This window comes from Ochlerotatus camptorhynchus, unplaced genomic scaffold, assembly GCF_037179485.1.
Source record: "Ochlerotatus camptorhynchus isolate MF236.1 unplaced genomic scaffold, CSIRO-AGI_Acam_v1.1 ptg000432l, whole genome shotgun sequence".
Lineage (NCBI taxonomy): Eukaryota > Metazoa > Arthropoda > Insecta > Diptera > Culicidae > Ochlerotatus > Ochlerotatus camptorhynchus.
Window position 1 is genome coordinate 2,891,164 of NW_027040918.1, and position 576,716 is coordinate 3,467,879.

Sequence of the window (576,716 nt, forward strand, 5' to 3'; positions counted from 1 at the left end):
TCATGGAAATCAGCCGGTAGCTACTCCGCAACACAACGGGAACTATTTCCGCAAGCCAACTTTCGCCAAGATGTCTTCTCATTCTGTTACAGAAAGCTTTTCACCCAAATGCCATGCTTGTGATAACCGTCATCCTCTGGTGAAATGCCCTCGGTTCATGGCAATCAATGACATTTATATAAGGTCCGGCCCAGAGCGCTGCTTGTTTGAGTTAGTAACTCAAAAAATGTAAACATCAGCGATCAACTGATTGGTGACGTCAAACTATAACAACATGTCTAGAATTTGTATGGAAATAAATGGAAATCATTAACTAAAAACGTTTATTTGGTTTTAACGTTGAATTAAACCAACCAATAAGCTTCTCATTGCTTAACTCTTTCCATCCCAGAAAGGTTTGGGATGTTATGAAATGCAAAAATACGTTTTTCTTTAGTCAAAAGTATGCAGTTCCATCCGTCGATGCATCAGTAGTAACACTCGTTAGAATGAACAAAATGTTGTTGATCACTAAATAGTTCCAACATGAATAGAAAAGAAATAATAAAAATGTTTAAATAATCGACTAATAAGTTTGAATGCATGAAATGTTGATTTACATCTACTTGCTTTTAAATATCTGGAATAAATTAAGCTCAAAGGATCAGACGAGGGATTAGATGTCTATGATACTGTCAAATTTGTTATTCATTTTGTTCATTTGATATCGTTTCGAATTGTTGAAAATTTATGGCAGTCCAAGTTTGCATTCGAGTCCGTGAGGATGCGCACTCTATATGAATTTATTTGCTTCTGTTGTATTTAAACTTTTGTTCAACCATTATAATACAGTTGAAGTATTTTCTAGTTGATAAATACATGGTTCAGGATAAAATTCAGTTGCAGAAAATGAGAACTGATTACATTAAGGCTCGTTCTTCATTGTCCATTGTCATTTACGATTGGGAGGGATTCAGAATTGAAACCTAAAACAAAAATATGTATATAGCATATGTATGGAACTTAAACAAATCTAGATCGAGCTTGAATAAGTGCCTAAATGCTTTTGTTAATAAAATACTTCTCTCTATGATTAGCTGTTAGGTCCTTGTTCTAGCTCTATCTAGAAATACAAACGTTACGTTGGCACTTTGCTCGATGATCGGATTGGTGTTCAATGATTGTGTATGATGTAGATCGGCGTCTAACTGATTACATGTTTGATTTTTTTTATCATTTTTACTTAGAACAGCACTTCGTTCTTTCTGAAATTCCTTTTCTGTATTGTTTTCCTTCCCTTTCCGTTTCTTAGTTTTCGCTATTTTATGTTTGTGGATTTTTTTCTCTTCCAAACGTTTCTTCATATGTCTTACTCGAATGTTTATCCGTTTGTTAGCATATGCTTTAATGATTTTGTCAGGTATCCCTGGAAACTGCTTTTTGATCATAGCAATAGATCGTTTTTCAACGTCTTTTGTGTTTCGAAATCCAACTTCCTCAGTAATTGACCCAGTATTATTGTGGATATGATTAAAAAATGCGTCCATTTGATTATACACGTTGCTCCATGAATGGGATGGCTGAATAAGTCCACCGTAGGAAAGGTCTTGAACATAGTTCTCCGAACATAGACCATTTTCCATCTCGTTTTGCAGTTCATGGGTATGATTACCCAGATCCGGAAAATTTGTCTTGAGGCCTCGAGCTATAAATCCAGCTACATACTCAGCACCATCAGTTTCCTCCAAAGTTCGTTCAGTTGGAACAAACTGCCAAGGATCGAGTTCTTCATCGTTGTCACCGTGGTCTTCGTTACTGTTCAATGTATTTGGTACTTCATTACTGTAGTTCTTTTTTTTCCTTAACATCTTCGCCATTATGTAATCTTCATCAATTTGGTTATTTTGCGTTTTCTTATTTCGTTTAAGTTGGTTTATGTTTTTACCCAGAAAAACCAAACGCAAGCGATCAAGAGCCTGTAATGGCGTAGGATGATCATGCGTACCACCGTTTAATCTAAGAATTGCAAATAGATTTTCGATGAAATCCTGATTCACTTTATACGTCATAATGAAGTTAACATCGAATTGTGTACGCATCATAATTAGCAATTTTTTCACAGACGTTATTGACACCAAAATTGCCTTTTGAAAAATCTGCAATGAAAGTAAATATTCAAAGTAATAAAAGTAAATAGTAATACGTAAACTAATAAATCTCGCTTAACATTTGAAAAGGGCCTAAAAACTTTTGTAAAAAAAATATTTTCCCTACCCAATGGTGTTGTTGGTTTTCGTGGGTGTACTTCGGGTCACGTGAAAAGGGCCTTACAAGTCGTTTGTTAACACAAAGTTATAAGCCATTTTCAAGTGTGTTGCGAGATATCTGGAATATGTATTACCTGTAAGTGTGCAGCTTTCGGTAAACACTGGCGCTGTAATGTTCTCATTTCTCGCATCAGTTCTGCCATATCATCGAGAATACGGTTTTGGTTTTCTAGATCCATCCCATAACACTTTTTGCTAGGCACGTTTTGTTTGATTAGGTACGAATTCATTACATCGAACCATAGGTTGATTTTTTCGATGATTTCGGCCAGTAACATAGCCTCTTCATATTCCCCGAAATGGCGTCGCAAATTGACAGCCGTTGTATGGCTTAACAATTGCGCAGCGAGTCTGACGTTCTGTCTCTCAGCTCCAATTACTTTAATATGTTTCACCGAAAGTTTGAACATTGCGTTCAATTCCACGTTTCTGAATTGTGGTTCTTCTCTTGAAAGTGGTTTTTGTAAAGTTGACGCTTTCTCGACCAACAACTCCAAGAATTTTTTTGTGATAAGTTTTCCTGTTGAAATATAAAGATTGAATATATTTGAAAAGAAATAATTGGATTTTTTTTTTAATTTACCTTTGTAATAAAATCCGTGATCAAGGAGCCAATTTCGTACCAGCTTCAGAAGATGAGGAACGTCCGGGAAAAAGTATACATCGTCGTTTGTTACTGGATGCTTCATATGTGTTATTTCTTTCTCGTAGTCTACTCCAATATCCTTCCATACGGTAAGGTTGCCACCACCGCAATCATGAACATTTCCTACTACTTGGAATCCAATAGTATGCAAACGTGCGATAATTTCGTTTAATATGGGGATAGAAATTTGCTGGTCAAAACCAACGTAAATTGGTTGCTTCCAAGTAGCGAAAAGTCCCCGGGCAGAAATAACCTGCATCTCTTTGTGGGGTCCAACTATATCATCATTCCGTTTGTCACGCTCTACAGTTCCACTTACGGACATCTCATCATATCCGAGGATAACGACTCGTTCCCGGTGCTCCATGCTTCGACCTGCTATCTCAAGAACCTTCAGAACATCATCGAGTATGCCTTTTCTCATGTCAATGCTTGAAGCCCATTCACGAAGACTTCGTAGGCACGGCAGAGGTATTTTCATATCTTTTCGCACTATCTCGTACGCTGGTTGACTGTGATATCTGTTAAAAAATGTTTTGCAACAATTGCAATGGTGATTAATTTGAGTTAATTCATTTCAACGCTATTTTAAAATTATATTGATTTATGAATTATGGATTCATGTTCAATATGACATTTTAATAATTGTTTTCAAAAAGTATTATAAAGTCACAATCATTTTAAATTTGATTTTACCTGTATAAACACTCCAAACACGATGCTTTCGGTAAATTGATACCGAATAAATCTTTAAAGCATGTAGTTTCAAATCGAGGGGGGCGTCACATCTAACTTCCAATTCAAGATGCTCAAAAAATCACACACTAGCGATTCAATCTATGAAAAATCTTCGCAGCTACTTGAATCGCGTGTCATCTTTTTGTAAGAAATCTTCAGAATCGTCACAAATCTTCTTTCTATCTACTCAGTGTGCGTGCAGCTAACCACACCAAAAAAATGCATCGTAGATAGAGTCATCTCCCTCGTTTCAAATGGCCCAAATAGATTTGAAATTTGTCAATAAATGGCTGACATGATTTTTCAAACATTGCCAGTTTGTAAAAAATGCCAAATTAATGAATTACATAATTTATATAAACATAATTGGTCGATACCGGAAATTGAACCCACGACCTCTAGTACTTGCTGTATAGCTGTGGATTAACGGACTGTTCTAAAGGAGTCCCCATAATCATTAATTGCCATCCAACTAAGTTCTATCACAGACAAAGTCTGTGGTTCTATGTTGCAAACAACGAATACTACTAAGAAGAGTATAGTTACCTCACTACATAAAAATCACTTACCTCAAAGAAAAGGCTCTGCAGATCTCTTGAGGCGTCCATACCACTTTCTTTTTCAGGCCTAACATTACATTTGTTTGGTTCAACGAAAAGAAATTTAGGAATGCTGCTCGGATTTTATTCTGAATCACACATTCTGGAACGTCACGCATTTCGTCCCAAGCTTTTCGCAGCGTTGCGTTATTATTTGTCAAATTTTCGATACATTTATCCTTCTGTCGTATCATGGCATTAAGTCCTTTGATTTGGGAATCTCGTCCTTTGAGCTATAAATAATAATAACAGTTAATAACATATATTGTATACCACTTATATTGAGTTATTTAACCTGCATTCGTAGATTTTTAATTGTTTGGCGTTGGTGCGTGATGACGGAGTGCAGTTGTTTTACTGTTCCACGTTTGATATTTCCTTCCTCATTGCTTTTAGTGGTAAGAACCATGGACTGAAAAACCTTTTCATATGTAGGATTTGATGTAAAGCTCAAAGTTAAGCCTTCGTCTACATCTGTTGTATGTTTACTTTGGTTAAGTATATCGTGTTGGTGTTTACCAGATTCTGCTTCTGTGATAACATCACAAAGCAATTTAATGTTGAACTCCGGATCGGAATCTTGATTGTCACGCAAAAGAGAACTTTGAAGTTGGGGATGGAATGTCGTCAGCTCGAAGAAGTCTGATTCCTTGCTGTCATCGTTTCGGATTTCGTTCGATGGATCTTGGATGGAATGTTCAGTTTTGTCGGAGATGCTCAAATCACTCAAATCACGAATCACTGGATTCCGCTTGAGAATTTCCTCCATGTAATATGGTATTTTGCTACATTCTGCAGCTTCCTTTTCGTACTGTTCCAACATTTGGTTTACCACTTCCAAGCGAGACTTTCTCTCCATACGCTTAGCACGGTCTGATATATGTTTTGGATCGGGAGCTGGATTCCGGATCGATGGAACAGCTACAAATGTACAGAGCATACTTATTGTTTTGTTTTTCAAGAAGACACTAAGAATTTACTTACCATCTCGTTTTAGGTTGCGTCTTTTTATGTCCGGATCATGCATATTGTGATAATCGTCTTTTGCAAAATGATTGGAGCAAATTAATAGTGATTCATTGCTCTGATTGTTCAAACCACAAAACAACAACCACTTTTTTCTTCGAACTTTATCCTTCGGAAGAGCGTGCAATTTGATGGGATGATTCTCTTTGGTAATGCCGTAACTTGTTACGGAACATTTTTTCACTGCACATCGAACCATTGCTAATCAAATACAATTGAAATGGGGACAAAACTATCGTAAAAACAAAATTTTGATCAGTTTCGGAAGGGAAACAGAATATAAACAGAGAAATTGACGTCACCACTTTGATGTCTTTCTATGCGAAACATAAACATTGCCATGCGACACTAATATTACCACAAGTTTCATCATTTCACTAATACTTGCGAGCTCTTTGGGCCGGACCTTATATAAAGGACATTGCATGGCAATGGCTGTATCCGAGAAATTGCGCGTAGTGAATTCGTGTGTCGAAAGCCTCCCTAATAAAGATAAATAATAATAATAATAATTCGTGTGTCCTATTCTTATATTGAATATAATTTGTCATGAAAACCAAGCTCTAAATTTAAAAACTTTACATCGTCTATTTCTATGCTGTTGGATCTAATAAACTTCAATCGTTCGTCATATTTTAACTTTAGTTATTTGTCTATAATGAAAAACGCGATTCATTATATACTTTCTTGTAATTTGTACCACTGGATGGTTATTTACAGTTCTGTACTTTAATATGGCACTGTTAGAGTTTCTCATATTTGTGCATAGATATTAAGATCATTTGAGTTCAAATCTCTTGACCCAAACGACCCGTTCCAAATGACACAGATTGTTTCATTGATTCGTCTAAATGGTTAACCAGCCAAAGAGCGAGAGAATTGAGCATGACCGATAGGTAGCCGATGGTTATCACTCGAACTCGTGTAAATAGCCATAAAACCAATAACATGAGATACAAAAGCAGTATCAAAATACAAGCTGAAATAAGCAGAAGCACACCGTGTCTACGTCAGTATTTTTCCTATGGTCGTTCGATGACTCCAATTTCGGTCTAAGTGTTGAGAACAACGATCAATTTTAACTTTCGGCGTGTGGTGATCGTTTTCATTACAGTGTGAAAACTGCTAAGTTCCTCAGCAAAAACAGGACTTAGAGGATTATATGTGTTTGGAAGTTGTTTTTCGCGAGTTGTAGTTTTCGGTGCTGGTCAAGGGCCAGCGAAGTTAGTCCTTCGACTAACGGCACGGCGAGTATCGCCAACAGGCACCATTTGCACTTTATTTTCAACATTGTTTGATTTTGAATCTTGATATCAACCAATAGATGTCACAAAATTCGGATTACTAAATTTGAACTCATGATATCAAAATAATAACTAATTTAGTTTTTATTTTTTGTTTGTTTTCCTACCATAGTTATAATAACATAATAAATACTCATTTTTTTATTATTAACGAAAATACTAATTTCAAAACGCATGCCTGGATTTGTTATCAAGAAAACATGAGATGTTATATTTTTCATATCCTTCATATACCATTTGGATCTCATTTTTGATATGATTACTTTTAACTCGACCACACGGTAGGCAAAATATGTTATCACGAACGCTTATATCAAAATATCAAATTTAGTTTTCATTTTGTTTTCATTCTCTTCTTCTCTTCTAGTTCATCATGCATGAGAGATACAGATTTTATTTTTTCACAAAAGTTGTAATTAATCATAAAACCTACAAAAGCTTCATACATTATTTTACGGAATTCTGTTGAAGGAAAAAATTGAGGCAAATGAATGTAAATGATTTTCCATGCCTGCTCACAACTGAGTTAAAGTGACTTCCTCTCTGAGCTAGTTTCGTTAGCAGTGTAGCCTACACGGCAAATGAATCTATCTCATATTTGAGTTCCGTTCATTCAAATTCTCAAAAACATAGGTCACTCAGAATGAGTAAATTTTTACTCAAATATGAGTAAAAGTTACTTATATTTGAGTGATATTTACACATATAGGAGTGACATGTACTCATATTTGAATAAAAATTTACTCAGTCTTTGAGTGGCCTACATTTTTTGCGAATTTGAGTGAAAGGGGTCCCAAATACGAGTTTTTTTTTTTTTCTATGTTGGGGACATAATACCACCGCGACCATTACTTTGATCTATTGTGGTGTATCCTCTTTTTATTTATGCCATAACGTAGCGGTAACATTCCTCGTTCTGCTAGCGAATGAGCAACATCAGGGTCTGTTGTCTCGTCACAAGGCATAGCTTTGAAAGTGTTTTTTCACCGCGAAACGTTATTTTCCGGAAAAAATTTTTTGTGCCTCAGGTGACTCGCGCATTTCTGGAGGAAGCAGCCGATCCTGGCGAAGCCTACGGTCGGACTGTCCACCTTTAAAACCAGCTTCGAAGATATCGAAATTCGGCATACGGCAAAACACACGGACGGTGTGTACAACTGGAAACAATAACCAGCAGAAAGCAGTGAGCCACCGCACGGACGGTGTGTACGACCGGCATCTATTGTGGCAGAGCAGCAACAGTATAAGCAGTAGAAACGGTAAGGGCAAATAGTAGCACGTATCTGTTTTTTTGTATACCCATTCCTCTGACTGTTTGCTTGTGAATCGTCTGTCTCTCCCCCAGTAAACGATTCCGCATAGGGTGGTTCGTAAATCAAAAAAAGTAAAAATAAAATTATTTACTTCCTAACGAAAGTTTTAAATTTCGTATGGATGATGCACAGGGGGGCGTCAAGCCTCCCAATGATAAAGTTAGAAAGCGTCATTACCAGGCGTCTTCTGCTTCGCCTTGGGTTGTCTACTTTCGGCAGAAAGAGAAAGCCCTAAACTTCTTAGGGATTAAAAGAACGTTGACGCGTCGTTACCCGGGGACCGAATTTCATCAGGTCAATCGGAACAAACTGCGTATAACTGCACTCACATATAAAGTCGCAAATGACATTGCTGACGACGAGGGTTATAATGAAGAGTATTACGTCTACATCCCATCTCGAGATGTGGAGATAGACGGCGTGGTCTCTGCAGTGAGCCTGACGTGTGATGACGTCATGGAAGGTATGGGGCGCCTTCAAAATGCTGCAACATCTACCGTGGACGTTCTGGGTTGCAGGATATTGTATTCAGCGACCACGGTAGATGGTCAAAAGACTTATTCCCCTTCAGGCTCACTACAGGTGTCTTTCGCTGGATCGGTTCTCCCAAAGTTTTTAGAAATTGAAAATGTTTTTTTCCCGGTGCGACTTTTTGTACCAAGGGTATACAATTGTACCAACTGCAAAAAGTTGGGACACACAGCTGCTTTTTGTGACAACAAGCCCCGTTGTGGCAAATGTAGCCAAGACCACATGGAGGGTGCTTGCCAACAGGAAGCAACTAAATGTGCTTACTGTGGCAAAGAACCTCTTCATGCTTTGCAGGACTGCCCCGCGTACAAGAAGCGTACCAATAATGTGAAGCGTTCAATAAAAGAACGCTCCAAGCTGACGTTTGCAGAAATGGTTAAGTTGCAAAATGGAACCTCTGCTTCGTTGGCATCAGCCGCTCAAAATGAAAACACTTTTGAGATTTTGTCTTCCGATGAACTGGACTCTGACATAGCAGATGAGAGTGAGTCTCCGGAGGTACACGCCCCTGGTAAAAGGAAGCCGACTAGCTCCCCGGGAGTGCGCCGGAAAAAAAATAAAACCACTCTCAAAAGCATGCAAAAATCTGAAGGTAGCGGGGATTCATTGAAAAAGCCGAACAAATCGGTAATTGCTGCTCCATCTGATCCTTGCTGCAGCTTTTCCACCCCGCCGCTACCTAATAAAGGCAATCGTAAGAGATTACCAAAAATAAACACCACGTCTACTCGCAATTCAAAGAAAACTCTCCCGTCCAAGCGAGGAAAGATTAAATTTAAGGACATTGTGGATAACATTTTGAATGCCCTCGGCTTTCTCGACGAATCGCCACTTCGAGGGCTTATTGACCTGCTTGTTCCTATAGTCGGAAACTACTTCAAGCAATTGACTGCATCATGGCCCCTCATTGGTGAATTCATATCTTTCGATGGATAATTCGTCGAGTGAGGATCAAGATATGATCACTTTATTACAATGGAACTGTCGTAGTTTAATACCTAAATTAGACTCGTTCAAGTATTTGATTCACAATTCTGATTGTGATATATTTGCACTCTGTGAAACTTGGCTTTCTTCTGAAGATGAACTAAACTTCCACGATTTTAACATTATCCGCCTGGACCGAGATGATTCATATGGTGGCGTACTTTTGGGGATCAAAAAGTGCTACTCCTTCTATAAAATCTCAATCCCAATAATTTCAGGCATTGAAATTGTCGCTTGCCAAATAAATGTGAAGAACAAAGATCTTTGCATAGCTTCTGTATATGTCCCTCCAAGGACTTCCATAAACCGCCGTCAGCTTTGGAGTTCAGTTAATATCCTTCCATCTCCAGTTCTAATACTGGGCGATATGAACTCACACGGTACTGGTTGGGGCGAATCATACGATGACAATAGAGCGGGTATTTTCTATGATTTGTGCGACGATTTCAACTTGACTATCTTGAACACTGGTGAAGCAACACGTATAGCAAACCCTCCTGCTCGAGAGAGCCGTCTTGACATTTCTTTGTGCTCTAACTCACTATCATTAGATTGTCTGTGGAAGGTTATCAATGATCCCCATGGTAGTGATCACTTGCCAATTATTATTTCAATCAAAAGTGGTCTTCTAAAAACAGATCAGTCAATTCAAGTTCCTTTTGACCTCACGAGGAACATTGATTGGCAACAATTTGTATCGGCGGTAACTCTTGGTATTGATTCTACCGATCCTCTACCACCACTGGAAGAGTATCGTTTCTTTACCGAGCTAATCTACAAAAGCGCATTAGAAGCTCAGAAACGACGTGTTCCAAGTGCATCCCTCAAAAGAAGACCCGCCACCCCTGGATGGGATGACGAATGCACAAAGTTGTATCTTGAGAAATCCAATGCCTTTAAAGATTATCGTAGACATGAAAGATCTGAGCTTTTTGAAAAGTATCTAAAGCTTGAAAAAAAGCTTAAAAACTTACTAAAAGCAAAGAAACGAAACTACTGGCGTACTTTTATCGAGGGACTTTCTAGAGAAACCTCGATGACAACGCTTTGGAAAAAGGCTCGCTATATGCGAAACCGCTCATCTTCCAATGAGAGTGAAGAATACTCCTCCCAATGGATATTCGACTTCGCTAAAAAGGTTTGTCCAGATTCTGTTCCAGCACAACCAACTTTACGGGATACAGTCCGAAGTAACGGTTCTCTGGATGAACCATTCACAATACTGGAATTTTCAATGGCACTTCTTTCATCGAATAACTCTGCTCCGGGAAGCGATATGATCAAATTCGACCTTCTAAAAAACCTCCCCGATATCGCTAAAAGACGATTACTTAACCTATATAATTCATTTATGGAATTCAATATAGTTCCACCAGCATGGAGACAGGTTAAAGTAATAGCTATTCAAAAGCCTGGGAAACCAGCGTCTGATCACAATTCTTACCGTCCGATCTCTATGTTATCATGCCTGAGAAAATTATTAGAAAAAATGATCCTATTAAGACTTGACCATTGGGTTGAATCAAACAATCTACTTTCAAATACGCAATTTGGTTTCCGGAAGAGTAAAGGAACAAACGATTGTCTAGCGATGCTTTCATCTGATATTCAACTGGCCTTTGCGCACAAGGAGCAATTGGCTTCAGTCTTTTTGGATATTAAGGGCGCATTTGATTCGGTTTCCATAGACATACTGTCAGACAATTTGCACAGTAGTGGATTACCCGGTATTTTGAATAATTTCTTGTATAATTTGCTGTCAGAAAAACAAATGACCTTCAAACTAGGTCAACTGACAACTTCTAGAATTAGCTACATGGGCTTACCCCAAGGTTCATGTTTAAGTCCCTTGCTTTATAATTTCTATGTCAAAGATATTGATAACTGCTTAGATAATCTATGCACGCTTAGACAGCTTGCAGACGATGCCGTGGTTTCCACGAGAGGTCCACGTGCAGAAATCTTGCAAAGACCATTGCAAAATTCCCTAAATAATCTGTCTCTCTGGGCAAGAAATTTAGGGATCGAGTTTTCACCGTTAAAAACTGAATTGGTAGTGTTTACAAGGAAGCGGTTTCCAGCCCAACTGCGTCTAACTATTTTGGGCAGAGACATTACCCAATCTTTAACCTTCAAATACCTTGGAGTCTGGTTTGATTCAAAATGCACTTGGGGTACCCACATTACGTATTTGAAACAAAAGTGTCAACAAAGGATCAACTTTCTACGATCAATTTCCGGGACATGGTGGGGTGCTCACCCGGAAGACCTCATTAAACTATATAAAACGACTATTCTTTCAGTTCTTGAGTATGGCTCTTTTTGCTTCCTCTCGGCAAGAAAAACCCACCTAATTAAAATGGAACGCATTCAATATCGTTGTTTACGTATTGCCCTTGGCTGTATGCATTCAACACACAATATGAGCCTAGAGGTACTAGCGGGCGTAAAACCCCTGCAGAACCGTTTCTGGGAGCTCTCATTAAGAATATTGATTAAATGTAGTGTCAGTAACAACCTTGTGATTGAAAACTTCGAAGAAATGCTCGAATTGAGCATCCAGTCTAGATTCGTGCGAATCTATCTTAATTATATGTCATCGGATATTAGCCTTCCTTGCTATAACCCCTCTCGTGTATGCTTTACTAACTACAGTTCCCCCATTGGCTATGATCTCTCCATGAAACAGGCTATTCAAGGAGTTCCAGATCAACTTCGACCTATCTCAATTCCCCGCATTTTTGCTGAAAAGTACCAACAAGTCAATTGCAATAGAAGATTTTTCACTGATGGATCACGCATTGATGGATCCACTGGCTTCGGCGTCTTCAATGAATACTCAACCGCCTTTCGGAAACTTCAGGAACCTTGTTCCGTTTATGTTGCTGAGCTAGCAGCAATCAACTTCGCATTGGGGATGATTTCCGATATGCCCATAGACCATTACTTCATCTTCTCGGATAGTCTCAGTTCGATTGAGGCTATTCGGTCGATGAAACAAGGTAGGCACTCATCTTATTTCCTTTCAAAGGTAAGGGAGCAGATGAGTTTGCTGGTCGAAAGATCATATATGATTACCTTTGTATGGGTCCCCTCACATTGCTCAATCCCAGGCAATGAGAAGGCAGACTCTCTCGCAAAGGTGGGCACACAACAAGGCGAGATTTATGATAGAAGAATTTCACATGATGAATTTTTCCCACTAGTACGTCAGAGTTCTCTTTTAAGTTGGCAAAACGATTGGACAAATAATTCTCTTGGGCGGTGGTTACATTCCATTATTCCAAATGTTTCTTCGAGAGCGTGGTTCAAAGGTCTGGATGTAAGTCGGGGATTCATTCGAGTGATGTCAAGACTTTTGTCCAACCACTACTCGCTAGACGCACATCTCTATAGAATAAACCTCGTTGACAGCAATATATGTAGGTGCAGAACCGGTTATGATGACATCGATCACGCAGTTTGGTATTGCCCGGGTAATGACGCCTCCAGAGCACGACTATTGGATACCCTAGTGGCCCGAGGTAGACAACCCTTCCGTGAAGTAAGAGATGTATTGGGAACACGTGATCTTCCCTACATGCAAGCGATCTACGAATTCCTTTGTTTGTCTGATGTTAGAGTTTGATGTGACTATCCCCTCCTTTCCAAACAATTTCCCGCCATTGTGTCCCAGTCTTATTATCCTCCTGTTCCTGTGCTACTTGCCCCTGCCCAGCCAGGATTTGGTCAACCGTCCGAGAGTAGTATCTGAAGGAGGCTTCAGAAACCAGTTTCCTACCTAGATCCTTCCAATTGAAATTGTTACCTATTAACCTCGAGCCCGCCACGAGTAATTGGTACCCAATACTAACCTAGAAATACTGCTATTTAAAATGTAAATCAAACATTACTGATTTTGGCTCCGCAAAGTGTCACACACGACTGAGCCTAGTAAATAAACGAACTAGTAAAAAAAAAAAAAAAAAAAAAAACGTAGCGGTAAGCCACTATTGCTTGAGTAACTTCCACTACTGTTGTAAGCAATCATCCCAAGCAGGTAATACATTCCTTATGAAATTTATTACCTAATTGGGAGCAGCAGCCCAGATTTCCCAAGGTCTCATCAGACCCTTATCAAGATATCTGCATCGTTTATGAAATAGTGCAACACAGTCACACAGCAAATGTTCAGAGCTTTCACTCTTTAAGTTACAAAAGCGACATTTATCTTCATGAAGTTTACCAATGATTTTCAGGTGATATTTACAAGGACAGTGTCCTGTTATCAAACCAGTGTATGTACTCAAATCTTTTTTTGAAAGATTAAGTAACTTTTGTGTATGAAAAGCGTTCGGCTTTATAAAACGTTTAGATTGCCGAGAATTTAAGGTACTGGTCCAGTTGTACTGTACCTTTGTTTTTTCCCAGTATTTTAGCTCCATTTTTAAAGCACAAAAAGAAAGTCCAAAGAATGGTTCAGGACCAATAAATTTTATGAATGACCCTATTTTGGCCAATCGATCAGCTTTTTCGTTTCCTTCGATTCCACAATGACCAGGAACCCAATAAAGGTTAACCGTATTTCGACAGGATAGTTGCTGTAATAGTTTAGTACATTCCCACACCAGTTTTGACGTGTAAGTTTTTGATTTCAAAGCATTCAGCGCCGCTTGACTATCTGAACAAATGCATATATTCGCATTTTTATAGTTTCTTTTTATGCAAATCGTGGCACATTCTAAGATGGCATATATTTCAGGGTTTACCCCAGGGCCGGTAATACCAGCCCCGACCATATTATCTTGTTTCGAGCCATCTGTATAAAAGATTAATGATCCAGGACTAATATTCAGTCTTCCTGCATCCCAGTCAACGCGAGTCACACCAGGAACTTGGAAATTATGGTTGAAATAATGTCGCTTTAGCATGCAATCTTCGTTCATCAATATTAATGGACTTATCTTAAACTCTTTTAGAATGCTCAAATGTCCAATAAGATCTCCATCGAAGAAATTCATGGACCGTTTGAGCCTTAGAGCACTTTTCTCTGCATCCAGTTGAATAAATTGATGAAGAGGAAGGATATTGAGTAAAGCATCCAAGGCTGTAGAGGGAGTACTACGCATTGCTCCAGTTATGGAAATAGTAGCAAGCCTTTGTAGCTTGTTTAGTTTGACTTGTACCGTTTGTTGCTTAGTTTTCGGCCACCATATAAGAGAGGCGTAGGAAATCCTGGGTTTAACTATAGCCGAGTATATCCAGTGTATCATATTTGGCTTCAGACCTCATTCTTTTCCAAACGTTCTTTTGCAGGTCCAAAAAGCATTTGTTGCTTTTCCTATTTGTTGATCAATATGTTTGTTCCAGTAGAGTTTACTATCTAAAGTTACTCCTAAAAACTTTACTTCTAAATATAGTGACAGCTTTACGTCTCCTAGTTTAAGATCATTGATAGAGATTTTACGTCTTTTAGTAAAAGGTACAATAGTTGTTTTCGTAGGATTGATATTCAATCCCTCATCTTTGCACCACGATAGTGTGAATTTTAATGCTTTTTGCATTCTTTCGGAAACAACTTTATCGAATTTTCCACGGACTATAATGACAATGTCATCCGCAAACCCAATTATTTCGAATCCTTGGTGCTTTAGTTTTATAAGAAGGTCATCAACAACTAGGGACCACAGAAGGGGAGAAAGAACACCTCCTTGAGGACAGCCTTTTACAGCTGTTACTTTCACTACTGAATCTCCTACACACCAAAAAATTCTGAATTTTACTGGCGATGTAAACATCCATGCATGCAAATATTCATAGATGTGAACTTACTTTTCACGTAAATTAGCAACTTGCAAGAAATGTTGCAAACAAAAGTGGACAGTTGCATACAATATATGGGATATTGCATGACATGTCTCATAAATTTACACGATCTATAATCTAAATTTGTATGATATATGACGCTCCATTTATGTGCATCATAGTAACGGAAATTTACACTACTTTTTTTTAGCTGTGTAGATTAGCTGATATTTCTCTTTTGGATAGCATTTCTACAACCCAGTTGATTATGTTTTTATTAAAACCACGATTTCTCATGGTGCTTATCATCGACGTGAAATATGCATTATCAAATGCACCTTCAATATCAAGAAACGTTGCTAGTAGAATGTCCTTAGCCGCAAAGGATTTTTCTATTTTATTAATAAGAGTATGAAGAGCTGTTATTGTTGACTTGCCTGACTGGTAAGCAAATTGTGTCTTACATAATGGTTTATTAAGAAGTATTTCTGATTTGACATATTCATCTATGAGTTTTTCCATTAATTTAAAAAATATTGATGACAGGCTTATTGGTCTAAATGATTTTGGTGAAGATTTATCTCTTTTGTTCGCCTTTGGTATGAATACCAGTCGGACTTGTCTCCATTTTTTTGGGATGTATCTCAATAAGAAACTAGACTTGAACAATTTAACTAAAACAGGAATTATTATAGATTTACAATTTTGAATATGTGCTGGAAAAATTCCATCTGGGCCAGGGGATTTGAAAGAACTAAAAGAATCTATCGCCCATTCAATTCTTGAGTTTGTAAATATTCTAATGGCAAAGTTCATTTGACATTTCTAGCCCACATAGTGAGACATTTGTTTCGATAGATCTATCACGTTCACCACGGTCTGAAGATGTGGCATTTTGCATGCAATCATGATTTTGTAGTTGATCATCAGTTCCAGAGTTTCTTTTGAGTTTTCAGTAAAATGTCCGTCAGTCTTTTTGAGAGTTCCAAGACCGTTAGAATGATCTTTTGAGAGAACTTTTTGAAGTCTTGCAGTTTCAGGAGTGTTTTCTATGTTTTCACACATGTGTCTCCAATCTTTCCGCTTGGATCTTCTTATTTCTCTGTTATATTCAGTTAACGCCTCTTTATATTGAGACCAGTTTGAAGTAAATTTTGCACGGTTGAATAGTTTCCTAGCTTTTTTCCGTAATTTTTCTAATCTATCATTCCACCAGGAAACATCTCTATTAGTCGAGCGCTCCTTTGTAGGACAACTGGCATTGTAAGCCTGATTCATGTTAGTTATTAAGTCATTAGCAACTTTTGCTAGCTTTGTAATAGTATCAATATTATTGAAAATGGGTTCATGTTGACTCTTCATAATTGTGCTATATAGTTCCCAATTTGTTTTACGAGGATCTTTATAAACCTCCTTCAGTATATCATTAGCCTTAAATTCAAACATAATTTGTTTATGATCAGATAAAGAAATTTCGTCTGATACATGCCAATTTACTATTCGATCAGAAAGTATTGAACTACAAAGAGTAAGGTCCAAAACTTCTTCCCTTATCGCATTAACAAATGTCGGGGAGTTCCCTTTGTTACATGTGTCAATATTATGTTGTGAAATGAAATCAAATAGACACTCACCCCTTTTGTTGATTCCGGAGCTGCTCCATATCGTATGATGGGCGTTTGCATCACATCCGATGATAAAAGCCTTATTTTGGTTTCTGCAATGAGAGACGAACGCTGCAACTTCTGGAGGAGGTGCATCTTCAATATCGCCAGGAAAATATGCGGATGCCACGTAGAGCATCGTTTTTCCTTTTGTCGTTGGCACCTCTAGTGAAACTGCAGCAATATCTCTATTGATGAATTCTGTAATTGGTGTAATTTTGGCATTAATATTGACAAGAATTGCAGCTCTTGGCATGAGCTGAGAATTGTCATATATTAACTTACACGGTTGTGTAAGCATTCCTAAGATCCTGCTTTTATAAGTCCAAGGCTCTTGAAGTAAGGCTACATCCAGTTTTCCTTTGATAAATTTTTTGCTGAGAATAGCTGAAGCTGCCTTTGCGTGATGAAGGTTTTCTTGTATAAACTTGTCATTTTTGTGAGCTTGATATATCTTGAAGGGCATTTCTAACTGCCTTTATTCTAGTTTCGGTCGATGTCCAAGACGATCATCTTTATTCAAGCATAAGGCGGGCAACGCAGAATTTCCAATATTCTTTGTTCCACTACTTTCTTGAGGACACTCGTGAGCATTGTGAAAACATCCCTCAACATTTGCAGTAGCATTGCAGCTTTCATCAGGTTCACTGTTAGTGATGCCGCTAGCTTCTGTACCTCGTTGATTTGTCTCACGCATCTCAGCATCCTCGAAAATTTCGTGAATTCTAGAACTTGTATTGGACTGTTCTGAATCGCCCTTTTCCTTTTTGCCACCGAGTTGTTGTGATTCCTCATTATTTCCTGATTTTCTTGAGGATTTTTTTCTTGGATAAGCAACTCCGAATTTATAATCCAAAGAGAAAACGCATTTTTCTAAAGTCTCCATGGAAACAGCATCAGCAGTCAAGACAAGTTCAACGTGATACTGTTTAACTGTATATCTTTTAAGGATCTTCCAAGCGTCAACCATTAATCCTTCATTTTGGCTTTCCACGAAGGCAAGGATATCCTTATTTGTGTCCTCTACACTTCGTGGGAAGAAACCCAGTAAAATTTCCGGCCTAGGTATGTCTTTTTCTTCAATTGCAATGAGGCATGCTTCTTCCCATGGCTTAATGCTGGGAGTTGTAGCCTTCAACCAGTCAACCGTATCCTGGTTTTTACAAATGATGATCATATGCCCTGGTCTGAAAAAGCAATTGCCAAACTTTGGTTTGGTTTTTTCCTTCCTTTGCTCTGCTACTTTTCTTAGTATTGCGTTTTGGGTAGCAACTAATTGTTGTGTTGTAAGTTCTACATGAGGATAACCATCGGGCAAAATTCCAATCCTGATAGAGTTTAATACCTCGCTATAAGATGCTTTATTGGAGACATGAGTGGCCTGCTTAGGAGTAGACGATTGTCTAACATCTCCTCTTCTAGCTGTGTCCAGCCTTGACTGTACCGAGGACTTCGCTTGAGATGCATTTCCTCTATCAGAATCGAGAGCAACCCTTTTCGGTGGATTGGTTTCGCTCGAGTTAGACTCACTCAGCTCCGCATTTCTACGACGCTTGTTCGGATCAGAATATGGTACTTTAACATTGAGTTACTTTATGGTACAATATGAGTTACATTTATTTGCCGTGTACGCTTTTAGAATTTGTCCATGCTTTTTGAAATATCTCTACATACGAATGAGTAAAAGTGATTCACTCTCTGAGTAAGATTCCTTTTCAGTGTAAAGCTTTCGCAAGCTCGTCGGTAAAACAGTTTCGTGTAAAAGCTCACCGAATACAGCGTAAGTCAGTGTAACAGTAACACCTGACGGCCAGTTTAGAAAGCTTTTGCTATGAAAGCTCACCGTTGAAATCGCCAAGCTTGCTGTGCATGCTTTACGGTAAGTATACCTGTATTCGACAGATAATGGGTCTGTTCCCGTACTTGCTTTTTTTTTGCTTTTTCTGTAGATTGCTGCAGCTTCCTGTTAATTTGCTGTAAGAAAATAATATAGTACAGCAAGTACGGACACATCTTCTTCTTCTTCGCATTTCAAGCTTAATGCTTATCGCATTTTAGTTTATTGCGTGCTCTCAACTTAGTGTTCTAGTTGCACTTCCACAGTTATTAATTGAGAGCTATTGATGCTTGTACCATTTCTGTATTAGTATAATTGTGTGGCAAGTACAATCAGGGAAGTCGAGAAATTTTCCAACCCGAAAAATTCCTAGACCGGACCGGGAATCGAACCCAGCATGGTCTTGCATTGTTCAGCTTGATTTGTACGTTGGATATTTATAGAAGTTTGTACAGCGTATTGCAACTGTTTTGAACAGCAATGTAGTGCAAATTAAATCTCGTCAAAAGTTGTCTACGATATTTTTTTTAAATGTCACCTCAAATCTTTTTTTGAAACTGCAATGGGGCAAGAGTGCCACCACTACGTATGAAGTTCGTTGTTAAGGCGGTAATTTTTAACCAAGTATAGAAAATATTTATCTATTCATTGCTAATAGTGATGCTTCATCGGAAAATCCTTATTTTATCATGCCTAATTAGTATAAATAATTTCAATTTTCGGTACATCAGAAAACATGATTTTTTGCAAATTTTGTAAGATTTCATTTTGAACAGAACTTTCTATAGTGCTGCAAAGGAACACCATCCATAGTTTCATGGGTGAGCTAACATTGAAAATATGTTTATTTTCCAAATTATTGGGGATGGCACTTTTGCCTCACCTGACCCTACTCAAAAGTGAGTTGAAGTATCCGGGCAAAACCCGTAGAATCTCGAATATGAGGAAAATCCCTGAAAACTTTAACTTAGTCTAGAAGTAGGGTAAGATGGGTCAGCTAGTACATTTGTTAATTTATTTGATTGTTAAAATCATCAGCTTCAATGCAACCCCAATGATGTCAATGCAACATGTCGATGTGGACAATGAATCTAATTAATAAATTAGGTCGATGGCCCATCTTGCTCCGTGACCCATCTTGCCTCACCTTACCCTATTCTAATAGACTGAGTGAATCCTCTACTGATTTTCCTCATACTTGGGTAGTTTCTCCAGGAAAAGCCCGAAAAATTCAACTCGCTTTTGAGTAACTCCACATTTGCCGAAATTTAGGCAACTCGACTTATTTTTAGTGAAAATTGGGTTAAATCAATTAGGTGATATGTCGTAACAAACAATTAATCAGCATTTGTTTTATTACCGTTTTACTTTATTCATTCAATGTAATAATTTTACCATTATAATTGTAATAATAATTTTAATATATAATAATTATAATTAATTAATATAATATAATGATATGATAATAAGTATTTACAGATTTCTTTATTTCGTCCACTATTTTCACTTGATTATTTTTTTCCCATTTTTTTATTTTTTTTTTATTTTACGTTTTGTTCGTTTCCTTTCTAGCAGTTCTAAACATTTCCCCTTGGTTCGAGAAGAGTACGTCAAAGTTCTGGAAAGTTTTGCTGTTCACCTTATTTCTCCCTCTCTCTCTCTCTCTCATGGCCTAGAGCTAAAGAGTTTTGTTGTATACTGTTTCACATTTTAAATATTTTTCCTTTAATATTTTTTGTTTGTTTTATTCTCATGAATAACCTTACCGCCTCTCCATTCTTATAGACACTTAAAATTTACAATGCCTGTTTTCCGTCGGATTCTGTTTGTGATTGTGTGTGTGTGTGTATTTTTTCAATTATCTCATATTGAAAAGAATCAACTATTTCTTTCTTCGTTTATCTACACAGCTGTTTCCCTTTAGCGGTTAAAATTTTGTTTGTAAAAAAAAAAACATGGGGCAAACAGGTTGGCCCGCGATGCGGACGCGTTTTAAAATTAAGATCTACTTTCAATAATAATGCTAGTTACGGAGCAATAAAATAAAAACTGAAAACTAACCGATAGCAATAAGTTAACAAATTCAATCTGTTCTCTTTCTTAAAAATGTAATTTGTATTACAAATATATTTGTTGAGGGAGAGGTTCCGGGACTTTCGTAAAGTCCGTTTGCTCGTTTATATTTTACTTTTTATTTTTCGAATTGCAACGACTTTGTTCGTAAAATGATTCTTTGAGAATGAAACGTAATTCTAGCTTTTTGTTTTAAGAAATAAACATTTGAACTATCAGCGCATTTTCTTTTCAGATTTTTGTTTGTTTGTTCTGAAATTGTGTCGAACTTTTTTTTTTTGTAAATGAAATTTTGTTGTTGTATTTATTTGTTTGCTTACTTGAATGAAGTTTGTTTTTACGTATTGCAATTTTCCTGTTTTTAAAATTACTGGTTGTTCCAATGTTCCTTCTATGTTTTTTGAATATTTCTTACTCGTTCCTATAATTTATGCTTTCCTTGTTTTACTTTTTTGTATAAAATTCACATTCCTAGCTATTTCCGTTTATTTTTGTTGTTTTAAATCAAACAATTTGATTGTTTTTTGTTTATCATAATTTCCACCTTTCAAACGTTCGCGATTTTCCTCAATCAAAGGAAGCCGTGCGGTGTAGCATTTTTTCTTTTCTTTGACAGCTGTCCTACACTGAGGAAAATCGGCATCGCAGCTTCGATGCAATTAGAAAAGAAATTCAAAGAAACCCAATTTTGCAGCAAATGTCAATCGATTACTCTATGCGTGGTTATGCTGGTTGATGGTTTGCAAGGATTGTGGTTCCTTTTGTCTCTTTTCATGCTTTTTTTTTTAAATTACTTTTTACACATTGTAAAAAAAATGTATTTCCCTTATGATTTCATTGTTTAAAATTCTGAATAAATACTACACCTTATCGGCATGCTTTTTTTTTTGTTTTTGTTTAATTCTGTTGTTCCATTAAATTCGGATATGCGTTTTGCCTTTGCTCTCGAGTTCGTGATTTTCCCCAAAACAAGCAAAGAGGCGTTCGATTTAGATCAAACAAATCTTGTTCTGCGTTCAACTGAGGAAACTATATGTACAAAAGATTTACACCACACCGACCGTCGCCCCGCGCGCCACCCCCCAGTCAGTGGTGCGACGCCGAGGTTTCCGGGAGAGAAATTCGATTACTGACTTTCCATGGTTAAATACACTTGATTTCTTCATTTCTTAACACCGTAAGAGATTGGTTTGCTTCTCCTTTCATTCTTGTTTTTTTTTTTTGTTTTAAATATATTTGGTTGGTTTTGAGATCGTTTCTTTATGTATTTCTTAAACTTGTTTTTCATCATTTTATCGGCTGTTGTAATGCAATATAATTATATGTACGTGTATTGTTTTGAGTTTCTAAAATCCTGTAATTTTCGTGTTTGTTTTTTTTTCTGCTAAAAAAAAAGAGACATGCTAATAAATAATCGCTACAGTTTAATAAAAACTTTGTAGAAGAAGGAAATTTACAGAAAACTTAAAATTTTCGCTACTTTTAATGATTTTATCACTATCAGCTAAATATTTGGCCTTTTTCCATTACTCTTATGTGTGTCTGTGTGTCTGTGATTGTGTAATTTGTATATATGTGTTTTTGGGTGTTTCTGTGTATTTAGATGGGAATTCCTCCATGGGTTTAGAATTATTTACATAAGCTACTCCCGTTCGCTTGTTCGATTTCTAACATTTTGATTTTCCGTTCACGATTATTTCCCACATAAGTCTGGATATTTTGATTATTATTCTTGTTACGCTTTATTCGCGGGTGGTGGGGGAAAACACGGGGATTTTACTTCCAGGGAGGGGGGAGACACATTTACCGCTAACTTTATTTACCTATAAGTACGTTTAATTTATCAAGTTTGACCTACTCTCGCGCTTAGACTCGAAAAAGGTAGAAGTAAATGCAATTTTGGAGAAAAAAACTCATCCCTCATGGTTGTGTGTACAACTAAAAAACAGAAAAAATAGAAGGATTTGTTCGATTCTGCTCTGTAATCCTAATATAAAAATGTGTTTATCCCTCTTAAAAGTTACGCTAGCGGCTTAAAATCTACTAATTCATTCACGTTATATTCATCGATATTTTATTTAAAACTTGTTGCAACAGTCTTCTTAAATTGATAGTTCAAAAGAAGGAAAAACTTATCTTCTCGTTCCAAGATAAAATATGTACAAATAGTTGAGAGAAAAAAGTAAAGACAAAGTAAACCGAAATGAAAATACAAACATTTGTTTACAACTGAGGAAGTTGGATCGCAGTCAGAGATAGTTTAGAGCTTACCTTAGGAAGGAAAATAGTACGAGCATCCTTTCACGACGTAAAAAAAAACTTGTATAACAAAGATAAAACAGAAGAGTTCATCAAGACATTCTTCCCATATTTCTTTAAATCACATTTTCGTCCCTCACATCGGACCTGTTTTCTCACATTGATTTGTGTGTATTTTTTTTTTGTTTTCTTGTTTAGCTATTTTCGATTGCACTGACTTTTGACAGCTCGCCCGCCGTCGCCTACTTCGCTTTGCGATTTATAACCTCTTCAATATTCCCACCGTTCGGTCTCTTCCATCAGTTCCGTTTTGACCTGAACCAGATCCTTGTCCTTCTCGGACCCCTCCCCACCGGCCGTCGACGCACCGCTTACGCCGGATTCGTCTTTCTCCTCCCGACAGTCGTCATCGTCGCCTTGGTGCTGCTCTTCCACCGACTGCTTCGAATGCGTCGATTTGGCATCGTCCTGCTCGTTATCGCTGCCGCCGGACGCAGCCGCTGCAACGGCCGCCGCCGCCGCCGCCATCGCTGCCACAAACCGCTGCTGTACCGATGGAACCCCATCCGACTGGAGCATGCAAACACCGTTCAGGAGGTCTCCATCTTTCTTTCCATCACCACCGGCTCCTGGAATGGTCGGATTCTTGTCGTCTTGCCAGTCTGGATTGACCCACTGCGGCGCCGCCGGTTTCCGTCGGCTTATCCGAGACATTGCACTCATTGCTTGGGCCAACGACAAACTGGCCACCGAATGTTCCTCGCCATCGCCACCCCGCCTCGCTCCTCCGTCCATCGATTCGGAATCGCTCATGTGACCGCTCTCGCCGTCTTCGTCGAACTCCTCCTCACCTTCGCGCTTCACCGACGATGGCATGGACAGATCCAGGCCACTCATCTGCTCGCTGACGGCTTTGTTTAGTGCGGCCAAGTCTACATCTCCGGGGATGAACCCTCGTCCGATCAATGCCGCCAGATTGGGGTTGGCAGCAAAGTACGGCGGGTAGGGAAGAGGGACTCCACTCAGCCCCATGCGCTCCTTCTGGATCTCCATCAATCGTTGACTCAGCAGCACTCGGAACTGAACGGGATCGAATGGTGCTCCGGACTGGTTCTCCCGCGAGGGAATCGGTTCGCTCGGTTGCCCGTGCGGGACTTGCTGTTTCAGCCGCATTCGATGGTTGTGGAACCAATTGGTGATGGTTCGGGTGGAGAGACCGAGTTCCGTCGCCAGAAATTCGATCGTTTGTACGTTCGGGTAGGGATCGAGGGCAAACGCTAGACGCAGGGCTTCCTTCTGTTCTTCGGAGAAGAGGACCCGCTGTTTCTTGTTCGGCGGTGCAGCTCCCGAGCCGACTGATCCCGGCCCGGGGGAGTTGGAGTGGTAGAACTCGGAGGTGTCGTTGCTGCTGGTGTCGGAGCTGTTGTCCTGAGCGCCGGGACCCGTCGATCGCCGTCGTTTGCTCGCTTCCCGGCGTTCGTTCTTCAACATCTGGAGCCGCTCGACGTTGTTGGCGTCGCTCAGCCACAGCTGCATCCGGATGAATGGCTCGCGACCCTTGATGCTGAGCATGTGCCAGGGCTTTGGTTTGGAGAGCAGCTCGGAGACCGAGCCTTGCGAGAGACCGAGAACGGCTTCGCCGAAAATCTGGAAGGGGGAAAATATAAGTCGGTTAATGATCTGCGTAGCTGGGGATGTTTAGAAACTTACCTTCTGACCGATGTTGTTCGCCAGCAGAGCCTCTTTGATCTTGGTGGTGATGGTTTGGGTGTCGAGATCTTGGGTCAGTGCGGCCATCTCGTAGACGGTAGGCGAAATGTGCTGATGTAGGGCGCCTCGCATGGAGTTGACGCTGGGTGGTGGTCCCGGTTGTTGGCTGGGGGTGGACGTCTGCTGGGGTGAATGGATACCGAGCAAGATCTGTTTCTTGTCCAGTCCGTGCGGTGCGGGCGTCTGCAGAGGAATGGCATGTTGCGGTGGAATGCCGGGAGGTGTTAGTAGCATCGTTTGCGGTGATGGCTGCTGTCGTTGATGGTTGGATTGGGAAATGGGCTGAGGTTGTGGAGGGATTGGGGAGGGCTGTATCGAGGGAGGTTGATGTTGCTGCTGCTGTTGTTGTTGTTGTTGTTGCTGTTGTTGTTGTTGTTGTTGCTGCTGTTGCTGTTGATGTCGAGCTGCGGCTTCCTGTTGGGCATGGTGCTGAGCGGCTGCCGCCGCTGCAGCCATCTGCTGTTGATGGATCTGCTGCTGGTGTTGTTGGAGTTGTTGGGCTTGCGATGTCGGTGGCATCTGCTGCATTTGGGACATCTGCAGCTGGAGGAGCGTTTTCTGATCTTGTTGGAGTTTGTTAATGGAATCACTTAGCATTTTGGGCAACGGAGGCATCTGTTTGACCATCATTCCGGGGATCTGAGGGGAGCCGCTGTAGTTGCCGGTTCGCATGAGCTTCTCCGGAGCGATCTTGTACTGACTGGCGACTAGCTTGTGAACGGCATTATCGTCCTCCAGGAACATCTTCATGCGGATGAAGGGTTCGCGACCTTTCTGGGTCAACATGTGCCAGGGCTTGGGTCGAGCCAGGAGGTCACTGACCGAGCCCTGCGAAAGACCGAGTACGGATTCGCCGAAGAGGCGTTGACTGATGGAGTATTGCGAGAGGGATTCCTTGACACGTCGGACGATGTCTTCGGTGTTGAGATTGTTGTAGAGATCGAACTGCTGCTGGGTGATGGGTGGGAGGATGGCTTTGAGTGGTCGTTGCTGAGAGGAGTGATGTGGAGTGACCGGAGGTTGCGTGATGAGGGAATTTGTGATGGAGGCCATCCGCTGCAGGGGGCTGACGGTGACGGACATGTCTTCCGTTGGCATCACCGGAGGCAGGATACTGTTGCTGATGGGACTCGGAGCGGACGAAGCGGTGGTGGTCGGAGTACACGTTCCTGGTTCAGGTTTCGGCTTTACTAAGCTGAAGGCGCTATGCTTCATGGCATCGTCGACTTCTTTGTTGGCGGCGTCGATTTCGCATTCCAGGTCCATCAGCGAGCCGTTGAGCTTGGTCGACGATTGTTTCTCCTTGGGGAGCGACAGATCCTGTACGGATCCGTTGAGACCGACCTGTTGGTTATGCTGTTGCTGTTGTTGTTGATGTTGTTGTTGTTGAACAGCGGCTGCATGATGCTGAGCTTGTTGCTGCTGCTGCTGCTGCTGCTGTTGATGGAGGGCAAGAAAATTCGGTAGATTGGAGATGTTTGGCATGGCGGGCATGCCGCTTCCGGCGTTCTGCTGCAGCTTGGCCAGTTCACGGTGATACGCTTCCAAGGCCATGCGTATGTTGTCGTCCTGGAGGCGTTCCATCGGTGGCATCCCACCGCTGAGGAAGTGAGGGAAGAGGAAACTAGACGAGAATGGGATGTTAGTACACACGAGACTTAAGACAGACTAAGCAAAGACTACTTACTTTGGAAACTCCCTCGGACTCCGCATCAGCTTGGAGAACTCCTCCTGGTAGATCTTGGCGATCTTGTCCTGCGGGATGTCCTCGTTGTTCCTCGAGCCGGCTCGTCGGTTAAGGTAATCTTTGGCGAATGGCGACTGGACGTCCCGGTGGTGCGGTGACTTCGAGTCATTATCACTGTGCTGCGAATCGTCCAGCAGGGACTGCTGGAGCTGGAGCTGCTGGTGGTGCATCTGCTGGGACGGGTGCTGAGGATTCACCAGACCCGGAGGATCACGCTTGATCATCGATTGAGCCTCAGTCAGGATGTGATGGATGCGGTCGTCGTTCATGTCCGAGCCCTCGGGTCGTCCGAACGATGGCATTCCGGGTTCTGAACCACCTGTAATTAATGCAAATCTGTCATATGGCAAAAGACGGAGCATCTCAGATCGGCATTCCGGGGGATTGTGAGGGGAGAGCTACACCGAAGCCAGACATTGCCCGTGATCCGTCGAGTGGAAGTCCTGAGGCTGTGTGTGGCGGAAAACAGAACGCGCAAAAAAATCGATCCCAACCCACCATATCTGCTGCAGTCGGGTTCGTGGTCGTTCCGTGTGCATGCATGTGTAGAAGCCCATTCTACTTAGGATGGGCGTCGCTTTTATCTCGTATCTCTATGTCTTTCGCCTCTTCGGTCGGCCCAGAAATGGATAAAAACCACTACTTGAAATCTACATTCTATACGAACGAGCATATCATCATCATCATCATCATCGTTGTCGTCGTCGTCGTTGTTACTCCTTGTCAAAGAGGAGGAGACGACCATCAAACCAAAACCGGAGGCTGGCCAGGAAGGCACCAGCAACAGGAGCAATGGAGGGGGAAAAAGAGCCCGACGATGTGCAATCTCAAGTCTCGATCTATATTTATATGTTTCAGCTTTTATAAAATTTATATAAAACGACTTTACATCTCTGTTCTCTTTGGCCGCCGCCGCCGCCGCCGCCGCTAGCGCGCTCTGAACTACTCCTCTGAATGATGGCAATGGCGGATGACGCGCAAAAGGGCCACCGCCAAACAAATGCTCTTGCAGTAGAGGTAGGAGATGGTGGTTATGGTTGCTGAGGTACTTCTTTCTTCTCCACCGTCATCATCATCATCATCAACATCATCGCAGCAAGCCATCACGAGCAGCAACAAAGCTCTTGCTCGCACAAGAAAAAAAAAGAGCGTGCGGAACTAATTGGCATTTAAAGGGGCAACCACGACGCTGTCACAAGGTGAAAAAGACACCTTTTGTGGAAAATTGCAATGCAATTTTCCTCCATTCCCACCCCCTCCATGTCCCGCGCCTGGCATGCGACACCCCGAACACCGAACCGCTACTAATGTAAACAAACCACGTTTGAAGAAACATTTGAATGTTTTTTTTTTTGGCAGAGGTTGCTGTCAACGGTTGCGTTCCAGCCAATTTACCCCGCGCCACGATCCGATTTTCCGATAAATTAGGACCCACTGCGCGACAACCCCGGCACGCTATTTGGGCTCGTGAAATGTCATCGCTCCCTCATCGGCTTCGAAGCACAGCAGGCCTTGGCGAAGGATGGATTGATGGATGATGAAGAAGGCTTCGTTCCTCCGACTTCGAGGAATCGATCAAGTTAGACATAGAGAACTCTGGATTGTGGGGAAAATTTAGTCATTAGTGCACGCGATTGGAGCGAGAGGAAGACGAGTCGGTTTGTTTGTCGGATGATCACGCAATCCGAACTTGTCATTAAACAGGAGCCCTCCCGATTCGATTTCCGAGAAATCGTCGCACGGGATGTGATGATAAATAGGAGAGTTTGATTGGAAGTTTGCGTTTTTTTTTTCGGTCTCCCCATTCAAAGAGATTCCCCATTGGCAAGGGAAGAGGCGGCCCAGTTTCTCAAGAATCACCACAGTGTGCAATCATTTGCTGTTTCGGGGCTATTTCTGGTTGTGAGGTTGAGGAGGAGGACGGGAGGGGGATTGGGATTCCGGTATTTCACAACAAGTGGAGGAAGGAGGTGATGGCAGAAGTGGTTTCCATTCAAAAGAATCGTGATTTTTTTCATTCTCTCTCTCTCTCTCTCTTGTTGGTTAGAGGAATGATTGAAGGACAATCTTATAGATTTACTCCGGTGGAAGAAGTGGGAGGAAGTAATTACTACAAATGTCTGTCATTGTGGATGCTCTTTTTCCCTCTTCTAGTGGTGCGCTCGGCTATTGATCCGTAACTGAGCGATTTTTTTCTTTTTGTTTGTCAGAACTCCGGTAGGGCTTTTTGTTCTGAGTTCAAGTAGGTAGTGGCAGGGATTCGCTTTTTAGCGCTTCTACGATGATGCCCTTTTCAATTCTTTTGATTGATTGTGAATCCTTAACCGCTGTCATCTGCTGTGTGTTGTTGGTTTATCATTGGACCATCGCAGTTTAGGAGGGAGCAATGCAATCGCCAATATTTAATTCTGAAATAATGACTAGACAGAAGATTTGGTTGCGTATTTTTGGCTCGACAGTTACTCCAGTTTCGGAGTCATTAGTTGTAACCGCAGGGCTGGAAGCGGTTACTTCCCAAGAAAATAGTGAATGAATTAGTTTTAAAAAAGTGACCAAATAGTGACTTATGGTCAACCGGAAAGTGACCAAAACTGCGAAAAAGTGGCTTACATATAAATAGAGTATTAGTCTTTGGTATTAGTGCCCTGCCCTTTGGTTCAGTGAGAAATAGAGTTCTGCCTAAAGCCCTACACTGAACGAAAACATCCGCAATACTTCGACTGATTATTGTCTTGCTCGAGCCCTTTAACAATATGCTGTCGAATGTCGGATGATTTCCTTATGGTTGAATTCGTCATCAACTGATGAGCATCCATATGACTGTCCTCCAAACAAAGGATATTTATTTGAAAATTGACTCAGAGGACAACAATTTTAGGATAGGATGGCTTGCAAATGCTTTAGATTAGATTATTAATTTCCATATTGAATAGCCATGAACAACCATTCATCATGGATACAAAATTACTAGTTGATAGAGGAATCTTCCTCCACCACGAAACAGACAATCTACGGTTTCCACCATTTACCAATGTTCGTACCACTTCTGATAGCGATGGCTATGCTTCCACCTCGTTTGTCAGCCCAGAGTAGCAAATGACGTTCGCTAGAATTATTTACATCATCGTTTTGAATGATTTGCGTTAAGGGGCTAAACCAATACCAAATGCATTTCAATTTAAGAAGACTATCATTCTGCAGAGAGCATTGCGCATTCCAACTGAAGGCCCTATCCCTTCTCATAACAATGTTCATCCTGTATTTGAGAGCAAAATCATCCGATTTCAAAACAACCGTCATCCGGTTGCAGCTATCATTCGAAAAGGCGATTTCGATGTTTCGATTTGAATGGTCTGAGGTTTGATTTGACCAGAGGACGATGGTTTGGTACAATGTACAGTAAAAGCATGGACGTCTGTCGAAAGTTGTTCCAATCGAACCGTCAAAATGCACCGCTTTGCTCGATACGCCTTTTTAATAGAAACTAAGTTATCGACTCAACCTCTGGTGGTGAATAAGAGAACTTCAAAAAGAGTGTTGTGAGCAGAAATTTCTGACGTGAGACATAGGATGCGGAATTCTTTTTCACTATTCCTGATATTATTAGTTAAAATTGATTCATCTGATATGCTCCAAATCTTTTATTCTGCAAGCATCCTGCTGGTGTTCAGGAATATTGTTGTTGAGTATGAGAAATTAGAATAATGCCTTTGCGGTTATGATCTTCCGGATTTCTTGCACGTGAAAATAGTTGAGGTACAAATCAGTTCAGATCTGTGGAAAATCGTGGACAATCAATGATGGAAATTGGCAAGCTGGTCAATGAAAAATGCTTTAATTTGCGTTGTGAAAAATCCTTACTCTGATGTAAACAAAAGGTTTGGTTGACACTTCCTCTCGAACTCGCGTGGCGCACCGACACAAACATACTATTAAATGAATTGTAGACTCCCAACTTTTATAAAATTCAGATCTAGTCTAAACAAATTTATCACTACTATGTAATTTCAACCGGATCAATTCCAGTATATTCAGAATTTTACCAAGAAATAAATTTTGGAAGTTTGAGAGTAACAAATCTTGAGCTGTATCGCTCAAGGATCGCTATAAAAACTTATCCGGTTTACCTGAATTAACTAGATTACAGGCTAGAATGCATGATGAACTTCCGGTATATTTGTATGCATGATTGGTGGGTGAACGGCAGCTGGATTGTCAGCTCATTCATCAACTGCATTTTGTACTTAAAATATTCTTTATTTGCTTCTATCTAAATCATACAAATCGGGGATGGCACAGCTGTAACGCTATAAATCCGCACACAAACTTAATTTTTCTTAGAGTTTTACTCTGAATGTTTATTTGTTTAATTGATGTTTTGTGATGCTCTTTCGCGTTGTTATGAGGACATAGTCGTTGTTGTGACATCACAGCATTGCTAATAATGAAAATATCTATCTCTTTTCTGGTATCATGAAGTCAACAAAGTAAATCTGAAAGAAGAGCTGCAAAATGGAGCACATGCAATACGACAATGGAGTGATGCTCGTTAAGAAAATACCCGGAGATGGGCAGTTTCTATTTTCTGCGCTGGTGTTATAGCTTTATACGACGCCTCTAGGAACTCAAGATCATCATACAAATAAAATGAACGTCAAAGTCGTAGAATACATCAGAACAGAGGCGTCGCGTGCCTCATTTGTTTACCTGTGCACCAAACTTTGTTCGTTATAGTTTACCACCATATATCAAAAAAATACAGTGTTTTTATATGTCGTCATCATTTAACAAGCGTCATTGCACTAATATGTTGGGTGCGTGCCTCCGAATCCCTCCGGATGATTCGAATTCCGGATGCAACATTTTTTACTATGAGGAAAATTTTCATAAGATTGTCTTATGACTAACTTTCATACGGGAATCGTATAAATTTAGAATTTCTTGTGGCAAAAATCCATACGATATTCGTATGAACTCCTGTCCATTTATTCGCTCAGTGTAAACATTCTTTAAAATTTCCTGATGTTCTCTGGAGATCTATGGACTACCTTGAAATTTCCTTATAAAAAAAAGATACCTGAAATTCCCCAAAGATCGCCAGACCTAGCTTCTGTGAGGTACTTCGAACATCTTTAAAAAAAATCCACAATTTTCATTGAGTTCTCCGCTACATCTCTGAAGTTCTCTTGACTTCCCTGAAGTTCTCTGGATATTCCTGAAGTTCAAAGAACTTCTTAAAATTTTCTGCAGTCTTCCTGACGCAAATGGAACCGCCTTGAAGTTCTTTAAGCTCTCCAGAAGTTTTCATAATATTCCGGAATTTCCCTTATCGCAGTTTGTAGTATGAAACTTCCTTGAAATTATTCTTCAAAGATCTCCAATCTATCCTGAAGATTCCTGGAAGTTCTCCCTAAATTACTGATGATGATCTGGAACTGCCCTAAAGATCTGCATACCTCCCTGAAGCTCACTGGACTTCCGTAAACTTCTCGGAATTTCTGGGAAGTTTCCGAATTGGTTCTTAAGTTCACCAAGCTGAAGTTTTATGGATTATAGTTTAATTTTCGAAACATTCTGGACGTTTCGGAATGATTAATTAGACTGCCCTGAACTTCTATTTTCCGGATTGTCATGGAACTTATAACTGAAATTTTAGCAACAACTATTAAAGTTCTTGCAATCTTCCTGAAGTTAATGGAACTTCCCTGAAGTTCTCTGATATTCGATGAAGTGAATTTGTGTGGAAAGTATTGTTTTCGGGTGAGAAAAGAATAGATTGTTCAAGCCACAAACAAAAACGGTGCCAATTTCAATCCGTGATCAGTTACAGTCAGTTCCGAGGTTGTGAAATTATTGTGCGTGTTTCAAATTAACTATAGTTGCGATACCTCCCTGACGCTCTCTGGACTTCCGTGAACTTCTTGGAAGTTCTGTGAAGTTTCCGAAATTGTTCTTAAGTTCGCTAAGCTAAAGTTTTATGAATTATACTTTAACTTTCGAAACTTTCTGGACGTTCCCGGTATTCTCCTGAAATTAATTAGACTGCCCTGAAGTTCTCGAAATCTACCTGAAGTTCTATTTTCCGGATATTCTGCCTTGCCTTGATATTCTGATGGAACTGCCTAGCCGAAGTTCACGTTGCTTCCTTAAAGATCGTTGAACTTATAGCTGAAATTTTAGCAACAACTGTTAAAGTTCTTACAATCTTCCTGAAGTTAATGGAGCGGCCCGGAAGTTCTCTGATATTCGATGAAGTGAATTTTCGTGGAATCTATGAGACCGTATTGCTATCGTATTGTTCTTCTCCTTAAAGTTTCCGCAATTTTTTGATTTTTGTCGTTTTAAGGAGCCAGGAAATACTGTTGTTCCGTATTGGTTGGTTGGTTGGTTGGTTGGTTGTATGGAGATTTTCAGCCAGACGCTGGTTCATCTCCGGTTGTTCCGTATTGTTTCCGGGTGAGAAAAGAACGGAGTGTTCAAGCCACAAACGAAAACGGTGCCAAGTTCAATCCGTGATCAGTTATAGTTAGTTTCGAGGTTGTGAAATTAGTGTGCGTGTTTCAAATTAACTAGAAGAAACGCCCCTATAGTTGCGGTACGTTAGAAGCGTTAGGTTCCTATAGTTGTGCATGGAGACTCAATACACAACTATAGGAACCTAACGCTTTTAACGTACCGCAACTATAGGAGCGTTTACCCTATTCGTTTTCCGAGTTAACCGTAATCGTTCGCTCTACAGAGGTTTTCTAGCATCTCTGTTCCGGAGATAATAACACCGACAAACCGACATGACACTTAATTCTGACTTATGCCCGAAAATCGTAAACGACCGATTTAAATGTGCAGTGATCCGAACTGTCAAAACCATAGGATTTATTGATGTAGATAAAAATAATTTATCCAAAATAGATCAGACACGAACCAATGCATAGCTATTGCATGTGGGTTCATGGCTTAGCTAAATATTTCCCGCGAACATTTGGAACATTGGAGCCAGATGTCAGTAGTGTGCTTTGGTCAGAAATTTTATTGTTTTTGCTATCCAGCTTTCCATCACAGACAAACAGACGTAACTCTTTGAAAAACTTGTTCTTGAAAACATAGTATCTCAAAACATATAACCTCAGTAGCGACATCTATCTGGCTTCTCGCGGAAAACAAGCTTGCTCGCTAACTCGTAAACAATATTGCATAAAAGTTCTATATAATATATAGAAACGTCAAAGTGATCCGATACCAGCGCTGCGGCGAGTAGTTCGCGGAACTGATAATATTCAAATCAACCGTTAAATGCAAGAACGAAGATACACAATGAAGAGTTACGTCTGTTTGTCTGTGTTTCCATGCTCGGTAATGGCGGCCTGTTTGTATGAATAAATGTATCCTTCACTGTCTGTGCTTTTTGGAGGGCGTATGTTGTTCCATTTTCTTCTGTTCCTGGGAGAGGGAAAGGGAAGGGGTTGAAATTCGAACATCCAGATAGTGTCAAAAAGCACAGTGAAGGATACCTTTATTCATACAAACAGGCCGCCATTACCGAGCATGGAAAGCTGGATAGTCATTCATGTCGGTTTGTCGGTGATAATCATGTGTGTCCGATTGAAAATCAGAGCGACATTTCTCGCTGGCATCACTGGTATTTCTATGGCACTTATGTCGCTAATGACGTCGGTAGTCGCTAGTCTGACTAGCACGCTTCGGTTTAGTGCTGGCGCCACTATATTTGTCACAGAGAATAAAGCAGGTAGGACTAAACACACTAGTTCAAAACTGCCCAAATTTGAGTAGGATCTACTCGTATTGGTCAAAATTGAAGCTACTCTAAAATTAGTAGACTAGGCAAGGTGTAGGTCACTTCGCACACCAATCTTGGGTCATCTTTTTTGTCAGTGTGCCGCAGGTGTGCCAATTGTGCCGGTCATAGAGCAAGCTGCAATTGTTTGTAAAACATCCATCCTGGCAACCCGGTATTTCTGACACCTTGAATGTTTTGATTTGAAATCGCATGGATAAATCGGATTGAGAATGACGCAGGAAGTGGTGGGTATCCGAAATTTTGGTGTTCTGTGTTCATAGGATAATAAAAGTCCTGTGTTTTATAATGCCCTCAAAGGCAGACCAGAAATCTAGCCTTTCGTGTTATGAAAGCAACGGTCTATCAGCGCTCGGAAAGAGTTGGAACCGATGGGGAACATTGTTGGAGGCCGACTATAGAGGATGATGAATAGACTTCTGTAGTTTTTTTTTGTGTGAGTTGCAGCATTATTTGAATTAAGGGTACTTACTAGTGGGGTCTGATTAACTGCCTCTTTCTCTTGAGCCCACTCTAGAACCTACATTTCGTATTTAGATCTATAAGTGAACTACTGGCCTGAGTTTCTCTGGTATATTCAATTAGAGGATGGTCCTAAATTGACTGTATATTCAGGACCTGAGGGAGAGTCGCGAAGAGAGAAAAATGGAACGTCAAATGCAGCCAGACGGCTGCTGTCACGAACTGTCATTTGGACCCATGCAATTTTATTATGCTTTTCTTACAGTTGAACAAGAATGCACAAGGCGGTATTGAAATCTTGCGTAAAGTAATTTGTGACAAACTGTCGTTTCCAGCTATTTTATTCAATGGGACACCGTTTCTTTTTAATTCATTCAAAATACACACAAATCAATATTGAAAGATACCATTAGCCAAGGTTTTGTCAAAACATCTAGTGGCATAGTAAAATACCAAACAGAAAAGTACAGTTTATCATTGCACACTGAACAATCTCAAACAATCACTACACGCTCAAAGCAAAATACGCTATTTTGCTACGCTTGTTTTGATTTGATTTCAACGGCACACATTTTCATGACAAGAAGAACAAGTATACAATGAATTCCGTGTGTGCTTTCTGCTTCTCCCTCCCAGTTCAGGACCATCCTCTAATTGAATATACCAGAGGAACCAGCACGTAATGTTGTGAACAACTTTAATGACAATTGTCCAACAGTACTCCCATTTTATTTATAACAATCCAATGGCTACGAGATTGTGCCGAAGGTGTGCCGATGGATGTGCCTAAGCTGTGCCAAATCTAATTTCAGCACAATGTGCTGAGTGACTTACCCCTTGAGACTAGGTTGAGACAAGTTGACAAATGAGCAACATCGATCGGATTCTTTTCGATGTATTCCATTTGTCAACTAGACACTCCCAACATAATTTACTTATTTTTGAGTAACTTCACTTGTGACCGATATGAGTAAATCAAACTCAAATTTGGGTAGTTTTGTAATAGCGTGAAGGTTGTTTAAAGAAGAATCTTGCTCGAGGCAAAGAATGTTGTCGGGTATGAACGGCTTTTAAGTGACGCATTGCGATAACAGATCTTGGCTTCATGACTTTGTGTTCCAAAGTAGAAATTTTAACCACATGGACATAATACTCAATGTTTTGAATTTGAAAAAAAAAATCATAGCCCCCAAGCTCCTCCCCTGATCCTCTCCTTCGACAATGTACCTCTCTAACCTCGAGTAAGCCGCGAGTATTCGACCCAACTCCTACTAGACATAGAATAAAGTGAATTTTGTTAAAAACATAGAACAATTAACTATCGGCTCCGTAAAGCTAATGCGATTGAGCGTTCCAAATAAACGAACTAGTTAAAAAAAAACGAACTGGTTAAAAACGAACTAGTTAAACTAGTAAACACACAGTTCAAGGAACAATCAGGCCGCTATTTATCCGCTAATCACTCTTTTTACAATCTTTATTGACCATACATTTGTCGTATATAAGTCTTATATTGAAATAGCCACATCAAAGGTACTCTGGTCTCATTGACCACTTTTAAATATTATTGAAATAGGTCAACTGGTTCCGGAGATATGACCGAATCATATTTCGATGAAAACGGGTCACGAGCACGAGCACTAAAGACGACTCTATAGAGATTACCTGAATCGTGTCAAACCCATCATTCGACAGCATAAAGCACATGATTCAAACACAAGTTGAATGGTGGCTATATCGAGTGTCCAGCACAATATTGGCCTCACCCGGACATGTTCCAGGTGCCCACGGGGAAGTGACCAGTGTCTGATTTGAACCGAAACGCTCAGCAAATCATAGCACGAAAATGCCGCTTACAATGGAAATGACGTTTGAGACAAAGTTGAAGACCAATAGATGGTCTATTCTTTAACATAAATACACTGTAAATTTCTTTTGGTAATTTTGGTCAGAAAACTACTACTACGTTTGAATTCCACATAGGATTTTCCCAGAAAGTGACTCAAACTAGCTCTTGTCGGCAGAAAATCATATCTTCAAGAAACCAAAAGAATTGTTTTCAATGTTTCAGAATGTAATCTAACACTCAAATTTGCATTCAGTTCATTTTTTTCCAATGTAAAAAGTAAATCCCAAACCCATTTCATCCTGTCAACCCCCTGCAGCAGTGCATCGTCGTCGTCGTCGAACGCCGGTTAATCATCATCGAACGCGAACCACCGTCGGAAAGTAGGTACGCGCCGCATTCAATTGAAAACAACAGATTTATTTGCTATTAATACACCCGCAGGCTCCGCCGTCTTCGGAAGAAAAATTACAAACCATTTGTTTCGTCCTCCCGGTTCCATTTCACCACCGCCGCGTGATTTGTGGCGACGAGCCGAGCGAGGGTTCCTTCGATCGAATTGAATTTCCACGTCGCCAAAGGCTACCAATTTCAGCGAGCAGAAGAACATCTTTGCTCCTCGTCGCCGCCGCCGCCAACGCCATTGATTGATGTTTGCACACGTGCCAGGCGGACCCGGTGGCGGCGCTAGGGCTCTCTCATTTAATTAACAAATCGTTAAAAAACATTTTCGCGACCCCTAGGTGGTACCTGCCGCTGGAGGTGCAATTGTGTAATTACTCACCAATTGACAAGCTCATCATGGTGCGTGTATGTGTGTGCGTATAGACGGGCGACAAAGATTTGCTTCGATGGACACTGACTAGCAGTCCCCGGGTAGTCCGCGTCCAAGTAGGCGCATCATTTGGTGAGTTTAATGAGACGCGTCCGAGTCGTTCAAAGATGGTCCGAACCGGAATCTATCTCACCTTCTCCGTTCAGCTGTCAAAATTTTCGACGAGCTGTCAGTCATTTAAGTCAGTCCGTTGACGACGCGCGATTGGTTCGGTAAGGATGGCGGTGGTGATATTTATATAAATTGTAAATTTTTGAAACGCAATGATCATTTGGAATTGACAGTTCATTAAGTTTTATCGTAGGTTTCCGTTTTTCGCCCACGGTGTGAGAGAGAGAGGGAGAGACGGTGAAAGTGGACCGCCCGTGTATGAATTGCACAAATTGTGATTATTACTAAATTATTTTTATTGCCAACCGCCCCGGAGGGTCATCACCTGCAGCAGGGGCGGGCCAACCGACGGACTGTCAGTATTTATTCAAAATTTGCAAATTTAGTGAAAACGAGGTGCGAGAACGTGCTCTCGCCATTAATAATGGGCCTAGGAGCAGGCAATCAGGAGTTTTAATTATAGCGATGATGAAATAATTTAGAATTTTGTAATAATTAAAACTGATTTCGGCTGGCCTCCGCCGACTGCAGTTGCAGCAGCTGGTAATGGTTCGTATCGAATGTCGGTTGCAATTAAACGCCCCGCTTGAGTGCGATGCCCCTTCGGTGTTCGGCGTGCTTAGGATTCGAGTGACAGTAGGTGGCGCTACGCTTTAATTAGCGACCCCAAAATGGGGACCGAGGAGTGGAAATCACACATTGGAATTCTTCGAATCACGCACCACATTCCAGAGCACGACTGACTGCTTGAGAAAGTCGCGTTCGGCTGAGTTATGGTAATTGGGAGGATTTGGTAGAATTTATTCGCCCCGAGGGGCGAAATGCGCGAAAACAGGAACAATAAGCGCCCCACGGTGGCGGAAATCCTCCACCTGTCATCCGAGGAAAATTTATTACACACCAATGAAAAAAAAAATCTCATAAATTTCTTATTGACAACGAAGCTCCGCAGGATTTCCTGGATCACACCACACATTTCGCCCACCTCATGGGCGAAAAAGGAACCGAATTAAATTTCTCCTCATTTCTATTTATCATATTTATCCACTTTCTTTGATATTGCCTGCCCGAGCGTCTCGCACCGGGGGAGAGGAACGGGAATATTATTATTAATCTTGTACCAAGCAGACTGTTTATTACCTCAAACTTTTACACCCCCCCTTCTCCCAAGGCGAGGAAATCCAAATCATTGCCTCTCTGCCGCCCTTGCAAAGGGGCGTCTAGGCAATGCACCTTTCACCCGGAAAATACCTTCAATGCGTACTCGCGGTGTGCTCGGCACATATATGCTAATATTCGCCTTTCATCGGCAATAAAATTCTCGGAAATTTCGGAAAGTGTCTCAGGCCCGATCTAATAAAGCGGGAAAGGGAGCGGAACGCGAATCCGCGGGGTCGGGAGGGTGACAGGAAGTTATAAATATCGCGGGATACACGTTATTTATTTTGTTCTTTGGCTTTGCGGGCGCTCCGTGGCTTTCAGGGGTAGGAATGTCACCCTCCTGTACGCAAAAATTGACGAAATTGACGTACCTCCGGTAGACGGGCAAGCAGAAGGAAAGATGAAATATTCTCAATATTTATATTAATGCCCGTGACGAGCGTGGGCGGTGATCTTTTGGAGGGAGGAAATTTATTTGATTTTTCATGTTCTGCGCGAACGTTTATTGAAATGTAAACAACGGCCTGCCGGCCGAAGATGCCGAAGAGCAGGCCTTGCCCTAATCAATGATAAATGTCATGTAATCAATTATCATTAGAGAGTGCTCTTTGAATATTTTTCGGTTCAGTTTTCCCTCTGATCTGCCACGTTGGCGAAAAAGCGTGGATTCTGATTTATGGAGTGTGCCAATGGCGCTAGTGTACGTCATATTTCAGCCGTGTTCTGATCCCGGTTTTGACAGGTGAGGGGAACGGCACTCGTCAGTCGTTCGTTCGTTCGTTGACACGATCGCGATTTCGATTTTAATTAGTGCGAATATTTGCCGCTTTTGCCACGGTACTGCGTAAATCCAAACCAAGGACTGATTTCATCGAAATGTTATTAACCCAACGCACACACGGCGGCGGCGGCATCAGCGCCACGAAAGCACGCGAAAATCGGAAAATTCATATCGAATTTTCCTGATGTTCACTCCGAGGCGAACCGACGAACGAACGGACCGCTTCATAGAAAGCGAAAACAGACAAAATCGAATTTATAAATGCATGTCGGGAATAATTAATCCGACTGCGAAGAGCGGTGACTCTTCGACGTGGCTGTCATCTGCCGTGAAGGAGCGGCGAGCCAAGTAGGCGCCGCTGCGGGCAGTGAGGGGTAGGAAAGTGCAAGACGATACGATGGGTTCATCTCAGCCGCACAAAGAGCTGGAAAGATGGACCGACACGAAATTGACATCGAAACGCAAATGTGACAATATATTTATAATATTATTTTTATTGAAATGTGCGTATCGAGAGAGCAGAACTTAATAGACCAGTTTTATGTCCCTACGGGAGGAGAGCACTTGCTTGTTTGGCCCGAGATTTACGGCTAGAAGAAAGTCGTCGTCGTCGTCGTCGGACGATTTGAACAATCACAGCCCCAGATAGAGACAGATTCTTGCTACTTAGCCAAATTATTTTCGATCTTTTATGTGACCCCGCTGCCCCCCCATTCCCCTTCCCCTCTACCCACCTTGTGTGTTCTGACACATCAAATGTCACTCCCGGCATCGTTCTCTCGCCCTTAACGCGTCGCCCGTCGTCGTCGTCGTGTATTGGCATTAGTAAGTAGTCCCCCGAAGAGAGCATCATGAACACGCCATTACATTGAAGCCTATTATAAATTTTGTATCAATGTTATAAATAAACTATTTTCTCTCGTTCGCGAAAAACGTGGCGCGCGGGGCGCAAATGTCACACGAAGACGACGGCGAGGACTTCGGCGACGTGCGATAAAAGTATTTACAATGGAATGTTTTCTTCTGACACTTGGAAGCGTTTTTTACACGCGTGTGTGTGTGTGTGTGTGTGCGTCTGAGGTTTAGCAGTGGCAAACAAGATCAAAGATTAAAAATCTGTCCTTTCACATTATTGCTGTTAATTAAAATGAGTTACATTTTCTTTTCTCGTTGCAGCTCGAACATGCACACACACACACACACACACGAACGCGGAGTGCATCTTGGTCGAGGAGTGAAATGTTGCTTGTTTTGGTTTGCCACCGCCGTCGTCAGAGCTTGCTAGGCGAGGCAGATCGCAGCTTGCCATGATGGGTGTTGAACTTTTTCCCGTTTGGATTTCCACCGCCTGCTGTATGGTAGGCACAGCTGGTTGTCGAGTTATGTTGCAATGTGGGGCTTTGCACCAATTAATTGGCGGAGTTTGATTTCCTCGCGAGGGCAGGTGGAACTGAGTAAGTACAACTTTATTTTTTTTTTTCATTTAAAAATTCGTTAAGTTTTCAAATCGCAGTTTTGTAACCGATCCTTTAAAATTTGGGAGTACAGTTTCCTCTCACCAAAAAAAAACGCCAAAAACGCATCAAATGATCATTCCAATATTATTTTGACACATAAACTGTGTTCCTTTTGGTGAATTTTCACTTTAATTTGACAGTTCGAATGTAAATAAAAATGTTCGAAGTTCCTCTGTTGTTGATCGACCGATTTTCGACTAAATAAAAATAAATGAGTTGTCGTTCAGAAATAAGTCCAAATTCCATCCGTCAAATTTAAGTAAAAATTCATCAAGTGGAAAGCAGCCACAGGAATGCCAGACATTTGGAAAATGAAGCAGATTTTGGAGCATGCAAGTGAACATTTTTACTTAATATTTTAAGCAGCTTCTTTTTTCCCATGATTTGTTTTCCGTACTGAGAAACAATGCTACCGACGCCAGGGAGACAGCTCCCACACCTGCACCCTACCTATCGACCCATCAACTCATGAATCGGGACTAACTGCATCACTTCCCTTCCGAAGGAAGGCGTGATCAGAGATTTTATGCTTCAGAAAATCCAGACGGCTTCGACTGGCATTGAATCCAGGCCCTTTGCAGTGAGAGGCAATCACGCTTACCACTACCGCTTATGCAGCTTCTTGAAAATGATAATTATGAACAGCGGCATTAACAGGCTTCAAAATAGAGGGGGCAAAATCTCGTTGTAAGAGTTCAAAACCTTTTTTGACGTCTTCCGGCAACATATTGGGGGTGCAATTTAAAAAAAAAAAACAAAATCGACCGCGTTACTTAAAGTGGTCAGGTTTTGACCACTTATAACTCTGTCAATAGCGGATGGATTTTAATTCTAAACAAGCCAATCGATTGAAAAATATTCTACGAATCTGCTAAAATGAACACTATCAATTTTCTATATGTCACTATTGAAAATTACACAAATGTCCAACTGTTGCAATGGTGGTCAAAATTATCACCGATTCCCTACAAAAAGCGCTTTCCCTAACACAGATTTTAGAATTTCGAATTCGATCCGGTCCATCCAGCAGTGCTTTTGATAGGTGCACTGTCAGTACTAGCAATGGGCGATTTTAGATCGAAAGGCGATCTCAAACACGACGAAAATTTGCTAAATCGATCCTTTTCATTCGATTTTTGTTTCTATCAAATTTCAGTGCATAACCTGTTCAATCACTTATCTCATCAAGAATCCTGAGCAAAAACTTCCACATGTCAAATGAAATCAAAATAGTCATTTACTATATTCTCACGTAGACCATCCGGTAAAGAGTTCGGTCCGCGGTACACGGTAAAGACCGTAAAGCATGGAGGTGGTAGCATCATGGTTTGGGGCTGTTTTTCTTGGTATGGAGTAGATCCCATTTTCAGTATTAATTCCATCATTACCATATTTGAATACAAAGAAATTATGGAGGAGGTTATGCTCCCTTATGCAGAAGAGAACATGCCTCTTATATGGCATTTTCAGCAAGACAACGATCCGGAACACACTTTTAAGTATGTAAAGGAATGGTTTCGTGCATACAAAGTGTCGGTTAATCTCCTGACATCAACCCAATCGAAAATGTATGGAACGACCTTAAAAGAAAGTTATCTGGTCAAACATTTTCAAATAAGGACCAACTATGGACCACAGTTCAAAAAGAGTGGTATGCTATACCAAACGAGATTTTTTAGTGAATGGTTGAGTCAATGCCAAGAAGATTGAACAAGGTTCTACCTAACAATGGAGAGCACAGCGGTTACTAAGCGTCATTAGTCTAATAAAACTAATACGATTATTTTCAAGCTTTCTCTACTATAGTTTTATACAACACACCTATTTCACTGACCAGGCATATTTTGTATATGATTCTAATGAGTGAGTCATTTAATGTTTTAACTTTGAGTTTTCGCGCGCAATTTCTTAATTTTTATTACACTATCAAATGCTTAATGCTTAGTGCTTATTCGAATAAATTGAAGCTGAATGAACATAACCTAAAATTTCGCAATTTTTTTGACTACACCTATTTGATGTATGTTACACTCACAACATTCACTGCGTACGTACTACACAATTTATTTCTAAATATTGTCAATTATCACACTGAATGACTATTATAGGTGAAATGTCATAACAAGATAGCTTTTGTAACGTAATATCAACTCTAGACTGAACTTGGCTTAATTTGCACCAACTTTCCTATGATCCGTTATATTTAAAACATTTTTGTACTATTTTGAAAAATGAATCGATTCAAAATGATTGATTAAATAGGTGAATCGATTATTTTCAAAAAAAATGAATCGATTCACTAAGATCGATTCTTGCTTCAAGATCGCCCAATGCTAGTCAGTACACAACGAAAGGCTGCCCGCCAACAGCGAGCTGCAGCCCACATGAGCATCCATTCACCAAAGAAGGAGGAAGAAGCTGCACCGCTACTGATCGGATTCAGTAGCTGTTCGTGAGTCGCTGTGGGCCATCTATGCCTAGCGCGTCACCCTCGTTCCAAACAACATACAGCTCGCCAGCTTCATCTGTGTTGAACACCCTAATAGTTCAGTATTACCAGCCAGTGGAAACTAACGTTTTTAAATTGGCTCACTACTTGACTAGCCTATTGGTCCCAAGCAAATCGATTAACGTACCCCATTCTAGTCGAAATTCTAGTACTCCACTATGTTTGTTTTGATTCGCTATGAAAGTTTAGCAGATAAAATGAGGGGTTCGTGGATTTTGCTATGTTTCGAGGGGTGCATCGATTAGACCGAAGATAGCACCAGAGCTGAGCCAAAAAGTTGAGCACGTTTCTTCGGGACCTTCTGGTCTTAGAGTTACCTCTATGGTATTTCTCAACCATCACGACAAAACTGTTCTTTTCAGAACCACCATAAATTATTGTTAATTTGCCTTGCTGCCAGCCACAGAAGTGGTTTCCCTAACACAGTCGCCGAATATTGATACCGAGCACGTAATCCTACATCAAATCTACGGTCGTGTCTTGGATACAACCTCTTACTTTTTACTTTTTAAAGAATCCGGAAGTGCTCAAAAGTCTCAGATATGGGGTTTATTATAAGTTAGCAATGTTAGTAAGTTCAGCATTTAGAATATTTCTGTTAATCATTCTTCTTCGGGATATTCAAATAAGATTACAAATTTATAATTTATCTTGGAACCCTCGCAGGATTTATTAGTGATTTGATCAATATTTTCCTTACAATCATATAAGTAATCTATTTTTGGACTCCGGTACTCTACGGTAACATCCACATAATTAATTTTTTTTAATTCGCTCTAAAATTCGCTGTTAATTTTGAATAATTATAGTAGGATAACCTTGAAATTCTGCTCAAAAGTTTTCTGATTCTTCTGGTATTCAAGCTGAACATTGCATTAGGTCCTAAGTAACATTGATCGATTCTCTTCGTCGACTTTCTCTGCCGTTAATAACTCGAGCCCATAACCGTTCCTTTTTGTGTTCGCCGTATTAGATGCTAGATAACAATTTCTTTTATCGATTTGTGTGCTGAAAATACATAGGGATATCTTTACATGGCCGTGAGGATACAAACAGAAAGTCGACGAAGAGAATCTGTCAATGTTACTTAGGACCTAATGCAATGTTCAGCTTGAATTTTCCTTATAGCGTTCCTTCAAAACATCAATGGAATTATTCCTAAAATTACTTTAGAATACTACTCAGGAGTTCCTTTAAAGATTCTTCAGAATTCTCATGGAATTCCACTTTGAGTATACTTGAAACTCTTATAGGAATTGCATTAGAATAGCTCTCCTAATAATTTTCATATTTAGGAATAATCCTCATAACTGTCATCGATTCTCTACATAATTTTCCTAATCTTCTAGTCAGAACTCCCTTGGAATTCTTTTCAGAATTCTGTTTAAATTTCTCCTTACAATTCCTATTCTATATTCGTTGGTATTCCCTAAATTGTATCCTAAAATACCCGTAGAATTGAATTGAATTGATCATTCTAAATTTTCCTCAGAACTACCAATATTTTTTTCCAGGCCAATTTTGGAATTCTCCTGAGCATTTACCAGGAATTATTCGATTGAGCCTGTACAAATAAAATTACAAAAACAAAAATAACAAGAAATAAAGAAGTCCTCAGAATTACCTTGGAAGCATTCCTTAAATATCGCTTGAAGTTCTTCTCACAACTAAAACCAGCCAGAACTATTTTAGAATACTCCTTAGATTTTCTTTGGAGAATTTCCCCATCGACATTTTCGAGAACTGTTTTTCCAAATTTAATTATTTTTATATTTATTATCAAAACAGGGATCTTGTAAAATTATCCAAGTCTGACATCTGAATCTTCGTTCTAGAATCTTAAAAACAAATTGCATGGTTGGATTATTCTAGTTCTAAGGTACGGACTTTGGAAATTTTTCTCAAGCCTTAAAAATGTTTTCATCAGTCTCAGAAATCTCAATACTTTGTCTAAATTTTCCCAACAGGCTAGTTTGAAGTGAAATGCGGTGGTGAAAATTGAGGGAATTCCTAGTGGAAAACGGATCAATTGGGTTGTTTAAGCAACTGATAGAGCTTCGTTTTCTGAGCACAATGATATTTGACACTAAATTAATGCGTTGACAGCTCGCTCGCATACAAAGTCCCACCAAAACACAGTGGGACGAAATCAAAAACAATGGTGGGACATGACCATTTGCGAGGAAACTATTGAGTAAAGCATTTTGACGTCTTCTAGAATGTTTCTTCAATTTTTGAGTACTTTATTTGAGTGGCGAATTTTTTTACTCAAGGGGGGTATACACTAAGATAAAAATTAAATAACTTGTTTATATCTTTTTAAAATCGATGAACATCTCTCAAAACATTATAGATTTCATCATTTTAAGAAACTTTGTCCAACACGATAATTTTCTATCGCTCAACTGGACGAAGTTATAGGGTGAAAATTGATTACAAAGGTATTTTTTTTATCCTTGATTTCTTTTCCGTCGATCTTGTTTTCCGTGCTGAGCACCAATGCTACCGACGCCAGGGAGGCAGCTCCCACACCTGGACCCTACCTATCGACCCATCAACTCATGAACCGGAGACCAACGGCTTTACTTCCCTTCCGAAGGAATGCAGATTACAAAGGTAGCCCCCCCTTAAAAACCGTTTTGTTAACCATAACTTTGTTGTTTGAATTTTTATTTTTTTTTTTAATAATTGAAGAAGCATTCTAGAAGACGTCAAAATGCTACACCTAGGGGCAAGACAGCTGTACTCAGAGTAAATCAAAAATGAACAAAGTAGTCTCGTATTTTTCATCATATGAAGTTCTGGAAACTACCACCGTCTGACAGAATTTTTTGCTTAAATATTTTCAATTAAGAGAAAATTTAGCATTTAGCGTCAGATTATCAACTTTTAATATAGCATGATGTCCATGAAACGGCAATATTATGTTTTCATTATTAAAAGATCCAAGTTACAAGGGCCTCTTTTGCTTTCTAGGGATTGATGATCTTCGAAGTGATGTGGTGATGTGATTTCAAGACCAAAGAAGTTAGAATTTGACCTAATATCATGCACATTAATACTCAACCTCTCGAAATCGATCTAAGAGGCTTCTTGTTATATGGAATTAGTTTCTGGCATGAGGAAACTCAAAATTACTACTTATTGAGTGACCAGCAAAATTAATTTTGCAAGCTGTCCCTAGAAACTTCAGTTGTTTCCCCTGATACTCTTAGAAAAAGACAGATGAAAATTGTGATCAGAAACGGGTTAAAATTTTCATCGCCTGGTGTTGTTGTTTGTACATTTAGCACAAATGGAACATTGACGAATGCGGTCTTTAATGTAGCTGTTCATCCCAAGTCACAATATATTAGTTTTGGCCAACTTCATAGTTGATTCTATTCCGACACTTACATGAGCGATCGTCGAAGGGATGCAGGAACTCCTTGATCTCTTTTTTGTCATGCTACTTTGAATTGATCATTTTCTCAATCTTCTGCATTCATGTTCCTTCAGATGTCACTGCTGTTCTTTGCGGAGACATCAATCGGAAACTAGACTAACATCCGAAGTCCCTCCCTTTTTTACACATTCTGCACACAAAATAGCTCACCCCTCACAGAATTTCCCGCCAATTTTTATGTATGGGGCGGGGCAGAAAGTATCTTTTGTGCAGAATATGAAAAATTGGACGGACGGACTTCAAATACATATATAGAGGTACCAGACATGTTTTGTAGTGACAGGTACTCTATTTTGTAATCAGTGAAAGGGAAATCACAAATCGAGTATCATCAAAATACATGGCATGTTGAGAGATTGAGCTCGTGTGAGAGAATTTTCTCTCTCAAATTTGAATTTTTTGACTCTCTGGAGACTGGTAGTAAAGCAGGTTAAACTGTAAGGGGAAAGCAAATTATTCCCACTTCTCTCAAATTCTATATGGGGATTTTTATCACTTCCTACCAGCGGAACAGCGCCATCTCTGTGAAAAATGGCCGGACGATATGATTAATTGTTCAGAATCCTCCATTTGGGGTGACTGTAGTCCTCCCTGAGATTGTCTGGAATCTCCCTGGAATTGTACGGAATCCTTTCTGGGATTGTTTGGGATCCTCTCTGGACTGTCATGAATGCCCCTCAATTTTTACTGGAATCGTCCTTCTGGCTGTCCAAAAGCCCTGTTGGGTTTGCCCGAAGTTCCCTCTGATATTGTCCGGAAGCCGTACTGAGAGTGTATGAAATCTTTTCTGATAATTGTCTGGAATCACCCCTAGGCTAGTTCAGAGTCCCTCCGTCATAAATCCCCTTTTCGATAGACTGGAATCCTTCCAGAGATTGTCCGACGTCTTCTAAGGATTGTATGACAATTTTCTTGTAACTTGGATAATTGTCGGATAATTCTGGTTCGAGAATCCCAGCGTGCTATACGAAAGTGCAATTGCCTTTCCATTGCCGAAATATCTTCTCGGCTAAGCTTTAGTTTGAAAGGGCACCGCTTAAAATGATGAAATACGTATTACAAATTTACAAATGCAATTACGCCCCTTTGAAATGTTGCCACTGAACAATCTTTGCTTGACAGCATCGGTTTCCACACAACAACCAGGTTGCTATGTGTAAATGTTGTTGAGCAATGCGAGTTACTCAGAGTTAATCAAAATTAACTCCTATTATACTCATGATCGAAAGCTGTCTTGCCCCAAGTGCTACACTCAATAGACTGTTTGATTTCGTCCCACTGTGCAAGGGGCGCTAAGATGGTGATTTTTGCTAATGCAATCGTAGTTATTTAAAATAGTTCCAGTGTACCAAAATTGATAAATTTTGGATTTCGGTTCCATTTTTAATGCAGTTAACGAATATATGTATTAACCTCCATACCCCTCAACAACCCAATTAGAGGAATGCTGACCGATACAGTTGGCGAAGAATGCACTTTGTACGAGCTCCACAGAAGGGTTGTGTCTCGTTGTGAAGTTATACGAATCACGTAATGGGAATTTGTGGATCATCAGCTTCTGGGAAAACATAGCATAGTCGAGTTGTAAGACTTTCTCATCAAATCACTCCATGTGGAGTAGGTTTGGTCCCCGCGTGGAAGAGCAACCTTAAACGAATTTAAAAAAAAATGTGTCGACCCCCCTCTTTCCTTAACTGTCCACGTAATATGTAAACAGCTACTTCATGATTTTGACGCAGACTACGTCTTACGGGAAGGTAGAGGGGGTAAGTCGAAAATCTAAAATTGCAGCGGTCACGAAAAGGTGTTAGATTTTGAACGCTTATAACTTTGTCATTTTTAGATGAAATTAAAATCCAAACACACCAATAGATCGGAAATAACTTTACGAATCTGATACAATTTTCAATTTTCAATTTTTTTTTTTTCAAGCGGAGCCGGTGGTGTAGTGGTAAGCGTAATTACCTCTTACCCCAGCAGGCCTGGGTTCAATCCCAGTCGGTGCCGGCGGGATTTTTTGAGGTATAAAATCTCTGATCACGTCTTCCTTCGGAACGGAAGTAAAGCCGATGGTCGCCGGTCCATGAGTTGATGGGTCGATAGGTAGGGTCCAGGTGTGGGAGCTGCCTGCCTGGCGTCGGTAGCATTGGTGCTCAGCACGGAAAACAAGATCGACGGAAAACAAATCAAGGGAATTTTTTTTTTTTAATAGGCAAATGAAAAGTGATAATTTTGTCTCTGTTTTCCCTAACCCAGACGTCATAATCGAGTGACACTTGATTGCGCATCGTTCTTCTTGAACCTGCAAAGTTATAAAGGAGCACTACTGTTGCGCCACCGCGATGTGTAACTATGCTGCGTACTATCAAAGCGTTTAATAGGTGAAGAGCTTTGCTCTGCTTTTGCTCTGGTTTTGAAATAGAATAACTGAATCCCCTTAATTTTCAATTTATGTTGTACTCCTTATTGGAAACCAAACATTTGATTTGAGAAAAGTCACTTCAATTTCTACAGTATTTTTCACTATCAAGAAAAATGTACTAACCGTAGTCTTCATCAACCATGCGATCGAGTCTTGTACACAACAAATTTTCGAAAAATCAGTTTCATCATTCCAATTCAAGTTCCAAGCATTTCCAACTAAATAACCTTTAAAAAACACCAAATCCCCCCACGTGAGACACAAACAGTGACAGTTCTAATCAGGCTACCCTTATTGGTCTTATCAGCTTTCCAACCCTAATTTCAACCACCGCGACCGATCAATTAGCACTTGGAAAACGCTCCGATTCCGTTACCGAGGGCCATTAACTGCTGGCCCAGGGAACGCGAACCGGACCGCGTATATTACACCTCCCCCCGTCCCCCCAATCTTCAGTGTATTTAAATATGAAAACAACCACCTTCGACGACCAGCAACGACGACGGCCAAGTGATGAACAGGCGGCAACTGTTTGTCTGGCTTTGTCTCCTTCGGTTTGGCTTGCACAGCACAGGGTCCGAAAGTCAGAATGAATAAATAAACAACAACAGCAGCAGCAGCAGCAACAACAACAAATAAAACAATAATCGCGTGCTAGCGAACGATGAGCTGGTGACCACAGCCATTATGAATCGCAGATGGCCTTGGTTCTTTCAACTTGTTCAGCGCAAAAGATTCCTCCGGACAAGAGTGACCGTCAGCAGGGCGGGGGCGCATTATCGAAAATCGTCCACAAAATGGCGCCACCGCCCGCCTAATTGGGCTATTGTTTATTTTGACATGTGGCGTGCGGTAATTTGATGGAATGATTAATACTGCGGGGACACGACGCTGCCTCTTATTCTTCCATTTTCGTGCTGTCAAACTGCGCGAGGGATAGGACTCTTTGATTATTGATATTCTCGATGTCGCCCGGCTCCCCAGTGGCGTCCGCGGGTTAAGAAAGCAAATAATAATCGCAGTGCGATTTAATTTTATGCCATCACCGCCGTACACTGACTGCTGCAGTACCATAAAGCATAATTACAACCAGCGAAAGAAACGATAGCCGATTGGTCATAAATCATAACCGCCGTTGGAGGGAAAAATGGTTCTGGCTGCCGGTGGCAGCCGTAAATAAATTGGGAATAATGAGCACACTAAACAAATTAATAACCATTTCACTCTCTTTCTCGTTCTCTCTAGCAGTGGGACCGTGTATTCTTCGATACCGACATGTGAGACAACTCCCGGCGACCTCGATTCCCTTTGGGGGGCGTGTATGTTGCTGGCAGAAGCACTTATTAATGCATGCAAATTGTTTGCTAAAAAACTATATCGCACACTTCCTTTCCTCGAAGCAGTAAATTAAGTATTATTGCACATTTATGGAAATTATTTATTACATCTGTTGGCGACCCAGCAGGACGGCAGCGTCGGTGGACGGATCAAGTTTCCTTCAAGTTTTTGTCGTGGAAAATTAATTTATTAACAAGTGCACCGGTTTCTCCGTGGGGCGAGGGCGAATCGAACCCCGTCACGCATTTCTTCCGGAAGAGAAGATGGAACAGTGCATTTTCTTCCGTCATTTGAGCACGCAGGAAGCCTTGCAGAAGAAAGTTTCCTTCAATCGGTGTGCCATCGTTTTCCGATCCAGTTGCACTTTTCCGGTTGTTAGAGCGCTTAATGAAAAATTCCAGGTGCGCTACAGTCATCCTCCGCCATCTTGGTTCTCGAGGGCAAACTTTTAATTAGAGCTCCCTCAAGAAAAGGAAGTCTTAGCAAGCGGTGTCGTCGTCGTCGTCGCCGCCGTCGTTACGATGTCGCAACCGGCTTCTAGATTAAATAAAGGTTCGACCCATTGCAGCTGTCAGTTCGCAAAGATCAACTGCCCCTCCATTTTCCGCCGCCCCGTCTGCAAAATAACTACACATTAGCGCTGATCTTTAATCTAATTAATACATTCTTCGCGCAGTCAACTATGTGACTACAATCCGTACAACACGGTTTATTCGGTTCGGAGATCGGTTCTAAAATTAAGCTCCTCACTCAAGGAGGTTCCCAGTCATTTGTTTTGTTGCGGTCGCCCGAGAGTGGGTCGCAAGAACCAGACGGAACGGGCGCGTGTCGTAAATAATGTCATTCGAACAAACAAACTCGCTGATGCTCCTGCTGTTCCTTCGCGCGAATCGCGGGAATCAAACGATTTGCGATGCTCTCTGGCTCTGCGATGTGACGGGGATCGCAGCCAAACCAAACACGACGCCCATTGGTCACCGATAATTTAATCACACCAACAACGGCATGCGTTATGCGGTTTTGCAACAATCTAGCAGACGGGTAGGCAAATGTCACTTTGACATTTGCTGTTTGTCTGGCTGTGCCCGAAGTACCGCGCCGCGTGCCAAGCCGAAAAATTAATTGGGGCGGAATTGCTTTTCCTAACCCCCTTTTTCCCCCCGGCGTTGATTCTTAACCCAGAAAAGAAGTTTGCGCTAGTTTTCTTCGAGTTTTAGGAAGTGGGGGTAGGAAACCGGAAACGAGTTCGACAGTATTTAAAATAAATACTCATGTTTAGTTGCCTATGATTTCTCGGTTCTATTGGGCTGAGGAAAGTTTCAAAGTCATTCGAGTTCGAAACAAAAATCAATTCCCTTCCGGTTCGTGTCCCGGCAGTGGACACGCGGCGAGGGTGGCATAATCGATTACCCAATTTCGCTTCCTGAGGCCGCCTCCAGATTTGCCTTTGGCAGGTTTTTTTTATGGCAGCCGAGATTTATTAACCCGGTAGATGTTTCCGCGGTTGTGTAAAAAATAACAAATCGAAACAATGATTCTTGTGCCACGCTTGCTTTGATGTCGCTTGCGAGGGGTAGGACACTGTAATAACTGGGTAATAATACACGCTTCAATTAAAATGAGCGTTGTTTGGTCGTCGCCGAATGGCAATCTTCAAACGAACGTCTCGGACCTTGGGCTTTAAACGCTTTATATTTCGGTTTGATTTAGGCTAATGTCCGCGGCATCGTGACAATATAAAAATCATCATCACTGTCCACTGCGGTCGTATATTTTGCGTGGTGTCCGGAGTCGTCTCAACTCGGGAGCATCGGACGCGGAAAACTCGCCGTCTATGTATGCGGAGGTCATCGGGACACCTACGCGTCTTCCAGCGGCCGTCGTGGAGGAGGTGGAAGCCACTTTCATTTTCATTATTTACTATTATTAAAACTGTGCTGCTATGATCGTTCAGTTTGATTTATTTGTATGAATACCGGGATGACAGTAACAATAAGAAAATCAGCTGTTGAACGAGCGGCCATCTTTGAACTCTGGTGCGCCGTCACCTGACGGCGAAGACGATGACGACGACGACGCCACCGTCGATCGCACCTACTATGATGAAGAATGATGATGGTTCGCAAGCGAGCAAGTAAGCAGGCTGCTGCGCCGCGCAACAAAGAAAGAGGTTATGAGTAATTGGTCATAATTCGAGAGCCCTCGGGGGGAAGGAATATGCTTTTATTTTGCTTCTTTTTTTCCGCTGCCAAACCGGTTCTCGGGACCATTGAAGGGGAAACAAATGCGAAATGATTAATCAAAAAACGAGAGCGAGGAGCTAACCAACGAGCGAGCAGACTAATGTCGAATGTGTAACCACGGGGCATGGGTTTAATAAAAATCAAATAAATCCAATTTCGGGCGGAAGCAAATTTTCATTGAACTTGAAAATTGTTTGATCGTTTCGAAGGCACCCTATTTAGTTGAAAAATCATAATTTTTTTTTCACCAATCTGAATGAATGGGGAAGGCGAAAATCAAAGAGCAATCGATGGTCGCTCGCGCCTAGCCAAAAATTGAGGGTTAGGACACTGGATGATTTATTATCATGCAATTAACTCCTGGACTGGAGCCAGACTAAACGGTTCAACCTCCTCCCTCCTTCTCCACCGACACAAACGACGACCGTCTGCTGTTCCGAGAGAAGCGGATGCGACGAGTGATGTCTTCATTTTGGAGAAGGTTAAATGCCAAAGTGACCATCCACCCGCACCACCACGTACGATGGATGATGCGGGGGATAGGAAACATCATCGTCATTATGAAAATGACACTGGAAAGTGCTCTCCGGTAACCTTGACTCCCCGTGTTTTCGGAGAGTAGAGGTGGGGCAGGGGCGCAGTTGACCGGTCCAAAAAAGGAGCAACTTTTTAAACTGCTGCCGTTTGGAGCAAGCACGGTCCGGAGTGTGGGGCACTGACCTTCCTGTGTCGTACCAGCTTTCGTGTGTACATCTTTATCTGCCTTCGAGATCCGCAATGGGACTTTCGGGAGACGATAGTTTGTAACCAGTCGAGTCCAGTTTGAGTGTGAGTGTAAGGACGGGGATAATGCCAAGAGGTCGAAAGGTTTAACCCACTATCGTAAATCGTTTCACCGGTTGTTGATGTTGCTGCTAGCTAGGAGGGATAGGAACCTAGCAGTAATTACACCTCGTTCTTGCTCTGCTGGCCGGAAAAATTATCGAACGCAATTAATTTTGAATTATCGGAAGATAAATTCTCAACTTTTTCAAGGGCCAATCCCGGCTTAAGAGGTTGAACTATTACTGCAATTAACGACCGAACCGGTCACCATAAAATACGGATGGGGTTCCGGGACTGTCAAATTGATCGATAAATCTAACGATCCACATTTGTGGAGAGTTTTTATTTTCCTACCATCGACCATGCCTAATCGGATTAAACTAGTTTGACAGATGGTTGCCTTTCGAGTGCAAAATGGCGACGGATGATGGCCGCCGTTGGTCGCTGCTGCGAGATAAATGACGGAATCATGCAATTATTATGTGATCTTGTCATGTCTTTTCCATTTCCCTCACTCTTCGCTTTATCTTGCTTTCGTCCCATTCATAGATCGTTTTACCTCAATCAAAAGCTCGCCACATAATGACAGCGCGAGGTAGAAAGAAAAAAAAACCGTTCCAAGCTGGAGGAACGGGCGGCGGACAGGGAAAAATTTAAATAAATGACATTTTGCTTGCTGGCAGCACTGGTAATATGCTTGGGAATAGCTGCGCTCATTCAAACCAGTTGGCAGCTATTGTTCTGCTGTCATTCGATTGAACATCGGTCGTGTCGCGGTGGTGGTAGTTGCCACGGCAACAGAGTAGCAACAGCATATTGCGCCGCCTGCTGCATCCAATAGCGATGGGATGGACACGACGAAAAAGAAACGAGAGAAACGCTGTCAGGGCTGCCAACAATGAGCGCGAGAAGAAATGACGAGAGAAGGTGAACCGTAATGATAGTAATCTGATTATGAAAATTTTCCTCGTTTTTCTTTTGGCTTAAAGTTCTGCAGCGCTGGCTGGCTGGCTGGCTGGCTGGCTATCATGATGAACTGGTTTCGCCGGTTATTTTTGCATCAATTTAGAGTAAATTTGCGCACAGATTTTCCTAGTGATTGTTTGACTTTGAAGCGCTTTCACATATCAACCCCCGTTTGTAATGAAGATTTCCGATCTTGGAACAACGCAAAAGTTATTAAAAAGTTTTTAATATCTTCGGCTGTGACTGTCACACAAAGCGATTGCTGATGAGCTGACAATGTGAACGCTAGAAAGCCATATCGTGGTGACGAGGGGATGGGAAACAGCAAATGTCAAATTCATTCGCAGGGGTGGGATGTGAGTTGTGATTCTTTTCTCCGTGCGTCGTCGGCGTCATTAAAATTCTGATACATTCGCATTAATTTTCTGCTTCTGAAAGCTTAAGACCTCCTCAAACCCCCGCTGGAAAAAAACGGGGACGAGGCAGACGCCGCACGGAGAGAATAAAAATATTTACTAATCATTAAACGACTCGTTAGAGCTCCCGACGAATCAGCCCTTTTCTTGTTCCGAACGACGAGGGATAGGGCACCGTACATGGGAGGGAAGGCGTCTTAAACGATTCATTCGGTATGCAGCGGAAGCAGGAGTGATTCGTACTTTTTCCGAAAATTCTACCCTTTTTTTCTCCGGCAGAGGGAAGTAATTAGATTCTCCCATTCGAACTGTAGCAGTTCTTTGTTTTCATTCCGCAGGGGTGTGAGTGTGGGTGAATGTAAGTAGGCAAACACATACACACGTCAATTAATTGATGGCCTGCGCTGAGGGAGCCGGTAAAGACGCGAAGCAAAAGTTTTTAATCTTGCAACGATCCAAAGCCGGCGTGAAATCAGCTTTTTCCGAAATTCTGGTATCGTTCCCGGGAAGAAGTTGAGCTCATTTTCATATGTAAACACGAGGTGGGGATCGTCTCGAAGGAAAATGTTTGAGTTTTTATTTCGAACTCGTTCCATCAAGTTCTTCTATCCTGATGCGGGTGGGTGGGGGATAGGAAACAAGTTTAATGAGCGGATTAGGGGTAATCGATTTTCTGCGCTCGGAAAAAGTTGCCAAAGTAGAAGAATTCGGGACCGTCTTGATTGCGCTATAAATTGCCTTTATCTATAATTTATTCAAGACAATAATTATCGCTCCACGAGCGACGACTAGACAGTGATGAGCAGCAGCAGCAGCAATAGCACATGTGAATTTGCGGTTCCTTCCTTTGTTTTCCGTGAATAATAGATGAGTTTGATTGTAGTCTATGTTCAACACAAAAGGATACACCCTTTCCCCTCCAGTTTATGCTTCTTTCGGTGGTGAATGTTTAATCGGAAGAAGGTGTGAAAATAAGGTCGGAATTCTTGTTCTCAAAGTACGGCTGATTAATTTGACAGCTCTATCCCGGCGGCTGTCATTCCCGAAACGTCATTTAATCGGACCCATTCGAGCGACTATTAATCATTCGAACGAACCGGAAGGCTGTCGAGGATGGAGTCAAGGCAGGGGGGTGTAATCGTTCAAATCGGAAATCCGATCAAAGCAACCGTTCAATAATTACCCACGCAAATAACAATGGCTGCGTTCGTGGTGAAAAAAGTGACATTTACAATAGGCTGCGGCGGCGGCGGTAGCAGTGAAGGGGGTGCCACTTGTTTTCAAACAGTTATTATTGTTGTTTCGCCCTCGCTTTGAAAACGACGACAACTCCGACGACGACGACGATGATGATGATGGACCCAACGACGTGGAACCGATTTTTATGATTAATCAAAGACTTCTCTCCATCGGTTTGGCTCGGTTGCCTGGATTGACGTTCCTACTGCGTTGGCGTGGGAAGAGCTACCGGGGCACGTAGGAAAACAATGAAATTTTAATTATGAATCAATAGCTCTTCCGGTTCGGTTGGCAGTCGAGATTTCTGTGTTCTGCTTACCTCCAGATGAGAGGGGATTTTTTTTTAGCCGGGGAAAAATATGATTGCCCTTTCAAGTTGTGCACGGAACGAGCGCATTCCGCACACACAAAAGTCAAGTGGAGAGCATTTTTGATTCTTTTGAGCAGTGGGATCAAAGTCGTAGAAGCACTTCCGAGTGGATCGCCTCTTTTTTTTTCCATTCGCTTCGAGGTTATGTTATGCAGCAGGTTCAGAACCTCAATTCTGCTGGCACAGAAGACTCTTCACTCATTAGTCTCTGTTTCTCCTCCGAGCGCAGCAACCGGGGGGAAAATCTGCCAATTTGGTAAATTTTTGATATTAATCTTTCGACGGAGTCTGAGCGCATCCAATGGCACTGCTGTGCTGCCGGTGCAATTGAAGGTTCTTCGATGAAAGATAAATACCAGAAACCCTTTCCTCCCGGCAAGTGAGTCAGTTTCTCAAGCCGAAAAAAAAAACTGCAACGTTCTCGAGCGAAAATCTGTTTGAATAGCATCGAAATGCTACCGTATCAGATTGTTGTCTGGGAAGAAGACGCCCGCGTGCAGGGGATAGGACAGTGTAGCAGCAGAAAAGCTACTTTGTAGTGAGATGCCCCTCAAACCCCATCATGGCGGCGTGGATCGTCTTCTTTACCGAGCGAGTGAGCGAGAGAAAGAGATCGAGAAACTTTTTTAATAAAATATTATTTATGCTTCCGAGCGCGCATTTTCAACTTGCACAGGATGAGAGATGCAATCACCCTACCCCCCGAAAGATTCGCCCAGGGAGGGGGACGAGGGGCGTATCATTGAGCTTCGAATATTAAAATCGTCTTTCGGAATAGTTGGTGTAGCAGGCCATGGCAAAAAAAAACGGGTGGAGTGCAGGTGCGCTGCGAAAAAAAAAATGGTGAATTTTTAATTGCACCCGCTTTTCCAGTTTTGTTCGGGAGGGATAGGACTCTGCAATTGTTTCCGAGTGGAGGTTAAAAGAAAAAATATTCGGCGGCCGTTCCCCGGGGGGCAATCCCTAATGAAGATAATAATAAAAATTATATAATAACAATACTCGGACTGTTTCCGCGGGGTACGATGACTTGGGCAAATGTCTGTGCTCGGTTTGTTTGGAGAGTTTGCGGAGGGGGGACGGGACCCTATGAGAAAAATGATTGGCAAAGCGATGACTTACCTTTTTTCGGGATCAGCGACTTGAGCAGCAGGACGGCATTTTCGTCACACGCCCAGGCGTGCATCTTTCGGTAGCTGTCTCGGCCCTTTTCGGTGAGTTTATCCCACGGCTTGGGTTTCGAAAGCAGTTCGGATACGGTTCCCTGCGATAGACCGAGCACGTACTTGGCAAACAGCCGCTGGCCGATGTTGTGTACGGAGAGTAGTTCGCGAACTCGCCGCGAGATGTGCAGCGTGTCCAGGTTCTGGTTGGCGTACTTGTCCATGTTGTAGCGTAGCATTTCCTGCAGTTTGGCTTCCATGGGGTCGCCCTTGGGAATGAGCGAATCGCCGAGGCGACCTGCCATCGATCCCGGAGGCAGTTGGAGGTCTTCGGCGAACCGGAAGTGTCCTCGTTCTTGGAATTGGAAGGGCAGACCTTGTATCAGACCAGGTCCCGGATGTGACAGCGGTCCGAGGGTATTGTTGTTGTCCTCGAGTGGACTCTTGGACATTCGCATCGGGGTGAAACCTCCGCCGTTCATGTGTTCATCATGGCGGGAGGTATCCTGCAGGATTGGTGTGCTAGCACTGGAGGAGTTATCATGATGGGAGCTAGCTTTATCTTGATCGTGCTGGGTAAGATCTGTGGGAGGATGATGATGATGGTTCATTAGTAGCTGTGGATGGTTGCGAGCGGCTGCGGCGGCTGCTGCTGCTGCTGCGGCGGCCGCTGCCAGTCCCGGCGGAGGCGGCGGCAGTTCCAGACCACGTCGCCAAGTGCTGGCGATTTCTTCACCCAAAAACGAACCAAACTGTTCAACGTTTGCCAATGCAGGCGAAAGGAAGGAGTTGAGCTGAGCTAGACTATCGCCACCGGCAAGAGTCGGAGTCAGGGAAGTAGCGCCCAAAGGAGACGGCGGCACGATAGTCGGGCTCGAAGCCGGCCGACTCGGAGCGCAAACGGTGTTGGTTTCATTACTACTAGTGCTACTACAGTTGGTGACATTTTGACTGTTGTTGATGTTGCAAGTAGTGTTGACAGTGGTGGCGCTAGCAGTGCTATCGCTGGTGCTATTGGGCGGGTCGTTATTAGCGTTACAAGCGTTACTAGCGTGAGGGGCGATCGTAGCGGTGCTGCAGTTGCTCGTCGCTGGCGACGAAGCCGGCTTTGGCTGACCGCTCGATGGAGATCCTGTAACGGACAGATAGGAGAAAGAGCAAGAACAACGGGAACACGTTTAGCAAGCTCCGCAGTGTTCCAAAAAACAAAAAACACAAAGTACAGCATCAAAACGGCGTAGCGTGGGGGGGGGGGGGGGGGGGGAGTGTATAAGACATGTTTATTTTCCCATGAAATCGAACTGCATAGAGAAAGAGCGACCGGAGTAGAATAACAATAACTGAAGCCATAAATTTCAATAATTCCATCATCGACGACAACGACGGGACGGGAGCTGAAGATGGTTCGCTGGTAGCACCACCCACGGTCACGGCATGCTTGGATGCACTCGTTCCTCGGGTGCCGTGCGTATTGTAATTTGAATTCAATAACTCCCGGAAGAAGACGTGATCGCGCGAGGTGCAGCCGTCTGACAGTTCACAGGTTCGTCAAAATCGCATCGCCAAGTAGCGATAAGAGATTTTTAATTTTGATTTTAATTAAAAATTACCGCAAATCGAAGCGAACCGGGGTCAGAGGAAATCTGATGAATCCGGAATTGTGTTTTTTTACGGCGGTGCATCATTTTTTTTTTCATGGGATTTCGATTCAGAACAGTGTTCAAAAGTCAGCGTTCAAACAATCATCAGCTCACCGTAAAATTTGATTTTATTATTATTGGAGTTTTGGTGGAGCTGCCTTGCAGCAATCATGATGAGTGAGTGTGATTGTGGAAGCGCGTGGGAGATTTTCTGTGTTTAATTTAAAAAAGTTTTTTTTTATTAATGTGAGAATGAAAGCGGCACACTGACTGGCCTGGGTTCGAGTTGAAGTAGTGTTCGCGCTTGGCTCTGCGTTTGAAAGGCAAATGTGAGTGTGAGTGTTGTTTGTTTGGGTCGGTGGGTGGGTGGTTGGCTTGCCGATGGGTAGGGAAAATCTGAAAACTAATAAAAATGATACTCCAGTTTTCGATGTTTCGAGGTGGATGATGAGGATGATGAGTGTGTCGAAAGAGCACGATGATGGCAAACAACAATGGCTCAGCAAGCAAACGAACAGGGGGGGGGGATGAGGGAAGAGTAAGAAACTGAAAACGAGGTCAATCGTGCGATTGTCAAACTTTGATGAGACGTCATCACGACTGCTGGGTTTGAGTGAGGGGAAGGAATCTAGCGAGTAAGCAGGGGAGAACAGTTTGGAGGCAGTTTCTGAGTGAGTGTGGCGGTACAAAATGCAACACTGAAAATACACGCGGCAGCGGCAACGGCGGCGGCGGTGCGCCAGCTGTTTGGGATCGATCTCAAAGTGTGGAAAGATACACGTCATTAACATGTAAACATAATTACGTCTAACGGCGCGAGTTTCCTCCTCGGAGCTCGAGTTGCTCCGGTTGAGGGCGCCGCTCGGGAGAAATTTATTAGTCGCTGCAGTGCTGCCAACTGTGTCGGACCTCCGACGCAGTTTGTTTACTAAAAGTGCCCGTAAAAAGCAGTCACTTAAACGGTTTGTTTGGAATTTCTCAAATAGTAGGTAATTTGTTATTTCTACAATAAGGCACGAGTAGATCAATAACTTGCCGATTGGAGGCGGCGCTCTCAGGGCAGTAAAAACTAGCGGCGCCGCCGCGTGTGCATTCGAGCTGTTGCATGTTGTTTATTGCCGACATTTCTTGTTATCAGCTGTGTAAAATGGTCTGATTGTGATGCCTTTTTTTTTTTGTTTAGTGTGGTTGCTTGGGGCTTACCTTCGGAGTTGGACGATTTGATCGCTTCGGTTTGGGCCGCCAGGGCTTTGGTGCGTTCGAGTAGCAGCTCCTGGAACTGCTTCGAATCGTGCGGTGAACTCAGATCTACCGATCGTAGTATGCTGTGAAAAAAGACAGGAGTACGATTAGGTTTGTATTTCAAATTTCTGACCTACTGCCGTTCGGGAAATCCACTGACACATAAAGCACGGCATGGGGGAATACCGAAAAAAAAATCGGAATTTGATAGATGAAGGGGGAGCGAATTTTTTCGCGCATATACGCGATGTTCATTTCCCGAGAGGGGAAAAAATTGCCCTGAAGGGGTGAGGTTATGTTTGCTTACAGTGAGTTTTGTTTTTAAAGCAAAGCGAAAAGAAAAACATCCCTGTAAGGTAGCTCAATTTTGGGATCACGAATCACGACCTGCCCGCGATTTACCGGGGGAGGGATGTAATGAGATGCAAAAACGTGTCAGCTATAAAAGCGGGATTCCGGCGGCAGGAGGTTCCGCTAGGATCGATACTTACTTGTTCTCTTTCTTCAAATCGTCAAAGTCCTGCTGCTTCTCGATGCGGGACTCTAACCGCACGATGTGCTGTCGCTTTTCCTCCAGGCGGTCCTCTAACCGCTGGATCTGCAGGTTGTGCGACTCCTGGATGTTGGCAATGGCCGTCCGCAGGCGGGCCACTTCCTCGAACAGTGCCGATATCTGCGGGACAAGACAAGAGAGGACAGACGTTGCAGTTATAAGCTTGATTAATTATCGCTGACATACTGTCATAATCTCTAAGCTGGCGTCACAACGAGCGAATTGACAGCTCACATACACCGCCCTCGTCCGCCTTTGTCCATAGCCTTAGCATTTTCGAAATTAATTAATTTCCCGTCATGTCGTCTTATTGTAAATCTATTAAATAGTTATAAATATAAATCGTCTGTTTATTTGCGACTTTCTTGCGGTCCACAACGACGACGAGGTCGATTTCCTATCCCCCCCCACTTTCCCACCCACCGACGTCGTAGACAACTGTCAAATTGGAATTCAAATCACAGACGGCACTGACTTCTGTGTGCGTGTGTGAGCTTGCTTCGTTCTTCAAGGAGGCAACCGTCGTCCGTGCAATCGAATGCCAGGAATGCTAAATAAATCTTCACTCTCGCTCGTTCAATGACTGCTGCTAGTTTCCTATCCCTCCCGAACGTCAACTCAGCTCATGGTTAGCATGAAAGGCAAAGCATCAGTAACAAATTCACCTCCGATTCGATTCTGATCTGTTTCATTAATTTTCACGTTCCCTACTCAACGCAGGTTCCGCTCCGAGGAGGGTGGAGGCGATAAATCAAAATTCTAAATACGATACCGCAAATCCTTTCACTCTTCAGTCGCTTCCAGCTAGGCGAAAATTTCCTTTTAAATCGCTGCTCATTTTCAGACAGTGAATTTTCCAAACTATTCACCCCTCCCCCACCTAGCTCCGTTCCTCCCCAGCACCGGTACAAGATATATGATGAGAAATTAATATCTCCAATTTTGATCTTAGTAAGCGCTGGAAAATATGGGAGGGTAGGAAGCTGCTTCCGGAGTGTGCACTCCTTCTTCCGTCTTTTGACTCACTTTTCGGTTGAATTCCTTCGAATTGAAGCAAAAACAAAGCAGGCTCAATCAGAAGAAAGTTGTAAAGTATTTCATTCTCGCAACAATTGATCGAGTCGGTTGAGTTGAGAGCGAAAAGTGGTGGCTGACAAGCGGAGGGGGGAAGGAAACTAATTTCGACAATTCCCGAACTCTTCTGCTCGGTTCGAAATCAGACGGAACATAGAAAACTCATCAAATTTTATTAATAACTTTCGGTCGTCACCCGCCGCAACCCGCAGTCATTTTTCTGTGTGATTCGTGGGAGGAAGAAAATCGATTCCTTTGCCCCCACTCATCTCCGTCGTCGGCGTGCGCCTCTGTTCAAATTTTTGCGTTTGACAAATGACAATAATGGTAAAAGCGTGGAATTGTTCTGCTTGCTGTGTTCGGATTTTTTTTTCGGGTCCACCCAAAACGCGAAGGGGAAAACAACAAGCGAAATAATAGTAATCATCGCGAAAAAAAAAGTGAGTGAGTATGTGCCGGTGGTGGTGGGAAGGGATAGGACACTGACCGCGTGGAGCTAATGACGACCGCAATAATGGCTCCTGCTGCTGCTACTGGTTCTATGTCTGATTCGGCCAAAGTTGAGCAGAGGGGCATAAAGAAAAAGGACATAATTTTTCAATTTCGGCGATCGTTTCGGATTCCTACCCCCTTCTTTTGTTGTCAAAGCGTGGATGACGACGTGCGCGGGTGGAAGGAACGGCGAGATACTTACAATAATGGCTCTCGGGGCTGTGGAATCTCCATATATTCATAAATAGGGTATAGATTATTTTTTTCGGTCGGTGCCGGTCCGGTTTTTGTGTGTGTTTGTTCTCGCTAAAATATTTGCGTGCATCGTGAGAAGGGTTCTAAGCCACAAAAGTGGTCTCTACGGAGCGGACAACGGTAGTCGCACTCTTGTAGCACATTTTTATTGTTTGAGAGACAATAAAAAAAATATATATAAGGGAAAGGACACGGACTTTTGTTGTGGTTTTTTGCAGTTGTCATCCTGCGTGTAGTGCGGGGGCATATATTCAGGCGTTTGATCGTAAAAATCTTGTACGTCGATAATGGAACTTGTCGGGCGTAAAACTGCGCATACATTTTATTTTTCAAGAGCACCGTGTGCAGCGTGGAATTAATCAGGCTAATGACACCGAGTCAAAGCTGAGGAGTTTCCGCCGCCGTTAATGAGTGTATCAATTTCAATAGATTGATGGCTGAGCATCGAGGGATAGGACTGAAAATTATGATTACTCGCGTACGTCATTTCCCCGGCTGCCTACTTCGATGAATGGGACAAATCGTTAAAATTCAAGTGGTGGCAAAGTTTCAAGTGCTGTCTCTGCTTTTAATTACGGGCATGGCTTTTTTTCCATTCTATATCTCCACCGGTGCAGATCGATAGAAGGATACGGGTGCGGGGATCGTCTCTTCCGGCATTCGAACGCAATTACATTACCGAGTTGTAAATATACAAATAAATAATATTTTTCAATATTTTTCCCGGTGATGGTCGTCGCGCTCGTTTGACGCTGATGGCGGTGCTCGAGTTTTCCGTCGTCATCGTCGTCGTCCTTGGCTGGAAGGATGAGTGGTTGTCGTTTCGAGTCAAACTCGAGTCGACAGCAGCTTGGGAAGAGGTAACCACGAATTCGAGAATAATGTGATAGATAATCTTGATGATGCTGGCTCTGCTACAGACATCATTGTACGCGCCGGGAAAAGAGCGACCGTACACACGGCGGCTCGGAAAAGCAGCACATGAAACAGAAAGTAACGGTCGACTGATTTGAAATGGTAATACTAAGAGGTATATATCATTTTTGGCTCCTCGCTTTTTCGGCAGGAGATGTCCTCACCAGGCCAGGACCAGCATCTGCCCTGTGCTGGAAGCTCAACCAAAAAAAAAAGCATCAAGACTCATCAAGTAATATCTCTCGAAGCCTCTCTGCCCCCAACCTCAACGGTGTATATTTATAAAATTTATATCTATTTACATACATCTAGGCGACCGACCGAGGACATGACACCGGAATTGGAACCGAAGCCACACTACGTCGACGGACGGACGTACGAAAGCTGCTGAGGGCGAAATCCCTTCAGAAAAAGGATTATTTTTTCGTTCTGAGTCTTCTGAAAGAGACGACTCGCAACACATGGCCCCCGCTTGCTCCCCGCGGCTTATGAATTATGACCGATACTCTCGGCCGCGCAAGAAACTTGCTTTGGTTGTGTCGTGTCCTATCCCCCAACTCCGAGCTCACATCTCGCAGTTGATCTGGATTAGAAACCTCAGCGCCACCACGCGTCATATTACGTAACCGTCAGAATCGTAACCTAAAAGGAATCCTGTGTCCGTTCGTCTGGATGGTCCAGGGCCAGAGCAATAGTAATGAAAATAAATCGACGCCACATCGGGAGAAGACCACCGCATCCGACGACGTCCTTTATTTACATTCAGCCCGGATCATAAATTAGTCAATATTTGGTTCACTCTCTCGAAATCGTCCTCGTCCGTCGCGGTGACCGTCGCCAGCTCAATGATTAATCAAAAGTTACATCGCGCACGTCGGAGGGAGAAATGGAGCACATTCATTTGACAAATAATGAAAAATTGACATTTCGCATGGGGGCCTTGCGCGCTCGCGGAAAAATCACCTTAATCGTAATAAATGGCATGCCCGCACCGGAAAATTAGGTGTGGAGACTCGCGCACCCCTCGTGAGAGACCTGTCGGTTTGGTTTTGTCATCATTTGTCATATTCATTGCCAGCGTCGTAAAGTCTTTTCGTTCTTCCTGGCTTGGCTCGCAGTCAAATCGTGTAATTAATATCGATTTTCGCGCCAGTCAGCAACCGCCAGAGCACCCAAAATACTCATTGTTTGCCCATCGTTAGCCAGTTCGATTCCTTTTAACCTAATAATCTCCAAATATTATCTGAAAACATACCCAAACACCACTGGAAGGCACGCGCGAGAGGATGAGACAGTTGGGCGAGTGTCGTACCCCTTTTCTCGCTGGGAAGTGTCGTTTTTTTTTGGCGATGAGCTGAAGTGGTGGTACACTGAAATTAACACTCCGAACACGATGCTTCCGGTAAAATGTGTAACGGCAAACTTGCAATGTTTGAAAAATCAAAACTCAGCCATTTATTGATGAATTTCAAATCTAACAGTGCCATTTGAAACTACATACTATAAAGATTTATTAGGTATCAATAGATTTAACATCTATTGATAAATTGCTGAGCAATGATTTTATGAAAATTGCAAATTTGTACCAAACTTTCACGAGACGATTTTCTAGACGCAATGCATTTGGGGAAAAAAACTTTGTTCGAAAAATAAACTAGCATACAATTTTATTTTAAAAACTTTCCAACAACCACATTTCCGAATCTGTTCATGTTGCGAAACTTTGAAAATCCTACATTATTTTATGCAAATCGGTAATCTGTATTTCCCGGTTGGGTAGCTTGAAAAACCTTTCCGTGGAAGTCAGAAGAAACTTCCGGCAGAAATCTGGAGAACCTTCCGGGAAAACAAGGAATCCGGTTGAACTTCCGAGGGATGTTGAAAGAAACTCCCAGACGAAACCGAAAGCATCTACCGAGGAAAGTCAGACTAAACTTCCCAGAAATTTCATGGAGGATGCCGAAAAAAAATCGGCAGAACCTTACGGGAGAAGACTGAAATAACTTCCTGATGATAAAAAAAGAAAATTTTGGGGGAAAATCTGGAGAAACCTTCGGTGAAACCAGAAGAAACTTCCAAAGGCAACCGGAAGCATTGGTAGGAGTTGGAAGAATATTCCAAAAGAAGTTCAAAGAAACGCCCAGAAGAAGTCAAAAGAACTTCCAGACGAAGTCGACTGAAATTTTTAGAATATGTTGGAAGAAACTTCCGAGGGAAGTCAGAAAAGACACTTCAGAGGAAAGACGGTAGAAACTTCCGGGGGAGTTCAGAAGAAACTTTCGGAATAATCCGGTCGAAATCTTAAATAACCTCGCCATGAAGTCAGATGAAAGATCCGGAAATCGGTAGAAACTGCTGCAGGGAGCTTGAAGGACTTGTGGCAAAAACTATCATAAGAAGTCGATATAAACTTTTAGAAAAACCCGGCAGAAACTTTAGGGGAAATCGGAAGAAACTTCCGGGGCAGTCGGATGAAACTTTCAATCAAAGTTGGAGGAAACTTCCGGATGAAATCCAAAAAAAATCCCGATGAAGTCTTATGAAACTTATGAGGAAATCTGGAGAAACTGAGGTAAAAAAACAACTTCCAGATTAATCCGGAGGCACTTGTGGGGAAGTCGGAAAAGGAAAACCATTTTCAAAGGAAGTTGGTCGAGACTTCCATAAGAAGTCAAAAGATTCTCCAAAGGAAGTCGGCTGAAACTTCCGAGGGAAGTCAGAAAAAACTTCAAATCGAAGTCAGTAGAAACTTCCGGGAGAACTGTAAAATAACTTCATCAAGAAATTTGAAAAAAAAAAGTCAGAAACTGCCGAATGAACTAGGATGAAACTTCCAGAGGAAGCCAGAAGTACATGTGGGGTCCGGGAGAAGTTGGAAGAAACGTCCAGAATACATCGAAGAAATCACCAGAGGAAGTCGGCGGAAACTTCTAGAACAAGTCGAAAGACACTTCCGAGGGAAGTCAGAAAAAAAAAACTTCAGGAGAAGTTGGTGGAGACTTCCTGAAGACGTCAAAAGATTCTCCAGAGGAAGTCGGCTGAAATTTCTAGAACTCTAAAATAACTTCCTCAAGAAATTTGAAAAAAAAAACTTCCTGATGAAGTCAGAAACTGTCGAAGGAACTCAGATGAAACTTCCAGAGGAGGCCGGAAGTACATGTGGGGTATGTCTGAAAGACACTTCACGGCGAAGTCGGTAGAAACTTCCGGAGACGTCCAAAAAAACTTCCTCGAGACATTTGAAAAATCTTCCAGGTCAAATCAGAAACTGCCGAAGGAACTCGGATGAAACTTCTAGGGGAATGTGGAAGAATCTTTCAAGAGAAATTGGTGGAGACTTTCTGAAGACGTCAAAAGATTCTCCGGAGGAAGTCGGCTGAAACTTCTAGAACAAGGTTGAAGGAACTTCCGTGGGAAGCCAGAAAAAACTTCAAAGGGAAGTCGATGGAAATTTCCGGAGAGTGCCGAATGAAGCTGTCCAAGGAAGTCGACCGGAACTTCCGAGAGAAGTCAGAAATAACTTCCGGAAGAAGTCTTAAATATCTTCCAGGAGTAGGCTGACAATTTCCCAATGATGCCAAATGAGGTTTTAGGGGGAAATAACAGAGTTCCAGAAGATGTTGGAAGAAACTTCCAGGAGAAGTTGGAGAAAACGTCCAAAAGATTTCGGTAGACCTCCTGAGGAAATCGGCAAGAGCTTCGAGTGGAAGTCGGGTAAAGACTGAAGAAACTTCCCGAAGAAGTCAAAAGAAGCTTCCGGGCGAAATATGTGGACACTTTCGGGAGAAATTGGAAGTATCATTCGATGGAAGTCGGGAGAAGCTTCCAGAGGAAGTCGGTAGAAGCTTCCAGAGGAAGTCGGAAGTATCTTCCAGTGGAAGGCGGAAGAGCCTTCCAGCGGAAGTCAGAAGAAGTTTCCAGAGGAAGCCGGAAGTCGGAAGAAACTTCCTGGAGAACATGAATGATTCAATAAAAATCAAAAGAACCTCCCGATCCCGAAGAAATCGATAGAAACTCCCGGAGATTACTTGAGAAACTGGATGCATGTTCTGGGTAAGTCGGAAGAGTCTTAGAACAAAATTTTCAATGCCTAATAGTAGGTACTAAAGCTCAGAACTCTGTCGACAAACTTCTTAAAATTGCTTAGGAATTATCCTCAGAATTTCAATGAGCTTCTAGCCAGAACTTCCTTGGAATTTTCCTCTGAATTTTCGTGAAATTCTTCTTAAGATTCATCATTAAGTCCACTGAATCACCTTGGAAGTTGGAAGAAGCTTCCACAGAAAGCCGGTAGGGCTTCTGGGGGAAGTCGGAAGAAAATTCCTGGAGAAGTTGAATGCCAATTCTAAAAAAGTCAAAAGAATCTTTCAAAGATATTGATAGAAACTTCAAGCTCGTGTATTTTGGGTGGGTCGAAAGAATCTTAGAACTAAATGGTCAATGCTGAATGATTGATTTTATTTAAACCTCAGAACTCTTTTGGCATACTCCTTAAAATTGCTTAGAATTTCAACAGAATTCTAGGCAGAACTTGAAAATCGTCTTAAGATTCACTTGGAATCCTTAAGTCCTCTGCATTACCTTGGAATTCTACTGACAACTGCCTTGGAAGCTATTCTTAAATATCACGTGAAGTTATGGGCGTTGCAAGGTTAAAATACGTTTCCCAATTCCCGGGCAACTGAAACGATTTCCTGAGAAAGAGAAGGCATGCTTAAACACCTTTTTAATAAAAAAAAAATAGACCACGACGCCTGAAATTCAAAAGAAAAATTCAAGCTAGAAAAAATTTCCTGTGGAAGTCAGAACAATCTTCTGGGAGAAATCTGAAGAAACTTCCGATTGAAACTGGAAAAATCTTCTGAGGTAAGTCGAAGGGAATTCCCAAAGAATCTGGTGGAACTTCCGAAGGAAAATGCAAGAAACTCCAAAGGGAAAATGGACGAAATTTCCAGAAAAAGTAGCAAGAATCTCCTAAGGAAATCAGCAGAAACTTCGAGGGGAAGTCAGAAGAAACTTCCGGCATAAATCTTAAAAAAACATCCGAGTGAAACAGGAAAAATATTCTGAGGGAAGTTGGGAGTAACTTGCCGAAGATGGAAGAAACTTCTAGAAAAACTACAAGAGACAGCCCTATGGGGTTGTACGCAATAGTGACGTAGGACTACGTGGTCTTATATGATAAATCTTATTTGTTAACTACAGCACGAGCTTGGTTTGGTGAGATCGGATGGAATTCAACTTTGAAATCTGTGTTAGGGAAATCGCTTTTCGCAGGCAATCGGTGATAATTTTAATTATCATAGCAGCAGTTGTACATTCGTGCAATTTTCAACAGTGACACTTTGAAGAATGAGGAAGTCTTAAATTTAAAAGATGCGTAGAAATATGTCTGATAGATTGGTGATAAAATTATTGAAATTGGTGCAGGGGCAGCTGAGTTATTTACGTTCAAAATCTTTCATAATTTTGTTCCATTTTCGGTTTTCACAAAGTGTACCCCCATATAGAAATCACAGACGTAGTCCTACGTCAAAAGTAGCAAGAATCTCCTAAGGAAATCAGCAGAAACTTCGAGGGGAAGTCAGAAGAAGCTTCTAAGGGATGTCAAGAAATAAGAGAGAAGTCGGAAGAAATATGGATGAACATTACAAAGAAAATCGAGAGAAACTTAACCTTTCCGTGGAAGACAGAAGAAACTTCCGATATAAATCTAAAGATCTTCCGGATGAAACATGAAAAATCATTAGAAGTTACAAGAAGCTTTCAGGAGAAGTTGAAAGAAACTTCCAGAAGAAGTCGCAAGAATCTCCTAAGAAAATTAGCAGAAACGTTGAGGGGATGATGGACCTTCCAAAAAGCTAAAAAAAATCAAAGAGGCATCGAAAGAAATGCCCCGGAGGATGATGGATGAAAATAACTCGAAGCTTCCCAGCAGAAGAAACTTCAGAAACTTCCAGGGGAAGTTGGAAGAAACCTCCAGAAAAAGTCGGAATAGCCTCCAAAGGAACACGCAGGAAACTTCGAGAGAAATTAAGAAGAAGAAAAACTTTAAAGGGAAGTCAGTAGTACCTTCCAAAGAATTCCGGACGAAACATTCAAAGAACGTTGGAAGAAAATTCCAGGAGACAAAAAAAATTCAAAGGGAAGTCGGATGAAACTTCCGGAGGATAAAGGGATGAAACATCAAACAAAAATTCAGCAGAAACTTCCGGGAGAAGACTGCAATAACTTCCAGAAGAAATCTGAAAAACTTCTGGATGGAGTCAGGGAGGGAACTCGGAAGAAACTTCCAGGAGAGATTGGAATAAACTTCCAGAACAAATCGAAAGAATCTCCCGAGGAAATTTGCAGAAAATTCTAGGGGAAGGGAAGACAAAAAATCAGCGGGACGTCAGAAGAAATTTTACAGAGGATGCCGGCTGAAAAATTCAAAGAAATTCAGCTTAAACTTCCGGGAGATAACAGAAACAATTTCTGGGAGAAGCATGGAATAACTTCCAGAAGGAATCCTAAGCACTTCCCAATGAAGTCAGGGAGGGAACTCAGAAGAAACTTGCAGAAGAAGTTGGAAGAAACTTCTAGAGGAAGTCGGAAGGATTTGTAGAGTAAGTAAAACAAAAACATCCATTAGAAGTTGGAAGAAACTTCCAGAAAAAGTTGGAAGAATCTCCAGAGGTAACCTCGAGGGAAATTCAGAAAAAAAAGTAAGAGGGAAGTCAGTAGAATTTTTGAAACAATTTCGGATGATACTTCCAGGAGAAGTCTTCAAAAACATCCGGGAGATGTCTGAAACAGCGAAGTTAGACAATTTTCCGATGAAACCAGAAGAAACTTCTGGAGGAAGCCGGAAGGACTCATGGGAGAACTCGGAAGAAACTTCCATGAGCAGTTGGAGAAAACTTTCAACATAAGTCGATAGAAAGTCAACATAAATTTTCAACAGAAGATTAGAAACATTCCATGGAAGTCAGATAAAACTTTCAGGGGAAATCGTTAAAAACTTCGGAGGGAAGTCAGAAGAAACTTCCAGATGAACCGGATGGATTTGTGGAGGAAGTCGAAGAAAAATAACTTCCAGGAAAAGTTGAAGGAAACTTCCAGAAAAAGTCAAAAGTTGCTCCAGAGGAAATCGGCAGAAACTTCGAAAACTAATTGGAAGAAACTTCCGTGGGAAGTAGAAAAAACTTCAGAGGGAACTCGGTAGAAACTTCTGGGAGTTGTTAGTGAACACTTCCAAAAAAAAGGCTGTAGTATTTCCAGAGAAAATCGGCACGATCTTCCAGGAGAAGTTTGAAGAAACTTTCCGAACAAGTCAGAAGAAACTACTGGGGGAAAACTGCAGATACTTTCTGGAGGAAATGGAAGAAACTTCTCCAGGAAGCCGAAAGGACTCCTGGGTGAAGTTTGGAAGAAACTTCAAGAAAACTTCAAAAACAATCGAAAAAATCTTTCACGGAAGTCGGTAGAAACTTCCGGGCAATTACTTGTGAAACTTCCCGAGAGACAGACGAAACTACCGGGAAAAGTCGGATGCAAGTGCTGGTTAAGTCGAAAATAGCTTAAAACTGAATTTACAATGCTTAATGGTTGGAGTCAGAGAATTAACCTTTTGATGAATTTAACTGTCATCATTCTGGAAATTTAATAAAAATGATTCCCAGTCGCCGAGCTCAAGAACCAGGTTTATAAATAGAGCAGACCAAAAGCTCCTATGAGCTGAAACTGAAATATTTTGTTTTTCATTCTAGATCCAGAATCTGAATTCAAATACTTCTCTTAAGGGCCTTCCACATTAGATCCGTTTGCGTTGACAGCAGTGTTGGCAAAATCACAAATCAATTGATATTTTCCGCTCTCATGCGCTCGCAATTTCACGCGTGATATCGGAGCAAAATATCATGCTTGATATTGATTTTACAAGCTCCTTTGATATTGCGAGACTATTCACAACGAGCAAAAATCAAGCTGAGAGTTGACTCGACACAAAAATGATTCCGTTGCACATCGTTTTCTTAGAAATAGAGGTGGGCAAAATAGCTCATCTGGATGAGCGGAGCAGACCCGTCGCTCATTAAAGGGAGTCGATTCTTTCGAACAGCTTTTTAGCTTTATAGAAATTTTTAAACCAATGTCACACGCGATGATATGATCGACATTGTGTTTTACACGATGTTACGCATTTTCTCAAGCTATGCAATCCAGTCTACATACAGATTTTATTTCTGATCTTAATTCTTCAGCAGATTTGCTCTCACTATTCTCGGCTTCAGCTCCAGATCATCAGCTTAGATATGGAGATTGGCTCTCGAGCTGTTCTATAGACTCGACTCACTAAAGTCAGCTGATGACCCGTGGTTCATTTTTTGGAACCGCAGCTCATCAGCTCACTGATATCATAAGTGTAATATGGTGTATTCAGATCTGAGCGTGCGAGCGAAGCAGAGCAGAATTTGCGTTGGAATGAGAATGACAACTAGCACTTCTGTGCCTCTCGTACATTCGTAAAATCTCGCCCCGCGCGTGAAATATCGCTCAGGACGGAATCCACTTTGATTCTCCAGCACAAATGCTCCCACTATTCTCGGCTTCAGCTCGAGATTATCAGCTCAGATCCGGATCCGGAGCTGAATCGTGAAGAATCGAGAGAAAAAAGATCGAAGAGCTGGACGGGTCCGAGAGCTGTTATGTCAGATAATCATTAGAGCCGATGATTCGGAACCGGAGCTGAGCTGATAAGCTGGAGAGAATAATGGGAGGAGAGGTAAGAGCACATATACTGGAGGAATAACAGTAGCAATAAGAGCCGTGTACTTAAATGCATTGGATAATACCAGTAGAAATTTAAGATCGACTAATCGTAGGTACATGTTGAATTACGCGCGCATCTTGTTTTACGCGGTGGCTGTTCAATGCGTGCTTTTTTAATAAATTCCGCTATAAGTGACGGATCGAATGGTTTAGATTTGTGATAACAGTGTGCTGAAGAGCAGCGGTTCCTAAAAAATGAACCGCGGGTCATCAGCTCACTTTAGTGAATCGGGTCTTCAGAACAGCTCGGGAGCGGATCGACCATCTCTACTTAGAAAGAGAAAGTATAGATTGCTATCTCTTTTTAATCTTCACCGATGGCAGACACGAAGGGAAGTTTCGGTTGCATTCGGGTGTAGAGCAAAAATCATTAGACTCAATCTCACCACAGTTTGGTGAGTTTTGCAGTTGGTGAGTTTTGTTAGCTTGATATTCTGAGCTGCGATATCATAGCTTGCCAAATCAACCGCAGTTGTTTGCTTGTTGATTTTAGTCTACGAAAATCAAGCGTGATCTTGGGCGTTGGTGAGATTTGACTTTTCGATATTTTCCCAACACTGGTTGACAGCTAGATAATAGATTTAGCTGTCACTTAGCTGCAACGCGTCAAATTTTTCGCTGCCAGTACTCAGGAGAACTTCAAGTGATATCTAAGGAATTCTTGCAAGATAGTGATGAGTAGAACTTCATTGTACTTAATGATTCCAGGTGAGACCGAATAAGAATTTGTAGATAATTCATAGAAGGATTCAGAGGAGAATTTTTGGTTAGAATTCAAAGGAATTTTTAAGATTTTTCCAAAGCGGAGTATTCTAAAAGAATTCTGAGGAGAATTTCTTGGAAAATTCTCGGAGAATCCCTAGGAAAATCTATTGAGACTGGATTCTGAGATTATTTAAAGGAAATTCTAGATTAAATTCCACATAAACCCTGTGAATGTTCTAAGACAGTTCAGAGGAGTCAGACAACTTTTCAGGATCTCGGAAATCGAAAAAAAAAAAATCAAGATCTGCGATGGAGAAAACTTTTCAATATCTCGGACTAAGACAAAACTTCCAGATTTCGGAACTAGACATTTCTTCCCCGACATTTTGTGCTTCGAAACATTGTTAAATTTCAGATCAACAATGAGATTTTCTCCGAGAATTTTCCATGAAATTCTCATCAAAATTCTTTTAGAATACTCCGCTTTGGAAAAATCTTACAAATTTTCTTTACATTTTAAGCGGAAATTCTTCTATGATTTCTTTAGAAGTGCTCAGAATTATGAAGTTATAATCACCACTACTTGCAACAATTCTTTAGATATCACTAGGAATTCTCCTCACAATTATCCTACAATTCGGTTTAACTATGAGGTACATATTTTTCTTGAATTCTCCTCAGAATTCTCTCTTTTCTCTTGTGTCTGTCTAACGACAGAAAACTAACATCTTCCCTGCATCTTGTAATGAGTCGGGAAATTCCAAGATGTGTAAGGCTCCTGAATTTGTACCCAAGTCCAAGAGCCTTGCAAATGTACCAAGGTCGGAAGCTCGAAATCTCTGATGTGAGTACTTTCCTTACCAAAAATTACAATATTTCCATTGGTACCGTAAAGGCTCGAAATCCGGACACTTTTTAAAGTTGCCTACTATGCTGAAAATAGCACGAAAATTTGATCATGGTCTTCTGAATCATCGTTCTGAATCATCACACTTATTTGTTTTGTTGGAAAATAGGTGTAATATTATCCGAATTAACGAACTGTCTGGTATTCCATGAATTACGGTTGTGGGCATCGAAAAAAATTCTGACATATTGCCAAACAGTTTGATTGGGAAAATACTTTTAATGATAATTGAAATTAAGGTTCAAATTTTACTAAAGCTGAGTTATTTTTTACATCAGAGTGTATAATTTTGTCAGTTCCTTTCCAAAACAGTGTTGCTAGTTTCCGTGATTCCGCACCCAATGGAAATTTGTTTTCCTTTTGAATTTCCAGTAGGAGGCTTAAATCTGAGCGCCACAACGTAGGATTCGACCAAATTTTCGTTTCCGTGCCGAATCAAACCATCGAAACCCAGCATCGTCCTTGCCGGCCATCGTTTCGTCTCCATCGGATTGAAAAAAAAAAAAAAAATTTATGTTACAATTTCATATCTCTCCCTTTCTTTTTTTTCTTTTTTTTTCAACTCGTCTCAACCAAATCCGAATCGTATCCATATCGAATCGCACCGCCCGGGTGCGAGGGAGCGAGTGAGTATCATAATCCAAACATCGCGTAAAATCCGGTCCACGACCAGTGTGAGGTGGGCGGGGGTCAAGATCGACATGATTTGAATAAAGATAAAACAAGAAAACCTTCCACCTAGGAGAGGGATTGGCCGGGATTGACCGGGAGTCGTGGAACAGGGAAGGATGTTCACACCGCTGGAAATCGCTTTTTTATGAGCGACAACGCAAGGATCCGGAAGTGGGCGAATGGACTTCCTTCGCCGCCGACACCGCCGAGATGGATCAAACTCCGGGTAAGTAATTCCGTCAATCTGTCAATGTGTTGCGACGAGAAGAGAGAGAAAAAAACTGGCAATTGAAGGGACAGTTTTCCGATGTAATCCTTTCTGATGGCAGCGTTAAATTTTTCGGCGAGTCCGAAAGAGGAGGGATGAGTGAAATGCGATACGGGAAATATATATCATTTTTTTAGAAACGCAAAACAAAAAAAGAACACATGCAAACAGGACCTTTTCCAAAGTACGATGTGGAGCTACAACCCAAACAAAAAAAGAGTTGAAAATATATAAGTAATAATCATTAGAAAGGGAACCCCGAGAGCCAATGACAACCGGGCGAACGAAGCGTATTTCTTTTGTGTGTACACTCACCAGGGGGAAAAAAGGCAGAGTAGAGGAACCCTTTTTTCGTTGTTTTCCGAGGACCGAGAGTAAAGTACATTCGCGGGATGTTTTTACATCACTCTTGTAACGTTATAAAGCATAAATTTATGCTCGTATGAAAAAGGACCAATGTGAGAAGGGTTCTCCCCACCGACCGCCGTCACCGCCTGCACGATATGCAACACGCTCCACTCCTGACGACGAGGTACCCCCCCTTAGCTTTGTATGCGTACGCGGCTGGAGATAATATCTTAGATCCGTCATTGTGTCATATCAAGATCGGTGAAAAATTGCCTCCCACCCCTTCTCTGCCAGCGGGTTCCATTAGCGAAAATGCTGCTTTGTGGCTTTCTGTGTGTCTGTGGATGATGCTGCGTCGCCCGCCAGAGGAGGACTCATTATTGAAATGCATTTCCGTAATGGATTTATAGACATCGGTGAATGAAAATAGATAATAGCGATTTTTCTTGTTGTCTCCGGGCGACGCGCTGAAAAGGGATCCGTTAAGTGATATGAAAATTATTCTCTCCCGGAAGCCAAAGTAGGCGACGACGACCGAAAAACGACAACGACGACGACGACGACGACGACGGTCGTAGATAAGGGTGATTAAAAGGGGTGTCTCGACATTGTAAGCCATGCTTTCCGGTTGCTACAGGGGAAGTGGGGTAAGTGAACACATTTGTAGGGTTCAATGAGCTAGTAGTGCAGCGGCGAACTATAAATCATAATCAAATTAGACCGAATTTTGGGAAAAATAGGTACCCCTCAATTAGGACCGGAAACCGTAGACCCACAGACAGTATCTCGGAATCGGTCCGAAAGACGGGTTGTAATTCATTTAAAAGTCAGAAACAATTTTTAACCGATAATAAATGCCTGGTTTTAAGGTGGGAGAAGGATTTTCCTGATGCTTATCTGTCTGTACGTGTCTCCCCCCTGCATGGAGAACCCGATTTACAATGAGACTTTCGATGTTTCACATTGAAATATTTATTCGGGAAGTGTAAGTATCCTAGCAACGCGCCGGACGAGAAGCGATTTCATTCTCCAAATGAGTGAAATGTCGTAAAAATCAAATGAAGCTAATGAGCGAAAAAATCTCCGCCATAAATTTGTGCGGCTGAATTTAATTAGCCTTCTCACTCCCCCTTCCAGCACATCACTGCAGTGATTCTTTCCTCTCGTTCGTTTAATTTGCCATTAAAATACTCTCTCTCTTTCGAGTGTGTCCTGCGAGCAATCGAAACCTGCAATGAAGTGTCCCCACCAGAATGCCTGGTCCCCTTGCTGGGACCACTTTCGATAATAATCTCTAATCCAATAATCATTATCTTGCGAAATTGGACTTCTGCGCCACCCACCCCTCGCAGCCGTTCAAGGATATAAACTTCCTTCGGTCACGCTTCCGGACCACCGGAACCGGCTATCCGCCCCCACAGATGTATAAATTTCCTCTGATCTGAGTCGATTTAAAAAATCGCTCATGCTTGTCATTGAGATCTGCTTCTTTTTTCGCTCCTTGCTTCGCATCTTCGGGTCCATCGTTCGGCAAAAAAATAAGATTGGCTACTTAATTCACCATCAAAGCTATTCAATTAATTCCACGCGTCTCCCCTTCTTCACCGTCATTCAATTAGACTTGGGCGACAAACATCCATCTCACTCTCTCTCTCTCTCTCTGTCGGGTGTAATCCCAATTACCGCGGAAAACCGTCTTCCTTCTTGGCGGCGGTCACCGGCAATGAGTGCATGATTCAATCGAATTAACTTTTTATCGTCCTCCTGTGCGCGAGAAAGGATCCTCATTATTTACACTCCTTCGACGGCTTTCTTCCGAAACCAGCACACGAGCACGAGCCGATCGAATTTCATGCCTTTCGCGCCTGCAAGGTAGGCACAACGGAAGTCACGTCACGGCAGGCGTCGTCGTCGTCGTCGTCATCAAAAACCAAGTGGAATGTAAACAGTTCGCTTTCCTGCTGCCACCCACCACCCACCCGCTTGCTTGGTTGGAAGTGAAAAAAAAAACCAGGATCAATTTTCCAAGAACCAGGAGGAGGGGGTTCGGTTCGGGGGCCACCAACCCCCGGAAGGCGAAACAATAATAATGATATTAAGTGTCTTTAATTGTTTAATTTGGGCAGCGAAGCGATGAAATTACGTTGACGGGCCCGAGGTAAGGGAAAAAGAAAAAATCCTCACGGCTTTATCGCTTTTCAATTAATATTCAAATTTGAAGGCGGCGCCGCGGAGGGATGGGGCGGCGATGGCAAATTTTAACTGGCTGTGACGATCCCGATGGGATGGGAAGGGTGAGATGGGCGAGATGGAGAAGCAAATCAGTTTCGGACGATTGATAATCGGCCCATCGGTAGAGTCGAAAACGGTGCCCTGGAGCTAGGGGGAATTGATTTTTTAGAACTAGATTAAAAGACGGTGTTTCGAGCAAGGACAAGAAGCACTACTTTCCTAATGGGGACGTGAAGAAAATAATGATTGCACGGTCAATGAGATCAACCCAAATTTGAGTTCAGTTTAGTCATAATTGCAAACAGTGCAGGAACTCAGCGATGAGTAACCTCAACAATCTGACGGAAAATGAGGAAAATTGACGAAGTAGTACCAATGAGAGAATCCAATATTTACTTTTCTTATATTCGGGATTTATTTCCTGGAAAAACATGAGTCAAATTTACTCATCGCAAAGTTCCTGCACTTTTTGCGATTTATGAGTAAACTGAACTCGAATTTGGGTTAATCTCATTGGCCGTGTGGGACGAACGATTTATGAACGAACGTTTGCCAATCATAAGAATCACAGACCGACATTCCCGAGCACCGAATAAGAAATTCTTGTAAATTTCTGTGATATATAGCGCACACGCTGGATTTGGCGATATTTCATGTAAATTTAACGAAAATATCGTACAAATCAGATTTTTCAGAATTTATTAGGTGTTTGGGGAACTTTGGCTTTCAGAGAAATTAAGTAAAGTTCAAAGATTTTGAAGATCATTTGTAAACTTAGGAAATGATCAGGGCTTTTCGAATAAATTCAAGAAACTTCAAAAAATTCGATGAACTTCCGAGAAGTCTAGTGAATTTTGAATACATTCAGGAATGTTCAAGGAAGTTCAGAAGTCTTCGTAAAGGAGCTCAGGAAACCGTCAGAAGAGTTCAGGTTTTTTTTTATAGAAATAATGGAGAAATTCAGGGAATTTTGCAGAAGTTTAAGAATATTTTCAGGGAATCAGGATTACTCAGAGAATTTCAAGAAACTTCATAGAAATAATGCAAAGTTTAGATAAATTTATTTGTGGAAAAGTTCTGCAATTTTGGAAGAAGTTTGGTGGAAAAATTCCAACAAAAGTAAATATGTTCAGGGAATTTTGGATTTTGGAGGATATTTGGAGAAGTTAAGGAAACTTTTGGAGGTGGAAAAATTCAAAGCTAAAAGTCGTTGCTGCTGAACAGGGATGCCAGATTTAAAGATGACTCTTCATTTTGAAGACATTTCATGTCTTGTAAAGATGTTCGAAATCATGATGAAATTCAAGAAGACTTCCGAGGGCTTTTTGAGTTTCAAGCAGTCAAGTGAAGATTTTTGGTATAGAAATGAGGCTTTTGATGTCAAATTTAATAATAAGATTTGAACTCGTGATTTTGGCGTGAAAGGTATGGATGTTGACCACTATAATGTAAATAATGACTTGAAAAATAACTACAATAACTACTTACTGAAAACTTTGATAAGCTGGAGATTTTTTAACACTTCCTGATCAACCTCTTCAACGTCTTGGAAGAATACCTTAAGAGACGTCATTGGTATTTGTGAACAGTTAAAGGTCGGCATATTAATAAATGATCAACCTGAAGTCTTGAAAAAATATCTGAAAGACTTTAGTGAAATCTTCGTCTATCTGGATACTTTTTGGATTCTTCCTGGCGTCTAGGTTGACTATCTTAGAGAATTTCCTATAACTTCTGCAACGTTCCCTGATCATCTAAAAAATTATATGATGTCTACTACCTGAGAAAACGTGGAATCTTCAGGAAGTTTAGTCGTCTACCACTCATTGTAGCACGGAACCTAGTCCGATAGCTGTGGGCTCTCCTCACTGTTGAACTTGATCAAGCTTAATAACCTCTGATTGTCATCAGCAAATCGCTGTATGAAGGGCCTACAACGAATGGATGGATTGATATGGAATTCACCTATTCATTTCCTTGGGACAGATAAGAATCTCCTTCCAACAACTTGATCAGCCAATTGGTCAGAAAACGAGCCATCCTACAGGAAGATGCCCTAATGAATAGGGAGAAGAGCCCGCCCTTTATCCACGAAATGTTAGCAGCAGGGAGATGACATCTTCACTCTCCCCATCAAAATCGCTTCAAATAGGTGCCCTGATGGTCCCTCTTCATCCCGAATGTTTGATACATAGTAATATGTAATATAATAATCAGATAATTAGAAGCATAACGTCTACAAAAATATGCGAGTCGATTGAAATTTTTTTTTTTTTAGTTTATCTAGAAAAACCCTAAATTCTCAGGGTATTTTCAAATTCCATTTTTTTTTCCCCTTGATTTGTTTTCCCTACTGAATACCAATGCTACCGACGCCAGGGAGACATCTCCCACACCTGAACCCATCAACTCATGGACCGGGGACCAGCGGCTTTACTTCCCTTCTGAATTAGGTGTGATCAGAGATTTTATGCCTCACAAAATCCCGGCGGCGCCGACGTGAATTGAACCTCGTTGAACTACACCACCGTCGCCGCTATCTTCCTCTTTAGTTACTCTTACTATTTGAACGAAATAAGTGGAGTGAACTTATCTTCAGTAGCAACATACATTCTTAGGCTTGAATTGTGTTTTTGTAAGGTCCTGGACTATGGTTTTCCATGACCATGTCTACCATCTTGGACCTAATGAAATCAAACATGGAGCAATTTTCAAGAATCTGGAACGATAATAAATATTCAAGACTACGGACATAGAATAAATTCCAAGGACCCAGATTTCCAAAAAATGAAGGGCCTTGCAAAACTTTAGAAGCTTATGAACTTTAACTAATAAATTTGATAATTCCAAGGTAACCTAGAAATAATTCCCAGGGAACGCAGAGCAAAATATCAAGGGATTAATTTTTAGGAAAGATAAACCTGTGGATTCATTTTAAATTAGTTTTGAAGTACTCCAGGCTCCAGGTCAAACGTAAGGAGAATTCCAAGGTAGTTCTGAGTAGAATTTCAAGTGAATGCTGAGTAGGATTTAAATGTAATTTACTAGGGAATTCTGTGGAGCATTCCAAGGTAAATCCAAAGACAATCCAAATCCAAAGGGAATTCTGAAAATAATTCAATGAAGACACCAGGGTGTCGACTCAATATTCCCTGATTTTTCAGTAATTTTCTAAAAAAAAATCCAGGTACAGTGTCTACATGGTTTCGTCAACACGACCTCAGATATGAACATATAATTCTAGTTGCAGATCAGTTAATACAGGTACAACTTAGCTGCATAAGGCAATTTTTGGGTGTATAAGGTAGACTGCAGCCAAAATTGTTAGTTAGGTTGTGCATTCTGGACATTTTTTAATGAAATACCACATGGACCTCTAACCCATGAAGATTGGTCCACACACCTTAATGGCTGTTTTGATTTTGGTAACACGCGATTTCTATCTTTTTGCATTCTATAAATGTATCGAACGCTTTCTTCAATGTGATATTGTACTGCATACTTAGTTTTTTCTACCGAGCTCGGCTGTGCAAATCTCGGCAAAAAAGTTTCACTGAAATCTCAGCAAAAGTAACATTTGATTGCTGAGTCTCGGATAATACATAGCTGAATCTCAGCAAACAAATGAAATGTTTGCTGATATCTCAGTAAAACTTGTTTTGCCGAGATTTGCACGACCGAGCTCGGTAGAAAAAAAAATAAGTGTGCAGTACAATATAAAATTGAAGAAAGCGTCCAATACATTTATAGAAGGCAAAAAAAAAGATTGAAATCGTGTGTTGCCAAAATTATAACAGCCATTCAATTCACAAATTGTAATCGCGGTAAGCGCCAAATAATCAGTTCATTCAAAAGCGATGTGTGAAGGAAACTGAAACCACCTCGATATCAATCTACAAGCAAGGCTTGCTTAATCGCGTAACGTTTTCAGCACGTTTGCTCGATTTACTCCATGATATGAGAAGTGGTCCTTGGCATGGCGATTTTCTCACCCTTAGAAGTAGTTTTGTACTAGGGGCAGAAATTCACCCAGTTCTCTTACATCTTACATATGAAACACTTGTCTTTAATCCCTTGAGCACAATTTGAGACCCAGTTCCATGAGAAAATTATTCCCGATAATACGCTTAACCAAACGCTTATTCGCGTCCAGATTCCTATAATGGGAAATCGTAAAAACAGCACATCGCAATTGCAATACTAAAACTTCACTGAAGACCTAGAATACCCAATACAGCCACTCTATGCTGTCGAGGCAATGCTTGTCTACGTTTCTTTGAATTATTATTCAATCATAAAAGTGCTACTTCAAGCAATCAAAGAAAAAAAATCCATTCAAGCAAGAACATTATCGAAGACAACACATCAAGAAGGCTGGTAACTTTGCCTGAATCCGAGCGACAGACACAGTAGCGCTGCGCGCGAGCGAAGGTGGAAGCAACGCATAGAAAAATGAGCAAATACACAAACCTTTCTTCTGAGGATGGAACCTTTGCTAACTAATTCGTTCGGAGCATTTACCTTTGAGCGGCAGATGACGCGATTGTGCCTGTCTCATACCGGTCGTTTGAGAAAATGGAAGAGTTGCCAGTCTTCTTGATATGTTGTCTTCGACTTTATCCTAAATTCACATTTAGTTGATTCTCTGAGCTAATCATACTGTTTATAACACAATAAAGCGCCCAAAGGATCTACGTCAGACGCAATGAACATCTGTTAAGAGACGCACATACCCATTTGGAGGTTAAATTTGGCAACAATTGTCAACGTCCAGTGTCTATGGAAAAAGATTTTCATCAACCCTCAGGATCTCAGTTCGACTCAGGAATGTGACAACACCCATTTTATTTGAGTAATTCTTGCTCAACTTGCAAAAATGCCACATCAAGCATTGGGCAACCACAAATTTGAAACTCCTTTTAAAATTAGAAATGATCAACCATCCTCAATCTACGCCGAGTAATTAAGTTGTTTGAAACTAGCAAAGTCAGACATACTTATTAATGGGTTTCTGTGATTAAGAAATATTTCCCTGAATTTGAATGAATTTCCCTGAGACTTCCTGATTTTCCAGGTTCAAAAATGGATTCCCTAATATTCTCTGATTTTACAGGTCGTCGACATCCTGAATACTGAAGATAGTTCGAATAGCACGCTTAGGAGATTTGAGAAAATTTTCAACGTAAATTCCAAAGGAATACAATGAAGAATTTCAAGGATGTTCCTGCAATAAACTTTAGAGAGCTCAAAGAAAAAAATCCTAGAGAATTCTTAGGACTATTTCAAGGAACTCACGTTTCTCCAAAAGTCAGGAAATTTTCTGGAAGAACTTGGAAAATTAAGCGAATTTTATTTAATTTAACAAAATGAGTAGACACCCTGAATTCTCTTAAACTTCCGAAATTTGTCTCAACTTCTACGAAGTTCCCTGAACTTCTTCCAAGTTCCATATTTTTTCCAAGTTCACCTACTTCTACCTAGATTTCAGCACATCTTTGGACGTCACTGAACTTCGGGAAAAAAGCTTGCCATTGTTTATAAATATTCCTGGCCATCTGGGAACGATGTTCAAAAAACTTCCAGCAAGGTCTTTGAGTTTTTTTGAAGTACGATCTCCGATTCCTGAGGTTTTTGACGTAGGACTACGTCTGTGATTTCTATATTGGGGTACACTTTGTGAAAACCGAGAATGGAACATGTAACAAAATAATGAAAGATTTTGAACGTTAATAACTCAGCTACCACTGGACCAATTTCAATGATTTTTGCAACAATCGATCAGAAATATTTCTAAGCATCTGTTAAATTTAAGACTTCATCATTTTTCAAAATGTCACTAGAGAAAATTTCACGAATGTTCAACTGTTGCTATGATAGTTAAAATTATCACCGATTGCCTGCGAAAAGCGATTTCCCTAACACAGATTTCAAAGTTGAATTCCATCCGGTCTCACCAAACGGTATTTACTCAATCACCGCTTGGTGAGTAGTGGTGTTCTCCACTACACAACGAAAGGCTGCCTGCAAGCAGCGAGCTGCAGCCCACATGAGCATCCATAGAAGGAGGAAGAAGCCGCACCGCTATTGATCGGAATCAGTAGCTTCGTGAGTCGGTGTGGGCCATCTATGTCAAGTGCGTCATACTAAAGAGTATAAACAGAGAGAACTACGCTCAAATTTCTATTCCTACACAAAAAGCAAGCTCCTGCTGCTGTTAACAAATAATATTTATTATATAAGACCACGTAATCCTACGACACCATTGCGTACAACCTCATAGGGCTGTCCCTTGTAGTTTTAATTCAATTAAATTAATTCAAAGCCCATCTGTGATTGCTACGTAATTCTCATAACTCCTACTTAGTTTGCTTGTACGTTTCACGTTGATTTTCCGCAAAGTTCCACGAAGTTTCCTGAACTTGAGCGGAATTCTCGGAATTTTCAAAAGACCATTAAACTTCAACTAAGTGCGCTAAAACCAAAAGAAGGTCCCTGAACAGTTACAATGTTTCCTGAAATTGAGCGATGTTCCCTGCTTCTGACCTTGCAAATTTCCAGAAATTCTTTAGTTGTTTATTAATTTATTTGATAAGGCTCAAACGAATTAACTTTACAGAGCCGAGGCTTCTTGGTCACTGTACAATACATCTTAAAACTATAGTCAAAAGATACAACACAATAAACACTTTATCTTCCGCTATCCAAAAAGTCCCCTCCATCAGAACGGGAGCCGCTTCTAGTAGTTTCATTGTGTGGCAGTATCGCCATCGGGAAGCAGAGTGCTTCCATTGCAGAAATGGACGCAAAACGTGGTCAGCACTCACACACTCATCACTAAACGGTTGCTTTCCAAAGTCGACGACGCATCGACCGAAAGAACTGCTGATGAAGAACAATGAGGAGAACCACACAATGGTTGCTGCCGAGAAAACAGACGATCGCGTGGCACACATCGAGAGTGGCCTGCTTTTGTCGACAGCCGAGTGAACACTCTTCCGGAAATTTTTGGAATGTTTCATAATTCTTGGAACTTCATGAAAGTTCCTGCAATTAATTAATGGGTGCTCTGAAGTTCTTTGATCTATCTTGAAATACTCGGAACATTCCTGTGCATAATGAAACAGCTTAAAAAACTTCAAACTTCTCTGAGGTTCTGTAGACTTCCCTGAAAGTTTCAGAACTTTTCTGAAGTTCCAGAAATTCCCTGAGTTTCTACGAATTTCTGTAACGTTCCTGCAATTTCCTTGAAGTTAAATGAAGGATTTTTGATCATCCTTGATGGTCTTGAAGCTACCCTGAAGTTCTCATAATTTTCCGGAAGTTCTTGGAACTGCCCAGAAATTAATGAAACCGTCCTGAAAAACTCTGGACATCTGTTAAGTTCCCAAAATAAGTCCAAAATTAAAAAAAAAAATCGGTAGATCTCAGGTCTTCCCTGAAATTCCTGGAGCTTCTTAAAGAAGATCAAGAGATTAAAGTTTTAAGAATATTCCTTATGTTCCCTGGGACTTATGTTTTCTTGACATTCCTGAAGTTCTCTTTATGCAGTTCCCTTTATTTCTTGGAACTTCTGTGGTGTTTTGGACATTTTTCATGAGTGGAAAGGTCCCTGATGAGCTCAAGACTATCCTTAATTTTCGGAACTTCTTGAAGGTTCTCGCTATTTTTCTGAATTTAGTTAAACTTTAAATTTCGGAGGAAGTAGGTGGTTGGTCTCCTATGCCCGTCATGGAGCTTCAATTTTGTGGAAACATTCATTCAATACGTTGAACAGTAATCATCCAAACTCTGTCGCATCTTCTGACAAAAGAGAAATGTTGATGCTTGGCATGGAGATGATTTGAACTGCTTTTAAGATTTCCATGAAACATTGTATAATCTAAGAAACCTCTGACAAACATTCCAAGATAATTATGAGATAAACTTCCACTCATCGCAAGTCGGTCCCGTTTGCATTTTTATCAAAACTGACTTTTTCAGTGGAATAGGTAGCAATCATCCCTAGTTCCATAATCTATATCTATCTTCTTCTATATCTATATATATAAATGGGGTACACGACGTTAGGCATACGGTCGTTAGACATACGGACGTTAGGCATAATGTACGATAGGCATAATGGACGTTGGACATAAAGGACGTTAGGCATAATGTACGATAGGAATAATAGACGTTGGGCATAATGGACGTTGAGCATAAAGGACGTTAGGCATAATGGAAGTTAGGCATAATCTACCCGATGAATTCCAGAAGGATGATAATGGGGACGATTTATTGATTGCTGACTTCGGTGACAATAACGAAAGAGCCTTAATTTTTAGAACTCATGAAAACTTGCGACGTCTTGGACGGGCAAAGTATTGGGTTACAGATGGTACGTTTGCCACAGTTCCTTGTTTGTTTCGGCAACTCGTTACGGTTCCGCTAGTTTTCATTCTGATGACAACAAAAACAGAATCGTTGTATCGAAAAGTATGGCAGGAAATCCTGGAAGCAGCAGGTATGTTTTTTTTTGTTATTGAAGGAAAAACCACAGAATTCACCATTCTTCAATTCATGTGCTGTTTTTTAGCATCACATTTTATTCAACCTTAGCTGTTTTTTTGTTATTGAATGAAAAATCACACAATTCACCAATTTTTATTTCATGAGCAGTTCTTTGAGAAAAACCTTTTCTTCTTTGGCAATTGCAATATGTGTGTAAGAATATATTACAACAAATGTGTGATTTTTTTATTCCAAGATACGATTGATTTCAAGATATTGTTCAAAACTATGCTGAGTTTTCATTGCCAGATTACTTAACCGCTATCGCTACTAATCTTTGATCTAAGTAAATATGTAGCTACGTCACTTATGATACGATAAATAATGGATTCCAAACTGTGCTTATTAAATAAACTATGTTTGTTTAACTTGTATCATTTTTTATTCAACGCTTCGCCTGATTTAAGCATTATTTACCATGCTCGAAACAGGTTTCTAGAGTTGCATAGCAGTAAGATATTGTATGCCTAACATCCATTATGCCTAACGTCCATTATGCCTAATGACTTTATGTATAACGTCCATTATGCCTAACGTCCGTATGCCTAACGTCCGTATGTCTAACGTCCGTATGCCTAACGTATTTATGCCTAATGGGGTACACTCATAAAAATGAATTTCTGTCTGTCTGAACCGATTGGCGTGAAAATTTGTATGCAAGGGTTTTTTGGTCAGGGAAAGATTCTTATGATGACTCGAGATCCCTCCCCCCTCGGTAAGGGCTGGGGGCTCCCATACAAATGAAACAAAAATTTCTGCACAACTCGAGAACTAATCAAGCAAATGGAACGAAATTTGGCATGTGGAGGTCATAAAGGGTGATACGGTCAAAATTTGGTCAAGGGAAAACGCGTGTAAATCGGTGAAATCGTTTATTTAAAAAATCAAATTAAATTTCTTTTTCAAGTTCAATTAGTATAAAATTCAGGAAAAATATTCAGTTAGGCTTCCGCTTTTCCAAATCCGAATTGCCGGGCCTTACGCTTGACCCCTGCCATCAGATTTTGTACAGCCACCTTGTCCCCCTTCTTCGCCGCAGAAAGCCAGTTTGCCTTGAACTGCTGCTCGCCCTTAGCAGTTTTTTGGGTCTTCTTTAGGTTCCGCTTGACAATAGCCCAGTATTTCTCAATTGGGCGGAGCTCTGGCGTGTTGGGAGGGTTCTTGTCCTTGGGAACCACCTGCACGTTGTTGGCGGCGTACCACTCCATGGCCTTTTTTCCGTAATGGCAAGATGCCAAATCCGGCCAAAACAGTACGGAACAACCGTGTTTCTTCAGGAATGGCAGCAGACGTTTATTCAAACACTCTTTCACGTAAATTTCTTGGTTGACAGTCCCGGAAGCTATGAAAATGCTGCTTTTCAAGCCACAGGTACAGATGGCTTGCCAAACCAGATATTTCTTTGCGAACTTTGACAGTTTCATGTGCTTGAAAACATCTGCTACCTTTCCCCTTCCTTTTGCCGTATAAAACTCCTGTCCCGGAAGCTGCTTGTAGTCGGCTTTGACGTAGGTTTCGTCGTCCATTACCACGCAGTCAAACTTCGTCAGCATCGTCGTGTACAGCCTCCGGGATCGCGCTTTGGCCGTCGTATTTTGTTTATCATCGCGATTTGGAGTCACTACCTTCTTGTAAGTCGATAGTACGGCTCGTTTTTTGGCTCGATGCACGGTTGTAGACGATACACCCAGCTTATTTAAGGCATCTCGGAGAGAGAGGTTAGGGTTTCGCTTGAAACTACCGGCAACTCTCTTTGTCGTCTCAGCGGCTTCCGGTTTTCGATTTCCCCCCGATCCAGACTTCCTGGCTGTCGACAAACGTTCCCCAAACACTTTAATTACATTTGTAACGGTTGATTTAGCAACTTTTAGCGATTTTGCCAACTTTGCGTGCGAGTAGCTCGGATTTTCGCGATGCGCGAGCAAAATTTTGATACGCTGCTCTTCTTGCTTGGACGGCATTTTGACAACTGAAGAGTGAATTCCAAAATCAAAATAGGAGCAACATTCTACACACACACACCTTCAAAATGAGGGGTGTTCAGGTTTTTTAAATGCAAAATTGAAAGAAATACGTCAAGTTGATATTCACCAAATTTTGACCGTATCACCCTTTAGGGGGTAGCCCCTTAGATGAGAGGGGGAGGCTACGTACAATATAACAAGCTTATTTTAATTGGCGCATAAACTCAAGCTAATATTGAATCCCGAGCACACTCAGCTAGCACTAGATAAACTCAAAAATTTTGTTCTGGAAAAGTTTTCTAGTCTTGCTGATTTGCGCTATGGGACGGATTTGTCATGAGCGGCAGTAAAGTCCTAAGTAATTCTGAGATGCATTCCAAGAGATTTCTGTGGAAAAGAAAGGAAGTTCTGCCTGGAGAATTTTAAGTAGAATTCCATGAGAATTCCTACGAGAGTTCAAAAAGAATTATATTTATAATTAATAGTGAGTTCTGATGATAATTACGAAGCAATACCGATGAAGGTTCGGAAAAAAAATTCATGGAAATTCCGAAAAAAAAGAATATCCTCAACATTCTAAAAACAAACTGGAGGAGAATTTCTTAAGGGAAGTTCAAAGAAAATTCCGTAGAGGGATTTCTTATGAGAGTTTCGAGTTCTAAGAAAATTTTGATAAGAATATCGAAGGAATCTGATTGTCAAAAAAGTTGCAAAGGATTCCAAGGAGCAGGAGAGTTTCAAGAGCATTCCAAAGAGAATTCCGAGTATGTTTCCAAGAGAATTTGCTATCAAATTTAAGGATAATTCCGTGATAATTCTTCTAATGAGCAGAACACTAATAAATATATTATGAAAACTGGTTAAGAACTGTCAAGTGGTTTCAGCGGATTTCGTGATAAAGAACAATGTTTAACAATTGATGTTATATCTCGTCCAACAACTTAAAACACGTTTCAACTCGATAGTTCAAATATTGCATTAGAGTCACTGGAGATTAACCTAAGTTTCGATTGAACAATTTTCAATTTTTGATTTGCAATTGGTTAATTGGCCATCAAATTTCAGATATTCCATGTTTTCGACAATATCTTCAATATCGCGTTAGGACGAGTTGGCTGTATTATAGAAAAAATATAATTCAAGCCAACTCTCCCCAAGTGGGCTTAACAAGCTCTACACCTGATTGACTGCAATAAATAAACAAATAAAATTTGATCTCTGTGTTAGAGAAGCAATCAACTGTTGCTCGCTGACCGCGTTTAGTGAAAAACCAACCACTAATCCCCCGTTCGGATTGCATTCGATTGAACATTTCCTCGAACTCCAGTAGCAAGTCTTGTACCACGCAAGCCATCAAACAATGCCATCAGCATTGCTCTCCCTTCCCGAAAGGGGGAGGGAGCATTGAATTTACATAAATGCATTTTCCCACCACCAAGTGTGTGAGCGTATGTGTACTGAACCAATTCAAGCTGAATGATAATCTCCTCAAACGTGTGCAGCAGCACTGCCTGCTGTTACTGTACATCACCATCGAGATCACAACGACGACGACGATGATGATGGTGATGCGACGAGGACCCCCCCACTCCCCCGCTCGTAGCGATACAGTAGACGACTCTATGAAACGGAGCGAGCTTCTGCTAACTGTGTGGCACTGCTGTTACTCATAATTTATATGTGTAATAATATATAACAAGTTATCGAAATAAGGAAACGATCAATTTAGTATTCAATTCCATAGGCAGCTCGGCGCTGAGCGCTGTATGAATGGGAATCGCTCATCTTCTCTTGATACAGACACACACTGCCACCTACCACCCCATAACCAGTCGGAGTTCGTCTTTTGCGAAACACACAGAAAGGCATCCACAGTTGCATATATTTCATAAAATTGGTTTAGTAATTCATTTCAATTCAAACACACTGAGTCGAGTCAGTTTCCCTCCCGATCCGCCTCCTCATCACTCTCTCTCTCTCACACACTATCCTCCACTAACGGTATTGAAATTCAAATTCCGGGCAAACGCTACTGCAGCAATTGGAATATTATTTATCATTCAATTAATATTCAATTTTATTGTGTGTTATCTTTGACTATTCCCAACTAAGTCAAAAACCCCAAGAAAGCGCTGGGAGACGACGACGATGACGACGTCGTCTTTCAGTCGGATTTGGTTCGATTTTCGGAAGACTGCTCTCTGCTCTGCATGTCGATCCCGAAAACTTAAGGCAGACTCGACCGGGCGGAAGTATTTCCTGGCTTTCAATAAATTCAATGCATGGTACGAGATGGGGGAAAGGGGAGCCGCATTGAGTGAGAAATTACACACATTCCCAATCTTATCTCGGAACCGAACAGTGAAGAGGGGGCAGAGTCAGAGCGCTATGCTGGCAACAAGAGCCTGCTGGCGTTCGAGAGTTCGAGTCACTTAATAATTCTATTAATAAATTATAACAGATACATCACATACTCTTGAATTAATTTATTGAATTCGATTGAATGGCTGATGAAAAGGGCTGCCTGCCTAATCTCAAGGGTCTGCGAGTCAAAGAGTCGACGACGACGACCGTGACGAGGTGTTGAAGGCATGGAATTGGAACGATGAAATTTTATGAATGTTTAATGAATAGCTTAGGCGAGTTCGATTCCATTCCGAGGTTGATTGAAAGTTTGTTGCAGATTAGATGGCAATTACCTTAACATGTGAAGTGCCTCCGAAGAAGACACCCGCTTCTCCATCAAAATTCATATTTATGCTCGAGTAGTCACTTGACGTCCGGAAAACGTCACCTGGAAAAGCCACGGCACTCTTGAAAAAGGTGAAAAAAGTGGCAGCAAAAATTTATTAAAATCAAATTCAGTCTCACACTTGTCCCGGTGCTTGTTCCTGTACAGTCGCGCCAAGGTAGAAGAACTTTCCAACCCGTAATTGCATTAATTACCTCACATTGTGTTGTCCCGGCGATGAAACGCAGCAGCGGCAGCTGGGATAATTTTATTCGTTTTCAAACTTGGCTCGAAGATATTTTTACACCTCTCCCCTCCCCCCTTCCACCCACCCCTCCACAGACAAGCGGAAAGGATATTCATTTTGTATTCATAAAATTTCGGCGCCCATCCTTCACTATCGAGCGAGCATTTTTCCAGACATACACTCACAACTATCACCCATCGGGATCCGGAACCTGGAATCGCCCCTGCTTTAGCAGCTAGATATTTTTAATCAAAATTCCGAAAAATTTGTATTCCAAAAATCAACTTTGATTATGAACGCCCTCTTCAACATCTCACCCCTCCCCCCCCCCCCCCTCGGAAAACGGTCAGACACAACTAGTCACTTTTTCCGGAGATGAAGATGACAACGACGACGTCGTTGGAACATCGAATCGACATCAGAAGGGGTGACATTTTTCCTCGATTGCCCATTCCAGCCGTTGAGATATCCTTTTGGAAAGGAGTCTAGAAACTAAAAGAGCAATCCTGTGGACTTTAAGTGTGAGTGTGTCGCTTTGTGCATTTTTGATATTTATTTTACTATTATTAAATATTATAAATCAGCAGTCGGTCAGTAAAAGTGGAGATGTGAGGGGGGGAGGGAACCGTCCCGAGATGGACAACGGTACTATCATCTCATTGACTGGGCGACGATTCTTGACCGAAGCAGAGAAGACGGGAAAATCAAACCACATTTAGCTTTTTGATGCAGAACCGGGGCCAGATGGAGTGGTCGTCGGTTGTCTCATTTGCTGTTCGGAAGGTTGAAAAACTATTTCTGGTTTTCTGAAGGTCGGTGGCGGACTTGGGGGTGGAATAATATTATTCCGAATGATAAATTGAAAGTGATGGACTACGTTAACGGGATGAATCAACTGAGATGGGAGCAGTTTTTTGCTGGAATCGTGTAATTTCGTCTAGAAGTAGAGAGGGTTAATTTTGGTCTGGATTTTCAATAATTTTTCAAAGTTGAATTCACAGTTTTTGCTTAAACCGGTTCCGGTTAATCATTTTTGAAGTCTGTGCTCTCGAAAAAAAAAAAATCAATGTTCCTGAATCTGAAAAATTTAACTCTGAAGAAATGTTGTTCACAACATTACGTGCTGTTTGACTGTATATTCACTAATATTCAGGCACATCCTCTAATTGAATATACCAGAGGAACTCAGACCAACAGTTCACTTCTCGGTTCACTTATAGATCTAAACAAGAAATGTAGGTTCTAGAGTGGGCTCAAGAGAAAGAGGCAGTTAATCAGACCCAATTTGTACCATTAATTCAAATAATGCTGCAACTCACACAAAACAAACTACAGAAGTCATATGCATCATCCTCTATAGTCGGTTTACAACAATGTTCCTCACCGGTTCCAACTCTTTCTGGCCGCTGATAGACCGTTGCTTTTCTCTTCACAAAAGGCTAGGATTCTGGTCTGCCTTTGAGGGCATTATAAAACCCCAAAAACACAGGACTTTTATTATCCTATGAACACAAAATTTCACACACCCGCGTAATGCTCTATCCGATTTATCCCCGGGACATTTATCCGTGCGATTTCAAACCAAAACATTCAAGGTGTCAGAAATACCGGGTTGCTGGGATGGGTATTTTACGAACAATCGCAGCTTGATCTATGACCTGCCCAATCGGCACACTGACAAAAAACGATGACCCAAGATTGGTGTGCGGAGTGACCTACCCCTTGGCTTTTCCCTACTTTGCACTCTGTCGTCTACCTTGATTTTTACTAAGTTGATATTAGATACATATCGGGAATTGATGATTAGATCGTAAAATTGAGGCACAGATAACGTATTCAAATTGACGGATTTAGACTAAATTTGACAATTTTAGGACAGACAATTTTAATGATTTAATATCTAGATGAAGCGACCCCAGTCTAGACTTTAAGGTAGATCTAATATTGCCATGAGTATTTTAATAAAAATATCGTTCTCTTCTTGGTATTCGCTATAACAGACTGGTCGACTTTGCTCCATTCCTCCCAAGAATAGCTTCTTCTGTAATACGTCAAACATAGCCAAAGTTTCATAAGTTCATAAGGACCTAGACAACTTTTTCAGAGCAGTCTAAGAAAAATCTCATTAATAAGGAACAAGGAAAATGTTCCCAGATGGAAAGATTACGGACATAAATAAAAATTTGGATGTGTCTTGATCGTGAAAAATTAGGGTTTTAGGGAAATTTTTGAGGGTTTTGGACCATTTTGGTTTATTGCTGGGACTTACGAATTCGAGATCTCTTAGGCAATTGGTTTGCCGCAAACCAATTGAGAAAATGGTGCAGCCTGGAATAATGTAAGTTCACAGTCCTTGAACAATTTAAATGCTTCTGAATTATAGAAAGCATTGTATTATCATGGACATATTTTTTCTAAGACCTTATGGGGAAAATTTTTGATTCCGTAAAAGGAGTTCAAGATTCTGTGACATGATTTATTTTCTCGATGTTTGGACAAATAATTAGGCTACCGGGTGTCAAAGATTATTCAAATGTCTGGTCTTTGAAAAAATGTCGGGAGCTTGAAAATTTCCTGGACTATTTTTTTCATTTCAGGCTTGGAAAACTACAAGATCTCGAAGTAAAATAGCCAGAATATTGGGTCTAGAACTTTTTTTCGAAACCTCTGAAAATTTGTGAGAGGACAATTTCGAGATCAAAAAATCAAAATATTAGTAATTCCATCGACATAAATCGGACAGTTAACTTTTCCTATTCGCAGCTCTCTTACACACATTAGAAATCAAATCAAGCTGTGATTTGATGTGGGTTTTTAAAGTTAAATTATTTACTCTGAACATTGGTCGTAAAAAATGGACTTTAGTGAGGAAATTCTTTCGATGAAAAAGTAACTTTTTAATGATTTTAAAGTTTTCTAAAATAGACTTTAGTTTCAAATCCAGAGAAAAAAAAGGCAAGATCTTAGAAAAAAGTTGCCAAATTCTTAAGATTCTGGATTTTAGAAAAAATAGTCGATGATTTATTAAAGTATTCTAAATCCTGATACTCGGACATGCAGCTTAGAAAAATAGATGAATCGTACAACAATAAGACCTAGCAAAAATTAAGATTCTACATCTAGGAAATGTCATCTGTGACTTGAAAAAAAGTTTGAACTTGTCAAACATTTAAAAAAAGTAAGTGGTTGTTTCCAAGACACGACCGTAGATTTGACGTAGGATTACGTGCTAGGTATCAATATTCGGCGACTGTGTTAGGGAAACCACTTTTTTCCATCACGGAAACGCCTCGTTTTCTGATGACAAAATTGCGCATTTTCGTGCACAAAACGCATTGAATTTTTGTTTTATTCAAAAGATAATATAGAAGCGAACATTGATTGCATATTGGTTTACTTTTTTCTAGCATCGAAAAACTTATCTTAATTTGAAGTGTTTCTGGTTAATTAACAAGGTCATGTTGTATTCGATCATTGCGTGAATTTTTATGTACTACTGGGTACATTATCATATGTACTACTGGGTACATTTTGGGGATGATGTGGCTGGCAGCTAGGCGAGCGAACGTTCAATGAAAAATAACTCTTAAACAACAATAATTGATGGTGGTCCTGAAAAAGGATCATTTTGTCGTGATGGTTTAGTAATGCTGAGCTATTAGGGTGTTCAGGCAAGTTGTATGTTGTTTGGAACGAGGGTGACGCGCTTGGCATAGATGGCCCACAGCGGCTCAATACGAGCAACTGAATCCGATCAGTTGTGGTGCGGCTTCTTCCTCCGTGTACTGGAGAAAAATGTACTTCGCCACGCGCCGAAACCGCTGCTGATGATGGTGGTTATTGAATTACCAGATTGAGACCGGATGGAATTCGATTTTGAAATCTGTGTTAGGGAAAGCGCTTTTCGCAGGCAATCGGAGATAATTTTTGATCATCATTGCAACAGTTGGACATTTGTGTAATTTTCAATAGTGACCTATTGAAAACGGATACAGTGTTTAGCTTCGTAGATAAATTTGCAATCGATTGGTTTGTTTAGAATTAAAATCCATCCGCTATTGACAGAGTTATAAGTGGTGAAAACCTAACCACTTTTCGTAACGCGGTTGATTTTGGTTTTTTGAAATTGCACCCCTAATATGTTGGCGAAAGAAGTAATACTACGTCAAAAAATCTAGAGCTTCGGAAAATATTAACTAAGATCAACATAATTTAGAGTTAGGCCCCAAACATCATCCTGATTAGTTCTGATTTTTGTTCTTAAGATCACTGATATTTTGACAAAAATATCTGGCAACCCTGATGACGACAGGGCAGATCAGTTTCATAAAAACAGCACGAAGCTCGATTTGAAAACCCCTGATTTAAGTTCAACCAAAAGTTCTCCAAATATTCCTGAGATGTTGTAAAGACTTTTGAATTCTCCATGAGTTATCTCTGTGTCTTCTTCTCTAAAATAACGTTTGCCAATTTCTAGAATATCTCTGAAAATAGCTGTTTCGGAGAAAAAATAGTATTCTGTGTCAAATTGTTTAACAACCACAGCTTTAAAAGTATGCTGAGGTTGTCAAATGCAAAACTTTCTATCCTCGGAATTGGAAATATAACCGAGAAACCCCAAAAAATTCCTTTTCCTCCAGTTTTACCTGTCCTATGTACGGCTAGAGAAATCAAATTGTGATCCTTCCAATAACTCATTGGAACGCTGAGTTTGGGTGTTTACATATCTGTGCTAGTGTGTTGAAGCTAGTAGCTTAGCTTAGACTGACTTCACATATCAAATGGTTGCTACACCGTGATTGACGAATCAGCTGAATAGGGTTGGGAGTGACCTTCCATTCTCGTTGTTCAAGGTTCAGTGATTCCTAATTTTAAAAATCAATATAGGTGCGGGTTACGCCCTTGCAATTAGGTGGCAGTAGGAAAGGAATATTAGAATGACATTTGTTGTTTTGGGGACGGTGTTGACCTCTGCGTCCCCTCAAAGGTCACAGAAGAGATATTTTGTTAGTAGGTCGGGTTCGTCGGATCAGGATTCACCTTGATAAGTGATGCAATCGTAGTTTTGGTATAATGTATTGATTTCCGAAATTGACGCGAATAAGACTTGCTATCTTTGGAATGGCTGAAAGTCAAATGATTCGACCCAATAAATTCAGTAATGTAAAGGGACCTGGGATAAAACCCAGTGCTCAGTAAGCAAAAACGGTTGGACTAGACAACCGAGCCGCTTGCATAACATTACATTACATAGCCAACGACGATTGTTGATGTCTGGTGGCGTGAAGCTATTTAGTTGAAATGATGACCCGCATCAAGCATATGGCATATTTTTACGCCGTTCAACCGAGTTCTATCTCACTAACGATTGTCAACGTCACAAAATGGACATGAGCATGTGCATTGACGACCATACAATTCAGTAGCAACGACGCCGGCCACGTCCTTATGGTCTTCTGGGAGGGAAAGGATTGTAAGTTCGACACCCGTTGCTTCTAGAGAACGAGTTTACCTCTGCATCTTCACGGTTGTCACGGGAAGGACGGTTTCGTTAGTACGAAGGCTGGATTAGATCTGGATTCACATTGGAAAATGATGCGAATTTTTAGAGCATAGTTTAAGCAAACGACGTGACCCTATCAACTTAGTAATGTAAAGGAGGTTGGGTTCTAACCCAGCTGTGATTAAATTTATGAACGTCTTTTTAAACTGTTCCTCTGGTAGAGGAGAATTTAGTTCATTAGAGACGGCATAAGGGATCACCTTTCCGAGCTTCAAATATCTCCCCAATGTCGCTTACCATTGTCTTAAGGACTTTAAAGACTACCCTCTTGTCAAATAGAAGTGAGGTGACTAAAAGTCATTTTCTTTCTAATGCCACTTTAACCTACATAAGCTTATATCAAGTCGTATAAGTCAACCGCCCGCAAGAAATTGAGTACAGTCTGTTCTGTACTCCTTTCGTTGTACAATACCTCACGAATTGAACCAACGACACCAATTTCTTCCCTGATCTAACCCAGAGTCTTCTGCTCAGTAAGCCAAAACGGTCGCTCTTAGGCTACCGTGCCCCTGACATAACAATAAGCTACGACCGACGATCTTTCAAGTCCGAATGAAAGGATTTATACAAATTAAGTTATATCCCCTAAAACAGTCGCCATATATTTTCGAAACCAATGTTTGTCCGTTCCGTTCCACCAGAATTAAACCAATAACGGTTTTCTACATTAGAGGCTCGGGATCAATCAACTCAGTAATGCAAAGAGGCCTAGGTGCTAACCCATGGTCTTCTGCTCAGTAAGCAAAAAAGGTTGCTCTAAAGCCACCGTGCCATTTACATCACAGTGATAGAAATAAAGGTAGTCAAAAAATAAACGCAGCTTACTGCTTAAAGTTTAATAAATTGAATCCACATTTTTGGAACTATTATTTACTGGAAAATTATTGATTTATGGTTTCATTACACAGTAAATTATAAAGCTCGTTTTCCATTAATAGGCACCATTTCGAACAGTTGAGGAATCAAATCTTTAATTGAATACATATTCGAGGAAAACTCCCATAGTCCGCTAGCTATAGAAACTTCACTGAAATCCGTTGCTGAGATGTGCTTTAATTAGAAGTTGTTTAGTGTCTGAAACAAGTTTGGTATGTTCAGTTAATATTAATTCTCAATATTGAAAATCTTCGATACCTACTAGATCAGTGGCTGTTCAGTATATCTTTCAAAATACAGGTATTCCATAACGTAGCAGACCTTGTTCACTTTTATCGTTGATGTTGACCTTTCTATAGATATTAATTTCACTCATACTGTTCCGTAGGGGTAGCCTAAAGGGTAGCTCTGTTCTATAAAATCGACATTGAAAATCAGGGGGTACAATTTTTTAAAATTCCGGGTGAAACATCTATTAAGAGACGCAACTCTAATAAAAAAATTTAAATGAAGAACCATCCTGTGATTAAGAAATATTTCCCTGAATTTGATTTAAATTCCCTGATTTTCCAGGTTCAAAATGAATTCCATTATTTTCTAGTGTGTATTTTTCTTCGAAAATCCAATCCAGTTTTCTACAACTTTGTCTCCGACGTCATTTCAATTGGATGACCCGTTTTCGAGCTATGATTTATTGAAACATAACGAATACGCCATTTCGAAAATTAGGCAAGAGTCAAGTCGAAGTCCGACACAAACTTGGTTCATTGCCCCTAGTAAACAAAAAGGCGAAGTTTCATGGAATTCGGTGAGGGAAAAATAAAAGCGATTCGTCAGTTGGCGTGAACTGCTCATTTCCGATACCTTTTTGCCAATATTTCAAGAAGATTCAAAACGTTAACCTACCTTATAGATCAATTAAACGATGGGATAATCTTTGTCAACGTCAAAAGATTTCACGTGTCAAGATCATCTGAACATCCAAGGTTAGCAACTCAAAAACTTGGTACTTGAAGTGTTCTGTGTTCATCTCAGCTCATCAGATAAAAAAAATGAGCTTCGAGCAAGAGAATTTCAATCAATACAAGGGTAGCATACGTTACAAGAATAGCCAAATTGCATTTTTTTTTCTTCAAAGGACCTTTTGAGATTCTGTGACCAAATGGACTTATTCTTAGATTTGAATTCATTTTCACACTCAAAACAAAAATTCACGTCAGAGGTACGTGAAAATAAAGGTAGCTTACGTCCATCCCTTTGTTCACGTAAGAACTACGTGATTCTATGGTAGATTTATTCCCTCTTCATTGAAAGAAGCGTCCCATATTTTCACGTAAAAGTTACGTGATTTGATTGATCGTTTTACGGTATTTTCAGGTGGTAATTATTTTGAAAAACACGGTCCCAAACGCCGTCATAAGTTTCAATAAATAGGTTTTCGCATACTGAGCTTAAACTTCTCACAACAAACGCGCCAAACGGCCAGTTGTTCTGCAAATAATTATTTGAATTTTTGTACTTGCAAATCGTATTTCAAATCTCGATTTAATCGATTTCAATGAAAACGACCTAATCAACAAACAGACACCAAAGCTCACCGCCATATTGAATGCGAATTTACGTGCAATTCACCTATTATCATCGAACATGAAAATCACGTAACTTTTATCTGAATTTCTTTTGACAATTAAAGGGAAATCTCGTAGATTCCACGTGAATCACGTAGCAATGATGGAAGCTGAATGTTTTAGGGGCTACGTGATTTTTCACGTAACATGGACGGGCATACTTTTTAGAGTGTATCAAAACTCACTTGGAATTCATGTCAGGATGCCTTTCGAGTTTTTGTCAGAATGCTTTTGGAATAATTATCAGACTTTTTTCTAATAACCCTCATAATTGTTTTTAGAATTCCTTGTGAATCCTTCTAATATGGCTATCATAACCATATTAAGGCAACATACATCTAACAGCACTCAAAACAACAATCATAGATTCATAAGACCACCGATTCCGAATATTGACCAATGGTAATTTAAAAGTATTTCAATCAAATCTACACGGTAAAACAATTGATTACTTTTCTCGACACTTCTGCTTGCAACTGTCATATTCCTAGTTCACTGATCCCCTGCATCCGTTCCGCCTTTGGGACACAACATCCGATTTTGTCACTCCAGACATTGTTTCCAGGATGCTTTTTGAAGTTATGAATACGATGCGCGTACAAACTTCCGTTCGGACGTGAAGGTCATAAGTCTGCTCTTCCATTGAAGAATTGAATCAGGCTCTCGTATTTGTTTCGTGAGAAAGAGAAAGAGGGGGGGGGGGAGGATCCGAATCGCCGGTTGTGTGTCAATGCTGTCAAGCTTCTGAATACGGATACGTAAAATGGTGAATCGGACGAGGCTTCTCTGGATTGATATGCAGTCAAATCATCCTAACTAGATGAAAATCCAGCCTTCTTTCATCACTTCTCCCTTACAAATCCCTTAAATTAACCCCACCAATCTGGCAAAGAACACTCCGAGAATTGCAGTTCTTTCCGTCAAAACAAGTCTACCAATAAACAGACTGTACTGTATGCAACAGCAACAGCAACAACAACAACAACAACAACAACTGAAGAGATTTTCCCCAACTGAATATTCCACTAACTTCACTCAAGTCTTTCCGTCACATCCCGCCTTTTCACTCTTCCCTCTCATAACACCACCGCGGAGATTCACTTCCATCGATCAAATCGTCCATGAGGATTCACCACTCTAACCCCCCCCTCTCGAATGCTCATCCCGGAGCCATTTAAATATTTCCACTAATGATCCGAAAACCCTTTTTCCCTTTTCAGTGCAATGTAAAAAAAATGGCATTCAAATGAAAAATTGAATTCAAAGACATCCAGTATGGTACACTCGGAGAGTAGCAGAAAAAAAAACAAAACACAAAACAAAACAAAAAAACTCACTCCAACCGGATGTCATAAATTATTGCACCGAACCGAATTCAGTTTTAAGAGTCACATCAGTGTGCAGCACATCGAGGCAGCAAAGAAATGCATATAAATCCAATAATAATGACAAAAACCGATCTACTCATCGCAGCAGCAAAGGCAGCAAAAAATTGCCTCATTTAAGAACCCAGAACCGTCCCTAGAAAAGGGGTTACTGTGGTGGAAAAATCAGGGTTTGGAAGTGACATGAGCGAAGGAGCAACGAACCAACAGGCCAGTGAAGGAAAATGCGTAATGACAGAGGCCCGAGAGCCTCGCTCTGCCAAAAGGAAAAATGAATTATTGTTGTGAGTATATGCATTTGCTTCGACTTGTTCCTCTGCTTCTTGTTTTGGTTTATAAATAAATACAAGTTGGGAATTTCTTGATACAGTTTTTTCCTCGATCCAATTGCATGCTTTTTTTTTGTTTGTTTTTAACGGAGGAGGTGCTGGGGAGTAGCGGGGGCAAACAAATTCGCATCAAGTGCAGCATAATTCAGCGTAACTGCAGCAGCACATTCTGTTGTTGCCACTGCTGCCTCGGTGCGTTGGAAGGGTAATTGATTTATGTGCAGTTTTAAAGTAACATAAATTATTTTCCTAAACAAGCCGAACCGAACCGAGCCGGAGTTCGGTTGGTACGTGTGTCTGTCACATTCGCTTCCAGGAATCCGTACCTCCATGTCAAGCTTGTGGTCCCCCTCCTGCATTGGAGCAGCTTCTCGGCGAAAAAATATCATTCGCCAGCCGCGATATCACTTCACTCTGGGTGCGATCGTTGTTGTTCTTCGTCGTCGTCGTCTTCAGATCCAACGGATCACCTTCGTCTTCTTTGCATCGAATCACTTATCAAAACACTCGCTCGCTTGTTAGCTCACTCACTGCTCACACTCGATATCGACCGACCGACCGACCGACACGACACGACCCGCGTGTACGATTGCACTTGTTTTCAGCTTTCCGTCACTTCTTTGAACTTCGTCTTGGAGCGAACCTCCCAAGACATCACACTTCACTAACTGGCCGGCAAATGTAGCTCGGAGCTACCCTTCTCTATTGAATCGAACCGGGAGAAGCGTGATCGCAGTAGGCGCAACCACTATCGTTACTGAGGAGCGGTGTTTATCTTCGGAACATCAGAACCCTCCTTTCTGTCCGCTTCTGCTGCTGTTGTTTGTTGTGTTGCGTCTCTACACACTCCGGCTGTGACACTGTCGATGTATTGAATGAAGAATGGACGAGTCGCAGCGCGCGCGAGAGAGATAGGAAGAGAGCGAGCCGGCGGAAGGGCGGTGTGTGCTGGTGCGCGGACGCACGCACACACGGGAGGGTCGTAAAGTTTGAATTGGAGTGTGAGAGAGATCGAATCGAATGGGATGATTAATAAAAGAAGAACGATGAGGGGATTGATTGCGGTGGTATTGGTTCCTGAGTGTTGGTGGGGGGGCGGCGGCGGTGAGTGATTGAGTTGCGCTGAGCGCGAATGAGGCACTCACTCTCCGCGCGATTCGCGGGTTGCTTAGATCGAGTGAGATCAAACCTGCTCGATAAACGAAGACGCTCGTCCCTTTTTTTGTGTGTTCTCCGTTTTCTTGGGAAGTCATTCGCTCTACTGCCGATGGATCGTTAAACCGGACCTGACCAGGATCGAGACGAATCAAAGATTGAGAGAAAGTAATAAAAGCAGAGGCACGGTGGCAGCGGCTAGAATCAAAATGGAGTTTGGAGGTTGCCCGGTTGGCGTTCCGGGAAGACGAGATCGTTAAGCCAGCCGGGAGGTACCTACCTACTGACTGGCAGCAGCTTCTCGGAAATTGGAGCGTTCCAGGGAAAGCAGGTTGGTCGCTTCCCGAAGACGGACTAGTCCGGGTGTCGACATCTGGGTTGACTAGTGTGTAAGTATTTTTTTTTATTGAAGGGTGAAGAGGTGAGTACCCATAAAATGGTCGAGGGGATTGATACAGAAACCATATTTTCCTAGTAATGAAACCCGTAAATCAAAGTCAATTCGAGAAATAATTAAACTTTTTTCTTTCGAGTCCGCAAGAGCCGCCTGACGACCGCCATTAAAATTTGTTTAAACCACTTCGCTCTCGGGCCGGCACACGAATGTGTGTTTGTGTAGAACTTGTCACCGGCGAGCTAACGAGATGGGATATAAATTAATAAAGATCTCTTACGGCGTCAGTTGATTAACGCTGACAAACAAAAATCGCCATATTAATGGACAAAAATCGTGCCGAGAACGCGGTGGACGATAAAATTTGTCATTTGAGAAACCATTATTCGAGAGAACTTATCTGGGAAAAAAAGTTCGGTTATTTCAATGTCATTGCTCTCCGGTACAATTTCCAGAAAAACGAGCATCAACTTAAATGACGGTTGCATAACTCTGACGGATGGATCGGGCTCGATTTCACACGAAGCCTTTGGGATGGACGGCGACGATCATCGCAGAAGACGCGCTGCGCGGTTTCTTGGAAACGTGTTAACATGGCAACCGAGTACCACATCGAGCGTGTGCGTATGTGTGTATGTGCACGGCTTGCTTATGGCTAATTAAAATTATTACTAGACACATTATCGCATGTTTTGCACAATGATCACCGTGATGATGGCGAAGGAAACTTTTGCCAATCGTCGTGACTTCAAGGTTTGCAGCAGCAACAACCATGCGAAAAGTGTCAGTTGACAGATCACGGTGTGTGCGGAGAGTAATTTAATAAGTGAATCGTTAAAAGTCAATTAAATCCGCTCGAAATGACCGTTGTAAATGGCCGTTTCGCTGTTGCCATGGCAATAAAAGGTGTTATTTTGTTCGGTAAGAAGCAGGCACTTCTGCTTTGGATCGATTCTGTCCTTTTAGAATCAGAAAATGAATAATTCCGAACGGAATGGAAAACTTTTCTACGGTCGTGTATAGATTTCTCTAATTTATTTTATAATTGATATGCAAATCCAAAAACCACGACGCCGTTGATGTTGTTATTTTCGGTGGTACGTTTTCCGGAAGTCGCCCGATGGAAAACAATCGCGCGTCGAGCGCTTTCGTCGGAAAAGTAATTTTCAATTCAATTCCTCTCCATCGGGATCGGGGCCCCAGCATCACATCAGTAACAGCTTCTTCTGTTTTCCGCAAAACCGAATCGCTCCGGCTCCGAGGAGCACATTTAATTTTCTAATGAAAAATATAAACAAAATATGTATGGATTTTCCGCTGCGCGTTGCTGGGATGGGATTGCTAAAAGGATCGTTGTTTTTCAATCCTTCCTCCCCGGCTTCCCTCGGTGGCAGAAGTCGGATTCTCTATAGATATCGAATGAGAAATCTACATATCTATGGATCTCGGGGAAGCTGGGAGCGTCGTTTCCGCACTTCACAATCAGAGACAGAGCTCCTAGTCCCGCACGTCGTTGTGTTCATTTTTTACGAAATGCGGTTTGTGGAAACCCGATTAAAAATATCTATTTAATCTTGAGTCATTTCTTTGTGAATATATGGATCAGTGAGCTTTTGCCATTTGGACGAGGGGGCGACTCTATCTACGAAGCAGGAAAAATTGTGTTTTGATGTGATTAGCTGCGCGCATGCTGAGTAGATATGGAGAAGATTGATGACGATTTTGAAGATCTCCTGCGATGCAAGTAGATGCGAGAAATCAAAGAAGATTGTTTGAGGTTTGATTCACTAGTGTGAGCTTTGTTGAGCATCTAGAATTGAGATTCAGATGTGTTGCCCCCCGCGCATATGGACTGCTTCACTTAATAGGTTGGATTCATATTTGCTCCAACGTCAAATGGATGTAAATTTCAAATCGGGACGTCATTCATATATTTATTATATAAAATAATCAAACGACACACAGAACGCAAGTGGAGGAACTCCACGGAACGAGCAAACCGGGGGAGGGGGTGAAATTGGAAATAATACCATATCCAGCAATCATAAATGGAAAAAAGCAGCTTCCAGCTAAAACAATGGGTAATATACAAATGAGAAAACCCGACCGGGAACCGAAGTGGTGCGGGTGCGGAAAATATGACAAACAATCAAATACACAAAATTCAAGCTTTGTCATTTCATCCCTCGAAGGATTTTCTGTGCTCTTCTCGCAAGAGATGAGAAACGAACGCGTGGTTCGATTTTTAATCATTTTCCTTTTCGCTTCTTTTAGTCTTTCCGAGATATATGTGAACCGGCGACGCCAGAGGCACATCCATCGCATGTGTCAGCATTAAAAGCGGAGGGTTATTATTCCCGAATTCAAATGAAAAATCAAACCCCAACCCCCGGTTCCTCCGCAGCCAGCGCCGGTGACGACGACGAACGAGCAAAAGGGTTAATTTGTGGGGTTGTTCGAGAAAAAATCGACAGCGCCGATCTGAAGAATGAATACCCCTTGCATGTCCCTTTGACGCTCACACATGCAAACGAAGGAACGAACGCACGCATCAAAAGTCGTAATTCGTAATAATAAACATAAAAAGTCACTCACTCATTTCAATAATATCATCCCTTTTTCCCATTGAACCCTTTTGCTCGCCGAGCATCATCGTACGGATTTCGACGCCGTATGTGAGTCAGCTTCTCCTAATGCCCGAAACCGGAACGGAACGGAACGGCAGCAACGGTCTTTATCTTATCCAAGCCACCCCACTTGGCCCAATTAATAACAGAAATTTGAATATATAATTCATGTCAGCCAAAAATTGATGGAAAATTTGGCTGATGGGAGCGAATTTTTCCGGGAAACCCTTTTTCCCTTTCATCACGTACACCGACAGACATATCGTGCGTTTCGCTTCACCGACTGACTCCGACGAAATTTGCTGAAGTGTGTGGGATTTTCGTTCCATCAAAGCCATCATCACATCGATCACAGCCGAACACAAAAAGCTACGGGCGACCCATTTTCCCTTCGTCCTGACAGCAAGAGATGGCTCGGTTGAGGAGCCTTCATTTCTGTTGTTGTTATAGCAACAGAATCGACAAAATGCGGTGATTTTTTTTTCGATTCTGTGGCTCGGTTTGACAGGATTGACAGTTTTGACAAATTGACAGAATTGACAGAACTACTCACCCGCGCAGCTACCTGAACAATCAAATCGCTTACGCATACTGCGCTTAGCGTTGCCAAGTCAGTTTCAGGGAAGTCTGGTCCAGTTGAAATATAAAATCTGGAATATTCTTAAATAACTAAACAAACACCAATTTCATTTATAAAGAAAATAGAAATATTTTCACGTGTAAATCTTGTTCTGAAATAATGCTTAGGATGTTCTGAGGAGACAACGTCTGTGATTTTCAGAGGAAAATTTCAAAGGCATTCTGATAATAATTTCATAAAGTTTGTGGGAGAATACGAATCCGGAGCATAAGTCGTTGGAATTTTTTGAAAATACTAAAAGGATCATTACAATTAAATCTGAGAATAACTCCAGGACATCTTCAAAGGAATTCGGAGAGTTGGCCAAACAAATTATGAGAAGAAATCTAAGGAATTTGTGAGGAGAAATTCCAAGGGAAGGATTGAGATTCAAAAGGAAATCTGAAATCTTCCCAAAGGGTTTCTTATTCCGTTGAATATAGAATGGACTATTCTGAGGTCTTCAGAACTAGTTAAAAGTTCTTAAATTTTCCCTGAAGTTAATTAAACTGCCTTGAAGTTCTTGTGTAGTTTGAGAAACTCGCCTGATGCTCACAATACTTCTCATCAAATTCTTAAACTGCCCTGAACTTTGTAGGACTTTCTAAATTTTCCTCAATTTTTCTAACGATCATGGATCTCCTCCAAAGGTTCAACCATTCGCTGAAGTTCTCAAAACTTATTTAAAATGTATGCGACTTCTCTAATGCCAACGAAACTGCTCTGAGGTTCTCTGTTCTTTTCTGAAATTCTCAAAACTTCTCTAAAGTTTTTGCAGTTCCCATGAAGCTTGTTGTACTGCGCTGAATTAAATTGAACCGTCCTAAAAATGTTTTAGCTACAGTGAACTTCAGAACTTATGCGAAGACCTCAATTAACATTTTAACGCCTCTGAAGTTATCTGGAAATATCTGGGAACTGATTTACATTTCACACTAATTTTCTGAAACTAATGGAACTAACCTCCCCCTGAAATTCCTCCAACTTTCGGAGCTTACTAAACTTTTTTCAAATGCTCCCGCATTTTGTTAATGTTCATAAAAATCCTGAAGTTAGTGGATCTCCTCTTAAGCTCCATAGATTGCTATGAAGTTCTCGAAATGTTTCTGAAGACCACTAAATTTCTGGAACATTTGTGCTCCCGCAATTTTCATGTAATTAGAACGAAATAATTAATATAGTTCAATGATTTTCACTAAAGTTCTCATGATTTTTCTGAAGTTCATTTAACTTCCCTAATATTATCGACACTAACTTAAAACTTCTTCAATACTCTAGACTTTCCTGGTGTTATTAAAACTGCCTAGACGATTACTTAATTTATGTAAAATTCTCTAGACTGCCCCGAAGTTATCAGTATTTTTTAAGAACCCGCAACTTTACTGAAATTAATTGATTTGCCTTGAAGTTTTGACAATTTTCCTTAAGTATTATAACCATTATAAACGCTCACTAATTTTCCCTGAACTTATCTAAGGCTGAATTCCTCTATTTTTTTTTAATAATCCGGCAAATTTTCTGATGTATATTCATAATTCCCTGACGCTTCTGACATTTGCAGATCAATCGTAGAATTTTTGGAATACCCCATAATTCCACGGAAGTTCTTGTAAGTCGCTGCAAATTTGCTTTAGTTAATGGGATTATTCTGAAGCTATCAAATCGTCCTCGAAGTACTCGGAACTTCCCTGAATATCATGAAACTATCTAAAAATATCTTGATTTATTAGAAGTTCTCTGGAATTTCTTGAAAATATCGCTGCTTGCTAAAAGTTCTCGAAGTTTTTTTTTATAATGGAACTTCGTTGAAGTTCTCGAATCAACTTAGCTAAATTTTCGCATTTTTTAGTTCTTGAACACCACGTTTTCCGGATGTACCAGACATTCTCTGGGAGCAGTGCTGAAGTGTCCGGAAATTTCCTAAGTTTCTCGAAACTCCTTTAAGGCTTCTACAATGTCGTTGAAATTATTTGAACTGCCCTTGGATTCGCTGATGTGTCTTGATGTTTTCGAAGCTACCCTAAAGCTCTCAATTTTATTGAAGATCTCGGTTCTGCTCGTAAACACCTTTAAATTTCTCTGAAATTCTCTGAACTTCTGTGAAGTTCCTGAAATATTTCTGAAGTTTTCATAAATTTTCGGAAGGAGTCTGTATTTCCCTGAATTTCTCGGAACATCATGGAACTATTCCGTATTTTTTCTAAACTTGCGATTATAGATCTATAAACTGCTTCAAAAGTCTGGACTAAAGTTATGGGAACTGCTCTTAAGATCTGAAATACACTCCTGCGGATGCATTCATGTCAGTTCAATTGGTTTAAGTGTAATAGTGTGTGGTTCATCATCTGCATGCTCATCTCATGTTTGCGCTTCTTCTCCATAACTTTCATCGTCTTCTTTCTTCATGATCTTCCATATATCTTCTCCACATTACTTTTCGTTTTCTCCGTAGCCTTTGTCTGTTTCATACTATCCATTGCAATTCCGCTTCGCTTCGTGTGCATCCTCTTCATCATATTCTCGTCATCTCTTTCACATTTTTCTTCGTTAGCTTACTCTCCTCTAATTTCTTCTTTCATCTTCACACCTCCTTTGTAGTTTTCTTGCTTCTCCCTTTTCTTCGTCTAATCTGAATCCGTGTTTTCTTCGCTTGCTTCCAATATTCCTCGGCAACTTTCTTCCGCTAGCCAGCGCCGGTGGTGTAGTGGTAAGCGTGACTGCTTTCTAACACCCACATGGGTCTGGGTTCAATCCCAGCCGAGGTCGGTGGGATTTTTCTGAGGCATAAAAATCTCTGGTCACGTCTTCCTTCGGATGGGAAGTTAAGCCGTTGGTCCCGGCCCATGTGTGTTGTGAATGGGTGCGATATCCTACGCAGGTGTGGAAGCTGCCTTCCTGCACATTCGGTTGCCGTCAATGGATGGCAATCGATGTCCGTCGGTGATTGGCACTAGATTGCGGAACAGAGACCGACGTTAAATAAAGGAAAAAAAAAAAACTTTCTTCCGCTGCATCTTCTTCGATTTTCTCCCCAGCATCTTCTTCCATTCACTACAGACTTCGTCCCTGCTTCTGCATCGCTTGCCTTTTCTTTATCCGTGTCTTCATCAATCATTTCGGCAGCTTTCCTCCGGTCCGTTTTTTTCCTACATCCACTTTCCTTTCCTTTCAATCCTTGCCCTTCAGAGTTTCCGACAAACGTTGGTTTCATGCAGGAACTTCAGTAACCGCTTCTCAGTATTCTCGTCGTTGCGTAACGCCGTATAAGGGCTTGTGGAATCCATTTCGTATTTTGTCATTTCAGCAGAAACTCATGCCTAGTATGACCGATGCGCAGACGAGTGAGTACGCGTTGATCAGCAGAACTGACCTGATCGATCCACTTGTTCGTTTCCCTATTGACCTCCTTCAGCTTGACATCTGTCCATTGTGGCCAACGTGCTTCCCATTGCTGATGGTACGGCGACGTTGATTGGTGGACTGTTTAGTGCTTCACTGGCCAGACGGAATGCTTCTTCGTTACCGCGGATTCCGGCATGACCAGGGATCCAACAAAGGTGGATCGGCCGTCCACTTAATAAACGATCGATTTCCTCTATGGTCAAAAGACAGCTGGCCGAATCAGACAGAATGATAACACGTTCGTTTGATGTTCTCGCTGCGATGATGGCCTACTTGATTACAAAAGCCTCCGCTGAATGCTGTTGCTAAATACGCCTGCTTCAACTATGTTCTCGCACTAAGAGCCATCCGTATGCCAGCAAGTCCTGCACGATAGGACGCACTGAATTCGGGGGATCCCCAGCTTTCACCCGCCGTTTCACATCCCAAACAATATGCGGCTTGGGTTCATACCATTCTCGGTTGGCAAGACGTGTCCGTACAGCGATGACATCGTTCCACAACTGGAAGATCGATATTCCAGGAATCCTTCTCCATCAAACGAATTGCAACACGAATTATAACTTGCAGAACCACTAGATCGAACGGCAATGTACCTGCTTCAGCCATGATTGCTGGAATCGAACTGATGACGTGCGTCCCTGAGGCGAACCGGGCCATCCGGTTGTAGTTGAGTGCAAGGGACTTCACCACCGAATCCTTCGCTCTACTGACGAGCCCGACGTGACGATTGCCGATCCGATACACAACACGTTGCCCTCGCGGAAGTTTAGCCCAATCATCTTCAAGATCCGAAGCCTAGAGTCACACGTAGTTTTGACTATCTTGCGACCGGTCAGGATTGACGCCGACAACTTTCAGTTTATTCGTCCTCGGTACAGCTGCGCGGTCGATGAAGATATCGTTGCTGGATTCTCGACGGGCGATACAGAGGACGCTCCTTATTCCTTATTATACGGTGAATGTTCTTCTACGTTCATCCGGAAAGACCTGTCGGCGAGGAAGCTGTTCAGCACGTTGAACATGCGCTCACCGATCTGCCACTTCCACATAGTGCGCAAGATACCGTACCGCCAAGTGGTGTCGTATGCTTTCGACAGATCAAGCGATGCTATCAAGCAGTGTTCATCCCGATTTGGCAGTAACCTATCGAATTCCGCCAAGTATGTGTGCTGCCTCTTGTCCAGTCGTCACGATACGTTCGAACACCTTTGCGATACAGTTGGTCCAAGTGATAGGCCGGAAAGCAGCAGGTCCAGATTCAGAACAGTTTGGCTGAATGATGAATTCCGACTCTCTGTTTTCCGATCCATCTAAGATCTGTATCCACAGTAATCCGGGCACATCAAATTTCAGATTCGTGGAATATGATTTAAACATTCACGAAGTCAAAACTTAGTTATTCGGTATTTGCATAAAATTTTCGAACTTTGCGTTTAGGGTTTATACCGACTCATCAGATACCGTATCAGGTGGCCGCCTTTGTCCAAATTTGTTGGAAGTGTTTGAAATCTTTGATTCCTCGTTTCTTTCCAGAAAGCTTCCGCTTCATCAGAGTCCAATATCTCTCGATTGGCCGTAACTCTGGACAATTTGGCTTCGTACCACTGCATCACAGTTTAAGCATAATGGCATGATGCCAAATCGGTCCAGAACTAAGGGTTTTCTTTGTGGCATTTGAACAAGAGTAGCAATCGCTTCTACAGGCACTCTTTCTGTTAAAACTCCTTGTTGCTTGTGCCTGAAGTGACGACAGATTTACTCACGTGCAAATTGCTTGCCAAAAATTTTTTGGCCATACCAGAATAGAAAGCCAGCCCTGGAAGCTGCTTGAAATCCTCCAGAACATAAGTTTCATCGTCCATAACAACGCATGCAAACTGCGTCAAATATTCGCAGAACAAACGTCAAGTCCATGATTTTGCTGTCAAATTCTGGACAAAACCCGGTGATATTCCATCGTTCAGTCCATGACAGGATCAGCACGTTCAATGTTTTTATCACTTCCCAAACGTTCCGGAAAATGATTTGAGCAAGCACACCGTAAACAGAGGATTTTGGCAAATCCAATTTTTAAGCAAATTCACGTCCGGACAAGTCAGGATTTGCATTACGTCCGTACAAAATCCGCTAGCGCACGTGTTTTTCATTCGTCGCCATCTTGAACACTAAACATGGAATGTAAACACCAATCATAGTCTTTTTCAACAATGACTCCCAGCTACTCCTAAGTGCAATATTTCCAAAGATACAGTGATTTGAAGGTGTCCGGATTAATGTGGATACAGCCCTTATGTGACGCGTTTGGATTTTCGAAGTGAGTGCACAAAATTGGTTTGTTCCGACGCCATCACTGTAACCACTTGAACGATTGTGATGAAACGCTGCCGGCGTAAACAGTACACTGTTTGCCAATTTCAGGCAAAATTCCAGAAATTTCTACTAACACAGTAAAAGGTTACAAACAAATGAGTGTCTCATTTTTTCGAATACAGTCTTTAAGCGAATTGTTAAGAAAATTTTCTAGTGTAAATTAGAGCAAATTTTTTAATTATTTAGAACACTAATATAAATGAGGACTAAACTTCAAGACTTTTCTGCAGGGAATTTCTCAAGTGTTCTTCACAAAGTTTAAAAACTGTTATGGATAAAACTTCTAGAAAATACCATACAGAATTGTACGATTGATAAGGGGAATTCTAAAATTGAAAGTTATTCAGAAGACATTTCTGAATAGTGTAAGGAAATCCTTCAAAAATTTGCAAAGATATAATGAGGGAAGTTTCAAAGAAATTATTTCAAAGCTTGAAGATTTTTCATGATTCCGTACACAGAAGTTCAAAATCCAGGATTAACAAAAAATCACAAGATTCAGAGGCACTGAGGAAACCTTATTTTAGGTAAAATTCTACTTTGTGCAAAAGGGCATAGCTCTTGGTATTAGGTTGCTCGAGTAATTTTAAGAAATTTTACTTTAATTTACCTAAAATCTACTCGAATGGTACATATTATTGCTTCAAAGGATATGAACGTAGCCAGTAGACTGATGCAAAATTTGAAATTTTCGCTCCACAGTGTTCAAACGGTTTCAAATCGGGTCCTGATTAGCCTCCGAAAGCTTAAACTCATTTGATAAGAAACTGACTTGGCACAACCCATTTAAAGTTCATATGGAAATTACTATGGGAAATCCAAACTTTTTGTTCATTGTCTTCTTACCTTTTTCCATATTGCACTGTTCAAAAATTTAAAAGCTATACGTATGGAAAATTTTCTCAGCTACAACTTAGCAGAATATAGTTGTTGAGCCAAAGGTCAAATAAAATAGTTATTAATTGTTTAAGAGAATGATAATCTTATGGCAAGATTTAGCAACTGTATTGTGGGCAACACTGTATTCTGCAGTGTGACATAGTAGCCATGATGTTTGTTCTTTATTCTACGCGCCATAAACACTACATTACTTCCTTACATTTGATCGAAAAGTGGTCTTCAACAAAGTTGTAGCTGAGAAAATTTTCAACAAGATCAGTTATCATTTTCTAAAGTAGAGTGAACTGGTGATTTTTGAGATCGATATGAAACGAAATTATGGTTTCTCCATAGTAATTCCCATATAAACTTCAAAAGGTTTGTGCCAAGTCAGTTTCTCACTAAATGAGTTCAACTTTTGGGAGGCTAATCAGGGCCCAATTTGTTAAGTTTGAATACAACTAAAAATCTGGAAATCCAGATAAATCTCTAATACTGGCAACGCTGCCTTATTTAGTTAAACGATTTTGATGTCTGTGTTAGTGAAGTCCATTATTGAAGCATACGGTACCCCTGCTTGGTGTATGTCCTGGAAATCACTTAGCCCAAAAATCATCTTCCATCAAACATCCTCCATGTAACTTTGATAATTGTCACTTCAATCCCCCTCTCGCCGCCCTTGGGACGCTCACCCCTCATCCGAACGGATAGATATTGTAGATGGATCTATATGAATCGATCCGGCACGACCGAGTCCCGGGTGGGAGGGCAAGCGGCGACATCTTCTGGTAGCTGTTGTTTTGTGTATATGTTTTGTATTGGCGACGACGACGACGACGGTGATGACGACGATGATGGCACAAAGGCACAGCACAGTTGTACACAGAGAAGTAAAGCGATCCTTGTGGCACACGTCGTCCCTTAAGCCTTCCCTTCACTTCTTCAGCTGCCGGTTTCCAGCTCGATGAGCAGCAACCGGCTCCACTCTAGCATTAATTTAGGATTTAGATTTATAATTCCTCTCCTCGCTCAGGACTGTCATCCAAATGAAGAGGGGATCCTGCTCCTTCCACCCGCCCCAACCTTCCATGTTCCATCGCTCACAGAAACACCAGGATGATGATGGAATATATTGGTAAATTTGGAAATTTTTCATTTTTCCAAAGGCAAAAGATGATGCGGGTCCTGACGTCGGTGGCCGGGGCTTTGTGTATTTGTGTATTTATCGACGACGACGTCGGCGGCGCTGGCTGGCTGGCAGTCCCATCAGCCACCGCATCCCTCGCAAAAGATGTATCTCTTTCCATTGTTGTGTATTTATTTGCGCCGTTCCATTCTGCCGTTTTGCGTTGGCTGTGTAGCTGATTTTTCGGCAAAAGAGTTGAAGCACTTGAAGAAGCATGTTTCCCTCCCGACGACTGTGGAATGAAAAGGACTTAATTATGTCTCTGCTGCAGCCAGAGGAGCCGGAATCTGCTCGGCTCTCGTCGAGCGCCGGCGTGTATTTGTGTTTTGTTAGTGCCATTGCTCTCTGTGTGCACATGTATGTGGAATGGGATTAAGGAACGTAAATTAAATATTATATACATCAAACTGAAGCAGCAGCAGCAGCAGTTGAAACAGAACAGAATGGAAAATTTTAAAAAGCTGATCGCCGAAAAAAGGGGTGAACCACCTCCCACCGCCCGGGCCCGAAAAATTTGCATCACGTCGTGTCGTCCCGGAGGAATTTCCCGAAGAACACACAAGAGGAGGGAGGCCGAACATCACCATCATCAGAAATCAATGACATCGGGATTAATGCTTTGCTTTTATCTCACAGCAGAGCAGCACTAACCCCTTTCACAAAAAGGCAGCTGGTCTGAGTTAGAGAGCAGCAGCAGCAGCAGCAGCAGCAAGGATCTTTCTCTCATCCTTTCGGCAAACAGACACGCAGCGACATAAATTTTCCCTGCCCCCCTGCTCACCCGATTCCGGAAATTTTCGAATCGAGGAAAAAGATAATTTTCAAGCAAATATAGAATTTATAATTAGCTTTCTGCCTCCCCCCACCCCACCCCCCTACAAACATCGTCGTTCGATTCGATATGGCTTCGAAACTTTCTGTGTTCCGGAGTAATTATATTGATTAAATATTGGAAAAGGTTTTTGATGTCGTCCTCGTCTTGCGACGAGCAGCAGAGACTGACAGACAAAAAACGATGGAGAACAAGTTCTTTCTCCGGGGCGGTAGATCACACGATAAAACTTTCCTGGCTTTTGATTGATGGATTATTGGCAAAAGTTGGGCGATTTGATGTCGATGAGCCCCGGAGGCAAGTCGTGCCCCAATTTGATCGACAGGTCGGAAGATAAATGGGCTTTAACTTGTTCGACGGAGGAGATTAGGAGTGGAAGTTTTGGGTGGGAATTAAATTTTTGAATCGGAAATGAGCGGATGTTTTGAGGGAAGAAAGCGTTTCATTAGAGGTCGAAATCTAGAGTAAGCGCAAGCTCGCTCGAATTGTACAACGAAAGCGAGGTCTGCCCAATCGATGGGGTCATTAGAGCTGGGATTAATTTGTTATCTTGACCGAAAATTTGTTAAATTAGCCGAAAATGTTAGACATTGCAAACAGAATCCACCCAACACCGCCGCTGTGCGTGACGGGTCGCAGTCCGTGTCATCCAAAACCCCGAAGGTGATGACTGTAATTTATGACAGTAACACTTCCACCTTTTCCTCCTCAGCTTTCTAAGTAGCTAGTTTGGAACGGCAAATTCCTCACCCGTAGAGCGAACGAGAGCCTTATCAACGCGCTGGCATCTACGGTGACGAAAAGCATGACGACGAAGTCGGCAGTGGTGCCTTAAGACCTACTTTTTATCCCCGGCGTAATCCCATCGATTGCGCTTGCAACAGCAGCAGCATTATCTAGCCCCGTCGTACTACACAACCGGAAACAATAGCAAGCAGTGGCGGTGGTGGTGGTGGTTGTGGATGCGATGCTCCAAGCGGAAGAAAAACTCCCGAAAAACACGAGAATTAAATGTAGCGAATGATTGGATAATTTGATTGGAATTATTTATGTACGGAGCCGAGCAAGTAGGATTCGTCCCCACTCCCTGAGGGAGAGCCGCTCCACCAGCAGCGGTGTGAGGCGTCTTCATTTGTCTTGGTTCGGAAAAATGTGGAGACACGCTGCGCTCGGAACGCACCACTCGGAGTCTCTCTCCGAACTGATACAATGAATAATTACGAAAAGGATATTAATTTGATTTATATCTTACGTCATGTTTCATTAAACACTTCAACAGTGGCAGCAGCAGCAGCAGCAGCGGAGCGAGCGTCAACAAGGACTGGCGGTTCGTCCTTCGACTTCTGTGCTCCATGGAGCGGACGAACGAGCGAGCGCAGAGCGGGATTTGTTTCCTATTTTTTCCTTGAAATTACAATTGAATTAATTTTTGCGTACTGCCAAGCCATAGTGAAACGACATTGTTGCAGACTCGGCTAGGGAATGGCGGTACATAGTGTTCGAATAGTTTACCAACAGCTATAGCAGCGAGTGGGAAATCCAATTCCAAGCCCTGTACGAGACTGATGGTGGTGGTGAAGATGTGAAGCAAGGGAAGATTTGCTTGGATTAAAATTTCAAAACTGATGCAAGTTGCCATCCGCGTGAGAGGAGGGAGTGTGTCGCAAGCTTTCCGAGGGTTTTGAGCTTCGAAACATTCCTCCGGCAGCTTGACTTGGGATGATAGTGCTTCTTTCATTCGTGACTCGGAGTGATCTACTGCTGTTTACTGATGAAGGTTGGAGAACGAGGCTATCACAGCCAGATGGCACGAGAAATTGGATGAGCTTAGGGGTAGTCGGGGCATGAAATTCGAGATTCAATTGTATCCTGATGAAGATCGATATCTTGCTTTGAAATATCAGCAATTATGCGGTCAACTTTCCAATACTCAATAGGGAACTACGGTGGTATATTTTGGAAATTTAGGATTTTGAAAAGTGATTAAAGTATTTTGGATTCACACCGATTTGTGGAGAATATTTCCTATGAGTAAAAATAGCAGATTTACCCAATAATACCGTTGCAAATTGCCCTACTTCAAATTTTTTATCGGAGATTTCCTGGAATGCTCGAAAAATCTCACACTAACGAATGAATCTTCAGAATCGTCCTCAACTACCTTTGTATGGGTCCCCTCACATTGCTCAATCCCAGGCAATGAGAAGGCGGATTCTTTCGCAAAGGTGGGCGCGCAGGAAGGCGAATTTTATGACAGGCAAATTTCACACGATGAATTTTACTATTTAGTGCGTCAGAGTACCCTTTCTAGTTGGCAAACCGATTGGACGGTGGTTACATTCAATTATTCCTAATGTTTCTTCGAGAGCGTGGTTTAAAGACTTGGACTTAAGTCGTGACTTCATTCGCGTGATGAGTAGACTTATGTCCAACCACTACTCGCTAGATGCTCATCTCAATAGAATAAACCTCGTGGACAGCACCATCTGTCGGTGTGGAAACTGTTACGATGACATCGATCACGCAGTTTGGCAATGTACGGATAATGACGCCGCCAGAGAGCGACTTTTGAATACCCTATGTTCCTATCAGAGACCACTGGCGTGCACAGGGTGGGGCAAGGTGTTATGATAAAAAATATCTAGAATTCTTGATAACTTGATTTGAAGGTAAAATTGAAACCCTTTTATTGCATCAATTCCTTTCAGATGGTGCCTGAAAATTGCACCACAAAGGTGCATGAAGGGACAAACTTCAATGAAATTTTTTAGTCAAAAAATTGCACCACATTGGTGAATACAAAAAAATTCTGGTGTGATGTTTTTTTTCAAGGTTGTTCATGGAGGGTTAAAAGCAAAGGGTAAATTTAGGGTTAAAAAAATTTACCTTCGTGGTAGTAAATCGAAGAAAAACTTTTTTATTGAATATTTCTGGTTCTGGTTTTAAAATAGAATCGCGCTAAAAATTTGGAGGTGCACATTTAACTAAAATTTTTTGATGGAAAGTTCGCAACACTGTGGTGAATGTAAAAGCAAGGTTTATTAATTTTTCTGGTGCATAATTTGCATCGTTCTGATGAATGCAAGCTTCATTGAAAATTCTTGGTGGAAAATTTGCACCATTCTGCATGAAGAGGCAAAGCCTAAAAATTGCACCACAAAGATGCATGGTGACAAACTTCACTGACAATTTTTGGTGCACCGTTCTGGTGAATGGAGGAGCATGCTCTATTGAAAATTTCTAGTGCGAAATTTGCATCGCTTTGATAAATGAAATGAACAGAAAATTTCTGGTGGAAAACTTGCACAAGTCTGGTAAATGAAGGCACAAACTTTATTTAAAATTAAGCTAAATTTAAAGTTTCGGGTGGAAAATCTGCACCGTTCTGGTGAACGGATGGGCAAGCTTTTCGGAAAGTTTTTGGTCTTAAATTTGCTAAATAGAGAATCAAAATTTAATAGTAATTTCTGGTGTAAAATTTGCACCATTCTGATGATTGGAGGGAAGCTGCTTTACTGAAAATGTATGATGAAAAATATGAAAATAGGGGCAAGCTTTTTAAAATGTCTGGTGGAAAATGCAAAAAGGAAATCGGCACCAATCAGAAGATTGGAGAAGCAATTTTAATTGAAAATTAACGGTGGAAATTTGCATCGTTCTGGTCAATTCAAATTTTCTGGGGGCAAGTTTGTATTGAAAATTTCTGGTGTATGATTTGCAACATTCTGCTGCATGGAGGGGCAAGCTGAATTGAAAATTCCTGATCTAAAAATTGCACAGTTCTGGTGAATGGAGGGGCACGTTTTATTGAACATTTCTGGTAGAAAAACTACAACGTTTTGGTGAATGGACAGACAAATTAAACTTGATTTCCAAGAAGAACGTAAAGGGTATTGAATTCTGAGGACAGTTCCAAATTAAAATATTTCTGGGAATGTTCGGCATTATTTTCTGTCCCCCCAACTGGTGGTACTTTTGGACAGGGTTGACATGCTCAATCCTTCGCACAAGTCGTCATTCCGTTAACTATTATGTACTCGCTTGTCAAAATAGTTTTGTGCGCGTTTATTCCAGTCGTTACATATTTGTTAAGCCTCCCCAACAAACAGTTTGAGTTGATCAACAGCTAAATAAGCTATTTTTTAGCTGAAGAAGCATGTTTTTACATGAATAAGCTTCTATTCAACGCCCGATGTTTGTTGGGTCTTCAATGGTCGTATTAGCCTTGGTATTTAGGTCAAAATTTGAAAAAAAATAGAACTACAATTTTCGCTGAAAATGACCAAGTTTAACGTACTCGCAACGGTAATAGTTAAGTGTATCTACAACGCGTGGAGGCGAACCAGCCCAAGGCTGAAAGCCTCATTAATAAAGTTAAATAATAATAATGTATCTACAACAGCACATAAGGGCTTACAAAACCTTCAAATAGTCAACAATAAACTGTAACGGTACCTTCAAAATATACAAGAACGTACTGCATAAAATTTCAGAAAGGTAACTGCATTAAAGATGATACCAGTACCATGAAGAATTTATTTTCTTTTGTTTATATTTTTAACCTGTAAAGAAGAGCATGCCGCAAAACATTATTACAACGATTCCTATAGGGGTCAGAAATTGGAAGAAAGCGACCAAGATGCTGGGCAAACACAATCGCAGTGATACCCATGTTGGTAGTATGGACACGTGGAAGAGTTTCAAAATCAGGAAGGGTATCGACGAAGAACTGGACCACCAAAAAAAGAGGTATGATTGCTGCTAGTAAAGCAAAGCGGCTACAAAATTGCTATATAATGGCACATTTCATCGATATTGTGCGCATACTTTGCAAAGGTGACCGACCACTTCGTGGGCATTCGGAAGGAGCGGAAAGTTTGCCACCCAGTTGCTGTGCTGTGCTTGAAAGACACTTGGCGGAAGTATAGTCGCTATATTCATAGTCTGGCGGATAGAATTTCGATTTATCAAAAAGCGGAACCAATTTAATATATTGTAGACCAACAAATGAAAAGGTACTATCAACTTTATAAACAAAACGTTGATTATTCTTTCCTCGCCAATAGAACGCAAATTACCTGCATCATCGGATAGGGGAAACTTTCCCCAACCCAAAGATGGTATTAATTTGCGTAGGCGAGTCTTGAGTCACGAGAAAAGCGTTTCCGAAGTTTTGTTCGCAATAACTGACGTGCTCTTTTCTGTTGTTGGTCGTGATTTGCTCGATTGGTTCCGCTATTTGACAGCTCAAATGTCTAGTATAAGAATTTAATTCCTTTTTCTTTTGTCTCTTATTAGTTTTTGTTTGCTTTGTCCCCCCGTCTCGACGAGTCTCATCGTCGCCCACTGGCCACTAGACTGATGCAAAAATGGTTTCAAATCGGGTCCTGATAAGCCTTCCAAAGTTACAACTCATTTGGTTAGAAACAGACTTCGCACAAGCCATTTGAAGTTTACATGTAAATTACTATGGGAAATCTCAACTTTTTGTTCATTGCCTTCTAGTCTTTTTCCATATTGAACTGCGAAACAGTTCGATAGCTATTCTTATAGAAAATTTTCTCAGCTACATCTTTGCTGAAGATCGTTTCTATGTAAAACGAGACAGGAAAAAGTTATTAATTATTTAAGAGATTAGTAAACTTATGACATGATCAAGCAGCTGCTCTGTAGGCAACACTGTATTTTGCAGTGAGACATAGTAGCCGTGATTTTTGTGTCCTATTCAACGCCCCAGAAACACCAATGTTGCCTGCTGAGCAGTTGATTGAGCATGATCATACGACATCAGCGCATTGAACCATTTGTTAACTTTCGATCCTTGCATTTGATCAAAAAGTGGTCTTGAGCAAAGTTGTAGCTGGGAAAATTTCCTACAAGCACAGTTGAAAGCTTTTGAAGCAGACCGATATGGTGAATTATTAGATCGACATGAACCAAAATCTTGGTTTTCCCATAGTAATTCCCATACAAACTTCAAATGGTTTGTGCCATCTCAGTTTCTCACCAAATGGGTTCAAATTTTGAGAGGTTAGTCCGATTTGGAATCGTTTAAGTATTGTGGAGCGAAAATTTCAAATTTTGCATCACTCTACTGGTCACCATAGCCGGTCGCACTCCAGACGAAATTAGAATCGCACTACTGTTCATACTAGTGACAACACTCTGATGAGACAACGAAACCTTACCCCTAAGCTCCTCCCCTGATCCTATCCTTCGACAATGTACCTCTCTAACCTCGAGTAAGCCGCGAGTATTCGGCCCAACTCCTACTAAACATTGAATTAAGTGAATTTTGTTACAAACAAAGAACAATGAACTATCGGCTCCGTAAAGCTAACGCGATTGAGCCTTCCAAATAAATGAACTAGCGGTAAAAATTTTCCTCAATCTTCTTTCTATCTACTCAGCGTGCGATTGAGCAATTTCAGGCCAAAAAGCGAGAATAATCAGCTTATTTTAGATTTTACCTTTTACCAGAATTCCGTAAAACTTCGCATTGTTCACAGGCAACAATAAACCAAATTTATGGTAGAATTCAACCTTTTTGCCTACTGCCTATTTTGATCAAAATGCAGTATTTGATATATTTCAATAAGTTAATAATATAAATTGATAAATAAATAAACATTCAACTTAGCTGAAAATGAAGACAACCCTAACAGATAGACCAATTACCTGGATGAATTTGAATTATGACATAAACACATTCTCTTGATCAAGGCAACCTCTGAGTATCGAAGTCAACATTTGTTTTTGTTCATTCGTGGCTGGATGTTTATTATCACCAGTGTCTGTTGTCAATATCAATATTCATCTTCATCTTGGTGGGGATGATTTTGTGTTGTTTTTCATACATAGATTGCCTGAAGCTGAATTGATGATAATATCGAGGTTTTAGGCTCTGGAGTCGGCAATATTCAAAATAATCATTTTGCCCTAAATGAATTTGATTATTTTGCTTTTGAGGATCGCTACTGATTTTGACAATTTTGGGTTAGATAATCAACAAACGCGTATTCGTTGACGTATAATGGGGTGTCACAGGGTCACACCATTCCGGGAATTCGGATTTACTGGGAAAAATTGCGGGAAAACCCAAATTCCACCTGGAAAGATTATATATACTCATCCCAAGTAACAATTTTGATTTTATATTAGTCTTGTTGGCCATAATTTGGTCTTGAAGAATCCTTTAACCCTTTAAACTCATAATGTTACTTGGAATCATAGCACATACTTTATAGCACATATATCATTATATTCACTTGCTTACAACTTTCATATTATTCTTTTCTCTCACTCGCAATCTGTTCGCAACCGGATCAAGCGGTGATTTTGTCGTTGTTCCTACTACGCTAGCTAAATTTATAGAATTTCATATGGTGTCATTGGAATGAATTCTTTTGCTACAATTTTCCGAGTGAAGTAGTTCTAGTATAAACGCTGAGCGAGACATATCCTGTTTCGAAGCTACTTCAAGATAGAGAAGCAGATTTATGCCGTCTCAAACTCCTTGCAAACTCCGATCATGCTTAGCATGCAAATGTTCGACACCGGACATAGAGATAAATTAAACATTAATTTCTGAACTTTGTGCTAACCAGACACCAAGATTAGGACATCTTTGAATATCGATGTTAGTCTGTAAAACATAAACATCTCAATCCATACCTCTAACTCCAAAATCATGAGTTCAAATCTCACCCGGATAAAGCACGAATGATCCGAGAGTGTGAAAATTACTATAAATAAAAAAATACTTTCCTTGAAATTTTGCTAAGCATTCTCAAATTATCCTCTTGGAATCCTGTTAAGATTCTATTAAGATTATTTCAAAAATCATCATTGGAATTTCCTTGCATTTCTCTTCTCAATTTCAATCCCCAATTGAGAATAACATATTTTGACCTTACTACATATTACATACTGTATTCTTTATACCCCGTTCACATTACAGCCTATATCACGTAATATTGGATTTCCATTGAAAACTAGATGTATGAGTGCTCATTGCAAGACAGCCTATATCACGTGATATACGCTGTAATGTGAACGGGGTAATAATGTCAACAATTAAGCGAAATAATGATCTATGATTCAAGTAAAGATTTGGATATTTTACCATATTTAATTGTTTCAATTAAACTGGGAACAGCAGGTTAGACAACTTGAAAAAAAAACCGAAAAATTGTTTCGAAAAAAATAAACTCTGGTTCCGATATCTCTTCGTCATCTTGAAAGTTTTCCAAGCCTAAGATGTTGAAAAATGGTCTAGGAAACTTTCCAAGCACTAGAGATTTTTTTCAAAGTCCTGAATTTCGATAAATCTTTGAAGGCCAGAAGCTTCAGTATCGGCAGACATCGAAAAATCATGTAGTAAAATCTTCTTTTTTCAGAAGTTCTTTTCCAAGCCCATCAAATTTTATTTTCTACAAGTCCGGAATCAACAAATTGCCAATCCCCGATTTTAGATAGATAAAATCATGAAATGTTTTCTATATTTTAGAAACATTAAAGTTAAAGTCACGAGCTGTGAACTTGTATTCTAACAAATCGTAAATTATTCTATGCTTTCTTAATTTGTTTGAATTCAAGATCGCAAATTACTAAGTACCAGCATTAAACAAAAAAAAACGTCCAATATCTCTCAAATGTAGACCAGAATCTTACAACTTGTTTGAAGATCGAAATTTTTCGGGAAAATTTTCCTCGTTCCAGAATAATGATAATTATTGATACGATCCAGAACACTTGTCCAGGTTCCAGAGATATGAAAATTTGTCTATGTTTGAAGTTTTACAGAAGTTTCTATATTCGAGATCTTCAACTGTTTGCTTGTCTTAAAATTGACAAATTTGAGGAAGACGTTGAACATTTTTCTCTGTGCCTCAATTTGTTTCAATTCCAAGATTTCCTAATAAATGTCTAAATCCAATGTTTCGCATCCCAAAATTCAACCAGTTCGCGACATGAATCTAAATTCAACTTGGTTGGTTTCCAAAAAATCGTGGCAGAAAATGAGTACTGTGTTGAAAATACTGATTTTACCAAAACAAATTTATAAGATGCTTCAACCATTTGTTTTATTTAAAAAAAAAAAGCTTGTAAAATGCTCATGGTGGTTTGGGAATTTATAATATTTGTCAAAGCAGATCGCATTCAACGACAGATTAGATCCATATCTTAAATATCTTTCCGATCAAGAAATGTCACTATTGGTCACTTTTTATTGTTTTCGAGTCACTATTTGGTATATTTTTTCGTTATTGTATTCAATACTACTGTATAAAATACCCACTACCAGGCCTGCGTATTGTGGAGAAATTCTGCTGACAAAATTTTATCATTATCTCTTGATGTTATTTTTGAACGCCTTTTTTGTTTAAAGTAAAGTTTTTTTTTTTAATAACCGGGAATAAACCGGGAATTGAAAAAAAAACAAATTTGAATGGACACCCTGTACTCAAAACAAACGCAATTCATCTAAACTGGGTTGAAACGCTTCTCCTTGCTTGTGATGGTAAATGAACAAACAGTGAGTCATAGATAGTAACAAAATACACAATATTGCAGAACATCGCATTGCAGTATCTTCTGTAGGAATAAAGTTATTGAAGTTTTTGTAGATTTTTAGACCATAATTTATGAACTTGTAACTTAGCAGTAAGTACCCATTGTGCATCTAAAACTTTAAGAAATTTACTTGAAAATGATAGTAAATATCTGCGAATGTAAGCGATTGTTGGTTGACTTTGATTTAAACAAACTAGTGATAGTCGTGCCTAAATGCACATGCTTTTTCATCAGAACTGCCTCACCTAGTGTTAGAGATATCTTGTATACATTATAATGCTACTGTTGAAATCAAGTAAGCCATGAACCAACACGTCAATCATTTTTCTGAGTCCCTTAACAACCATCGACGAGTGAAGAAAAATAACATCGTTAAATCTTAATTATTTGTTGGACACTGAGTGGTTTGAAACCTCTATTGTGTACACGGTAACAGTGCCCAGATTTCAACTGTAGAAAATGGCCTCCATCGGTATGTGAAACATCTCAATTTGCAATTTGACTGCCTATGTTTTGGAATTTATGCCAAGGACTATTTTTTAAATGATTCTTATATTGCAGTTGAAATCGATTCTGACATTATGCCGGAAGTTGCTGTGGAGGTTGAAAAGTCGACCACATGTCGGAGCGAATCGTCGATGCAAACGAAGAAGCTTTGGATAACTTCACAGATGAGGAGCTTCTAAACATCAATTTGACGATCAAGTGGGGAATGGATGGCAGTACCGGAAATGCTGAGTATAATCAAAAATTCGAGGATGATGACGGTTCAAAAAGCGATGCAAGCATGTTCATTACATCACTAGTTGCCATAGTTGCCGAAACGAATGGGAAGACAAACTTTCGAAATCCTCGAACATGATCAACTCGGCTGTGCCGTCCGATAAGGATACAGATAATGGCCTAAACTACTGAGCCTGCTATTCGGGAGAAAGAATATATTGAAGAGCAAATTGAGAAACTGTTGTTGAGAAACAGAGTTTACGAAATATGGACGGGACAAAGGGGTTCGGTACAGTATGTTGTTAATTATGGTGGACGGGAAGATTTGTTCTGCACTCACTGGGCCAAAATCATCCCAAAGGTGTTTTGTCTGCCTAGCAAAGCCCACAGAAATGAATGATATGGACAAAGTTCGACAGCGTAAAGCGAATGAGACGGCATTTAAGTATGGACTATGTCCTCTGCACGTATGTATTAGATTTTTTGAGTATTTTATGCATGTTGCATATCGACTTGAAACGAAGTAATGGCAGTCCCGTGGAGAAGATAAACAGAAAATGCTAGAGCAGAGAAAGAAAATCCAACAGCGATTGAAGGTAGAATTGGGTATGAATGTGGATCAATCACGATCTGGTGGATCTGGAACCAGTGCTGAGATTTTTCATTGTCATTGACAGACTTTCGCGCGATATTGACAAAATTGTTCGTCACACAGTCACTGACAGACTTGATCCTCAAAAAAACCTTCGTCAAAATATCATTCATTTTTTCGTCAATGACAAAGATTCACCTGGTAACGAAAGTGTAATTTCGTACATTCTGTGTCACATTATTGTTATCCAAGCAGTTCAGAACGTAGATGCTTGTTTACATCAACGCCTCCATCTAATTGTGTTGCTCAAATCATTTAATTTCGTTTCAAATTTAGTTCATATAAAAATCTACTAATCTGTTTTAACACGAAACATACCTTACAATAGCTTACATTCGCAGATGTTTACTATCATTTTGCAGTAAATTTCTTATAGTTTCAGATGTACCATGGGTACTTTGCCCCATTTTTTGCCCCCTTCTAAGTTTTAAGTTCATAAATTATGGTCTAAAAATCTACAAAAACTTCAATAAATATCTACACAATATATTGCAATGCGGTGTTCTGCAATATTGTGTATTTTGTACCATTTTTGAGGAACCGTCGGCAAAAAACGTCACATATCTTGAAAAGTAAAAAAGATATTACTTGATATCAGAGCAGGCAAAGTTGTTTGCAAAAGAATCTACAGCTTTGTCCAAGACATCAACCCTGTATCTTTTATAGTTGAAAACATAAATTTTCTATCTCACTTTAAAGGGGATTAATCTTTTAACTGAACACATCAAAAGAAGCACAGTAACATATTGAAACACATCTCTCTCAAGACACCATATCTCTAAAATTCCAGGCCACCCTTGAAGAGCGTGGAAAGCTGGATAGAAGAGAAAAAGCTGTCATTTGACATATCAATTGTTTGAGTGACAAGGAGCAGAAATAATTAGATTGAACTGTGAACTGCAGTTGGTGGTCATGATGATGAACATGTTGAAATTTAATTTAAATGAAAATACCTTGTAAAGAGCTCTCAGAGTTGTAAAAGAAAGTGAGATTAAATGTTTAGGGAAAACTGATTCTACGGCATTTTTCTTCGGCTGGAGCGGTAATCGGAACCTCAATCCGTGGCCACACAACCGCATCTCTTTTCATCTCAAAGGGATTATTATTCCCAAAATGCCATCGAAAAATTGGTTTGTATTTGAAATCAAGTCAAGACTTCACAAATACCGGGACATGGCTGACAATCGTTAACCCATCCAAGTAGGCAAACACCACGTTTGTATACCCTGCCAGCCGAGGTTGCTGCGACCGTTATTATTGTTATTGCCGGTTCGTCTCCACCATTTGGAGACGAACAATATCTGCAATATCAGTCGAGAGCAACGATTAAATCCCTTTATACTTAGATAAGATTTAGTGTTCGTTTTAAGTTTTAAGATGTAAATTGTTATACTGACATGCAGGTTTAAAGAACCTGTTTAAAATACTGAATTTCCAAGGCAGGAACAATGTAAAAACACTTAGATATATATCATAACAATGACGGCTGGTAAGCTACTGTAGTAACTAGCGCACCTAGGTTAAAATTAAATGTAATTTATTTTGAATTTGAAACAAATAAAGAGTTAAAAAAGGGAAGCCTCGTAATTTAGCTTTTATGGGAGGGTAATACCTTTCACTTGCAGGGCGGTAAGCTTGTCAAATTCGATATAGTCACAGAGTTGCATTCCACGCGTAGGTGCATCGGTTAAAAATTACCTGAAATTAGAAAAAAGACATTTATTTGTGAATGAAATGCATCAGTTTTTAACGGAATAAATAGAATTAAGATAAAAGGTAAGTTAGTCTGAAAAGACCTTAAAGAAGTCCAGATCTATAATGAAAAGAGAGATAGAATGCTGTATATTTGTTGTAGGTCATTGTCGTTCAGGAAAACTGATTCTACGGCATTTTTCTTCGACTGAAGCGGAAATCTCTTTGCATCTCAATGGCATTTATCATTCCCAAAATGCCATCGAAAAATTGGTTTGGATTTCGAATAAAATCCACAAAATCCGTGTTGATAAAATCAAGACAAGACTGAATCACCCATATCGTAGAGTTCACACATACCGGGACATGGCTGACAATCGTTAACCCATCCAAGTAGGCAAACACCACGTTTGTGTACCCTGCCAGCCGAGGTTGCTGCGACCGTTATTATTGTTATTGCCGGTTCGTCTCCACCATTCGGAGACGAACAATATCTGCAATATCAGTCGGATGATTTATCACAATTTATGACGAGAGCCTCCTCCACACCGACTCTGTTGCTCTGGTGGTAATTCCAGAGGCAGAGAGCTGGACCTTGGAGGATGCAAGGAGGAGTGGTCGCAACAATTACCGTCCACGCCTGCTCTTCCTCCTCGCCATTCAAACAAGATAAACTCATTCCTCAATAAAGAAATAAATTTTCTGTCATCGCACTCGTCTCGAATGTCGCAAACGACGACGACGACGATTCGCATCCACAAAGCCAAAGTCGGATTTAAATATATCAATGTCGACCGGGATTCGTCCTGCCCCGTGCCTTGCCTAGCTCTTCGATTAGTTCGCTGAAATTACGACTCCGAGCACGACCGGGCACAGAAACGGAAAAGAAACGTTCGTCCCGTCCAAAATTTAACTGTCTCAAAAATATGGATGGAAAAGTTTTGCCTTGCGCTAATTACCATTCTCTGCATGTCACCCGCTTTATCCTTTGAACGAGTAGAGAGGAAGAAAAAAAAAAACACAGACCTGAAACAAGCCAGGCAAAACTTTTCCGTTCATCGGGCGCTGAAATTTTTGCCGATTTTCCCCTCATTTTCCGGCTGGTCTGACAACGACAACGTCGTCGTCGTCGTCTACGTTGGCAAACATCGCAGCTGGAGTGACAGTCACTATTAGTCAATCGAACAGATGCTTTTATGATTTTATGAATTTATGATTGATAATTCGTTTCGAATTCGTTTTGCTTTACTTTTTTTTTTGCGCTGATGAATCGTGTAAGCAGACCGCGCTTTGATTTCGTTTATCGAGCAAACATCGATGAATTGCACCGCTTTGCTTTTTAGTGCTTTCCAAACAGTCACCGACTGGCGCCACCACCCCGCAGTAAGGCAAGGAAGGGGATAAACAACGACAATTAGTCGATTATTAGCTCGTTACATGGCACACAGTTGACGACGATGAATATAGTCTTCGAGCCGTGCGGTGAGGTGAGCTTTTTATCGCCAATCACAGCTGGATCTAGTATGCCAAGAGGCGACACCAATTTTCTTATCACCTCCAATGCGGCCTACCTTAGTCGGTCGTGGATCTCGTGAGTGGCAGCAGGCGGTGCTGGAGGGGCAGGACTGTTTCTGATTTATTGTTTGTTAATTTGTAACTCATCTCTGTCACGGGCAGTGTGCGAGCACATCCTCCCCCGTTCTTCAAGTGTCAGCCGAAGTAGGCACTTCGGGGATTGGTTCGAATCTTGCGGCCGCGAGGGAACGGTGTTGATAAGATGTGTTGATGACAAATGCGCAATCACTACCTACATACGTCCCATTAGACGTGGCGAACTGAGGGGAAAAAATAGACTCATGTGACGGTGTGACAATTATGAAACAATAAATTAATACCACATGATCGGGCGCGACGAGACAGGCGTTGATTGCTGCCCGGTATTAATTTATGACAGTTGCACAAATAGATGGGAAGAATGCATACACAAACATACATTCCGCATTCTACAGGTTGTGGTGAGACGATTGTCACATGACGGTTACGTGACCGGATGAGGGTATGGATTTGTCACCTTTGAACTGAGCCTGAACGCTTGCCAACTAAGTATTGTCTGAACATCAGAAGTCCTACCTTAATCAACTAAATCACAGTCAACATGAACCTCACAGTGCTCCGTTCCGCCGAATCGCTTCCGGCGATCATCCGGAACAGTTCGTACGATGACCTGACTTCACAAGAAAAAGCACCACGGCAATAATCTACCCGAACAACACAATACCGCAAGTCACAACACAAACACTCCCAGACATCTTTACAACCCTCTCTCTCCGTTGTTGGTGCTCTGATCGGGCAGTCGATGGCCATAAAAAAGCATTCTTTCTTAGTCAACCGGAACAATCAGAACGCCGAGTGGAAGATCGCTGCACTCCTGGGAGCATGATCATTACCGGCGATTCTGTTTCCAACCGATCAATAAAAATCCTATTAATCTATAACCATCGGAGCGAGGAGGAGCTCGCAAAAAACAAACTTCAAAGTGGAAGAACTGAAACACAAGGGAGCAGACCCATTAAAAGGGAGTTTCGCTACTTAAAGTTTTATTTATTTATAGTGTACTCATGTGTATAGCCCCGTGGTACACATTTGAGACGGGTATCGCTCGGTTCGATTAATTACAACCAATGGAATGTTCCTCTCCTACTCCGGTACGAACCGAAATCAGCCGGGTAAAATCGAAGAAATTAATTTATGCGTGTAATAAATTCATACCATACTTGCTACGAGCCGGTGGCAGTCGTAGATTTAACGCACCGCGATCCGATCGCCGCAGCGCCAGTTCTCGGAACAACAACATTCCCGGAGTTCTCGGACTTACTCGGCCGGTGGGTAATTATACCGAAATTCATCGGATTAAATGAATTGTGAAGCTAAAATCGAAGCTTTCGTTTGCAGCTCCGCAGGAATCTCTCACTCGGAAGCTCCGCGAAGCGTGACTTCACTTTTGATCGCCCGTATCGGTAACCGCATATCGCGCACAACTGCGCACTCCAGCCGGACGGGAGCGAGATCGATAGGGTGCCCTCGAAAAACAAGTGCAGCTCCCAACCGTCCGTGCCGGGAGGGTCTGTCCCGATGATCTATCTATCTATCGGAGAGCGCAGCCAGTCGGCTGGATCGAAATAAAACGATCATCATCAGCCGACACAGGCTGATCATCATTTGTTTAGCTTCGCTGTAAAAGATAATTTATGCGCACTATCGAATGAAATTTAATTCTGATCGTGCGGTTGCCCACACACACACACACACACACACACACACATACACACTGATCGAGCAGTGCAGAACTGATGGACGGACTGACGGGTACCTGTCACACAATAGCTGCTGCACTCTGAGCAGCCCTCCGACTTCCGATCATGCATCGGAAAGAGCGAGAGAGAGAGTGAGGAGGTCAGTGAAAGGGCGGGGGGACCAATTTGGTGTGCTCCGTAATAAAAACACATCCGACATGGTTCGTCAACTCATCTAAATGAGAATAATATGCGCTGAAGCGGTGCTCCCTTGTGGCGGCGCAGTCCTCGTCGTCGTTGTCGTCGTTCATCGTAGTCATTGATCGTTGCAGCAGATCATCGTAAATGGCTTTCAACGTTTTGTGAAAGTTCTGAAAGAGAAGTTTTCTCTGTATGTATTGAAGGGTGACTATGCGGTTTGACATTGTCAACCGAACTATCTCTACCTGTCACTGTGCTCCAAAAAGGTAAAATCAGGAACCTTTTCATTTTAGCCATAACATGTCTTGGGAAGATTTATTTGTATGAACATCCTCCACAATTTTAACGCAACAAAAATTAGTCACCAAAGAGGGAACCAAAGGGAAAAATCATATGAAACATTTTGACCTCCAAATATGTAAAGAGGGGACAATCATGAAAAATGTTCACCTGCAATTACGCAAAGGGGGACCAATGGGAAAATTCTTATGACATATTTTCACCTCCAATTGTGCCTAGAGGGGGTCCAAAGGGAAAAGTTCATATTGAAAATTTTCACCTCCAATTATGAAAGGGATGGGGAAAAATCATGAAAAATATTCACCTCCAATTATGCAAAGGGGGTCCAAAGGGAAAAATTCATTTGAAAAATGTTCACCTTCAATTAGTCATATGATAAAATTTCACCTCGAATTATGAAAAAGAGGACCAAAGAGAAAAATTCATATGAAAAATGTTCACCTCCATTTATAAAAAGGGGGACCAAAAGAAAAAAAAAATCATATGAAAAATGTTCACCTCGAATTATGAAAAGGAGGCCCAAAGGGAGAAATTCATATGAAAAATTTTCACCTCCAATTATGAAAAGGGGGACCAAATGGAAAAAGCATATGAAACATTTTTACCTCCAAATGTGTGACAACGGCACCGGTGGTGTAGTGGTAAGCGTGATTACCTCTCACCCCAGCAGGCCTGGGTTCAATCCCAGTCGGCGCCGCCGGGATGTTCTGAGGCATAACATCTCTGATCACGCCTTCCTTCGGAAGGGAAGTAAAGCCGTTGGTCCCCGGTTCATGAGTTGATGGGTCTATGATGGTTCTAAGTAACATTGATCAATTCTCTTCGTCGATTTTTTCTTTCGTAAATAACTTGAACAAATAACCGTTTCTTGTTGTGTTTGTCAAATTAGATGCTAGATAAAAGCTTCTTTTATTGATCTGTGTGCTGAAAATACCTGGGAATGTCATTACATGGCCGTGGTGGAAGAAAGAGAAAGTCGACGAAGATAATATGTCAATGTTACTTAGGACCTAATGCAATGTTCAGCTTGATATGAAAAATGATCACCTGCAATTATTAAACGGGGGACCAAAGGGAAAAATTCATTTGAAAAATTTTCACCTCCAATTATGAAAAGGGGGACCAAAGGGAAAAGTCATATGAAAAATGTTCACCATCAATTATGCAAAGGGGGCCAAAGAGGAAAATGCATTTGAAAAATGTTCACCTCCAATTATTAAAAGGGGGTCCAAAGGGGAAAAGTAATATGAATAATGTTCACCTTCAATTATGAAAGGGATGGGAAAAAAATCATGAAAAATGTTCACCTCCAATTATGCAAAGGGGGAGCAAATGGAAAAATTCAGAAGCAAAATGTAAACCTCGAATAATGCAACGGAGGTCCAAACGGGAAAATGCGTACGAAAAATGTTCACCTATGCAAACGGGGACCAAAGAGAAAAATTAATTTGAAGAATGTTCACCTTCAATTATGCAAAGGGGGTCCAAAGTGAAAAAAAAATCATTTGAAAAATGTTCACCTCCAATTAGTCATATGAAAAATTATCACCTCCAATTTTGAAAAGGGGGCCCAAAGGAAAAAAAAAGTCATATACAAAATGTTCACCTCCAATTATGCAAGGGGGTCCAAAGGAAAAACTTTATTTGAAAAATGTTCACCTCCAATTAGTCATATGAAAAATTGTCACCTCCAATTTTGAAAAGGGGGACCAAAGGGACACAATCATATGAAAAATGTTCACCTCCAATTATGCAAAGGGGGGACCAAAGAAAATATGAAAAAATTTCACCTCCAATTATACAAAGGAGAGACAAATGGGTAAAATTATTATGAAATATTTTCACCTCCAAGTGAGAACCAATGAACATATGAACAATGTTCACGTCCAATTATACAAAGGGAAAAATTCACTTGAAAAATGTTCACCACCAATTATGAAAAGCGGGAACAATGGGAAAAATTCGTTTGAAAAATGTTCACCTACAATTATGAAAAGAGGGACCAATTTTCACCTCCACTTATGAAAAGGGGGATCAAAGGGAAACAATTATTTCAAGCAGAAAATTGCATAAATTTCTAAGTAACATTGATCGATTCTCTTCGTCGATTTTTCCTTTCGTAAATAACTTGAGCAAATATCCGTTTCTGCTTGTGTTTGTCAAATTATATGCTAGATAAAAGTTTCTTTTATTGATCTGTGTGCTGAAAATACCTGGGAATGCCATTACATGGCCGTGGTGGAAGAAAGAGAAAGTCGACGAAGATAATATGTCAATGTTACTTAGGACCTAATGCAATGTTCAGCTTGATATGCAAAATGATCACCTGCAATTATTAAACGGGGGACCAAAGGGAAAAATTCATTTGAAAAATTTTCACCTCCAATTACAAAAAGGGGGACCAAAGGGAAAAGTCATATGAAAAATGTTCACCATCAATTATGCAAAGGGGGTCCAAAGAGGAAAATGTATTTGAAAAATGTTCACCTCCAATTATGAAAAGGGGGTCCAAAGGGAAACAATCATATCAAGCTGAACATTTCATTAGGTCCTAAGTAACATTGATCGATTCTCGTCGTAGATTTTCGTAAATAACTTGAGCAAACAACCGTTTCTTGTTGTGTTTGTCAAATAAGATGCTAGATAAAAGCTTCTTTTATTGAACTGTGTGGTGGAACAAAGAGAAAGTCGACGAAGAGAATCTGTCAATGTTACTTAGGAATGTTCAGCTTGATATAAAAAATTTCACCTCCAATTATAAAAAGGGGGACCAAAGGGAAAAATTCACTTGAAAAATGTTCACCACCAATTATGAAAAGCGGGAACAATGGGAAAAATTCATTTGAAAAATGTTCACCTCCAATTATGAAAAGAGGGACCAATTTTCACCTCCATTTATGAAAAGGGGGACCAAAGGGAAACAATCATATGAAAAATGTTCACTTCTAATTATTAAAAGGGGGAACAAAGGTAAAAATTCATATGAAAAAAAAATCACCTCCAATTATGAAAAGGGGTTCCAAAGGGAAAAAAAAGTCATATGAAAAATGTTCACCTTGAATTATGCAAAGGGGGCCCAAAGTGAAAAAAATCATATGAAAAATGTTCACCTCCAATTATGCAAAGGGGGACCAAAGGAAATATGAAAAATTTTCACCTCCAATTATACAAAGGAGAGACAAATGGGTAAAATTATTATGAAATATTTTCACCTCCAAGTGAGAACCAATGAACATATGAACAATGTTCACGTCCAATTATACAAAGTAAGATAGTAAGTCGCTATTTCTTCCCCGCAATAGCAAATTTTAACTTTGTTTTCCTTAATTTCATAAGCTCATCGGGGAGAATAAGGTTAGTAAATATATCAAATTAACTGGTTTTCTTGCAGCTTCGATCAAGAACTATAAAGCTGTGTAGATCTTACATCCCGTAACGTACCACAAAAAGATGATCTATCCACGTTACGGGGATACATTGCCACTTTGGTTCATTATCAAATTTTTTGCAAGTGTTAAGTGTTTTTGGATGAAATTAAGAATGCAGATCTCGAATATGGTGAAAAGTGATAATTGAAATGGTGGCATTTGCGTCACTTTCTCAGTACAGCAGTACGGCAGTACAGAATGTCAAACCCTTACACGCTTAATTTTGATTGCCGCGATTCCGAATTTATTTTGCTGAGATTAAGTTAACAAATTAAATTTTTGCTGAGATCTCAGCTAAAAAATAAATATTAAAGGGTGATACGGTCAAAATTTGGTCAATATCAACTTGACGTATTTCTTTCAATTTTGCATTTAAAAAACCTGAACACCCCTCATTTTGAAGGTGTGTGTGTGCAGAATGTTTCTCCTATTTTGATTTTGGAATTCACTCTTCAGTTGTCAAAATGCCGTCCAAGCAAGAAGAGCAGCGTATCAAAATTTTGCTCGCGCATCGCGAAAATCCGAGCTACTCGCACGCAAAGTTGGCAAATCGCTAAAAGTTGCCAAATCAACCGTTACAAATGTAATTAAAGTGTTTGGGGAACGTTTGTCGACAGCCAGGAAGTCTGGATCGGGGGGAAATCGAAAACCGGAAGCCGCTGAGACGACAAAGAGAGTTGCCGGTAGTTTCAAGCGAAACCCTAACCTCTCTCTCCGAGATGCCGCAAATAAGCTGGGTGTATCGTCTACAACCGTGCATCGAGCCAAAAAACGAGCCGGACTATCGACTTACAAGAAGGTAGTGACTCCAAATCGCGATGATAAACAAAATACGACGGCCAAAGCGCGATCCCGGAGGCTGTACACGACGATGCTGACGAAGTTTGACTGCGTGGTAATGGACGACGAAACCTACGTCAAAGCCGACTACAAGCAGCTTCCGGGACAGGAGTTTTATACGGCAAAAGGAAGGGGAAAGGTAGCAGATGTTTTCAAGCACATGAAACTGTCAAAGTTCGCAAAGAAATATCTGGTTTGGCAAGCCATCTGTACCTGTGGCTTGAAAAGCAGCATTTTCATAGCTTCCGGGACTGTCAACCAAGAAATTTACGTGAAAGAGTGTTTGAATAAACGTCTGCTGCCTTTCCTGAAGAAACACGGTTGTTCTGTACTGTTTTGGCTGGATTTGGCATCTTGCCATTACGGTAAAAAGGCCATGGAGTGGTACGCCGCCAACAACGTGCAGGTGGTTCCCAAGGACAAGAACCCTCCCAACACGCCAGAGCTCCGCCAAATTGAGAAATACTGGGCTATTGTCAAGCGGACCCTAAAGAAGACCAAAAAAACTGCTATGGGCGAGCAGCAGTTCAAGGCAAACTGGCTTTCTGCGGCGAAGAAGGTGGACAAGGTGGCTGTACAAAATTTGATGGCAGGGGTCAAGCGTAAGGCCCGGCAATTCGGATTTGGAAAAGCGGAAGCCTAACTGAATATTTTTCCTGAATTTTATACTAATTGAACTTGAAAAAGAAATTTAATTTGATTTTTTAAATAAACGATTTCACCGATTTACACGCGTTTTCCCTTGACCAAATTTTGACCGTATCACCCTTTATGCCTAGATATCACCAAAAGTGCATGCCTAGGCAATCGGCTGTTGGAGATTTTACCGAGCTAGATTGAGTGTGTAAATAAGAAAAACCAATCAATTCAGTTCACTTGATTAAATCATTAGAGATACACAACACTTATTTACGACTTCTGAATCATAAAATTATGCCACTTAAGTCTATTTGTATTACACATTTCATCGTTTCCCTTAACTCAGTCGGTAAAGGCGCAGCTACAAAGCAAGACCATCCTGGAGGTGGCTGGGTTCGATTCTCGGTCCGGTCTAGGATTTTTTCAGTTGCAAAATTTCTCGACTTCGATGGGCAATAGAATATGATTGTACTTGCCACACAATTATACTAATGCATACAAGGTACATGCATCGAAAGCTCTCAATTAATAACTGAGGAAATGCACCTAGAACACTAAATTGAGAGTACGCAATAAGCTAATATGCGATAAGGAATAAGTTTGAAATGCGATGATGAAGAAGAAGAACATTTGAGTGAATCAAATAACTTCGGCCAGAAGCAGGCCACTCTCGATGTGTGTCACGCGACCGTCTGTTTACTCGGCAGCAACCATTGTGTGGTCCTCTTCATTGTTCTTCATCAGCAGATCTTTCGGTCGATGCGTCGTCGACTTTGGAAAGCAACCGCTTCGTGATGTATGTGTGTGAGTGCTGACCACGTTTTGCGTCCATTGCTACAATGGAAGCGCTCTGCACCCCGTTGCCAATCCTGCCATACAATGAAACCACTGGAAGCGGCTCCCGTTTTGATGGAGGCGGCTTATTGGATAGCGGAAGATAAAGTGTTTATTGTGTTGTACCTTTTAACTATAATTTTAAGATGTATTGTATAGTGAACAAGAATCCTCGGCTCTGTAAAGATAGTTCGATTGAGCCTCATCAAATAAATGAATAAACAATAAGATAACTTCGGAATTTTGTTGACTCAATTTTTTTTTTAGTTAATTCCATCATGTCACAATGGCTTAACCAATCAGGTAATTTAGAATAAGTGATCTTTCGAAAATTTCTAAATCACAAAAAGTAAATTGACTAAATCTCAAAAACTCCATTTCGAGTTCTCAATCCGACTAGACTACATCAATTTCCCATGTCGATTTGCAAGTCCACCAGCTTCACTCTCTCCTTCCCCCCAAACTACCCCACAGTCCAACCAATTAATCCATCCAACCGAAAGAATACTCTCTTAATTTGCTAATTGAATTTGACTTCCAGATTAAATTAATTTACACCAGCTTCGAACCGGGGAGCAGCCGAAAGAAATTCCCAACTCGCTCATCGCCATACCCTTGGCGGCGCTGACGAACGACGGCTCGCAAGAAAATCAATACCACCGACGTACATTTCAACACTAAAAAATTCACGCCCTCTCCTCCCCAAATTGATTGACAAGCTCCCGGACCGGGAAAATAATTACATTGTTCCGAGGGAATTCGATTCGCAGTCGAAAAAAATAAATAATCAAGGCCCTTCCGAGTTGTCAAACCGCTCGCGCTCACACATATGCCCGTCAGCCAAGGCAGTCACTCAGTCAGTCAGCCAACCAGCCAGCCAGCCGGTGTGGCCTGGAAAAATCTTTCGATAGCATTTCAAACCGGTCGCCGGAAGCCGAAAAACTACAGAAAAGTTTGATTTCTTCTAACCCCTTAAGGCGCGGATTGGAAAAGCAAGGTTGCTAATACGCATTTGAGATGAGAAATTGCTTTTTTGAGGAATGAGGAAATCAATAGATGTTTTGATCAAGTATGTGTTTGACACATAAAACCTGTGAATTTCGCATCCCGAGAGTCACAATCAACGATTTAGAAAGCAAAATTGACAGCTCTTGCATGCGCGAAATGAGCATTTGCAACCTTGGTTTGAACTTTGTTCCATGGCATGCTTAGCGCGAAAACGAGGAATGACACACACTGCCAAAAATTTACATGTGAACTCGTCGGGTGAGTCGAAGTTGGCCATGCGGAGCGGAGAAAAACTTTTGACAATACGACCTCTGCCCACGGGAAAACGGGTTTCGGGAGGGAATTGGGGGACGAGGTTGGCCTATTGAAAGCTGCACCGAACACAAGAAACATATTGAATGACAGATAGAGGTGGTAAGGTGGTGGTTGATTTCTTCTTGCTGTGTGTAAACGTTTCTTATGAATGCTCGAAATGAATGATTGCTGTGCGATATGTGAGTATGACATTGACAGCTCCTTGACAGCGTTCTTCCAACCAACCAACCAACCAACCAACAACGGGGTTGTCAAAGTTGAAAAAGTTTGCCCCGATCCAAGTTCACTGTGATGGAATCTTGGAGGCAAAGAAAAAACGCTCGCAATGACAGTGATTTGATGCCGTTGCTAAACGTCACGGCGTTGGAATGAGTATGCCGGTCGATGATGTTAAATGAATTAGACACAATTTAAGGGTATATCGCACCGACCGGGAAGACGGTCCCCAAAAATTCAATAACAGCGTTTGATTGAAAGACGATGCAGACGGACGTCCTTCGCTTGAAAGAGGACGAATCAAATTCTGCTTCACATCCGATTAGACGTTCAAGATTTGTTTAATCATCTGCACATTCTCCGCCCTGACCGAGAGCAACATTCGAAAGATAACACCCAATAAATGGAAATTGTACCCACTTCTTCCGAATGCGGAGCTGTTTCCCATTTCTTGAAAATCGTTCAAGTGAAGCTTGATTTCAGCCCCCGGAGCAACTTGTAAACCGGCACTCCCTGCGACGCTCTTAATGACGTTTCAGTGGAAATCATCATCGTCCTCCGGTAGGAGCCGTCGACTCAATCGATTGCGGATTAGCATTGGCATGGCTTGCTTTGGCATGGACGAGAGGAAGGCGCGGGAAGGCAAATTTTTAATTACCACCCACCACACTTCCCTCGGCCTACTGTACTTCACTACCGCATCTGTCAAGAAGACGACCTTTTCCCAGAAACCGGAGCAAAGAGTATACGTAATCGAAAGCAATCAAAATTCGAAATTCGTACTCGCTGTAGGCCACAAGTTTTATCTAGTTTTCCAAACAACCTCCGCTCCTCCTCGCCCCTCGCTTCTACAAAGCCTAACCTCTTCCGCTTGTACCGGAGAGTTCGGTTCGGTGTAACAAACTGAATCATCTTCCGGTCCGACGAGCTCGCCGAGTCAAATGTTTAACGATTGTAACTCTATTTATTCATCAATTGCTGGGCCTCTGCAGCGGACGAAAAATTCAAAGAAAATCAATAAATTTAATTAGATTCAATTTTGATAGTTGCCTTTAGCTGGAGTCGGCTACGGCCTCTGCGAGTTGCGTGCGAAATGTTTACTTTTTCCCTGGCACGGTAGGCGGCGGCGGCGACGGGGGGCGGGTCATAAAAGCACTAACAGTTTGCGCCGGTCGATTGATGTTTTGTAGTTCTCGTTAATCATTTATGGCTTCGGGTAGTGCCTTCTTATTTTCCCGTCTGTGAAATGGCTCCAAAGGGGGTTAATTGAATTTCAATGAAAATTTCCTGACTAAAAGCAGCAATTTGAAGATGATGGGTGTTTTTCTTTCGGCTTGGGATAGTCGTTGCTAAAATCGAGTAGCGGATCTTTTGTTGTAACAAGGTTGTAATTGGCCGGTGGGGCTTGTTAAAAACCCCCGAGCGAGATTTGATCTAGAATAATGCATCATTGATGTCCGGCGGAAGTGGAAAAAAACCGGGAACTTCGATTGCGATTAATTGAGTGGTCAGTGCTCTTTGTGCTGGGCAATCATTTGACAGAGCTGCCGGGTCCGAGTAGATTGTTCTATCGTTGGTTTTGAAGACTTATTCAATGACAAATACAATGAACTCTGCGCAAATGGATACACTAGGACGGGGGATGCACATATTATGTCATGGTCTAAGGGGGGAGGGGGTAATATTATGTGACAAGCAAGGCATTAGGTATGTGAAAGACGTGACGAAAGGGGGGAATGAAGGGTTAATTATTTCTCATTTAGTATGACATAATTAATGCATGCTCCCTAGGCTGATTTTGGGTTAAAGAACCGTCTTAAAAAATGTGTCATGGCTTTAGCTTGATGATTCTTTAACTAGGTTGAGTTAGCAAGAATTTAAGCTCGAGTGTATCAGATAGCTATTTTGTGTGTAGTAGCATGGTTACTTGCATTATTATTTTTTTTTAACAATGCATTTATTTTTCCAGGTTCATTTGCTGTAGCTTTGCGGAGCCGATATTCATTGTTTAGATAACAAAATTACTTAAAACTAACGTTAGTAAAGCGGGGGCCGATTACTCCCGGCTGCATTATTAATTACTCAACAGAAAAATATAGCTGCATACTAGCTTGTACAGGCAAATATAACTGTATCAGGGTGGCCACTCGATTTAAGAAATTAAATTCCAGGTTTTTCCCGAGTGCAAAACAAATGTTTACCGGATTCAAATAAATGGCTACATTTGGCAAAAAAACATACCGGCATGACGTTACTGGAAAAAAAAAGTTACGGTTTTATGAAATACAAAAAATCCGTTTTTAAGAAATTTTCATTTCAAAATTACCAGTTTTCCCGGCTTCAATATTTAGTAAAACTAATGATTGAAATATCACGTTATTTTCACGGTTTACTTAGAATCAATTTGAATAACTTTGTCCTCTTATGATTGTAAAGCGTCAGAATATACAAAATACCAGAGTCATGGATTTTTTAAGGTCGCATAACAGAACGCTATCAGACTGAATGGGTCATTATACTAAATTTTAGAGGGGAGATTATATTAAAAAATTGTTTTAAAAATCTTGAACTTGATTCGGGGCAAGATTTTTTTTTAAGTATCGTGAATTGTACTAAAAATAATCTTAAAAACAGTTTTAATTTCTATGATTCTTAGGCTTTGACATGTGCTTTGAGTCTGAAAATATGCCATTTTTTAAAGATTTGTGGCTTATGAAAATTTATCCTAAATTTAGAAGAAAAAAAAACAGGATTGGACTTTTTTCCAACAATCTCAGAAAAATAGTCAAAATGTAGGATTTTGAAAAAAAAATTTAGATCCCTGATTCTGAAAATTTTCCAGGTTCCTGATTTGGAAAAATACAGTCGCTGGGAAATTTTGTGGTCTTAGAAAAAAATTCAGGGTTTTAATAAGAAGATTTTATTATAGAATTTTTAAAATTCCAAATTCTGAGAAGAACTATAAGAAAACTCTAACAAGAATCCTAAATTAATTCAAGGATTAGGTCCTGACGATTAATTAGAAGAATTACAAGGGAGTTATGGGGAGAACTTCAAGGAGAATTTCTAGGTGATTCTGAAGAGCATTGTATGTGGATTGTGAGGAGAGTAGCAGGTTAATTTTAAATAGAATTAAAAAAAAAAGAAATATATAGACAACTTTAAGCAAGATCCCAAAAAAAAAATTCAATCAAATTCACGAAAATTCAGCACAGAACTCCAAGGTATTCTGATGAGCATTCCAAAGGATTTCTGAGGAGAATTTTGCGAAAGATCAAATAATTTCAAAGGTTTAGGATAATTAGGTGCTGAATAAACCACTTTTGAGCTGAATAAACATATGCTTGCTTGATTCAGCTCAAGCTGTTATTCAACTTTTAATTAGTGATGGAATATTTTAAGGTTTATTGATTTCCAGGCTTTTTCCCGGCTTCATTTCAAATTCCCGGTTATTTCCCGGTGCACATTATTGGAAGTGTATTAGGCCGAATTGATAGATCGAGCTTGAAAATTGGCTAAGAAAGCAATGATATCTACAGATCAATTTTAATACTCGGACAGAAATTTAGTTCGAAGATTGCTTTACAAAATAATTACGATTATGAGGCTGGGCCAGTTTTTCACATTCTAGAACTCTGTGAGATTTTTTACTTTGAATATTAAATATTTTAAAGATTAAAAATAAATCATACCTCTTGTACTTGAACACACTTTTAGCAACCGGTGAACACTCGTGTTTATTTCAGTTACCATGGGAACGTAATTTGTGATTAGCCCCTGTCCCTTTCAAATTGTATCATTATTTATGTACGACCTTAAATTTGAAATGACGTTTCACATTCATCTAGTGATGGCCGATTTTCATTCGAATAATCGATTAATCGATTAACGAACAGAAAATTAAGATATTTGTAATCGGTTTTATCATGCTGATATAAGCATTAACATCACCAGAGGATTATCACCCATCGTTTCAAACATATGCTGCACTCTCATTTGTGGAAAAATGACAGCACAGCGAACAAACAATAATCGATTAGATGTTAATCGAGTAATTAAAAAATGGGACATCTCTGATTTTTGTGTGATTGTTTTGATAAAAAAGAGCGCAAAATTTCATCTCTACCGAGGGGGAATCAAAACCACAAAATTACCTTGCATACGAGGGATATTCATTGGATGAAAGGGACCGTGAAAGAGGACACTGAAATAGAAAGTTTTTCTTCCGACTGTTTCATCTTAGTATTCATCTTTGCTTTTAGGATTCTGACGCTATGAAGCATAGAGGATTATGCTGAAAATTACAAATGAGGTTTGGGGATAGTAGTTTTAAGGAAATCAAGGGGATAATACTAAAGGAACTCTGGGAAGAATTCCAACGGATTTGAAGTATAAATTTCAGGCTATTTTGAAAAGTATATCATAACAGTTGTAAAGGGAAGTTAAGGTGAGTTTTAGAGTAGTTCTGAAGAGACTATCCTGGGGCTGTGATTATAATTCCGGGGAATTCTAAAGCAAATCGGAAGCAATTTCAAGGATCATGGTAAGGGAATTTGGAGTCTCTTTCCAACCCTATGGTAAACTTGACTACAATCTAGAAACTACGCCTAACGATCACCTACGGCTGAAAATCTCTTAAATGTTGAACAATCAATCAATCAAGGAGAAATGTTGAGGAGAGATGCATGGAAATATGGACAGTAATTCCATAGTATTCTAAAGGGTGTCCCACATCAAATTGCATCATGGAAAAAAACGCTGTAGAAAATTACCCATTGGGTATTTTCTCTTGAAAATTTGGGTAGTAGTAGTTTAGAGTGTATTGTTTACATTGTATTTTTATCGCTGTCAGTTTTTCGAAAGTTGGAAAAAATTGCGTCACCCGAAAAGCAACGTCACGAATTGATTTTGCGAAAGCACCTGGAAAATCCTCAGCTCTCTCATCGGGATATCGGAAAAAAAAACTCGGAATCGTGCAGTCAACAGTGAGTCGTGCGATTAAACGTTAGTACGAAACTCTGAGTATCGAACGGAAGGAGAAATGCGGTCAGAATGGATGTTCTATTAGTGATCAGGATCACAAGCGTGTCGTGAAAGTGTTTAAGCGAAATCCAAATGCTTCGGTCAGGGATGTGGCCAAAAAGTTGAATCTGTTCAAGTCTTTCATTCAAAGAGCCAAGGATCGGGAGGGACTGCATACGTACAAAGTGCTGAAGGCTCCAAATCGTGACGAACGGCAAAATACGGTGGGAAAGTCACGGGCCCGGAAATTGTCAGACTCAGATGCTGTCGAAGCCTCATTGTCTCATCATGCATGATGAGACTTACGTCAAGGCAAACTTCCGGAAGCTTCCGCGGCTACTGTTCTTCACTGGCCAGCACAAGTTTGATGTTCTGGAGGAAGCAAGGAAGCAGAAATTTTCAAAGTTTGTCAAGAAATACATGATTTCACAAGCAATCTGCTCATGTGGCAAACGGAGTGCGCCGTTCGTGACTACCAGGACTGTAAACGGAGAGATCTACCTCAATGAGTGTATACAGAAGCGTCTGCTTCCTCTGTTGAAGCAACACGAACGCCCTACGATCTTCTGGCCGGATCAAGCTTCATGCCACTATTCAAATATTGTCCTGGAGTGGTACGAAACCAACGGGGTCCAACGCACCGGAACTAAAGCCCATCGAATAAATCTGGGCTATTATGAAGCAGCCACTACGAAAGTATCCCAAAAAGGTCAAATCTGAGGAAGACATGAAGAAAAGTGGGTTTCCGTACAGAAGAAGCTGCAGCCAGATGTTGTACAGAACCTAATGAGTGAAGTAAAGCGTAAGGTGCGAGCGTACGGTTACGTTTGAATGCAATAAATATGCCAAAAGCTTACTAATGGGTTATATTTTATTGTCTCAATTATGAAAAGGATCGATCAACTAGGTGATTTTCTACAGCGTTTTTTTCCGTGATGCAACACTTTAGTGGATTTTAAGTTCAGAATCTCGAGATCTTTGCTAGATACAAAGTTGCTGTTTTCTGCAATGTTGTTCAGGAGGGCAACTTCTTTTTGAAATGTAGACAGTTAAGTTCAAAATCCTCTAGCTAGGTGGCACTAGTGTTCTTATGAATTTCGTGAAAATGCTGGGTCGACATTTTGAGATCTTTGCTAGATACAAAGTTGATGTTTTCTGCGATGTTATTTGGGAGGTCAAGGTATTTTAAATTATTGAAAGTTAAGTTCGAAATCCTCTAGCTAGGTGGCACTAGTGTTCTTATGAATGTCGTGTAAATGCTGGGTATACATTTCGAGATCTTTCCTAGATACAAAATTATTATTATTATTATTTAGCTTTATTTAGGAGGCTTTCAGCCTTAGGCTGGTTCGCCTCCAATAGATACAAAATTGCTGTTTTCTGCAATGTTGTTCAGGAGGCCAAGTCCTTTTGAAATGTAGACAGTTAAGTTCGAAATCCTCTGGCTAGGTGACACTAGTGTTTTTATGAATTTCGTAAAAATGCTGGGTCGACCTCTCGAAATCTTTGCTATATACAAAGTTGCTGTTTTCTGCAATGTTATTCAGGTATTTTAAATTGTTCACAGTGTAGTTCGAAATCCTCTCGCTAGGTAGCACTAGTGTTGTTATGAATTTCGTGTAAATGCTGGGTCGATATCTCGAGATCTTTTCAAGATACAGAGGTGATATATTCTGCAAAGTTTTTCAGGAAAGCTTGGTTTGGAATTATATCGCTAGGTGTTTTTATAAATTTTAATATTTTTAACAATATCTCCATAATTTGAGACGTTATTTAAAGCGCATATTGTGCTTAGTAGGGGGCAAAATTAGATCAAAACCCCTACTGATGGTTTCTTTGATACCATAAGTTGAAAGTATGTTCAAATGCCATGCCCAAGTAGCAATTTGGGTTTTATGAGGGTTCTGAAGACTATGATTTAGACTAGTAGAACACTTTAAAATCACGATAAAAATTGAAATGTAACTTGGGTGGTAATTCGGTTTAGGTGTTGATGAAGAAATTGAGATGATTTACCAGTTTTTGGATCGTGACAGTGCTGTGATCATCGTGATTACTAGCTCATGTATTGCTATTAAAGTTACTTGTACCAAGGAAATCTTAAAAATAGATTCACTCTACCGATACATACATACGGTTACTTGCTTAAATTCATCTTAATCAGTTAGAAATGTTGATGTCAAAACCAAGGTTGCAAATACTCATTTCAGCTTAAATAATGTTTTTCGGAATAATAAAACCAAACAAAGTATGCGTTTGAAACATAAAACCTGTAAATTTTGCTTTCTATGAGTCACAATCAGCGATTTGCTGATCGCTGAGTGAGTGAGTGAGTGTGTGAAAAATCGCTGATTGTGACTCTCAAGAAGTGAATTAAACAGGTTTAATATGTCAAACACATTCTTTGCAACCTCTTCTTGTATCCTACCAATTCAAAATATGATCATAGCATCTTTTCTCATTGTCACATGACGACCGTGATATTTACCAGCTCTGGCTATGACTGTTAAAAAATAAACACGTTCATGAGACTTCAAAGGACTCCCGCTGTAAAATCAAAGCAAAACCATGCTGCAGATAGTGGGTACAATCCTGAACCAGTCTTGGAAATTCCCAAGGAGTATCATTGTGCCGGATGTACAATTTACGAATCCAAAACTTATACAGGATCAGTTTGGTTTTGGTTATAAACCTGAGCTCATTCCTCTGAGCTAACAACTTTCAAGGAATATCGCTCAATAAAATGAATTGTTGCATACAATGTTTGAAATATTTGACGAAATGCCTCATAACTTCTAAACTTTTAACATGTATAATATATGACGCTTCATTTGTGTGCATCATATAGAATGAAATTTACCCTACTTTTTCGAAATGTCTATAAGTGCCCTTCATTTTCTTCTCTGCCTTCTTCTTCTGTTCCTTACTCTTCTTTTTTGCTCCTTGTTGCCTTGCTGATCATTCTTAGGCTCCTCCTGAGAATGTTATTGGATTGTTAAAGTTACTGTAGAGTAAAGTAAGGCAAGAGTACACACTGGTCCGAAAGCCAGGTAAACTAAATGATGGACTTATTATTATGAGCTAGATTAGAGCCTCTACTGAAAACAAGCTATAAATAAAATATTGCGTATTTTGAATAATTCACCAAGAACTTTATCTCTAGAAGTATGCATTTTTTTTTCAATATTTGCATTTTGATATAAAGGTAAACATTTTTGGAAGCGGTAGTATGATAACATAGATAACTTAAGCAGTGTTGGAAAAATATCAAAAAATCAAATCTCACCAATGCCCAAGATCACGCTTGGTTTTCATTCACAAAATCAACAAGCAAACACCTGCGGTTGATTTTGCACGCTGTGATATTGCATCGCTGTGATTAAGCTAACAAAACTCACCAGCTGCAAATCTCAACAAACTGTGGTGAGATTTAGTTTCACGATATTTGCTTTATACCCGAACGCAACCTAAACATCCATAACGGCTTGCAGCAGTCACTTCGTGTCTGCCATCGGTGAAGAGTACAAAGAGATAGCAAACTATACTTTTTCTTTCTGAGAAAACGATGTACAACGGAATCATTTTTGTGTCGTGTTGTGAATAGTCTCGCAATATCAAAGGAGCTTGTAAAATCAATATCAAGCATGATATTTTGTTCCAATATCACGCGCGATATTGAGAGCGTATGAGAGCGGAAAAATATCATTTGATTGATGATTTTTCCAACACTGAACCTAAGTATTCCAGTATTATGATTGATCTACATGATTGGAATTTTAAGGTATGTATCAGCAGACGGTATAGGAAAGACGTTATTTATGGGAGACCCTTTTAGAAAGCATTCGTTCAATTAAAATAGACGTTTTTGAAACATATTTTAACATGATTTTTCAAATAGCAATCGTGTCGAAGTGTGTTGGTGGAATGGATCATTTTTAAAAACTTATAATCTTTAAAATTCAACATACCCCAAACGAAACATATGGTTTTGTTTTCGTTAGGTGATATCGTTATGTTTAAAGTGCATTTAAAGGTTTCAAATGAAAAAAAATCAGAGATTGGCATCACTGAACAATAAAATACGATCACAAAATTTGATTGCACGTTTAAAATGCATCGCCGCATGTAATGCAATGTAAAAATGAAAGTTAGTGTTTATTATAAACCGGCAAAAGGGAGGGGTCAGAGCGGTTGGCCGATTGGCTCAAAACATTGGATTTTTTTTATATTTTGGCCTTAAATATACTAGACCTACCAATTTCGGTTCAAATCGAAGAGGGTCGATACATTTGCTCGGTCACTTGAGATGGAATGACCCATATTCGACCAATCTTATAATTTTGTCGATCCTCTTAACAGAATCCTTTTATGAGGGGCTTTTTGTGTGTTGATTTATTTCCTTTTAATTCTTTTAGAATTGCTTATCTTTCGACAGATACGCGCATTTCCTCTACTACTTGCAGACTTTATCAGTGCCAAGTACTCAACACCAGGGATGAAAAATCATTTACATTCATTTCGTGCATTCATTAACATTCATTTGCCTCTAACTTTTTTCATCAACAGAATACCGTAAAATGATGTATAAAGCTTTTGTAGCTTTTGATATGAACTACAACTTTTGTTAATAACTAAAATCTGTATCTCTTATGAATGACGAAATAGAGCTTGCAGAACATGTTATTGTTTTTCAGTGAATGCAATTTACATTCACTGAAAAATAATGGTGGGTTCTTATCGCTCTGATTCATCATGCATAAGAGATAAAGATTTGAGTTGTTCACAAAAGATGTAGCTAATACCAAACCTACAAAACCTTCAAACTCTATTTTATGGAAATCTGTTGATGAAAAAAGTTAGAGGCAAATGAATGTAAATGAATGCACGAAATGAATGTAAATGATTTTCCATCCCTGCTCAACACCACTGAAGAATCAATCTTTTATCTACGATTACGACGATTTAAAACTAAAATAAATGGGGAGAATTAGTCTATATCCTATTCTTCCAATGAAATGAGACTAAAAGTAAAATTTCTCTCTATTTCCTTGTCATGCTACCTTTCTACATTCTTCGACCGTCTTAAGTCACGCTTTTTTTGTGATAAAATGGTTCACTCCGAGATTAGTTTCCTATCTAAAGTATAATTTGTTTACGGTCAGTACTTCCACTACGACCACGTGACTCCATTCCGAAGCACCCTTTCATAGTAAATGGTATTCCGCACCACAACCGAACACACAACAGGACAAACAATCATAGCGGAAGCATTCACCCTTTTTAAAAATTAAGCGAATACGCGAATTATTTATGATTCCAACTCCAATATAGGTATTTTTGGTTATTCATTCAATGACATTTAATTAATGAAAAACAATGAAAGTACGTCACGCAAATGAAAAGTATACTTTTTAGTCGTTTTCCCTAAAGTATTTGGAATAGAGATAGAATGTACACTATTTAATCCAACTAGTATCGTTCAATTAGAGAGTCAATTGCGGCAAAACACGCCGGTAGCCGGTAAAAACTGCTTTTGGGAATACCGGATAAAATCATAAGACTATTGACAGGAATCCTGAAAGTAAAAGTAGTCCAGAAGACTATTTGGAATGAGCCCAAGCAAATCCAGTACAAATTTACAAAAATATCCAGACCAAGACATGAACCAGCCTACGACTGACGGTTTCTTAAATAAAGAAAACCAATCAACCAAAAATATTCAGAGATGAGTTCCTAAGAAACAATTTCCTAAATTCAACCATTGAACAATTTTCAAGGTTCCGTGCCCAGAAAATCAAGAGCCAGGATTGACAAAAATTATTACGATTCTGAGACTTCCATTGAGAACTCAAATTCAGCATCCTGGACTGAGAAAACTGTTTAAGAGTATGGAGCTAGAACTTTCAGAAATGTGAAAAATTCCTAGATCGGACCGTGAATCGAACCAAGCCACCTCCAAGCATGGTCTTGCTTTGTAGCTGCGCCTCTACCCACGAAGCTAAGGGAGGGGATGACTGCTATGGGAGCTAGTTGATCTTGTAAATTGAATTGGATGAATCGTTCCTGAGTAGCACTCATTTATCGAACGACATCTTCATCTTTGAATCTATCTCAAACCAGTCACATCAGTTGACTTCACTCATATTGTGACCCATCTTTTCCGTTGCAAACACCCTTTATGATGGTAAAAGAGAGATCCAGTCCCCTAGAAGGGAATCGCACTCATTTCAGTTTTCACACACAAATTCTCGTTGGTCGATAGTGTTGCCCTCCAGCAACTTGCTATCTGTCACCCGCTTTACAACCTGTGACATTGTTTGAACGAAAAACAAAAAAAAAACGTTATTGAATAACAATACCAAAACTGCACACAACCCGGCAGCTGTAATAATAGTGTGTAAGAACCTGAAAACAAAAGCCCGAATCGACATGATGTGTGTGTGGTTTTATCTACCTGTTGTTTCCAATGAATACGGAATGAGCTGCGGCCACACGTGAATTTAAAAAAAAAAACGGAAAAAATCGTCAAAGGGGGCAACTCTACCGTATCGATATGAGTCCCCTAGCCGGTTGCTGGTTGTTGAACGGCAGTCGCAGTGGCAGTATTGGGGGGTTCAATTGTTGGAAATTATGTATGTGTCAATGTTGCGCTTCCTCTTCTTTTTGCCATTCGGTCGATCGTGTTCTGATTTCCACTTTGTGTGACCGCACTTGCTGAACGAACAGGTGCTGCAGACGACGACGACGGCGGCGGCGAGGGACGCGCGAAATTGAATACCTGTAGCTTCCTCTATTGTCTATAGTTTCCGCACACATTCATTGCCCGTTCGAATCATAACAAATAATGAATAATAAAAAAAACGACTCGAAAGGATGACGACAGCAGCAAGCGATATCGATGTCATTTCACAACACTTTTTTTTCCACTTGACTGTGATTCTTCTTTCACTTGACTGAAGCCGACCACCGCTGACTGTCGGTGGAAGGACGTCTCCGGTTTCCCTCTTTTGGGTGGGGATCACAATGGAAGCTTGAAAGGGCACCACTCACTGGGGAAGGGTTAATTACAAATTGGCAAGGTCTGTAACTGTGTAACGTTCACACGCGACGCGGGGAGCTGGGAGGGAAAGGGGGGATGAACCCACTTCCGATCGACAACGGTATAGGATTTTCGATCTGCGGATTCAGAGAATCTCGAACAAGACGTTCGAACCGTTCCGCGCGCTATCAGTAACTAATAACCAATTCTAACAAATTCATTTTTTTCGGCTAGTTAACTAACGCGATCGTGGGACGGGACGGGAGTGAGACCGTGGAGGAAGGGAGAGAGCGTGAAACGAGCAGCACATCAATGTACGGCGTGCGGTACCGAAATTCGATTTGCTCCCGATTAGCACGGTGGGATTGAGGAGGTCGGAATTTGGTTGAAATTTGAAGTCATGCAGTGCATGCTGAGGTTCCCTAAAAAGTTTGGATGCACAGTAGGATCTCGACACAGAAATTTCAGAAGATAATCTAACATAGACTTTTTCCAATATCCATTAAACTTTTGAAGAAATTACACTTTTAAGGAGCATTTATTCATAATGTTTGTCGAACCTCTCAACGGAATCCCTATATGAAGAGCTTTGAGTGGGTTGGTTTATTTCCTTTAAATTCCGTTATATTTGCTTATCTTTTGACAGATACGCGTATTTCGTCTACTACTTGCAGACTTCATCATTGCCAAGTAAAGTGGTGTTGTAGTACTTGGCACTGATGAAGTCTGTCATTTTTCAACTAAACTGTGACACGTCGAAAAGGTTTCAATTTTGACGTGGTTTAGATTTTTTAAATTGAAGCAGCGTGTTGTCGAACTCCAGATCCCACTGTAGTGTGTAACTGTTTATATTTTGGCAAATTATTTACATTTTGTATGCATCAGTCTTATTGTTTTGCTTTTTGCGTCGTAATAGCAAAATTAATGAACGTTGTTCAGAGTATTTACCAGTGATGGACACATTTTCGTTAAATCGTTAACCGTTAATCAATGCCGTAAATTTTATGGTTTAAATCTCAGATTTCCAATAATCCAAAATCCAACATGTAAGAAATGATAAAAAGTCTGCCGTTTCGAGTATGCAAGTCCCAGAGTCCCAATATCTGGTTCTTGTTTTTTTCTGTGTCTAGGATCTTGAAAAGTTGTGTCTATTTAGATTATTTTTTCAAGAATGTCCTTAAAATCATCTTAGTGTTACTCCAAAGTCTTTCTTGGCAGCTTATCTGGTATTTCCTTATTATTTTCTTCTTAGCTCAATAGTAATTCTCTCCACACAAGTCTTAGAATTCAGTTTGCAATTATTCTTGAATTTCTAATAAATTCTTGCAGATTTTAGTTGGAATTTCCCTATAAAATTCTCTTGAAAAATTTCGTGGAGTTTTCCTCAGCATTCTTCAGCGAATCTGCGATGGAATTGATCCATGATTTACTTTTAATTTCGGTTCAGGAATCTTTTTTAATGTTCCTTAGTATTCTCATGGAATTCTCCTTCGAAATCCCGGTGGAATTCTCCTTTCGAATACCCATTGCAATTCTTTTGGAATTATCCACAACAGTGTTGAGAAAATATCAGAAAATCAAACCTCAACCTCTTCGATGATCAGGCTTGATTTTCGTGGACAAATTTCAACAAGCGTGATATCGTTTCTCCAAATATCAAGCTAACAAAACTCACCAGCTACAATTATCACCAAACGTGGTGAGTTTGAGTTTCATGATTGAGATTGAACGCGACCCGAAACTTCCAACACCACTGGCAGCAGTAACTTCGTGTCTGGCAAGGGTGAAGAGGAAAGAGAGATAGCAAAGATTTCTATCTCTTTCGAAGAAAACGATGTGCAACGGAATCAATTTTGCGTCGAGTTCATTCTTAGATGCAATTTCACCAGTAGTCTCGCAGTATCAAAGGTGCTCGTTAAATCAATATCAAGCATGATATTTTGTTCCAATATCACGCATGATATTGACAACGTATGAGAACAAAACAGTATAATTTTGCAAATGATAATGACATCACCGATCCACAACAGTTCCATCAACAATTCTCTTGGTATTCTAATGAGAACTACCTTGCAATTCTCCTTAGAACATATTTGGAGTTCAATTCATTGGAATTCGTATTCTCTTGAAAGTACCTTCAAAGTGTAGTCAGATCTCCCTTGGAGTTTTCTTCAGAATATTTTTGACACTCTACATTTTAAAACTCACCTAAAATTCTTCCCATAGGATAAGTGTGCCAGTTATGGCACTATTGCTCAATCTTTTGGCCCTAGTACTCAACTCAAATTTGAAATAAATGTGCATGGTTTTATTTGCGTAGATATATGACAAAATCGATGTCTTGCATCGACATAAATTTGGTAAAGAATTAATAAAATTGAAAATTAAAATAGGGCCCATAAGAGGACCACTAGTGTCAAAAATTGGCTCACCTACCCTTATTTTCATTCAATTTTCCTTTAAAATTTCCTAAGTACATCCTGCAAGGAACGATTCCAAGTTCAATGGAATGTTTCTTTCAAATTTCCTAGAACTATCTTCAAGATTATTTTGGGATAATTCTCAGAACTAGCTTGGAACAAAGCCCTCAGAATAAATTTAATGGTGTCCTCGTAATTTCATCCGAATTACCTTAGGTATAACCAGGAACTACACTGTTTCCAGGCAATCCTTATTGTTTTCAAAAACTTTACCTCATTTTGAATTAAACCGGAAGTAAATCATTTACGCCAGGGATGGATCCACCTCAGAGCAGAAAAAGAGAAAAGTAAAATTCCAATTTCCCTCAGTTACCATGCGCTCTTCTCCGCTGTGCTTCGACTTTCCTCTTTAACAGGCTTGATGGAGCCTCGCTCGCGAGTTTGAAATGAGCCGAGCGTAGCATTTTTCTGAGGAGTAGAATGCCTACTGCCAATTCATTCCACTGAGCTTCAGAGCTAATGAGCGAAGGGGGATAAAATGAGAGTGAGGTTTGATGCCATTCATGTTCATGCTCTTACTCTCACTCTGGGTGAACTCTGAGCTTCTTGCGTCAAACAAAAAAGACATCCGGAGTCTCGAAAAGCGCACCTCACGTCAAATCATCCTCTCGCTGAAGTTCACTCTCCCTCGCTCTCGAGGAGTATTTGTTTACTTCTTCCATATTCCTGCCGCCACTCACTCGAGGTGAGTGTTGGCTAAACTCGCAGCACAAGAGTGTTTTAAAACCTCCAGTTAGTTTGAGGAGTTTCAGCAAGCCTACTCTTTAAAACTGAGGACGGCTGTTCGGATGTCCTCCGTAATGTTCAAAAAACTGAGGAAACCACATTTTGTTCCTCTTTGAGACACTTTTTGACTTAATTGAATCCGTTGATGCGGATGCATGCTTCTCATTTGGATTTAATCGCAGTATTCCAGCATGCGTCGCTGGACTAAGAGGCTGTACCTTTGGACCCCAGAGTCCTTGGTTCGAATCACGGTTGTTTTTTTTTATCTTTTGCTACTTTTCTACTTCATTCGCCATCGGGAGTAATTTCAAAAGCTTCTCATTTGCATTGAGGAAATTAACTGTATCTAAACTCACCACTCTTTCTCCGTGAATGTGAATATATTTCCATAAAGCTTTGCAATCGTTCTCCGCAATTTGATAAGCTGTAAAGTTAGCTATTTGCGCTCAATTTGTGAGGAAATAACAAGCCTGATTGACGCCATGTTGGAATCAAAGATGGCGGCTTCCGGTTTGGAAAAACTTTCAAATACCCTACTACAATATAGGTATTACCGGAACGGGGGCAATGTGAAGAGACCACAAATCTTCGATTGAGGCCAATTTGGAATCCAAGATGGCAGCATCTGGTTTTGAAACTACTGTTAAATACCCATCAATATTAGTATTTTCGGAATGGAAACGACGTGTAGTGACCAGAAATCGATGATTGAAGTCATTTTGGAATCCACTTGGCGACTAATGGTTTCAGAAAACCGTCGAATGTCCTATACCACGGGTGGTTTCAGAATGGAGGCCACGTGTAAAGTCCAGAAATCGAAGATTGACTCTATGCTGGAATTCGAGATGGAGGCTTCCGGTTAAAAAAAACAGTTAAATACCCTACAATATGGTTATTTTCGACGATTGATGTCAATTTGTGTTCCAGGTCGATGGCTTCCAGTCAAACACCCTATAATATGGACGCGACAATTCCTGAAATTTGAACAGAAAATTGCGTTTTTCTCATTATTTAAGCTTTAAACCCTTTGTTTATGACTTATTTACATAATGAATATTCGATAGTCGCTAGGGCGAACGAGAGCAGTTCCAGGCCATAACATTTTTAGAATTTTCATGAGTTATTCACAGAATACATATTCGATAGCCACTAGATCAGCTGGTCGAATTTTGGAAATTTACTTGACCATAGCCAATTTAGAGGAAGAAAATATGCTAAAGACAAACAGCTATTGGAGTTGTCGGAATTCACATTATCAATATTGCATAATACCATGTTTAAAAAACAAGAAGCGTTGGAAAGTTGATAAGCAAAAACTTCAAATGAAAATCGATAAACGAAAACTTAAAATGAATTTGAAGGAAATTTCAAAGGAATTTTTATGAAAATCAAACGGAATCCAAAATTCAAGTAAATTTAAAAATAAATCAGATGGAATCAGAATTTGATGGTAACTCCTAAGGAACTTTCTCCGCGTATACAATCGTCCATACAAATTCTTGAAAATATGTATCGACCGTAGAAACACACTACCCACGCCACCCCCCATTTCCCTATAGTTTGTTCATGCATTGGGGTATTTTTGGACCCTGCGTAACTTAAAAAAGTTGTATGTTTGTAACGAAATATGACAGAGACCTGAAATTTATTGACTTGTGCAAACTTTCGGAAACGAACATTTCGTTGTCAAAAGAAGCTTTCTGCGACCTCTAGGAGCTGCTCTACAAAAAAGTGACACATTGTGCATCAGCGGTTCAAAGAAGACCCAGACTGCAACGCGCTCCCAAAATACCATTTTTGATCTATTGGCCTCAAATGGCACCCTGACCAGGATTTCTTCAATTTGGCCACCGGTTCTGATAGGGCACAAAAGGACACTTCCAAAAATTTATGATTTTTCATCCAGAATTAAATAAACATCATGCCAAACACGAACAGGAGGATCATGCCACATCTGGATACCCGGAACCGGTTCCATCCAGCAAAATCCCAAAAAGGACACTTCCAAAACCTCATGTACTGGTTTCGTGCGACGGATCAAAATTAATGATTTTTCATAAATAAGTGATTTTTTCCTTCTCTTTTGACGCAGGACTACGTCTGTGATTTCTGTATGGGGGTACACTTTGTGAAAATCGAAAATGGAACATGTAACAAAATTATGAAAGATTTTGAACGTTAATCACTCAGCTGCCCCTGGACCAATTTCAATAATTTTATCACCAATGGATCAGAAATACTTATACGCATTTGTTAAATTGAGGACTTAATAATTTTTTAAATTGTCACTATTGAAAATTTCACGAATGTGCAATTGTTGCTATGATAATTAAAATTATCAACGATTGCCTGCGAAAAGCGATTTCCCTAACACAGATTTCAATGTTGAATTCCGTCCGGTATATTCAATCACCGCGTGGGGAGTGGTGGTGTTCTCCAGTACACAACGAAAGGCTCCCCGCTAGCAGCGAGCTGCAGACCACATGAGCATCCATAGAAGGATGAAGAAGCCGCACCGCTATTGATCGGAATCAGTAGTTTTTCATGAGTTGCTGTGGGCCATTTATGTCAAGTGCCTATTCCTACACAAAACACAAGCTCCTGCTGCAGATTCCGTCACGTGTAAAATTAGTTATTTCTTAGTGTGTTTACTCAGGGAACCCTGAGGAATATTTCTAATGATTATTAAAGAGAATTATGGAGACAAGTTTAGGCGAATTCTGGGGAGAGTAATTCAGAACCGGAAGAGAGTTATTAAGTGAATCTCAAAAATGTTCTGGTGAAAATGATTAAAGCACTATGAAGGAAGTCGCAAGTTTCCTCAAATACATGGGAACACCAGATGGAAATTGGCGTAACAGACAGTTACAATACATCTAGGAAAGTTCCTTAAACTCTAGGAGAAATTCCTTGATTGATCTATAAGAATTCATGGAAATTAACTCAGCTTACATAGAATAATTCTTGTGAACTCTTTTTTCTACAAGGAAATCTCTAAATAAATTATCGTATCACTTACCAAAACTTTCCAACGACATTCAATGATGACACAACATTACATGAATCAGCCCTGCTTTCCAGGCGAAAGATTGATAATACCAACATTTTTGAGTGTGTTCATTTATTTCCTTTTAATTCCGTTATAATTGCTTTTCTTTTGACAGATACGCATATTTCGTACTCAACACCACTTGGCGCTCATGAAGTCTACAAGTAGTAGACGAAATATGTGTATCTGTCAAAAGATAAGCAATTATAACGGAATTAAAAGGAAATAAATCAACAAACTCAAAAAGCTCTTCATAAAGGGATTCCGCTCTGGAAATGAAATCTTAAATCCATAAAAAAAAAATCAAAGCCTCGTTCAATGAATATGAAGATTCATATCCAATTTTCTGCACCATTTTCCCAGTGTGCACCGCCCAGTCACCGGCACCAGACAGCCGAAATAAACAAAAAAAAAATCCTCCAAACATTTATAATTTCACACTCAGCCAGTAGCACACATTTGGCGCTTAGCTCGAACCAAGTTTCCCACATACGAGCCAATATGCGTACGACAGAAATTTCATTGATAGGTTCTCTGGCCCCACACACGATTCTTATCACGGGCCGGCTTCCATTGCGACGACTCGCGGTACTTGACGCCAGCCGAGCAAAGTCACGCACGTGCTCGATCACCGCTAGGTTGCTACAAATTAAAGAACGAACAGCGCTGCCCGGCGATCGATCGAGTGTGTGTGTCGCGTTTGCACTTGAATGGAATCAAATTGATAACCTAATAAAGTTAGAATTCCTAATCAAACAAAGCCCCAAATTGGCGCGCTCCGACCTCCGATCGATCACTTTCGGTTCGGAACGAGGCGGGTCAAGTGTCAATATGGTGCCCATACCGTACCGAAATTTGATTACGCCGATCGAATTTGGATGACGTCGTGGTGATCGAAATGGATGGTTCGGTTTTTTTGAAATACGGAGGGGTTATCATCGGTGCCGTAAAAACAGGAAAGCGACTGAATTCGGTGCGCGCGCTCTAATAACATATTGGGAATGATGCAATAATTAAGTGCGGTGGATTATTGCGTCTCATTTTCTCGGGAAGGAACTGGCGGCGGGTACCCGCATGTGTGTTTGTCGAAATTTGAATTACATCAGGAAGACAAGTAACCAGCAGCAGCAGCTGCGATGAAGTCGTCGACTCGTAACTCGTAACTCTTCCAAGGCTTGGCTAAGTGTTTCTTCCTGGTTGGTCGGTCGGTCGTTGGTGGTGGCTGTCCGCCGCCATATTGAATCCATTACCGCTAATGACATCTTTCATTAAAAAATAATATTCAAAATTGCGATAATATATCAACTCTAATGGGAGCTGCACTGGCCCTGGCTGTCGCGGGAGTCCTGTCAGCGTCAGGGGTGAGCTGCGCCCATTGTTTACACGTTTTTCACTTTGCAGCAACTCCCGTACTTATCCGAAAAAAAAAGACCAAGTCGGAGTCGGTATATCTGCATAAAAATACCACCACAGCCGCCTCGAAATTAAAGGTATTATTTGGAAATCACCTGATATTGCTACTCTACCGCTTAGGTTCGCGAGCGCAAGACGAAGGGGCAGGACACAGCCGTCGTTGCTATTATTTCGGCGCGTTCCGTATTTTTCCCTCTGGGGCCCTTTGTTTCCGGTTGGCGCCTGCTGCTGTAGCAACTTACCTGGAAATGGAGAGAGAGAAAAAAGCACGGGAAAAATATTATTATCGCTCCGTAAGGGGTAAGACACTGCACAACGGGAAGCAATTTTCCCGATTGCTTTTGAAAAAAAAACGTGGATGGATACGAGTGCGCCCCAATAACAAGCCTGCTTATATGGCCGAGCACCACCGGGCGAGGATGAATGATTGAAAAGAAATTCTGCGACACAAAACAAAGCACCCCCCCTACCCGTTCATTACCAATCTTCACTGGATTTTGTGAAAAGTGCACTTTCGAATCAACGACGACAACAACAACAACAGTGCATCGCCGCGCGTCATCTGTCAAAACGACCGAGTGGCGAAACGTGCTCAGGAACTGCATCCCGGTGTTGTGTTCGTTTGTGCGATATTCTGCTGGCGAATCTCAAAGGGGCCCTTAAATATCTATGGAAAATCATAACAATAAAAGTCAGAAAAGCGGGTGGCGGATGAAAACTAGTAAAAATCAAGAGGTCTCAAGTGACAGGTGCCACCGCGGGGGCGGAGGGGTAAGACACAAACGTCATTGACTTTTCATTTATAGCCTCTCTGCTGCTGTTGCTGCTGCTGATGATGATATAAGAGTGCCAAGTTGCACCCGGTATTGTACGTGTTCATTCGTGTGTTCCCGCGTGTGCAGAGGAGAAGATGAAAGGGTTTTTCCTTTCTTCTACTGTTAGCACCGGAAAAAAAGAGAACCGTATAACCGGGGGAGGGGGCGCACACCCAAGCGTGAAAATAAAAACACAAACTGTCAACTCTTTCGTTCAGCACTCATCATCCAATTTGACGCGAGTGCGCTTCTTTTCAATAATAATCAACCAACGACGACGGCGACGCTTGGCAGTAGGCCCAGTAATCGTTAATTAGATGAGTCGTAGCAACGAATATGCTTCTTCCTGCTGCGAGCCTACTTTTCCATCACATTCATAAAAACAAAATAAAATCGGAGCCTCCTCGCATCAAGATGGCGCTTCACCACGTGTGGATAAGAGTGCGTCGCGAGGTTTTTCCCTTAATTAAGACACACAACTCGGCGTTCAACCGTGGATATTTCTCCATTATTTCCACCGGGTTGTAACAAATTTGCCTGCGAAAGGAGGAAATCACATGGGTGCGACGACGGGCGAATGTCATTCGGATTGAATTGAAAACCAAAGATCAACTTTTTTTTTCAACTGCCGGGGAAGCAAGCGGTAGCATTTTTTTCTAATTACCGCTTGGGAAAACAGGAACTTGGATGGGGTTATTCCTTTCGAGTGCTCTCACCTCGTTCGCCGAGGCGTATTGAGAGACGAACGACGACGACGACGCCAACGAAAGGTATCACTTTTTATTATAAACTTATTGAAATTTTCGCATTCATAGCTTGCTAGGGTGGTGTTTTTTTTGTCCTGCGAGAGCGTGGCAAAATGTCAGTTGTACAAATTAATTAATTAAAAAATACACAAGTGATGTGAAGTGTGCGAAGAAAGGAAAGGTTATTTTTTTATATCCAGGTGAGTGTTTGAGTGTGTGTAAGTGCATTGGTGGAAATATTCGCAGCGCGAGGTTCGTTAGTGTAATTGAATTGAAGTTGTCTCCATGTTGAGTTATCGTAAAATTTGAATAGAATTTGCTAGCTGTTCAAACATTGCGACAGGTAGACCTGTAAGGCATGAAGTTAGGTTGAAGATTTAGAACTCGTACATATTTGATTCAATTGGTGATCTGTTGATGAGAAATCGACAGACCTCCAAGCGCAACAGAGAAGTTTAGGAATTCATCTGAAATCAGCTGTATCAATTGAAAGAGAGAAAAACATATTTGAGAAACGAATGAAAAGTAGTTTGATTTCAGTGTATTATTTGTATAAAATTGTGTAAATTTAGAGAAAGCAGATACAAAGCAAAACCATGCTCGGGGTGTCTGGGTTCGATTCCCGGTTCGGTCTAGGATTTTTTCGGGTTGGAAAAATTGCTCGACTTCCCCAGGCAAAAGAGTATGATTGTACTTGCCACACAATTATAGCTTAGCTTAGCTTAGCTTAGTCTGACTGCACGTATCGATAGTTGCACTCCGTGATTGATCTGAACCAGTGAAATTGTACAAAGAATCAACTGAATGGGGCTTGGGAGTAACCTGCCATTCTCAGTGTACATGTTCCAGTGACTCCTACCTTTAAAGATCAATAACGTCACCGGCCACGTCCTTGCAATCAGGTGGGAGAGGGAAGGAATGTTAGTGTGTGACTTTTGTTGTTTTGGGACCGTGTTTACCTCTGCATCCCACAAAAGTCTCAGAATGTATTTAAACTCACGACTTATCGTAATATGGACATCCTAAAAGAAAATTTTTCAAAATCCGTCCCATACAAAAACACAAGTGCTCAGAATTTGAGCGTGTTCGTAATATGAATCAGAACGGTACAAACTGTAAAAATACCATTATATAATACATACTGGTATCACGTATGCCCATTCACATTCACTCATGCATTTTGGGTTCATTCACACTCTTAGTCATAGAATAAAATTCATTCAACGTTCATTCATAATTTTTTTATTCTGTCTCCACACACATTAATACAGCTTTGTGTATATTCCTCCTTCAAACCCCCCCACTCCCACGCCTCATTTATCATTGAGAAAAAGGCAGCAAGATCTACAAGATATTCCCTGCAATCATCACGTGGTAAAACTACTTACTCCCTCGTCAAAATTTAAGTCGAAATTATATTAAAAAAAAAAGTGTTTCATTAAGAACAGTGCCCATAATACTTCCAAAACGATCTCTGAGGTATGAAATTCTTAAATATATTATAGATTATGTTAATATAGGTATATTCGCAACGAACCATGTATTTTTAGGTTACAACAATGGATTTTTTGACTGACAATAAGGGCGATTTCTACTGGTTACTGCAAATTCTGGGAGACGGAAATTGTCTCTTTGGGGCAATTGTTCATCAGCTGTTTGGTATAGTACCCAGCCATGATCTGTTTTGCTCATATAGCAGGCAGCTAAGGGTAGCAGCTGTTGATGAGATCCGTGAAAACCTGGAATTTTATACTGGTCATTTGATCACTTTTGCTGAAGATTTCGTGCTGGAGAATGTTCCGATTGACGTTAAAATTCGAAGATATTTGGATGCATTATGGTCGGACGGCTTCTGGGGTGGTGCAGAATCTGTTGCTGCAATTTGCAACCATCATCAGATATCTATAGTCGTACACCAGGATAACGGAAAGATCGAGTTTGTCCCAACAAGATCCGAACATCAGGAATGTCCCGTTTATAATATTTTTTATCGGGGTATGCATGATGGGGTTCGCACCCATTATGACAGCGTTTTATGTTTTCGTCCTCGGGAATTACCTGCCTTTTCTAACGCTGGATTTCAATCGAATACAGTTCTGCTGTTTGATGTAAGTATCGCAGCCACCGTCGTATCTGTTGGAGATACCAATCAATCAATATTTTCATCGCTGCACCATCAACTCACTCGAGTACCGCCAACTGAAGAGAGTTTGAATATCTACCGAGGTTTGATCGCAAGTGAACTTGAGACTCAGCCGAATTTGTTGGGGTTGTGCGGAATCGATTGCAAACAAGAAGATTTAGCTTCTTATCTATTTCGGTTGCGTATTGGCCATCATGATGCCGGATTGGCAGCATTGTCCCTTATGGCGTCACTGTTTCGTATAACTATTTTCATTCATAGTGACGTTAAAGAAACACGTCGACTTGATCCGATGGGCCTTGCAAGTGTTGCATCCGTCCACATTCTTGAAGAGGATCGAGGTGATTGTAATGTGTACTCAAGTGTGGTTTCTTTGGAAAGACTTCGTCCATCAGTGTCCGCTCAGTTGCGTCGTAAACCACCGCCGGATCATCTATTGATTGCTTCCAAAGTGTCCCGTTACGAACAGTCAGCATCTCAGGAAACTGTTGAGGTTGAAGTATTTGTAGATGCTAGTCGCGGATTACGGTTGGCATCGCTCAACGTCCACGGCTGTCGTATGAAGAGCAAGCAGGAAGCGATTGACAACTATTTCTTGTCACAGAATGTCCATGTCGCGTGTCTGCAGGAGGTTAACCTTGACTGCCTACAGCTTATCTCGTCTAATTATCGTTGGTATATGGGAGCTGCATCTGGAAGTCGGAAGCGGGGCCTTGCCATTTTGGTCCGACTGGGGTTGGATGCCCAAATAGAAGCCATCAGGGATTATGGTTTCAGCATCCAGTACGTAGAGCTGGTCTATAAGGTATTGCATTTGATACAATTTCTATTCCTTTTGATAGTCAACATATAAGAAATATTTCATTATTACAGGTTGAAAATATTTCCCGTAGCCTACAAATAGTAAATGTTCATGGGCCAAATCAGAACTCCGATGTTTTCTTTTCCGATCTTGGAAGGTTAGTAAGTAACCTCTCGAGTTCTCGACGTGTCATCATTGTTGGGGATTTCAACTGCCATTTGAGCAATCGAGGCCTTACTTTCTCGGAGTCCGCCCTTATTGGGAAACACGCTGGTCATGATAATTTTAACGACAACGGGATGCAGATGCGTGTACTTGCCACACAATTATACCAATGCAAAAATGGTACCAGGCCTCGACAGCTCTCAATTAATAACTGTGGAAGTGCATCTAGAACACTAACTTGAAAGTACGCAATAAGCTAATATGCGTTCCAATAAGCTAATATGCGGGCGAGCAACGTTCCGAGCGCTTCGCCCATTTTACGGTCGCAATAATCGTCCTACCGAAAGGACTATTCGTAATGTGGTGAACAAATTCGAGGAAACCAAGAATATCGCCGCTGTACGCGAAAGTGTGCAGGAGAACCCGCGGCAGTCGATTCCGCGCCACGCACATGAACTGGGCCTCTCGCAGACTTCAACTTGGCGAGTTCTGTGTAGAGAATTTGGTCTGCACCCATAAAATATCCAATAGACCCAGGAGCTCAAGCTTAACGATCATAGACAGCGTCGTTCGTGTGTTCGCTGATTGGGTTTTGGAGCACTTGGAAAAAGACCCCGATTTTGCCCGAAAAAATTTTCTTCAGCGACGAGGCCCACTTCTGGATGAACGGGTATGTGAACAAGCAGGCCAATCCACCATCCCCAGAAAGTCACTGTATGGTGTGGATTCTGAGCCGGAGGCGTCATCGGTCCGTACTTTTTCGAAAACGACACCGTCAATGGAGAGCGCTACAGGTCGATGATTACCGACTTATTTTGGCCTAAAGTGGACGATATGGATGTGAACGATATGTAGTTCCAACAGGACGGTGCAACGTGCCACACAGCGCACGAAACAATCGATATTCTGCATGAGCGATTTCCGGGCATGGTTATTTCGCGCGGAGGCGATGTCAACTGGCCACCAAGATCGTGTGATTTAACCCCGCTAGACTATTTCTTGTGCGGTTATGTTAAGTCGCAGGTCTATGCCAATAAGCCGCAAACCACATCACAGTACAATTTTACTCAAGCCATGAACGAGATTCAGCCCGATTCGTGTGTCAGAGTCATGGAAAATTTGACCTCTCGGATGCACGCCACCAAGCGAAGCCGAGGCGGCCATTTGAACGATGTCATATTCCATACATAATGGTATTGATAGGCCTTTCAATCGAAAATTAATCTCGTCAATATCTCACACCAGTGTTGGGAAAATATCAAAAAATCAAATCTCACCAACGCCCAAGATCACGCTTGATTTTCGTAGACAAAAATCAACAAGCAAACAACTGCGGTTGATTTTGCAAGCTGTGATATCGCAGCTCGGAATATCAAGCTAGCAAAACTCACCAGCTGCAAATCTCAACAAACTGTGGTGAGATTGAGTTTCGTGATTTTTGCTTTACACCCGAAACTTCCATAACGGCTTGCACCAGTCACTTCGTGTCTGCCATCGGTGAAGAGTAAAAAGAGATAGCAAACTATACTTTCTTGTTCTAAGAAAACAATGTGCAACGGAATCATTTTTGTGTCGAGTCAACTCTCAGCTTGATTTTGGCACGCTGTGAATAGTCTCGCAAAATCAAAGGAGCTAGTAAAATCAATATCGCGTTAAATTGCGAGCGCATAAGAGCGGAAAATGTAAATTGATTTCTGATTTTGCCAACACTGTCTCACACACAGTTCGCTTTATTCAATTTTAAAGATAACAAACGCTTAATGGAAAACCCTTTTGTATTATGCGTGCTGCATCTGATTTCGGTATCAATGGAATGTTGTTTGAATGGATTAATACATATCTACAACACAGGATACAGTATGTCAGGGTGCTCAACAATACATCCAGCTTCTTTGGCTCCTTTCAGGAGTTCCGGGTCTGGGTCCACTTATTTTTGTCATGGTTATGACTAAACTGCCCGCGTTCATTACTAAGGCAAAATACTCTACTATGCAGATGATGTAAACAATTTCATGCCGTTGAAAGTCTCGGATGACTGCTACTTGATTCAACAGGATTTGCAAAAACTTCGAAAGATTTGTCGTTGAAAACGGACTTAGTGTAAATCCAAACAAATGCTCAATTATGACGTACATCAGAAGAGTTCAACCGTTAATGTTTGACTACAGGTTGGGAAATTCATCCTTACAACGGGTACAGAATGTTCGGGACTTGGGTGTGACGATGGATCAATCCTTAACATTTCATGATCACATCAACAGAGTTGTTAAGGAAGCACTGCAAATCTTAGCCTCCTTAGGTCCACACTTGGCTTTGCGAGCGTGGTATGCGGTGCATATTCAAAGGCTAGAGGGAATTCAGAATAAGTTCCTGAAATTTGAATTGAGACCTTGGATGGAGTGGAGAACAATTGCCAGCATACGTGGACTGGTGGACATCTACACAGTCAGTACGAGACACAATATCGCCGACATAATATTCTTCTGCAGCATACCGAGCGGACGGACAAGGAGTCCGTTCCTCTTAGATCGGCTCAGCTTCAATACCAGCCCGGTTTCTCTTCGTCACCGAAGGGTGTTCGATCCTCCGTTCAGGACAAGAAACTACACGCAGCACAAGCCTACAAGCAGATTTGTGAACGAATTCAACAGACTACAAGATGTAATTTCTACAAATATGACGCCAGAAGTGATTCGAAGGTTAGGACTTAGGTGAAACATGTACTTTGTGTCTAGTTTTTAAATAGGGTAACGAGCTTACAGCCTATAGTTCAAATACAAAGTTCCACTTGCGAGTCTCTCTGGTAACTGCTTATAGTTTTCTTCATAACTCGCTAAGAACTCTCTCCAAAAAACGTTTGGACTTCACTCTGCAATTCTCCTCAAATCATCAATAATTCTCGCAGAACTCATCTGAAAATTCTCTAGCAATCTTCTTCAACATTTTTAAGGTGTCCCAATCAACATTGCCAAGTAAGTAAGTAAACCAAAATTGTTACTTGGGAGCTGTCCATAAACTAGGTAGACGCTTTTTCTCCACCGCGTGGACAGCTTTTCATACTCGTTGATCCCCTCATCCAGAAGCACCCACTTCATGAATTTATTGGGGGGATCAAGATGTTTTTGAAAATAGTTCATTTTACAAAATACATGTTCTAATTAACAGTTTATATAATCTTTGTACCACTTGGTTTGGTTGTACAGAAGTGTTGTTGTTGCTCTTTTGTCATCCTTGTAACTGGAAAATCAGTTTGTGATGCATCTTATAAAATGATTTGTAGTAGATTGGTGGATTAGCAGAGAGAAGATTTTCATGCTATCGTTGTGAGAAGATTAATTAGCCAAATTGACTAAAAATCACTATAGTGGAAATGGCTTTAATGTTGGCCTACGAATCTAGGCCCATCGCTAAAAATCTGCTATCTATCAATTTTATCTAGATTAACGCGTCATTGGGACGGTACTAATGGATATTTTTGGTCGCTATTGACAATTTAGTCGATTACTGAATTTTCTGTATGGGCCCAAATTAGGGACATTTAGGCCTACATTACATCCATTCCCCTAAAAAAATTTTTTTTTAATTTAAAACACTAATGATTGTTTTATGTGGCAGAATTATGAAATGCTTGGATCAATTTAAAATTTGTCCATATCTGAAAGTCGAATTTTTTTCGGAGTTCTAGACTACTTGAAAATGTTCAAAAACTCCCCTCACATTTTTTTTATTATGGGAAATGAATGTAATGTCGGCCTAAATGCCCCTTATTCGGGCCCAGGCATGGAAAATCATTTGCATTCATTTCGTGCATTCATTCACATTCATTTGCCTCTAACTTTTTTCTCGAACAACATTCTGCGAATTGATGTATAAAACTTTTGTAGGTTTTGTTATTAGTTACAACTTTTGTTAACAAGTCAAATTCGTATCTCTTATGCACGACGAACAGAAGCCACTACTGTTTTTCAGTGAATGTATTTTACATTCACTGAAAAACAGTAACAAGTTCTGCCCGCTCTAGTTCGTGATGCATAAGAGATACAGATTTTAATGATGAACAAAAGTTGTAGCTAATAACAAAACCTACAAAAGCTCTATACATCATTTTGCGGAATGTTGTTGATGAAAAAAGTTAGAGGCAAATGAAAGTAAATGAATGTATGAAATAAATGCAAATGATTGTCCATGCCTGTTCGGGCCCATATATATATTCAGCAATCGATTAAATTTTCAATAGCGACCTAAAATATCCATTAGTACCGTCCCAATGACGCGTTCATCTAGATAAAATGGATAAATAGCAGATTTTTAGCGATGGGCCCAATCTTAGATCAATAGGCCAACATTAGAGCCATTTCCCTTATATAAAAATTCTGGACCTAGAATAAAAAGTAAGAGGTTGTATCCTAGACACGACCGTAGATATGACGTAGGATTACGTGCTCCGTATCAATATTCGGCGACTGTGTTAGGGAAACCACTTTTTCCCTTCACGGAAACGCCTCGTTTTCTGATGAAAAATGCTGAGCTATTAGGATGTTCAACACGGATGAGGCTTGGCATAGATGGCCCACAGCGGTTCACGACGAGCAACTGAATCCGATCAGTAGCGGTGCGGCTTCTTCCTCCTTCTTCGGCGAATCAAGTGCTCTTTAGGACAGCCTTGATAGCTAGCTGCTTGCGGGGAGCCTTTCATTGTGGCTGGAGAAAAATGTAAAACGCCACGCGCCGAAAGCACTGCTGCTGCGCGGTGATTGAATAAACACCGTTCGGCGAGACCGGATGGAATTCGATTCTGAAATCTGTGTTAGGGAAAGCGCTTTTCGCAGGCAATCGATGATAATTTTGACTATCATAGCAACAGTTGCACATTCGTGAAATTTTTAATAGTAACCTTTTGAAAATTGACAGTCTTAATTTTAACAGATTCGTAGAAAAAATACCATCGATTGGCATATTAAGAATTAAAATCCATCATCTCTGGATCGAAATCGGACCATGGTATGTTAGATTTATACATAAGGGAACAGACATCCGATTGATGACCCTGACAAATGTCCAGAAAATACTCTTTTTTACTGGCCCACAGCGACATACGAAGAGCTATTGATTCCGATCAGTACCGGTGCAGCTTCTTCCTCCTTCTTCGGTGAATGGGCGCTCATGTGGGCTGCAGCTGACTGCCTGCGGGCAGCCTTTTGTCGTGTACTGGAGAACAATCTACAGCGCCACGCGCCGAAAGCACTGCTGCTGCTGCTGCTGATGACGACCGACCGGACACCATAACACACGGTGATTGAATAAGCACCAATTCAGTGCGACCGAATGTAATTCGATTTTGAAATCTGTGTTAGGGAAAGTGCTTTTTCAGGCAGTTGGACATTTGTGTAATTTGCAATAGTGACCTATTGAAAATTAATAAAGTGTTCATTTAAGCAGATTCGTAGAAAAATTTCCAATCGATTAGCTTGTTTAGAATTAATATCCATCCGCTATTGCCAGAGTTATAAGTGATCAAAACCTGACCACTTTCCTTTTTGAGCATCTTCCAATTACTTTATTTGCTTATTCTCGAGATGTTTTGCTTCTGCTTCTCTCTGGAGTTTCAACAATTTCGCTTTGTCGCAATCGAGAGCTTCTTTCATACGACGATCCTTGTCTGCATGGAAAGCGAATGTGAATTTCGAACTCGCTGAATAAGTTCATTCTGTAGATTTGAAGACATACTTCAAATCTCCGCGTACAACGTACGGGTTAGGCAAAAGGTGTGCGTTTGACTTTGTGCTGTCGCATTAATGGCCCTTCGCTCATTTTCAACTTCTATTCAATTTTCATACTTCCGTACTCTAACGGAACTATCTGCCTAACCTCTTCTAAGATCTTTCTCTGGCTAATATATTATCGCACTAAAGCTTCATATAAGATAGCATTTCCAACCAACTCCCAAAATTTGTAAGTTTTTCAACCCACCTGCATGAGTAACACCATCATAGATCTGACGTCGCGCTACGACTGAAGGCCCAAACGCAATGTGGGCGAAAGCTGAATGGAAATCGATATTCTGCATTTACCGAAAAACCTCACTATGCATTGACGTTTCCATGCAATAAGCAGCAAATCATTTTCACAACCAACAATAGTTCTGAACACGCCGACCAATAACCTGTGCCAAAAAACGTCTAGTCGTTCCTTTTTGCGATCATATTGATCGAATGTGCATTTACCTGTGTAATATTGTTCAGATGATCAATATTAATAAATCTTCCCATAATGCCTCTAACCATTTGAGACATCGCGTTGTACAAAAAAAGGCACCATAGGGTTGTCCGTCTGACATTCGCTTAACTTGGCTTAGAAATGGCTCAACTTCGACAGCAACTGATTTGAAGAAAGCTAGCTTAATACCACGTTCAGACTACAGAGTTAGAACACGTTATAACGGTTGTCAAATAATTGCAAGATAGTGCTATAAAATGTTATAAATCTGTAGATCAAGAATTAACAGAGCCACTTGCTAGAATAGCATCATCGGCAAAGAATCTGTAAATCTCCTAAATTCAGCATCACAAAAACGCACTTGCCGTTAGTGAGTGGTGCACAGAGACATCAGTTAACATTGTTACGGATGGCTGACATACTCATGCATGGAATCAATGGAACTCTAAGACCGTGCACTACTGCCATTGGCTAGAATAAATCAAAAATATATTTTTTTCCCTGACCTACACTAAAATTCCTTGACTTTCCAGGCTTTTTTTCAGGTAGTCGAAACCCTGGGAAGCGCGACAGCAGCGCTCTTTTATAACTTTACAGGTTCGAGCAGAACGATGCGCAACCAAATGGTACTCGAGTATGACGTCTGGGTTAGGAAAACCGTTTATTTCATGAAACAACAATGGCAAAATTATCACTTTTTGCTTGTACATTTTTCCAAAGGTTTTTTTTTTATTATTGGAAATTGGAAAAGTATTGATTTCAGCAGATTTGTAAAATTATGTCCTGTCGATTGGTGTATTTGGACTTTAATTTCATGTATAAATGACAGAGGTGTAAGTGTTCAAAACCTAACACCTTTTCGTGACGGTCACAATTTTAGATATTCGATTCCCCCCTCTGTACCTTCCTGTAAGACGTAGTCAAAAAACACTGCTCAGGACCTCAGGTCTCGGTACTGAAGTACGATAATTCAATGAATTATGGATCTGTTTTATTGGTATACAGCTCCTATTGGACAGATGATGGCACACCTGTGCCAATTAGGACCTTAGTTCATTGTAAACAAACGTGCAAGCTTTAGCACGAATCCGTTCGCGTGTAGTGCCTCAATGAAGCCATGGTATGATGAGCTTCGAAATTTTGTCACACACACATTCATGGATCGCTTTAAAACCAGTCTTGCCTAGGATGCTATAGCTGTAGAGGACCGAACGAGAATCTTTAATCAACCTCCTTAAACGGTTGAAGGGGTATGTGGCAGCCATAGCAGGACATTTCTAGACAATCATGTACATTTTACAAAGTATCCACTTATTCCAAAAAATTTCCTCACTCTGTATATGCGTAGGTCATATTGATGCATTGAGAACATTGTGTCACAGTGATACTGTGAGTGAATTCTCATCTTCCGGCTCATTTCGTCTTAAACTACATTGCTTTACTGCCGAAAGTGTTATCAGTTCCACCGAAATCGTACCCCAGGGAGCGCTGACTCAAAACAGAAAAACCGCAACCGCACGGCACAAAACGGTGCTGATCAATGACTGTAAACTCGTTCTCGTTCAGCTCTAAAGAGCTGAATAGGGAGAAAAAAACATTGTCCCCAGGAGAAACCCCCCAAAAACCCGGTGGGTGAGATATGAATTATGCCGTCCGATCCTTTTTATGGTTTCCCTCCGTAGCAGCAGCAGCAGTAGCAGCAGCAACAACAACAATAACCGATACGATTCCTTCTCGTGGAAAAAGGAGTTTCGTCTACCTCCGCTTGCGTAAATTATTAAAATTATTTAAAACAAATTACAATTAACGATCGGATCCTCCCATCGGATAACACGCGTACACCCCCGCCCACACTACGAAACCCACGAGAAGGAAGATGAAGAATGTGCGTGTAATTTATATCGTAAAAACGACGACGACGACGACGACGGTGAACGAAAACACAACCACATAAAATTCGTCCCAACATCCGCTCACCCCTCGTGTGCTGTGGTGGAAAATTTTTAATTGAAGTCCGGTCCAGGAGATACGCAGAATTTCATCCTCGACCCGCAGAAATAAAAACCGACCAACAACAATACATCCGATAAATATTTTATTATAATAAATTTCCTTGGCCACCACTTCTCCTGAAGCTCGAGCTGGAGGAGGAAAACGCAACGGACAGCTGCCCTCCGCCAATGGCCGATGGCATTGGGTTTTTCGCCGAAGACCGACCGGCCAAAAGTGTGGGAGGGGAAGGAAATTTATTTTTATTTTAAAATTGTTTCACAAAACCAAAGCTTTTCTCCTCGCCTGCTGCTGCTGCTGCTGCTACTGTTGTATTATTGTTGTAGATGCGAATGAGCGAGGAGCACTCGACCGACCCTCACCTGTCAGTTTCCTATCCCCCCACCACCCCCAGTCGAACTCTACCCCGAAAAAGGCGACCGGTAATTTAGTATTTTTCGAATGGTCATCACATATAATATGTATAAAATATGTACTCGACTCGAAAGGCGACCGAGGATTTTTCTATTTTCGCTTGATTCATAAATTTATTATTATATTCGACCATTTTTATACCCCCCGCCCCCTCGGACAGATCCTCTCGTCTTCTCTCGTGATATAGCGAGTTTTCTAGCTTTGAATTCTAACAAAGTGTATCCCGAACGGAGAAGCAACCAACAAAAAGCGAGTTTCGAACTGGTCTCCGCAAAAAGGTTTCTCCCGTTATCGTTGCTTCTGCTGCTGCTGCTGCTGGACGGAAAATAATCCTTCCCTTGCATTCGTCGTAATCCCCCCTGTCCGTCCGTCCCCAACAAAAGAATATCGAAGCGAGAAACAAATGAAAAATCATTTTTCCTCCGAAATCTAAACTCCTAATTCAGGTTTTTCCGACCTGCCTCCACCCTCTCGTGCCCTCCGGCCGGGTGGGACAACGGATTCATAACATATATTATGTAAATTCTCCACTCCCACCACCCCTCCCGTATATGCAAATACGACATGTGCCTGGTTAGGAGAATATTTTTACTGCTTTGAAGCCATGTCGAATTGGAACGGAATGGTGGCAGGGGCAGAGAGGGTCGAAAAATGGCCAACCCAAGTCATCGCCACCGACCGACCGACTGCCGCGGTTGTGTTTGTATTTGTATGTACTCTCCACTCGCCATGTTCCGCCCGGGAGGGAAAGTCAATCCATCAAAAACCGAAGGAACCTCAAACCCGGCACTGGAGCAGGCGATCCTCGCCCGAGGGCTAATTGGCATCCAGCAATCATTCCTTCTGTGGGTGAAAATTCACGGGGACGACCTAAGCCTCAGTCCAATTTTGCCATATCACAAAAATCGATCGACTTTGCTCGCACACCAGAAGCAGGTAATCGGGTTTCTACAGCCTTCGAGGTGTGGGTAAAAGTTAGTCGTAATAAAAAGGCTAATTATCTGCATAAAAGCAATCCAGGATCCCTCCGAAAAATGCTAACGTGTATGTATTTTCGATATCATAACCGACTCGTCCGGCGTGGAGTCGTAAAACCCGACCACCTATCAACATCTCCGGGAAGGGGCTCTTTGACTTTTTAAAATTTTCTCCGCAACCGTCTTTTTGATGTAGCAGAGGTAGGTATGAAAACAGAGAGCCATATCATCATCGTCAGCATTCGGTTCATATTTCGCAACCCTTCTTTCCTCTAAAACCAAAAACCTCTGTAAAAATCTACCATCCCTCTCCATATGTAACGTATAGTAGGTAGCTTGATGTACTACCCGGTAAAATATTAATTCCGTACCCACCAGGTACCTACGTACGATATATTAATTCGTAATACACACACGAATATATTGCATCAGGAAAAAACAGCCGGGCCAGTGGCGGGGCATGATGGTTTCTAATCCGAAGCGGACTGACCGGTTCGCATGGTGATCTGTCGGAGAAAAACCAACGACGACGACGACGGAAGAACCGCCGTCCACCGTCCCACCCAGGGATTTCGTCGGGAATGTTGCTGCGGTGCCGGTGCTCGCTCTCTTCCGGGACCCGAAGGACCGACCGCAAATAATTTAAATATGGATTCCTGCGCTCGCTCTGCGGTGCGGTGGCCATTCAAAGGTAGTTGATGAAATGGAATTAGGTTCGGTTGAGGATTTGAATCATATTGGGATATTTGCTTCCGGAATGGATTTTTCGAAGCATTGAAACCGTGCTCTCGCTCATATTCAAACTAACATCTACACTGTGGTAAGCAATATTCTGTCACAGTTTTATCTTTCATTATCATTATCTCCCAAAATACCTTGAATGGTTCCATCACAGACAAACAGACGTAACTCTTCATTGTGTATCTTCGTTCACGCATTTAACGGTTGATTTGAATATTATCAGTTTCGCGAACTACTCGCCGCTGCGCTGGCATCGGATCACTTTGACGTTTCTATACATTCTGTAGAACTTTCATGCAATATTGTTCGCGAGTTAGGGAGCAAGCTTGTTTTCCGCGAGAAGCCTGATAGATGTCGTTACTGAGGTCCTATGTTTTGAGATACTATGTTTTCAAGAACAACTTTTTCAAAGAGTTACGTCTGTTTGTCTGTGGTTCCATCTTTGTGTGATATTTAATTGCCCTATACAACAAAGGTGATTCATTCGTATTCCTTTTTTACACGTGCTGTTATTACATATGAAGGAAAACAGAGAAGTGATTCTTCTTGAATATTAAAAAAATACAGTAGAGACATCTTTAGAAATCTGCAACACCTTAGATTCAACAGAAGAATGTGTTTACCACATTATGTACCAGTGTACGAAGACTGCAATGAACTTCAAAAAATATACGAAATTAAAATACATAGGGGAACTGTCTCTAATGTTGGCCTATGGATCTAACATTGGGCCCATCGCTAAAAATCTGCTATTGAACAATTTTAACTAGATAAACGCGTCATTGGGACGTTACTAATGGATATTTTTAGTTGCTGTTGAAAATTCAGTCGATTGCTGAATTTATGTATGCGCCCAAATTAGGGACACTTAGGCCGACATTACCTGCATTTCCCCTAGTTTAAATTAAATACATGTTGAGAGAGTTGAAAAAAAAACTAAAATACTGTACGACCAAAACAAACTGTTAACTTGTAAAATAATGCGGGTTTGCTTTGTTATTAAATACCATTGCTCACTGAGTAGATTCGTATTGCATCATTTAGACAATCACGGAGGCCTCCTATTTATACCCTTCGGAGTATTGAAACACCCTCCAAAGGCGCGCCCCTTTGTCAGTCAAAATTGTATTCCTTAGCAACAAAAATAAGCATTGACACCGATAATGACCATGCATCAGAACCCTGGTCTTAACCACGTTAACTATGGAACAACGAATAGAAGATTAGGAATCACATAGATGAAGACTAACTAACTCATTTTTTCCCTGTTTAAAGATCTACCTCGGTCCAGGCAACCCATGGACTTATCACTATTAACAAGGCATAACAAGTAACAAGGACTAAGATGTGTTCCTTTGATTACTGAAAAATCCTGTTCCCCTAGTTTGAAGTAGAAATACTCAGAGGGAGAGATGGGCGGAGAGAATGTTTTGAGCCAAATGAACTGTCATAATCTGAGCCAATCGAACATTCCAATTAGATTTTTTTTCTTATTCTTACTAGAATAAATTTGAGAGTATTGCAATCGAACAGAAATTCAATCACCTTTATGTTTTGTGTGCTTCTCAAATTCAACTAGTTTTTGGAATCGAAAACAATACTCTAACTCTATTGATTAATTGATCTTCGCCGCTTAACGAATGGCACCAAGAAATGTGCAAAATATTGCGATGCAATCAATTATTATTTTGCACCTAAATCGAATCAAAAATACAAGTCATTTGAAATGTTAGCTTCTAGCAAGGGTTGCAAGATAATTTAGGAACAAATCCCTGCTGCCGAATTGTATTTTGTTTTCTCCGCCTATCTCTCCCTCTGAGTATTTCTAGTTTGAAGTAGCCAAGACTAGGAATCGGTGGTAGATCTTACATCCCGTAACGTACCACGAAAAGGTGATCTACTCACGTTACGGGGCATCTATTTACTTTAAGTACAGCATTTCAAATTGTAAAACATTCCTGCTTAGTCATTCAGATTTTTACTGTTTTAACAAACTTTTTTAGTCTGGTGAGAAAGTAAAAAAACTGTCTTGTTTTACCTTTGATACTACCGTAACATAGGTATTAAAATCGGATTTCACACGTCTTGCCGTCTTTGACCGATAGCCATCAACAAAGCTATCTCACTTGTATAAAGCATTCCCAAGTAACAATTTCGGTTTTATAAGGGTTCTGTAGACCATGATTTAGACTTGTAGCATGCTTTAAAACCTCCATAAAACTAGCATTGTTACTTGGGTTCCCAATCGATAGATCTCTGCTCGATCTGGCTCGAATGTTTGTCGCAACCGTAGAATCAAATTGAATATGAAAAATCGACCCGGCAAGATGAAATTTGCTGATGCCTGTATGTGCGTCTGTGGACGCGTTTGATCTAGGCAAGCTTTTTTCGAGATGGCTCAATATGGTTGATAAGTTCGTGTCGTATAACCCCGTTTTTTTCAGTCAGGAGAAGGCTTAGTGTTTACCCGAGTAACATTATACGTTTTATGAAATAGTACAAGGCTGCTATAAAACAACATTCATAAAACCCTGTTCAAGACGGCTTTGCCTTTATTACATCCACCAAAACCTCATTAAGACTAGAATCTGTCTAGTTGGCCCACCTCGAAGAAGGTTTTGTAGGGAATATTTTCGAGGCTTTTCAACATATATTTGCTGCAAAAAGGTTGTACGACGAAAGCATTGAAGCCCATTTGAAGTCGTTATCAAAACTACAATAAAAGCCATTTGGCATCAATACTTGTGCCATTTGCCTTTGACGCTTGCCAACCGCACGGAAGATAAAGCATCAATCAAGATAAAAAGGAATACATAAATATCATCAGATCATGCCAAATTCATTGTTCAAAAATGAATCTTTCAAAAATCTTCTTAAATTTCCTCATCTAATGTGAATTACCAAAATTATCAAAGCAGTTCTCATTGTGTGGCCTATTTTTAGGTGACAAATTAGATCTAATGTAAAATGTTCTTCGAAAGATCGAAAAAAATAAGTTCGCCTTCGGAAATCATTGATTTTACTTATTATTTTAAATTTAGGAAACAACGTATAGTTATGTTTTATATCAAGCATTGCGTCCAGCCGAGATAATTTAATGATTTTCTGAATCTCTATTACTGCTCATTGATGAATTTATGAGATTGAAGTTATTTTCATGGAAAAATATATTCAAAAACGAAGGTAGTAGAAAAAAACAATTATAATATAATATAATATGGCGGTGGCATAAAAATTGATTTTCCATAGACCAATTGTGCAAAAGCTATTTTGCTTTCATGAAATCTCTAACAAATACAAAACGTTTCAATTTTTTATTTTAATGAAGATAATTTGCAGACTGAATTGTATTTATTTTTATGACGGCATTAATGGTGCCTGGAAAAAGTTAAACGTCAAAATTTGTATACATTTCGATAGTTTTTTATGCGCGATCATTGCACCGAGCTTCTATTCCTGCGTTGGATCCACAAGTTGCGTGGTATCCTCGATAAGGTCGATTATCATCCATTGGAAGCAGTTTATCAGGAAGTGTATCTGCATAACGTGGAAGCTCAATCGTTCCCAAAAAGTTTCCCTTCTCCCGGATGATCGGAGGAAATTAATGTGCGCCTGCTTGGATTTTCGGAACAGTTGACCCTTTCGTCGAATGAAACCACTGCTATGGTTCGGAAGGCAGTCAGTTTCCAGCTGACTGACAGCTTCAGAAGTTTCCTGTCGGCAGTTTTCCGCAGTCCCAGTTAGGCACTGATGCATGTTATACGAATCATTATCGAAACGCGATTTCTGGAGAAGGTTGGTCTGTGTTTATTCAGATCGTGTCGCAAACGCCATTGACAATATTTTGGGTATTCCCACAATTTTAAGCGTCTAATTTGACGGCTTCCAGTGCTTCGTGAACCGCATTCACTCACTCTTCTCAGTCGACTGTTCTGTCATTGTTGAGCGGTTCAGTCAGAGCTGCTGGGCCTCCCAGGAAGTTCTGGAATGGGAGTCCTTTTCCTCCTACTATCGCTAGTATTATTATTCGACTATCCTTTGCGATTCTTCATTTAAAAGCTCAAATCGATTTATTTTTTCTCTGTCTCCATATTCATATTTTGCTCTGGCGGATCCATACTTTTAGTTTAATTTGTAAACAGTAGGGAGTTTTGTGATACAATTTATTGACACAAAAAATCAGATATATATGCTTTTTGTTCCCGTTTGAAACCGAACGGTTTTGTAATTGCTTTTATAATGATAGAATACCTCTATGGAGTATTTTGTCGTGGTATCAATAAAAAAAATACCGAGCAGGTTTATGATTGACTAACTGGACAGATTTAAGTGTGTTGGTTTATTTCCTTTAAATTCCGTTATAATTGCTTATCTTTTGACAGATACGCGTATTTCGTCTACTACTTGCAGACTTCATCAGACTTCATGGAAAAATATATTCAAAAACGAAGGTAGTAGAAAAAAACAATTATAATATAATATAATGGCGGTGGCATAAAAATTGATTTTCCATAGACCAATTGTGAAAAATCTATTTTGCTTTCATGAAATCGCTAACAAATACAAAACGTTTCAATTTTTTATTTTAATGAAGATAATTTGCAGACTGAATTGTATTTATTTTAGGCCATTTTGCTTGATCCTATTCCTTTTAGTTTTATGACGGCATTAATGGTGCCTGGAAAAAGTTAAACGTCATAATTTTTATACATTTCGATAGTTTTTGATGCGCGATCATTGTACCGAGCTTCTAAGGTTTGTCTGTGTTTATTCAGATCGTGTCGCAAACGCCATTGACAATATTTTGGGAATTCCCACAATTTTAAGCGACTAATTTGACGGCTTCCAGTGCTTCGTGAACCGCATTCACTCACTCTTCTCAGTCGACTGTTCTGTCGTTGTTGAGCGGTTCAGTCAGAGCTGCTGGGCCTCCCAGGAAGTTCTGGAATTGGAGTCCTTTTCCTTTCCGTCGACAGAATCGCTACTATTATTCCTCCTACTATCGCTAGTATTATTATTCGACTATCCTTTGGCACTTCCTTGTGATTCTTCGTTTAAAAGCTCAAATCGATTTATTTTTTCTCTGTCTCCATATTTTTTCTCTGGCGGATCCATATTTTTAGTTCAATTTGTAAACAGTAGGGAGTAGATTGACCAACTGAACAGATTTAAGTGTGTTGGTTTATTTCCTTTAAATTCCGTTATAATTGCTTATCTTTTGACAGATACGCGTATTTCGTCTACTACTTGCAGACTTCATCAGTGCCAAGTGCTCAACACCACTGAACAGCTTTATACAGGGATAGAGTGCTGATTTAAATTCATTTTTAAAACCAGACCCGTTTTGACTTTATCGTCAGACTTTAAAAGGTTTTTAAAACAGAAAAATGCTGAACTACTGACCAAGAATGTGTTGCAATTTTGCCAAAATTATACTCAGTCTAGTAGTAGTACCAATAGACCGAGAAAATCCAATCCTTACTGTTATCATATTTTGGAATTTTTTCCTTGAAAAAGCGCGAAAAAGCTGGAAAACATGAAGCAAATTTACTCATTGCTGAATTCCTGCATTTTCTGCGATGAGTAAGGGGAAATCAAATTTGAGTTGATCTCGTTGGCCGTGTACAGCGAGTTTTTTCACCTTTCTGCACACGTTATTTCTAAACAACCAAAATTCATTAAGATCTACTCATTTCCATTAGAAGTAGGGCTACCCAATATTGAGCAAACAAGATTGAAACTGACAAGAAAACAAATTAATATTCGGATTCAATTTTATTTCGTGAAGCTGCCCTAAGTCTCTCGGAACTTAACCTTAAAGACATTGGAACTTCCCCAAAGTTCTGAACTGTCATATAGTCCTCAGAACTGCTCTAAAGTGTTTGAAACATCTCTGAATATTTAGCTTATTTCCTAAAGTCCTTGGGTAAAGGCGCAGTCGGTAAAGGCACAGCTACAAAGCAAGACCATGCTGGAGGTGGCTGGGTTCAATTCCCGGTCCGGTCTAGGAATTTTTCGGGTTGGAAAATTTCTCGACTTCCCTGGGCAATAGAAATATGATTGGACTTGACACACAATTATACCAATGCAAAAATGGTACAGGCATCGAAAGCTCTCAATTAATAACTGTAGAAATGCATATAGAACACTAAGTTGAGAGCACGCAATAAGCTAATATGCGATATGCAATAAGCTGGAAATGCGAAGAAGAAGAAGTAAAGTCCTTGTAACATTCCTGAAGTTTAAGAATCGTCTCAAAGTTTTCTCAATTGCTCTAATAAGCTTTGAACTTTTCTGATGAAACTCCTGCAACGTGTTTTGGGAAAAATTTCCTTTTCTTTTAAATCAGCGAAATTTTTTCAAGCGTTTGTTTTTATCACTGGGAATATAGCCAAATGTTTTCACTTCTAAAGCAGCTAATTTTTCTCATATAATATCACAGCCCAATTAACATAGATAGTTTTATCGGGGTTTTAAAGCACTCAATAAGTCCAAATCATGGCCTACAGAACCCACATAAAACCTAAATTGATATTTAGGACCGATGGCTGAGCGTCCGAAACTTGCATTTTGTATGCACAGCTGTTGTATGAGAAGCACATGTAGATCGCCCATTTAGGTTTAATAAAACAAATCTCGATTACTTTTTCGAAGGGACGTATCAGCTTTTGTAGACGCATGCTAACACTACCATCAGATAGGAGAACTTTTCCCTACCCGATAGTGGTTTTAGTATGCGTAAGCGAGCTACCAGTTACGCCAAATCGGCGATCAAATTCATTGTTTAGTTGATACGTCCCTTCGAAAAAGCGATCGAGAAATAATCGGTTTTAGGAGCTAGGAGTAACCACAGTGGTCTGCTATGAACCCATCAACAAAGTTCTCCGGGCTGACTCCAGTTATGATTTGTTAAAATAAATACCGAATTCGCCAAAATTCTGCTCAAATGTGAACCATAAAGCGTTTTATTTTTTTATTTTTTTTATTAGAAAGACTCAATCACGTAAGCTTTACGGAGCCGTTACTTAACCAAATTTGCTTAATTCTAGATCTAGTTGGAGTTGCGTCGAATACTCGCGGCTTATTCGAGGTTCGAGAGGTTCTTTGTCGAAGGATAGAATCAAGGGAGAAGCATGCAAATGGGCTATCGTTGTCTCACCAGAGCGATGTCGCCAGAATATGAACGGTAGTGCGGTTCAAGATTCAACTTCGTCTGGAGTTCAACCGGTTGTGGCGACCAGTACCCATAAAAAAATTAAATTCCCTCAGAGACATTAAAAGAATATCTCGAGGTTATTCCATAAAAATATGTAGGTTTTTCACCATCACTCCAAATGACATTCAGCCTATGTCCCCGACTTTTGGAACAATTGCTTCGCGAGCTAAGGGTATGCTTTTCATATTAGTTTTAGGCGGAATTAAATGAAAATCGAAATTCAAAACATCGCAAACCTGATTAAAATGTTTATACAGGATTTTTCCATCACAAATGACTCAAGAATCTATAACAATTACTAAATGATGATTCTAAAAATTACCATGAAATGAGTTATCAACCCCATTGTGATATCAAACTTTTCTCATGATTCGTTTAGGATTACGTAAATATCTCGACGTAAATTATTTGCACTTTTTAGGCTTTCAAAATCAATTATTTTGTAAAAAATTACATACAAAATGTGTGCACGTTTGTTTTTGTTAATTTAATGTTAATTTTTAACTGTCCAACTTAAAAAAATTACAGAAAATAGCATTTTTGATCAGCTTTTCAAGGAAAAATTTGCAAAACTATTTAAGTTGAATTTTTTTTTGTTATTTAAGTTTTTCGATTTTTTACCCAAAATTACTAGAACGTTTTTACCGTGTTTATTTTTCCTGAAAAATAATTATTTTTATCCTACAACTTTGTGACAGACATAATTTTGATTGGAAGTGACGTGCTATGATTTGTTGAATATAAAATACGCCATTTTGAACTTTTTCGCGAGATCCAAAATGGCCAAATTTTAGCTAAAATGTGAATGCTTGACCATAATAATCACGCGAAGATTCATGCAAATTGGCGAAGATAGAGACTGAAATTAAATTGCTGCTTGCTTTTTGGGCTGGAAAAGCTTCAGCGTGACCCTCGACCTCAGACAGGCTACAAAGGCAAACGATCGAACTATCTCTATCTGTTTGGAATAATGCAGTGGCATAAACTAGTCGGCGCCTATTAGTTGATAAAACTGTTTTTCTTAACAATAGATTCAAAGTAAAATTCCTTCGGGATGGAAGATGACTACGACCCATTTCAAGAATGCACGAATGCAAGAATGATTATGTTCAGGGATGAAAAATTATTTACATTCATTTCGTGCATTCATTTACATTCATTTGCCTCTAACTTTGTTCATCAACAGAATACTTTTGTAGCTTTTGATATGAACTATAACTTTTGTTAATAATTAAAATCTGTATCTCTTCTGCATGACGAAATAGATCTGGCAGAACATGTTATTGTTTTTCAGTGAATGCAATTTACATTCACTGAAAAACAATGGTGGGTTTTTATCGTTCTGATTCATCATGCATACGAGATACAGATATGAATTATTTACAAGAGTTGTAGCTAATATCAAAGCCTACAAAACCTTCAAACACTATTTTATGGAATTCTGTTGATGAAAAAAGTTAGAGGCAAATGAATGTAAATGAATGCACGAAATGAATGTAAATGATTTTCCATCCCTGATTATGATTTGTTGAAAGACATGAAATGCGCCATTTTGAAAATTTTAGAAGATCCAAAATTTCTGGATTTTAGCAAAAATGTGCATCATTGCTTATAACAAACTATTACACAAAGTTTCATGCAAATCGGAGAAGGTCGAGTTTTTCCGATTCGTCATTTGGCGTGGACAGAGATGCAAAATATCATGACACTCACTCGACACTCATCAACGCATCAACCGGCTATCACTGGCAGAATGTTTTGTCACGCAGTGAGAGGTAGAGCCATGGCAAACAACAATCATCAGTAATGGTCGCTGCTCTTAGGCAAAACGTAACACTCACTGCTGATGATGTAAAGCACAACGAAAACAGTGAATACTTCTGCAGTACGATGATGAGAAAAAGGGAAACGACAGAAGAAACTGAAAACAATGCCTACACATTCCAAGTTCGACTCGGCACGCGTGAATGTGTGAGTTACAAACAAAGCTGACAAAATTAAACGGAAGCTGTTGGGCTCACTCACCAACACACTCACATAAGCAAGCAAAGCAGCAACTGCTTCAAAACGAGTACAAATCAGTGTCGTGATTGTCGGGAATGACCAGATTGGTGATGGGTCAACACCGAAGACGACATTCACCAGTTGCTTTTTACTTCTTTCGTCAACTTGATGGATGGTCATGGAGAATAGAATATTTTTCATGAATCTCAAATTTAGGTAAATGTACTTTGTTAATTTGTTTTCATGCAGATCCTGAATTTATAAAAAAAAACACAGCTTGTAAATATAAGTTTTAGGATATGAAATAATGTTCGAGATCTTGGACTCTGACAAGTTTTTACGACCACAGACGTCAAAAGAGGTTTTTAAGATCTTAGACTTAAATAATAGGGAAGAACTCCATCAAGCATAGTTTCATCATCACGAATGAAAATTAGAATTTTTTTTTTACAAAATGAAGAAATTTGGAGATAAAAAAAGCCTCAACTTTATCTGAGCATTTCCAAGCCAAGTAACAAAAAAGTTTAAATTTAGACTCAACCTTCTCCGATTTGCATTAAACTTTGCATAATTGTTATGGTCAATCATTCATATTTAGCTTAAATTCGTCAAGTTAGAAAATCGCAAAAAAAAAACATCAAATTGGTCTATTCGATATTTGTCAACAAATCATAACTCTAAAAGGTCACTTCCAGTAGAAATGACGTCTGGGACAAGGTTGTAGTAAAAAAATAATTCCTTATATACACGGTGAAAAATTTCAAGTAATTTTGAGATCCAAATCCAATAAAGTGTTTAAAACGTAAATAACAAAAAAAAAGTACCCTCTTTAATATTTTTTGAATGCCGAGCCTTCATTTAGCGTGCTCATCAGATTTACCCTTTCTACAAATAAGGGTATACATATCGCTTATAATCGGTCATCTGGTTCCGGAGATATGGCCGCAACATGTTCCGGATTGTAAGGGCCATAAGACTAACTCTGACTAGAAATGAATAAAACCTATCATGCGACACCGCAAATTACATTAGAATTCAAAAACTAGTTCTATTGAAGCCATTTGAAATACCCAGGAGCACACTGGCCATATCCGGATATGTTCCGGATACCCCCGGGGAATACACAATTTCTGACTAGGGTCAAAATCCAACATGCGGGTACCTCAAATCACATGAGAATTAAAAAACTAGTTCAATGAAAATCATTTGGAGTGCCCAGGATCACATTGACCAAATCCGGATATATTCTGGATGCCCGCAGAAAAGTTGCCAGTTTTTTTGACTAGGTTCGAAATCAATCATGCGCCCGTAACGTGGGTAGATCACCTTTTCGTGGTACGTTACGGGATGTAAGATCTACCACCGATTCCTAGTCCTGACTTCTTCAAACTAGGGGAACAGGTTTTTTTCAGTAATCAAAGGAACACATCTCAGTCCTTGTTACTTTTTATGCCTTGTTGATAGTGATAAGTCCTCGGGTTGCCTGGACCGAGGATGATCTTGAAACAAGGAAAAAATGAGTTAGTTAGTATTCACCTATGTATGTGATTCCTAATCTTCTATTCGTTGTTCCCTAGTTTGAAGTGGTTAAGACTAGGGTTCTGATGCATGGTCATTATCGGTTTCATAGCTTGTTTTTGTTGTTAAGGAATCCAATTTTGACTGACAAAGGGGCGCGCCTTTGGAGGGTGTTTCAACACTCCGAAGGGTATAAATAGCGGAACCTTTCAGTTAGAATCGATTCCGTGCGATGAAGGCAAGAATGACAACTGTATCAAAACCGAATACTTCATCATTTCTCAATAGTGATGGAGTAAAACGACATGCACTAAACTAAGGACACGGGATATACTACAATAGATCAAATTACTGGTCGCAGTGGTGTTATGTCCCGAACAGAGGAAAAAAAAAATCATGCGATACCTGACCTCACAGAAGAATTTATTTATTACTGGCAGACCCGGCGAACTTCGTCCTGCTCAAAATTGAATTTTCACGATTCCACCATATTTAATTTTTTTTATCTAACATTCGCGGCTTTATGAATGCCACTCTGTTTTACATGTAGAAAAACAGAAGATAGTTTTCTAATTTTTTCCAATTTTCCTTTAAAATTTTCTTGAGCGGAGATGAACACAACAAAAAAATACAGCTCAAATCGGACGATCCGTTCTTGAGTTATGCGCGGTCTTATGTATGCCACTCTGTTTTATGTATGTAGATATCACATCCTATGAGCACTTTCTCGAAATTTCTATTAGTAAGAACGGTCAGTTCTCTTTTTCCTTTATTTAACGTCGGTCTCTGTTCCGCAATCTAGTGCCAATCACCGACGGACATCGATTGCCATCCATTGACGGCAATCGAATGTGCAGGAAGGCAGCTTCCACACCTGCGTTGGATATCGCACCCATTCAACACACATGGGCCGGGACCAACGGCTTTACTTCCCTTCCGAAGGAAGACGTGACCAGAGATCTTTATGCCTCAGAAAAATCCCACCGACCTCGGCTGGGATTGAACCCAGACCCATCGGGGTGTTAGAAAGCAGTCACGCTTACCATTACACCACCGGCGCCGGCTACGGTCAGTTCTCACCATAGGTGAATTATTTCCGGTTTTTCATACTATGATCATAGTTTGAATTACATGGATAGTTGACTCTATTAATTTTAAAACTAAACATTTTATAGTACTTTCTCTGTTTGTTATGTATGTATCTCAAATAACTTTGTGGAATGAAATGGATTGTGAAGCTCCGCAATTCAACAGTGCAGAGCACTTCTTCAGTGCACCAATATTTGAAAATCACACTTGGAAACCACAGCCAAATTGCCAATTCGCTAACTCCTTTCTCCTCAACCGAAACGAAATCGAACGATTCCACATCCGCCGTCACCTAATAAATCAGCTAATTCTCGATCCACCCACACATTTGTTCGTTTTCCTCCTCCCACCGCCAGGTCGCATTTCACGCCTCACGTGAAAATTCCCCACAAAAGTCCCTACAGCTCTTGAGAGCATTCGAACGCTACCTCTCTGCCCGTGGATTCCTCAGGAACGGCACGCGGTAAGAACACGACATAAATCAATCTTTAATCCCATTTCTCCCCGAATTCAGCAACCGTGCACACACCTACGCACTGCTGGTAGGTAGGCAGGCTACTTACTTGAAACCGGGTATAGCAAATCGAGCCGACCTGGTTGAGCAATTCCACCGGAGACAACCATAAAACACTATCGATATGTTTGCTTTCGCGCCTCACTTGGCACCTCTTGCCCCCCCTTCCTTGCGTTCCAAAGTCCTCGTCGTCGTCGTCGTCGTCGTCGTGGTGTGCAGAAGACTGCGAGTGACACATGGGTATAAATCACAATTCAACAGCCATGAATCACAACAGAACAGAACCGGTGAGCGGGCGCTTGCTAGGTGCTACTGATGGTGATGATCCGTTTTGTTGGAGTCGTCTTCATCCGGCGGTGTATCAATATTTGAGGGCACATTCCGAACATGATTCCCCTTGCTCCGGTGAACCGGAGGATCCAAGACAAATGCAGTCGAAACCGATACAAATTCTATATTTTTATATTAGATTATTTTCGGTACGGATTTGGAAACGACTCTTTCCCCACCGAAGAAGCGGTTATTTATGGACCCTCGGAATTCGACGGTGGAAGGTAGTCGTCGTTCTGGAAGAAGAATTGAGTGTCGGTATTGATGAGCGATAATTGTGACAACAAATGTACTCCGCGGTAGAGAGGGTGGAATGCGTGTTCGGTGATCAGTTGTCACTATTTGAGCTCAACGATGGGTAAAGCTTAAATTCCTGAGCGAAAATGTATTCTTGTTAGGACTTTAATAAAACCATTTCGAATAACATGTTGGTTTAATTTGTATCATCTACAACAGCAAATTGTGGACTAGTTTGAATCAAAACGAAACGAAACAACCAGTTAAAATCACCTATAGATCACCGCCCGCTGACATTTGGACCGTGTTTCAATTTCTGCTGCCAAACACAATGTGCTATTTTTCGCGACGGTGACGATCCCATCACATCAGCGCGCAACAGCTGGCAGGTTAAGCCAGAATCATTAATTTTGCAATTAAAACCTCTGCTTCTCGGTGGAAGATCACAAAACAGGCGATCATCATCCGGGCGACCTCGAAGACGAAGACGACGACGACGACGACGGATCTTTGCCCCACTGATCGTTCCACCTTCGGCAGATATCGGCATCGCGCGTACACATCATTATTCAGCAGTCCATAAAAACACAAAAGTTTGCACGACAGACAAATGCTGGGAGAGAGCGATTCCAATTTGCGCATATTTCAGCCCCAACTATAAACACAGTTTAATTGACTTAGTCATAGACACTTTCCCCCGCGCCTGCCTTCCCCATTCTTGAGCGCAGTCAGAGTCTAGAACCGAACCTTTCAAAGTTCGGTTTGGAGTGTCTTCGACAGGCCCTCGTCGTCCGATTCATTCTATAGAGAGTTAGCGTCGCCGTCGTCGTCGTCTGACTAAACGGGTGGGACACTTGGGGCAATAAAAACAATAATAATATGTAAAACAGCAATAAATTATAGATGAGAGGACAGATTTTCTGTCTCTAAAAATACGCAACCGAACGGAGTACCCCTCCCCCATGGGTTCAATCCAACTACATACTATCTATGCCAGCGGTTCCCAAACTTTTGTCGATTGTGGCCCACTGTGTGGAATTCCTTTAGCTCGCGACGCACCAATATTGTATACAGATGTTTTGAGGCAAATATGACCTTAACATATCCAAAAAGGGCTTTGGAACACTGCCATTGAAACAGCTAAAAATGCAAAAATAGCCAAAAACGGCTTTGAATGTGCGAAATTTTCTGAAAACACTTAATCAGCAATCGCGTATAAGTTTTACTAAAGTGAAAATGATTTTCTTTAAATTCAAAAGAAGTTTTTATCGACGGATCATTTCATGTTTGTAAATTGAAGCTTTGTTTAAAACATCGTGTACTTGATACAAAGATTTTGAAGCAGTTCCACGCCAAATGACGAATCGGAAAAATTCGGCCTTCTCCGATTTGTATGAAATTTGATGTAAGTGTTTGTGTGATGGGCAATTATTAACATTTCAGCTCAAATTCGGCCATTTCTCATTGTTGTATTTTTTTAAAATGGGGCCAATGAAATTTTTCTAAATCTTGAAGCACGGAAACGGCATTTCTGATTGAAATGACGTCTGAGACAAAGTTGTAGAGAAAATAACGTTTTTCTGAAAAAAAATTAAGTAGTTTCAGGTAAAAATTTACCGTCCTAATGCATTGTATTTATCCAATTTGGCCATTTAGGCCACCAGGCACCGGTTCCAATTGGACTCAAAAAGGACACTTCCTAAACCTCATATATTGGCAGGGTGCCATTCAAGGAATCTTTATCTCTCTTTTGTGGCCATCATATAGGTAGATCAAGAATCGGTTCAAAAAATGATTTTTGGGAGCAAGTTGCAGTCTGAGTCTTTGAAGACCCTAATGCACAATGTGTCAGTTTTTTGTAGCGCCAGTCCTAGGGGTCGCTGAAAGCTTCTTTTGGCAGCAGAAAAAGGAAAAAGGAAAAGTGAGGAAATTTAAGGTCTCTATCATATTTCGGTACAAAGTTACAGCTTTTTAAAAGTGACGCCGAGTCAAAATAGACCCTAATGTACTAGGAAGTTTAAAAAACCTTTAAAAATCTAAATACCTTAAAATGCCAACGTCCGATGTTTAAAATTCATATTAAAAATAAATAAATGGGAGTGTTTAAAATTAGAGCGAAAGATTATGTTTAAATATACTTTGATGCATTTTCGCCAAAAATTTAAGAGTAGCTTTTAGTAGAATTGCAAAATAAATTGAATGACCCGAGCTTTTCGCAATCTGATAGAATGCGTCGAAAAAAAACTACTTTTGATTCTTTCTTTGATTCAGCTTTTATTGTCGAACCGCAAGAACACGACCTTCTTCGATTTGCATGAAACATGGTATAATTGTTCGTTATGGGCAATCGAACACATTTTGGCAAATATTTGGCCGTTTTGTACCATACATAAATTCAGCAATCGACTAAATTTTCAATAGCGACCAAAAATATCCATAAGTACAGTCCCAATGGCGCGTTCATCTAGATAAAATTAATAAATAGCAGATTTTTAGCGATGGACCCCATCTTAGATCCATAGGCCAACATTAGAACCATTTCCCCTATACAAAAAAAAAAAAACTACAAGAGACAGCCCCATAGGGTTGTACGCAATGGTGACGTAGGACTACGTGGTCTTATATAATAAATATTATTTTCTAACTGCAGCAGGAGCTTTCGAATTTGAGCGGGGTTCTCTCTGTGTATACTCATAAGTATGACGCGCTTGACACAGATGGCCCCCAGCGGCTCACGAAGAGCTGCTGATTCCGATCAATAGCGGTGCGGCTTATTCCTCCTTCTATGGATGCTCACGTGGGCTGCAGTTTGCTGATTGCGGACAACCTTTCGTTGTGTATTGGAGACACCACCACTCTCCACATGGTGATTGAATAAACACCGTTTGGTGAGATCGGATGGAATTCAACTTTGAAATCTGTGTTAGGGAGATCGCTTTTCGCAGGCAATCCGTATTACTTTTAATTATCATAGCAACAGTTGCACATTCGTGAAATTTTTAATAGTGACATTTTTAAAAATAATCAAGTCTTAAATGTAACAGATGCGTAGAAATATTTCTGATCGATTGGTGATAAAACTTTTTAAATTGGTTCAGGGACAGCAGAGTTATTAACGTTCAAAATCTTTCATAATTTTGTTACATATTCCATTTTCGGTTTTGACAAAGTGTACCCCCATTTAGAAATCACAGACGTAGTCAAAACAATGATAAAAATATATTTTAAATCTCCTTGTCCGATTTCTGAATTAAAAAAAAAAAAAAACACGAGAAAAATGTAAATGTTTGGGATGTTTAAAGTTATGGGCATTTAAAAATTAACAAAAACCGTTGATCACAAATAAAAGGATAAATTGTTAAACTTTTTGTTAGAACGCTTTGTTGCGTATTTTTTACAGAAAATAATTAAAATGTATCAAACATTGTTTGAAATCACTAAGGAACATTTTGAGATATTTGAGTTTATAATATAAAAAAAAAATCATAAAACAAATGAAAATATATTCTCTACAACTTTTTCTCAGACGTAATTTCGATCAGAAATGTCGTTTCCGTGATTTATTTTTTTTTTATTTGTTGTAGGACAGAAGGTCAAAGGACATAAGGTCGAAGGACAAAAAATCGAAATGAACAAAACGTCGAATAGACAAAAGGTCACATGGACCGAAGGTCGAAATAAACAGAAGGTTCAAATGGATAAACTGGTCGAAATGTTGGAGGATAAAATGAGTGGCTAACTTTCAAACATTGTTTCTTTTTTAAATCATGAATAGTAGTTCATTGTAAAATTAAGACAACATATAGCCACTGTCCATGTCGCAGCAATTTAATAACTGCCTCTCTAGAATATATTCCTTCTTTAAATCATGAGCAGTTCTTTCGGAGCTTTTTTTTTAAGTTCTTTTAAACTCCGAGCAAAAATTGCGCATTGAACAATTTTGATGTTGGTTTTAAAACTTTTGTCCACTTCGACTTTTAGTACAACTTCTAAGTTCAATTTGTCCTTTTATCTATTTGAACTTTTATTCATTCGACCTTTTGTACTTCTAAGTTCAATCTGTCCTTTTATCCATTTGACGTTTTGTGCCTTCGACTTTTTGAATTCGATCTTTGTCATTCGACCTTTTGTCATAGATTCGTGATTACATTTTGAAACTCTTTCAAGATCCAAAATGTCCGAATTTTAGCAAAAATGTGAATCATTGCCCATAACCAGGGTTGCTATAAAAAAATATTTTTCGGAATTATGCAATCATTAGATGTTAAAATGGTATGTTGTACTTTTAAGTAACAGGAAAAGGGTGTAAAGCATGTGTTTGACTCATAAAACCTGTAAATTTTGCTTTCAGAGCGTCACAATCAGCGATCTTATGATTCGTGAGCGTTCACTCTGAGTGAGCGCTCACGAGTCGTAAAATCTCTGATTGTGACGCACTGAAAGCAATATTGACAGTTTGTATGTGTCAAACATATACTTCATGACCTTTTCTTTTTTTTTTATCTAGTTCGTTTATTTGGAAGGCTCAATCGCGTTAGCTTTACGGAGCCGATAATTCATTGTTCACTGTGTGTAGCAAAATTCACTTAATTCTATGTCTAGTAGGAGTTGGGCCGATTACTCGCGGCTTACTCGAGGTTAGAAGGGTACATTTTGGGTGGATAGGATCAGGGGAGGAGCTTGGGGTCATGACCTTTTCTTGCAACTTACAAGTACTAATTAGCATTATACTATTTCATGATTTCATAATTCCGGAAAACATCTTTTTATAGCAAGTGAGTGGAAGTAACCCTGCCCATAACAAACAATTACGCAAAGTTTCTTACAAATCGGAGAAGGTCTGCTCCGAAAGAAAAAAAAAAATGTTTCAACACATCGTGATGTGTATTAACAGAAGTCTTAAAATTATGATGTAAGAAAATTGCCGAGACTTGAAATGTGAGATTTTGAAAATGTTCCAAGATCCCAGATTAAAAAAAATATTGTCCCTGGAAGAAAATTTGGCATAGCTTTGAAAAAATGTTTTTTGTTCCTAATAGTTTATTGGATTTTTTTTACTGATCTTGAAAATTCCAATTAAATGCAGAATTATTTCTAACAAATTCAGACAGAGTGGCCAGTTATTTCAGAATTATCTTGGTATCCTCGTCAGAACTCCCTTAGGATATCTACCATAATTGTGTAATAATTCTTGTCGGCTTTTGATTTGAATTAACGTTTTTAGGTGAATTCCAAGAGGAATTTTTGGGAAGAAGAAACGAAGTTCTGAATAGGATTTCTAGGTAATTCTTAGAGTAATTCCATAGAAGTTGTGAACTTCAAAAATAATTCCTATGTGATTCTGAGTAGTCTTTTAAAGGGATTTTGACGAGGATAGCAAGTGAGTTTTAAGGGTAATTCCGAGAAAATTGTGAAAAATCCAAAGCGAATTATAAATTAAATTGTGAGCAGTGTTCTGTGAGTAATTTTAATAGGAATAGACTAAGGAAGATTCCTGTGGAGAGCTTTGATTTAAGATTAGAAAATTTTCAACGAAGTTGAATTCTTAGGATAATATTAAAGGAATTACAATGAGGATTCCTAGAATATTATCAAGGGTTGTTTCAAGATAATTCCGAAAAGAATTCCCAGGAGCGGAACAAGTTTTAGTTTAATTACTTGTAAATTTAAGAAGAATACCATGATAAATAAGCTTTTTATCTACGTAGCGCACACATATGCAGTGTTTGTTTGTTTACATTGATCTGCTGTATGTTGTTCTATCCATTCCAATTGATAGAACTGTCCAGAATTGTTTTGAAACGCATTTAAAACGCCCCAAACAACTCAGGTGAGTTTGACTATTGTCGGCAACCTCTTTTTCTTCGGCAACCTTTCCCTTTGAACTGCGTGTTAATCTGCTGTTCCATTATCGGCAACTCGAAATTAGCAGCATTTTGTAGTGCGTATGTTTTATTTCAAGACAAACCTGGCAAAATGCGTTTGTTCAGTCAACTTAATCAGATTGAAGCAGAAACTCTAAGGAATCGTTCGGCTAAGTCTAAGTGAAAATCTTCTTGGCTCGGAGATCATGGCGCTTCCAAAACGATTTGTTTTTACAAACTTTATAATAGCTTTGAGCAAAAAAAAACGCGTTAGCAGTTATTGAAAATTTTTACATTCATATTAAATAAAAATACAACTTATAACCATACATTCAGGTTTATTGATTTTTCCCGGTTCTCCCGTCGGTTTCCCGGGTTTTCACGGTTACTTTTCTAATTCTCGGTTATTTCCTGATATGCCAGGATTTCCCGGTTTACTGGCCACCCTGTCGTAAATAAGTTCAAACATATTCAAAAACGCCAAAAATGGACCAAAAACGTCGGAATGGTCCATAAATGGCGCCAAAAATGGACCATATAAGGACAAAATATCTCTTCCAAAATGTATTTAAAATATCAAAATGGCCTATAAATCACCAAAGTAGTCTGAATCGGCATAATAGTCATGAAATTAAATGATCGATCAGCCCTGAAAACGTCAAAACAACCTTCATTTGAGCGTATAACCAATCAATCATAAAAATGTAATTGAAAAATCTCCAAACCATTTTGAAACAGCTTTTTTTAGTGTCTGGCCATTTGGCCGAACGCAATATGACCGAACGCCATTTGGCCGAACGCCGTTTGGCCGAATACTTGAAAAGAGATTTCCATTTTTTGAACACTACTAGATTCCCAAATGGCAGTCTTGTGGGCCTTTTTTTTACTTTTCACAAATCTGGTTTTTTGACATTATAAATATGGGAATTTTTGCTAAATTGCATATTGTATAAGATTGAAATTTTTTATTGTCGATGGATGGCATTTTATCAGATTATTTATTCTATTCTAGAACAGACAGTGCCCATGAAGCAAAAGAAAAAAGCCAATGCAAAAGCACCAATATGGTACAATAGACTAATAATAAATTTTAGAAATAAAAAGCAGAATGCTCATAAAGCGTAGAAGAGAAACAAAAACGATGGAAATTTTATCTATTATCTTACCATTTGTGACCAACTTAATTTAGAAATTGAAAATGCATATTAAGAGCACAATAGAAAGATTGAAACTAACATTAAGTCAGACCCAAAATACTTTTTTAACTATGTTAAAGAAAGGCAAAAATCCAAGAGCTTTCCATCAAAAATGCAATTAGACAGTAGGTTGGGCACTACTCCTAGTCAGATTAGTAACTTATTTGTTGACTTCTTTCAGGACGTTTATACAATTCACGATGAGAATGAGCGAGATTATCAATATTTTTCGTATCTCTCCGAGCCAATGATGAATATCGCAGTTGATAATTTAACTCTCAAGGAAATTATACGTGGTCTTGAAACCTTGGATGCTTCAAAAGGTGCTGGACCGGATGGTTTACCACCTATTGTTTAAAGTCACTTTCGAAGGAGCTAGCAAAACCTTTATTCTGACTGTTTAATTTATCCTTGGAGTCGAGTGTACACTCTCCAATTTGGAAGTCGTTCTTATCACGGCGGACGCAAAAGGTAAGATTTGAAAGAAATCCGTCCACCATAGTTAATGGAACATCTGGTGTGCTACAAAGTTCACATCTTGGTCCATTACTGTTAATTTTATTTGTCAACGATATAGAACATATTTTGAAAATATATTATATTTCTATACATGCTGATGACAGGAAACTTTTCATGGAGATAAAGCACCTGATCTTCAAATATTTCAACACGAAATTGACGCTTTTTACACATGGTGTGAGAAAAATTTGTTGGAACTAAATGTTAATAAATGCAATTCTATATCGTAAGAAAGCACGCTGTAATACACGACCCAATTGCTCTTGGCCAGAAAACAATCCAAAGATCCTATCAAGTGTCGACTCCAAGTTAACCTTTGCTGATCACTAAAATAACATTATCTACAAAGCAAGCCTCTGAGGCCTCTCCTCGAATATTGTAGCATAGTTTGGGCTCCATATCATGATACACATGTAAACCGCATTGAATCAGTTCAAAAGTAGTTCTTGTTGTTTGCTCTAAGCAACTTGGGTAGGACGAGTTTTCCACTTCCATCTTATGAATCACGCTGTATGCTAATTCATTTAAATGAGCTCAAAAAGCGAAGTTCGCAATGATTGCTTTTATAAACGATGTGATTTCTCAAAAAGTTAACATCCCAGAGATTTTGGAAAATTTTAATTTTTATGCTCCCACTCGCTCACTGCGGAATAGAAATTTGTTTAGCGTCAATAATCAAAGAACAGACTATGCCAAAATAGCCTATTGAATAGAATGATGTCTTGCTATAATACATACTGTGAATTTATTGACATAACAATGCATTAAAGTACGCTTAAAAAAACTTTTTTCACGAGGATAGCTAGGCATCAATAATAAAATATAAATGTTATGCAAGAACTTGAAGTAAAAATGTAACAATTAGCGTTTAAGTAAAATTGTAAAACAATCCTGATTGACGACATATAAATAAAGTTCTTTGGAGTTGTTTTATTTTTGCACAGTAAACGCAGCTTGTCATAAAATTAAGACAAATCAGAATTACAAAAGCAAAATAGGAGATCTTTCCTTTGTCAGACATGAGCAGTTCTTTGAAGTTTTGTTGTTCGACATTCGACCAAACGGCATTCGGTCAAACGACCCATTCAGATAAACGGCATTCGGCCTAACTTCTTTATTCACTAACAATCTTCAAGGTGTTTAAATTATTCCAAGATGATCTACAAATTCGTCGTTCGATTCCATTATGGAATGAACTACCGAGGGAATGAAAGGCAAGAAGTTTAACTACATTTAAAAACTTACGCAGCAAACAATTTCAGTTAGGTTAATAGGTACATCGGTAGTGTAATAGTAGCATATAATCTGAAAATCATTAGTAATGTGTATTCCACTCGGTTGTCAATGTGTAAAATCATTAGTAGATTACTTGTGTTATTATTCTTGTATGACATCGATCACGTAGTTTGGCAATGTACGGATAATGACGCCGGCAGAGAGCAACTTTTGAATACCCTCGAGGCCCAAGGAAGACAACCCTATATCCCAATCAGAGACGCGTTGGGTATCCACGATCTCTGCTATATGTAGTCGATTTATGTGTTTCTGCAAATGTCTAGTATAAGAATTTAATTCGTTTGTCTTTTGCATCTCTTTATTAGTTTTTGTTTGTCTTGTCCCCCGTCTCGATGAGTCTCATCGTCGCCCACTGGTCACCATAGCCTGTCGAACTCTAGACGAATCTAGAACCACACTACCGTTCATACTAGCGACATCGCTCTGATGAGACAACGAAACCCTAACCCCAAGCTCCTCTCCTTTTCCTATCCTTCGACAATGTACCCCTCTAACCTCGGGTAAGCCGCGAATATTCAGCCCAACTCCTACTAGACACAGAATTAAGTGAATTTCGTTACAAACAAAGAACAATGAATTATCGGCTCGGTAAAGCTAACGCGATTGAGCCTTACAAATAAACGGACTAGATAAAAAAAAATCTTGTAAAGTATAAATAAATAAAAAACAAATATTAGACTGCATTCGTCCAAATGCCCCGGAGCCCTCAATTTGGATTATCCCAACCCAATTTTAAATTCAGATAAAATTTGCACGGCATTTTCAATACGCAGCCAAGTTGTGTGAGGGCAGCCCGCGACTCACAGATTGAGAAACGCTGATCTATGCGGTATTGAATGGTGCGGAGTAGTTGATTCTGCTGCACACTACGATTGGGCCAACAACTCTTTCAACGACCGACGACCGACGACCGACGAGAGACGAAGGCGACGGGGACGACGAAACAAGAGTATCATTTGTTTTTCTTTTCACCCGCACTTTACCGCGCTGCTGCCCGCGAGAGACGTGCGAAATGATCTCCCCCTTCTTGTTGTGCATGTGTAACACGAGCTAGATGCATCAGTATTAAGAAGAGGCGGGTTGTTACGGATTATTAGCATTCGGTTCAATTTGTCTTCGGTTGACGTTGTTTCGAAGCTATTGAATCATTATTTGGCCACTCATGATTTACAAATACTTATGTTAACATGAATAAATTAATGAAAATGATAAAACATCATTCCTTAAAAAATTAAGCTGGAGTCGGAGTTGGCAGACATATTTTGGAGGAGTTAGAGTGGGACTATGGGGAATGTTATTTGAAAAATACACAAGTAGTATTATAGGTGTATGAAACTGTATTCACTGTGTTCCAGTTAGCCGGTTTAAAATCGTGAATACATTTCATGAACAGAATCTAAGTTGTTGAGCTAGAAAAACTGCTTTTGACTTTTTGGCAAACAATTGTGCACCTCAATTCTAGAAATGAACACCCCTTTTAGTTTATTATCTAGCAAAAATTTGCGATAGCAAAAACGCCAGTATTTCTTTTTGCCATCATCCAACCGAAACATCATAACCCAACCAATCTGCACAACCGTACATCCCCCCCCGGCACCCCCACCAATCGGATTACAACTAGCCTCACATCGCATCATAGTTGTTGAACATCGATATAATGGTCTCCGTTGCAACTTTCACCCGAACCGTCGTCAGCCAGAAACCGAGACAAAGTAGAGAAACCCCCATGTGACAGCCAACTAGTGTCATGACAATCAAAAAACGACAGGATATAAAACAAATCCGGAGCCAACTGCGATGATGCTTCCCTGCATGCAGAGGCTTCCCTCGATCAATTGTTGCTGCTGCAAAAAGAAAGCCGGAAAGGGGGGGTGGGGCATCACAGAAATCTTTTCTTCTCTCACTGCCAAAGTGCAAGTCTCTTTGATTAAGGGATTTCTGATAGTGTCTCCTGTTTCTCTGGGCGGCCAGATTTGCAAATATTTACAACAATAACATTATAGATTGTGACGAGAGGAGCACTAGTTTGTGTCCCAGAGAATGGCCAGTCTCAGTCCGTCCGTCCGTTCGTCCATATCGGAACGGGGAAGGAGCTTTTTCGGGGTTTTGGACTGAGAGCCAAGGTGATTGAGACAGATGCCTGGGAATGGGGTTATGATGACTACATCTATGCAAATGAAACTGCTACTCCCTTCGACGAAGCTGCTACCGTGTCTGGTGGTCAAGAGAGCTGTGCTGGGCGGAAGGGTGATACTTCTCTCTATCCACACTTGATTGGGTGTTTGAAATGTGTGTTTTTGTTGTGTAATATGGGCAAATATGCCAGCAGCCCTCTTCTTCGGCACCGGTCGGTCGTGGTCAGTGCCGGGGAGGGGGGCCGATCCGTAGATTGGAAACAAAGTCCAATGGTGTGTGTCACAGTTGTTTTGTCATTCTGCAGTGGATATTGGATGGGGATGGGCGTCGATGGTTGGCTGTGTCAGGAAACAAGATATGGTTAAGATTGGAATGGACAGTTTCGTTCTGGCTGGACCGATCCGACCGGAATAGGAATTGAAAGTTCTCTCGCAGCGAGGGGGCATTCGGAGGGCCACTCCCGGGTAAAGTAAACTTCTAATAAATATTGCTTCACTTTTCGGTTTCTCCTGTTTGCGATTGTTCAAATATTGAACAAAGGCTTTGTCCACCTCTGCCCGGAAGGCTTCGGTTGGGTTTGATTTTGATGGGTGATTAAATTTGTGGTTTTTCGGTTTGTTTTCTTTTTTTGACACTGTTGTCTTTGGAACGAGTTTCCGATTGCATCGGTTGGGGTTTTCTGTGAGGTTTTACGGTAATTTATGTGTGGGTGCAATAGAAGCATATTTATACTTATACAGCAATTGCATAGCAAAACGATATAGGGGTTCTCAGAATTTCGCAAAAATTGGAAGATTTGTTCCTCATCACAAAATATTAGATCCGCATTGTTTTAATTTGTCATTAGGGTAACCAATACCATGTTTGGCTGGTCCAAAAAAATCTATTTTTTCAAAAATGACTTCTATCGGCGTGCGTGGTGTAGTGGTAAGCGTGATTGCCGCTCACCCCAAAGGACATGGGTTCAATCGCAGTCGGCGCCGCCGAGATTTTTTGAGGCATAAAATCTATGATCGGAAAGGGAGTAAAGCCGTTGGTCCCCGGTTCATGAGTTGATGGTTTGATAGGTAGGGTCTAGATGTGGGAGCTGCCTCCCTGGCGTCTGTAGCAATACGGAAAACAAGATCGACGGAAAACAAATCAAAGGAATAATAAAAAAAATACTTTTTTTCAATTTTTTTTTAATTTTTCAAACACTGAGCGGATTTTGTTTTTAAAAGCATTGATTGTATTTCTCGATTACTTTTTCAAAAGGACGTATCAACTTTTGTAACGAATGCATTTGATCGTCGATTTGACGTAACTGGTGCACGTGACCGAGCAACTAGCTACGCCAAATCGACGATCAAATGCATTCTTTACAAAAGCTGATACGTCCCTTCGAAAAAGTAATCGAGATTTGTTTTTTTTATGGTTTTCATGGTTTGTAGATAGAGGGCGCAATATGTTTTTTATATTTTTTCTTGAAACTGTGTTTCTTGTTAGACCGATTAAGGTCTGCATCCACATTAATCCGGACACCTTCACATCACTGTAACTTTTGAAATATTGCACGTAGGAGTGAAAAATTTCGCTGGGTATAGCTGAGAGTCATTGATGAAAAAGACTATGATTGGTGTTTACATTCCATGTTTGGTGTTCAAGATGGCAACGGATGAAAAACACGTGCGCGAGCGGATTTTGTATGAACGTAATGCAAATCCTGACTTGTCCAGACGGGAACTTGCAACAAATTTGATTAACTTAAATCCACTGTTCACGGTGTGCTCAAACCATTTTCGGAACGTTTGACGGTCGAGAGGAAACCGAGAAGTGATAAATCAACATTGGAAGTGCTGATCCTGTTATGAGGAGGATATTGAAGGAAAACCCGAATCTCTCTGCTCGGTGGCTCGTAAAATAGGAATGTCACCTGGTTTTGTCCAAAAATCAAAACAGCGTTTGGGACTGAAGTCATATCAAGTTAAAACAGTTCCAAAGCGCAACGACAAACAGAATTTGACAGCAAAATCACGGGCTTTGTACTGATGAGGTGGTACAAAGCAAATTAAGTGGATATTGTACCAAAAAGCGCAAATCCGTCAAATTGTCCAGAGTTACGTATAATCAATTCAGAGTTACGTCTAATGATATTGGCTCTGATGAAGCGGAAGCTTTCTGCAAAGAAACAAGAAATCAAAGATATCAAACACTCCCAACAAATTTGGACAAAGACGGCCATCACGGTATTTGTTCTAGTTTCTCCAAATCGTCCTGGAGTTAAAATTATGTGTTCTACTAGATCCCAAGACTAGGAAAAAGTCTGTAGTATCGAAATATGCCCAAACAAATTCATAGTATTTATATGAATCATGTCCGATCTATTGTCATGTATAAGAGATGTTCTAGTTTCTCCAAGTCGTCCTGGAGTTCGGATTATGTGTTCTACTAGATCAACCACGACTGGGACAATGACTGTAGTATCAAAATATACCCAAACAAATTCATGGTATTTATGTGAATCATGCCCGATCTATTGTCATGTATACGAGATGTTCGAGGCTCTCCAAATCGTTCTGGAGTTTAAATCAGATGATGAACTAGATCATCTAAGATTGGCACAACGTCTGTAGGGTCGAAATATGCCCAAACAAATTCATAGTATTTATGTGAATCATGTCCGATCTATTGTCATGTATACGAGATGTTCTACGCTCTCCAAATCGTCCTGGAGTTCGAATTATGTGTTCTAGTAGATCATCTAAGATTGGCACAACGTCTGTAGTATCGAACTATGCCCAATTAATAGTATTTATGTGAATCATGTCCAATATATTGCCATGTATACAAGATGTTCTAGATTCTCCAAATCGTCCTGGAGTTTGGATTATGTGTTCTACTAGATCAACGAAGACTGTGACATCGTCTGTAGTATCGAAATCTGCCCAAACAAATTCATGGTATTTATGTGAATCATGCCCGATCTATTGTCATGTATACGAGATGTTCTAGGCTCTCCAAATCGTCCTGGAGCTTAAGTCAGATGATGAACTAGATCATCTAAGATTGACACAACGTCTGTAGTATCGAAATATGTCCAAACAAATTCATAGTATTTATGTGAATCATGCCCGATCTTTTGTCATGTATACGAGATGTTCTAGGTTCTCCAAATCGTCCTGGAGCTTAAGTCAGATGATGAACTAGATCATCTAATATTGGCACATCGTCTGTAGTATCGAAATATGCCCAAACAAATTCATGGTATTTATGTGAATCATGCCCGATCTATTGTGATGTATACGAGATGTTCTAGGCTCTCCAAATCGTCCTGGAGTTCGAATTATGTGTTCTACTAGTTCAACCAAGATTGGCACAACGTCTGTAGTATCGAAATATGCCCAACCAAATTCATAGTATTTATGTGAATCATGCTCGATCTATTGTCATGTATACGAGATGATCTAGGTTTTCCAAATCGTTCTGGAGTTCAGATTATGTGTTCTACTAGATCAACCAAGACTGGGACAAAGTTTGTAGTATCGAAATATGCCCAAAAAAATTCATAGTATTTATGTGAATCATGCCCGATCTATTGTCATGTATACGAGATGTTCTAGGCTCTCCAAATCGTCCTGGAGTTCGAATTATGTGTTCTACTAGATCAACCAAGATTGGCACAACGCCTGTAGTATCAAAATATGTCCAAACAAATTCATAGTATTTATATGAATCATGTCCGATCTATTGTCATGTATAAGAGATGTTCTAGTTTCTCCAAATCGTCCTGGAGTTCGTATTATGTGTTCTACGAGATCATCTAAGATTGGCACAACGTCTGTAGTATCGAAATATGCCCAAACAAATTCATGGTATTTATGTGAATCATGCCCGATCTTTTGTCATGTATACGAGATGTTCTAGGTTCTCCAAATCGTCCTGGAGCTTATGTCAGATGATGAACTAGATCATCTAAGATTGGCACAACGTCTGTAGTATCGAAATATGCCCAAACAAATTCATAGTATTTATGTGAATCATGCCCGATCTATTGTGATGTATACGAGATGTTCTAGGCTCTCCAAATCGTCCTGGGGTTCAGATTATGTGTTCTACTAGATCAACCAAGATTGGCACAACGTCTGTAGAGTCGAAATATGCCCAAATAAATTCATGGTATTTCTGAGAACTACGGCCGACCAATTGCCATCTATACCAGATGTTCTAGATGCTTCAAATGCTACTCTAGCTTAAATCAGATGATTAACAAGATCAACCAACGTCTGTAGTATCGAAATTTATTAAAATAGGTTCATGGAAGCAATATAAAATAATTTTCATTCAAATCGAGAAGATTTTGGAATGCCATTTTTTTTAAATAGGTTCATTGTAGCCAACATAACCATTGAAAAGATTAAAGCCGAAAGGAAAAGTGGTTCAATATCCGTTTATATTTTTTAGGTCAATAACGATTCTCAACGTTGCCTGACCGTGAGACCAAGCTCGCTCTAGATCGCTTCTATTTATGTGCCTTTCGTTCAGTAGAAGTACGCTTACCCCAAGTTGAGAATCGATTTATAAGGTAATAAGTTGAATTTTTTGATTGTTGGTTACAAAATGAACTTCACAATGACTCCTTATAAGGAATTACATCAATTTAAACTAAGAAATTAATATTTTGATTTAGACCGGAACATGTTTTTGAATTCTACCCAGAAAATTCTTCCAGATTCACCAGATCTTCAATCCAACTTTCTCTAATTCATTCTGACTTCCCTCTGGAATTTTTTCCAACTACATATTTTCCTTTGAAAGATTCTTCAGACATCTCCCAGAAGTTTATGAAGTTTTTTTCACTCATCCCTGAAAGAGTCTCAAGACTACTCCCGTAATTTTGAATTTTCCCCAAAGCCGTCATTCATCTTTCCGCGGAAGTTTGTTACAGTTTTATTAGGACATTTTTTATCACTTGACCTCTGGAAGGGTCTTCTGGTTTTCACAGGAAGATTCCTGCAACTTAAATCCGGGCTTCCCCAGTAGTGCTGTTGACTGTCTCCTTCTTTTTTTTTTAATAATGCATTTATTTTTCCAGGCTCATTTGCTGTAACTTTGCGGAGCCGATATTCATTGTTCAGATCACAACATTACTTAAAACTAACGATAGTAAAGCGGGCGCTGATTACTCGCGGCTATCTCGAGGTTAGGGGTAACAAATTGTAACAAATAGATGGCAGGGTAGGGATAGAAAACACAAGGTTTGGAGAGCAATGTGCTCTTGATCTCGAACTAAGCGACATACTGATGAAAAAGACAAACATGGGGGTACACCGATGGGTAACCAACAACTTGGGAGAACACTACTAAATCCTCAGATCTATCAGTTTTAATAAACACATAAATTAAATTCAAAAAGTCGAAATCTCGGCTAGCCAAGACATCTCTAACGGGTATCGCGGGTTGTTTTTCTCGGGCCCTGAGGGATGTGGATAACTCAGATCTGACAATATGGTGTAGGGTACATGACCAAAAACATGCTCGATATCATGATAACCACAGCCAAACGCACATAAATTGTTGTGATAGAAGTGTGAGTCTAACGAACAGTGATTGGACATAAGCCCCACCTTAGCCAACGAGTCTGCTTTCTCATTACCCGGAATAGAGCAATGACATGGGACCCAAGGTAAGGTGATAGCATAGGAGCAGTTAGATAAAGTACTCAGTTTAGATCGTAGGCAGGAAATACGAGGAGTGCTTCATCGGCCTCATTGAACGAATAGCCTCCAATGAGCTAAGACTATCCGTAAAAAATGAAATATTGGTCAGAAGATAGTGAGGCAATTCGCTCTACTGCGTAAAATATGGCTGCGAGTTCCGCAACGTATACCGAGCATGGTTTTTGCAGTTTATAGAAGGCGCTATGAAATTGATTAAATACACCAAATCCAGTGGAAGCATTTATGGTTGACCCATCCGTTACTTACATGGTGGTACTTGATTGCAAAAATTGAGGGAACTACCATCGACCATGGATTTCTTGCAACATGGTCAGATCAAAATTTACAGAGGAACTATAGAAGGCTTGAAAGCAATCACGATTGGATATTAATGAAGGCACATTTCTAATAACTTTCAATTTTAAATTGCTACTTTCCACAAGACTTTTCCTCATTTTGAAACGTTTATAGCTTCTGGTCTGCTTATCGGTAGTTTCGCATTAAACTATCGTAGTAGTCCCTTCTGTAAGCGTTTATAAAGACTGACTAAAAGTAAATTGGTACGCACAAAAAGAACTGTAATTCGTGATTCAATAAGTTTAAAAAGTCCTTTAATGGTTGCTTCACAGTGCTTTTATTAAAACTTCAAAGTTACAGAATTAGATGGTTACATTGCTCCAGTTCGAACGAAATCTCGAACCTTCCTCTTGATGGAGCCCATCAGCGCCCGCACAATGGAAACGGACACGGAATCAGCGCATTTCTTCCATTTTGTCCGCATTTACTGGATGTCCTTGACTGCCTCGCCGCTTCGTCGAAGTCGCTGCTTTGAAATTGCCCATTATTTTTCGATCGGTCGAAATTCCGGGCAATTCAGAGGATTCCTTAGCTTGGGGACAAAATCAATCTTGTTGGCAGCATACCACTCCAGAACCACCTTGGAGTAGTGGCAGCTGGTCAAATCGGGCCAAAAGATGACTTTGCCCCTATGCTTGCGGATGAACGGCAATACACGCTTTTTCAGGCATTCTTCGATGTAAACTTGGGCTGTCATCGTCGAGCCTTCTTCGCGAACTTGTCGGCAATCACGAAGTTGAATATTCCCGGCACTTCCCCACCTCCAGTCGCGATGTAAAACTTTTCACCGGGAAGCTGCTTAAAATCGAGTTTGACGTATGTTTCGTCATCGATCAAAGTGCAGCGCTAGTGTTTCGTCAAAACACGGTCGTACAAGAGCCTTGCACGCTTTTTGGCCACGGAATTCTGATTCGCGTGCCGGCTCGGATCCTTCCCTGGCAAGAATGTTCCGCACCGTTTGAATGTTGGCGTTGTACCTTCTGTCCACATCTCGGATCGAAAGACCGGGGTTGCTGCGCAGCTGACGATTCCTGGTTCCAGTTTATTCGTAGGTTCGCTGATTCCTTTCCACACTCAGGGTTTCCTTGTAGGTTTTGAGCAGTCGACAAACTGTTGTTTTCGGCATCTTCAGCACTTTAGCCAGCTTGGACCCGGACCTCTCCGGATTTTCCAGGTGTTTGTGAACAATATTTTTTCTTCTTTGGAGTTCCATTTGACGTTATTTCTGAACGCGATCGACTACTTTGATCAAAATTGCACCAGTTGTTCTCTATAGAAGTGTAAACAAACCACTGTCAAAGATTTTCGATTCCCAACACTAGAGGCGTGCTAGGGGCGCGCGAAGGGGGCACCAATTTACTTTCAGTCAGCCTATAGGCTGCCATCGAATACGTCTTAAACAAAACAAAAAATCTAATATGGTGCACTTGATGTACCGACCAAGAGGGAACCCAATGGAAATCTGCAATCTCCGAAAGCGATGCAAAAAAATATAATAAAATACAAAGCCACACATGTTGCAAGAAAAAAAAACCATTACAGCTGCAAGAGGGGGGAATTATCGCACATGGACGACAACGAAAGAAACGACTCATTAGAGCTCACTCTCATCGTCTGTCACGCTTGATGGCACTTTTTCCCGTCACACACCGAGAACGAGAGTCAACCCCGGCCGAGTCCCGAAAGAGCAGCGAGACAATTTTTATGATTCTTATTTTCCAATTTATCTCCCCAAACGGACGGCAGCCGAGGAGAAAAAAAAAGAGAGGAAAGAATTAAAAATTAGAGCCCTCAGCCGGGTGGAGCGTGAAAAGCGTCGGTTGCTAATTTCGATTTGAATCTGCCGGGGATGGTCAAAGTGTGCGCTGCTGCAGCGGAAAAATCTTTATGGACGTTTTATTTAATGGCTTGGATAAAGGATATAAATATCGCATTTGGAAACTCGCTTCGTTGAGCACTTTTCCCCATCCCGCCCCGAAAGGATGCAAAACATGTGCTTTTTCCTCTTGGGAGATCCACCGACTCAAACAGAAAAAAATAGAAATCACCACACTTTCCATTCATTAATGATGACGCTGCTGCTGCTTCAGCTGAGAAACGAAAAAATCTTCTCCCTCGACACGTCCAAATTACCTTCCAGCTGATGCACTTTGCTATGCTGAGGAAAAAATCCGCGCTGGAAAACGCGAAAACCGCAGCGAATTTTTCTTCCTTCCTTCTGACAAACCGACGACCGTGGACAAGAAACGAGATTGCACCTCTTTTTTTTCCGCGCTCGACTCCACGACGACGAATGCATTTTCCACTTTGGGCGGGCAGAGAACACACGAGGAACCCGCACACACAACACATACGAGTTCGTGGGTAATTTATGCGCTTTTCCACCGCCGCCTGACGACGCTGACGACGACGACGACGACCGGAGTCCCGAGGTGGCATAAATCATAAATTTTGCTTATAAATCATTGGCTAAAGCAGGGTGCCTGACCTCACCCGATCCCGCTCCTCTTCGGTTTGGGTGCTAGCAGTACGCTCGACGGGCAGATAGGTGCAATCCGAATGCACCTCAGCCGCACGTTCGCCGGCTGCTGGAGTGGTTTTTCCGCGGAAAATCAGAACCGGAGCAAATAGTTTCGCCTGATATCCGGTTGCATTGCGGGAGGATGCAGTGGTTCTTTTTTGGAGTTTGATTTCAGGGTAATTTATGAGTCTTGGGTGGGTTGCGATACATTTAATTACGACACTTGAGCTCCAAACAAAAAAAAAATACGATTCCAACAGATAGGATCGTTAAATGCGTTCAAACGATCGATCCCTCCGAAAAAGCGTCTAGACTTAACGGCTTCCATCGAATGGGAAAAATCAGACACAATGCACCATTTGCCAGCAGAGCCACACTACCAAATGTGGCGGTGAGTGATGACGAGATTCCTCGCCTCCTCTATGAGCCAACCTGCCTACCAAACTGCTTAAGCCATCGTTCGATAAGTGCATTCAAAAAACAAAGCACCCCGAATAAAAAAACCACGAAACTTTATAAAAGCAGCAAATAAAACCCATTACCGAAAAATTTACTGCCCATGTCCGTGAAGAAAAGCAGCACCGACGAGGATCGCAGTTACTCGACCCATCAGTCTTCGCCAAAAAAAACCCCTCCACGCCGAGCTAAAACTACACCCATAAACTTTTATTTTTCCCGAAAAAAAAAATATCTTTTATCAAATTAAATGATCTTCTGCTTTTTTTCGGTTTCCCTTCTAACACCGACCTACCTAGCATTCTGGAAACTCGCCGCACGCTGAGTAACTGCATATCCCTTTGCGGGCCCAACCGCACGCTGGTGCTGGTTAAAATTAACAATATTCAAATAGCGTCCCAACCTGCTAACCCCCCCCCCTCCCCCCGCCAGGGCAGCAAATCAAACAATGTGCCGATTTTTCTTCGGCCTGATTTTTCGGATTGCATTTCGTGTGGTGGAAAGTGCACAGTTCAGTTCAGCCAGCGCCCGCACACACTCTTGCCTCGCAGTTAATGGCATTGAAGCAGGCCGCCGCCGCCCCGAACTCCGAAAGGGGGTGGTGCAGCCCACAAATTCGAGCTAATCGGTTGTTTTTTTGTTTGTGGTTTTGCTGGGCTCCAACGGCGACGTGAGGAAGGGACGAGCCGCACTTGGTGAATTAATGTGAATTTTGAACTCCCTTTTTTCGGCTGCAATGCACCCTGAACCAAAAACGAGCCGAAAACAAAGACAAGCATCCATCTCAGATTTCAAACGTTGATGGCTACTTTGTCGGTTCGGTGGCGACGGCGGCGTCTTGCGAGAAAATTGCGCATGCAATCGGTGTCCGACGGAGCGCTCCGGACGTGTACCGACGACTGTGCTCCGGACTCTATTGATTAATAGCGACGATTTGGTGATAAATGTGAGAAATTGGCGATTTGCTGCGGTGGTTAAGTTCCGCGAACTTCGCTTTGATGTTGCGCCGACTTTGGACGGAGCGGTGGGGTGGTTCTTGTTTTCCGAGGAAAAGGGTCGGGTTTCTTTAAAATACAGTTTTTAGCACCACCCCAATCGATCAACCCGTCCCCTTGATCGGTGGAGTCGCGTGGTGTGTTTTAAGCCATAGTTGAACTCGTCAAAAGGATACTAATCAGAACGCGACGTCCGGGATCGGAAGGCGCAGGGGGGCAGCACCCAGAGGGGGAAACGAGAAAGACATAAAAATGAGCCGTTGCATGAGCTTTATTGCAGTTTTATTTTAATGTTTGCTTGCTGTTCTTGTTTTTTTTTTTCGGGACTCTCGGGCCAGTTTTCTTCGCTTGCTAGCGAGATCTTTATGAGATATGGGTTCGTTTTAATTAAGAATTTGCAAATATATTTTTATATTAACCCGTTCCAGAACCGATGCGATGGCACGAACCGAAAAGCGACCAAACGGGCAAAATTACAACGGGTTCGGAAGGGGGGGGGGGGGTCTGCTTCAGTATCATCATGCAAATCTTGTGTGAAGCTCGTCGTCGTAGACTCGGAACAGAAGGCAGAGGGGGCACCTCGCGAACTGCAACTGTTCGACAGTAGACCCAGGGTTCTTGCTTTTTATTTTAGAGTTAGTGTTGCACTGCTGCAGTGTAGTGTGAGCGGTCGAAAAAAAAAACGAAGGAAACTGTTAATTACTTTCCACACAACATTAAAATAATGCCTCCGATTCGATGCAATAAAAAATCGGGGTTCAACTTTTGCACGGGCGATAGGAGGGTATTAATTCATGCAATGGTACTGGATTGCATGAATTTGTGGTATTTTGAGTTTCATTATAACTATTCGACGAATTACATTTTTACTCTTTGCTATTTGGCTATTTTGCAATATACAGGTAGCGAGTCATTTTTTAGTGACTTGGTCACTTTTTTCTAGACATTCACTAAAAAGTCTCCTTTTTTATGGTCAAGTCACTAAAGTCACTTTTTCTTTTAATCAATCTCTATTTTCAACTTTTGACGTAGGACTACGTCTGTGATTTCTATCTGGGGGTACACTTTGTGAAAAACGAAAATGGAACATGTAACAAAATTATGAAAGATTTTGAACGTTAATAACTCAGCTGCCCCTGGGCCAATTTCAATAATTTTATCACCAATCGATCAGAAATATTCCAACGCATCTGATAAGATTAAGACTTAATCATTTTTCAATATGTCACTGTATGGTGAAGGGTTTGGTGAAATCAGGATTTCCTAAAATTGGTGCTGAAGTAAGCACCGACTTCAGTTCGTTGAATGCGTTCTCTGCCTCCTTGGTCCAAACTACCTTTTTGTTCTCCTTCGTTAGTAGGTCCGTAATTGGAGCAGTTATTCGGCTGTAGTCCTTCATGAACCGCTGATAAAAGCCAGCTAACCCCATGAGGCGTCGGATGTCCTCTTGTTTCCGCGGTCGGGCGTAATCTAGTATGGGCTGGATACGAGACGTGTCGATTGCTACGCCGTTTTCATTTAGCAGGTAACCAAGGTACATTACTTGTTTACGACAAAAGCGCGATTTTTCAATGGAAATGGTTAACCCTGCTCTGATTAGTCTTTCTCCAACGACTCTAAGAAGTCGTATGTGTTCTTCGAAGGTCTCAGCAGCGATGACAATGTCATCCAAATATACAAAGACGTAAGGTTCCAGGTCAAACCCAATCGCCTTGTCCATGAGCCGCGACATCGTAAAGGGTGCATTCATCACCCCGAACGGAAGGACCTTGAATCGGAATACCCCTTTCGCTGTACGGAATGCTGTGTAGTTTCGACATTCCTCTTTCAGGGGTATCTGAAAGTAGGCGTCTTTCAGATCAATTACTGAAAAGTATTTGGCTCTACGCAACCGTCGGAATATGTCCTGCATATTGCGCATTGGGTACGAGTCTTTCACTGTGAGTTTATTGGTCTTTCTTGAATCCAGGCATACCCGTACTTTGCCGTTCTTCTTCGGTACTGGAACGAGGGGATTTGTCCACTCGCTGTAACACTCTTCGATGGCATCGAGTTTTTTAAATCGCTCCACTTCAGCGTTGATTGCTTCCTGGATGTACGGTGAGCATTTGTACATTGGAGGGTTCCGCGGTTTGACTCCGTCCTTTAAAACAATCTCGTGTTCTATGAGACTGGTCCTGCCTAGCTTTCCTTCTGAGGTTAGCTCAAACCGTTTAATAATCTCCAATAATTGATCTCTCTGTTCCTGTGTTAGTTGATGCTCCGTCTCGATGTTTTCTGGATTTGCCTCCGATTCCGTTGGGCCTTCGTAGACGGGAATATCCAGAGTTTCGTCGTTCTCCTCCTGTTGCATGGTTGGTAGTTCAGCTGATGGCTCAATGGTAAAGCAAATGACCTTGTTATCGATCGGCAAGATCGTTTCCAGCGCTTTAGGTCCTTGTCCTACATCGATCATTGGCTTTATCCCAAATGCTTCCCAAAAATCCGCTCCTAAAATCAATTGTCGCGAAATTTCTGGTACAACAATGGTTGGTACCACCCTAGTCACATTTTTGAAAGTGAATGGGACATTTACGTACCCAAGACACCCATAGTCAGCTCCATCTGCGGTGGATACCCTAATTGCCGCTGGTTGAATTTTCAAGCCGTACTTTTCTACTATCTCCATCGAATTCAGTACGCTTATCCCCGCCCCTGAATCTAGCAACGCATCCCATTCTGAATCAAAAATTTTTACTCTAATGTGGGGACATTTGCTGACGCGAATCTTTATGTGATAGACTTGTAATAGTGGGTCGTATGTTGATGATTTGGGAACTTTTCCTGAAGCTTGGATGTTTGCATTCCCTGACTTACATCCCTCTACTCGTTTCCCTGTTGGCCAACTGCCGCGGATCCAATCTGTCTGGAACAGCGTTCGCAATTCCGAGTCGTTCTTTCCACATTACCACAGCCGTAACAAAACACCACCTTTGGTCTCGTGCATTGTCTCCAAGCGTGACCTTGAGCTTTGCAATTCCAACAACTCATGGGAGCTGCTGGCTGATCCCCACTTACAGCTTGTTGAGTTTGGTTGCTTCGTCGTTGGCTCTGATTTCCCTGATCGTCGTTTTGCCGGGAGTCCCTGTTGAACCGACCTCTGATTGCGTTCACTGGTACCGATTGGTCACTGTCGTAATCGCTTGCTTCCGCCTCAATCTGGTTGATAGGACGTCGTGGTGGAAAGTCAGCTGTCTGCTGTTGCAACTGTGGGTCTGCAGCATCAATTCTGTAATTCAACCAGGTCAGATGTTGGAGATCGTTCACTTCCACGATAGAAATCTTAGACCGATAATGTTGCCGCATGTTATCCCAGATCACCTCAAATTTTCTGCGATGCGAGAGTGGTCTGGACAACATTTTATTCAACTTTTCGATCTCGGTCATAAACGCTATGAAGGACTCACCCCTTTGTTGCTTCCGTTCCTGTATTTTTGTCCTGATCCCCTGATCTTTGTTTGGGTTTCCAAATCTGTACACAATATTTGTTTCGAAGATCTCCCATGTGAAGAAATCGTCTACAAAGGTGAAAAACCAATCTGAGGCTGCACCCTCGAGTAGCATGTGGATGTCACGAAGCAAGATAGCCTTGGAAACCCCTTCTCTCTCGGCTAATTTTTTGGCCTTGTAAAGGAAGTTCTCGATGGGCATAGATCTTGGCTCACCAGTGAACCGCAACTTCCACTTCTCCACTCGATTGAAGCCTGCATGCCTTTCCCGATACCCCCGAATGCCGCGTCGAGGAACTTCATCTCTGCTGTCGTATACGTCCTCATCACTAGGGTTTTGCCTTCCTGGAACTCTTGGCCACCATGGTCTCCGATCGCGTTCGTCCTCATCTGACTCAGTGGAATCGCGAATTCTAGTCCCACCTCCTTCCTGTTGATTAACAGCTGGTTGTGCTCCTCTAGAACGATGTCGAGAATCTCTTCCTGACCTATCCTCTGTGCGCTCTTCGATGCCAGGTGTACTGGTCCCATTTCCTTGGTTACTGTCGGTTAGCCTACTCATCAATTTGCTCATCATCACCTTCATCTCATCCCATTCTTGACGCGAAACCACAAACTCTGGTTGTTGTTGCAGTCCTTTACTCTGTATCGTTTCCTTCGGAATTTCCCCCTTAGACATTTGGTTTTGGTTGAATATTTTCCTTAAACTTTCTGTCCAGTCATGTTCAGAAACTTGACTTTTCTGACTGCCGTTCGAATCTTCAGCAGTCCGCTCGTGATCCTCCAACACATCCGGCTGGTTTTTGTTTGAATCAGGACCTACTCCACCTACTGCACCTTCGCCTTCTTGGATAATGCTGTTAATTTGAACCTTGTATGGTGATACGGGTGGCCCAAACTGAAATTCTCGCATTATGTTTTCGATTTTCCCAACTAATTTCCTCCGAATCTTCTTCTCCTCATCATTCGTGGCAACAGTTCTTTTAACCCGATACCAGTAGTGGATTACCCGAGACTCAAATTTTGGTTCGACCCTTTTTTCCAATGCCTTAGCCAGATTCCCAATACTACCTTCTATATGAGGAGCTTCCTCCAGAATAGAGAACTGCGAACGATAGTTACGTCCCTCCTTTTGATCTTCCTTAAAAAGACTTCTTAAGTGTCTTTGCTTTCCTGACAATTCGAGCTTAAAAACATCTTCTGGTTGCTGTCGAATAATGAGCTCATAATCGATCTCTTCGTGAGTGAGATCCTCAGCTCTTGGAAATAACCTATTCATTTTGTTTCAAATTATGTTTGTTTCAGATATCAAGAACCTACCAGAAGGAAGATTGCACGCTCAATTCAACCGCCAGGAGTTAGATATAGCCCAAAGTACTTTTATAGATATACGATAAATATTCAAGCAAACATTTGTTAATATGAGGTTCATAAATAATACAAAATAATAAAAAAACAATTAGCAATAAATAACAAATAAATAATAAACCTATGTATAATCAACCTAGCAAATATGTCTATAGAAAAAATGAAAATTATCAAAATTATGTCTAAAAACCAATGCCTCAATATTCTTGTATCGAAAATTACACAATAGAGTTCCCTTACAAACAAATTTCCTAAATTATTATAAATAAATACGCATTGACGTGCAAAAATACAGAAAATGAATTAAAACTACTATATAAACTTTAAGCTACACAAATTCGAAAAAGCCTTGTTTTGTTGGGCGCCAAATGTAACGCGACAGCCCGTCGAGCTTCCCTTTTTAAAGAAGGATGACTTAAGCGCCACTCCTAAAGGAGACCATCCAACAGTTGGTAGCTTGCCCGGCTTTGAGACCTTCCTAGGGAGAGGATCAAGTTTCCCGAATTTCGGGTAGGAAGCTGACTGGCTGACTAACACGCGTTCTGCGTACTTCACGTAAGACGCGCAAGATATCCCTAAATCCTATAAGGCTTACGCATATCAAACTCCGACAATCGGCCAAAGACTAGGAACACGTGAACGGGGGTTATCATCACCGGCCTAGCCCTAATCGTCCCCGTTTGTACTGAAACGCTTCCAATTCCAGAGTTGCCAGAAAATTAGTCAGATTCGGGCTGACTACCCAATAAACATCAGATTCCAAAAACTACAAAACGAACGCGAAGTAACATGAAACCTCAAAAGACATTAACCAAACTATCTCTCATTGGTACACAACAGAAAACATTCAGTGTAACGTAAACTGATTTATTCCAAGCGGGATCAACATTTGTACAGCTCTATTCTACCATAAAGCTCAAAGCACAGAAATTCAAACGTTTACAAAGACTTTATTTCTCGTAGCTTTGTTCCCCTTTTCATTGCCTAGGCCTAGTTGTTTGTCTTCCTTTCCCCTTACGTACTACCTATCTTTCCTAGCGTGTGCGATTATTGTATCTGTCCCATGTACTCCTCCTGTGTGCACTCTGCGGTAACTCAGCGATCGATTGCTTCTATGGTCGTCTTCACATTTCTTTAATTGGTTATTCTAAGGGCTACTCCCGTTGATTGACGGCTTACGGGATAGCTGTATTTGAGTGTGTCTCAAACGAGTCACATGGCCATGGACGACACAAACAAACATGCATGCATTTTCTACTCACGACCTAGGCTTTACGTGATGTCCTTTGGTGGGGAGACTGGCGGCGGTACCGAAGCTGCTTGGTGCACTACTCCGGCCCAGAAACGATCGCGGATGCGACAATGGCTGATGATGTGTCTCCCTCACCGATTCGCGGGCTTACGCGACAGCGTGGTACAAGCGGTCGTGTGTACGTTGGCTGAACGTACTCTCCTCGACGAAGGGCCTGCCTGCCCAGGGTACGACTTGACGATGTACCCAGGGAATCTTTGCAACGGATAGGTGGGGTCAAAGAGTGGTTCCAACGAAATGGTGGTGTGTCGGCAAACGACCTGTGCTGCCACGAATCTATGGATATAACGACGCATATTTCCTCTTAGTTTACGCACCATCTACAAACTTTGCACTTTACCGTTTTCTCTAAGTCACACGCTAACCACTAACCGCCAAATAGCTAATATAGCTTCGCTCACTACTGTTAACTAGGGGAAGGAAAATCTAGTATAAATTAACACCTTATCGAGACCACATGTTACAATTCACCTTTTACACACACCACGGCACGGATCAAAAACTGACCACTCTTGCCTCTTCCACGTATCAGTACAAAGTGGACGAGTTAGGGCTAAGTGTGTCCTCAGATACCACGCTTGGTGACCTTTGTCCCCGGTAATCGTGATTTCAGACGAAGGCCAAAATCACGAAACCGATTCTCAAAATTGAGCATGCGACAATTCCTATAGAAATAGGGACATCTCATTCCACCGAACGAATATTAATCGTCCAGCCACATTCCTCTCCCGAGTTCGGGAAAGTGCAAAGCCGAACAGGAAAGGTCAATGCATTCCTAATTGTTTTAGGCGCAGGTCGATGCACGCGAATCGACGCGGTAATGTGAACAAGAAGCCACGCTCAACAGGCTATCGGGACATGTGCTTTGCGCTTGTAGCTAACGTGTACGGGAACTCATTTGAACAGTTTTATGGCTAGGGTAACTCTTTTACCCATTCTAATAATGGGTGTTCCTTAGCGGTGAACACATTTAAGATTTATTTGAAAAAACGATATTTCATATTTTAATTAATAAATAACATATAACAGAATAAATAATTTATAGAAAGCATAACTATGATTGTAGTTTGTAAATGTTCATTGCTAATGTGCTAATCATAAAGCGTACTTGCTACAATAATTAAAATTATCACCGATTGCCTGAGAAAATCGATTTCCCTAACACAGATTTCAAAGTTGAATTCCATCCGATCTCACCAAATGGTGTTTATTCAATCACCGCGTGGTGAGTGGTGGTGTTCTCCAGTACACAACGAAAGGCTGTCTGCAAGCAGCGAGCTGCAGCACACAAGAACATCCATAGAAGGAGGAAGAAGCCGCACCGCTATTGATCGGAATCAGTAGATCTTCGTGAGTTGCTGTGGTCCATCTTATGTCAAGCGCGTAGAAAAAGTATAAACAGGAATAAATCCTATTTCTAGACAAAACACAAGCTCCTGCTGCAGTTAACACATAAGATTTATTATATAAGACCACGTAGTCCTACGTCACCATTGCGTACAACCCCATAAGATTGTCCCTTGTAGTTTTTTAGCGTGATTTAATTTCAAGATTGATCATTCTTTGCTTTGTGACGTTTAATCGTCTTTCTCTATCTACAAGGTTTCTACTCATTTTTATAAATAAAATTTCCTGAGTTTTCCAGGTTTTTCTAGAACTTTAACGAATATATTACAGGCTAATAATAAGAATGAAGTAATCAAATTTGTTAGCGGAATGCTTAAATAAAACAGCAAAAAGGACGGTTATCTTCCATTTAATTCCACTTAATTAATTTTGGTATCAATTACAGATACGTATTTCGACTACAATGTGCAGTCTTCTTCAGTGTCATTCCCACTAAAGAACTTATCAAAACCTAACCCCCTTAAGTACTCATCCCCTAGGTAAAAAAGTCAAGATCATAGGTATAAAAATGAAACTACAATGTGTTGAATCGAAACCTACCTAACTAATAAAAACCAAAGATTTAAGTAAACTAAAGGAGAAAAATCTATTCAATTCTCTAATAAGGAAAATCCCAAAGGCTTGGTAGCCATCATAATGAAGTAATGAAATTGGGTTGTTAGCGGAATGCTTTTTCCTGTTTTAATAATGAGAAAGCTATTTTTAAAATGCGTTCAAAATATATTTTTTCTGGAAGTTCAAAAACAATAGTAATTAACCCAAACGTTTTTAAGACATGGCAATCAGTTTTAAAGATAATACTTTATTTGAGTAACTTACTCGAAGTCCAAGATCTAAAAATATTCAATGCCTTGTAGTTTCGCATTCCATGTAGTTCAAGAAATTGAAAATTTTCAAAGTGCCTGAATTAAGGAAAACATCAAATGATTTATTTCAAGTTCGTAATCAACTTTATGAAAGATTAGATCTTCATTGCAGTCCCATTAACTTCACAACAATTTAAGGAACTGAGGAATGAAAGGAAATGCTGAGAATTTCAATGAACCTCCATAAACAAACTGCGGGAACATATGGAAAGTTAACACACTGAAATTATGGGGAACTTACTGGAAGCTTTAAGATCCTCATTTTGGTTCTTTTAACATCGGAAAATTTTCAGAAACTTTTAAGAAGTTCTTAGAATTTCAGAGCACATCACAGATTTTAAGCGAACTTGAGAAATACAGAAACCTTGAGGGGAATTGTGCAAATTTTTAAGAAGTTCTAAGCACGTCAGAAAAGCTAGATCTAGAGATATTTGGGGAATTTCAGATCTTAAGAGCAGTTCCCATGACTTTAGTTTAGACTTTTTGGAGCAGTTTAAATATCTATAATCGTAAATTTAGAATACAATTGAGAACCCTTAAGATGTTACGAGAATTTCAGGGTAGTACAGAGACCATCAAAGAATTAATGAAAGCTTCAGAAATATCACAGGAACTTCACAGAAGTCCAAAGAATCTCTGGAAAAATAATTTTCAATAGAATTGAGAGCTTTAGGGAAGCTTCGAGAACATCAAGACAGATCAGAGTATCAAAGGGCAGTTCAAATAATTTCAAGGAAATTGTAGAAATCTTAAAGAAGCTCCGGGAACTCCAGCTAAGCTCCGATAGAATTTCTGGAACGTGGGCCCTTATTACCGATGTCACTTCACGGTGAAGTGACAACTTATCACTCAAGGTGAAGTGATTCCCATTTGTTTTACACGGCAATCAGTTCACCGTGAGTGACAACTGGTCACTTCACTTCGCTTTCATCGTGAAGTGACACCCGTGATAAAAGTATATGAACATCCGGAAAACGTGAGAGTATTTTGAGGATGCTACATCATGAATGTTATAAGAACTTTAAAAAAATGCGAAAACTTAGCTAAGTTGATTAGAGAATATCAACGAAGTTCCATTAATCAAAAAAAAATGCGAGAACTGTTAGCAAGCAGCGATAAATATCTTCAAGAAATTCAAGAGAACTTAGAATTAAGATAGTTTCATGATATTCAACAAAGTTCTGAGTACTTCGAGGACGATCAGATAGCTTCAGAATAATTCCATTAACTTAAGCAAATTTGCAGCGACTTACAAAGAATTCCGTGGAATTATGGGGTATTGCAAGAATTATATGATTGATCCAAAAACGTCAGGGAATTTTGAATATATATATATATATATATCAGAAAATTTGCCGGATTATTAAACAAATTTAGAGAACTTCAGATAAGCATAGATAAGTTCAGGAAAAATAAGTGAGCGTTTTTAATGGTTATAATACTTAAGGAAAATTGTCGAAACTTCAAAGCAAATCAATTAATTTCAGTAAAGTTGCGGGTCCTTGAAATATACTGATCAATTCAGGGCTGTCTAGAGAACTTTTAAGAAATTCAATAATCGTTAATGTAGTTTTAATAACACTAGGAAACTCTAGACCATTGAAGAAGTTTTTAATTAGTGGCGATAATTTAAGGGAAGTTTAATGAAATTCAGCAAAATCACGAGAACTTCAGTGAAAATCATACAACTATATTGATTATTTCGTTCTAACGAAAGCTTTATCACTTGCATCCGAAAAAGCATGAAGTTCACCACTGCCAAACGAAGGAACATCAGTAAAATAGTATCATGGTTTGTTCAAGCCATTCAGGCCACTTCGAAATCAGACCGTCAGGTAGTTTATCATCCCTATCCACTTGCAAACACCATCAGTCTTGAAACATTATTTTCAAATTGTCGCTTGGTAGGAATATCAGCTCCAGAACGAAACTTAACATCAAGCTTCGGTAAGTCCAAAGGAAAGACAAGCTCGTCAGTATTAAGATGCCATTTCAGACCAAGGACACGAACATCCGCACTCGGTTCAGCTCTCATTGAGGGAAATCAATTGTTTCGTCTTCGGTGTCTGTTGAATCAAAATAGTCATCCACGTAGTCAGTATTGGCAATATCATCAATCAAATGATATTTTTCTGCTGGCATACGCTCTCAATATCACGCGTATATTGAAACAAAATATCATGCTTGATAATGATTTTACAAGCTCCTTTGATATTGCGAGACTATTCACAACGCGCAAACATCAAGCTGAGAGTTGACTCGACATAAGAAAATGATTCCGTTGCGCATCGTTTTCCTAGAAAGAGAAAGTATAGTTTGCTATCTCTTTTTACTGTTCACCGATGGCAGACACGAAGTGACTGCTGCCAGCCGTTATGGAAGTTTCAGTTGCGTTCGGGTGTAAAGCAAAAATCATGAAACTCAATCTCACCACAGTTTGTTGAGATTTGCAGCTGGTGATTTTTGTCTACGAAAATCAAGCGTGAGATTTGATTTTTTGAAATTTTCCCAACACTGCACGTTCTACTCCAGGAAAGCGATCTTCAAGTTCGTTCGCATTGAAATTCTTTATAAATTAAGCAATTGACGGAGACGACACAGCACCGAAAATCATAGCCATCATGACGTATACTGCTGGAGCTGAAGTACGATCCATGCCACGCCAAAAGAAACGTTGAGAGTTTTGATCCAACCATCTAATAAGGACTTGATGAAACATATCTTTAATATCTGCAATGAAAGCTACCTTTTTCTGCCTCCCTCTCATTACTACGCCTATAAATGACGGAACAAAATCCGGTCCTTTTAGCAACAAATCATTCAAGGAGAAACCGTGGGATTTTGCTTTGTTAGCACTAACAACACTAAAATGTGGTAAGTTACAAGTATTTGGTGTTTCAGTCAATTCTTCAGGTTTCAGCTTCCTCGCATAGCCCTTTGCCACATAATCTTTGATCTTTTGACAATACTGTTCAGCGAAGTTCGGGTCAGCATCCATCTCCTTTTCTATAATAGCCATCCCAAGTAACACTGCAAGTTTTATCAAGGTTTTAAAGCATGTTATAAGTCTGAATCGTGGACTTCAGAACCCATATGAAACCACAATTGTAGCTTGGGATACGACGTAGAGCCTGAGGCTTGCTGTCAGGAAACGTGAAGTTGTTGTATTTATAGATTTGACCAACTTCAAAACGGTCCCCACAACGTTTCAGCGTCCTATTCATGATATCCAATGCTCTTTCGTCTTCTTCGGACATCTTTGGACCTTGTTGCTTGATACCAAAATCTTCAAACTTATACATTTGTTTTATTAGTTCGGTCAATTCCAAATCTTGATTGATGCAGATGAAAGCATGGAATTGATCAGCGATTTCCACTGTTGTAGGTTCTATTTCAAGATGACAGCGCGTCAATTGTAAGTTGAATACTGTACAGTTTTTCAGGGGAACTATTAGCCCAGCGTTGTTGGAACCAGTGCTGAGATTTGTCATTGTCATTGACAGACTTTTGCGCGATATTGACAAAATTGTTTTTCACATAGTCAATGATAGACTTGATCCTCAAAAAAATCTTTGTCAAAATCTCATTCATTTTTTCGTCAATGACAAAGATTCACCTGGTAACAGAAAGGGTAATTACTTGCATTCTGAGTCACACTATTATTATCCAAGCTGTTCAGGACGAAGATGCTTTTTCACTTTAATGGCTCCATGTGATTGTTTTCCTCAAGCCATTTAATTTCATTTTAAATTTAGCTAATAAACAAATCAGCACATGTTCGTCACTGACAAAAATGCCACTGACAATTGACATGGTTTGCCTTGACGATGACTGTTAGCTCAAACGAGTGACCAAAGCAGAATTTTGAGTATCACCGTGTATTGTCGAAATTGTGCAGCACTGGTTGGAACCAATAAGCATTTTGGGTGCAGCATTTTGTATGGCGATCAGTTTGTCTTCATCCAGAAGTGAATACAAGCTCTTAATCCTTCCAATATCGATGCCTACTCGTGGTAGATTTATGTTGTTGATTGTCCGCACGTTATTGAGTTCATACCACTTAGTCTGCTCATTTGGTCTGGTTACGAAATTCCATTTTTTCTGCGGTAGGGCACAGGAGATATTGGACCAATTAGTTCCATTTTCTGCTTCAGGCATACGTAACATACTCTACAGGATTTTGCAGCAGAACGACGTTGTTCTACGGAAAGTTTTTCAGGCTCACTCGAGTTGCACAAAGGACACTTTCCTTTCTGCTCTGTTTCACGAGTGTTGATATTCAAGACTGGTGGCTTTGATCTTGTGAACGGCACGAACTGCTGATCTTTGCGATCCTTTTTTCAGGAAGAGTGGGTTGATACTTGCCAATTGGTTTTCCATTTCACCCTCGATCAAACATCAGACAAACAAATGAATTCGTAGATCGCTTACATGTAGGGAAGATCACAGGTTCCCAATACATCTCTAACTTCACGGAAGGGTTGTCTACCTCGGGCCACTAGGGTATCCAATAGTCGTGCTCTGGAGGCGTCATTACCCGGGCAATACCAAACTGCGTGATTGATGTCATCATAACCGGTTCTGCACCTACATATATTGCTGTCAACGAGGTTTATTCAGTAGAGATGTGCGTCTAGCGAGTAGTGGTTGGACATAAGTCTTGACATCACTCGAATGAATCCCCGATTCTCATCCAGACCTTTGAACCACGCTCTCGAAGAAACATTTGGAATAATGGAATGTAACCACCGCCCAAGAGAATTACTTGTCCAATCGTTTTGCCAACTTAAAAGAGAACTCTGACGTACTAATGTGAAAAATTCATCATGTGAAATTCTTCTATCATAAATCTCGCCTTGTTGTGCGCCCACCTTTGCGAGAAAGTCCGCCTTCTGATTGCCTGGGATTGAGCAATGTGAGAGGACCCATACAAAGGTAATCCTGTATGATCTTTCGACCAGCAAACTTATCTGTTCCCTTACCTTTGAAAGGAAATAAGATGAGTGCCTACCTTGTTTCATCGACCGAATAGCCTCAATCGAACTGAGACTATCCGAGAAGGTGAAGTAATGGTCTGTGGGCATGTCGGAAATCATCCCCAATGCGAAGTTGATTGCTGCTAGCTCAGCATTATAAACGGACCACTACAATAACGTGAGCATATTATAAGGAAAGTTTAGTGACTTTAATTGAAGTTTTGAGAACTTATAAAAATTGCAGTAACTTCTATATTGCGAAAACATTTAATTTGTTCCTATATCTTGGAAGAATAATAGAGATTTTAAGGTAGTTTCATTATATTCAGCGAAGCTTCCAGTACTTTGAGGATGCACATAGAACTTTAGAACAGTTCCGATAACTTCAGAAAAATGAGGAGTTCCGAGGAAATATGATATGCAGTAATGACCGATGGCGGAAACGTACATCAGACTGAAGACTGAAGCTAGGCGGTTTGGACTTGCCATCAACGCATCAAAGACAAAATGCATGACAGGAAGAGGTTCTAGGGAAGACAATGTTAGCCTCCCACTCCGAGTTCAGATTGACGGTGACGAAGTCGATGTGGTCGATGAGCTCGTGTATTTGGGCTCACTGGTGACTGCCGAAAATGATACCAGCAGAGAAATTCAAAGACGCATTATGGCAGGGAATCGTGCATACTTTGGACTCCGGAGGACGCTCCGGTCGAATAAAATTCGCCGCCGCACGAAGTTGACTGTCTACAAGACGATGATTAGACCGGTGGTCCTCTACGGCCACGAGACCTGGACTATGCTCGTGGAGCACCAACCAACGTACCATCTACGGTGGAGTGCAGATCGATGACGGAACGTGGAGCATGCGAATGAACCACGAATTGCACCAGCTGCTGGGAGAACCATCCATCGTCCACATTGCAAAAATAGGGTGACTACGGTGGGCTGGGCACGTCGTAAGAATGCCGCGCAGCGGGCAAGGTGGATCGACCAAGTAGTAAGCGATCTGCGGACCCTTCGCAGACTACGAGGCTGGCGAAGTGTGGGAAAGGATCGAGTAGAGTGGAGATGACTTCTTCGGACAGCAGAGGACAACAAGGCCTTAGCCTGATTGGTAAGGTAAGTAATGACCCAATTTTGTCAACTTCCTTTTTGAAAATCTTTTTTTTTTGTTCTTTGGGCTTTTCAGTGGTTTTGTTGCACCAAAGTATGCCTACAACATCCTTGAAGATCAATCAAAAAGATTTTAAATTACGGTTATGTAAAATTATTGAAAGACAAAAGTCTGAGGCTGACAAAACCGGGTCATAAGTGTATTCCGAAAAAGTCAGGAATGTTCCAAAAGATCCATTGTTGGGTCTCCAGAGAAGTTTTATGAGTATGATGAATTATTTTGGAACACTAGAAAATACAGACAACTTCAAAGAAGTACCAAAAACTTCCGTTCACGTAATGCAAGAGATTTTAGGTGAAATTTCATAGAAGTTTTAAAAACTTCTAGAAAATTGCGAGAACTTAAAAAAATCAGAGAGATGCAAGGAAGTCTGGAGAACTTGTCGAAGCTCGGAGATGTTTTGAGCAGTGTTAGTAAAATCTGGAAAGCAAGTTAAACATCAGGAAAGTCTAGAATTTGGGGCAGTTTTAAAATTCTGAAGGATTAGTTTCGATAATTTAAGGACAGTTCCATTAGCTTCAGAAAAAAAAATCGAGAAATTCATTGAAAATCTAAGAACAACTATTAATGATTCCGTTATTTTTTTTAGGAAAATAGGCGCAACCTTCGAAAAGTTCCGGAATTTTTCAGGGAAGTCCAAATTAACTTGAGAACATCAAGAAATCTCCGGAAGCTTCATAAAATTTCAGAAAACGTTAGGGAATAACCGAGCACTTCTGGAAAGTTTAAGAACATTAGGAAAATTTAGGAACATTTTCAAGGCAGTTTCAAGATTTGGGGCAACCTCAGGGAAGATCATTACAGATCCATTAACTTCGGGGGAAAAGCGGCGCCGGTGGTGTAGTGGTAAGCGTGACTGCGTCTCACTCCATAGGGCCTGGGTTCAATCGCAGTCGGCACCACCGGGATTTTCTGAGGCATAAAATCTCTGATCACGGGAAGTAAAGCCGTTGGTGCCGCCCAAGTAACAATTCAAGCTGAACATTAAGAACAGAAGCTGATTATTGGTTGATTTAAGGTGTACAAAGCTGATTAACATCAGGCTGAATATATAGTTGATTAATAGTGCATGAAGCGAATTGTACCCCCATAATCCAACCTCAATAAGTTAGCTGATCTAAAGATTGAACAAGCCTTATTTAAGCTTAACACAACTCCACAAATCAGCAATGCGTTACACATATTTGGTTGGCTTGATTTGTTAAATGTCGTTAGTCTCTGTGTCACTCGTTGCATGTCCGACATTTTAGTTCTTCTAAATTCACTGCCTACCTTTCTAATTACAAGCAGTGGCAGCAGTAGAGACAAGGAAAAGGAGATTTTTAGGAATAGCTGGTAGATGTGGGCTGCGACAACGTCGGAATTATACATTTGTATTCTGTTATATTGCACTGAAGTTTCAGACCACATTTCAAAAATATTAGTTGTTGTTTACAATTCTGCATTGCTGTATAATACTTTTCCGGTTGCTGTTATTCAACTTAAATTTGACGTGCTTCAAGTTAATGGTCATACCTTTTGCCACACATATGCTTAAATGGTCCAGTAGATATGGTTGACGCCTGTGATTCAGCGACTGCCGGTTCGAATCCCAAAATCCAAAGGTAATTTTTAAACTTATATTAACAACATAAATATGTAAATTCAATTAGTCAGCAACAATTTAAAGCAGTTCCATATAAATGCATCAGATATGAAGCGGTCTTCCATTATTATTTTTGAAATAAAACTAGAAGGCTGAACAAGGGTTGGAAAAGACTGTTATGTATTGTCTTAAAAAGCTTATAATGTACATTCTGTTCAGCTTTTGGCTGATTAAAATCACCAGATTTAGATGTTTAAAAGCTGAACAAAGGTTAACGTGGTCTATGTACAGCAATTATTCAATCTAAGGCTGAATTAAAATCGATTAAACAATACTTGTTAAGCATCAAATTGTTACCTGGGCGGTTCATGAGTTGATGGGTCGATAGGTAGGGTCCAGGTGTGGGAGCTACCTCCTTGGCGTCGGTAGCATCGGTACTCAGTACAGAAAACAAGCTCAACGGAAAACAAATTAAGGAAAGAAGTTTCGAGGGCCTCTGGAAAGTTGTTATAGCTTTAGAAAGTCCCTAGATATCATGAAAAAAATCGGGAACTTCAGAGTAAATCAAATTCACAAAAGTTTAAGTTAACAATACGATTCCAAAACTGATATCAACCAAAAAGCTCCGTCGGAGCCATATTCCAGTCCAACTTCCATCCCGTCGTTAACGAGCAATTAGTCACCCACCGTGAGCAATAACCCTTTCTCTCGGTTCACCCTTTCCATTGATTAGCCCCCCCACCGTACCGGCAACAGCAAAACTCAATTCCAAATGTGTCATTTAATCCAGAAAACGCAATAAAACACCGGGCCAAGGTGAAATGGCTGGAAATAAATCAAATTGCATGCAATTGAATAGAAAATTATACTTCCTTCTGGGCTCCCCTCGTCCGTTTTAAAACACCGCAAACTACTCGATAGCCGATTTAAATGCCACCCCCCATCTCGTTGCCCCCTTTCAATCCATCCGGTGGACTTTTGCACACACATTCCCATTCGATAATTTATTCCTTATTATTATTAGGACCAAATGCCCCACCCCCCCAACGCGGAAAACTCACCGCGAGGCAAACGAGTGGCATTATTTGTTAATCACCTTCCCATGCTCTGCCTTAGTTTTGTGTAGTAGAACAGTAGCACATTTGCTCACACGTACACTGCAGAAGGTTGGGAAGGAGGTTTGGGGGAGGGGAGCAGTAGGCTTTTCCTTGAAGTCACACCACCGCAGCTCAGAGCCGACTTCGATCACGAATAACAACTTGAGCCATGAAATTAAAGAAAAACACAAAACCATCACCCCCTCAACCCCCACTCCCCCGTGACCATTCTGCCGAGCTTCCGCATTTCGAAAGAAAACATTTGCATATAAATTTTCAACTTTTCTGATAAGAACTTTTTATTTTTATTGCCTTTCATTTCTCCTGCTGAGCCGCAGCAGCAGCAGTAGCAGCGATTGAACCTCGAAACTTCGAGCCTCGTTCATTTTTCTTCCACCAATGTTCACCCCCCCCCCCCCCTCGCTTAGGTGGGTTCGATCCTTCTTCCGCCCTTTTATTGCACGACATCAAAGCAGGCCAGCAGCGGCCGTAGCGGAACCGAAGAGTCACGCTGTATTTTATCAATAAAACAATTTTCACCCATATCACATCGGTTGTTTATTAGCGACTATATTCTCTGTGTGTTTTTAATTCGATCACAGAGGCGAATAAATTAAATCAGAACGACGACGGAGAGAGACGCCAAACTTTACTACTTTGACATCCATGCTCCTTTGCCGCGGGTGGAAGGAGTTAGAGAGGTGTATTTTCATCAACTCATCCATTAGCGAACGGTTTAAGTTGTTTGGAAAAATTCCTGTCCTGAAATAGCTGCCGTCCTACGGAGAGTCGAATGAGTGCAAACAAATCGAGAAACAATTCTTTCCAGTCTGAACGGCGAACGGCGAAATGGGTGGTGTGAGTGGGTGGTTGTTTGATTATGGTTAGCTGCGTCTTCGAGAAACCCCCACCACGCCGCGCTGTGTGATACAATGAGCATACGGGAAAAAGCAGCTCGGCTAGAGTAGGCGGCGAAGGTGGCGGTCGTGCGGTCGGTTGGCAGAACAACCACCTATAAATATAGCGAAAGTATGTTTTGTTTTGACACTTTCGAAATTTAGACTATTCCTGCAGCAGTAGCCGAGTGTTGTTGTTGTGGGTACTGCATGCGCGGATGTAGGTACGAACGGATACTGCGGTTCGGCACTGTTGGGTCCCCTCGAAGAAATTAAAACCCAGGGAGCTTCGGCGGTCGTCGACGCCACACCGCCGTCTTCTTCTTCTTGGTCGTCGTCGTGAAATATATGGGTGACTCGATAGCATCTCGAACGCATTCCGTAGGGCCCATAGGGTTGGCTACTTTCGTGAAGTGTTTATTAGTTATTATTTGATCTTAAGATTCATCTAAATAAGAGTTAATTCGAACTAAACTCACACGGCCGATGAGATTAACTCAAAATTGAGTGAGTAGCCTCACTTCTTGCGATTTCGAGTGAAATCCGCATTCGTTTCGAGACTGGTAACCCTAACGGCTAGAAAAAGGTTCATATCTCCTGAAATCTCCCATGAGTGCGATACCTATAGAAGTAAGCGGAGAACTGCTGTTTCTAAAATTTCCTCCGCGCTCCGAACCAGCTCTGGCTCGATTGCACATTGGCAGTGCCGTGCTCCATATGTGTAAGTGCGGGGGTTTAGGAATTTATGATCTCGATCTGCAACAGCAATACCAACAGCAGAGCTGCTGCAGGTATGTTTTGCCGTCGCCTTATGGCTGGCACGCGTCGTCGTCGTTCTCCGGAATAAGCGTATGCAAATGGGTTTTCAATGTTTTATTGTTCCATTTGCAAATAAACGCTTGTAACCATGTCTTGCCCCATTTCACTTCGCAGTAGCATTTGGGAGGAAAGCATGATTCTCAACGAGGGGGGGGGGGGATAGGAATTTGGTGAGTCGTTATCACTTCATCTTGGAAGCGGTTCAGCAGGGTACTTTATTTTGGCGGACTATCAGATGTGTTCAATACAGGTAATGTGATGCAATCTATTAATTAACTTACCAGAATCGTGGAAAACGAATTAAGAATAGGATAATGAATCTTCAAATGTACGGCTACTACAGATAACTTATAGATTTATTTAACTTTCCATATAACATAAACAATTTGTGGCTCTTCAACAAATCCAACGATACCAAAAAAAAAATTCTTAACTCTAAATTCGGCCTACAGGTTTCAATTTCATACAAACACATAGGAACGTCATAGGATTTACTTCGTCATACGGATGATGGCAAAAATGGAATGGAAACATGGATTAGCTTGGAGTGCTTCTTTTGTTTCTGAGAACAAAGGGTGTAAATATTCATACTTTGCGCTTCTTCTTCTTCTTCCTCGCATTTCAAGCTTATTGCATATCGCATATTAGCTTATTGCGTGCTCTCAACTTAGTGTTCTAGATGCACTTCCACAGTTATTAATTGAGAGTTTTCGATGCCTGTACCATTTTTGCATTGGTATAATTGTGTGGCAAGTCCAATCATACTTCTATGCCCAGGGAAGTCGAGAAATTTTCCAACCCGAAAAATTCCTAGACCGGACCGGGAATTGAACCCAGCCACCTCCAGCATGGTCTACCAGCATACTTTGCGCTCTTATAGGCTTTGTGCTGTAGTTTTTGAGCTATAGTATGGTGCCAAACGTACAATTGAAGATTGCTGCTCGATAGGACGAAAATCGGCGCTTAGGCCGAAGCAAATGTCTACCCTATTCTTCTCAGCTACATCTCTGTTATAAACTTCAAGATGGATTCTGCTATTTCATCTAGATTCACACAGACACAAATCTCGACATTTAATCAGGCTGGCATTCAGTCGCCTTTAAAGTTCAGCGAACAATCAGACATTTGGAAGATTGCAACGAAAATAAATGACAAGCTTATTGACTGTGCAAAGTTTGGCCGAGCCCTAACGTGACAATTGGATTAATTTGGAAATGTCAGGCGGGATTCGAGCACATTTATAACACAATCCTACGATGCTGTTCATAAGGATGGTCCGCAATTTCTTCACAAAAAATCAATTGTTTCTACATCCACCATCAGGAGCCCATTGCAGGATTCGACTCAAAATAGCAAGCGAGATTTTTTTTTAACTTCTCGTGTAGAATGGTATAAATTTACTTGCCAAAATGTATGCAGGATTCTCTTCAATAAACCAAGTTAGGTTTATCTCAGTCATGGTGGCTTCCATGAGTAACACTCTCCAGAAACTGATTATTTCTAAATAAAATTTAATGGGCGTACAAATTTCTTCTACATGCGCTTAGATGAACAAAATTGCATTGCTAAAAAAAACATCATGAGAACTACTCTGTCTTCATCCAGATTTAATCTGTACCCTTTAAGAGTACATGTGGAATGAAAATATTTCAAATTCAGAAAACTATTTAAACGTTTGAAAAAAAAATCCGCCTGCAAATGTGAAATGATTGCTGTACCCATGAGATACATTTGTAAGTGAAAAAATGTTACTCAGCGCATCGTGATAAAAGCAAACACCTGAAACAATTTCGTCATATATAAAGAAAAAATCCCTATCAAATTATCCAAGTAATCTTAAAACTTAATAAATATTCCGAGAATTTTTGGACAGTTTCGATAACCTTAAAGAAATTCCGGGAATTTCTGGCAAGTCCGGAAAACTACAGAGAAGTTAAAAAATGTTTAGAAATATTTCAGGAACTTCATAAAGTCCAGTGAACTTCAAGAATGTTTACAAAAATTCCAGCATTTTCCGTTTAAATCCCAAAAAAAAAAAATAACCCAGGCATCTGGAAATTTAAGGAGTATTTCGAGAATTTAAGGAAAATTTCGATAACCTATAAGAAATTCCGGGAATTTCAAGGAAGATCAGAAAACCACGCAGAAATTCTTTAAACTTTAGAAATGTTTCAGGAACTTCTAGAGGACTTTAAGGATGTTTAAACATTTTTCCGACATTTTCCGTTTATCTCAAAGCTTCAAAGAAAATGACCCAGGCTACATAAAATTTAAGGAATATTTTGAAATTAAGAAAAAAAAATCCATTACCTTTAGGAAATTCCGGGAACTTCAGGCAAGCCCAGAAAAAAACAAGGAAGTTCAGAAAACTTTGGAAATATTTCAGGAACTTCATGGAAGTCCACAGAACTTCAAGAATGTTTAAACATTGTTCCAGCATTTTCCGTTTATCTCAGAGCGTCAAAGAAGCACTTCAAATCCCTAAAAAAAATACCCAGGCCACTTTAAATTTAAGGAATATTCCGAAAATATTAGGAGAATTTCGATAACCTTCAGGAAATTCCGGGAATTTAAGGCAAGTCCAGAAAACTACAGAGAAGTTAAGAAAACTTTGGAAATATTTCAGAAACTTCATGGAAGCCCAGAGAACTTCAAGAATGTTTAAATATTGTTCCGGCATTTTCCGTTTATCTCAGAGCGGCAAAGAAGCACTTCAAATCGCTAAAAAATTACCGAGGCCACTTTAAATTGAAGGAATATTCCGAAAATATTAGGAAAATTTCGAAAACCTTCACGAAATTCCGGGAATTTCAGTAAAGTTCAGAAAACTACAGAGAAGTTTAGAACACTTTGGAAATATTTCAGGAACTTCATGGAAGCCCAGATAACTTCAAGAATGTTTAGACATTGCTCCAGCATGTTCCGTTTATCGCAGAGGCTTCAATGAAGCACTTCAAATCCCTAAAAATTACCGTGGATAATTCAAGTTTAAGGAATATTCCAAGAAATTAAGAAAAATTTCCATTACCTTTAGGATATTCCGGGAATTTCAGGCAAGCCCAGAAAACTAAAGAGAATATCAGAAAACTTTAGAAATAATTCAGGAACTTCATGGAACTCCAGAGAACACTTCAAATCCCTAAAAAACTACCCAGGCCACTTAAAATTTAAGGAGTCTTCCGAGAAATTTAGGAAAATTTCGATAACCTATAAGAAGTTCCGGGAATTTTAGGGAAGTTCTGAAGACTACACAGCAATTCAGAAAACTTAAGAACTATTTCAGGAACTTCCGGAAGTACAGAGAACTTCAAGAATGATTCATTTATCCGACATTTTTCGTTTATCTTAGAGCTCCAAGGAAGCACTTTAAACCCCTAACAAATGATCCAGACAATCTAAAAAATTAAGGAATACAGGTATACCTCGATGTAACGTAACTGTCACTTTTGACTTTCATCATCCTTTTCTCGCAAACAGCCATTAAATCTCGCAGTGTAAAAACACCATCATGTAGATTGGACAATCCCCCATCTATTGGTAATGTTGTTTTGTATGATTGAGTTGTTATTTGTGAGAAATCGACGATGATAGCCAAAATGTAGAGGTAGGTAAACCTGTATACCGAAAAATTAAGAAAGAATTTGCTAACCATTAGGAAATTTCTGGAATTTCAGGCAATTCCAGAAAACTACAGAGAAGTTAAGAAAAATTTAAAAATATTTCAGGAACTTCACGGAAGTCCAGAGAACTTTATGAATGTTTAAACATTTTTCCGGCGTATTCCGTTTCTTTCCAAGATTCAAAGAAGCACTTCAAATTCCTAAAAAATTATAATGGAACATTCCCAGAATTTTAGGAAAGTTTCAATAACCTTTAAAAAGTTCCGGGAATTTCAGAAGAAAAATCAGAAAACTACACAGAAATTCTTAAAACTTAAGAAATATTTCAAGGAACTTCAAGGATGTTTAAACATTTTTCCAGTATTTTCCATTTATCTCAGAGCTTCAAACAAAATAACCCAGGCTACTTTAAAATTAAGGAATATTCCGAGAAATTAAAAAAAATCCAAAACCTTTAGGAAATTTCTGGAATTTCAGCCAAATTTCAGAATTTCAGAAAACTACAGAGAAGCTCAGAAAAATTTAAAAATATTTCAGAAACTTCATGGACGACCAGAGAACTTCAAGAATGTTTCAAAGAAGCACTTCGAATGTCTAAAAAATGGTCCAGGCTACTTCAAATTTAAGGAATATTCCCAAAATTTTGGATAAGCTTCGATAACCTTTAAGAAGTTCCTGGAATTTCAAAAAAGATCAGAAAACACAGAACATCTGAAGAAGTATTTCAGGAACTTCATAGAAGTCTAGAGAGCTTCAATGATGGTTAATCATTTTTGCAGCATTTTCTGTTTATTTCCGAATTCCAAAGAAGCATTTCAACTCCATAAAAAAAATACCAAAGCTACTTAACATTTAAGGAATATTCTGAGAATTCCAGGAAAATTTAGAAAACTTAAAAAAAAATTCCGTAAAATTCAGGGAAGTTCAGAAAACTGCACAGAAATTCAGAAAACTTCAAGAATATTTCAGGATCTTCATGGAGGACTAGAGAACTTTAAGGATGTTTAAACAAATTTCCGGAATTTTCCAATTATGCCAGAGCTTCCAAGAAGCACTTCAAGAGAACTGCGAGAATTCAGGGAAGCTCTAAAAACATCAGAGAAGATCAGATAACCTCAGGGTAATTCAATTAACTTCAATGAAATTACAGGACTTCCACAAAGTAGTTCTGAGAAAGTTAGGAATTCCCGAAAAGTTTAGCAAAGTTCCGAGAGTTTCAGGAAAATGACGGAATCATGAGGAAAGTTCCACGACCATCGGAAAAATTTGATTCTTCAAAGGTATTGAGGTAAATGTATTTGCATAATTTCATCGATTTGGTACACTGAAAATATTTTAAATGGAGGAATTACATTAGCAAAATCGCCATCTTAGCGCCCCTCGATGGGACTTTGTATGGGAGCGAGCTATCAATTTGTTGGTTTAGTGTCAAAAATTGAAATTATTATTTTTTTGTTTTTTTCCTTGATTTGTTTTCTGCCAGGGAGGCAGCTCTTACTCACCTGGACTCGACCCATCAACTGCCCTAAAAACCTGTAAAAATTTGTGAAATTCTCTAGACTTTCTTACAATATCTTGACTTCCTTGAAGTTCACTGGAAGTCTTTAGAACTTCTTAAAAGCTACACAATCTCCTGAAGTAAATGGAACTGCCTTGAAGTTCATCAGAAATTTTCGAAAACAAATCTGATGCTTACGGTACTTCCCATGGCATCTTTAAGTTTCGTTGAACTTCTCTGGACTTGCCCAAAGTTCTCTCAACTATCATCTTTGAAGCTTCCACAACTTTTCTGGAATCCTAGGAACGTTCAATGAAGTTATCGAAACTTCTTGAATTTGTGTGTAAGGTTCTCTAATCTTCCTAATCTAATCTAATCTAATCGGAACTGCTCCAAAGTTCTTGCAATTTTTGGTTTTCTTGCAGTTCCTTAAAAATTTGAGCAGTTTTTAAACATCTGGAACTTCTTTAAAAATGTTTTTGCATAGGGGAAATGGCCTATGTAATGTCAGCCTAAATGCCCCTAATTTGAGTCCATACATAAATTCAGCAATCGACTAAATCTTCATTAGCGACCAATAATAGCCATTAGTACCGTCCCAATGACGCGTTCAACTAGATAAAATTGGCAAACAGCAGATTTTTAGCGATGGGCCCAATCTTAGATCCATAGGCCAACATTAGAGCCATTTCCCCTATTTCTAATGTTTTCAGAATTTCCCTCTCTGATCTTTCCAGACGTTCTCTGGAATTCAATGAAGTTTACGCAGTTTTTCTAAAAGTTCTGAACTTCCCTTGGGTTCTTTGGAATTCCCTGACATTGTTATAACTTCTTCAAGAGCCCGTAATTTATCTGAAATTAATTCGAAAAAATAAATGTCATTCTACGATTTTCACTTAAGTTCTCAAAATTGTCCTGAAGCACATGTAAATGCCCCAAAATTATCGAAACAAATTCATCATCTTTTTAAAATTTCCCCAATGGTGCCTGTCTTGATTTTGGAAGTGCTTTCCTTATGATATTGGAACTAGCAAAATGGTTTTTGAATTTTCTTCAAAGTCTCTAGTCTTCCCAAAATTTAGAAATATATTTTAAAAGTCCCCGACATTTTACTGAAGTAAAAGTGATTGCCTTGGAGTTCCTTGTTATTCCTCGAAGTTCACGCTACTTTCCTAAAGTTTTAAAAACAGTTCACGGAACTTCGCCTAAGAATTCAAATTTTCCTGAACTTCTTTCGACATTCATGAAGTTTCCTAAATTCTCGGAATATCTCAACATTTCATGCGACTCCATGCCACTTCCAGCTTCAAGACTGCTTTGATGTTCTCTGATCGTCCTTGAAGAACTTGGAACTTCCTTGAATGTAATGGAACATGCTTAACATCTCCAATCTTTTCAGAAGTTCACCGATCATCGCTTAGTTCTTGAACCTACCATGGAAATCACAGAATTCTTTTGAAATTTGCTCACAATTTACTAATGCTCATTTTCTCTCCTAAATGTTAATGCAACTCTCGAAACTTCGTAAATTCCATGAGTTTCCCGGAACTTCAACAAAGTTCCTGAAATTTCCTTGAAATATATTGAACTGCCCTTAGAGAACATGCATAAATGACATAGCATTTTAGGAGGAGGGGGGAGGGGGGGGGGGGTTCAGAAGTTGTGACCAGGTGTATTAGGCATAGCAAAATACACTACGAGGGGGGAAGGGGGGAGTCTTAAATTGATAAAAAATATGCTACATCATTTATGGGTGGTCCCTTAGGTACTGTGATTAGTCTTGATGATCTCGGATATCTCAGAACTCTCCTGAAGTTACTGTCTTACAACTGCCCTAAAAATCCTTTAAACTTTTCTGATGTTCTCTGGGCTTCAGTGAAGTTCCCGAATTTTCAATCTCTGGAGATCTCTGAACCGGAGGTGGTACCCATAGACGTAACTAGGATATTTGGCTAGTATAGGGCATGGCCCTAGCTGACAAGACATAAACCATAAACCATCGGCAGTATTGAGGAATCGATTAAACATTTTCACTTCTACATTTAAACATTACGGGTGGCAAAAGATGTACACGCTTTCAGATTTCTTTAAACAATTTTTTTACAGGAGTTCAGGGACCTTCTTAGAAATCAATGAAAATACATAGAAGATATTTTTTTTTTCCTTTGGTTTGTTTTTTCCGTCGATCTTGTTTTCCGTGCTGAGCACCAATGCTACCGACATGCCAGGAAGGCACCTCCCACATCTGGACCCTACCTATCGACCCATCAACTCATGAATCGGGGACCAACGGCTTTACTTCCCATCCGAAGGAAGGCGTGATCAGAGATGTTATGCCTCAAGAACATCCCGGCGGCGCCGACTGGTATTGAACCCAGGCCTGCTGGGGTGAGAGGTAATCACGCTTACCACTACACCACCGGCGCCGTTACATAGAAGATATGAATTAAGAGATTGATTTCAGGGAACTTCGTTGATGGTTGGGAAACTTTTGATGATGATGATGAGGATGATTACCCTTACAAAGGCTGGACGATTTATTTTTAAGACAGGCTTGATGGAGCCTCACTCACGAGTTTGAAATGAGCCTAGCTTAGCATTTTTCTGAGGAGTAGAATGCCTACTGCCAAATCATTCCACTGAGCTTCAGAGCTTGTGAGCGAAGGAGGCAAAAATGAGAGTGAGGTTTGCTGCCATTCATGTTCATGTTTTCTATCACACGCTCTTACTCTACCTCTGGGTGAACTCTAAGCTTCTTGCGTCGAACAAAAAAGTCATCCGGAGTGTCGAAAAGGGAACCTCACGTCAAATCATCCTCTCGCTGAAGTTCACTCTCTCTCTCTCTCGAGGAGTTTTTGTTTACTTCTTCCATATTCCTGCCGCCACTCACTCGAGGTGAGGGCTGGCTAAACTCGCAGGACAAGAGTGTTTTAAAACCTCCAGTGAGTTTGATCAGTTTCAGCAAGCATGCTTTAAGATAATTAAGTATAACATTTAACCAGATTAGCAAACAAAAACGAAACTGGTTACAGTTACTGGTCTAAATTCGCTCAACACTTCTGAGTTGCTTCACAGCGATATAAAGGGTGATGCGGTCAAAATTTGGTCAATATCAACTTGACGTATTTCTTTCAATTTTGCATTTAAAAAACCTGAACACCCCTCATTTTGAAGGTGTGTGTGTGTGTAGAATGTTGCTCCTATTTTGATTTTGGAATTCACTCTTCAGTTGTCAAAATGCCGTCCAAGCAAGAAGAGCAGCGTATCAAAATTTTGCTCGCGCATCGCGAAAATCCGAGCTACTCGCACGCAAAGTTGGCAAAATCGCTAAAAGTTGCCAAATCAACCGTTACAAATGTAATTAAAGTGTTTGGGGAACGTTTGTCGACAGCCAGGAAGTCTGGATCGGGGGGAAATCGAAAACCGGAAGCCGCTGAGACGACAAAGAGAGTTGCCGGTAGTTTCAAGCGAAACCCTAATCTCTCTCTCCGAGATGCCGCAAATAAGCTGGCTGTATCGTCTACAGCCGTGCATCGAGCCAAAAAACGAGCCGGACTATCGACTTACAAGAAGGTAGTGACTCCAAATCGCGATGATAAACAAAATACGACGGCCAAAGCACGATCCCGGAGGCTGTACACGACGATGCTGACGAAGTTTGACGGCGTGGTAATGGACGACGAAGCCTACGTCAAAGCCGACTACAAGCAGCTTCCGGGACAGGAGTTTTATACGGCAAAAGGAAGGGGAAAGGTAGCAGATGTTTTCAAGCACATGAAACTGTCAAAGTTCGCAAAGAAATATCTGGTTTGGCAAGCCATCTGTACCTGTGGCTTGAAAAGCAGCATTTTCATAGCTTCCGGGACTGTCAACCAAGAAATTTACGTGAAAGAGTGTTTGAATAAACGTCTGCTGCCTTTCCTGAAGAAACACGGTTGTTCCGTACTGTTTTGGCCGGATTTGGCATCTTGCCATTACGGTAAAAAGGCCATGGAGTGGTACGCCACCAACAACGTGCAGGTGGTTCCCAAGGACAAGAACCCTCCCAACACGCCAGAGCTCCGCCCAATTGAGAAATACTGGGCTATTGTCAAGCGGAACCTAAAGAAGACCAAAAAAACTGCTAAGGGCGAGCAACAGTTCAAGGCAAACTGGCTTTCTGCGGCGAAGAAGGTGGACAAGGTGGCTGTACAAAATCTGATGGCAGGGGTCAAGCGTAAGGCCCGGCAATTCGGATTTGGAAAAGCGGAAGCCTAACTGAATATTTTTCCTGAATTTTATACTAATTGAACTTGAAAAAGAAATTTAATTTGATTTTTTAAATAAACGATTTCACCGATTTACACGCGTTTTCCCTTGACCAAATTTTGACCGTATCACCCTTTAAATGTGGAAAAGCTTATGGGTGTTTAAAATGTTTAGAAAGTGTTATATAACTTCATCTTCATCAATCTTCAGACATTTTATAGCACCTTGGGCAACTTTCTAGAACTTCAAGAACTGCGTAGAAGTTTTGGAGATTTTCTAGAAGTGCTGCAAATTTGATAGGAGTTCAGCTAATATTGTAAATGCTCAGTGAACTTCCTTTAAATCCAGTCAACTTCGTAAAACTTCAGTGAACTTCGTAGAAATGCACATTATTTAGTAGAACTTCATCAAACTTCATAAAAATGTGTAGTTCGATAAAGTGTAGGCATTTTTTATTACCTTCATTGAGATACTTTTAACTTTAGTGGCTTCGGAGATGTTCAAGTGAAACCGTAGAAATACTTGAATTCGAATGTGAATTCTGATTTTTGAAAACCTCGTAAAAGTGAGCAACATATACGAGTTTTGAGAAACTTCAATGGAGTTAATGAAACTTTGTTTGATTACAGGAAACTCTATTTTAATTTCGGGACCTTCTTGTAGCACTTCTTAGAAAACTGTATTTAGAATAATTCGGGGAGTTGTATAGAATTTTTTTTATAGAACGATCTTTGTACAAGTTGAGCGAAATAAATAGAAAATCGAGAAACTTTGCAAAACTTCTTTGAAAAGCAAGGAATTATGTAGACGTTCAGGGAACTACCGAGACGCTCGGCTAGATTTTCGATTATTGCATGGAATTCAGGGAGTTTTGTAATGGGAATATTGCAGAAATTTGTCATTATGTTCTGAGATCTTGGTCAGATATTTACAAGTTCATTAATCATAACAAAAATTGAGTAGTAGTTTGTGCAAGCTATGAACAAATCGTATAAGTTCAGAAAACTTCGTAAACACGCAGGTGTCCAGCAATTCGCAGAACTTTCCACAAATTTAGGGAACTTCATAGGAGCTCAGGATAAGTTAGAGGGATTGGAAAAAAAATTCAGTGAGCCTTATTTCAGTTCATGGCATTGAATTAACCAAACTTTGTAGAAGTACAGGAACCTTCGTATAAGTTAAGAACTTAGTTCATATCCATGGATTTTCATTATGATTTCCATAAATTTCTCTAGAAGTTTTTCAAAGCCTTAAAAAATTAAAAGGTTTACCCAGTATTATTCTGAAGATAAGAAACACTTCTTCACAGAATTTCAACTGGGGTTGGCTAGCTTTAGGCCTGGGGGAGCCAGGCCTTTCCTCCCCTTATTTACGCCAATGATGGTACTGAGAAAAGATTTTTGGGAAAAATGTCGCGACATGATATATAATTTCTATGACTTTGAAATTCTTGGAAATTTTTTTGGGGGTCTCGAAATTTTACTGAAGCTCATGGAACTGTTCTGTGTTTATCAGAAATAACGCCTACAGAACTTACGCTTACGCTTAAAACATCTCCCAAAAGTTAAAGCCTTTTCCAAAGTTTACAAACTGAAATTTAATGCTTGGTGATAGTTTTGAAATTAATAATAAATTACAACTGAAATATTGTGAGTAAATGTAAATTTTAACACAAGAGAATGATTGAATTGTATAAACTATAATTATTCAAATGAATTGAAATCAAATTTCGCTTTTGAAATTTAAAAAAATATTAATTTTCTGGTAGCCGGTGTTGAGTTGGGTTGTCACGCATATTTCCGGAAAAACTTGCAGCACGGCAAAAAGAGTCGATGTGTCGTCAAATGAGACCCCTCTCAAACCGGTTGGCCAATCACGAGCTAGAGTAGCGTAGGTAGACTTCGAAATTCGAACAGAGCTAGCGTATGGATTGTAGGGGGATTTCACTGCTCGCATCTCTACGAAATTGGTCTAGGTAGCCAAGACCAATATTATTACAGCGGCTACTCTACTACAAAAGGCGCAATTGGGTTGTTTAGGGGTATTGAGGTAAATACATATTCGTTATCTGCATTAAAAATGGATCCGAAATCCAAAATTTCATCAATTTTGGTACACTGGAACTATTTTAAATAAGTAAGATTACATTGGCAAAAATCACCATCTTAGCGCCCCTTGGTGGGACTTGGTATGGGAGCGAGCTGTCAACGAATAGATTTAGTGTCATCGATCAAAGATTTAAATCTTGATTTAAAAATCGAGATGATTGTCTACGGGATCGATACAAATATCGTTGTGCTCAGAAAACGAAGCTCTATCAGATGATGTATAACAATCGGAATATTTTTCAAAGTTCACTAACCCAATTCACCCTGAACGTGATCCGGTATATGTGACTTGGTGAGATATCGTACGATCCCTTTTGTAAGCATGGGACCAGGAATGCTATATAAGATCGTCCGGCCCATAGGTACGGTCTCTTATACCTGGAATAGCGAGACTCGGATCAAGTCGGTGAATAGTTGGCAAGCGTGAATTAAGTGAAATTGTGCTGACAAAGTCTAAACTTCGTTTGCAAATTCACGTGTTTAAAGTTAATTAGATTTGCTTTAGCAAATAGTGATTTGGTTCACAAACAGTTATTACGGTTCGCGGAAAGTGATTTCGGTGTAACTTGTAAGACAACCACGAGGCTCTGGACCTACTTATCGCCAACGTTGAGACCAGTAGTGGAGTGAGAGGTCGCAAACCGGTCAAGACGTTAGAAGTCGGCACATAGACTGTCCGTGAAGTTAGCCGACCGGAATTGCAAGGTGTCGCGAGTGTGAACTAAACCAAACGCTATCCAGGTTTGCCAAAGGTCGTCCGTCAACATACGGCCATCCACCGTGAAGATCACCTCCGACCGAAGTCGGAACCGGACGCAGTAGTAGCAGGAGTTCCCCCAGCCGGTTGGGACCCGGTGAAGCTCAGCACAGCAGACGTCGACCGGTGGAGAATCGGTGCGGTGCGGTGCAGCCTCCGACGGTACCGTGGTGACGGTATCACGACCAGCAGCAGGAGCAGCAACGAGTACAGTGAGTCCGTTCTTATTTTTTTTTTATTCTGGAAGTAAATTTCCAATAAATTTTGGAGTTAAATATTTGAATAAACTGTTAGTTAGTTTGCTTTCCGTAAATGTTTGCTTTGAATACTTTTCTTGTTTGCACCGAAAATTGATTTCAGTTTGGTTCGCTTTCGGCAGCAAAAGGGGCAGGTGAGTTTCCACTAGTCACTAGTTCAATTTCGTGAGAATTATTAAAGAGGTGAGTTAGCTCGGCTGGCTAGTGAAGACGTTCGCGCCAAATACGGTGGGAAGTCTTCAAAAGTTACAAACTCTAGACTTCCCAGCAGTTCTCGGAACTTCCCTGAAGTTATAGGAACTGCCCATACGATCTCTGAATGTCTGTATAAATCCACAATTTTATTTAAGTTCTCTCTACATCTCTGAAGTTTTCATGACTTCTATGAATTTTTATGGATATTACTGAAGTTCTCAGACCGGCTTAAACAGTTCTGCTGTTTTCTTGAAGCAAGTCTTGAAGTTCTTTTAGCTTCCTTGAATTTTCAAAAATATTTCAGAATTGTTCGGAACTTTCCTTATGTTCTCGGAGATTGTTTATGAAACTTCCTTGAAAATATCAGCATTTCCATTCCACAAAAACTTCTTCAAAATTCCAGCAATTTTTTGAAGGTTATGAGATTGCTGTTCTCTATTTTTTCTTGATGTTCAGAAAGCTTCCCTGAAGCGCTCAATAATTTACTGATGATGATCTGGAATCGACCTAAAGATTTCTGTAAAGTTTTTGTAATTTTTATTTAGTTCGTTTAACTTCCCTGAAGTTTTATGGACTGTACTTCAATGTTTGGAACTTCCCGAAACTCTCCCGAAAATAATGAAACAGTCCTAAAGTTCTAGAAATCTACCTGAAGTTCTCGGAACTTCCCTGACGTTCTCACTATTTTTCTAGATGTTCATGGAACTGACTTGAAATTTTCGGAACTGTCCCGAAGTTCACGTTGCTTACCTAAAGATTATCGAGAGACGAACCAGCCCAAGGCTACAAGTCTCTTTAATAAAAAAAAAAAAAACTAAAGATTACAAATTATCAGACAGGATACTCTTCAGTATACCGTTTTTTTTTTCAAATTCGGAAATGATAATAACAGGCAAGGTTATGTCTTTTGATTCCATACTCGATATTTTTAGCTTAAGCTCTAAGAGTGATTTTTATCACATTAAAGCTGTCAATCCGTAACTCAAAATTCAAAGTTTTCTTGAATTCTTAATCATAAATGGCAGTCATCTTGTCCTTGAACGTTTCGGCTCTTGAAATCTTCATTCGAGAGGGCAATTTCTCAATTTAACATGAAAGGCCTTATTCAAGTTCAGTTACCACCACCAAAAGCAACCCACTCCTTAATCCCACCTGGGACTTGTGTAAATTAGAGTTCCGAAATCGAATCCCTCCCCTCAATCCCCCCCCCCCCACGCCACCCTCAGCTAAAGACTAAAAATGTACATGTTAATGTACCACCAACGCGCCTTATTCGCTTCAGCCTTGGACAAATTTAGCAGAACCAACTTTCTTCCTCCTTCATGCAAACTCCCGACAAGTCGCTTTGGGAAGGGAAGAATGGGGCCGGCCGCCGCCACCACATTGCACCAAAAAAATAAATAACCAATATATCGCCCTGCTGCGCTTGGCGCTGTGTGCCTTTGCCTTGGGAATCTTCCGTGTGTGTGTTTGTGCACGGAGCCAGAAGGAGTTCCATGACCACGTTTCCAATGTGTGAACCCGAGGAGAAAATTAATGAAATAAAACAAAATACTACTGCTGCAGTAGGGAGCAAGTTTTCCCCGGTTTTCGGTTCTCGTCGTACACGGACTTGGCTAATTTTTCGGGAGTCCTGGTCCTGTTCTCTTCCCCCCCCCCCCCCTGCCGACCGGTCTCACGGGATGGGAATTATGGATTGCAGTATAAACCGGGCGGTGTTGGGTAGCACAAGTAGTAACAGACGGCCAGTGTCTGGTGGCTTCTATTATTTATGCCGGCTTATGGTGTTTTCCCTGGCAAAAGGGGGAATCCTAAAGAAAGGTGTGAAAATTTCCCTGGCAGATCGTTATGGCGCTGTTTGATGGCCGTAGAAATCAATATCATAACCATGAATAGCCATTTAAACCACCCGCAAAATGCCAGGCATCAAATTCGAAGCATCCAACTTCCTCCCCCGAAAATCGACTTTAAACCCGTAAAATTCCTTTGCATAACTTTTTATAGATCAATTTCGGATTTACGCCCCTGAAGGAGGAAGTTGTTATTGTTTTCTTCCCTTCCAAGTCGTCGTCGTCGTCTTCGTCGTCTGGTTCGAACGAAGACCAGAACCCCCCCAAAAATCAATAGTAATCGCTCCTGATCCCACCAAGCATCGCACAGGCAGTAACTTTCTCACGTCAATAAATCCGAAGAGGCGAAAAAACAAACAGCTTATAGAGTTATTAATTTTTTATACCCTCGTCTTCGGCCCCAAAACGGAAGCCGAGCAACCGAGTCGATTCGATCACGTTCCAGCCGATGTAAACAAGATAATCACCTATCAGTGGCTCAAATTCGAAGTTCCTTCCCCCCTCCGCTAAAACGCCTTTCGCACGCCCTTCCGGGACCCTTTTGCCGGGAAATTTGATACTGTTTATTTACTTTTCCTTTTTCTTTCCGTTCCTCTTGGTGGTGTGAAAATTCCACCGTCAACAAATCAAGTGGAAAGTTTTCCACTTTCCTATCCCCCGCCAGCGGGTGAACAAAAAAAAATAAGTGTGGCGTAAACCAATAACAATAAAATCCTTTTTGTTGCCCTCGCCGCCGCCTTCTTCGATTTTCGAGGAGCAAGCAACTTCTTGAACGAAAGAGCAAACAGCGACCGGAATTTGTGTAAACATCCTCCTCCGGCTGCGGTAGCCTTCGATCTGAGACCTTTTTCGCCTGCGATTGCACCGTCACCGGTGGAGGGGGGATAGGACACACCAAGAAGAAAAAAATCTCAGCTCAATAAAGACAACTTTTTTCCACCCCCCAAAACGGCCTTTAGGGGTCGAACAATTTATCGCTTCTCACAGTTTGCGGTACTTTTCCGGAGAAGGTGATTGGAAAATTGAGCTGAAAAGTGATCCCGAACCTGTTTGGAATATTTATTCTGACGCCTCCGTGTCCAGGAGGTTAATGCTGGTCGTCTTGCAAGACGATGGATGCAAATGAGGGTCTTCTTCTCCGTCTTCGGTCAGATTTTCAATTTTCCCAATGCCTTTGATCCCTCCCGACAAAGACACACCCGAGGTAGGATAGAGGGAAGTGATGATAAATCAAAGTGGACCGGCCCTAAGTAAACAACCACCAGCTGTTCCCGGTCCGAAGGAAGTCGTTGAAAAGGGCATCTCTCCTGTTCGACCTTTCATCGGAGGGGAGCGAAGGTCACTAAGTGGATTTAGGAGTGTATCTAGCTAATTCTTCAAGTGTTCAACGAGGCGAGGAGGTCCTTTGAAGTTTTGTTTTCTCTCATTCCTCGAAGGTGCCAAAAAGATGACTCAGAATGTGGGAATCAACAAGCGATTCTCGGCTTTCCCGCCCACGAAACAACAATGCGTGCGTCAATGATGATTTGACGTTTCTGCCTGGGTCGGGAGGGGTAGGATTGCCCGCAACCATGTTTCGATTTGTAACGATGGCTGGAAAGATTGCCCCCAAATGTTTGGTTCGGCCTGCTCAAACAAAGCGATAAAAAGAACGCCGAGAATAGAAAAGTAAGTTGTTTCGATACCCTCGCCAGAAGCAGAAAAAAAACGGAAGATCCGGGAACTGCCACGAGTGTGTAAGGAGCGTAGGGAGAGGAAGTGCGTGAATCGCGAGGGGAAGGAAAGCGAAATTCAATGAATTGTGTATAAATGACGTAATAAAAAAGCGATTGTATTGTTATTTGAAACATTTTCCCCGCTTGGTTTTATTTTTTTTCCTGCGAGAAGGTGAAAAAAGGAACTCTTTTTCTTCTGCTTCAAGGATAACAAAGGAGAAGAAAAGTTTTCCATTATTTTCAGTAAATATAAATCAAAAGCTTGTTTTTGGTCGCCTGTTCTTTTTTTTCTTTTCTTGGGCATTGATCTCACCCTCGCTCGCGGGCACACGCAGTGTCCTGTCCCCCCACACGAAACGGAGAGGATTTAATTAAAAAATGTGGTGAAATTAATCAAAAGGATTTTCTTTATTTTCTTCCCGAATGAGAAAAAAAAAATGGGAAAACGAACAACCAGTGTCGCGGTCTCAGATTGCAGGAGCATCATTAGGGAGGGGTCCCGGCGAAATTCTCGATTAATCAGATTAGGAATAGGACAGTCAGTAATTTTCCATTTCCCCCGCACTACGCCCCCGGTCATAAAAAATGAGAAAGGATCTCGATCAAATCGGGGTCCGGCTTTTGTTCCGAACCAATCTCCTTATTCTTCCCAAACGAAACAGATAAGCGTGCAAAAACACGCCAGGTAGCAACGCAGAACGTGAAATGTCAAAACAGGTCACCACCTACCTCTCTATTTTTCGCCGACAGTTCCTCCGCCAGGGATTTCGTCGTTCGGCTCTCCGCCGCCGACTCTGTCACCGTCGCCGCCTTCGATTCACCACTTTCCTTTCCCTCGGTGCTGCTACTGCTGTTGCTGCTGTCATTGTTACTGTTACTATGCACATTGTTACTACTTTTGTCGTTACTGCTAGGCTGCTGGTCGTTACTATTTACACCGGACCGGCTGTCGCCGTCCTTCTCCAGAGCAGGACTGACTCTGTTACTACTGCTGCCTCCACTACAACTGTCATTTTTGTTGTTGTTGTTGTTGTTGTTGTTACTGCTGATGCTGTTATTGTTTAAGCTGAATGATTTGGCGTCCTTTAGCAGATCCAACCGCGAATCACCACCATCGAAGGTGCCGGGTTTGTCCGGACTGCTGCCGGGTTCCATCAGCTTCCCACTGACACTGCCAGCGTCGGAAAGGGGGGTCGTCGATGGGGACGGTGGCGTAACGCCATTCTGCTCGATAATCGTTGATGACGCCAGCGGAGACGAAACGTTGGTCGTGGTCGCGGCCGGCGCCGTGGTGGTAGTGGCTGCGCTCAGCGACCCATCCATGCTGGCAGCTGTGGTGGCGGTGGTCGATAGTTTCTCCTTCTTTTCAGCTTGCTGCAAATAGAGACGTGGAAAAATAATGGATTTTTAGTACGGGTTACTCAATGTGGATTGCGCTTTTTTTCTCCCTTGCTCGGGGTGAATAATTAACTGCGTGCCCGGTAAGTCAGTTTTAACCCATAAATCCGATGCTCCCTCGAGAGATTTGATGGCCGAGCGGCCTTCAATTTTGGCGTGTTAAATTGAATTTTTACGATTCGGAATATGTGCGAGCGGCGACCATTCGGGTAAACATAACCTAAAAAACAAAAGTAACAGGCAAAAAACAAGACGTGCAAGGCTAATTAACCATGATCCGATGACGACGGTGTGATCTAATGTGCTGCCCCGCAAGATCCATTATCGAGCACCCGAAATAGCAAATGGGATAATAAAAGAGTTTAATTCTTTCTGAGACAGCATTGGGGTCAACCAATATGGCGCTGACGCACGAGGGGTGACACATCTCATTCGTCTTCTTTGGCTTCATCACGTCCCTGCTCAACTTGGTGTTTTTTGAGCACTTCCACAGTTATTAATTGAGATTAGTGTTTCCTGCCCGGGACATCCCGGAAAATTTATCAAAATTCGCATTTCCCGTTTCCCGGGAATGTGGTTCGACTTCCCGGGAAAACTTCGGCCGATTTTACATTTTCAAACCTTTCCCTTGGCCCGATTTTTAGATTGACAAGAACACTTTTTGACTTCCAGTGGGAAATTATAAGAATCTATCCGTTGAACGAAACTTTCGGGTAGAGTCGAATGCAATTTCCGGAGAAACAAGGCACTTACAGGGGAATTACGATGGACTTTTGAGGAAGTCAGGAGAAACTTCGAGGAGAAGTCGAATGAGTTTTCCGGTGGAAGTCAGATGAAACTTCTGAGGAAAATATGTTAACGGAATCCGCGGAAGTCAGAAGACACTTCCAGAGACCGGAAGCTTTTTGTAGGAACGTTTGAAGAAATTGTCGAATAAAATTGGATGAAACTGCCTAGGAAACTTTCATACGAAGTCAGAAGAAGCATCCGGGCGAACTCGATAGAAGCCGGGTAAACTTCCGGGGCAAGGCGACAGAAATTTTCAGAGTAAGTCGGAAGAGGCTTCCAGATAAAGTCGGAAGGAATTTTCGCGTGAAATGTGAAAAAAAAATCCCGTGGAAGTCAGAAGACACTTCCAAAGAAAGTCACAAGGACTTCTGGTGAGTCGGAAGAAAGTTCCAGGAGAGGTGAATCTCACGGAAGCTATAATGATACTTCCATGTGAAATAGAATGCCACTTCTTCTGGGGAAAAATGGAAGAGTCTTCTTCAATTCTTCCCAAGTAACCATAGGCACGTTATTTCGCCTTTTTGGCTATATACAGCTGAGCAACGGCTATACCAGTGTTTGCAAGTTCTGATGAGGCCCGTATATAGCCAAAAAGGCGAAATAACGTGCCTATGGTTACTTGGGTTATGAGCCACTATAACTTAGTCAAACATTATATCATCCGCCTTCTTTCTGGGACTGTCCACCGGAACGCATTCGGAAAATTTGACAGTTGTACAAATGACATAAAGATACCTAACCGAAGTCGATTTGGTTCTAACTAGTTTTCAATCCGAAAAGTAGGCTTACTCCGATCGGGCTTTTCCTGCGGCTGCTGTCATTGGGTATTTAGTGTTCTTTGAGCACTTCCACAGTTGTTAATTGAAAGCTTTCTAAACCAGTACCATTCTTGCATTAGTACACCCTAGTAACAATTTTGGTTTTAACTAGTCATTAGACTTAAATAATGCTTTAAAACCTCGATAAAACTTGCAACGTTACTTGCGTATAGCCATTCCATAGCAAAACGATATAGTCGTTCTCAGAATGTCGTAAAAAATGGTAGTTTTGATCATTATCGCAAAATATTAGACCCGTTTTTTTTTATATTTTGTCATTGTTAGGGTGGTTCAAAAAACCGATTTTTTGTTTCAAAAATTCATAACTTTTGAACCACTGGGCCGATTTCAAAGATCAAATGAATACGTGTAGAGGCCGGATTACGATTTCAGAAAAAGTGTGAAATACTGTCAAATACTCATCAATATACGTATTTTTGGAATCGGGGTGACGCCTAGCGATCAAAAATTGATATGTGACGACATTTTGAAATCCTATATGGCAGCTTCTAGTTGAAGAAAAAGTGGGAAATACTGATGCTGACCCATCAATATGGCTATTTTTGGAATCTGAGTGACGTCTAGAGATCAAAAAATGATATGCGATGCCATTTTGAAATCGTATATGGCAGCTTCTAGTTGAAGAAAAAGTGGTAAATACTCATCAATATAGGTATCCAACGCCATTTTGAAATCCTATATGGCAGCTTCCGGTTTCAGAAAAAGTGGCAGATACTGTCGAATACCCACCAATATAGGTATTTTTGGAATCGGGATGACATCTACAGAATGAAAATCGATATTTTGAAATCCATTATAACGGCTTCCGTTTTCAGAAAAAGTGGGAAATACTATTGCTGACTCATTAATATGGGTATTTTTGGAATCGGAGTGACGTCTAGAGATATGCGACGCCATTATGTAATCCAATACGGCAGCTTCCAGTTGAAGGAAAAGTGGAAAATATTGTCAAATACTCATCAATATAGGTATTTTTGGGATCGGGATGACGCCTAGATAATGAAAATCAATATCCAATGCCATTTTGAAATCCAAGATGGCAGCTTCCGGCTCAATAAAAGTGGCAGATACTGTCGAATACTCACCAATACAGGTATTTTTGGAATCGGGATGACATCTACAGAATGAAAATCGATATTCAACGCCATTTCGAAATCCAAGATAACGGCTTCCGTTTTCATAAAAAGTGGGAAATACTGATGCCGACTCATCAATATGGGTGTTTTTGGAATCGGGATGAAGTCTAGAGATTGGACGCTATTTTGAAATCCAAGATGGTGGCTTCCGATTTCAGAAAAGGTGTGAAATACTGTCAAATACTCATAAATATGGACACTTTTTCTGAAACCCGATGTCCACCACCAAGAACTCCAAAATGGCGTCGAATGTCGATTTTCAGCATCTACGTGTCGTCCCCGTTCCGAAAATACTCATATCGTAGGGTATTTGACACTTTTCTGAAAGTCTGGATTCCAAAATGGCGTCGGACATCGAATTTCGGTATCAATGCGTAGATCCCGTTCCGAAAATACCCATCCTAAGATATTCTGAAAAGCGATGGCCGCCATCCTGGATTCCAAATTGGCGCCGAATATCGATTTTCATCATGTACGTGCCGTACCCGTTCCGAAAATACCTACATCGTAGGGTATTTTACACTTTTCTGCAACCCGATGGCCGCTATCTTGGATTCCAAAATGGCGTTGGACATCGATTTTCGGCACCTTCTCGTCGTCCCCGTTCGAAAAGTGCCAATATTGTAGGGTATTTCAGACTTTTTCTGAGCCCTATGGCCACCATCTTGGACTTCAGAATGCCTCGTTAATTTAATTTCCGTTTAATATAAATAACAATTTATTACTACATATAATCCGGATGACATCCCTATCGGCAACCGATATTGTGCGGATACTATATGTTGATGCCTGACGACGCGACACCTGATAAATTTCCAACCCGAAAGATTCCCTCGAATGGACCGGGAATCGAACCCACCGCCTCCGGTTTGGTAATACCGTGCCTTTACTGACAAGGTGATGAAGCTTTTGTAACTTCGCTGAACTTCTTGGACCTTCGCTGAACTTCTTAGACCTTCGCTGAAGCTCTCGGAACTTGTCTCAAGTGCTTGAACTTCTCAGAATTTCTCCGATAATTTCTGAAGTTTTGCGAACTAGAGAGGGTCTAGTATAAGAGAGGAGCGAATTCAAAACAAACTGCCTTGGCAACCTATGCCTAGGTGATTTTTAACAACACTGCCAATTACATCAAGATAGGCACTGCTCGATTGGCTCCCCAACAAACAATTTTAGCTGCAGTTTAGCTTATAGAGCCAAAATTTGCCTTATGCAGCGTTTTTTTGCCTGTATAAGCTAAGCTGCAGCTAAAATTGTTTGTTGGGTCTGGCTTTGACAGTTCGTTTGACTCAGAACCAGCCAGTCTGCTCCTCTCTTATACTAGACCCTCTCTATTTTGAACCATGCTGAAGTGTTTGGAACGTCACTGAAATTTTTAAAACTTTGCCGAATATAGAAGGATTAGTAACTTCCATTTAATTCTATTTAAGTCAAGAGAAATTTAGCAACTAGATTTAAACAACATATCCAGAACAACATGTAAAAAGGGCATACAAGCTTTTTGTAAACAAACCTTTGTAGGCCTTTTTCTCACCAACCGAGAGTCGCCCACGCAAACCAGCAATATCATCGGGAAGGGGAAAGTGTCCCCTACCCGGTGGTGTTAAAGGTTTGCGTTGGTGTCATATGGGTGGCGAGAAAAGGGCATAAGAAGGTTTGTTTACAAAAAGCTTGTATGCCCTTTTCACATGTTGTTCTGGATATATCGGAGGTTGATAACGTCAAAAGGCAAGAAGAAAAAGGCCTAACATATGATTTCATATCAAAGGTTGAACAATTAATTAATTTATCTTTATTAGGGAGGCTTTCAGCCTGGGGCTGGTTCGCCTCCATGGTTGAACAACACACCTTCACAGCCACCAACTATCGACGGAGGACATTACGATTTTACAAACCGTATCAACACCATAGAAATTGGATGTTGCAGAGAGCTTCGATATCAACAATCAACGGAATTCAACTTTACTCAACAGGGATCAAGGAAACGGACACAAATGACTTTTCAAGTTACTACCTAGGACACATCAATGCGTATGCTGTGGAGTACTTGCTTCTACAGGAGATTAGATTTAAGTTCAGGAAGAGGCAATCGTACATTAACATGATACTTGCCTACTAGAGCAAGTTGGAAGACCCCTCCCCTACACCCAACAACGGGTCCGGGACGACTGTCAAGAGCGAAATCTCCGAAAGTATTGGAAAAGTTCCGAGAATTTTGGAAAAATTCTCCTGATAAGCTCTGAGACTTTCATCGAACGTAAAAATGTTTGCGAAGATCCAAGAATTTCAGAAAAGATTCAAACATTTCAGCGAAGTTTCAAAAACTTCATGAAAGTTCATATATCTTTAGCAAAGCTTATAAATCTTCACCAATCATTCACATCTTTAATCAAATTTTCAGAAATTAAGCTTGATATAAGCTCCGGAGTGAAGTTCTACAAATTTCAGCAAAGTAGGTACATAACACTTCCGTGAATTTCCAAGAACTTGAGATAAGCTCCGAGAACTTTGGAGACATTCCAAGATCCGAGAAATTCCAGAGAGACTACTATTTACTATTTGAGGCTCGTGCTTTCGGATTGGCTAGGATGCTGTTATCAGTGTAGATTTCAATAAATTTCTCATAGATTCTCCCTTACAAGTATTTTGCTTTCTGACTTGTCCCAATGATTAGACCTTGAGAGTTGAGACACATTAAACCAAGCTCGACACAACGCCTCATCTTCTAGATGGGTCAAATTTTATTCACGTGGCTTGCATGCACGGTTCAAGGTTCCTCTATTTAGGAAAGTTGGAGTTGGTTGGATTGGGTTGCTAAATAAGAATGTTCACCTAAAGGGTTTGTTCCCATTTCCCAACGTGTTTGGCAACTGTTTTGCAACCAGTCACACTGACGCACTTTTTTTCCTTAACATTCCTGCAGTTCTCCAGGATATCTCTCCTGACAAGCGAACACTCCAACCATCTGTAGATTTCTCTCCTGACCAATGTATAAAGACGCTGGGACCCTCTACCGATTATCTCCGCTATCGAATTTGAATATCTTCCGATCCTGCACAAACTACCATCACCAAACGAACAGTTCTCGTGCAATACGAGAAAAGGGTCTATCATTGTTGATCGATTCTCTTCATCGCTTTTCTCTTTCGCGAATAACCCGACTGCAAATGAATTTCCCATTGAGTGTGTTGTTTCAGGCGCAAGCTTAGCGCAGAATCCAAACGTATGCGTTCCTCGATGATGGTTCAGAGCTGACTTTGATGGAGGAAGATTTGTTGGACCAGTTGAAGATAAATGGAACCAAGCAACCACTTTGCCTAAAGTGGACGGGAGATAGGCGGCGGATGGAAGAAAACTCACGCAAGGTGGATTTGACAATATCCGGGTTGGAAGTTCCAACAAGAAATATTCGCTTCACAGCGGCCAGTGTGACTGCCAAAATGACGAAGAACTTCAACAAATGATGAAAGATTACTTCTCATGGGATAGCATGGGTGTGGTAAATTCAGCAAAGTCATTGATGTCGGCAGAAAATACAAGAGCACAAGAGATGCTGCAATCGTTGACAGTACGGAAAGGAAACCGATTCGAAACAGGGCTTCTTTGGAAATACGACAATGTAAGACTTCCAGAAAGCAGATCGATGGCCCTTAAGCGTTGGGAATGTTTGGATCGTTGGATGACTAAGGATAAGCCGTTAGCGGATGCATTACGAGCGAAGATTGTGGAGTACGAAGACAAACACTACATCCGTAAACTTTCAAAAGCAGAACTTGAAGAGTTCCAGCCTCGTGTCTGGTAGCTCTCCATATTTTCCGTATTTAATCCCAATAAACCGGGAAAAATTCGTCTAGTTTGGGATGCAGCGGCCTCTTCTGACGGAATATCGCTTAATGCACTGTAATTGAGAGGCCAAGATCAACTCACTTCCCTTACAGCGGTATTACACAAGTTCAGGCAGTTTAAGGTTGCTGTTTGTGGTGATCTACGCGAAATGTTTTTGCAGCTTCTCATGCTCGATAAGGATCGTCACTGTTTAAGATTCTTTTTCAAAACAAAACCCACCGACTCTCAGCCTAGCGTTTACATAACAAACGTTATGCCGTTCGGAACCTCATACTCTCCATCATGTGCGCAATACGTTAAAAACTTGAACGCACTCGAGATTCAGGAGGATTTTACAGCAGCGGCAGAGGCCATCGTTAAGTGTCATTACGTGGATGACATGTTGGTGAGTGCAGAATCCGAAGATGAGGCGATTCAACTTGCTTTATACGTGAAAATAGTACATCAGAGAGGTGGCTTCGTGATGAGAAATTGGAAATCGAATTCTAGAAGAATCCTGGAATCACTCAAAGAAGCAAGCTCAGATGCAAACGGACTCTGATTGCTTTACGTTCAAATTATCTGCTCGACATAATCCTGAATTACTGGCAGGTACACATGTTCCCACAAAGAGGGAGCTTTTACGCACATTGATGATGATTTTTGACCCGTTGGGATTGATAGCGCACGTTCTAATGTACCTGAAAGTTCTACTACAGGAACTTCCGATCTTCAAGGGAGTTCAATGGGATGATCCAATTCCAGATAAACTTTTCCAAAAGTGGCTGGTTTGGCTAAAGGTGTTACCGCTTGTAAAGAAGGTGAAAATTCGTCGTTGTTTTCGGTCGAAGACATTAGCAAACTCAAGCACCACAGTACAGATGCACACGTTCATGGATGGTGGAGATAATGGATTCACAGCTGCAGTGTTTTTGTGCTTTGCAGAAGGTGATCAGGTTGAGTGCTCCCTAGTAAGCGCCCGGGTAGCACCCTTAAAGTTTCTGTCTACTCCGAGATGTGAGCTTCAAGGTGCAATCTTAGGAGTTCGACTGTCGAACAGTGGCATGGAATCGCTCACTATCACCGTATCGAAACGTTATTTTTGGACAGATTCCCGGAACTTGCTGTGCTGGCTGAACTCGGACCTTCGGCGCTACAGCCAGTATGTAGGGTGTAGGATAGGTGAAATTCTGGAGACCACGGTTGTAAATGACTGGCGCTTTGTACCGTTGCGGAAGAATGTGGCAGACGATGGAACGAAGTGGGAGCTGATGCCAGATGTGTCTACGAGCAGTAGGTGGTTCAAAGGCCCTGTTTTTTTTTCGGAAGCCGGAGCAAAATTGGCCACTTGAACCATTTGCAATTGAAGTGACTGATCTTGAGCTTCGACCTTATCTGCTTCTCCACTGTGAATCCATCGAGCGAATCAAATCAGCTGAGAGATATGCGACCTGGAAACGAGTACAGCGAGTAGCAGCCTTTGTCCTGCGCTTCATCAGGAATCTTCGCAACAAAGTCAAAGGGCAATCTAGGATAATCGGCCCATTGGAGCAGGTCGAGATAGCGAAAGCAAATAATCTTCTTTATCGTGAAGCTCAGATAGACTGTTATTCCGATGAAATCGCTCTTCTTCAAAGTCAGCCGTTTATGTTGCCGTGGTAAACCAAAGAGAAAGTCAATGGAAAGAATCGATGAACGAGGATAGGCCCTTTTCAAATGCTATGCGAGAGTTCTTTCCAAAATTGCTCGACTCTTCGATCCGTTTGGATTAGTTGGACCTGTAATTACAACAGCAAAATTGTTCATGCTAGAGCACTGAGCAATGATGAATCCTGGGGCTGGGACGATGAATTACCAACAGCAATAAAGTGAACTGAATGAACTGAAACTAAACTGAGGAAATTAAGTGATCTGTGAAGAAAGTGCCCCGAATCAACTGGACTTACGGCTGCTCTCCGCTTTGATATCGACATAATGTTCAAGGTACCTTCCGTTCTTCTACTCATCATTGAATAGATACCTTTAGTTCAATCGCAAAAATGTGACGTGCCTGAATTCGACTCTCCAAATTCTGTAAAACGTCATTGTTTTGAGTTATTGGTTTTTAAAATTCTTATGTTGATTTAAATCATTTGTGAGTAATCCACTGGATTTATTGGGAAAAAGAAACCGATCATCAAATTCCTCTTCCATAGTGGAATAAATCACTACGACGTTTGCAGAAATAAATGCTTTTATTGTAAATCTGATCCCCGTTTATCCGCCATCAAGCATCACTCCAAACTTTCCCTCAACATATTTTATTTTAATAACTAAACCCAAATAATCCATTTAAATCAAGTCTGGTTTCCTACCGCTGCCACCACCGTGGTGGCACCCGTTGCTCGGAACATCACATTCTAGCTATTGAAAAATGACTTTTTAACACGAACCTGTTGGCCAACCTGAAACGGCAAACGAGTGGCACACGAAGCTGGGACCCCAGGCACCAAACAATTATTCGGATAATTAATGGTGTAATTATTTGTTTAATACACATATCATTCAACACTCGACAGAGAGAGAGAGAGAGACACCGGGAAAGAGAGTCCGTCTGCAACCGTTTGCCACAGACCACCACCGGAATTGGTGCAATTTTTTAATTGTTCCGAACACCGAATATAAAAAATGTCCGCAAAGGCATTACTCAAAAAATCCAACGATCGCATGCGAGTGCGAATGTTTGTGTGTGTGTGTGTGTGTCTATTTTCCATTATTTTCCGAAAAGCCATAAAGTTTAAATTTATTTTTAAAGGCGTCATTCGTAGTTGGCGCTAGACCGACGCTGGATGGGAGCAAGTGGCCGGAACCGATGAAAATCCGGATTTTTCGGCTATTGGCAGCTGGGTGTGTGTGTTTGGGGGGGGGGGGGGGGGGGGGGGGTGATCTGCCGGAATGCAACGCACGTTGTATGTTTTTATTGAAATTGTTATAAACAAAAATAACAACGGTAGCAGAAAGTTTTGTGCCCGCGTTGGTCCAGTTTTCGATTGCGATATGTGCAAGGGGGTTGTGCGGCAGTGGGGTGGGGAGGGGGGAGTGCATAATGAAATGATGATTATAGCCAAAGGCGTGGGTGGGACCCGAATGTGCGCACGATGAGCGATGGTAATAATTTTCAATTTCAATTCAATTTTTATGTAGCGCGAATGGAATTGACAACTTCATGGATGGGGATTTGAGGGGAAGAAAAGCGCGGGATGCTGGCCCGGGTCGGATCGGGCGAGGTTATGTTAAATTCATATAAAATAGCAATAAAAACATTGATAATTTGCCTTTTTCGGTAGGCGAGGTAGCAGAGCGAGTGAGTGTGGGTGGTCAAGTGAGGTCAAGAGTGAGTGGCACCGAGCGGATATCCTCTTTAAATTGCTGGTTTGGTTAATAAACAGCCGAGTGCACGTCGATGGGACGAGCTTCGAGCTGATGGAGATATGGCGGCGTGTGCGCGCGTGTTCGTAGGACTGGCAAGAGTGAGAAAGAGACAGGGAATCTGACACCAATTGGATGCAAGTGACAGCGAGCAGGCGGACGGAACGAACCAACGAGTTTATTGAGGCAATAATTGCTGATAAATATTATTGTGTCGCATTCATTAAACCGGTCAGGCGATTGGTATTGGCAGTTCTCGGGCGGATGAATGGGGGTGGGTGGTAGAATGCACCCGCCCTGAATGCTGGATGTGTATGCATATTGGGCAAGCGCATGCGTTCGCTGTAATCGTATACTAGTCGTTACGATTAGTATGATGATGGTGATGATACGGTCATTGGGTATTTAGCTTGAATTAAATTGAAGTTCCGGTATCTACATCCAGATAAAGCTCTATGTTTTGAATATTGAATACAGAAACAGTGTAAAGATACTTTGTTTACGGTATTATCAGTATTTTAGAATATTAAAAAGACTCATAAATCACAGCTAAATGTGTTATTTTTTGACCATCCATTTTACAAAACCAACTTTAAAACCCTCCCACAAATCACGATCGGGGCCTCCCTTAGCTCAGTCGGTAAAGGCGCAGCTACGAAGCAAGACCATGCTGTAGGTGGCTGGATTCGATTCCCGGTCCGGTCTAGGAATTTTTCGGGTTGGAAAATTTCTCGACTTCCCTGGGCATAGATCATGGTCAATAAACGGCAATCGATGTCCGCCGGTGATTGGCACTAGATTGCGGAACAAAGAAGGACGTTGAATAAAGGAATGAAGAAGATTACAAATGGAACAGAAATTCGTACACTCATGCTCTACCGTCGTCTCTTTCACAAAACACAAACGGTAGAATAACATTCGAGCAAAAAGAAAATTATCAAATAACTATCATATGACAAGTGTGATTTCGTTCTAATTTCTTAATTTTGTGTAAATTAAACTATTTCTGATCAGAAATGTTATTACTAGGACATCATTGCTTGCTATTTTCAGAATTCACACAAGCACAACATCAGCAGCTCTTATTATGTGAAAAACTAAAATACACACATTCGTGACGGTCTTCGGCGGCAGTGTCGTATGACAGAGCCTGTCATATGACATTTTAGTTTGGTACTGTACTATGATAGCTTGTTTTGCAAATATCGTAGGCAAAGGCAGTCGATTATCATAGAAAATGTGTAGACTACCGTGACCGCTTACAAGACTGGTTGTGAGTCACTTTTCCTGATTTTTTTCATAAAGCGTAGGTTATTTAGCGCATGAGTACGAATCAGTAAAAGAGACTCATTCTCTGAGAAATATTCGTTTGCAATGTATTTAGCTTGCCATCTCGGCTAGAAATTGGATATTGGATAGTCAAGCTCCAGTGCATCAAATTCCATGTTTAAACTTGACAGCCCTGCCAGAAAGCAGGTTTCTGTATTCAGTGAAGTTATTCGGATGGACAATATCCATCGCATGATTGGCCTCTTAGTTCAGAATTCACTCACCATGCAGTACCAGTAACATTTGATTCAAAGGGCTTGCTTAAGCAGTCTACATTCACTGAAAACGAATCTTATTCAGAGAGTGACTCACGTTCGCGTAGGATACTTATGCGCTGAGTGACCAACGCTTTAAGAAATGAATCCTTACGAATGAGTCTGAAGAAATACTTCAAATCTCCTCATCCATTAATGTATGAGTTAGGAAAAAAGTGTGCGTTTGACTAGCACTGTCGCATTAACAGCCCTTCGTTCATTTTCAACTTCTATTCAATTTTCATACTGCCGTACTCTAGCGGAACTATCCACCTAATTGAACCCCCAATATGTTGCCAAAACACGTAATCCTACGACAAAAATTTGGACGAACTCGTGGACTTTCTTTGGAATTCTCGCCATCATCTGCCACACACTGGACTTGTCCGAGGGGGGTAACTCTATCTACGATGCAGGAATGATTTTGTTTTGCTGTGATTAGCTGCGCGGACGCTGAGTAGATAGAAAGAAGATTGATGGCGATTCTGAAGATGCAAAAAGATGATGTACGATGTAATTAGATGCGAGAAATGAAAGAAGTTTTTTCGTAGATGGATTCGCCTAGTGTGTGATTTTTCAAGCATCTAAAATTGCGATTTAGATGTGACGCTTCCCTTGGACTGATCAACCTCAGTGGCTATTTCATCAGTTTCCGGGCGAATTTATCGGCGAAACAAACTTGAGTTTACTGGTGACATCACCCCGTGCTGCCTGAAATCCATCTTGACATAGGTTTCGTCGTTCATAAGAAGGCATCCTCTGTGCTTCGTCAGAACCCGGTCGTACAACTTCCGGCCGCTTGTTCTGGCCACTAGATTCTGTTTCATTGTCCTGCTCGGTTGCTTGGAGGCACGGAATGAACGGTAACCTGCTCGCATGCGGATCCTCCATACGGTACTACGGCTTACACCGTATTTTTTGGCGACATCCTGATCCGAGAGTCATGGGTTTCTCTTGATTGAACTCAAGACCTTCCAGTTCAGCTGCCTTCCGGACCACACTCTTGCGATCAAGGAACCGCTTGAGAACATCACGGAACCGCAACAGCAACATCTCACGGTAGAAACGGCAATTTTCCACTTTTTCGCTATATTTCGAATTGACCACGTTGACGTTGGTGTGCAGGATCAATGTTTCTTTCTCGTCTTCCATCTAGTACAACTTTTTTTAAACTGCACGTATCGAGACAACGATCACCCCTGAAACACGTGTACTTTCAAAACTAATCGTTTTCAAAACAATCCAAATACGACCACTAGATATAGAACTGTTATAGAATAAATAATTAGTCAGAATTCTAAGTGGAGCAGACTTTAGCTTCCAGTGCATTATAGTAAATATGCTTTATTCCCAGTAACGCTGGTGGATCAGACCTTTCTCTAAGCTAATAAATTATCACACTAAAGCTTCATATTGAAGTATGTATGTGAGCCAGTTTTTGACGTAGGACTACGTCTGTGATTTCGATATGGGGGTACACTATGTGAAAACCGAAAATGGAACATGTAACAAAATTATGAAAGATTTTGAGCGTTAATAACTCAGCTGCCCCTGGACCAATTTCAATAATTCTATCACCAATCGATTAGAAATATTTCTACGCATCTGTTACATATAAGACTTCAACATTTTTAAAATTTCTATTGAAAATTGCACGAATGTGCAACTGTTGCTATGATAATTAAAATTATCACCGATTACCTGCGAAAAGCGATTTCACTAACACAGATTTCACAGTAGAATTCCATCCGGTCTCACCAAACAGTGTTTATTCAATCACCGCGTGGTGAGTGATGGTGTTCTCCAGTACACAACGAAAGGCACTCCGCAAGCAGCAAGCTATCAAGGCTGCCCTCAACCGCTGATCGGATTCAGTTCCAATCACCGTGTGTGGTGGTGTCCGGTCGTCGGCATCAGCAGCAGCAGTACTGCTTTCGGCGCGTGGCGTTGAACATTGTTCTCCAGTACACAACGAAAGGCTGCAGCCTGCAAGAAGCTAGCTGAAGCCCACATTAGCATCCATAGCAGGAGGAAGAAGCCGCAACACTATTGACCGGAATCAGTAGTTCTTCGTGAGTCGCTGTGGGCCATCCATGCCAAGTGCGTCACTCTCATTCCAAACAACATACAGCCCACCAGCCTCATTTGTGATTAACAATAGTCCAGAATTACTCAACCATCACGACAAAACGGTCCTTTTCAGGACCACCATACATTTGTTACAGAGTATTTTTTTTTTTGAACATTTGTCAAGTTCATCAATCGGATGTTACATTAAGGCAAAATTGGGGGTGCAATTTCAAAAACCAAAGTCGGTCGCGACATCAAAGTGGACTGATTTTGATCCAGAGCTGATGAATTTTAATTCTCAATACGCTAATCGATAGAATTTCTTTCAATTTCAACAAATTTTTAAATATGAAGACTATCATTTTTCAAAATGTCACGTTTAAAATTGCACGACTGTGCAACTGTTGTTATGATAGTTAAAATTATCACCGATTGCCTACAAAAAGCGCTTTCCCTAACACAGATTTCATAGTTAAATTCCATCTGGTCTCATACAAAGGTGTTTATTCAATCACCGCGTGGTGAGTTGGTGGTGTTCTCCACTACACAACGAAAGGCTCCCCGCCAAACAGCTAACTATCAAGGCTGGCCCCAACTGCCCAAAAATCATATCAGGTTCTTTTCAGGGCAATAGTCATACTAAAGAGTATAAACAGAGAGAACCCCGCTCAAATTCCTATTCCTTCACAAAAGACAATCTCCTGCTGCAGTTAACAAATAAAATTTATTATAGAAGACCACGTCACCATTGCGTACAGCCCTATAGGGCTGTCCCTTGTAGTTTTATCCCTAGTGGTCCTGTTATTGGCCTTATCTTATTTTTAGATTTGAGAAATTATTTTCCAACTTTATTTCGATTCAAGGTTTGAGCATAGATTTTGACATATATCTATGCGAATTAAACCATGAAAATGTACTTCAAATTTTGAGTTAGGTCCTAGGGCCAAAAACTGGCTCACTTACCCTATGATTTCCAATACGGGATGGTTAAGGACATCCATGTGTCAGATCTCCTATATTGAAGTTTAAACTTGGAATTGCAATATTTGTTGTCAAAATAACTAACTATAACGATTTGGTAAAATTATTTTAAATTTTATATAGCTTGCTTATAACCTTGTGAGGCACATAACTTTTATTATTCGTAGTAGAATTTTGCACCAGTCTTGGATGTAATTCAAATTTTCTCCTTTCTCAAGTTGAACTAACATCGTATGACAACGTAAATTAAGGCTTATAATTATTGGATTACAAATTAATTACTATAAGTGGAGCTTTCAAGAAAACGTGGAAATTTGTTTTTAGAATGGTTTAATAAAACCTCATTTCTCAAAACATTTTAAGAAGAAATACTCATACTATTGTAATAGAACAAAGTTCGACGTGTAGAAATCGCAATGTAAAACGTAAATCCGGTTCTGGTTACATAAAGAGTGAATAAGTGGTATTTTATAACTTTCACGATATGTTTTAACCTTAACAAACTCGTTCCGAGCAGGTTTGATTGATATTGGCATCATTTATCCTCGAAGTTCCTGCTAATTAAAGCGAATACAGCAACACACCGGATTAATTGGCCAGCGAGAGGTAAAGCGAATCCTTTGATTCTTTCGGAAAATTTCCCCACGAAATAACTTTGGTTGAATGTTTTCCGTTTTCCACTCTTCTTGATCTTGCAAATTCCATGGTATCTCCCTACCATGAATCTATGCAACGCGACGCCAACGACGACGACGACCGACGACTCGACGACCGACGACTCGACGAGCGGAAGGCAACCAACGAAACAGACAAACTCCCCGAAAGAGCATCCCGTAGAGAGGGGAAGGTTGTCGAACAGCGGATTCTACAAGATGCTCATCATCAATACATTTTTTTTTTGTTTTGGACTAAAGGAGCCGGGGTAGAAGGAAAACCGCTTTCGGCCACCGGAGGGAGTTTTATCACTGTTCGGAAAAATTTGATTAAAATTTTCCATTCATCTTTGAGCTCGCTCTCTGGGGGTGGTGGGGGGAGTATAAAAGGGTTGCACAATTATTTCATCTTTTTGATTTTTCGGAATCTACTCGAAAAAAGTACACCGGCTTTTTAGCTAATTAACCGTCATCCTGGGATTTTCCCTAGCAGAGGTGGAGAGTCCCAGCGGAAGGCGGATTTCCTTCTCGCTATGCAGCCGCAGAAACCGAAAAAAGGGACCGAACAGATATCAATCGCTGATGGGAAGTGAATCCTTTTCAGACCAGCTCATTGGCGTTCGAAGAAGGATACGACGGATGAAAAAAAAAAATATCCTGCCAAACAGTAAGTATTTCACCAGCCAAGGGGAGCGAATTCCTTTGGCGCGTAACCTGTGTGCTAATCGCCCAGCGATCTTTGAATTCTTGTTTTGAACCTTTCGGATGCAACAACAGCAGTAGCAGCAAAAAAAAGCAAGTGGGAAACGATGAAGAAGAGCATGAGGTTAATTCCACACGGTTTTTGAAATTGAATACCTTCCCTCCAGGTCCAGGTTCACCGCCGTCGTCGTCGTCGTCATCGGCGAGCGTGCGTGTAGGAGTTTGAATGGGATTGAGTTTGAATATGTCATCAATATTTTTTATTTTGTTCATTCATGAATTGAAATGGCGCACTTTTTACTGCTGGAATGACGATGGGGTGACATGGGAAGGGGAGGGAGGTAGGAATGCTGATTTCCTTCTTTTCAGAGTTTTGTTCACATTCGTTAAGCTGTTGATGAGTGTTGTTGTTGTTGTTGTTGTTGTCGTTTGGTTCGGTTTGGCTTCCCCCTTCTTGGGCCGCTGCTTCGCTGCTAGGGAAAAATTGGAGCGGAAGCAGTCTCCGACCTCACACCCTCTTCTCTCCACTTGTGCTGAGTGCGAGGGGCACGATTCATGTGAATGGGGATACACGCAATTGAAAAATTTATTCCAGAAATTGAATTCAATAATGTTCATCTTAAATTACATAATCATAAATCACACACAAAAATATAAGAAACCGATTGTGTGCATGAGCAAGCGAGCCCTTTTATGGGCTCATTCTGCCTCGTTGAAGCGGAAAAGACGAAGAGTGAGACAGAGAGAGAGAACGAACTTGAGAAAAGCAGATCATCTTATTATTCAAATGAGCACATTTTTTCATTGTGTTTGATTCAATGCATTGTGCTGCGCGCACGGAAGAGGAGTAAGTACTTTTGAGGAGTCGTCTTCGGTCGTCGTATATTCGTCATCATCACGCGGTCGGGCCCGGGGTTTGTCGTAGCAGACGTCTTTTCGCCACGCAAGACTGTGAGAAATATCACTGTCTCTGCTGCTGCTGCCGAGATCGAACCCGATGGATGCCTCTTTTTATTTGCCATGTCTATTTGAAGTTTGAGCAACACCGAACTGTGCAGTAGAGAAAAAAATATGGTAATGATGGGAAAATAATACCGGAGCGACCGTATTGAGATCGTTTGGATGAATTAATTTTCGGAAATGGAAGAAGACGTTCCCTTTCTCTATTGATGGATTTTCGTTCAGATTACCGATTTTGCATATGAATGCGGTCGCGATGAAAGAATTAGGTTGGTCCGTGAAATCGGATCAACTTTGGCTGCGCGACCGGCTGTGACCCAAGTGAACCTCGGAGCTAACTACCGGATGGGGGACCGAATGGATTTACCGGGAGTTTGTTCAGAACTGTTCACAGGATGTTCTCGACTTCCCTGGGCATAGAATAATCATTGAGATTGCCACACAAAATACAAATACAAGCTTTGGTTGGCATGGAAAGCTCCCAATGAAGAACTGTCGCTGTTCTTGAAAATACACTAAATTTGGGAGCTTCATCGAACCTTGTTGAACATTAGTGAACTTAAAATACATTTGTCGAGGGATGTCATTGGACTTTGTAAAATTGCAGGTACATTGTAGATGTTGAGCGGACATCGAATCAATTCAAGAAATTTTATATAAAGTTCCTCGTAGAACTTCAGGAAATTTCGATAAAAATTATGGTTCTTTGTAAACAATTCGGGGAAACTTCGCAGAATTGGGAATCTTATACAATTTTGGAAAACTTCGTTGAAGTTAAGGGAGCGTTGATTAATTTTAAGAAAATTCGTGAAAGATCTTCTTTTAGTTTCAGGACACATTGTTAAAGTTTAATGAACTTAAAATAAATCAGGTATTTAAATAATTATGTCACTTTATGGGGTGGCTTTCTCAGTCTTTTAGTAGAAACGATTATTTTTTACGTTCCCGACGTTTCGACCGTTTGGTTGTGGTCTTTCTCAAGGGTTGTAATGTCTATCGTTTCCCGTTACAAACTTTGAGATAATCATGTTTTATTACGTCATGCGTGAAGTTAACGATTTACATAGATTGGAGATGCTTGCGTCAAATATCAGACTTTAAGTGGACATTTTATACGACCGATGAGGATATGAAGGTATAGAGTTGCTAGTTCCGTTATAGTACGGCAGTGTGAAAATTGTATATAGAGAGTAGAAAGCGAGCAAAGTACAATTTTGAGGAAGGTACGAATGGGGTTGATCATCCCGTTTACTAAACACATACGTTGATCTCCTTGAGATCGTTAAGTTGATGATGACAGGAGCACATACAGTGGTAGAGGCATAAATAGCTGCAATTTCAAAACCTATCGACTACACTCTTCCCCCCAAGAGCACGAGTAATACGTACCGCGTAAATCGAATTCGCGTAAATGGAGTACACGTAGAATATTATTATTATTATTTAACTTTATTAATTGTCCTTTTTGCTCGCTTTCTACACACTGCCGTACTATAACGGAACTATCAACTCTATTCTTTGATCTTCTCATACATCGTATCAAATGTCCACTTTAAGTCTGATGTTTGACTTAAAGCATCTCCAACTATGTAGATCAGGAAATAACGTAGACATTTTGGAAACTTTGCAGCATATCAAGCAAATTCTAAAACAGTTCTGAGAACTTTGTAGAAGTTTTAGTGATCTTCATAGGAATACAGAGAACTTTGTAGAAGTCAAGCGCATTACCGAGCAATTCACGGAACTTCATTATAGATACTTTATAAAGGTGCTAGGATTTTTTTAAAGTAGAAGCTCAGCGACCTTCGTTGAAGCTCAAGAAATTTCGAAGAAGCTCATGGAGTATTGTAAAAGTTCAGCATACTTCTTTGAACTACAGGGTTGGATTTGGAAACTTACTGGACGTTTTGGGAACTTTGTTTTGCTCAGATGTTTTGTAAAATTTGTAGAAATGGTTCAAGGTCTTTCTTGAAGCTTAGAGAAGATCATGGATGTCCTAAGATTTAGGTCGAGTTGCGGGAACTTGGAAGCAGTTGATGGAACTTCGTAGAAGTTGAGAAGTAAAGATAAGGGAGCTTTATAGATGTCCAAGGAACATTGTAGCAATGTTTGCGCCCCTTTGGAATTGTTTGGTGGCAAATGCAACCAACCAACGCAACCTGCTGATTACGGTGTTGCACAGAGCCTTCTAGAGCGCAAAGTATGAATTTTTATACCCTTTGTTTTTAGCACCACGTCATGTTAATTGCAATCATTGATATTGAGGAACTAGAGTGACCATTTCTTCAGAATTTTGGGTGACTAAACAGATAATAGAATGATAGATATTAATAGAAATTCTTTATAAAAAAATCAAAATCCCATCGGATGTCCCGACCATTAAGTGTTCTCATAATTTCTAAGGAATTCTCAGTTAAATTCCATATTAGTTCTGAGGACTTCAAAGGCCATTGTGAGGAGAACTTGAAACTGAATCTAAGAATTGACTCCAAGGTAATGAGGACGACCTAATTCTTGGCGAATGCAAAGGATATTCTGGAACGATTTCCAAGTTAAAGAAAATTATACAGAATTTGGGATTGAATCTTAAAATGAATTCTAAAAAACACCCAAGGTGCTTCTAATAGCATTCTAATTTCAAATCTAATAATATTCTTACGATTATTTGAAGCATTATTGTCATTTTTGTTTTATTCCGACCGGATTTGCGATAAATAGCGTTTTTTTCTCGGGATTATGATCTGACATTCTCACAACATGTCCCACCCATTAGGCTTTGGCAGTCTTGATGCCTTTCTGGAAACTAACGATTTTCGAGAAAATACTGGGGGCATTCCTAGGGAATTTTATGGAGAAATTCATTTAAAGTTTGAAGCATGCTTCCATGGGAATCTAGTAAGAATACTTAGGAATAAGTTATTGTGAGGGGAATTCCTGGAGAATTTTAAGGAGAAGAAGTGAAGAGAATTCCCGAGTAATAGGTTGTTCTGACTAGAATTCGAAAAAAATTTTCGTATTTATAATTCTAAAGAAATTGAAGACAGAAATTCAGTAAAGTCAAATGTGAATTTCATGATATTTGTTCATTATTTATTTAAAAACAAAATCATGATTATTCTGAGTAAAATTCCAGGACAATTCTGATAAATTATAAGATAATCCAAAGTGCTGAACAAATTCTATCTGACCTTCCTCCTGAGGTTAAAGTTCACATCTATGGAGACTTTAATCAACGCCATGCTGACTTCATTCTGGACTCTGAAAATGAATGTATCTTACTCCCAGTCGTTGGGGATAATGAAACATTGCAGTTCATTTTTGACAAAACTGCTAATTTAGGACTGAACCAAATTAACCACATCAAAAACCAACAAAATTGCTATTTGGACTTTTTACTAACGAATATTTATGAAGATTTCTGTGTGACCGAATCATTAAATCCACTGTGGAAAAATGAAGCGTTTCACACAGCAATCGAATATTCTTTATTTATGCATGAAAACCAAAGACCCAACGACTGCGAATACGAAGAAGTCTTTGAATACAAATTAGCAGACTACGAAAAAATAAAATTTAAATTAAACAGTGTCAATTGGCAATTAATTTTAAGGAATGTAGGAAATGTCGAAATTGGTATAGACGTGTTCTACAAAATTTTAACAGAAATAATTTCGGAAGAAATTCCTTTGAAGAAAAAAAGACGCAACAGAAACACACAAAATCCAGTCTGGTATAACAGACAAATAAAAAACTTGAAAAATCGGAAGCAAAAAGCACATAAAATTTATAAAAAACACAATAGTAGTAATAATTTATTAATTTATTTGGATCTATGCGATCAACTGAATTTAGCTATCAGTACTGCATTTGAAGAATATAATGCAAAAACAGAACATGAAATAAAGTCCTGTCCAAAGAACTTCTTTAATTACGTAAAAACCAAATTAAAATCTGACAATTTTCCTTCAATAATGCAACTCGACGAAAATGTCGGTGATAGCTCGGAAAAAAACTGCAATCTATTTGCAAAATTTTTTCAAGAAATCTATACGACATTTTCTGAAGAAGGTCGCGACCGCGATTATTTTGCATTTTTTCCAGAATTTTCAAGGGACATTGGCCTCAATCAACTTCAAGTGCAGGATATTTTGCAGGCTTTAAAAAATTTAGACGCCTCAAAAGGTCCTGGACCTGACGGAATTCCTCCAGTTTTTATTAAATGTCTAGCAATGGAACTCACTGCTCCATTGTTCTGGATTTTTAATATGTCCCTGGAATCTGGAACCTTCCCAAAAACTTGGAAAAGCTCATTCCTAGTGCCTATCTTTAAATCTGGCCGAAAATCTGACGTACGTAATTATCGTGGTATAGCCATTATCTCTTGCATTCCTAAACTTTTCGAGGCAATTGTCAACGAAAAATTATTTCTCCAAATCAAAAATAGAATTACTGACATGCAACACGGCTTTTTCGAGGGTCGCTCGACCTCGACAAATTTGCTTGAATTTATAGACTATTCATTGAATGCAATGGATAATGGAAACCACGTAGAAGCTCTCTATACAGACTTTAGCAAGGCATTTGACCGCATAGACATACCAATGCTACTTTTTAAATTGCAAAAAATTGGAATTGAGTCAGGGCTCCTAAAATGGCTTGAATCATATTTAACTAACCGCCAACAAATAATTAAATTCAACGGAAAGAAATCGAGTCCAATTCAAGTCACTTCAGGGGTCCCCCAAGGCTCTCATTTGGGACCTCTTCTTTTTATTCTATACGTAAACGACATTTCTTTCATTCTCAAAAAACTTAAATGTCTTATTTATGCCGACGACATGAAGCTCTTTTTAGAAATAAGAAATGAAGAAGACATCAATATATTCCGGAATGAAATACACATATTCTACATATGGTGCAAAAAAAGTCTACTAGAATTGAATGTAAAAAAATGTAACTTAATATCATTTAGCAGGAAAAGAACAACTTCAAATATTTCAATTGCACTAGGAAATCAAAATGTAGAAAAATGTGAAAGAGTTAGGGATTTAGGAATTATCTTAGACTCTAAACTAACTTTCATAGACCATTACAACACAATTATTCACAGGGCAAATAACATGCTAGGCTTTATCAAGCGCTTTTGCTATAACTTTCAGGACCCATACACAATTAAAACACTATATATCGCCTATGTGAGGTCAATACTGGAATATTGCAGCATTGTATGGTCTCCTTTTTCAATCACGCACGAAGAAAGATTAGACTCCGTACAAAAACAATTTCTATTATACGCTCTTCGTAAATTAGGTTGGACATCATTTCCTCTTCCATCATATGAAGCACGCTGTATGCTTATAAACATACAAACATTAAAAGAGCGTCGTGAATATGCAATGGTTTCATTTGTAAACGATATCGTTTCGCAACGCATTGACTCCACAGAACTTTTATCAAAATTAAATTTCCATGCACCTACTCGGCAACTCCGAAATCGAAATGTATTTGCCATAAAACATCATCGTACAAATTATGCAAAATATGGGCCATTAAACCGCATGATGGCCTCTTACAATCAATACTGCGAAACCATTGACTTTACAATGTCTCGGCATAAACTAAAACAATATTTTTACTCCATAAGGCATTATAACTTATAAAAAATAGGAAAGCTGACACTGCTCAATTTTTATTAAAGAAAAAATTATACTTTTAACCTTTTGTCCAAAGTTGACGAAATAAATAAATAAATTTAAGAAAACAAAACTGTATTCTCATATGTACTAGTCTACGTTGGTTGACGAAATAAATAAATTAAAAATTAAAATTAAAAATTAAAATTAAAAAAAATTAAAATTAAAATTAAAAAAAATTAAATTGATATCTTAAACGCTCCCAATATTACGCGTGATACCGCAACAAAATATCATGCTTGATATTGATTTTACAAGCTCCTTTGAAATTGCGAGACTATTCACAACGTAGTTGAAGCTGAGAGTTGAATCGACGCAAACATTATTCCGTCGCACCTCGTTTTCTTAGAAAGAGAAGGTATAATAATACTATCTCTTTTTTCCCTTCACCGATGGCAGACACGAAGCGACTGCTGCCAGACATTATGGAATTCCTGGTTGCATTCGGGTTTGGTGAGATTTGCAGCTGGTGAGTTTTGTTAGATATTTCGAGCTGCGATATCACAGCTTGCAAAATCAACCGCAGTTGTATGCTTGTTGATTTTTGTCTACGAAAATCAGGCGTGATCTTGTTGATCGATGAGATTTGATTTTTTTGATACTTTCCCAACACTGATTCTGAGGATGGTAGTAATAATTACTGCCAGATTTATTCTAAGGAGAGTTCGTACGAAAGTGTAAAACCAAATTTCGCGGAGGACTCCCTATGCAATTCGTAGCAGAAAATCAAATCAACTAAAACTAGAATTCCATGAGACTTCAGTGATGAATTTTGGTGAGAATTCCGAATTTAACTGCAACATTGGTTAGAAACTGAAGGACATTGCATTTTTTTGAGATTTGACATTTAAAACAAAATGTTATATTGCGAACTAAGTAAAAATTGATTCATATATTATAACCAAACGGATCGCTTCCATTGGCATTGTACCTCCTCTTTGTATGACGTCTGGAGTCGCTAATGGAAATATCTTTTGAAAAGTAAAATTATTCACTGTAGTGTTCACTGTATAAATGTATTTTTGGATTCCCGGGAACCCTCGGGGAGAGCCATCAGCTGTTCTTCAGTTTTCGGGAGCCAAAACTGGCCGTGAAATGAATAGTATAGACATTATGCATGGGGTAAAACCATAGAGGTAACTCTTAAAACTAGAAGGTCCCGAAATAACGTGCTCAACTTTTTGGCTCAGCTCTGGTACTCTCTTCGGTCCCAAGCTAATCGAATCACCCCTCGTAAATCTACTAACCCCTCATTTTATCTGTCAAACTGTCATAGCGAATCAAAACAAACATTGTGTAGTAGTAGAATTTCAACTAGAATGGGGTACGTTAATCGTTTGCTTGGGACCAATAGGCTAGTCAAGTAGTGAGCCAATTTAAAATCGTTAGTTTCGTATTGATTGTTGGTAAAACTCCTGGCTTATTTCTTTTAGACTAACCAAAGTACTGTGTATCCACAAAACGACTCCCGAAGGCCCAATAACAGCTCTTAACTTTTTATAAGGCTGAGCCACTTTTAGGATAACATGCATCCCCTCCAAAAATGTTCCAAGAGATGTAATTTTCCTAGGCGTGCATCAAAACTTCCTGACATTTAGACTGATGCTCATTTGTTATACAAATAACGACCTTTTATTTGGCTTCAATTTTACTAAAATACGTTCATCAGCTAAAATAAACATTACCTTTTTTTCTTATAAAAAATGACCGTATTTTGATACAAATAATACTCTTAAATTGTCATTTAACATTTTATTTGACTTAGAAAAACAAGGAGTGTTGACGAATGCATTAAGTTTCGATCAGTAAAACAAACGTTGCAAGGATATTGGGAATGAACTGAAAAATATATTAATTCTCGATTACTTTTTCGAAGTGACGTATCAGCTTTTGTAAACAATGTATTGGATCGTCGATTTGGCCCACGCATACTAGCACCACTATCAGGTAGGGGAAGATTTCCCCTATCTAATGGTAGTGTTAGCATGAGTAGGCAAAATACCCGTTACGGAAAATCGACGATCAAATGCTTTCAAAAGCTGATACGTTGCTTCGAAAAAGTAATCGAGAATCGTTGAATTAATTGGGTTCCTTAATTTTGAAAAATATATCGGTTACTAAACATCATCTGAAAGGGCTTCGTTTTCTAAATACAGTGATATTTTTTTTTTCAATTCCATAGACATCCTTCTCGATTTTTAAATCGGAGGAACACTTCTGAATGTCCTATTTGCTTTGATCGATCATCTTCATCGACTTTCTCTTTTGATAACAACGGCTATGCAAACATATTTCGTGCTAGTTTAGCCACATAGTTTGATAAAGGAGGTTCTCAACTAGCGTCCAAAATAACAAACACAACAAGAAAGGTTTTTGCTGCTGAGGTACGAACGAAAGAGTAAGTTGGTGAAGATAATCGGTTATCAATGCAGATAGAACCTTTTAAAATGTTCTTTTAGATTTAAAGCAAAAAAAAATCAATGTTCTCTCGGCTGTCGACAGAAGCAGACCACTCTAAATGTGTGTAACGCGATCGTCTGTTTACTCGGCAGCAACCATTGTGTGGTCCTCCTCATTGTTCTTCATAAGCAGTTCTTTCAGTCGATGCGTCGTCGACTTTAGAAAGCAACCGTTTCGTGATGAATGTGTGAGTGCTGACCACGTTTTGCGTCCATTGCTGCAATTGAAGCGCTCTGACCCCCGTTGGCGTAACTGCCATACAATGAAACCACTGGAAGCGGCTCCCGTTCTGGTAGAGGAGGCTCATTGGACAGCGGAAGATAAAATGTTTATTGTGTTGTACCTTTTGACTATAGTTCTAAGATGTATTGTATAGTGAACAAGAATCCTCGGCTCTGTAAAGTTAATTCGGTTGAGTCTTATCTAATAAATAAAAAAATTAAAGCAAAATAATGACTTCACTTTTTGACACTTAACTAACAAATTGACAGCTCGCTCTCATTCAAAGTCCCACCGATTTTCACTAATGTTATCGTACTTATTTAAAATAGTTCCAATGTACCAACATTGATGAAATTTTGAATTTCGGATCCATTTTGACTGCAGATTACCAATATGCATTTACTTCAATACCCCTAAAGAACCCAATTGAAGAAATCCACAGAATGTCACAAAACTAGCGCAAAACTATCCCACCCGTCAACTCAACTAAACGATATAATTACGTTTAGATGTCATCCTGCCAATATGTATACAGTATACGTTCCCCCGCCAACTGCGATACCAATCTGTCTAGCTGTCAAACGGCTCGACCGACATCTTTCTTCGATCATTGTCTCACAGTGTAACATCACCTACCTACCTACCCGAAACAAGCTCGTTTTAGTTACAAAATATCATCACGCAACTCAACCAGCTGTCGAATGTCCATCATCTGCATCTCTTAGCTCTTCGACTTGCGCCGTCCCGTATTAAGTGTGGAAAACAAAACCCTGTTGTTGTTTTCCACTCTCTCTCGGGAAAAGCGCCCATGTCAATCACGAAACACGCACTGACGACGACGGCGACGCGTTGCGCCATAACCATGACAACGATGTGTGTGTGTTTGTGTGACAGGTAGATCCCGGCGCGAAGTACTAGAGCAGTGTAGTGTGTGGCATGTACACCTCAAACTTGGGATTAAAATATTAATTACGGCATTAATCACATCGCAGTAGTGGCCGGCCGGGCGTCTAATTTTACCCAAAGTGACAAAGTGACCAAAAAGAAAGTCGGCGCGCCGCAGCGCAGAGAGTGGTATTTATCTAGCTAATTAGATTATATTTCGCACACGGTCGGATGCACATGCGACGCGTCAAAAATTGGCAGACGCGAATTGCAACAGCAGGGGGGGGGGGGGGGCTATGGGGGAGGCAGGAAGAAATCATTAAGGCCCTCGCGGGTTTCCGAGGAATTCCGACCAGCAGCTCTGCGCCGCCTCCGTCCGTTCGATCTTCAAAGATACATATTCCCGGTTGTTTGATGGAAAAGCAGATCAGGAGGATCGAGAGAAGAGCTGATCTGTTTATTTATTTAGTTTTAAAAGCTACAGACGGGCGTTTTCTGGGATCTACTTCGCAGTGCTTCGAGGGAAGGTAATATTTATAGCTATTAGTTTCGATTTCCCACTGAGAGCAGGAATATGGGAATCGGGGAGCAGCAGCAACTGTGCTGCACATCCGATTGCGATCGGAATTTGAAATCGTTTAAAGTGGGTACCGGCCGGCGACAACTTGTCAAAATTCTGGTCCGTAATGATGTTTTCCCTCGACGTTCACATTGACGATTAGGATGGGCTAAAGCCCTCTGGTTAAAGTATGGACGACTGGAACCAGAAAACTGAAAAAAGTTGTTCCAATCGAGCTAAGCAGTGCATTTTGGCAGTTCGATTGGAACAGCTTTTGGCAGACGTCCATACTTTTACTGGAGGGCAGGACGGTGAGTGATTGGAAAACGCCACGAGTTTTTCCTTTTGAGTCAACGGTTGTAGCGGCATTTGTAAATCGTTAGTATAAGTAGTTTATTTAAGACGCAACAGGAAGATGCATTAATGAAGATCACGATTGGGTCCGATCGCAATCAATCTAGTACAGCTGGGAATGATTCATCGTAGTAGCCAGGTGCATGTGTCATCCTCCCTTAGCTCAGTCGGAAAAGGCGCAGTGTTATAAAGCAAGACCTTTCTGGAGGCGGCCGGATTCAATTCCCGATTCGGTCTAGGATTTTTTGGGTCGAAAAATTCTCGACTTCCCTGGGCATATATTATGATTATACTAGCCAAACAATTAGGAAAAGTGTGCCAGTCAGCTGGTGGTGTAGTGGTAAACGTGAATGCCTCTCATCCCACAGGGCACCGTCGGTATGTTCTGAGGCATAAAATCTTTGATCACGTCTTCGGAAGGGAAGTAAAGCCAAAGACGTTGGTCCCCGGTCCATGAGTTGATGGGTCGATAGCTATGGTCCAGGTGTGTGAGCTTGCCTCCCTGGCGTCTGTAGCATTAGTAGTCAGTACGGAAAACAAGATCGATGGAAAACAAATCAGCGTTTTGCGTGCTCTCAACTTAAGTGTGATGCACTTCCACAGTTGTTAATTGACATCCTTCGATGCCTGTATCATTTTGGCATTAGCATAATTGTATGGCAAGTACAATCATACTCTATGCCCAGGGAAGTCGAGAAATTTTCCAACCCGGAAAATTCCTAGACCGAACCGGCAATCGAACCCAGCCACCTTTAGCATGGTTTTGCTTTGTAGCTACGCCTTAACCGACTGAGCTAAAGGATGCTTCTTCCCAGTTCCCTTGTTTTGGAATTTAAAAAAAATCTTGGATTGTTTTCAAATTGCCAAAAGTCCGGAATCTATAGCTTGTCCTGAAAATCCTCAACATCATGCAGCAGGAGACACATAAATATTTCCAGTAGTATTTACCAGAATCCAAATTACACGAGAGTGTGAACCTCGTGCGAACGAAAATTGACTGTATGCATGTGTTGTTATTGGCACATTATAGAGAAAAAGCCGATTATCTTAAAGTAAGAGACTGTTCACAACATTTAAAAGCTTCAACCTCCTCATTGCTCGTTGAAGTGATTCCATTCAAAACGTGCAAATCACAGTAAACTTGTTTGCATTGATCGTTTTCATCATCCAACCAATAAAAAAACATAAACGATAAAGACATGTGCTCACTGCCCGTACGTAGTGATTTCAGAAATCCGCGCTGTCAGACATTCACTGAAGTATGATAATTTCCAAAAAACCATCGCTTCAGTAGTTTCATATCGTCTCGTTTTTGCTCTATCCATTGGCCAAAAAAAAAACATTCCATTCATTCAAATACGTTTGCTTGGCTTCCATTTCCGAGCATGCACTCATCGGATCCTAGTTGCCACGGACCGACAAAAAGAGCGAACAACCGACAGGCAAGGCCTTCTTTGAATTACCCTCTCCCAAAGGAAAAAAAAAGACCACCCCTCCAGGGCTGGAATCAATTACCACATCGGCACATTGAGAGCTCCAATAAAACAGTCCCATCGTTCCGCGCGGCGATGTTCGTTTCAATCTCAATTCGGAATGATTGCTTATTTCCGAAGGTATCATCACTTGCCATCATCATCATCATCATCGGATCTTCAATTGCTCGCGATTTCACCGGAAAGTTCATTCGTTTCCCTTCATTTTCAGGTAATATAACCCTTTCCGTTACGAGAGCTAGGATGGGGCGGGCTGACGGGGGGGGGGGGCAACTTTATTGCATTTGATGAGACGCTACGTCGTTTTTATTGGAACCGTTTTTATTCGCCAAAAAGGATGAATTGAAAGATTATTGCACTGACGGTGCAAGCTGGCTTCAATTTGGACGCTTCCAGGAATTTCGGGTTTTCGGGTTGTCGGGGTCCAGGGAGGGAATTAAGAAATAAAGTCGGCTCGCGACGCTCGCGGATCAAATGTCTCGCAAACGAACGGCCCGAAGAGACACGGAACCGAAAATGATGATATTAAGTATCACCCGTATATTACAATTTAATTGATCATAAAAATAATCATAAATATCCTCCGGGTTCCCGCAGTGGAGTCGGTTGGTCGCTGTTCTGACGCTCTGAAGGCTCTCTACTGGTGCGGGGAAAAGGATGCCAAAACTCGAACCTAAGTGCCTAAAGTAATAATGATGTTAGATATCGCACCGAAACTATTAAGCACTCCTCGAACTCTCTCCCTCACCGGATCTCTTGGCCAACTGCGATGCGATGAGTGGATATGAGAGTGTGTTGTAGTGTCGGAATCCTCTTGTCGGATCCAAGTCGGCTGTCGTCGCGCCAACTAGGATGCCATGTGGGGGAGGAAGAGAAGAGCAACACGCATCATTTCCCATCGAAACCGCTTCGATTCCATTAGAAGTTTCATTACATTCCATTTATTTCGAATATTAAGATGTTTTACTTGATAAAACTAGTCGACACGCACTTCGGGTGTGCGAGAGAGTGAACGAACGAACGAACGAACGTTGACGCTGAGGGCGCTTCGTTGGCGCAGGCTGGCTGGTGAGGTTATGTTTATATGAATCTATAAATTTCCACAGTAATAACTTGTATGAAGACTTATGCCCGGGCCGTTGCTCTGCGATGCGTTCGTCCGGGAACGTTTGGGAACTGTATTACTATTAATGAGCTCGGGAACCGAGAGATCGAGAGGGGGAAGTTATCGACGTGCAGAGATACCCACACTGAATTAAGCGCATCATCGTCGATGTTTTACGACTGTTTTGTAAGCTTGTAAACGCACTTTCAGCCAGCAGCATCCATAGGGGGAACAAAGCGCCGCAGATGGAAGGTGCTAAAATTATCACCAAACGTGGGCCGTGAGCCGGGGTAGTGATCGAAGCGCTATTTACGGCCCTCACGGCGATACTAATTCGACGTGTCAGAAGCGGTATTTTGACACATCAAATTTGGTCGTTGACAGATTGACAGAGTTTCGACAGAGATTCTCCAACACATTCAGATTTCACTTCAATGCTTGGAAACTGAAAAACGCTTACCTCGAATCAAGATCTGAGGAAACATTAAAAATCAATCTTCCCCCATTCTTGAGACTCACCTTCAAATTGGCCTTCGTTCGCTCTTCTCCGACGACCATCAACGGCACTGACTGCGAGCTTCCGTGACGATGCGAGACAAGTACCTACCAACACACATACAACATCAACGACCCAGGTAATAATCACCATCCATCGCAACCTGCCAATTTTCCCACGCAGATCTTTCCATTCTTGGTACGGAATTATAACAATGCCATTTTCGTTCAATTCTTACGCTGAAGGCAGTGTCGGCGGCAACGAAAAAAAAAACGAACGCAACACACAGCAATTTCGATTAATTCCCGAAAATTGTTTTCCTTTATCTACTCACTCAGATCTGCTCTTTGACTCTTCACCACCGTCGGCCCTTCTACCCCTCGTCGTCGTCGACCTATTTGTCATCTCGTCTTGAAACCTGGCTGCCTGAATGACAAACCCATTGTCATCGCAACCACCAGCCATCAGCCTACTTCGATTCACAATTTGCCTCCATCGGTATCGACCGACCAGGCCGCGGTGGATCTTGATTCGAGTGACATTGTCAAACCTCCCACCCGCTAGGGGAACCAGAAGAATCCGGCAATCAGCCCTTATCAGCTCATTTTTTATTTATTTGTATGACAATCGCTCCTTCCTCCTTAATTTAACTTTTATTTTTTTGACGTCTTCGCAGCAAACGAATGTGTGTGCCTTCTTTTTGCGCGCGGCCTGCTACGGTGAGCCCTCACAGTAGTACTTGACGCGAGTGACGGTAATGGCAACAGACAACAATGATTGTTAAATTTGAATAAAACTTCGCGTTCGTCTTTTCGTCTTCCATAGCTGAAAATTCGGTTTTTTCCTCTTTGGGGAAATTGGAAAATAAAGTATCGAAGGAGAAGGAAGAGAAAAAAAATTGCATGAGGGGTGACTTTTCCCGATTCCGCTGCTTCGCCGCCACCGCCGTTTGGGAGCAATAATGATAAGGCAGATTAGAAAGTGATATCAATTACAGGAGGAAACACGGTAAACAACGAGGTAGGCGAGCTGGTTGGAGGGTCGCGGCATTTCGCGGCTGGTTGGAGTTGAAACGAACATGACAGGTTAATCTGTTCCGGTATCCGGCAGTGCGGGACCTGGTGTGGGAGGTTGAACGTCTTGCACTTTCATAGGAAAAAATACATTTTGGGGGATTGGAAAAATTTTGAATTGACATTTTTTTTTTTAAATAATGCTCTACGAAATAATTCACGAACACATAATAGAATATTCATGAATGTTAGCAATGTATTAAAATATATTCGATATGTAGTTTTTGAAACGTTTTAGATCTGACTTCGATGAATCCATCTTTTCTAAAATAGAAGAAATTGTAAGTACGCCCCAAGGGGTGGTCACGATACGCACGTATTTTGGAAAAAAAATTTCTCAGTGTGCCGGCAGTGCCGAGAGTGTCATTTGACTGATTTTTTTTTGTTTGTGTAATGGTATGTTTAGTAACCTGGTTAATTTGACAGTTCACATGTTTTATTTTGAAGAAACAAAGCAACAAGCAGTAGAATCCGTGACTCTCGGTTCGTTGCTCCCAAATTCTATCGGAAAAGGTCTACACTTAACCTAATAAGCAACGGCCTCAGCCACCGAACGGGGGGAGGCACTTCCAATTTCCGACAGGACAATAACTTCTGCTGGATTGGAGTATGATGAGGACTCGGATGTACCACAGGTGACGGTGGTAAGTAGATAAAGCGAGCGTGCATCATCAGAGGAAACTGGTCCAGATGCTCTTCAGATTGCGATGAACGCTTCCGGGAGGAATTTCTCCCGAAAGCCATCGACTCAATCAAAGATGCGTCGCCAGCGTTCTAGTGGTAGTTTCTACCGGAATCAGACCTCCCTGGTAGAGGTGGGGATTAATATTTCCACACGGTAAGATAGTCCAACGATCGGACAAATGGAGAGAAGTATGATGTCTCTGGCCAAAAGCAGTGCTGGCCAGAGAACAGCTGTAAAAGCTGGGGTGTTGTCGATGGTAGAAAAGCAAACACCGGTGATCATCGAAGGCAAATACATCTACATATGTCAGTTACGATGAGGAACAAATCATGGAACTGAATGTTGGTAGGCTGATCCTGGGGATGATCCACGAAGTGGTGAAGCGCTACGGACAAACATGCTGGACGGCCACTGATAAAACTACTACAGCCAGATGGTGGCCTTTGTATGGACACCGATCCCCTTACGACCTTCTGTGCGGCTTGGATTCCATAATCAATTCGTACCTCATAGAGTTCGAAAAGCTGCGTTCGGATCAGTTCTACGAGGATGATTGCAAACATCGCGATGTTGAAATGCTTACCGAACTGCTCCAATCGCTGGGCACCGGTCTCTTTAAACTTCACCGGGACTTCTTCTCCGCCAAGCCTAAATGTTCTATTTCAAGCCAATAGGGTCCTGTCTAATTTGTTTTGTATATATCTTTATAAAGGAGACTTTCAGCCCTGGGCTGGTTCGTCTTCAGTAAGGTCGTGTCTAAGAGCTAAACCTTTCCTTCAATCAACTCACCGATGTCAACTTTCAGGATCTCACCTTCAAGCCAATTTTACAATTCCACTAAACCTCATTCGGCTGTGATTTCAGCTCCGTCACGAATCTCCCCGCCACAAATCGATCCACCAACATCTTCAACGATCCTTTCACTTCCTCCTTCAGGGTTTCGCTCTCCCCACTAACCAACTAACTAATCACATTCTGAATCGGAATTATGACCAGTAGCAGTCCCTTCATAGTCATCTTTTCAATCAGCTCCCGGAACGATGCCACCCCTTTCTCAACTTCGATCAAACTGTTCTGAAACACCAAAGTCTTCCTCACCAGATCCTCGAACAGTTCGATTGTCTTGAGTGGAGGTTCTCCGATATCGAAGTCTCCCGGTAGTTACTCCAGCACCATCCGGAAGAATTCCAGTAAGACCCCCAGATTGCTGTTATCGCCTTGATGACTTCGCTCATCCTAATGTTTGGACAATATGTCCGCTGTGAGGAAATTGACGGTTGAAGTTATGAAATCAAAAATCGGATTGTGTCAACAACAATGATTATCATGCTGACACATGCACAGAGCAGGCGCAGATATAGTACAGTGTTGCCAGTAACTTTAAGTATCATGACTATTTCTAACCATGGGTGCCAATGAAAGTGCTCAGGTGTGCCCGTCTATATTTTTGGCAAACTGTGTGGAGTTACCAACCTCTTGGTACGCCCTGTATTGAGATGATTCAGGTTTGGCACTTTGGAAAGCAATCAAAACAAGTTTTGTAATGGATTTTTCCTACTTTTAAACATAGCAGTCATTGTGAGATTCACTAAAATCGGCATTGAGAATAAAACAAACAAACACAATATGTTTACTTCTTTTAAAATCTGCTCTTTTAAAAAACAAAAAGGGTCTATTAGGGGGAAATTCTCCTACCGAAAATTGCCTTCAAATTTTGCTTAGAATTATCTTGGAGTTCCCTCTAAATTCTTTTGGAAATTGCATGCAATTATCACGAAATTTCTCTGGAAATTCCATTTGAAATGCGTTTGCAACTATCCTCGGAATTTCCTTACGATCTTCGCAAAATTATTTTGGAATTATACCCTCAAAATTCGCTTCCCTTGTTATGTTTAACGAATAAGGGAATCCTATTCACTCTTGAGAGTTCTAGTAAAAACTATCTTAGATATTTAACTAATACCTTGGTGTTATATAAAGAATTCATTTTAAAATCTGCTCAAATTAGTCTTAATAGGGAGGTAAAATCTTAATAGTTGTTCAAAGTGACTGTAACGCACACTGTACTTAAAGCGTTTGCAGTTGGTTGTGTATCGTACACAGTTTAAATATGGAGTCACTAAGTAGCGCGTAGGATGGATACCTCCATTGTATTGATTGAATCAATAAGCTGGATATCTTGATAATTGAGAGTCTTTGTTAGAAGGGTACGGGAAAGAGGTCATACTAGATAGTCCTTCTTCGGACCTGCAACACACAGGTTCCGGATACCCCGAGAGAAGTGGCCATCTGATGCTTCAAATCACATGGTCATATTCAAAATGCAGCTCAGTAGAAGACAATTGAGTTCCATGAGTCAAACCACAACCAAAACCCTGCGAAGGAGGATAACAAAGATTTTAGTACTAAATACATCAGTGTTGCATGAGCATTTAAAAAGCAGCTCCTTAAAAGTCACATTGAGTATCGTGAACCAAATTGATCATCTGCCGCTCAATTTTGGCCATATTTGGACAATTTTGGTCTTTCATTTGGATTATTCATGTATGTGTGTGTCATACAAAACACAGCTCGATCTTAGTGGAAATATACGTGGTTGAGGACATAGCTTGATCGGAATCGAGAAGGGACAGCCCTATGGGGTTGTACGCAATGGTAACGTAGGACTACGTAGTCTTATATAATAAATCTTATTTGTTAACTGCAGCAGGAGCTTGTGTTTTGTGCAGGAATAGGAATTTGGGCGGGTTCTCTCTGTTTATTCTCTTTAGTATGACGCGCTTGACATAGATGGCCCACAGCAATTAACGAAGAGCTGCTGATTCCGATCAATAGCGGTGCGGCTTCTTCCTCCTTCTATGAAAGCTCATGTGGGCTGCAGCTCGCTACTTGCGGGGAGCGTTTCGTTGTGTACTGGAGAACACTACCACTCACCACGCGGTGATTGAATGAACACTGTATGGTAAGACCGGATGAAATTCAACTTTGAAATCGCTTTTCGCAGGCAATCGGTGATTATTTTAATTATCATAGCAACAGTTGCACATTCGTGCAATTTTCAATGGTGTCAATTTGAAAAATGATGAAGTCTTAAATCTAGCAGACGCGTAGACATAATTTGGATCGATTGGTGATAAAATTATTGAAATTGGTCCAGAGGCAGCTGAGTTCAAAATCTTTCATAATTTTGTTACAAGTTCCATTTCTGGTTTTCACGAAGTGTACCCCCATATAGAAATCACAGACGTAGTCCTACGTCAAAAAATCCCATTAACACACGTGTATCTTTCCTTTATTTAACGTCGGTCTCTGTTCCGCAATCTAGTGCCAATCACCGACCGACATCGATCGCCATCCATTAACGGCAATAGAATGTGCAGGAAGGCAGCTTCTACACCTGCGTAGAATATCGCACCCATTCAACACACATGGGCCGGGACCAACGGCTTTACTTCCCTTCCGAATGAAGACGTGACCAGAGATTTATATGCTTCAGAACCCAGACCCATTGAGGTGAGAAAGCAGTCACGCTTACCACTACACCACCGGCGCCGGCTGTACACGTGTATCATCTTCGGCTTTACTTCGGGAAGCAGCGTGCCAACAATTTGGTCGTTTCCTTCTACCGGCCCGAGCTATATTGCAAAGGTAGTTTGTCGTGAAAAAAAGGAAGCAGGCTATATCATTATTGCTTTCCATTTCCTACAAATCGCTATCGTTTAGCTCGTTGACCGCTTGTCATTTTGTCATTTGGAGATATTTTTTATTCCTTGGTAATCATTAATATATTTTCAAGATTGTTCTTCTATTTTTGATACAATTTTTACTTTCTTAGCTGCTTAAGTGTTTTTGCGTTATTTGGGCTATTGCAATGGATACAGTTGCCGATGTTCATCAAACAAACGGGCATACTAACATACTGAAAAAATACTGAAATCTTAACCAAAATAATTGCTGACCGACGGGTTTTTGCCGAGCTCGATTGAGAATGCAGTTTGTCATCTATCAACTAATCAACAAATAATTCAAGCCAAGGTTTTGTACAACATCCTCCACGCAAGTGGGTGGCTGTCACTTGACATTCTGTTTCCACTGACATCAAGGCGCCTTTTCCCAACAGAAACCGATCCATTCAATCTTCGGTACACAGCCTATCTTTGCGAAACACAGTCCACCTAGAAAACATCGCCAAAATTGCGTCGCCCGTTCAATTATTCATCGCAATCGGCCATTCATTGCCGACAATCAAAACCCATGGCCCACTTGATGCGCCGCCCGACGACGATGATGCGGGATAAAGAAGGGATGCCGAATGGAAAAAAGCAAACTGCAATCGAAGACGTAGAGCCGCCATGGATTACTGCGTTTTTTCGGCGACCAGGCGACCGGCAGGAAGTCAGGTTTCGCCGAATCGTCCCGGATCCCCGGGTTAATGGAAAGCAAATATTTGCGCCTCTTCCCGGTTTTCCATGCATTTGTGATGAGAAGGTTGCGTTCGTTTTTTCGCAAATCTCGTTCGTTCCGAATTTGGAATCCGAAAAAAATGCTAGTGATTCTTTTCGGCCCTGCCCGACTCCCGGTCCCCGGTAAAACGAGAGTTGATTTCTTTCGACCGAAGGCCACTGGAATCGGCTACATGCTACATGAGCGTAGATGTCGACCACGGGGGTGGAGGGGGAGATGGGGCAAAATTGGATTCCAACTCGTAACAATAGGTTCTTTTCATTAATATTTAAAGTGGATTTTAATCATAATTCCTCGTCGTCATATCTTCGCTTCGGCTTCGGGTTTCTTTTTTTTTTTCGAAGATCGGGCTTCGCACGGTCGCTATATGTGTGCACCTACATTGTGCACATGTTGTTCCGGTGGTTGTCGGATCGAAGCCCGCGCCGCATGAGACGAGAGATGGAGATGAGATGAGAGAAGAAGGAGGTGGTCTAACAAGCCTCTTGTGATTGAAGAGTACGATTTTTTCGTCGGCGGCGCGGTCGGATCTCTCAAGGGTCTGCTCTTCAGGCCAGCTTCTGGTGTTTAGCTTGAAATTATCGTGCAATGTTTACAAATCATTTTACAGTTAGACACTGCATACCGGGCAGGGCGCTAGTGTCGTTCGGTTCGAAATACAAAGGGAAATACAAAGTGGAAGCCAACATTTGGGAATTCCATGGTTCAAAATGTCAATTTTCGCCTACAGTGGAGAAGTTACTGAACATTTAAATGCAAGAAAATCTCCATTCAAGAATCCAGATTGAAATCAATTAAATCACAATTGCAGAGGAAGCGCCTGGAACGATAGCAGCTGCTAATTCAGAATCGTACTGAGGAGGGGTAAGACACTGCAGCAGCAGCAGCAGCAGGTGAACCGAGGAGCCGTGTTTATTGTTATCGCTTTTTCGATAATGAGAATAGTAGGCGAAGAATCCTTTCCTTTTCGACATCCCGCACCGGGACACGGCATCTGTTTATCTTCAGAATCAGCTGCGCGACTGACGCGAAACGTTCGTCGTTAGACCGGGGGGATAGGAAAGTGGCTTCATTAGTTAATTGAATTTTGACAATGGCGAAAAGGGAAAGTTTACCTTGTTCGATTGCTGCCGTTCCTGTGATCGGAGCATGGGGCTTCCGGAATTAATTTCCAATTTTCAGGTTTCCTTGGGTTGTCTCCTTGACGCAGGGCAAAACAGATCCTGTCTGTTTCGCATCGTTAAATTAATTTCCATCGACATCGTCGTATGCAGGCTTCTTTTTATTAAATTGATGCTACCCGCAAGAAAAATCACTCCACATACTGACAGTGACGTGAAATTAGTCCCCTCCAGTCGTCCCTCGCATATATCAGACATAAATATTCATGACGCGAATCTTTGCAAACTTAATTTCTACTCTGTCAAGTTTCCTACCCCTCGGGCGGTGGGGAATCTTCTTCGCTGTTTTCCAAATATTGATTGATTATATCCTGTCAAAAGTGCTCCGTTGTCCTTGTCGTATGTGTACATAATTATTTATCATCCTCCACCGGGATATGGCGGCACATTCTTATCACATACTTACCCCCCCCCCCCCCCCCGGCTGCCACTTCCTGGAAATGGAATTCCCCTGACGAGTGAAAATCATTTGTTTGTTTATAAATAGGTTTCGGAAGAATGTGACATTCCTACCCCCACTGCGCCCCTTAAGTTGACGTTTCCACCACCACCGCCGCCACCAGTGAATTTCAGTGCTTTGAGCAACTTGAGCTCATCAATTTCTAGCGCTCGCTCGCTCGTTCGCTGCGGGACGAGATAATGATTTTGTCATTTTATAAGGAAAACTTTGCCCCAGTTACTCGCTCACAGAAAGGGAGGGATTTTTCCATTGATTAGAGTCGAAGAATAGCGGGCGGGCGGGCAGGCGGGCGATGCTCACATATGTCAGGCATGTGAGTAAATTCATCAAATATGATAATGAATAGGAATTAGAGATGATGCCGGGAGGGTGACGCAGAGGGGGGGGGGATAGGAAACGAAGGTCCTTGAGAGAAGTTTCACCGGTGGAAGGAGTTAATTTATAATTTTCAGCTAGTGAGAGCTAGTGGTTGGGCGGAATTTGATCTGCTTTCTTTTCGGATTTCTTTGAAATCTGGTCTTGGAGGAGGCGGGGGGATAGGAAACGGGGCATATGTGTGGGTAAAGTTTTCGACTGATAAGAAAGTTGAGTGGGGTGCCAATGACGTGTTCTTTTCTCGAGATATGATTAATTGAAGGGCGCTTCCGGCCTACTTTGCCGGAATATTTTCGAGGCAATATCGATCCTACCCCTCACCCCGCCAACAAGCGAGGTTTGGCAATTTATAACCATTCCTAATTTCGTATTATAATAGAAGATGCCGAAGCGCGAGCAGCTCTCATGGGAGCAGGTTCTTTTCTTTCAAAATACCTACCCTCCCCCACCCTTCACTTTCAGAACAAAGCTAGACAACAACGGTTGTTACGATTGATCAAAATTTATTGTTATTGTGCTGAAACCGTGCCGATGTGCGCCTACTTGGTCGAGAGGGAAGGGCTACTAATTCGCAAACATGTACGCACTTTTTCCTCTGTGTGCAAACCGCAGCAAGCGGTGGATTAAAAATTCAAATCGATGTTTGTGCGTATTATTTTTATGTTTTCGCATTTTCCGAGGGGGTTCTTCGGAATATTTTTTCAATTAATAATTGATGATGATACCTTCGAAACGAAGCGGGAGGAGGTATGCAAATTTTGGCGTTCCCTTCATGTGGGTTGCGGATATTCAGTTCAGCGCGATGAAAGGAAGAAATATTGAGCTGCCAAATCGAGCGCGAAAAGACGCTCGCGCGTGGTTTGATGAACGATTTCCGGGGGGTAGGAAACAGAGAGCTCGGTTTGATCTTTGATATCAATCAAAAAAAATGCTAACCCGGGGAAAACCTCCTTCACGAAGATCGATTCATGCTATCTCTCTTTCCGTATGATTTCAGGGAAATGGTTTCAACTCTGGGAAAGTTTTCATTTTTCAAAGCTTGTGGAAAAATGCCAGAGTACCAACCGGAGTCGGAATCAAATTTATATACTGCAGCGGCAATGCGGGTCTACCGCTCGGCGGGTGGCCGAGGGACAGGAAGGTGGAGAAAAGTTTTCCATATGTCGGCCATGTTTGTTTTCCACCAAACGACCGTACGGGTGGGTACGAGGCTGAGATGAGTTATGAGGAAAACGGGCAAATCGAAATTCATCAAGAAGCGAACGGGACGAAGAGCAACCCCCTTAACTCATTTTTCTGAAACGGATTTTATCAACTCCAGTGCACGGTGGAATGGGGGGGTAGGAAACAGAGAAAAATAATTTTAATGTCTAATAATATTTGCATATTATTTATGACACTCCGTGTGATGTGCTATCTCGCTTCGGTTCTGACGTGAGTGAGAGTATGTGAAGGCACGTCATCCTTCAGACGCTTCCTCGTCCTCAGACCAAAGAAGGGGGGTTGGACTCTCAGTGGGGATAAAGTAACGTATGTTATTCGATTAAATTTTTATGTTGCAATTTACATATTTTATGGATGCGGAAGGAAAAGGAAAAATTTCCAACCAAGCAGCGACTCGCTGATTACCTCGTCTGACTGTCTCTAGGAACAAACACCAACCAGGAAAGAAGGAGGTAGGAATCTGCAACGGTAGATTAGGACCGCTCGGAATCACGTACAGATGACGTTTATTAATCGTAAAAATAATTCATACAATTTCGGTTTTTTATCTGCACCGCACCATCGTCGTCGTCGTCGTCGTTGGCTACAACCACGGTGAGAACCCGCAGTTTATCGATTTTCCACAGTTTCCTACCCCTTTCGCGGGCGCTCGATTTTTAATCTTGCCGCAACAAAAGAAGATTTTCCAGTCCAGTGAGCATCCTCTCGTCGTCGGTCGTTGCTCGTCGTCATCGCACCGTCATACAGTCGTCGAGACGAGACAGAGCCGGAAGCGTTCTATTGATCAAATATTAATAAGCTTACCCCTTTTTGGTGTCCTGCCCCTCCTTTCCTCAGAGATAGAAGTGGTTTCACTGATTTAATGCGATGAAAGAACCAAACGGCGCGACGGTGGTGGCTTCAATGAATCGAAATATCGATTATTAGTGGGCGGGGAAGAAGGGGGTGGACACTGCCTTGCCTAAATTGCCCGAAAAGCGCGAGTTGAAAGCAGAAATGTATAAATTTAATTAAATTTCAATAAAATTATACATCTAATTAGGGGGTATTGATACTGTGCTTCAGGACGCAAAGGACGGCTCCCCTTGTGCTTGCGAGTAAAACGGAGGGTGGCATCTGTTGTTATCAGTTGGAGTCGATCTAATTTACAACTGCTTTAGCACGGCCCCCTTCCCGCCCCTGAAGCTGGCTCGCACTTCTTGGTTTGTGTCTGTTTGACACTGACGGTGGCATGTTTTGGGACAAGGGTTCACGTCTTAACACCTAAAAACAAATATTAAACCGTACAACTGCAATTGCAGTGTCTAATAATAGCTGATCAAATCTTTTGCAAAAGATTACAAATTATATTAAATTGGCTACTGAACAACTTAAGGAAGTACGGGAACTGATCAATTGGTCACCAATTGCCACTTGTCGAAATTCACAATTGGCTTCAAAATGTAGTTAATCCAAATAATCCATGCTTGGCTTCCAAAAAATGGTCACCATATTTGTTTAAGGATTCGGAAAACGAAAGCTGCCAATCAACTGGATCATAAAGTAACTTGAGAATAAGCAACCTGAACGAAACCAATTCTCGCAACTAAGTGGAAAATCAATCAATAGAAAAAACTAACAACCTCAAACTTATGATCATCAAACTAATAGGTTAAAGTATTTCCGAAGCAATCATTTGTCATAATTGATTATGGCCCTTATTATCGATGTCACTTCACGGTGAAGTGTTAATCACTCATGGTGAAGTGATTCCTATTTGATTTACACTCGTAATAATGGCCTATATAAAAAAATTATAAGCTGAAATTTCCATTGGTAATTGGTATTGGAAATTGGCAAATCAATTGAAAATTGGTCAATCACTTGAAAATTTACCAACATATTCAAAATTGGACATTCAACTAAAAATCGGTCAACCAATTGAAATTCGTTCTATCAATTGAACATTTATCGATCAATTGGAGATTTGACAAGTCATTAAAATCCAGGTAACTATTTCAAAATTGGCCAAAACATTGGTAAGTTTAAAATTTGGCCAACAAATTCACGATTGGCTGATCTATTCACAATGTTTTCACGATAAAATTGGAAACACTTTTTGAAAATTAGTCAACCAATTGAAGATTCTCCTACTGAATGATCACAGTCCATTCTAAAAAAATGGTTCACCTATTAGCAAAATGTGTCCACCAGTTGGCAAAATTAAAACACCAATTGGAATAAATTGGTCCATCATTTGAAAAAAAAAAATCCTTCAATCAAAAAGATAGGTCCACCAATTGATGGAAATCAGTCCACCAATTGTTGAAAATCGGTCCATCAATTGATGATAATTGGTATTTCTACCAATTGATGAAAATTGGTCCACCAATTGATGAAAATGGTCCACAAATTAGAAAAAACTGGTCCACAAATTGAAAAAATTGTTCCACTCATTGTAAATTTGGAACAGCAATCCGTAAATTGGTCTACCACTTGGAAAAATTAGTCCTCCAAACGAAAACTTGGTCCACCAATTGAAAAAAAATAAATAAAACCAATTTAAAAAAACGGTGCGCCAACTAAATAAATTGGTCCACCAATGCCTTCCATAAAAAAATGGTCCATCAATTAAAAAAAACATTAACCACCAATTTAAAAAAAATGGTCCTCCAATTTATAAAAAATGGTCCACCAATTGATGCAAATTGGACTTCCAATTGATGAAAATTGGTCCACCAGGTTAAAAAAATTGGACCATAAATTGATGAAAATTGGTCCACCAATTGATGAAAATTGGTCCATTAATTGATAAATATTGATCAACCAATTGATGAAAATTGATCCAAAATTGGTCCACAAATTGGAAAAATTGGTCCAAAATTTAAAAAATTGGAAGACCAATTGGAAAATTGGTCCACCAATTGGAAATTTTTTTCTAGCACATGAAAAAATTAGCCGGCGCCGAAGGTGTAGTGACTGCTTTTTCACCCCAATGGGTCTGGATTCGATCCCAGCCGAGGTCGGTGGAATTTTTCTGAGGGAAGAAAAAGCCGTTGGTCCCGGCCCATGTGTGTTGAATGGGTGCGATATCCTACGCAGGTGTGGAAGCTGCTTTCCTGCACATTCGATTGCCGTCAATGGATGGCAATTGATGTCCGTCGGTGATCGGCACTAGATTGCCGAACAGAAACCGACGTTAAATAAAGGAATGGTCATGGAAAACTTGGTCCACCAACTGGAAAAAATTGTTAATCAATTGGAAAAAATAGTAAACCAATTCAAAATTGTCCGACAATTGATGAAAAATGGTCTTCTAATTTATGAAATTTAGTCCACCAATTGATTAAAAATCGCTCCACCAATTGATGAAAAATGGTCCAACAATTGGAAAAGTGGATAACCAATCGATGAAAACTGATCCAAAATTTTAAGAAAATTGGTCCACCAATCTAAAAAAATTTGTCCATCAATTGATGAAAATTGTTCCACTAATTGATGAAAATTGGTCCCCTAATTGATTAAAATTAGTCCACCAATTGATGAAAATTGATCAATCAATTGATGAAAATTGGCTCAACAATTGATGATAAATGGTCAACCAATCGATGAAAACTGATCCAAAATTTTAAGAAAATTGGTCCACCAATTGATGAAAATTGGTCCACCAATTGATGAAAATTGGTCCACCAATTGATGAAAATTTGTCCACCAATTCATTTGAAAAATTGGTCCACCAATCTAAAATAATTGTCCATCAATTAAAGAAAATTGTTCCACTAAGTGATGAAAATTGGTCCCCTAATTGATGAAAATTAGTCCACCAATTGATGAAAATTGATCAACCAATTGATGTAAATTGGCCCAACAATTGATGATAAATGGTCAACCAATCGATGAAAACTGATCCAAAATTTTAAGAAAATTTTTGTCCACCGATTGATGAAAATTGGTCAACCCATTGATGAAAATTGTTCCACCAATTGATGAAAATTTGTCCACCAATTCATTAGAAAAATTGGTCCACCAATCTAAAAAAATTTGTCCATCAATTGATGAAAATTGTTCCACTAAGTGATGAAAATTGGTCCCCTAATTGATGAAAATTAGTCCACCAATTGATGAAAATTGATCAACCAATTGATGTAAATTGGCCCAACAATTGATGATAAATGGTCAACCAATCGATGAAAACTGATCCAAAATTTTAAGAAAATTGGACCACCGATTGATGAAAATTGGTCAACCAATTGATGAAAATTGGTCCACCAATTGATGAAAATTTGTCCACCAATCTAAAAAATTGGTCAATCAATTGATGATAATTGTTCCACTAAATGATGAAAATTGGTCCACCATTTGATGAAAACTGATCAACCAATTGATGTAAATTGGCCCAACAATTGATGATAAATGGTCAATCAATTGATGATAATTGTTCCACTAAATGATGAAAATTGGTCCACCAATTGATGAAAACTGATCAACCAATTGATGTAAATTGGCCCAACAATTGATGATAAATGGTCAGCCAATCGATGAAAACTTATCCAAAATTTTAAGAAAATTGGACCACCGATTGATGAAAATTGGTCAACCAATTGATCAAAATTGGTCCACCAATTGATGAAAATTTGTCCACCAATTGATGAAAATTGGTCTACCAATTGGAAAGCTTGGTCCAAAAACTTAAAAAAATTGGTCCAAAATTTAAAAAACTGGAAGAGCAATTGAAAACTTGGTCCATCAATTTTGTTTCAGCAAATTGGTCCACCAATTAAAAAAAAAAAGGTTAACCAATTTAAAAGCAATGGTCTACCAAATTAGAAGCATAGGTCCTCCAATGGTAAAACAATTGATTCACCAATTTAAAGAAAATGGTTCACAAGTTTTAAAAAAATAATCTACTAATTATAGAAATATCCACAAAATTAAAAAAAAAATGGTTTACAAATTTTAAAAAATAGTGCACCTATTTTAAAAATTAGTGCACCAATTTTAAAAATTGGTTCACTAATTTAAGGATTTGTTCAACCAATTAAAAAAATTGGTTAAGAATGAAAAAAATGGTTCATCAATTTAAACAATTGCCCTACCAATTTAAAACATTAGTTCACCAATTAAAAAAAATAAACTTGGTCCACCAATTTAAACATCTTGGTCCACCAATGAAAAAAAAAATCATCCACCAATTTAAAATAATGGACCACAAATTTAAGCAATTGATCCACCAATTTTAAAAATTGCCCAATTGGTACACCAATATACAAATTTGTCCATCCATTTAAAACAATGGTCATCATTTTCAAAACAAGATCCACCAATTTAAAAAAAATACTCTATCAAATAAACAAATAGTCCACCAATTTAAAAAAAATGGTCTATCAAATAAAAAAAAATTAACAAATTTAAAAAGAAATTCCACAATTTTTAAAAAAATAGTCCATCAATTAAAAAAAAAACAGATCCACCAATTTTAAAAATGGGTCAATTAATTAAAAAAAAATCCTCATATCTAAATAATTGGTTCACCGATTTAAAATAAATGGTCCACTTATTAAAAAAAACTGAACAATCAACTTAAAAAAATTGGTACACCTATTTAAACAAATTTAGACACGAATTGAACATTTGTCATAAACATGAAAATTTATCAATCATTTGAAAATTTGACACTCAATTGAAAGTTGGACAATGATTTGAAAATCGGTCAACAATTTGAAAAATGGGCAACCAATTGAAAATTGGTCAAACAAATCACTCAACTATAATATTGGACATCATTTGGTAATCAAATAAGTCATCGAAATGTGGAAGCTGGTCAACTATTTGTAATATGGCTATTCAATTGAAAATTGGCAAGCCATTTTAAATTTTGTCAGCCAATTGAAAATTAGTTGGTAATTAGCCAATTGAACCGATTGGCTGCCTTTGAGAGGTAACTAAATATTTGCAGATCCCAATAACACGTACCAAAATAAGATTTTTTTTTTAAAACACGGTGCGTTTCAGCGGAGAACATTCAACAGTGTGAATGGTGGCTAGTCTCACCACTAGATTTCAAATGCCGAGCTCCACCATCGATATCATTAGGTGGGTCGGTCGCACACTATCTAAGGTGCGGAGACGTAATTTGTAAGCAAGCGCCAGATTAGAACACAAAGTGGTGAAGCCTCCGATACAAAAATCTATCAAGTTGAAAGTGTGAAACAATCGCCACTGGCGATCATCTCTTTTGCCAGTGGTGGCGGAGGGAGATGCCCTTCACCATCCTTTTCCAAAAGGGGAGTTTGGTAAAGAAGATGATCAACCCGATTCGTGCCTTCCTCAAAATTGACATTTGCTCGTTTTCTACTCTCCATATACAATTTTCACATTGCCGTGCTCTAACAGAACTATCAACTCTATACTTTCAACTCTATCGTATAAAATGACCACATTGAGTCTGATATTTGACGTATCTCCAACTATGAAAAATCGTTAACATTAGTGAAAGTGCAGAATATTGGCCAACTAAAAAGCCAATCCAAACGACACTGTCAAAAATCTTCCGAACCGCACTGCGCAGTTCAAAGTGGGGGCCCACCCGATGCCGATGGCAATTCGATACTTCTTCGCCGCTTTAGCCAAAGACGACAACACGCGCGCGAGAAATGGTGCGTGAAAATGGATTCAAACTTAACACTTTCACACTGTTTCAAATTTCGGGAGAACAATTTTTACTCGAGGTGACGGGGAGGAGGGGGCGCTAGGTAATCAATTTATAGCATTTCAAATGATAAGAACGATTCGGGAATTGGAATCGCAGTAGGAAAGTTTCCAAATGCGATCGGTTCCAGATGATATTTTCTCGAATCGCCGTCTTTCCATCGCAGCAAGGCGGCGGGGTAGGAAAATTGATTTTTAATTAAAATCTACAAGCTGATGGCCGTCGTCGGAGCGTGTAAAGTTGGCGTCGTTTTCTTTCCTGATTCCTGCTGGTGGCTCTCGGTTTCGGAATTAGTAGAATAAATAAATCCAGCAGGCAATCGAAAGGGTGAGTGGAGACACCTGCAACATTGGACTATCCCCTATGGATTCGAATCCGGGTGGGCGGTTGTCGTAGAAACGGCCGACGATTTTTTCCTTCGTCTGAACCCTTAATCTCCTTGCTTTGAACTGCAGGAACTGCCGGAGGAAGAAGCCGGAATCGCTAATTAGCTACACACTCGAGCTCGGTCCGGTACTTGTCCACATGCATTCATTGCTCGGAAAAATGCTACACTTTATAAATACAAATTAGAGTAAATTTCGGGTTGAGATTCCTATCCCCCATCAGGATGGAATACGTCGCTCCGGTTGTGGATCCAAGTAAGCATCGAAAACGGTCATAGATCTCCTCCACCAGATGACGGTCGGTGGCAGCCAGTGCAGCTTATTTCAATTTACATCCAGACTTTCCCCGGTCCGAAAAAAGAAAAACAAGGAAACACACAAAAATTTCCAGAAGGGTTTGCGCCCGGGTTCTTTTCTTGCCCCATTCGGTCAACGTGGGCGATGCGATAATGATGATGGTGATTAGGGACTACCGACCGTCGTTGCTACTGTGCAACATACGTGAGGTGGTTAAAACACACATACACACACACACACACATGACCCTAAACAGGCAAAAACATTATCGCTGCTATTATTCCAAAGGGCAATGTATTTATTTAGGGAAAAATAATGTGCACGAATCAATAGATATTTACATTTCGGCAAGAGGAACTTTGTACTGATGAGGGAGGGGTAGGACACCGGCTACGGCGACGATGACGGTCTTTCTTCACCCAATTAAATATGTATTATTTAATCTCTGTGTGCGCTACCGAAAGGACTGTGGAAAATTTTTCTCATTTTTTGTTTCGAAATCATTGAATGTTGTTTGCAGTTCCCTTTCCGGTAAGGTTTCGAGTTTTTCCCGGCAGGAAATTTGCTCCAGTGTTTGGATACAGTTAGCAGAAAATTAACGAAGATCAAACATAACGACTAAGGAGTCGGGCGAAGTAATTAGTCTGTTGTTTCCCGAATTCTGGGAAGTTGGAAAACGTCGCAAATGTGTGAAATCACATTCAGGAACATCGCAAACACTTCACACACACACAGTCCATCAAGCCTGTCAATAATCCTGTCTCAACTTCACACTCAATTACCGTGAGCTAATCGCACAAAAAGCCCCCAATAAACCACTTCACATCACGGCCTCGTGCAAAGAAAAAAGTGCATCACACGCTCGCTCAGCAGGGCACAATCCCATTGCATAAAAATCCAATTACCACCCGAAATAGCAAAACAAAGCCCAATTGTCCAAATTAACCCCACCAAATTGATCGCCTCTCGTTCACAGCTCGTGCATCTCGTATGACGTTTGGTCGGTCGGCATCGTTGCATCGTACGGGTGCGATGCGCTTGTTGCTGCCACTGCAAGTGAACAGCGAATGCAAACAGATTCAATACCTACTCCACCCGCCGTCTTGTTCGCCCTGAGCTCAAATCGCGGAAAACCAGGAAAGGATTGCACCGAAAATCCAATTACACAACCGATGCATTTCACCTTCCACCCAAAACCGAAAAAAAATACCCAACCGGAGGCAATCACTCAACTAGGCAGATGCTCCCTTTCACAATTTCTCCTGTTCGGTATCATATCATCGTCGTCGGCGTCGTCGTCGTCGTTGCCATCATCACAAACCTAGTAGCCTAGTAGGAAAAAAAGTGCAACATCGAATCCACCCCTGCAGAGATTGCACCGCGCCGCGCCCACAGAGATCGTCGCAGTTGGCGGCGCCGAGGTCGAAGCAATCAAAAAACGGTAAATTCCCACATATTGGTGCATACTAATTGCGGTCATTTTCGCCGGGTGATAACCTGATATTCCGCGGCGCGGCACCCGAGGGCTCTCTTCCACTTTGCAACGGCGACGACGACGACTGCAAAACGGAACGATTCCGGACTGTTTACCGTAAAATTGCGCCTGCAGTTGACTGCGAAAATCAACAGCTATCCAACTAAAGGACGACCGACGGAACGACCTGTAGCGCGTCGGAAAAAAGGCCTATGGGCTCGCGGTGCCGTTTTTTTTCCCGCAGCGTTGCAACCAGCTATCATCAGTCAATTCATATTCCGGCTTCCACTGAGCGGTCCTTCCTGTGTTGTGTGCATGCATCGCGCAAAGGTATCGACAACAACGTCCTCAGCGAGGGATGCTGCCACATATCGTCAAACACCATCTCTACTAGCTTCTGTCAGCCGAGGTGCGGTTTGCGTTGTTGCAGCAAAAAATCATAAACACATAACCGCCTTCTCCACTTCCGCCGGGTCGAGCCAAATTCGGTGGTTTCGAAAACCAAGTTGGCTGTGATTTTTCTCCATCCATCCGGCGAAACGAACGATAACACACTACCTACACTGCAACAACGTTGGCTGCGCTCTCATCGTCCATAATACGCGTTTGTAAACAGTTTCCTATCCCTCGACCGGAGCAGCTTGTTGCAAGTGAGGAAACTCCAAAGGATCCGGATCAACGATGGGCTTTTAGTGGGATCAATTTTTTGCTATCCCGTTATCTGCAGCCGATGATTTATTTCCATTCCGATTTTTCAATGGACTCCAAGGTATAGGTAGATCGTTCGGAATCGTTCAACTGCTGCACACTGCTGCGAGGTTAGGATTCGATGGCCGTAGTTTTTTGCTCGCGATGCATCGCTCGCCAAAACACACTCCGTTTATAGACAAGGGGATTTTCGCGTGTTTGCTCTTGTGGAGAAAGCTGACGATTGAATTCGAATCCCTCCCCGTGTGCTGCATTCGACCAGATTCCATATTTCATATTGGACCGGACGGTCGGTCTTTCTCTTTGGCAAGGGTCATCGCATTCGTGTGCTGCACGAATGAGAATAGAGTGTAGTTTTTTTTTTATTAGCCGGTGTCCTGTCCACAAGTTGAATGCTACTCGCCTCGTCCGGATCGATGAGATTAGGAAATGTAAACATTGAAGCTTAAAAATGGTGAAGCACTTCGAGCGGTGCTTTCAATTATGGCTGGGTGAGTGCACGGTGGGAAATGTACTAAGTGAATCCCTTTGGTCTTCTGAGCTGAGTTCAGAGTTTGAACATGGAACAAAACCGGCAAAATTATGCACTTATCCAGGCCTCCACTGTTCGGTAATTTGTGAACTACGGAACTGTTCGGTAAAAGTTTAAAAATCAGAGAAAAATTTGAAAATTTGCAAATTATTCTTCATTATTCTTCAGCAATTATTATTCAGTTAACCCCATTTAATGATGAAAAATGAAGTTTGTCAGTTTTATTGATTTTTTACGTGTAACAGGCATTTTTAATTGTACCGAACCTGTAAAAAAACCCAGTAACATTTGACAGATCTTGAAGAATTAGCCCTGATTAAATTAATGAAGTTTCATGACTTTTAAAAATAAGTAAGAGGTTGTATCCAAGACACGACCGTAGATTTGAAAAATGATTACGTGCTCGGTATCAATATTTGGCGACTGGGTTAGGGAAACCACTTTCCCTATCACGAAAACGCCTCGTTTCAGGATGACAAAATCACAATCGCACATTTTCGTGCACAAACGTTCGACGAGACCGGATGGAATTTGATTTTGAAATCTGTGTTAGGGAAAGCTCTTTTTGCAGGCAACCGGTGATCACCATTGCAACAGTTGGACTTTTGAGTAATTTTCAATAGTGACCGCTTGAAAATTGATAAAGTGTTCAAGCAGATTCGTAGAAAAATTCCCAATCGATTGCGCTTGTTTAGAATTAGGGTAGACGTACCAGTTATGGCTATACGTTCCCATTATGGTGTGTTCCAATTATGGCCTATGGAATTCCATAGGCCATAATTGGAACATACCATAATGGGAACGTATAGCCATAACTGGTACGTCTACCCTACAATCCGTCCGATATTGACAGTTATAAGTGGTCAAAACCTGACACCTTTTCGTAACGCGGTCGATTTTGTTATCTTTTTTTTTTTAAATTACATCACCAATATGTTGCCATAAGACGTAATCCTACGTCAAAAAAATCGAGAACTCAGAGGAAATGTCAAAACTGCTTTAATTCAAGGTGTTTTTTATGTGACTTCATACGCGAAGTTTGCGATTTTCAGAGTTGGTTGGAAATGCTTTCTAACATGAAGCTTTTAGTGTGATAATTTATTAGCTAGAGAATGATCCTAGAAGAGGGTAGGTGGATAGTTCCGTTAGAGTACGGTAGTATGAAAATTGAATAGAAGTTGAAAATGAGCGAAGGGCCATTAATGCGACAGTACAAAGTCAAACGCACACCTTTTGCCTAACCCGTACGATGTACGCGGAGATTTGAAGTATGTCTAGGTAGTGATGAAAACGTTGCTAAAACTATTCCACAGCCGCAGACAGTAATGAGCAAAGGCGGGCGCACACTTCTTGCCTGTAGATTTGAAGACATACTTCAAATCTCCGCGTACATCGTACGGGTTTGGCAAAAGGTGTGCGTTTGACTTTGTACTGGCCCTTCGCTCATTTTCAACTTCTATTCAATTTTCATACTGCCATACTCTAACGGAACTATCCACCTACCCTCTTCTAAGATCATTCTCTAGCTCATAAATTATCACACTAAAATGCATTAATTATTTTCTTTTAACTTCAGGAAAACTACGGAATCATTAAAGAAGATCCGATGAATTAAGGGAAGTCCATAGAGCTCCGGTAAAATTAAGAAAATTTTAGTAATGCATTTTGAATTACCTAAAAATCTGAGATAATCTGGTGAAGTTTAAAAAAAAAAGTCTACTAAATTTGGAGGCGAACCAGCCCAAGGCTGAAAGCCTCCCTAATAAAGATAAATAATAATAATAATAAGTCTACGAAAACTTCTGGGAAAATTGCACTCCAAAGAAGTTTAATGATCAGCAGGATGATGCAGAAACTTTTTAGATGAAGTTCCGTTTACGAATTTAAAGTATTGCGGGAACTTCAGGAAACATCGTTGCAGTTTCGTTAATTTCAAAAATATTGAAATAAACTTTGAGGAATTCCCAGTTTTTCAGGAAGTCCAGACAACATTAGAGAAGCTAAAAAATATTCAGAAAAAGTTCAAGAAATTCACACAAGTTCAGAGAACTTCGAGAGCTTCAGGGTCTTCCCTGGCGGGAACTTCGGGAAAGCTCCATGAACATTAGGAATAATAAGGAATCTTCAGGGAAGTTCAGAGACGTCTTCCGAACAATCAAAGAACATCATGGCACTTCTATTAACTTTAAGGAAAATTGTTAATCTTTTACGAAACATTGGTCTGGTCAACTCTAGTTGGCGAAAGTATGTTACGTCTCTTACGTCTCTTCTTTTCCGATAGCCAACAAAACAAATTGATTGCTTTTCAAGAATGGCGATCTTAATGTTTTAGTAGCTCGTATTTTTAAGTTGTATTGTCAGCTAATTGCAGTCAAATTTTACCCACATTCCAGTGGCAATAAGAAGGAACTGAATGCAGCTATACATTCTATACAATTATGGGCGCATCTGATAGGGGCGCATGGATTTGAGGTGAGCGGGGGGCGCTCATAAGTCAAATCAGTGAGTAACCAGCTCTAAATTAATCATGACAGCACTGACAGGAATATTTACCCATAAACAATGGAATGTGTACCCATAAAACTAGGAAAAATACTCAGATTTTCTGTCTTACTCATGCTTTTTTTTTAGTCAGTGGAGCTGAGCGACGGGCAAGCTACTTTAGAATTTCAGAAATTTAAGATAATTCTGAAAAGCGTTGATAGGGAAGTGTGTGGTGAATTCATTGAAAATTCCAAGGAGAATTCCAAGCTCATTCTGAGCAGAGTTCCATCATAACTCAGACGAAAATTGCAGCAATTAGAATTCTGAAGAGACATCATAGGAAATTCTTAAGATTACTCTTAAGGACCGTTGATGACAAATTCAAGGAATTTCCGGTACCATTTGTAAGGAAATCTGAGAAGAATTCAATGCGTATGCGGAAATGAATCCATAAGGCAATCATGGGGGTAATTTCAATCGGATTCTGTGCAAATGTGGGCCTCCCTTAGCTCAGTCGGTAAAGTCACAGCTACAAAGCAAGACCATGCTGGAGGTGGCTGGGTTCGATTCCCGGTCCGGTATAGGAATTTTTCGGGTTGGAAAATTTCTCGACTTCCCTGGGCATAGAAGTATGATTGGACTTGCCACACAATCATATCAATGCAAAAATGGTACAGGCATCGAAAGCTCTCAATTGATAACTGTGCAAGTGCATCTAGAACACTAAGTTGAGAGCACGCTATAAGCTAATATGCGATATGCGATAAGCTTAAAATGCGAAGAAGAAAGAAGAAGAAGAAGATTATGTGCAAATCTGAGATGAATTCTAATGAAATGTTGAAGAATTTAAAGAGAATTCCGGGAGAATTTCAATGCCATTTTAATAGAGTACTTGGGAAATACTGAAGACAATTCCACGATAATTCTGACCTTACCTCTAAAGTAGTTCTAAAGCGAATTATCAGATAAGTCTGAGAAGAGTCTTGAGGTAGAATTACCTCAAGACTCTTCTCAGACTTATCTGATAATTTGCTTTAGAGAATTGAAGGGTGTTACAAGGAAATTATGATGAATATTCCAAGGGAATTTTATTGAAAAAAAAATTTACCTATAGAAGTTATTACCAGTATGAGGGAAATATGGAATTGTAGAGTGATTTCTACGAGATTTCTACAGAGAATGCGTACGAAGAGTGGTCTGCAGAGAACGCTAAGAAATTCTAGGATGAATCAATGTGAACTAACAGGAATTTTCATGAACTGGGACACACGATCCTGAGACTTGAAAAAACCCTAGATTGAGCTGGAATTAGGGCGTAACAGCTTTTGTAAACAATGACTTCTAGAAAGTCAAAACTCGTCCACGGAAATCAACATCAAGAAGACTTCCCACTTCCCCAGAACCATCGGGTAGGTTATGCTGGTTTGCGTGGGCGTGTCTTGAATTAATAGAAATCATGGAGAGAAGTCATTGTTTACAAAAGCTGTTTCGCCCTAATTCTACCTCTATTTTGAAGTGATGCTTTCAGACTACCATTTGCGGTATATAGTAAAACCACAGATAATCAGACATAGCACTTGCAATTTTTCTTAATCGAACAGGCATTTAACGGTTAATTTAAATTTATGTTAGTTGGTAGTATCGCCGCGCTTAGTCGATTCCCATAAGTTTGACGTTTGCACATTACCGATATCTCTTAAGCGTACTGCTCATAACAGTGTGCTCAACAGATGGCGGTAGTGTTTTATCGACGATGTTGTACAGTTGTTCCAACGTCAAAGTAGATACAATGAGTCACGGTTCTTTTAGCAGTTCGTGGTCTTTTATTGAACAATATGCATATGCTTAAAACTAGAGAAACAATAATCGTTAGCAAATATATTGTAGAGCATTCACCGTCTGCTTTGTTTTTTATTTTTCATTTCAATTTGACAACTAATCTCTCTCCGTCAGCTGTGTGGACGGACCTCTGACATGTTAACTTAGTCGGTACGGTGTGACTCTATGTCCCTGTGCGATCTTAAGGCGTGCGTAGTGACCCTCGTTACGCTTTGCTCAACATTGCCCGGCCCGTAAAGCTGCTCCAATTCTTCAGCTTTACTCTTACCAAGAATGTCCATCACTGCTAGCTTTGCAACAGGTCTGCGAAGGATTCCCGAAGCCGTCTTGACCTTCGCTTGTCTTATCCGACCATCCTTTCCTTCAACAACCAAGAACACTACATCTCCAACTTCATTGGGTTTCGTGTCTTCGAACCATTTTGTTCTTCGGGTAATCGTCGGTAGATACTCTCGAATCCATCTGCGCCAAAACTGATCGAGCATGTATTGGCATAGCTTGCATCCGCTGCGAAGTATTACCCCTTCATCCGTAGGAGCTTTCTCTGTTTGCTTTACTCCATCCGAACTAAGCAAAATGAAATGGTTCGGCGCAAGCGCTTCCTGGTCTGACGTCTCTAGCGCCATATACGTTAATGGTCTCGAGTTGACCATGGACTCTGCTTCACACAGTACGCTTTGTAATACTTCCTCTGATGGTGTTCGTGAATGATTGATGGAGTTCATAGCCGTTTTCACCGCCCTAACCATCCCAGGCGGGATGAAGTTCCACCTGGTGTTAGCGTTTGTAAAGCTTTCCGTCAACTCCTGATTTCTTTCCTGGATCTGTTTCGCTAGCTCTCGCTCTACTCCAACGAAATTTGTACCATTATCGGTGAATATTTGAACGATGAGCGATGAAGCGCCTTAATGCTAACTTGCACGATTCCGACGAGAGAGATGCTACGACCTCCAGATGTACAGCTCTAATGATTAGTCATGTGTAGAGCACGGCCCATCGCTTTACCAGACTTCGACCAATCTTGATGCCGACCATGGTAAACGAGTGGACAAATGGAGTCACACGTTCCTCCGGGAGTGGAGCCATGCGAGGAACCTCTGGTTGAGCCTTGTATACGCGGCACCATTGACATCGCCTTGCAGCTTTCCTAACTTCTGTGCGCATGTTCGAGACTTGATACTTATGCCTGATCACATTGACAACGGTCTCTCCGTTTCGATGACCGTACATCCTGTGGTACCAATCGATCAGTAGCTCGGTGATAGGATGATTCTTTGGCAAGATCACTGGATACTTCGCGTTGAACGTATTATATGGTGAGACACCTATACGACCACCCATCCGGAGTATACAACAATCGTCGATAAACGGACTTATCGGACTAGTTTTCTCAACGCTTGCTCAAGCATCACTACTCCTGTTCGGAGTTCTCCTCAAAGTAGTTATTTCATCTGCGTATGTTTCCGCTTGCGCCATTCGCCATAACGCTTGCTCTGCTTTCTTGAAGTCATCCTGGTCCAAATTCGCATGCGCACGACATTTTCCCAAAAAAAAAACGATAGACGAGCGCCGTAGTACGTAACAGACGTTCCCATTTCGAGAATCGACTGCAATCGATGAAGCTTGTGCTAACGATTTCCCTATGGACGTGAGCTGCCCGCAGTTCTTCAGCAACTTCGATGTAATTTACCTTCTGCTGCGGCCACTGGTCTTCAGGTTTGTATAGGAAGTTTGGACCTGCAAACCACCGATTGGATGGACGCAAATCAGGAACTCCCTTCCACTTCGTACCGTCATCAGCAACGTTGAGTCTAGACGGAACGTGTCGCCATTCTTGAATGTTTGTATCCTCCAAGATTTCTCCGACTCTCACTGCGACTAGCATCTGATCTTATCCACGACACTACTGTATCAGAGCTTGGATCAATATTTTCCCATGGATGAGAATGTGAGAGATCAGACCGAGGGGATCGTACAAGCTCATAATGAATCGCAGAATCTTCCTCTTCGTTGGCGGTGAATCTCCCGACACGAGACACTGTAGATCATCCGGTAACGAGAAGCTGAAGATGAATTCGTCCTCATTTGGTAACCATGCCATTCCCAGAACTCGTTCAACCTGATTAACCTTATCGTTGCCGAATTCTTTGCGATGAACGACGTTCTGCTCTCCGATACCTTGCAGCACCTTCGATGAGTTCGACAGCCAATTTCTGATTTCGAATCCAGCTTTGGCGTGAACGGTACGAACGTCTATAGACAGCTTCGTCATTTCCTCTTCGGTGTCCCGGCTATCCAAGTACCACAAACCACATAATGGTTTTCTACTATAGCAACTGCCGCTTCCGGAAACTTCATGCTCAAAATCTTTCGCATTTAGGTTCTTAATGTATTGCGCTTGGATCAGGACTCCATAGCACTGAGCCATGCGGTCCACCCGCCGAATGAAAAATTGGTGATACATCTCCCGCACGTCCCCTACGGCAGCTACTTGCCGTTGTCGAAATCGAGACAGCACTTTCGGAAGTGGAGTTAGCAGATCCGGACCCTTCAATAGCCCTTCCGTTGAAGGATACACCGTTTACCTTTGCAGCTGCATCCCAAATCATTCGAACTGCTTAGGTTTTAGAGGAAACCACATTCGCATAGGGTTTGCGTTATGTCTGTGTGCTCATATTGAGTGGTAATGCGGTTAGTGGAGTTACCCGTAGTTTAGATAAACTGTGTTTGTGTGTGCCACGAAGTGAGGATTTAATTCCCGCTTCAGCCCGCTGAATATTCCATAAACTGGTCTACTGGGTGTTGTGTGTTGAACGTTGTCTAGAATCAAATTGTCAGCCTGAGCAGCCTTTGGTTTTTCTGCGTAGTAAGTAAAAACGTTTACCACTAGTCAAACGAGCTCCTTTTTAAGTATCGAGTTGTTATTACCATATAGGCATACTAACAAATAAAACGAATAGCGAATTTTGAATGTGGATGGACCTGAGATTAAACTCATGATGCTCGGCTCAGTAAGCAAAAACGGTCGCTTTAAGGCCACCGAGCCCCTCATATCACATAATTGTTGTAACCATTCAAATCCGGCACCGACGACGACGACGACGATAAGATTCGCAAAATTCACGATAAAGAAGTGATATGACCATCAATCTCTTTAATATAAAAAAGACCTGGGACCGCATTTTTCAGCTCAACTTGTTGAACGAATTGTGCCATTACTTTTCTTAATATTGTATGGCTTTTATCTCTGTTAACAATTTATTTGCTGTATATAATGTACGTCAACTGTACAATTCTTTTGGTAATCATAAACTTTCAAGTACGTTGAATAAATTCCAGAGGATAAAACTAAAAGATTCTTTCCGGGAGACTGGCACTTCAATTTAATTTCAATAGCATTATTTTAAAATTAGGATTCGACGTGGCTTGGTTGTTTCAGAGTATTCCAGATTTTTCCAGATTTTCTATTTTTGCTGGATCAGATTTTCCTGAAAAATGACCTGGCAACACTGTTCGTGAGATGAACGAGAAAACTGACCTTGCTAGGGATGGATCCAAGCGACAGCTTGGTATAATTAAGCTTTCAAGGGTGATCGCAGCGATTTTGACCATCGAGAAAGTCAGAAGTAGCTAATAGGTCCAAAGTGCCCGGCTACCTCAAGAAAACGGTAGTTCAAATGGACGTTTAGCTTACAATCAGTGTGAGTCCATTTTCGATGACCAATTTATTGGAATATGTACCTGTAATGAGAAAGAAAGAAGAGAAAAGTTAGAGTTGCCGTACTGATGGAAATTCGTATTTTCGAGACTTATGTTTAATTTGAATTCCTTTTAACTCTATGAGCGTCAGAAAAGCGTGTTTTGGGTTGCCTCTTTTCCACGATTCGAAATGATTTTTTTTTTCGCTTTGCTACATATAATATCAAATAGTTTTTTTTTTTAAATATGTTTAGCGTTGGCGATCCTCTACCAAACTGAGACAAATTAGCTTAAGAATCCCATAGGAACCACTTCTGATTTCCCCCCACAAGGATTTAATATGGATGTCGTAAGTTTGACCTGATAAACATCGAATCAATTAAATTCATAAGTCAGCTTATCAAAATCAAAAAAAAAAATATTATAAAACGGATCAGACTGGATTCGAACCTTGAGCAATCAGATTACTGAGTCCGAGATTTTCGCTCACGTCTATCAACGCTTGAGAAATCGGATCGGCTTAAGACAACTTCTGGACGATTTTCGTCTTACTCGAGGTTGATCTTATACGCCTTTAGCCAAGGGGTAGGTCACTCCGCACACCAATCTTGGGTCATCTTTTTTGTCAGTGTGCCGGTCTTAGAGCAGGCTGCGATTGTTTGTAAAATACACAACGCAGTATTTCGGACGGGAAAAACGGGCAACGCGGTATTTCTGACACCTTGAGTGTTTTGGTTTGAAATCGCAAGCATAAATCGGATTGATGATGACGCGGGAAATGGCGGGTGTATGAAATTTTGGTATTTTGTGTCATAGGATAGTAAAAGTCCTGTGTTTTAGGGTTTTATAATGCCCTCAAAGTTGGAACCGGTGGGAAACATTGTAGGAGACCGATTATAGAGGATGATGAATAGACTTCTGTAGTTTGTTTGGTGTGAGTTGCAGCATTATTTGATTTAAGGGTACTAATGGGGTTTGATTAACTGCCTTCTTCTCTTGAGCCCACTCTAGAACCTACATTTTGTATTTAGATCTATATGAATATACAGTCAAACGGCACGTAATGTTGTGAATAACTTCAATGACAGTTGTCCAGCAGTGCTCCCATTTTATAAACAACAAGCCAATGACTACGACATTGTGCCGAAGGTATGCCAAAGGTGTGCCGATGGATGTGACCAAGCAGTGCTCAATTTCAACTTCTATTCAATTTTCATACTGCCGTACTCTAGGGGAACTATCCAAATATCCTCACCGGAACATTCTCTAGCTAATGAATTATTCTACTAAAGCTTCACGTTGATATTAGAATAGCATTTCATCTAAACTCTGAAATTTTTCTGTTCAAAAACTCCGAAATTTACCGAACAGAGAGGCGATGATTTTGTGTGTAGGTTGCGAACACAATTTGATTTGAATCCGCATCTAATCTCGCTTATCCTACACCCTATCCAGTTCAAACTGTAGCTGATTTTCCGCATGAGTGCACATTGCAAGACAGCTTATACTGCGTGAAATCAGTTCTAGAACGTCGTATTACCTTTACTTAAAACGTCAAACTGGACCGACATAAAATCACCCGCAGTTCAGAGCCCATTTTGCACTAAAAAAAACTACATGAAGACTTAATAAAATCCATTCAATAATTTCAACCCGCAAATTCAGAAAGTCCATTTCTCTCAGTGCTCGCCCAAAAAAAAATTGCCACACTCTAAAATCTACACCGTTATGTTTCGCACCCTTCGTCTAAACGCACACCTTAAAAAAAATGAACATGATGCTCGGCCCTTCGCCCTTCGTGAAAACAAACATGCATCCCACATCTATTCATAGACCACAAGCTTAAGCGAAAAAAAAAATAGGACAAAATCAAACCCTAAACCCATCAAATCTAGTGCAGTCGATAGCTTCTGTCTGGTCGAACCATCGTCCATTCGTCCATCTATATTTGCACACCCTGCGCTGATCCCTATCTTTATGTCTACCCGCACTCACACACCCCCATCTGCGCAAGGTGGACTCGAAAAAAAAAAGTATTGAATATGCGGTTTTCGAACGACCGACGAAATGATAGGTTGAAAAGTATCTGTTGACAGTCCAGTGCCTAAGCTGCTCTATACCAACAAAATTAAAAATTCATCACGAGAAAGACAATCTAGTAATCGATGAGTTTTGCGCGATGCATCGGACAACAACAGCGGTGCTGTTTCTTCTGACAGTTTGTACACAGGTCCTATCGATTCCGCTGCAGACCCCGCGGATTGTAACGATTCATCAACAATGGAACGGTGGCGTAAGGGTTTGCCGAGGGACGGTGGTCGATAGAGTTCGGGTTGTGACGGTAGCTTCCTGTGTCCATCCAGTGCCGGACGGTGTGCTGTATGATGTGAAGGGGGACTGTCGGAGTCAGGATCGGAAGGTTGTAAATGTTACGGTACATCCCTCAGCTGATCTGGCATTGGTAAGTTTTCCAGTTACGCCATTGTTGGCAGTTTGAGATCTTAAACTAAATCTCTTCGTGCAGCTTTACGTAGATGATCCTTTTCCGGTTAGTGGCAGTTTGATTGGACTGATGGATATCAAGGAGAGACCTTCCGGAGTGGCATCCGTGGATACGACTTCCGGGCTTCAAGAAGTTCCCATCCTGGGCAACGACCCTTGCTTCGGTCAACGACAGAAGACTTCCCAGGAAGAACTCTACACCCCACCGATGTGTGACACCACCCTTGGAAGCCCTCTCTTCCAAGTGCACAACAATCAATCCATCCTTATCGGGTTGGTGTCCTCAATCCCCGAACCCTGCCATGGCACCCATTGCCGTCTGCGTCTAACGGACATTTCCCGTCACCACCGATGGCTTTCGGACCAATCCCGTGACGAGCCGGCCCCCTCCATCAAACTCCCCAAGATCCCCGCCACGGTCGTCTTCAGCTTCCTCAAACTGCTGGCCGTCGTCAGCTCCCTCGGCGGCATATCGTTTGCCTTTTGCTGTGTCATGTTTCTGATCTCCAACTAATAAATTATCACTCCCGGGACAGCCTCGCTAATCCAGTTCGCTCTCTAGTGGGTACATTTATCCACTCCTTTTTTTTCTACTTTGTTGTTTGACCGGGATGTCCACAAACAGGAGTTCCTGTGTTTACCTACGACCAAGCAAGGCAACCACCACGTTGCGGTCAAAAGTCAGCTGAGAGCCCCGAAAAAAAAAAATATTTGCACGCTACACACGGTAGGTACAGAAGCGAATTTCCTACCCCTCACCGCCCATCGCATCGCACGGCAGTAGGCCGTGAACGGTGTAAACATTTTCGCGAACGACTCGGTTGCTTTTCGCGCGAAGGGTAAACCATGTTTGATGATAATAACAGTAATAATAACGATAGATGGCGCTGCCGTTACTGCTTCTGCTTTCTGCTACCAACCATGTATGAAGGACGCAGGGGTGGGACTTTTTTGTTTGCCTTGCCGGCTCGGTGTCGGCGTCAGCGAAAAATTTCTATGCGCTTTCACGGTTGCTCGCCACCGTGCACCGCGTTGTTATCAAATTCTAACTCGAAATTTATCACCTGACGTCCCCATGCGTAGAAATCACACACACACACTCGCATTGAGGCCGTGTAGCAGCGTGACGGCCGCGGAAAATCACTGTTTCATCACATTTAACGCCTCAAAACCGAAAACGTAATTATGGTCTTTAGCGTGAGATTCCTATCCCTCCGAAAGTAGCCACGTGTTGACCATCATTAGCGGGTTCAGTGTTCACTTCTTGACTGGGCGTTTAACCTCTATCACTGCTGAACTCATCGACATCCCATCTCCAAAGGGATCGTATGTCATTCGACGAGTCCATCCTACGCATCGCAGGACGGAACAAAATAAGGGAGCGATCATAAATTAATTACCGGTGTTGATAACAACTCAGCGCCATTAAACATTCAAAAGCGTGAAACAGCCGCACGTCCATCACCGATAGTCCTTGTGTCCTGTGTGTATTGCTTCGTGGATGAGGAGGAGTAGGGGTGGGACAGCGTAAAAAAGAACCATCGCCACTTTTCATCGCTTTCTCCAGCGTTGAACGGCGATGGAGAGAGCCCCGCAATAATTATCCTGTCTATCACACTTTTTCTACTCCCTGTAACACGATGACTATGCCACTGGAGAGTGCTACTCTACGACCGCTCAGGGGTGGATCTAGATCTCCCCCACCCCTGCACCAAGACCTGACTGACTGATGGCAAGTTATTAATAGACACACGCGCGTTGACCTTATTTCCCGTGTTCGAAGCGATGCGATGCAATGCCATGGGAGGCCAGTCATTTGTTTCAATTTTCACCCCACCCCTGCGGGCACGCGGGATGCGTGCCCCTCAGGATCCCAATGATTAGAAACTTTTTTCCCCAAGAGAGAGAAAAAAAAAGATAATCAATTAATGACTGGAGGAAAATCGCTTCGATAACCTTTGAGAGCTAGGCATGGGGTGTGGGTGAGTGTTTGTGCAAATTACCCCCACCCCTGGACCAAAACGGGCTTGTTTCGCCACCAACACACAATAATTAAAATTTTCTAGTAATATTCCTCGCGAGAAATCGCTCGTTGCATTGAGGTTGTTTGATGGAAAAATATAAAAAAATAATCACCAAAGGAGGCGTTGCACCCTCGCTTGTTCCTTGCGCGAGGGGTAGGACACAGCAAATTGATGACTGTGCGTTGTTTTGCTTCTATCACCCTCGCGATTCTAATTTCCATTCGAAAAATTATGATATCGAGAAAATGTAATAATCTCAAAAGAAAGGAAAAAAATGTTTCAATTTTCCTACCCCCCCCCCCCCCTCTTTTTTTGCCAGTGCAGCACAACCGCGCCTTATTCGAATCATTTTCTGGTATTATATGAGATCATAAAACAATATCGTAACCGTGGGCTCCGGCGTCCTCATGCAAAGGGGAAGGTGATCGGCCCTGCCAGAAGGTGATGTGCGGGAGGGGGGAGGGGTCACAAGGGGGAAGAATTTTTTGATTAAATCTTCCGTGTTTTTTTTTCTCTTGCCGTGTCGCCTCTTCGGGGAAAAGCAGCAGTGTTTGGCACATCGAAGGCGTCGTCGTCGTCTTTGTCGTACCGGAAAGATAAAAAGGAAACGGATCGCCTCGTCGTCGTCGTCGTCTTCGTCGCTGTCGTCGTTGAAGTCGAAATCGTTTGAAACGGAAGAAATGTGGCCTGGCGGTGGCGCGGCGGTGTAATGATAATAAAAATAATAAAATTTAATCATTGCCCTTTCGGGCGGGAGAGGGGGTGGGGGGATGGGTAAACGGTGGATTGAAATCGAAATTTGTTTAGAGATTGTTTTCGGATAAAGCATTTTCCTTGAAAATGCCAACTGCATGAAAAATTTGGATGAGTTACACTCTATTCTGTTTTTAGGCAATTTTCATTTTTCGATTTTTCCCTGGTGCAGCATTCCTTTAATTCGACAGTATTTTTCTGTCCAGAATTAATCGAAACTAACCCTTACAGATCTATAAACTTCCACGAAATGCTGCCCTAAAGTAATTGGGTCTCCCCTTAAGCTCTGTTAGCTTGTCTGAGGTTCTTGGAATTTCAATAAAGTATTCACGGTTTTTCTCAAATTATGTAGAGTTCTCTGAAGTTTTCATAACTTCCCTGAATTTCTAAGAACTTATCAAAAGTTCCAGCAGTTTCCGTGAAGCTGATTGAACCGCTTTGATCTTCTCGAAGCTTTCCTGAAGTGACCGAAGTTTTATAGAAGTTCTCGGATCTTATCTTATTATCCTGCAGTCTGTTAATGAAAATCCTCGAAATTCTCGGCATTTGATTTAGCTGCTTTAAAGTTCTTAAAAAATGAGTGAACCACTCGGATGTTCTCTAATCTTTCCTGAAGCTTTTGAAACTTCTCTGAAGTTCTTATCATTCTTCTGATGTTGGTTCTGGAATATCCTTGAAGATCTCTTAGATTCCCAATGTTTTCTGCACTTACTTTTTCTTGTTTTCAAACTTGATGTTCTCTGGAATATATTGCTTCTTGACATTTGTCGCTATTTTCCTACCTTATGACTCGATTTTTTTTAAATATTAGAAAAACGCTCATCAATCAATTTAGATCTTGGAATGTATCTGAAGCTCTCAGCAATTCCTCAAATTCCCACAATTTTCCTGATATTCATGATTGAAGTTTCCATAACTGCTCCAAAGTTCATGTTTCTTTCCCCTTAAATCTTCAAACTCCATTGAAGCTTAGGAAATCCCTGTCCTTCTGCAATTTTCCTGAATTTATTGGATTGCTTCTTGAAATCTGATCTGATGAATTATTGTCTCGGTCGTTTCCGATTTGCTAATTTAGTGCAAATTTCTGCATAATCATTTGCTATGGCCAATCATTCACATATTTGCTAACAGTCAACCTTTTTGAATCTTGTAATTTTGTTTCAAAGTGTTAAACTCTCAAATATCTCAGAACGTCCTTTTCAAATTAAAAAAAAAAATTGAAAGCTCATGACAAATTCAAACATTCGATACATTCAAATCTGAAGACACTTGAAAATTTGTCAAAAATCGTAGAACAAGAGCTTTTGGTACATTTTTTCCACTATTTGTTATTTGTTAGTATATGTTATTTTTTACAGGAAACGGTTTCAAACAACTGAAATAAAGGGGTAAGACACTCAGCACAGTGTGCCGAAAGTAGATTCGGCGCATCTTCGGCACAATCTCGTAGGCATTGAATTGTTCATTAAATAAAATGGGAGCACTGCTGGACAGCTGTCATTGAAGTTGTTCACTCAAAACAAAGGGTGGTGATTTGATTAAAATTTATTTCAAATGTATACTAAGTTTATAAATTATTTCTCTCGTTCCATAAAATGATCCAATTTAATAATTAGGAGATCGACATCTTGCTGGAAGTTATTATAATCGGTAGTTACATAAGTTAATATCGGTTTCTGGTCGCTTACTGTGTTAAGTGATTAATATAGATTAGAAGAAAATGTTAATGGAATAATTCAGATATCCACCTTCGCGTTGGATCATCAGTATACTCACAGTGCATTATGGCGTTGATGAATCTGAATCCATTCGTCCGGTAGCACCACAGTCTATTGAACCTCAAGCTACTGATGAGATCAATACTTGGAACTAGTACGGGGGAAATTAGAAGAGCGGATCATTATGTCCGCTTGTGGGACATTAGCGCTGAAAACCACGTGAGACTGAGGTGAGACGAGTTGAGATAAAAATAGAATTCTTTTGACGCCGATTCCATAACACCTAGCCCATTCTCTACAAGTAAATTCATTGACATTCTCAAAATGAGTTTCACAACAGAACGCTTTACCAGGTGGGAATAGCTAACGGCAACGGTAAAGGATCCGGAACCATTGGATGGAGGGAGTTGGAAAACTGGTTGATTGCATTGTATACCAGAAATTCTAGACAGCTGCAAAGCTAACAGTGCACCACAAACCACTGAAAAGCCGTATAGGTAGGAATTGTCTTTTTAGGTTGATTCGGTGGATGTTCTTTGAGGTCATTTCGTTGCAGATGTAATCCTCTGGCATATGAAACCTTTTTCAGGACATGCTGGTTCATTCGGGACAGAAGTCGTACAAGTGTGAAAACTGTGGAAAAGACTTAAGGCAATGGACTTTAGATTCACGTTAGGACCCACTCGAACAAACGTCCCTTGCTTACACAATTTTCTAAAGCTTTTCAACCAGAAGAATAATCCAACAAGTATCGCAAGTTCTATCGAACGTAGTTTCATCATCCAACAGGACTGGCCAAACACGTCCAGATTTACTGTGCAAATCAGAAGTTCAACATCTGTACCGGATGTGAATGAGGACGATACGGGAGATCACGTGATGCAGCACAATAATAACAAGCCAGATCTGCCAGAAAACGTTCACCAAATCGAATAACCCACATGAAGACGCACATATTCCAGAATTCGTTTCAATATTTGAGTTTGCGTTCGTTTCCAAACGAGGAAGATGTCAGCCGTCACTCGTTGGTAAATTCAACACCGAAGCCGTTTAACTGTTCATACTACGGAAAGCAATTTATTGAACCTGAAGACTCAAGTCCGTTTTCAGCAACATTCTCTGTTGGTCGCCACTATCTGGAATTCAATTTGACGACGTTTCGTGTCCTTGTGTGGGATCTAGATCATAACCATGACTTCTCTGTGGATAATCCGCATAAACTTTACTATAGGATAACGATTCCACGGTGGACTGTAAAATCAATATCATTCTTTGGAATGAATCCTGCTCCAGCTGGTTGATCCGGAACATTCACAGGATGCACTTTGCCCGATTTTGTAAAGTAGTTTTTTCACGCTTTCAAATGTTCAAATCGCCTCCAGCGGCTTTTCAAAATTTGCCTTTTCTTTGTCGTTCTTATCCCGAAGCAACAACTTCACCGACGGAATGCCCTCATCACTAACTTTGTTCTCAGTGTGCCGAGAGCGCCTGTCACCAGACCAACTTTGTTTGCTTGTGAATAATGGCATCCTTGGCAACCCGGTTAATTTGACACTTCAAATGTTTTGTTTTGAAGGCGAAGGAACAACACCAACCAAGCAGTAAAATACGAGCCAAGACGGTGATCTAAAGCTGGATGAGATGATACGGGACAAACTGGAGCGACCCCTAAGAAGATGATCGCATTCCTTCGACCGCAGCAGATGCTTGGCAAAGAATTCGACAAAGACAACATCCAAACGCATCGAATGGCATTTGAAATCTGCAACCTCCGGAACAAGCGGCTGCTGTTGAAATCATTAGAACTCTTCCGGAATCGAAATGGACTGCAGTGATCAACGATGGATACCTGGCAGCAAACCGTGACAACGCGGATGCACGGTTTGAGGTACTCTTAATGAGAAGAAACGGGATGAAACGGTTAAGTTCCTTACATCGATGGATTTCTAAATGGTGACACTGGCGACTGCGACGAAAGTGTTCCGTTGCTAAAACCTAGCTCTTTCAGCGGTGCCAGCTCCTTTCCCTTTTTTTTCTTTCATTTGTTTTCCGTCGATCTTGTTTTCCGTACTGAGTACCAATGCTTCCGACGCCAGGGAAGCAGCTCCCACACCTGGACCTTACCTATCAACCTATCAACTCATAGACCAGGGACCAACGGATTTACTTCCGTAATTAGAGATGTTATGCCTCAGAAAATCCCGGCGGCGCCAACTGGGATTGAAGCCAGGCCTTTTGGAGTGAGAGGCAATCACGCTTACCACTACACCACCGGCGCCGCTGCTCCTTCTCCTTGATTAAATTACCTTCGAACTCCAAAGCACATTCCAGACATTAATCGCACTCTATCGGCCCCGGGACGGAGACCTTTTGCACTTCCTTCTCGTCAACCAGCTTCTCTTTCTGCGTCGGATCAACGCAGACTCGCTGTTTATGGGGTGTTTACAAGGGGTCAGTCACTCGGCACAGCTGCTTTTGTATTAACGCTGTTAACAGTGCGCCGTAGTGTGCCGCATTGTGCCGGTACTGTGCCCCGATTTGTGTCTTTGAAGTGTATGAGTGGTCAAGTACAAATTGATCTGGTATATGTGGCAACAGTGCTTCCGTAAGGATGATTCTGACAACTGTTTATGTACTAAGTACAAATTCGCTTCGAGATTTGGTCCTGTGGTGGAAAATGTCGCCCTTGAATCTCGTCAAGGAAGTGAAGATCTCGCGGATTTCTCGCTACAGGATGATCTAGGCATGGCCACGGTGATGTCCAGTATGCCTGGAAAGCACTTGCACACGTTTGTGACGAGACGGTCGGAGTACGGGGACGCTGTGAAGATGGCTCTGCAACGTGTCTTTTTGGACATTGACGAGGCTATGCTGAATGATCGGATAGCCGGATCGACGGAGGTTGCCGTTATGGTAATGAACGATAAGTTGTATTGTGCGAATGCTAGGGATTCGCGGTCGATCACGTGTATGAACGGGAAGCTTGACGTACTTTCGATCGATCACAATCCGAAAAATACCAGTGAGTTGCAAAGGATAAAACGTGCCGGGGGTAACGTTAAATTTGATAGGGGGCTACCACATTGACAGCGGTCAGTGTCTTAAACCTCTCAATACTTATCCACGTGGAATGTGGACAGCCCCTAGAGCGAATGGGTATTTTGCCTCGTATTTGGCCCTGTCGAGGGAATTCTGGGCATATCCGAATGTGGAAGAACGAGTGGTTAGCGAGGATTTTGAATTTATGTGACGTGGAAGTTTGTCGCACCGTACTCTTCCTCCAGCTTACACCAGAAAAAAAAATCTTAACCCGATGGACACGCAGAAACATATGATATTATTTGAAGTAAACTATTTTTTGTCACTTACTTACCCCATCTTCATTGGAATGATCCTTTTTAATTAATTAATCCTTTTTAATTAATTAATTTCTAACGAAAAGAATTCGAACCACGTTTGTTCACGTACACGTAACTTCTTGTCTTGGTAATCCAGGCAGTGATTCCAGTTTATTTTAATTATAATCTGATATATACGAAAATGTAATGTGCCGATAAATGTGCCCTAACTGTTCCGGATCTATTTTCGGCACATTTTGCTGAGTGACTAACCCCTTGGGTGTTTACATCTGTGCGGTTTTACTAGCGCTAATGTACTCGCCAAATCGCACGAATTTCAGTTGCTCCTGAATTTTACATTCGACACATGCACTGCACAGGCGCATAGATAGTACAGTGTTGCCAGTAGCTTCCATGATTATGAAAGTTTCGAATCATGGGTGCCAAACTGTGTCAATCCGTGTGCCCAACTGTGTTGTTGGCACACTATGCGGGGTGATCTTGTCTCAGCCGTCATTTCGATCAGAAAAAAAGAAACGATGAATGCCCATCCTAAATAATAATCCAAGGTTCATGCAAATCGGAGAAGGGCGAAGTTTTCCTATTCGTCATTTGGCGTGGAACTGTTCTGTTGCATTAAATTTGGTAGCAATTTGACATAACACGATCAAAAATAGAGGCGAAAAAAAAGCGAAAATACAGAATTGGGTGTATTTAACAAAGCTCAGTTTCCATTCACTTTACGGAGCCGTTTTGAGATGCTATGCATCAGAAATATTTCATTGAACATTTAAGAGCATGTCACCACAATACCACTTCGGACAAGTTCAAAAGGCATTGAAACATATCCAGAAGATCTGGAGGGAAGTTCCAAAAAACTTCAGAACTGAATCAAAAGCACGCCGAGGACAGGGCTTGAAGAATAAATCAGAGGACAAATTAGGCACACGATCTCAATTATAAGTTCCGACCAAGGGGCTGGACACCTTGGCTAAAGATATCAAAATATGTATTGATATTTTAATTTTCTTGAGTTAGACTTGAAAACAACAGTATCTCTAGAACAAACATTGTGCAGCACAAAAAGTTCTACCTAGTGGTGTTGTGGTAAGCGTGATTTTCTCTCACCCCAAAGAGCCTGGGTTCAATCCCAGCCGGCGCCTCCGGGATTTTCTGAGGCATAAGATAAGTAAAGTTGTTGGACCCCGGGTCATGAGTTGATGGGTCCATAGGTAGGGTCCAGGTGTGGGAGCTGCCTCCCTGGCGTCGGTAGCTTTGGTACTCAGTACGTAAAGCAAGATCAATCGAAAACATATCAAGGAAAAAAGTTATACTACCAGTAAAAACCTGGAAAAACCAGCAAAATCTGGCATCTTCAGGAAATTTAATTTACCTGAAAGAACCTGAAATTCTAAGGGAATTTTAAAACTATATCTTCAAGCAATTTTAAAATAATATAATTTATTTAAGTATGCCAAAGAGCCTTCTCAAGAATTTTTAAATATTTCATAATTCAACCAAATGTATCTTTTCCTTTATTTTTTTTTTACTCTTTGAACGTAATAATTCTGGAGTGGAATAAGAACATAAGTTATTATGCTTGAATTGTGATTTGATAAGGTTCTGGAACACGAAAATAATCTCTACTTAAACTTAGCCTAAAAAAATCAAACTTGGAGCAATGTTCAAGAATCTGGAACGAAAATAAATGTGCAACGGACAACGGATATAGAATAAATTCCAAAAACCCAGATTTCAAATAATGTAATATGATGAGAATTTCCAAGGACCTCTTGAAATAATTTGAAAGAAATTCAGAGGATGAATTTTTAGGAAGTAAAATCTGAGGATTCAATTCAAATTAGTTCTAATGAACTCCAGACTCCAGGTGAAACGTAAGGATAATTCCAAGATAGTTCTGAGTAGAATTGCAAGAAAATCCTGAGTAGGATTCAAAGGTAATTAATAAGAGAATTTAAAGAGAGTTCTGACTAAAACTGCTAAGTAGTTTTGAGGCAACTTTTCTAAGGGATTTGTACTAAGGAGAACTGAAAGTGAATCCTATGAAGAATTCCAAGGTACTTGTAAGTAGAGTTCCAATAGAAGAAGGAGAAACCAAAGGAAATTCTGAAAAAGAATTCAATCAAAATGTTGATGATAATTCGAAAAGTACTCTTAGTAGTATTTCATCGAAGATTTGAGGTACATTTCACAGCAGAGTACCTTCAAATATGTGGGTCTCATAGATCATTTTGAATATTTTTGGATTCGTGAACTGGTTCCGGAGATGTACGGCCGGAACATTTTCTGGTTTGTATATACCAAGAAACTAAACGCGGCCTGAAATGAATAAAACCCATCAAATTTCAGGATAATTTAAAAACCAGTTCAATAGTAGTAATTACCAGAGCACAGGACTATACTGGTGACATTCGGACTTTATCCGGGAGCCCCCAGCCCCAGTTTCTAGCTAAGTATGATATGATGATATGGAACTACCACTCATTGTAGCAAGACAACTGTCAGTAGACTGTGAACTATCCTCGCTGTTCAACTTGATCAAGTTTAATAAGCGCTAAGTGTACTCAATCTGCCATTGTATGACGGGCCAAAAACGGGTTGGGTAGATCCTTATGCAACATCGCTCACTTGCATCCACAAGATAGTTGAGAATCTCCTCCCAACAACAGGGTCATACAAGCCATTCAACAGGAGGATGTCCCAATGAGTGGGGTGAAGAGGCCGCCCTCTATTCACGAAATGCTAAAAATAGAGAGTTGGCATTACCATTCTTCCCATCCATTTCGCTTCAATTGGGTGCCCTCCTGATGAACCATCCTGTAACCAGCATATAATGGTTCATATAATAATGGAATGTAAGTTACGAGAAAAATAAAGGAAAGATCTCACCCGATATATTGCAAAGGAATCGGTGCAACCGGTGTTCAAAACAGCACTCTCGCCATTTCTTCCTCACTATTAGTAAAAAGAGCTGTGTTCCCTATAAAATCGTGGGTGGGACAAAGCTTTGACGGTTCCATTCTGGTATTTTTGAGCGTAGGATATGTTCCACCTGTTCGACATACTCTTCGCGCCTCTGATCGAGAGCAAACTGAAAACTCAATTTGATGTACATTTTTCCTGTTGATAACAAAACGACTGTTCAATTTTAAGTTCTGCTAAGGCAATTAAAACAAAATATTTTAAAGAGCAAATGTACAGCAAAATAAACTACAAGGGACAGCCCTATGAGGTTGTACGCAATGGTGACGTAGCACTACGTGTTCTTATATAATAAATGTTATAAATGTTAACTGCAGCAGGAGCTTGTGTTTTGTGTAGGAATAGGAAGTTGAGCGGGGTTCGCTCTGTTTACACTCTTTAGTATGACGCGCTTGACATAGCTGGCCCACAGCTACTCACAAAGATCTATTGATACCGATCAATAGCGGTACGGCTTCTTCCTCCTTCTATGGATGCTCATGTGGGCTGCAGCTCGCTGCTTGCAGGCAGCCTTTCGTTGTGTACTGCATAACGCCACAACTCATCACACGCGGTGATTGAATAAACACCGAATTCAACTTTGAAATCTGTGTTAGGGAAATCGCTTTTCGCAGGCAATCGGTGATAATTTTAATTAAAATAACAACAGTTGCACATTCGTGCAATTTTCAATAGTGAAATTTTGTAAAATCATAATGTCTTAAATTTAACAGATTCGTAGAAATATTTCTGATCGATTGGTGATACAATTATTGAAATTGGTCCATTGGCAGCTGAGTTATTAACGTTCAAAATCTTTCATATTTTTGTTACATATTCCATTTTTGGTTTTCACAAAGTGTACCCCCATATAGAAATCACAGACGTAGTCCTACGTCAAAAAATGTTATAAAATGTGTAAATTGCGCAAACGGAAATCAAGCCATGCTTTCAGTTTGATGTTGATATCAAAATTTGATTTTCATTTGCCGTCAACTGGACTTTGCTCGGGTATCCAAGGATAACGGCTCCAATGCCAGTGGTTGAGGGATAAGCGAAACTGATTTATCAACCCAGTGTATCTGGGATCAATCCCAGCCAAGGTCGTTGAGATTTTCTGTGACGAAAAATCTTTCGTCACGACTTCCCTCGGAAGGGACGTAAAGCCGTTGGTTCAGGTACCTGTGTTGATGAGTTCGATATCCAAGCTCAGGTGTGGAATCGCATCCCTGGCATCGTTGATTGGCCGACGGAAAATAAACAAGAATTTAAAAATAAAATAAAAGAGTTTGTTACGGAGTTAAATTGAAAACATTTCTATGGGTAAAACGATCAAAGTTGTCAAAGGTCAAAGAGAGACCTTCAAATGTTTTTGAAAACTACGACACATCTGGAAACTTAAAACTCTCGGAATCCTAAATTTTCAAGAAAAATCACTAATTTTGTTCTGAAACATTGTAGAAGAAATCAAAGTCAGCAATCCCCATTTGAATTTTGTGATATTTATGGGAATAAGTAATTATAACCACTGAAATATGAGGAGCTTTAACATTTAATCCGACTGGGTCATAACAACTTTACAGAACTTATCAAACATGATTCTTAGGTTAAGATATGTTGGTTCAAATATTTACAAAGAATATTTACAAATTCTATTTGTATGACGCAAATACATTTGCCTAATACTGTATAAAATATTGTAAATCAGTTTCTTATTTAATAAGACAATCTGTTTTGTTTTGTACATCATACACAATTATACATTTTACTCAGGAAACAAATAAATTGCTCAACAAATACCACAACCACTCCAATTACCTTCATGGAGCAATTCAAATTTCCCTGAAAATAATTAAGAAAATCAATCACTTCCTCATCCGCCAGCAATCATAATAATAACCCAACAAAGAACAAGGGCAGATGTTTCTGTTGTTGTTATTGTTCAGCTCACCCACATCAAGGCTCAGGTTTCACCAGGAGTCGACCGATGACGGCGGCAGCGCTGTCATTTCGTCAACCACTTGACAGGGCCCATTGTTTCGACTTGATCGTAATTAAAACGAGAGACCCCTGGAATGCATGCAAATTTCCCGTTTTAGTTGTGTGTTTTTTTTTCGACGCATACCTAATTCTTCATTTGCTCAGCTCTCCTCACTCCACCGCGCCGCGCGCAGTGCACACTAATTTAAATTTAAATAATAAATCGCACACTCATTAATATAGTTTTCGCGAGCGACCGACACAATTGACTCACGTCTCACTCACGTGTGTGCACTGTGCAAAGAGCGCCGCCGGTGGTGGATGGGAAGCACGAAGAGCGATGACTCCACATGCACAAGTCACACGTTTCCTACGGTTCTGTGTGCGGGTGCGGGGGCTTCATGGGAAAAAAAGGCTTCGACCAAATGCAGGCAGGTATGTAGCTGCCATCGAGCGCGTTCCGTTGGGGTGTTATTTGATTTTCAAATTCATTTCATTATTGTTGTTGTGATTATGATTAATCAGTGGCACATGGGTCTTGGCAGGCAGCGAGTGCGACCGCAGCAGGCGGTGAAAACTGACCCGATTGGTGCGTGAGGAAAACAAAGCAAACCGTTCGTTCGTCGGTTCGCTCGTTTGCTCGGCTTGCTGCGATTTGATAAAGGGTCAGTTGTCACATCGCGAGCGCAACGACGGCGACCACGACGCATCGGAAGGGGTAGGAATCTAGTACTGTATGGTGGTAGTCTTTATCGCTTCCTTCGTGGGCGTGAAATTGTTGTTGCTTGTAGCCGAAAAAAAAAAGCTGAAATCAGACCAAAAATATGGCCGACACTAACAGCGGCTATTGTCGAGCGACGATAAAGGTTCTTTGTTGCTGGTGGACCGGCACCGAGGCAATCTCGGACACGCAATATTTCGATACGTTATCAATCATTGTAGACGACGATTTCCTTCCTGAAAATAATACGTTTCTCGTTTCGTTCGACCAAATCGACTCAGTGACGGGTGAGGGGGGAGATGGGGGGGGGGGTCTCACCATGATGGCTACTGTAAAATATAATGACCAGTCCTTCTCGGCGCTATCACGAAATACTGTCGTTTGTGTCCGAACGAGCAGGGCAAGACACTCGTATATACACACATACACACACACACACACACACACACACACACACACACACACACACACACACAGACACGAACATGCCAACAGAAGGGAAAAGCAAGCGAAAATATGATTATGATTACTGTTGGAAGTTCGGCTGGTACCCCAGCCATTCGACATCCATCAGCTGACAGCTTGTACAAAGTTGATCGTCTTTGGTCATAATCAAATTCATTATTCTGGGGGTCCTTCGGCTCGGTGTACACGGTTTGACAGTTAACGACGAACGTTAAGAAGCGAAAAGAATTCGCTTCATTGATTTGCTGTACTGAAACTGAACACACATCTTCCCTTGTACCATTCATATTTCTTTCACTCGCATCAATTTTAGTTTTATTGTTATTTGTTTATTTAATTTACACACTCGCACATACAAACACACACACATACACACGGTCCTGCGAGGCAGTCTGCGAGCAACAGCCAGCGGCAGCAGAGAGGAAGAAAACAATCTTCTATTCATGAACGAAAATTGCGTAGGTTTTGGGTTCAATTTTCTTGCCGTTTGTGTTCCTCTCCGTGTCTCAGGTTTTCGGGGGGGAAGTCTCGCCGGAGTCGTAATTTGCATTTACCTGTCACATTACGCGGCACACGCGTGTCGCGCGCTTCTTCACGATTCATTGAACTGCACCTTTTCTTGCCGTTCCGTGTCCTACCCCTCACCCATCAGTAGGGCAGTAGGCGCAGTGTAGCGTGCATGGATGAGGAAAGCATTCAGTAAGCGGTTTTGAATAACAAATAAACTCTGTGCTTTTTTTTCCTACTGGCAGGAAAGTCGGGCGGAGGGCAATCAACAGTGGAAACACGAGAATCGACGGTTAATTTGATTTGGCTCCCGCGACAAAGCTGAAATGGACTGACGCGGATTCCACCGAACTGAAATTTGACAGTTCGCTTTTTGGCTCTCCAAGCATCCATAGTGTTGGTAACGGGAGAAACGCTCGGAATAGCTTGTCAATCTTCGGACAGTGTGGCAAGATGATTGAATTTTGTGAGATGCTTTGCACTTATTGGCTTGCAGGGTGGATCTAGTTTCTACGGGCAATAATAAAAAAAAACAGTGGGCGAAAACTTGACAGATTCAATTTGATTGGATTGGCGGGGTTTCACCGTCAGGATATGCTTTACGTTTGATCGAAATGCATTGGATTGTGTACATGAGGACCACCTAAGCGGTAGGTGACTCCGCACACCAATCTTGGGTCATCTTTTTTTTTCAGTGTGCCGCAGGTGTGCCGGTTGTGCCGGTCATAGAGCAAGCTGCGATAGTTTTTAAAATACTAATCCCGGCAACCCGGTATTTCTGACACCTTGAATGTTTTGGTTTGAAATCGCTGGGATAAATCGGTCTAGCGGCATTTTGGATGTGAATCTATAAGTGAACCGAGAAGTGAACTGCTGGTCTGAGTTCCTCTGTTATATTTAATTAGATAATGTTGCTGAATACACAGCCAAACAGCACGTGATGTTGTGAACCACTTCAGTGACCAGCAGTGCTCCCATTGTATTTCTTCTTCTTCTTCTTCGCATTTCAAGCTTATTGCTTATGGCACATTAGCTTATTGCGTGCTCTCAACTTAGTGTTCTAGATGCACTTCCACAGTTTTTAATTGAGAGCTTTCGATGCCTTCTACCATTTTTACATTAGTATAATTGTGTGGCAAGTACAATCATACTCTATGTCCAGGGAGTCGAGAAATTTTCCAACCCGAAAAATTCCTACACCGGACCGGGAATCGAACCCAGTCACCTCCAGCATGGACTTGCTTTATAGCTGCGTCTTTACCGACGGAGCTAAGGGAGACCCCAAAATTTTCCATTGTATTTACAACAATCAAATGCCTACGAGATTGTGCCGAAGGTGTGTCGATGGATGTGCCCAAGCTGTGCCGAATCTAATTGCGGTTCATTTGCAAGTTCACCGCTGGAGAATTACGTGAGTTCACAGAGCATTCAAGTTGCAGAGAGAACCGAAGGTTGCAAAAATGGAAAATGGCATGATTTTATGGAGCTTTCAGAAAACACAGAGTTCACGGAGCTTCTTGAGTGTCAGCAATATCGAAAGAAAGGTTGTGAACTGTTCCTAAAGTTGCAGCTGTTAACAGAGATAAGAAAATTCTCAAAGTTTCATGAGCTTTGAGTTCTAGAAGATTTGCCAGTTGTAGGTGTTTTCGGAGTTTCGAGGATTTATAAAGTTAAGAAATTATAGATCGGTAGTTCCTAGGTTAGCCACTATTTGCATAATAGTCTCACGTTGCGTAGACTTCCGAAGTTTTTTAAAAGTCTATTTATTTTTTATTTTTTAACGAAATGCCGTTTTCATGGTATTATTAATTGAAAAATATCGAATACGGTATTTTGAAAAATTGGACTCATTGTCTCAAGTGAAGTCTCATGGAAATCAGTGAGGGAAACCTTAAAATCGAACTGCTCCAATACTCTATTATAATAATAATACTCGATGAACTGTGAGTTCGAAGGGGAGCTTCTCAAGCTGCTCAAACTCTCAAATTTCAGCTATTTTATTTTACCGTCATTGGAATGGGATTGGGATTTAATGAAAAGTTACTTTCAAAGCTCCGATCGTTCATAAAGATTCTGGAGATTCAGAAGCAGCGTAAAGTTGTTGGGGGTGATGTTTCTACAGCACCAGCAAATAACGAAACAGAGAAAGCTATCGGAATTTCGAGACCAGCCAGTTCTGGGTGCCCTCACTGTTTTTAAAGATCTCGGTGTTCTGAGAAGTCTGAGCGGTGAACTGGAAGTAATATTAATCAAAATCGCTCATTGTATCTGAAAACTACTTCAGGTAGTTGCTTTTTGAAGATCTGAATTTCTATCTTTAAGCATTACATGTATTGGAAATGAAATAGTTTGCACGTATACTCCCCCTAACCTAAGAATACTAGCAGATCCCAAGGTTTCAATCGTTCTAAAACCTCAAGAAACTCTAAGAACTTCAGCCGGTTTTGAATGTCCGGCACTCCCAGAGCTCTAGAGCTCTCAAACTCTTGAAATGTGAAGCATTTTCTTAACTTCAGAAGCCCTTGGTCGACCTGTGAGTGACAGATTCTTCGGTAGTGCTAGAACTCTTGAAATTCCAGCTCTAAGAACTCCTGTAACATCCCAGGCCTTCAAGATCCCCTGAGTGATGAAAGGCAAAAGCTATTAAAGTTTACCGATTTCTGTCATTTCCTTAAATTAATAGTTCGAGGACTTTCATGAGGTCCCAAGAGATCTCAGTTTTTGAGAGTTATTGATGGACCGGGTGTTTGCAGCGTCCATAAAGTTAATTTTCAAAAGATTTGGGAATACTGAGATCTCCGGGATGATCGGGTTTCTTAATAAGTTAACTTTGATATATTGAAGTATCTAGATCAGTTTTTAGATAATGGCAAAACATCGCATCTCACCAAATATCATGATCTTACTCTGATTTTCCTCAACAAACAAACCACAGTGGATGTGTAATTATTGGTGGTGATAAATAGGAATGGTCTCCAAAAAGGCCCTGATGAAACCTGTTCCAGGAGTTTCAGAGCAGAAATATTTGATTGTACAGAGATCAGAAAATGTTTTTCAGAATCATGTAGTTTCAAATATCACAAATGTCACCAGGAAGTTCCGTTTCACCGGGAGTTAAAAATAAACTTCAATTAATCAACAAAACAACAAACTGTTCCGCCTTCTTGTCAGTGATAAGATACGGCAAAATGACTGCTAAATATATTCCCTAAATGATATTTGATCCTAACTAACGCAAGCAATCTACGAAGGCTTTTATCCAGAATTTGATCAGCACTAACATTTTTTGGGATAGTGATTTCCGATACTCGAACAGTTTGCTTTCCGCATAATCATCGCTCACTCGTTCGGAAGTTAACCCAGATGAGCGTAAACAAGTTCAACAGCCTTAACAAATCTTCATCCCACTTCACCATTCATAAGAACCAAACCTTCGAAACCCAATTCTCTCCCAATTCCTCATCAATAATTCCGTTCCCCAAAAAAATCACTTTCTTCCTCCTTACAAGCGCACAGAAGAGCGATCACAATCGCACGATAAATCTTCCCTCCCGTCCCGTTCGCCTCAGACTAAAAATTCAAATGAACCTCGATTGTTGATCTCGACCGGCTGGCCGGGTTCTCGGAGCGGCGCCCGGGGAAAGCGAGGTGGTACGCGACAAAAATTGATCGGCAACCACCTACGCCTCTCCCGTGTAGGTAGAGGGAGAATCTGGTTCCAATTTTCGCAAACCCCGCATCGCAGACAACAATATCGCTCACATGGAAGCACATAATTATAATTTATTTAGCTTTGACTTTGACCTGACTTCGAGGTAGGTAGGTGATCCCGGCGAGGACGACGCAAGTTGGTGGCTTTCCGCGTCATCACTTTCATCATCATCGTCGCCGTTGTCGTTGCTGAGCGGAGTTTCGCATCGCGCCGCAGAACCTTAGCATAATTCTGTTATTATGTATGTTTTTGATTATGCTCCCCGTCGACGAGCGGTGGACGGAGAACCTTCAAGAAAGAGTCGAAATGACGCGTGTCTTTAATTTCGGCCTCTATGTCGAGAAAGTGGCGACGAGGACACACGATGACGATGTCTTGCCAGTCGTCATAATCGTTATTTCGCGGTTGTCGTGGTAACGGTGGTGGTGGCGGTTCTGTCAGTGACACTCGGATATCATCTCAGAAACGCTTACACCGCCGGACCTCCCCCCTCAGGCCGCTGTCGATCAACTTCTTTGGAAGGCAACATCAACTCAGCGCGAAAATCCAGGGGGGTGTTTATTAGTGCTTTTATTATTATTGCCTCAAAATTGGTGTTTATTTAAATTTCATTCGAAAATGCGCGTATGGTTCCGGGAAGTCCGAGACACTTTTAAAGCCGCACGTCTGTCCCGAGACAAGAGGCCGGGTGTCTGGTCGAATTAATTGGCCTTCAAAAAGTCGTTAAGAATTAGGCTGATACTGTTTTAGGAGGCGACCCGACCCACACTATTTGGGGGCCAGACAACAGCTGGCTCGGCTGGGAGCGACGCGTCACAGTCAAAGAGTGTTGGGTGGGGCGAAAGGGGTGAAAGGATACAACTTACTCCTTTTTCCGAGAATTCTCGGTATAGTACACAAAACCGCGTCGTTGTCGTCGTCGTCGTCGTCGTCGTCTTCGTTGAATGAAATGAGTCAGAAGATGATACCTACCACACTCTGCTCCTCGGGAGCGTTGGACGGCAGCAGTATGGCTTTTAGTTTGGAGGATTACAGTGTCTTCTTACCTGGAATAAGCAACGATGAGGAGGGGGATAGAGAGAGAAACAAAAGAGAATATCATTAGCAAACAGTGTTGAATGGTGGCGAGGGCTGCGAGGGGGTCTTTAAAGTGGTGTACGATGAATAGAAAGAGCTTTTTAAAGTGTTTTTGAGCTTTATGTTTGTTTATGCTGGCGGGGTTAGGGATATAACGTTTGGACGGAGAAGCCGCAAGTCAGGATGATAATGACGTTGGAATGCACTTCTCAGTTGGAATTTGATGACAAAATCGATACGGGTGCAGTTGAAGTTAGGCTGCTGATAGAAGTCCATCGTCAGGAGGAAGCCAATCGAGGAGAAAATAGCTTTGGAAATTGCATCACTTATAGCTTTGAACATCAGGAGAGATGATTTTGAAGCTTTTCTGAGCCGAGGTCTTTCAGAAGGTGGCATTTCTAGGGGTTTCTGGAGGAAACTTACTCGGATAAAACTTCTGTGCAGTTGAGATCCGGACCGTCGTTAAACGACAGTTACTAAGTTGGGATTTATGGTAGGGTAAATTTACTCAATTTCGACCAAGCTCAAATTTTAAGGTGTCAAAAATTATCTCTTTTTTTCAGGGAAGAAACACGCATTTCGCCTATTTTGGATGTACCGGAAGTTTTGATGATGATATAGAATTACTATTAATTGTAGCAAGACACCTGTCAGTGGCTGTGGGCTGTTCTTGCTGTTCGACTTGATTGAACTTAATAACCTCTAATTGTACTCAATCTGCCATTGTATGAAGGGCTAAAATCGCCCACGTGCATCTACGGGATGATTGAGAATCTTCTTCCAACAGCAGAATCATACAACCGGTCAAAAAACAAGAGGATGCCCCAATGAGTGGGGAGAAGAGCCCGCCCTCTATTCACGAAATGCTAGACAGGGAGTTGGCATTCCCACTCTACCCAAGATGTACCGGAAGTTTCAATGACGAAAAATTAGATTTAAGTTTTAAACACAAAGTTTTGATTTTATAATGTATATGCGAGGGTCGAAAACTAGTGCAAGGTCAAAAATTGAAACATTTACTCTTTTCCCAAGCCAGGCGAAATACACAAATGTATGTATATTTCGATAGTTAGCATACATAAGGGCGTATACGCGATGATCGATTCTCTTTATCGATTTTCTCTTTGCATTGCTACAGCTAAGCGAAACAATTTTCTAGAATTTATTCAACGCAGAGTTGTAATAGGTTGTATTGGCTATCAAATGCAACAGCAAATCGACGGAGAGAATCGATCATCGCGTTTACGCCCTTATGCATGCTCACTGGCGATTTGTTTTTCACATCCTCTGAACGGTGATGAGTCATTAGGCCGAACGCTACTAGACCGAAAGCCATTAGGCCAAACGCCATAAGGCCGAATGAGTCATTGGGCCGAAAATGTATTGGTTGTTCACTTTTCATGGTAAGGCATCTATACTGTAAGCAGTGTTGGAAAAGTTCGCGATATTTCATGAAGTTCAGCAAGGGAAAAGTTCGCGAGTCATAGTGAGTTTTTGCGAACTTTTCCATCACTGACTGTAAGAAGATTTTAAAAAAAGCCTCTTAAAAAAATTTCAAGAGATGCTTCATAAAAAGATTATAAAATATGCTTTATAAGAAGATTCTAAAAGAAGCTTCATTATAAGATTCTAAAAGAAACTTCATAAGAAGATGCTAAAAGAAGCCCCTTAGGAATATTTTAAAAGAAGATCTAAAAAAGATTCTAATATAAGCTTCTTAAGAAGATTCTAAAAAAAGCATCATAAGAAGATTCTAAAGAAGCTTCAAAAGAACATTAAATAAAAGCTTCATAAGAAGATTCTAAAAGAAGCTTATTAAGAAGTTTAAGAAAAAAGGTTCATAAGAAGATTCCAAAAGAAGCTCAATAAAATATTCTAAAAGAAGCTTCATAAGAAGATTCTAAAAAAAAGCTACATAAGAAGATTATAACAGAAGCTTCATAAGAAGATTCTAAAGAAGCTTCATAAGAAGATTCTAAAAAAAAGCTTTATAAGAAGAACATTTAAAAAAAAGCTTCATAAGAAGATTCTAAAGAAGCTTATTAAGAATATTTTGAAAGAAGCTTCATAAGATGATTCTTAAAGAAGCCCCTTAAGATGATTCTAAAAAAAGCTTCATAAGAAGATTCTAAAAGAAGCTTCTTAAGAAGATTCTAAAAGAAGCTTCTTAAGTAGATTCTAAAAAAAAGAAGAACATAAAAAAAAAGTTTCATAAGAAGATTCTAAAGAAGCTTATTAAGAAGATTTAGAAAAAAGCTTCATAAGAAAATTCTAAAAGAAGCTCTAAGGAAGATTCTAAAAGAAGCTTCATAAGAAGATTCTAAAAGAACCTCTTAAGAAGATTCTAAAAGAAGCTTATTAAGAAATTTAAGAAAAAAGCTTCATAAGAAGATTCCAAAAGAAGCTCAAAATAATATTCTAAAAGAAGCTTCATAAGAAGATTCTAAAAAAAGCTACATAAGAAGATTATAAGAGACGCTTCATAATAAGATTCTAAAAGAAGCTTCATAAGAAGATTCTCAAAAGAAGCTTCATAAGAAGATTCTCAAAAAAAGCTTCATACGAAGATTCTAAAGAAGCTTATTAAGAATATTTTGAAAGAAGCTTTAAAGAAGCCCCTTAGGAAAATTCTAAAAGAAGATCTAAAGAAGATTCTAAAGGAAGCTTCTTAAGAAGATTCTTAAAAAAAGCTTCATAAGAAGATTTTAAAGAAGATTATTAAGAAGATTTAGAAAGAAGCTGCCTAAGAAAATTTAAAAAGAAGCTCTAAAGAAGATTCTAAAATAAGCTTCATTAGAAAATTCTAAAATAACCTCTAAAGAAGATTCTAAAAGAGATCTAAAAAAGATTCTTAAAAAGAATCTAAAAAAAAGCTTCATAAGAAGATTCTAAAGAAGCTTCATAAGAACATTAAAATAAAAGCTTCATCAGAAGATTCTAAAAGAATCTTATTAAGAAGATTTAGAAAGAAGCTCAAGAGAAGATTATATAAGAAGCTTTATAAGAAGATTCTAAAAAAGCATAATAACAAGACTATAACAGAAGCTTATTAAGAAGATTAAAAAAGAAGGTTCATAAGAAGATTCTCAAAAAAAGCTTAATAAGAAGAACATTCTAAAAAAAAGCTTCATAAGAAGATTTTAAAACAAGCTTCATAAGATGATTCTAAAAGAATAAGAAGATTATAAAAGAAGATCTAAAGAAGATTCTAAAAGAAGTCTCTTAAGAAGATTCTAAAAGAAAATCTAAAGAAGATTCTAAAAGAAGCCTCTTAAGAAGATTCTAAAAGAAGCTTCATAAGAAGATTCTCAAAAAAAGCTTAATAAGAAGAACATGCATAAAAAAAGCTTTATAAGAAGATTCTAAAGAAGCTTGTTAAGAATATTTTGAAAGAAGCTTCATAAGATGATTCTAAAAGAAGCCCCTTAAGATGATTCTAAAAAAAGCTTCATAAGAAGATTCTAAAAAAAGCTTCTTAAGAAGATTCTAAAAGAAGCTTCTTAAGTAGATTCTAAAAAAAAGAAGAACATTAAAAAAAAGTTTCATAAGAAGATTCTAAAGAAGCTTATTAAGAAGATTTAGAAAAAAGCTTCATAAGAAAATTCTAAAAGAAGCTCTAAGGAAGATTCTAAAAGAAGCTTCATAAGAAGATTCTAAAAGAACCTCTTAAGAAGATTCTAAAAGAAGCTTCATAAGAACATTCTAAAGGAAGCTTCATAAGAAGATTCTTCTGCAAGAAGCTTCATAAGAAGGTTCCAAAAGAAGATCAAGAGAAGATTCTAAAAGAAGCTTCATAAGATGATTCTAAAAGAAGCCTCTTAAGAAGATTCTAAAAGAAGCTTCATAAGAAGATTCTAGAAGAAGTTTATGAAGAAGGTTCTCAAAGAAGCTTCATAAGAAGATTCTCAAAAAAAGCTTCACAAGTAGATTCTAAACCATGCTTTATGAGTAGATTCTGAAAGAAGCTCCAAATAAGATTATAATATAAGCTTCATAAGAAGATTCTAAAAGAAGCTTCATAAGAAGATTATCAAAGAAGCTTTATAAGAAGATTCTCAAAAAATGCTGCATAAGTAGATTCTAAACCATGCTTCATAAGAAGATTCTGAAATCCAAATAAGATTATAATATAAGCTTCATAAGAAGATTCTAAAAGAAGCTTAATAAGAAGATTCTTCTACAAGAAGCTTAATAAGAAGATTCTTCTACAAGAAGCTTCATAAGAAGATTCTAAAAGAAGCTTCATAAGAAGATTCTTAAAGAAGCTTCATAAGAAGATTCTAAAATAAGCTTCTTAAGAAGATTCTAAAAGATACTCCTAAAAAAAGCTTCCCCAAGAATAGCAGCATCTTTTGGAAGCTCATTCTAAAGGCTTTGCCGTCACTCCGCTCCTCTCCACGGTCGATCAGACCGACTCAAAATTGAGTTGAGTTGACTCAATTTTGTCAAAAGTGGACATACCCAAAAGCGAATTAAATGTTCCAAGCAAAAGCCCTGGAAAACCAGGAAAAACTTCTCGAATATAAGGAACATCCATGTCAATTTCTCTCAGTCTAGAAGTGTACTAATATACTGAGTGAAACCTCTATTGATTTTCATCACATTCGAAAAGTTTTTCCTGGAAAGACCAGGAAAATTCCACTCACTTTTGAGAAAATTGAATCAGCTCGACTCAATTTTGAGTCGTGGAGAGGAGAGGAGCGACGGGAAATCATATAGAATGAGCTTCCAATCTTAAGTTCATTTGATCGACCGTGTGACTAAACAAAAACACGGGCACGACAATAAATCTGAGCAACTACGCAATAAAGGAGGGTTTTCCAAAAGTTGAGGAGCATTTTTTCGTTTTAATGATACGTCTACATAGAACGCCAGATGATTTCAATGAACCTCATTTTATGATACGTTTTCAAAACTTATGCAAAGAAGTTCTCTACACTGCTAAGCAGAACCACTACTTTCTGTGAGGTGCATCCGAGCTAACTTGAAAATTAATTTGAGAAACCCTGAGATTCCCTTGATCCTCTCGGAAGATGAAGATGTAGAAGATTCTCTGAAATTTTCTCAGGTTTCTGACGCTCTTAACATAGCCGGCTCCAGACAATTTCGATGACGATTCCATCCAGGAAGTTCCAGAAGATTTCGGGTAGAGTCGGGAACGTTTGAAATCTCCATCGAAATCGTCTAGAACCTCCTCCATCGGGAACGCCGTGAAACTCCGTCGCACTCGTCTGGAATCTCATTCGTCGGAATCGTCTGAAACCAATCTCTCCTCCGGCGGAATCATATGGAAATTCTTCCATCGAAATCGTCTGGAATCTGTGCCGAAATGCTCTGGAACCTCCTTCATCAGATTCGTTTAAAACCTTTGTTGGCAGCACCTAAAATCTCCACCAACATCGTGTGGAACCTCCTCCGTCGGGATTTGCAGCTTCTCAAATCACCACCAAAATCGGTCGAGCACGTCAGAAAACTCCACCGTCTGGAAAATGTTCCGTTGGCATCATCATGTACCTTCGATGGCAGCATCTGAAACCTCCATCGATATTGTTGGAATCCTCCGTAATCGTCCGTCGAAATCTTCTGGAAATCTTTGTCGAGATCGTCTGAAAACTCCATTGGAATCGTCTTAAACCTTCGTGCGCTGTATCAGGAATCGCCATCGATTTTGACTGGAGCTTCCTCCTATTTTATCGTCCGAAAACACTGTTTAAATCCTTCAGTATTTCCACCAAAATCGTCAGAAACCTCCTCCGTCGGTAACGTCAGCAAACTCCGTCTGAATTTTTTGAAATCTCTGTCGAAATCGTCTGGTATTTCCACTGAAATTGTCTGGAACTTTATCCGTCGGGAACGCCATGAAACTCCGTCGCACTCGTCTGGAATATCATTCGTCGGAATCGTTCCAAACCTTCAATGTCAGCATCTGCATCTCCTACGTAGAAATTATATGGAAATTCCTCCTGGAATCTGTGTCGAAATCCTCTGAAACCTCCTTTTCATCAGAATAGTTGAAAAACCTTTGTTAGCAGCACCTAAAATCTTCACCAAAATCTGGAACCTTCATTGGCAGCTTCTCAAATCACTACCAAAATCTGTCAAGCACGTCAGAAAACTCCATCGTTTAGAAAATCCTTCACCGAAATCGTTATGTACCTTATGAAACCTCCATCGATATCGTTGGAATCGCCAGTAAGCTCCGTCGAAATTGTCTGGAATCTCTAACGAGCTCGTCTGAAAATTTCTTTGGAATCGTCTGGAACCTTCGTTCACTGCATCAGAAATCGCCATCGAACTTGACTGGAATTTCCTCCGTCAGAAAACTCCGACCAAATCGTCCAGTATTTCCACCGAAATCGTCAGAAACTTCTTCCATCAGGAACGTCAGAAAACCCCGTTTGAATCGTTTGAAATCTCTGTTGAAATCGTCTGGAAACTCCGTCGGAATCGCCAATAAGCTTTGTTGTAAGCATAGTAAATCTCCACATAAATCGTCTGGAACCTTCGTTGGCAGCATATCAAAGTCTCCACCGAAATAATCTACAATCTCTGTTGAAATGGTTTGGAAACTCTTCCCTCTGAATCGTCTGGAATCTTCATTGGCAGCATCTGTAATCTCCACCGAAATTGTCTGGAAATTCTTCCTTCGGGACCGTCTGCAAACTCCGTCAAAATCCACTGGAATCTATCGAAATCGTCTAAAGCTTTCCTTGGTGGCATCTGGAATCTCCACTAAAATCTTCTGGATCCTCCTTAGTCGAGAACGTCATCCCCGTTGAAAACAATTTGAATCTCCGTTGGAATCGGTTGGAACCTTCATCTGAAAGCTCCACCGACATCGTCTGAAATTTGCTCTGTCTCTGTAGCAGCAAACTCCGTCAAAATCGTGTATGAAAACGATTGGAATCTCCGTCAGAATCGGCTACAATCTTCGACGTGGAGCATTAGCTTAGCTTTTACCGGGGCTTGTTTTCTACGGCCTTAAGGTTATTTAGTTACTGGACTTGACGTGAAATAAATAAAAATCATTGACCGAATCGCTCAGCTCCCAAGTCCTGGGCAAACCTTTCAAGAAAACCTTGAACAGAGGTTCAGTTTCGGTGTCGTTGAGTTGAGTTGAGTTGAGTTGTTTGATTTCGAAAAACATACCGTTCATCATCTGAAAGAGCTTCGCTTTCTGAGTACAACGATATTTTAATCGAACCCATAGACATTCATCACGTTTTTTTTTTTATTTTAAGATCTTAGTTTTATTTTTTGACGCACATCTTTTGGTTGACAGCTTGCTCGCATACTAAGTCCCACTGAGGTAAATGCAATCGCACTTATTTAAAATAATTTCAGTGGAACCAAAATTGTTGAAATTTAGGTTTTCGGTTCCATGAATATGTATTTACATCAATACCCCTAAACATCCCAATTGGTGCCCCTTCTCAGGAAGATACTTGAGGAGACGTTTGAATCCGTCCAAATTTTCAGCCAGTACATGGCACCCCGACGGCCAATTTGAAGTGAAACCTTGAATTTAACGAAGTTAAGTAGTTCCTTGCAAAGAGCAGGGAAATCGGAAGTGGTTACCACAATATGAGGGACCTTTTCCTTTGTGGCATTAAGCCGGCTTTCTTCTTATTCGCATTTCAAGCTAATTGTTTATCGCATTACGTGCTCGCAACATAGTGGTCGAGATGCACTTCCACAATTATTAATAGAGAGCTTTCGATGGTTGTAAAATTTTCCATCAGTTTAATTGTGTGGCAAGTACAATCATACTCTATGCCCAGGGAAGTCGAGAAATTTTCCAACGCGATAAATGTCTAGATCGGATGGACTGAGCTTCTCATCATTCGTGAGCATATCAAATTGATTGCTCAAATGAATTTCATCAGAAGGGGGAACAAGAGATTGCCCTTTTCTTTTGAATTTAGACGCCATGGCGGCAGAAGAATGTTGGAGAAATTACTTGGAGAATTCCATATGCAAGCAGGATTACCTGAAGGGTCCAAACAAGGATCGAAGAGGAATAAGAATCGAACAAGGTTGAACATTTGATATCATCCATTCGATGGAGATCCCTTTGATAGGGGACAGTTGCTTTTCTCATTTTCATCAAATTTGTTAATTGAATTTGAGAATTTACAGAACTGGTCACGGTATTATCAAGTTGGAGTTGCAATTGCCACACAATATACAAATTTACTAACAGAACACTAAGTTGAGAACAGGCATAAGCTCGTAAAAGAGCTCCAAAGTCACGAGGAATCAAATGCAGAAGAACTGCTTCCACCAGGATGTCCTACTCCATTCATATCGCACAAAAATTATGTCAATCGCCGGCATCGGAGCAAAACTTTAAAACCACCCAACCACTTGTGTTCAACTCTTTAACGAAAACCATAAAATTTTACCCCGAAAAAACAGACACACAAAAATAAAACGCAGCAAAAAAAACATCGAAACATCTGTTGAAGAGCATCGGGCAGACTTTCATTCTAAAAGTGAGTGAAAATTTCTGCTCCCCCATTTCCGTCTCGTCCCCTTCCCAGGAAACTTCAAGCACAAAATTTCCCGCTGTGCGGCGCTGCACGCTTCCTGCGAGTTCCAGCGCAGTTGTGTGATGGAAAATCAATTTTTATTACCGCTTGGAGAGCGCGCATAAAAAGAAGCTCGCCATGCCACCAACCGCCCCCCACCATCCCCAACCATCCCCAACCATCACCACCACCAACAGCAGCAAAAGCAGTCAGTATAGTGCATGTACAACACAACCGCAAAGAAGCGCAACGGAAGAATGGCAAAAAGCGATCAACAACAACAGCAACAACAACAACAACAAGAATAAGGAAAAATCGCAAGGATACATGGCTTGGTCTGGCTGTGTGCGGGCGAGTGACGGGCGCCGCGCGGGAAAGCCAACACCACACAGAGAAAGCTTTTCACGTTCCGAACAGGGGGTGGGCCACCCACCGTGCGCTGTTCTGTATCGGGAGTGGGTGCAAAAAAGCACTCACTCAATCGAAAAAGGAAGCGAAAAGAAGGGAAAATGAATGGAGGAGATTGGATCCGGGTTCGGAAGTGGGGGGACGATTGGGGTTCGGGAAAAAGGAAAATGTTTATAAACTTCGAGATGGGACGAGAGAGAGAGTGAAAGCAGAGAGTCTTGCTCTCTCCGGCTGTGCGGGTTCTCTCGGACTTTGAAGCTCGTAAAATCGCTTTCACAAACATATAGATAAGCGATATTCGGAATTGTATTTCTCCGATTGCGATTCGATCCGGGGCTTGGTCGGGAAGTGCGGCCAAGGGCAAGAGGGCGACACACCGAGAATGGTAGCTGCCGTGGATGTTGTATACTCGCTCTCTCGCAGAAGGAAATCGAACAAAGTACGGAACGACAACGACGACGGCGGACGTGTGCCCCGGGAAATCGAACTGAAGGATAACGACCGACTCAGAAGATAAAACAACGGCAACGAAGGAGCTTTTTTCCCGATTCGATTTTCCAAAGCCAAATCGAATCAAAGCGCATTCGCGCGACCCGTATCCGGATGTAGTGCTGCTCCAGCTCCTTGTATGTGTGTACCGGAGTTCGGTATGTGCGAATCTGCAATATAGAGCAGCGTTCGATCCGAAAGTCCGTGACTTGCAGCAAACGGCAGCAGCCAGCACCAGTAAGGCGGAGAGCGAGATGCCGATTCGTTTGTGTGTAAATAACACTATAGATCGAGGACCAATCGATGCACAGCGGAGGATGAGAGTTTTCCGTTCTTCTTTTTTCTCGAACTCGACCCCCCGGTCCCGGCTTCGTCCTTCCCCACCACCAGGAGCTAGTATATGCGCGCGCGAGATGGGATAAAATTGCACTTCTTGTGCGCTCTTCTATGTACGAGCCACACCATCAGCAGCCAGCAGCATCATCATCTATCGGAATTGGATTTCGCAACCAGGCGTCCCCCAAAGCAAAGCGAGACGGAACGAACGAACTATCGTATAGTTGGTTAGTTGGTACTAAGATGGTGACGGACGACGACGAGGACACAAAATTCCCCCCAAGGGGAAGGGGTGGGGGGGAATGGGATGATGCTAGAGAGCTGGTGCTAGTGCTACTGCTAATGGCGATCAGGAAATTGGATTAAAGTTGATGGCTCCTCGCGCCGGGGGACACGGCGGAGCGGAGCACACTAGTTGCCGGGGGACGAGCAAAGCTGACAGCTTTATATTGAGTTTCGGGGGACTATTTGCGAGATTTGTTTCTGCTGTTGGGTTTTAATTCTTTTTAGACCATTACTCCCAAGTAAGCAATAAGCCCAAATAAGTGGCCCTTCCAGCCTTATACGGGGCTCTGTGGAACTGCACAAACGCTGGTATTGCCGTTGCTCGGTTGTATATAGCCAAAAAAAAAGCGAAATATTGTGAACATGATTACTGGGGGGGGGGCTCGGCTGGAACGAATCGATTTGTTTTGGAAAATGCTATTGGGCGATCCGTTAGGTTCTATTAGGTTTAGCACTTTAAAGGCTGTATAGAAATGTTTCAGAGATTTGAGTGAGAGAGTGATTGAATGATTAAGCGCTTCCGATCACACAAGTGAAACCAATTGGAGAAACCAATTGGAGAAACCAATTGAATGGGGCTGTGCCATTTCGCCAAAGGACGTTTCGCCGAATGGGCATTTTGCCGAATTTTAATCTGATTCATGACTGGTCATGTTTAAAAGAAGCAATCATTCCTATAAATCAAAAAAATATTTGATTTATTAAATAACGAAATCAGTACAACTCATCTTTAAAAAAAAGACAGATTCCTTAGAATCAAAAATGTTGATTATTTAAAAATTTCTTAAATCAGAACAACTCGAAAGAACTGCTCATTAGAGTGGGTCATCGTTATATGGAAAAACGCAAACTTTACCTCACCAATCGAGAACAACCCTTTTTTGGTTCCATTTGGAGTCCCAAACAACTGTGCAAAATTTCCCTCGGATTTCCGCATTACGTTTAAAATTTGTATGGAAATTAGTATGGGAAAACCATTGCTTTTTTATCCCTAGAGATCACAATTTGTAAGTATGTACAAATATAGTCCAGGAATCCAACCACTACTCGCTAGATGCTCATCTCAATAGAATAAACCTCGTGGACAGCAACATCTGTCGGTGTGGAAACGGTTAAGATGACATCGATCACGCAGTTTGGCAATGTACGGATAATGACGCCGCGAGTCTCATCGTTGCCCACTGGTCACCCACCATAGCCGGTCGAACTCCAGACGAAACTAGAACCGCACTACCGTTCATACTGGCGACAACGCTCTGATGAGACAACGAAACCTTACCCCCAAGCTCCTCCTCTGATCCTATCCTTCGACAATGTACCTCTCTAACCTCGAGTAAGCCGCGAGTATTCCGCCCAACTCCTACTAGACATAGAATTAAGTGAATTTTGTTACAAACAAAGAACAATGAACTATCGGCTCCGTAAAGCTATCGCGATTGAGCCTTCCAAATAAACAAACTAGTTAAAAAAAATATAGTCCATGAAGTGCCTAACAACTTTGCCAAAGGAAGTAGCAAAGCTACATATAATGTATCTAAAAAAAGTTATAACTTTTCAAGTATTTACGGTTTGAATTAAACTCCAAAAATCCCTTTTTCTGCCAACACTGCCGGTGTACCAATGGGAGTCAGTTTCCAAACTGAAATATTTTCGGAGTTTCTTATCTTGCCGATTTGGTATGTTCAGATGAATTATTCAAAAACAATTGCTCTATCTCATTAGTTGGAGAAGGAGGGGGGGGGGGGGGGGGGTGATAATATACCCCGCGCCATCACTCATATCAATAGAAGTAAAGTCTTAAACTGAAATAACTTCGGAGTTTCTTATCTTATCGATTTGGGATGTTCAGGATGAATTCTTCAAAAAAATTTGCTTAATCTCATAAGCGTAGTTAGAGAGCGGAGGGGGGGGGGGGTTAATGTATTAGTAGTTTTAAAACGAAAATTATTGTAGTGTAAATATTTAATATCCACTTGTCCGTTCACTTGTTAGTGAGGAGATGTTATTTAAATTATTAGTCCAACTGCTATATTATTTCTAAATAATATTTTATTTTATTTGAAATAATAAACTGCCTGAATATAGAAAACACAGAAGTAGTCGTACGCCAAAACCCAAAAACAGTAGAAAACGGAAACTGCATTCACCTGTTTCGTCTCAGACACAGGTACAGTCGGATTTCGCTTGTTGGGCTCCCAAGTCAAACGTAATTTCTAACAGTGCTGATTCCTTTTCGAAATTTCGACCGGCTTCATGCAAAAACCAGCAAACGAGTGGAGTAATGATACAGATTATTTCAATGCGATACAACGAGTCGCTTCCTTGATGGTTGTCAACGATATGGCTGAATAAGGTGATAAGTGAAACTAATATCTGACTTATCAAGAAAGTCACCCGTGACCTAGTTTGATCCAGCAATATTTGAATCTGGAGATAGAACAGCATCGAAAAGAGTACCTTGAGAAATCGCGGAATATATTAAAATGAATTATTATCATTACAATCCAATGACATTTGTGTGAATATATCTGACATTGTATATTGTACCAAAAGAGTAGGGAAGGGAATGGGGGTACTCGCTTTCAAACTGCTCTTATGAGATTGAGCAAATGTTTTTGAATAACCCATCAAAACAACTCGAGAGATGGGAGACTCCGAAGTTATTTTAGTCTTTATGTTTACTTTCATTGATATAAGTGAGGGGCGGAAAGGATACAGTAAGCCCCCCCCCCTGTATCTAAATGCGCCTAGTTTTGAATACATCTGAACATACCAACTTGACAAGATCAGAAACACCGAAGTTATTTCAGTTTGAAACTTTACTTCCATTTATATGAGTGAGGGGGGCGGGGGTATAGTTAACTCTCCCTCATCTCTTAATTTGCCTATGAGATTGAAAAATCGTTTTTGAATAATTCATCGATAAGATTAGAAACTCCGAAGTTATTTCAGTTTGAAACTTTACTTCTATTGATTTGAGTGACCCCCCCCCCCCCTCCGACTACGCATATGAGATAGATCTATTGTTTTTAAATATTTAATCTGAGCATACCAAACCGATAAAATAATCAACTTCGAAATTATTTCAGTTCGGAGTCTGACTTTCATTGGTACACCGGCAGTGTTGGCAGAAAAAGGGATTGATCTATGAACAGCTATAACTTTTTTTTAGGGGCATTCTAGAACAATACATCCTTGAGTTGTTAGGCACTTCCTGGGCTACACTTTAACGTATTTGGATGCGTGGGTAAGGGATTGTGGTCCCTAGTAATAAAGATGCAAACAAGTAGGTTTTCCCATACTAATTTCCATGCAAATTTCAAACGCAATGCGGAAAGCCGGATTACAACCAATCGTCCCCAAATTTCGCATACCCTTTTGGGACTCGAAATAGAACCAAAAAAAAAACATTGTTCTGAAAAAAATGATCATGATGACCCATTCTACTGCTTATGTTCAAAAGCAGGAAAACATTTGAATAGCTTGCCAACCTTCTTAAGATTTTTCCGAGACTGATTTCAAAATTTACTGAGCTTTGAGAAAAGTTCAAAACCGTAGAAAAGTGCTTGCTCTTCGGCGAAGTGACCCATTCGGCGAAACGGCCCGCTCCCCAATCGAATAGCTTAACTGAACATTAATTTCACCAGTTCAATGACTCATGATTGAAAAATATTCCGGGAACAAAAGAACAGGCCATATTAAGATCAACATAGGTCTCTTCAGACAAGGATCCGGAAATCTATCTTCACTGTAATGAATCGAAACATTATCCAAACTGGTACTGCGTTTTCGATTTCTAGTCACTACATGCTAAGCTTATCAAACCCTAATCTCAAAAGCAACATTACAAGTTTTATCGAGGTTTTAAAGCATTCTACAAGTCTAAATCATGGTCTGCAGAATCCTCATAAAACCAAAATTGTTACTTGGGCTGGTTTTACTAAGATGCGGACAAAACAATTTTGCGCTATTTATGTCTCTGGTCGAATATCTAAATCTGCGAAATATCAAATGAAGGGTAAATACTGTAAAGCACATAAAAATTTATTGTATATTGCTGTGGTCGATGTCACAGATTTGAGCCAAACTTGGCCAAAACGCTTATTTTGGCATTCTGAACAAACGCCTTTTTTCGATTTTGCTCTGAAGTGCCTAGATCCCTCTCGGCTACAACCCTGGATTTTCTAGACTTTTAAAAAATTTCATCTTTCAGAAGAGATTACTCCACAACCAAATAAACTATTCGTAATCTTCGAACGTCAATTTGAACTTTTTTAAATGTGATTCAGATAGGTGCACCCACATTTTGTTTTTATTATAGTAACTTCAGTAATCAGGCTGATTACCGACAGGTATCCAAATGGTAAAAAATGGCCAATTTTCACCATGGGTGAGCTGTTTAATATTTTTTACTCTTTCTAGAATTATTTTTTACGTGTTCTGGGCAGGATTCTCACTATATGAAATCATAACTAGCTCATTTATTTACTTCTGTCCATAATTTAAATGTGGTCCTAAAAGTGAAAAATACGTTCCTACGGGATACAGCCAAAGCGTTGTGCTTTAGAAGTACGATGAAATCACATAGATTAGCAGGTACATGTATAAATTTTCAGTTGTGGATGACAACTGCAATTTTTAAAAATCTCGAAAATCCAGGGTAGTAGCCGAGAGGAATCTAGGCACTTCAGAGCAAAATCAAAAAAGGCGTTTGTTTAGAATGCCAAAATAAGCGTTTTGGCCAAGTTTGGCTCAGATCGGTGACATCGACCGCAATTTTTTTTTTAATTCTGTACCCTGCAAGGATCTCGGTGGCCTAGTGGTGACCGTTTTTGCTATTTTTCGCTGTATTTCTTATGACAAAAATTGACTAAGCTCATTTGGAAGAGGGTCTTTGGCGTCCTGTGTTGGTCCACTTCAGGTTCGTGCGCTGGTTGGTTGGATATGTATCCTCACGTAACGACGCCGGTGGTGTAGGGTCCAGGTGTGGGAGCTGCCTTCCTGGCACGTCGGTAGCATTGGTGCTCAGCACGGAAAACAAGATCGACGAAAAAAACAAACCAAAGGAAAAAAAAATGTATCCTCACGAAGCCAGATGAAGCCGACTCCGATATGGGTCATTTGGTCGAGTTTTGAAAAGTATAACAATGAACTTAGAGAATTGATTAGAACAATTTTCGACACTCTTCAACTTTGAAAATTTCTCAAGATTCCTGTCTTCATACTCCCCGAAGATTGTAGGTCTTAGAAAATATTTTAAATCGCACTTGGAGAACGATATGAAAACTTAAGGGCATGAAAAAAAATCACCGCCACCTTTTGAAAATAAATAGGATTCCGAAATAGTGTTCTAATTTTTAACTCATCAGCATGGAAAACTTCCCACGGTTCTGTGACTTGTAGAACTATTCAGCTAATTAATAAACAAGCCTACTTTATGACCAGTTCATTAGAATTTCAAAAATGGTTATCAGAAGATATGTCTAGCTTGAAATAAAAATATTCCTTCTTTGAAACATAAGCGGTTCTTTCGAGACATATTGTAGCGAAGATTTCTGCCACGTTGAACGCACTACCCTAATAAGAAAACACCATAAACGAGCGATAACCCGAAGGATAGAGCTATTCTCAAACACTTGTTTAGCAAAATAACATTTTATTACGATATGCATCTACATACTTTTTTTTAAATCAGACCAAAATTGTGACCGTACGATGACAAGTGGTGAACCACTATTAAAATCTCGGCCAAATGACCCATTCAGCTTAATCGCGTTTGGACAAACGGCATTCGAACTATTGAGCCATCACCACTTTTGACGTAGAACTGTGATTTCTATATGGGGGTTGACTTTGTGAAAAGCGGAAAATCGAACATGTAACGAAATTATGAAAGATTTTGAATGACAATTACTGAGCTGTTCCTGGACCAATTTCAATAATTTTATCACCAAATGATCAGAAATATTTCCACGCATCGATAGCAATGCTTTTGACTGTTGATTTACAACAAGAATCTATTGAAAAAAGTGGTAAATATCAAGCATTGTCCAAAAGCGTCGAAAATCCACCAATTATGAACATGCATATGCCCAACACTGTCATCAGAGAGTCGTTAGTAGACGAAACAAGTCGAAGTGGCATTAGCCTCCGATCTTCGGGCGTGTGCGAATAGGGAGGATGCAATTGCGTCGCCCTCAACGCCCACATAAAATACTCTCCAGTGTTGTAATCTTGTAACCAAACTTGGAAGCAGGGGTACCCCTTCTAAGTCCCTTAATTCAGTCGTCATCATAGCAATGAAAACTAGCATCACACTGCTTTTGGTTCTTGGATTACACTTGCGGGTTGCAATTCTGCGGTTCGACATTTTCGAAGGACCACCAAAAAACAAGAACTTACACTATGCCTAAAAGTCCAATTGTTCGATTAACGATTAATCGTAAGGGTTTTTCCTGCTATTCGATTAAATATTAGTCGAATTTTCAATTATTCGAGCATACAACCGACATCCCTTCCACTCGTTTGATTTAGCGCAGTAGATAAAACAAGTACTAACTTACCTGAACAGGCATAGAAAAGAACCACGACGTGAAACAGGATCAAAAATTCGCCAAAAAGTGTTAAGCGTCTTTCTGCTAAAGGCAAAGATTTGCCAACGTGATGAGAGAAGGAGTTTAACGAAAAAAAAACTAAAAAGGGGAGGAGCTTTAGTTGGGTGGACACTGATATTCTGCGGCCTTCCAACCTGTCGCAGTGCAGAGTGCCCAATCATTGAACCGGAGAATATGGGATTACCCGGTCCGATTTGCTGATCCAGCCATCATCATCTTCCAAAGGCTGTAAGCCTGTACTACCATCGGCTCTTTTCAGGGCCACAAAGATTTTCCAAAAGAGTTAAATCTTTTGAACATGTCCCAACTAAAATTCATCTCAAAATGTTCTTTTCAGAGCAATCATAGTCATACTAAAGAGTATAAACAGAGAGAACCCCGCTCAAATTCCTATTCCTACACAAACCACAAGCTACAGTTAACAAATAACATTTATTATATAAGACCACGTAGTCCTACGTCACCATTGCGTTCAACCCCATAACATAATTTGATCTTAACCGTGTTATGCTAAAAAGCCTGAACATACACTTTAAGATCAGATAAGCCATATTTAGATCATGCTTACCCAGATTGGGCGAATAGCCGACAAATCGGTAAATTTTTTAACTTAAATAAGATCCATATATGAGTTAGTTTGATGCAAATTTGACTTAAATTTATCCATCTTTAGGTTTGCGATTGAAAATTTATCGGTTTCCCTGGGTGTACAGTATTATTGTACTTTGCCACACAATTATGTATACTAATTCAAAAATGGTAGCAGCCATCGAAAGCTCTCAATAATGAGCACTTTCAAGTTAGCGTGTAGGTTGTTTGGTGCAGAAGGAATTTACCAAAAAGATGATTTTGAGTATAGCTACAGCTTTGAGGTTGGATACAATCTGTAAAATTTAGGATGGTTGCTGTCAACAATAGATGTAGCTAGTAAAAACCATTTATGGTTTAATATATGTTTAAATAAGTTCCAAAACTAAATAGTCTTGAAGGATTGAACTTTGAAAACAATGCAATCCAGAAAACAACAACTATCACGTGTTAGAAAATGTTTCATGTTTATGAAAAGAAGAAAAATGTTCACGATTCTGAGACATCAGAAAATAATCATGTTTTCGAGGCTAGGTATTACTTTTAAATGCATCATCTTCTGCGTTTGAGGGGAATTCTAATGCAATCAGAAGCAATCAGACATCAGAAAATTATCATGTTTTCGAGGCTAGGTATTACTTTTAAATGCATCATCTTCTGAGTTTGAGAGAAATTCTAAAGCTTCTAGGGGCAATTCTAGAAGAACTAGTGGAGAATTCCACTGGAATTTAACCAGAGTTTCAAGCTTGAGAAGTATTTCCAGAACATTGTATGGAGAATTAAATCTAGAGTTCTTCAGAAAAATGTTTGGAATTGAGAGGAGAGTTCAAGCGAAATCGAAGGTAAATTTGAAGGAATTCCAGTGATAGCAAATCGATAGGAACTTGATCTGGGCTCAGAATGAAACTGAAGCAAACAGGAAGCAAGTCTTTCACGGTGACTCTTTGCACCACTGAAGGTGTTCAGTATATTCAAGTATATACTAGGTAATTTCCAAATAATTCTCAGAAGATTTCAGTGAGCAACAGTCCGCGGATATTCCGGAGAGAGTCTCAAGAGATGTCCGATAAGAATTCTGAGGAAATTTAAAACAGAATCCATGGAAATTCCAAGCAAAATCTCAAAGGAATTTTGAGAAGAATTTCAAGGCAATTATAACGTGACTTACAAAGGAATTTTGGGAGAATATTTTCGGAAAACTAAGAAGAATTGGATTTTGATAGGAAAATCCTAAGTGATTACTTTAATAGAAATTATTACACAATTCTGAGGTGAACTTGCCAGGGAGGTGCCAGTTTTCTAAACTTTATGGGGTATACCAAGGTAATTCTAAAAAAATTGTATTAAGGGAACCATGGAGAGAAGCTTCAGCAAATTCGTTCCTGCAATATTGAGAATACAAGGATAACCCGAGCAGGAAAAAATAACTTATTAATACCAAATTCCGGTATGAAAATAGCATAACTGGCAACCTAAATATGGTATTAGTGAGGCTGACATAAGAGGTAAAATACCAAAAATAATACCTCAAAAATATTCTACGAATAACCAACTAATAAATTGTTAAGTTATTACAATAACAAACGGATAACAGACGCTTTTTTAGAAGCCAGAATACCATAGTTTGTTATTTTGAAGGTCTTCTAATACCAATTCAAAAACTCCTTTAGGTGTTATTGTATAAAAACTGAAAGATCACAATCCTTTAAATTTGTCGAACCTCTTAACGGAATCCCTTTATGAAGAGCTTTGAGTGGGTTGGTTTATTTCCTTTAAATTCCGTTATAATTGCTTATCTTTTGACAGATACGCGTATTTCGTCTACTACTTGCAGACTTCATCAGTGCAAAGTGGTGTTGAGTACTTGGCACTGATGAAGTCTGCAAGTAGTAGACGAAATATGCGTATCTGTCAAAAGATAAGCAATTATAACGGAATTTAAAGGAAATAAACCAACCCACTCAAAGCTCTTCAGAAAGATCACATTTTGTTATTTTGATATTCATTTGATATTTTACAATTTTTTTTCGATAACTGAATAATATCAAAACAAGGATTTATACCACAAGCATATCGAAATCTGGTATCATACCACAGTAAGATATTCATTTGTTATCGATTAGCTATGGGTTCCTGTTCGGGTAGAGTGCATTTTAATGTTTTCTGTAAGAAATGCCTACACCCGAGGCTGTTGTGGAGAAAATTTCACCGGAATATCAGAAATAATCATATGGTTATTGTTGGGAATCGTGAGAGTAGTACTGAAAACGATTCTTGCTCAGAGAGTGAGTCACTTTTACTCATTCGTATAGAGACATTTCTAAAAGCGTAGGCTACTTCTGCGCTGAGTGACCTACGCTTTTAGAAGTTTCTATATAGTAAATGAGTAAAAGTTGTTTCCCGGTTTCCCCCGCTCGTTTTCAATTTCCGGTTAAATCCCGGATTTCCTGGATTTTCCGACTCGGTGACTACCCTGCCTAGATTAATATAAAAAAGGATGAAATCATCACATATCTAGGTAGAGCTGGAATTAGGGAATAACAGCTTTTGTAAACAATGACTTCTTTGGATGATTTCTAGATACCATCTGGTAGAAGAAGACTTCCCCTATATGACGGTTGTGTTGGTTTACGTAAGCGTGCCTTGAGTTCCTAGAAATCATCGATAGAAGTCATTGTTTACAAAGGCTGTTACGCCCTAATTCCAGCTATATCTAGATATAACTAATCAAATATTGAATATGATGAGCGAGGTTCTGAACCCATTATCTTCTCCTTATTATTAAGAGCTTACAAACAAAAATAAACCCAGCCTTTCTTTTTTCAACTTAGGGATTCATTGTGTATATAGCTTGTAAACCCTGAATAATGGTTTGAATGAATTTGCAGGTCAGCAAATATGTGGGAATTATTTTTAATACGCTAAGTAGCAAAAGTAACCGAGATTTTGTTCTAGAAAATTTGAAAACAAAGTGAAAGTCAAGCGCCAAGACTCCGTCAGCCTTTTTGGACTACGACTCGTTTTATCTTGAAGGCTTTTAACTTCTTCAGAGCCAAATAGAAGCAGATTTAATGGTAATTTTGGGCATTAATAACTTCAAATACTTTGCTGGAAATAACTTCAACTACGGTCTTAAATAAGCCCCCAATATTTAGTTTGTTCATAGGGATTAGAATCTCCGAAACGAAAAGAGTTCATTTTTTGATATTCACCCGGAATTTTCACCAAATTACGTTGATCTGTACCGACAAATGCCATTGTGAAATAAGGCCAAACATTCTAGCCAAAACTTATTGATAAGTTGTGAAATAATTAAGCACTTTCAACGTTTTCCGACAAGATTTTCATCAATCACCCTCCACTTTCGCGTGAGATTTAAACCACAATTAAAAGTTAAAGTTCTAAAGTTAAATGGATGGGTAGGAATAACCATGGACAACTGATAGAAGACATCAGAGTGCCGACTTCAAGTCCATTTTATGAAATGTCAGTTTGCCTGACATAACTGGTGATATTAATGTTTTTTCTCGCAGTATCTAAGTAACTGCATTCTGTCATTTTTTTTAATTAATTTAAAATTCTACAGATTCAAAATGTCTCCAAAAATGCTTTAAAAGATTGAAACAGAATCGTCAAACGTGAAAACGGTGCTACTTATTTTGATGAATTTTCGATAAATTCAAACCCATTTCTGACTCATAATTTTAGATTACCAAAAACTCGTGTCGTTTTGATGGGAAATGAAGCGTTGAAGAAAAAAAATGTTATGTTGAAACCAGTGTTGCCAGTTTTCTAAATCAGTTGGAGTTTCGGCGATATTTTCTATACAAGTCCAAACAGAATATCCAGAAATATGATCCGGCCTTATAGAAGATTCACCTTATACTTCAAGTCTCAGGCAGCGCTAAAAATAGACCCATCAAAATCGATCCACGTACTCCTTCCACTCTTTCCACATCCCCGTCGCCTGCACACTTCCCCGAATGTCCGGAACCGGATTTATGATTGAGTCATAACATTCGTCACGGCCTTGGCAGTTTTTGGTGGTTTATGTACACACCTATAGGTAAATGTTCTCCTCTACTCTTTCGCAGTTTCCGTCTACGGAGCGATAACATTCACTCGTCTCGAGCAATGACGCTCTGACGCCCTGGTGCGATAACATCTCTTAGCCGAACAAACGGTCGAGCATAAAATTAGTGGAGACCCCTTGCGCGTCGCGAGACCGTTTAATTGGTAACTCTGCGCTCCACTTTCATTACCCAACCCCTACCGCTCACTTGCTTCCGCCCACCCGCGTCTTCCGGTTCAACTCTTTTCATGGACTGCTGTGTGGTTGATTCTTTTTTTTTCTCTACCGAGGGGTTTCCAAATTATTCATACCCCCCCGCTTGTGCGGGGGGGGGGGGGTAGGATAGTAGACGACTCAGGGCTTCAAATGGAGCAGTGGCAATCACGAGCGAACAAATTGGGCTTTTGTACCCCCCCCAGCTCTGGGAAGAGAGACACAGGGAGAGGGATAACAAAAGACGTGTGGCTTGATTTATCGAGTTGGGAAATAATTGAAGCGCAAACCGCACTGGCACATTGTGCCACTGGGAAGATTCTAAAATACGATCACGTTTTCTTCGGAACGACGACACACGGATAGACACAGAAGGGGCAAAAAAAAATCACCAGAACCTAGCAGTGCGCTCTACTAGCGCACATAAAAAATGACGAGCGAGAGCGAGAACGAGAGGGATGATGGAGAACAAGACGACGAAATAAAATAAAAAAAAAGCACGAAAAGCGAACGGTCCAATATCGATGTTAGAGAGGCGTTACCAATAAACGATACTGCTCCGCCTCACTTTGTGTGCTGGGACACGGTTGCATGGGGGGAAACGGGGGGGGGGGTCCCTCACACCTCACGATACAATCACATGCGCTCGTCCCCCCGTCATCGTCACCAAAACCGAACGCGCGCTGTGACGAGCGAGCCAAAACGTATCGATATTTATTGTGTGTACACACATATCTATATAGAAATTGGGAATCGAGAGAGCGACGTCGACGACGACGGGCAGAGCAAGCGAAAAGAACCTATATGTGTGATCGGAACGGGCTTCGATCGGGGCACGAGTGACAGAGACCGAACGATGCGGTGATAATCGTAAAAAACAGGTTGGAAAAGAACGTAATAAAAAATCACACCTTTTCTTTTTGACTGCATCGCAAAAGTAGGTATCGCAGCAGGCAGCGACAACTACCAAAGCTATCGAACGACGTCGACGACGACGACAACGACGATGCCAACTACGATCAGACGAAAGGCATCGAGCAGAAAAGGAAATGGGAAAACGAAAGAAAAAAGCTGCCCGCATACATACAGGGGGCGCTCACATACCAGCACATCCCGAGCGCAGCACGGTAGGCACGTGGTTGTCGTGCAGCACACAAGGTCCTCGCAAACGGGAAACACAAGGATCAGAGCCAAGTGGGAGACAGACACAAGCTTACATATTTCATTCCGAGTTTCCCGATAGCCGATTTATATACATCTAAGGATGCTTCACGTCACCCCCCCCACCGTCCCGCATTTTCCGGTTCGAGACCCACACCTGCCAGCGAGCGAGCACTCAATACTACACTCTTCTGCTCCCCGATTGCACTAGGACGAGGAGCACTACACAGCGACTTCCTCAATTCTGGGGCTCCGAGTGTGATCGGTATCGGTGTGTTCGGATTTCTTCTTTGAATCGCACAAATCGAGAGACGAACAAACAATAATAGACCCCCACCCGCCTCGCAGCCCCACAGCCCCAAATGTTGTATATCGATAGCTCTCCCGGTACACCACCGCACACCAGCATAGGTACTCGAGAATTTCGCATCTCCGACTTCTTTCTAGGACTGCTTGCTCCCGTCGTCACCGATGTGCCGATGATTGCTGCGCTGCTGCTGCAACCGTTCGATTTTGCCGTTTTCTTTTTCGCCTGACTGTGTACGTGTGCAAAACTCGCTCCGCGTGTAAATAGAGCACCACTGCTTGCATATGCTGCCATAAGCTGCAGCACGGGAACGACGACCGTGTCCATACATATGCAGGCGAACGCGAACGCGAGAAATACCAATACACAAATCTCTCTCTCGATGCCTCGATTGCCTCTGGATGGGACTCTCCTCCGGTATTGAACGAGAGAGAGAGAGAGCGAACGAGCGGAACAAGCGAGAGATCGAACGCTGTTCGATGATGGGCAAATGGCAAATATGCGAAAATGGGGGGATACTTTTCTTTTTAGCGCTCATCGCTCATCGGTTGCAGCGGCAGCAGCAGTCTCAAGCCGCAATCGCAGTGTGCCATGCCCGTGCCGTGTTGTCGTGTGTGTTTTTGAGTGATTTCTCTCCTCCTGGTAGGTATCGGTGCTTCTGCTGCTGCTGCTGCTGCTGTCAGATTGGATTGGAGATTCTCCTTCAGAACTCGAGTTGTATTTTTCTCCGGTGGTGTTTGTGTGTGAGTGTGCGGTGGGGAGCACACAACTCGACACGGGTAAAAGTTTCCATCACCATCAGCATCATTCAGGACGACACTTTTCCAATTTTCCTAGTGGCAAGTCGGAGAAAAGATTCGGCTTTGGTGCACAAACGGTTTGCAGCCGCTGGATTGGAAGGGGGACGCAGGGGAGACGACGGGTCGGATCTTTTGCTGGAGCTTTCTGAAGCGGATCTAGAGGATTCTCGGAAACGGAACGCAGCAGGGGTAGAATTCTTCGGAAGAAATGAAATGTTATGTATTGCTCAGCGGTGAGTAATATTTTACTATTCTGTCAATTCTGTCAAACCAACAATCAATGTTGACAAACTGTTTTTTTGTTAACATTGATTTGGAATTGGACCCTGTGTCACGTTGCCAACCAGCAAAATAAACGAGCTGGTTATGTTTCCCAATGTCTCCGGATAATGACCAACTGATGATGCTTGTTATCGCAGAGAGACAAAGTTTCCTTAGCTGCAAAGTTTCACGCCGTAAAAGTGACTTTTAATCGAGATTCCCGTCCAATCCCGAACGACGACGTTATGGATGTACGTCTAGATCAGAAATGTTCCCCCTCCCCCCGTCTACCGATTCCCTTTCCATGAGGCTATATCGATCGGAACATACAAGGGAAAAAAAAAAGACTCCGGCAGCCTGTTCCATCGAAGAAGAAGGTGGAGATTTCGGAAAAGCGCATATGTAGTTGACGACGACGACGACGACAACGACGCGTTCGCAGCTTCCGGCTGGGTCCTTTTTCCTATATGTACATACATGGTACCTCTCGAGATTCTCGATGGGAAAAGCACGCCAGAGCGAGATAGCTGCGAGCGATAGCACAGGAGGCGGAAGCTGGCTGGGATCGAACTTTGGTGTACGGTTCTCACTTCGGTTGGTGTATTGATTTAGCCGTTTCGCAGAACTTTTTCCCATGTACTTTGGAGGGATTTTTTTGCCGATACACTCACACAGTGGCACCACCGTCGTTTGTCATCCTATCGAAAATCTGCACATGAGAGCGAACGAGACGGGTCAACGTGTGAGCGAACGCGAAGGCGTCTTAGGTGTGAGAGTGTACGAAAAAAAAAAATCGCCATAAAGAAAAATATGTACGGACGGGCGGAAGAGGGGGGGGGGGGGATAGGAAACCGATGTGATAAGGGAATCGAATTTGACGACAGCAGAAAAGCAAGGCTTGTGATGACGGAATCGAGGGAAGGAGAAGGGATCGAAACTGATTTCCTTCGTTCTTCGTGTCCTATCCCTTACACACAGCCAGCAGAGCAACCCACCCGGGCCGATGATGGGGCCGAAGGGATCGTAAATGTGTATAGAAAATAAAATTTATACGTCTCTCCGTTCACGATACGTCGTTCTGATAAGACGACAGTGGCTCCACCCTCATTGATTTCTTTTTATTCCATTTCGCTTTTTTCCTATATTTCCTATACATACATTTTTTTTTTCTTCTGTTCGCCACTGCTGCGCTACAGACTGCTGTGTCCTATCTCTCTGTCTGTCTGGTGCGGTGGTTTGGGTTCAAAGGAAGCACAGGAGGGGGGATAGGAATGCTCGCGTGCGCCCCCGGGTGGGTGGACGAGGGATTGGAGAGCGTCTTATATAACACTCTCCAATACTTCTCGGGTGATGGAAAGTGTTCTCCGTGTGCAGGCACATACACGGGCACAAAGAGCTCCAAAAGAGAAGAACCATCCATCCATCGGGCAATTTTTTCTTTTTATTTCTTTTGCTTCGGGGTGGCTTACCCCCCACAATGTGTACATAACGAAGCGCGCGCCCGGCGAGGAGTGCGGGAAAGCTTCGAGACCAGGGAAAAATTATAGAAAAATGAGAGATTTTTTATCATCGACAAGAAAATGGCAACAGTTCGAGAGCCCTTGCAGAAACGCAAAAAATAAAACAGGAAAACGCAAGATGACGCTCGGTTCACAGAAAATCTGTGTTTGTGTGCATTGGCTCTGAGGAATGGGGATCCAGGGGGGTAGGAATCCATTTTATTTAAAAAAAACCTACCTAAAGCTTACCCCGGGCCGGCGACGGAAAATAAATTGGAAGGAAAAGCAATTTTTCATCCGATTGTCGTGAAAAATTGCAAATGTCCTATCCCTCACGGTTGCTGCCGCTGCGACAATCCGCCATTTTTTCCTCTTTGCACGGTTTGATAAAAAGACTGGTGATTTTGAGAGGTGAATTGAAAGAACTTCATTGCCCAGAAAAAAAAGAAAAGAAAAAGACGACGACGAAGACTGAAATGGAGCACTCAATTTACACCCCTTTTCGTCACAGCCGCAGCAGTAGTAGCACAAAAGGATAGATGGGTGTCATAAATTATGGGAGCGGCCCGAGCGCGTTCTGTCACCTTAGCGCCTTTATGTATGAAACGTTTTTTTTTCTTTGCCTCCGTCGATCCTCTTTCAAGAAAAATAGCGTAACACGAAACTGAAATTTTCCTTTAATCACACCAGAAGAAAGAACGGAACCGAACGTTCCCATATGGAACTAATTTAGGACTCCGCTTTTTCAATTATTCTATGATTTACGAACGGAACCAACGGAATGGGATTCCATTAGGAGGAAAACCAAAAAAAAAACTCGGGAAAACAAATGCGACAGGAGAGAAAGTGCCGATCCCCATAATCCTTTTGATATTTATTGCCCCTCATTGTCTTCGAAATTTAAATTGAAGAGAAAAATAACTGTTGATTACACTTTCTTTTTTTTTGCTTTCGTCAGTGTCCTACCCCTCCCTGCACCCCATCACAGCAGGCCAATGACAGCTGAATGATGCGTTTGTTTATTGTTGTAGGAGTAAATATTGCGTTGTTTTCAATCGCGTTCGCTTCAACAGGTGGTAATGATGGTGGCTTCCGTTGTTCAACTAAACAAACTGTGCCAAAAGTGTAAATGTGTGTTACAGCAACGGAACTTTAATGACGGTGGCACCAAGACGGGCGAGAGAGCGCGGGAGAGAGAGAGAGAGCGATAGAGGAAGACCGAGAGAAGGCTTTAATCCTTTCCAGTTTCTTGGAAGCAGCAGTGGCGGCTGCTTAAATTTGTTTACGGGTCCAAAGCGAGTGAGCTGCGATGCGAGTGGGAAAATCGATTTTCCTTTAAGCCGGAATCCCCGGAGACAATGTTTGGATGATATCATAAAATGCGTTAGGTCGTTTTCTGGTGGAAGATTGACTTGTTTCTCCGGAATAAGTGAATTGAAAAATTGAGAGGAGCCTTCGGAGCCACTGTGGACTGGTAAGTATGTGATACATTTTTACCAAAAAATAAACAAAGTCAAACCAAAATCTATCATGTTGAAAGCTCTTGATTAGCTTGCGTTTACAGGTTTGCTTTGCTTCTGAAGAGTTTCAGAGTACCGGAGACGAATAACTGGTCCAAGCTTTTGAGAACAAGCTGGAACAAGTAACTTTTATTGAGCTACTACAGTAATGACCCGATTTGGTCTTTTATCTTTCAATAATTCCACACAACCGTAATTCCAAATCATTCTTATTCATCTTCAAGCTGGATATTGGAGCAAAATGAGCTTGATATTGATTTTCAAGCTCTTTTGCTATTGCGAGACTTTTCTCAACGTGTTAAGATGAAGCTGTGAGCTGATTCGGCACAAAAAGCATTCCGTTGCACCTCGTTTTCTTAGAAAGAGAAGGTATAATATTACTATCTCATCTGATTCCAAGAAAATTGCGGAAGCTTAAAGAAGATCCAGAAATTAAAAAAAAACTTCGAAAACTTCACAGAAGTGCTGAGATCTTCAGAAACATTTCGAGAATTTCATAACAGTCTATGGAACTTAAGGTTCAATTGACTGTGATGCATTGTCATTCTATTGATTTTGCTAATTTGGAGCGAGATTTTTTCAATCTGAAATGTTGCGTTGCAAAAAAACTGCTTTTCAAAGTTTCGGAAATACAGCGAAGTAAATTGAAATACCCAAGAGCTTCAGAAACTTTCATGAACATTAGCATAATGCAGCGGCACTGCAAACCAGTTTAGTTAACTCCAAAAATAGGAGGAGCTCAGTTCCATTGGTTGCAGAAAATTAGCGTTAAATTTTAAAAAAGTTACCAGTTTCAGGGATGTTAAAAACATTATTGAGGTATTCACATAAGTTCAGAAGTTCACGGAAGCTTTAAAATGTTTATGATAGTTCAATTAAATTCAGGACAGTACAACAAGCTTCATGAGAACTGCAAAAAGTTTAGGGAAGCTTCGAGAACAGAGAACCTCAGAGCAGCTGTTCCGTTAACATTAGAGACATTACTTAAATTTTAAAAAAGTTCTACGAACTTCAGCGAATTTGAATTATTTTCCAGTAGATCCATTATCGTTAATTGAAGAAACTTAAGGGAAGTTCATGGAATTTTACGAAATTGATGAGAAGTAATGTGAACATCTGACTAGTTATCAAACTACAGTAGAATTTCAAGGCAGTTTCATCAATTTCAGGGAAGTTTTGGGAACTTTCAAGTAGTTTTGATGACCTAAAACCTTTGGAGAGATTCTCAGTATTTTCACGGAATTTATTTCAGATTTCCTGTTGAATCTCACTTCTTCCCTTGGAATTCTACTCACATTGAAAGTCTCCTAAGAATTCATTTGCAGTTATCCTCACAAATTCCTTAGATTTCTCCTCATTGTTTGGCAAACTCTCTTGGAATTCTTTTCCGAACTCCTTTGAAAATCTCCTGGAGTTATTCTCAGCTTCAATTGTAATCCTCCTTTTAGTATTATCCAAAAACAAGTCCAAGAACTTATGCTCCGGATTTTTATATCCCACACACTTAATGAAATTATCCTCAGATTTTCTTCTGAAGTTCACAGGAGTTTTGCTTCTCAAAAATTCCTGCGAGTTTTCATTAAAATTTACTTGGTATTCAATTCAGGGTTTTCTTGAAATTCTACTCGAAACTATATCAGACTTCACATGAAATCTAAAATTCCTCAGGAAACAAGACATCTGTAAAAAAGTCAGGAACATTTGAAATACCCGTCAAGAACGTCTGGAAGCTCCATCGGGAACTGCTGAAATCATCATCGGAAATATCCGGAATCAATTCGGGATCATCTGGAATCTCTGTTGGGAACGTCTGGAATCTCCGTCGGTAAAGTCTGAAGCCTCTTTCAAGAACATCTGGAATCTCCACCAACAACACCTGGAATACCTATCGGAAACCTCTGGAATCTTCTTCAGGAACTGGTGAAATCCTCATCGCTAACGTCTGTTACATCCAAAACTGATAGAAATCACATAAGGAACGTCTGAAATATCCGTCAAGAACATCTAAAATCTGCTGGAATCATCGTTGGAAATATCCTGAATCAATTCGGGATCGTCTGGAATCTCTGTTGGAAACGTCTGTAATTCAAGTTGGGAACGTCTGAAACCTCCGTCGGTAAAGTCTGGATTCTCTGTCGAGAACATCTAGAATCTTCGTCGACAATATCTGAAATGTATGCAATTATCCCAAGAAACGCCTCAAATCTCCTTCAAGAACTGCTGAAATCGTCGTTGGGAATATCTGGAATTGCTTCGGGAACATCTGGAGTAAACGTCGGAAACGGAAATCTCCATCGGGGAACTGCTGGAATCCTCGTCAGAAATGTTCGGAATTAAGTCGGAAACATCTTGAATTCCCGTCGTAAATGTCTGGTATCTCCTTCGGTAACTGCTGAAATCCGTGTCGGAAATTACTTGCAAACTGCTGGAATACCCTTCGGAACGTCTGGAATACCCAAAACTGCTAGAATTATCACGTTTGGAATCATTTCAGGTACGCCTGAAATACCCGTCAAGGTCATCTAGAATATCCATCGGAAACTTCCGGAATCATCGTCGACAATATCCGGAATCAATTTGGGATCGTCTGGAATCCAAGTTGGGGTACGTTTGAAATCTCCGTCGGTAAAGTCTGGAGTCTCTGTCGAGAACATTTAGAATCTTCGTCGACAACATCTGGAATACCCATCGGGAACTTCTGGAATCTCCGTCGGGAATGTCTGAAATCTCCGTTGGTAACGTGTAATCTGCACCTGAAATGCATGCAATTATCCCAAAAAACGCCTAGAATCTCTTTCAAGAACTGCTGAAATCGTCGTTAGGAATATCTGGAATAACTTCGGAAACATCTGGAGTAAACCTCGGAAACGGAAATCTCCATCGGGAGCTGATGGAATCCTCGTCAGAAACGTCCGGAATTGCGTCGGGAACATCTTGAATTCCCGTCGTAAATGTCTGGTATCTCCTTCGGTAGCTGCTGGAACTGGAATACCCTTCGGAACGTCTGGAATATCCAAAACTGCTAGAATTATCATCGGAACGTTCGGAATAACTTCAGGTACGTCTGAAATACCCTTCAAGATCGTCTAGAATATCCATCGGAAACTTCCGGAATCATCGTCGAGAATATCCGGAATCAATTTGGGATCGTCTGGAATCCAAGTTGGGGTACGTTTGAAATCTCCGTCGGTAAAGTCTGGAGTCTCTGTCGAGAACATTTAGAATCTTCGTCGACAACATCTGGAATACCCATCGGGAACTTCTGGAATCTCCGTCGGGAATGTCTGAAATCTCCGTTGGTAACGTGTAATCTGCACCTGAAATGCATGCAATTATCCCAAAAAACGCCTAGAATCTCTTTCAAGAACTGCTGAAATCGTCGTTAGGAATATCTGGAATAACTTCGGAAACATCTGGAGTAAACCTCGGAAACGGAAATCTCCATCGGGAGCTGATGGAATTCTCGTCAGAAACGTCCGGAATTGCGTCGGGAACATCTTGAATTCCCGTCGTAAATGTCTGGTATCTCCTTCGGTAGCTGCTGGAACTGGAATACCCTTCGGAACGTCTGGAATATCCAAAACTGCTAGAATTATCATCGGCACGTTCGGAATCACTTCAGGTACGTCTGAAATACCCTTCAAGATCGTCTAGAATATCCATCGGAAACTTCCGGAATCATCGTCGAGAATATCCGGAATCAATTTGGGATCGTCTGGAACCCAAGTTGGGGTACGTTTGAAATCTCCGTCGGTAAAGTCTGGAGCCTCTGTTGTGAACATCTAGAATCTCCGTCGACAATATCTGGAATATCCATCGGGAATTTCTGGAATCCCCGTCGGGAATGTCTGGAACTTTTATTGGAAACGTCTGTAATATCCAAAACTGGTAGAATAATCGTCGGGACGTCCGGAATCACACAGGAAACGTCTGAAATACCCGTCAAGAACGTCTAGAATCTCCATTGGGAGCTACTGAAATCATCGTTGGGAATATCCGGAATAAATTCGGGAACGTCTAGAATCCAAGTTGGGAACATCTAAAATTTCAGTCGACAACATGTGGAATACTGATCGGGAACATCTGGAATTTTCATCGGAAATGTCTGGAATATTTTCGGGAACGTCTTTTTTCCCTTGATTTATCTTCCTTCGATCTTGTTTTCCGTGCTGAGCACCAATGCTACCGACGCCAGGAAGGCATCAACTCATGAACCGGGGACCAACGGCTAATACTTCTCTTCCGAAGGAAGGCGTGATCAGAGATGTTATGCCTCAGAACATCCTGGAGGCGCCGACTGGGATTGAACCCAGGCCTGCTGGGGTGAGAGGTAACCACGCTTACCACTACACCGACGGCGCCGCTTCGGGAACGTCTTCATCGGGAACTGTTGGAATCTTCATCGGGAACTGTTGGAATCACCATCAGGAATGAGGAGCCGAAGACGAACCAGCCCAAGGCTGAAAGTCTCCTTAATAAAGATATACAATTCCTACTCCAGTAATTCCCGGAATCACACCGAGAACGTCTGGAGTATCCTTTTGGAGCGTCTGGAATCTCCATCGGGGATTTCTGGAATCCTTTCGGGAATATCCGGAATAAGTTCGCGAATGTCTGGAGTACTCGTTATGATGTAGCAATCTTCTTTGGGTACCCCAACAAACAATTTGGGCTGATCAAAAGCTGAAGAAGCCATCTTCTACCTGAAGCAGAGTAGCACACATCTGTCACAACTAGTTGCAGCAATCTGTTTATGACTGATGTTTTGATGTTTCTACAATCGACTTGTGACAAACGTTCTACTAGGAAAGAAGCATATTTTTGCCCGAATAAGCTGTTATTCAGCATTCAATTTTTGGTTGGAACTGCTGAAATCCTCGTCAGAAATCTCTGGAATCTCCGTTCGAAACGTCTGGAATTCATGCCGAAAATCGGTTTTACAAATGCAGATCTCATCTGTGTTTGCGTATCACGGTATTCCTGTTTTGCCAATTCCTAACTCACCATCGGTAGCAAGAATACTGACCACAAATGGTATCTTCATTTCCGAAAACCAGGTATCAAAGAATCCACAAATAATAATACTGGCAAAAACTGTATCTACGGTACCTCCCTGTACTATTAAATGAGATTGCATAAAGATTAACAGAACCTGCAGGGTCTTTTTCACTGGACGGCACGGTCAAACCCGACCACAAAAACAAGGACTCTAAAGGTCGAATTATTGAACGATCCTTAAAGTAACTAGACTCTCTCCGCTTTAAAATTAAGAGCATCTCCATTGCCATTTCCGACCATTGAAACAGCTTAAATAGACATTCCCTAAACTCCCTCGCACAACGTGAATTCGTCTCCATCGGACACACCCTTTAAAGTTGAACAACTCCCGAGTCCCGAGTTCCGTAGCCGCCGTCGTGACCCGGAAAGTGACACTCCGACTAACGGCCAGCCAAACTTTGACGTTGTGTAAAATTTCATATTTGCGATTCCCATTCTAATAATTAAGGCGACACGATGGAAGACCGTCTTCGGTTGGTCGTTTCCCTTTGTGCTAGTATAGACTGGATCAGCGTGTGGAGGAGTTTTAATGGTTTGAAAATTCCGTTCATTAAAGCTGAACTTGAGACTTATTTGCCTGCGGTGGTGGCTCACTCTCGTGTTACTTTCTTTGCTGGGAAAATTCTCCTCCTAACCAGCCGAACCGATCTGCGGCTTAAAGCAATAAAACATAAATAAATGGAGAAACTATCGACGCACTTGAGCGCTAGGGCTACCTAATGGAAAAAGTTCATAAATTTTCGAGAACTTTAAGTGCATCATCCTGCGGCGATGGTGAGGTCCTTGAAATTGATTTCTGCCGCTTTCTCTACCGTTCGCGGCTGTGAAAAGTAGCTTGGCGGTGAAACACGAGAGAAAAGTCACTAATGAGTCACCCCTCGCTCGCCGCCATCCGCGTGTTTGTTTTTCGGCTAAAGGGTTACGTCATCATGGTTTTTGCCTACGTTTTGGGGGTTGGCAGATGAAAAACTTTAATATCGTTATCGCCGCCACCGACTACGATGCCGTCGTTGGCGTCGTCGTCACCGTTTCCAGTCAGTGTGGGAAAAAGGGCGATAATTTTCCGGCTGCTGCCTCCGCCGGCACCCGCAGCCAGCGGTGCGGGAAAAGCGCGTGGAAAAACAATGCGGCGTAACCTGCTGGCATTTTGCGGCGTGTTAAACATATTTGAATATCGCTCCACCAACCGGTACAGTTTTTCGGTGGAGCTACCGCGAGAGCGCGAGAGACCATTAAATTTTATCGCCTCCCTGACATTGTGATGGCTGGCTCTGTTCTTTCCGGGTTCGTAAACCGGGAGGGGGTAGGAAACTCTTTACCCAATCGACCGCAACATTGACAGCTGATCTGGGTTAACCTAGCCGTGCTGCGTTGCGCCGCGCCGCTGCTGTCAATCACGTTGGCCGTGCTTCTTCTGCAGCAACCAGCGTTGCCAGGTTGCCAGATACGTTTTTGGCTCCGCCACATTGCCTAGACTAATATCAACAATCAATACGAAACTAACGATTTTAAATTGGCTCACCACTTTAGTAGCCTATTGGTCCCAAGCAAACGATTAACGTACCCTATTCTAGTTGAAATTCTATTACTACACTATGTTTGTTTTGATTCGCTATGAAAGTTTGACAGATAACATCAGGGGTGTGTGGATTCATGCAGAACATGCAGGGGTGAGTGAAATAGCTTGGGACTGCTTGGGACCGTTGTTCTGGTACTGAGTGAGCCAAAAATAATAATGATTTTCTTCGGGACCCAGTGGTCTTAGAGTTACCTCTATGCTAATATCCTGTGCCAGACTTTTTCAAAAAAAAAAGAAGCCGGCATCCCTGGTAGCAACGCAGAGGGATAATTGGTGTATAATCGATGCCTGTTTTGCTTCTTTGATCTCGACTTCTGACGTCTTTAGTTCTGTTCAGATCACGAGACGAGAATCGAGCTGCGTACGCAAACTGTTGCGCTTCCAGGAACGCCATATGCCCACATGTTGCACCAAGAACAGGGACCAAAACCAGGTCAATCCTGTCGCTGTTCTCCGCACTCACTTTCGATCCGATCCCGTTGTTTATCCTTGAAAGGATCACCACCACGCATCACATTCCTCCTCTGTTGAGGCCGTTGTTGTTTCACTTGAGGATTTGTTTACGTTGCCGCCCATCCCGAAGAGCCCGATAATTGGCCTTAATTTAATCTGCTACAAACCGAACAGGAAGCACCAAAACGATGAAAGTGCTGACTCAGGAAGGAAGTTCAATTCAATTCGAGTGAGCATCACCAATTCAATAAATTCAATCAGAGCCAATTAACGGCGTTGCGGCGATGCGATGCGACAAAGCGCTCTCTCCTATCCCCCCGTCTGATGGTTTGGTCGTTTTTACGCTCGTTCGCTCGCTTGGCCGCGGCGTGAAAATGTGTGTTTTACTGACCATTTATCGGTAGCGGCCGAACGCTTTCCCCTCGGAGTCTTTACACACACGTTAACGAGAGAGTGTCGTTTAATTGTTTATTTGTGTTTGCTTATTGAATGATTGATGACTTCTTGTCAATTGACGCGTTTAGGGTGACACAGTCCGTCGGAGAATGCCGATTTTTCCCGCTGAGAAGGTGCGGGAGTAGATTTTTTCCTTTATCCAAGCGAATGAAGTCTCCTCGAAAACTTTTCCTATTAATTTCATTAATTCCCTGTTAATTATCTCGTCGTTTCTCGCTCGGTTGCTGCAACGTTGCCTGAATCAAATGAGCAAACGTCACTCTGACAGATCTTTAACCCCTTTCCGGGGCAACAAAGAAAAAATCACATCCACTCGGGCGGGGATCTAATAAATTAAATTAAACTCTTATTGATTTATGCGTAAATCCGTGTCAAAACAATTAGGAGCAATTTGCTGTGACAGCTAGGAAGCAGTGTCCTACCCCCTGCCAGTATCACACGGCCTACTACCGCTGCTTTCGCTCTCCGCATTGTTTCTAGACTGTGCAGTCAAGTGTTTTTCCGGCATTCGAGGGCTAAGAAACACGGCAAACAAAATCACTTGGAATTAAATCATAATCAACCCTTCCAGCCGATAGCGGCACACTGGCGTGGCTCGAAAAGCCCCAAACTCGACGAGGGATGGGAGACCATGTTTTTGTCTAAGGCCTCGCAAATAAACACTAGTTAAGCCCCCTGCTCCGACAGCCGTTCCCGGCTCAGAACAAAAGAGATCCCACACCCGGACTTTTCTTTTGTACATACCCAGCCAGCCTCCACCCGCCGGAGGGAAGATAGTGTGTCGTCCTAGAATATAGTAGACTCTCTAACCGCCGGTCGACTCACCATCATCATCGTCGTCATCATCATCGTTGTCGTCTTGTGTTCTTTTGTTTTCAGCCCACCACCCCTTTTCCTGCGAATGTCCTCGTCGTTGGTTCTTGGCTGCTTGGCAGACCGGTACAACATGGCCGGGTTTATTTGTGCTGCAATTCGGGATGACAACGACGACGAGCCGGACAAAAGTGAGAGCGAACTCCGATGATGATCTTTTAAGTAGCCCTGACCTTTGCTTTTGTTCCTGGGGAGTGGTAGCTTTTCCCAAGATCCGGCACAGTGTTTTAATGTCTGTATACATGTGTAACTGCCCGGTCCTGTTGGCTACCCGAAAATTTCCGAAGTGAAATTTATGACAAAGTGGGCCATGGCGGCGCTGCGAGCGACAGCGAGGGGTAGGAAACTATTCCTTAGCCTGAAGGGTCAAATACTTTCACTTTTCTTGTCTTCGTCCGTCCGGTTTTCCGTCCGCTTTTTCGAAAGAAAGGCCAGCCGAGGGTGGATTTCAGTCGGAAAGTATCGCTTTAAGAACATCAGGCTCCCAACTTCCTCCTGGACGCAAATGAGAAATTAATGAAGAATGTGTGTGTGCGAGTTGCTGAACTTTGGACCGAGGAAAAGGTCAGTCTTCAAAGAACGGAAAAGGGGGCAAACATTCTTGCAGGAAACAATTTCCAGAGCGCTTCTTTAAGAAAGCAGACCGAAGAATGTGATGAATGTAAATAGAGCGCCCTCCCGGAGACTTTCTCCGTCCTTTGTCGAAACAGAGGTGCAGGGGGATGGGGATAGGAAAGATAAACAGCAAGTCTTCCGGGATGGTCAATTGTGGGACAGGGCCTTGATCCCAAAGAATCCAGCGTGGTTGACCGATATTTGCATAGGAATTTGATTAGGGGGCGCCCACTCCGTCTTGGAAGAATTTCGGGTCTGACATGTGTTTGCCCTTCGAAGCCGCCGTAGCTAATTGGGAAACACTGTCAGACCGACCGAGGGGTATCAAACGGCACATAAAAAAAAAAGCCGCAGTGAAGAACACACATCATTTATCAATTAACACACGCTCCCGGAGAAGAAAGTGGCTGCTAATAAAACCGAGGGCCTATTAATAAACGGAACTGATGCCAATTAAGAGCCTCCCTCCCCGCACTCGTTCTCTGTCTCTCCGAAATTGGTCAAGCGTGATGAGCGCGCGAGGATGATTCATTTCCATATGCGTGCTATTTTTAAACGCAAATGACAATAACAACGAACGGAGCAACTGTCAGCCGCCGGGACCGAGACCGAGACCCGCACTTCCAACGTGAATCGAACTCATTGTGGTCGTCGTCGTCGGTCACCCGGTTTTTATTGATCTTCTGTCTGTTGGCGACCGGCGGCGCCCGGCCATAGTCACGCCTGACCACCCCGCCCCACCCCAGTCGATCGCCGGCCTACTGCGTGTGTTTGTGTATTTTAATTCGGTTTGACACTTAATAAGTGGGAAAATTGCACAATAAACAAGCCGATGGTGCCGCTAACATCGGAAAGTGAGCGAGTCCCATCAATGAATGACAATAGCAAAAGGCAGCAGTAGCGCAACAGGGCCGATGTATCATCATTAATCAGTGATTGCCGATTGTCAATTGTCACCACGTGGTGTGGCGTGGTGGCGGTGAAGCGGATCGGAGAAAAAAAAAACACACGAAGAGCATTCCATACATCGAGGGGGAGAAGTGAGTTTTTTGTGGTGCTATTGTGGGTTCGATCGGTAGCAGAACAAAGACTAGTAATTGAATGGTGTGAACAATATTAGTGACGGAACGAGGGGTAAAAGAACCGGAAGGTATTGATTTGATGTTTTTTTTTTTTGCTGTTCGATGTGAGGGAGTGACAAAACGGCGGCTTATTAGATTCCTGACCCTCGCGATTAGCGGGCGGCGGCTAATGTGGTCGGTTGGACAGTTGTATTCCCGCTTGAGTAATTCAATCAACGAATGTAAGTTATTCAATTGGAACCATAGAGAAGAATATCGGAGTGAATCTTTTCAGACGTTCAGAAGTGTTCTTTAAAGAATAGTGAATTTCAATAGAAAGCCTCAGAAAAGCTACAACTTGGAAGATCAGATCCGACTTAAGATCTGATAAGCTACAATTTGGAAGAGAGTCGTTATGTCAACACAGAATTTTAATTTCTAGGCACATCTAACAGGTTTGTCGTATATAGTGTCGATGTTCCTGCATAATTTGCCTGTTTTGTTCAGCAGCAGTGGTAAACTGGGTTAGAGTTGACTCGGTTACTGCTGTCACTAGGTACTTGCTCATACAGTTATTCTTATTCATCGAATATTATAGTAAATCTCGATTAGCAATTTCCATGGTTTTTTCCCCCGTTGTTTTTGCCGGAATTTTTAAATAATTCCAGTTGTGCGATATAAATGAAAATTCCAAAAGGTCCTATCTGCTTGGATCGATTTTCTTCAAGGCTTATGAATTTGAAAACGTGTTTAAAACTCAGAATTATTTAACCAAGGGGAAGTTTTGCTTCAATTAACTTTTGCTTTGAAACTTTAATTTGTGTCATGAGAAAATCTTCAGGAGTTTAATGTTTGATTCATGAATAAATTTACTTGTATTTTGAAAGATTTAGATGATTTTCTGTTGGAGATGAACGTAAATACCTGTAAAGAGAGAACGAGATAAGGAAGAACAATTAGTTTAAATAGGTTTTTAAAATCCGATTCGAATCAGAACTGGTTGAAGTCTCAAAAATGTATACTCAGAAATTAGAATACTTATACGACTGCAGGTTGTTTAAGGATAATCGACGAGTTTGACGAGATCGAAGACAATTGAAACTGAATCAGAAATTAGTTCCATCCAACTCGATGATCTTTTTAGGTTCAGTTGTCTTTAAAAAAAACTCTACAGAGCCGATTGACATTATCACCATTTGGGCACTTTGACCCATAATACAAGCCCATGCGTAGTGAGAGGGTTGCTTTAAAGGATGTTTGAGTTCACTCATCATGTTTGATGATGATTATGATAATAGTTATATTTTTATTAAGTCTTACTATAATGCAAAACGACTCATTTAAGTAGTCAATAGCAAGATAGTACGGTTCTTTTTGTTACATATCGATTCACCTCCAACCGTCAAACCAGCATATGTACTGCTACCGCTCTGGTCTTCGTCCTGTTTTTTGCTATTCCGTCCGTTCCTGCTTTTTTGGTCGTTTCTACACCTTCCGCTTGACTCAGGAATTCATCCGATGCCTCTACATCTAGCATACGAAGCACTTGTGCTTAATCCCGTCGTAAAATATGCTCTGCTTCGTGTTGAGCAAATGTAGCGTGGGAAGAATTCACGGGAAGTTTATTCAAGCTGCTCGAGAATCACTTCAAAATTTCGACGTCCATCAAATTTATCCTGAAGGTGTCCCTGCATTGAATTAATGCTCATCAAAGCTTCCCGTAGCCCTTCGAGAACATTCAATTCTGTTTTTAAGCGATTTTTCTTGTTCAAAAAAATTTGAAAATCAAAGAAAAATATGGCGGAATTGAAACTTCTTTGCTGATCCTAAATGGGGACACAATTTAATTAAGTAAAATCGCGTTCAAACTTCGGTACGCTTGAGCCCAGGAGTGGATCAGCAAAAGGGAACCGTTTCTCTGCAAAATCAAAAAGGGGACCAACTGATTATTTCTCGTGTCCGCTCAGGACATACTCGAACGACCCACAATATGGGAAGTGCGACTTCGTTCCGAAAAGATTGCGATACTTGCAACACAACGATGACGGTAGAACACCTCTTAGTAAACTGCCCAGATTTCCAGGGAATTAGAGAGCTTTATGGGATCGCGACTAACATTAGAAACGCACTGGCAGCTGGTATATGCTTCATCAAGGATGCCAACATGTATAAGAACATTTGACCTACAACACTAATAAGAACCAACCATAACCGACCCACTGCATCGGACCAGAACCAACCTCTATAATGAACTCTGAATACACCACCATGAAAATTTGCCGACCAAATGCACCAAACCAGGAACAACTACAAACTACGACAGCACCTCGACAGCCAACTCTGATCAAGAAATACTCTTTGGAGGTTCCAGCACTCCTCTTAACTAGCTGGTCACTTCTGACTCACCATCGCCAATTCAAGCTCTGTCACTAGAGGGGCCCCCTTCAGCAGTTCACAATATTCGTCAAGAGATGAACCAGAGCCTAACCACCGAGAAGAAGTTCATGAACTCATGGGGAAAGGTTCTAAAATTTTCAGGAAGATAGAACATTCCTAAGATAAATTTCAAGGAACATCCGAAATTTGGAATTTGGTTCATTTTCAATAAAATAAGTTCTGATAATATGTTAAGTGACCATTTTGGAAGAAGTTCCGTAAAATTTACGGTTTTACGCGAGAAGGTGAGGGAGGGAAGATTTTTTAAGTTTTTCTTCACTCACACGTAAATGGGAAACCGTTGGAGTAAAGATAGTATCTCGGCTAAACGAGAGCCGTCAACGCAAATTATATTCAGAAGAGAATACATTTAGAGAACCTCAGAGAAAATATTTAAGGGGACTTCTGATATGAAGTTCGGAGATCCTCTGGGTGGAAAATCAGGGAACATCATTGCTAAAGGAACTTCAGGGAGCCAAAAAGAAGTTCGGGTAACTTTCAAGAAGATCAGAGAAGACGTTCAGGGAACCTCAGTGAAAAGTATAGGAAACTTCTTTCCGATTGCCTTCGGAAAATATGTCCCGGGAAACTCCGAGGAAAGTTCAAGTTTAGGGAATTTAAGAAATAAATTTTGGAAACTTCAGAAAATACGTGCATGGAGCATTTTACCAGACTAAATCAGCAATATTCACTGTGAAATTATTTTAACTAGACCAATTTTGAACTCACCTATGCATGCATTTAGACTCATAGTGATTGCTGCATTCCACAGGAAATTCCGAAAATTGGGAAATATGTTGATCCAGTGAACAAGTATGCCCACTTTTTAAGTTCTTTTGAACGATTAATTTAGACTGTAATAGTTTTGGACAGTTAAGTTTAATATTTTGACTTTCCTCAGAAGATTATTCAGACTTGTTCAAGAAGTATATTCCTATTTCCCCGAAAATTTCTTCCGGAAGTCCTTCTTCCTGCTCCGGCGATTTCTGCCGACCTCTGCCTTCTCGAAAGTTTCTTCTGACATTCCTTGGTATGAGACTACGAAACCCCACCCCAAGCTCCTCCCCCTGATTATATCCTTCGAAAATGTACCCTTCTAACCTCGGGTAAGCCATGAGTATTCGGCCCAACTCCTACTAAACTAAACTAGATTTTGTTTATTAATTTATTTGATAAGGCTCATTCGAATTAACTTTACAAAACCGAGGATCCTTGTTAACTATACAAAACATTGTAAAACTATAGTTAAAATGTACAACACAATACACACTTTATCTTTCGCTATGTAATAAGCCTCCTCCATCAGAGCGGGATCCGCTTCCATTGCAGCAATGGACGCAAAACGTGGTCATCACCCAAACACTCATCACGAAACGATTGCTTTCCAAAGTCGACGACGCATCGACCGTAAGAACTGCTGATGACGAACAATGAGGCGAAGCACACAATGGTTGCTGCCGAGTAAACAGACGACTGCGTGACACACATCGAGAGTGGCCTGCTTCTGTCGATAACCGAGTGAACACTGAACTCTACTAGGCCTAGAATTAAGCAAACAATGAATTATCGGCTCCGTAGAGCTAACGCGATTGAGCCTTTCAAATAAATGCACTAGATAAAAAAAATTCTCGGAAATTTTTGTAGAACTTCCCCTGGATATTACCGCCAACTTTCACCGGAAATTATTCGAGATTTTTTCCCGTACGTTCATACTTGAAGTCTTTCTGGCTTGTGCCGGAAACTCCAACCGTCCATGGAAGTTTTTCTGACTTTATCTGGAAAATTGTTTCATTCTGTATTCTGTCAACTTCCAATGGAAGATTTTTTCGTATTCTCGCCAAAGTTTCTTCCATTTTAACCAGGAAGATTATCCCGATTCCTTCCTGAACGTTCATCCGACATCTCCCAGAAATTCGTCTGGCTTTGCCTGCAAGTGTCTTCCGACTGTGATTTGACTTCCTTCCGGTAGATTATTTTGGCTTCTTCTAGAATTTTCCTCCAACTGTCTTCGGGAACTGTTCTGGCATGCGTCGGAACATTCTTCCGATGTTTTTCCCACAAGATTCTTCCGAACTATTCCAGAAAGTTTCCACTTACTTTCGCCGGAAGTTTCAACTGGAAGTCTTCCTAGCTTGGGCCGGGAACTGCAACTTCACATGGGAGTTTCTCCTGACTTTGCTCGGAAATTTTTTCGTCTTCTCTCGGAAATGTCTTCTATCTTTCCCTTGAAGATTCTATTCTATTCTATTACTACTTCTTCCAGAAGTTTCTTCCAATTGTACCTGGGTGATTATCCTCCGGAAAATTTATCCGATATCTCTCAGCCAGAACAACTTTCTGATGACTTCCTTCCGGAAGATTCTTTTGACTTCTTCTAGAATTATCTTCCGATTGCCTTCGGAAACTCATCTGGCATGCGTCGGAAGATTCTTCTCATTTTTTCCAGAAGTTTCTTCCGAACTATGCTAGGAGCTTTCACCGGAAGTTATTCGAGATTGCTCTCGGAAATTTCTACTCGATGTGTTTCCAGCTTGAACCGAAAACTCCAACTTTCCATGGGAGTTTCTTTTGACTTTGCCCGGAAAATTCTTTCGTCTTCTCTCGGAAGTGTCTTTCATCTTTCACTTGAAGATTATATTCTATTCTATTCCGACTTATCCCGAAGTTTCTGATAACTTCTACTGGAAGATTCTTCCGTCTTCTCGCGAAAATTTCTTCTATTTTTTCTAGAATTTCTTCCAACTGCCTTCGGAAACTCTTCTGGCATGAGTCGGAAGTTTCTTCCGATTGTTTTCCAAATTTTTCTTCTGAAATATTCCAGAAAGTTGCCTCCAACATTCGCCGGAAGTTTCAACTCGAAGTCTTTCTAGCTTGGGCCAAAAACTCTAACTTTCCATGGCAGGAAAATTCTATCGACTTCTCTCGGAAGTGTCTTCCATCTTTCGCTTGAAGATTATATTCTATTCTATTCCTACTTCTTCCAGAAGTTTCTTCCAACTTTACCTGCATGATTATCCTGAGATCCTCCGGAAGATTTATCCGATATATCTCAACTTTCTGATGACTTCCTTCCGGAAGTTTCTTCGGAACTTATTCTAGACCTTTCTTCCGACTGCCTTCGGTAACCCTTCATCTCATTTTTTCCAGAAGATTCTTCCTAACTATTCCAGGAGCTTTCGGCGGAAGTTATTCGAGATTGCTCTTGGAAGTTTCTACACGAAGTCTTTTTTGCTTCGACCGGAAACTCCAACTTCCGATGGGAGTTTCTTCTGACATTGCCCGGAAAATTCTTTCGTCTTCTCTCGGAAGTGTCTTCCATCTTACACTTGAAGTTTCTATTCTAATCCGACTTCTCCCGGAAGTTTCGGAAAGCCCTGGATGATCTTCCGATTTCCTCCGAAATATTTATCCGATATCTCTCATAAATTTGTCTACAAGTGTCCCCCAACTTTCTGATAACATCCTTCCGGAAGATTCTTCTGACTTCATCTAGAATTTTCTTCCGATTGCCTCGGAAACCTTTCAAGCATTTGCCTTACGAGCTACTCCAAGAATTATCTTCCAGCGGCGCCGATGGTGTAGTGGTAACGTGATTACCTCTCACCCCAGCAGGCCTGAGTTCAATCCCAGTCGGCGCCGCCGGGATGTTCTAAGGCACAACATCTCTGATCACGCCTTCCTTCGGGAGAGAAGTAAAGCCGTTTGTCCCTGGTTCCTGAGTTGATGGATCGATAGGTAGGGTTCAGGTGTGAGAGCTACCTCCCTGGCGTCAGTAGCATTGGTGGTCAGCACGAAAAACAAGATCGACGAAAAACAAATCAAGGAAAAAAAAGTATCTTCTAACTTCCACCGGAAGTTATGTCCCATTTCCCCCTTTAAATTGTTCTCCAGAAATCTTTCTGGCTTTCCCCGGAATGTTTTGCTGGCCTCTGGTAGAAATGTCTGTTAACTTTACCTGGGTGATTGATTCGATTTCTTCCGGAAGTATCATTCATCATTTCATTTTAGTTTCTTCCAAACAACCCCAGGGTGTTTCTTCCAGCTTGTCAAGGAAATTTCTTCAAATTTCCACCCGCAGTTTTTTCGGTTTCCTCTGACAATTTCTCCAGACTTCTTGCTATATCTGAAAATTTTATCTGGAAATGTCCTCCAAATTCCCAGGATTTTTTTTCTGAACTCTTCCAGAAGACAGCCTCAGAGTTGATCATTTGACTTGCCTAGTCTAAACCCAGCTTAAGGGTGACCATTTCTATGTTAGGGTAATCAAAAAAATTGATTTTTTTTTCTAAAAATGAGATTTTAAAAATCAAAATATCAAATGAAAGGCGATTAAAACTTCTTTTTAGGAAAAATATAATGATATTATAGTTGGGATTTTGTATTTTAATAAATTGATTGAATTTGTTTTTTTTATGGTTTTCGTGGTTTGTCGATAGAGGGCGCAATATATTTTAATGTTTTTACTTGACAATTTAGGCTTTTTTACACAACTTATCAAAAACTCAGCGGTGTTTTTTTTTTTCGTTTTTGAGTTATATTTTTTTGAAGTTATCAAAATTTGAGTTTTCGCTCAATACTCTTATGCGACTAGACTACCATGCGTCTCCGTTGATTTATAGTGACTGTAACATGGTCACGATGTTTTGGACCACCCTAATACGGAAATGGTCACCCTAATGACAAAATAAAAAATACAAGTCTAATATGTTGCGACAAGGAACAAAACTACCAATTTTTATGAAATTCCGAGAACCACTGTATCGTTTTGCTATGGAATGACTGTTAACATATCACTCAAGTTCATATAGATTAACGATTAAATGTTTTAGTTTAGGTGAAATTTTCAACTATTATTATTATTATTATTTATCTTTATTAGGGAGGCTTTCAGCCTTGGGCTGGTTCGCCTCCAAAATTTTCAACTACTCAAAGATCAAGAAAATGTCTAGACCAACAATTGAAATAGGCGGAACAATCAAACGTGAAAAATGGCGAATTCCTCGAGAATCAATGCACATTAGACTGATGCAAAATTTGACTTTTTCGCTCCACAGTGCTTAAATGGTTTCAAATCGGGTCCTGATCAGCTCCCCAAAGTTACAACTCATTTGGTTAGAAACAGATTTCGCACAAGCCATTTGAAGTTTACTTGTAAATTACTATGGGAAATCTCAACTTTTTGTTCATTGCCTTCTAGTCTTTTTCCATATTAAGCTGCCAAATAGTTCGATAGTCATTCTTATAGAAAATTTTCTCAGCTATAACTTTGCTGAAGATCGTTTCTATGTAAAACGAGACAGGAAAAAGTTATTAATTATTTAAGAGATTGGTAAACTTATGACGTGATAAAGCAGCTGCTCTGTAGGCAACACTGTATTTTGCAGTGTGACATAGTAGCCATGATTTTTGTGTCCTATTCAACGCCCCAGAAACACCAATGTTGCCTGCTGAGCAGTTGATTGAGCATGATCATAAGACATCAGCTCATTGAACGATTGATAACTTTCGATACTTGCATTTAATCAAAAGGTGGTCTTCAGCAAAGTTGTAGCTGGGAAAATTTCCTACAAGTATAGTTGAAAACTTTTGAAGCAGACTGATATGGTGAATTATTAGATAGACATGAACAAAAATCTTGGGTTTACCATAGTAATTCCTATACAAACTTCAAATGGTTTGTGCCATCTCAGTTTCTCACCAAATGGGTTCAAATTTTGAGAGGTTAGTCAGGATCCGATTTGGAATTGTTTAAGTATTGTGGAGCAAAAATTTCAAAATTTGCATCACTCTAATGCACATCTAAGCAATCTAACACCCTAACACCATCATCTGTTAGAGTCAACTTCCTTTATCGAATGGCATTGCTAGTTTACGTGGGAGTGTTTTGATTCTCGAGAATTTCCGAAGTGATTTGAGATTTGGGCGTAATTGCTTTTGTAAACAAACACTTCAATCACCGATTTCTTGCGATTAAAAACTCAGCGTAGAAAACTAACAACACAATCATATAGAGCAATGATTCCTCTGTCTTTTGGAATAGTTTGTTCGCGAGATTGAGCTTTTATTCTCAAGAAATCAGTGCTTGACGTGTTTGTTTACAAAAGCAATTACGCCCAAATCTCGAAGTTCTCCGGATTTTATGTTTAAAGCTATTGTTTACGTTGCGTTGTTCTGCCTACTTCAATTTTTGGTCCAGATTTGTTTGCAATGTTAAACCATTCGAGAAACTGAATTATTAAGTTTTACGAAAAGTGGTGTAATTTCAGGGGTTTTGGTTACAAATCCAATCGAACTTCCATGTGTGTTTTTTTTTTATTTAGCGGTAGTGGTGTTTCAACCCGAGGTAGCAATTTTAAAACCATCGATAGTTCTTAGTTGAAAGCTGTAAATGTCCAACTGATCAGTTGTTAGTTGTTGGGATATTTATGCATATCGAAGTGACCATGTGCTTTGTAACATTTAGCTTCATTCTATTGCAGACTTGAGCACCGTGGCTGCACCGGACAGTTTCATTACCCAAACCTGTTCTAATGAGAAAAACGGATCGGAAAAGAAATCAGTTCATTCTAACGAGGGCACCGCGTTCTCTTCCACGGAATGACTTGTAGACAGGACCCATCAGGTTTCCAGTTCAATCTGCGGAGGCTCATCCGAATGAGCCAGTTTCACCTGCACACCTCAGTTAAGAACGACGAAGCTGATGTAGCCACATTTCGGATGCATGGTCAAATGCAAAATCCCATGTTCAGTTACCTTGTTGAAAAAAGCGGCGGCTAATTAAATCCATCCCGCTTCTATAACTTAAACGAAGTAGATCATCGTGCTTTCAATACTTCAACAACGTAACAGTCCAAACGATAACCCATCCCGAAAGCAGGCAACGAAAATCTACCCAACATTAGATAGAAATCATCCAAACCCATTCCCATAGCGCGCTCTTCTTCGATCTTCTGCTGCACTCGACGGCGGCGCGAGAAAAACAAAAGACCAATTCCCATGGGCAGCTGTCGAACAGTAATTTTTTATCGATCAACGGCATGCACTAAAGTGCGCTGCTTTGCCACTGACTGACTGACTGGTTGCTGCTACTACTTCTTCACCACCGCGGTTGCACCACAGAGCCAGGCAGCAAAAGCAAGCAGTGGGAAAATCTTTTGCGTGACGGAATTTTCTCAAGCCAAAGTGAAGAGGCAAGAATTTTCAAAGCAAAGCAGGCGACGGAGACGGCGGCTGACTCTTGGCCTCTCTGTCATACATGCGATGGGGACGGAGGTGGTGGTCGATTTCAAAATGAACCAGATAAAACATAATAATGTTTCAATAATTTATGTGTATTACCATTGTGTGCTTATTATTTCGATTTTTCTCGCTGCTCGCGCGGGACTTGAAAAGCATTCTAGGCTCTTTTTTCTCGCTGTTTTATTTTCAATGCACTGACACACACACACATGCATGATGGGCGGTTATAAAAATGTGGCGGCAGTGTGCAATGTGACGGATCGAAACGGCAGTTCAGCGTTTTTTTTTTTCTGTTCATCTATTATTGTTTTTCCCATTAAGTGGCATGCCCCGAGAGCCGGAGAGGAAAAATGGAACTAATTTTCCCATATTAAAAGTATGTATATGTGCATTATAATTCATTCAACTGCCCCCGGAGCCAGCGCCTGAGTTCGCCCCTCGGAGCTCGAACGCTCCGTGGCGGGAAAAATAAATAATTTTTGATTGAATATGCATCAAATGTAATGATCTTCGTGCTAGGGCGATATTACCCGGCGATACTACCACTGCAGTTGCACGACGTGTTTTTGCAGTGTGTTAATATGGGAAGATTACGTGGAAACCCGCATTTGGAACATTTCCGTCTGTTGACCGGCCGACGACGAACCCCTCACACACACACACACGTGCTCCCTCGACCGTTGAGTCACCCACGCGTTCTTTCTCCGGAACTCTCAAGAGTTCGAAGCTAATTTAGATTGCCGAAGAGATTAGGAGGAATCAATTAAAAATCTGTAATCCCGGGCTTCCCGAGCTGCGGAGCGTGTTTGCAGAGTTTTCCTCTCACTGATTTATGCCTTTGTTTGTTTTTAATCTCCCACCGGTCTTTGTCTTTGCGCTCCGTCCTTGCATTACACGACTCCGGGCTCGACACTCGACAGTTTGAAAAGGTTAATCAATCGATTGCCAACCAAACAACAACCCTTTGACGTTCGTTGTTGGCTCGTCGGTTGGAACCCTTCGTTCTAGTTCGGTTCGGACTGAATAAACATATCACGCAGAGGAGAATGAAAATGCCAACCGATAAGAATCTCTTTGAAGTAGGACTAAATGCCCTGCACTGGCACTCTCTGGAGGAAAACTCGATGATGGATGGAGCTGCGAACTGCTTGCTTGTGTACAATACCGTTCAGCTTTTCTGTCAGAAAACGGGCGGCAGCGGCTGATTAGCGCCCATCGGCGGGCAATGTTTTCGAAATTATCGGTAATTAACTTGAGGTCTTCCTTCACTCTCCCTAACTACTTATCGATCGGAACGCATTTGCAAGAAGTTTTCCCCGTTCCCATCTCATCATTGTAAATGAATTTTAATTAACAATCGCAGGGCGCAGTACTGTCAGTGGATGGGCGGATGAGGGCGCTTCGGAGTTCATTGATCGCGCCCGCATGTTTTCTTCAAACAGTGGTACGCGATGTGTGTTCTTACTGCGAACAAAGAAGGTATGGTGACCGGGGCGGCGGCGGCAGCGGCGACGGCGACTCGTAAAACTCCCGGCTACAAGTAGGTACTGTATGTTCGTAATTCAATTAAACGATTTAATGATTTTTTGATATTTATTGAAAATAGCGCTTCGATGTGCGGTCCCCAAGATGCAACTCAGGAGGCGAACAGAAGAAAAAAAAAATGCATGAGAATGGTTTATGGCCCCTTGATCGGGGCGGCGCGGCGAGGGGTACTCACATTCGAAGAAGAATGTTAAATTAATAGCTTTTTATCGGTGCCGGCCGATCGGCCTGTCCGTTGTCTTTCGATGCGTTCGGGATGGTCTCCTGTAAATGCATCTCGCGTGCCCCCGGGAGAAGTGGTGATTGAATGTTTTTGACACCTAGGTGTCACATTGACGAATGACACCGGGAGGCAGCGGCGTGGTGAGGGGTTGTTTGGGAGCGGATTTGTGTTTTAGGATCTTTTAAAAAAGGGCACAAGTGGCACAAGTTGGTACACTGTAAATCTCAATCGTATTCCGGGATTCCTGAGAGGAATCCATTTGAATATTGGATCATAGTGTAAGCTTTCTGAATCAGCCGGGCAAACCGAAAAATAGCTTAAAAACTACACAATTACGCTCCCCATATTTCCAAACCAGGGAATTCATAGGAATTTTTAGAGAATTTCATGGAATTTTCGGGAGGGTTCCAAAGAGGAAAACTTACAGGAAATGTGCATATTTCCAAAGAAATTCTGAGTAGCGTTCCAAAAAATTTTGAATAATTTTCCAATGGAATTTTAAGGATTATTTCAAGGTAATTCCAAGAGTTTCTCTCAAGGGCTTTTGGAGAAAATTTTCAAATGAACTCTTTGTTTGAGTCTCATGCAATTTGGAGATAAAATCCCAGAATATTTTAGGTGAATAGTTTTTGAATTCCTAGTTTCCCATACCTAGAAATTTCTGAAGTATATTCAATAGGATTTTTTTTAGAAAATTATGGCGAGAAATTGAAGCAAATTCTCACGAAAATTATTGAGAATTTCAAATCCGTTATCAAGAAAATTTTAAGGAAATTTCTAATAAGATAATGGTCGAGTAAAGTAGCCCTGAAGAAATTTCGGAATGATCCTACAGTAATCCTTGAGTAATTTTCAAAAATAATCCAAATTTACTTATTTCCAAAGAAGTAATTTAGTAAATGCAAACATTGAATTTTTTTTTCAAAATTCCTTGCACATAAATTTAAGAACCAGGATTATGCCAATTTTTAAAAAGTCTGAGACTTCGATTGAGAACAAATTTCAAGATTCCATGTATGAGAAAACCAGACTTGGTAAAAACACTGGGTTTCTTCGATAAAGCACCCGGTGTCGGTGCAGCATGTTGGCACGTCACCGAACCAAAAGAGAAACCCGAACGCGGTGCTACGGGCTTCGGCTCGCCACCGTGCGGCACGGAGCCAACGAACCGCTCATGATTTCGTATCGTTCGTTGTTGGTGTTGCGCTATGGTGCCATTTGCGTTTTTGTCAAAACTGAGTTTTTCAATGGAAGTGGTAGCAAGTAGCTCATAGTTTCATTATACTCGATGAACTCAAGAAATTTGTTCTGAAATAGTTTAGTAAAATGGGCAAGCAGGTTTTCCCTTTACATAAGAATCCATGGTGCGAAGCAAACTTAAAACGCGTTCTAAATTGCGTCTGTCATTTCTCTCGACAGGAACAGGGTCCGTTCGGATACGGATGTGTTGGCCATTTTCGTTGGCACCGTCGAAACATTTTCTCTTCCGGCAAATATAGACATTTCTGATGGGAATTTTCGGTGGAGTGAAAGGATAGTACAAAGTCCGCCATGTTTCACGCACAGTCTGACGTTTGTTTATGGATTTTCTCATAGGAGTAAAGAGCGACAGAGTCGCCGTCAACGCCAATTCTCGTCTACGATTATGTTTGGTACATATTGTGCCGCGTTGCGTAAACTAGAGAAAGTTTTCTAAATAACGTTATAGTAAAGTAAATTGTATTCGCCAGTGAAAAAAAGAACAACAAAATTAACTTTTAATTGACCTTTTCGGGAAAAAAAACTATGGTTTTAAGGCAATAATATTTGTCGCATTAATGCTACATGGTGAAAATCGCTGTTGCATTAATTCGCATTGACGGCATTGGCTTTTCACAGAGTGATAGTTCCTTAGGTGCTGTTCATAAACTACGTAGACAAAGGGGGGGGGGGGTTTGGCAATTATCCACGGTCCATACAAATTTTAAAATTTCAGGGGGGGTCAAGAATCCCAAAAAACTGTATACGTAGTTAATGAACAGCCCCTTTGAGATTTTTCATTTGAGCGACAGAGTACGGAACAGCCCGCCATGCTTCACGCACATAATGACAGTTGTTTGTGGGGTTTTCTCATAGGAGTAAAGAGGTACAGTATCGCTGGAAAGGTCAATCAGAAAAGGAACGAAAAAAAAAATTAGCACACTGCGATAGTGGAAAAAAAGAAGAAGAAGCACTGCTTTCTGTCTGGCACCGGACCCTGGCACGGAGCCGCACGGAGCGCACCGAATAACCATAGCACGGCACCAAGCCGGATAAAACGGCTCCGCGTTCAGGTTTCTTGTTCGTATCGGTGGCGAGCCGACAAGAGGTACCGAAACCGAGTGCGTGTTAGCTTTGAACGGGGAGCAATATTTTTGCACGGCTCGCAGTGCCGGTGCGTGTTTTCCCAAGTCTGGAGAAAACTGTTCAAGATTATGGGAACCTTCAAGTAGTTCTGAAGACCTCCGTCCATTCCAAATTAAACGGAGATTTTTCATTAAAATTCACTTGGAGATTTACTCCTCAGCATTCGTTTTGTATTCTCCCGAAATTATCATGGAATTACTCTAGAAATTCACTTGGAACGCTTCTCTGAATTCTCTAAAAAAAATATCATCAGAATATAATTAGAATACTTCTAGCAATTCCATCGAACTTGAAACTATCCTCCGAATTCAATTTTCTTTGAATTTGCCTCGGAATTTCCTTGAAAATCTCCTCAGTATGAAACCATTTGGAAAGATTCTCAGTATTTCCATGGAATTCTACTCACATTGAAAGTCTCAAAGTCTCTTAAGAATTCATTTGCATTTCCACTCCTCCATTGAGTTCTCCACATATATTTGTTTGGCATACTCTTTTCCGAATTCCTTTGAAGATCTCCTGCAGTTATTCTCAAATTTAATTGTAATCCTCTGTTTAGCATCACCTTCACCCCCTAAATATACTCCAAAATTGTCCAAGGACTAATGCTACGGAGTCATTTTCTCCCTTTGATTTTTCCTCCGAAGTTCACAGGAGTTTTACTCCTCAGAAATCACTGTGAGTTTTCATTAAAACCTCTATTTTTTTTTCATCAACGAAATTCCGTAAAATGATGTATGAAGTAGACCTGTGCGCCGCCGCGCCACGCCGCCGCCGCCGACGATTTTCATACGCCGCCGCCGCCGATGAAATTGATCCGGCGCGCCGCCGCTGTAAAATTATTCACGCCGCCGAATAAATTTATGTCACGCCGATAAAAATTCCGTAACATCTTTTCGGTAAAATGCATCTTGAACGCATTGAAGTTAGAACTTGTGTGCACGCTCGTTCGTGGCTACTAAAATCGAGTGAAAAACCACTAAATTTAATTAAAACCAAATCTACTTTAAATTGAGAAACATAGCCAAAACTGTTATTTCTTCTCATTACCATAAATAAATAAAATTTTAAAATGAGTCAAAAATACACAAATGGGCAAACATTTCGTTTCCTGTATTTTTTTTCTTTGCGATTAGGGGAAATGGCTCTAATGCTGGCCTATGTAACGTTATCTAATGATTGGGCCCATCGCTAAAAGTCTGCTATTTATCAATTTTATCTAGATGAACACGTCACGGTACTAATGGATATTTTTGGTCGCTATTGAAAATTTAGTCGACTGCTGAATTTATGTATGGGCCCAAATTAGGGACATTTAGGCCGACATTACATACATTTCCCCTAATAAACCAAAAACTATATCAAGCATTTTACTTTATTGCAAACAGAATGCAAAACACACTCAAACCTCTCAATACAAATGATTTGTTTTCCGTCGATCTTGTTTTCCGTGCTGAGCACCAATGATACCGACGTATACCTATCGACCCATCATCAACTCATGAACCGGGGACCAAAGGCTTTACTTCCCCATTCCGAAGGAAGACGTGATCAGAGATGATATGCCTCTGAACATCCCGGCGACGCCGACTGGGATTGAACCCAGGCCTGCTGGGATGAGAGGCAATCACGCTTACCACTACACCACCGGCACCGCTACCCGAACAACGTTGTAGGTGGAGATATTCTATGCTTTTGGAAAATTAGAAAGCTGCAGTATCCTTGCATGAAATCCAACAAGGCTCCAGGGGTCGATCGCATATCATCAGAGATGCTCAAAGCTGACTCCATGCTCAAACACAGCGACTTTTCCAGCCGACTGGATGCAGGCCGTCTTAGTGAAGATCCTAAAGAAGGGGGATCTAACTATGTGCGACAATTGGCGAGGCATCATGTTACTGTGTATTGTTCTCAAAGTTCTGTGCACAGTTATCCTGAATCGTATACAGGAGAAGATCGACGTGACTCTCTGGCGGAAGCAGGCAGGATTCTGATGATCTTATGTGGACCATATTGTCACGCTCCGCATCATCCTGGAGCAGGTCAATGAATTCCAAGAGTCCCTTTATTTGGTAATCATTGACTACGAAAACGCTTTTGACCGACTCAATCACGAGAATATGTGGGGCGCCCTGAGATGCAAGAGAGTCCCGGATAAAATCGTCAACCTCATCGAAGCGCAGTATCAGACTTCCACGTGCAAAGTTCTGCATAACGGAGCCTTGTCTGACCCTGTCCGGGAAGTCACTGGTGTGAGACAAGGATGTATACTGTCATCGCTACTGTTCCTCATCGTAATCGACAAGATCGTGGTGGGTGCAATTGACCGTGTACCGAACCGTGGGCTTCTTTGGCAGCCTATCAGCATGGATTATCTCAACGACTTCGATTTGGCTGATGTTGCTCTACTAGCACAACGGCGCTTTGATATATATAGTAAGCTCAATGACCTAGGCGAACGCTGCTCTGCGGCGGGTCTCACCATCAACGTCAACAAGACCAAACCGTTGGATGTCAACACGGGCAACCCTTTCAACTTTACGGTAGCGGGGCAAACAGTGGAGAAAGTCGAAAGTTTCCAATATCTTGGCAGCCAAATAGCGTTGGACGGCGAGACCAAGAGCGACATAGGTGCACGAATCAAGAAGGCTAGGGCTGCCTTTGCGAGTTTACGAAACGTATGGAGATCAAACCAGATAAGTCCGAATTTTCAACTCGAACGTGAAATCTGTGTTGTTTTACGCCACCGAGACGTGGTCTGTATCAGTGGAGAACACTCAAAAGCTGCAGGTCTTCATCAACCGATGCCTGCGATATATAATTCGTGCCTGGTGGCCTCACAACTGGATCTCGAATGCAGAGCTCCATCGTCGATGTCATCAGAAGCCGATAGCAACAGAAATTCGAGAGCGAAAGTGGAGGTGGGTCGGCCACACACTTCGACAAGGCGGAAACGAAATCTGAAAGCAAACGCTGGATTGGAATCCGGCAGGACATCGCAGCAGAGGCAGACCCAGGGGCTCATGGCAGCGAAGCCTCAACAAAGAAATAAAGCAAGTCGATAGGAATCTGACCTGGGCCCAGGTCAAGACAAAAGCGAGCAGCCACGTAGGATGGAAGTCTTTCGCGTTGACCCTTCTCAACTTACAATTTTAGCTGCAGATTAGCTTATACAACCGAAAATTGGCCTATACAGCTAATTTTTGCCTCTATAAGCTAGTCTGCAGCTACAATTGTTTGTTGGGTTTGCACCTCCGGTGGTGTACAGAACCCTTAAATAAGTATCCTTGGTTAGAAGCATTGGTTCGCGAGTTTTTGTGTGTGCCCACCACCAGCACGCCAAGTGAACGAGTTTTTAACATAGCTGGGCTGACCGTATCTGCATGTCGGTCAGGCATCCACCCTAACAATGTGGATAAAACTATAGTCGGTGTATGATGAGTCACGCCAAGAGAAAAACATATTGACGCGCATCACGGTTTTCGCAAGATTCCCTTTCTTTTCACTTGGCAACAGAGGACTTCTACATCAACTTTAAATGACTTCTAGCGAGAAAAAAAAACTAGAATCATTATTTCAGTGATTTTGTCAAATTATCTTATCAAAAAATAGTAGAAATTATCATTACTGATCATTACCAAACGTATCCCATGACAATTTAATAATCACTGCGTGTTTATGATCATTTATTCAATTATATTTTATATTTTATTGCAATACCTTTCGTGGACCTTTTTTACTTTGCACGATAGGTAGCCAGTTTGACAGTTCAATTGGTAGACTTGGCTTCACTCTTGGTGTGACTTATTATACACCGACTCTAGATAAAACAATCTCCATCCATGACAATTGACAGCAGTGGCTGTGAGGTAATGCAACAGATTGCTATTATATACTATCCACCCCTACATAACGTACTTTTATTATACTTAACAAAAGGCTTGTAACACTTTGCCGTATGACTTCACCCCCTGCAATTTTAATAAGCACTTGACATACTTTTATAAACAAACTCCGCATCGGCCAATGAAAACGCTCAATATTGAGTAAGAGTTCCTCATATACATATGAGTTTAGGTTACTCAAATTCGTGAAAACGTAGGTCACTCATAGAATGAGTAAATTTCCCCACACTTTTCCGAGGAAAACTTGAATATGAATAAAACTGATTGTGGTTTTAGTCTGTCTACTAGTACACTTCTAACCTGTGTATAATTTTCTTAAAATTTCCCCATATTCGAGAAGTTTTCCCCGGGAGAGTGTCGTAAAATTTAGTGACCTACGTTTTAGCGATTTTGAGTCATCTGAACTCAAATATGGGTAGCATTTTTTGTCGATGTGCGATTGGTTTGGGAAGTATTTTTTTTCTAAATCATTAAAAATAAACTCACGCCGACCAACGCCGCCACGCCGCCGCCACCAAAAGCAAACGGCGTGACGCCGCCACGCCGCCACCGCCGGCAGAAAACAACATATCACGCCGCCGCCGAAAATATTTTGATCGGCGCACAGGTATGAAGCATTTGTAGGTTTTATGATTAACTACAACTCAAACTGTATTTATAATGCATGACGAACTAGAGCAGGCCAAAGCCTGAAGAGAAGCCCAAGAGTGCCCTAAAGGAAGATTTCTAGGAGGATTCCAAGGGAATAAAAAAAAAAAGAAATACCACGATAGTTTAAAGCATGATTTTACGAGAATTCTACAAAAAATAATAATTCGAGACCAACAATTGCAAAGGCCTCAACTCGATTTTGTACACAAACCTTGTTGGGCTATTTTGTCACGAACCGAAGTCCGCCAACGCAAACCAACAAAATTAACAGGTAGGTTGTGGTTTAGGTTTCGGTTCGCGAGAAAATGGCCTTATCAGGGTTGTTTGCAAAATTGAGATAAGGCCTTTTCAATTGTTGGTCTTGTATTAAGAAGTGCTGGGGAAATTTAAAGGAAAATATTAGGAGCCTTTGGGGTGAAATTTAAAGATAATTTTGAATAGAGTTTGGACTACTATTCCAAGATAAATGTGAGTAGAATTCTAATTCAAATGAACTGAGAAATTCACGAAGGAGAATTCAAAGATAATTTAATTCTGAGGAGAGCTCGATGGAAATGTTGAGGAATATTCCAAAATAATTCTAAGGAGTATGTCAAACGAAGAGTGCTCCTAAGAAGCATCCTAAAGTAGTAGAATTCTAAGGAGTTTACTTATGGAATTATAGGAAGAGCTTCAAAAGAATTCGACGGAGTATTTTAACGCGATTCGTACGAATTCCACGAAAACTCAGAGGAACATTTGAAAGAATTTCTGAGCAGAAACCAAAAATAATCATTCGATAATAATTCCAATGGAGCTTTGGAGGGAATACGTTTAAAACGCTGAGGAAAATTACAAGAGTATGTTTAGGAGAAATCAAAAGAGAATTCAAAAAGTTTGCAGACAATTTATTGAGTGTATGAAGAAGATAATAAAGAAATACTAGAAAAGTGCCAAGCCACGCTTTAAGGGGAAGCAGACTGCTCCGAAAAAAAATTACGTTTTGATTTTTCTAAAAATATTGAAAAAAAGTATCAAAAATCTAAAAAAATCACATTTTTTTTCAAAAATCTAAAAAAATCACATTTCTCATTACTCGAGTAGCATGACGATATTGCAGACAAGATTCATGTTCCACTTGCCGGTTAGGTTCTTGGTTTTGGCAAACGTCTGCCAGAATGACGCACGGTAGAGAACTGTCTTCTCTTGGATGGACAGCTTCTGCCACTTTCTTGGAGTGCCACTTCCTTGAAGCGGATGACTGGCAACCAGCTCATTGAATATTTTCACGACTTTTTTTCCGTTGAAAATGTAAACACACAATCTCAAAAGTCATAAGTGCAGGGTTGCGAAACTCATGGGTTACTGAGACTGATAGCTTGATTGCCACACTTCGGCACGTTAAGCACAACGCTTGACCTACACACTAATCGAGTCAGTACGGTTTTACCGAGTTTTTGAATTGCGGAACTGTTCGGTAAAAGTTTAAAAATCTGTGGAAAATTTATTTATGAGAAAATTTGTTCAGAACTTGTACATTCTTAGTTCTGTTAACCCCATTTAATGATAGAAAATAAAATTGGTCGATTTTATTGATTCCTTACGGATAACGGTCATTTGAATTTTTACCGACTTTTTCAGTAATTCAAAAACCCAGTAAAAAAATACTGACTCCTGTAAAAAAATCTTAGTGTGTAGCTTTCGGCACAGATAAAGTACTCGGGTCAGATTGGGATGTGCAGAGTTGAATACCCCTTGAGTTCCTGGAATTTTTTCGGAAGCTAACAGAACCGGTCTCTGTAAGTTTAGTTTTCTCCTTGTTTTTTTTCGTATTGTTCGGTTTTAGATCCGGTTAATCATACGATTGCCAGTTTCAAATAGTGTGGAATTCATTTATTAGTGGAATATGGTGAAATTATAACAGGGACTCAACTAATTCTTAAGGACATGCTAAGTCTAGGTCTCTGGAGTTTTCCAATTACACGCAGTTTCGGAACCGGTATCAGCATACTCACTAGTTTATAAATTTAGTAGTAAAAAGCAGAGAAAATGTATAAAGAAAGTGATAGTTAAATTTCGGATGGGGTAAGTCATCATCAAAAGGTAAGTTCGTTGATACAGGTAAATTAATCGAAATAATTCGTTTTTGAGTACATATATAACCCTTTTTGTCAACCCCTCCTTGATAATCTTTTCAAAAATAAAACAGAAAACAAGACCTTAAAGCACCCAAAAAAACAATTAAAATTTATCTTATCAAAGAAAGAGAATTAAAATAACAAAAATGACAAAATTGGATCATTACTGTAAATCATATATTTTAAAACATTATATTATATATTGGGTTGGGGAGGGGCAGCCTAAGGGAATTAAATGATTTGTTGACTGGAAGAGGGTCCGTGGATTGGCCAGTCCCTTCTTACGTGATTACAGATGCTATCTGGTCGTCTTGTCTTTCAAAGGTCTTCAATGAAGCTGATTCACCCTGCTACAACAAACCATCAGGTAGAACTTTACAACCGGTAAAGTATCTGCAGACATTGGTAATCCTTGCACTGATGGTGAGTTCCATTCACATCACATCACATCACATCACGTTGTCATCGCTAGAGAAGCTACTGCTTAGTCTACAGCATAGAGAATTGATCCAGTCAGGTTTGTCATGGAGGATACTCATGGTTACTCCATGAGTAACGGGCTCCGAAAACTGACTTGTTTTTTTTTTTATTAAAACTAATTGGGTGCTGAAATATCGATCTATATAGGGTGTAGGGTGTAAAATATCCAAAATATTCAGAGAAGTTCCAAGGACTAAAAGAAACTGCAGAACTTTAGGGAAGTTTAAAGATCTTTGAGGGTAAGCTCTGAGAACATCAGGGCAGCTCCATAAACTTCAAGAAAATTTCGTGAACTTGATGAAGATTGGAGATCTTTATCACACTTCCATTAACTTCAAGAAAACTTCTGATAAGTTTAAATCTGAGAGGAGCTCGGATCTTGAGGCGCTCAGATCTTGAAGAGATCAGAGGGCTTCGGGAAAGTTCTGAGAACTTAAGGGCAGTTCCAATAACTTCAGGAAAGTCCAGAATTTCGGCAAAGTTTAAAGATTTGTCAAGGTTAGTTTCGATAAATTCTGGACAGCTCCATGAATTCTTGTATAATTTCTAGAAACATGAAGAGTAACATCTCCTGAGAAATTTAGAAAACTTCATACTTCATAAAATGGACTAAACACGACTAAACACGACGCAAATTATGTGATGATCGCCTGCCTTTGCTTATGACACTGGCAAAACAAGCTGTCAACATACAGTTTCAAATAAAATGTCTTACGAACGTCTCTCACCCAGAGAGGGTAACGAAACTTTTTTTTTTCCAAAAAATGTCACTGTGAAAACGTATGGGGAAAAATGTCGTGACATTTTTCCCCTTATAATTTCTAGGATATTCACCTGCCCTGCTCTTACCACGATAGTGTCGCCGATGAACGTTACGTTTTAAAGGTTTTATTTTATTTTTTTCCTTATATAGCACTACGTGTGTCAATTCCCAGAATATCATGGTATTCAGAATCAAGAATTTTCAAGGACATTCTCGAACCACTCCAAAAACTCTTAAGAAGCGTCATATTGGCCCTGAAATTACCAACCCGATCTTAAATTCATATTTATTTTCAAAGTTGCCTGAATTCCTGCAACAATGTGGCTTGACAAACGCAGCTCTCAAGCTAGAAACCGATTTCAACCAATGGTTTACGTCCAATTTCAAAAAGCTTGTCTTAAACGCCTACTTGCAATCCCCCCTTGCTACACCGCTTGTCATCGATCAGTGTTGATGACCAATTCCGCCGCTTGGCAGTCAAGACAACGACGACGGTTCAGTACGGTGGGGGGCAGTGGCAGCGGCCATCACCAGCTCCAAAGTGCCCATTAAAAACCAATAAAAGATCGAAGCGTATTGTTGCTGTTGTCGTTGTTGTTGTTGTTGTAAACCAACGGCGGCAATTCCCTCGGGCCAGACCCTCGCGTTGGTCGGCTTGATGTGGGTCATCATCACCGTATAGTTCCTTACCTTACCTCTCCTTGGGCTCGGACAAGGACAAACAGAACAATGCATACGACCGGATCGCGTGATTTCGGTGAATTTCCGACGGAGAATGATGAGCGCCCTCTGCCGGCTCTAATTTGGGCGTTCGTCAATTGTTTCCCAATAAATTTTTATTCCACCCTTCGCTCCCGCCACATCTTCCGGGTGCGAAAGTAGGTCCGTGCGTATTAGGGCAAAAGTAGTCGTAAATATTGCCTCTAATATTTATTGGAAATAAATATAAATTTCTAGATTTTATGATCGCCGCTACTGGTTGGCAGTTCCCACCCCTGCGATGCACGATGGGCACAAATCAAAGCACGGCCTGCTTGGCGGTCGACAACTATATTTTCGGGTTTTATGACAATTCGCCTCCCCCTCGTCGTCGTCGTCGTCGTTTGGCTGTCAAACCGAATAAGCAATAAATCGATCGACGATATGTTTTAGTGGTGTTTGTCGTTCTTTTTCGCCTCGTCGATTCAGGTTCATTTTCCGTTTTAGCTTCGCTGGGAGCTTGTTTTGGTGTTTCGTTTGAAGATTTTGTTTTTTTTTTATGAGTTTCTGAATCGTTCCACCACAAAGTTCTTTCGAATAGAAGCAGAACGCGATCGCTTCGTGTTTTTTTTGGGCGATTTGGTGAGGTGAGGGGCAGGACGAACTCTCACGGGGTTCTAATTTATAAATGTTGTCACCCGGGCCCGGTGAGTGTGTCCCGAGTGGCCTATTTCTGGGCCCCGAAATTGAGCAATAAATTTCTAAATTGAAAGCAGATGATATTGACAGGCAGGCAGGCAAGTGGATTAGCTGTGGCGAAGACGCACGTGGTGTAGTGATGGCCCCCTGGGTGCGCATGGAAGCGAAGTAGTAAATATGCTCGTCTTTGAATGATGTGATGAGGCCGTGCGCGGATTCTTCGCCGCGGCCACCGATAGGCCATAAAATATGATAAAAATGCTTCAAACCGCTGAGCGTGCGATATTGCGGTTTCCTATCCCTAGCCGCTGTCGAAGACGGCGGCGGCGGCGGTTGTAATTGACAGTTGCGCCCATTGTTAGCCAACCGGTCGTCGTGGCTTGCTGTGCGACCGCAGAAAGTTGTTTCTTCCGAGTGAGCACGCGAATTAAGAACGATCGATATCAGTCACCTGCGGTCGAATCGATCGTTGATAAAAACCTTGGGTGAAAATAAATTTCCATTAATTAGTGCTTCTTCGCTGCTGAACGCATCATTGACTCGAGAAAAAGAAGGTAAGTAGGTAGCATTCGGAGGGGAAAGCTACACCTGTCGATTGCGTTTCTTGCTCTGTGGCTCACTTCATCGTAGCACCGCGCACCGTTGATGCAGTTTGACGTTACTTCTCGTAACATGTGTATGGAATGCCCCTCCGCCCGCCCGCTTGATTAGCGCCCTATCCCTCAGAATTCTTGCGGCGTTCCAACCGGCGCTGCCTGCTACGTGAGTATGAGAAGCTCTGAAATACTTTCGTCATAAAATTTAATGTTAATTATATGTATCTGTTCTGTTTCAGAGAGCATCTCTCCGCTTTCGGCCTTAAAGTATCTCGTATCGCTCGCACGCTTGCCTCGTTAAAGGATACGAAACGCTCGGCACTCTACATATGGAAGCTTATATGTACCGGGAAACAAGATGCGTGTTTCGGTGTCGTTCCGTAGAATCTTCCCCTTCTCGCTTTCTGCACTCCACCACCTACCCCCAGGCCACTTGGCAGCATCGCAGATTTTTCTGTGTCATTGTCGTTCCTTCGGAAAAACCACCCTCAACTCATCATCATTTTCGTCATTTTCCGGACGACGACGGCGAAATTTCATCCAGTCGTAAAACTAAGAGCACAACTACGACGACGGAGCTCTACCTTAATGCAGTCCTCGTCGTATCGTCAACGCTTGCTGCGACGGTGTCACCAACTATTATTTCATTAAATTGAAAGTGAGATTTATCCTACATAGTAGGCCACGGGAGCCGTCATCCTCATAGTCTTCTGCCTCATTTACCGAGACTGACACACACACACACACACACACTCACTCGGCAAAGTTTGCCTTCTGTTTTTGGCTTTAATTTTCAACAAAACCAAAAGTGCGTTCCATCGTTGTTGTTGGCGAAAAGTTTGTCACCGGCAGCGCTACTTTAAGGCTGATTCCTGCTTCCCAGCATCGGAGGAGGTCGGAGAACGGTTTCAAATATTATTATATTCTAATACGGGAATGATAGCATTAGCACCCGATAACGTGCGGCAAGGCAAGTTTAGTTTTGTCGGCAGCGGTAGACACTTGTTAACATAACCTCACATGTGTTGCGTTGCTGTTGGTGGGGAGGGCATGAAGCAGAGCAGTCTAAAATTTGAGAATCGCGTGATTTGCGAGTTGCACAGCCAGCGAAAAGAAACGAACCGAGATGGCAATCGACCTCCAGACCGGAGTGGGTGTCAACCAGACGGAAATTTGGTCGGAATTTTGATTAGATATTGTCGTTCTGGGAATTGGCCGACAAACTCAAAGCCGCTAATTGATGACAAATTGGCCAGCTGCTTTGGCGGTAGCCATTTCCAATTGTGAAATCGCAATCGCAAAACAAAAATGGTTCACATATTTCATATAAATTACAGTTTATTGTTCGAGCTGTCAAAATCTGTTCTCCCTTGCCCGGAGACAGTTCCAGTTCCATCAACCATATTGATTTAATTCGAGTAGCGAAGGCAAAGCCCTCTTCCTGTTGGCGGGAACCGGTTTTTCCTCCGTCATGATCACGGATTGCGCACCAAGGCTGCTTCGATTACCAAGCAGGCGAAAGAGATGGCCTACTGCTGCAATTGGGAGTCGGTAAAGGAAGAAATATAGCATCAAATGAATGGTTTCGAAAAAAAAAAACAAACAAGCAAAAGAAGTAGCAAAGATGAATAGCTAACTAGCAGCAGCAGCAGCAGCAGCAACAACATCAGCAACAGTGCTAGAGAGAGTGTATAGTACGGCCATTAATGGGAATCTGGGAGAGAGACAGCGATAGAATAGCAGCAACGATGTTTGCGAAACCTTAATGGGAAGGGAAGAGCGGAAAAACTAGTTTTCTATAACATCACACAACTTCGATGGGTGATAAATAACCGAAGAATGAGATCCCTCCCCGGGAGTGAATGTCCTGAACTGTATTACGGCCTGGATTAATAAAACATCATCATCTGTCGCAGAGCACATAAAAGCATATCGTATGGAACGGAACGGAGACTGTATGATGATGGTGAGTGAGGATTATGATTCACATTCGTGTGACGTAGAAACGAGAGAGAGAGAGAGAACGCGAATTGCCCCCAGGAAGTTGGTCGGGTAAAAGCAAAAAAGTTCGATAATTTATCATCTTTCATATTAGATTCTGCCTGATGGTTTTATCCCCACCACATAGAGTCGCAGTAGCAGATGCTTATGGATACCCCTAGCAACGAGGGGTCCCCCATCATCTTCGCCGCCCTTGAAAGCCAATAAATACGCATAAATGTTATAGATCTCAATCGCGGAGACGGCGAACAAAAAAATTGGAAAGCAGATTCCCCCTTCTCTCGAAACGATTTTCACGTATTATTTTCGAATAATCGTTTATTGGAAAAATATTGTCACCGAACCCTCCTCTTATGGAACTCCGAACGAACGAACGATGGTCGGTCGTTAAGGATTTAAACCACCCCTCTCGCTTTCTCGGGGCCATTCCACCTATAATGTATTGACGATCATGTTTTCGTCATAAATGTGACACGAATTAATTGATTTGTTTTGATGATTGTCCCCTCGGCTGCGCGAAAACCAGACGAAGCCGAATGGGAGATAAGCTTCTTTTATTTATTTTCCTTTTTTGGCTTTGACGTTTAATCTGTACGGTTCGATTGCTTGCAGGCAGGTGCCAGGAATGGAGGAGCCGATGACGGGCGGGTTTTGAGGCTCCGATGTGGAGGGTGACTGTGATTTATTAAACAGGTGATTCGATTGTATCATTGGTAAACAAAAATCGTAATCATATACTGTGCCAAGTGTTTTGAGAAAAAATCTTCAACTTAACTTGGAGAGCGGGTGAAGACTTTCAATGTTTGATTTTTTTGAAGTAGGATTACATCTTTCGGCAACATATTGGGGGTGTAATTTAAAAAAAAACAAAGTCGACCGCGTTACGAAAAGTGGTCAGGTTTTGAAAACTTATAACTCTGTCAATAGCGAATGGATTTTAATTCTAAACAAGCCGATTGATTGGAAATTTTTCTATGAATCTGCCTTAATGAACACTTTATCAATTTTCTATAGGTCATTATTGAAAATTACACAAATGTCCAACTGCTGCAATGGTGATCAAAATTATCACTGATTACTTGCAAAAAAAGTGGTTTCCCTAACACAGTTGCCGAATATTGTTACCGGGCACGTAATCCTACGTCAAATCTACGGTCGTGTCTTGGATATAAACTCTTACTTTTTTTAAATTGATGGCATTATTCTTAGTAAGTTCTTCGAATTATTAAATTTCACTTTAGGTTCTGACGAGAATTCAAACGCAGTTGTGAGGAGAACCTCAAGTGAAACCCAAGGAATGATACAAAGGTTAATTTGAGGACCTCTAGATTTCTGAAAAATGCTCAAGAAATTTCCAAGGGAGTTCTGGGAATAATTCCTAGGTAGTTCCGAGGAGAGCTTCAATTGAATTCTACGGAGAATTCCAAAATGATGCTGAGAAGAATTCCGAGAAAATCCTGAAGAACTCCAAAAGAACAAATGTTGTGGATAGTTCCAAGAGATTTTTTAAGGGAATTCTAAGAGCATTCCAAGGGAATCTTATGGAGAAATTTAACGGGAACTCAAAGCATGATTGCACGGGACTTTTAAAGAGAAAACTTAGGGAATACCAAGGAATATGAAATAGGAATTACAGGTGAATTAAGGAGGATTTGTTTTATTGCTTTATTAGCAAGATTTTTAGCACAAGGGCTAGTTCATCTCGTTTAGATGGAAAGGATGGGTCCCAGAAGGAGTGTATAACGAGTTAAAACATAGCAAACGAAATCGTAGATTGGTTTAAATGCAAAACAATTAACACACTCCGAACAAGCCAGAGCCCCACTGGGGGAGGAAAACGGAGCCTCCATCCAGCAGAGATGTCCCGACAGCCGATAGAATATAAGTACACTTCTAGATAGAGCTGTAATTAGGATGTAACAGATTTTGTTAACAATGACTTCTCTCGTTAATTTCTAAGAGTTCAAGGCACGCCTACCAAACCAACATATCCATCGGGTAGGGGAAGTCTTTCCCTACTCAATGGTGATGTCTACTATCCGGAAATCATCAAGAGAAGTCATTGTTTACAAAAGCTGTTACGCCTTAATTTCAGCTCTATCTTGACTTGGTCTGAGATGAGCTGTGCGTCAAATCGGGTGGTAGAGCTCAGCGTCCTTGAGGAAGGCCATCACTGCTGCCAAGAGGGTTCGTCGCCGAGAGCATCGTGGATGCTGGCCGGAATACCGTAGAGCTGTCCTGTATTGCGGACACACGCAAAGAAAGTGTTCCACAGAGAGGAGAATGCCGCAGATGTCGCACTCCCTGCGGAAGGGAGTTCTTCCAGAGTTGCGGGACACCTTATTAAGGAGGAAGAATTCTGAAGAGAATTTCATAGAAGTTGAAAGGAGAACTTCAAGTGAATTCTAAGGAGAGTTATTATCTTAATTAATAGATGAATAATGCCATCAATTTAAAAAAAAGGTAAGAGGTTGTATCCAAGACACGACCGTAGATTTGAGGTAGGATTACATGCCCGGTATCAATATTCGGCGACTGTGTTAGGGAAACCACTTCTCTTACAGAAGAAGAAGAAGAAGAAGAGAAGGAGGAAGAATAATAATTCTAAGGTATTTCTGAGTAGAATTTCAGGAGAATTACTCCCTCCGGAAGGGAGTTCCTCCAAAGTTGTGGGACACCTTATTAAGGAGGAAGAATTCTGGAGAGTGTATTCTAAGGAGAATTCCAATGTATTTCTGAGTTGAACTTCGCAAGAATTATGAGGAGAATCCGATGGAATTCTAAGGATGATTCCAAAAGGGTTTTAAAGAGTACTCCAAATTAATATCTAGGAGAATATCAAGGTAAATTTTAGGTGAGTTTGAAAGGAATTCCATGGAGTATTTAAATGGAATTCCTAGGCGAAACCATGAGAATTCTGGAGAAAATTTTAAAGAACTCCTGAGTAGATTTCAATGATGATCTTAGAAATAATTCCATTGAAGTTTTGAGGAATGCATAGAAAATTTCTTATGAGAATTTCAAGGAAATTCTGCGGGAAATACTAGATTTCGAAGTAAATTGCAGATTTAATTTCAAGAGCTATTTATATAGAACTACTTGACTGTTGGAAGAAAATTATGCGGGATACCAGAGACAGTCCCAATTCATTGAAGATTTTTTAATGAATGCTAGAAACAATCCCAGCGAAATTCTATGAAAGGTTTTATGATAATCCACATGCAGAAAAAAATCAAGATTTGGGAAACATTTAGAATTCTGAGACTTCGGAAAATGTTTAAATTATCAAGCTTAAAGCAGACATTGAGGTCAAGTCCAATATTCAATTCAAGGTTCTGAGTTTGAAATTTATTTAAAAAATCTGGATTTTAAAAATGTGAGATCTTATACGAATATCCCGAAGATGGAGTACTTTTCAAGATTCAAAATATTCGAAATGCTGAACTTTTGAACATTGCTAGTTTAAAATAAATGAGATTTCTCGAAATTCGGGGCGATTCTTCCGGTGATTCAAAACGTTCCAGATGTTCCAGACAGGAATTCTAAACGTTCCCGAAGAAGATTCCAGAAGTTCCCGATAATGCTTCCAGACGCTCACAACGGAGATTCCAAACGCATTTGACGGGAATTCCTGAAATTCCCGTCGAAGATTCGAGTTGGTCCTGATTTGGCTTCTGCACGTTTTCGAATTAATAAGATTCGAGACGTTCACGACGGAGATTACAGGCGTTACTGAAGATCATTCCTTACTGGCTTGAATCCCAGACGCTCTCGAGTTAGATTCGAGACGTTTCCTATGGAGATTCCAGACATTCCAGAATATGATTCCAAACGTACCCAAACACGATTCCAGGCGTCCATGTCACCGATTTCAGACGTCCCCAATGGTGCTTCCAAACGTTAACGCCGGAGACTCAAGATATTCCCGAATTGGGATTCCAAACGTTAAAGAAATAGCATTGTGACGTTCGAAATTTCAGACGTTTCCGAAATGAATTCCAAAAGTTCACGACGGAGAATTCAGAAGTTTCCGAAGATAATTCCAGACGATCCCGATGGAGATTCCAAACAATTTCGACGGAATTTTCAGAAGTTCCAGACGAATATTCCAAAACCTTCCTTGTTTGGATTCCAGACTCTCTGGAATTAGATTCGAGATGTTCCCAATGGAGATTCCAGACATTCCAGAATATGATTCCAAACGTACCCAAACACGATTCCAGGCGTCCATGTCACCGATTTCAGACGTCCCCAATGGTGCTTCCAAACGTTAACACCGGAGACTCAAGATATTCCCGACTTGGGATTCCAAACGTTAAAGAAATAGCATTGTGACGTTCGAAATTTCAGACGTTTCCGAAATGAATTCCAAAAGTTCACGACGGAGAATTCAGAAGTTTCCGAAGATAATTCCAGACGATCCCGATGGAGATTCCAAACAATTTCGACGGAATTTTCAGAAGTTCCAGACGAATATTCCAAAACCTTCCTTGTTTGGATTCCAGACTCTCTCGAATTAGATTCGAGATGTTCCCAATGGAGATTCCAGACATTCCCGAAGATTATTCCAGACGTTCGTGACGTTCCCAAAGATGATTCCTGACAACCCCAATGTATACTTCAGACATTCTCAAAGATGCTTCCAGGCGCACTCAAACACAGGGTGGCCAATAAATTTTTATTTTTAAATTCCTGGTTCTTCCGGGATTCCCCAATCAACTTGGGGTGATTTTCAGCCACTTTTCGCCAAAATTTTGACCGGTTCTTATGTTTAATTCCCGGGTTTTTCCCTGTTTTCCCAGTTAATTTTCAAATTCTCGATTATTTCTCGATTTTCCCGGCCACCCTGCAAACAATTTAGACGGATATTCCAGACGTTCCTAACGGAGCTTCTGAACCTTCCTGACTTGGAATACAGACGTGTTTGACTCAGAACCGAGACGTTCTAAACGGAGATTCTAAATGTTCCAGAAAATGATTCAACCATTGGCGTCGCGTTACCTCACTTTTTACCGGTTCAACAACTTTGAAAACGTTATTTAGGGTCATGTTTACATTCCAATCAGGTTCAAAGGAGACAGGGTCTTCTAGTTTGACTGATTTGTATCCATTTGAACCAATATTGTTTTGTTTGTTTACGTTTTCAAAGTTGTTGAACAGGTAGATTGAGGTTAGGGCAACGCCACTGGATGCAACACGGAGATTTCTAAAACCGGAGATTCTAAAAGCTCCCGAAGATTGTTTCAAGACGTTCCCGACGCAAATTTCAGACATTCTCGAAGATGATTCCAGAAGATCCCAATGGAGTTTCGGGACGATAATTCCAGACTTTTCCACGGAGAATCAATACTAGGCTAGGCATCATTAGAACGTAGGACGACAACCCGGTGAAAATGGTTCTCGAGAATGACCTCGAAGAACTAGATGAGAAGTTGCAAACGGGACAAGATTGATCGACAAGGATCTTACTACTACAAAATTTTGAAAACGCAAGCTAGAAAAACATGAATTCGTTCGAAAGTATGTACCAATCTCAACTTATCAACACTCATTTTCAGATTACCGATATTTCAACGGATTTTCCTGGAGAAAACGAGGCCCCCACTCTTTCCCAGCCGATACAGTTGTCATCCAATTTTGGCGACACCCCTCCGAGCTGCAAAGAATATTCCTCAGCATTCAACTGAAACCTGCTCCAACGAGTCGAGAAAAAACGACGACTCACGTGTATTGTGCACCCGACGTTTTCAGATCCAGATTCGATGCGAATGCCGGCCCACGACGGATGGGCTCGTGAGGAATCACTCAAGAGCAACAACCATCATTGATTGACGTTGTTGGCACGGCGGGAAGGCCATTCACGGGAATCTAGCGTGACGGAATCGCGATTGGTGTAGGACGCTTATCGTTCTTTGCTATCTGATTCAAAGCCATTTGCTCCGCTTTCCTCCTCCGGCCAACCAATCCCAGACCCAGGCCTGCACGCATAGTCGTCGTCGTCGTCGTCGGTGGTGGTGGTCTATTTATAATTAATCATTATTTATTTACCCATTGATTGGATGCACCCCGGACCAATTGCCAGTTTCCTATCCCCCACCAAGCAGCGGCGCCAAACTACTCGTTGACGTTTGTTGGCGGAACAACCATCATCATAAGCATAAGCATCGGCCACATATATAGACACAATCAGGCATGCGATTGTGTCATTTTCGCGCGCCATTCCGTAGAACGCAAATTACGCCCGAACATGGAAAAAGGCTCCACCAGCAATCGCGATTATTAAATCTCACCTATGGCGACGGTGGCGAACGAACGAACGAACCCAGCGGAGACAGACAGACACTTTGAAACAATAATTACATCAATTTTCAATCTAATGTGCTTTCGATTAAGTGGAGGCAAAGAAAAAAAAAGAGTTCATAATGAATAATAAAAATTGCACCGAGGGTGTACGCGCCGCTATCCACCATCTATTGTTTGTTTGTTAGCGGCGACTTCCTCAAGAGGAATCCATCAAGAGGGCAACGAAACAAAGGGGGATAGGAAGGTGCGTAAACGCATTTTCAAGCTCATTTCGAGCGGCACTAACAACGATCCAGGGCGAGTATCGCAAATTAATTATTGGAGTAGCTCACGCGCTCGTGACAGATTCTAATCAATACTTTTCTATTTTCTACGCTGACTGACTGACAGGGAGGGGCAGGAAGGTAACAGAGCACAACATGTGCTTGTCCCGATCGCCGACGATTCAACTGAAGCAGCCGCGGTGGAGAGTATGACGGATGGCTAAATGGAGATATATCACGCTATTCGGTGGCGGGGGCTTTAAAACATTTGCCCATAAGCATGTTCAATGAGTTATTTATAAATAATTATCTGTAAACATGATGGTGCTGCGTGTGGATTTCCGATGGATTAATATCGCCCCGCTGATGATGAGTGTCTGTCTCCTGTGCTCGCTTGTTTGATGGAAAAAGTACACACAGCACGTCAAAAAAAAAAGAGTCATCGGAAGTGAAATCGGTGTAGCGAGCGAATCACAAAGCAAACATCGATTTCCTATCCCTCCTCGGCAGTTGACAGGTAGCTTGCTTGGATCCCATCGGTTTATCGTGCGAGATTTCAAGCTACTCAACCAACGCGGGTTGTTCGTGGGATTGTTACACGAGATAATCTACTTTGTTTCGGTCCTCGAGGACGTGCAACCACCAAAAGTGCAAAATAGGTCCATCAAGAGGCTTCTTTATTGGATTATCACACACGTACGCACCCACACGGTTCATTACAAGTGCCCTAGAGCACCGATGGTCTGTTGGCAAAACCGAGTAGGGAAGCTGTGGGTTTTTGCACGCTGCATTTCCTCCGCTGATCCCGATGATGGTGGCGGTTGGCGTTAAACGTCGGAATCCGCAAGGATGGTGATTTTTTCCCGCAACGAGCGACAGAGGACGACGACGACGACGACGACCACCAGTTCAGGAAAACGTGTGTGAGCGGGGTTGTACATGCCACACCGGATTCCTATCATCACCATTCACCGAGGTTCAAACGAGAGGGGTCGACGTTTTCGCACGTATGCAACACACATAGCACCACCCCGGACATGGGTTGCTACGATGCGTGGTGGACCGGCGAGTGAGTGCATTTTCACGCATTTGAATAATCATCGCAATAATAGCGTTTCGTCACCTCCACCTGGCTTCATCCTCCTCTCAATTTCGAATTCCGTCAATGAGTGTGTAAACATGGATGCATACACCGAGAGAGTGCCTCCAGGACCGTCGCAGCAGGACCAGCTGACTCGGTCTCAATCCCCTCTGAAAAAAAAGTTTCCACATTGCCCTGCTCCTTTTAATAAATATACATGTGATGGGCGGATGGCGAGCGTTGGAAGCCTGGCAGTAGGCCTACATTCTCCTGCTCCACTTTCATGCGACTCCTGTGGGCCGTTTCCGAACAACCCCATTTGCTGTACCAGAGCCATTGCCTCCGAGCGAGGAGGGTGAAAACTGTGTCAAAGGCTATTATATCCATTAGAAAGTTGCTGGCTGCGGTGGTGGTGCCGCCACCGCACCATCATCGCACCTCATCGCATTCCGAAAAACCGAGAAACCCAGGAATGGGCACTTGTTCTCAGCTGCTGTGGTTTTTCCGTGCTCCTCTTCTTGTTGCTCTTCCGTTTGGTAAGGGGTGCGTAACATGTGCGTGTTCGATCCCGTGGCCGGGAGCAATCGAGGGGGTGTTGTGCATCCTTCGTTTTTGTTTTGATTCTTTTGCCCCGTTTTTTGCGCTATGTTTCTCCCTTTTGAACGCAAAATATTGAAACTCATTCAATCGCCTCGCCAGCTGACTTTGTTTACTCTGTTGATTGCAGCAGCAGCAACAGCAGCGCTCCGCACTGGGGTTCAGTGGGTCAGTTTCCTATCCCTCAAGCAGCCGCCTTCACAGCCTGTCAAGAAGATCGCCCTTTGCCAACACCGTCAGCCGAAAGTCATCCAAGACGGCTTAATCTATGATTTATCAGTGTGCTTTATTTATCTCATTAGATGACGATAATGTTCATCCGCTCTAGCGCGCGCTCCTCGTGCCCTGGTCATAATAAACCCATCATTACTTGTCCAATTTACTGTGCGAAGTTGCTCTTGCCCGATGGTTTCCCGTATTAGGAAAAGTTTTCCTGCCCCCTGTCTCCTAATGAGCTTCCACGACGAGTAGCCCAAGATTGACCAGCAAGAGCAAGGGTGCCACGCAGAAAATCCTGCCTTATTTATGTGCTTTAATAAATCTTTTTATTATTAATAAAAATATTACATTCGAACGTAGTTATATTACAAGGGGGAAGTTCAATCGGGACGTTGCCATCAATAGCAGACCAATTTGTATGGGCAGTACTGATTAGAAAATTGCCACTTGGTTTGCTCTGTTTCTCGATTTCGAAATGAGAACGAATGTGTGCGTGTGTGCGAGCGTAAGTGTATAGATTGAATGAGTGACGCCACATCCGCTTTCAATCAATGACAAACCGTTATTTTCTCATTGAACGGACTTGTTTGTCGACAGCGAGCGAATCGTCGCTCGCTCGCTCGCTTGCCCGTCGTCGTCGTCGTTGATGATGATGATGATCACTTTGCTCGCTTCGCTTTTTGTTGAATCGTTCATCAAAGAGAGATTTTATAGATTTATCCGTGCATGGTTTCGGGTTTGAATATACGAGTGCGACGCAGTCACACTCACACAAACGCTCCCCGCACAGTGGCGTGTTAAATCAAGTCAATCAAGTGAATAAACACGGCTCTGATAAGCATCAACCCACCATCAAGCCGCCACAGAGCAATGGCAATGGCAGCCTCAGCCAACAGCGATATCATTAGAGTCAATTCAGGAGATTTAGAACGGCTTCCTGAGGATTGATTGAATCTGGTTGACTCGTCAATTGCGCCGTTATCCCGCACGCTGCTCGCTCATTCGGATCCAAGTTGGCGTGGGATTCGCACAAACATCCACACTCCGCGTCGTGGCTTGCTGTGTTTCCAACCAGGACCGTATAATAACAAACGCCACATGTTGTCTGTCTCTGTTGGTTGGTGTCGTATTCTTCGATCTTCGATTTCAAGCATTTTCCCCCTCGTCCTAACCAAGGCTCTCAGCTTGTGGTACAACAACGAAGACGACGACGACGACGAGGAGACAAAACACATCGATAATCCACCGACTGCTTGGCCCTGGCACGCAGCAGCATCCACTCGCTGACTGTCTGTTTACATGCGATCCCGAGAAGAAATCCAAGACAGACAGACGGACAAAAAACTTTCCTCCGGATCCATAACCACTTTTTCCCGCAAGGTTTTAGTGCGAGGAGACGATTGCGGAAAGCCATATCTACACAATCAGAACCGAAACCGGGATCTGCTCAAGTGCGTGCAGGGCAAGGACATGGGAAGTGAAACCCGAAAACAAGTGAATCCAGTACGATGCGAGTGTGTCGTTCCCCTTTTCAAGGACCACGACGACGACGACCACGACGCAACGGGTGGTGCATTATGGGTTTATGCTTGGCTGCGAGCCAGTTACCCTATGTGCGTTTCTATTCTACTACCAAATTCCTCCGCAAAGGAACAAGGGAAACGCTTAAGCCGGAATCGCTACCAACAAAGTCTGGACTGTGTCACATCGATTCAGGAGGGAAAAAAAATCTCTCCCCATCATCTTCCCATCATTTTTTACCAATTAACGTCAAATTCCAACTCTTCTTCGTCCCAACTCCCAACCGCAGAACAGCAGCGGCAATCATTTCCAAATGATCGCATTCTGACACATTCTTAATCGCTTCGGGCGTTTCCGATTGCATTACCGCAGCACCGCTCAGCTTTTCCCAGAAACAACGATCGGAAATGGTGATTTGATTCTTCCACTCTTTCCTTCGCTCCTTTTTCATCATCATCATCATCATCACCAGACAAACGAACGCGGAAGTTTCAATTAAAACTAATGATCGTCACCCGCACTGCGCTCGAGAGCTGGTTCGGTGCCGGACGGAATGTGCAATATTCGATTTCATAACTGTCCTACCCCTCGCCCGTGGGCGGGCAGGAATGTTAGCCGGCGCGCCGATCAAAGTCAGTCGAAAAGTGTTTGACAATTTGTTTTTCTTTATTTAATGTCGGTCTTTGTGTCCCAATGGATCACTGCGTGAAACCAAACCAAAAACCCTTCCCGTCCGCTTTCCTCACCCGCGAATTTTGACAGTTCTGCCGGGTTGGTTTTGGCTCCCGTTCGTTGCTATCTCTTTGGGTCTCATGGCGAAAAGTGAGGTTAGCTTTTGCGTGCAGTACTTGCTATCACTGACGAGTGTCGATTGCCAATTGGTGATTAGTCACCGACGGCAATAGAGTGCCAGGGAGGCGGCTTAAACAACTGAAATCTACCGGGAACAACGGCTTTACTTCCCTTCTGAAGGAAGGCGTGATCAGAGATTTGTTTTGCCTCAGAAAAATCACATCGATCTCGGCTGGGATTGACCCCAGACACAGCGGGGTGAGAAACCGGCGCCGTCCTTGTTTGACAATGGAGGGTGCTGAGATAAATACATATTCGTAATTTGCATTAAAAATGCAACCCACCAAAATTTCTTCAATTTCGCAAACTAACAGCACCATCGGGTAGGGGAAAGTTTCCCCTACGTTGCTGTTGATTTGCGTGGACGGCCTTTGCTTTGTGAGGAAAGGGCTTCAGAACGGTTTGTTTAGAAATGCTGATGTGCTCTTTTCTATTGTTGCTCCAGAATTGTTGTGTTCCTCCAGCTCCAGCAAGAAATTAGCTTCGACCTCTTCGACAAACATCAGGTAACTTCTATAAATAAGTCGAACTCTATGCACATTTGAAAACATTACAGAAGTTCCGTGAGTGTCTCTAAGGAGCCGGGAAATTCCATAGATATGTTAAACCATCTATAAGGTTGTTTAGAGTTCAATGAAGATCCTCAAATTTGAAATTTCAGGAACTTCTCTGAAATTGTGTGAGTATTTTTTTCCTTGAATTTCTCGGAAGTTCCCTGAACTTATCTGAACAGAACAGAACTTCCGAGCAGTTCAGTGCCTCACTATTCAAAAGTCTTGTAAACATATCCAGAGGTCCTAATCAAGATCTATGTAATCCTGAATGTTTTTAGAATAATTTCTGACCAACCTGTTATCATGAAAGAATACCCGCGAGACATGATTTGAATTGGTGAACAGTTGTAGGTCTTCAGAATAAAACCTGGTCAAAATCTTCAGAGGGCTTTCTGAAGATCTTTGAAATCTGGAATGTCTTTTTTATAATTTCTGAGCAACCTGGTATCCTGACAGAATATTTGAGAGGCGTGATTTGAATTGTTGAACAGTCCTAGATCTTCGGAGTCAGAACGGTTCTCAGAATAAAAATTGATAGTTTTTTTTTAAATATTAAACACGTATTTTATTATTTTGTCATTAGGCTGACCATTTCCATGTAAGGGTGGTTCAAGTTCCCGTACACCTCCTGATATTCATGGAACTGCTTTGAAGTTCTCATAACAGCCCCAGACTTCACTTAAACTCAAATGAAGTTTGGGCAACCTCTGAAAACCTCTGAACTGCCCTGAAACAACCGGAACCTAATATTAATGATCTTAGAGATCCCCCGCAGCTCTGGGTGTTCTTAAAGTTGTAAGAACTCCAGTAAATTCTCCATTTTTCGCTGTTCAATATCTTAATATTTATCCCTAGCTCGAAGATTTGGGTAGTCCCTTCGGATTTCACGATCGTTCTCTATGTCGATGGCCCCTGCGGCGTTTCCATTTCTCGGCAATTATTTTGCTTCCCGGAAAACGGGAAATAGTTGATGGCTCTTCCCGGGAATTCCTGGACAACGTGTTATGTCTGTTTGTCTGTGGTTTAACCACTTAATTTTAATACTTTTCAGTCGAATTCTTCTGGGCTTTTTTTTCGACTAAGGACCCTCGGGACAGTGTTCACTTGGCTGTCGACAGAAGCAGGCCACTTTCGATGTGTGTCACGCGATCGTCTGTTTACTCGGCAGCAACCATTTTGTGGTCCTCCTCATTGTTCTTCATCAGCAGTTCTTTCGGTCGATACGTCGTCGACTTTGGAAAGGAACCGTTTCGTGATGAGTGTGTGAGTACTGACTACGTTTTGCGTTCATTGCTGCAATGGAAGCGCTGTGCCCCCCGTTGGCGATACTGCCATACAATGAAACCACTGGAAGCGGCTCCCGTTCTGATGGAGGAGACTTATTGGATGGCGGAAGATAAAGTGTGTATTATGTTGTACATTTTGGCTATAGTTTTAAGCTGTATTGTATGGTGAACAAGAATCCTCAGCTCTGTAAAGTTTATTCGATTGAGCCTTATCAAATAAATCAATAAACAACAAATAAGGACCCTCGGGAGCTTATTTGAACCAGAAGATATTCCTGGATTCTCCCAGGCAGAAGTCTCTTCCAATTTTCCTAGAAATGGTCATTTGATTTCTGGTTTCCGCGGTAGCCTCTTTTGGCTTCCACTGAAAGTTGCATCCAAACTTCTTCAGCGAGTTTCTTCAAATGTCATTGGAAGTTTCTAATTAAACGTTTTAACTACTCCAGACGTATTTTCGCCATCTCCGGAATTTTTTCCCGACTTCCTTGATAAGTCTTTTTGGCTTGGCATGAAAGTGCCTTTTTGATTTCCTCGGCAGTTTGTTCTGGAGTCCACCAGAAATTACTTCTGGCTTCCCTTAGAAATTTTCTGTGACTTAACCTAGAGCATTGTACCGATTTCCGATTTAAGAAGATCTTTAGACTTCCTCTGAACGTTTCTGCAAACCTTTCTCCTTAGATGTGACTTATGGCTCTTTTCTTTGAATGTTCTTATATTTGTCAACCAAATATACTTTTAAAATTGTTTACCGGAAAATTGGAACGAATTCCCGGGAATCGGAAAACGTGATTTTTAGTAAATTTTCTATCTTTGATTTTTAGGAAAGGTTCCCACGTAACATGGGAAGCTTTATAGAGGTTTTATAGCATTCTACAAGTCTAAATCATGGTCTACAGAACCCGCACAAAACCAAAATTAAACTTGGGTTTCCCTGGATGGCCCGGGTAGGAAACACTAGTTCATAGAAAATATTTGGGAACAAATTACTCTCCATATGTTGATGGAACAATCTTGTTCACTTGAGTTTTGCTTTGAAACGAGAAAAAAAAATGAACTTTTTGACCGAACTGATTCTAGAATCGTACTAGCAACCAGTGGAAGCTAACGATTTTAAATTGGCTCACTACTTGACTAGCCTATTGGTCACAAGCAAATCGATTAACTTACCCCATTCTAGTCGAAATTCTAGTGCTACACAATGTTTGTTTTGATTCGCTATGTAAATTTGACAGATAAAATGAGGGGTTCGTGGATTTTCCTATGTTTCGAGGGGTGCATCGTTTAGCTTGGGACCGAAGAGAGTACCAGAGCTGAGCCAAAAAGTTTAGCACGTTTCTTCGAGACCTTCTGGTCTTAGAGTTGCCTCTATGGTACTTGTATGCTAATGAATTACTGTTCTGAAAGTTCATATCGAAAGTTACTTCAATATCGACTAATGGTAAGTTCACTTTGCCGGAAGTTTACGAAAAAAATCTACATTAAATTCTCAGAACTTCTTCAAGATTCCCGCAACTTTAGGGAAATTCCTAAAACTTCAGGACTATTTTAACAAATTCAGGGCCGTTTGATAAATAAAAAAATAATTTACAGATGTTCCGAGAAAAATGTCCAGAAAACTTCAAGAATATTGGGCACTCCCAGGAAAACTGCGGAATATTTAATGAAGTTTTGAGAAATTCAGGAAATTTTTTGGAAACTTTTCATTAGTTCCATTAACATTCCATTCTGATGTTAATGGAACTGATACACAGTTATCAAAATTTTCCTGAAATTCTCGGAACTTCATTAAAGATTCCGACATATTCCTGATTGCACTCCCAGCATTCTTGAAGTTTTTTGAAAATTTTCCTCGATAAATCTGTAAAGTTCCTGCAATTATTTTTAAATTAATCGAGTGGCTCAGAGATTCCCGAAATAGTCCTTAAGTTTTAGGATTTTCCCTGAAGTTGCGGGAATTTTTAAGAAATTCTGAGAATTTTATGAAAATTATAAGAATTTTCCGAAAACTTTGTCGATATTGATAAAGGGAGAGATGGACAATCATAATTTCTCGAAGTTTCAGGAATTTCCCTAAAGTTTCCACAATTGTCCGGATCTTCATGGAACTGCCATTAAGTTCTCCAGAATTTTCCGGAAGCTCTCTAAACTTTTCAAGATCTCAGCTCCTCAAAATATGAGCTCGTCAAGATCTGAGCTCGTCAAGATCTGAGCTCCTCAAGAAGATATGAGCTCGTTAAGATCTGAGCTCGTTAAAGTTTTTTGAAGTCCCTGACATGTTTTTGAAGTTACTGGAACTGTCATGAAGATCTCCAATCTTCATCAAGCTAGGTAGTGGTAATTTCTGCATTGATGAATACTTGTCCCAGTCTCGTTGAGTGGTAAGATCTCAGCAGATACTAAGCGTACATTTCAGAATCATGTCAAAGAGCTCAGTTACCCCACCAAGCTGTTATACAACTTTTACGATGACTTCATTTTCCCCCCAATGAATGAAGGTTGGTTTCAGAATTTTGTTTTAGCACTGGCTGTTAGAATGGAGACCTCGTCACTCCAACTCAGAGACTAGCAGCAAATTTCAAGCTATGGGTTGATAAAATTAAATAATATAATTATTGTCTACACCAGTGGCGTCGCCCTAACTTCAATCTACCTGTTCAACAACTCTCAAAACGAAAACAAATAATGCAATGTTGGTTCCAATGACTACAAATCTGTGAAACTCGAAGATCCTGAGCCTTTTGAGGGGCCTCCCTTAGCTCAGTCGGTAAAGGCGCAGCTACAAAGCAAGACCATGCTGGAGGTGGCTGGGTTCGATTCCCGGTCCGGTCTAGGAATTTTTCGGGTTGGAAAATTTCTCGACTTCCCTGGGTATAGAAGTATAATTGGACTTGTCACACAATTATACCAATGCAAAAATGGTACAGGCATCGAAAGCTCTCAATTAATAACTGTGGAAGTGCATCTAGAACACTAAGTTGAGAGCACGCAATAAGCTAATATGCGATATGCAATAAGCTTGAAATGCGAAGAAGAAAACGGAGAAGAAGAAGAAGAGCCTTTTGAAATTGATTTGAATGTAAATATGACCCTCAATAACGTTTTCAAAGTTGTGGAGGTTATCCGACACCACTGGTCTACACAGTTTACATCAATTCCTCTCCAGAAGATCATATAGCTCAACTGCTATGTAATGTACTTGTCACAAATTCTCTTTTCAAAAAATCTTCCACAGGATTATAAGAAGCAGTTGACTGCGGTGGCCCTTCTTCTCCTTCTACCCCTGAATAGATAGTGCGAATAAGGGCGTCTATGTGATGTTTTGCTGTACCTGTTGTGGACGTTAGTACATCCTTTTTCCGTAAACGTGTTAAGGGCGCCTTGTCTTGCCTCAAAAGTTATACTTTTTAAAGGACTGATCTTCACAACATAAAGCGTAATGGAGCATTAGATTTGATCAAATTATTCGCAGTTCTATTTGTCCAACGCTTCCAGCTGGCTGAGGGGTAGTGGATGACACACACACACAAGGGATGATTGAATTGAATAAAATAAATATTGTCTACAAAGTTTACATCAAGGCCTCACCAGAAGATCATCGAGTTCAACTTCTACGAAATGTACCTTTCAAAAAATTACACTCAAAATCAGAATATTTGATTCCCTGCCACGCAGTAACTAACAGTCACCCTTCTGCTCTTTTTGCACCGAAATGTTCATCAAAATATGTGAAATTTCATCACGGCATTAGTTTTTGAAAAAAAATTCCCCACTTTTAGATTGGACTTATGTAAAACACAAGGGGTAATCAACTCGGCACACTGTAGAGATGGGCGATCCGCTCCCGAGCTGTTCTATAGACCCGATTCTCTAAAGTGAGCTGATGACCCGTGGTTCATCACGCATTGAATAGTCACAGCGTAAACCAAAGCGTGTGCGTATTACACCATGTTCCTACTGATCGACAGCACCAATGGTAAAAGCAAACTTCCAAGCGGCTGTTTGAGAGAGAGAGAGACATATGCCCATGTGCTACACGATGTTAATTTTCTACTGGTATTATCAAATTTATTTATATACCCGGCTCATATTGCTGATGTTATTCCTCCAGCATGTGCTCTAACCTCTCCTCCCATCATTCTCTGGGGGAGCCGAAGATCCGCACAAAAGCAAATAACCGAAAAGCGAAATGTAGCTCTCCAGCTTATCAGCTCAGCTCCGGATCCGAATCATCTACTCGAATAATTCACTGGGAGCTGTTTAGGATGACAACTCTCGGACCTCGGATCTTTCTCTTTCGATTCTTCACGAGTAAGCTCCGGATCCGGATCTGAGCTGATTATCTGGAGCTGAAGCCGAGAATAGTGAGAGAAATTCTGCTGGAGAATTGACATCAGAAATAAAATCTGTATGTAGACTGGATTGCATAGCTTGCGAAAAGGTGTAACATCGTGTGCCACGAAGTGAATCATATCATCGCGTGTGACATAGATGTAGCTCTCTCGCATACAGTTTTTGCTTATACTGATATGTTGTTTGCACATTTTGCGCGCATTTTGGTTTACGCCATGGTTGATCAGTTGTTGCGTTAGTGGCGTTTTCCATTGAAAAGTAGAGTATTGTAAGGTACGGATTTATTTGTTTGGACTACTTTTACGATTTTATGCAGTTTTAAGCACTAAAACCACTAATAAATGTTCCGATTTTGAATTTGTGTCGTAATTTTTATAATTTCAATGTGAGCTGAAGAGCTGTTCAAAAGAATTGACTCCCTTTAGTGAGCTGGATGGCTTTAATCCACTCAGCCAGATGAGCTGTTTTGCTCACCTCTGGCACACTGTGCCGAAACACAGCATGGCACGCTATTCGGCACACGTTGAGGAGTAGGTTACAAACAATATAATATAAAACGTCATCACTGTCGAGTGTTGACGTTTTGCCAATCGTTTCTAAGGATGACTTCATTGTTTACTCTATCGGACTTCACGCCAAACGAAGAGCCAATCGAGCAGCGCCTATCTTGATTACATTGGCAGTGTTGCTAGTAACTGCCTAGGTTATGTTGCCAAGGCAGTTTGTTTTCAACCCGCTTCTTTCTAGATTCGAGGATCGTGCCTTGCTACTTTTCGAAAAATTCTGTGAGTATTGTCTGCACCATGAATCTCTTATCCACACACTTAGAAATACCTAATCTTACACGTGACGGAATCCATATTTGACAAAAAGTATGAGATGTAAACAAACATATCATGGAAAATTAAGTGCTCCGAGACTGAAAAGTTTGAAAGTACGTTTGATTGAGCTGAATTTCACGTCTTTAAAGACTCAATTTTATGTCAAAATTGGCGCTCGTATATGTCAGTCTCAGAGTACCTAAATTTACATTAATTTTTTCAAGTGTGCAGTGATGCAAAATATCATGACACTCGCTCGACAGTCGTCAACGCATCAACCGACTATTGCTTACAGAACGCTTTGTCACGCAGTGAAAGTTAGAGCCATGGCAAACACGTAACACTTGCTGTTGATGATGTAAAGCACAACGCGAAACGACAGAAGAAAATGAAAACAATGCCTACGCATTCCAAGTTCGTCGCGGCAAGCGTGACTGTGTGAGTTACAAACAAAGCTGGAAAAATTTAACGGAACCTGTTGGGCTCACGCACCAACACACTCACATAAGCAAGCAAAGCAGCAACTGATTCAAAACGAGCACAGATGAGTGTCGTGATTGTCGGGAATGACCAAATCGGTGAAGGATCACCACCGAAAACGACATTCACCAGTTGCTTTTTACTTCTTTCGTCAACTTGATGGATGGTCATGGAAAGAGCTTCGACGAGCACACTGATAGGAATGTACCAAGCGTTACTACCCTCACCTGTTTGACGATCGTGATTGTGATAGGTCGCAATTCTGCTCTTACCTCTTCAAAAGCAACGAAACTAAGTTTATGTCATCCGATTCGTAGATTCCTCTGAACGACGCCAATATTGTGCCAGCTACGGAGGATTTTTCATTGGTTTTACAAGTTTGCTGTGCAGAACGAACGATAAAGTGTGCGTGATGGGTTTTGTATTTCGGCCAGGTTTGAATCCCGCCAAGGGTCTTTCGGGATGAAAATTTCTCAGGTATTCTTACCAGCCAATGGTTTCAACTGGTATGGACTTCGATGCGAATTCCAAAAGGACTGGGATGTCCATACAAGTCCAAGTACTGCTGGGGGATGTCGATACGTATTAACTCCAAATGTTCCATAAGATCTGGACCGATGTACGATTGCCTTAGCGGAACAGCCTTATACGAACAGGCTCAGAATCAGAAATGCAATTATATTCTATTCCGTGAGTACACTCCATCATCAACGATCCAATTTGCACGCTTCTGTTGCACTAGTTCGTCTCAAAAGGATCTGGTGCAATGGGTGGTTTGATTAGCGGCAGAGGAGGTTTCGGTGGGTTCAGTAGGTTCCGCATGACGACACTAGATAATTTTCTGTCATTGGTTTTGATTGGTGGTACATTGTGGCCATAGCTGCAAAAGATCGTAAACTTGGTAGGCTTGAATGTGTGTAATTGGGTGGTGGTAGGAAACATAATTATCAGCGATACGATTGGCTTGGGTGATCCCAAGTAACAATTTTGGTTTTATGAGGGTTCTGGAGACCATGATTGAGACTTGTAACATGCTTTAAAACCTCGATAAAACATGCAATGTTACTTGGGATGTCTTCGTGGTCACGTACTTCTAAGTCGATAAGATGAACTGTTTCGAGGATGTTGTTTTGAACGTTCGCTCGTTCGAGTTCCGGGTTTGATATTGTCGGGGAGCATTTTACTGGCAGCTGGTGGAAATTTCGTCGACCAGCGATCAGACTACATCTTCGTTTCAGCACAAGTTTATTGTGGATGGGTCGTATAGGTTGGATTACTTCCAGTTCTTCTTCCAACGCTCACTCCGCTCTTGTTCTAATGAGAACGAAGCTTAATGTTTGCCATGAACCATGACCAAGATTTGAAATGAAAACAATCACAAAAGTCTAGCTTCAGGGTTGCCTAACTTATGGGATATTGACACCTTGATTGATACTCTTCGGCCTACTTCGGAGCGATCGGCACAGCGCTTGGCACAGCTTTCGGCACTGCTAAATCTCTTAAGGTGTGCAGAGTTGAATACCCCTTGGAAAAAATCATGTTTTGAAGAAGTAAACCCACGCATTTTTTGTGGACTACTAGAAAGCTTTGTGTTTTTTAATTTTTTTTTTTTTGAACACAGCAAACAAAAATGTTAAGTTGCTAGCAAATTTGCGTCTTCAGTAAAGTTTATGGAAAATATGAATCCTACGATTGTGTAGAACATTTCATTATCGAAAATTAGTCAGTCAGTCAAAAAAGGTAGAATTTTCGGCACCCCAATTCGTATCCATCTGTTTACAGAAAATCTTGAAAACCTACAGCAATCTACAAAATCTTAGCATTTTAGATAGAATCGTTCCTCTAGATGCATACTTAAATGATACAAACTTAGCTTGCGTCGTTCTGAAATAATTATGTTGCATGGCTGAACATTCACCTGAAAAAGAAGAAGAAGAAAACACGTTGAAAGATATGTTATCACGCAAAATCAATGGTCATTTTCGTTTCGGTATGTTGATAAGACAGATTTAAGTTGAAAAGTTTTTTTTTAAATTCGTCTGTGGCGCTGTGGCCCTATCCTATCCACTGTCCTACCCCTCATATACGGTACGGCGGCTGTATACTGAAAGCAGCCGCCATCGCTCATCCTCATCTCTGACAGTTCGCCTGGCAAAATTAGCAAAACAAGTAGTGCGTTCCCATCCCAAATCCCAACAGTGTCCCCCTCCCTATAGAAGTGCGTATTCCGTAAATCTCATGAAGCATTAACGAAAATTGATAGCATTCGAAGGAAATCGACTGTGCCGCGATCACCGCTCGCTGCTCGACTCGACTTTTATTGGGACCTGAAAAACAAACGATTTCCCGTCCGTCGAGACAAACGAGTCTGAATCCGTGAGTATTGCGGTGTGTGCGTGACTATAAATAGGCATCCCTTCGCTTGCTTCGTAACAGAGTGGGAAAGCGCGGAGCGAAATTCACTTTATTAGTGACAGGTTCTGTGCCCGAGTGTGCTATTGTTCTGCGGGAGCTGCGCCCGAGATCTCTAATAACAGGTGTAATCGCTATTTATTTATTTCAGCTTTTATTACACTAGTCGAGTTTTCCTGTGGCGGCTCGGTTGTTATTTATATTCGCAGATCGAAACCATTTCGTCGTTCGGAACAGACAGCATTTTTGAACACATCTTTCGATTGTCAGCACGAAGGCCACCCCGTGGCCAAGGGACAATAAAATTCAATTTAATTCGCTTTTAAACAAATTTTGATCGCATTTTTACACACACTCGATGATTATAATCTACCCGAAAGGGGGCGACGATCGAGTGCGGGAGGGACTGAGTCTGCTGCTACTGACTGGGTGACAAACGATCGCCACGTTGCGATGTCTGAAGGCATTCCTACATCGCTTCCCTGTCTCGCTCTTCTAGGAAGGGGGAACTCGGCGAGTGTCTTTATCGCAAATTGACCGGAGATTTGTCATCTCCGGCGACTGTCGGTTGGGAAACTTGTTTCTCTCGAATGTGCAAGATCTTCGATTGCAGCATCGGTTATCGCACCTCACACGACGTCGACCGGGCAAAAGGAACGTACCTCAGCCGATAAATAATATCAACGCAAATCCCTGGAACCACCAACGAGTTCTGCTCAACGTCCCAGTCAGTGTCATTCGATACCGATTCGCCTAATAGATTAATTATTTGTCAATTAAATCATAAATTATGATTCTAGGAAGCAGCCGGCCGGTCTACAGCGCGCGTCCATCGGATGCAGCGCGAAACCGGTGCAAGGTGATATTGATTTAATGCACACAAACAGATGCATGCATATCTATATAATTTGAGCAACGACGAGTCAGCTGAGCGAGAGAAGGCTCGGAAATTAATAACATCTCTACACAAGTGGACGCTCTGGCAATTACCGGTACATGTGCCGGGTGCGCGAGCGATCGAGTCCCAGCGCGGCGCGGTGGCAGTGGCATCGGTTTCGAAACAACAACAGCGGCAAAAAAAAAGCAAAAACAAGCAACGGACGCCCAGCATCGCGTTTGTTTATTTTTCCAAACGCGATTCTCGCTTGACACCACCGCCACACGAGACAGGATGGTCGCCGAGCGATGGTGTTAAATTACAAAATAATAAACATTATCACGGGCAATTATTGATTAATTGCCGTGGCGAGGGCTTAATTAGTGGCGGATTTTTGCATGCATCAGTTGTTTTCTTTGTTTTACGTTTTTACTTTTTTTTCTGGGTAAGTATCTGTCAACTCTGTCAAGTTCAGTCCAATCTAGAGCACTGCTTGGATTGGCAGAAAATGGAATCCAAGCAGGCTGCGAGTGACCTAGCAAACCCACCAATGCTGTCAGTTCACTTCGCACCTAACCTGAAAACTAATTTCACATCTGTCAACAACCGTCACCGAGCAACACTGTTGCGAGCAAATTAACTCCAAGTTCTATTTTTGACAAACTACAGACGGTTACGCCACATATAGCTGCATGCGTGAAGCGCCAGCCGAGAATCCACCGTGAGAAACAATACCGGTTTCTGGTTCTAGGGTATCGATTTGACAGCTGGTGCGGTTCTTCGTCTGATCGATCAAAACCCCGGCAAGAAAGGGGTTCTCCCCGAGGAACATCTTCTCCGACGACAGTGAACTGAGCAGTGAAATATGCTAATCAACTCTGTTCGAGAGCAGCAACGAGGGGGAATCTCGAATTAATGCGAAAGAAGGTTAGCTCCCAGCAGGGCCACTAATAATTTCCCGATCATCGGTTCATTGGATTAAACCGATCCGATCTACCTCTGAACCCCTGTCTGCTTGCGCTCACTCATTTCTTCATATGCGACTTGATTGACATGTGAGCGCTCGGTGAAAGCGATCTTAGTGGGCTTTGAATTCGGCCGGCCAAAACTGACAGCGCGTTTGTTTACGTGTTCGTCTTGAACCCGATCATCTTTTCGATGTTTTTTTTGCGGGGTTTTTTCTCATTGACAACATGAAAGCCATAATCTTCGTATGTATAGAACCCCCCCCTTGGATTGTTGCCGCCCGAATAAAAATTTTGACGATCCATCGAAATACGCTTTTGAATTAAGGCATATTTTAGTCGGGAATTGCGTGCCCTTATGGTAAAATGGAAAACCGCACAACGCTTCCACTTAATTATTCATACGCACCGCGTTAGGAGGGAATCCTACATTGGACAGAGAGGCGAAGGAGGTAGGACGTCCTGTGAGCGATAACTACATTAAAAACAAACATTCGTACAATGTTTTTTTTTTTGTTTTGCTTTTTATCATTCGTTTTCGTCTTGGTTGAGTGTACTGCTGAGGCTTTGACCCGTATTGTTTTTGCGTTTTCTTCCTTGTTTCTCCTCAACCAAGGGGTAGCTTTAAGAAGTTATGATTATGTGAGATATGTATGCAAATGGGAAACAAGGCAGGCAGCAACAAAAATCGGTCAGTGGCGTGAGGAAAAGAATCCGGTTCCGTAGGGTTTCGGTCTTCTAGGAAGGCCCTAACCACATGGCCAAAGATAACGTCGAGGAGCGAATCTTGCTGACTGACTGACTGACAATAACAAAGGATGCCATGAATGTGCCATCAAGGTCGTGGTGCATGCTTTGATCTGACGAATACAAACAATTTTGGTTTTATGAGGGTTCTGCAGACCATGATTTAGACTTGAAAAATGCATTAAACCTCGAAAAAAAAATCAACGAATTGCATGAAGGTAAAATCGAAAAAATGAAAATCACGTAAAAACAGAATTGCGTGTACATCAATATTTAACATCACTATCATTGAAAGCGATTTCGACGAATGTTGACGTTTTACTGAAAACTACCGATCTAATTCATTCAACTAAATCAAGCGTCGATAAGTACCAGAATGCTAAGCTCAAACCAATTGTAAAAGAATTAACATCTCAACTCTTACCGATGATGCCCTTCTCGACGGGAAACGGCCAACTGCGATCGCTATCGTCAGCCTTCCAAAGGGTCAATAATCGAGCAACATGGCGACCACGCCCACGCGTCCCAACGATATCGCTTGCTGTGTACTTGCAGTCAGCCATTGCGACCTTAGCGGATCAGATCTCCAAAGGGTGGGGGTGGGGGAGATGCTGAGAGAGACCGAGACTTGAGACGGGACGAGCTGCTAGAGCTGTTCTCTGTTATTATCTTGTCCCATCAGACCCGCGCGCGCACACACACACACACACACACACACACGCACACCCAAGATAGTAGCAAGAGGGAGCGGTCCAGATCCGCTATGGACGAGACGCAGTGTAATAACGTGAAATGCATTTAAATATTTTCAATTTATTTGAAAGCATATTTCAGCGATACTTTTCTCCCCGTTTCTTCTGCGGGGCTCCCGGACGATAATATTTACAATTTACTCGTTCAGTTCGAAGTGGTCGTGGTGGCTGCATGTGACAACAACACTCGCGGCGTCGAGAAGGAGGATGCTGCGAAATGTTCATTGAACGGACAGACAGCCGAGAGACGACAGACAACCGAACGGAATAGAACAGAGACAGGCGGGGAATTATAGATGTAGCTTTCAGCTGCTGCATCTTGGGTTTGCGATGAAAGCATGAAAGCGAATTCACTTCTTGTAAGTATGGAGCTCCCTCTGTCGTGAGCTTGAAATTGCAAATTGTACGTAAGGATGTGTACATTTGGCTGCAGTGTATGTCAAGGAACGAAAAGTGTGATTGTTATTTGCAGAATGTAGTTTGTTGTTAGGGTGTTTGTAGAAAAGCGATGCGCCATGACACAATTCGACTGATATTCGAAAGATGATTGGATAGAATAAATTTTGTAATGTATTAAGTTAGGTTAGCTTTTTTTTTTTCAAAACTAAGGGCTGGTTTTAAGCAATTTAGTACAATTTTAGTACATACATATGATACATAAAATTAGATTATTCTCAATGTCTGGAAAAAGGAAAACAATCAATACTTTTACTACTTTAAGAACACTTTATCAAAATCGAAATAATCTTAGTCTGTACTAAACTTGAATTGAGTAATGTCATGCAGTAAATTTTAATACATTGTACTAATGATTGAATAACTTAATGGAGGCTCTAAACTTGTTTGATTAAGTTATTGAAGTCACCAATATTTCCTGTGAAACACTATTTCGAATAACGACACATACATTTGAGAGTTGAAACTACACACCTCAAATTATTTAACAAGAGTTTTGATGAACGGGTTCAATCTAATCTAATCTAACACCAACACAGCCAGTTCTTGAAAACATCCTGGAAAATGATGGATATACCTCCATCATGTTTCTTGTCCATTTGATACAGATATTTCACATCGAAGATGCGTCATACATACCAAAAAAGCCAGACCTACTGTGCGACACTTAAGGGGCAAGATGATTCAGAGAACGATGATTTAAACACGATGCTGCAGAATCCAATCAATGGATGAAACGTGTAAATTATATGATTCGTTGGTCGTTGGAAGCATCTAGGCTAGAAAGGTTAAGTGATGCAAATTCGTTTCCGGAAATTGATTGGATATGTTTCAATTGGAGAGGGTCAAGTATAAGCAAGGAGCGGATTCAAAACAATCTGCCTTGGCAACCTATGCCTTGGTGATTTCTAGCCACACTGCCAATGCAATCAGGATAGGCGCTGCTCGATTGGCTCTGGATTTGACAGTTCGTTTGGCTCAAAACCAGTCAATCCGCTCCTCTCTTATACTATACCCTCTCCAGTTTCGATTTTCACGCATATTTTGTAGTCCAAAGTCATCTTGAATGTTTCACTTTAAGGATCATGCAGATTACATCAATTTGCAAAATTATAGAGCAATTGAATCTTTAAAAAATACGAATAGCTGATGACAATTATGTAGGAAAAGAGCAAGTCTTTCTTTTGGAAACGGCTGTTATAGTATGTTATATGCAAGGTTTATTGATTTTTCTCGGTTTTCCCGTCGAATCTTCAGGTTTTTATCTGATTTCCCGAATCACTGGCCATCCTGTTAATTGTAATTATCAACCTGGATGTAAGTATATAATCTATTTAAATGCGATGATTTCTTTAGTACTTAGCACTGAGGAAGTCTCTTAGTGGACCAAATACGCGTATCTGTTAAAATATAAGCTATTATAACAGAATCCTCCGGTTTGTCATAATGCGTCAACCGGAACACAGATTCTCGGGTGCCTTAATTTAGAGGATATTTATTTCAGCTCACGAATGTGTCGGGGAATGTTTTAGTCCTTTTTCAATATTTCAATAAATATTCATACCATGCTTGCTGTAGATGGTGTATTAGATAATTTTGTTGATATCGATGAGTTCTACAACCATGCTGGAGAAACCATTCTTCTAAAAAAAGACACGTTTCTAGGTATTAAAAAACCTTATTTTTCCTTGCAATGCCACTTATGCATTTCAAAACTAGAGATGAGCTAAATGGATCATTTAGGTGAACGGCTCAGAACCGGTTCATTCATATCCGGAGCTTTTCAACAGTTCATCGGATCATTTAAACCTAGTACTAGAGGTGAGCAGTTGGATCCAGATCCGTTCAAAAGATCCGGCTCAGTATAGAGAGCAAAAATTCATCGTGGATCGTGGGCTCAACAACCTTTTCTTTGAGTTATCAAATCGAAACCATTAAGGATTCAGAATGAGTTGCCAAAGCTGGTCAAAAATGACTTGTTGTCTTTGGTGCGGGCTGAAACCGGTGCTGAAAATAACTATTAGTTTCACTTTGTCATACTTCCTCTCCTCACCATGGAGCCAATGAATATTTGAGATAACCATCACAAAACTACAAATTGAAGTTGGGTAAAGTTATCCGGTGAACCGTTGAAAAGATCCGGATCACCTATATGAATGTGATCCGTTATGCCCATCTCTACCTAGCAGAGTTTTGATTTTTTTTCTTACTTAACGCAAAACAATTTCATGAGCACCTCATTGTGGTCAAAGCAGTGTTGTTAACTTTTCATGGAGTATGATCGGTAGATAGGTAAATTTGTATCCAATCGAAATGAAATGTCCATTTTCCAAAAACCGGCATTCTAATTTTTTAAAGTGATGAGCGCCCAACGGGTGAGCCAAAATTTTGAAAATCCATAAAAATTGTTCAGAATTTTTAGATTCGTAGTAAATCTAGAAATCCATAGATCTATGGATAAACCCATAGAACCGATCACACTGCTGACAGTGTGAAACTAGTAGTAGTACACTCATAAAATAAATCACATAACCAGTGGAAAATATCCATGTGAATTTCACATAACTTTCATGTGATCCCATAATTGGAAATTGCACCACTAAATCACATGAACGTTATGTGTCCAATGAAATCTATATGATTTCTCATATAGAATTTCTAATGCTATGTGATATTCAGGTAAAAATCATTGTTTTTGTTTTTGGAAAAATACTATTTGCGTTCCTAATAGAAACTAAGTGAAAACTTTTTTTCAGTGTAGGGTGTCACACCCACTGTTGCATAAGAACTGATAACAGAGATGGTGAACATTCCGGCCTCTTTTGACAGCGCATTCTGAATTTGCAATGATTTCGATCTATGAACAATTAAACAATTATTGAGCTCTGTTGAGACGATGATCCGAATCTTTTGAAAGAATCGTGTTCTGATTGCCCATCTCTTGAATTTGTGTCTCTCGGAGAAATGCAGATTCTTTCCGACGTCGTGAAACGCTTGTAGTTTTCTTCTTCCTAAGGAGTTTCGAAACACCATGAAGATCCACGTTCCTGGTGCTTCGAAACTCTTTAGAAAGAAGACATTTACCAGCGCTCCACGACGCCGGAAATAATCTGCATTGCAGCACCCAATTCCTTTAAGTTCACCAATTCTAGCAGTACTTTTCCAAGAGCTCTTGAAGTGCCTGGACCTTCGAATGGTTGTGAAGTTTTGGATGTTCTTCGTAATATCAGCAGTGTTTACCAGCTCCGTTCAGTAGACTCTTGGAAAGTTCTGCAACTTACTGCAGTTCTGGGGACACCGGAAATATTCAAAATTCATAGTGTCCCAAGAATCACAAAATTCCGGCCCTTTTTTGGGAGCTACTTAAGATCCTGACGCTCAGAGCAGAGCAGTTCTCAGGAATGGAATATGACATCGTTCAAATGGCCGCCTCGGCTTCGCTTGGTGGCGTGCATCCGAGAGGTCCACTTTCCCATGAATCTGGCGCACGAATCGGGCTGAATGTCGTTCATGGCTTGAGTAATGTAGTACTGTAATGTGGTTTGCGGCTTATTGGCATAGACCTGCGACTTAACATAGCCCCACAAGAAAAAGTCTAGCGAGGTTAAATCACACGATCTTGGTGGCCAGATTCCATCGCCTCCGCGCGAAATAACCATACCCAGAAATCGCTTGGAGCCTCCCTTAGCTCAGTCAGTAAAGGCGCAGCTACAAAGCAAGACCATGCTGGAGGTGGCTGGGTTCGATTCCCGGTCCGGTCTAGGAATTTTTTGGGTTGGAAAATTTCTCGACTTCCCTGGGCATAGAAGTATGATTGGACTTGCCACACAATTATACCAATGCAAAAATGGTACAGGCATCGAAAGCTCTCAATTAATAACTGTGGAAGTGCATCTAGAACACTAAGTTGAGGGCACGCAATAAGCTAATATGCGATATGCAATAAGCTTGAAATGCGAATGAGAAGAAGAAGAAGAAGAAGAAATCGCTCATGCAGAATATCGATTGTTTCGTGCGCTGCGTGGAACCACATATCGTTCACATCCATATCGTCCACTTTAGGCCAGAAGAAGCCGGTAATCATCGACCTGTAGCGCTCTCCGTTGACGCTGATGGTCTCGGTACGGACCGATGACGCTTCCGGCCCAAAATGCACACCAAACAGTGACTTTCTGGGGATGCATTCCCACTTGGTGGACCTCCTGTGGATTGGCCTTGTCCCAAATTTGACAATTCAGCTTGTTCACAACCCGTTCATCCAGAAATTGGCCTCGTCGCTGAAGAAAATTTTTCGGACAAAATCGGGGTCTGTTTGCAACTGCTCTCCAAAACCCAATCAGCGAACACACGGCGCTGTCTATGATCGTTAAGCTTGAGCTCCTGGGTCAATTGGATCTTGTATGGGTGCAGACCAAAGTCTCGACGCAGAACTCGCCACGTTGAAGCCTGCGAGTCCCTTTGAATCTCGAACGGGGCTACGGCAAGGTGATGGACTTTCGTGTCTGCTATACAACATCGCGTTAGAAGGTGTGATCAGAAAAGCAGGGATAGACACGAGTGGCACGAGCTTCAGGAAGTCCATCCAGCTTCTTTGCTTCGCCGATAACATCGACATCATGGCACGGAAGTTTGAGACGATGGCGGAAACGTTCATCAGACTGAAGGCAGAAGGTAGGCGGATTGGACTTGCCATCAACGCATCAAAGACAAAGACCCCGAGTTCAGATTGACGGTGACGAAATCGAGGTGGTCGATCAGTTCGTGTATTTGGGCTCACTGGTGACCGCTGAAAATGATACCAGCAGAGAAATTCAAAGCCGCATTATGGCAGGGAATCGTGCCTACTTTGGACTCCGGAGGACGCTCCGGTTGAATAAAATTCGCCGCCGTACGAAGTTGACTGTCTACAAGACGCTGATTAGACCGGTGGTCCTCTACGGCCACGAGACCTGGACTATGCTCGTGGAGGACCAACGCGCCCTTGGTGTTTTCGAACGGAAGGTGTTGCGTACCATCTACGGTGGAGTGCAGATGGATGACGGAACGTGGAGGAGGCGAATGAACCACGAATTGCACCAGCTGCTGGGAGAACCATCAATCGTCCACATTGCAAAAACTGGGCGACTACGGTGGGCTGGGCACGTCGTAAGAATGCCGCACGACGACCCAGTGAAAATGGTTCTAGAAAGCGACCCAACAGGAACAAGAAGAAGAGGCGCGCAGCGGACAAGGTGGATCGTCCAAGTAGTAGGCGACCTGCGGACCCTTCGCAGACTACGAGGCTGGCGAAGTGTGGCCATGGATCGAGTAGAGTGGAGACGACTTCTCCGGTCAGCAGAGGACAACAAGGCCTTAGCCTGATTGGCAAGGTAAGGTAAGCGCCCAACCATCTAAAATCCATGCGCTCCATTTAAATAGCAACTATAATTTTAATTTGGGAATTCACACACTATTTAGTTCCCTCTATCTATAACTAGGGTACGGGTAAAACTTTTTTGCACCCAGCTCGCCATACAACTTAAACATTTGATTTCAGTCTTTGGAGTTGCCCTTTCTCAGGGGACATAGTTCAGCGCAAAAAGTGCTACGATTTGAATCTAAAACTAACGGTGATGAAGATCACATCCTCTGAATCGAAACGTTGACGATGATAGAACTGTAATCCAAAATTCTTAACTTTTCTGAAATGAACAGTGCTTCCGTAAAGTGAATGGAACCGTCTTAAAGATCTATTATCTACAATAAAGTTGTCTAGGCTTCCCTAAATTTCGCAAAACTTTCATAAAGTTCCTGCAATTTTCCTGAAGTTAATTTGGATGTTTTATTTAAAAACTACAAGGGACAGCCCTATGGGGTTGTACGCAACGGTGACGTAGGACTACGTGGTCCTACAAAATAAATCTTATTTGTTAGCTACAGCAGGAGCTTGTGTTTTGTGTAGGAATAGGAATTTGAGCGGGGTTCTCTCTGTTTATACTCTTTAGTATGACGCGCTTGACATAGATTGCCCACAGCGCCTCACGAAGAGCTAATGATTCCGATCAATAGCGCTGCGGCTTCTCCCTCCTTCTATGGATGCTCATGTTGGCTGCAGTTCGCTGCTTGCAGGCAGCCTTTCGTTGTGTACTGGAGAACGCCACCACTCACCACGCGGCGATTAAATAGACACCGTTTGGTGAGACCGGATGGATTTCAACTTTGAAATCTGTGTTAGGGAAATCGCTTTTCGCAGGCAATCGATTGGTGATAAAATTATTGAAATTGGTCTCGGGGTAGCTGAGTTATTAACGTTCAAAATCTTTCATAATTTTGTTACATGTTCCATTTTTGGTTTTCACAAACTGTACCCCCATATAGAAATCACAGACGTAGTCCTACGTAAAAAAAAACATACCGGTTTTTAAACATCATCTGAAAGAGCTTTGTTTTCTGAGCACAAGGACATTTTTATCGATTCCATAAACATTCATCTCGATTGTTAAATCAAGATTTAAATTATTAATTTTTTATACTAAATTTATAACATGACAGCTAGCTTCCATAGAAAGTCCCATTTAGGGGCGCTAAGATGGGGAATTTTGCTAATGTAATCGCACTTATTTAAAATAGTTACAGTGCACTAAATTTGATTCAAACGCAAATTACGGATATGCATTTATCTTTTTTTTTAACTAGTTCGTTTATTCACTAGGCTCAGTCATGTGTGACACTTTGCGGAGCCAAATCAGTAATGTTTGATTTACATTTTAAATAGCAGTATTGGTACCAATTACTCGTGGCGGGCTCGAGGTTAATGGGTAACAATTTCAATTGGAAGGATCTAGGTAGGAAACTGGTTTCTGAAGTCTGCTTCAGATACTACTCTCGGACGGTTGACCAAATCCTGGCTGGGCAGGGGCAAGTAGCACAGGAACAGGAGAATAATAAGACTGGGACACAATGGCGGGAAATTGCATTTATCTTAATACCGCTAAACAACCCAATTGAATTGCCATTAATTTTTTTCGGTCGATGATGAAGCTCTCGCAATTTTCCTGAAGTTTTTGAAACATGCTTTCTTGAAGCTCATGGAACTTTCTTTAAAATCTATATAATTCCCTGAGCCTGGAATGTTCATTCCTTCATGAGCTTTCCTAAATATACAAGAAATGCTCGGAACTTCTCTTAAATTACATTTTTTTTCCTGACGTTCATGACACTTTTTTGAAGACCCTACAGTTTCCCCGAATTTTTTTGAATGTATCGGAAATATTCTGAATTTTTCATAATTTCTCGGCATTTCTTGAAACTTCCTGCAAATAATTAACGGAGCAGCTCGAAATACATCCCTGAAAATAATGAAACTGCAGTTCTTTAGGCTTCCCAGAAGTTCCTGGAAATTCTTATAGTTTCTTAAATTTCCTGAAGCTCATGGATCTATCCTGAATGTGTAGAATTTAACATTCACAGATCTTAGTACCCTCTTCTAAAAACTGCATATCTTAAAATTTGTCCGAAAGTCTGAACTTATGATCTCGGGAGCTAGCTTTATTGAAAATTTCTGCAAATCTCCTAAAGTTTTGCAGACTTCTCAGATGATTTCTGGACATCCTTAAAGTTTTCTGAATATCTCTGAAGTCCTAGAACTTCTTAAAAGTTACTGCCGTTTGCTTGAAGCTTGATATGTATGTATGCATGTATGTATGTAAGGTAGCCACCATCCCTTCGAAGATCTTGTCTTGTGTGCAGCTCCACTTAATAACAAGATCAATTTGAGCTACCGATCTGAATTCACAATTTCACAATATCACTGTATGAAGGGCCAAAAACGGAGGGGTGGATCCGTAAGCAGAGGCACTTACGCGAAATCCACGGGAGTTTAAGAATCTCCTTCCAACGATAAGATCCAACAAATCGAATAACGCAATTCGTACTGCAGTTTCCTTGAAGCTTGATATGCCCAGATAATCCTCGGAAGTCCCATCATTCGTTGAAAATTCTTTATACCATTTGTATTAACCCTCTAATCTTTCCTGAACTTCTCGCTACTGTTGCTCTTGGAATTGTTCTGAAATTATTGAAATTGCCCTGAAGATCTAAAACCTTTTTTTCCTTGATTTGTTTTCCGTACTGAGTACCAACCGACGCCAGGGAGGCAGCTTCCACATCTAAACCCTACCTATCGACCCATCAACTCATGGACCGGGGACCAACGGCTTTACTTCCCTTCCGAAGGAAGGCGTGATCAGCGATTTTATGCCTCACAGATTGAACCCAGGTCATCTCTGAACTTCTCGATGTTTTCTGAATCTTCGGTCTCCGCTCTGCTACTTCAGTGAAGCTTCCAAAAAAAAAATCTTAAGTTCTCTGAACTTCCCTGAGTAATTTTTGAAACTATTACGTACCCACTGGTGTCCTTAATTCTATGGAACTGCCCTAAGGTTCTCAAAATATACACTTAAATTCCCGTAAGTTTCCTGATAATCATGGCATGAGTTTTCAGAACTGCTGGAAACCACGTAACTTCCTTTAAGATCTTTTAACTCAACTTAAGTTTCTGTAAATTTTACTGAAGTTAATGAGGCTGACCTAAAGCTCTTTGATCATCGAATTTCTTGAAATTTTCCTGAAATCCATCGAACTGTTCTGAATCTAACGGAATCGAAGCTGACATATATTGAAACTGACCCGTAATTCTGGACGTTCTGGGAATTTTCGGAACCATCCTCAAATTTTCCGAAACTTTTTTTAAATTCTTAGAAATTCCCGCATTTTCTTCTGATTTAAAATTTCCAAATTCCAACAGTTCTCGGAACTTCTAATCTAATCTAATCTCACATCATATCAAAACGACCAGAACTATTGTGCAGCATTTAAGGGGCAAGATGATCCAGAAAACATCGGGCCTGTTTAAATCGAAGATTTAAACTCGATGCTTCAGAATCCAATAAATGGATGAAACGTGAACATCGCGTACCGTACGTTTCGATTTTGGTAGTAATATGATTGGTTGGTCGTTGCAAGCATCAAAGCTTGAGAGGTTAAGTGATGCTCCATTTTCTTCTGACGGTTGGGGCATGAGCACTAACTCTTGTTCTAGCCTTTTATGACTTATGGCTATAGCGCCATTACTCGCTTTCTGAAAAGAGAAGAGGGAAAGGAAAAGGAGACGGACAAAGGGAAAAGGATTATGTGAAATCTATGAACATAAGCTATATTTTTGATTTGAAATATACAATATAGAAATGCGTAACGGTGCGGTGGTCACTACCCAAGTCTTGTCACTATTATCAAGTCATAAAAAGTAACAAGGACTAAAATGTGATCCTTTGATAACTGGAAAACAGCAGTTCCCGGAACTTTATTAAAAATCCTGACGTGCATGGGACTCCCAACTTCTGTATCGGAAAATCTATACAGTCCCTGCCAGTGTTGGGTAAATATCACAAAATCAAATCTCACCAATGCCCAACATCACGCTTGATTTTCGTACACAAAAATCAACAAGCAAGCAACTGCGGATGATTTTACAAGCTACGAATATCAAGCTAACCAAACTCACCAGCTGCAAATCTCACCAAACTGTGGTGAGATTGAGTTTCATGACTTTTGCTTTACACCCGAATGCGACACGAAACTACCGACACTTCTGGCAGCAGTAGCTTCGTGTCTGCCATCGGTGAAGAGTGATGAGAGATAGCAAACTCTACTTTCTCTTTTTAAGAAAACGATGTGCAACGGAATCATTTTTATGTACCTAGTCAACTCTCAGCTTCATTTTAACGTATGGTGAATAGTCCTGCAATATTAAAGGAGTTTGTAAGCAGCGTTGCCAGATATACCGATTTATCGGTATTTATACCGATTTCCTAACTAGATACCGATACACAGATAAGGTTCCTCAGAATGCCGATTTTTAAGGTTTTATACCGATTTATACCGAATATTTTAAATAAATAATTATTGTGAAAGACTTGTAACTTTATAAATATCTCAATTTTTTTGAGCCTTCAAAATTCTAAAAAAAAAACATCTTTAAAAATGACTTATGTATCCATTAAACTTTCGATTAATGTTTCAATTTCCTAACCCTTTTTGGCTACCCATGAATCGATAAACAGTCGATGGCTCTTTCTGGTAATTCCGGGAAATCGGGAAATCTTTTTAAAAATTATTTAACTTCCTGAATTTTCTTCCACCTTACATCGTAAATTATTTTTCGATTCCTCTCGGAAACTTCTTTCACAGCCTTCGCTCGACTGATTCTTCCATCTTCTCCGGCAGTTTTCTCAACTTTCCCGGAACTTCAGGGATGCTTCCAGATTTTGATTGCAGATCTGCGGGAACTTTTAAGAAGTTCTGAAACTTCAGAAAAGTCCAGACTTTGAGTAAGTTTCGATAAATTAAAGAATGTTTCAATAACTTCTGTTAAAATTCTAAAACCCAGAAATTTCAGGAAAGTCCAGCGAACTCCAGTGAACTTAAGGACACATCATTAATATTTTGGATACTTCACAAGTATAAAGAATTTCTGGAAAATTTAATGGTTTTCAGGACAGTTAAGTTTCAGGAGAATTGAGAGAACTTTTGGAAGTTCCGGGAACATCAGGACAGATCAATAAATTTCAAGGAAATCGCTGAAATTTTAAAGGAGTTCCGAGAAACTCAGGAAATTTCCGGAAACTTCAGCAATGTTCCGAGGGGCGCATAAAAATTTAAGAAACGTAAGGGATGTTACATGAACATTAGCACATTGTGAGAACATTTTATGGTTAGTTCCGTGCTTATTAATGGAAACTGTCGATAACTTTTAAAAATTAGAAAAATCGGAAAGATCAGAGAACTTTAATGCTGATGTTACAATAAATTCAAAAAATTGTGCGAGCGCTTAAGAAATTTCGTAATCTTCAAAAAAGTCTCTAGACCTTCAAAGTTGATTAGAGATATTCCAGTAGTCTCATTATAATCAGGGAAGTTCCGAGTATTTAAAAAATGATCAGAGTACTAAAAAACAGCCCTTTAACTTAAGGAAATTTACAAGAACTTTTAAGGAATTCCGAGGAATGATGTCCTTGTTTCTTTGGACTGTTCCGTAAGCGCTCTGGCTTTCGACTTCCTCTAGAATTTTTTTTTTCAATCTACCTTAGGAAGTTTCTGCCAGCGTCTCCAGAAAGTTTCTTCTGTCTTCTCCAGGAAGTTCAATTTAACTTATCCCAGAAATTTATTTCGTCTAGGTCTGGAATTTTGTCCAGTTTATTTTTGACTTCTATTGCAAGGCTTTTCCAAGCTTCTTCTTGCTTCCCCTGGAAGTGGCTACTTCTGGAATTTAATTCCGATTTCCGAAACTTTTCTGCCTTCCTTTGAATGTGAAATACGATTTTTTTTTTTTTTTTTTTTTTTCTGAAAGTTTTTTAAATTTTTGCCACAATTTTCTCAATTTGTGTCTTAGAAATTCCGCGGATGTTTTTCCGACTTCTCTCAGAACTTTCCTAAAATTTCCTCCAGGAGAGCTTCTTTCTTTTTCTCTGGATGTCTTATTCAAACATTTCCCGGAGTTTTCTTCCTCAATTTTCCGATCATAGTCCAAGATTTAAAATGTTCGCTTTTAAAAACGGCAAAAATATAAAATTAATTAAATCAGGAAATACCGATAATTACCGATTTAAAAAAAAAAAAAAAAAAAAAAAAAAAAAAAAAAAAAAAAAACTTTGATACCGATAAGCTTTAAAACATTCTTTGGAGGCGAACCAGCCTAAGGCTGAAAGCCTCCTAAATAAAGCTAAATAATAATAATAATTTAAAACATTCTGGCAACGCTGCTTGTAAGATCAACATCAAGCATGATATTTTATTCCAATTTCCACGTGCTATGAGAGCGGAAAAATATCATTTGATTTATGATTTTGCCAACACTGGTCCCTGCATTTTTTTAACTTAAGGTTCAATTTACTTTGATGCTTTTTCGAAAAATTCAAGAGTAGGTTTTTTCGACGCATTAGTTCAGATTGCAAAATGCTCGCACTATTCGATTCCTTTTGCTATTCTACACAAAATGACGCGAGCTTTTAGCAATCTGAAATAATGCGTCGAAAAAAACTGCTTTTGATTTTTTCGAAAATGCATCAAAGTAAATTGAACCTTAATTGAATGGTCCTTAAGTTATCGATCTGAAGTTTTCGGAACTTCCCTATTGTTCCCACAATTCCAAACTTCCTGAAATTTTCTAGAAGATAATAAAACGGTCGCAATGGAGACTTTTCTTCATCTTTGCTCACGAAATTTTCCTGAAATTAATTTAAGTGTCCTGTAGTTTTCGGAATTGATCCTTAAATATCACAAGTACTGAAATTTTCTGTAGTTCTCGGAACGCACCTGAAGTTTTTTTTTTAATTTTTCTAAATGTTTCGGATATTTCCCAAAGTTCTCAAAATTGCTGCTATAAGCTACTACTTCCCTGATTTTTTTCTGGACTTCCCTAAATTTTTCAAAACGTCAATAAAATTCCTGTATTTTTTTCTGAAATTCAAGCATAACTATTCAAATCGACGTATCTGATTTTGTAAACAATCACTTCTATCGACGATTTGTGGCAACTACTAACTAGCTCACTCACAGAAACTAACAACACTAACTAGTAGGGGAAAGATTTCCCTACCTGATGATGGTATTTGTTTGCGTGATTAAGCCGTTTGAAGTGACTATTTACAAAAGCAGACACGTTGATTTGAATAGTTACGCTTGAATTAGTTAATCTGTCCTGAAATTGGATTTTGTTTTCTCTAAAAAAATATTTTTTTTATCGACCTTCTCTGATTTAGAGGTAATGGATGTAATGTCGGCCTAAATGCCCCTAATTTGGGCCCATACATAAATTCAGCAATCGACTAAATTTTCAATAGCGACCAAAAGTATCCCAGTGTTCACTCGGCTGTCGACAAAAGCAGACCACTCTCGATGTGTGCTACGCGATCGTCTGTTTTCTCGGCAGCAACCATTGTGTGGTCCTCCTCATTGTTCTTCATCAGCAGTTCTTTCGGTCGATGCGTCGTCGACTTTGGAAAGCAACCGTTTCGTGATGAGTGTGTGAGTGCTGACCACGTTTTGCGTCCATTGCTGCAATGGACACACTCTGACCCTCGTTGGCGTACAACAATTTGCCATACAATGAAATTACTGGAAGCGGCTCCAGTTCTGATGGAGGAGGCTTTTTGGATAGCGGAAGATAAAGTGTTTATTGTGTTGTACCTTATGACTATATATTTAAGATGTACTGTATAGTGACCAAGAATCCTCGGCTCTGTTAAGTTAATTCGGTTGAGCCTTATCAAATAAATTAATAAACAAAAGTATCCATAAGTACCGTTCCAATGAAGCGTTCATCTAGATAAAATTGATAAATAGCAGATTTTTAGCGATGGGCCCAATCTTAGATCCATAGGCCAACATTAGAGCCATTTCCCCTATCTGAAACTTTGCCAAGTAGTTTGTTATGGGCAATGATTCAGATTTTTGCAAAAATTCGGCCAAGTTGGCACAGCAGGAATTGGAAAATAGTCAAACCGACTATTGGAGTCAGCCAATTTTGATTAAGGTGTTAACATTTCGTGGATACAAGGCGGTCTATTCCCCCTTCTAGTTAAGCTTTCTTCCATCGGATTGTTACAAATATCGATAGAAGAAAATTATTTTCCGGTTGATGAATTGCAGGGTTGTTAGTTGGATCTTATAAAATTTTCAAAATGACGTCCATGACATTTTTCGAATAATTGTAGCACGGAAACGACATTTCTGATCTAAATGACGTCTGAGACAAAGTTGCAGAGGAAAATAATGTCTTTCTGGTACTGATAACTTGTTTAACTTTCTTGAATCATTGTCGTCCGAAAGACAAAATTTAAACATGAATCCAATAAACACTTAAGTTCGGCTAAACAGGATTGATTTTATTAAAAGTTCAAAACCTCTTCTGGTGGTTGTGCAGATCTAAAATGTTTCGCCAAGCATAACCCGTTTTTTCGAGCCACCCTACTGCCGCAAAGCATTCGTGTCAATTTCCAGCAGCAGACACCCCCGTGAGCTCGATCACGGCGGCGCTCGACTGGCGGTGGAAAGCTAAAATAATTTCTTTAAATTGTGTCTGATTCGGAAATTCAACTGTCATGAATATGCAAAAACATACGGAGCTGGTGCTGCTGTTTTCCCCCCCTCCCTCGTTCACCCCTTATTCAAAATCTGTCTCTGATGAAATCGTTTCTTTGTTTCGATCGATAGTGCTGCTGCTGTTACAACTACTGCATCAGTTGTATGTCGGTGGTGGCAGGTTCTCAAGATTTACGAAAAACGACACCCTCACCCCCCCCCCCCCCCCCCTGGACTCAACCGACGAGTAACGAGTCATTGTTCTCGGGCGATGTAGTTTCCCAAAAAAATTAAATCCAGCGCCGAAAACAACGAAAAATCGGACTGGAACCAAATTTATTATTCCAATAATTAAAATTCTCCCGCGCGCGAGCGTCGAAAGATTTTTATTTTTTTTTTTTTCGTTAAGGTCTCAGTCTCCCAGGCCGTCTGTTAAGGTACGAGCGGGTGGTTTAATTAAAGTCATTGTTCCAGATATTAAATCACACACTCAAAGTAATAGCGGCAGCAGCAGCAGCCAGTCCAGTGGTGTGTCTTTCCTGTTATTGACGATGAAAGAGCGGGGGGGGGGGGGGTAGTGAAGATCAGGTAGTGGTCATAATTTGCTAAATTTATTTAAAACCACTTGAGCCGAATTTTCTCTTGATGGCCGCTGCGCGCGCAGTCAGTCAGTCAGTCAGTGTGATTACACTGAATTTAGATTAGTTCATTATCTATTGTTTGTACGTTCGGGGTCGTTCGGGTCTCCGGTCGACCGTTGTTGTTGCGACCGGTGCTGATGGCTTTTCGAAAGTTTTGTGTCCGGAAAAAAGAATAAACATAAATCAAGGGTTAACGGTACCCCCCTCAATGGTGTAGGGTTATTGAAGTTGGTTCGAGGTTTTGCCTTGGGTGCGATGGTTCATTTGGGACGCAGGAATTGGAAAGTACGTGTTGTTAATTTTTCGTGGATACAAGGCGGGTCTCTTCCCCCTTCTAGTTAAGCTTTCTTCTATCGGATTGCTACAAATACCGATGGAAGAAAATTATTTTCCGATACCAATTTGCAGCTTGTCATCCCACGGTCCCAGGAAGGTATGCAGAATTTACAACCCGATGATGATGATGTTGCGTAGGGCAGTGGAAAATTTCTGCAGAAATCATAAAGCCATTCCTTGATTCCACCGGGCGCCCATTGTGTTACGAACCGAGCAATTTTCCACAGCCGTAGTTCCTCGATTATCTCACTTGTGTTGCTCATTACGGGTAGGTAGCCAGCCTACATCCAAGTAGGCAACAAAGAAATATGCAAATGTCCTCCCATGATGATGACGAGCGACGACGGCGAGTAACATCTCTATTGCTCATTGCCTACTCGGTTCGAGAGGGCAGTCTACTTGGATCGATGGTTGGCACGCCGGGCGGCTACAAATGAGAGACATGTGTAAATGCGAACAAGTTCAGATTGAGGTCAGGGGATTCTCATTAGTTTTTTTTTCTGTCGATTTTTTCGTTCTTGTGGGTTTCCCGAAACTTTGGGTGGGTGAACCGTAGCCGGAGAACTTTGCGTGTAGTTAATTTATTTCGAATTTTAAAGTTCCGGATAGCCGTAGCTAGCAGCCAAACAAAGTGGAAGCAGACAGTGGGAAGCCACCGAGACTGTGCCGACTGAGATGTGTGAGTGTAAGTATAGTGACCAACAACATGTGCAAGCGGTGGTGGTGGCAACGTCAAGTTGTTGTGTTGTGTTGGGTTATGTCATGCTTCATCTCACATGTTTTTCGGCTCATGATGATGATGATGATGATTATGATGACGAAGCCGGGTTCGTTCATACGAAGTCAATGTGTTTGCAGACGCGTGTTTTTAAAAGTCAAATTTTTCATACCATAATGAGCGGTTGGCAAGCAAGGGTGCGAGGGGCAGGACAGGACAAAACCCCAAAACAACAGCTCGAAACTACTAGTTTTGAATTTGTTTCTTGCGGTTCAATTGTTTTGTGAACTTTTTGCCTTCCCGAGTTCCGTCTGCGTGCGACGGATCGGGAGGGTTTGACATTGTAGCCCGGGACCGGATATCGTAATTATAGATGATCGAAAAGCGATTCAAGAAGAGTTGACGACGGAAGATGAGTCGCCGGCGAAGATGAAGCGGAGAGTAGAGGAAAATTGATGGTATCAATTTTCGTTTTGCCTGTTTCGACAAATGACATTCCGGCCGCAGCTCTTTTGAGCTGGGACTTGGAGCGGCCGTCGACACCGAAATCGTAACGTAATCGAAGAGTGAGCGTCGTCATTAATAACTAATCAAATTCTCGTTAGAGGGAGAAGGCGAGAGTAGCAGCGAACGATCAGTGATCGACAGCCGCCGAATCGTAGATGGCGTTGTGATTTGCACGCCGATTATCGACCATTTTGAGTCACTCGCTCAAGGCGAACCGCTCTCTTGACGGACGAACCCCATGGCAGTGGGGGGATAGGAATCTCGCCCGCTCTTTTGCCACCACCACCGAGTGCGTTTAAGATTTATCTTAAATGATTTATAAATATGAACCTTGTGCGGTTGTTCACATTCTGGAAATTTTTCCCTCCGAGGAAGAGGAAGTCTCTGAACCGCCGTCTACCGCCCCTAGAAGGAAAAATCTCCCGTCTCGGGACTGATTAAATGACTTTCTTCTCTTTGCGTTCGGATCCGCTCAATCCGGGCGACGGCGGTCGAGAGGGAGGAAGGAATCGACAGAAGAAAAAAAACAGCCATAAATTGATTAATCTATCGACATTTGTTTCAAAGATATGCTTTTGATTTCTTTCCTCGCTCGCTCTGGTCTTAATGCGCTTCCCTGGTGCCGCAAAAAGCAGTCGAAATTGCCCGCGTCTGACAGCGAGAGAAGTGCGGTGGAGGCAAAAACTAATCATCATTATCTGCATCCTCCTGGTACGGAGACTCTCCGGCGGAGGAGCTGAAGCACTGAAGAATGGCTGGCCTGCTTCAGGGGATTCGTCGTCGAGGAAGTTCGATGAATGATACCATTCCGCCATCCACAAATACATCGACCAGGACCACGAGGGGTTGCGTATTGGTAATCATCATTATTTATTATTGAAATTGATACGATTTTAATAACACGTTGCCAAGGAGAGCCCAGCGAGCGAGGCCCTCTGTGATTGAAGTGCGCCTTCGATCGGGACGTCAAAGAGCGCGAGAAACATAAAATAAATAGTCGGTCATTTGTTCGGAGCAAGCTTCCTTCCCAAACAAACCACCACAAAACGGGGTGTTGGCCGATCTTCCTGTTTGCGGAATTTGGCCGCCGCCGCCGCCACGGCAGTCCCCGGGGGCAGTCAAGTGGCCGCCTTCGATCTATCCGACGATCAAGTCGGCCATGATTACGACGATGTTGCCCAAATTAATCCGGTGAAATTTGTGGCGGAATCATGGCGGTCTTGTTTTGACAGTTGAGGGTGTAGGTTGGTTCGGTAAATAACAGGGGTGCCAGGGGTTTTGAGGAATGTCTAACGAGACCGAAAAAATGTCTCCACATGTCTTCATCGCTTCTTTGCAAGCTGGTGAGCGGGGGAGGGCAGAGAACTTTCAATAGGTATAGTCAGTGGCGTCGCATAACCTCATTTTTTACCTGTTCAACGACTTTGAAAACGTTATTTAGGGTCATGCTTACATTCAGATAAGTTTCAAAAGGCACAGGGTCTTCTAGTTTCACTGATTTGTATTCATTGGATGCCTTTTTTTTAAATTTATTTAAGTTTTGAGAGTTGTTGAACATGTAAATTGAGGTTAGGGCAACGCCACTGGGTATAGTAGATTAGTATTTTTGTCAGGATTTTGAAAATTTCGTAAGTTTAAGAATCTTGAATTACCTTTCATTTGATATGTTGATCTTTGAAATCGGCCCAGTGGATCAAAAGTTATGAATTTTTGAAAAAAAAAAACGATTTTTTAGATCACTATAAAATGGAAATGGTGACCCTAATGACAAAATAAAACAAATACGGGTCTAATATTTTGTGATAAGGATTGATTTCAATGACCCTCCTTCGGAAGTTTACTATTGACCCCTATGTTAACATAACAAAATCAGCCGGTGAGTTCGTTTGCGCTCGAAAACGTCAAGGAAAAGCTGAAATGGTAAGAGTTCTATAAGCCACAGAAGATTTTGGCGGCTTCCACGTTTCGTCGAGACAGTCTTAATATTAATAGAAAATGCAATACCAAATTTGAAAACAAATGCAAAAATAAAGGATCTAGGAGAATTTTCAAGATTCTTGGGCTTGAGAAAAATATTCATGATTCTGGCATTTCGAGGCCCAGAATTTCTGAATAATTTTGAAGCGAACATAATGGGAACTCGAGGAATAATTCCAAAGGAATTCTGTGGACAATTCTAGGAGAGTTGAGTTAACTGAAATTCCATTTTAGTTTCGAGGAGAATACAAAGGTAGTTGTGACGGAGAACTTTAAACGAAATCTAAGGAGTACTTCCCAGGTAGTTCATCATAGTAAATGCTCAGGAGAAATTCAAGGCAGTTCTGCGAATAATTCGTATGTAGTTTTGAAGAGAATTCTCCCTTGAATTTAATTCTAAGGATAATCTCAAGGTGACATTTCTAATGATTTATTTTCTATTTAATCCATTTATTTGTCAAGGCTCAATTGCGTTAGCTTTGCGGAGCCGTGATTCAACGTACATTAACAAGGTTTCCTAAGACAAAAGTTAGTAGAACGGGCGCCAAATACACGCGGGTTACTAGAGGTTAAGGCCTACAATTTTTAAAAAGATTGGAAGTGGACAAGAGCAACAAGATACTGGGGGTGAATTGATGTCTGAATCTCTGCAGTAGCGGGTATTTACTCTGGATAATTCAAAAGGTTCTTTATCCGTTATGATCTTGACGGGGTACTTTGGTAAACAGCTCTCATTGAGGGTGTCGACTCAATGAAGAAAACCAATGTCTCTGATATTCTCTGATTTTCCAGTATTTTCAAAAGAAAATTCCAGGTGCCTACCCGATTTTGGCAACTCCATCAGCTATTACTATACTCAGTACTAGTACCAGTGCTTTCTAGACCTTTTTTCATGAAATACCACATGGACTTCTAACCCATAAAGAGTGATCCAGTGCAATTTCAAATTAAATAAAGCGTACGATACATTTTATAGAATGCAAATAAGACATAAATCGCGTGATGCCAAAAACAGGAAGGCAGCGCATTTTTCTAAATATTAAACGTGGTAAACGCCGAGGGGGACGACTCTATCTACGATGCAAAAAAGATTGTGTTTTGCTGTAGCTACCTGCACGCACGCTGAGTAGATAGAAAGAAGATTGATGACGATTCTAAAGATTTCCTGCAAAAACTTGATGAGCGATGCAAGTAGATGCGACAAATGAAAGAAGATTGTTCGAAGATTGATTCGCTAGTGTGAGATTTGTTGAGCATCTTAACTTGAGATTTAGATGTGTCGCCCCCCTCGGTAAACGCTAGATAATCAGTGTAAGCAGTAACCGGGATGATACGGGTGTGTGAAGGAAACTGCAACCATATTGATATAAATCTACTTTCCTGGATCTTGAATTTGGTTCTGCGACACGTTCGAAGTATTCACAATTTGTCTATGAAAAATTACTCAAAACTTAACTGGATTTTACTTGATTGTTCTCAAGCATGCAATAACTCCCTTTCACAGAGTTCTTTTCAGAATTCTTTTCAATTTGAAATTTTCTTGAGATTCGTCCATAGATTCTCTTCGAAGTTTAAACTTTCTCTGAATTCACTGAAGCTTTAATTTTTAATTCGCTTTAAATCTCGGAATTCTCCGTAGAATTCCCTTGGTCGAGACTGCTGAGGTGAATTGCATATTCACCTTAGCAGTCTCGACCAACAATTGAAAAGGTACTATTAGCTTTTGAGAGCAAAACTTGTAATCCCCTTGACCCTGCCAACACCATTAACGCGGAAATTCTCCTGTCGAGACTGGTTTTCAAATTTTGCTCAGAATTATCTTGGGAGTTCTCCACTGAAAATTGCTTGGAACTCTCCTTAAAATTATCTAGAAATTCTTTTCGTAATGCGCATGGAATTATCCTCAGAATTTTCCCTGGAACTGTACCCTCAAAATTAGATTCAGGAATCCTGGAATTCTCCTCACAATTGTCATGGAATTTTACTCTGAACTGACTCAATGGACTATAACGGCGCCGGTGGTGTAGTGGTAAGCGTGATTACCTCTCACCCCAGCAGGCCTGGGTTCAATCCCAGTCGGCGCCGCCGGGATGTTCTGAGGCATAACATCTCTGATCACGCCTTCCTTCGGATGGGAAGTAAAGCCGTTGGTCCCCGGTTCATGAGTTGATGGGTCGATAGGTAGGGTCCAGGTGTGGGAGCTGCCTTCCTGGCACGTCGGTAGCATTGGTGCTCAGCACGGAAAACAAGATCGACGGAAAAAACAAACCAAAGGAAAAAAAAAAAAAAGACTCAATGGACTTGGGAGTTCTAGTCGAAACTCTAACTCTAACTCCTAACAATTGCTAAAAAATGTTCTCTGAAATCCCTTGGTATTATCTCTAGAATTCATTCTAAAATCTGTCCAAAATCACTTTGGAAAAAAAATCTAAAGTTCTCTTAATAGTTCTTCGACGTGACTGTATCCTGAAAATTTAGTCCAAGGGTCATACAATCTAATTTTTTCGAAGAAAGGACGAAGTATATTTTTCCCGATTGGTCATCGACATTCAACAAGGGATTTTCCCGGTGACTTCAAAATCCCGGCTTCAGCCCGGTTTTCTCGATTTGAGATCTCTGGTCACCCTGCATTTTACATATGAAACACTTGTCTTTAATCGCTATATTTTATTTTGCCTTGAGCACATGTTGAGACCCAACTAAAAACTTATTCGCGGGCAGATTCGGAAATTCGTTAAAACCGCGCTTAAGCTAATTCCATATCAATTGCAATAGCAGCATCATCATCATCACAATACTAAAACATCGCTGAGAAGCTAATTTTACGAGCTAACCAGGTATACAATGAAGATCTAGAATACTCAATAAAGCCGCTCTGTGCAGTCGTGGACTGCTTGTCTACTTATCTTTGAATCATTATTCAACCATAACAGTGATACTCCAAGCAATCAAAATAAATTCCATTCAAGCAAGACGATAATCCTAAATTCTCGTTTAGTTGATTCTCTGAGCCTGATTACCGTTAAGAACACAATGAGGAACAAGAACTACTAGTATGTATTGGGAAGAAACATCGCTACTCTCCTCTTAATTCTTTACCATTTGTGTTTTTACACAAAAGCGCTCAAAGGATTGATATTTGTTGAACACAGCTCGATCAAACAGACGCATCAATCTACTCAAAGGTTACATTTTGTCAGACGCAACTAAGTGCTATTAAGAGACGCACATACTCAGTTCGAGATTAAATTTTACAACAAGTAACATCGCCTAGCGGCTACGGAAATTGATTTTTATCAACCCTCAGGAGTTCAGTTGAACTCAGTAATGTGCCAGTGGGAGCTGAATTTATGTTAGGCCCAAAATCATCGAAATACCCTCAAAAATAGAACATCAAGCAGCCACAAGGTCGTAACTCTATTTAAGGTTTGAATATCGAGTAATTAAGATATTTGAAGCTAGTAAAATTAGTCGATATTTAAAGCTAGTCAAAATAAGTTTCTTTTCCCTGAGATTTCCTGATTTTCCAGGTCCAAAAATGAATTCCCTTATATTCCCTGATTTTCCAGGTTTCTACAGGTAGTCGACACCCTGTCCTTCCAATAACACGGTGTACAACAACAACACAAGGGTTAAGCCTAATTACAACTGACGATCGCTAACTGAAACGTCTTTCAAGGAACTATGCACTTATTACGGAAGATTTAGAAAACAAATTTTCATATGTTTTCTTACAAGGGAGGCAGGGAATCTCAGAAATACCTTATGAAATCATGAAGAATAACATGAAGCATACAGAACATGTTAACGTTCGATGTTAGATCTTATTGAGGGGGAGTTGAGATAGAAAAATCCCTTGAAAAATCTCACGTGGTCCCTAATTTGAAATTCCTGGTTTTTCCCCGGTTTAAATCTCGGTAAAAATTCCCGGTCGTTAATATTAACCAAAAAAGAAAATAAATTGAACGCATTTTTAAGAACGTTCTGAAAGGAATTTAATGAAAGGACAAAAAATGTGATTTAAGAAGATTCCCAAGATTCTGGGGCTTTAAAATTTGAGTAATGTCTGAAACTAGAACTTTTTTTTTTTTCAAAATTTGTGATTAATAACAATTTTCGTGATGCAAGATTTGGAGTAAAAATAATTAAAATGTGAGATTTTGAAAAATTTTCAAGATCACAGATATGAAAAATTAAATAAATATCATACTTATGAGTCGTGGAGTCATAATTGTCACGCTCTGAGACTTGAAAGCATTTTAAGGGTTATAACAATCTATAGAATCTAGCGGACAAACCCTGGAATTTTTAGTAAATTTTAAAAGAATTCAAAATGTCGATTTCAAACAAATATTGAGAAAGACTCCCAAACAGTTTTCTAAGGAAAAGTTTTGAGCAGATTTCCAGAATTATTCTGACATGAAAACCCTAGTAATTGTTAGATGAATTTAGAAGGATTTCTGTGGAGAAGAATGCAAATTCTAAATTAAATTGTTAGGTAATTTTAGAAGATTTAAAAAGGAGTTGTCAAAAACAAAACATTGCGGAAAATTAGTACGTGATTCTGAGGAGATTTATATGGGTATCGTGAAGAAAATTAGCGATTAATTTTAAGAAGAATTCCAAGAGAATTATGATCTGAATTCAACAAGAAACAGAGTTCTTAGATTGTGCTGGCAATAATTCCAACTTTTGTGCGAAAGATTCATCACAGAACTCCAACAAAATTTATTGCAAAAAAATTGCTGAGAATTAGAAAGATATTCTTCAAAATACTCCAAGGGGTTTCTAAATAAAATTTCGAAAGATTTATGCTGTTTTAAATAGAGTTAAAAGAAATTTTTGAAAATATTTTCAAATGAATCAAAGTCTCCGGATAGGCGTAAGGGAATTATAGGAAGCATTCCAATTAAATTCTTAGAATGGGTTGCAAGGAAATTCCAAAAAAAAAATTAAACGGCAATTATTACGCGGAGAGTCTTCTGGTTTATTTCAGAACAATTTCAAGATAATTCAGAGCAGAACTCCATGTTAATTCTGGAATTCAAGTCATGAGAATTTTGAACAGCGAAAAATTAAACCCCCGGAAAAGAATAATTCAGTTTCGGTTTTTACAAATATTTGTTTCCAAAGTCCAGCATCTTCAATATATTCTTTTAAGGGCCATGCACTTTACATCTGAAATTGAGACGACAAAAATCAATTTGATATATTGCTGAGTGATTAAATTCTAAAAACAATAACACGGGAAACTGAAGAAAATTATGCAGCAAATAGCGCAAGATATTCATTTGGTAAAGGATCACTCTGTTTTAATGATTTATTCTGATCTGTGAGCTGAAAATAGCTGGGAATATCTTAACGTGGCCGTGCGGATGTAAAGAGAAAGTCGACAAAGATAATCTGTCAATGTTACTTAGGACCTAATGCATTGTTCAGCTTGAGTTCCATGGAGAGCTTGACAGGAATTCCATGGATTATTCCAATGCTACTAAGCCAGACAAACAGACCTGTAACGCTTTCTCTTCAATCGTCGTTCACACATTTAACGTTCAATTAAAATATTATTAGTTGCGCGAATTCCCCACCACAGCGCTGGCGTCGGATCACTTTGATGTTTCTATACATTCTATCGAACTTGTATGCAACATTGCTTGAGACTTGGCACAGACTATTTCGGCGAATAGCTCGCCAGATGCCGTTAGTGAGTTCCGTGTCAAGATATTGCTTGCTATGAGCATTTAGAGATGAACTAGCCTAGACGCTAAAAATCTCTTTAATAAAGTATTTAAAAAAATGCTATGAGAATTTCAAGGAAACTCATATTGGAATTCCATGAGAATACTGAAACATATTTTAATGAATTCATGAGCAGAATTTAAAATTAACCGAGGGAATGATTTCATTGAAGTTTTTTTTTTGGGAATACTTAGGAAGTTCTGAGGAACAAATCCCAAAGAAAGCTTGAAAAATAATCAAGATTCTAAGGCTTTAGATAAGTTTTGATTCTAAAAATTTGATATCCTATATGAATATCCCGAAGATGGATGATATTCAGATTCGAAATGCTGGATTGTTTAACATATCTAAGTAAAATCAGACTGGCTCTTTGAAAATTTTCAAGATTTTAAGCTCGTACACCTTTACTGAAAATTTATGAGATCTGATATTTAAAACAATTTGCAATATTTAGAACTTATCGGATCTTGTGGATCTGATCTAACTTCCATTCCCCGAGGTACCCAGAAACTGCTCCAAGATAACCAGAGCAAGTCGTGGATCTGATCGAACATCCATTGTCATAGACAAGCAAAACCATGAAGTTTGACACCCATATTGATTTGATTCCGGTCATTGCCCAAATTGGCCACATCCCCTGGGGTACCCAGAGTCTGCTCCAAGATAACCAGAGCAAGCCGTACATCTGATCGAACTTCCATTGTCATAGGAAAGCAAAACCATGAAGTTTGACACCCATATTGATTTGATTCCGGTCATGGCCTCAATTGACTTCATCCCACGGGGCACCCAGAACCTGCTCCAAGATAACCAGAGCAAGTCGTGGATCTGATCGAACATCCATTGTCATAGACAAGCAAAACCATGAAGTTTGACACCCATATTGATATGGTTCCGGTCATGGCCCAAATTAGCCACATCCCCCGGGGTACCCAGGACCTGCTCTAAAATAACCAGAGCAAGTCGTAGATCTGTTCGAACTTTCATTGTCATAGGCAAGCAAAATCATGAAGTTTGACACCCATATTGATATGATTCCGGTCATGGCCTCAATTGACTTCATTCCACGGGGCACCCAGAACCTGCTCCTAGATAACCAGAGCAAGCCGTACATCTATTCGAACTTCCATTGTCATAGGCAAGCAAAACCATGAAGTTTGACACCCATATTGATTTGATTCCGGTCATGGCCTCAATTGACTTCATCCCACGGGGCACCCAGGACCTGCTCCTAGATAACCAGAGCAAGCCGTACATCTGTTCGAACTTCCATTGTCATAGGCAAGCAAAACCATGAAGTTTGACACCCATATTGAATTGGTTCCGGTCATGGCCATAATTGACCACTTCCCCAGGGGACTCAGAACCTGCTTCAAGATGACCATCGCAACGCGTGATTCTGAAAATGCTTCAGGAGATATCGAGCTGCATAATGATTAGTTTTTCAAGAGATTAACATTACTGTTCGTATTATCGGAACCGATTTCACGGAAATGGTTGATCTCTGTTGTTTCTGAACAGATCTTGGATCTTTTGCCACCTGTGAATTAAAAAATTCCTTCTAGTATCTGGAAAAATTACTAAGTTGAGGAAACAATCACACCCAAGAAAATACCAAACGATGAAAAAAATCATTTTTTTGACATGCCATCGAATAAACCGGAACAAACCGGCGTCGAATGCAATTGAAACCATAAAGTTTGGACCATTTTTCGAAAAGTTATGATCATTTGAATTTTGACAAAATTTTGACAGTCTCAATCATTTTGTGTACCCTTTGTATTTCAGGCTAATTTTACTACATAGTCTGTTTTTGGAGTCGAGTTATTACCGCAAGAGAGAGTCGACGCGAGAAATGTCTGCGAAAATTAAAACTCTTCACAGAATTTCAAATGTCTTCAAAATACGAACATGTCTTTAAATCTGGCAACCCTGTTAAAAAGGCCACCCTTTATAGCCTTTGTTAACAAGAGGCAGTTTTTCAGAAACACGCCCCTCCGAAGAACAAGTCAGCCGCCCATCTTCGGAGCACTCAACGGCCTAACTATTGACAAGTTAAGAAGTTTTCATTGCCATTGATCTCACTCTCTTCCAGCTACGGTTATGACAGTAGATCAATTGACCGCCCTTGCAAGATCGGAGAACAGTGTGGACCACATCCACCACCTAGCAGATCCCAGATCCAGTGGAGTGCGACTAGTGATCGTAAATAATGCCTCTAATAGCTGGTACACGAGATTCAATTTGTAATAAATTACCACCCGGTTGGGGCGTGTGCACGATCGGCAAGCGCCGTCGAAGCGTGAATACGCGAGTCACCACCGCCCTCGCTCGCTTAACCTGTCCTTTCCTGAATCCCGCAGCCCCTTTAAACGCTCGCAGTTTATTGGATGAACCGAAGTGTTGAACAAGTTCGATCGCTATGAATAATTAAAACCCCTTTCTGGTTTACCGGTTCTTATCGGTCGTTGTTGGAGCTGCGGCAACAGTTCGTTAACACCAGGCAAGGACGCACCCGAACCGGGCCGCGGTTGACAGACGGATTGACAGCTACGAATTACACGCTCGCAAGACTGATTAACGATGATTCACACCCGACTAAATACAAAACCGGAAAAAAATGACCACAATATCGAAACAGGAAAAGCCACCGAAATCAAAATATCAAACATTCGTACTCACACACTCAGCAAATGCCCTCGAATCGGAATGGGTCAGTTTTTGGCTAACTGCCTTGCTTTGCGTTTGAACCGCAAGATGCGGACACGGGCGGCGAAGGAAAGACGGGAAATACTATGAAAATAATTACAATAATCACCATTTGCACATACTTTGTGCCGTTCTTCTCTACGGCCGCTCGTTTCCACTACTCGCTCTCTCTCTCTCTCTCTCTCTCTCTTGAATAGCAGCATAGCAGTCAGCGCGGGCAACAACAAGAGAAAAAAATGTTTACAAACACGTGTACAAAAATGCGGCTATGTTTCGCACTGGCAGCCGCCGCCGCTGTCGAATCCGAGAAAAAGGGGTTCGAAACTAATGTTACAACAGTCGTAGTCGTAGTAGGCCGGTGTGTGAGGTGAGTGCAAATCGAGCGTGGCGCTGCGCGTCCCAAACTGTCACAAAACCGACACTAACGGTACGACTTGTCTTGTACCAGTGCCCGACGACGGATTCTTAGCCGCCGCAGCAGCAGCGTTGCCTTAAAACAGCGAGAGAAATTATAATTATTCGAGTCCTTTATTATTAGAATGTATATTTTCACCTCGTTAGTGTCGAAATAAATATTATAGAAATTGTATCTACATATACATGGGGCAAGAAAGTTTCTGTCGCTGCTGTTGCAGCGAACGGCAGCTGGGCGAGAGCAGCGATGCATCCGATATTATTGTCGAGCCGCCCGCCGCCGCCCAAAGACAAAAACAGAAGGCGAGGGAGTCGTCGCAGCAGTGCAACGGGCCGCGTCTGTGGTTTTTGATCTTTTAATTTATTGTAAATTTCACAAAAACAACAACGCTTCGGTTGCAATCTTGCGATAATTATGATGCGCGTCGCTGCCAAACGAGACTGCTCAACTGTTCATGCTCATATGGTGGACGGTAGGGCGGCGGCGGCTTCGGCGGCGTCGTGTGACAATTTATATTTTGTTGAGCCTCCAAGTGGAGATGCGTCCAAGTCTTGTATATTTATTTTGCATTAATTGAATTTTATCCTAATGGAGTGTGACAGTGCACGGTCGGCAGGAGAGCCGAGCCGCCCCCTGTTCCGATTCCGATCCCGATCCAAGGGGGAGGGGGAGGACTTTGTGGGTCCCGGATTTAATTGTTTTTCACGCCGCTTCACCGTGACACAAAGTAGAGCGTAGACCGACTGGTCGTATGGTCTCTAATCGCGTCACGGCTAATCAGGCCGATTGGAAGTGGCACTGATGATGGCGGGGGTCCCAGGGTTCTAGTTTGTTCTAAATATACGAGGCAAAATCCGAGCACGCTGCAGCAGTTTGATTCGCCACTAATGGGTGAAAGTGATTATTCAAGTGTAGCGAAAACTATTTTATTGTGAGGAGTGAAAAATAGATCTGCTAGTAGAGAAGGATCTTGTTCTGGCCGGGTTGAAACCGTTCGGCGATCGGGCCCGGCAAAGTTTGGGAAATGGGACCTGGGAGGGATGTTTTTAATGGTTTCTGAAAGGTTAGAGGTGGCCTTGGTAGAATGGGAAATTTGAACATGTGAGTATTAGTTTAAACCATGCTCACAAAATGATTTCAAGGTGTAAGACTACGAATGACGTGGTCTCCGTGGTAGGAATATTTAGTAAAAGAGTATTAAGTTCGAGAATTTACGGTCCAAAGTTTCGGTCCAAAAGAACAGAACTTACTACGGACTGCTTTAGACCTCGATTCTTTATACAGGTATTCTAGTACAGACGCGAGCAATCTTGATTGATTGATTTATCATTATTTAGGAGGCTTTCAGCCTGAGGCTGGTTCGCCTCCAACTCGAGCAATCTTCAGGATTCTGTTATATTTGCTTATCATTGGATGGATTTCGTCCAGCTCTTGTAGACTTTCTTAGTGACAAATCAACAAAATCCGTAAATCCAGGACACATACGTAACCGTCATAATCCGAATGTTGAGTATTTTCGGATCAAACTCAACAGCTATCCGTAAAATAATTCGTTAAATATGAGTGCCCTAGGGTACTGGGACTACCGACTTGAACGCCAGCTTAGTAGACTTGCGAAACCCTGAGTTTGTTATCCGGGAGAGTTCAGAGATGCTCAAATCTCAAAATTACAAAATATGAACCGAAAAAAGTCGGTTTAATGTTTTTTAGAAGTATCTTAAAGTCCTAGCTCAAAATCTAAAAGATCAAGCATTCTAGACCTAGTTTTAAAAATTGAACTAGTCGCACCCATAATTCAACTAATATGATCAAACAATTCATTGAACTATACAAACATGTTTGATTAAATTTCCAGAATTTTTAAAAGTTATTACGATTTAAGATTACAACAAATTTGGAAACTATGCTCCACAATTTGGATAATTTTAAGTCCACAATTTTAAAAATCCTTAAGGTAACAGAATTTTTAAATATATCTAAAGTACATGTAAATTATTGGAAGGGCACAGAGCCCGAATTTGAAATTCTGTTAGAACATAATTAGATCGACGGGCATTTGAATACTGAAATTTTGTTCGAAGATTCCATGACTCCAGATTGCAATGCTTCATTGTGCCAGAATCTGAACATTTTACTCAAGTTCAAGAGCCATGATTTTGTTTTAATATGAGATCTTAAAACGCGCAATATTTAAGGTGAAAAATCTTGCAAAGTTCCACACTGGCGTCGACTCACAATCTTAACACTTCGAACACTACTTCTCCGGTAAAATGTGTAACGATAAACGGGCAATGTTTGAAAAATCATAGCTCAGCCATTTATTAACGCATATCAAATCTATTGGCACCGTTTGAAACTACAAATTTACAAGGTATCAACAGATTTAAAATCTATCGATAAATTACTTAGCAATGGTCTTTCAAACATTGCTAATTCCGTTACACATTTTACCGGAAGCATCTTGTTCGGAGTGTTAAGATTGTGAGTCGACGCCAGTGTTGAACTTTGCGAGATTTTTCTCTTTAAATATTGTGTGTTTTAAGATCTCATATTTAAAAAAAAAATCATGGCTCTTGGACTTGAGTAAAATTTTCAGATACTGGCACAATGAAGCATTGTACTATGAGCCTGAAATTGAAATTTCCCGTAAAAAAATGTTTGTATTCTATCGGCATTTTTCCACTACTCAATCAATCTTGATCTGTCCACAATTACTCCCAAGCAGAGCTGGTAAATATCACGGCCGTCATGTGACGATGAGAAAACAGGTCCTCTCACTATCACGAGACCAAACTACCTATCATTAACTTTCTTGTCATTGTTCAATGATCAAGCACGCATGAAAATTATTTTTATGCGGTTTTGACATAAACATTTCTAACTGATTTAGATGAATTTAAGCAAACAACCGTATGTAATCGGTAGAGTGAATATATTATTAAGATTTCCTCGGTACAAGTAACTTTAATAGCATTAAATGAGCTAGTAATTACGATAATCACAACACTGTCACGTTCTGTCATGACAAAAAATTCGAGGAGATTTTGAAGAAAATCTCTTTCATCGTTTTCTCATCCAATGATAGTGACAGAAGTATCTCTGTAAATATCGCGTGAGATCTTGCATTGAAAATGACATTTGCCAGCCCTGCTCCCAAGTGATAAGCACATTGAGTGAGTCCGCAGTACCCAGGTTTAAACCATATAATTCATTAGCAAACATTCAGATTTTGAAAAAAAAAATCAAAGTTTGCATGGTTGTTAATGAAAACATGAAAAGATAACGAAGTACACCCAAGTAACCACCAAGCCCGCTAACTACCCGATAATCGCCCTTTTTGCGATATAAGGTAAATATAGGGTTTCCGAACTTTATATCAGTCGTAAAGCAGCCTTATATAACGGCCTTAACGGGCTTGTTGGTTACTTGGGCATTTAACTCCCCATTTAATCATGTTCAATCCAAATAGCTCGAAAACAGTAGGCAGTGGAACTTTGGTGTCTTGAGGAGAGTTGCTCATTTTTTTAACATTAACAACTTTTCGCAAAACATCAACTTTCTACAATATCAGAGTAAAAAGTTAGATCGTGGCGCCATCTTTGCGGATAGGTTGCGAACTATCTGTTTACGCCAATAGATAGTTTTAGTTGTAACGAGAAACTTCTTCGACGGTACCAAGCCTCGGGAAGGTTTCGTTTAAGGGGGGACGCCTGTTGAGATTTCGAATTATTTTAGAATATTATTAAGCAACATTTCAGCTTTGTTTTCGAAAATTTTCAGCCGAAAATACTATTTTACTAAATGTGTAAAAACTGGTGATCTCAAACTAGGCAATACCAGCGCCGGCCGCGCCCGAACACAGGTCAAGAAAGGAATGGATAGGAATGTTTTGACGTGACACTCGCTTTGATGGAAGCCGAGAACACTTCTGCACTTCCACGAGGTATAACTGGGATGCTGGGATGGATCACATTCGCATTGTTATTGTAACCATTAAAATCGGCCCCAACGGTGACGTAAATGACGATGTTAAGTTTCACCCAAGCCTCCTTAATATGATAGGACCTGGGATTTATTCAAATTCAAAATCGACGGCGGTGCCCTTTACACAAGAATAAGCCTCTACGACCCATCATCCTCTAAACCTGAAGACAAAAAAAGCTACGAAAAAGCGCATATGCCTTCATTAAATTCTACTTTTACGCGATGTTCGTTGTTTCGATTTGGTCCTTACGTGTAACGAGAACAGAATCCATAAAACATTCACATTTTTGGGCTACCGTGCCCCTTACTTCACAAAGTAAACTACGACTGACGCGATGATTTCACCAGCGTACAAATATTGCACATCTCTTAAGCTATCTCGACTGTGCTCTATTGCTTTTTAAAACGGCTGTTTTCTCCTTTATATTACACCGGAACGCCCCGATTATGCGTTAAACTACCATATCAAAACCACCAAACCACATAATCAAAACTACCGTAAGTCTTCATCCACCCATGATCGTGTTAAGGACAGACCTAACAACACATCAAAAACTAATCGGTCAAGTGCCAAGCTGGCATGTTCGATCGTGACATTTATCTTCTTAACGACTTATGCTTCAGCATGGAAATAAAATCATAATGCACCCAAGCAACCAACAAGACCGCCAACACGCTCCCCTGCAATACAATGCCGATACACGGCTAACATAGGGCATGCTAAGCTTTATATCAGCCGCATATCCGCACCAAAACCGCAAAAAGGCGAACCGTAGGCACCTAACCGTAAAAACCGAGGACCATGCCTCACGCGATCGAGGTCATCTCTCTGGAAAATGGGAAACGATGAAAATAAATCTCGATTACTCCCGCAAACAATGCATCCGCTCCCGTAAACAATGCATCCGACCCCAATCCAGCGCAACCAGCATCCCGCCCACGGATGCCAGCACCACCAATAGATAGGGGGTAGTAAACAGCACGGGCGAGCGAGCCACCAGCCACACCAAACCGATCATCGAACGTACTCACCAATATCCGGGAGCGCATTCCCGATGCTTCCACGCATATTTTTCTCCAGTCAGCCGCGCAGTAACTAAATAGGAGAAATGGATGTAATGTCAGCCTAGATGCCCCTAATTTGGGCCCATACATAAATACAGTAATCGACTAAACTTTCAATAGCCACCAAAAATATCCATTAGTATCGTCCCAATAACGCGTTAATAAAATTGTTAAATAGCAGATTTTTAGCGATGGGCCCAATTAGGCCATAGGCCAACATTAGAGCCATTTCCCCTATCACTTATCTTTTTCAAATCACTCTGTGCAGAAAAGCAATGCACGCACGGTCGAGTCACACCGGCAACAAATGGAAGCGAGAGCACACATGGCACCTAAGCAACAGGGGGGGGAAACAACAGCACAAACCATTCCAAATCAAATTATCGCGCACGGGACACAAAACTATTTAAATACGAGCACCGAAAAACTCCACGCCAGCACAAAGCAGCCTGTGGTCAAAAAATAAATAAAAATAAAATATAAGCACGCAGAGGAGCAAAAACACACAACCGTTCTGGAACGATTGTCAAAGCGAACTCTTAAAGCATTTTGACGATAGTTGTAGAGGAAATCTAAAGGAACTCTGGGGAGATTTCTAATGGAATATAACTATAAATTTCAGGTAATTTTGAGAAGTATCTTTTTAAAAAATGGTAAGGAGAACTAAAGGTGAGTTTTAGGATAGTTCTAAAGAGGCTATCATGGGGATTAATTCAGGAAGCATTCTAAGGGAATTCAGAGCCTCTTTCCTTCAAAGTGAACAATCCGTATACTACGATTGATGTTCACCTACGGCTGAAAAGCTCTTAAATGTTGATCAATCAATCAACAAAGGATACATTTTTGAGGAGAGCTGCAAGAAAATATAGATAATAATTCCATGGACATCTAAATGTTAGCAGAATGTCATGCTAGTTTAAAGATGGTTTCAAGATAATTCTTAAAGAAATGTATATGGATTTTGAAGGAATACCAAGACTTTTCCGGGAGAGTTTTACAAGAAATTTTGAGTATATTTCCAAAAAATACCTATACATTAGTGCTCCAAGAGAATCTGAATAAATTTGCAACGGAAAAGGAGAGTTTTAGAATTAGGGGCATTTTGAGCAGAATGCTGAGGTGAAATCCAAGAGAATTTTGGGAGAATTAATTTCTGAATTCTAAATGGCGTACCAAGAGATTTCCAAGGCATATTCCAATCGAATTCTATGGAAAATTATAGACAGATTTCTGGAAGGAATTCCTAAAATGATCGATTTATTTATTAGTTTACATCAACAGGCTGAGTGTAGCCCCAATGATGTTTAAGTAATAACATTAAAATACATAGTACAGCTTACTAAAATACACAATACAATAAAATACATGGTCATTCAACGGTTTACTACAGAGAAAATACGGAAAAAGCGCCGGCGTAGCATCTCTCGTGTCAGGTTGAAATCGAACACTGAAGAAACTCGATTGAACACAAGGCACCGTTCATGCTATAGTTAGTGCGATGCTGAGGCAATCTTAACATAGCGTTATTTCACAGCGCTCGGGGTTGGACGATCACGTTGATCTTCTCCAGGATTGTAGAACAATCAATTCTACCCTGTAAACTGTCCGCGATGAGCAGGGCCCGCGAAGTGTCTCTCCGAGTACGTAGAAGCTCCAGATCAATCGGTTGACATCGACTTTCATAACTGGGTAGACGAAAAGGGTTTCTCCAAGGCAGCTTCCTCAGAGCAAATCCAAGAAATCGACGCTGAACGGACTCAACTCTTTCAGCTCCATTGTTATAGCTTGGGTTCCATACTGCAGAGCAATATTCCAGGGTGGACCGCACCAAGGAACAGTATAGCGATTTGAGACAATATATATCGGAAGATCAGATCTGCACAGAATTCCAACATTGTTATGTAGAAAATGTCTACGGAAAACCGGACAGAACCATAAGATTAAGGAGGGAAATCCTGGAAGTAACAGTAATTCTGAAGACTTTTTGGAAAGACAAATTTGCAAAGATATCCAGATATGAGTTCCTAAGACACAATTTAGTAAATTAAAACATTTAAAATATTTCAAAATCTGCAAAAATGCACAGACATTTAAGATCAAGGATTTACAAAAAAAAAACTACAAGGGACAACCCTATGGGGTTGTACGCAATGCTGACGTAGGACTACCTGGTCTTATATAATAAATCTTATTTGTTAACTGCAGCAGGAGCTTGTGTTTTGTGTAGGAATGTGAATTTGAACGGGGTTCTCTCTGTTGATACTCTTTAGTATTACATAGATGGCCGAGAGCGACTCACGAAGAGCTACTGATTTCGATCAATAGCGGTGCGGCTTCTTCCTCCTTCTATGGATGCTCATGTGGGCTGCAGCTCGCTGCTTGCAGGCAGCCTTTCGTTTTGTACTGGAGAACAATGTTCAACGCCACGCGCCGAATGCACTGCTGCTCCTGCTGATGCCGACGATTGGACACCACCACACACGGTGATTAGAACTGAATCCGATCAGCGGTTGTGGGCAGCCTTGATAGCTAGCTGATGGCGGGGAGCCATTCGTTGTGTACTGGAGAACGCCAGCACTCACCACGCGGTGATTGAATAAACATCGTTTGGTGAGACCGGATGGAATTCAATTTTGAAATCTGTGTTAGGGAAATCGATTTTCGTAGGCAATCGGTGATAATTTTATTTAACTTAGCAAATAGCAACAGTTGCACATTTGTGCAATTTTCAATAGTGACATTTTGAAGAATGATAAACTTTTAATATTTCTGATCGATTGGTGATACAATTGTTGAAATTGGTCCAGGGGCAGCTGAGTTCAAAATCTGTCATAATTTTGTTGCATGTTCCATTTTTGGTTTTCACAAAGTGTACCCCCATATAGAAATCACAGACGTAGTCCTACGTCAAAAAATCTTAAGATTCTGAGACTTTGATTGAGAACGAATTTCATGACACTGGTTTTGGAGAACTGTTTAAGATTGTGGAGCTAAACATAAGTTTGTGACATGAAAAGTTTTAAGGTGATTCCCTGTAACTTTCAAATGTAAAAATATTAAGGTTTCTGTGAATACACGTAGCTGAAACTACTACATGTTGTTTGCTGCAAGCTATGTCTGAAATTTGCAGATGTTAAAACCTCGTAGATCTTGAGTTGGGTGCTCTTGAAAATGCGAGGTGTGATGGAAAGATAGACTCTACAAGGAAACACCTTAAAGGTTCTAAAATTATCAAAAATATTCAAAATGCGACACTCTGGGATAGGGTTTTTGATCTCATTTCCGTCTCTCTTTTTTGAACGGGTTTGAATAAAAAATGGAATATTTCTGTCAAAGACGACTTCTAAATTTATTCACCTTTCTATACGTTGGATTTGATAAAAAAAAGTCACAAATTGTTGAGATATTGTTTGAAATCTAATACTGCTGCTACGGATAAACGTAGAGAAAGGGGATTCGCTAGGAGCGCTTCTTTTGTTTTGAGAACAATGAGCGTAAATATTCATACAATGCAATCTAATAGGATTTATGTTTGTAGCAATGAACTAGCGCATCGGAACAAACCTATTATTGATTTGTGCACGGTGAAATCATTGATATGATTGATCTTCTCTGATCGATAGGGCGGAAATGGGTGGTTACGACGAAGAAGCGCTCTAAGAAAAACTAAGAAAACTTTTCAATATTCTAGAATGCAGATAAATTTTAAGATTTAGCACGAAGAAAATGAATCCTGATAAATGTGGGCGTCTTAGTGGAATACCTGTATAATGAGAGAGAGAAGGATTAGTAATTTCCATTTAATTCCACTACCTTATTTGTTTATCCTTAAGAGATACGCGTATTTTGTCTACAATGTGCAGACTTCTTCAGTGTCTTGTGTCTTGCAGTCGAGTATTAGTACAAGACACTGAAGAAGTCTGCACATTGTAGACGAAATTCGCATATCTGTTAAGGATAAGCAAATAAGGTAGTGGAATTAAATGGAAATTACTAATCCTTCTCTCTCTAATTATACGAAGAAAATGTTTTAAAGCTTTAGATATCTCGCATGTAGCCTAATTTTCAAAGCTTCTTCTCTGAAACATAAGCAGTTCTTTCGAAATATATTGTACCAATAATATTTGACATCTTGGATGGAGAACCAACGTGTCTAGGTCTTTCCTTTGTTTCTACTCATTTTTGGATTTGATTGGAGCTTGGATTCATACAGATGCCGTTCGACGAAAAGTGAACAACTCTAGATGGAGGTGGAATTAGGGAGTAACAACCTTTGTAAACAATGACTTCTCACGTTAATTTCTAGGAATTCAAGGCACGCCTACACAAACCACCATATCCATTGGGTAGGGGAAGTCTTCCCCTACTCGATGGTGATGTCGATTTGCCAGCGAGAGCCTTGACTTTCGAGAAATCATCGGGAGAAGTTATTGTTTACAAAAGCTGTTACGCCCCAAATTCCAGCTCTGTCTAGAACTATTAAAATTTCGGTGAAATGGCCTATGCATCTTAGCGGCATTCGCTCTAATGGCGTTTGACCTAATGACGCACCAGAACAGCCTTAGGACTATTCTAATTTTGTCGGCGAAATGGCCTTAAAAACACGATTGACAATCTGTTTCATCGCATCGCATTGTAGGAATTTTTAAATAGATCTAACTGTTTGCAGCAGAGAAGCAAGCATCGTGTTTAATTTACAGAATTGCACTTGTTTCACAATGTTAAAGAAAGGAGGCATCAAACTATTTTACAACTCACGGAAAATTTTTGAATCTTAATATTCCTCGGGAAATTATTCAGGCGGGTGATCAAAAATTAAGAGAGCTGATAAATCTTAACATTTTGAATTATTTTCAATGTGATTAATTTTTGGAGTTAAACTTTGAGTCACACCAAAATTTCTTCAAATAAGCAAATTTATTCTAAGCATTTTGACCCTTCCCTGATGATGAGTGAATCTTCCGTCAACCAACTTTTTGGAGAATTTCAAGAAGAATAGATTAAAATCATCAAATTACGACATTGTGGTTGCCTTTATTTAAGAGATTTTCAGTCATCAGTCCAGTTATTCACGGTCAACCACAACAACACAGCGACTGAATTCAATTGACTCAGAGTATTTTCTTTCCATGCAAAATTTACTCATATTTGGGACAACCTGCAGTTACTCATTAGCTATGAGTTCCTGCAGGTTTTCCCAAATATGAGTAAATTTCGTATGGAATGAAAATGCTCTGGGTCAATTGAATTCAGTCGCTGGGTTGTTGTGGTTGGCCGTGTTGATGATGAATGGAGGCAGCAGTTGCAGAAGGAAATGTTGGTCTGCCTAAAAATATTGATTTCTACGACTGAATATGAATTCATCTACGGCTAAAAGACAAATGATGTGGAATCGAATGACAACGTAAATTGTAGTCAAGTTTTCATGGAAGCCAAACTGCCAACCGTTTGAGTGAACAAACTGATCAATAGGGGGAAATGGATGTAATGTCGGCCTAAATGCCCTTAATTTGGGCCCAGACATGAATTCTGCAATCGACTAGATTTTCAATAGCGACCAAAAATATCCATTAGTACCGTCCCAATGACGAGTAGATAAAATTGATAAACAGCAGATTTTTAGCGATGGGCCCAATCTTAGATCCATAGGCCAACATTAGAGCCATTTCCCCTATATCTTCTATTAAATTGAAACAAATCAGACTAGTTTATCGATAATCAGTTTTTGATTTTGGATTTTGACCGATGCATGGAACTATACTCAGATTTGCATTAAATAATAAGCATGTTTGATCCATGGTTGACATATTTTTTTAAGTAAACTTAGACTGATTCGAGACTGTCACAATTGACGCCGTTGTTTACAACATTGGAGTCGATGCCTTTAAAAAAGTAGAAAACACAATTTAGCATTAGGTCAGATAGCTAAACTTTCAGCAGCATTGAGTCGTTCGTTCGAGTCTAGTTCGTTTATTTTTAAGGCTCAATCGCTTGAGCTTTACGGAGCCGATAATTCATTGTCTTTTGTTTGTAACAAAATTCATTTAATTCTATGTCTAGTAGGAGTTGGGCCGAATACTCGCGACTTACTCGAGGTTAGAGAGGTACATTGTCGAAGGATAGGAAAAGGGGAGGAGCTTGGGGGTAGGGTTTCGTTGTCTCATCAGAACGATGTCGCCAAGCATTGAGGCGTTGATTGATAGCTATCAAATTTTTCGATATTTTCACTGCTTCTGACCATGGGATTATGAGGATTTTATGGCAGATGACTGTAAAGGCCCAAACGCAATGTGGGCGGAGCGGAACGGAAACGGAAAATTCGACAGTTGTCACAAATGGCATCAAGATGCCTAACCGAAGTCGATTTGGTTCTAACTAGTTTTCAATCCGTCAAGTAGGCTTACTCCGATCGGGCTTTTCCGTTGCCGCTGCCATTCCGCTTTCGCTATCTTGACATATCATAATATCTAGACGAAATAAGTGTGTCTGTTAAGGATAAGCAATTAAGGCTGCGGAATTAGATGGAAAATACTACACTCAAATTATTCAGAGTTACGATTACGATTGTCAGAGTTAGTTGGAAATGCTATACGAATATAAACTTGAAGCTTTAGTGCGATAATGCGACCTGTGGATTTGAGGAAAAACCTCAAGTCCCCTCATTCATTGATGTATGAGCTAGGTAAAGGAGTGTGCGTTTGACTAGTACTGTCGCATTAATGGCCCTTCGCACAATTTCAACTTCTATTCAGTTTGCACACTGCCATACTCTAGCGGAACTATCAACCTAACCTCTTCAGAACCTCCTCTAGCTGATAAATTATCACACAAAAGCTTTATGTTGATATTGGTATAGGTTAGAAGGGTGGGGAGTTAATGAGGTTGGGTATCCAGAAGGGACCCATTAATTAAGAGGAGTGGACAGTTCGGAAGAGACCTCCCTAGTAACAGAGTATTTGTTAATCAGAGTTGGCTGTCGAGGTTTGGTGCATTTGGTCGGCTAGTTTGGTGCATTTGGTCGGCTAATTGTTATGGTGGTGTATTCAGAATCCGTTATAGAGGTTGGTCCTGGTTCGATGCAGTGGGTCGGTTATGGTTGGTTCTTGTCAGTGAGTTAGGTCAGATTTTCTTATACATGTTGGCGTCCTTGATGAAACATATAACAGCTGTTTCGGTTGAAGGGTCATTGGCCAGATATTGGTATAGCATTTTCAACCAACTCTGGAAATTACTCGTCGTTTCCTCTTTCTTTGAAGTGTATGATTATTTATGGAGATCGCTGATCACCTGATGGTCTTTGAAACAATTCCCGAGCAACCTGGAATCGTGGGTGAATATCTGAGAGGCATGCTTTAAGTTGTTGGCCAGTTGAAGATGTTCAGAATTATGCTAAATCAACCTGAAGACATGAGAATATCCTGATAAGTTTTTTTAGATCTCTGGCATCATGAGAGAATATTTGGGAGATGTAATTTGAATTGCTGGATAGTTTGAGATCTTCATCAGAATAGTACCTGAACAACCTGAAGTCTTGAAAAGGTATCCACAGGACTTTATAGACATCTTAAAACACATGGAATAATTTCTGAGCTGCCTGGTATCATATGACATATATCTGAGCGATGTGATTGAGATTGTTGGATAGTTGAATTTTTTTCAGAATGATACCTGATCAACCTGAAGTCTTGAAATAATAACCAAAGGACTTCATGGAGATCTTAGCACACGTAAAGGTCATTGGAATAATTTTTGAGCAGCCTGGTATCATATGAGAGAATAGCTTCTTGATGTAAAAGACGTAAGCGCTTTCATGACATTCTGTGAAGATTACTATGGTATAGGGGAAATGGATGTAATGTAGGCCTAAATGCCCCTAATTTTGGCCATACAAAAATTCAGCAAGCGAATAAATTTTCAATAGCGTCCAAAACTATACATTAGGGGCCTCCCTTAGCTCAGTCGGTAAAGGCGCAGCTACAAAGCAAGACCATTCTGGAGGTGGCTGGGTTCAATTCCCGGTTCGGTCTAGGAATTTTTCGGGTTGGAAAATTTCTCGACTTCCTTGGGCATAGAAGTATGATTGGACTTGCCACACAATTATACCGATGCAAAGATGGTACAGGCATCGAAAGCTCTCAATTAATAACTGTGGAAGTGCATCTAGAACACTAAGTTGAGAGCACGCAATAAGCTAAATATGCGATATGCAATAAGCTTGAAATGCGAAGAAGAAGAAGAAGAACTATACATTAGTACTGTCGAAATGACGCGTTCATCTAGATAAAATTGATAAATAGCAGATTTTTAGCAATGGGCCCAATCTTAGATCCATAGGCCAACATTAGAGCCATTTCCCCTACTATGAAATTCTTAGAACTACTATTATGTTCCCGATCTCAGTCCCTGAAACTTTCTTTATTTACAATTTCAATACAGTTTATTATTCTCTATGAGGTTCTCAGATTTTTGTGTTAAGCTCTTCGATATTTAAATAAAGTTCTCCAAACTTCATAAAATACCCTCAAACTTCTCAGAAGTTCCCAAAATTTCTATAAAATTGCCAAATTTCTATTGAATCTTCTCAACATCTATGAAGTTCTCTGAACATTTACAAGAAACAACAATAAATATATCCAAAGGAATTTTAGACAGAGTTCCATTCGTATTTCAAACCCGCTCAGAAGTAAAACCGAATAGTCAAGCAGTTGCAAATCGAATAATGAAACTGCAACTCAGCATTGCGAGGGGTGCTTTTATGTTCATTGAAACAGTCCACATACAATACAACAGCATTACGAACGGCTTAAAACCAACAATAATGTAAGTCACCTACAAAAGCTGGGGAAAAACGTCAGAGAAAAACTAAAGTTAAATTAGATTAATTGAAGTGTTTGTTTCGAAAACTTCTAATAATCATGAATCGTAAACGCTTTACTAACGTTAGTTTTAAGTAATTTTGCAATCTAAACAATGAATATCGGCTCCGCAAAGCTACAGCAAATGAGCCTGAAAAATAAACGCATTAAAAAAAATGAGTCGTAAATTTGTTTTTCTTGTTCAAAAATGATTTTATTTATTTAAAAAAACAACGGCCTTATTGAGGTTTAATCATTTTGAATGATAATGTATGGTTGATATCGATAACAAAAAAAACTTTGCCCGCAGTGCCCGACTAATATTTGTAACTAGATTTATAAATTTGGATATTTTCTTTCGCAAGGCCCTCATACAAATATCGAAGAAAACTAATTATGGATATTATTTTGAACTATCCCAATTTAGCTAATCTAGAACCGTTAACGATAAAATCATGTTTTCATTGAATGTTTTCACAAAATATTGCACGATTTACAACCAAATTTGGTGGATGAACAAAGTATCTTTTCCGCTATTGACAAACTGTTTAAAACAAAAATCGACTGGCTTTGTCCATGTTCTTGAATTTGTTTCGCGAAACATTATTAAATAATTAAATAATTGCATTGCACTTCATCTTCACTATACTATTTAGAGTGGAAGTTGATATCCGATTCGAAGCTTCCAGTCACGATTTCAATGGTTTAACATTTATACTATAACTTGGGATCAGGATTGGCATGCCCATTTATTCCCTCAAATTGCACTTTGCTTATTAACTTTTCACTCAGTTCATGAAATTTTGTTTTGCTTTTAGCAAATTATAGAGTAAGATCGGAGTTCACTGTAGACACGCACAGAGTAGTGAAATTCCAACATTTGAATTCACACAAATGAGTTTATTCAATTAAAAGTCCAAATAGACCAACCATCGTTTTTCCGTTCGTTTTTGTGACGCAAAAATGAGAACAGAATTTTGCATAAACATATGAAAACCTAAATCTTTTTTATCGGTTGCTTCAAGAAAAACGAAAAATCAAATAAAAATCATCTATTGTAAAGTTTTTAAAAAAATTGGCTCTTTGTGCTAAAAACTGTGCATGCCAACCCTGTTTGGAATAATCATTTTTCCCTTAAACAGTTAGTTAGTTTTGTAAGTGTGTAGCAACTAGAGCAAATGTTGAAGCATTTTTTTTCGAAAATATTCCATAAACCTTAAATTCCGTTAAGATGAAAGGGGACGTCATTAATTTTCAAAAATTCGTTCGAAACCAAAATTACGTTCATGAAAACTATCACAACACCGTGAACACATTTTCAATGACCGAATTTCGAGCTTAATCGAAATTCGGTCATTTCGAGCTATCAAAAAATGAATGACATCATCTTCTCCTCTTTACAGGGTCAAGCAAATCTTCATACACAGTTCGTTTAATTGCTTTTTTTAATTCAAATCAACAAACACTACGAACAACACTTTGGCCGCCTTTCCTAGCACAACGAGCACCAGCCGCTCGCTGCAAAGGAGACTTTGCAAAATGCCGTCGCTACTTGCGCGCACGAACCACGAACCCCAATCAGCGGAAATCGGAAACACAAACGAGACAGCAACTGCTGTGTGTTGGAATTTCGCAACATTCTTTTGTGGTATTCCCGCACCGTTTTCCTAATTTTCATGTTTTTCACTCAAAATTTTCTTTTCCAACATTCAACCACCTTAAAGAAAATCTTCACTCAACCACTGGAGATGTTTTAAAGCAGTAGGCATCCCAGCAGGGTGCCCGGTAGGCTTCCCCCAAAAGTGCGTGTTGAAAAATTTACCACCATCCCGGCATTTAGGTGCCACCCGAACCGACAGCCGAGACGACAAAATAGGGTCGCCTCAACAGCCAAACTTGTAAGAACACCACCAACCAACCAACCAACCAACAACAACAACAGCAGCACTTCAGCGCTCGATTGTCATTAACTCTTCAACTGGTGGTGGAAGCTGCGTGATGAGCACACTTCTTAATTATGAAATCACTTCCGGTCTATGCGGGGAGATTTTTTGGGGGTCAGGGTCACGGAACTGTTGACACTTCCGGGATTTTTCACGCCGGGCACCTACCTGTGCTAGATACTGCGCTAGGAAGTAGAGCTGCTTGTTCTGGAACACCCAATCCATCGATTGTACGGTGGGGAGGTCCATATCACCACCTCCCGTGCTCTGCGGTACGGTTGGCTGCATTCGGTGCTGGTTCAGGCTGAGGCTGGGTTCCGGTGATGGCGGTGACGGTGGCGGCCTACCACCACCAACCCCTTCGAGCAGCCGGCCACCAGCAGTGGCACTGGACGACGAAGCCGTTGTCGTAGTCGTCGTGGTCGTCGCCGTTGTTAAGGGAATCACGGAGGACACTGCGGCAACTGCGTTCGACAGTTAGTTCAAAAAAATGTATTCACAGCCACCTACGAGTAGGGGGTCCTCTAGGGCCTAGGCTCTTCTTCACTGAGTCAAACTCACGTTCACTGAATGATTTTTCTTCTTCTTTTTCTTCTTCGCTAGCAACCGGTCGGTCATTCACTGATATCGATCACCGGACATCTCGCTTCTTTCTTCGCCTTCGGAACTGCACTGTTTCACCGTTCATTTGACGCGTTTTGTTTTGCTTCAACTTCCCTTTGTGGTCGATAAATTGGCTTTTTATTGCATTTTGACAGCTCTGCCATAAAATTGCACTTTTGGGTGGTGGGTTTTGTTTTGTTTTTTTTTCTCCTGTGATAACTTTGTGACTTTTAACTGTTTGGGGTCATTAAATCACTTCCACCTGATCTTTTTTTTTTCAGCCGATCTGCCACTCGGATTCAGAACAATCGCAATCAACTCTTGCGTCTCGAAGGTCAGAAATTAATTTCACATTAGTTGTAAACAACGCATAAAACTTCCCACAAAAAAACACGCAACGATTCTTCGCCGACTTCTAACTAAATGTCCCACGCAGAAATCTATTTTTGAGTTTTGTCGCAATAATTTTTCTTCGCTTCTGCTCATCTCACCCGGTTTGTGTGCTGTCTTAATTAATTTTTATCGAAGACCGAAAGGAAAACCAAAAAAAAAAAAACCAAGAATAGACGAAGTGAACCCGATAGACGATTTTTTTTTTGAAAACCATTAAAATCACACGCACCGCTTCGCTTCATTTGTTGTCACTCGCAGCTGCCACTCTAGAACACTTGACCATCGATCACAACAACACGATCTAGTTACCACCGAGTGGCGGTGAATTTTTCGTCTGCTTGCTTCGATCTCCTCTGCCGATCGGACATTCGATATTCACTTTCTTCGCAATCGAACGAAACAATTTCACACAATTTGTCGGAAAATAATTCTTAAAAACAAAAGCGAACTGCTGAACTCGTTGAAAATTCCGCAATTTTCGTCACCAGCGGGGGGGAGGGCGCGCGATTGGTGTGTAGCATAAAAACCGAGTGTAGATTGGGGGTCCTCGAGGTCGACCCTATTCGCGACACTACCGCTATGCAGTGCACTCCGTGTACTAAACTACGCGAATGGCTCAGTGCTAGTACTACTACTCATCGGCACCGTAATCAGTGCGCTTGCAGAATTTGGGCTCTTTTGGGGCGAGAACAAACCGCCGCCGCACACACAATAATCGCCTATCGAACCCCTATCAAAAAACGATGTTTTCTGGTATAATACCAGCAGTTGACTAATCCAATTCAATCATATTACACTGTGCTGGCGGAGCGAACGAGCGAGCGAGTGAGCGCGGTCTCGTTGTGTGTTTTTGCTCGCTTCTTGTGCTGATTCTGCTGTTGCTGCTGCTGCTGCTGCGACGAACCAAAACAACTCACCACTACCACCCGGCGCACACGACTAACGCCACAGTAGTGGTGGTGATCAAGTGTGTGTGTGTGTGAGTCCAGTGATCAGGTTTTTTTTGCCATGTGTTGTTTTTCTTTTTGCCTCTGTGGGGTCTCAAACTCAAACCTGCTGCTGTTCGGTGAGTGCCACCACCCAGTCTCTCTCTCTCGAAACTTGCAATCGGGACTGTTCCCCTCGGGAGGGTTGAAAAATGCTATACTACGGCGAAGGACCGATCGGATGATTCGACGGCAAGAAGTGAGTGAGTGGAAATGAGTGAGTGGAAAGAGCGAGTGGTTGAGTGGCGGTTTATTTACCTTTTCCGAGCGGTGCTTTTCATTCTGGTTCCGCTTGCCGATGGGGAAAGTTCGCCCACGGTTCCGACAGGGAAAGCGAGGGAAATTTGGACAGGTGCGATTCTCGTCGTGTGCTGATCGTGGGGTAGTCGAATCGGGAAATGCAACGCAGTGGGTGGATCTGTTGATTGGAAAGAGAAATATCGTAAGCTACAGTGAACGCTCTACAGCTGGATATTGAAGGGACTATTGAGCTATAGAATTATCGACTTACAAAACAATAGATAGTTTAGGGGGAGGGGGTGGCAAATGTCCACGGACTAAACAATTTAAAAAAATAAAATAACTGGCTGATTTTCCATGCAGGGAGGGTGGAGTCTGAAACCTCTCAAAAGTTAACTGTAATTACATAAGTTTTCACTAAATTTAAATTGTATACTTATAGGTAGTTTTTTTTAATGTGTTCATTTTTTCCAGGCTCATTTGCCGTAGCTTTGCGGAGCCGATATTCATCGTTTGGGTTACAAATTTACTTAAAACTAACGTTAGTAAAGCGGGGGCCGAGTCTAACGAGCAGTGATTGGACATGAGCCTCGACATGACACGTATAAAGTCACGGCTCATGTCCAATCCTTTGAACCACGGCTTGATCGACACCTGTGGGAGAATAGAATGTAACCATCTTCCCAGATCACTCTCATTCCATTTTTTTCATAGGTATTTTAACAGCTAATAAATTTGAAACCAGCAAAACGGAAACATGGAGAACTTCTAGAAATCAATAAATTATTATTAAATCATTTAATTCAGTACAATGGCGTCGTATTGAGCGAATCCTGTTAAACACATTCTAGTGGATCGGGTCAATGCAGGGGGTGGGACACCTTGGCTGAATATGTCAATAGTAACCGTAGAACAAATATTGCTCAGTACAAAAAGCTCTATCTTCAACGCTGAAAACGGGTCATTTTTTAGAGGCTAGGTCATTATTTTCAAGTCAGTCAATAATGTCCCTATTTCTTAAAATGTTGTCACTAAACTTACTTTTTTACGACCAATCTGGAGAGTAACGATCTTTCCTTTATTGCCACTTTAATATTTCAAATATAGCACGATATCAATATTTTGGTATTTAATTTAGTAGTCAACTGAGCAATGAAAATCTATTCTACGTTGAGCACTAGCGTGCACATGAATCTTGTTAAGGAGGGGCATTTTTTTTCTTCTATGGAGCATTTAATCTGGGAATGGGGAGTACTCCAAAGTGCTGGGGAAATATTTTTTGCTCCGGTGGTGGTTCATCTCCATTAATGCAAACTGCTTTCAGACAGCCAATGGAAATTGGCAATTTAACCCCATCGATGATGTCGATGACGAACCGTCCCAAAGTACCGCCAGTCGGGGTGACAGAAAATGTGCCTATCATTCAACATGTTTTAAAGATGATATAAAGGACAAACTCGAATTTATTACAGCGCACATAAACAGCTGTAACCACGGTAACAAATGACTTGAAATGTTCAGAGAAAATTTTTAGATGAATTTTTAGTAAGACAACAATAGACCAAGGTTCAATGGCAAACAAAGACCCACTTTTCAATTAGGGAATCCAAAAGTCTTTAAACTTTGTACAGTTGCAAAAAATTCCATCTGCAGAATTTCATGAGGTTCGTTTCGAAATTTTTAAAACTCTATGAGCTCTTTTGAAATTCTTCTCAGAAGTCCTCTGGAATTATTTTTAGAACTCTTCTTGACTTTTACTCAGAACACCTTGGAAGTGAAATTCCCCTAGAGTTTCAGAAGAATTTCCTCAAAAAAAAAATCCGGAATGATCTAGAAATTATCAGTACTCCCTTGATGTTTTCCTCAAAATCCCTTTGGGATTTGACTCAAAATTTAATTTTCTCGCTATTCTTTTCGAAATTATCTTGGAACTATCTGCAGGATTCACTAGAAATTATACGCAGAATTTTCTTGGAATACTCCCCAGAAATCCTTTGAAACTGTCCTCAGAATTCAATGTCCTAGAGATTCTTCTCAGAAGTCCACTGGAATGATAATTAGAACTCTTCGTGATTTTTTCTCAGAATACCTTCGAACTGAATGAGCTAGAAATTATCCTCAGAATTCGCTTGAAATTTTGCTTAAAATCTCTTTCGAATTTCACTCAAATTTGATTTTCTCGGTATTTTTTTTCGAAATTATCTTGGAACTATCTGCAAGATGCACTAGAAATTATCCGCAGAATTTTCTTTAAATTCTCTCCAGAAATATTTTGGAAGTGTCATAAGAATTCAATATCCTTGAGGTTCTTTTCGGAAGATTTTAGAACTTTTTTTTTAGAGCACCTTGGAGCTGGAATTCCACTAAAGTTTCAGAATAATTTCCTCTGCATTCACCAGAAATTCTTCCCATTATGAGCTTGAAATTATTCTCGGAATTCCCTTGAAAATTTTCTCAACATTCCTTTGGAGATTCATTCAAAATTTAATTCTCTCGGTATTCTTTTAGAAATTATCTTAGAACTATCTGCAGGATTCACTAGAAATTATTCGCAAAATTTTCATGGAATCACCCCAGATTTTTTTTTCTTTTGAAACTGTCCTCAGAATTTAATACCCTTGAGGTTCTTCTCGGAAGTCAAGTTAAAGTTGTCCGTCCATTCCCCAAAACGTCGTAGTTTTTATACCAGAAATGTTCAATAAAGCTTGCCCCCCCCCCCATTCAGTAGAACTATGCAATTTTTAAATCAGGAATTTTCAATTCAGCTTGCCTATCCATGCAGCAGATTGTTGCAAATCTTCCACCAAAAATTTGCGATATAAACTTGCCCCCAGAAAATTTCAATTGATCAGAACGATGCAAATTTTCAACCGTTAATGTTTATTAAAAATTGCTTCTCCAATCTTCTGATTGTTGCAGATTTCCTTTTTCCATTTTTCACCAGACATTTTCAATAAAGCTTGCTTCTTCTATTATCAGAATGTTGCAGGTTTTCCAACAAATATAGCTTGCCCCTATTTTCAGATTTTCCATCATAAATTTTTAGTAAGTTAAATCATCAGAGTGGCGCAAATTTTACACCATAAATTATTATTAATTTGTTTATCTATTCAGCAGAAGGATTCAAATTTAATAACAAAAATTTTCCAAAAAGCTTGCCACCAGAACGGTACAGATTTTCCACCAGAAGTTTACAATAAAGCTTTATTTAACTCATTTACCAGACCAGTGCAAGTTTTCCACCAGAAATTTTCCGTTCATTTATTTTACCAGAGCGATGAAAATTTTGCATCAGAAATTTTCAATAAAGCATGCTCCTCCATTCACCAGAGAACGGTGCACCGAAAATTGTCAATGGAGTTTGTTTCACCATGCACTTTTGTGGTGCAGTTTTCAGGCTTTGCCTCTTCATGCACCAGAATGCTGCAATTTTTCCACCATAAATTTTCAATGAAGTTTGCATACATCAGAACGATGCAAATGAAGCACCAGACAAATGAATAAAACTTGCTTCTACATTCACCACAGTGTAGCAAACTTTCCACCAGAAATTTTCAGTTAAATGTGCACCTCCAAATTTTTATCGTGATTCAATTTTTCCAATTTTTATTTTGATTAGTCCCTCCATGATCCCTTGATGATATTTTTACACCAGAAATATTCAATAAAAAGCTTTTTCCTCAAATTTATCACCACGACGGTGAATTTAAATTTACCCGCTTCTTTCAACCCTCCATGGAACAACTTAAAAAAATTACACCCGAAATGTATTCCTGTAAATTTTCTACCTTATTCGACACATATTCCTCTTCGATCCTTGTTTGGACTCTACCCGAGCGAATCCTGCTTGGATTTTGATTTGGAAAAATTAGTCTTCGATCCTTCAGATTCTTACAGTAATCTGCTTGGAAGTCGATTTGGATACACGTTTTACTGCCGCCATGGCGCCTAAGCGCAAAAGAAAAAGGCAATCTCTTGATCCCCTTTTTGATGAAATAAATTTGAGTAATCAATTTGATTTGCTCACGGATGATGAGAATGATCCGTCATCCAGGAAAAATTCTAGTAAACTTTCCCGGCTTAATACCAAGAAGGAAAAGATTCCCCCTATTGTGATAACCACTTCCGATTTCCATGCTCTTCGCACGGAACTTTTGAACTTCGTGAAAGTTAAGTTTTCTCTACAAATTGGACGTCGGGGTGAATGCCGTGTATTGGCTGAAACCTTGGACGGATTCAAATGTTTTCTCAAGTATGTTACTGAGAAGCAGTATAATTTTTTTACTGAAAGTGTTTTCAAGGTTGTCATGAAAGGACTGCCCGGTGGTGAATCCCTGGATCAGATCAAAGATGAACTGGGAAAATTACTTGGAAGTAATCAAAATGAAAATGAAATCCAGTCCTGGCGATTCGCGCAACGGGATTTCTAATGATTTTTATTTAGTTCACTTAAAGTCTAGTGAACTAAACAACCTTAAGGCCTTAGAAAAACCTAGCCTTATGCTCCATGTCCGAGTGAAGTGGGAACACTTCAGGAAGACTGGAGGAAATTTCCAAAACCTCACCCAGTGCCTTATGTGCCAGGGATGGGGTCACGGAACCAAAAATTGCTACATGCCAGCTAAAAGCATGAATTGTGGTGCTTGCTTTCATGCAAAGGACGACTGTCCTGTGAAGGAAGATCCTAAGAAATTTAAATGTTTAAATTGTGGTGAAAACCACAAATCCAATTTTCGGGAATGTAAGACTCGCAAAGCGATCCTTCAATCTCGTTCTAAGCGGCAGGTAGGAAACGCTCCACGTTTCAAAGCAGGTACAAATTCCTATACTATTAACAACGGTCAGCGAGGAACAAATTCTACATTCGTACCCGTAGGTACAAATATCACCCCTGCTTCAAATTTTTCATCTGTACCTACTCCCCTCGCTGCTAACAATGTTCAGCGAGTTAATGAAGCTACCTATGCTGCTATTGCAGCGGGTAGAAATCAAAATACTAACCAACGTAATTCTAACGGAAATTTTGAAAATTTTGAGAATTTTTACAGAAATCATTAATTTACATGATTACTGATATGTTCAAAACTAACTCCAAGTTTGATGCTATTTAAACTGGGGTAAAATTTGCAAATAATGTTGTCATGACTTTGACTTTCAGCAATGGATTTTAAAGCATTAAATATTTTAAATTGGAATGCTCGATCTCTTAAAGATAATGAAAACGAGCTATTTAACTTTTTGAGAGTTCATAACGTGCATATTGCTGTTATAACTGGAACGTTCCTTGAACCTGACCATAAGGTTAAAAGGGACGCAAATAATTTCATTTATAGAAATGATCGTCTTGACGGAGCCTGTGGTGACGTTGCCATCATTGTTCATAGAGGAATCAAACATAAAATTCTTAGTTGAAGATTCTTATTTCAAATAACAGACTAAAGTGGTAACTTTTATACGATAGTTCCGTTAGAGTACGGCAGTGTGAAAATTGTATATAGTAATTTAAGGAAGGTATAAATCGGTTTGTGTAAAAATAGTTGTTGCTATGTGTGTGGAACGCATTATGACCAAAGATTGAAGGTCTTGAACATTTGATTTATTATATTCATGCGATAACATCTAAAGTTTTACCGAATTGCACTTGAACGTCATTTGGTGGACCATTCTTAAGTGAAATATTTCCACTGTAGTGAATTAAACAAAACCTTTTTCCCAGCGATATGAAAAGAAAAGGATATTATTTCGCTGTTGGTTCCTAAGCTTTAACATGGATTTCGTAGCATGGCATATGTTGAAGAATTAGTTGGATAGTGAACCCTATTAAAATTATACAACTAGAATAGATTTCTCTCTTTTCTCCAATGCAACACTTTCGTTGCTTATCAACCTTATCAGTCAGAGTAGGTATCGAAGATGAGCCCAAAGGCATCAGAGAGAGTGTGGAACACGATTTAAATAGGCAACTGATCGTATACATATATAGGATACCCCCCCCCCCTATTTAGACATTTGCGATCAGTTAAATTAGTTAAAATAAAATTAAAATCTGATAATTTTCCATCACAGATGCATTTGGACGATAGGGTAGGTGAGAACTTGTTTGCAAATTTTTTCCAAATTTTTTACGTTTTCAGAACCGTGACCGTGAACATTTTGAATCTTATCCAGAATTTTCAAGTGACATCAGCGTAAGTCAAATCAAGGTTCATGATATCTTAAAGAGTTTAAACAATTTAGATGCATCTAAAGGTTCTGGCCTTGACGGTGTTCCGCCAGTTTTTAGGAAATTTTTAGCAACTGAACTTACTGCTCCATTATTTTGCATTAACAATATGTCACTGGAATCTGGAAATTTCCCTAAAATATGAAAAAAAACTCGTTTTTAGTGCCTATCTTTAAATCGGGAAAAAAATCTGACATACGTAATTATCGGGGTATAACTATTATCTCTTGCATTCCGAAACTTTTCGTGGCGATTAAGACCGTAAAATCAGTTTGGAATAGAAAGATTCCCATTGGTAAAGCCGTCTCCGTTCAACGTGTTTTTCTGGAAACTCATTTGGTGAGTCCGTTCCTTTATTTATATTGTAATCATACCGCAAATGATCACAACAAACATTAAATTCGTGTCAATCAAATTTTGCACTACTGTTTGATTGATAATGTATGTATTGGGGAGGGGCTTATCGTAACTGAAAATAGATTCGGAATAATTGCGTTCTTGAAATCAGCGTCAACATTTCAAAGTAATTGCTTTTGTAAACAATGGCTGTAGCCATCGATTTATCACGAATAAAAGCTCACTCATGAAAATTAATAACACCAGCAGGTAGAGGAATGTTTCCTGACCAGCTAGTATTGTTAATTTAGAGGGATGCGCTTCTATTTGCGAGAAATCAACGGCATTGTTTACAAAGCAAAGCAATTGTTTACAAAGGGCCTTATTACGAGTGTCACTTCACTGTGAAAACGAAGTGAAGTGACCAGTTGTCACTCACGGTGAAGTGATTACCGTGTAAATCAAATGGGAATCACTTCACCGTGAGTGATAAGTTGTCACTTCACCATCGGTAATAAGGGCCAAAAGCAAATACGCCCTTTTAAAATGTTAGCACTGAAGTGGTCTGTTTGATCCACGGTAGAGCTAACTACCGGTTTCAAGCTTTCTATGCGGTCATAACAAATGGTTACAGGCGATTTATTATTTTCCTCTGACTAACCTAAAACATTTATGAAATTAGATCGGTCAAATGAAATTTTAGTTTTTTTTTTATCTAGGGGAATTTACGTATTCTCGTCAATCTAAGCAGCGTCAGAACTTCTATTAGCGATTTCTCAGCGTCACACACATACATGACAGGTTTGTTTGTTGACATTTATCTGCTGCTTGCTTTTCTACCAATTCCAATCGACAGAATTGATCAAAACGGGTTGAACATGTTTTTACAACGCTCCAAACTTCTCAGGTGAGTGTGACTATTGTCGGCAGTCTCTTTTTCTTCGGCACCCTTTCCATTTGAACTGCGTGTTAACCAGCTGTTCTATTATCGGCAACTCGAAATCAGCCGTATTTTGTAGTGTGTATATTTCATTTAAAGAAAAATATGGCATAACATGATTGCACAGTCGTAAAAATGTAATCAGATTGAAGCTGAAAAGGTAAGGAATCGGCTTAATACATTCAGCGAAGAGTTTTGATGGGAAAATACAGTGAAATTAACGTTTTAATTTCGGTTGCCGAAAACAGTCAATGGGTGCCGAAACCATAATTATACCTATTTCGTTTATTTGCGTTAGCTTTACGGAGCCGATAATTCATTGTTCATTGTTTTCAACAAAATTAACTTATTTCTATGTCTAGTAGGAGTTGGATCGAATACTCGCGGCTTACCCGAGGTTAGATGGGTACATTGTCGAAGGATAGTATCTTAAGAGAAGCTTGGGGGTGCAGTTTCGTTGTATCATCCGAGCGTTTTCGCCAGTATGAACGGTAGTGCGGCTTTAGGTTCGTCTGGAGTTCGACCGGCTATAGTGAACAGTGAGCGACGATGAGACTCATCGAGACGGGAGACAAGTCAAAGCAAAACTAATAAAGGTAGACAAAAGACAAAGGAATTACATTCTTATATGCAGAAACACATAAATCGACTGCATATAGAAGATATCACGCCACGAGATATCCCAACACATCTCTGATAGGGATATAGGGTTGTCTTCATTGGACCTCTAGGATGTTCGAAACTCGCTCTCTGGCGGTCGATTTCATCGTAACCGTTTCCACACCGACAGATGTTGCTGTCTATGAGGTTTGTTCTATGGAGATGCGCATCTAGCGAGTAATGGTTGGGTATAAGCAAAGACAACAAATCAAGAAGACTGGAAACTCTTCCATTTCCTCATACGAACGCTATGAGACAGTACAATCGCGTCATCTGCCGCTCAAAGGTTAATGCTTCGATCTAATTTGATAGCAAAGATTACATCCTCAGAAGAAAAGTTAGTGTATGTGCTCATTTTTCTATGCGTTGCTTCCACCTTCACTCAAGCGCAGCGCTATTGTATCTGTCGCTTTAATTCTGGCAAAGTTGCCAGTCTTCTTGATATGATGTCTTTAGTATAAGTCTCGTGATTAGGCGAGTGCAGTCACGACTTAAGCCCTCACCTGCCCCGTAACGTGGGTGGATCACCTTTTCGTGATACGTGACGGGACGTAAGATCTACCACCGATTCCTAGTCCTGACTACTTCAAACGAGGGGACAGGATTTTTCAGTAATCAAAGGAACACATCTTAGTCCTTGTTACTTTTTATTTTTATGTGATAAGACTCGGCTTTGTCCACCGAGGATGACCTTGAAACAAGGAAATAATGAGTTAGTTAGTGTTCATCTATATGATTCCTAGTCTACTATTCGTTGTTCCCTAGTTTGAAGTTGTTAAGACTAGGGTTCTGATGCATGGTCCTAATCGGTGTCATTGCTTAATTTTGTTGCCAAGGAATCAAATTTTGACTGACTAAGGGGTGTGACTTTGGAGGGTGCTCTCACTCTTCGAAGGGTATACATAGCGAGACCTTTCAATTAGAATCGATTCCTTGCAATGAAGGCAGGAATGACAACTGTATCAAAACCGAATACTTCATCATTTCTCAACAGTGATGGAGTAATACGACATGCACTAAACTAAGGACACGGGATATACTACAATCAGCGAATCCAAACACATAAAGCAACCAACGATACAGACAAAACGCTTGCTACGACTACCACGACAGACTCTCACTGCAGCACAGCTCGATCGGATAATGATATATTGGTTGCCTGCTTTGTTGCAATATACACGGATGAAGATATAGCTTGATCTGAGAAAAGACATAATAAAAAAATCCCATTAACGCACGTGTATCATCTTCGGCTTTACTTCGTGAAGCAGCTTGCCAAGAATTTGCTCGTTTCCTTCTACCGCCTCGAGTGAGTTGTGTCGCACGGGCTGCTTGTCATGAAAAAGAAGGAAGAAGATTATATCATTATTGCTTTCCACTTCTGACATAGCTGTCATTTTGTCATTTTGAGATATTTTTTATTCCTTGACTACAATAGATCAAATTTTTGGTCGCAATTGTGTTAGGTCCCGAACAGAGGAAAAAAAAAAGCCCAAGCCTTTAGACCACGCTCACGAAGAAACATTAGGAATAATTGAATGTTACCACCATCCAAGATTTCCAGTGTCCCAATCGGTTTGCCAACTCAAAAGGGTACTGTGACGCACTAAATGGTAATATTAATCTTGTGAAATTTGCCTATCATACATATTCATTAATGCGCGCCCACCTTTGCGAGAGAGTCTGCCTTCTCATTGCCTGGAATTGAGCAATGTTACAGAACCCATACAAAGGTAATCATATATGATCTTTCAACCAGCACACTCATCTGCTCCCTTACCTTTGAAAGGAAATAAGATGAGTGCCTACCTGATTTCATCAACCGAATAGCCTCAATCGAACTGAGACTATCCGAGAAGATGAATTCCATGGTGGAAATCATCCCCATCCAGGTTCCTGAAGTTTGCGGAAGGCGCTAGAGTTTTCATTGAAGAGACCGAAGCCAGTGGATCCATTGAGACGGGACCCGTCTGTAAACTATGTGTTCACGCTATTGACGTGTTGGTACTTTTAAGCAAGGACGTTTGTTTTTTCTGTGGAGTTTTTTTTTTATCTATAATTTGTTGCTGATCTGGCCAAAACCAGGCCAGGAGACAATTTCTAGTTTCTCAGTCCCTATTATATGCCGCTGAGAAGCTGTTCCGAAGACAAGTAGAACCTCCACGAGGCGTCGCATCATTCGTTTCGTCCCATCATTCGTCCCATCATTAGTTCCATCATTCGTTGAGTCGCAGCGTTAAACCTGACTATTGGCCACGAAAAGGCTTGCCAATGCACATCAAAAATCGACTACATACATCCGAATATTTGTTTATCTCAAATCGACGGAAGACATTCCGGGCAACTAACATAAACCGGACTAGTTCATATTGATCTCCGTCAAGCTTCGTCTACAATTTGGACTTCTACATCAACACATGTCAGCCAGCCTTCAGTTCAATTGGCTAAACTTGGTGAGTTCGTTCCATTTTGTAAATTTTTATCTTTTCAAACCAGTAACGTTGGGAAATCCCCTTTTTGTGGTGCGTTACTGATATAAGATCTACCACCGAACCCTAGTCGTGACAACTTCAAACTAGGGAATCAGAATTTTCAAAATGAAAGGATTACATTTTAGTGCTTGTTGCTTTTTATGACTTGATAATAGGGACAAGACTCGGGTAGTGACCACCGCTGATGTGCATGTCTATATTGTATATTTCAAATTAAAAATATTGATTATGTTCATAGAGTTTACATAATCCTTTTCCCTTTGTGTTTCTCCTTTTCCTTTTCCTCTTCTCTTTTCAGAAAGCGTGTAATGGTGCTATAGCCATAAGCCATAAAAGGCTAGGACAAGAGTTAGTGCTCATGTCCCAACCGTCAGAAGAAAATGGAGCATCACTTAACCTTTCTAGATTTGATGCTACCAATCCAATCATATAATTACCAATATCGGAATGTACGGTACGAGATGTCCACGTTTCATCCTTTTATTGGATTCTGAAGCATCGTGCTTAAATCTTCGATTTAAATAGGCCCGATGTTTTCTGAATCATCTCGCCCCTTAAATGCTACACAGCAGGCCTGGCCGTTTTGATATGTGTGACGCATCATCGATGTGAAACATATATCAAATAGACAAGAAAAATTATGGAGGTATATCCATTATTTTCCAGGATGCTTTCAAGAACTGGCTGTGTTGGTGTTAGATTAGGATTATTAGATTAGATTAGATGCTGACGACATTAAACTTTTTTTTGGAAATAAATGATGCCAAAGACATCATCACATTCAAAGAGGAAATACAGGTATTCCATACTTGGTGTCAAAAAAGCCTGCTTCAATTAAATATAAAAAAAATGTAACTCAATTACCATTAGTATAAAATGAATCCTACCCGATATAACAATCACTTTAGGAAACCAGATCGTAGAAATGTGTGATAGAGTCAGGGATTTAGGTGTTATTTTGGACTCAAACCTTACTTTCACCGATCATTATAACACAATTATTAACAGAGCTAACAACATGCTTGGTTTCATAAAACGTTTCTGATATAACTTTCACGATCCGTATACGATAAAAACATTGTACATTGCTTATGTAAGGTCGATATTAGAATATTGCAGCATAGTTTGGTCTCCTTTTTCAATCACACACGAAGAAAAAATAGAGTCCGTTCAAAAGCAGTTTCTATTGTATGCACTCCGCAAGTTAGGTTAGACTGTATTTCCTTTGCCATCTTACACAGCTCGGTGTATGCTCATAAATATCCAAACATTAAAAGAGCGCCCTGAATATGCTATGATTTCATTCTTAAACGATATCGTATCACATCGCATTGATTAAATAGAACTATTGTCATCCTTAAATTTATATACACCATTTAGGCATTTACGAAATAGAAATATATTTGCTACAAATCGTCTTAGTATCAGTTATGCCAAATTTGGACCCTTGAACCAAATGATGGACACATATAAAGGGTGATACGGTCAAAATTTGGTCAAGGGAAAACGCGTGTAAATCGGTGAAATCGTTTATTTAAAAAATCAAATTAAATTTCTTTTTCAAGTTCAATTAGTATAAAATTCAGGAAAAATATTCAGTTAGGCTTCCGCTTTTCCAAATCCGAATTGCCGGGCCTTACGCTTGACCCATGCCATCAGATTTTGTACAGCCACCTTGTCCACCTTCTTCGCCGCAGAAAGCCAGTTTGCCTTGAACTGCTGCTCGCCCTTAGCAGTTTTTTTGGTCTTCTTTAGGTTCCGCTTGACAATAGCCCAGTATTTCTCAATTGGGCGGAGCTCTGGCGTGTTGGGAGGGTTCTTGTCCTTGGGAACCACCTGCACGTTGTTGGCGGCGTACCACTCCATGACCTTTTTACCGTAATGGCAAGATGCCAAATCCGGCCAAAACAGTACGGAACAACCGTGTTTCTTCAGGAAAGGCAGCAGACGTTTATTCAAACACTCTTTCACGTAAATTTCTTGGTTGACAGTCCCGGAAGCTATGAAAATGCTGCTTTTCAAGCCACAGGTACAGATGGCTTGCCAAACCAGATATTTCTTTGCGAACTTTGACAGTTTCATGTGCTTGAAAACATCTGCTACCTTTCCCCTTCCTTTTGCCGTATAAAACTCCTGTCCCGGAAGCTGCTTGTAGTCGGCTTTGACGTAGGTTTCGTCGTCCATTACCACGCAGTCAAACTTCGTCAGCATCGTCGTGTACAGCCTCCGGGATCGCGCTTTGGCCGTCGTATTTTGTTTATCATCGCGATTTGGAGTCACTACCTTCTTGTAAGTCGATAGTCCGGCTCGTTTTTTGGCTCGATGCACGGTTGTAGACGATACACCCAGCTTATTTGCGGCATCTCGGAGAGAGAGGTTAGGGTTTCGCTTGAAACTACCGGCAACTCTCTTTGTCGTCTCAGCGGCTTCCGGTTTTCGATTTCCCCCCGATCCAGACTTCCTGGCTGTCGTCAAACGTTCCCCAAACACTTTAATTACATTTGTAACGGTTGATTTGGCAACTTTTAGCGATTTTGTCAACTTTGCGTGCGAGTAGCTCGGATTTTCGCGATGCGCGAGCAAAATTTTGATAGGCTGCTCTTCTTGCTTGGACGGCATTTTGACAACTGAAGAGTGAATTCCAAAATAAAAATAGGAGCAACATTCTACACACACACACACCTTCAAAATGAGGGGTGTTCAGGTTTTTTAAATGCAAAATTGAAAGAAATACGTCAAGTTGATATTGACCAAATTTTGACCGTATCACCCTTTAATTAGCACTGCGATAACATTGACTTTACAATGACAAAATCCAAATTAAAGCAATATTTTAATTCATCGCATAACGTCAGCTAGGAGTATTTTTTTTTTCAACTTGTTCTCAAGACATATTATTGTAATTGTAAAAATAGCACTTAAGACAACAATTGTAAAACGGTCTACACTGATTGACGACAAATAAATAATAGTAACCACCAAGCTCGCTAATAGCCCAATAATCGCCCTTTGTGCCGTATAATGTTAATATAGGGCTTCCATACCTTTTTTTTATCAGGTATATATCAGCTATATATCAGCTTTATATTGCAAAACGGGTGATTAGCGGGCTTGATGGTTACTTTGGTAGCCAGAAATCAATACAAGTTAGTCAAAAATATACCTTCAAATCGAACGCATCTATCGTGTTATTCTTACAAAATAACAGGCGAGCAATACAAGTTCAAGTGACCGTTTTCAAATCCCTCAGTTTCAATGCGAATCCGCAAATCCGAACAGCATGAATTAATTACTTATCCAGCATCCAAGAGACTTAATATATACGTCGCTTAAATTTGCAAATTTGACCATTCTAACCATTTCATTTCTATTTAGCCGGGAATATAATTTTTCCTCAATAATCACACATTCAGCATTCACTGTTTGCTGGGAGTTTACTCTGGGAACGACGTGCTGTATATTTCCTGCTGAACATTTCAAACAGTTTTAAAACGTACTTCAAATAACCCCCCTACAGTGTAATGAGCCGAAACGACTGACTCATTTTGCAGCACTTTCAAATTAAACCATTGCTCATACTTTTGTTGATGTTCGATTGATGGCTTCATTGCAGTAATTTTCCCATGGAACGCGCTGAAAGATAGGCTACAGTAAGTTTACGTTTTCGCGTTCTCTTTTCCATTTTCGCATTGAACGGAGTCATAAAAATGGATACTCTGCATCAGTCGCACATGTGTAGCTAACGGTTCTTAATAAAATTACCGCCTGGAGTTGCCTACTGTGATCTATGACCTTCTGACTCATAAGCTTGGGGAGCAAAACCAGCTCAGTAGGCCGGCTCCGGCTGGCGAGGTCTGGAAAAAAAACCTTCTGTACTTGCATCCGACCGACTGGATGATCAGTTTTAGTCGATCCCAAGATCTGTTCGGTTCAAGATGTTGGCGATAGCTCGGGTTGCGTGTGGACTGCTTCTACTTTGGTCACAATTTGCGCCAGGAATTGGTCAGTTAGCCGACCCCGAGTACAACGGCGATGGTGAGTTTTTTGAAGTACTCCCCGATGCGAGTTTGAACCACTATTAGTGAGTATTGATCGTATTTGAAATTGCTGAACACATTTTTAAGTGATCTTTGGTTCGCAGCTATCCCGCACCTCGTCAACCGCCACGATTGAGATTGGTGAAGAAGTCTACGCCCTCAAAGTCGCCCCCGCTACAGGCAGTTCAGAAGGTGTTCGTGGCGAAACCGAGTCCGGTCAGTTCCGTTTCCATGTCGTATGCATTGGGACCGGTCGTTTTGGCGTTGGGTTTGCAAGCGATCGGAACGCTGTTCATGCTGGTGATGGCAAAGTTGGTCTTGGGAATCAAAACTATTCTGGCAACGAATACGGCCACTCTAGCGCTGGCGTTGTGGAATCATTTGAAGAAGAAGAAGAAACTCAAACATAAGAAGAAGATTTCATTCCAGGAACCACACACGAAGCCGGTGAAGACTCATAAGAAAAAGAAAAAGAAGCCTCACGGTCACACGCAGTGGGTACAGCTGACCAAGAAGCAAGTGAAGAAGATCATGACGATGTTGTTGAAGAAAAAGAAGAAAATTAAATAGTTTCAAACGTCGCATGCTTGTTTGAATCGAAATAATCGAGAAATTCCTCTGATCCTAGTAACCAGGTACTCAGCTCTCGGTACGCTAATTAGACAAACGGAATCACGAATGTTCCGTCTCGAATCATTAGCTTTATTCAAATCCACGGATAGCTTTTTTTTCTTGTAGCGCTCGCAATCATTCTTCACATAAACTTCGCTCCATACATCCTTCCCTTTCAATTCCGGAGCACACACATCACGGGAGCAGAGTGTGCTCTCCGTTCTTAGGAACACACACATTCATTCCGGATTGAACTTCCTCATCCTCCAGTGGGCTCCCCGATTGCCACCCAACCGATCACCTTCCTCTGTCCCCATCATCGCACACATACGACGCGAAGTGATTTTTATTATTGATATCACTTGCTCCCCATCGTCTCATCGCCCGTCTCGCTTAGACTCGCACTTCTATAGCACTGTCCTGCTCACACCTCCCCCCGGGATCCCCCTCATTGATGGTGTGCGCCATCCCGCTCGCGCTCTCTCATACGCGTGCCGACCGACCGAAGAGCACTGATGTGTTCGCCAATTCGTCTCCAAAGTTTGATTGATCACGTCGTTTAATTGTAGCGGCGCGCACCAATACACTTACCTCACACCTATACACTCACTCAATTCTCGCTTTTTCGATTCCGATTCCGGTGTCACCCTCTGTGTGCACGTATGCGAGCTGCATTGGCTCTCCGATCCGCTCACCGGTGCAATGAGAAAGAGAAGCACTCTTCTCAACCGTGTGTTGGTGAGTGCTCACGGTAAGCGCTCACTGCACAAAAATCATAAACAAAGTAGTTCTCCGGAGCACCTCATCGATATGTTATTATGATATCACATTCCCACCCGTGCGGTTGTTTTTGTTCGCTCTGTCGCCACATCTCGCGGATCCCACGGAACTCGAGAGAGCAATCGGCTATTGCTCAGAGTGCACGCATGCGACCGGCACTCCCGCTCTTTCCCCCGTGAGCGGAAAAGTGTAATCGCGCGGCGCTCACCGATCGGTTTTTATGAACCCGAAAAATCAGTGAGAATCGATTCCTCTGCTTCGCTCACACCGGGCGCCGCACACCGACCGGATGATGTGGACCGTTGGTGGACTCAATCGCACTCACAGCGAGGCAACATATCAACATATCGCGGGGACAGGGCAACCGATATAAAAAAAAATAAGCAGCAGAACGGTGCGAGCCACAACTCATCACATGTATTGGTTCGAAATTGACACTTATACTAATAGAGTCGATTAGCCACGCCTTTTTCGATACTCTCCTCTCCTCCGGTCGCGAGCAGGCTCTGCTTGGCTGATGATTCTCGCATATCACCATTGTTCGGTCCGTTCGGTTCTGTGTCATTCGTTTGCACTCACACGCTCCTCTACTTGCTCACATGCGATATCACATGCTGGGGCTCTGGCTCTTGTTGCACCGATGATTATTGCCACCGCTTTTCATGCTGCTGCTGCTGCTGTTGTTTTTGTTGTTATTTAGGAGAGTGGTTTTTTTTTCGGCTATGCGCTTTTGTCACCTCACACCAGCACTGCTGCGATGAGATGCGATGTGAGGAGGCTGTTGATGGCCACCCCGTCGTGTGGCTCGTGGCTCTTCTTTTCGTGTCGTGTTCCGTCTTTCGTTGGCTCGACTCCGGCCGGGCTCCGGGCTGCACATGCACATTTGCGAACAAGGATCTGGAAGGTTTACTTGGTAGCGAGTTCTTTTTAGCTCGTGTCCTTTGCCTCGGTAGTGGAGGTGGGTTGATTTTCTTATAATGCTCCCACGGTACATATGGATTGGGTGGCAATCGGATGGCATACAAGAGTAGGTGATAATGCATGGATGGAGAGGAAGAATTCGTTGCTACCGGGTGAATATTTTTTTCGAAGGACATTGGGGAAAGGAAGGAATAATCGATTCAATGGTGCGATGGCATCGGAGAATTTTTCGATATAAAGAGCTGTGGAAATGACGATCAGGAAAATACAAATGTATCGAAGATTTATGGGTTTTAAATAACTTAATAAATAACTGAGTAGGAACGAAAATCTTGATACCTTAAATAGGTATGGATAAGCCTGAAATAAGAAATAATGTACCAAACAATAATACAATATCCAAATATAAGGTTTTGTTATTAAGAAAGTATTTTTTATGTACCTCTTATGTTAGGCTGATCAAGATCAAACTTTGGTATCAGGAGCAGAATTAGTTATTGATAACTTATTTTCTTTTGCTTGTTATATATTATATATTTCCGTTGTTAAGAAATATTTGAAGATATTTTCAAATATATCTAAGTAGTCTTGCCCGTTTTCATATTCGTAGTGCTTACTTACCCACAAATGGCATTAGTTTGAGGTTATCGACAGTTGAATAATAGTAATTCTGGACTATGCACACGTTAAAAGGCAAACATCCAACCGGGAAGTGTAAGATTATATTAATGTTTTTGGTTATGAAAATTCGGTTAGAATCTGTAGTAAACTACCGCATACAGGATCGTTTGAGTGGTTGGTTGGACAGACCAAGAGGACCAAGGACGATTGACCGAATGGATATTTGGCTGAAAAATGTAGTGACACATATTTGTCATTTTGGTTACTCAGACTGTAATTTTTTTTTATGATTCTTGGAATTTCTTGAGAGCCTCCAGAAGTAGTGATTTTCCAAGATTCTCAGCACTCAAATAGTTGGTCTCGATAATATGGACTTGGAGAAAGTTTTGAGGACGAAGTCAAGTATTTAATAGTGCTGCATTGTTATTTGTTGTTTTCTTGGGACCCCGGTCCATTTATGTGTAAGCATCCTTCATGACAGCGTTCTCTGGTCATCAAAAATACAAATTTAAAGCCTTATTCTTTCTGAATTCGAAACAATTACACAAGTCTTCAGTGTTTTACGCCTTTCGACCAACCAAAATGCAATGAATTCAATAGATTTTGCCTCGCTGAATCCAAATATGTACTCAGATTTTTTTTTCAAGACGTACAGCAGGATGCTTCATTTAAAAAAGGTAATCCAATAATTTCTCGTAGCAATTCGTCAAAATCTCCATGTAAACTTCAAACCACTTGCGTGACCTGTAAACCTTCATCAATCTTTACCATTTTTTGCACAGACTCATATTTTGGGGTTATGAATCAATCTGGAGGTTGGCTTTTAAAAAATTTAACACTTTTGATGTAGGATTACGTCTTTCTATATTGGGGGTGCAATTTAAAAAAAAAAAACAAAATCGACCGCGTTACGAAAAGTGGTCAGGTTTTGACCACTTCCCGAGCAGGAGAAAATAACTAATGAGTACCTAATTCTGATCTGTTACCTAAATTTGGTATGGATCAGCATGACATAAGAGGTAAAATACCAAAGAATAATACCAAAAAATTGCATGGAAAATACTTTGTAAACAACAAAAGTTGATATTTGGGTACCAAAAGAATACCTGTGTGGTATCGTTTTGTTATTGCATTTGCTTATTTTGGTATTTGAATGGTATTTTGGGAACATTTTGTTGGTATTTTACCTCTTATGTCAGGCTGATCCATACCAATTTAAGGTATCGAGACTTTCATTCCTGCCTGGGTTATAACTCTGTCAATAAAAATCGACCGCGTTACGATAACTGGTCAGGTTTTGACCACTTATAACTCTATCAATAGCGGATGGATTTTAATTCTGAACAAGCCAATCGATTGGACATTTTTCTGCGAATCTACCAAAATGAACACTTTATCAATTTTCAACAGGTCACTTTTGAAAATTACACAAATGTTCAACTGTTGCAATGGTGATCAAAATTAACACCGATTGCCTTCAAAAAAAATAAGAAATTGTATCAAGGACACGACCGTAGATTTAACGTAGGATTAAGAAATGTAGTTTTGATGTCACAGCAAAAGAATAGCAAATATTAAGTTGATTTCTTAAATCGTTATCGCTGAAAAAATTCGGTAGGTTGAAATTCGGAAGCAATTTGAGAGTTCTGTTTTTAAGGTGCTCTGTCGGTGTCCATGTAGCCAATCGATGTGTCTTGGATACAAGCTCTTACTTGAACTCTTTCCTTAACTCTTTTATGTGTGGTCCTGAAAAGGACCGATGGGTTAAAAGCTTGGAAGCCAGTTTAGAACAATGCTATGGAATTATTTCCTTGATGTTCTTGGACATGATAGACATTTTGGTGAAGGGCGATGGCATAGTAGTCCTCAATTGATGTTCTTGGCGAATTAATATGTTACAAACAATGTACATCTTTGTTACAAAGTGATAAAGTCAAATGTTCTACCTTGTCTTGAAGACCCTTCTCCAGCATCCCAACCAATAGATAAAGCAATGTTGTCTCTAGCCGTTCTTATCCTGTCTCGGTAAAATCGATTTCTTTGAGCATCAGTTTTCGGCTGTTTCTTCAGAGGTTTGTCCGTTTGCAGTTCCTCTGCGCGTTTGTATACGTGATCCTCGCATGTATTGTGTAGCCAAATGCTGCAAGATGGCTTGCAAACAAATTCTCAAACATCACTTACTTCGCATTAAATTTGAAGAGGCTGAACTGCCCATTACATTTGGTATTCGGAAATTAAATCTATTTTAGGAAAAACACATCAATCACAGAATCTAAGCAAACTGGACGGTACCTAAGTTTATGCTTTTTGATGCAAAGCCCTTTTATTTTGAAAACTCGGGAAGAATTTTATTGCATCAAAAAGGTAATCGATGATAATTTCAATTATCATAGCAACAGTTGCACATTCGTGCAATTTTCAATAGTGACCTTATGAAAATTGATAGTCTTAATTTTAACAGATTTATAGAAAAATTTCCTATCAATTGGCGTATTAAGAATTAAAATCCATCATATCCGGATCAAAATCAGACCACTTTCGTGCCGCTACCAACTTTGGTTTTTGAAACTACACCATGTTGCCTTAACATGCAGGGCTGTTACAAGAATTTCTAAATTTGACCTGCGAAATCCACGATTTCTCAAAACTAATCTGCGACTTGAAATACGAATTCGCGACAAAAAAAACTGTTTTCATTGCCTAAAAATACCGTTTGTATACTACTACATGGCATTTCAAGCTTATTGCTTATAGCATATTAGATTTTTGGCTGCTCTCAACTTAGTGTTCTTTGAAGTACCTTCAAATTTTAATTGAGAGCTTTCTAGGCTTGCACAATTTTATGCTCAAGTGAGTAGAGAAATTTTCCCACCCAAAACATTAATAAACCGGAAGGCAATCGAACTCAGTCGCCTCCAGCATGGACTTGCTTTGTAGCTGCGCCTTTACCAACTGAGCTAAAGGAGTATCGTTTGTAAACTTTGTATTTATGTATAGTATAAATTCTGAGTAATTAGTGAACATAATAAAACACCCTTAAATTGTGAGATTCTATTGAATAATACCGGCCTAGATTTGATGAAACATTATTTAAAAAAAATAATAATGCATTTTCATTTGATATGCAAATTTTCATGAAAGTTAACCTTTGCGTCTCTGATGTATTTTGCTGTCCTAAATGTTGTAGGTAATTTGGCTCTAGTTTTCTCAATTTTTGACCGATTATCGAGAAATTACCAGAGTTTCATAAGTCGCACTTGTTGGTCTCATCGCGGTACTGTATTTACTTTCTTCGGCGAATGGACCGCTCAGTGGGCTGCAGCTCGCTCTTGCGAGCAGCCTTTCGTCGAGTACTGGAGAACAATCTACAACGCCCTGCACCGAAAGCACTGTTGCTGCTGCTGCTGATGATGACCACTGGACACCACCACTCACCAAACGCGGTGATTAAATGAAGACCGTTCGGTGAAACCGGAGTGAATTCGATTTTTAAATCTGAGTAAGGGGAAGCGCGGTTATTTATTATAGCAACAGTTTGAACACTCGTGCAATTTTCAATAGTGACCTATTGAAAATTGAAAAAAAGTTCATTTTAGCAGATTTGTAGATGACATTGATCCAATCGATTGGCTTGTTTAGAACTAACATCCATCCGCTATTGACAGAGTTATAAGTGGTCAAAACCTGACCACTTTTCGTAACGCGGTTGATTTTGGTTTTTTGAAATTGCACCCCCAATATGTTGCCGAAAGACGTAATCCTACGTCAAAAGTGGTTTTCCTAACACAGATTTCAAAATCGAACCAAACCGAACGTTCGTGCAGGAAAATGTATGATTTTGTCATCATAAAACGAGGCGTTTCCGTGATGAGAAAAAGTGTCGCACAGTCGCCGAATATTGATACCGAGTACGTCAAATCATATGTCAAAACTACGGTCGTGTCTTGGATACAACCTCTTACTTTTACAAAATAAAGCACCCTAACGGGTGTAGGACAAAAGATCGAAGGAGATAAGGTCGAATGGACAAAAGGTCGATAGGACAAAAGTTGGAATTGAACTTAGAGGGACAAAGGTCGAAGCAATACAATTAGAAATGATTACCTACTTCGGTAATTTTTACCAAACTTTCAACGACTGAACGCGGTAAAAATCATTCATTTTAATTTATTAGTTTTAAGGCTTCAAAATAAGGAAAACTTCCCCGCAATGGCAAGACAGTGTTTTAAAATTGAAATTTAGTGAAACAGCTTTTGAAATGAAGGTCAAAGGTATTTTACCGTACGCTCAGCTGTTTCAAAGTTCGGTAAAAAATTACCGAAGTCGGTAATAATGTCTAAGTCTGAACAAATATGGACAAAAGGTCGATATGGGAAAAAGGTCGAATCGATAAGAAGTCGAAATGAACAAAAGGTCTAAATGGATAAGCTAGTCAAATTGTTGGAGGATAAAATGGATGACAACTCTCAAATTTTGTTCAGTTCTTTTGAAAATTAAGTTAGCAAATAGATACTGTTTGTGTCGCGGCAAATAAGAGACAAACTACTGCTTTCTCTGGAATACATTTATACATTCATACATTGATGTTAATTTTTTGAACATATGTCCACTTTGATTTTTTGTCAAAACGGAATCAACTCTGCACACCGTGTCGAAACACAGTATGACACTCTTTTCGGCACGTTAAGGCACACGCTGGTACGTATGACACGAACAATATTATATAAAACGGCAACACTGTTGATCGCTGAAGTTTTTCTAATCGATGTACCCGTTGCTAAGGTTTGTTTACTCCAAATGAAAATATCCGTCAATACTGGTGTAACTGTGATTAATCCCAGAATTATAAAAGTTTATTGATATGTACCAAGTTTGGTGCCGTTTTCAAAATGGAAGAGGCATGGGATGAGGTAAGTATTGACAAAAGTTCGGCTTGATTGAAAACTATTAAATATAATATACAAATTTAACTTTTAGGCGTGCTTTTCGAAACAGTTGGAGCTGGAGTGTGGCTAAATAAATCTCCACATCAAGCATATTAAGAACACAAACATTAAAGTCTGAATAAGACAGTGCTCTACACTGGGCGATCCGAGAAGGCCCCCATTAGACAGAGATGTCCCAACAGTCGCTTCAGAGTTGCCTGGTATTCCGCAGTGCCCCGGAACCCAGCAGAATATCGTGTTTGGTGGCGCGGACTTCATCGTCGCCTGTACCCAGCGATGAGTTGGGGTCTCGGATTTCAGGGCTTGTTTGACGCTGTGCGAATCCGTGAGGACCAGGATCGGTCGGTCCGAGGGCGTTGTAGCAGCGATAAAGATGGCACCAGCTTCAGCAGAGAAGACAGAACATTGCGGCGGTAAGCTGCAGCTGGTTGGGGTAATGTTTCCGGCAAGACCGATATCGACTCCGGCCCGTTGCAAATGAAGTTTAAAAGAGATATTAATATCATAAACTATAATAATTATAATCTACAGGTCGATAAAAATCTTGTCCACTCACATTTGTTCCTTTACTATGCCCTGAAGACAAAAACCCTAGAGGAATCATGGTTTTGGGTAACTTTTACAAAATTGCTTCAACTGGAGAACAAACCTTATCGAATGATATTCATCGACAAACAAACATTTGTGCTTACATTTTGCTTTTAGAGTTGCTGAAGAAAGATTTATTTTTGTCAAGCAACGCCCTAGTCTATTTGCGAACATTATTTATAGAAGATAAATTTAAACACAGCTTCTAATGAAATTGTTTCTTGTCCAGAAATATATTTCAATAGCAACAACACCATCATCATCAGAATTATCAACATGATCGATAATAACCTAACCATCTTTTGAAATTAGGGAGCAAATTTAGGAAAAAATAACATTCGTTTCCGTTTTTCAATGAACCATTCATGAGAGCTTGAAGTTGTAAACAAACAATCTCAAATGTCATAACTGCAGGGTTGCCAAACTTATGGGGTACTGAGACCGATAGCTTGATTGCCACAATGCGGCACGTTCGGCGCAACACTGGGGACAGCTGTCGGCACAGATAAAGTACTAGGCACAGATTGATATGTGCAGAGTTGAGTACCCCTTGCTTTTTGTCCATTTTGGCCATTTGCCCATTCGGAACTGGTGTGTTAAGTATAATAGAAAATTTTCAGCCGTCAATGTTTTGCTCGGTTTTTTTCTCGGATTTTGTGAAATTTTAATTAGGCTTCTTTTGCTCTATTTGCCACCCGGGAGTTCTTCAACCGCCGATCATCATTACCGATCGGTTCGGTCGGTCTCTCGGAACCTAGTATTAACAGCCGGCCTTATTGGTTGTTCTTTCCGGCTCGGGTCAGATTCTCCAATTAGTAGCCTGAATCCATTCAACCACAAGTCATCTTCGTTGACCATTTTTGCTGGCATCATCTGGCAGATCAACTGATTTCTGGCCACACAGGATTTTTGGTTCGCTTGTATTCATCATTGGATGGAATCACCGGCACTAAGAATAGGAAAACCTATTTTCGGGCCCAGTCAACCAACCCTTGAGTATGGAGATCGCTGTATCAAGACATCGATCATGGATTGATTTGGTGAGTCCGTTAAAATTTATTCTTTTAATAATGATATTTTCCTTATATAATTGTAACGATAATCGTCGGAGGTGCTAATAATGCGATCTGTCGTGTGGTGTTGGGAGAAAGAGATTCTCTATTTCCGAGAGTCCGCGAAAGAGTCTCTGCACCCCTCCGTTTTTGGCCCTAGATGAAATCAAATATTGATCTATTATGAGGTAAACATCTTTATTAAAACTGAATTGAAAGCTATTGTTGCTAAGTTAGATACTATTAAATTATCATGAAATTATTAGTCATCCCTAATTTGTTTATTAAATCTACATGAAATTTTTGTAAGTACCTAAATGTGTTTGCCAAACATATTTATAATCTTAATCTGTACACAAAGGATAATCAACTCTGCACATTGTGCCGAAATCACACGTCATGGCACACGATGACATGTATGACACAACATATTATATAAACCGGCATCACTGTTTTGTATTGACATTTAACCAATCAGTGCTTAGGTTTACTTCTTCGTTTACTTCAAAGTAAGGGAGAAAGGGATTTTTTTGTGTCAGTGCTATTTTCCAGCGAAATATTCCCCATTTCTCTCTTTGTCTTTATGCCTCCTGGGGGATGAACTTCTACAGAAAGTCCACATGGCTTTTGAGAGATGTCAATTGTTTCAGGGAAGTCCAAACGAATTAGTCAGAGTCACCACGCCTCGTAAAATAGGCCAGAATTAACTAGAATTAAGTATTATTAGGATCCGATAGGAGAGTCAATTGTATGGGTAAGGAGCATTGCAGCGATAATACAGGGTGTCAACAACAGCCCGGTGCCGAACGATCCTACCATTCTTCAGATGTATCTGCAATCGTAGCTGTTTACGCAGCCGGTACGATTGATGGTTCACCAATCAGTCAGTCTGCAGACTGAACTCGGATTCGATTGACTGTGGAGGCTGATGGAGTCAGCGGATCCCGTATTACCGGTTTGCAGTCTCTCTACACTCTTTCGAAACTGTTCGTATCACCGACGGCAACAGCAACATTAAGAAAGATTCTGCTAACAGAATTGTGAAGGTAACCACACCAGAGGTAACAGAGCCAATCTGGATCGCGGTATTAATGAACGCAACCGGAACCGGCAGCATTTTCAGCGAGATTATTATGCCATTCCGGTATGACCAAGGATAAAAAACAATATGATGGAACGGCAAGCTTACTCAAACACATATTACGAGTTTGTCCTTACGAATCCGGAACTGAAACCTGTAACAACAGGCCCTCTAAGATCAATTCCACCGTTTGCCCCTCTAAGTTCAATGAGACCTTTTTGTTAATTCGACCTTTTATCTCTTCATCCTTCTGTTATAGATTTCCTTAACGTGCAGTTACAGGGATTAAATTCACAACAGTACGTATTTTCAGGGAAATTTGGTTTCAGAGCAGTCGAGAGAACTCGACGAGAATTGTGGAAATTTTAAAAACGTTTCAAGAGCCTCATTGAAGATAGGAAGAGCAGTCTCAGTAACTTCAGAACAGTTCAGACTTTCGGGGAAATTTAAGGATCTGTTAATGTTAGTTTCTATGAATGTAAGACAGCACAAAACTTGTAGAAGTTCCGAGAATCGCAAGAAGGTCTAGAAATTTTTTGGAAAGTCAATAAATCATCCGAAACAGTTAGGAACTTTAAGAAGTCCAGGGTTTTTCAGGGTTGTTAAAAGATATGTATGACAGTTCAATTTGTTCCAGGGCAGTAACAAACACGTCAGTAGCATTGCGAGATCTTCAGGGAATCTTTGAGAATATCAGGGAAGATCAGAGAGCTTCCGGGAAATCCAATTTATTTCAAATAAATTGCAGGAATTTAACAGAAGTTCCGAGAACCTCAAGGAATGAGATCTTCAGGGTAGTCCAGGGAACTTCAGAGAAGCTTAAGGATTATTAGGCTGTTTCACTATTTTTTAGGGATGTTCCGAGTATTTCTAAGACGATTAGAAAACTTCTGAGCAGTTCTGTTAATTAATAGCAGGATCTTTCAAGAAGGGTAGAGAAATTATGAAATATTCCGAGAATTTTAGGAATGTTCCAAACATTTCTGGAAAATTGTGGGGTCTTCAGATATTCTACGAATATCAGGACATTTTTGGAACGTAAGAGAAATTTCATTATAGAATGAAAGCTTTCGGCAAGTCCAGAGAAGCTCAGGAAAGTTTAGAAGTTTTGAAGGAAGTTTCATGAGTGTCAAAGAAAACTTTAGCAAAATTGTAGCAGCTACAGGATAAATCAATTAATGTCAAGGCAGTTCAAATCATTTCAGGAAAAATGCGGGAACTTTAAAATAAATCTAAGAAATCTAACTTTATTGAAGTTCTGAAATCTTAAGAACAGATCCAATCAGCTTCGAAAACATCAGAAAAGTCTAGACTTTCGTGGAAGTTTAAAGATCTGAAGAAATTAGTCATTTTGATTCGGGTTTTAAGTCTTCGAGAAAACGTGCTGTTTATAGTTTTATCGTCCAGGGGATTAGTTTTAGTTTAATATCGAAGAGCAATTTGCGCTGAACAAAAGACGTTATAACTGTATAAGGAAAAGTCCAAAGTCCGAAACATCGGACATAAAGCAACGGAGCGTTTTGACCCACCGAACTGACAAGTCAATATCTGAAGAAAAAAAATGTATTTTTGTGTTTATAATGAGCTGATTGGTCGCTGTAAGCGTGATTACCTGGGGTGAGCCAGCAGGCCTGGGTTCAGTCCCAGTCGGCGCCGCCGGGATGTTCTGAGGCATAACATCTCTGATCACGCCTTCCTTCGGAAGGGAAGTACACCCGTTGGTCCCCGGTTCATGAGTTGATGGGTCGATAGGTAGAGTCCAGATGTGAATGCTACCTCCCTGCCGTTGGTAGCATTGGTGCTCAGCACGGAAAACAAATCAAGGGAAAAAAATGAGCTGATGGATGACAAGTTTAACCCGTACCCTAGTTTTAATCAGAGGTAACTAAGTATATTCCTTAAATATAATTATGGGCGCATGGATTTGAGATGGGTAGGAGTGCATATATGATAAATCAGTAAGTAACCAGCTCTATTTTCTTCATGGTAGCACTAAGGGAATGGTGAGGAAGATTCAAAGGAAATTCTGAGAAGCATATCATTGGAGTTTTGGGAGCATTTCACAGGAATTTTGAGGAGAATTGTAATTGAATTTCGGAGGAGAATATTTAGGAAATCGGTGAGATAATTCTTAAGATATGAATGTTTTGTAGCATTCAAATGTTATTTTGTGTAAAATGCCGATTGATTTTTGATTGAATACTGATGGAATACTGAAGAGAGGTCCTAGGGTAGGTACATGAACATTCTAAGATAATACTCAACATAATGCTCAGACAATTTCATTGTTATTCTGTAGGCAAATTTAGACGAGTTCTTACAGGAATCATTATGATTTGCAAGAGAAGTGCAGAGTAAATTCCAAGAGTTTTCTGGAAAGTATTCCCAAGGTCTTCCTATAAGATACATTGATTTTTTTTTGACGTAGAATTACGTCTTTTGGCAACATATTGGGGGTGCAATTAAAAAAAAAAACGAAAAGTTGTCAGGTTTTGACCACATATAACTTTGTGAATAGCGGATGGATTTTAATTCTAAACAAGCAAATCGACGGGAAATTGTTCTACAAATCCGATTAATTGAACTTTTTAATTAATTTTCAATATGTCACTATTGTAAATTACACAAATGTCCAACTGCAATGGTGATCAAAATTATCACCGATTGCCTTCAAACAGCGCTTTCCCTAACACAGATTTCAAAATCGAATTCCATCCGGTCTCACTGAATGGTGCATATTCAATCACTGTATGTGGATGTGTCTGGTTGGTACACAACGAAATGCTGCCCGCAAGCAGCGATCTGCAGCCCACACGAGCGTCCATTTACCGAAGAAGGAGGAAGAAGCCTCACCGCTACTGATCGGGATCCATCTTCGTGAGTCACTATGGGCCATCTATACCAAGCGCGTCACCTTCGTTTAAAACAACAACAACAGCTCGCCAGCTTCATCTGTTTTGAACACCCTAATAGCTCAGGATTACTCAACCATCACGACAAAACCACCATAAATTTGATAAAGAGTTTTTGACATTTGTCAAGGTCATCAATCGGATGTCAGTTCCCATATGTTTCAATCTAACATACCATATATTTTTGAGGCAACATTGGCAGTGGAATTCAAGAATCCGAAGTTGGTCGTGGCATGAAAGTGGTCTGATTTTGATCCAGAGATGATGGATTGTAAGTCTAAATACGCAAATCTATAGAAATTTTCCAGAATTTTTCTACGAATCTGTTAAAATTAAGGATTTATCATTTTTCAAAAAGTCACTATTGAAAATTGCTATGATAATAAAATGGTCACCGATTGCCTGCAAAAAGCGCTTTCCCTAACACAGATTTCAAAATTAAATTCCATCCGGTCTCAATCACCGCGTGTGGTGAGTGGTGGTGTTCTCCAGTACACAACGAAAGGCTGCCCGCAAGCAGCTAGCTATCAAGGCTACCCTCAAGAGCCCTCGATTCAGGATTAAGAAGCCGCACCACTACTGATCGGATTCAATTGCTCGTCGTGAGCCACTGTGGGCCATTTATGCCAAGTGCGTCACTCTCGTTCCAAACAACATACAGCTCGTCAGCCTCATCCGTGTTGAACGTCCTAATAGCTCAGCATTACTCAACCACCACGACAGAATGGTTCTTTTCAGGACCACCATAAATTATTGTTGTTTAAGAGTTAATTTTCATTGAACGTTCGCTCGCCTTGCTGCCAGGCCCATCACCCTCAAAGCTCTTTGATAATGTACCCAGCATCCAAACGTTTGTGGTCAAATGCGTCAAGTATTGAAGTGGTACATGAAAATTCTCGCAATGAACGAATACCACATGACCATATCAAATAGCCAGAACAATTTCGTAAGGTTTTCTCCAGGACGCTAGAAAAGCAAAAAATCTGGAATTTATATGATTGATTGCGAATATCTCGGTATTGGAAATTTTGACGTAGGACTACGTCTGTAATTTCTAAATAGGGGTACACTTTGTGAAAACCTAAAAAGGAAAATGAGATGTTTAACGTTAATAGCTCAGCTGCCCCTGGACCAATTCCAATATTTTTTTCACCAATCGATTAAAAATATTTCTACGCATCTGCTAAATTTAAGGCTTTATCATTTTTCAAAATGTCACTATTGAAAATTGCACAAGTGTGCAACTGTTCTTGTTATAGTTAAAATTATCACCGATTGCCTGCGAAAAGTTATTTCCCTAACACAGATTTCAAAGTTGAATTCCAACCGGTCTCACCAAACGGTGTTTATTCCATCACCACGTGGTGAGTGGTGGGGTTCTCCAGTACACAACGGAAGGCTCCCCGCAAGCAGCTAGCGATCAAGGCTGCCCTCAACCGCTGCTCGGATTCAGTTCCAATCACCGTGTGTGTTGGTGTCCGGTAGATGGAATCGGCAGCAGTGCTTTCGGCGCGTGGCGTTGAACATTCTTCTCCAGTACACAACGAAAGGCCCCCTGCAAGCAGTGAGCTGCAGCCCACTTGATCATGCATAGAAGGAGGCAGCAGCCGCACCGCTATTGATCGGAATCAGTAGCTCTTCGTGAGTCGCTGTGGGTCATCTATGCCAAGCGCGTCATATTAAAGAGTATAAACAGAGAGAACCCCGCACAAATTCCTATTCCTACACAAAACACAAGCTCCTGCTGCAGTTAACAAATAAGATTTATTATATAAGAACACGTAGTTCATCATCACCATTGCGTACAACCCCATTGGGCTGTCGATAGTAGTATTTTTTTTTAGCAAGAAATTACTCCAATCAATTTTCGCTTTTTTTGTTCTGTGCGTTTTGTGCTCGAAAAATTCGCAACTTTGATATCAGAAAACGAGGCGTTTTCGTGATGGGAAAAGTAGATTCCCCAACACAGTCGCCGAATCTTGATACCAAGCACTGAGAATGCCAGACCGTACTTATGTGTATGCCTTAGGATGCAAATTTTAAGCCCCTCCTATTAAGAGAATTATGCCAAAAAATCTTGCCGAATTCTTTTAATAGAAGAGGCTTAAAATTTGCATCAAAAAGCATAAACGTAGGTACCGTCCGTTAGGCTCAGATTCTGTGATTGATGTGTTTTCCCTAATACATATTTCATTTCCGCACCGCTCTCATCTCCAAGAATATCTTTCAAACTTACTTTTTCCATCGGTCCGTTTCAGGACCACAAAAGACTGATAAAAGAGCTAACTAAAGAGAAAGAGCTTGAATCCAAGACATATCATCCAGGATTAGCTTGTACTACATTAAAATCGACAGAGCACCTCACAAACAGAACTCTCAAATTGCTTCCGAATTTCAACCTATCGAACTTTTTCATTGATAATGAGTTTAGAAATCAATTTAATATAATACTATACTTTTGCTGTGACATCGTAGCTACCTTTCGTCATCCTTCGTCAAACATGTAACAAAATTATGAAAGATTTTGAACGTTAATAACTCAGCTGCCCCTGGATCAATTTCAATAATTTTATCACCAATCGATCAGATATAGTTCTACGCATCTGTTACATATAAGACTATATCATTTTTAAAAATTTCACTATAGCAAATTGCACGAATGTGCAACTGTTCCTATGATAGTTAAAATTATCACCGATTGCCTGCGAAAAGCGATTTCCCTAACACAGATTTCAAAGTTGAATTCCATCCGGTCTCACCAAACGGTGTTTATTCAATCGCCGCGTGGTGCGTGGTGGTGTTCTCTAGTACACAACGCAAGGCTCCCGGCAAGCAGCTAGCTACCAAGGCTGGCCTCAACCGCTGATCGGATTCAATTCCAATCCCCGTGTGTGCTGGTGTCCGGTCGTCGGCATCAGCTGCAGCAGCAGCAGTGCTTTCGGCGCGTTGAACATTGCTCTCCAGTACACAACGAAAGGCTGCCTGCAAGCAGTAAGCTGCAGCCCACATGAGCATCCATAGAAGGAGGATGAAGCCGCACCGCTACTGATCGGAATCAGTAGCTTTCCGTGAGTCGCTGTGGGTCATCTATGCCAAGCGCGTCATACTAAAGAGTATAAACAGAGAGAACCCCGCGAAAATTCCTATTCCTACACAAAACACAAGCTCTTGCTGCAGTTAACAAATAAGATTTATTATATAAGACCACGTAGTCCTTAGTAGTTTTTTAAAAATTATAACCACTTTAACGCTCTTGGGTCATTCGTGACTTGTCCGGGGACGAGATTTGAACTCGTGACTTTGGCGTGAGAGGTATGCATGCTAACACATTGATTAGGGTGGGTCAACACAACCCCCTGCTCCAGACTGCTTTTAGGGTTTGAGGTCTCCAACAACTGTGCCAAATTTGAACGGATTTGCGGGAGAACTTTAAAGGTTCTATGGGAATATATGTCATCAACAAATTTTAAATTTTCCAACCTGAAACATGCATTTCACATTCCCAAAACATAAAAAAAATCCGAAACCTCTCCATTTGACTAATTCCGCTACAGCTGGTTACTAACTATGCAACGTCGCAAAAACAGTGCAAATCATTTAAGCTTTATACTCGTCTCACCAAACTCTCGACCTAAGTTCCGCAGTCCATCTGGTCCGTATCCACTTGGCTAAGGATACTCTTAAAAGCAATAGCTCGAAAAAATTAGCACTCCCATTCTCGAACTTACAGTAGCGGGCAGCAAAAAAAGAAAAAAAAAAGTGGCGCTACACTCGCGGCAACGCTTTACCACCAAAAGCGACAGCGCGAGAAAACGAGATAGCAAGTTCGATGGCACAACGACCGTACTGAACAAAAAAAAAAAGAGTATGAACAGATAAAAGAAATAGCGCAAAATGAACTATTCTCGTGACTGCTGCTACACAACGAGGACTTTTTTTCGTGTGATCATTTCTCTCACTTTTCGAGTGCATCTGGAACCTTCGACTGCCACCCACCGCCCACCCATCGCTAGCTCGCCGCACACTGAAGTGGATCAAAAGTTGGAAGCTTTCCTGGATGATGGGGGGGGGGGGGGTGGGAGAAGAAAAAAAGAAAAGTATGCACTCTACCTTCTCCGGTTCTCCACTTTCATCGGAAAACTTTCACATCAAAGACGTGCTAACTGGCGAGGGAGTGCGGGGGTTGGCAGGTCCCAGGATCCCATCTATAATTTATATCAAGGCTTCATTTTTCTCTCCCGGTGATCTCCACGGACGGAGCTTCCTCGCGTGCTCTTGGCTAAGTTCCGATAGCAGCATCTCACGTGGCCACCCTCCTTCCACACCTACACACATATATATAGACTCACTCGTTCACGTTCACCAATCGTCGGTATATACGGTGGCACACGTGAAAAGGACACCTCGCCAGGAACTGCTGGGTGGTGCTCGAAGAATGAGGAATTTAATACAAATTTAAATGATGTGAACAAAATACTAATGTAATACTTTGCTTCTATTTTTTTTGCTTGTTTCGCTGGCTGGTCCTCCTGCTGCTGCTGCTGCTAGGTGATTCGAACCGAGTCAGTTGGCATGGGTGAAAATTTTCCTCATCGCCATCGCCGGTCGTCATTCTCCGTTTTTTCACCATTTCCATTCGAAAGCTGTCGAGAAGGATATCGTTTTTCCTTGCACACTGACACTGACTGGGTTGCCATTCATGTGGAGCCAAGGGTGCGGAGGGTGGAACGTGTGTGTGTGTGTGCTTGGTACCCTTTCTACTATCTCGTCTCGATGGAGCTTTCCGAATGGGTGGTTGAGAGGGGATGGTCGGGGAGAGGGGTTCGAATGAATGGGATCCATTTCCCGATCTTGGAGGAAAAGGTGCTTATATGCACCTAGAAAAGGTTCAGCAGCAGCTTCGCCCGTGTGGATCGCGCAGGGATCAGTAAGGGTACGGCAGATACGGACGGATGGGGATGCCGATTCGACAGCGGAAGTTGGGCAGGAGGCCAGAAGGTGACACTGAGGAATAATAAATGATGAAAAAAGCTTCTTTTTTTTTATTATTTCTTCCATCGGGGAGCAGATTTATGGGCGATGACGATGAAAAGTGCAACGGATGGCGTTTGAGGAGAAAATGTAAATTCTTGGATGAATTTAGCTGGATTGAATACTTGCTATTCGTTGACGCTTCGGTTGAAGTAGAATGATGAAATAGTTTTAAGGCAACCGGCAAAATTTTGGTTCCAACTTTCAGGCTGCCATAAAACCAAACTGGATTTTATTCCGATGGGTCATTTGGCTCCTTAGGTACGCAAATATAATTATTTTCCCTTTTCTACTGTGGTAGGTGTTCCAGTAATAGTAGGTACACCAAATAATAATTATATGCCCCGTAACGTGGGTAGATCACCTTTTCGTGGTACGTTACGGGATGTAAGATCTACCACCGATTCCTAGTCCTGACTACTTCAAACTAGGGGAACAGGATTTTTCAGTAATCCAAGGAACACATCTTAGTCCTTGTTACATTTTATGCCTTGTTGATAGTGACAAGACTCGGTTTTGTCCACCGAGGATGATCTTGAAACAAGGAAATCATGAGTTAGTTAGTCTTAATCTATGTGATTCCTAATCTTCTATTCGTTGTTCCCTAGGTTGAAGTGGTTAAGACTAGGGTTCTGATGCATGGTCATTATCGGTTTCATTCCTTAATTTTGTTGCTAAGGAATCCAATTTTGACTGACAAAGAGGCGCGCCTTTGGAGGGTGTTCCAACAATCCGAAGGGTACTAATAGCGGGACCTTTCAATTAGAATCGATTCCTTGCGATGAAGGCAAGAATGACAACTGTATCAAAACCGAATACTTCATCATTTCTCAATAGTGATGAAGTAATACAACATGCACTAAACTAAGGACACGGGATATACTACAATAGATCAACGCTGTGGAGCTTTGACTACTGCAGAAGAGTTGTTGATTTTATCAAGATAAACAACTTTGCCAAAGTCGTCAAGCCTTCAAAACGCCATTTCAACGCATTAAAAAAGTAATTGAAAAAAAATGTTCTAATAAAATGAAGAAATCTAAAAAAAACACCAAAATATACCTCTCTCAAATTTCGATGTTTATCGAGTATTGCTTAATTTTTGCTGAAAATGTCAGGTTGCGATTTTTTGCGCTTTAGGAGGCATTAAAGATCAAAAATTGCAGTTATTTCGTTTTTTAACAATATCTTTAAAATTTGAATCATAAACCAGTTTGTTTCTTTAAAAAAGTAATGTATTTAATGCATTTGCTTAAGAGAAACATATAAAATTATATGGTTGTAAGCAACATATTTTCGATATTTTTTTCTTTAACTCCATATAACTCGGAACCATAACCAATTTGCAACGGCGAACGTTGTAGTTTATTTCGCAGTGCTGTGATAAATATTCGATTAATTAAGTGTGAAATTGTGCTTGTGTCGCGGTAGAATTGATCCTTCGATTGATCCTACGTGTGCCCCGTAGTGAACATTTAGTGGATAAGTAGGAGAACGGTTGCTGCTGCAGCTGGTTCTTGTTCAATTTGTGTTTTTTCCCTTCTCCCGGCATTCTATTGGCACCCTTTATGGGGTGTTTACACTTATGCTATTTCACTAGCGCTAATGAGCTAGCTGCTAGCAAAAAAGCTCACTAGCATAATGTAAACAGGGCATCAGCGTCCACCAGCATGAAATTTCAGGAGCAACTGAAATTCGTGCTAGTTGGCGAGTACACTAGCGCGAGTAAATCCGCACAGATGTAAACATCCCATTAGTAAGCTACGGTAAATTTCTGCTTTCGTTCGTTTTTATTTGTGTCGCTGTAGAGTTGCATGTAAAGTTTATGTGTATAGGTGGATAGATATGTCAGAGTGTGCAATATGTAATTTGGGGATTTTGTTAAGTGATTTCTCGGTTATCTGTGTGGGTAAGTGTACTCGTGTATTTCACTGCAAATGCACTACACTTACGCGGACTCGGGCAAAGCTCATCACGGACAATGCAAATGTTCTGTTCAAGTGCGATAATTGTCTATCAGATCAGAGTTGCGACGAGCAGAATGATCTGATCTCGCGCGTCAAAAGGAAAGAGGAAGAGATGAAGAATGTATTTCAACTCTCGGACTCGATCAATGGCATGCTAGATCACATTGCTGCTCAGATAGACATCACGTTCAAAAGCGGGATGGTAGACATTAGCCGAAATGTAAATGGTATTGAAAAATTAATTTGCGAAAAATGTTACATTTTGAAAAACTCATTTTTTTTTCAAATTACTGCGGAAAAAAATAGCTGTAACGAATGACCAGCGCAGTATATCTAGAACGATTCAATCGGAATCGGACCAAAATACCGAACGCAAAAATGTAAATTAGTAATTAGTAATAGTGATAATGATGATAAGCAAAAGTTTGTTTCTCTGAAAAACTCGAACAGCTGGTACAATTTGAATCTTTTGCGTCTTAAACAGAAAAGGGACAAATGGTACAAAAAGTTTCGTAGATCAAATAATGACAATCATTGGAATCGGTACACAATTGCGCGTTATAAGTATTGGCAGCCCTACTTTTGCTCAATAAAACAGATGAAATTATCCTTAAAAAGTAAAAAAATCTCCTTAAAATAGATCGGGTTGCTCCTTAAATGATTGATTAAAATACGTTAAAAATCTTAAAATGCTCTGTAAATATTTAAAGTACGCTCCCTAAAATAGAGAAAACTGTACATTAAGCATTTGAAAATGCTCCTTAGTATGCACCGCTTTGCACAATTTTGAAGTGTAATTGTATCATATATCATCGGAAAAGCTGCTGTAGAAAGGTTAATAAGTACCATGAAATCAGAGTTATGGAAAATTTTGAAATCTTTATTGAAACCTAGTAATTGCAAACCGCGGTCCATAACTTTTAATGGCACATTAGAACAGTCAGAACAAGTAATTTCAACTAAGTTTAATGATTATTTGTAGACAGTGCTTCATTGATTAATCAATCCATAGAATTGGTCGATAAACCTGACGAAATAAAACAGCCAGTTAATAGTAGTTGTAGATTTGAAGTTTTTCACCCAATTACATTAGATGAACTCAGAGTTATTTGTTTTTCATTAGGAAAATCGGCTGGAGTAGATAATGTTAATGCTAGACTTATTCAAGATTGCTTTCATGTCATTGGCCACATCTTGCTGGACCTTATTAATGAATCATTACAAACTGGACATGTGCCACAAATTTGGAAGGAATCCTTAGTGGTCCCTGTTCAAAAAGTTGCTGGAACGATTAAAGCCGAAGAGTTTCGTCCCATCAACATGTTGCACACGTTAGAGAAAATTTTAGAACTTGTTGTTAAAGGCCAGCTGTTGGAGTATTTAAATAGTAATAGTTTGTTGATACCAGAGCAATCGGGATATCTAGAAGGTCATTATTGTGAAACCACATTGAATTTGGTATTAGTGAAGTGGAAAAATAACTTGGAGATAAGATGCGATTATTGCTGTTTTTTTTGGATCTAAAACGCGCTTTTGAAACAATTTCTAGGCCCTTATTGTTAAGATCAATCAAGCACTTTGGAATTACGAGTACTAAATATAAATGGTTTGAAAATTATTTGTCTGACAGAACTCAACGGACTGTTTTTAATGATTCTGTTTCCAGTCCCGTAGGGAATAACCTTGGAGTGCCCCAGGGAAGTGTATTAGGGCCCCTGTTATTTATTATGCATATTAATGACTTGCCACGTGTTTTACGATTTTGCGACATTAATCTTTTTGCAGATGATACTGTGTTATTCATTGCAGCTAAGGATTTAGATGATGCCGTTTTACACTTGAATGAAGATTTGCGTTCTCTAAGTAGATGGTTGAAGTATAAGCAGTTAAAATTGAATACAAGTAAAACTAAATTTATGGTAATTTCGCGGAATCGAGTAAATAAGAACGTCTCTGTTGTAATTGATGATGAGACTATTGATCACGTTCGGGAGATTAAATATCTTGGCGTGATTATTGATGACACACTTAAGTTCAACTCTCACATTGACAATGTCATCAAGAAAATTGCCAAGAAGTATAGAAGTCTATGTCGACTGAAAAACGATTTAACTATTGCCAGTAAAATACAGCTATACAAATCAATCATCTCTCCTCATCTTGACTTTTGCCCTTCCATTTTATTTCTGGCCAATGCAACACAAATATCGAGATTACAGCGCTTGCAGAGTAAAATAATGCGTTTGATTTTGAGATGTAATAGATTCACTTCCTCAACTTTGATGTTAGACGCCTTACAATGGTTGTCGGTGAAGCAAAGAATTGTATATTTGACTATGGTGTTCATTTTTAAAGTAGTTAACGGTTTGCTGCCTCGATATTTGTGTGATCGAATTGAAAGAGGAAGTGACTTTCATAGATATAATACTAGAAACGCGGTTGAAATAAGAACACCACATTTCTTGACTTGTGCTTTTTTTTTTCTTTTGTTTGTTTTTTTCTGTCGATCTTGTTTTCCGTACTGAGCACCAATGTTACCGACGTGCCAGGAAGGCAGCTCACACACCTGGACCCTACCTATCGACCCATCAACTCATGAACCGGGGACCAACGGCTTTACTTCCCATCCGAAGGAAGGCGTGATCAGAGATGTTATGCCTCAGAACATCCCGGCGGCGCCGACTGGGATTGAACCCAGGCCTGCTGGGGTGAGAGGTAATCACGCTTACCACTACACCACCGGCGCCGTTGACTTGTGCTTCACAAAAGTCATTATATTTTAACGGAATAAATGTTTCCAATTCGATGCCTAAACATATCAAACGTTCAGCAACAATTACAGAATTTAAAAGACACTGCAGTTCACACGTTAAATCTGGTCGTTTGAACAGTTATCCAGTAATTTTTTTTATGAATTTACAAATTTTGTATCTTGACGAAGTTATCTATAACAGATTATTTTGTATAGATAGCTGTCATAATGACTTTTTAATAATTATTGTGGCACTGCAAAAACTATTTTTGTTCACCACGATGGTGATGATGGATTTTTAATATTTGATTTAATAGTAGTAGATTAAAAAAAGTAGTCTACAAAGGTTTGAGCCTCGCAGGCGTATTACGGATATAGAGGACTGAATTTAACATTTGATAAAAAAATGCATTTTTGAAGCTTATTTGGATGGTACCTTGAGTTAGTAGTAAGTTTTCTGGTGAGTTCTTTCGAGTTGTGCTAATTTAGTTTTTTTTTCTCTAAATAATCAATATTTATGATACATAGTATTGGGAACCCGTGATCTTCCCTACATGCAGACGATCTATAAATTCCTTTGTTTGTCTGATGTTAGAGTTTGATGTGACCATCCCCTCCTTTCCAAACAATTTCCAGCCATTGTGTCCTAGTCTTATTATCCTCCTGTTTCTGTGCTACTTGCCCCTGCCGAGCCAGGATTTGGTCAACCGTCCAAGAGTAGTATCTGAAGGAGGCTTCAGAAACCAGTTTCCTACCTAGTTCCTTCCAATCGAAATTGTTACTCATTAACCTCGAGCCTGCCACGAGTAATTGGTACCCAATATTAAAATAGAACTACTGCTGTTTAAAATGTAAATTCAAACATTACTGATTTTTGGCTCCGCAAAGTGTCACATACGACTGAGCCTAATAAATAAACAGACTAGTTTAAAAAATATTTATGATTTATAGGAATGCTTCCTTCTTTAGAATAGTACTGATCTCGGAATTTTCTAAATAATCAACATATATCTATTATTTAAATGCGCTTCAAATTCATTTTAATTGTATATTGATTCATGATTAAAATGTCTGTTTGGTAAAAAAGTGTACCTCTCAAGTTTCTAATAATGCTGAAGAAAGATTTTTTTTTTCCAAAATAGAATGTAATTAAACGATTTTGTAATGAATTTGGATACGCTTAGGAATCCCGCTGGGCCGAGTGCCATAAACCAATCGACTAGGTTTGACGACATCGGAAAATGTCTAGGATTCTGTGTGTATGTGTATGTTGTGTGTTTTTCCCAATCTGTGATTGGTATTGAAAATGTACTGATTTGCTTCTGCATCATTGCGAATTGTGAAACTTCTGGACAACAGGTAGAATGATAATCTCTCAATTGCCCATATCATAGCTAGGGCTTCCATATGCGTCTGTGGGTATCTTTGTTTGGCGGAATTGAGAACCTTTGAAGAACACGCAATTTTCCTAGGCATGCTCTCAGCATTAAATTGAGCTAGACCAGCTCCAAAACCTATCGGAGATGCGTCTACGAACAATACTGCCACCTCCCTTAGCTCAGTCGGTAAAAACGCAACTACAAAGCAAGACCATACTGGAGGTGGCTGGGTTCGATTCCCGGTCCGGTCTAGGAATTTTTCGGGTTGGAAAATTTCTCGACTTCCCTGGGCATTGAGTATATGACTGTACTTGCCACACAATTGTACTAATGAATCGAAAGCACTCAATTAATAACTGTAGAAGTGCATCTAGAACACTAAGTTGAGAGCACGCAATAAGCTAATATGCGATAAGCAATAAGCTTGAAAAGCGAAGAAGTCGGCCCAACTCCTACTAGACATAGAATTAAGTGAATTTTGTTACAAACAAAGAACAATGAATTATCGGCTCCGTAAAGCTAGCGCGATTGAGCCTTACAAATAAACGAACTAGATAAAACAAAATAAAATAAATAACTGTCGCTAAAGTGGAAGGTTCGTCGCCCTGCATGTCCCTAATGCTGTTGGGAAGTGCGTACTGCTCTCGTAGATGTTGGTATTGCGGACACAGGCATAGGATGTGTTCCACCGATGCAATGGTTCCACAAACGTAGCCCATTCTATGGAAGTGCGTCCCACCAAAACTATGTGAGATCCTTTTATGACCTGTCCTAAGACGAGAAACCACCTTCTGGTCCCGTAGTTTCGACATATCCGTCCACTTGCTCGTCGTTCCTTTTGATTCTTCGGATGAAGAGGGATTGGGATTGGCACCACTCTGCTTCCCAGGCATCCCACATTTGGCTGACTATCCATCGCTTTATGTCCTGTAGTGGCACTTCGTCACTGTAACGGGGGCCAGCTGGTTCAGACCCTGCCAGGTTGTCGGCTTCGCTATTTTCTGGGATGCCGCAGTGCCCAGGGATTCAGGAAAACACCGTGTTCGGGGTCTCAGATGTAAGGGCTTGTATCACGCTGTACGAATCGGATAGCACCAGTATGGACCGGTCCGAGGGTGTTGTAACGGCAACAAAGGTGGCCGCAGCTGCTACGGAGAAAACCGAGCATTGTAGTGGTAGGCTGCTATCATCGGTGCTGAAATTCCGGCTACTCCGGGAAAAAGCGATCCGTCCGTGTATATGTGGGCATGGGTTCGGTACTCCGAACCTAGCTGTTCGGCTACTGTTCTCCTCAGCGCTGCAGAGTTATCTCCAGCCTTGAACCTGCTCTTTATCCGACTCTTGATTTTTGGTGGAGGTATGCGCCAACTTTTGTCTCCGTACCAGTGGACCTTGGCCACTGTGGGGAGCTCCGAATTGGCAGTCATGTGGAGGAGTCTGTTCACATCATCGAGGAGAAAGAGCCTGTCATTTCCGGAAGTCATTGTTGTAAAGGCAGTGGCTTTCGTTGCAATTGCTGCGGTTATACGATGGCGGAACCATTGGGATCTCGGTTGCGGTAGCCTGAAAAGCTTACTGATTTTGAACAAGCAATAATTGTTTGCTCATGCGTTTTGTAATTAAATAAAATAGCGTCCGTATGTCATAAATTTAAGCATCTCAAACTTAAGATAATGCTCAGAGTTAGGTAATTCCATGAGTTTTGTAACTAGGTTTTTTTTTTAGATTTTGAATATTTCATCATCAGCTAAATCTCAGACATAGGAACCAAAATTTAATTCTAGAAGTTTGAATTTGAAACAAGGGAAAGTGCACACTGAATAAATTTCAAACATTTAAGGTTTAGAAAGTTTTTATTTACAGGAGCTATTTATTAAATAAAAAAATACACACACAAAGCAAGGATTTTTTTAAGTGCTAAGGCATTCGAATCATCCTGCAACTGAATTCCGAGCATAAATTTCATCGAAATGAAAAAATTTATACATATTAAAAATTTGTAAAAATTTCTATCTCTTCGTTATGCTGAATTCCGGCTGCTGTAGTGCTAATTCTTGACAATGTAACTAAATCCCCAAAGCAAGGGTCTTCTCTATAGAAAATGTACAAACATGTCCATAAAATCTAGATTCATCCGTCAAGATTCCATCAGATTCAGCTGGTTGAATCTTTTGAATATTTCCTGAACCTACAGTCTTCAATTTCAAACAGTTGGAGATCCTCAGAACTTAATCAACCTGAAGTCATGGAAAAATTTCCAAAGAATTTTACTAATATCCACGTCTATATGAAGATCTTTTGAATATTTCTTGCTGTCTAGGAAGGATTTTTGAAATAATATCTTGTAACTTATGCAATGTTTCCTGAAAATCTACAGAACTCCCTTAAGTTTTTCAAAATTTTCGCATCTTCTGTGAAGTTCCCTGAATTTATTCCAAATTCCATATTTTTTTTTCAATCTCCCTTAATTACAAAGATCTCTGAACATCTTTGTACTTCTTGAAAGACACTTATCATGTACAAATATTCTTGAACATCTCGAAAGATCCTTGAAATTTAACGAAGTTTCCGAAACCTCCGTAAATCTCATGGAGCTTTTTTAAAGTAAGATCAATGACAAACTACAACGGAGTTTCCTAAACTGAAGTGAGGATCCCTGAAGTTCTAAGAAGTTGATTGAACCATTTTTAGATCTGTTACAAAATTCCCTGAACTCATTCAACATTCTTTACTCTTATATGAAGCTTTACGCAGCTCCTCAAAATGCTCAAAATTAGCAAAACTCCTACAAAATTTGCAGCACTTCTACGTTTCTCGTTGAAGTTCCACAAACGTATTTTTTTTAATTTGTACGTTATTTTCTCAACTATTCCAAGTCCATCAGGCTTAAAAATGTACCCTACAATTACATGAGCTAACCTGAAATAAAATAAGATTCCCTTAACTTCTACGAAGCTCCTCAACTTGCTGCTTCTAGTCCAGAACATATGAAAAGTAGTCAACATAAAGGACTTAAAAAATAGTACATCGAGCTTGACAAGCTTGACAAAATACCGATGAGTAAAAAAAACACCAACAATTCTGGGGGGGGGCCTGGCCCCCTTGACACCCCCATTAGCTACGCCAATGATCATATCCTGTGTGCAGTGCTATTTTTTTTATTAATTTATTTTTTTGATAAGGCTCAAACGAATTAACTTTACAGAGCCGAGGATTCTTGGTCACTATACAATACATCTTAAAAATATAGTCAAAAGGTACAACACAATAAACACTTTATCTTCCGCTATCCAAAAAGCCTCGTTCATCAGAACTGGTGTCGCTTCCAGTGTTTCATAGTATGGCAGTTACGCCATCGAGGGGCAGAGCGCTTCCATTGCAGCAATGGACGCAAAACGTGGTCAGCGCTCACACACTCATCACGAAACGGTTGCTTTCCAAAGTCGACGACGCATCGACCGAAAGAACTGCTGATGAAGAACAATGAGGAGGACCACACAATAGTTGCTGCCGAGAAAACAGACGATCGCGTAGCACACATCGAGAGTGGTCTGCCGTGTGAACACTGTGTGCAGTGCTACATACATATACGGAAATTTGTGGCAAAGCGCGATTTAACAGTGTCATATATGAAAACAATTGACGGCAGTCGATTCCTTGGCCATTTTAAATAATATTAGAGTAGATTTGATGAGTGTGTGTGGTTATGTTGCGAAAAATAATGGAAGCTGTCTGGTTGTACTCACAAATCATAGGGAAATTGGGGTGAAACGGAAAATTTCCGTGCTCTGCCGTCTACGACACCTAACGCAATCAATTCCCTGAAAATTTTTACGTAAGAAAAGTGCTCTTCGTTTTGAGAAAATCAATTAAGGCTAAGGATTGAAAATTGCTGAATTTTTCCCACTGTGGAATACCAACAACTTATTCACAGGAAAAGTTTACTTGAGCTCACAACAGATAATTTATTAAAGCTTCTTTTGATACAGGAAAATCACTAGATTTTCATACGGAATGTCCTTTCATTTAACTTAAAGATTACAATGATGTAAACTACATAATACGAAATAGCTAATTTAACACTGGACGGAATCAATCTTTGATATTAGTTATGGAACGTAAACAAATAATGTAATGTTAAATTAAATGCTCCGACGCCACGCCACTCGACGAAAAGTACCCTTGAATATGCTCAATTCCTCGTCTTTCATGATTACATCTTTCGTCAAAAGTAAAGCTCGTATATATAAATTAGTCAACACTGCATAAAAACTATTCTTGGTGATATCATCGATATTTTTTCCATAAAATATTATTTAACACAGTAAGTCATGAGAATGAATCTTATTAAGAGGAAAGGGCTACTTTCGTTCATTCAAAATGCAATATCTCAGGAACTACGCAAATTACTGATTGTCGTTAAGTGTTTCTTATGTAAAAAAGGATGGAGAAAACAGCATTTAAAGTCGATCGTAAATAAAACATAATTGGCAACACTGTACAGTCCGGAGATATGAACAAAATAAAGTAGTGCTTTCTAAAAAATAACTAAAAATGTAAAATGCACTCCTTATTCTAGGGGTGCTCCGATCAGTATAAAAATTTGGATTTTTAGAATTTGAACTTAAATAAACATTCTCTTCAAATTTGGTCCAAATCTGAAGAGGTCAATTTCACTTTGGCAATTTTTTAAAAGTTTTGCTTAATAGAGATCAAGGAACCTAAAACCACAAATCGTAGCATGCATCTACCTGTTGAAGACTAAATTTAGGTAGGGGAAATGTTGGCTTCAGCAATACCTTAACCTATTATCGTCAGGGGGATAAACAAAGTCCTAGAGCACTCAAATTTGGCCAATAGTTGCTCTGAAACACAATGTATCCACATGCGAAAATTGAGCTCTCAAGGACGTTGTTTACCCCCTGACGATAATAGCTTAAGGTATTGCTGTAGCCAACTTTTCCCCTACCTGTTAAGGTAAATTGTGACATGGCAGTGGATATCTACTGATTTTTAGTACCGTTTGATTAGTATATAACTTGTAGATAAAAGATGGATTCTTCAGTGGTGTTGGTACCTGATGAAGTCTGCAAGTAGTAGACAAAATACGCGTATCTGTCAAAAGATAAGCAATTATAACGGAATTAAAAGGAAATAAACCAACACACTCAAAGCTCTTCAATTTTTTGGGACCACTTGGCACGGAATGACCCATATGTCTCACAGGACCGGAATCAACATATCTTTTCGTACTGTATATGCATTCCAATTGCAAAAAAGCAATCCAAAATTAATTTGAATCCGTTCAGATATTCAAAAGTTTGTCCATCTGACACTTTGAAGCACCAAAAAGCACTAGAGGAGGTTCGACGGAGTACGATTTGAAATTCCCTGTTTTTAGAGCTGAATCGACTGCGACAAGGCACTTGACCGTCAGACTCTTGGATATGGAAATCTAGTGAAATTATAGCCTTCCGGTCGGTAGGTTTATGGGGGAAGGTAAGAAGTTGCATCGACAATTTACCGGTTCATCAAGCTAAATTAAGATACCATCAGTGCCAGGTTCTCGCATATTGTTGACTGTAATTATTCACCACACAATAAATTCAACATTGTTTCGCAAAATCACACCACAGAAACGAATTCAATCCACACCGATTTTCGTCATTTAAGTGCTATTGTTGCCCTCAAAATTAGTCCCTTTTTATGCGATTGTAAATACCAACAATAACCGAACCATTTGTCTCAATATCTCTCTGGGAACTCATTTGCTCGGACATTAACAAACAAACACTTGCGCCCGCCAAAGATGCTTTCGGAACTGCTCTCATTAATAAACCCACCATTGAATTCCGCTGCCAGCCGTGGCCATAATTTTTCAGTTCATCACATATTTATATCCCTGCCGGTCAACTTGCCAGAGCCGAGAGCAGGGCCATCACCGTTTTCATGATCGAAAAATGATAATCCAACATTGTTTATGGGGCGCGAGCGATTCTACACATCGAATGAGAGAGTCGAATTGCGATTTTTCCTATTTATTGTCGGGGTAATTTTCACGCGAATCGCATTTCGGCCACCGTCCACCGATAGTATTCGGGGGAAGGGGAAGATTGGGGAAGGCTGCCTAATTTGCAATGCTATTAATTTCTGCGGCTTTTATTTATTTATGTAAACTCTTTTTCTCGCTTCGCGTCTTCACAGGTTGGCAATAAATTTGGGTTTTCCTCGTGGCGGCCGCCCTCGCAACGGTGCCGATGGAGGTGTATCTACATCGTTCGTCGGCAGCCGAAAGTTGGCGGTTAGTGTTTTTTTTTTCTTTTGATAGGGGCTAAGTGGGTTTTCCTGTGAGGTTTTCTGTGTTCACCAGCCAGAAAAGGAACCGTATTAATCCATTTGCGCTGATTCAAAAATGAGATGTCGGTCGGACGAGTTGGGTGGGTTGTGTGATTACCGACGATGGGACGAAGTCTGACAGGTCGAACATGTTCGCTGAAATCGAACAGCTGAATGAATATGCTGGTTTTAAACTGTTAGAGAAATATGATTCGATCCTATTTTTTGAAGAGGTCATACATATTTATCAAGCAAATAGAGTTAGTCGTGTGCAGCGATAAGTAATAAGGTGGGGCAGCTGTTTTGTACCCTTTGCTATTTATATCAAGTGAGTAACGAGCCGTTGTCATCTCTACGATGTTACACTTATCGAAGATCTCTATCGTTACAGCAGAAAACTAATGTTTTTGTGGTTATCCATGTAGTTTCCAACAGCTGAGATAGTGGGCTGATAATAATAATAATAATTGATTAAATGCAAGCAATTCAAAACCAAGTGACCATCAAATTACAAGTGATTGTTGTCCAAATGCCTGTGAAAAATTTACTTTGTAACCACCCAGCCATTATTTTCTACTATAATAATAGATTTTCACTCATTCCTGAGTTTTGTTATAGAAATGATATTCTTAAATTTTTCGATCTGATCGAAGTAGGTCGCGCTGAAGAAGTGACGTGTTTAAATTTTGCTCCCGTGTTTAACAAATTGTGAAGTTTCTTGCGAACATGTGTTTTTGTGTATTGGAAAGTTTGAATCTGAGAGTGGAACAGTTAGAGCTGATTGGAACGGGGATCGTGAGCCAACATCTGGAGGTTCATCGACAATGCTGCAATGACGGTGTATTTATTCCGATGCACTTCTTCCCGAGGCCAGAACAAGAGGAAACTTATTTTGTTATTATCAGGATCAAGGAGATGGAGCTCTATTTGCGAGAACAATTGATCTTAAGAATCACGAAGAGGCGGGCTAATTACAGATCATTCGAGTGAGATCCTTCCTTTTTATTTCATTGGTTTGCATTATAATTCTATTAGTATTTGGTGGTGGTTTTGTGGTTTTCTTGGTGTTCAATTTTGTTCACCAAGAGTTTTGAGTAGCAGTTGTTTTGGGTTTTGTGTATTCGATTGTGTGTTATTATGCTAAGCTTCGAAGAACACAAGTAAGTAAATACAGTGAATATGTTTTACCCAGGAAGTTTTCGTTCTAAAATCATGAAATACAAGTGTTAAGTTTTTGTATTAATAATATGAGAATGTATGTGTAAACCAATGTTGATGATTGAAGAATATTTCAAGAATATTACAAATTTAATTACCCTTTGTAGAACCTTAAAACTTTACCAAATTATGCCCCAGGGTTTAAATTGAGGAGCTCGGCTAGCTTGGTGGCTGCCGCTTTTGCTTACCGAGTAGAAGATCGTGAGTTTACTCCCAAGCTCCTCCAAAATAAAATAATTCCTAAGGTCAAATAACCTGCTTAAGCGAATCTTGACCCAACTTCTTAACATATATGGGGGCGTCGGTGAGTCGCTGGCCTCTCGTTAAGCAGATGGTACACCAACAATATCCTTGCTTTCCCCGTAACGGTGAAGATGGAGCTGGCCGGCAATGGCTATTGTCATGCTTTTCCTGTTCTGAATTCTGAATGGAAAGTTATTCACTCCCAAATAGTTTTCCTTAAGAAATTAGAATAAGAACGTTAAAGTAGATACATGACAGTTGCCAGTATGCAATCTACAAATTACTCCGTTGCAAACGCAACGCAACGAATTTTTTAGCTTTTAAAGCGATTCTGAGACTTAAACTCATTCGAATTTCTGGATATAAAAAAAAACTAATAGGGCTACGGGATGTGAAGGAGGACATTTCGCGCTACTACTATAAGCCGGACTAGTTCATGTTGATTGTCGTCAAGCTTCGACTAAAATTTGGACTAATACAATAGGACATGTCAGGAAGCCTTCAGGTTCAATTGGCTAAACATGGTGAGTTCGTTCCATTTTGTAAATTTTTATATTTTCAAACGAGTAACGTTGGGAGATCACCTTTTTGTCTTCTTCTTTTCCTTTATTTAACGTCGCTCTCTGTTCCGCAATCTAGTGCCAATCACCGACGGACATCGATTGCCATCCATTGAAGGCAACCGAATGTGCAGGAAGGCAGCTTCCACACCTGCGTAGGATATCAAACCCATTCACAACACACATGGGCCGGGACCAACGGCTTTACTTCCCTTCCGAAGGAAGACGTGACCAGAGATTTTTATGCTTCAGATCTGTGGACAATCTCACAAGTTCCTACCTCACGTCTCCACGAGTTATATGATCACAAAAGACTGCCAGCTGAAACATGGACACAGCTGGGTGGCGTAGCCAGGGCAATGTTGCCAGTCCGACAATAGCAGAGTGACCATAGCACGGCGATAGAGGAAATGCTTCGCCAACCCAAGCGTCTGTTCAGCATGGAGGTGCGACTCAAACAGCGCCTGACTGGCATCCAGCGGCTGAATAAGAAATGCTCTTCACCGGAAGCTACACCTAAGATGGCAGCACCATCACGGCGGATAGTAGACCTTAGGCTAACCACCTACTGTCTCTGAAACCTACACAATTGTTCAAGAAACCAACAGAGAAAGACATCGAACTGATTTAACGGGAACGACTTGAAACAACGGACACCAATTGATTCATGGAATGTATTGCCGTTAGCCCTGCAGGGTAAACTGGCACAACTCGCCAACGAGGCGCGACGCATGAAGCTAGAAATCCTGGGACTGAGTGAAGTTCGTTGGCCAAACTTTGGAGAACACAAACTGCCGTCGGGACAGGTACTACTATACTCTGGTATTCGAGGTGAAAACGCTACCCGCCATCGTGGAGTTGGTCTCTTACTTAGCGTCCAGGCAAGTGCTGCGCTCATCAAGTGGGGGCCAAGGGGAATTTTTACAGTCAACTGAATGCCGTCGTGGATAAGGTTCCAAAGGGTGACATCAAGATCTACACTGGCGACTTCAATGCAAAGATCGGCTTCGACAACACGGACTATGAGCGTGTCATGGGACGCCGTGGTCTCGGCGAAAACGGTGAGCTGTTTGCAGAATTTTGTGGCAATGTAGGTTTTCCGTGATGGACATATCGATAATCAGATCGACCACAATAAACGCAGAGCCGACATCGCGTCTGACCATCAGCTTCTAATCGGCAAGATCCGCCTACGCATGGCGCGGATCCAGCGACGGGAGGAGGGACTCGGGCGGCGGTTCCTCACACGCCGACTTGAAGATCCAGCGGTAAAAAGGTCTTTCGTTGAAGAGCTTGAGACTCGAGCTGTGGACGTTCCAGAAGGTGGCAGCGTAGAAGAACAATGGACGGCCATCTTTAATGTCTTTATAGAAACAAGCGAGAAGCTGCGCACCCAGAGGAAAGAGTGGATTACTGATGAAACCTGGCGGAAGATTGAGGAGCGTAGAGAAGCAAAAGTCGCGATAGAGCAGGCGAGAACCAGAGGAGCTAAAAACTCAAGCCCGTCAACGGTACTCGGCTCCCCAGGTCATCATATTTCCACACTATAAATCTCCCAGACTTGTTCCGTCGGCTAATAATAAGATCTGCCTGAACGGCACAGTGATGGAATGGTCGAAAGAGGTAGTCTACCTCGGCTTAACACTTAGACAGCAAGCTGATTTTCAGGGAGCACGTTGACAAAACCAAAAACAAGTGCAACATCTTGATAAGATCGTTGTATCCACTCATCAACAGGAGGTCCCTGAAAAATATGCTTGCTGTCTACAAACAAATCATCCTTCCCGTAATAGAATACGAGATGCCAATCTGGGAGAGTTGCGCCAAATGCCATCACCTCAAACTCCAAAGGATCCAAAACAAGATCCTTAGGATGATCCTTAACAGTCCCCCACGGACTAGAAATTCTGAGGTCCACCGCCTGGCTGGTCTTCAGACACTGGAGTTACGGAGAGCTGACTCCATCGCAAGGTTCAGAGATTGCTGTAGGCAATCCGATCAACAGATTGTCAGGGATCTGGCACGTTAGGTTAAGTAAGGTTAAGTAGGTAGAATAACAAATTAAAACATTCAAACAACATACTTCACAAGAGGAAAATTGAAACACATTACACAGTAAAACACAACATGTACAACACAAAATCAAAAAGTTCACCAAAGATGAAGAGCCCTTCTGGCTAACCTCTTGCCCTGTATTAGCAATTGTAAACAACATAACAAATCAAAATAAAGAAGAATTTTACTACTTACTACGGTACTCGGCTCTACAAAAGAAAGTATGGGTGAACTCCCTGGCCGACGAAGGGGAGAAAGCCGCAAACACTGGCGATATACGCCTCCTCTACGATATCTCACGACGCCTGAGCGGAGCAAGGATGAACTCGAGGATGCCAGTGAAGGACACGACTGGATAGTTGCTTAACGAAAGTTGCTGAAACGCTGGTTTGATCACTTCGAACAACTGATTCAAACTTCGACGGCCAACCAGCCATCAACATCTCGGCATCATCCGTCAATTACGACTGCAGGAGATTGAAGCAGCTATCCGAAGCATGAAATCCTTCAAGGCTCCAAGGGTCGATCGCATATCAGCGGAGATGCTCAAAGCTGAGCCCTTGCTATCCACTCAAATGTTGCATCAACTAGTCTGTAATATCTGGGACACTTCAATTTTTCCGGCCGACTGGATGCAGGGCGTCTTAGTGAAGGTCCCATAGAAGAGGGATCTGACTGTGTGCGACAATTGGCGAGGCATCATGCTACTGTGTATTGTTCTCAAAGTCATCAGATACAGAATCAGATACAGGAGAAGATTGACGCGACTCTCCGGCGGCAGCAGGCAGGATTCCGTGCCGGAAGATCTTGTGTGGACCATATTGTCACGCTCCGTATCATCCTGGAGCAGGTAAATGAATTTCAAGAGTCCCTTTATTTGGTATTCATTGACTACGAAAAAGCTTTCGACCGACTCAATCACGAGAATCTGTGGGGCGCCCTGAGACACAAGGGAGTCCCGGATAAAATCGTCAACCTCATCGAAGCGCAGTATCAGGCTTTCACGTGAAGAGTTCTGCATAACGGAGCCTTGTCCGACCCTATCCGGGTAGTAACTGGTGTGAGACAAGGTTGTATACTACTGTTCCTCATCGTAATCGACGAGATCATGGTGGGTGCAATTGACCGTGTACCGATCCGTGGGCTGCTTTGGCAGCCTATCACCATGGAGCATCTCAACGACTTCCATTTGGCTGATGATGTTGCTCTACTAGCAGAACGGCGCTCTGATATGCAGAGTAAGCTCAATGATCTAGCCGAACGCTACTCTGCGGTGGGTCTCACCATCAACGTCAAGAAGATCAAATCGTTGGATTCAATCCGGGCAACCCTTCTAACTTTACGGTACCGGGGTAAGCAGTGGAGAAGGTCGAAAGTTTCCAATACTTTGGCAGTCAAATAGCGTGAAATCTGTGTTGTTATACGCCAGCGAGACGTGGTGTGTATCGGCGGAGAACTCTCAGAAGCTGCAGGTCTTCTTCAACCGATGCCTGTGGTATATAATTCGTGCTTGGTGGCCTCACAGCTGGATCTCGAATGCCGAGCTCCATCGTCGATGTCATCAGAGGCCGATAGCAACAGAAATTCGAGAGCGAAAGTGGAGCGCTTGCTTGCAGATTTCGTTTCCGCTCCGTCGAAGTGTGTGGCCGCTTCGACGGCGTGGAAACGAAATCTGCAAGCAAGCGCTGGATTGGAATCCGGTAGGACATCGCAGCAGAGGCAGACCCAGGGGCTCATGGCGGCGGAGCCTCAACAAGGAAATAAATCATGTCCATAGGAATCTGACCTGGGCCCAGGTCAAGGCAAGTGAGCAGCCGCCCAGGATGGAACTCTTTCACGTTGTCCCTTTGCACCTCCGGTGGTGTACAGGACCCTTAAGTAAATCTTCTTCGCAAAAATTTAAATTTTTGTTGTGAAGAATCAGTAAAACTGAAATCCCTGTCTCGAAAGGTAAAACAAAAATGGTTTCGAGGCAGCCCTTTGCCAACGCACAGTGGGACGAAATCAAACAATGAGGGACATGGCCATTTGCGACGAAACTATTGAGTGTAGCATTGCAGTGGATAGCCGGCGCCGGTGGTGTAGTGGTAAGCGTGACTGCTTTCTAACACTGGGGTTCAATCCCCAGCCGAGGTCGGTGGGATTTTTCTGAGGCATAAAAATCTCTGGTCACGTCTTCCTTCGGAAGGGAAGTAAAGCCGTTGGTCCTGGCCCATGTGTGTTGTGAATGGGTGCGATATCCTACGCAGGTGTTGAAGCTGCCTTCCTGCACATTCGGTTGCCGTCAAATGGATGGCAATCGATGTCCGTCGGTGATTGGCACTAGATTGCGGAACAGAGACCGACGTTAAATAAAGGAAAAGAAGAAGCATTGCAGTGGTGACATTTTTTGCTTAAGGGGAGTATACATTAAGATAAAAAAAATAACTTTTTTATGTCTTGTTGAAATTGATGATCATCAATGGAAACATTGTAGATGAAGTCATTTTAAGAAACTTTGTCCAAGACGTCAATTTTCCATCTCTCAAGTGGAGGAAGTTATAGAGTGAAAATGGAGTACAAACGGGTGTACCCTCTTAAAAACCGTTTTTACCATAACTTTTTAGTTTGCATTTACAATTTGTTTAATGTTGTACAAAGATGAAAGTGCTCTAAACTGCACATTTTTGCAGCAAAAAAACAAATCGCTATCTAGTTGTTTTAAGGATTTAAGTCACTTTTTATAAATTTTTTTAACGCCGTGTGTAAGGGGGTGTATCTTGCATGTTAGCAGGTATTAGCAGCTAATCTCAACGTTGTTTTGTTCAGCATCTTCTAGTTTACTGTTACATATACAATTCATAGGGGCATTCATTGAATTTTCTAGAAAGTACCTCAATTTTATGTTACGTTTTGCTGTTTTCATTACCATTATTTCCAAGTGTTTACATTAGAGTTGGTTTCCCACTTCTGGTTCCGAAAAACTGGACAAAATTTGAACGAGTTTGGTTATAATCTTCACTTGCGGGAGAATTTTAAATTTTGTATGGAAAACGTAACGATCCTATTCGTTTGCTAACCGAAAATCTAAATATTGCTCAAGTTTCATCAAAACTCGGACTTAGATTGAGAATATAAACTTTATCGAAGCTATAACCCACTCTAATGTACAGGATAATAAATCGGTAGCTCTTCTTATTGAGTTCGAAAAACGAGTTTGTTTGACTAACTAAAGTTACATAGCGCGTGGGCGCTTGGAGAGTTGTTCGAGAACGGTTGTTTGTTTGCTCCTCAGTGTGCTTTTATTTTATTTAATTTTTTTTGTCCGTGCTACTGTGCACCGTTGAGTTTTTCGAGGCTTTTGTGTCCCGGGTAGATAGTTTAATTTGTAAAGGTTTGTGCAGATGTTTTTCCCCCCTGTTGCTTATGTGCTTGGTGTGCTCTCGCTTCCCTTTGTTGTCGGTGTGACTCGACCGCGCTAATCTATTGTTAAGTTTTTGCGATGAGCATTGCTTTTGTGCACAGAGTGATTTGAAGGGGGGGGATAAAGAATAAAGTGACCTTGTTTGAGCTTGGCCTGCGGCTGATCAGTGATCGAGGTGCCAGCCAAGAGGAATGCAATTATATGGGGTGGATAGATTTGTAAGGTTGAATATGTGTGATGTCGTGATCGTCTCGAACAAGCAGGTTTGCCTCTCGGTTGATAAGATTTGATGCGTAGTTGATGGTTTGCACTTTTTGTAGGGTGAACTGCTTGCCTGTGGTATCTCCAGAAATATTTATTCAGCTGAATTTGCTGGGATTCTTCTTCCACACGCTTGACCCCGTTAGTCCACTGCATACACAGAGGAGAAGTCGGACCTTGTACACCCAACTGCTCTGCCAAAGACCGCTCCATTAAAGTGGAATCGGAACCACCATCCAGGAAAGCGAAGGTTTGAACCGAGCGACCATTGGTGTGAAGAACTACAGGGACAATATGGAAGAGAATTTGGTGATGTTGCTGATGAACGGAGATTACGCCAGAAACCGGAGTCGAACCCTCTGCTTTGCCTTCTCGGGGATCGCCCGGATGAAGCAATCGGTGATGGCGTTGTTGGCAACCGTTGACCCCGCAGTTTGATGCATTGCACGGCCATTTACCATGCGGATACAAGCAGCGTCTACACAGATGAGCTTCTTGGGCCACCTTCCATTTGTCTTCCAACGTCTTCGACTTGAAGCTACGGCAGTCTTTTGGTTTATGGCCGGCTGTTTGACAAACCACACAAGGACGTTCGCTTCCCGTTTGGATGGAAGCTTCTGGTTTCTTGTTGGTTGCCTTGTCGTTCCGGACGTTCACCGTGTGTATCTCGGCTTTCCCTTTCGACTTTTCGGATTTGGCAGTGACTGGTGTAACACTACTAGCTGCCGTTACGATCACGTTCATGTAATCCGAAAATGTCCTCAAGTCCACGTTCTGCACTCGTTGCTTATGCATCGCTCAATCCAGCTTAATGTTGGCTGGAAGCTTTTCGACTAGCTCATCGATCAAAATCGGGTTAGTCAAATGTACCTGTTGTCCAGTCGAAACTAGATGCGTACAGAAATTGCGAACAACCAGGCCGAAACTGATTATAGTCCCCAGTTTTTCTGGTCGCGGTGTCGGTGTTGCTCGCACCTCAGCCAGAAGAGAGTTGATGATTACTTCCGGTCGTCCATACAGGACTCGCAAGGTGTTGATTATCTCCGGAACGTTTGATGGATGAAGAAGAAAACTGCTCACTGCTTTCTTCGAATCCCCTTTCAAGCTTCGTTGTAGTCGCATCAGGTTCTTCAAATCGTTGTACCCACACATCTGCGTGGACGTATCATAGCTGCTCCAGAACATCGGCCACTCTGTTGGATCCCCAGTAAAACACGGAAGGTCTTTGGGAACAACGTGGCATGCTGCTAACTGCTGCGCATTGGCTGAAACACCCCATACTGCAACTGTGGGTTTGGTACAGCTGGTATAGGTGTTTGATAACTCGAGACACTCACTACAGGAGGACGAAGTGGCGGTCGAGAATTACCCCATGTTGCGAAAGCATTGGTGCGGTTTGTGTGTAAGAAGCAGCGAAAGGAGCATTTTGTGACACCAGAGGATTTGGAAAACCTAAAGGCTGGTTCCTATTTAAGAAATAGCTATCGGAATCTAAGTGCGATAAGTTTCTAGGTATTTCGGAGTGCCCTAACTGCCCTAGTGTTGACTGGAAAGTATGTGATGGTTGGACATAGTTTTGATTGGTTGGTTCTATAGTTCTTCTTGAGAAAACTTCTGAGCTGGTAGTACTCACCATGTTCGAAGTTGGTACTACATACGGATTGTACTGACCAACTCGAGGATCCATCCAATAACGTCTGTCCTCTCGTGGTTGGTTGTATCCGCCATATGATACCGGTACAGGAATCTGAGGAAACATCGTTCTGCTACCGAGTGTTGTTCCTAAATCCGGAACCAGCTGGTTGATTGCAGGCGGAATCAGATTGGTATTCGCCTGCCACGTTACTGTCGGCTGCACAGTTGGAATACTCGTCAGCGACACAGGTGCTGCCCGGGGCGTTGATTGAAGCAATGTTGGAAGTGATAGGGCTGGATCTGCGACACTAGTGAAACCTCCCTGCTGTACGGTCGCAATAGGTGAGATGACGTCATCAAAGTTTTTCGAAAACACACCTCCTTGTGTGCTAACCTGTTTCGATCCCGCTTCGTTGCTGGTAACTGCTGAAACTGGAACTGCATTCGAGTTGTTTTGCGCTGTGCTTGCTACCGGCATCGATTCCGTTGGCACGATGTGGCCACCCGCTTGCGATGTGAGCCCAGTGGAAATAACTTTTCCAGATTTGGCACTCAGGATCACTTGGTGGTTGTCGATCCAGCATCGAACTTTATCGACGCTATCGGCTACACTGTCACCGCTACACATACTCGCTCTTGAATTTGCCTTAGCATCCTCATCCAATCGCGCGTGAAGCAATTTGAATTTTCGTTCCAAGAACTCCTTCTCCAGTTTCATCAGATCCTCCATCATCTTTTCCCTCCTGTCCTTTTCCAATTGCAGAGCCTTTTTCTGCATCTCCTGGTCGTGTTTCACTTTTTCTGCCATCAGCTTGGCTTGAAGTTCCTTTTCCTCGGCCAATTGCTGCATTTCCAATTGAAGCTTTGCCTCTCTTGCACTTGCAGTCGTCGATGGTGTTGATCCTACCAATGACGGTGCACGGGAACCCCTTGGCCGGCATAACACACATTGGTAGCTTTGGTCATCAGCCTCGATGCTATCACCGACACCAGCGCACGAAAAGTGGTACCATCGGCTGCATCCATCGCACTGGACCATCTCGGTATCTGCCGTATTCGGTCGCTTGCATAAAATGCATTGAGCATCGGCTGGGACTTCATCCGGGATCAGTGGAACTACAGGCATAATAGTTTAAAGAAATAATTCTTAAAGTTTGTTGTTGCAGCAGGGGATTCTGTTTTCGGACCTCTTCGAGTCAAATTCGTTATTGTTGTTGTGAGTTAGCTTCAAGAATTATTGTCCTCTACTTTAGTGAATTCACTGTACTTAAACAGCTTTTAGTTCCGATTTGTGTATAGTAGGTTCTATTAATTAATTTAACACAAATTCAGGAAATTTTAATACATCCAACAAGTCGTGATTATCTCTTGTCACTGTTTACTTTTTGAATACAATTGAGCGGCCCTATAGGAATAAACTTAACCTTTCTATGCCCTATCAGAGTAAACCCTTCGCAAGTCACTCATCTACGTCCCTTTGGTAACTTTTCGTAGCTGGTGCTGAACGTGCTGATCCGTGGTGCCAACAACCCCCCTTAATCAAACATGTTTCCTTGGAGGCGAACCAGCCCAAGGCTGAAAGCCTCCCTAATAAAGATAAATAATAATAATAAAAATGTTTGCTTCTCAATTAAAGTTCTCAAAAAATGAAGAAACATTCTAAAAAACATCAAAATGCTACACTCAATAGTTTCGTCGTAAATAGCCTTGTCCCACTATTTTTGAGTTCGTCACACTGTTCAACGGCGGGAAAAACAATATTTTGGGCTGAAAATTTTCGAAAATAAAGCTGGAATGTTGTGTAATAACATACTGAAAATACGAAGTGATTGCATTTATTCTAATGTTCTTAAAAATTATCAAGGAATACCCTCAATAGGTGTCCCCCCTTAAAACTCGACATTGATAATTTAAATCTTTAGGTAAGCGTGAACAAGATTTTGACTACTGTGTAGTATTTTTGTAAAAACGAATTGGGTAGTTTGGCATTACTTCACTTCTACTCTTTATCATTGGCAACAAGGTTTGATGGCATGCCATACTATCGACTAGCTGCAATGAATGTAGAGGCAAGATGCTAGGTCGGCATTTCGATCTTTGAACCCATCAATTTCGACAAACCAATTCAGTTCCATCGCAGAGGTGCTAATTACCATTGATTTTGAATCACTTCACGCTCGAGCGGCACACCTCTAAAGAAAACGCACCGAGCCGACATTTGCCCTAAAAAGGCAAACTTCCCATCGTTTGTTTACCTATGCCTATATACCGAACCAACCTCCGAACCGAAATCATCAAGAATCAATCGACTTCTTTCTTTGGCTTTCCGCTTTTCCACAAGCCGCCACTTATTGGGCTATTGGAATTTACAGCCCACCGAATGAGATTTGTCAACAGCGGCATTCGGCACCAAGCCCGAAAAAAATAAATAAAATAAAATACGGTGTAAGTAGCCAAACACAGCTTTCCAACTCTAGGAAATGATACACCACCTTGTAGTCAAACATTACCGTGTGTCGCTCAGTTTGTGCGGAAACGCATGTATCGAGAACAAAAACAGGTTGTTTTCACCTCGAACGGTGTCGGTTTTGGTTTCGGCGTTCGCTTCTTGTTGCTCTTGTCGTTGTTGCGCTGCCTTTGGCACCCTGGTGTGAAACGAATCCAATTAAAATTAGCATAAGTTTGTAGGTACTTCTCGCGCTATTTGTTACTGCTGGTTTGTATTTCCCAGGTTTCGGTAGAATGCACTTTTTTGTCTTCGACGCCCTTGTTGCACATTTAAGGGTCAGTTGCATGAATATACATTATGTTGCTGCTGCTGGGATGCATTGGCAAAGTAGGCTGGTAGAAAAAAAAAGAAACAGCTTCATTTCCAGCCAACTGAGTTACACTGCAAAAATCTTTCTTCATTTGGCACTGAAATCATGACATCCTGCGGAACATGATTTTCAAAGCCAGGGTTAGAACAAAACTTTCTTTTTTTTTATGATAATGATGTGCTAATACACCGCATGAGGACGAGGACGACGACGACCACGACGGCACGCAGTTCCAATGTAAATATCCATGTTTTCCTCCTGGCCAGCCAGCCAGCCAGTCAGCCGGTGGGTGGTGACTCACTAGAGTGTATTTAGTACATAAAAACCAAGCGTCTGCCAGGAAACCAGACAGACCTACATTCTGCCGTTTTGTTCTCGGTGCTCCACCGACCAGACCACTCTCCATACATACTCGAGAATCTCTCTCGTCGTCGAGAAATATTATTGTTGTTTAAAGTTGGTTTGGTGTAGCTTTAAGATCGGAATGCTGGCCAGGACCTGCTTGAATGCGAATTTCTCGAGGATATTCATTGTTATTGTCTCTCGTTTCTCGCACTGGAACTGCTTTCCAGCTTCGCGCTTGAGGTCTTTAACTGCTCGACTTTAACCGTATTGCTATTAGAACTCGGGTAATGGATCCCTCCGGGAAGTCGATGGCTTTCTAAATGGTGTGTCTGAAGCGCTACCGCAAAGCACTTCGAACTTCGGTGCAGTTTTCGAGCAAAGTTCAAGCAATTATATACCCCACACAAGCTTCAATAGAATTAGATTTACTTTTTTTTTTCATATTATACCAGCTTTTCTATACTCCTGGCTATGGCAATCTCCGGGTTGATTTGGCCTGCATTTGTGTCAGCGAAAATTGAGTCAACGTTCGGGCTGCATTCCATTTCCCTTTTTAATGAATGTTTGGAGAGCATTTTTCATCCATATAGTGCATCTCTTCTTTTTCCCTTGAAATGGACTGAAAAAATCGTGTGTATTCTACCGACCAAAGTTTGTACAACTCTCAACGAAGGGCGTAGTCAGGACGCCAGTAGTTTCCCGACCCGAGCAGGAACGAATATCTCGATACCTTAAATTGGTATGACATAAGAGGTAAAATACCAAAAAATAAGGTATTCTTTTAGTACCAAAACATATGTGTTTGTTACTTACAAAGTATTTTGCATGAAATTTTTTGTATTAGTGCGTACTGTGCAGTGGGCTTTGTGATAAAGTTTTCCATCCCGGTTGTGTCGGACTGAATGTGACGAATTTCAAGGCATGGACTGCAAATGCTGGGTTGCTGTGGTTCTGTGAGACCTGTAGAGTAAACTTTAACCCTATCGTCATGAATCGTAAGGCCGTCATTATGAAGACAATGCGCGATCTAGTTCTGCGCGTCGATTCGTTGGATCTTAGAGTGGGTCAGTTTGGTGAAAACCTCAAAACGCTTAATGGTTTTCTTTCCATGTCGACATCTGGGAGGCCCGAATCCAATATTTCTACGAGATTGCAACAGTTCCTGGCAAGCGGAGCTGCAATGAATGATTCATCTGAGTTTTTAAACAGCATCGATCGGTTCAACCTCGATTCTTCGCTTCTTTCAAATGCGGTTAACCACACAATCGTAAATTCTGATGAATTATCCATTCTCACTAGCACGAATGATGTAATGAGAGCAACTACAATCACTACAATCAGCTACCGTTACTAGTGCCATAACTACAACAACTTCTGCTGCCACTGCTACTTCTAATGTCTTCAATGCTACTCCTGTTACAACTACTACTGCTGTAACTACTACTACTGTTTCCGGTGCCACCACTGCTACTGCCACTACCATTAATACTGCACTGCTTTCAGTGCTCTTGCTGCTTCCACCTCCAGTCGCTTCAACATCTGGCCTCAACAACCGCCCTTCTCCAGACAATCCGTCGGCTGATGACAACTGTCGCTTGAAAGTGGTTTGCAAAACCCGTTTGAGGATACGACGTGAATCCATTGACTCCCTTAAATCGTTCTACGTTACACCTTTTCACAATGAACAGACAGAGGAAGACATCATGGATTACCTGCGTGAAATTACGAACACCGATACCTCAAGGATCAATTGCGTGAAGCTAGTGCCCCGCAACAAAAACATCGAAGAATGTACATTCGTATCGTTCCAGCTCTCCGTATCTGATGATTTGGCTTCTATCGTCGGTGAGGGAGTAGAAGTTAGGGAATTCCGTCCAAAAAACGACAAAGTCCTGATTTCCATCAAACTGACATTAAAGCAATGAATACCGATATTCTACAATTCAATTTCCTGTTGTATTCAAATTTCAACCAACATAAACTTTATTAAGTTTGCTTTGCATAATACTCACAGCCTCTGTAGGATTATTAGCATTAGTATACCTTATCTTTCTAAGGAACCGAAGTGCAACGGAATCATTGTTGTGTCGATTCAACTCTCAGCTTCAACTTTAGATGGTGTGAATAGTCTCGCAATACCAAAGGAGCTTGTAAAATCAATATCAAGTATGATATTTTGCTCCAATATCACGCGTGATATTGAGAGCGTATGAGAGCGAAAAAATATCAATTTGCTAATGATCATGCCATCACTGGTCCAGATTACCGGATTACTAACTCGGCTCGTGGCAGCTTGTCTCTAGCTTCTATAGTTGTTTTCCTCTGTTCGGGACATAAAACCACTGCCACCAGTAATTTCATCTTGGGTAGGTGTACCAGTTATGGCTATACGTTCTTATTATGGTGTGTTCAAATTATGGCCTATGGAATTCCCACAGGCGATAATTGGAACACGCCATAATAGGAACGTATAGCCATAACTAGTACATCCACCCTATTGTAGGTAGTATAATTTCTAGAGTTGGCATGTCTCCCTAGGGGCCTCCCTTAGCTCAGTCAGTAAAGGCGCTAGCTACAGAGCAAGACCATGCTGGAGGTGGCTGGGTTCGATTCCCGGTCCAGTCTAGGAATTTTTCGGGATGGAAAATGTCTATTCTTCCCTGGGTATAGAGTATGATTGCACTTGCCACACAGTTATATTGAAAGCTTTGACTTAATAACTGTGAAAATGCATCTAGAACACTAAGTAGAGAGCACGCAATAAGCCAATATACTATAAGCAATAAGCTTGAAATATGAAGAAGAAGATGAAGTCATTCCTCATGCTGTCTTGGTTCTGCTCATCATAATGCTGCTTCCACCTTTCGAACGTTTATCCTTCAAGACACCTCCATCCTCACCCCGACACATTTTGACTCGCGGCGCAAAACCTTTGCGGGATGTGTCGAGTTTCTTGTAGAACTTACGCGTCTCTTGAGAATGAAATTTTTCAAACGTCTGAGTCACACGGCACGGGTTGGATAAAAATCAATCAGTGGAATCATTGAATTATAGATCTCTATGGCAGTAATGATTTGAGCTTTACGATTACGTTTCTGAATTTGGCCATTACGGTGGCCAAAAATAACGAGTTCAGCAGCGTAATCTGAGGATGATAGTAGAGGAACTCATAATGTATATGTGTGCATAATCCATGGAAATGTAAAATTGATGCTTAATATTTTAATCGATAATCGATAAACTGCTTTGTAATTTTACTATTAGAACGACAGAGTGTCTTTCGAGCCTGAAAAAAGAAGTAGCAGACGAAATTGCTACACTATTACAGGAAAGTGGCAAAGAAAACGTTTCAAGTACGAAAAATGAACATGTAACGAAAAGTGGTCAGGTTTTGAACGATTATAACTCGGCTATTTCATGATATATTTTCAATGTGTTTGCACCAATCAATCGGAATTTTCTCTACGTATCGATTCTAATAGAAAAAAACAATTGATTTTCAACAATATACTTTTGAAAAATTGGCGAACGTCAAGCATCGTCTAAAACATCGCGTAAATAAAAGAATCAATGAATGACGAGCATGCATTCCTACCCCGAGACCTCAATATTTTGTACCAACCATTTTTTGGCATGCCTGAACGGATTACCTCAATCTACTGAACAACAACTATCCACCTACAGGAGAGGTTTCATTCAGTTTAATACTAAAGAGCGAATTGTGATCATTTTATTGAGGATATAAATTTATTACATTTGACTCATGTGATTTTTAAAAGTTAATTTTTGGTCAAGTACTAATCCAAGATATTTCACTTGGTTTGATCAGGAAATTGGAGCTTCGTTCATAGTGACTATGTGACTACCACTAGGGTTAAAAATGAAAGCACTATGCTTATGTGGGAATATTATAAGTTGATGAAGTAAGGAAATAGGGTTGTTAGCAGAATAAATAAAGTGGAATTAAATGGAAGTTAAACTTTTTGCTTTTCGGTGAACCGGTTCCGGAGATATGGCTGGAATAAGATCCGGTGAATATGGGCCTTTAACATTGATAAAGACACATACAAACCACAAATGGCAAGTTGAATGGACATCGACCAGTAATAACAAGCTGCGAGAAGTAAAGCATAGCGTAAAACCTTACAAGCGAGCGGTAGGAACAACGAGAAAAGAAAGCGTTGTTCTAGCACGACTAAGAATAGGGCACACCTTACTAACACATAAATACCTACTAGACAAGGAAGATCCTTCCGTATGTAGATTTTGTAATAGCCATTAAACTGTTAAACATATCTTTGTGGACTGTATCGAGTTAGGAAGGGAGTGGAAAAAAGCAGGGCTAACGGACAACTTAAAAGAATCTCTTGCGGATGATGAGGAAACGGCCAAAAAAGTGTTGAAATTTCTTGAGGAAGTACAGCTTTTAAACACAATCTGAGAGAGGTTAAAATCAAAAACAAAAATGTAATTAAACATCCAGTTTTAAAGGACCCGAATGACAACTGTTAAAAGGCCCAAAAAAAAAAAAATATGGGCCTTCACGCTGGATTTAACGGAAAACGTATCAAAACCATCATGCGACACATCAAATTACTACAGAATTCAAAAATAAGTGTTCCATGTCGTGTTAAGTGTTCCAGACCACATTGGACACACTTGGACATGTTCCGGGTACCCCGGGGAAGTTGCTTGAATATGAATTGAATTAAAACCCATTAAATCACATTAAAATACGATGATAAGGTGATTGGTAGCCTTACCAAATAGACTACACCCGGATATATTCCGGGTACCCCCAGGCAGTGGCGTAGCGTCACTGGATGACACGGGGGTGGGGGGCTTGGTCATAGATAATGACAATAAAATAAATAAACTTGAATAAGTAAGAAGGGTCTGATCACACCATAGGTGGATAAATTCGGGTTTTTACACAAACGAAAGCTTAAATTGAATTGCGCATTTTTTTCTAAATGTGGATGACAGGACTCTTTTGAATATAGTTAGCATGGATTATTATTTTTGCTTTAGATTTAGATACAGCCATTCCATAGCAAAACGATATAGTGGTTCTATGAAATTCGTAAAAATTGGTAGTTTTGTTCCATATCGTGACCATTTCCATGTTAGGGTGGCCCAAAAATCGATATTTTTCAAAAATGACTTATTTCAAAAAAATATAGAATTCAGGTGGAGAATAGATTTAATGTTTTATGATAGGTACATTAATTTGCCTCACTAGCCCACCTTTTAAATTCTCTCAAATGCATACAAATATAGGTTATGTTTTCAAGACCAACCATCCTTTCGCGTCGATATTCTTCCTCCTTACTACGACACCATTGCACCCACAATCCTTAGCAAACGAGAAAAACACGCAGCTAGCAAATTTAAAAAAGCAAATACTTTTGATCTAGACAAACAACAACGCGATGCGCGAACGATGCACAAGCAAAACTATATTCAAATGGCGAATTTTTCACAACCCCCACCCACCCCAGAAACCTCGCTAACCCAAACCCAAACACAGGGAAAGCGCACCATATCGGCTGATGATGACTGTTGATGCGCGCTGGCGAAAGCACTTTCTTCCATTGCATCGACATTCTATGCGAATGTGGACGACGAAGGATGATTTTTTGCCTGCTTCCGAGACAAGTTCCATATGTCCCTATAACACACCCAGTCGAATTCTTCGCTGACAGGATCCGACTCTCATCAACGTCGTTGTCGTCGTTGTCGTCGTCGTCGCATGCAACCCATCATCGCTGGAATATTCCCATCAATTTTCTTTCTGCAATAAAAATGCAAAATTCCCCCTCCCCCTCCCTCCGACTCTCTATGCGGCTTCCGTACCCACCAAGCTAAGCCAGTCCCCGAGAGGACATCACTCCAGGGGGGAGTGAAGGAACCGATGATGGAAGCAAACCGAACTAGAAGGCACTAGTAGAGTAGAGAAAAACATTTAACAGAATTTCAAATTAAAACTGCGCGCGAATGAACGAAAGCTGTCATCCGAGATCCGGCGAGGCGTTTTTTTTTATCTCTGTATTTCGGGAAAAAGGCGAACCATCGTCTCCTTTGGCGGGCACGTCGTGTCACCTACCAACGAGCAGCACCGGAGATGACTATGATGGGATTGGAGAAAAAGGATCCAACAACGACGACGACGACGACGACAGCAGATCCTCATCATTGGAGCGAAGCAGCATCACGAAACATATGTGCCCCCCCTCCCCCTCACCCTTCTTCCACAACTCAATTCAGGGTCTCAGGTCTGAGGGATAGATAGTTTCTGCAGCATCCACCTACCTACCTAGCGCTTGTCGTGTCGTTTGGCCTTCCCTAGGATGTGAGATCTGATCCTGGTTCTCTTTGGACGGTTTTTTTTTTAAGGTGATGTGCACGGGGAACTTGAGGAAAGCAAAGGGTGAAAAATGCACTGATGTATAACCAACCAGCTAACGAACGACGGAACGAGCGCTTTTGGAGAGCACGATAATAATTATCAAACATCATCTATTTGCATCCATTCGTTTCGTTCGGTGAACTTTTTTTTCTACTGGATCAGATTTGAAGCTTTCCAGAATTAAATGCATCGGTAGCAGTTCACAAATCCAATTCTGAGGAAATCCAGGGGGCATTGAGACTCCAGTGAAATTCCAATTACAGTTTATTTGAAATTATTCGCAGGATTTTTTTTTAATTTTGTTTAGAATTCGTATAGAATCGTTGTTGTCATTAAGTCAGTTTGTAGTCTTCCGTTGTTGGTTTCTGTAACAGTTATAATTTCTGGAGACAGTAGGTGGTTGGCCGAAAATCTCCTCTTCCCGTTATGGGGTTGCCATTTTGGGTTTACCTACTGGGGATAAGGATTGACAACAATGCCCAGGCTACAACGCCGAGCTGCGTCCATATTTCAGCCGTTTGTGATCAGATGACTTGTAGAGGCGTGAGGTAGGAACCTGTGAGAACTTAAGTTAGGTATCACACACCTTCTAGGTTGTCAACTCTCCATTTTGTAGTCGATCCATATTGAATTCAAATGTTAATTTCTTTGGTATACTCAAGTTCTCTTCTGAATACCTCCTTGGAATTCGGTTCTTTTGGAATTAATTATATAATCTCCTCTAAATTCCCTTGAATCACCTGCATTATCTTGTGCAAGTATCAGTTAAGGGACACGTACTTGTCATTTTTTTTGTATTTCAAAATGTCATGATGATGCAGAGGATCACGAGGATGAACATTGATAGAAGGGCGTAGCCAGGATTCGAAATAGGGAGAGGGGGAGGGATTTTTTTTAAATATGAGAGATTACGCCAAATGCCATAAGGCTGAACGCCATTATTCCGAATGTGATTAGTTTCGTAGGGTCAGTAGGTTAACTGATTCATTTAATCAAAATTTTACCAGCATAGTCCAACATTTAGCATAGTTTGGCATAGTTAGAGATGAACTAGCCTAAGGCTAAAAATCTCTTAAATAAAGAATTAAAAAAAAAAAAAAAGCATCACTCAATAATGCTAGCTAAACTTAAAAAACTCGGTGTATCCTCGGGTTTAACTCGTTGGTTCAAGTCCTATCTGACCAATCGGGAACTTTGTGTTAGAATCGGATCAGAGTAATCGGACTATTTTACAAACAGTTCCGGTGTTCCTCAAGGTAGCAACTTGTGACCATTGCTATTCTCGATTTTTGTGAATGAGGCCGGACTGATCCTCCCAACTGGTTGCCGATCGTTCTACGCGGATAATGTGAAGATCTATGTGATTGTTCGTAGCTTCGCCGATTGCTTGCAGCTTCAGCACCTAATCGATACTTTCGAAGAGTGGTGCTGAAGAAACTATCTCACGTTGAATGTACAAAAATGTAATATTATCTCATTTCATCGCAAGCTGAAACCAGTGGCATTCAACTTTACGATAAATCACCAACTTCTGCAACGTGTGGACAATGTTCGTGACCTAGGAATCACGCTAGACTGCGCCATAACATTCAAGCTTCATTACTCGGGCATCGTTGCGAAAGCTTACAGGCAACTCGTGTTCATTTTCAAGATCGCTGACGAGTTTCGCGATCCTGCCTGTCTAAAAGCTCTATACTGCTCTGTAGTGCAATCGATCTTGGAATTCAGCTCGGTAGTATGGTGCCCGTATCAAGCAGTTTGGATAGCGAGGATTGAATCTGTTCAAAGGAAATTTGTTCGGTATGCCTTTCGTCACCTTCCTTGGAATGACCCTGTGAACCTTCCGCCGTACGAAGATCGTTGTCAACTCCTGGGTCTTGAAACACTAGAACATAGGCGGACGATTAGTCAGGCCGTGTTCGCAGCGAAAGTACTTATTGGTTATATCGACTCTCCAGGAATCTTGACTGAATTCGAAATCTACGCACCCGAACGAGTTCTTCGGTCGAGGAGTTTCCTGCATCTTGGACCTTGTGCATGACCCAATACAGTTCATGTCTGGGCGTTTCAACGAGTTTTACGAGTTTTTCGACTTTAACTGTGCAGCGGAAACCTTTCGTCACCGTATTCAACGCAGACTCCTGAGAAGGTGAGTAGCTGTCCATTTAATGTACACGTGAAGGATTGTGCTACCTGTTTATTTTTTGTTTCCGGTTCAACTGCATGACGAGGACTTCTACCTGATTCACGGACAACTCTATGCCATAGGAGGATAACTTTTTTTATGCTATAGACTTGATTAATGTTCGTTGTAATTGTATTGTATTATTGTGATTCATGTATTTCGAAAAGATATGGGGTTTTTACGCATTTTCTTAGCTTTCCCATCAGGCTTCATTAAGACACGTGAAGTCCGACGAAAAAAAACAAATTAAATAAATAAATAAATAAATCAGTCAACATTATTGGCAATACTTCCCCTTCGCATCAATATATTGATACGTGTGGGGTTTACTTTAGAAGATTCCTGTTGTCAAAACGTTTCTTCAGCAAATCCCACGCGATTAAGTAGTTGGCCGCTAAAGACTGAACAAGTCGCAAGGCATCTCCTTTTAGTACAGTTTTCAAATACTGTAATTTCTGTACTGTCGAAAGTTGCGAATTAGTGTGGATCGTAGTGGTGAAAATATCGTGAAACTTCATCCACTCATCATAGTTTCCACTGAACTCAGGAATCTTAAGTTCTGGAAGGCGAACAGAAGGAACGTGTGCAGGTGGTGGTCTTTCAACCCTTTCATTGGCGATCGCAAGTTTCCCAGCTAGAGAGCCTTTTAATTCAAATAACTGGTTTTCAAAACCAACTTCTTCGTCCTCGAGATCCTCGGACAATTCCTCTTCAAATTCAATCTCAGCCTGTACTTCATTCAATTGCTCCCACAGACTGTTTAGCTCATCAAGGCGAAATCTAAGTTGAGGGAAATCGCGATCGAACACAAAATTCTCATCGAATTGTTTGATTAGCCTAGCGGAGCCAATAATATTACTTTGTGTTCCTCATGGCTTGCACAACGTATCAAAATGGGCGGTAAGGTCAATGAAACGCACAAAAGCCGATGTATTTGTGTGGATAAATGGTCTGGTTGACTCACCTGATTGTTACTAGTGAGCTCCAAAATGGTGACGAATATTGCTCGAGGAGGTGACCCACGCTAACCTTGTAAGCCGGTCGATGATGGTTTTGACCTATCAGTCCCGGATTTCGGCACCAAAAATGTTGGCGAACCTGGATGAAGCGGTGGTGGACACGGCGAACAGTATTGACCGCCTACGGCTGCTACTCTGTTATTGCCAGACCAGCAATAATTACACAGAGAACCAATAGACGATGCTTGGGACTAGCAATCATCCTCAATGTGTAAAAACTGGTGATCTCAAACTAGGCAATGCCAGCGCCGGCCGCACCCGAACACAGGTCAAGAAAGGAAGGGGTAGGAATGTGTTAACGTGACACTCACTTTTATGGAAGCCGAGAAAACCTCTGCACTTCCACGAGGAATCACTGGGATATTGGGTAATAGGATTGGGTTTGCAGCAGGGTTCGTTTTGGTAAACGATAAGCTGAATTGATGTCCGAACAACCATATAACGTGAAGAAGCTTGGGATTGAACCCACGGTCTTTTGCTCAGTAAGCAAAAACGTTTGCCACTAGGTAGACGAGCTCCTTTTTAATCATCGAGTTGCTGTTATTACCATGTAGTCATGTTAACAAATAAAACGATTGACGAATCTTGAATGTGGATGGGCTTGAGATTAGACTCATGATGTTCTGCTCAGTAAGCAAAACCGGTTGCTCTAAGGCCACCGAGCCCCTCATATCACATTTTAGCGTTACTCAAGTTTTTATTACTATTCAAACCAGGCACCGACAACAACGAATTTTTTTACAAAATACACGATAAACAAGCGATCTAACCATACATTTTTAATATGAAAGGACCTGGGACCACGTTTTTCTGCTCAGTAAGCAGGCCACTGCAACCGACGATCTTTGAAATCCTAAAACTAAAAGCTACGAAAGAGTACTTAGGCCTTCATTAAGATCCACTGGTTAAACAAGCTATTCAAATGAAATTACATTCTCAATTCACTTGGCATGTAATGAACAACAATAAGTAACTTTGCTCAAGACGGCAAACAAACTTCACTTTTTCTGAGATCTCAGTAAACAAATATTACCGGAAGATCGGCTGTACAATCAAAATTAAGTGTATATTTGGTCACTTTCCGGTGGTCTCATCTTCATCATGGGTACTCGGATCATAAACCTAAGTTCAGGATTTTTTTTTTTGTTGGAACTCTTCGCGTGTTTTCTTTAACGTTTCCTTAAGAATTCCCTTTGACTCATCCCACAGTTTGCTTAGAGTTATAGTTATTCAAAAATACCACACATCTTTCACGATAATGCTTTGGGAAACTCTTAGAATTCACTCTAAAATCATTCTCGCTTAGATATTTCTTCAAAATTCACTATAATATTCCCTTGAAATCATTCTCAGAATTCCCTTCAGAATAATCACAGCATTATCTTGCATCCTCAGAATGGGTCTGTAGACTCCCTAATATCTCTTGTCTACATTTTCTAAGCATTCTTCCAATTATTAATAACACTTCACCAAATGCTCTTAGAGTTTCATTGATATTTGCTTGTAAATTGCTAAGGGATGCGCTAAGGCATTTCTTTAGAATTATCTCAAAATTCTCTAAAAAATCTTCAGAAGTGTTCAGTTATTCCAACTCATCACAATTTATTTTGAATTATCATCAGAATTATCTTATGATTTCCTTTAACATTCTGTCGAAGTTCTGTTGTTGCTCCTATAAAATATCCAGGAATTCTCCTCATAATCCCTTTTGAATTTTACTCAGAAGTTCTGAGTCATAACTATTTTGGAATTACTACTACTACTATTTCCCAGGAATATCTCTAAGCGATTTTCCTTTGGAATGCTGTCAAAAAATGAATCATCATGAATAATTCCTTTGGAACATTCTTCATATTCAAATTCTTTTGGAAATAAAATAGATTTTATCATCTAGTAATTTCTCCAAAGCTGCAGCTCCTCTCACCTTCCCTCTTCTCCTCCCCCTAACAGAAATCCTGGTTACTTTTTGAACTTACAATCTTTTTCAAGATCTATCCATATATTAGAACCATGTTTCGCAAACTGGCTTCCTTGACCATGGCTTTCGTTGAACTACTTCCAAACCCTCGATGAAATATTCCGAAATTCGATTCAACGAGCTGCTTCCATCAATTGATCCGACGGCTAAATGTAACGCGAGAAGCGTTCAAAGAACAATTCCCAGGAAAATCGACGCTAGACTGTCTGGTATGCTTGGGTTCCACCATTCATCGCATGCCTTCCACAGCACAGCTCTATCGGTTGTTGATTATTCGAACCATCTCATATGTATGTTGTGTACACATCATCAAATTGCAAATTGCGACCCGCGCACTGCCGCCGCCGCCGCCACCACGGCCCAATGCGCTATTCGATGCCAACTGCAACATTGTAGCTCCATCATCAGAACGAACAAATGCAATGGATGACATGGCGTGGCATGGCGTGGCGCTGCCTAGTTGGTCGTGGTAATGAAGTTAGAATCACGCTGAATGTTGGTTAGTGGCGTGTGTCCAAACTGGGGGAAAAGACATGCTGGGAAAAGGGCAATTACGGTTAGCACCTTGCCACGACGATGACGACAACGACGACGGCGGCGTGAAGCGAACTGGATATGATTAATTGTGTGAATAGTGGACTTGATTCGCGAGAGAAGGTGCAAACTACGCATTCGAAACAAAGCCTTCTCATTAATCGTAGATTGCTAAAAAAATCCCTTGTTTTGCAGCCAAGTCGAAACCTATCATAGCACTTTCTCATCAGCATCAACATTTCGCAACGAACAAATATCCAACTGTCTTTTGCCATCAAAACGATCCGTTACATTACATTGTAGCTCATCACCCGGCAGCGCATTCATTTCTGCAATAAAATTGATTACTATGCGCCTAATTAATCCTCTTACCATTTCACGACCAGCATTCGGCGCATGTGACAATCCTCGTTTCGTAGTCGACGTATTTCGTTCTCGTTTTTCAAAATTGACCTTTAGCGTCGAAACATCATGTTCGCTTTACCGTTGCCAATAGAGGCTCCCTCTCTGTCTCGTCGGCGTCGCCGCCGTCGTCTTGGTCGCTATTTTCCTAGATATTTTGTTTTTCGAGAAATCCGCAAACCATCCGTCACCGTCAGTGTGTCTCGTTTTGCAGCTTTGGCTTGGTCTGGCCCTCCGGCCATCGGGGGGAAACCTGGGCATTTAACGCTACAACTGAACGATGGATGGGACACGCACCTAGTAGGTACTTGGGGCTTCTTTGACATACGCATGGCACGTTTCTGCTTCATCGATTTCGGCATTTGGAACGGTCGCGGCGTCGCGTCGCTGTCCCGTCTTTTGCGGCTGTGAACGTACTATACAAATCAAAACAATGTTGAATATGTTAATGCGTCGTGAAGTGAAGTGACCGATTCGTTGATGATCGGGGAACCCAGCGCGACAGGTTTCGAACCGTTGTCCAATGTGTAGCACTTCAGGTCATCTAGAAAAATTCTGATCAGCATCCCAGAAGCTACCCGGTGACATCAGTGTATGTCTGGAGGAAAAGTATGAGACAATCGTCGGGCTTCTTCAATAACCGGAAACACGTTTGGATATTGTAGCTTAGGATATTGCCTATGATATCATATATAGTTTTTCCAAACATATTAAAAAAAAAACAATTTTCTTGTTTTTTGCTTGTTTGAAAAAGCACTCATGAAATGTATTTCCAATATATTCATAACAAATTCAATGTTGTCTTCTTATTGCATATGATGTTTTCTGATTGTATATTCATTCAAAGTGTCATAATTGTTGAACTAAATTGTTTGAGTTTCTGTCATGTTTTTCCACATTCATCGAACTTTAAAAATACTGATGTTCAGTCTCAAGACTAAAAAAAAATTGCAAATGCAATAATTTTCGTTAAACATATTACTAACAACTTGACTCCAGAATGATCAGTACAGACTTGCAGTGCACAGTGGGCAAAAATTGACAAAACCACGACTAAATTGAATATCTCGGCTGCCAAACGGTTTCAGTCAACATGTTATACATATTCTCAAAGGAAAAAAATCTGCTGAATCGATTGGTGGTAGTCTAATTGGCCAGTGACTTTTGCGTACCGAGATAGAGGATCGGGATCAACCCGAGTCACCTGAAAATAAAAAAAAATCCAAATCTGGAACGGCTGAAAATCACTGCTGATCTTGAGATCTGCAAAATTACAAACAGAATATCACGGCTGATTTTAACCTTAGCTGATTTGAGGTAACAAAATCTTCCAACGGAAAATCAATACCTTGGTATTACAGTCAAAGTAAGAAACCGACATCCACCGCCAATTTGAAATCCAAGATGGCGGACCGAAATCCAATATAACGGCCTCCGGACAGCGTATTTGCATCTAAACCCATATAATATGGATATCTATGGAATGGGCTGGATGAGTAGAAGTGAAAAATCGACATCCGCCGCCATTTTGGAAGCTAATGTGGCGGACCAAAAGCCAATATGGTGACCTCCGGACAGCGTATATGCATCTAAACCCATGCGCTCGATGAGTAGAAGTGGAAAATCAACATCCGCTGCCAGTTTGGAATCCAAGATCGCGGTTCAATATGCTGGCCTCCGGACAGCGCATATGCATCTAAACTCATGCAATATGAGTATCTACGGAATGTGCTCGATGAGTAAAGGTAGAAAATCGAAATCCACCGCCGTTTTGGAATCCAAGATGGCGGACCGAAATCCAATATAACGGCCTCCGGACAGCGTATATGCATCTAAACCCATGCAATATGGGTATCTATAGAATGAGCTCGATGAGTAGAAGTGAAAAATCGACATCCGCCACCGTTTTGGAATCCAAGATGGCGAACCAAAATCCAATATGGTGGCCTCCGGACAGCGTATATGCATCTAAACCCATGCAATATGAGTATCTATGGAATGGACTCAATGAGTAGAAGTGTAAAATCGACATTCGCCGCCATTTTGGAAGCCAAGATCGTGGACCAAAATCCAATACAGCGTATTTGCATCTAAACTCATGCAATATGGATATCTATGGAATGGGCTCGATGAGTAGAAGCGAAAAATTTACATCTGGCACTGCGCTGACTGCAGCGTGTGCGAACTAAGAGTTCCGAAAAATTTACGGTGGAATCTTTGTTTACAAAATCATATACGGCTATTTGGAAATTCACTCTTGATCTCAGGATTAAGTGTGTCCAGGCATGGAAAATCATTTACATTAATTTGCCTTTAACTTTTTTCATTAACAAAATTCCATGGAATGATGTATGAAGCAGTTGCAGGTTATAATATTTGCTACAACTTTTGTAAAAAAAACTCAAATCTGTGTCTCAAATTCATGATGAACCAGAGTGAACAAAACCCACCATTGTTTTTCAGTGAATGTAAATTACATTCACTGATAAACGATAATAAGTTTCGCTCACGCTAGTTTGTCATACATAAGAGATACAGAATTGAGCTATTAACCAAATTTCTAGCTAGTATTAAAACCTACAAAAGTTTCATACTTCATTTTACGGAATTCCATTGATGAAAAAAGCTAAAGGCAAATGAATGTAAATGAACGCACGGAATGAATGTAAATTATGTTCCATGCCTGAGCGTGATCAAGTCTCCACTAACGGAGATTCCAACTTCAAATTTAACTGAACAAAAGATCAAAAAATCGAGAAAAAAAAACTACAAGGGACAGCCCTATGGGGTTGTACGCAATGGTGACGTAGGGCTACGAAGTCTTATATAATAAATCTTATTTGTTAATTGCAGCAGGAACTTGTGTTTAGTGTAGGAATATGAATTTGAGCTCTCTCTGTTTATACTCTTTAGTATGACGCGCTTGACATAGATGGCCCACAGCAACTCACGAAGAGCTACTGATTCCGATCAATAGCGGTGCAGCTTCTTACTCCTTCAATGGATGCTCATGTGGGCTGCAGCAAGCTGCTTGCAGGCAGCCTTGCTGTGTGTACTGGAGAACATCACCACTCACCACGCGGTGATTGAATAAACACCGTTTGCTTAGACCGAATGGAATTCAAGTTTGAAATCCATGTTAAGGAAATCAACAAAGCAACAGTTGCACATTCGTGCAATTTTCAATAGTGACATTTAAAAAAATATTAAGTCTTAAACTAAGCAGTTGCGTAGAAATATATCTGATCGATTGGTGATAAAATCATTGCAATTGGTCCAGGGGCAGCTGAGTTATTAACGTTCAAAATCTTTCATAATTTTGTTACATGTTCCATTTTCGGTTTTAACAAAGTGTACCCCCATCAACGCCACGTGTCGAAAGCACTGCTGTTGCTGCTGCTGATGCCGACGACCGGACATCACCACACATGATAATTGGAACTGAATCCGATCAGCGGTTGAGGTCAGCCTTGATTGCTAGCTGCTTTCAGGGAGCCTTTCGTTGTGTACTGGAGAACACCACCACTCATCACGTGGTGATTCAATAAACACAGTTTGGTGAGACCGGATGGAATTCAACTTTGAAATCTGTGTTAGGGAAATCGCTTTTTGCTGGCAATCGGTGATAATTTTAGATAATTTTAGTTATCATAGCAACAGTTGCACATTCGTGCATTTTTCAATAGTGAAGCTTTTAAAAATGATAAAGTCTTAAGTTTAACAGATGCGTAGGAATATTTCTGATCGATTGGTGATAAAATTATTGAAATTGGTCCAGGGGCAGCTGAGTTATAAACGTTCAAAATCTTTCATAATGTTGTTACATGTTCCATTTTCGGTTTTCACAAAGTATACCGCCATATAGAACTCACAGACGGAGTCCTACGTCAAAAAGTCTTGGGGAATGAAAACATAGTGCTGTCAAGAATATAAACGTTCCACAAACTGACGCAAATGTCAGCATAGAATTATTCTTCGTCTAGATGAAATTTTTTGGCGACTTACCGGAAAAAATCCCTTCGGGATTTCTGAATTGTATGTCCAGTATCTTCTACCAATTAAATCTGCCTGGCAATAATGGTTCTAAAATTAAAAATTAAAAACTAAAACGTCATATTTTGGCACATTTCAACATCTTTCAATTCCCATGCAACACTAGGTACCTCAGCTAGTTATCTCACGCCTGAACCAGTCAATTCCTGAAACATTAAACACCAATCAATCATGGGCGGAAGCATAAATAAGCCATAATCCGCAAAACAAACTCATCCAATCCAATTCCAATATAAAACAGCCAAAAACTGCAACCAACGCACGCCCGCGCAACCGTTTTGCTTAATTAAAGACAGCGCCATATTTCACCTGTTCCCGGTAGCCGAGGATCAAACGAACCCTCCCACATCCGAAGCCTTTGAAATTGGTCATTTCGGCAAGAAGTGGACGCCAAAATTGCCAATTCAGCAGCAATTTCGGACCGTCTTCCCCTCGAGCAAGGTGTTTCTAATAAACATGTGTACTGGGTCGTAAAAATCAGACGTCGAGAATTGTTTGCACGGTTTGGTGATCGGAATTTCAAGCAGCTTTGGACGTACCTCGGAGACCGACGTGTTTTCCGGCCCCAGAACAGCTGCATCGTACTGCGCCGATAGGAGAGTTTGATCAGTTGAATGAAATGTTGTTCTTCGCTTCATGCGAACCAAACAGCGCAGGGCTATAAAAGTACAATAAGTCAACCAAATAAACGAAAACTGAAAAATCTGAATAGCATCAACTGGTCATTGGCGATTGGAATGCATGCCGAAACCGCCGAAATTCCACGAAGCAATTTGGAGCCATTGAGAACCGCATCGATTCGGACGAACTGAAAATTACCTGTCGAAACGATCATCACAATCGGTGATCGATCAGGAATCGTTGATGAGGCTCCAGTACACATGCCTTGGAGGTGGTTGTCTTCCAAGTCGGATCGAAAGGCGGCCAAGATGAAAGGGGACTTCGGACGTGATTGCCGGGAAAGCATGCAAAAATACGACGGCGCGGCGCAACGATGCGATTCGATCAGCAAGTTTGTCATAGACGGGCGGAGCTGGATCTGCCTGTGACTAATGTGGAGCGATTGGAAGAAGATTATAGACCCGTCCAATGTTTGAACCTAGATTCGACCCTGGATCGGCGCTATTAACCTATCTTCAGTCTACTATCATCGTCGTAGCGGTGTATAATTGGTTTGCCTTTGCGGCTCGTACCTTGCAGGGGACGTGAGGTGATTGTGCAAATAGTGGGCTTCGATCGCTGGCAGTCTGTTTATTTATGAAACCCAAGATACGGCTAGGTCACGTAATATTCTACACAGAGCTGTAATCGATTATCGAGCGATTAGACGACAAGCTGTGCGGTAAGGCCACCGACCCTTTGCGACTCAGAAAACTGTTGGTATTGTATTAGAGCGAAAATTCCCACCGTGCCGTAATCATTATTGCAAAACACAATATTGTCAAACCGAGAAAGCTACTACTTGTCGCACGCAGCACATGAAACCGTTGCACTTATAAGCTCACATACGCGCGGCATTCATACCAGCGACACATACACATGTCTCATTAATCTACCATTGTTGGTCGTTAATTGATATTTACCAGCAAATAAACGATACGAAAATTTGCAATAAACGATTGAGACATATAATTTCAGAAGCCGCATTTTCCCAGGGCTTTCTGTCCCTCCATACCGAATAAGAACAATAGGCCTTCGGTACCGTATTTGAGTATTGAGCCTATACGTGTGGGTGTCTGTTTAGCTTCAGATGCGAAATGCTGTGCAACGGATATTTAGCGGACAGTGAGCTGAGTTGGTGCACTTTGTAAACCGTAAGCTTGCTGATTAACAAATGGAAGTAAGTAGATACATGCATTCAGATGGCGGTGCGAACTGTCCGATGTCAATTGCGTTTCGTACATTGTTGCTAATTGAAGGTGCAAGTACGAAATGTTGTACCACAAATGGTACTAGGCCGAAATCTTAAAAGTAATTTACATTTCATCTTTGACATCTGTATTTTGAACAAGATTTCAGTGTTTTGTAGATGGGAAATTCTGCTACGAAATAACGCTATGTAGAATTTTCAGAGATGATAATTTTCCTGTGTAAGTAGGGTAAATGATGTATCCGGAAAAACTTATACGGTCATGTTAAACAATTAGTGATTGAGGTCTTCATTTACTCCCCTCGCGATTAAAGGTAACGGCAGGGTTGCTTCCACTCTCTTGGTATGAAAAAATGTTTTTCGGAATTATGAAATCATTAGACGTTAAATGACAATAAGTTCTTGTACGTTACACAATGTCAATGTTACTTTCAGATGGTCACAATTGCTAGTTTTATGATTCGTGAGCGCTCACGAAACATAAAATCGCTTATTGTGACACCCTGAAAGCGAAATTGCCAGGTTGTAACTTACAAGTACAGCATACCATTTTAACATCTAATTATTTCATAATTGAGTGGAAGCAACCCTGGGTAATGGTACAGCCAAATGATTTCTCAATAATAAAAGCTTCAGAATCTATGAACCAATGCTGATAAAAATAATTTTTTCTACACTCAAACTACCGAGCTCTAAAATCAAGGCAACCTTAAAAGAAAAACCTACTACCTACATGAATTTGAATTTTGACATGACCGCATTCTCTTGATCAAGGCAACCACTTAGTTTCAACGTAACCATTTTTTTTTGCTTTTGAGTAGCACTTTTGACAATGAAATTGAAAACTCAATCGTTGATAATCTTCAACTTTTTTGTAACAAATTTTTCTCAGACGTTATTTCGTGCTACAATTATGACGTAGACTAGGTCTTACGGGAAGGTACTGGGGGTAAATCGAAAATCTAAATTTCAACCGTCACGAAAAGGTGTAAGGTTTTGAATGCTTATAACTTTGTCATTTATAGATGAAATTAAAATCAAAATACACCAATTGATAGGAAATAACTCTCAAAATCTGTTACAATAAATGGTTTACCAATTTTTTATAAAAAAAAAACTGTTAAAAAATGTACAGGTAAAAAGCAATTATTTTATCACTGTTTTCATAAAATAAAAGTCAACCCAGTCGTCATAATCGAGTACCATTTGGTTTGTACACTTGTGACATCACTCAAATTGGAACTCCTTGTGTACTGCACTGCAGCAAACGTGAAGTCTCAGTTTCCTTATTATAAGTTTTTTGAGAGCTGATATTTGCGCTAAAAAAAATGCAAAACGCTAAAAAAATGCACACACAAAAACGGAGTGCACAATTTTGCACCAATGTTATGCAACATTTCATAGTTGATCGAGATGATCCCGATTAGCCATGAATCCCTCCAGTAAGTTCTCGGTACATCTTTTATCTACCGATTGAGCAAAAAAAACAACTAAATATTGCTGTTTTTTAAAGATTTCATTCGCGTTTTGTAGATGCACATGTATCATTTGGCATAAGAATACGGGAGGTGGGAAAAAAGTGACTTCCATATCTATCACAGATTACAAATTCGACACTGAGCATACATAGGGACGTAACCGCGATGATCGATTTTCTCTTGGATTAACATTTCTCGGTGCGTTTGCTATTGCTTTTGATAGACAATACAAACTATTACAGCACGACATTGAAAAAATTTCAAATAATATTCAAGCTGAACATTGCATTAGGTCCTAAGTAGCGATGCTTACTAGATAAAAACTTCTTCTATCGATATGTGCGCTGAAAATACTTGGGCCGAGTTTATAAAAAGAGAAAGTCGACGAAGAGAATCTTGTCAATGTTACTTAGGACCTAATGCAATGTTCAGCTTGAATTGTTTCGCTTAGCTGTAGCCAGGCATGGAAAATCATTTACATTCATTTCATGCAATCATTTACATTCATTTGCCTCTAACTTTTTTCATCAACCGCATTCCGCAAAATAATGTATAGAGCTTTTGTAGGGTTTGTTATTAGCTACATATTTTGCTCAAATCTGTATCTCTTATGCATCACGAACTAGAGCGGGCAGAACTTGTTACTGTTTTTCAGTGAATGTAAAATACATTCACTGAAAAACAGTGGTGGCTTCTGTTCGCTCTGCTTCGTCATGCATAACAAAAGTTAACAAAAGTTGTAGCTAATAACAAAATCTACAAAAACTCTGCACATCATTTTGCGGAATGCTGTTGAAGAAAAAAGTTAAAGGCAAATGAATGTAAATGAATGCACGAAATGAATGCAAATGATTTTCCATGCCTGGCTGTAGCAATGCAAAGAGAAAATCGATGAAGAGAATCGAACATTACATGTTGGACCTTTTGAACGCTCACTGTCGAATTTCAAAGCCTAGCACTCGACGGTACCTCTATTTATGCTAAAAGATAAGCATTGTAAGTCCCTCCTATTTGGAGAATTATGCAATCGAACGGCTTGCTATGCCTCGCTCCCATCAGCAAAAAAACTGAGAATTTATAAACCGTTCTATAGCATAACTTTCCAGTAGGATGGACTTTTCCCCTACCTGATATAGTGGTGTTAGTATGCGTGGACGAGCTATCAGTTACGCCAAACCGACGATAAAATGCGTAGTTTACAAAAGCTGATATGTTCTTCCGAAAAAGTAATCGAGATTTGTAGAACGCGGATCATTTTCATTCAGGCAATGAGGTTGATCCACTTCGGGGCACTTGCGCAGCAGCTAGTGATCTCGACGGGAACGACGCGCAAGGTTCCAGGTGCAAAAACTCGAACGCTGAGCGCTTGACAGGAACCGCCTTCCTACTGCTGCTGTTACCAGGGTTCTGCATTTTCGAAGGAAAGAAAAGAAAATGATTTCTCCGCAGAATCGCTTCATTTCGAGCAATATCATTTTCGTGTAAGTCATCGTGTTTCTTGTTATCGAGTCACGATGAACATTTCTCTTTTCAAACATGACTGGACTATCACTTGTTTCGTTCGTCAAGTGCTTCAGTTCATTTCATTTGAAGCAAAGGCTTTTTCAATTGACGCAATGAATGACTCGAAAACTGCTTCCTTCGTTTTTTCCACTTTCATTTCAATTCGGGGCTCATTTGACTTGTCACGACCTGACGACGCAGGCATCAAAATATAGTATCCGGATAGAATCCTCACAATATCGGTTGCCGATAGGGATGGCATCCGGGGACAACGGGGACGACGCGAAGGTGCCAAAAGTCTAAATTCGTCGTTATTTTGTAATCCAAAATGGCGGCCATCGGGTTTCAGAAAAAGTGTCAAATACTCTACAATAGGGTATTTTTGGAACGAGGATGCCGCGCAGATGCTGAAAATCGATATCCGACGCCATTTTGGAATTCAAGATAGTGGCCATTGATTTTATGAAGTGTCAAATACTTTAAGATATGGTTATTTTCAGAACAGGATCAACGCGTAGATGCCAAAAATCACCACCAGACGGAGACATTATCAGCACTTTCCCAGGCTAATTTACCAGCCGGACCGAGTTCAAACTCGCCCACGGTGAGGAATCTCTCAATAGAACTACACGCCGAAAGTGTGGCATCCGAACTCGGAAAAATGGGCTCCCGGGAGGCAATGAAAACAGATTTTGTAGGTTAGATTCAAGGTCAATCGAGTCACTCAGGGCAAACACAGGCAAAACACGATATATCACTAAATGATAGCTTCATGAACACTTGAAACTAAATTTCAGCACACAATTTAACAAATTCAAAGCAAAAAATGTTTAATTCGCTGACGAAAAATACGCAGCAAAAGTAAAACACATCAGCTTTCAAGCGCGGCCTACTGCGATCCAAGTTACCAAATAAAGTTCGTAGGCCATAATTAGGATCACGTCTCAAAATTATGCCCCTAATGTTCGGCACATAGTTATAAAGCGCTAATAGCAATAAATCTTCCACAATTACAATATGAGTGAAAAGTGTGATACTGATTTATGGAACTCTCAGCCTTTCTAACTAGGGAAACCTCTTTCTGAGGTTTTCAGAGATGAACCAGCCCACGACTGGAAGTCTCTCTAATAAAGGAAAAAAGGATATTAATCTACCTGCGAATTGAATTTACAATTCAATATAACTGATAGATAACGATAGAACTGATTGAAATATAGGTTTGTTTTTATTTTGAATAGATGAAAACTTATTGATAAGAGTTTATTTACGCGGTGATGATGTTGGTTCACTCGCAACTATTTTTGAAAAAAATTGAGTGTTTTCGAACGAAAGTGTACCAAAAGTGCTTCTGAACGTTTTACGCAGTTGGGTGTGGTGAAATTCGTGCATTCCCGGTTGATTGTGGAAATCCGTATCACAAAATTGCCCACCGATTCCACTGTCGTAGTCGTCGTAGGCAGTACCGTTGGTATATTTAAAACAACCCATCAACCGCTGAAAATATGAATTGTCACGTATTTCTGTTGTTCATTACATGCCAAGTGAAATTCGAGAACGTAATTTCATTTGAATAGTTTGTTTAACCAGGTCTTAAACAATCGTCAAGTCGGTCATAGCTTGTTATGATTGTTTGAACCATGCGTAAAGAGAAAATGGAAACATTGAACGTCGCGTGAAAGTGGATCTTAATGATGGCCTAAGTACTCTTTCGTAGCCTTTAGTTTTAGGATTTCAAAGATCGTCGGTTGCAGTGACTTGCTTGCTGAGCAAAAAAACGCGGTCCCAGGTATTTTCATATTAAAAATGTATGGTAAGATCGCTTGTTTATCGTGTATTTTGTAAAACTTTTCGTTGTTGTCGGTGTCGGGTTTGAATAGTTATAAAAACTTGAGTAACGCTATAATGTGATATGAGAGGCTCGGTGGTCTTAGAGCAACCGTTTTTGCTTACTGAGCAGAACATCATGAGTCTAATCTCAAGCCCATCCACATTCAAGATTCGTCAATCGTTTTATTTGTTAACATGACTACATGGTAATAACAGAAACTCGATGATTAAAAAGGAGCTCGTCTACCTAGTGGCAAACGTTTTTGCTTACTGAGCAAAAGACCATGGGTTCAATCCCAAGCTTCTTCACGTTATATGATTGTTCGGACATCAATTCAGCAACCGTGGGCGTTCAATCATGCTCATGAGCAAAGTTACTTATTATAATTAGGACCATCTTTTGGTATAAACAAATAGTTCAAAACTGATTCGCATGGATGGCGCCATAATCTTAATATTAACTCGTACATTTTAGAGATATTACATCTTCGACAAAGTTGTTTAGTTCATAAAAATAATCAGCTTTTCTAAAGACGTAAAAATTCAACTGCCGAAATAATTCGAAAAAAGTAGCGGAATTTTGACGACTATAGAAGAGTAGTTTATTCTGTTAAGATAAACAGCTTTGTTCAAGACACAGGATAAAGTCAGGTCTAACACAGGTCAGAGTAAAAAGTTAGGTTTTGGCGCCATCTATGCGGGTGAGTATCAAATTATCTGTTGATGTCTATAGATGGTCCTAAATATTGGGAGATAATTTTCTGATGACATCAAGTCACCTAAATGCGTTTTGGAGCTATTAATTTTGACCCGCCAGGTTTCATTTCTAGCCCATAGTGCATTGACGATAACATTCAGTATAACACTGGTAACAGCTGGATATGTCTCCTGGGAAACATTCAGAATGTAGTTTGAGCCGAAACCCAAAATTCAAGATTTATAATCAAATGCGAATTCTAGATCAAGATAATATACGATTTTTACGATATTTTGAGCTCATATTGAGTGTCCAGGACCACATTGGCCTCAGTCGGATATATTCTGGGTATCACCGGGGAAGTGGCTTTAATCTGGCTTGAATTAACATCCATCATGCGACACCTCAAATCACATGAGAATTCAAAACTATAGACTGTTCCGTTAATTATTAATACACTTTGTTAGTGAATTAAATAAAAGTAGTGTAAAGTTTTAGGCCATTTAAGTTTGAATTTTTACAAGTATTAGTACAAGACACTGAAGAAGTCTGCACATTGTAGACGAAATACGCGTATCTGTCAAGGATAAGAAAATAAGGAAGTGGAATTAAATGGAAATTACTAATCCTTCTCTCTCTCTTTATACAAGTATTCCACTAAGACGCCCACATTCATCAGGATTTGAAATGTTATTTATTATCATGTTTACTTTCACACATAAATTCAATTTGCAGGATTTTATTGAGAGTAGCCGAGTTTTCTAACTTTTCCATTGACACTGCTCATTAGCTTTTGCCCTTCGCCTACCATTTTGACCACTTTAGGCCAATCTTTCTTGAATTTTTCAACTATATCCGCTGGTTTAACATGTTTCCTAAGCTTTGCCATTGTCAAATCCCAGAAAGTTTCGATAGCGTGAGCCTCAGGGCAATCTGGCGGATTTATCTCTTTTGGCACATATGTGACTTTATGATTCTTGTACCACTCTAGCGAATCCTTTGAGTAGTGGCAGGAAGCAAGATCAGGCCTAAAGATTATAGGTTTGTCATGCTGCCTGATGAAAGGTAGCAATCTGTTTTGCAGACATTCCTTCACGCAAACTTTGTCATTGGCTGTGACCGATTCAGGAACAACCTTTCCTTTGGGTGAAGTGTAGAATGGCGGTCCTGGCAGAGTCTGATAATCGAGTTTCACATATGTCTCATAATCCATGATTATACAACCCGATTACAGCTCTCGTCTTCACAAATGCAGCCTGCTTTTTGCTTCGTTTTGGTTGCTTCTGCTTCCGATAGGTTTCCAGTCCCAATCTTTTCTTGGCCCGCTTGACATTTGTTGCTGATCTTCTTCACCACATCTCGCACTGATGCTCATGGACGCTGTTTAAAATGATCTCTTATCTTCCGGTCGATTGCAGGGTCAACGGGGCCAGGTTTTTTCCACGCCTCGGAAAATCTTCGAAAGTGCATGATTCTTCATACTGTAATACCGTAATGCGGTTTGTACTGCTCCTACGCTCAAACCCTTCTCCCTAGCCAGTTTTCTTAAGGAAAGTCCACTCATGGAACACCATTTGTGCACAATCCGTTTTCTTTGTTCAGGAGTAAGGCCACGCATTTTCACATTTCCTCGCAACATATATATTTAAAAAAAAACTGCAACACGTGTTAGAGTGGGATGTAAACATCAGGATGCAGCCAGAATTTAGTGAAATATTTCACGCAGTTTGATATGACGGTTCATCGCTAGTGTATTTATAATTATCGGAACAGTCTTTAAGATCATTGGTTGTCATATTGAGATTCCAGGTCCACATCGGCCTCAGCCGGACATGTTCCAGGTTTCCCCGTGGAAACTGAGTTTAACTAAAACCCATCATTTGACACCTTAAGTCCCATGAGAATTCAAAAATAAGATCATTGGTAGTCATATTGAGTGTCCATGACCTCGTTGGTCACATAGAGACATGTTCTGGGTGTCCCTGGGGATGTGTCCAGAATCTGACTTGTACTAAAACCCAACATGCGACACCTCAAATTTCATTAGAATCAATGATTGATGTGGACAGATACTGACTTGGAATAAAATCCAGCATGCATATGTCAAATAACATGTGCACTCAAAAATAACATCATTGCATAGTTTACTATGTTTCTTTCATCGCGAGGACTTGAATTCGCCTTTGCTAGGAAGTTTCTTCAGTAAGCGGTATTCGCAACAGGTAACAGTCGAAAATCGTTTTGACGAAAAGTCAGAATCTCTGGTTGACAAAAGACTCGTTCATTCTACAAATTCCTTCTGGTTTTATATCCTTCGGTTAACAACAATTTACACTAACTTTTCCTATCTTCTAATGAGCTAAAAAGAGAACGAAAGACACGCCTGGGACAGAATGTTGACAAATATCGATAATTGGTGTTTTTCCCTTGCGCGTCCATCGATGCCATTGTTTTGATTTATTTTGCTGATGCTGTTTGGGCATGTGGCGCGAGACCACCCCGATATGTAATTTGAGTCAGTAAAACATGTGTCGGTCTAGTACATTGCTGCGTTCATACCGTACATTCTTGGCTGTCCCTTAATGCCGCTATTCGCATAACAGTCCCATGTTCGATGGATTTCCAATCTATATGGGACTGTTATGCGAATAGCGACAGCTTAGTTGTATGGTAAATGGTGTGTTTAGGAAATTGCATCGATGGCTGTGCTGGCTATTTGACCGGAATTGAAATGAAAATGTTCTTGCTTGTACTGGATGATTAATTGCAAGGGAAGATGCATAGCGCAACAGTGGTTCAGAAGGGTGATTTTCAGGAAAAAAAAAAACATAAAAAGTGCTCTAAGATGAAGTTTAATCAAGTTGATGTCTTGAGAAAACCTCATACCAAGACTCCAGCCTCCATCCCTGCTCTTTAGAAGCGTATTGAGGTCCACAAAAACTGTGTAAAATGTGAGTGATTTTCGTTATGATCTGGATTTGCGGGAAATTTGTAAATTTTGTATGGACTATTTTATGGGAAATGATACGAAACTATTGATTTGCTGGTCAAAAAATATAAAAATAGCTCAATACTATGCAGATTAACTTTGTCGAAGATCGAAATTGATTCAATTTCTGTTTAAAAAGTTATTAGACTTTTACTTAGACCAAGCGCTTCACACATGCCTACAATATGCATTTGTAGGTAAAAGCTCATATATGCACTTGTAGGTAAGAGCTGCGCAATAGGTAAAATAATAATAACTTTTTGTACAAAAGTTGAATCGATTTTAAGTCTCGCAGTTTTTGAAATTTTGAAAACAAATGTATCGCATCGAAAGGACAGTGGAGAGCAGAAGAATGTAATCCACCATACACACTTAAGCCAGCCTTCCGATCATGCTAAACTCTTGAAGGAATATCTGAAAGGTTTTTTTTTAATTTCTGATCAGCTGTAAATCACCAAAATATACTGACCTTTTTTGAAATGCCCGCAGGACTCTATATCTGATTAGTTGAAAATTTTCAGAATAATTCCTAATAATCCTGATGTCTTGATCTTCAGAAATATTCCTGTTCAACCTGACCTCTTGGTGGGGGGGGGGGGGGATAGCTGAAAGATTTTTTTTAAGTTTATGATCAGTTGTAGATCTTCGGCAAAATTCTTGATCATCCTGATGTCTTTGAGGTCAGCCGAAGTAGTTTATTTAAATATCTGATCAGTTGCAGATCTTCAAAATAATTCCTGATCATTCTAATGTCTTGGAGGAATGTCGGAAGTTCTTAATTTGAATATATGATCAGCTGTTAATCTTCAGAATAATTTCTGAACATACTTATTTCTTTGAGGAATGTCCATATTACTTTATTTGGATATCTGATTAACTGTATATCATCAGAATTACTCCTGGTCATATTGACTTCTTAAAGGAATATTCGAAGAGCATGATTTGAATTTCTGATCAGTTGTCGATCGTCGAAAAATGTTTGATCATCCTGACTTCTTTGAGGAAATACTTTTTTTTTTTTCCTTTGGTTTGTTTTTTCCGTCGATCTTGTTTTCCGTGCTGAGCACCAATGCTACCGACGTGCCAGGAAGGCAGCTCCCACACCTGGACCCTACCTATCGACCCATTAATTCATGAACCGGGGACCAACGGCTTTACTTCCCATCCGAAGGAAGGCGTGATCAGAGATGTTATGCCTCAGAACATTCCGGCGGACTGACAGGGATTGAACCCAGGCCTGCTGGGGTGAGAGGTAATCACGCTTACCACTACACCACCGGCGCCGTTGAGGAAATACTTAAAGGACTTCATTTCAATATTTGATCAGTTGTAGTTCTTCAACATAATTCCTGTTCATCCTGATGTCTTGGAGAATCGTCCGAAATAATTAATTTATCCTCTGATCAGTTGTAGACCTTTAGAATAATTTCTGATCAAACTGACTTCTTTGAGGAATGCCCGAAGTACTTCAGTTTAATATCTGATTAGCTGTAGATTTTAAATTCCTGATCATGCTGACCTCCTGATGAAATGGCCAAAGTACTTCATTCGAATTTCCGGTCTGTTGAAGATCTATAGAATAATTCCTGATCATACTGGAGGGATAACCGAATGACTTCATTTGAATTTCTGGTCAGCTGTGGATCTTCGGAAAAATTTACGATCATCCTTACTACTTTGAAGAATGTCCGAAGTACCTAATTTGAATGTCTTATCAGTTGTAAATCTTCATGATCATCCTGATGTCTTTGGGGAATGTCCGCAAAACTTAATTTGATTATTGATCAGCCGTAGATCTTCAAAGTAATTCCCGATCATGCTGACTACTATGAGGAACGTCTGAATTGCTTCATTTAAATATCTGATTAGCTGTAGATCATCAGAATTACTGCTGGTCATTCTGGTTTAATTAAGGGCTTAATTTAAATTTCTTATCAGTTGTAGATCGTCGGAAAAATTTCTGACCATTTTGACTTCTTCGAGGAATGTCCGAAGTAATTCATTTGAATGTCTGATCAGTTGAAGATCTTCCAAATAATTCCTGCTTGGAGGATTGTCCGAAATACCTTATTTGAATATCTGATCAGTTTTAGACCTTCAGAATAATTCCTGATCATGCTGACTTCTTAGCGGAATGTCCGTAAAGTGAAGTAAAGTAGAGTAAAGTAAAGTAAAATACTTTATTTTAATATCTGATTAGCTGTAGATCTTCAGAATGATTCCTGATCATGTTGACCTCCTGAGGAAATGGCCAAAGTAGTCGTTTGAATTTCCAGTCAGTTGCAGATCTTTAGAATTATTCCTGGCCATCCTGACCTATTGGAGGAATATCCGAAGGACTTAATTTGAATGTCTGATCAGTTGTAGATCTTCGGAAACAAATTCTGATTATGCTGACTTCTTTGAGGAGTGTCCAAAGTACTTCATTTGAATGTCTGATCAGTTCTTCTTTCCTTTATTTAACGTCGGTTTCTGTTCCGCAATCTGGTGCCAATCACCGACGGACATCGATTGACATCCATTGACGGCAATTGAATGTGCACGAAGACAGCTTCCATACCTGCGTAGGATATCGCACAGATTCATCAACACATTACTTCACAGAACTTCATTTGTATATCTGATTAATTGTAGATCTTCAGAATAATTCCTGATCAGGCTGACCTCCTGAAGAAATGACCGAAGGAATGAATTTCCAATCAGTTGCAGATCGGTATAATAATTCCTGATGATCTCGACGTCTTGAAGGAATGTCCGAAGTACTTAAATCGAATGTCCGATCAGTTTTAAAGATTCAGAATAATTCCTGATCATGCTGACCTCATGGAGAAATATCCGATGAACGTCATTTGAAGTTCTTATCAGTTCTATAGCTTCAGAATAATTCATGATCTTGCTGACGCCTTGAAGAAATGTCCGAAAATCTTCATTTGAAAATCTGATCAATTGTAAATCTTCATAATAATTCCTGATCCTGACTTGTTGGAGGAATGTCCGATGGACTTCATGTAAATTTCCAAAGGACATCAATGTAAATGGCCAAAGGACATCATTTGAATTTTCGATCAGTTTCATATCTTTAGAATAATTAATGATTATCCGAAGGACTTTATTTGAATGTCTGATTTGTTGTACATCTTCAGAATAATTCATGATCATGCTGATTTATTAGAGGAATATCCGAAGGCCTTCATTTGAATTTCTTATCAACCTGACCTCTTTGAGGAATACCATGTACTTCATTTGAATGTAGATCTTCAGAATAATTCCTGATCATGCTGACCTCTTGGAGGAATATACGAACGACTTTATTAAAATGTCCGATCAATTGTAGATCTTCAAAATAAATCCTGATGTCTTGGAGGAACGTCCAAAAAACTTAATTTGAATATCTTATCAGCTGTACATCTTCGGAATAATTCCTGATTATGCTGCCTTCTTTGAGGAACGTTCGAAGTACTTCATTAGGATATCTGATTAGCTGTAGATCTTCGGAATAATTCCTGAAGAAATGACCGAAGGACTTCATTTGAATTTCTGATCAGTTGAAGATCTTTAGAATAATTCTTGATCATTCTGACGTCTTGGAAGAATGTCCGAACTACTTTATTTGAATGGCTGATTTGTGTAGATCTTTAGAATAATTTCTGATCATGCTGACCTCTTGGTGGATCATTCGAAGGACTTAATTTGATTTCTAATCAGTTTTATATCTTCAGAATAATTCCTGATCATCCAGGAGTTTTGAAGAAATGTTAGAAAATATTGATTTGAAATTCTCATCAGTTGTAAATGATCAGAATAATTTCTGATCATGCCAATTTCTTCTTCAGAATCATTCCTGATCATCCTGACCTTTTGAAGAAATGTCCAAAGACTTGAAATTTTTGTCAGTTGCAGATCATCATGATCATCCTGATGTGATTTTTTTTTATTTTGGTGATGTGAACTGAAGCGTTCGCTATTTTTGTTACTGTTTGACATTGAAACAATTAAAAAAAATGTTTTTGATGATATCTGACTGGATACCAGCATTTCTGAAATCGTGTTGAAAATGTGTGTTTTTTAAATTTTTATAATGAGCAGTATATTACGACGATCCGCAATATGATTATACTGTAGAATTTACAGATACAGATTTTTACAGGTTTTTGTCAGCCAGAAACAGATAAAAAAGATTTTTTACGGTAAAAATACAGATTGAAAATGGAAATAATGTGGCAACACTGCGTTGACTTTGTATTGGTGCGATGCATGCTGTTCCACTCATCCGTCATGTCCGATGCTTATCCGTCGAAAGCAAATGACGAAGAAAACGATTTGGCAAGCGTTTTTATTATCGCTGCTTTTCTCCTCCCTTCCTTTCATTGGTGAAATGGTGAGCGATCAACCGAGCATTGAGCTCGCTCATGTAAGCATGCGTAATGTGTCGTGTGTTCGATTTGCGCTCTATCGTTGCGTCCGTGTTTGGGATTTTTCGTTACATGTCTGAATTTTCATTTTTTAATGTGACTTCCATTTAGAAATTAAAAACGTAGTCCTACGTCAAAAATCGAATACTTCATCATTTCTCATTAGTGATGGAGTAATACGACATGCACTAAACTAAGGACACGGGATATACTACAACAGATCAAATTAGTTGTCCCAGTGGTGTTAGGTCCCGAACAGAGGAATCTTCTTGGAAGATTCCGAAACTCCGTGAACTTTACATTTCTTGAATGCTTGGCATCCAAGGTCCTGTTTAAGTACATTGTATATGGTAGATTTTGAGACTTTAAGATCAGCGGCCATTTTACGTACAGTGAGTTGTGATTTTCGTCGAATTCGTTGCCTGACGGTCTTAATCAATCGATCAGTCCTAGCTGAACGTCTTCGGCCGGATCTTTTCCGGTCATCCAACGAGAAAGTCTCATGGTACCTTCTAATAGTTCGATACACAAAATCACACTTTACTAACAGGTTCTTCAAACTCTGGTAAATAGCACTCAAACTCGACTCAAATTTAACGAATTTATTTTTGATCGAGCGTTTAAAAAACTTGAACTCCCAGTTCTGTGCGTACGGAATGCGGTCTATATTTTGTTTCGCCATTTTCCATTCAGTTGTCAAAATGGCATCAAAGCAAGAGGAACAGGGTATAAACATTTTGCGATCAAGCGAAATCCAAAATGCTTCCACGCAGATTGATTGCGTCAGAAATTTGACAGTTGTTCCGTGCTGTTTTCGCCTCTCAATACGGGAAAATGACTCAGGAATGGTATACAGCCAACAATGTCTAAATCGTACCCAAGGACAAAAACCGTCCAAACTCGGCGGAGCTGCACTAAATTGAAATTTTTTGGGCAATCGTTAAGCGGAACTTCAAGAAAACTCAGAAAACGGTTGGAAACGAGAAGCAGTTCAAAACAAATTGACGTTCAGCATCAAATAAGGTTGATACAACAGCGGTATAAAATATGAAAATCGGAAGCCTAATCAAATAATTTTCGTGTATTGCATAGTCATAGAACTTAAAAAAGAAATAAAGTTTGATGATTTATACAATAACATAATCAGTGTGCACTTAATTATGATTGACCAATTTTTGGCCGTACCACCCTTTAGATAAATTGACGATTCCAAAGAGTATCAGAAAAAAAATAAGAGGAAGTTCTACTGTCGCACATTTCAACATCGTAACTTACTAAATTTTACTTGAACTAGAAACCATCATGTGACACCTCAAATCACATTAGAATCCAAAATTAACATCCTTGGTGGTCATATTGAGGGTACGAGCGGTTCAATCTCACCTTCGGTGGATAAATTCTTACGTTTTTTTTAATTTATGACTACATGTTCATTCTTCCTTCAAGTTGCCATTCTTAATAAAAATTTAAGTAACCTCCATTTATTTGCCTTTCATTCGACAGCATTCAAAATGGAGGCACACACCCCGACTCAAAAGACACCTTAGTCAGTGACGGTAATTGATACTCCCGATTCAATCACTGTCATTGCCAAAGCCAAAGGGACACGACGTGTCATTCCAAGCGTGGACGTCATTTTCTTCTATTAAGGCGTAGTAATATCGTTTGTGCTGTTTTCCAGAAATAAAAAATAAAGAAGCTTTACCCATCATTCAACGCAGGTGGGTAAGGGAAAAAATATCTCATTTTATTACATGATTATCATTTCCTCATTGTTCCCTTGCTTCCCTCCATCCACAATCCAGCGGTCCTAAAGTGGCAGCCTTCATTTAAGCTTGAAAAGTTGACGTGTCTGACTGCCTTTATTTTACAGCCAGCGAAAAAAAAAACCAGAATAAAGATGCCCACCTTACTACATTCGTTCACATGTGTGTACTCAGATATTATATTTACTTTGGCTGATACCGGAGCTGCGGAATCTGTACCAACAAATAATTTAGTAGATGGAATCCGAGCTCCGAAGAAACTCGACTCATCCGATGATGGTCGCGATGATGATGATGGTGATGCGACGGTTACAGTAACGATAATAATAGGCAATCGTCTCATTTTCATTAGCTGGCAGTTTTATAAGTACCTACCAACGTATGCCTCTATGTGCCTCTAGGTTGTTGAATCAGATTGTGAATCTGTGTTTATTGTTTGATGATTTATGGGCCACCTATCTACACTTTTTTTTCTGTGCTCATGCTCTGGTTGGCTGGTTGTCAAGTTTGTTGACAACGACCGTTTTTAGTAAATGTTTCAGTACCTATTTCGATTCCTGGAAATGTTTAAATGGGCTCTGGAAGATGCAATTCAACTACTATAACCACCGAAAACTTCTTCCGAAACGAAATTAAGAATGACGCTATGGATTTTCGATATTCAGAAGTTCGCCGGAATAGCAAATCCTCACCCCTACCATTGCCATTAAATTAGAAGCTTTTCATGTTCACCACCTATTTAAAGAAGGGATTGCCATTCAACGTTCCCATTTCTGAAAAAAGAACTCAATTGCACAAGAGCATATTTTTGTAAAAAAAAAAAAACATTCCCAAAGAGTATCATCCTTGAAAGTAAACTCTCCCACATACAGCTTCGAACTGATGCTGCATCAGCAGCAGAACATAAGGCAACAGATTGAAGACGAGAAAAAAAAAGCAGGAGGAAAAAGCTCCATTGGTGATTAAAATACTGCAAATTGGAAGCGCAACGACGACTGTGATGACAACGATAGCAACGATGATGGCAGGCAACGAGAGCCAGAGCCTGCTCCGTCGCCAATGGGATCCCACTTCTTCGGTTAGTTCATGTATTTGCATTCCTTTTTTTTCCGCTGACTGCTAGACGACATCAACCGACGACGTGGAAAGTCGAAGCGTATTTATTACAGCTGAGTCCTGAAAGAGAGCTTTTAGCAGCACATGTACAAGGAGAGCAAGCACATGAAGCTGAGGTTGACAGAATACGAGAAAAAAGAGAAATAGATGCTGAACTGAAATGATTGAAATTTGCATTCATCAACGAGCATCAAGCTTTCGGTTGATGGGTGCGAGAAAAGGTGTAGGAGGAGGCTGGGGCGAACTGAAGAATCTAGGGAAAGTAATGAAACTTGTGATGTTGGAATGGATTCGCTGACAGAGTTCGTTCGTTTTTTGTTGTGGGAAAAGTCATACGAAGACAGGAAAAGCTGTATGGACAACACTCAGGAGCCTGGGATTATTGGATGCTTCGTATGGAATAAGTTGTCATGGAAATAGTTATTTGCATACATCAGCTTTCGTCTGGGCTCCTAGATTGATTAAATTCCTTTCACCATCAAATTGGTTGAAGATTGAAATTAAATTTTAATGAGTCGACAACCAGACGATCACCGGACGGGATGAAAAATCTTGTTGCAAATTTCACAGTTTCGCTTTCAATGTGCCTTGATTTGATCATGTTTATTGTCGTCTCGTTCCAAACATACACAAATCCCATTTAATGGTTTCCAAGTAATTTTATAGGCCACCGTAGACGACTCACGTGCATTCGGTCGGCCGGCGCTAGCCAAAAAATAAAAGAACAGAATCAGTACTCGAATCGAAAACATAACAGCAACAACAACAACACCAGCAGTACACATTGGAGCAAGTTCCTTCGCGGAAGGGCAATTGCTCCTCGACACGGCTGCTGTATGTAAATACGGTCGCACCGTCCGCATGTGCGCCACATTCTGCCGCCCCTGCGATGAAGACCACCGACTGTCAGTCGATCGTAAAATCGTTCGCGGTTCGAGCCCCGCGCCATCCACGGTCCGGATTTAATGCAACATTTGTCGCCGGCCAGAATCTTCTAGCACCCGACTAGGGCACCACCGTGGGGCCGTTCTGGCTCTGGTTCCATTCTGTGTACCAGGAGATATTTATACATTTTTAATACACGCTTAAATAAATGAATAATGGCTTTGCGATCATGAATGTCAACTAGCGTTGGCTTTTGCTTTCGAAACTATTCCAATGTCTGCAAATGGAGAGGCAACAGCAGCGGGGCAACAAGGTGGTTGTTGAAAAATTGTAATTAGAAACGTGATGTGCATACTTTCAGTGCGTCTTGGTTGCAGTCGAAGCAAGCGGAGGTTCACTTTCCGAAAAACCGCAGAGCACAGGAGGCGCTGACGGATCTTTCAAATGCAAAGAACGGTACCTATAGGACAGACAGTCTTTACTCACTCACTCACTCACTCACTCGAGTCGAATGATACATTGCGAGTACTTAGGCCTGCTGCGACGTGGTGAACGAGAATGCAAACAAAATATCAAATTCTAGTTGAACTGAGCACATTTCTAAGATAACGGGTTGAAAGTCCTCCACCAACTCTGGTGGCAAAGATCGGTCGAAGGAAAATTTTTAATTGATGCGGGCCTCTTTCTGTGTTGGACCAGAGCGATACTGTGAACCGTTGGTTACATAGAAACAACTCCTGACTACAACTACATAGACACTGAAGAAGTTTGCAAGTGGTAAACGAAATACGTATCTGTTATAGTTTAAAGCGATAGTGAACGTAAATAGTGAAAGTGAATTAGTGAAAAATTAAGATTTAAGCAAGTATCTAAGTTTTCAAACGATATACAGTAACCAGTTCCATAGTGTGTGTATGTGTGTGTGTCATCCTCTTCCCCTTGCTAGCTGGGATCGTTGGACAAATAGGACTGCGAATAATTTGAAGATCAGTTCTTTAAAAAGGAGGCAAGCAGGGTTGCTTCCACTCACTTGCTATAAAAATTGTTTTTCGGAATTATGAATTCATTCGATGTTATAATGCTAAATAGTACTTGTAATTTACAAGAAGAGTTTGAAAAGTATGTGTTTGACACATGCAACCTGTCAATGTTGCTTTCAGAGCGCCACAATATGCGATTTTACTACTCGCGAGCGCTCACTCTGAGTGAAAGCTCACGAATCATAAAATCGCTGATTGTGACGCTCTGAAAGCAAAATTTACAGGTTTTATGCGTCAAATACATACTTTAGAACCTTTTCTTGTAACTTACAACTTACAACATATCACTATAACATATAATGATTACATAATTCAAAAAAACATTTTTATAGCAAGTGAGTGGAGCAATCCTGGAGGCAATACAAGGTGTCCTCAACAAGTAATGTCCACAACAGGTATAGCAAAACATCACATAGACGCCCTTATTCGCACTATCTATTGAGGGATAGATGGAAAAGAAGATCCAATGCAGCCAACTGAAGTTTAAACCGGGTACCTGTGAAACCTACAATACCCGCGGCCACAGCCAGCAGACAATGCCCTGTCGTATTTGGTCTTGAATATTGTTGCATTTATAAATGCATTTTATGTTATATACTGGAATAAATTTAATTTCTACTAAATGGATGGATCTCACCAAATTTGAGCCAGATCCTGTTCTTCTTCAAACATAATGTAATCTTATGTTGACCGCCCACTTTCACCACTCCTCTTTCTAAATTATATACCTCTTTCCATTTATAATACCAATTCGATATACCAAACTTCCACTTTTACCATGTTCTTTGCTTTTTTCTTTCTTTCTGCACTTCTGAAGCCATCTTTCATCTTCAAAATTCCATCGTCCCAACAGTATAGCTTTTCTTTCACTCCAACGGTTATTCTACATCTTCCATACTGAACTTCACAAACCCTTCATATCTACCAAACCCTTCATTCACCCCAAGGGGTAAGACAGCTCCTAATCATGAGCAATTTTAGAGTTGCTTTTGAGGCACCTCGAGTAACTCACATTGCTCAGTGAGCAAAATTACTGTCGTTTCCATTCTCACTTTACACATCACAGCAACATATGAATATGCGAACCGAAAAGCTGCTGTCAAGCAAAACAACAACAAACAACCGGCTTGATGTGGTAGAAGAACTCGATCCACCTAAATAACCAAATACTCCAGATCCGGCTAGATGAAACTACGATCGTGAAATTGGCCTCTTTTCTGCGATACACCACCGAGATTCTCCGGATGAGGGTCGTACTCACCGGAAATATTGGGAGCTGTGTCTTCATCGTCTTCCTCCTCTTCGACTTCAGTAGTGGTTGGCAGCGTTTCCTTCGGAACTGGAATTGGGAATCGGCTGTTAATCGGTTTTTATCCAACAGGGAAGATATTTCCTATGTATGCCAGTGATTTCCCACAACGATTTCACGTTCTCCTCGGTGGACATCTGAAAACGATTCGTGTGGTTATTTTACGAGAACAAATCGCATATGTCCACCTATCTACAGTTAATTCACATTCAACGTTTTGAAACGGAGGAATTCGAACAAAAAGCACTTCCAAAACAATAACAGCAGTCAATGGGCACTGAGAAGCAGATGAAAATCCACACCAATGCGCCCCCTTTCGACACGTTTCCAGCATCGTTCTAGCCATTTTCTGAACAAAATCTGGAATTCACATCGTTTCAATAGCCGAACAATTCTATTTTGTTTACAAACAAGACTTACGTCTAATATGTGAACGGGATAAACAGAGTAAGCCAAGGAGTAACCAGACAAAAACATCGATGAACGTCGACTAAATTTTGAGGTACAGTGAGTTACTCACGAGTTACTCGCTGCAAAAAAGCAACGCAGAATAAGGCTGCCTCACCCCTTGGTTCACCCCCTCCTCTTCCTCATAAACAAAAAAAAACACGCTTCTCAATTTTCCACTAAACCAACAAACGACCGAATCAACGCCACCAAAGCACTACATTGACCGAACAACCGTATCAAAATCACTGCTGATAACGTTTTTCAATACCGGAAAATCACGTATGCGAAAAAAAAAAACGAAAAATTGTGACAGCTTCTTCAAACGTCAATCGATCGCGATCATTTTTTCAACAGTAACCGGTTCAGTGGTTACATAATAAAACTTATAGCGAATTCGTTTATTATTCAGTTCCAACCTGGATCGGGTTTCAAGATTTTGTCTACTCATAGGCGTAGCCAGAGGGGGGCAGCGGAGGGGGGGGGGCGACTGCCCCCCTAAACTCAGCAACACAAAGGCTTTCGGGGAAATGCCGTTCGGTGAAATGGCATTCGGCCAAATTTTACATACTAAATTTTGTTCGCCCCTCCCTAGCTCGAAACCTGGCTACGCTCTTGGGTCTGCTTGTTTTCTGACAAACGTCAGTTTGCTCGTTTGTTTTTAAAACCTAGCTCAGGTTGAGGTTCACACTGACAAAAAGTTCGGTTTTGCACTGGTGTTAACCCTGATAATAAAGGAATTCGCTATTAATTAGCTTTGTTGTCGAATGCTTTTGGAAGATTTAAAATCGGGAAATATTTGACGTAGTTACGAAACTTCAAAGTTGCCGAAAAATTTCCTATTATAAACAGTTTAAAACGTAGTGTAATTTTCCTTTAAATATGATGCACAACAATGGAGCGTCTAATATTTTACGTCGGATAAATGTATGACCCACGTAACAATTTCCGTTTTATAAGGATTCTGTAGACCATGATTTTGACTTATAGCATGCTTTAAAACCTACATAATACTTGCAATTTTACTTGGGGATATAAATGCTGACTAAAAGTAAATTGGTACACACAAAAGAACATGTAATTCATTTTTTTTTTCCTTTGGTTTGTTTTTTCCGTCGATCTTGTTTTCCGTGCTGAGCACCAATGCTACCGACGTGCCAGGAAGGCAGCTCCCACACCTGGACCCTACCTATCGACCCATCAACTCATGAACCGGGGACCAACGGCTTTACTTCCCATCCGAAGGAAGGCGTGATCAGAGATGATGATGATGATGATGATGATGGTCCCACCTCTTACCCCTACAAAGGTTTGAGCTGGACGATTTATCTTTAAGATAATTGAATATGACATTTTAACCAGGTTGGCAAACAAAATCGAACTGGTTTCAGTTACAGATATAGATTCCCTCTAAAGTTTACAGTTGCTTCACAGCGATATAAATGTGGAAAAGCTCAGGCGTCCACCTCTTAGTTCGCCTTTTTGTCCACCTAAAATATTCATAAGTATTACAAGCAATCAAGAGTTAATGAACAATCAACAAAGCATCCTATTACACTAGTAACCCCGCAATCTGATGCTATCATAATTTTCAGCAATGTCAGGAATGCTCACGAACCCCTAACATTTGCCAGAAAACATACTACTAACTCAAGGTATCTTTCAAATAAGCTTCAAAATTGCATTTTTTTTTTTATCAAATGTTAAATTCAGTCCTCTATATCCGTAATACGCGCGCGAGGCTCAAACCTTTGTAGACAACTTTTTTTTTTTTAATTAATCTACTATAAAATCAAATATTAAAAATCCATCATCACCCTCGTGGCGAACAGAAATAGTTTTTGCAGTGCTACAATAATTATTAAAAAGCCGTTATGACAGCTATCCATATAAAATAATCCGTTAGAGATAACTTCGTCAAGATACATAATTTGTCAATTCATAAAAAAATCACTGGATAACTGTTCAAAAGACAGTTTTAACGTGTGAAATGCAGTGTCTTTTAAATTCTGTAAGTGTTGCTAAACGTTTGATATGTCTAGGCATCGAATTGAAAACATTTATTCCTTTATAGTATAATGAATTTTGTGAAGCACAAGTCAAGAAATGTGGTGTTCTTATTTCAACCGCGTTTCTAGTATTATATCTATGAAAGTCACTTCCTCTTTCAATTCGATCACACAAATATCGAGGCAGCAAACCGTTAACTACTTTAAAAATGAACACCATAGTCAAATATACAATTCTTTGCTTCACCGACAACCATTGTAAGGCGTCTAACATCAAAGTTGAGGAAGTGAATCTATTACATCTCAAAATCAAACGCATTATTTTATTCTGCAAGCGCTGTAATCTCGATATTTGTGTTGCATTGGCCAGAAATAAAATGGAAGGGCAAAAGTCAAGATGAGGAGAGATGATTGATTTGTATAGCTGTATTTTACTGGCAATAGTTAAATCGTTTTTCAGTCGACATAGAATTCCATACTTCTTGGCAATTTTCTTGATGACATTGTCAATGTGAGAGTTGAACTTAAGTGTGTCATCAATAATCACGCCAAGATATTTAATCTCCCGAACGCGATCAATAGTCTCATCATCAATTACAACAGAGACGTTCTCATTTACTCGATTCCGCGAAATTACCATAAATTTAGTTTTACTTGTATTCAATTTTAACTGCTTATACTTCAACCATCTACTTAGAGAACGCAAATCTTCATTCAAGTGTAAAACGGCATCATCTAAATCCTTAGCTGCAATGAATAACACAGTATCATCTGCAAAAAGATAATGTCGCAAAATCGTAAAACACGTCGCAAGTCATTAATATACATAATAAATAACAGGGGCCCTAATACACTTCCCTGGGGCACTCCAAGGTTATTCCCCACGGGACTGGAAACAGAATCATTAAAAACAGTCCGTTGAGTTCTGTCAGACAAATAGCTTTCAAACCATTTATATGCAGTACTCGTAATTCCAAAGCGCTTGATTGATCTTAACAATAAGGGCCTAGAAATTGTTTCAAAAGCGCGTTTAAGATCCAAAAAACAGCAACAATCGTATCTTTACACTCCAAGTTATTTTTCCACTTCGCTAATACCAAATTCAACGCGGTTTCACAAGAATGACCTTCTCGATATCCCGATTGTTCTGGTATCAACAAACTATTATTATTTAAATACTCCAACAGCTGACCTTTAACAACAAGTTCTAAAATTTTCTCTAATGTGTGCAACATGTTGATGGAACGAAACTCTTCGGCTTTAATCGTTCCAGCAACTTTTTGAATAGGGACCACTAAGGATTCCTTCCAAATTTGTGGCACATGTCCAGTTTGTAATGATTCATTAATAAGGTCCAGCAAGATGTGGCCAATGATATGAAAGCAATCTTGAATAACTCTAGCATTAACATTATCTACTCCAGCCGATTTTCCTAATGAAAAACAAATAACTCTAAGTTCATCTAATGTGATTGGGTGAAAAACTTCAAATCTACAACTACTATTAACTGGCTGTTTTATTTCGTCAGGTTCATCGACCAATTCAATAGATTGATTAATCAATGAAACGCTATCTACGAAATAATCATTAAACTTAGCTGCAATTACTTGTTCTGACTGTTCTAATGTGCCATTAAAAGTTATGGACCGCGGTTTGCAATTACTAGGTTTTAATAAAGATTTCAAAATTTTCCATAACTCTTTGCTGTTGTTTTGATGCTGATCAATCTTCCTTTGAACATATTCACAACGAGTTTTCTTTATCGATTGTGAATACTTATTACGCGCGATTGTGTACCTAGTCCAATGATTGTCATTATTAGATCTACAAAACTTTTTTGTACAATTTGTCCCTTTTCCGTTTAAGACGCAAAAGATCCAAATTGTACCAGCTGTTCGAGTTTTTCAAAGAAACAAACTTTTGCTCAACTAGTTGATTGGTACACGTTTTCAAAGCGTTATTAAGAACAGCTGTAGATTCATCTAAGTTACCGGCCGCGATGTTATGCCTCAGAACATCCCGGCGGCGCTGACTGGGATTGAGCCCAGGCCTGCTGGGGTGAGAGGTAATCACGCTTACCACTACACCACCGGCGCCGTTAACATGTAATTCATGATTCAATAAGTTTAAAAAGTCCATTAATGGTTACTGTACAGTACTTTTATTAAAACTTCAAAGACACAGCATTAGATGGTTACATTTCTCCAGTTCGAACGAAATCTAGAACCTTCCTCTTGATAGAGCCCATCAGCGCCTGCACAGTGGAGACGGACACGGAATCAGCGCATTTCTTCAATTTTGCCCGCATTCGTTGGATGTTCTTGACTGCCTCGCCGTTTCGTCGAAGTCACTGCTTTGAAATTGCCCAGTATTTTTCGATTGGTCGAAATTCCGGGCAATTCGGACGATTCATTAGCTTGGGGACATAATCGATCTTGTTGGCAGCATACCACTCCAGAACCACCTTGGAGTAGTGGCAGCTGGCCAAATCGGGCCAAAAAGTGACTTTGCTCCTATGCTTGCGGATGAACGGCAATTAGGCATTCTTCGATGTAAACTTGGGATGTCATCGTCGAGGTTTTCGGGCCACAACTGCAAATCGTTTGTCAAATCATGACCTTCTTCGCGAACTTGTCGGCAAAGACGAACTTCAATCTTCCCGGCACATCCCCACGTCCAGTCGCGATGTAAAACTTTTGACCGGTAAGCTGCTTAAAATCGAGTGTGACATATGTTTCGTCATCGATCAAAGTGCAGCCCTTGTGTTTCGTCAAAACACGGTCGTAAATGAGCCTTGCACGCTATTTGGCCACGGAATTCTGCTTCATGTGCTGGTTCGGATGTTTACTGGCTTTGTACGAGTTGTATCCTTCCCTGGCAAGGATGTTTCGCACCGTTTGAAAGTTGGCGTTGTACCTTTTGGTCACATCTCGGATCGAAAAACCGGGATTGGCTTTAACGCACCTCAACACCTTGCCGCGCAGCTGACGATCCCTGGTTCCAGTTTTTTCGTAGGTCCACTGATTCCTTTCCACACTCAGGGTTTTTTTGTGTAGGTTTTGAGCACTCGACAAACTGTTTTTTCGGCACTTCAGCACTTTAGCCAGCTTGGAACTGGACCACTTCAGATTCTACAGGTGTTTGTGCACAACATTTCTTCTTCTTTCGAGTTCCATTTGACGTTATTTCTGAACGCGATCGACTACTTTGATCGAACTTGCACCAGATGTTCTCTATATAAGTGTAAACAAACCAGTCAAAGATTTTCGATTCCCAACACTAGAGGCGTGCTAGCGGCGCGCGAGAGGCGTACCAATTTACTTTTAGTCAGTCTTTATTTCATGAAATATTTCAAATATTGTATGCAACCGTTCATCTTTGTCATGGATCTTGGATGTTTAGATCACTAGTAATAATCATAATTTTTATCTGTGTGCGACTCTTGGTACAACTGCACTGGTTACTGGTGTTTTGTTTGAAGACTTTCCTCAAAAAACTGATCATATTTGTGACATGAAAAAATTACTTAATTCAACGATTGCGCAGTATAGACGAAAACGCTTATGTGATGGAGTTTTTCTTCAGAATCTATGACAAAAGGTCGATCAACAAAACGTCAAAAGACGTAAGGTCGAAAGACAAAAGGTCAAAAGGTCATTAGGTAGGAAGATAAAAGACCGAAAGGTCATTAGGTAGAAAGATAAAAGGTCGAAAGGCAAAAAGGCGAAAGACAAAAGATCGAAAGACAAAAGATCAAATGGTCATAAGGTCGAAAGAAAAAAAAAGGTTGAAAGGACAAAAGGTCAAAAGGAACAAACGCTTGAAAGGACAAAAGGTCGAAATCGAAAGGTGGTCCGAAGGACAAAAGATCGAAAGAACAAAAGGTAAATCCACAAAATGAATTATTATTTTATTTTTTTGGAAGAGGAAGTGCTATTCAAAGATGATTAAATTGTTTTGATATATTTTTCATTATTGAACCGCTCACAAGACTGATGCAAAATTTGAAATTTTCTCTCCACAGTGTTCAAACGGTTTCAAATCGGGTCCTGATTAGCCTCCGAAATTTTAAACTCATTTAGTGAGAAACTGACTTGGCACAAACCATTTGAAGTTTATATGGAAATTACTATGGGAAAACAAAACTTTTTGTTAATTGTCTTCTAGCCTTTTTACATATTGTACTGTTGAAAAGTTCTATAACTATTCTTATGGGAAATTTTCTAAGCTACAACTTTGGGGAATATGGTGTTTCAGCCAAATGTCAAACTAACTAGTTATTAATTGTTTAATGATTGATAATCTTATGGCATGATCAAGCAGCTGATTTGTGGGCAACACTGTATTCTGCAGTGTGGCATAGTAGCCATGATTTTTGTGCTCTATTCTACGCGCCAGAAACACCAATGTTGCCTGCTAACAATTGATTGAGCATAATCATAAGACATCAGTGACTTTAATCATTAATAATTTTTGTTCTTTACATTTGATCGAAAAGTGGTCGTCAACAAAGTTGTAGCTGTGAAAATTTTCAACAAGCGCAGCTATCATTTTCTAAAGTAGAGTAAGCTGGTGAATTTTGAAATCGATATGAATCGAAATTATGGTTTCTCCATAGTAATTCCCATATCAACTTCAAATGGTTTGTGCCTAGTCAGTTTTTCACTAAATGAGTTCAAATTTTGGGAGGCTAATCAGGGCCCAATTTGGAACCGTTTGAGCACTGTGGAGCGGAAATTTCAAATTTTGCATCAGTCTACTGCTCACGTATCAAAGAAGGCAAAATTACTGAAACATGTATTTTATCATAGTTTCTCGATATTTCTCGAAAGAATTGATCATGTATAAAAAAAGGAAACTGTTATCAAATTCCGCAGTCCATAGGGCGATTTCGAGAAACATTCTCATCGGATTGAATGATCAATTTATAAGAATGAGCGTCTTTCTGAGAAGGGTATATCCCATGTAACATTTTACGTTTTATGAAGTACTAAAAGGATACTATAAAACAACATTCATAAAACCCTGGTCAAGACAATTTTGCCTTTATTACATCCAACAAAACCTCATTAAGACTAGAATCTGTATAGTTGGCCCACCTTGGAGAAGGTTTGAAGAGCATATTTTCCAGGCACTTCAAGATTGATTTGCTGCATAAATGTTATACGACGAAAGCATTGAGAACCATTTGAAATCCTTATTAAAACTACAATAAAAGTCATTTGACATCAATACTTGTTCCATTTGCGTTTGACGCTATAAAAAGGGATATTTCAATATGCTTGCGGGCAGCCTTTCGTTGTGTACAATGTTCAACGCCACGCGCCGAAAGCACACTGCACCACCACACACGGTGATTGGCGCTCAGGGAGACAGGATCGTATTCGATTTTGAAATCTGTGTTAGGGAATGCGCTGTTTGCAGGCAATCGGTGATAATGTTGATCACTATTGCAACAGTTGGAAATTTGTGTAATTTTCAGTAGTGACGAATTGAAAAATAAAAAAGTTTCAATTAAGATTCGTAGCTAAATTTCTTATCGATTGGCCTGTTTACAATTAAAATCCAACTGCTATTGACAGAGTTATGTGTGGTCAAAACCTGACCACTTTTCGTAATGCGGTCAGTTTTAATTTTTTGAAATTGCACTCTAAATATATTGCCGAAAGACGTAATCCTACGTCAAAAAATAAATACAAGATCCAAAATGGCCGAATTTTAGCAAATATGTGAATTATTGCCTATAACAATCATGCAAAGTTTCATGCAAATCGGAGATGGTCGAGACACAAATTCCTTTTTTTCACTATTTGGCCTGGAACTGCTCTATTGTTTTGAAGTGGTACCTGCTGTGTCCGCGGAACACAATCAACATCTCAGCCATCGCGGAACGCTGGAAAGCTGGAACAGCAATCGGTTGCTGGATCGCCATTGCTCACCAAGCCCCTCTGAGGATTGCTGCTAGGCTGCGCCATTGCCTTTGAGGACTGGATACACTACACACGATTTCGATTTGCATTGAAGACTGGATACATCGGACTGACGGTTGATGCATGGTATACTGAACCAGCACGATTTCCTGGTTTCACAGGTAAGCACTTAAATGTTCAGTATATGTCACGGCCGAAGCCAAATCGAATCGATACTAATTCCACCCTTTCGACATTGATTGACCTGTTCTGGAAACTCAACCGAGTACAACGAGTGAAATTGAATCGACACCCACAAAAACCAAGGTGCAACAGGACCACTACGTGCGTGAAGACGTCCACGGTTCACGGATCGATCATCGTTTTTGGATTGCCAACTGGATTGACTTCATGCAACGATCGTTTGACGAGACACGATTATCGAAGAGGCAGCGCAACAGATTTTCTGGCCAGGTAAACTATAAATTACAGTATATGTCACGAAGCTAGGCTCAGAAATACACGTGTTAAATTTATATTATCCTCTTCAATTGATTGTGCCTGCATGCCTGATCCTGTTGAGCATTACGACGAATTCAAGTTGACTCGTTGATGAATTTATTGATCACGCTTTGGACCATTTGCGTTAGAAACAAGATAGTTGGAATTGCCACATTCAACGTAGTATTCTCATTTCCTCCCGGTGTTGGCCTACGCAGCTGTTTGTTTCTCCAGGTGAGATAAACAGTATATGGCCAGCCGTGGCCAGGCTCTCTTGATGCTACATAATTTGTTCTCCTCTTTCTGACGCAACCTACGTGCACTTGGAGTTATCTGCTGAGATCGTTGTTGATGCTTGATTCTCGGACCGCTACGCTAGCATTGATCCTCTATCGACTTGGGCAACGTACTGCAACTGTTTCTGCCAGGTAAATAACACTGGACAGTATATGCCCTACCGAAGCTAGGATCAATCTCTGCATACTAAAGGGTGATACGGTCAAAATTTGGTCAAGGGAAAACGCGTGTAAATCGGTGAAATCGTTTATTTAAAAAATCAAATTAAATTTCTTTTTCAAGTTCAATTAGTATAAAATTCAGGAAAAATATTCAGTTAGACTTCCGCTTTTCCAAATCCGAATTGCCGGGCCTTACGCTTGACCCCTGCCATCAGATTTTGTACAGCCACCTTGTCCACCTTCTTCGCCGCAGAAAGCCAGTTTGCCTTGAACTGCTGCTCGCCCTTAGCAGTTTTTTTGGTCTTCTTTAGGTTCCGCTTGACAATAGCCCAGTATTTCTCAATTGGGCGGAGCTCTGGCGTGTTGGGAGGGTTCTTGTCCTTGGGAACCACCTGCACGTTGTTGGCGGCGTACCACTCCATGGCCTTTTTACCGTAATGGCAAGATGCCAAATCCGGCCAAAACAGTACGGAACAACCGTGTTTCTTCAGGAAAGGCAGCAGACGTTTATTCAAACACTCTTTCACGTAAATTTCTTGGTTGACAGTCCCGGAAGCTATGAAAATGCTGCTTTTCAAGCCACAGGTACAGATGGCTTGCCAAACCAGATATTTCTTTGCGAACTTTGACAGTTTCATGTGCTTGAAAACATCTGCTACCTTTCTCCTTCCTTTTGCCGTATAAAACTCCTGTCCCGGAAGCTGCTTGTAGTCGGCTTTGACGTAGGTTTCGTCGTTCATTACCACGCAGTCAAACTTCGTCAGCATCGTCGTGTACAGCCTCCGGGATCGCGCTTTGGCCGTCGTATTTTGTTTATCATCGCGATTTGGAGTCACTACCTTCTTGTAAGTCGATAGTCCGGCTCGTTTTTTGGCTCGATGCACGGTTGTAGACGATACACCCAGCTTATTTGCGGCATCTCGGAGAGAGAGGTTAGGGTTTCGCTTGAAACTACCGGCAACTCTCTTTGTCGTCTCAGCGGCTTCCGGTTTTCGATTTCCCCCCGATCCAGACTTCCTGGCTGTCGACAAACGTTCCCCAAACACTTTAATTACATTTGTAACGGTTGATTTGGCAACTTTTAGCGATTTTGCCAACTTTGCGTGCGAGTAGCTCGGATTTTCGCGATGCGCGAGCAAAATTTTGATACGCTGCTCTTCTTGCTTGGACGGCATTTTGACAACTGAAGAGTGAATTCCAAAATCAAAATAGGAGCAACATTCTACACACACACACCTTCAAAATTAGGGGTGTTCAGGTTTTTAAAATGCAAAATTGAAAGAAATACGTCAAGTTGATATTGACCAAAATTTGACCGTATCACCCTTTACATAGCGCTTTCTTTGTGTACATCTGACTTATCGCACCATGCCTGTTTCATCATCATCGAGGACGAAGACGATGTCCCTGAAGCCATTAATTACGAAACTGAGGGAATACCAAAGTTCCTTCAATGATATTTGGGAGTTCGTTGAGGATGTTCCGACAGATGCTGTTGCGTCGGATATGTCCATACGTTTGGAGAGACTCGATGAATTGAGGGTGAAAATCGAGGAATCTTTGATTGAGGTGAAATCACACGTTAGTTACAGTGACGAGAAATATCCGCTCGACGATGAGAGAAAAGAGTTCAGCACGCGTTATTACAAAGCGAAATCGTTTCTCATGGAAAAGCTCAAGGAGCTACAGGGGACTGCAATTCCCGAGCAATCGTTTCGAGCTACAGCTTCGACGACTGCTGGCAATCTCGATCACGCTCGCTTACCACAGATAAGGTTGCAATCATTCAATGGAGACATAAACGAGTGGTTAAGCTTCCGCGATCTGTTCACTTCGCTTATCCACTTTCGAACAGATCTGCCAGAAGTTGAAAAATTTCATTACTTGAAGGGATGTCTACAAGGGGAGCCTGAGGCTTTTACATAGACCCGACACAAATTACCAAAACCAACTATCAAGTAGCCTGGGATATGCTCGTCTCGCGGTACAGCAACAGTAAGCAGCTTAAGAAACGCCAAATACAAACGCTCTTCGATCTACCTACGCTGGCTAAGGAATCAGTTGCTGATTTGCACAAGCTGGTGGAAGGTTTCCAACGTGCCGTACAAACATTAGATCAAATAATTCAACCTGTGGACTACAAGGATCTCTTGTTGGTCAATCTTCTCATCTCGCGGTTGGATCCTGCAACAAGACGAGGGTGGAAGGAATCCTCGGCAAGCAAAGATCAGGAAACGCTCAAGGATTTGACAGAATTTCTCCAGCGACGTATTGGAGTTCTAGAATCGTTGCCAGCACGGACGACAGACTTCAAGGGATTGCAGAAACCATCGTCAGCTTCGGTGAAACAACTCCGCCGGCGGTTGCACAGACAGACTATTGTGGTGGCTAGCTGCGGATAGTGATGACCAGGGTTGTAGCTGAGTGGGGATCTCACTACCGAACACATAGTATTTAGTAAAATTTGACCTCATCCTAAGTGTGCATAGTTGATAAGACCGGGGACGATTCTCGATGAGTACTTTCGTCAAATTTAAAAGTCTTTAAACGTTGCGTGTCTTGTTGTAAACGTATCTAGGAGAATAATGATCAACAACTACACTCGAATTGATTCCCCATTCACACAGCCATTAGGAAATCTATCATTCCAAACACCTGAACTCATTCGTGCCTCGTTGTTGTTGTTTACTATGCCATAAAGATAACTCCGAGAAAAACTCATCTCATTTCGTCAGCAGCATTCCGACATCTCGCGTACCTGATGTACCTACAGCTTAATCCATCATACATCTTTATCAGTTCGTTTAAATCACACATGCAACACAAGAGTGCAGCACCCCCTTCGACTCAATCGTTACTTGTTGGCGAAACTACCTCCGATCTCCACCTGATTGCGGTACTCTTTTTTTCCGAACAAAATAGGTGCATGCCACCACGAAGACCACCAGCAACAGCAACAACAACGACCATCATGATAATGATGATGGTTGGTTGATTTCTTTAAGTGCAACAATACCCGCTTACGGCAGCCAGCAACGATCGCGGGCGAGCAGCTCAGTGCAGCGCAAATCCACCCCGAAAAATCAGATCGTGGGAATCGACGCGTCAATGGACAGCCACGGTTAGAGAGAGAAGGAACACATTTGCTCAATTTTTGCATTGTTTCGAACTTCGACCCACGGCAGCGAAATGAACATGGGCATGAAGCAACTGCAACTGCAGCAGCGCAACTCCACCACACTTCATTTTGCACACTTGTTCGGTTTGGGAGAGTAAAGCATCATAAGGGATGGGGGTTGGGTGGAAGGAACAAATGGATTTCTTCGAAAAAAAAGTGAACTGAAACAAACAGATCTTATAAGTGCTCTTTTTGCGCACACGAAATTGTTCCGCAATCGCATCAGTAGCATTAACGAGTGTGCTCCGGCTCTGATAGCCCCGCAGAGTTATAAAAATGAAGATAATGGTCGTTGATTTTGAACATGTTTGTGCCATTGCTGTTGCTGCCGGTAAAGCTAGAAAAAGTGGCATTCAATCCCCGTCGTCGTCGTTGTCGTTGTCGTCTTCGTCGTTGTAATGCAAACATGTAATTACTCACAAGTTACAACGGTTTGAACAATGACAATACGTACAATCTCGAATGCCCTTCCCCTCCGGCGACGTGGGGGGAGATGCCAAGGAGGAGCTTCTGGAAGGCAGTCTCTAGAAAGATAGGTATTTTCGCAACGCAACTGACGACGACGAGGCACACACGGTAGGCCCTTCGAGATGACAATATAAGCCTTCGTCGTTGGTGTAATTGAATCCTACTAGATGCTTAGTTTCGCTGCTTCTGCTACCGCTTGACGGCTAATGACAAGCTTGGTCCGCACAAATAACACGACGCACATGTGTCATTGTGTCTGGTGGATGGATGACTGGTGGCAGAGATGGCGGTTGGATAACTATGGCCAAGAGATACCGCGTAGATTAAGATGGTACAGCGCAGGGCGGCGATAAGAAACTGCCTGGAATCGGCCATCAGGTGGATGGAAATACCGAACAAATTGAACAAATAATTTGCTGTTGTCAACTTAAGGCTGACCAGTATAGGATTGCAGTACTGTTCAGTGATTTGACGGAAAAGTCTGTTGCTTAGGAATCGATCAAAATTATGTTTTCGGCCTATTAAGTAAAAATTGCTACCATGTCATCATTTCGGAAATGATTTTGCTGAAACAAATTTCAATTCTGAGTTGGGAAGAAATGCTATACTAATAGTGACATGCAGCTTTAGTGCGATAATGTATTAGCTAGAGAAAGTTCTGAAGAGGATAGATTGATGGTTTCGTTAGAGTACGGCACTGTTAAAATTTAACCTAAGTTGAAATTTAGCAAAGGGCCATTAAAGCGACTATACTAATCAAATGCGCACTCCTTTACCTAGCTCTCACTTGATGGGTAAGGGGGTTTGAGGAAATACCTCAAATCCAAAGGCAAAAGAGTGCGTGTTTGACTTGCTCATATACTGTCTGCAGCTGTGGAATAGTTCTAGCGACGTTTTATCACTACCTAACTATCAATTGTTCAGTAATTGATTCTAATTTTACACATGTGATTTTTGCGCAACTGAAAAGACTAATTGAAGCCACGCTGGGCTTGGTCTTATTACAAAAATGCGTTCAATCCGATCGATAGCTCACATAGCCACCCTTACGATCGTCAATCGTAATTTGACCCTGGAAACTCACTGAGCCCGTAAGCCGATCAAGGATGGTTTGATCATCAAGAAGCCCGTTGTGGTTCTTCCGTGTCCGCAAGAATACACTTGCCCGCCGCAAGGGTCGTCACTGCGAATATGGAAAGAGGAAAGGTTTGCCGTATGCCCCAGAACCTGATGTGGATAAACCGCATGCGTGTGCTGCGTCGTCTACTGAAGAAGTACCGGGAGGCGAAGAAGATTGACCGTCATCTGTACCACGATCTGTACATGCGCGCAAATGGTACTGTGTTCAAGAACAAGCGTATCCTGATGGAACACATCCACAAGCGAAAGGCCGAGAGGGCCCGTAGCAAGATGCTGAACGACCAGGCCGAGGCCAAGCGTAACAAGGTGCGTGAGGCCCGTCGTCGTCGTGAAGAGCGTATTGCCAACAAGAAGCAAGAGCTGCTCCGTACCATCGCCAAGGAGGAGGAAATCGCGCAGCAGGTTGCGGCCACCGGCAAGAAGTAAGCGGCTGATGGTACACTTTCGAGGAGGGTGGAACTGTGTGAATTTAAGTGAAGATCGTACTTTTAAGAAAGTTCAAACGTGATGCAGTAACAAAATATTCAATAACCCCTGGTTGGGAGTGATATGTTTGAAATCAGCCTATTGACTATTGATTTATGGTTGTTAGATGGGTTTGTAAGCTTTTCAGCATGATCTGTGTCCGTGGTAAAGTGACAGTGATTTTCGATCGATGGATGGTATCGGTTTGCCAAGTTGCAGCAAAATTTGTGATCGTCGTTAAATTAGGCACTTGGTTTCACAGAAGACTGCTTCATTTTTTCCCCGAATAGTGGTAATAACTTATGATTTACAATGAACGCATGGTAGCATGAGCATGAGCATGAGCATGATTGACCGCCCATGGTTGCTACTCTGTTATTGCCAGACCAGCTGTAATTACACAGAGAACCAATAGACGATGCTTGGGACTAGCAATCATCCTCAATGTTTAAATACTGGTGATCTAAAACTAGGCAATACCAGCGCCGGCCGCGCCCGAACACAGGTCAAGAAAGGAAGGGGTAGGAATGTGTTGACGTGAAACTCGCTTTGATGGAAGCCGAGAACACCTCTGCACTTCCACGAGGAATCACTGGGATGTTGGGTAAAAGGGTTGGGTTGGGTTTGCAGCAGGGTTCGTTTTGGTAAACGATAAGCTGAATTGATGCCCTAACAATCATATAACGCGAAGGAGCCTGGGATTGAACCCACGGTCTTCTGCTCAGTAAGCAAAAACGTTTGCCACTAGGCAGACGAACTCCTTTTTAATAATCGAGTTGCTGTTATTACCATGTAGTCATGTTAACAAATAAAACGATTGACGAATCTTGAATGTGGATGGCCTTGAGATTAGGCTCATGATGTTCTGCTCAGTAAGCAAAACCGGTTGCTCTAAGGCCACCGAGCCCCTCATATCACATTATAGCGTTACTCAAGTTTTTATAACTATTCAAACCCGGCACCGACGACAACGAAAATATTTACAAAATAACGATAAACAAGTGATCTAACCATAAATTTTTAATATGAAAGTACCTGGGACCGCGTTTTTCTGCTCAGTAAGCAAGCCACTGCAACCTACGATCTTTGAAATCCTAAAACTAAAAGCTACGAAAGAGTACTTAGGCCTTCATTAAGATCCACTTTCACGCGACGTTCAATGTTTCGATTTTCTCTTTACGCATGGTTCAGGCAATCATAACAAAGCTATGACCGACGTGACGAATGTTTAAGACCTGGTTAAACAAGCTATTCAAATGAAATTACGTTCTCGAATTTCACTTGGCATGCAATGAACAACAGAAATACGCGATAATTCATATGTTCAGCGGTTGATGGTTAATTTTAAATATACTAACGGTACTGCCTACGACTACGACGGCGCGATTTACAATGAACGCATGGTAGGATTGACCTTATTGTCCGCATACCACTTCAGCACGTCCTTGGAGTAGTGGCATGAGGCTAAATCCGGCCAGAAGATTGTTGGGACGTTGTGGGCCTTCAGGAGAGGAAGCAGCCGCTTCTGGAGGCACTCTTTTATGTACACCTGTCCGTTCATCGTGTCCTGGGTCACGAAAGGTGCACTCCGCTTCCCGCACGTGCAGATGGCTTGCCAAACCAGGAATTTCTTCGCAAATTTGGACATCTTCTGAGTGCGGACATGGTCCGGAACGCTGAACTTATCCTTGGTCGTGAAAAAAAGGTTGCCGGGGATCTGTTTGAAGTCGGCCTTCACATATGTTTCGTCGTCCATGATGCAGCATTCAACTTTCGTCAGCATGTTGAGGTACAACTTCCTGGCACGGGTTTTGGCGGACTTGTTCTGCTTCTCGTCGCGATTAGGGGCCTTTTGTACCTTGAACGTTCGATGCAGCTTCTTAGCCACATCCCTAACGGAGGCGTTCGGATTTCGGTTGAAGGCCCCAACTACGCGGTTGTGATTTTTGGTGTTGTACGGAATACTTTTTCCTTCACTTCTGGGCTTCCGATCGGTGGTCAACCGTTCCTCGAACCGCTTAATCACTCGCGACACCGTGGAATTCGCGATTCCCAACGTTTTAGCGATGGAACGATGCGAGAGATCCTTGTTCTCGTGATGAATGCGCAAGATTTTATCACGCACGAGCTGTTCTTTCGACTCCATTTCCGCGAGTTTTGATCACAGGACTTTAAAACTTGCAGGATGTAAATAATGCACTATGAACTAAATCCACCCAAATTTTCATTAAATTCTACCCAACGGTTAAAAAGTTAGAGCAATTTCATAGTGTGGCAATTTCATCGTGGACACCCTTTATAAAGTATGATCCCGAGGGCTAGCCCATCACGTTTCTCAATTTTCACAGAATCGAGAAAATACAACAACAACAAATCCCATTAATATACGTGTATTATTGCTTTCCATTGCTGACATAGTGTTATAATTCGGTACGTTGATCGCTTGACATTTTGTCATTTTGCGATATGATTGAGATTGATTTCTTGCAACTGAGAGATTTGCATTGCAAAAACATTTTCCGCATGTTAAACTTCCATAATGTTGTTTTCATAGCCAATATTCAAAAGTTTCGCAGGGTGGTCACTCAACCGAGAAAGTCAGGAATCGAAAATAATCGGGAATTTGATTGCAATCTCATAATATGCTTGTATCTATTTTGATCGAAGTCTGTTAACTTGTTCACTATTTGAATTGTTTGCCTCTGTGTCTTTGCTTTACATGTGCATGTAAACTGACTTGTACTTTTCAGAGGATCGCTTATCGACTTCATTTTCCTTAGTCTGGGATAGAAAAATAAGTCACTTAGCCTTAGTCCTTACCAATCAGACTTATATACGGCCACTGCGAATAACTCATAGAGTGAGTCACTTCTGCTCAGAGGTATCCCAAGTAACAATTTAAGTTTTATGAAATACTACAAAGCAACTATAAGACAGCATTCATAAAACTCTGGTCAAGGCTATTTTGTCATTAATGCATCCACCAAAACCTCATTAAGACTAGACTATGTCTAGTTGGCCCACCCTGGAGAAGATTCTGAAGGGTGTATTCTCGAAGCTCTTCAAGATTGATTTACTGCAAAAGGCTGTATGACGAATGCATTGAGAACCATTTGAAAGCTACAATAAACGTTTTTCCCATTTCCCCTAGCTGCATGCTGAATCCACTAGGAAAGCATCAATCAAAATAGAAAAGGATTGATGAATCCGATCTTATCAAAATAATAAAAATAAAAACTGATGATATAAAAATCTTGTTGAACATCCAAATTTATTACAATTGGTCTCAATCAGTGGCCTAGTTTTAAGTGCCTTAATTGCTTATGTGAAATGTGCGTGAAAACATCGAAAAAAATAATGCCGCCCTCGTAAAACGTCATTTGACTAATTATTTTACATTGAAAAAAATAAATTATTCTTCAGATCGAGCTAGGCAAAGATTTTTTTTTATGATTTTCACAATTAAGTATTTGCTCATTGCTAAATTTACCAAAATTTAGTTGTATCCAAGGAACTATAGATTAAATATCGAATATTGTAAAAAAAAATCAAACTTATTGTAACATGGCGGTGGCATAAAAATTGATTTTCATGAGTCATTTGAGAAAAAGTTGTGTTGCTTTCAAAAAATCCTTAACAAATTCATACGGTTTTAAAATGGCTTTTACGAATAAAACTTGCAGGCTGAATTGAATTTATCTAAAGCCATTTTGCTTAATCCTACCCGTTCAGATTTATGGCAGCATTTATGAAGGCGAAGTAGCCTGCAAAAAGTTAAACGTCAAAGTTTGTTTATCTTTCGATAGTTGCGCTGGGGGATCCAGGATTCTTCCAGGCGGTTTTCTCCCGATGGATTGGGAGCTGTTACTCAGATATTTTGCGATACTGTTTTACAATATTTCGCATTTCGAACAGCAGGAAGCGCAATAGTTCCCGAAAAAGATCCCTTTCTTCCGGATGGTTACTGAAGTGCACCATCCAACAATGCAGGGATGTACGCTTAAATGACATTTTTGAAGAGTTGATACTAACAGTTTCAGTGGTTTTCTGTCGGTTGTTATTTCGATTGTCATCTTTTACGCAAGATCTGGAGAAGGCTGGTATGTTTTTCAACTTTCCACAATGTTTTATGAACTCGAGGGCCTGGCTTACTTTACTCTTCTCCGCCAGATGGTCAGTTGTTGATGGTGTGCTAGTTCTTCTAAGGAAGTAAATTTTTCTAAAATCGACTTGAATTTTTCATCCTACTTCGTCTTTCCTTCGAGATTTCCTTGTCAAAAATTTGGCATTTATTAACTATGAGGAACTATCTTTAAGCTCAATTTGTTAACATAGTAATTGGGGAGTTTATGATGCACTTTAAAAAGCCTAAATAGCAACAATAAATGCTCTTTGCTCTATTGCAAAACCTAATGGTTTTATGGTTGCTTTTATAATAATAGAACACGTTTATAAATAATTTTCAAGACATTAATAAACAATTGCTAATGACGTTTATGCTTGAATTACAGAGCAGTTTTAAGGAGGCATTGAGAACTGTTTTAAATTTATTTTTAAAACAAGGCAGTTTTTGACTTTCTTGCCAGAAAAACCTTCAGCAAAAAGCTGAATTACTAAGCATGAATCAATCCTTTAAATTTGTCAAACCTCTTAACGGAATCCCTTTATGAAGAGCTTTGAGTGGGTTGGTTTATTTCCTTTAAATTCCGTTACAATTGCTTATCTTTTGACAGATACGCGTATTTCTTCTACTACTTGCAGACTTCATCAGTGCCAAGTGGTGTTGAGTACTTGGCACTGATGAAGTCTGCAAGTAGTAGACGAAATACGCGTATATGTCAAAAGATAAGCAATTATAACGGAATTTAAAGGAAATAAACCAACCTACTCAAAGCTCTTCATAAGCATGAATGTTTTACACTTTGAAATGCTGTATTTGTACCAAATGGATTGTTCATTGCCGTTATAAAACCCTCATAAATCAGACTGGTTGCCAAATGGTTACTGAATTGTTTCTTAGGATGGATTAGTTTCTAAAAACAGCAGGAGCTCAGCGCTGAAGTTTCTCATACAACTGAGTAGAAGTGACTCTCTCTAAGTTATTCTAAGTGGCCGTACATATAATGGGGTCCGACTAAAGTCCTCTCAGTTTAAGTATGGACGTCTGTCAAAAGTTGTTCCAATCGAACCGTCAAAATGCACTGCTTTGCTCGATTGGAACAACTTTTTTCAATCTATTAAATTTGTCGAATCCCTTTATGAAGAGCTTTGAGTGTGTTGGTTTATTTCCTTTAAATTCCGTTATAATTGCTTATCTTTCGACAGATACGCGTATTTCGTCTACTACTTGCAGACTTCATCAGTGCCAAGTGATGTTGAGTACTTGGCACTTTGGTCCCCTCGTGCTGTGCGGGTCAGGCCAGAGTTTTCTTGAACCGGGATCATATTTTTTTTGCGTGAAATCTTTACACCTGTTCGAGGCAACAAAACAAATCAAAATTTCTGTTGAACATGTTTGAATTACCTAGATAATTTTAATATTAATATAAGATGTAATTCTACATAGGCTATGGAATTTTCTTAGAATCAGCGCAAGATGTCTCCAGAGAGTTCCTTTTAGGAATCCCCCAGAATAACCTTTTGATTCCTTCTGGTATTCCCTTGAAATTTTCGTCTATAATTCTCTACATACCCCTTTAGGAAGCCCCTCTACGAAATTTACAAATACCAGTTTAAATCGGTCGCAACGGTGATAAGTCCCAAATAATGTGCCAAACTGAATTCATTTTTGAAATTGTGACCAAAAAACTATTATTTTCTAATTATTCTAACGAGTTTCTGAGGAAGTCATAACTTGATCCGAGCATAAAAGTAGTAGGTACTTTTTATGGCTAATGGCGCTTAATGGCTATCTCTATGTGGGCTATGTTTTAGTTGGGATCCCGTTAGTTAGGCGTCCACCTATTTCGATGTCAAAACGTAATTTCTCGCGTACCTTTTCAAAAGTTCTTTAGTAATAAATGTAAACATATCGAGTTACTCGATACAAACTATTGCTCTCATACACTCAAAAAATTTATCACATAACTAATGGATGAAATCCATGTGAATTTCACATAGCTTTCCTATGATCACATGAAATTCAAAGTAACATTGTGATTTAACCGTTTCTGCTGAATTTTCAACGTTATTATTCACTGACTACGGTAAAAATAGTATTGCAAAATGTATTGTTCCTAAACAGTTAAAATATTAATCTGTCGAGCTTCAACTTCGATTTTCTCAAAATGACGGATATGTTACATTGGGCGAAAGGTGACGCGAGATTTCTGCTGATTAATTTTCTTCATTCATTCTTTTATTAAACGTCGGTCTCTGTTCCGCAATCTAGTGCCAATCACCGACGGACATCGATTGCCATCCATTGACGGCAATCGAATGTGCTTCCACACCTGCCTAGGATATCACACCCATTCAACACACATGGGCCGGGACCAACGATTTTACTTCCCTTCCGAAGGAAGTCGTGACCAGATATGTTTATGCCTCAGAAAAATCCTACCGACCTCGGCTGGGATCCCACTAGAATACGGCAGTATGAATAGAATAGATAGAATAGAAGTTGAAAATGGGAAAAGGACCATTCATAAAACAGTACTAGGCAACGTGGGGCTTTAGGCAGTGATGAAACGTCGCAGCCGCAGAGCAAGGCAAACGCACACTTTTTCGCCTGTAGATTTAAAGAAATACTTCAAATCTCTTCATCCATTTATGAGTTTAGTAAAGAAGTTTGCGTTTGACTAGTACTGTCGCATTGATGGTTCTTCGCTCATTTTCAACTTCTATTCAATTTTCATACTGCCGTACTCTAGGGAATCTATCTACCTACCCTCTTCAGACCTTTCTCTAGGTAATAAATTATCTCACTAAAGTTTCATGTTAAATAGTATTTCCAACCATCTCTGAAATTTGTTAAACTTTACGTATGCAGTGACATAAAATCACCTTGAAAATATGTTTCACATAACAATAAATACGTTAATCATGTGATATGTGAGTCGTATTTAATTCATGTAGGGGAAATGGATGTAATGTCGGCTTAAATGCCCCTAATTTGGGCCCATATATAAATTCAGTAATCGACCAAATTTTCAATAGCGACCAAAATATCCATTAGTACCGTCCCAATGACACGTTCATCTAGATAAAATTGATAAATAGCAGATTTTTAGCGTTGGGCCCAACCTTAGATCCATAGGCCAATATTAAAGCCATTTCCCTTATTCCGTACGTTACGGTGGTCAGTACGAAAATGCGAATTGGTTTTCCAGAATCGTCCCTCCACACTATCCAGTTAAGGGGGTGGTCCAAGAGTTGCATCTTGATCAGCCTGTCATCCATGTTCTCGACGACAGTTGTCATTGCATATTTCCGCAGGCGAAAACGAAGTGTTATTGAGTTTAGGTCTTCCTGGACAACAGGACCTACCATTAGGGCATCGTTCAGCGACACTCCACTGGTGGTTGTGCAGGAAGCGTCAACCACGACACGCAGCTTGGTCGTCGTGCTGTTCGGTTTTATTACCACATGGTGCGGTAAGAAGTAAGCAACCGGGAATGTACTTAACTCCAGTGGTGAATCTTAGGCATGTGCTGCATACGTAGATACTCGTCGATGAATTAAGCATACATCTTCTTCACAGCAGGGTCTGCTTCAAGTCTTCGCTCCAATGCTATAACTGCGACTCTCCTAGAGATGAACCATTCATTGTTTCTAGGGTAGTTGGACGACAAATCTGCCACTCGAATCTCTCGTTGTCGTCCTCTCGAAATGTAGCTCACAAGCTGATTTTTCCAGGACAGAGTGCTGGTGGTGTGACACGACTCTAATTCGAAGAACCGTGCTAATCCTTCTTCTATGCGCTCAGTGGCACAGGACGAAACCGTTGTGATGGGTGTTGATTCTTCCGGAATGCCTCCGGAAACGAGCCAACCCAGCAGCGTGTCCTGCAAGGTCGGGCCAGTAGCTCTAAGCTTGATCTGGCGTTCTACAAGCATCAACTCCAGATAGACTTCAGCTCCAGTTATCAGGTTGACTGCTCCGGACTCGTTGAACGTCGGATCCGCTAGGATGATCTCCCTTGGAATGCTCGAATGATCGAATGTCGATGCTACGTGTAGGTAGATGGACAGTGACTTGGGGCAACATGTGGAACGTCAAATTTGTCACGTAATTGGTGACGAGAGAATGAACTTCAGCGAAAATTGCTTGACCCTCCGATTCCAACGATTGGGAGATGCTCACGAGTTCTTTTGAACTTGAGCTTCTGGGAATTGCAATTCTGGGAGCCAGAGTCTAGTAATGCACGGGCCGGATTGCCGTACTGATCATATAGATTGACGACAGTGGTAGAGAGCAAAACAGTGTGTGGTACGTGTTGTGTATGAGCATTACTTGCATTTGTGGCGAAAATCGTGGTAGATTCCGGGTGGTTTTGTTGTGTTTGCCGAGTGTTTGTTGAGTGACCGTTAGGTGTTGGCTTAGCTTGTGGTGGTTTCTTATCTGACTGATTTCCTTGGAACGGTACAAATTTGTTCTGTGAATTCGCGGCGGTCGATGAGTTTGCGTGAAGCAACGAATGGTGGCCACATTGATGGCAAAATCCTCGAGTGCAAAATCTTGCGATGTGGGCAGGTGACAGACAGTTCAAGCAGAGTGAATTTTTCCTCACGACATCGACCCTTTCCGAAGACCAAATTTTCTAAAACTTCGCACACTTAAATGCGGAGTGCGCAGATTCTCCGCAGAATGAACAGCATCCTGGTGACTGGATACCCGCATGACTAGTGGAAGGACGAACTATTTTCCTCGGTTCAACCTGGAATTGCCTTCCAGGTGAGATAGACTGCAACACCGAGCAGTGACTCTTCAGGAACTTAATCAAGTCTGCATATCTTGGGTCTTCCTTGGGAATTATAGAGTATGATTCCCAATGCCGCAGTGTTGTGGGCTGCAGACGTTTGCAGGACATGTACTGCAGCAACGTGCTCCAATCCTTCGGGTTTTCACCTAATTTTGTTAACTTTTGCAGGTTTTTCTCAACCCTATTTACGAGTTTACGAGTATTTTCATATTTTGTTTAGTACACGGGATATATCTGCGTTTATATTAGGGAGATAGTTCAATCGGCAACGGCCAATTTGAATTTGTTGGCGGGTGGTATAAGTGGTCAGACGATCGAACAGCTAAACGGTGAGTGCAGGCGGGGTGGTGGCGATATCCACTGAACTCGAAAAGAGTGTGGGCGGAAACTCTCCCTGGAGAGAGTGAATGAGCCCACGATGGAGGAGAGTGAGCAGATAAGGCTGGGGAAGCCAGTAGCCAACCTCCGAATTGGATGTGTCGTCCCGCAGTCAGTCACTGCTAGTGCTTGTGGGAAATCGCGAATTGTTCGATAGTGACGATCACCCGGCTATCCGTGACCACGTGCACAGTGATAAGCCGTATCATTGAGGGATCACCGCACCTACCGTCCGATCGAACCCCGGTCATAATTCGTCTACCGAAGGGCTGCAACTCAGTCGGCACCCGGCAACGTTGAATGATTGTGCGGCTTCGGCTTGTGTTGTGTCGCTAGGGATCAACTTTCTGATGACTGGGTTAGGGGTGGGCACCTTGCGATCAAAGAAAATGTATGGGACATTTTAATATTTCCATATTTCTTCATTGTTAACTATTTAGATATTTAACAATTATAATGTCTGACATACCACACAAATATTATAACACTGGTGAATCGATCGACACACAAATCATCGAAATCTATTGATTATTGGCCAAGTTATTTGCATTTAAAGTCTGACCTATTTTTGTTGCATTTCCCCGAATTGGCACCCTTCCCGAGAGACGTAGTCCTACGTAAAAAAAAGTTGGAGGGTGGTGTACAAGACACGACCGCATTGTTGACGTAGGACTACGAAATTTGTGGTCGATTTTCTAGTCTGTACTCTCTGTACTCTGTATTAACGGTTCGGACGTTTTCGAAGATGTTGCGCAGGAGGAGAATGCATACGATGAGGGTTTCTTAGTTTATGAAAGTGAAACGGAATAAATTAAACCCACCGATAAGACTACAAATAGAACATAATTTATTTCCATAACAAATCATTTGATTTTTGTATCATTTTGATGTATTACGTGACAAATTGAATGGGTGAATCATGGGTTACTCTATATCCAGCATTTTACGAGCGCTTATGGCCGCCACAACCTGGCT

At 40.7% G+C, this 576,716-nt stretch overlaps 2 protein-coding genes across 6 annotated transcripts; one reads left to right on the plus strand and one right to left on the minus strand.

Moving 5' to 3' along the window:
• Window positions 1-20,082: 20,082 nt before the first annotated feature.
• Window positions 20,083-455,774, minus strand: cut (homeobox protein, cut). Of its 5 annotated transcripts, none has more exons than XM_065234145.1 (8): window positions 454,135-455,774; window positions 243,282-243,926; window positions 61,420-61,601; window positions 60,890-61,011; window positions 58,006-59,178; window positions 26,525-26,894; window positions 24,778-26,461; window positions 20,083-24,714 (listed from the first exon to the last, which is right to left on the minus strand). In XM_065234145.1, the coding sequence occupies exons 1-8, from the start codon at window positions 454,252-454,254 to the stop codon at window positions 23,338-23,340; spliced, it is 5,673 nt and encodes a 1,890-aa protein (XP_065090217.1). In that variant the 5' UTR covers window positions 454,255-455,774; the 3' UTR covers window positions 20,083-23,337. The 5 variants fall into 5 exon arrangements, with proteins under 5 accessions (XP_065090217.1, XP_065090216.1, XP_065090219.1 ...); XM_065234144.1 differs by having other exon boundaries at window positions 26,525-26,903; XM_065234147.1 differs by having other exon boundaries at window positions 58,006-58,629; window positions 454,135-455,773.
• On the plus strand, window positions 303,909-304,805 carry LOC135711407 (uncharacterized). The gene is made up of 2 exons (XM_065234283.1): window positions 303,909-304,190; window positions 304,254-304,805. Exons 1-2 carry the CDS (start codon window positions 303,909-303,911, stop codon window positions 304,743-304,745), a joined length of 774 nt encoding a protein of 257 aa, XP_065090355.1. The 3' UTR covers window positions 304,746-304,805.
• Window positions 455,775-576,716: the final 120,942 nt, after the last annotated feature.

What these genes read in the sequence shown, in the direction of transcription:
- LOC135711407 (XM_065234283.1), top strand. Translation starts at nt 303,909, where the DNA reads ATGCATCGGACAACAACAGCGGTGCTGTTTCTTCTGACAGTTTGTACA. An exon ending in CCTCAGCTGATCTGGCATTG is followed by an intron (nt 304,191 to 304,253) that starts GTAAGTTTTCCA and finishes CTCTTCGTGCAG; the next exon opens with CTTTACGTAGATGATCCTTT.
- cut (XM_065234144.1), bottom strand. Translation starts at nt 454,254, where the DNA reads ATGCAGCCAACCGTACCGCAGAGCACGGGAGGTGGTGATATGGACCTC. An exon ending in TGTCGGCGAAAAATAGAGAG is followed by an intron (nt 61,602 to 243,281) that starts GTAGGTGGTGAC and finishes CTTGTCCCGCAG; the next exon opens with ATATCGGCACTGTTCGAGGA. An exon ending in CGAACAACATCGGTCAGAAG is followed by an intron (nt 24,715 to 24,777) that starts GTAAGTTTCTAA and finishes TCCCCCTTCCAG; the next exon opens with ATTTTCGGCGAAGCCGTTCT.